This window comes from Netta rufina (genome assembly GCF_964035555.1).
Source record: "Netta rufina genome assembly, chromosome: 6".
NCBI classification, from domain to species: Eukaryota; Metazoa; Chordata; class Aves; order Anseriformes; family Anatidae; genus Netta; species Netta rufina.
The window spans coordinates 25,091,035-25,655,440 of record NC_140129.1 but is presented as its reverse complement, the minus strand read 5'-3'; the positions used below and the strand labels follow the sequence as shown (position 1 = coordinate 25,655,440).

General features: G+C 41.2%; 5 protein-coding genes across 13 annotated transcripts; 2 read left to right on the top strand and 3 right to left on the bottom strand.

Annotated features, from left to right (window-relative positions):
* Positions 1-25,611: 25,611 nt before the first annotated feature.
* On the top strand, positions 25,612-122,287 carry PDIA5 (protein disulfide isomerase family A member 5). Its single transcript, XM_084289610.1, has 17 exons — positions 25,612-25,746; positions 36,209-36,335; positions 39,489-39,576; positions 52,409-52,492; positions 53,263-53,308; positions 59,719-59,811; positions 61,084-61,144; positions 64,867-64,934; positions 69,117-69,208; positions 69,312-69,383; positions 74,069-74,205; positions 91,066-91,136; positions 92,161-92,324; positions 94,807-94,937; positions 111,045-111,115; positions 119,725-119,859; positions 122,024-122,287. Exons 1-17 carry the CDS (start codon positions 25,633-25,635, stop codon positions 122,102-122,104), a joined length of 1,635 nt encoding a protein of 544 aa, XP_084145736.1. The 5' UTR covers positions 25,612-25,632; the 3' UTR covers positions 122,105-122,287.
* Positions 122,288-135,799: 13,512 nt separating this feature from the next.
* On the top strand, positions 135,800-151,772 carry SEC22A (SEC22 homolog A, vesicle trafficking protein). Its single transcript, XM_084289035.1, has 9 exons — positions 135,800-135,908; positions 136,701-136,770; positions 138,025-138,253; positions 140,061-140,264; positions 142,286-142,449; positions 143,560-143,754; positions 146,464-146,582; positions 149,050-149,115; positions 150,710-151,772. The coding sequence occupies exons 4-9, from the start codon at positions 140,083-140,085 to the stop codon at positions 150,908-150,910; spliced, it is 927 nt and encodes a 308-aa protein (XP_084145161.1). The 5' UTR covers positions 135,800-135,908; positions 136,701-136,770; positions 138,025-138,253; positions 140,061-140,082; the 3' UTR covers positions 150,911-151,772.
* Positions 151,773-157,420: 5,648 nt separating this feature from the next.
* On the bottom strand, positions 157,421-369,300 carry ADCY5 (adenylate cyclase 5; the record flags this gene model as incomplete). 3 transcript variants are annotated; one of them, XM_084289672.1, is made up of 21 exons in its annotated part: positions 157,421-157,549; positions 159,434-159,558; positions 160,400-160,604; positions 160,920-161,183; positions 163,076-163,208; positions 163,995-164,021; positions 167,809-167,984; positions 169,951-170,115; positions 171,656-171,772; positions 177,890-177,977; positions 180,806-180,903; positions 182,584-182,728; positions 187,204-187,226; positions 200,481-200,621; positions 210,883-211,024; positions 212,057-212,215; positions 216,564-216,691; positions 216,903-217,014; positions 241,080-241,201; positions 246,368-246,517; positions 368,290-369,300. In XM_084289672.1, 21 exons carry the CDS (start codon positions 369,298-369,300, stop codon positions 157,421-157,423), a joined length of 3,660 nt encoding a protein of 1,219 aa, XP_084145798.1. The 3 variants fall into 3 exon arrangements, with proteins under 3 accessions (XP_084145798.1, XP_084145797.1, XP_084145799.1); XM_084289671.1 differs by lacking the exon at positions 163,995-164,021 and having other exon boundaries at positions 163,076-163,268; XM_084289673.1 differs by lacking the exon at positions 163,995-164,021.
* Positions 369,301-376,020: 6,720 nt separating this feature from the next.
* HACD2 (3-hydroxyacyl-CoA dehydratase 2) lies at positions 376,021-399,557 on the bottom strand. The gene is made up of 7 exons (XM_084288655.1): positions 399,391-399,557; positions 393,962-394,079; positions 393,587-393,605; positions 388,717-388,805; positions 382,630-382,751; positions 381,772-381,950; positions 376,021-379,557 (listed from the first exon to the last, which is right to left on the bottom strand). The coding sequence occupies exons 1-7, from the start codon at positions 399,525-399,527 to the stop codon at positions 379,475-379,477; spliced, it is 747 nt and encodes a 248-aa protein (XP_084144781.1). The 5' UTR covers positions 399,528-399,557; the 3' UTR covers positions 376,021-379,474.
* A 1,507-nt stretch (positions 399,558-401,064) lies between these two features.
* Positions 401,065-545,338, bottom strand: MYLK (myosin light chain kinase; the record flags this gene model as incomplete). Of its 7 annotated transcripts, none has more annotated exons than XM_084288745.1 (31): positions 401,065-404,197; positions 406,038-406,157; positions 407,101-407,230; positions 408,449-408,572; positions 409,650-409,802; positions 417,351-417,474; positions 422,702-422,919; positions 428,034-428,237; positions 429,096-429,189; positions 429,288-429,326; positions 432,971-433,273; positions 445,632-445,785; positions 449,184-449,311; positions 450,974-451,024; positions 462,782-462,871; positions 464,760-464,876; positions 475,224-476,128; positions 476,489-476,569; positions 484,542-484,788; positions 485,938-486,135; positions 487,204-487,341; positions 501,826-501,978; positions 507,393-507,527; positions 508,675-508,878; positions 509,840-510,414; positions 511,312-511,348; positions 513,338-513,503; positions 517,134-517,299; positions 519,009-519,057; positions 521,884-522,091; positions 545,189-545,338. In XM_084288745.1, the coding sequence occupies 31 exons, from the start codon at positions 545,336-545,338 to the stop codon at positions 403,938-403,940; spliced, it is 5,721 nt and encodes a 1,906-aa protein (XP_084144871.1). In that variant the 3' UTR covers positions 401,065-403,937. The 7 variants fall into 7 exon arrangements, with proteins under 7 accessions (XP_084144871.1, XP_084144876.1, XP_084144873.1 ...); XM_084288750.1 differs by having other exon boundaries at positions 462,785-462,871; XM_084288747.1 differs by having other exon boundaries at positions 429,288-429,323; positions 462,785-462,871.
* Positions 545,339-564,406: the final 19,068 nt, after the last annotated feature.

The following is a 564,406-nucleotide window of genomic DNA, read 5'->3' as shown; positions in this document are numbered from 1 at the left end:
TTTTTTTTGGGGGGGGGTCAAAGTTTGGGCTCCGGTCCCCCGTGCCTCTGGAGGCCGGGGGGCATTGCCGGCGGAGGGCCTCGGCTCTTTCTTTCGCTGCCGGAGCCTCCGACAGGGCGGCCTGCGCGATGGCGCTGCGTGGGGGTGCGTGCACAATGAGCCGGGGGTTATTTTATTTTATTTTATTTTATTTCATTTTACTTTTTTATTATTTTTTTTTTCTTCCCCACGCGGAGCCGGCCACTGATGCTCTGTAAAACCAGCGGCACCGTGCCGGGGGTCCGGCCAGGGTGGCAGGGGGCTCCCCCGGGTCAAAGTCACGGCACAGAGGCGCTCCTTACCCCAGACGTGATTATTTGCCCCGTCTTCATTTCTCCGTTCTGTAGTCGAGTAACTAGCACTGCTTCCCCTCGTGCTGGAGCACGTTTTTGGATACAGTTTGCCTGAAATGGACAATTCGTAATTTACGTTTTCCATCCGATTTCCACGTTAAAACACGCACCGCGAAGTTGAGGGCAGGGAGCGGGTGCAGGCTGAGCGCAGCGTGGCTCTGGGTCCTGCCCAGACCTCGGGTACAAGGATGTGCCTCGACTGGGGCAGAGCCTGAAGGGTGCTGAGCAAGCTGCCCCGGGCACGGCAGCATCTCCTCTGCCCTCTGTTTCCACCCCCATCTCTTCTAAAGTCCTACAGAAAAACCCGCACTGATTTGTTGGTACAGCATCTTCTTGGGGTATTCGTATTAATTTCGACGTGAATAGTAAATAACTGTTGAGCTCATCCGTTTCCCTAATAAGCAGGATGATATCTTTCAATTTAGTAAATTAAATAATGACGTACAGTGTTGGGAGCAGGATGCGGCGCGGGTTGGTACCGCTGTGGCAGGGCCGTGCTGGATTTTCCCGTTTCTTTTTTTTCCTCCCCAGTCCTGCTGCAGAGCGGGTGCTTTGCTCACCCAGGTCTCGGGGGCAGGACCCCAAAAAGACCCCCAAAGCTCTGCCTTTCTTCCTCCTGAGACCTGCAAATTAGGCACTGAGCAGCGAGCAGTGAGTAGCATGAAACGAGGTAAAGGAAGGGGGTGCCCCCCCTCTGTCAGAATTTAAAGATCTCTGGATGGCGCTTTCCTATTAAAGATTGTTTGCCCGAAAATCCCCCATCGTTTCCCTGCTCCTGTTTTGCTGTTTTGCCCTGCAGAGCTGGCAGTCCTGCTGGCCATGTGCATTGCTCAGAGACCCCCGAGTGAAGGTACCAGTAAAGTCCTGGGCTGTTTTTTGGCCTTTCAGTCTGGATGCTGTAATGGGGACACACGGCAGGACCCCTCCAAACCTCTGCCCCACCCGGGAAACCACTGACTCCTTTCGGTAGCAGCCATCCGATGCAAAATCGTACAATCCTGCTTCTTCAAAAAAAGACGTGCCAAGTTAAAATCGGGGCGCTGGGCGCCCAGTGAGCTGTCCCCACCAACTTTTCCCACCTCCAAACCCTAAAGCTGGGCAGGGCGGGCCGGGCCGGGCCGGCTCTCACCGCTAGGTGCTGCTGGTGCCTCCCGATGCGCCTGCAGCCGCGGCTGCCGGCCGGCCCGGAGCCCCCTGCCCAGGGCTAGGGGGGAAAAAAAGGGGGTCCCGGGGCAGTGGGGGGCACCTCGCTGCCTGCAGGGTGCTGGGAGGGCTGGGTGAAATGGGGCACAGCCCCCAGGCACAGCTGGGCGAGGGTATGGGGCTGTGGGGTGGGTAGCAGAAGCTCGCTGCTGAGCCCGGGTGTAAAATAGGGATCTGGGGGGGCTGAGGACAGCGGAGCTGGGCTTGTGGTGGGTCAGGTCACCCCAAGACAGCCCCCGAATTGCAGCCGGTGTTGCGTTTGCCTGCCGAAGCAGGGCAGGCTGCGTTGGTCTGCAGGAAATCAATCCGGTGTGGCTGGGCGGGCTGCACGGCGCTGGGTTTAGGGCAGATGGGGAGGAAAATCTCCAGTCTGCCCTCATCACCCGGAGGCTGGGCGGCAGCGCTTGCCCCCGCTTGATCCCTAGACCGCGACTCCGCAGCGGCAGTGGTGCTAGAAAAGCGATTTTGCTGTAGGTGGCCAGAGCATTTCACACGGCGTGAGGGAAGGGGAAGGGGTGCACATCAGTGACAAGACTTTAAAACGATGCTTAAATGTAGAGCACACGCATTCAGGTGGTCACTTCAGCACCTGCCTACGGGTTTTTACCTCCCTGGTGCACTGCAAGGGGGGAAGGAGGGCTGCCACGAAGGAAACACTCGCACCAGAAGCAGCGAAATGTTCTCTGCAACTTTGTGCTGATGCAGGCGGCTGCTCGGAGCTCCTAGACGGCGCGGTGTGTCCTCAAAAGGGAGAAAACGCCCTTCTAAGTACAATATCAGCAAATGCTCAAACGAAATGGCATGCAGCACTGGTGATAGTAAGCATTATCCTGAATATTTAGATCTAGATCTGAAGCCAAGTGGCCATTAGCCATTAAATATTTAGGTACAGGGCTTTTTTTTTTTCTTGAATTTAAAATAGGTTGCTAAATAGTCACAGTTGTGGTTTCCAGGCTCTGGCTGGTGGCGACAGTAACGTTTTAATTTATACTAAAGAAAAGGCAAAGTTAAATCCATGACACAAAGTGAGAGTCAGATGACCTGAAAGCAGGAGAATACAAATGAGCTCCCTGGAGAGAAAGGGCTGTGATGGAACAAATGGAATAATACAGAGGGATGACTTGACACTATCACCGCAGCGACTGTATTTCACTTCTTTGGAAAGAAATGAAATGAGCTTAAATTGGGACAACTGCTTTATTTCAGAGAACTCTATCTGAAGCCCCTGCTGCCTACAAATAAGTGATATACAATTGTTTTCCGCCCTGAAGACAGGTACTGTTAATTGCCAATTTTCATATGTCGCGTGACACGGCGAAGTCAGCAAATGTCCTGGCAGTCAGCAGAGGCAGGCCTGATAATTCCCACCGAGGCTCACAAGGGGAGAGAGGTCCCTGTTTGCAGAAAAAGGCTCATCAGATGTCCAGGCTGAGTTGACTACATGGTACAGCAGAAGGAGGGAATGTTACCCCGAGACACTTGTCACTGCCCGCTGAGCATCCACATGTGTACGGCGTCTAGCAGTCACCTATTTTTGGCAAGTAAAAGGAACAGTGAAAAATTAGTCTTGAACAACACCGTTAAGAGGTTTGATGCCACATCAGAAACTGCTTTTTTCCCTCCTCTAACTCAAGCTCTGAGGCCACAGGCTGTGTTTATTAGAAATTACTTCTGCCTTGAGACTGGAAGTTGGAAACCTACCACAGAAGACCCTATTGTGTTCTAAGATATTTATTACCTGAAGGACTGAAAACTTCCTCGGTAAACACATGCGGGATTATTTTTTCTCGGGGGACATCGGGACCTTTACAATTAGACTTAAACTTTAATTTAAAGAGATGTTTTCTGGCACATAAGACATCTCACTGAACACTCTGTACAAGGTCTGGATTTGAATAGAAAGTGAATTCAGGACCGTTCCCAGCTTATCCACTGCCTTCATACCCAACATCAGGTAATTCAGCTTAAACAGGAGCTCAACACTTGCAATTTGCCTTTACAGCCTTTGCAGTATCTTGCCCTATTCTGTTTTAAAGGTTTACAGGGTCTGCTTATACAACAAACTGCTGTACCCTACGTATGATGTGCTCTATTGACAAATCTGGATCTAAATATGAGCAGGTTTTGAAGGTATTAGCTTTCCTTCCTCTGCCTGTTTATGTGATGAGCAGTGTCTTGATAATGAAACTCTCGGTGTCGAGTTTGGAAAATGCAGTTCTCGGTGTGCTGGCAACGTGAGCGTACTGGAGAAACTGCATATCCATTCAGCAGATTTTAATTCCCCCGTAGTATTCTGAACTCCTGACCTAGAAAGCCACTCCGAGGACTTGAGAAGTTCAGAGCGCTCAGTTAATGCAGTGTCCTTCCATACCTGCATGCTTTAATGAACTTAACTAAAATCCATAGTGTACGTACGCCGTCTGTGATATTCAGTTGCTTGTAATCAAAACCAATTGACTTTCAAATCTCACCCACTTTGGCTGCAGGGCTGCTTAAACTGAAAGGTCAGGAGAAAAAAATCGTATTTTTTAAAAAATATGAAACATTTTTCTAGTCTTCTTATTCGGCGTATGAACTGTTTTTAAAAGTGTAATTTTATCTTTAGGCAGAGGCCAATTAGTTTAAAGTTCAAGCCTCCATTTCATAGCTTTTCAGACAGATATTTAAAATAAGGACCTAGAATAGAAACTGTATTCTATCTTCACCTATAATGGTTGTGACAAAGCCTTTCCTCTCTTAAGAAATAGGCCCAGTGGGACTGACACAGGCAGATACATAGGCTTTGGGAAAGCGTGGTTTCCAACTTCACAGCTTCAGACATTTCTCAACAAGAAATGTAACCCTAACCCAACAGATCTGCCTGCTGCTCTAGCAGAACAGTTCATCTCTGCACATTGTAGCCCTGGTCCCTCTTGAAGTGAGAGGCCTTTTCTGGCTTGTGACCCTTTCTGGCTTGGCAATGAAGGCCAGACAGTAGGGAAACGTCCTTGTGAAGTACAAAGGGACAGAGGTCTCCCCCAGAGAGCCCTCTCTGCCCACTTCATTGAAGCACAGTGGCCTCTTCTCTCCCACACAAGCAGCCAGGTGGTGGAAGCAGTCCTGTGGTGAATGGGAATCCTGGCCCTGCGCTAAGCTGTCCTAAGAGGAGCTAGGAGTGCGTGGCATATGCATATTCCCTGTTAGCTTGGCATTGGTAAACCTAAACACCAGGAAGAGGTTGGGTTGGGTGTCACTACTGTGTGCGGCTTGTTTCAGGTTTAACAAGTTGGAAGAGACAGCCACCTTTGTGCTGGCAGTACCTCAGCAGAGATTGCGGGATACCACAAGCGTCACATTACCAGAAAGCCACGAACGCCGTCGCATTAGACTGTGCACCGCGCTGCTTCCTAGCTGGGAGTGTCTGCTTCCCCTCACAGGCACAGCCAGGGATGTCAATAAAGAAAAATGATTGCAGCAGAGTGGGCTAGCGCGCAGAGAGAGAGGCTTTCTGCTTTGTGTTTTCAGCAATTAAAACCCCTACACCTTCTGCACAACATCACGTCCTTCCTTCAGCTCGGACATCGCAACGTGTAGCAGTGGCATCTCAAACAGAAGGCACGAGAGCAAAGCAAACAGGGCTGCAGAGTGGATCCTGCAGGCACGCAGCTGCAGCAGCGCAGACCAGGGTGGTTGGAGCGGGCAGGGTCAGGTATTGAGCTTTAGCAGCGTGCTGTTGTAATCCTTCTTCTCAGGTAACTCCAACCACTTTTCCCATATAGCTAATTATACATTACTGATTATCCATTTTATGTTTCTTTCCCATGCAAGGTCTTCCATCAGAAATGGCTTCACTAGATAAAAACTTATGTATAATCAAAATACAATGACTACATGTTTTTCCAATTAGCAGAACATGTACTGCAAAGTACACTGTATATTCAGCCTAGTCTGGTGGCCAGAAGTATTCCATGAATTCTTGTCAACAGCTATTAAGAACCCGACTCCTGCCAGATAAGCTGAACAATCTCTCTTGCTGACTAAGGCAATATGTTACCCTACCGCTGAGCCATATGGCCCGGGGTGCTGGGACACAGCGCGCCCTCCAGTGACACCTACGCCGGAGGAGCGGCTGCCACACTGGAGGGCAGGGTTTGCGTTCGGAAGGACCTCAACCAGCCAGAGGAATAGGTTAGATGGAACCATGTGAAGGTCAACAACAGCATATACAAAAGCTGAAGCACCCCAGGCTGTGAGCGACCCCAGCTGGAGCTCAGGGCCTGCAGAAACAGAGCTACTGACCGGCTGGAAAGACCCCAGAGAAGGTGGATACAGGACTGGAGCACCTGATGTACATGGAGAGGCTGGGCCACAGGGTTTGGTTAGCCTTGAGGAAAAAAGGCCAACAGGATATGTCATTGGTCTTCCACTACCATGATCCCATGGAGAAGACAGAGCCGGACTTTTCTCAGAGACGCACTGCAAAAGGACAAGAGGCAACAGCCACAGGCTGCAATGAGGGAAATGCTGTTTGGAAATACGGAAAAAAAAAATCATTGCAGCAGGACGGGTGCATCGCTGAAGCAGGGGTTTAAAGGGGCTGTTCAGTCTCCAGCCCCGATGGTTTTGAAAACTCGACAAGACTTTGAGCAGCCTGATCTGATTTTGAAACTTGCGCTGCTTTGAGCAGGAGTTTGGACTACAGCCCTCTAGATGTTCCTTCCAACTCATTTTTTTTTTCTGAGCCTACAGTGTAAGACCCAAACACCAAGCATCGCAACCTGTCTGACAGTCATACAGTTGCTTAAAGCTCTGTCAAGGGGCCAAAAGAATTCGCTCATTAGAACAGTGACCTACCTAAATCTCAGCTGTGCTTTCAGTTAGTAGGTAACTGGGTTAAGTGTGATCAATTATTTGATTGCCTATATCTCACACTCAGATTGTGACAACAGACTGGCATATGAGGTTTGATTCTCCTCTCCCTTTCCTCAAAAATACAAGATCCAACAGTGGTAGAGAAGGGGAAAAAAATGCAGAAAACCTGGTTTTCCAGGAACAATGAATGGAACTGCCACGTTTCATGTAAATAGTATCACTGACCTATGATACTATCATTTCTACAGTCAGCAGGCCAAATCTCACCAGTAATTCCTTCCTCGTCAAAACACATAGGGTTACTCATACAAGTAAGGGTTTGCAGGCATGCAAATTAGTTTGTAGTAAGGTGGTTAAAGTTCTAAATCATGTATTAAATTACTTTTATTGTACAAGGTTAACTTCATTTTCCAAGCTAGTCTCATGCAACAGAGCTGCAGTAATGTAGGTATTCCAACTGAAGGAGTGATTAGCTGCCGGTACCTTCTAAAATGAGATTTGTAAGCCAGATCATTGGAAAGATCAGCGGTTTGTGTCCTGGGTGTCATGAGAGCAGAGAGGTGGAATATTGGCAGAAGATTAGGTTTATTTTTGTATATGTGCTTGAAATATTTAGACAGACTAGGATAGAAATCAACTTGTAAGGTTATAAACCATGATCCAGCAAGGCAAAAAAGTCACAAGCGAGCCCATCTCAGGTGTTCAAGGAACATAAATATCAATTTATCATTGAACAGTGGCCCAAAGTCCCATTAAAGTTCAAGGGACAGCAATGATTTTCAAGCACTTGCTTAAAGTTAGGCATATGCTTAAATGCACTGATGACCAGGGGCATTTTTACATGAATATCCCCACACAATCAGTAGCATTATAAGTTATGACATTATACCCACCAAATTTGTTAATATTGCAGGCATTGCTGCATCTCCTTGTTTCTGTATAGGAGCATACTGCAGACAGGTTTGATTTTGCCACAGGAAAAAAAAAAAAAAAAAAAAAGGCAAAAAAAAAAGCATTCCAATATGAATCATCTGCCCGGGCCTGATTAAATAGAGAAGTTAGACACCAGTTTCTCTAGGGTCAGTTTGGGCTATAAACATTTATTCTCATGAAAAATGTATTTAGACCTTTAAAAGGCTTGGCCTGAAGTGTAACAACCCCTGAACAATCTGATTGAGACCAATATATAAGCAGCCAGACTAAGATCCGAGTGCCTTTCCCTCCCTCAGGAGCTTTATCCTTTACTGTTTGTGGGTTTACCTGTTAATGCTCATCATGGTTATAAGCTCTGACTCGAGAGCTCTCATTAATCACTGCCAAAAAACACTGCATCAGGTAAGCAAACATATCAGCTGCTGAGCTGAAGCAGCAGTACTCGCTTCAAACTGTCATTTGCTCCTGACATAACAAGGGAAAAAATTGTGCAACCTAAGTACCAATAATTTTTCACTGCATGATTCAAAACAAGCTTTGGAGATTGGTGCCACATTGCTACAAATGATGACACCGAGGGCTCGCGAAGTTACAGTGATCAGCACTGAAGCACACATCCTCTACCTGACTGCACGTCTTGTGTTATCCCCACTTAGAGTTACTCAGAGGTGTTCGGCTGATGAGCCTGGATAATGATGTTAGATTTGGACTCAGGCCTCAGTATTGGGGGAGAGCTTGAAAGCTAGGTCTGAATAATCACATCCTTTGTCAGAGCCAGCTGTGAAGTACACTAGAAGGTCATCCTTTTACAAAAAATTTGGGTTCACTTTAATCCAGATTTTCACCCATAATCTGGCCCTAATTCTTGCTCTGATTAGCAATAACCAGGCAAGACTTTGCATAGGCTTTCAGGCAATTAGCAGTGCAGTTCCCAGGCTGCCAATTTTGCTGACTCTGAGAACACAGCAGTTCTCAAACTATAATCTACCAAACCGCCGCTGTCATGGTGGTAACGCATCTGTCAGTCTCAGAGATGTGATGTCTTGCTGCAGTTTGGAGCTCGGGTCAAGATTCATTGAAGATTTCCAAGTGCTTTTTTTATTTTTTTTTTCCTTAACCAGCTAGACCCTGCAATAAAAGCATACTTCATCGATGTCTTTCTGTGTCAGGTATGTCTCTGCTGTAAATCCAGCTGGGAGCAAATTTGCAGCCAATGATCAAAACAAAAAGGCAACAGAAAAAATGGGAGGAGAGAACCAACATGCAGAGTGACCTAGAGAGAAAATTACGTGTCTGCGTGCAAGAGAAAAAGTGTGTGTAGTAACAAGTCTAAAATCGCAACATTCTGGTTAGAGAATGCTGAGTGATGGGCTGCCTCAAAGCAGATGAAGGAAGCTTGGTTTCCTGTTTGCTTCCTAGAGTCAGTCCTATTTTGCTCAACTATTTTTCTGGCAGCTGAAACGCATGTTGGAAAAACAGTGAGAAAAGAATTGGGACACTGCAAGGAAAAACAGAATATAGGAAAGATAAGAGGCACCAACTGTGTCAGGGCAATGCTTGAGAATCACTGAGTCCAGACACCACTGGTTGCACTTGCCATGTGGTTTCAGCCGGAGATAGTATTATTCACAAGCAATGCTCAGTCCATTCAATAGTGGATCTTGCAGCAGCTGCTACTTTGCAGCCCAGAAATGGCTGAAATTCAGTGGTAGGCAAACGGATGCCAATAGTTCCTAAGTGTTTAGGCAGTTCACTGGGTGGAAAGGAGTTACGAGTTTATAAAGAAACATGTTTATAACTTACTATCTTTTACACAGATGTGTGCTTTATGGGAAAAAGCATGACACAATTAATGCAACCTTCTCTTTAAGGCTCACACAGGAATTCCTTTAGATCACAAGTTGTAGTCTGAGTACTTTGGGGACCCACATTCTACTGTTTAAACCGGGAATGGCATGAGGCCAGCTGGTACAAATGGCAGCTCTCTTTCCATGTTCACATGCTGTAACACTTGCATGGATTTTGTCTAAACTCATACGTGAGTTGTCATGGGATTCCACTCCCTGCTTGTTTTTTGCTGTGCTGATACACCGACACTTCCAGAGGCAATTTTTCATATCATGTCCTAACAGTGGACTGGGTTCATAGGTACAAGCGACTACTTAAATGGTGGAGGATTCCTGTCTTCTATGTATGCAAGATTAAAAAGGGAAGGCATTGGAAAGAGAACAAAAGGCCATGCAAAGGCAAAAGAATGCGAAACCTTAATTAATTTGTGGAAGTAATAACATTTTCCTCGGTTACTCCTATTTTCTGAAGGATAGAACCTCACTGATTGAAAGATGCTCAGGTCAGCTATGCTCTCACTTGTCAGCAGCTAAGTTGCTGCAGCTCTTGTAAAATCTAAAATCTTGTGAGCTTCACACATTTGTTTTTCAAGGCTACTCTCACTCAGCCTACAGTATAGGAATTGTCATATGTTATAAAACTGGCAATCTATTCAGATCAGTATCCTCTCTAACGGTAGCTTAAGAGGGCAGTGCAATAATCTGATATGTATACTTGTTTAATCTACTTTAAATCTCAAATTATTCTCTCGAAAGACTCAATTCTTCCCTGGAGCATACACTTACAGAGTATCTGTGAAATCTGTTGTGAATTGTGCCAGCTGTGGACAGCCTGGCTATAGCATAACTGACCAAACCTTCTGGAGTCTCTTTAAGTTCTTGGCCTCAGTGGCTTCCTGTGACAATATGTTCCACAGCTGAAGCACACGCTCAGTAAAAATGCTTATTTTTATCAGACACTGCCTCTTTTGGAATGTCCTGATATTTCATTTCCTCTCTTTTCCAGTTACTGCAGGAGCACAGAGCCCACTGCCAGGGCTCTGAGTGCACTCATAAGCCTGAATGGCTCTGACCAGCCCTTGGGGCCACAACCCAGGACCCCAGTCCAGGACCCTGGGACCCTCAGTCCTTGCTGCAGCAGTGTTGGTCTCCAGCTGCCCACAGCATCACCCATGCGTCCCACCGAGCTGTGTCCCTGTCCCCAGGGTGCCAACCGCTGCCCAGGGCTGGGGTTTTCCCCGTGGGACGGCCATTTTCTGCTCCCTCAGGTAGCCCCTGGTCCCCAGAGAGCCACCAGCTCTTGTGGCATGCATTCCTTGTGAAACAACACCACACAGTTGGCTTTTTCTTCCCCAAATCTTCTTCTAAAATTGACACAGAAACCTCCTGCAAAGAATCTTCCCTCCCTCCCTCCTGCCAGCTGGGAGCCCCCTCAGCACTGATTGTGGCCCTCGGCTTGAGGTTTCTGGTTGCTGCTCTGACAAGCAGGGATGATCCCCTCAGGACCCCAGACTTCAGGGGCTGTGTTCAGCACTGTCCCCCACCCAGCAGCACCCCAACATCTTTCTGTCCCTTCATGACTGATGAAACCACCTCTGTGTCTGGTGAGGGGTGCCAGAGACCTATCACCTTCAGAGGGGACAGTCTCATGCTTTTTCCCTCAAACCCTGGAAACCCTTTAATGGGTGCACAAAATCAATTATACATTTAGATCTGGAGCTCCAAACACCTAAATCTCCCCATTGTCCCAAACATGACTGAAGCTGTTGGCTCCAGGCCTTACCTCCTCCTGGGTGACAGCCCCCGAAGAGCTCCTGAGGTGGCAGCAGGACACAGCTCCGCCAGCTTCACTGATGATCGCTCTCCCTTCTTCACCACCCAGCGCTGCCAAGGTGCCATGCCAAGTCCTGAGGGAAAAGGTATGCCTGGTAGGCCCAGGTCACAGTTTTTGGTGGAAAAGACAGTAACACCCAGCAGCCCAGCGGGCTGCATCTCTCCTCAGGGCAGACACCCGCACCGCCTCAGGGAGGCCGGGCAGCCCTGCCAACACCACCTCCTGTGGGCATCTGTAGCAAATGTTACTCATCCCATTATCAGTTGGCACAGACAACTGCATCACTACGTTCTTCCCTTCAAAATTTAGCCGTGTTTTGGCTAAAATGTCCAGAACCATCACCCAGGTAAAGGTGAGTGGGATTAGGTTCCCCATGGGTCATCATTCAGGCAGAAAAGGTGCGTCTTTTTCTCTCCAAGGCCTTGTTTTGGTCTTGAATGATGGCACAACGTGTCTTCCCCAAAGGTTATCACAATGCAAAAAGTTAAAAATAGATTTACTTTACTCATGGAACAGACCCAGAGAGATGAGATGATTTTCACAGTCGGTCTCTCCTCAGTTGTGCACTAAAACCGTAGCTACGAGCTCATCCTTTTTCTTTGGTGGCAGCTATCTAACTAAATGGGTTTTCTTCAGTCGAATCCAGTACATTGTGCTCTGTGTGGAGGTTGTCAGCTCACTGTAACTGCTCCAGAGTTGGGTTTTGTTCTGTTTTTAAATAACAGTGAAACAAATTCATTTTTGAGCTCTGGATTAATACCCAGCATGGTTTTGGGCCAATGTACTTGAATATATTAATGAAATTTTGCTTTATCCTTGGTGTCTTATCTTCAAGAATATTTTAAATTTACACTTCTTTCCTTTATCTTTGCAGTGTTTCCCTAGCTTGTAAATACACATAATACATCCTGGTTTTGTTTGCCTGTTGATTTTCTTTCTTAGGAAAATAGATACATAATTAATCGGTGAATAACAGAAAGACTGCTGTTGGAATTATGCCAGATCTAACCTTGAGCCTTCTCTATTTCTTCATAAAGTATAGGTAAAAGAAAAATGAAACATAGAAGTACAAACACATAAAACATGTAATAAATTCTTCCTCAGAGTGAAGAGCATTCAGGAAAACTCCTTCCTTTCCAAGAACATCTTTGGTCTGTCTGATATGGTATTGTTGTCAGGTACATTGGGGTCATTTTGAAAGGAGAATGTGACGAAACAATGTTGATTGTCTGATAATTAAATGTAGCTCTCTACAGCCGCCAGTCAGAATCAAGTCTGAAAATCTCATCAGCAGAAGCACAAAATTCCTGCCACCTAAACCGAAGGAGGAACTCCGTTACCTGGAAATGAGTAACAGGCTATTACAGTCTCTGCAGCCAGTCGTAAAAAGGAAACATTCAGTGCACTGCAATTATGCCATGCATCATAACCTCTCCGGTTATGTGCAGAGTAAATGTAGATTGATCATTATTAACATCAATTTTTTGGAAGAATCAGCCTAAGTACCTCACATAATAGAAAATAAACTCATTAGAAGACGATGACATGAAAACTGGAAGCCTAGGTTTCTTTTTCATTTTTAGCTAGGTCCTTCTGTTATTTCCTCTATTGTCTCATTGAGGATTCTTGCTTCGAGCTGCCTGGAAAATTGGCAGTTAAGGAGAGTTTCTTAGATAGAATATTCTGAAATGGCAGTGAAAAAGAAAAATGTTTTGATTCCTAAACATATCTGCGTTGCCTCCTGGGAACTGTAGTGCAGGTGTTGCAAGATAGTATTCTGCATGCTAGGTTGGGTTCCTTGTCATGAATAAGTAGATCAACATGCCCTTCTCTTTCATTTTATTTGTAAAAGGAATTGGTGCGTCACGGCAGTGACATGGCCACAATGCACACAGGGCAATAAGAAGGGTGTAAAACAATCATAGTATGTGTATCAAAGACTTTACTAATGTTACGAAATTGTAATAGCTGGTGTTATGATTAGTTTCAGCTGCAGTTTTCTGCAGAGAACAAGTACCATCACCCAGAAACATTTATAATTAAAATAGTTCTGTTAAAAGCTCAGTTCTCCATCAAAAAGAGGCTAGAACTGTACTTTTTCATCAGATTTGCTGCTGATAAATGGAGCAGGCACTGCTTCTGCCTGCTTCTTTCTCAGCTCCCTGTGGATCAGACTAAATGACAGGGGTTGCTCCCTCTAATTCTCATACATGAATTGCAGTGCTGAGATGCATTTATGATCATGACCATGCATTTTAGCAGAGATTGCTTCCCCAAAAGCTTAATGGAAAAGACCCTCTTAGAGAGAAAGGAAACAATTTTTCTCAGAAAAAGTCCGGAGGAGAAAACAATCTTCTCTAGATTCTGGAACAGTAGGTTAAGTATCATTTAGCAAGCACAGAGAAAAAGCCATGCCTGACTGCTCTCCTGACATACAAATCCATGCTTAAATGGGCCCTGTGAAGGGAGTGGGCTTTTGTGGGAGGCTGTTGCTTCTGGAGAATTCAGAGGAACTCAGTATATTGTGTTGGCATCCCAGGAAACTGGTATATTTCTGAAAATGAAGCAACAATGATGAATCAAATTTTCTGGAAACAGCAATACAATGGGAGAAAGAAAGGTAATCCAGTAATTAGTATGCTAGCCGATAGTTTTACAGACTTCAGTATCCTAATATACTGCAGCCTTCCTTCATCAGTCTCTTAAACCTAGATCCTCAGAGGGATCTAATCCTTATTGATGCTCATTTTAATAATACCAGAAATACTTTCAAATATCTCTGGGTCCAAAATTAGAATGCATCTTTTTATAATTTTAGACTAATATAATGCTTCTGGATTGTAAGCTCCCTGCACTCTTGTTGCATTAAATTTGATGGGATAGATGAATCAAAAGTGTGTTCGTGACCAGTACTGAAAGGCTAAATAGGGTTCAGGATTTTGAATGCTGGGATTTCAGTCTATCTAACATCATAGCAACAAGGTCTGTGATCTTGGCCGACTCAGCAAAACCCTTGCTAAAGAAAAGCTAAAATGAGGAAGATGGAATAGAAATAGATGGGAAAGAAAAAAAATCCAGAAGGAAGAGCCACAAGTGCTTGTTCATTTTTTTAGCCAAAACTGGCAAAAGTAATGAGTCAGCTAGGTCTTCCTCGCCAGCCTTTTTATTTAATGGCTCTTCTGAAGTGTCGAATAGCGGATCCCTCTATTATTTTAACAATAAACAGATGTGAGGTTAATCTAGCACATTCTTTTCTAGTCTTGTTTCCTTCTTTCATCACAAATGGTTTTAGTAGTACAATTAGGCTTTTTTGTTTGGATTAATCCAGGCCCTTTTGCTGCCTTTTATAAACAAATCATTGTTACCTTGGGCAATTTAGTGTATATGCCATAAGGAATAGCAACAATAATCTTTTTCATCTGTGTTTGTATAGCAGCTACCATAATAGAGCTATGCTCCATGATGATGTCTCTGCAGAGCTATCACAATGTAAATAATTAATAATAACAGTTGTTTAACACTTGAATGGGACTCTGTTGTTTGTAAACAAAGAACTTTTATTTCCTCTGCATTGCTTACTACACAAAACATAAAATGACTCCCAAGGAAGGAAGCTGTTTTCCTCACGCACTTGGAAAGGCACAGGAACTCAGCAACCCATCGAAAGTGAAAGGTCAAATGGATTTTCAAATTATCTCAATTTGAACGCATTGTGTTATTAGTAATAAGGGTGAAGAAATCTGATATTTATGTTAACAAATTCATCTGTCAAAATGCCGTTATAAACCAAATAGACAGTGTAGTAATATTGTCCAGTAAATCCATGTGTAGTTATTATGAGAAGAGAAAAATAATAGATTGAAAAATAAGAAAATTTTAAAGGACATTTTATTATAGTGTATAAATACAATTACAATAGCAAAACCATATCAGAAGTTACACAACTAAGAAACATTTGTGAACATTACAGAGAAATTGACTTATTTTGCTTGGTCTTACTATGCAGTCTTGCTTGCACTTAACCATGCATTGCAGTATTTAAGTATTAAAACAGCATATAACCAGAATATTTTGATTTTTTTTGTTTATTTTTTAGTTCCAGCAGATTTGAGTCACAGTTTTCCTTTACATAAGTCATACCATCCCTTTCGTGGTACAGATGGCTGAGTATTTTGATTTATGTAACCTGAATATATCCATCTTCCTTAGGAAGAAATTATGTTTATACATGTATACCAATAAGGAGAAAATCCGCACCCTAAAATTCTTACTTTAAATAGACGATATTAAAATAAATCCTTTCCCACTTAAAAGTTTGGCATTTATGAGTACACAACCAAACAGATATTAATGTCACAGGAAAAAGCACAAACCCAAGAGATTGTGGTAAGGAAGAATACCTAGGTCACACATAGTCGAACACCCCTGCTTCTGTCTTTTTTGACCATCTCAAGACTGAATCAAGAGGGAATGGAAAGTACGTATTACTGTCACGAAGCTGCAATACACTAGCAATAAATCAGATCAGAAAGCCTCTGTAATGAAGAGGGTTCCTCTTCCAAAGAAAGTGCAACAGAATACAAGACCTGATAGCTTAGAGCTCTCATCTTGGGAATTTTTTTAGGAGTTATTTAGTAGTTTTTCATTAGACAAATTAACTGAATTCAGGATTGCTCACGTTTCCCCCAGAGGAGGCTTTCAGTGCAAGCAATTCAAACAAATATCCGGGGCCCTCTGACTTCTGGGGGCCCTGCACACCTGGTCTATCAAATCCTCACCTACCCAGAGCAGCTACAACCCAACCATGCCCTGGTACATATGGCACGTACTAGGTATGTCGCCTTCTTCCTCAGAGTGGCAAGTAGCTCACATAAACTGTGTGCAAAGCGAGATAAAAGCTCACACATGGGAGATCTCGTGCCTGTGGGAGGCAGAGGCTTGTGGCTCCCTGGCCTGGTATGGGTTGTATTGACAGTGCTGGGATCCGTGTGCCTGGCTGACAACTTAGAGCAGGGTCTGAGAATTTGGCAAGAAGAGGTTAAAAATGGGGAATATGGTTACTTTTTGTCACTGCAGTGGTAAGACTCCATTTCTAAGTGATGTTTAGGACCTTGCATTTTTTGCCTGTCCATACCGACGTCTCGGACACGTGCCCTGTCATTGTTTCCCGTGCTAGCTGCCCAGATCTACTGCTTTCATAAACTCGGGGAGCTATGGCACACTTCAAATCTGCAGCATTTTTCACTGTCAGCCTGTATTTCTTGGGTCACATTCGCTGCATCGGCTTGCACTTTTACTGCTACCATTTGCTGCTTGTCATTGACAAGCGCCTTCAGCAGGTGCTCAGTTTTTCTGCTGTATAACTGACAGGAGGGGAGAAAAAAGTGGTCGTTCCGGCGATGTTCCTTCCACGGTGCATGCGGGGAAATGAGCTTGAGGTGACCCTGTCAGCCCCCACTAAACCTCATTCTATTGCTTTTTACTAGTTCAACTGGACAATGCCTTATTAGTGTCTCAGTGCTGTCCTCGTCTTATATTTCACAGACTGCAGTCTGCACAGATCTAGTTTTGGTTGCTGTTTTATTACCATGCTATCCTTCCTCTTATTTATATATATATATTGCTTTTTTCTGGGTTGCTGCCAAGAAGCAACTTGTTTAAAAAATAAACCAAATCCAGATCCTGGCTTATGTCACCCTAATAACCTCAAATCCGTAGTCTTGTCTCTAGGGTCTACAGCTCATGACACCAAGTTACTTCATAAAATGCAACTGGATTTGATGGCTCGTGGATTTTGCTCCAAAACCCCTGAAATTAACTAACTAGACTGCAGTTTCCTTCAGATCTATCCTTCGAGCTATCCTGGAGTCACTCTACGAGATCTTATAGCTCCTGTGAAAAGAATAATTCATTAAGTCTTGCAGCAGATTTCACCAGCAGTTCTCAAAGCACTTCACTAGCAAGGAAAAGTACCATTATCTCCATTTTATAGGTGCTTAACACATTTTTACACAATGTTTTTGAACACCTTCTTGTCTTGTCGCTGTTCATTTCGTCCAAGATTGTTTTCCTAGAAAAACAGGTATCCATTAATGTTTGAGCATATTTTTTTCTGCAGTCCCCTTCCTCCTTCGGTGCACAGAATAGATGATGCTCAGTCCGTGTGTAGCTCTTTGTATTTTGATCCATCCTCCATCTTGCATATAGCCTTGCCTCCTTACAGTCTGCTACCCAAACTTTGCCTTGATGGGAGTTACATTCATCACAGGGTCTTTTGCATGTCCCCTTTCATGAAACAGCCAGAGTGATTCATGCAGTTTGTTTTCCCAATTATAGTAGGTTAAAAGAGGATGCGCTTTTACTTGATAAATAGGGAACTGAAACAAGGGAATATAAGGTTGAGTTCCCTATATCTGAGCGTACTGTTTAACTACATAAGACATTATATTTCAGAACAGTCAGCTGTACAGTGTGTAAGTACTCACTGCACTGCTCCGACAGAACTCAGTTTCCCTTAGGAGTGCTCAGCATTTCTGCAGATCTGACCAGACACCAAGCTGGGTGCCAAGAAACAGAGATATCAACATTTAGGGGGGATGTGGAAAAAAAAAAATCATTTAAGCAGTTTGCCCAGTGCTGTAGAGATCTTGTTTTATTAACGATAGGTCTGCCTTTTTCCTTCCAGTTATCTCCAGCCTTTAATTACAAGTCCCCCAACAATTGCAACAAACAGGTTAGGGAGTCTGTGGAAATTAAAAAGGCATAATTGTGTAATTAAAAACTCCACCTCACAAACCATGTTCAAGAAAGCCAATGCAGTTTTTCAAACATCTTTAATCTAGCATTTCCCAACTTTTGAGTGAGCTCCTTTGTTCCTGATCCTGGGGGTATTTCTCAGCACCCCGTTTCCCCAGCGCAAGGGGCTGAGATTTCTGGCACAAGGTGGAGAAGAGGCTCAGCCGATGTGTGCAGCTGCAGGCTGGGCTGCTGGAGCTGTGGGAGATGGGGACCCGAGAATGCAGGCGCTTGCTGTTACACGTGTGCAAACGACAGCTTTGGTTTGCTTTTTTAATCTGAACTTAATTTGGGAAAATTGGGCAGTTCTTCACAGAGACTGCAAAGGGCATGACTCCGCCATGAAGGCCAGATGCCTGCTGCAAGGGAGGAGGGAATTAGAGGCTTTCAGGCTAAATAAAATTGGGCAGGAGTTTCTAAGGCACCTCATCCGCTAAGCCTAATGCTTAGAGATGGCTGAACAATTCTGGCAGAAGTTTCCCAAAGTAATTAAACTTGAAGCAGATGCCCCGAATAGAAAATTTCTGCTCAAACAGTTTAATTTAATGAAGAGAATCATACCTGAAATAACGAGGTTGTATCAGAAACCCTTCAGTACCTGGTGTGGTTTCTGGGTCCACTCACCACGAGATAACCCCGCCAGCTGCTAGAAAGCTCCCGGCTTCTAAAGCCACTTTTGTCTATTTTTATGTGTGTGTAGCCGATGAAGCCAGAATATACAGGAACCAAAAACTCGACCAATGAGAAAATCATTGCAGAAGGAACCGAGAATCGTTATTATTTATGATGTTTACTGTATGTGCCTAACGACTGACCTACTAAGTAGGCCCTTGAGGAAGAGAGCAAGAGACAGTCTCTGGCTCAAAGACTTTATGGTCTGAGTAGCACGAAAGACACGAGATGGAGCAGTGGATATAATGCGTAAGGATAGTGAACAAGGAGACGGCAGCAGAGGAACTTTTTTTTTTTTTATCTACATCTTTCTTTGGGGGGAAGAGGCGAATATCTTATGTAAGAGGTCAGCTAAGCGGAAAGAAATGTAATTGGGAAATGGATATTACAGGGAAAGACGGCCCAGGAGAGAAGAGAATAAGAGGATATCTGTGAGGCAGGAGTGGAAAAAAATGTGTAGGAGCAAGAGAGTTCGAGAAAGCCGCAGATGAAGACAGAGCCAAGACGCTGTAGTGCAAAATCCAGACCGTCACCTGCGTGTGCAGAGATCCTGGCTTTGGCTGTGTGCGGCTGGAGCCTTTGGCTGGCTCTCCTGCTCGGCTTTGTCCTGGGGGCACAGGGAGGCGAGGGGAGGAGAAGTCACCTGGAGACCCCCCTCCCTCTCCCGGGCCCCAGCAAACCTCATTGCCTGCCTGTCCTGGGGCCGTACCGCAAATCCAGAGTCTCCGGCTGAACCCCAGGAGGAGAAAATCGTTTTTCAGCTTCAGCAAACAGCCGTCTGATAAGGCTTTTTGAGAGAGCAGGCACGTGGATACCCATGATAATAAAGGTGTAGGAAGGAATTCGGTATTACGGTACCAAGAGCCACACAGAGGTTTTGCTAACTATCTTAGTAAAATAAATATATCCTGAAAGGAAGATCTGGGGGAACAGCCGAACCTTACTATGATCCTTTGCAGTAGGAACATCCATTTTCAACACAGACCCTACCAGAGGGTTTCACAGCGGCAACTGTCTGTAAATCTCACTGTTTCACAAACAGCAGCCCAGTAACCTCCTGTCACCAGGCTTATGAATATTTCAAGAGGAGAAAATGAGAAAAATAATACTTTATAGACTTATTAATGGTTGCCAGGGCCCCGGGACAGAACTCTGAAACAGAATTTAGGTCTTCTAACTCCTGTTCTTAGCCTGCAAGACAATCTTGTGGCTGTAAGACCCACCTTAAACCATCTTTTCATTGCTACGGTGGAGGCAAGAGACAAGACTGTATAGAAATGGCTAACACTGAATCCCTGGCAATGTTGAAGTCGTGCTACGTGGACAACCAGCTGAAAAAGCAGGAGCAAATCAGCTTCCTGAACAACCTGTTTCATGGGCTGTTTGCTGTTGTTTTTTTCTCACTCTTCTCTGTTGACATTTCAGTGATGTCCACTACTGCTCTCCTCTGCCTCACTTCCCTTAGCACTCTACCCTTTACTTTTTCTGATTCCTTCCTTTTTTGTTCAGCATTTTTTCTCTCTGCCTCCTTTGTTTCCTTGTTTCTCAACTGTTTTCCTCCTTCCCTTACTGACTTTTCTCTCTGACAGCTGGGGCTTGAGCCAAAGCCTGCTGAAGGCAATCCATTACCTTCAAAGAGTTTAGGATCAAGGCTTTATTCCCACTTGCTTCCCTGCTTTTTCTACAAGCTCTTTTCACATGCGGCATTCTCAGTGGTGTTTCCCTACTAAAAGGTGGGTTACCACAGTACGCAGGAAGGAAAGAGGTTTAGAGACAGAAAATCCTAAGGACCTAGTAAATGCCTTACTGAGTTGCTAAATTGCTACCCGGGCTGCACAACTGCAAAAAGCCAAAGGATTTGACGGAAAGTTGTTCTTTAATGCTAGCTTCATCACAACGCAGCTCTTTCCATATGACTGCGAGTGGTGGTCCTTGCAAAGACAAGGTCTGTCAGGAAGGAAATCCTTCTCATTAAAGTCTGCGTTATTGCACGTAGTAACTAGTGACTGCACAGTCGTACATTTAATTGCATCTGCTGATCTTGAGCTTTCCCAGGCAGTACTTTAATCATACAAACGAATACCAGGAAAGCTGAAAAATGGAGAAAAAAAAACAAAACAAAACAAAACAAAACATATTGACTGGATAATGACTATGATTATATGTAATGATATAAATTGCCACAAAACATGTGTTTAATATATGCCACGTATACGTGTGCACCTGTGTATATACACGTATAGAAAACGTAGATATAAAATTATCTACCCACATACAGAGAGGAAAAAGTACTGAATATGGATGTATTGCGTATATTGGCTATATTCTCATAGGACAGATGTATGAAAAACATTTTAGTGGAACATTGTTTGCAGCAAATATACAAGATCTGATGGTTGAATGCTAATACATTTTTTGTGTACAATATAAAGCCAGATGCTCAGCTACTGTGGAAGGATGCAGCTCCATCGAAGACTGAGGCCACTAGTGCAAACACTATTTTGGTCAACCAAACAATATTTCAGTCATATATTTATAATCCCACCTTTATATTTAGTCCTTTGTATGCATGAATATTTTGTGTACCCAGACCAGAGGCATAATAACTCCACTCACACAAGAAGCCCCATCTACTTCCCCATTGCCACCCCTTGGTGTGAGGCTACCCCTGAGCAGCATGGCAGAATCACTCTCGATATGTGGACTTACAGAGTGAAGACAAACATTTTGCCAGCAGAATTAAGACCTATATTTTCCAAAAATAACCATCTGGGCCCCTGTTACTGGGGTATGTAGGTGCCATCACAATCCAAGGGGTGTTAGCTAAGCTCCACTAATGTGCCTATTTCTGTTTTACAGGTGGAGACATCAGCCCCTGCTAGACCACATGAGATGTAAATCCTCATGCAGGAAAACTGTGGTTGTGCTATGGATTGAATTCAGATTCAGATCTCAGCTCTCTTCACAAGCTTATTGTTCGACCCTTTCCTGATGATGCATTCAAGGTAAAACAGCCTGCAAATATTTTATAAAGCTTCTGCAAATCACTAGAAAACCATCTCAACTGCAATACTTTGGAAACACTCAGTATTACTGTAGTTACTGCACAACAGCTAGACTCCAATGGTTGTTTTAATCTTGTTTAAGCTATTCTCTCAGCAGGTAACTGAGAGACATAAATTATCTACTACCTGCCAGCAAGGTGCCCATACTGTAGAAGGTTTTTTATGTTACTCAGGAACACATTATATCCAGTTTTGGAAATTCAGTGAAAGAAATGACAGTGTTCTTAACAGTAGGTCCACTTAAACCTAAAGGGGCATGCAGACCTCAGAGTTAAATAAAGCAATAAAAACTGTAATGGAAAAAATTCTAGGAAGAAAAGTTTGGAAAATATCTGTACTCAACTTTTAACTGACTCCTGCAGTACCTACTGCTCTTTTTCCTCTCCTGTATAAAGAGCATCTGTCTACCTGTGGTCCAAAAGTACTTTGATTCTAGACTGAAGGAAACAACAACAATAAAGTACCAAAGTAAAATTCCCATGAAAGCTCACAGCATGTGTGTATTTCTCCTTTGTGCTGTGCATGCTCTGTACAAAAAGTGCACAGTCCTTCAGGACCTCAGAAATGTAAAGGGGTATGATGCAGAAAATGGAAACACTGAGCGATATGCTTGCACAGGGCATCCTTGCAGAGCATTAAGGCTAAGAGCCTTCAAACTAAACTCCATCCTGATTTGCCTTCATGCCATCCCCATTCACTGCAGAGAGTGAATCAGGTGAAAATCACAGACGTGTTACAGCAAAGTAACAGACAGCAGTCTCTCAAGACTCATGAAGTATTTCCACCATTAACAAAATAGTGTTAAAAAGAGTTTATGCAGAAGTATGAAACTGGAATATTCAGCCTAAGACACAATCCTCTACATTACATCCGCACCTTTGTGTCCCTCATTTTGGCGTGCTAATGATCTTTTCTGTAACTTGTTAGCTGATGTGTATGGATACGCTGCATCTGCAGCCCTGCTCCAGGTGCTGAGGAGGCAGGAGTGGAAAGCTGCCTTCAGGCTCTCCCCTCTGACAGCCATCAGCTGGAGGAAAACGCTGTGCAGCTGTGCCTCTTCTCTGAGACCACTCCCATGCAAAGTCCTACAAGGGCTGGTCCTGTCTCTTTTCCTTTTCATCATGTGCAGAAGAGCTGTAGGAAAGGTCACGATGAGCCCAGGGCTTCAATACCATCAATCTGTTGATGGCAACCAGCTCATATGTCTCTTTTCAGCTGATGCAATCAGTGCCATGACACAGATGTCACAAAAATTATAGGAGATAAGACCATAGATTAAAAACAGTTGGCTGAAGCTGAACTAAAGGAAGAGATGGTGCTGGAAGGAAGGAGACCTTGATGCAGCTACGGCAAGGAGGGAATTGTCCTTTCATTTTGGGTGCTATGTGGTTTGGGGTCCCAGTGTGGAATACTGGATTGCCCCTGGATTCAGTTTGGCTTGCAAAGTGCTTGTGTCTTTTTCTGTCTGCTCTACTGTCATTTTTCTGTGTGGTAAAGGTGATTCATTTTACCTTTTGTGAGAAACTGCCAGAGACTTGCTCAGGTTAAAATGAGAACAAAGAATAAAGCTTGTCAAATAAAGCAGCAACATATAGGAAATACAGAAGGTGCAATTCCTTACAGACATACTTACTGTCAGTCCAGTTTTGTATTTTATTCTTGGTAAAATAGGCATTTGAATATAGACAGACAAGTAAGGATTAGCAGTCCCAACGCAGACTTTGGAAACGAACCTCATCTGAAACTGTCTGGTTTTATAGCCCTGGGCAAATCACATAATCTCTCTGCTACTGTTTTCTGATCTATAATCTAAGGGCAGTAATTCTTTCTTGCCTCTCAGTGGTGAATTAATGCGTGCTCTGACACCCATTTATTTGGGGTGCCCTATACCAATATTACAATTATGAAGAAGCAAGTGGCATGTTATGTTAATGCCAAATAGATACAGGGTAAAACTTGGATACTACTGTAATGAGTTCATTAGTAATGCACAACTGGATTGATTAAGTACTTGCCACTGGAAAGCTCAGTCCAGACCTGATACTTGATATATTATTTTGACCTGAGACAAATGCTCAATGATTTTGTCTTTTAAGTTCAGGCAATGCCTGTCACGTCAATACAAATTATTGAGCTGAACTGAAAGAAAGAAGCTGTAGTTGTCACAAGGATACCCTCTTTATTTTCTTCTGTATATAACAATTGTGGCTTTCCAAACTGGACTATTTTTTTTTTTGATTAATCTTTCAGAAAATCCACCACACTGAGGTTACTTTTGCATTGCCTGGTACTGGTAACTGTGATGCGAAGCGTCAGAAGATATAACAGTTTCCTACACAAAGGAGTCACAGGAGGATTCAAACGGTCTTTGAGGACCTGGATATCCAACTGAGATTAGAGGTCTGGATGAGTCAGGGTAGTTGTGTGCAGAAGCCTTTCAGCTCGGGGCTAGTGATCTGGAGGTGAGCTGCGTCTGGAAGAGGTGGCCTGTTCCTGGAGGGTTTGATCGCTTGTTTGAAATGGCTTCAACCGGGGATCCAACGCCTTTTGCTGGCAGGCTGATTATTTTATTGTTTTGGGTCCTTCCACTGTAGATGAAGAGATTCCTGCCTTTCGTTTCCTCCCCTAAGTCCCTCTCTGGCTGTGCGTCCTTCCTCATCCCAACCTCCTGTCGGTTCCTGCTCTGCTCTGCTTGGGCATTCGCTGGCATTTTAAGGTGAAGCTAAGAATTGCCAGCCCTATTTGGAGAATGGGAAGTGAGGTGTAGCACTGTGAAATGGTTTGCTAAAGGTTAGCCAGCTGTGACTGAGGAAGGCGCGCACTGTTCCCACCGCAAAAAGATGCCACAAAAGTGTAAATGCTCATAGTAATAACTTTCTCGATGTGTATTTCTGCTTTGCAAAATTACATCTCCACCAGGGGACTTGTTAATGTCAACGGTGTTCAGTTTTCATGATCATCGCTTGAAGTGATCAGTCAGCTGTATGGATCTACAAATTGCTCCCTTGAAGCCAGCCTCTTGGTGTAATGCTCAGGCGACAGCCAGCCGCAAGGATCAGACTCAAAGAGACGCCTTTGATTTCCCTTTGATGTTTCCGAGCCAAGCAACGATTTCACGCGGCCACTGGGCTGCAGGTGAGGATCCCGCCTGGTTGTGGGAAGCCAATTTTAACACCTCTGACCCACTTTGGTGCTCAGATTACTGGAGGACAGCCGGGATATTGTGGTGAGGCAGAGTGAGGACGCTGCATGTGCTGAACTGGGGCCATGGGTTGAGTTGCTGGCCTGGGTGCAGCCAGGCAGTGCTGTTATAGTGCAGGTCACACAGACTGAGCCAGGTCAGAGAGCTGTTTGTTACAGATCCAGCTCAGGCTCCCTGCATTTATTCCCCTGCAGTTCGGCACTGCTGGACCGCAGGGCTCTCGTTTAGGTTTTAAGGGGTGAGAGGACCGCAGGACTCTCCTTTAGGTTTTAAGACACGTGAGGACCGGAGGGCTCTCCTTTAGGATTTAAGGCATGCAAGGACCGCAAGGCTCTCCTCTAGGATTTAAGACATGTGAGGACTGCAGGGCTCTCCTCTAGGTTTTAAGGGGTGAGAGGACCACAGGACTCTCCTTTATGATTTAAGGTGTGAGACGAAGGCAGGACTCCTCCTTAGGATTTAAGACATGTGAGGACCACAGGGCTCTCCTTCAGGATTTAAGGCGTGAGAGGACCACAGGGCTCTCCTTCACGATTTAAGGCTTTTGAGGTCAACAGGGCTCTCTTTTAGGATTTAAGGTGTGAGAGGACCACAGGGCTGTCCTTCAGGATTTAAGACCTGTGAGTACCAGGCGGCTCTCCTCCTCAACCTGCCCCTTTCCCCCAGAGCAGGAGCCCCCTCAGCGCCCTGGGGGTGGCGCCGCGCCTACAACCCCCAGCATGCCCCGGGGCGGCGGGGCGGGGCCGGCCGGAGCGCGCGCGCGCGCCGCCAGACGTGGCAGGCAGGCAGCAGCCGCATCCCGCTCCGATCCCGATCCCGCAGCGGCGGGGGCTCGGCGATGGCTGCGGCGGGGCTGGGCGCGGGGGCTGCGCGCCGCGGGCGGCTCCCGGGGCCGGGACCGGGGCCGGGGTTGTTGCTGGGGCTGCTGCTGCTGCTGCTGCTGGGCATGGCGGTGAGTGACGGGACGGGACGGGACGGGACGCGGGGGTGTCCCCGTGCCCCGCGGCGGGAGGAGTTGGGCGAAGTTGGGAGCGGGATGGGGCTGGGTGCAGCGCCCCGCTGTGAGCATCGCCCCTTCCCTGCCCCTCCTCGCCTCCCTTCCCATCCCTGCCCTTCTTTCCCTTCCCCTCTCCCCGCTGTGGAGCGAGCGGGGCTGCCTCGCTGGCTCCGGGGCGTGAGCTCCTCCTGGTCCTGCAGCCTGGGCACACGGAGTTAATAATTAATGGGTAATTACCGCAATTCCCCCAGCACGCCAGGGCTGAAATGCGGGGCCTCGCAGCGCGCAGCTCGTGGGTGCAGCCCCGGCGTGGCACCGCCGCCTGCGCCCTGCTCGCTGCGGGACGGGGAGCCCCCTGTACCCTGCAGCTGGGGCGGTGCTGGGCTGCCTCCTCCCGACCCCCTCTAAATTATTTATCGAGTTCCAGTGAGACTGAGGCGAACTCTTCCTGAAATGCTGGAGAGGTCTCGGAGTGCCTTGTCCCACCCCGCCTGCCTGCGCCTCCTCTCCGATGCGCTCAGCGGTCCTGTTGGCAGCGTGCGCCCAGCGCTGGGCATGTGCTGTGCACCAACTGGACCCAATTTCCCTCCTTTTCGAGACATAAACGTGGGGAGTTAGCTGTAACATTGCCTTCCACGTCCGCTGAGACTGTAGACTTTCATTTACTGTAACATTCATTTTATGTTAATGCAAGTGTTTTGCTGTGAGTTCCCCTCGTAGGTGGAGAGATCTTCCAGGTGAAATAAGGCTTTCCTCCTGTGAATACATTGCTTCCAGCTATTCTAGTTACCCTTCTTTGGACCTTTTATATCGCGGACCTGTTGCCTTTGAGAGGAGCAGAGTAGGCTTGCCATTGTCAGTGAAATTATATGATGCCATTATAATTTATCCACATTATTCTCTCTTCCCCTTCTTAACTTGCCCGAGCATTTTATTTGCTCTGTGATGCTGCATGCTGAGCAGATGTCTTCATTGAGCTGTTGATTCAGCTAATTCTTTCCCCTTTGCTGTGTACAAGTAGTTTAAATTATTTCTTCCAATTTGCATTATCTTGCACTTGAAGGTGTGATTTTTCATCTTGAAATATGTAACTCGCTCTACGCCAGGATTAAAAAAAACAACAAAAAACTAGCCTACAGCTGTGACATTGCAAAACCTGCTTTTAATTTTTTCTTGAGTCAATGTTTGCAAAGGCAGTGAGGCTGCTTAAATCAGGATGTTCTCGGTGTGCAGAGTTAAAGTGCAGGTAATGCCGGCCGCTCGGTGGGACAGAGGTTAATGAGAACATTGTCTTTCTTTGTAGCCCTGCCTTTCTTGATGTTTACGGTTTAGGTTGACACAGCTAGTTCTTTATGTACACAAATGTGATTTATTTATTTATTTTTTTTCTTCTGGAAGTGCTGAGTGCCAGCAGTGCACCTGGGATAGCAGCTAGAGCTGTGCATGCTTGGTGCTCCTAAAATACAGGGGTCATTTTTTAAAACAGGACCCAAAATTTGAGGCAGCTTCCGAGAATTGAAGTCCTTATCTCTGCGGGACTTCCTGCGTTTGTCGAAGTAAAGCTGCAAAGCTGGATGAACAAAATGCTGCAAGGTTTTCCGAGGGAAGATGCTCGGTTATCTTCCGCATCGCTGCAAATCCGTGGCGCGCGCGGGGAAGGACTTGTGGCCGTCTCCGCCTGCCGTGGAGGTTTTATTCTTAAATGACTTGGAGAGTCATAGGGAAATTGTGGTTTCACTTCAGAGATACTTCCCTGTTTCGGAATGTCGAGTGGTTGACTAAATCCTGTGCTGGAGGGGCTGAACATGCCGGTGGAGGCGCTGGGAAGGAGTTTGCTTCAACGAGGGGGATTTGTATTCCTCCGAAGTGTCAGGTGCTGTGTCTTCTCTCTACCAGAGGCCAGCCGCTGCTTCCAGCAGGACTGCACATCTGGGATACGTTTGCTGTGCAAGCACCTCCTGAACGTTATCTCAGGCTGACGTGGCAGAGATCAGTTAGTGCTCGGCGTGCTGGTGTGGCAGCAGGGAAACTGAGTCAGGACAGCTTGGCCAACTTACAGCCTTCAGGAAGCACGAGGCTGCTCGCCCTGGTGCCATTCATGCGCGGTGCCTTCAAAGAAAGCTTTTAAGGCAACGTGTCAGGCTGCCTCAGCCTGAAATCTGAGCGGGTCCCAGGTAACGTCACTGGATGTGGCTTTTTGATGTCGTGGACCTTGGGCTCGAGTTGAGCAGCGCCTCTTTGCTCACTGTTCCTGTTTGTGCTGCAGGTGTTGCTTTGGGAAGTGCCTCGCTGCACTTGGAGCAATGGCACTGCAGAGAGTAAATCCCTCACTGACTGCCCTGCTTTGTCTTCTGCCTCTTTAAATATAGATTTTATAAAACTTGCGGCAAGGGCTGTGCTCCGTCTCCTTAGATGCCCTACCCAAATTAAACCTTGGCTTTCAGGGCTGGTTTTGTTACACAGCTCTGTACCTTATGTGGTGGCATTTTGAATCCATGGGCATCGGTGCCGAAACTCCCCTTCCCTTTAGAAGGACTGGGGCATTGCTGCAAGCACGGCGTGGTCACCAGAAGTGATGTTTCTGCCGAGAGCAGCGGGCACTTGGCCACGAGTGCCGTGTTTGTTCTGTTGTTGGCCATTTCTTTCGCTTTTCAGCGACGTGGTTCCTTGGGTTCCCCCATTTCAGTAAAATGGGGGTACTGAGACTAACCTTCCTTCAAAGCTGCTTTTGGAGGTGTGTGCATGGAGAAACTCAATGCAGCTTGGAACCAGCATCACAAACTTAACGTTGCCTTAAATTCCTTGATGCGGATGGGGTTGCTTTGGAAGGAAGGTAGGGTTTACCTTGATCCTGCCACCATTTTGAGCGTGTGAATCACAGGAAATGGTGGTCTCAAAGCAGGTATTAAATTTTGTCACTTTGCTAGCTGGGAGCAGCAGGTAGCGTTCATGGAGAGCACTGAGCCTTGTGTGCTTGCAGAACGAAAGTAAGAGGTAATCTTTTTTTTGGGTGTGCCGTGGGTCCTGCGTGCTTGGGTCCATAGTCCTGGAGCAGATTTGCTGAGTAGTTGCAGACAGCCTCCTTCTCTCCACCTCTCCAATTTTTTGGGAGATAGGACACCATGGGCATGTGGTTGTGCACAGCTCTAGGATCGCCGGCTCGCTCAGATGCTGCCTTTGTTTTGTCTCTCACAGATCTCTTTTTTTTTTTTGCTCCAGCTGTTTAAATTAAGCTTATTCGCCTCTCACCTGGCAGAAAAATGTGAGGATTAATTAGTTAATATTTGTGCAATGCTTTGAAGATAATGAATGCCGTTGAAGTGCTAAGGATTTTCAGGTGCTGTTTTTTGCCCTCTCTTCTTTAAGTCCCATAAATAGTGGCTTTGTCTTCCTTTTATAGCACCTTCTACCTGCCTCTTGTGCTAGGCGATAGTTCTTTAAACTTCTTCAAAATCCAATTTTTAGTGGGGGATTATGTTGCGTGTGCCTTCCTCGTGCCCTTAGTTTTTGAAGTTATCCAAATATGCTTGTTCAGAAGTGACACCTGAAATACTTTTTTATCACCAGCTTGTTTAATATATATTGCGGCACTGCCTGGCTTGAAGAGAGAGAGCGAGCTTCGCGTTCATAATAAGGAGAAAGTTCTTTGTCAGCATTAGTAATTGACCCTATTACAGTTGGTTGTTAATTAGCAAATAGTTGCACGGTTTTTCCTTCACTAAGCATTTGAAAACCAGAGATAAACCATACAATTAATTGGCTACGTGGAGCTTTGCACCAACCTTTAATACAGACTGTTATGCCTGTAGCTTATGTTTCTTAAAACCCAGTGTTTAAGAACAATATGAACAGTAGAGACTAGTCAAATCTTGACGTCGCCATGGTATTTTTGCTATCTTCTATATTTGGAAAGCGAACATAGCGAGCACCACGTTAAGTTGAATGTCTTATTTGTTGCATTCTTCAGTCTAAGTTTAAGGAATATGAGGACACCGTGTCAGGATTTTAATTTGCCTTCCTTTGTGAGCAGAAGAAGATAAGACACTTGTCTCTTTCAGACATGACCCACCGCAGTAAAATGTCAGCAGCTCTTGTTTTTTTTTTTTAATTTCTTGTATGGCTTGAGGTGAGCATTAACTGATCTGGATTATATACAGAATAAGAATGTGCCCTTCCGTGGAGCTCAAGGGGAAATGAACAGAGAAGGAACAGAAGTGTCCAGTGGGCCTGTCTGCAGAAGTGAATCCGTCGGGCAAGAACGTGGCTCCTGAGTGCTCTCGGTCACCTCAAGCAGAAGTCCTCGGTCTTCTGGCAGCTTGTGATAGCTGGAGCGCTCCTCAGAACCTGTGAGAGGCTTTTTGGACCCGTCGCAGGTGATGTCCTGTGGCCTCTGTGCTGGTGGCCATGAGCACGCCGCAGTATGGGAGCCCTGGTGGTTGTCCTTAGGAAAATGTGGTGGTGTGGTCCCAGTGGGACTGTAGGGGCTTCAGGTGTGATTGCTGAAATCGGAGAGCAAAGTGTGTCCCTTTCTCTTGCCCTTCCTTCAATTAATCAATTCTTAGCAGGCTTCCTGGAGGTACCTTTGGGTAAAAGAGAGAACCCCGTCTCCCCTCATCTGGTTTGATTAAAATGTTTTTACAGCTATTTTAGATATTAATCATGAATGAAATCAGGGGACTGTCCTGCTTATCACTATCCATCCTGGAAGACATTTGTTACAAATGGCTCAGTGATCACAGCAGCACAGCCCTGAATGTAAATAGCTGAGGAGGGAGGGCTTGAGTGAAAAGCAAGCAATTATTGCACAAGGTCAAGAGCGGTTTGTATGATGAAAAAGGAAGATAAAACATCTGCAGTCAAACGGTGATTCTTGTAAACATGAGAGCTTTGGATTTGAACATCGTGTATTTTAAGCTAGAACAAACTGGGGGGAAGGGAGCAACACATCTGTTCTTCTACAGCTCTCACCTGGAGATAACTCAGAGCTGGTATGCTCAGTACGAGCCCTCCACCTGCACCCTAGGACCTGTCCATGTCGTGGGCTTGTCTGGGGGTTTACAGAGCGGCACCACTGCAGGACAGGGATGTGCCCTCAAGTGAAGTGTGTGTCCTGCTGCAGGCTTTGTTCTGGGAACTGAGATGGGAAGGACAGGTGAGGTCTGGTCTTGTTCTTGGGGTTTCTTATCTTTTTTTTTTTCCCCCCACCACATTTGGATGTAGCAGGCAAGACATCTTTTTCGAGTGTGAAACGTTCTTCCCCCCTCCAAAGAAATGAACTATGAAATTAAATTTTGTGATCTCCGTTACTGCTTGGAATTCTGCGGCAGGTTTGGTTTTCAGCTAAATTCCCATAAAATGCCTTGTCAGACACAATCTGTTTCATATGCACAAGGTCACTCATTGACCATATTTATGGTGGGTTGAATGCTGTTGTCCCAAAATGAGAATGACATCAGTGGGTGACTAAGCTAGGGCAGAAATCAAAGTCAATATGTTGCTGGAAAATGGGCTTTTGAAATGGTGCTCAAGTGTAAGACTCTGCTCCTGCCAAGCAGCAGTTGCGCTGGAATCGGTGTTCGCGTCGGTCCTAGCTCTTCTTGATGAACAGTCTGCAAATTGTCTACCTAATTATACATGCAAGTGTTAGTGTGTGCATAAAAACTGAATGTTGACGTATGGATTCAGGCACTGAAGCACTGTTTCAGCCACGTATCTATTTGTAATTTTTATGCGTAATTTGTGTCCAGGGAAATACATATTTCATGCATTTCAGTTGGAAATAAGAGAATAGGAAATAGTTTTTCTGTCCAATGTACAATGCTACTCCTCTAATAGTTACTCTGTACTTAACTTTGATTTGTTTTTTTCTTGTTTTTAAAACTGCTTTCATTGCTGTTGATAAAAAAAACTTCTCCTCCAGGCATGCTCCTTGTCCTTAGCAAGAGACCGTGCCATTGTGAAGCTTTTGTGGGGAGCAAGTCATAAATTGAACTTGATTCTGTGGGAACAGCAGTTAAGCATTTATCCAATTTAATTTGAATAATAAATGTAAAATATGAAAATATTTTCTTACGGCTGCTTAAAAGATATTCCCATTTTCCGTTCTCAAATGAGATTCGGCGAAGAGTGAGGGCTTGAGAAATAAACCCGACTTTCTCAGATCCTTGGTGATTTTGAGAAAACATGGCCTGAGGGATGAGCACATTTTCCCATAGCGTCGGTCCTGGTAGTATAATTAGCAAATAGTTATTTGCCTGGAACTCGCTTTGCCTCCGGGTTTCTGAAGGCTCAGATGGGTCTCGGGTAGCGGCTCAGAGCGGGGCTGTGGAGCGCGGCGCTGCTCTTCGATGCTTGAGGATGCTCAGCAGATCTGCAAGGAGCTGCTGGAGAGTGGGCGAAGGGAAGGGAAATGACACCTCTGACTGCTCAGGCTTCTTCCACCTAGCTGGTAAGATTAAATATTTAAATACAGGCTTTGATTTGAGGAGCAGAGGTGGAGCTAGAGCATGTGTGGCTCTGTGCCTTGTATTCAAATAGCGATATCTCTCAGTGGTTTTGAACTGGCTGTCTCGAGGGGTTTGGTTCCCCTGTTTCTTACTGAGAATCCGCGATGCAGCTTGGATCAGGCACTGCGACCACGTGCATGCTGCATGACCTGTGCAGCACAAAAGTCTGAAAATGTATTCTGATTCAGATCTTGAGCTAGGGAAAATACGCAGACCAGAAGTGGTACCAGGTTTGGATTTTGCAGCCTGCCTCGTATATGCATTTTTCTGGAAGCCCCAGAAGAAATCTGCATTCAAGGATATCGGGCGACTGTTGCGCTGGGGACAGTGCTCAGAGCCGGCTGCAGATGAGGACCCGTTCTGCCAGGCAGTGTGTGAACACTATATGAAATAAAATAGACCTTCCCCCGTTTTTACTTCAATTTCTTCTCTGTGTAACCCTCCCCGGGGAGGGATGGTACAGATGCTGCACGCGTTGGTCCTAATATGTCTTCTGCTTTAATGGGGACTGGGGTAGGCAGCTTCTTGAGCAGGCTCTTAGTTGAAGCATTTAGAGCCTTCCTTAGCTTCTCAGTGGTGGTTGTGACTAGATTTTAAATCTTCAGGATGCTCAAGTGACAAGAGAGCTTCGCTGGCTTCTTATTTATAGAGTTCCATATGTGTGAGTGCAGCACTTCCTGCTGCATGCGAGAGGAGCCTTCCTGCCCAGGAGGGACCGTCACCTTTCTTGACCTCTCCTTTCTTTAGTAGGAGCTCGTTCCCCTTTTGTGCCCTGGATCGAAACAAAAAGCAGCGTGCTCGCTCTGGCTGGCTGGTGAGCTCTCCTGCAGTCTCCGGCAGAACGTCTGGAGTAAATCTACCTGAGTCATGCCTGACAATTACAGCCGTACGGCGCACAACATGCAAATCAGCCTCGTCCTCGCTGCCGCTTTGCCTGTGGGCTGTGCACAAGTGTGATGCTGCCTTTCGGCGAGGAGTGCAGAACTGCTCCCATGAGGTGGTTTCCCCACCCTCTTCATTTCAGGCTGCTGCAGCCCCGCTGAGGGTGTAGCTGCTGATACAGGCATCGCAGCCTTGGCTCCGTGGCAGGGCACATCAGCCCCATGGCTGGGACTGGCACCCGCTGAAAATGCCTGCTCGTCACTGTGAGCTGCCAGAAAAGGTTCTTTGGGAGGTTTGATGGGAAACTGGCCTCTTATTTATTCCTGGACAGGGCTTTTTTTTTTAATTTCAGCAGGAGAAAGCCGGAGAGCATAGAACGACTTAATTCTTATCAGTTTGCAAACACCGCGCGATGCAAATGCTTGTTGGAAGGCGGTGAACTTTTCAGCACAGCTGATAACCTCCCGTATTGCTGCCGCTGCCTTAGATGCGCAGTCAGGGCATTTCTGCCCAACTGGATGCCTTCAGCTCTGGTTTTTATACCCAGGAAAGGCTGCAACATTAATCTTAATTAAAAGGGAGATAATGGTTTATTCTGCAGGGCTGACGCACAGTGGGTTTTGCTCTAAACTAGAGCATCGGAGAAGGGTGCTGTAGTTAAACTGCAGCAAAATGAATAACGTGCATTGATACCTAGGGAGAGATTGGGCAAAGAAGCGGAGGAGATTTGCAATGCAATGTGCTTCTCCCTCGAAGTGCCTGCAGTTCCACCAGCGCAGCGAGTTCTCTCTTAGTGGCACCGCAGACAAAGCAGTAGTTAAAGCTGTCACCGTTTCCAGAATCCAATTTTTCAAAAGGTTTATAGCTCTGCCATTGTAACAAAAAAAAAAAAAACCTCTGAAATTGGCTAAACAGCCTTTCCATCTGGAAAAGACAGGAAATACGTGTGCTTCGAAGCTGTCGGTAAAGCTGTACGGATGCTTTACACGAAGTTCATAATACCATTCGGTGTCAGGTTGAAAGTGGCCTTTGTAGCTTTTTTGTACTCCAATTCTTTCTTCTCAGCAGTGAGCTCATAACTTCTTACCCTTATTTAGCTGTGATTTGCTAAACCGAGGGAGCTGCCTGTGGTTTCGCTCTTTCCATCTGGCTTCAACCTTGGTTTCAGTGAAGGTTGGGCTTAGCCTTCTGTAACTCAAGATAGAAATGAAACTTGAGGCTACTTGGAGAACTGCAAAAAGTTGGGGTGAAGAGAAAGTGTTTAAAAATATTTGGGATTAAAGAGATCTGCTCAGAAGTCCACGTTAGATTAATCCCTCCTGCAAAGCCCCTGACTGCAATCATTTTGAAGCGTGAGTGTGAACGGCTGCCTCACCTCGCTTGGCACAACTATATTTGTCTGCTTTGATTGACAGCGCCGTGCATTTATCTCACAAAATACACAAATGATTCACATTCATCAGCCTGAAGGAGGAAGGTTGAGCTCTGGACATCTGGAATTAGAAGAATGAGCAGCTGTCAGGTGAAATAAAGCATCAAGGACGTTTGCGCTGAAGGTAGCGGCATACCTGCAATTGGCTTTTTCCCTTCTCGCAGGGAGCCCGTCAGATCAACGGGACTCTTGCCGATGCAGTGGGGTGATTTGTTCACCCTAAGCCTATTTAGCCTCTCGTGCTTTTGTATTTTACATTGTAGTTTCATCTTCTGGTGCCTTCCAATCCCAAGCCTGGCCTGAGGGTGACAGCCCTCCTGGCTCGCCGCTCCCTTGCACCTCCTCGCCCTTTCCACGTGTGAAAAAAACTTCTGGCGCTTGCAAAACGTGGCTGATAGGTGCAGATTTTGTTTCTGGGCCTCAGTGACGTGGTGTTTGCAAATAACTGAATTTGTAATGAGATGTGAAGCCTGGTGCTGCGTCTTCTGGCTTGGGTTGGCTTAGTGCCTTGTTTTTGCAGGCGGCAGTCTGTAATGCCCGGGGTGCAAGGGGAACAGGCTCGCTCTTCTCCCCATCTACCCTGGACACAGATTTCACAGCCCAGTTGGAATGAGACGTGACCAAAATTAGTCCCGTAATTAAGGAAACGTTGAACCTCTTGTGTGTGTTAGGCAAATGAACTAAAGCTTTTAGCCAAGCAATTAAGTGTTAAGGTTTTACTGTAAGGTGAATGTAAACTAGATAATTTCTCCAGCTAAGCTTCCCATAATCATTCCATTAGTATGAATTCATTACTGTGCAGAAGGGAGGCAGCGTAGCCTGATGGATAAGATTATTATTATTATTGAAGATTATTGCAGTACAAACGAGCAGTGAGGCCCCAGCTGAGGTTATGGTTGTATTTTGCTAGTTTTACTTTATGGCAGGCTAAAAGACAAATTCTGCTCTGGAGCAGTCGCGATTTAAATAGACCAAAGGATGCAACAAAAGAAATGATTTCTTTGCATAGATGCAGATCTGAGACGAGAGAGGGTTTTTGGTGGTGGCTGTTAGCGCCGTGTGCGGACACAATTACTGACAAAGGAAACGAAAACAGAATTTGTCTGCTCTGTGTCAGCCTAGGTTCGTTATTTATCTTCGTGGCTCTCTCTGCCTTCTGTGGAGTATGAAAGTACTTGGCTGGGTTTTCAAAATATTCAGAGATCGAGGAACAAGAGGGCTTTCAAAGTGGTATTTCGCTGCTTCTCTCGTTACAGTATATTAAATTTACATAGGAATTTTCATTTGATTATCTGACTAAGGAACAGACTTGTAAAGGGGATGACTTCTTAACCGAAAACACATTTATTGACGTTGTGTTTACCTCATCTTTCCACATCGGAATGCTTGCCAGGGGTGGTGTTGGTCCAGTTTCAGTAAATCACGTGTATGGCTTTTTTTTGTTTGTTTAGTTGGTGAAATCAATATAACAGTTTATTTAAGGCAGCACATCTGCAGATTGTGATACAGGTCAAGGCAATTTCAAAAGCAGTCTTTGCTTTGTTTCTCAGTGTTGGAAGCTCTTACTGATGTTTCTCATGTTGTTTTTTTTCTGTAGGCATTCCTGCCACCCTTTGGGTATTCATTGAAGGTGTCTCCACTCATCGAAAAAATAAGTGACCACAAGGACTTTAAGAAGCTTCTCAGGACACGAAATAATGTACTAGCTCTGTATTCCAAATCTGGTGAGTTCTCCTGTTCTTCTGGACGTCACAGCTCTTTCAGCCCACCAAGTGTTTGCAAACATCTGTGTGCAGGTTAGGACCTGTGTCCTCTGCTCTAGTGCAGAAGCTCCTGATGTTTCAAGGTAGAAGAGGCTTCTTAACTTGGTCTGCTAATTGCCCTGTCATGTTGGCAGAAATGTACCTTCTGGCTTTGTCTCCAAAAATGGTGGCTTGTAAAAGCCATCAGTCAGAGCTTTCTGGTGTGTTTATCGCAGCAGTTTGCAAGCTTTGATTTCCTCGTGACACTGAAAGGCTTAATGATAGTTACAGTACTGAAATCAATCCGTCCTTGCTTTTGACAGCTTTGGATGTCCCACGGTTGTCTTTCAACTCTAATGAACAAAATATAAAAATAAAAAATGAGCTGCTTGTGTGAGAGGGAGAGAAATGGCTCATTTCACGTCATGCCACCTGTCCCCTTAAATTTCTTTGCTGCCTTCTCTCTCACTCAGGCTCTCATAGTTGTTCCCTCTTGCTTGTCTGTGTGTGTTTGCTCTTCCTCTTGCTGTGATCTGCTCCTTCTGTACCTTTTCTCATTTGTCACCTTGTTTGTTTTGGTGCTTTCTTTTTTTGTGGCACCACATAAAATGGAGAAGCAACCTTAAGCTCCATACGCAACTGCAGAATGCTGGTGTGGACGTGGAAATCATTGGCTGGCAGGGAAAAAAAAGGCATTACTAAATTCATTTTCTTTAATACTGTGCAGATGCAGTGTTATTTTGGTGTTGTTGCTTCCTTTACTTCCCTGCAGGCCAAGTGGTGCAAGATAATGTTTTGCTTGGTGGGTTGGGTACTCTCTGCCTTACCTGTTGCAGAGGTTTTATCTCAGAGGCAATGAGCTTAGGGGTATGTTTTAGTGGAGGACTGTTAGTGTTAGGTCAGAGGTTGGACTCGATGATCTTGAGGTCTCTTCCAACCTAGAAATTCTGTGATTCTGTGACATTGATAGAATTGCTCTGAATTTATCAAATCAGAGCAGTGTGGGGTAGACCCAAGCCTACCCCCCAATATCAGAGAGCTTCACAGACAAAAATGTGCAGAATTAGCTTTATTTTGTAAAGATGGGCTTATAATAAGATAGTTAAAATATCATATATGAAAATTTCTGTTACAAAAATATTTGTGTTTAGTTATAATGGGAAACTTTGAGTGCTTGAATGAGCAAATAGTTTTGCAGTGTCAGGTTCAAAGTGAATCAGAAAAGAGGTTCTAGTGCTTTTTGATTTTGAATGGAACACTTTAGATTAAAAAAAAAAAAAAGACATCTGTATTACTCAGCTTTTTAAAGGGAAACTTCTTCTTATGGTTAATACTTTAAGTAGTGGTTGCTTTCATTTTTAGTAGCACAACCAGAACACTTTGGCTCTGATACTCATCATATAAATGTTGTCCTTTGGGCATCGTTCTAAAAGTATGTTGTGGAGATTTTTTTTTTTCTGTTTTTATTATTTAATTGCTTGGTTTTAGCAATCTGAAGCACTGCCTGCAGAGCTGGCTGTGGGATTAATGTTTCTTCCTCACACAGCGATCCTTGCACAATTAGTAAGTTCTTGCATAACTGTCACCCAGTGAAGAAAAAAGGCAAGGGGAGGAAAAAAAAAAAGATGAGAATAGAGGTGCAATTCTAATCCCAGTTATACATCCCCTAGCTGTGATGAGAAATTAGCCAACAACCGATTATACTGCTGAAACAAAGGCTTTGCTTCTCAGCTGAGTGTAACTCAATGAGTATTCCTGTCCCATGCAGAAAATTCATGAAAATCAGAAAATTTCAGGAGAAGTACTTGTTTACAGGGGGCGTTCAGTTCAGCCTCCCAGCTGGATGTCCTGCCAGGGCTGCACAGCTAGTGAGCCTTGTGGGACAGGCCTGTTTAATTTGCAGTCTTTCTTTATTGGAGTTCTTCAATCTGTTCTGCTGTCAGTACACAGGAAGAATTGCCACGCGTGTCTACATCCCTGTGCTGCGGAGAGGTGGTGGTTGAACATTACCAGCACTGGGGGTAGGAGAGTTTCCTAAGAGCTAACGTGAGTGGGCTGAAGGCTCTGATGGCACCGGCCCAAGAAAAGACTGTTGAATACAAAAAAAGTCCTTTCTGGCTCAGGAGATTGTTGAGATAAAAATTGTGGAGGCTTAGGAATGATTTGAGGGGAACTATTACTACTTGCTGGCTCTCCTCATCTGCTCAAACCATGGGTCTTCATTTTCTCCGTTGCTGGAGACACGTTATTTTTCTACGTAGACATCTGATCTGCCCCAATATAGCCATTCCTAAATTCAATTAGGTGAACTGGTTGTGGAGCAGCAGCAGGTAACGTAGTTCCAGGAATTTTTTTTCTGTTTTATTGAGGCAGGAAACAGTCTCATATTAGACTTTTGGGGGAACTGATGCTTGTTTGAATCTGTATCTTTCTTTCCTGAGCTCTTGTCCCATTTTCCCTCTCTGTTTATTTTTAATGCCATTTATGGGAGTGTTTTGGAATGGAAGTGGTTTGCAAAATCATCACATGTCAGGACATTGTAAAAATCTCAGTTGACTGTTTATTATGCAGCCAGTTTTTGGAAGGGTCTTCTCTGGGTGCTTTCTGCTCTTAGTTTTGAGCTCCTCACGACTGTTGGTTTGGGTGTTTCCAAGGGTTATTGTGAGAATAGCAGCATGTTGTTGTGTGTGTGTTTCAGGGATGGAATTGAAGCAGGCAGACACACTGAATGACTTGCCCTTACAGCTGATGAAGGTCCTTAATGAGGTGCTCTAATTAGCAGACAGCGCTAGAAACCAGTTAATGCCCAGCCACAGGAAAATGACAGTGTGGGGATGGGAGCTGATTTGCAGGAGAGGACATGGTACAGCTCCTCAAATGTAGGTCAGGGAGTGTATGGAGGTCTGAGCTCCAGCGTGCTGTTTGAGGGGGGTTGTGGAGGGAAGGAGCCACCCAGGTCCAGCTGTAGCCAGCATTCCTTCTAGTTTACAGAAGGTTTTGCAGATCCCCTTCTTACTGGTTTCTTCAGATTGGAGATGATGTTATTCCAGTGCTTCAGAACAAAGGAATGCACCGCTGTGGTTTTCTGTGTGCAGTAATAATGCTGTTGGTGATTTATTTTTCTTTTTCCTCCAGCTGCTGCTGCGGAAAGCTCGCTCAGGTTACTGTCCAGCGTGGCCCAGGAGGTGAAAGGACGAGGTACTATAAGCTGGATTGACTGTGGGTATGTGACGTGCTGTTTTTCTTTCTTTTTCCCCTGCCCTCCCCTTCTGGCTTTTGTTGCTGACTTCACATTTTTGCCAGCTCTGAAGCTTTTTGCCTGTAACTGAACCCACACCGCTCTGTGCAGCTTGTTCATAACCGCAGGGAGCCCACATCTCACCGCCCTCTGCCTTCCTTCGGGCCGTCGGTGGGGGATCGGTTCTCCCCTATGGCTGTTGTCACTTCTCCTGTGACAGCGTGCTTTCAGCCTGAGGCTGGGGACCCCTTCTGCAGCAGCGCCTTTCATGGGGGGCCCGTGGCGTGGAAACTCTGACTGCTCCAGCGTTCCCACAAGCAGGGCGAGGAATAATCCCACGTCACGCCTCAGCTGGAGGGCAGCGCAGCTCTGCTCCGACAGCAAATGTTGCGTGTGCTGTAGGGCTGCTTGGTTTTGAAGTGTCCACCCATTTCTGTTTCTCACTGAAATGTGTTTTCTCTTAAAGGACTTCCTCTGCGCTTGTAGGGCCGTGACAGTGTTTGACGTGAAGGCAGGGAAACTTGTTTTTGTAAGTGGTTGCCTGCGTGGGGTGGAACGAAATGAATAGGTGTGTGCTTTCTGGGGTGCAGATCTGAAAGCCTTCCACGTGGTTCTGCCCCGTAACACGCTGCCTGTGGTTTTAGTTAAGTCTGTCTCAGTGCCTCTCTGCCTCTGCAGCTCGAGGGCTGTGCCTGCAGGTGGCAAATTCTCTTCCCTGCTCTGCAGAGGAGCAGGTTGCTGCCTACCTGTGCGTTTGGGTGGGTCTCTGTGGTACGAACAAATTGCACACTGTGCACAGATCTGTCATCTCTGAAAAACATGTTCTAGAAACTAACCTCTGTCCATCCAGTAGCGAACCAGGATAAATCATTGGTAAATCAGAGTGAATGCACTTTTGTGCTCCTGCCTTCTGTGCGTGTCCTGCCGGGCTGGTCCAAGCGCGCAGACTTTTGCAGCTCTGCCCAGCTGGCGGGGAGCGCTCCCAGTCATCAGCTGGCAGAAAGCAGGGCTTGGTGAAGCCTGTCCCAGTTCCCACCTGCTGAAGAGCCAGCAAATAAATTGTGTTGACCCTGAAGAGGGGAAAGTTGTGGGGGGATGTGGCATATCTCTGAAAGTCAGTCTCCTTTTCTAATGAAAGCGCTGATAAACAGCTTTTGGTTGTTAGCAATGAAGGCTAGTGAATAGAGTAATGGGCCAGATCTTGGCTTCAGTCTCTAATCAGCTCTATTTGTGACAGCAGAGTGGTTGCTTTACCTTTGTGTCCCTTATTTCCCTTTGTTTTAGACTGCCTCTGTGTTGTGGGACTTGCTGCTTGCTCTGTGTGTGTGCGTGCAAGTGGTGTGTGTGTGCAGCTCCTGGGACGAGGAGGCCCTTTGGCTCTTCAAGATGCTGCTGTAATGCAACTCAGCAATAGCCAATATCTTGCAATAAATCTCCAGGATTTATTTTAGTTCTGGGTTGGGAAAGGAAGGATTCAGTGTTTAGGATTTGCATTTGAAATCCATGCAGGTATTGGCACTTAATTCAGTGGTTCAGTCTCTGCTCCTGAACTTGTAAATGGTTTTGATGGGGAGGGAAGCGCGGTGTTTTCGCTGTAAAATAAAACTTGAGTTTTTTAAAAAGGAAAATTTTTAAAATAAAACTTGAGATTTCTCTTTAGCTTTTGGAGGCAGAGATAGTCCTGACAGTCCTTGAGCTCGTCCTGTGGAATAATGGCAGGTAGCAAAGGTGGTCTTTTTTTATACACACACGCCACAGAAAAAGCAACAAATGGCTTGAGCCTGAACCAAATTTTTTGGTTGATCTGCTTGTTAGACCTCTAGAGCATTCTGAAATCAGTCTCAGCTTTTTAGTGACTCTTAAACCTTTTTTTCTTGATTTTTTTTTTTTTTCCCTTTGATTACGGCTTCTTTTAATAGAGGTGGCTGCCTGCATCACCCCAACAATAACAAGAGAGAGGCTGCAGGAGTGCTGTCTGCCACTCGTCTCGGAGGAACTGGGAGCAGCTGAGTCCTGCCAGAGCTGCCCAAGCCGTTCGCCCAGCACAAGCATGCTGCGAGGCTTATTTGCAAGTCTTCGTGCCGAAGCAAACTGCACGCAGATGCCGGGATATTTACAGCCCAGGCTCAATTTGTTTTACAAATATTGACAAGGAATGGCTTGTTTGGCAGCGATATTTAGCAGGGAATTTTGGCTTTGCTCGTCACACCCCACTGTAGCGCACTTCTTTGCCTTCAGATCTAAGCGCTGGCGAGGTTGGCATCCATGCAGAGTTGTGGTTTGTGTCTCTGCTTCCCTGTGGTGGTGACAGCAGTCTTCTTCTTCTCTTTATTGGCTGTGGGTTTGGTGTTTTTTGTTTTATTTCTTGTAATTCCCCTTCCTCCCTTCATATTCGGGAGAAAGAAAACATATTGCTCTGCTGATGGAAATGGTTGTTCATTGCCACGTCCCAGCAGTGCGGAGAGGGGCGGGCAGGTCTGTGGCTGCCTGCCTGAGCTGCTGCTCGTGTGGGAACCACGCTCCCCGTCCTGGGCTTCGGTTGGGTCTGTGATCTGAGACAGAGTTTAGGCTCGAGCTTTTGGTTCCAGGTTGGGCGGTCTCAGGAGGCTGCCACTCGGTTTGTGGCTCTGCAGCAGGATTGCAGAGGTCCCTGGAGCATCAGGGCTTATGTGACAGAGGACCGGGGCATGCCAGGTACCCCTCTTCCAGCACAAGGAGGCTTACTTGGCTGAAGTGCCCTGCAGGAGCTGGGCTGTGGGGAGCACAGTGCACTGGGGACGCCTCTCTGTGTGGTTTTGCAGCTAAGGGCCTTGTGCATGGGCGCTTCGAATCGGTTCACACAGGCAGGTGGGGGCTGCTTGCAGCATTGGAGAGGTCACTTTTTGCTCCTGTGTGGCTCTGTACATAATTAAACATGAAGTTATTTCAATTATGAATAAAAGACCTACAGATGAAGTGACAAAAATGTGTTTTATTCTTGCTTTTCCATGCTTTAATTAGGAATTCCTTGCTGAGATGTTTGATGTTGAATGAAGGGAGGTGTGAGATGACAGAATAGTGAGTTGTTAATGTCTGCTAAGATACAGTCTCCTGCCTACTAGCTGTTTTTTTGTGGCTGTGGGTTTAAACAGAGCTCTCTGCTACCTTGCATTTGTTTATTTTTTCCTCTGTAATACCCGGTGCTTGCTCCCAAGCTGAGTTTGGGCTAACTGGTAGCATGGCTAGAGCAGTGGTGCATGTTGATAAATCTCATTCAGAGTGTCCCAGAGAAGATGGATCGGTCTTGTGAGCAAGTGCCTTGGGACTCATGCTCAGGGAGACACCCTCTTACAGGAGCTGAGAATCTCTCAGCTCCTGTTCCTGGCTCTACCATTGAGTCCTTGCTATTAATCTGTGCCGTTTAAAACAGAAAAAGGTGTATCTGTTTTCCAAGCAGTTGGATAAATATTGCCTGATTCATTAGTTAATATTTATAGAGTTTGGAGAACTTTGAAAGGAAAAATGCTACAGCAGCACAAATGGGCACTGCTCATTTAGCGCGTTCAGATGCTGTTGGGTGGGCGTGCAAGCAAGACGGGGACCGGGTTATTTATTGAATTCTGTTTAGTAGCAGGCTGATAGAAGTTCTGAAAATGGAAGGGATTCAGAAGGGAGCTGGAAGCTTAAGATACCTGCAAAGAGAAGCTGTGCTGTCCTGCTATGTGATCTCTGCATCCAGCTGCAATGAAATGTGAGTCAGGGTGCGATGGACCTGGTGTGGGCAGGCTGATCCCATACGTGTGATCCGGAGCCTCTGCATCCTGCAGAGTCCCTCCTGTCCCTGAACCCCATCTTCTGAACCATATGAGAAGGGGGTTGAGTGTAGACGTAATCAGGTAAAAGTTTTGTGTAAAAACAGAAACTTGCTAGCAAATCCTAATGGTGGTGAGTAAAAGGCACAAAGTGACGTGTGTGGGAGCACAGTGAGCTGAGCTTAATGCTTGAATGAAAGGCAATTTTTGTGCCTTTTGTGAAATTAGTGCTTTCTGTCCAGAGCATAATTGCTCTTACTGTAAAATCCTGTGGTAGGCAGAAGTGGGGAATGTGTGAGACTAGTGATGGGGTAGCCCTGAACCAGAGGGATGCTGGCATTTCCTCAAATAGAGGAGAGCCGTGTCTTGGACTCCTGGTTCTTCTAGCATGGTTGCTTACCAAAAATCAAATACCTGAGTAAAGTGTCTGGCTGCTGCCCTGTGGAACTGCAGACCAGGCACACCGTGCATACAGGTGGTGCTCCTTGTGTGCATGTTTGATTTTTAGCATAACTCCTACCCAGTTGTGTAGATGGGTATTTTGAAAAAAAGCACCCATTTTCTTTGGCTCTGGGTAAATATTCCCTGCTCAAGCTCGCATGGTTCCCTTTGCTGTAGGTCCCAAACATAAACAAAGCTGTGTGGTTCCCATCTGCTGTCATAGCGCATGTGCTTGGCTTTAGCACATCAGACTGCTAGGGAGAGGAAGAGCCATATGGCTAAAATGTCTGGCTAATTTTTGGTTGGTTTTAATCCTGCTTCTCCCGCTTCGGAGTCCTGTGTGCCATTCCCGTAGTCCCTTTCCCCAAAAGCTTTTTTTAAGTGTTGCAGCCCTGTGACACTTAGCATAGGGGTGAGGTGTTTCCCTCAGCATTCCACCCCAATCTGGCTGGTAAAGCGGCCCCTTGGAGGCTACGTATCTAAACACCTGCTGGCCCAGAAGAGAGCTAAACCTAGTCAGTAGTCTTCTTTTCTGGGATGCCCCCAGTTTCTGTGTTTGTATGCCTTTTAGATTAAATCTTTCTTCCCAAATTTTTGACTTCCTAATGCTTTGATATAGTAAGGCTTTACCCATACACAATCATAAATTAATTTATTTAATGCCTTGGAACAGGAGAGAGAAATTTCAGAAACAAGGCTGCTGGTACAGATGGCATTAAGTGTCTTTTTGCTCTTTAGTTTCTACCTTTGCTCCCCTAAAGCCGATCAGAAATAGGATTTATTTCAGAGTAAGTCTACTCATCTTCCTTCTTGCAGTTGAATTTTAAAGCTGATGAAAAGCTTTGAAATTGCAAATAAATTTGACCAGATCTAAAGGGGAGAGAAAAAGAAAGAAGAAAGGAGCATGCTTGCACTGATGTAGCCCCTTCCATCCAAGGGTGTTTGTAGTGTTGGGATTTCTGCCTTTTTCCTTCAGCTGCCCTGAAGGTGAAGGGTGGTGGTGTATGGTAAGTGATGCTTGGTGCCAGCAAAGAGGAGTCCATTCCCAGTCGGGTTGGGAAGAGTATACCAGGTATCTATAAGGAATGGCTTGCAAGCATAGTTGTACTGACAACACGATCTTTGTATGAATGTGGTTTATATGGGCAAACTGTGCATTTGCAGCACGGATTTCCAATGCCTTCCTCCTCCTGTCTCTTTCGTAACCTCTGTGCAGGTGATGTCAATTCACCTTAAAGCCATTTTACATCACAGTCAGAGTGGCCGTGCAGGAACTGCTGCTCCATCCTCAAAAACCTTCCCTTAGGTAAGCTCTTGGTTCCTAACATGATAAACCTGCTCAGTCTGGGGTGTTGCACTAACTCAGAAATAGGGAGCATTTAGCTGAAATCCGCTCTAGTGCCTGGCCATACAAGTCTGGGTTCCTATTGCAGTGTCAGCCTAACCGTGTGTGTGCCACGATTCGTGTTTTGCCTCGAGGCAGTGATTAACCTTCAACGTTGTAATTTTTCAGTCTTTAATGAAGAGCAAATGAGCTAAGAGTTGATGAGAAGTTACCTCGGTTTTCTTGCAGTTACTATTTTGTTTCAAAAATCCTGTGTGCTCTCCAGGCTCATCATGCAGCAAGAAGCCATAAAAGAGGTGGCAGAGGAACAGTACGATACGCTGCAGCTTCCTTGAGCCTGGAGGTGGGACATCCAGAACCTGCCTTCGTGTGGTTTTATTTAGGATGAATTCAAAGGTACAGTGTTAGTGCTCGTGTCCAGGTTAGGAGAGTGTCCCTCTGCGCCTAGGTGAGGAGGGTTAGAGATGGCTGGGACGTGTCTGAAGAGGAAGGCTTCGTCTTTATAAAGAGTTCAAGTGCTTTGCGTTTCTAGAAGTTCCTTTGGTAGCTCCTTTGCAGGTGTGCACCTTATTTCTGTGCAGGTACATGAGCTGCTGAGTGCCTCTTACTAATTTATATTTCCATGGAAAGTAACATTCATTATTACTGACTTTCTACAGGGCTGGAGCTTATGCTGTATAATTTTTTTCCTTAATTGGTTTTGTTTGATGATACCTGTCACCTTTTTGTCTTGGGGTTCTTTCTGTTCTTTAGCTCACTCTTGCTTTTAGTGAGAATTAATCTCATGGGTTTTAATTTTGGGAAAAGACTTCTTTTCGATCTCATTTCTATAGATTCTTGGTCTCTCTAATTGACTAATGGGCACAGTCATTTTTATTGGATGCCTGCTGGTGCTGGGTCTCCACAGCACAGGGATTTTTCTGTTTGCATTCCTGGCACGTTTCAGGGGGAACATTTGGAGCAGAAGGCTCTGAAGATTGCCCTGTGGGTCACAAAGGGGCTTTCTGCTGTGCTCTGGAGGGGAAAATCAAACCTTAAATTCAGAAGAGAGACTGCCCTGTCAGCCTGCTAATCCGAATCTTTAATTCTTTCCAGCAGCACACTTTCCCTTTCTGGTCTTCGCGTTCTCCATCCCTTTAAAGATTCAAGCTTTTCGTCTACCGCCTTGTTTGAGCTGCTCATTTGTTCTGTGCCATGGAAACCTGCTGCTCTTGTTACTTGTTTTGAAAGTTCATTTCCATAAGGAATCTAGAACAGTGACAGAGCGTTGCTTCCTCTTCAAAGACAAATCCAACGTTTTAAGCTTCCTGTTTTTATTTCTTCTGTGTCCATCCCTCTTGGGTCCTGTTCCTATTTTGTTTGTCTGCAGGTTCTTAAAGCCTCCTCCTGAGCGTAGTATCTAAGTGCCCGGCTGCACCAAGAGCTGTGTGCGTGTTTTCTGCTCAAGTAGATGTAAGCCATTACCGGCCACTGGCTGCTTAGCACAGCTCTTTGGAGAAGTGCTCTTGCAAGCCAGGCTGATGGTTTGAGAAGTGATTTTTTTTATTCTCTTATTTCAGGTCTGTCTCAGAGCGATACAGGAGGGTCTGGGATTGTCAGAGAACACGAGGAGCCTTACAAACGGGCCATGCAGTAAGCAGAGGTGGTAGCAGCTGCCACCCCAGACTAGGAGGGAGGATGACACAAAGGCGATGCCCCCAGGCTGAGAGGAGGGGGTTTGGGCATGTCGGTCTGTTGTCATTTGGTCAGCAGAGTATGCAAGCTGCTGCGATGTGAACGGCCTTGTTGGAGCTGAGGATTGATGATTGGAAGGACCGTAGTCAAAATGCCATATTGGCCAACGCACAATGGCTAATGAATCGTGTTTTTTGATTTCTGAACCCTGCAGGAGCAAATCCAACTACAACTGACTGTTAATGACTTCCTCTTTCAGATTAGGCTTGCAAGTACAAATGCAGTTTTTATTTTTAGGCGGCTTGTCGAAATTTCTGGCGTTGACACCCCCTTTCGCTGCCTTTTTGTTTTTGTTTTTTTGTTTTGGGTCACAAGCTCAATTAGTTGTTTGGCAGGCTCTCAACTCCCTGCTTTCTCAGGATGTTCATCAGCCTGTTGTCTGGAGAGGGTACTCTCTGGAAGATAGCCAGAGGGCACTGCAAAGGCTGTGCATTGGGCCGGGAAACCCTGTTTGATAATTCAGTTCCGAGGGGTAGTCTGAAACTGCACTTCCCTGAAATTATAGCTGGAGTTGTTCTCTGTATGCTGCTTTTCACCACGGTGTAAGGGAATGAAAGCAATTAAACAGCAGAGGCAACAGTGAGAGAGTGCACTGATAACCTGGTGACTGCCTTGATGGGTGCCTTCCAAAGCTTGTTCCAGCGTTGGACAGCTTGTTTTATGGGCAGCCCTGCTATGTGTCTGCCTGCTCCTCCTCCTGACCTGCTGTCTCATCTCTTCCAGCTGTTGGGACAGTGGCAGCATTTCTGTACAGCAGAGCCTCCATCCTGGTGGGGTCTACAGGTGCAACTGATGCAAGGGACTGCTGAAGGATCACTGAGACGCGTTGTTGAGCCTTGTTTCAGAGACAGATACCAGATTTTTATCTGCTCTCCAGACTGTGAGAGCTGTGGTTCGTGTGGTTATGTGATGTGCTGATTGGAGAGCAAGATAGTGTGGTTGCATGCACAGAAGCTGACCTTGTTACTTAAATCAGTGCTGCCGCAGTGTTTTTGTAAATCACCTCTCTGGTGTCTGGGAACGCTGTGGGTACAGGCGAGAAGGGAGGTTTGGGCCCGTCTGTGTTGCAGACGCCAGCACCGTCTGAGTGACGTGGCTGCACAGCACGTGCACACGGTGCTGGTACGTTGGCAACTTTCTGATGGCATTTTTGTCATCTGCTGAGTGAGGATCTGGCAGTCATTCCACACCCTTCCTCCCCAGAGGATGTGGTGGTGGTGGGGTTGTTTTCCCATCTTGCTGAGGAGCTGGAGGTCAGCAGGACGTGCTGAAGGCAATATTTAGGGAGCTGGAGAAGGTCTTGTTTGTGCTTGTGAGGAAGGCTGGTGCTGCAGATGTTTGGTCTTACCCTGCTGCCTTCATGACCTGCCAGGACAATATCTGAGTTTGCCCCAAGGTTGGTATCCTGTGCTGCTACCTCCAGGCACTGTCTCTTAGTCACGATCTATCCAGATTGGACTTGTTTTGTTTTCAGAAATCTGTGTGGACCTAGTGCAGCCAAACGAATTTTTGTATTCCTCCTGCCTAGCTGTGTTAGCTGCCCTGTTCTTCCCCTCTCTGAATTACCTTACCGGGCTGTTGCTAAAGCCTCTCTGGGTAGCTTGTGCCGCCAGGGACTGCCACCAGGTTTTCTCACCTCTTCTGCACCCTTCTGGCCACGAGCCAGCAGCTCCCCAGCCTGCGGCAGAGCATCCTGCACCGCTCCTGATGAGTGCCTGTGGGAATGTGTCCTGTTTGGATGTTGGCTTCGCCAGTTGTGATCCAAAGGATGTCAGATCTCCTTAGCAAGCCCCCATCCTCCTCCCGTCCTGGCAGCAGATGGCTGCCCCTGCAGAGTGATTATTCATGCCAGCTAGCACCGACAAGGGACTTGAGAGGTTTGCAGGGAGTGCTGCTGTTGGGGCTTTCTGCCAGCTTCACTCTAACCCCAAATGACAGAAAAGCCTACCAGGAGAGGAGATGTGCCTGGAGAGGATGCGGTGTTCCTACGATGCGTGCTGTCCTTGTTGTTTAGACTCCTTGCTTAATTCAACTCAGACCTTTTATGCAAGCTGCTGTGTGTCTCTGCTTCTCCAGGAGTGTTTTGCAGCTCCAGTTTGGTTTTGCAGGAGTGGGGAGTTGTGGGGAAGGTGCCTGTGGGAGAGGAGGGAAGCCATGCTGATGCCCCACTTACAGTTCGACCTTATTACCATGTAGCTGCTGGTTGGGTCCTTCGTGATACTGCAGATAAGGTGATGCTTTGGATGGTTTTCCAGAGAGATAAAGCTTTAGGAGTGCCCGCAGGCAAAGCAGGGCCCCTTTCAGCAGTAGCACAGCAGGGATCTGCGAAGTTTGAATTGCTCTGCACAGAAATGCCACGAGGCAGCTGAAGAAGGCTCCTGGGGACACGTTACTGAGCCAGCCTCAAGCCAACATCTGGAGCGCATTGGCCTGGGTGGCAGAGGGTTCATTTGGGGGGCATTTTGTTTGTTGTCCATCAGTGTCCCATCCCCCGGCATCAGTTGTTGTAACAAACTCTTATACTGCCTCTTCAAGTGGCATAATTAAATTGTAAGAACCGGAGTCCTAATTACCCTCTCCCTTGTGGGAGCTGAGAAGCTCGTCTTTGGAGAGAGGCTGCTGGCTGCGATCCAAAGGAGACGAATCTCAGAGCAGGCTGCATCTGTGTTGATATTTACTCATATTAAGGATAATGGTCATTACCAAGTGATATCAGAGCAGGGCTGCTCTTTGCAGGTTATTTTGATTTGGCTGGAAATGAAAGAAGAAGGAAAAGGAGAATGGGTCTGTCTCTGCTGTTTCTGCATGGCTTGTTTTCTGCCTTTTCCAGAGCAATTTCAGCATAGCATCCGAATCGGTGGGCCTGGCATGTGCAAAAATCTGCACTGATGCATGAAAAAAAATTACTGATACATATTTAGACATTTCCTATTCGGGGAATTTGCTCCTCTTCCATCCCTTGCATCAGTGCAGATAGATTGCATAAACAGAGTAAACTCCCAATGCACTGGTGCAGAGAATCAGCCCAGTAAATAGCAAGAGACGTACTGGAGCAAACTGCTGCTTGCTTTCCTGTGATAATGGATGTGCACTCAAGCAGCTACAGGGATCTCTAAAAATGGAGCAATCCTGAAAGCAGGGCAGGCTTAGTCTGTTCCTTCTAGTGAAACAGCTGTTCTTATCTTTCCTTTTTTAATAGAAGCTCATGCAAACGGGAAGGGAGTTGGTAGGCGTTGGAGTGGCAGGAGTTGCTAGTGCCTTGCTTAAGGGTACGTCACCGTGGTCATATTTGGTAGCCTTTCCAACTATAAACACTGCAGAACTTTTCTAGAGATCTAGACTGATAAGCGAGGAAAAATTCCCTATTATTCTCTGCGTTTTTTGAAGTTGCACTGAACTGATGGCAGAACTGGCAACAGAATTGACTTCGCACCCATTTTGCTCCTCTGCCCATGCCAGAACAATTGTCACCACATCTTGGGGTGTCTCAGCCCCTGTTGCTAGAGGCAGGTTTTCAGCATTGCAGTTGCTTACCTCCACCACCACCTAATGTTTGTCTTGACACGGCTGAGGTGACCGCAAATATCTGTATATCCTGGAAGCTTTTGGGAGTGTCTAGAAGGATATTTACAAGCGTTAACTGACCTTAACGTGGGCTGACCTTAGCCGACTGCCAAACATTTAACTCCAGCAGTGCCATAGGTCTATGCCCCTAGATCTGTGTCTGGGGCAAGATAAGAGGGGGGTCTGAAACTGGTGCCTCCTCCTGTGGTTCGTTGACCTGTGAGTCCTGTAGGTTTAGCGCACAGGACTGCAGGTAAGTGAAGACAGGGTGTTTCTGGCCCCAGGTTTGGTGGTTTTGCTGGCTTTCTCAGCAGAACTCCAAATCCAGGTTGTTTTGTAACCTGGTTTGGTTGCAAGGAGGGATGTTCATGTTATTCACTGAACAGATAACATGTTTTAGCTCCATCTTCCACTGGAGTCTGGGGAAAACAAAGATGCAGCAAACCATAGGAAGGTCACTGTCTTCTCAGGCTCAGAACTCCAGCCTCCAGGAGAAGAAAACAAAACGTTTAGGGGCTGCAGTGACTGACTTTGGCTATGATCTGAAAATGTAGGATAGACATGAATCAGTAACACTTAGGAGAAACGTGCTTCTCTAGAATTGGGGGGTTGCAAGTGCTCCTTACCGGGGAGGTGGTTACATGCTCTGCTGCTTCCTTAAAGTACTCCTTTCAGTTCCAGCCTAACGTTCTGATTCCCATGCACGTGTCTGTAGTATCCCCTTCCTTATTTCCAGCCAAAAATAATCGTTTGGGAAGTTTCCATGAAGGTGTGCTGTCATCTTCAGCACACTGCAGACGTACTGTTGGTTGTTCCTCCCGTTTGCAGGAAGGCAGCTGGGGAGCACTGGCAGAATTAGCGCCAGTGCTGGCAGCAGCGCTTCATTTGGTGGGACCCTTGCATCTCGATGCCTCTAATGTATCTCTAATTGGTTTAAACTTGATGGGTTTTCAGTGTTTTCATTTTCTAAAGTGATTTCTCTGTGCAAAAAGTACGAGTTGTCCTCTGCTGGGAACAAGTTTTCAAGCTTTTTTTAATCTTGCTGTTTGTCAATGCAAAGACTGGCTTCATCGGTGTGAATCATCCTCTTCTCTTTGTAGTCCCACTGTTTCACTCATCTCCCCAGGTCCATGTCTCACTTCACATTCACTCAGCTCGAAGCGGACTTAATCTGCATTTGTGTCGTTTAGGACAGTGTATTCCACAAAGACCCTTTACCTCCCACCTAACCAACACTGCAGTTTCTCCCGTGGCCCTTTTCTCCTCTGTAACTCAGCCTAATGTGGCTTGAGCTGAAAACAGTTCACTCTTCTTCAGTTTTTAGTTTGAAAACCACCTGCTTCCCTGGTACGGGCCCAGGCCACATCCCTCAGGCATATTGTGGATGGGGTTGCTGGGCTTGGGGCTCCAAAATCTGGACTGATTTTTATTTTCTGTGAGACCTTTTTAAGGCTGGCCACTTCCAATCTGGTCTTGGAGATGCCGTGGAGATGATTCATCTTTTTGAGTTAGCTTCTGGCAGATACGAAAGCTGACCTGCTTTTTCTCTTTGAATCTTTTCACAAACTGTGCTCTTTGGCTACCACCCTAACAGTAACAGTCTTGAAAGTTGATTTCCTGAATTTTATATTAATCCTGTGGACAGAAGGTCAGCTCAGAGGTGCTTGGACATGCTAGAATGGACTCCTTTTCCGATGGTCAGAGCCTGGCATTGTGGTTTTAACATAGTCCTTTGTGTCCTTACCAGGCAAACCAAAGAATTAAATTGGCTAATGCAGATTTCCACAATGCTTGTCACACAAACTTAGCTGAGCAGCTTCTAAATTAACCATTAGGTGCAACTAATTACTGAAAAGGAAGCAGTGCAATGAGTTTCCAGAACTGAATGCATTTGATTTCTTTTTCTTGTAACCATTTTTCTTCCAATATGTGTTTTTTGCAGTGACACTGAAAGCCGAAAATTATGCAAGAAGATGAAAGTAGATCCTAATTCAAAGGAGAAAGGAGTGGAATTGCTCCATTATAAGTGAGTGCTGGGCTGGGATTTGTAGTTCCTAATTGTTGATGCCCCTGTTAGGACTATTCTTTCTCCTTGCAGCTCTGTTCTGCTGCTGCATGAGGACTTCTTGTTTCTCCTGTGCCTCAACATAAAATTGCTCATGGTTTCGTTAGTTTGGAAGCATACGTTGTAACAGCAGTTAAGTTTACTCTGCTGTTAAATAGTACACATTGAAAATATGAGCTGGACTTGTGGGAGAGATGTCCAGTGAGCTGAAACTACCTGATGCACAGCGTTGGTGGCTGAGATTTGGATCTCTTGCTTTCTCTGTCACTTGCCTACTGGCATGTGCCTTGGGAAAGTGGCTTTACCTCTCTGTGCTTTCTTTTCTGACTTGGGGCAGTACTTTGTAATATGCCTGGGGAAAGGCAAGTGTAGTGAGAGTGCAAGATTTTTGTTTTCAGAAAATAATAAGAGTGGGAGTATTGTAAATGTAAGAGACACCAAGCAGCTGCATCTCCAAAGATCGTGTCTTAGTAAATTTTCTTGTTAAAGCATCAGAGAGGGATTATTTACTAGAGACCTGTTTGCATGACATTCTGTTTCTGCATCCTCCCTCTTTCCTTGCTCTTCCCTGCCCCTCCCCTCCCGAACTTGCTGTGGTGTCAATTCTGCTTAGTTCTGGGGCTTTGGCAGGATAATGTTATTCTAGTTAGTGAGAAGTGAGGGAGAGCAGCTGTATGATTTCCAGCAACGCTACTGTAAGTTAACACTATTCCCCACTCCTTGTTCAACAGGGACGGTGCATTTCATACTGAATATAACAGAGCTGTCACGTTGAAGGTAAACTTGATTATTATTCTTTTGCTAGGTATGGGGGAGACAATCGTGGATTAAAAACAGGTGTTGGTGGTACTTCATGCTAAAGGCATGAAAGGGATGGGGTTAATCTTCATAAACAGCTGTCAGAATGACCTAAGGGTTTTTGTGTGCACGCATCTGCCAAGCACAGATCCAGAAAAGCTGTGTATTATTAACAAGACTGAACCCATGTTAAACTGTCATGTGAGTTAATGTTCAAGCTGATAACAAATAGCAATCTTCTGGTTTTGATTACCAGATGCTATTGACGGCAGTATAACTAAAAGTATTAGTTGATACTGCATTTTGATAGGGAGTTCCCTGAGGTTTTTAGGTCTTGTGTTTATAAACAATTGAGTGGCCTTATCTTTGATTTGATCATGGAACTGCAGTCCCTATGGATGTGCCCACAGTGCAGCAGGGATGAAATGACCTTTGTTTTCTTGCAAATCTTGACACAAAACAACAGGAAGCAATGTTCTGTGAGCACAATGGAAGGAAAAAGACATGAAATTTGAAAAGAATACGTAGATCTCTGTGACAGGGGAAATGTACTATAAACATGCTGAAAGTGAGCAACCTTCCTCTGCAAAGCCCTGGTGAAGTGCTGGGAGTGCTCCATGACGGTTTGGATTCCAGAAACATCTTCTGTCCAGTTCTGATGCTAGTTTGAGTTTCACTTCCTCCTCTTTCTCCAGCAAATCTGGACTCTGCGCAGTCACTGGTCTTGTTGGAGGCTTCATGAAGTCAATTCAGGCTGCCAGGGTTACACTCACTTCCTTTTTCTCCTTCCTTCAAGGGTCTGGGCTGGGATGGAAGAAGCTGGTGTGAGGTGCTCTGTGAACCCAGTTCTGTCAGAGTGGCTACTCCTAAGCACGCCTGCTCTGTTACCTTCCATCCACAGCAGAGCTGCTGTGGGGTAGATGGTGGAGGGCTCTGTCTTGGTCAAGCTCTGTGGCTTGAATCATCTGTTTAGCTTGCTCTTGAGGTTGTCATGCTGGATTTACATGAAGTGGGGAGGGTAGGACTGTGCATCTTCCCATCTCCTGCAGCAGAAATGCTGCCTGGCACTGAGAAGGGCAATGTCAGGTACCTAGCCTAGTCAGCAGTGGCTGAGGCTGCTTCTCTACTTACTAAAGAAATGCGTGTTTTATTTCCCCTCTTGGTGGGTGGGGTGATGGAGACTTGCTAGCTGCCTAAATGTGGGTGGTTCGAACAGTGGTTGAGATATCTTTCCTGCTCTCCATAAAGTACTGCAGCTGGGAGTTAGTGCTGTGACTCAATTCCTTACAGATAGGATCAACTGGAAGGCACCTGCAGAGCCCCGAGGAGGGTTTCAGCTGAGACACAACTGTAGCAGAACAGGAACTATATGAATTATTCCTTTTGTTACAATTTTGTGGTGATTGTTTCCCCCTTCCCTAATGCCCACTGTTGTATTTGCCTCTAGCTGGTGAGAAGGAAGCAGCTCTGGGGTGACCCCATGTGCAGGGAAGTGTGAGCCCAATGTAGACAGAAGTAGGGTTTTGAAGCTCCCTTCCTCCAGGAGCTCTATTCTTTCTTAATTTAACTGCCCTTGTGAAACCAGCTGCTAATGATTTATGGGTTGGGCAGAGCATCAGAGCTGGGCAGTGGTCAAAACTCAGGTGACTGTTTCATACAGCTGCCAGCAGCAGAATGATTAATGTTGTCTGGATTTCTCCCTCCATGCCACTTCTCCCTGTTCTCTCGTGTTGAGGCAGTGACACTTCTTTCTCACCTTCAGCTGAGTTTGTGACAAGTTTTCCAGCACATTACAAACAGCAAGCAGCAGAGTGATACAGTTACATCAGGTATCATACCCATTTTATGGACAAATGGACAGCCTAAAGAACAGGGAGATTAAAGGATTTGTTTCACATCATTCAGCAGGCTTGTGGCAATAAAACTCGGATCTCCTTCCCAGGCATCCAGCAGGCATACAAATATTAATGTGATGTTTTGGAGAATAATGGACACAGCTCTGAAGAGGAAATGCTTTATCGCTGTAAAAGGATTCTTCTGAAATAATCGGCAATTTCATAGATATGGCTGATCCAGCTGATAGTGTACACAGAATCTTAAGAAAAGCTCTTCGTTTCTTGAAGTAACTAAACCCTTATGTAATTACCAGAGATGTCCTTGTGGGTTAACTCCTAGAAAAATGAGGAATAAATGGTAGTTCAGTGTTCACAGTGGGGGGACATTAGTGCTCAGAACCTCCTGCTGCTGAGACCTTTATTAGGGTCGGAGCTGTTCGTGAATCTTGTCAAGGGGGTGGATAGCAAGGTAGCAAAGTTTGGTGATGTAAAATGCTTAGAAATAGCTTTAAAATAAATAAATTAAAAGGGTTGGGAAGGCTCTTGCAATACCAAGTGACTTGTCAATATGAAAGGTAGAACTTGTGGGGTAATGAACATGTGAGGGAAGGAAGGGACACAGCTCCAAATATGCTGGAGTGATGGCAGGCTAGGTTCTGAATTACCAGCCAGGACAGCAGATGGCCTGAAAATATTGTCCCTGTGCTGAACAGTAGTTTTAAAAGTTTAGTGAAGGAGCAGAGAATGGAGGAGGAAACGTCACTCCACCATCCAAGTCCACTGGGTTCTTGCATCTATTACGTGTTTCTGTTTGCCCCACTGCGTGGAAGGTATGGAAGTACTGCAGAAGGGCAGTGAGGATGATCAGAACTACCAGTGGCTTGAATGTTTACATTGAGGGTTCTTGGGCTTGGAAAAAGGGCATTGGAAGGCGATTGTGACAGGTGTTTATATAACTGTGAGTATCTTGAAGAATGGAATGATTACCTGCTTCACCTCAAAACTTCAGTGCGAGCAGTGGCATTTTGAGGCAGCTGATTTGAAACAAGTCTGCTGTGTTTAAAAAAAAGTAGTTGTGGAACTCAAACCCATGTGTTCTGAAAGCTAAGAATTTGAAAGTCTTAGAAGCAGTATTAGATAGTCATAAAGTATAGATCCATTGGTAGCTAACAGAGGTACAAATACAATAGCTGGTGCAGAGTCCACAAACTTAATTACTTTTTGCCAGAAATTGAGAGCCCATACCATGCATGCTATGTAAGAAAGGTGCTAGTGTAGCTTTTCCCCCAGTTATTTATAGTGAGCTGCTGTTGGAGACCTGAGGTTAGATAGCTTTCTGATCTTAATTATTTGCTTTAGCCACGCGGTGTCCTAATCCACTGTAGTGCCATACAACCAGTATCCAGGCTGTGTCTATAATTTGCTGAAGCCTTTTCTGCAGGGCAAAGTACAAAGGAGTTTTACTCTTTTTCTAAAATGGAAAAAAATCTTTAAAGTATAAATCTGTTCAGTACTAGCAAAGGGAATAGACTAACCCAATAAATTAGACCTGCTGTAAACTCTGTATCCTTTTCAAGTTTGCTCCTGTAGGAGGGTGTTTGTGTATGAAATCATGGGAAGTTTTATAAGCATCTCTACTGCATTACTGAAAAGGAGGGGAATGTGCAGGGATGTTTCCATATTTATTTTTTTCAGGTTAAAATGTGAGTCCATAAATGATAGCCAGCTATTGTGCTATTAAAACTTGCAGTGTATGCTGGACAAAGACACATCCTGTGTTGTGCTGAATTGGTGTTTGAGGTTCAAAGCTGTTGCAGGGGTTCAGGCAGCAGGTTACAGCCCAGCATGGCTCTGTCGGGGCCGCAGTGTCAAAGCAGGTCCTGACCCCATCACGGCAGGGCAGGAACGTAGCTGGTCCTTCAGCATGGGGGCTGCTGTGCCGTGGCCTGGACTTTGCTCAGGTCTCTAACCCAGCAGCCTGGGGACCACTGCTCGTCTGTGATTAGACAGCACCGTGGTTTGTTTGTGGGGATTTTTCTTTCCCATTTAAAAGGGTGCAGGAAGTGCTCTTCACAGAGTGGAGTAATGAGTGCAAGGCACCGTACTGCCTGCTCCTGCCAGAAGACATTACACATCTAATTTTTTTCTTTCTTGGCTGAGAGGGAGAGGCTGCAAGAATTAAATCTCTTTAATCCCCCGTCCTCTAACCGCATCTGTTTCTACATCACTGAACTTGGCACGTAGGAATTCTTGAAACTAACGGAGTCAATCGGACTCATTAGCTGTTTAAAATGTTGACCCCTTTCTCCTCCCAGCCAGTATATATTTGAGGTCTGTGCAGACTGAGTGCAAGCAGAACTTGATGAGGTGTTCAGAAATGTGGAATATCTCCCTGGCTTTGTCCTTCTCTCCTTTATCCATATGTTACTGTCTTCTTACAGCATCATTTGGGATGCTAATGCCTTTAGTTTTCAATTTTTTTACAACTATAACTGCATTATAAATTACTTGAATTTCTTCTAGCTAGCTTCTTTCTCTGCTAATGCTGTATGAAAACAAATTTCTTCTACTCAAAGTGTTTGTGGTCCCAACACTACTACCTAACCCCTTAGGTCTTCTCACTGGGTACATTAAGTGCTTTGCTTGCTGTCTAGTGACTAATACATGCTGCCTCTTATGATCAGACAAATCTCTTCAATATTAGCTAAGCAAGTAGACAGAAACATTAATGCCATAAATGAATCGTGCTGTAAGCTCTGAATCCTCCCAAGCTCTGTAGTACCAGTTGCGATGCAGGAGAATGAGCTGAGCTGCGCTATCTGTTGATAAGCTGTTGGGGTATTGTACCAGAGCAGCCCTACCCAAGGCAGAGAGGTGGCAAAAATGTTTCTTGGGGCTGTTGCAGTGATAAGTGTCACCAAGTATGCTGCTAACGTGCTCTTGAGAAGGTGGCTTACAAAGCTGGGCTTCAAGATGGATGCTCTTGGTGTGTGTTAACACATACTCAGCTCTGGTCTTCTGTCAGGAACTGGTTTGGCAGAATATCCCATGGCTGATAAAGGCTTTAATGAATGCTCTCACATGACTTTCTTTGCTTGGACTGCAAGTAAAGTTTGCTTACTGCTGTAGTGTCATCATCCACTTAACTCTTACAATGAAGGGAAACATAAAATCGTGGAATATCCTGAGTTGGAAGGGGCCCACAAGGATCATCGAGTCTAGTTCCTGGCTCCATGCAGTACCGCCCTGGAATCAAAGCACATATAAGAGCATTGTCCAAATACTTCTTGACTCCAGCAGGCTTAGTGCTTGACCGCTTCCCTGAGGAGCCTGACCTCCCTCTTGGTGAAGAACCTCTTCAAGGTTCTTCTTGGTGAAGAACCATGCAGCCTAAACCTCTCCAGGTGCATCTCCATGCTGCTCCCTCAACTCCTATTGATCGGTCACCAGACAGAAGAGATTAGCACCTTCTGCTCAGACCTCACTATGTGGCTGGTGTGGCAGATTTCCTGTCAGGGACTGGATGAGTACCTACAAGCAGTGCCACAGAGAAAGAAAAAGCAGTCTGAATTGTGAAAAGCAATCTGAATTGTGAATGAGCATGGAAATGCAAGTATTGTATTTCCTAGAGCACAGACATCTGAGGATAAGTGATCCAGCTGACATCCCTACGTACGGCTGGAAATGGGGGGCAGTGCTGCTCTGCTGAATTCCATGGAGAATGTCTCTGACTTCAGAGGGCTGGAGTTTCCCTCAGGCTCACTGTGAAATCAGAATCAGTAGGAACTATTTCGTTGTGATAAAGAGGATATCTGTGATCTGCCAGCACAGGAATTGTTGGTTGTATGTCTGTCAGGTAGAACAGTTATAAAGCAAGCTTGAGCAAGTATTCTACTTGTCAAATATGGGAGCTGCAGAACCATAGGGTCTCATTTCCTGCTTCTCTTGTCATGTTTGCTTGCAACACTCCTACTTAAAAATCCAGTGACTGCGGTTTCTAGGTAAACGAGTCATAGGGGAAACTACTGGTGGATATTTTTCCTCTGACCAAATGAGCAATTTGATTTATAAGTTTGGAGTTCATTGCCTTTGCTCACAGTGTGCCCTCCAGCTGGTCCTATTGGATGCAAAAGTTACTCAGATGCAGTGAAGGGCATGGAAGCCTGACCTCTACATAAAGAGAAATCTTTTATACTAAGCCAGCGTGTAGCTGTGGAAGTATTACAGATCTAGTACCATTGAAAGAGTTCTCTGAAGGATCCTTGAAGCTTCTGTCTATAAGTTGGTCCACCTCCACGTGTTTTCCCCAGTTTTCTAGTGGAAGCAGGCACTGGTAAGCTGGCATGTCAGTTCTGAGGAAGGTACACAACAGTACATCACTTGGTTCTGCAATAGGAGATTGGTTTTCATCTCCACTATAACAGATGAGTGTAAAAACGGAAAAACAAAGGTCCTAATTGGATAGGGTTCACATGACAGCATGGATTTGAGATTGGAGTCTGATGGTTCTCATTCGTTTTGCTTTAAAAACTTTTTTTTTTCTGTTTATTACAGTCCATGGTGGCCTTTCTCAAGGATCCAGAAGGTGCGCCGCTGTGGGAGGAAGATCCTGAAGCCAAAGATATTGTGCATATCGACAGTGAAAAGGTACGTCAGCTGGAGAAATGTTCTGTATGTTTTATAAATATATGGAATGTGAGGAGTGTGCATGTTTGTTTAAACTCTCAGTGAAGCACCATTATATCTTTTGGAAGGGAAGATTAAAGCACCCAAACTGTGACGTGACAAAGCCTGTGTTTTGTAATAACCACAGAGCAACGTCTCCTGCTTCCCTCCTTCTTCTTCCCTGTGTGGTCATAATATTAGTCTGTCAGCCACACAGCAAGCATTAAAGCATCGTGGATGTTAGGGTGGAAGAGACCTGTTTGTCTCAGTAAGTGTAGCAGCTTCCAAGATGCAGTTGCTGCAGGAGGCAAGTAGGAGGTAAAATGCTATTCTTACAACTGCAGGTTGTCAAAGTTAAAGCTCTCATGTGCCTGAGGTCATCTCAGGAAGTCTCTGCAGCAGGCAGGAACAGGATCCAGATCTGGAGTGATTTAACCTTGTACAGTAATCATCTACCATGGCAAGTGGGAAAGCTGCAAATAAGATAAAAACAACCTTAAAAAGCCAGTGCCACCACAGAGCACCCCATGATTTTCTCTCTAATATAATCAGCTTGGTCTTTTGTATTAGTTTTCTAGCCTATTGATTTTTAAAACTTTAATTGATTGGACCCTCGCTGGTATTTCGTAAAGGGCCTTTTCAATTTTCTAGCTTTCATTTTTAATATTAGAAATAGTTATTTTGACATTAGGTTTTTGTAGGAAGATTAATTTTTAATGTTCACCTTCTGTACTCTATTATAAGTCTTCCAAGGGTTGTGTTCAATTTGAAAACTTCATCTCATTTCTCCACCATGCTGGTACTGAAAAATCTATTCTCATGGCCTCTCATAGCCCTGACCAGGTTTCATAGTGTGGAAACTGAACTTTAGTTTATTATTGAGTCTGACTTCTTGAGTTAGAATACGTTTTTTGGATGGATCAAGGAAGAAAATGTTTCCAGTCACAGGTTCTGAACTGAAAATTGATCAAGCGGTACAATTTCCACATCTTAACACCAAAGATACTAGTCTTCAATATTTAGTGGATATTTGTGTCTATGAGAAGTTTTGCCAGCTCCTTTCAAGTTACAGTTGAGCAAGCAGGAGAAACTCAAGTGTTGTCTGTTAGGAAGTATGACCCTTCTTTTCCTCCAGAGAAATGAGCCTGTGTTCTGTTAACATTTATATTGACTTTTAAAAGTTTTAACACAAGTCACAACAAGAGACGTCATTTTGTCTAAGTTTGTTTTTACTTTATTTGGTTCGTTCGCTAGGAATTGCGAAGGCTTCTGAAGAAGGAAGACAAACCCGTTCTGATGATGTTCTATGCCCCGTGTAAGTAATCCAGCATGTCCTTTCACTTCTTGTTCCCTTCTTCACTGAGAGATGTCCAAGGCTAACCTGGAAGCCCCACCTGTGCTTTGCTAACATCATCTTGTCCCATCTTTATCATTGAAATCCATGTGGTGGATTACCTTATGTAATTTCTTTACCTGTTGTTCTTTCTAGATTTGCACGATATGCTGAGCACATTAGTGTTAATGCAGTTTTCTGAGGGGGTGTAGTCCCTCAGTGCTTCTCGCTGGAAGTGCAAATGAGCATTGTACATGCTTTTTTCTTTCGTACTTTGGGCTATGGCGTAAGACAAGTGGTTACACACAAAAGATCTCTGGAGGAGACCATGCAGTTGAAAGCAGCTCTATTTGTTCTCGGTAACTGGGTGCAGAGGGAACTACAGTGCAGTGGTCAAGAGCAGGAATACTTTTCCTGCTCCATCCAGGAAGGCACCCTGGGTGTTTCTGCTGTCACTGGCAGGAGTATCCTGAATACAAACGGAGTTTAATTGGGAGGGTGGCAGGAAGGAAAGAGGAGAGCATGTTGGAGTCGCTGCATCTCTTTTGTGACCTTGACACTGCATTGCTCTGATCTTGTTATCATGTTGGCTGCTTCTTCCTTAATTTTACAAATTTGCAACTGCTTCTTCACATTTTGTGATGACAGGTATATGAGAGGCTTTCCAGTTCTTGAAAACAAAATATTGTTGTGCTGGAGTTGTTGCTCAGCTGGAAAGCAGAGCAGCCGTGAGAAAGGAATGAATGTGTGACCTAAGCTGGAAAAGCCTCCCGGCACTGTCCTGGTTGTGAAATTGATGCGAGGCACTGCTACCAATTTGCTGTTTGTTTCTCTTTTAAAATGAGCATCCCGTGGCAGGATTATCTCCTGTTTCAGTGTATTTTCTCTGGTAATTATTGCCTGAAACGCCATTCTACCTTTTTCAGTCTCATCTGTGTACAACCAAGACGGCCAGAATTGCTCAAGACTTAGCTTGCTGCATCACTCAGAGGATGTTTTTTTCCTTAATTAAATTAGCAGCAGCGCGGTGCCTTCACGCTCTGCAGCAGGCCGGGCCTGCGCGGCCTGGCCTGGCTTGTGGAGAGCGCCAGCGGCCATGGCCGCCGCGGTGTCGGCGGGGGGCGATCCGCCCGCTCTGCCTGCAAATCGCCCCCTCAGGGAGCGTCCCGCTGTGGAGAGCTGTCGCAGTTTACCTGTATCATGAATAATTGTTTTTCCGCAACTGAGTCTCTTCCTGAAATGTGCCTTATCTAGCCCTTCGTTCTCTTTGAACCGTTCCCCCAGAAGCCCTCCTCCTTCCAGTTTCTCTTCTTTTGAAGTGGCAAAACACCTGCTAGTCTTCAGTGCTATAATACTTTTTGCTGATTTCTAAACTGCTGTGAAGGAAGCCTACTTGTAAGGTGTTTTTTTTCCCCCCTCTGATTTCACGATTCTTAACTCCCTCATCTTTTATTTAACACACGAGACCTTCTGATTTGGTTCTTATCCAATTTTTCTTTTCTTACTCCTGCTCCACTTGAGACAGAATACGTCCAGCAGTTTTATTAAAATACAGACTTGGGGAAGCTGGAGTTGCAGGTTGCTGTCTTCTGACATGGGCGTTAATGTTCGTACCTGGGAGCAGCAAATTGAGGCTGGCTACTAAAGGGATTCATTTCCTTGCTTGTGAGGTGGAGGGTCTTTGGCAGGAGAGGTTGTTGGAGCCTTTGTCTAGGAAGGCATGGGGAAGACGGCTGCATTCTTTCTCAGCTTGGCTGGAAGCAGGGGGTTTAGATTCATTGTGGCAGATTCATAGGAAATGGGCTCTTTCATTACGTACTATTGCAGAGGGAGATGAAAGCGACTGCAAACTTAAATGTAGTTCCTTTAATATTTCAGGAATGCCTGGTCTGGGTGAAACGACTCAGAGTAAAAGCATGCCTTTTCCTTGGAAGATATTACCTGCCATTTGGAGACCATTCACTGTACTTTTGGACTTTATATTATAAGTCAGACAGCACTAAATATGAAAAATTAGGTATACTTACAGGCATTCAGATTTACTTATGGTTAACTCTGCCAAAGGAGACTCCTGCAGAAGATGGTCTGCATTTGGCAACAAAAAGGAGCTGTTTAAAATGTTATTGAAAACAGGGTTTTAAAAATGGAAGTGTTACCTAGTGGAAAAATTAGTACGTGTTTAATTAAAAATCCCACTTTTGAGTCACAATACAAGAAAAAGAGCAGAAGAAAAAGGAGTTTTTTTGCCTATCGTGTATGCCTACACGGGAACGTATGTGGCTTGACAGTCTTGAACGGTGTAGTGCAGAAGTTAATGGGTAGGAGAGGTCCCACTGCAGTGGGTTTGGGAGCAAGGAGTCCAAGGCAGTGGCAGGGCTGGGGTGGGAGTGGAAGGATGGTGGGGTGGTGGCTGTGGGAGGAGGCTGGTATGCCTCTGTATTCTAAGAGAAAGTCCAGGGAGCGGTAAGAGGTTCAGGAGGAAAAGTGGGGGAGATCACTAGTTTAGGGCCTGTTAAAGACAACAGAAGTTGAGGATCCAGCAGATGGTGTTAACAGCTCGTATCTTTTGATGCTGTTCCAGTGGTTTGGATGAAGTTGAGGGTTCAGTGGACCTCAGATGAATGGTCTGTGCCCACCAAGAAATCATCATTTGACACAGCACTAATTTAATGACCTCACTGGCAATTTGAGTGGAGAGATCAAAGGTGGAAAGACCACAGAAATGAGCTCTCTTTCCTCTGATTAAAGAATGTTCCTCTCAGGCACGCTGATGTGGTCCTAAACCAGTGGTTGCAAAATATATTTCTCCTTTATGGAAGATACTTCCAAAACCCTTCTCTCTTTACCAGAAGAAAAGTGTTGACTGCTGTCCCATGGTGGACCATGGGTTTCTGTACTAAGTGTCTGAAGTGCATGGCCACAGCTTCCTTTCATGCTGTCTGCAGTCCCTCTCTCTTCCCAGTGTGCGTGCACATATTTTACTTGGCAAGGGTGAAACCTGCTGCTTACAAGGTGATTTATTGCTAATCTGCTTAGCACTCGAGCGTCATCAAACAGCTCTTAGTGTGCTCCAGCTATGCATGTAGTCTTCCTCACTCACTATTTGTCTTTTCCTCAGCACATAAAGTTCTTGTATTTTACAAGGGTTGTTGCTTCTCCTGAGTTATCGTCTTCTCCATTAACAGAGCATGGCTTAACTTTTGATGTCTGCTTAATGTGTTTAGGAGATGTCTCAAATGAGTTTCAAAGACCTGTTAAACTGAGATGAATCTGAAGTACACCCCCATCGCCCACCTGATTAAAGACCATATTCTGACTTTCTTGGTCACTAGAGTGCCCGTTCGAAATACACAAAGCTTTTTGGTTTGGCTTGATGAGCATAACATCTTTCATCTTGCATTCCACTGTGAGCTCAGCCCAGAGCCTTAGGAACGTAAAATGGTGTTGCTCTTTCCAAAACTAGGAAAAGAAATGAATATGAAGCTGAGCAGCATGAAAAAATAGCAGAAATAGCTGCATATAATAAGATGTAGCATCCTTAGAAAATAATAATATAATGACTTAGTGGAATAAATAAGGAATTTCATTAAAAAATTATTGTATATAAAAACATGTATTGTGATATGCTTTGGAACACAGATCCTGTAGAAGAGTCTGAATGGAGTTGTTGGCATGTTACTGACACGATATCTTTTTTTTATCAGGGTGTGGTGTTTGTAAGAGAATGATGCCGTCTTATCAGCAGGCAGCCACAGAACTGAAGGGTAAATATGTAAGTGAGAAGATAAGATTTATATTTAAAAAATCTTTTTTTTTTTTTTTTAAAGAGAATATTTTTAACAATTTATTGAATATTTAAAAACACAAATATTTATTGAAGTGGGTAATTTTTAAACAAGTTGAAACAAAGCCAAAAATGAATGATGCTGTTCCACATTCGCTCAGGATTATCTCCTTTTTTTTGCTATTATTAAAACTTAGCATAATGAGGCATTTACTCACTTGCCTTTTATATCTAGTATGTAGTTTTTGTCAGGGAAAAGTGGGCTCTGACACTGCTATGTCTAGCTTCTATTTGGTGAATTTATGGTCGTCTTAAGCTTGTTTTTGTAAAGATAAAGAAATATTTGCCATTTTGGGTTTGATCAGCTTTTGGCTTGATGTTTCTTATTCAACTCAAGTATGGATGCCCTTAGAGTAATAATTAATCCACTTGCTCAGTGGAGAATCAGTGTCATGGGAGGGGGATTACTGTACGTTTTCTTGATCAATCTCCTAACAAGTAAGCATAAGTGTTACATGCATAAGCATTGCTATAGCTTTGTCAACAAAGTTAGCGTTTATACCAGGCTAAAATAAATGCGAGTGTTGATCCTAATAAAATCAATTTGCAGCAGCTGCAATAACTTGGTTCTCTGTTTGTACTAATAAGGCATATTGATCTCTCTAAGCAAGACGAAGACACTTTCCAAGTCATGTTTTTATAATACACTATGTATAATTTATGTAATACCAATAACACTTGAGTGACACAGAAATGGGATTGTTGTTCCATGGCTTTGGCTGGATTTGGTCTGATTCTACCTGTTGAATCACTTGGGTTATAAGTTTCCTCAAGAGAGGCAGCACATGGTAAGGAACAGATGAAGTACTGCAGTTCATCGCTGGGGCGGCTCTGGTCAGTGCATTTCATGAGCACTGAGAGCCCTCGGACTACCCCATGTTCTCTCAGCTAGTTGTTTTTCAAGGTGTTTTCTCTAAATTTTTCTTTAAATCCTTGTTTGCTTAGGGCTGAAAGCAGTGGGAGTTGTTCAGATTTCAAGGCTTTACGATGTCCTAAATAAGATATTTTCAGGAGTGCTTCCATACAGCCAGGCAGCATGCAAATTCCTCTCCCTTCTGTGGAGGGTGTGCTGTTTTCTGGGGGAAGGCACTCCTGTCTTACACAGCAGGTCTATCACAAGGCGTGGGGTGGACAGGAATTTGAAGCATAAAGAAACACCTACACACGTACTGCCAGAGAGAGGGCATGCTGCAAAACGCTATTTTCCTGCAATTATCCCTTGTCCACATGTAGTTCTGTTTTTATTAAATTCAAACCAAACCAAGTTGAATTTAAACTCCAGATCTGTTCTAGTTTGATAATTTCCAAGAAAGAAAGGAAAGAGTTTAGGTAGGCTTAGGCTAATCCTGCCCAGCTCAGGGGTCTGGCACTGGTCAGAGGTGCTTTTTTGCACTTGTAGTGTTTTTAGTGCAGGTTTATTTCAGAGGAAAGTCCACTTATGCCACTGTCACCAGTGTCTTTCACAAATATCAATCTGTTCATCTAAATCTGACCTAGTTAGCTTCCTGAGTGGGATGTGTACACGGTTTGCCATTTCTAAAATTAACTCTGCTGTACCCATCATAAATTATCCATGGGGTGCCTGAGAGCAATGTTGACCTCCAGATCAGGCACTGCTGGAAAGTTTATGATTGTTTTGGATGAGCTGAAGGTTTGGCATTTCAATCAGACCTGTTGTTAGCTGTCAGGATGTGCCAGGGTTAAAAGTGATTATGGCTACTATATAGCAGGAAAATGAAATATAGTATTGCCTATTTAGTAGGTCATAAAAATGAAAAGGTGAACTGTGTCTGTCGCTGGTTGCTATATTCTTTTGAGACTGGTCCCATCTTCCTGTAGGTGCTGAGAGGAAGACTGTATGGTTCAGTATTATGTAAAGTTTAGAGTTTTCTATTCCATTAACCCTAGCACGAAACAAAAAGAGTGGTTCCACACCAGAAGAGGATGGTTTATTTTATCCCTGGCACAAGAAATTCCCCTAGCTCTGCTCCATCAAGTAGCAGGATGGGAGAGTCACAGGAGAACAGAAGTCAGAAGCCTAGAAGATACGACCAGCTAGCAAAGGTTCAAAGTCGATTTAGATACAGGTAGCTTGGTGGGGAGCAGGTAAAGTGTTGCAGTATGTCAAATGTCACTGCAGAGGTGAAAGAAATTAACTGATCTTCGTGTTTGCTGTGGATACTTCAAGAGGTAGTGGACTTCAATTGAAGTCGGGGTTATTCAGTCATTTGCTAAAAGACAATTAGCTAAACATCTGGCAGAACAAGCTTAGGTATAGAGGGAGGATCCTGACTTTGGGTAGGAGGTATATTTTGATGGTCCCTGTTAGCCTTGATGATACATGATTGTGTGATTATAGGCCAGCTAAAGCAGTAACTTTTGTTTTTAAAAATGAAACTTATTGTAATAGACTTTTGGTCATTTATGCTTCATACAGTGTATGAACAGCAGAATGAATCCACATTCTTGACCCAAATCAATCACCGCAATCTGGCTAAAGGTATAGATGTGGCTGGAAATGCTAATGTAAAACCTAGGAAATCTTTTGAAAGTTCTTGGCAAATCTTAAATCTGGTAGGCTGGTGTAAAGCGGGGGATTAATGAAGCCAGTTCTCACTGTATAAAGCAACTGCTGCATCTTGATCCTATTTAATTTACCTATCCACAAGAGTTGACGTAAAGGATAAGGGAAGGGGAGAACTGGGCCTTAGTATCTCCTATGAATGAAGTCAATCTGGTTGTTAGAATTACAAGGAAAATTCAAAGCTTGAGATGTGACCAGCCAGTATAAATCTTATTTCTGTGCTCCTCTCCTCTGAGGTAGCTTTCCTTTATCCTTTCTCAGGATAGGTGAGAGAAAACAAAGCATCTTCTTGTGACTTTCCAGCACGCTATTAGAAAAGGTTGACCTTCAAACATGGATTTTGTGCTTTAAGATTTATTTCATGCTGGCTCCTAGCACATTTGGTTGGTCTATGCAGTTTGCTGCAGTCAGGAACCTGGTATTAAATTCTGATGTGATATTTCAGCTGGAAGGAGAAAATCCTGTTTTTGGAGGGGGAAGGAGGAGGTGTTAGGATTAAAACCCTGCTGCTAAAATGATTTAAGCTGTCAATGCCATTAAAACTAAGTTAATCTTGAAGTTGTATCTCAGCAACTGGCTGAAGGTTTGACTGCAGAACAACCTCAGTGTGAATCTCAAACCCACAGAACCTCAGAATTAGTCCTATCTTCAAATTTTCAGGTCAAAAGTCTTTTGAAATAAGTATTTGAAAGACAGTTGGAGAGGGCACAGGAGCCCTGAGCTTGAAGCTTGGGGTGGATTGCTGGTGTGGAGGGTGGGCTGGGACAGAGGTAAAGAAAGGGAAGGGAAGCTTTTTGTTTCACTTACCAGTCTGAAAAGTTGCTGTGCTCCCATGCCTATCTTTCAATATCTGTAAGAAAAGGCTGTTTCAACTGTTATTACACCCTGCCAATCAGGTAAGTTAACACATTTAAAGTATATAAATGCCATGTGGCATTTCCTGGGCTCATGGAGAATGTTTTACATCAAAGTAATGCTGATTTTTTTTCCCCCTTGCCATTCAGCACACTCTTGAACTGGAATAAAGTCAGTGTTTGGTCAGGCAGACTTTCTGGACATTAGCTGAGATTGTAAACCAAAAAACGTGGCTAGAACTCTTTGTGTCCTTGTAAACATTTGGATGTGAATTAAGCTATGTATGTGCACAAGAAGAAAGAATTCTAGTTGGACTTGTGCTCTCTTTGCAGATTTGTATTTTAAACTACTAGTGAGATTCAGAGAATGCCCTTTTGGTATTTCTTGTAGGGGATGAATAAAAGGAAATGGAGGTGCTCTGAGAGCGAGGAGTACATGACAGGCTGAATGGTTTGTGCTTTCTGTGGGCTAGGCTCAAATATTGCTCTGTTTTTCCTTGGTCAAAATCAGAAGCGCTTCATCATTGCCTTTTATGAAGTCACCCTTGCTTTACAGCAATATGAGTGAAATCAGAATCTGCACAGAGTTTAGCTGGCTTTACTGCTCTTTGGAAGTCATGTTGTTACTACTGTATTGTAAGAATCAATATAATTATGCTCTGTTTTTTTCAGGTTCTTGCGGGGATGAATGTTTACTCTGCTGAATTTGAAAGGATAAAGGAAGAATACAATGTCCGTGGATATCCTACAATCTGCTATTTTGAGTCAGTTATGTTTTGCTGCTATTTAAGAAATCATACACTTGACTATAATTGCATGTTCTTATCTTCAGGGCAAGCACTAAACCTTGTTTTGTTGCTTTAATAGGAAAGGAAAGTTCCTGTTCCACTTTGAGAACTATGGTGCTACTGCAGCAGATATAGCAGAGTGGCTGAAAAAGTAAGGCACTGAACTTCATACACTCCACCTTTTATGTACCTTTTATTATTTACAGAATGTAATGGTTTAGGATCAACCATCTCTCCCTCATTCCCTCTGCTCAAAAGAGCAAACAAAACTACCCCTCTGAGACTGGCTGAACTAGCACAGAGAGATTGCATGCTAAAAAAACAAACGTTAGGCATGCCTTGCGTTTTACAATTGCATTTCATATGTAATAGGGTACTGACTATGGACCAAAATTAATGCAGATGCACAGATCTTGGCATCGTTAAAAATGCCAACTTAAATTTCCAATGATCTTGGGTGCCTAAATTTAATACCTCACAAAAGGTGTGACTTTGGTTGTTTTATTTAAAATGTACGTGCCAAGTACACAGTTCTCATTAGTTCCTTAGCCTTCAGATGGAATATTTAGTGTTTTCTAGTGACACACAGTAGAAACTAGCACCCTGGATTGCTAGTCATTTTTACAAAGCTTGTTTCCCGTTATGACTTGAAGTGGTGTTGAAAGTGTCCCGTTCTACCTAAAGGCATCTGTTTACAGTTGTAAATCTTTAAATTATGTGAATTATGTAAAGAAGTAATCTTTAAATTATGTGAATATAAGTTGCAAACTATTGTGATGATATGGCTTAGCAAAATTGGAATAAAATAAATGTGTTTTACTGCACCAATGGGACTACGCTGGGGACACGGGAAGGGTTGCAGGTAGCCCAGGGGCTTCAGCAGTGGTAGGCTAGGTGGTTCAGGATGGGGACCTGCAAACGTAGTGCCAGCAGCGTTCCTGTTGGCTTCAGGAGGTACAAACAGTGAAAGCAAGCACTGCCCTGTGGATCAAAGAGAAGAGATTTAGGTGTAGTCTTTAAGCTTCATTTAGTCCATTCAGCCTTTCAGAAATTAATGATCAAGATGGCAACTCCAGCAATGTTGAGGAGATGATCAGCCTGCAGAGCAAGGCTGTGACTTCATCACCTGTACCGTATTATGCTTTTCAGTTCTGCAAGGATGTCGTTATCTCTTGGCTACCATGTGTGAAACATTAGATGTTTGGGGTGAGTTTTTTCCCCCGTCTGCCCACGTAATATCCAGATAATCCCTGTAATATGCAGTGCCTTTCTATCAGTGCTGTGACAGCAAGTGAACACAGCTACTGGAAGCAAAGCAGAACAGCTGCAAGCTCTTTCCAATGATAATCTCTGCTAACAAGCCACAGTGGGCTTTGGCTGATACTCCAGCAGTCCAGAGCTAAAGACAGCTGTTTGTCCTCACTTAGTGCTCAGTGCATGTTTATTAGCTTCCCAAAAGATGATCTGAGTAGTATCCTTCTTACTCCTGTTTTGTATAATAAATGCAACTTTAAGGAAGGCACGTCTGAGAAATTATGCGTACTTAAATTTTGCCAGTAATTGATGTCGTAATTAAAACTGTATACTGTAGATAGAGGGTAAATCTGCTACATGCATAATATTGCATTACTCTGAGGAGTGTAAGTAGTCAAATGGTATGGTGGGGGCTTTAGGAAAGCCAAAGATTGTAATTAGATAGCTGCAGGGTGTATACTCTATATTTCAAAACAGCATAATATTAAAGCTCTCACCAGATAACTCAAGCTAGAATTTAATATCATCACTGTTGTGATTTCCTGTGATATTGGTGTCTTGAGCAGTGTCCTCTCACCTCTGAGGAGGAATGATGCTAGCTCCCTTTTCTGAAAACACAACTACAGCAGAACAGGCATAGGCTATGAATTAGCTAGGCACCAAGACCACATCCTAAATCTAATGCTCAGTCTCTGAACTCCCTGAGTGTCAGGTGCAGTTCTGGGTTCCCCAGACTGTGTCGCTTTTAAGGAGAGGTGATTCTGAAGTGATGTTGGAGAGGGTGGAGGCTGCTGCCAAGACAAAGCTACGCATGTCAGGCAGGGAGTTGCTCAGATAGGAGATGCCAGTCAGCCGAGCAGGTGTGCTGAGCAGCAGGGGCATGGCACTGCCAGAGTGTCCGTGCCAAGGAGAACCAATGTGTGTTTATGCTGTGCGTGCACATGCTCTTGTCCGTATGTTCTTGAAAGAGAATCCAGGAGACACTGTGCCGTATGAAATGACCTGGTTTTTGTGGACACAAGTTAAATGCCACAGAAGGGCAGCTGTTTTCTCTTAGCTCCCTCTTGTTGTTTTGACCTCTAAATGTTCGTGGCTAAGTTCTGAAAGTGGTTGATCTGTGCTGATTTAGGGCAGGGGGTTGCAGAGTATAACAACAAAGGTTAGAATTACTTACACTGTGAAGAGGATGTTTTTCACATTCTTTTCCCTCAGAGCAAGAGCTACTAGTTTGGAGGGTTCCAACACCTTTTCATTTGTTAGTTTGTGAAGGCACTTCTTCCTTGTGTTGAAGTGTCCTAATGCATCTGCCTACAGGTACTTAACCCCTCTTATCTTCCTAATAGGCACTGGCTACTATCTCGTGGAGTTTCAGATGTTTTTATGGGGTGATAGAGAGAAACCATCACAGTCTTATTCCAACACACAGCATTATTAATACGGGAGATGCTATCTTGTACATACAATTCTTTTTTTATCCATCTTCTTACACAGCTGCATCGATCTGGATGGTAGGCAAGCCAGACAGCTCCTTGCTGCCTCCAATAGCTGCGTTGTTTGTCTCGCAGTTTTTGTGGACTTCTCTTGGGCCTTTCCTTAGCACCACCTAACTACTCAATTAAATCAAGAACTTGCTCTCTGTTCTTAATTCAATTAGCTCTTGATATCTCTTCCAGACTTCTGTCATCCTATTTTTGGTCTTCAGGCGTTGGATGTGCCTTCTCTCAGTTTTAAATGACATTTTAGATTTTGCTTGTTGTCTCCTCCAGGCTTTGAGGTACTTCTTACCAACTCCTGTGTAGGCTAATTAGCATGCACAGCATTTTAAAGTGGGCCATTTGAATAAACATCCTGTGCCCTGCTTTACTAATTCCTTGCTGAAATAGGTCATGCTGGGCTCTGCTGAACACAGCTTTCTTCTGGTGCTTTGTGGCCAGCATGTCCGTGTTCATCATGCTCAAACTACTCGAACCAGCTCCCCTACCAAATTGATTGTGTCGTGGTATTTTCTGGAAAGCCTTCATCTGCCAACATACCTGTGGATTATTGCTGTTTCGTACAGGCTTGGCAGCAAGCACAGTGATTCTCTGGGCAGCTTTGTGACACAGCCCCTGAATTGTCACAACTCCGCCTGTGCTGTGGGTCTCCTGGGCCATTTAGGTGGTAAACTCTCATGGATGGGGACTTGCCTCTTTTTCTCTTTAGGCTGCTTGGCTTCGTGCAGCTCCCACCTTTGTTTGTTTTTTGCTTTGTTTATCCTACGAGCAGCATCAGAGGTGTGCATCGCAGCTTTGCACACATTGCTTAATATTCTTGGATTGGACCCATTGCTTACATCAACAGAACTTGCTATCTGAATCTGTATATCTCTGCTGATTTCTTTTTATCAAACTAGGCTTTCAGCCTAGCAGTGAGCAAAGCAGAATAAATGAATTATCATCCGTTTGCCATTCCTTGTTCCAGGCAGCTAACACAATAATACATTTTAATCAAAAATAGTAAATCTGCTTTCACCAGGGATGGGGCCACATCCAGATTTGTGCTTTGCCAAAGAATTTGGGGAATTTGGGGGGATATTTGGAACTCATTACTACACCTGGCAAGGATAAAGTAGCTTCAAAGTCTGGCTCCAAATGTTCCTGTGTTTGGGTGTACTTTATGTGAGCAGTGCTTTAATAAATAAAATGTCAGTTAGCATAGTTTAGTTCACATCTGCCAAATTCTCTTATAAATGTACATTGATAAAAGGAAAGAGCACTTGTGTAGTGGAATGATGAGCAATTGAACTGGTCCAGAGCAACTGAGGTTCAATTTCCAGATTTTCCAACGTGTCTTTGAGCAGTCTCTCTGGCTCTGAGCCATCAAAGATGGTTAAGCTCATGTGCAATCACAGGGAATTCGGTGGAGCGCGTCACTTATCTTTTAGATTAAGCATGCAGTTTGAGTAGCTTTGCTGATTTAGGCCTGTGAGCCCACTGTCACGGGAGGACATAACGATGCTTCCCCAGGTCACAGGGTTGTTGAGGGTAAAGCCATGCTATGAATTCCCTGGTAAATGCCCTGGTGTGCACTGCACACAGCTCACTCATGGTCCCGACATTGCCACTCCTCCTTTCTGTCAGCCCTATAATCAATATTCTGTTGGTATTCAAGGTGACTGGTTAGATTGGCTGTTTCTACTCACTGCTTTTTTCTTTCATTTGCAATGACTCCTGTGAACTACTAAGTGTGAGTGCTGTAAGAAAGGAAGCATCCTGCTGAGGAGGCTAAAGAGTAATAGAAAAATACATCCGATTTTTATAATGTAATAACTAAGCAGTCTGGTTATCTCTTCACTCTGTCCTCTTCTATTTCTGATCTGTCCTTGTGAGCTCCTTGTGGGTTTTTTTCCTTTCTCTTCCAGTTCTGTCTGACTTTTGGCATTTATCACTTCTGAGTGGAAGAATTACTGAAGGTGTTCAGTAGGGTTAGTGTGTCAGACCCATGTGGACGTTTGCACGAAGGTGGTTCCTTGCAATCCAGCTTGCTAAAATTACTACTCAGCACCAACGAGCTGCTTTTCAGCTGTGTCTGTTTGTCTTGTAGCCCACAGGCACCTCAGCCACAGGCTCCGGAGACTCCCTGGGCAGATGAGGAAAATGTAGTTTATCACCTGACTGATGAAGACTTCGACAAGTTTATAAAAGATCATTCATCTGTGCTGGTGATGTTCCATGCACCATGTGAGTTTGCTTTTTCTATTCTGTACCCTGATCCACATGCTTGCAAACAAAACCAATGATAATTTGCTGCGTAGGTTTCGCAGAACCATAAAATCAAAGTCCAGGCTTCTCTTGTTTGCTGTGAATCTTAAACACACAGGGCATGAAATGTTTGTGAAGCTGCTGGTTTCAAATTTAGGATAGAGGTATGCTGCTGGAAGAGGTATTTTGTAGGCTGAGTCAAAGCATAACTAAAGAGCATAATAATGCTTAAATAGTCAGAGGAGTCGTCGTTTTACAAGATTACCGTCAGTGTTTGGTTAGTCTTCTGTGTTATTTGCTTTCAAGCCAGAGCTCTGGTTGTTTCAGCAACTCCATTTGAGATCTGTGAGGTCATGAGCCCTTGTTCACAGCTGCAAATGCACCAATTTTAATCGGGGGTGACTCACTTTCACTCCTCTGCCACAGTTCTCTGGCAATCTAAGCGGTGATGGTCATTCAGTGTTGTGCTGAAGCATGCCAAAACATTAAGTAAGTTCAGAAAGTCCCTGCGGCCTTTGATACGGAGCTGGTAGTGATACTACTTACAGCTTGGCTGAGAATGAATTGGGCTGATTTTTTTGATGATTTGAGACTTCAGCTGGAGCAGTAAAATGCAGTGGGTTGCCCTAAGGTATTTCCCTCTGCAAGCTCCTCCAGCTACATTGTCCTCCTGTATTTTGTACCCTTCAGATTAATACCTGCATCAACTAGTTTGCTTGCTAATGATGCAACATGTTACAGCTATGCAACAGGTTCTACCAATTCTTTGTATCTTCAGTTGGAGGTTCAGGCTCAGATCTGCTGTGTTGGATGATACACAGCTCGTCTCCTCTTGCTGCTGTGTTGCCAGTTGCACTTGGATGAGATGTTTGTTTTCATGGGCTTAGATTTGAAGGTTAGGGCTCTGGAGGCAGGGTACGTGCTCACAGCAGAAAAACTGAAGGTCTTGGCACAGAGGCTGCAATCCAGCTTCCCGTTAAACCAGCAGGAGTTAGCACCTAAATGCTTTATTTTAGGGTCTGCTCATAAGACTCACTTGGAAAACACTGTAATGAATTTCCTTTGCCTGATGAAACATCCAGCAATTTGATCCGCGGAAGCAGGTGACTGCTGTTTTGTCGTTGTGTTCACTGGATGATTTGTAGTAATGAAAGTGGGGCCGGAGATGAATGCCTGGTGTGAGAACTAAAACACAAGTAGCAGAACTGATGAAGCCTGGTTTGCTAAGGAGTTATCCTTCGTTACCCAAATCCTTCCTTCCCCCAGCTTTCCGTGCACTCCCACTGTGCAAGCGACAGCACAGGCGGCTGCTCATCTGGAGCTGCACGCTTGCTGGCTTGGCAGGACAACAGCTGCCAGTCAGGAAGGTAACTGCTGAATTTCCCTGCTTCACCTCTCTGCGTGCAAGGGCTTGGGATAAGCATTCTCCCCATATAGCCCCAGATTTCTTTAAACATACATTATTTTATTAGTATTTTAAAGCTTTGTTGGTTTTTGAGTTTCTAAATGGGCAAAGGAATTTGATAATCTATTTGGAAAGAGGCAGAGAGAAGAAACAAAAGTTTGTCCTGTAAACCACATTCCTGTAGGAAGTCAGGATAAAAATAGATGAATACGTGCAGCTACATTCAAATTTTGTAGGAAACTCAAGTTAGTTTTAAATCTGAACATGGCTCTGTTTAATTTTTGTTTTCTAATATCCTCAAAAAGCACAGGTAATATAAAACATAATTTAATTGTAGGTATGACGTGACCCATTTGGAGAGGAGGAGCCCTTGCAGCTGAGTGTGTTTTGTACGGAGGGGCGTTCTGTGCTAAGGTACAGCAGTACTTTGGCAAATGCTGTTATAAAAGTAAATCAGTTCCTGAACTGGGCTGTTGCATTCTCCTGATAACATGTTCCAGCTGCTCGGGATTGAAACAAAGAATGTTCCTTACCAAGAAACCTAATTTTAAATGTAAAGTGAATATTTAGGGCATAGATAACGTGTAATACATTTTATTTACATTCAAGTGGTAGTGGTCTGCCTACCTGCAGAATCCAGCTTTTAAATGTGTTAAAGATCTTTGTGGTTGTAAGAATCCTCCGTGGGCAACCTCAGCACAGAGTGCGAGGCTTGCAAACCAATTAATGACAGGCAGCTATCATAAACAGTTTTCTCTGTGATTAAAAGATCTTCTCACTACTTATTAATTTTATTAATGGAGACACCTTATGAATGTAAGGAGACAAATTACTCCAGTAAAAGAAGCAGTAAAAATGGAGGACATCATTTGAAAAAAAATCAACCCTTTGTGGCTTAGGATGTGACAGTTGCTTCTAAAAATTAATAACTAATTTTATTCTTTGAAACATGAACAAAATAGACCCAGAACTCAGGATATACTTCTTTGTAACTAAGAATAAACAAGAGGATTCAACGCTGGCCTGGAATTAGTAAGGACTTACAAAGCTATGTCCCTGTGCAGTGTACACGTGACTTGGAGTTTTTATAACAGGTTATAAATCTCGTGTTCATGCAAAGATCTTTTACTAGAGACAGAATTATTTCAGTGATGCTTTAATTACAATTCCGCAGTCAGATGGCCGATGTATTAATACACTGTAGTATTAAAAGATGTGTGGGAAGACGGAAGCTTTTTATTCCTCCCCCGCAAGTGCTGAAGAGGCAGTTGAACCAAACGCACTCATGGTAAATACCTGTGAACTGCAAAATTAGGCACTGTGATGAATGTGGCCAGTTGGATCTCCATGCCTGTGGCTACTAATGATCACCCGTGAGGCCCACTCTATAATTATTTACAATCAGTTGCTCTCAGTAGCCCAATTAGAAGTGTTGCAGCATTTTGTGTTAAGTGCAGCCTAGTATGTAACTAAGATCAACCAGAGCAGCTATGGGTGATTTAAACATATCAGGAGTGTTTGTAGCATGCAACTTGCACCTCTTGCTATCGGTGACCTTACACCTTTTCTGCAATAATTTAGTACAGCCACTAAATAGAAGATGTGTTGCTTTGAATTGCTACTGCTGGCCCTGAAACACGTGTGCGACTGTAGGTGGGATGAGTTCATCTTGCTGTTGTTTGGCAGGTCACTAGGGACACAAAGTAGGATTTTTAACCTTCTGAAACTTCTTTGTAGAGCCCTTAAGAGGATGTTCAGCAAATCTGAATGTTTAGCATAGGTAAACAGTGACCCAGCCAGCCGAGAGTCTGAGGGCACTCCTCCGCCTCAGCCAGTGCAGACAGACTCACAGCAAGCATTGTGTTCCTTCTTACCCAGACATTCTGCTGAAATTTTGTAAATGCTGGTGGTAAGCATATTGTTAGCCTGGATACATCCAACCATCCAGACTGTGCACTCAGCATTGCCGTTCATGTCACGTATAACGTGATGAAGGTGACTGGTCTTGCAGACATCTGAAGTGATTTTTCTGTGTTGCTTTTACACAGAAGAAAACTGGGCTATGAACTGGGATCTCTGACACACAGCACTATAAAAAAGGAGAGCAAACAAATGGTCTCTTCCCCTGAAGGTTTTGAAGTTGTTGCTTGGATTGGCCATGTTCCATAGCACGAGTCTCTGAGAGATGTGTCACACCAAGCAAAGGTGTAGCTATGTATGCCATCGCTAGACCAAACAAAGCTCAACCATAGCATAAATACAGGCATCTATGTAGTTTATCATAATGTTCTGTTAGCAGTGAAAATAAGGACTGCATGTCTGTTTGTGCCTCTTGCTCTCCGTGCTGATCAATTTATTTAGCTGCCCAAGATGACAGCTGGCTTCTGAGTGTCTCTAAATTTAAGCTCTACTGCCAGTCAAATGTTGCTAAATGCTTTAGTGACATAGTGGCTCACTGGGACTTAAAATGTTCCTGAACCACTTGAGTGCAAAAGAGCCCTTTTTTTGCACTTTGTTTGTGTTTTCATTTGTCCCCGTCAAACTGCTGAGTCAAATGCTATTTTTAGAAAAATGCTGTCCAAAATATTTGCCAAGCTAGTGCAGTTTGCAGTCTTTCAGACTGGGTTTTGTCGAAAGAATAAAAAAAACGATAATTTCTCATTCTACATTTTTCCCATCGTTTTGCTCCAAAGCACGATCTCAGAGTCTTGGACAAAATAACCCTAACCAAGTCACGGATAAGTCAATTCAAATGCTACTGAGGAGAGTTTAAAGTCTTGTATTGAAATTAAAGCAAATTCAGCAGTGGGTTCTAAAAGATGTCTGCTTTTCATGCACAAGAGCAACTTTTCATTATGTTTTGTTAACACGAAGGACACTAACACTTTAAGGGCATAGCTGTTCAGGAAGCCTCGTGTACAATAAAGTCCTGGTGCTACCACGAGCTGTAGCTTCCCTGGGTACATTCAGCAAGAGCAGATCTGAGTAGTCAGTTACTGTTGCTGGTGAGTGACGGTTGGTAACCTCCCATGGTTGCTTATTTTTCCCCCCTCCCTCTCAAACCCCATTGTCCTTAAAAAAAAAAAAAAAAAAAAAAAAAAAAAAAAAAGGTCTGTGGTGTGGTACTGATGCCAGGGGCAAAGGAGGAGAAGAGGTTGTTTGTCCCTACTATAACTATGAACATGCATTGGTGTTTTAAAGATTTGAAGTATTAATATATTTCTCCTGCACCATTTCTTCCTTGTATGTGAGCTTATGTTCATGTTTAAACTGTCTCCTACCCAGCCCTCTTCATAGGACTTCGTCATAGACATTATATAAGGTGTAGCTGCAGTGCATAAGGTTAGGGAAAATGTCAATATTCTTAGTGGGATGTTGGAGCCATCGCTGGTTTTCTTTCTTGATAAGAAAGGCAGGCAAGGAACACGCAGGTTTTTTTCCCCTGCGCCTTTAATTTGCTCATGGAAAGTGCTTTGGTGATGCAGCTATGACATTATCTCTTCTTGCTCCCTCTTAATAGAAGGGAGGGAGAAATAAATCTTGAGACGATAAAATTCAATACAGTTTTGGTGTGTTTTTGAAATGTCCGTGAAATTCCTTTCCTGTCCTCGGATATTTTCTCTCCCTTTGTAAACTAGCCTGATAAATTACACAGTTGGTGCTTTCCAAAGCCGGCTATTCATCTGTGCAAGTTTTTAATTGCACTGGGAGCTGTTTTATCAATTTAGCTTTGGAAAAACAACTTCTCCGCTTTCCTCCTCCTTCCCCGTGCATTAAAAAACAAGGTTTTAAGCCACTTTGTGGACTCATTACTAAGAATGCCAACCAATTAGCCCAATACAAGATGAAGGCCTCCAGCTTCAAACCGAAGAGTGGACTCTCCCCGATGGCACACCGCCACTGGTTTCAGTGAGTTTGGTTTTGTTTCTTCCTGCTGCATGTGGTGGGATTAGGGCATGGGAATCTATTGCTCATTTTATATTTAAAGCAAAACCAAAATGTGTGCAGAAAATCGAATCTTTTTTTTTTTTAGGCTGGGTTTTACAACTATAAATAAATAAGTCTCCCTTTCAGCCCCCCACTGGTTCCTTATGAAAGTTCGTCATGGAAGCCAGCCACCATTGCAGCTAGCGCTAATTGGTACTTCTCTTGGCAGCCTCAACAGAAAGGCCACGGGTTGAAAAGGCTGAGGAATTCATTTACTGCGTAGCCTTAGAATGAAAAATAAAAAATAGCCTTTCCAGCGCAGGTCAGCAGCAGTGTAATATTAGCAGCATGTAATAAAAAATAAGTAAATACAATCTTCTCAAGTTTTTCCATGCTAATTCATGATTCAAAGGCATGTGGGTTATCCAAATAACGACAGCGCTCAATGTGGAATAGATAGAAATATCCTTTAATTTTTATTTGACCCTGTCATATCTGACGTATTAGTGAATTTTAAAATAAAATGTTGGCAGTTTTCATTGGCTACATACAGAGCTTTTGGCATCTGCCTCCAGGCGTACAGCCTCTAGGATGAAGCAAAGCAGTAGGTAAACATCTTAATTTATTGGAAATATTCTAGTGGTATCTTTCCATAAGAAGTTTCAACCTGTCTCTGTTGATGGTAATCAGTCTAGTTCAGGTGGAAAATACTTGTTCACCACTGAAGGTTTGCCTTCTGACCTCAGCCTTGGCACCAGCTGAACTGGGTGTTTCAGAAAAAAAGACAAGTGTCTGGCTGGTGTCCTCAGGGAGGGGTGTCAGGTGGTTTCCCAGGAGCAGCAATAACAGGGCCCAGGTGCATAGTTTTGATCAATCCTTGGTCAAAGATAACAACGCGTGAGCTGGGCTTATTACTTGGCAAAAGTTGAGGGAAGAGCGGGCTTTGCAGAACATGGTGTAGCCCTACGAAATGGCAGGGGGCTGGAAGCCAGGAGCTTGCCAGGATGTAGGCTTCAGTCAGGAGTCTGCTTTAGTCTCCTGAAAGGTCTCTGTAAGCTTTGACAACCCAGCCTCGTGTAGGAACTCCGCTTTTTAAATTGGCCTTTCTGCACGGGCAGGGCTTTAAAAGTAATTGTGCCAGTTCTTCTGATTACAGCATTGCTGAATAAAATGAAGGCAGGCAGTTCAGTGCTATGTTAGCTGCAGGCTGAAATGATTGCTGGAACCCCGTAGTGTGTAAGGTAAGCCGTGTATTTGGAACTTCAACAGATGCCATACCCAACTGATACGGCTGCATTTACTCATCTGTGGGGTAACAATCTGTTGGCACAAGCCAACATGCATGTGTCAAGGTGTGTGCTGTGGGCTTGATCCTGCTCCTGCTGGAGCCAGTGCAAAATACTCTCCTAATTTTTTAGAGCAATTAAAAAAAAAGCTTTGAACAAGACACTTTCTGAACTGTCAGGTAGCTCATAGGCAGAGCCCAGCTGCGTTTGGCTTCTTGGTGAAGCAGCTGTCAGGATGGGAAGAAGTTGCAGTGCCCTAATCACCGAAAGGTTGAACTGTTGTTCAAGGGCGTGTGGGTGATGAATGTTGCAGTTTTAAGAGCCTGGATACCTAGGTGAAGAAAAGAGATGTGCTTAAGTTTCAGCGGAGCATTTCCTGACTCTTCCCATCCCTTAGGTGCCTACCTTTAATGTTGCTTTAATGCATTTTTAATGGCACGTATAATAAACTGTTTCCCTGGACAAGTGTAAATTGTGCCAACTTTCTGGTCGCTGAATGTATGCACTTCTTAGCTGTGTGCCTTGCTGGTAGGCTCCTGGAACAGATAAATTCTTTGAATAAAACAGGAAAATTCTTGGCTCCTGAATCCACTTCCAATGAAGTGAGTGAGTTTTGATTGTTGATTTTGGAGCATTAGGGACTGATATTCAGACCAGGGTCATCAATACTTAAGTGTGCAAGTCTACAACAGGACAGTGCTTGATACTGTGTAAATTTGGATATCACCAAAAGAAACCTTGGGATGTGTAAATAGTTCAGTCCAGTGGCCTCCCGGTGCCGTGACCTGCCTCGTTAAAGTAATTACAGCAGTGATTTTCAGTGGAGATTTTAGGCACACATTAAAACATGAGTTCTTGAAAATGCAGCAAACGAAGAAAATGAAGAACCTGACATGAATTTTTTTAATGACCATCCCACCTACGTTTCTTGAGGGATTAAAGATAAAAATCAATATGGGTTTTTAGAGGTACTTAATATAAATAGGAATATGGAAAGTATAAAAATCCTAATAACTAGGTTGTGCAGTAAAACTTGATAGGATACTTAATGAAAAGGGTGAGGACAGTAATGAGAGACTCCTTTGTCTCTTTTGTGTCAGGCTTTTGATAATGTGGCATGCAGTTCATATAAGAAAATCCTTTTTGAAGCAGTTTGTGCTCTTTGAGCAGGGTAAAGTCATAAAAAAGGATGATCCAGTGATAAAATTGATAGCCTTGGCCTGGAGATGTAAAAGTTTAGTTCTTTGACTTGCTTTGATTTGTACGATTCTGATGCATGTTGCTAAATACTGGTCCCTGTTTCCAATCTGTGAAGTGGGGATGACATTTCACCTGGCAGGGGAGTTCATGTAGCCAGCCACAGACAGACTGCGAGATGCTCCAGTACTGCAGCAGCCAAGGAATGGAAGGCAAGTTGTAACTGAGCATTGCGAAGGCTTGGGAAGCAGGGAAGAGGTAAGATAGTCTTCCACAATGCAACACCAGAAGCACAATCAGGCTTCTGGCCCCCAAGTTTAGGAAGCCTTGGCTGTGACTGGGAGAACACACGGCTGGGCCAGGATGATCACCTGTTCAGCCTGGTTAGCTCCTGGACTTGAAGGGAATAATAGAAATTTTCAGAATAGAAAGAGTAGCAAAACCAGACTTTTGGGGTGTTTGTGACTACTCTGCCTTTGGGCTGGGTCTTGACCTGCTCTGTGCCATGGTGCAAGGGGCAGAACAAGAGGACAGGGTGTGTAGCTCGAGGAGCTTATCTCCTAGCAGCTGTGAGTATTTTGAGGGTGCTGCGCAGGAGAGTAGTAGAGGTAAAAAGAAGGGAGCTGAACTGTAGACCCATGTTTTTTGTGAACTTCATGAGATTTGTTCAAAATGCATCTCTGTATGCTAGCCTCCAATATGGAGCAATTAGGTTCTCTATTAAGGAAGGCATTTACGAAGGCTATTCCAATCAGAAAAAAAATCTTCCCGTAAATGTGCGGCAGGTGGTGTGAAGGGAACATTAGTTTCTTTGGGGATTTGCTGCCTCATTTCTCCCATTACTGCTGTCTTCCCTCTCTCCTAAAAAGTCCTTACAGTCCTACTGAGGCAACTGCAAGGGAGTAGCTACAGCTGCTGGAGAGCCAAGGGGCAGCCCAAAGGACACTCACCCTGCTCTCCCCATCTCTGGGAGCCTTGGTAGGCTTAGTTATTCATCAGAGCAGTCTCTTACAAGACTTGGGTAGTTTTAGCTGGCCTTTTAGTCCAGTGAGAAGTCCACATTTGTGTGTGTGGCCGGGATGAGACTGTCCTGCAAACTTAACCCCCGTGTACTCATAAGCTGTTGATGCTTTTGTGGTGAGTTCTGATAGGAGCGAAGCGTAATTTATTTTTATAGGTTTACTTTGCTCGCCTCTAATGACCAGTTAACAGCAGGAATTAGTTTTAAGAATTAAGCAGTCAGGTTTATTTCTTCTGAAATAAATTAATTTCCTTGCCTGGATGAGCTTAATATATGGTGCAGGGTTCTCATTTGGAAAGAGCCTTACAATATCTCTGCTGCTTGAATCGTTACCAGCAGAGTTTTCATTATCAAGTTTATCTTTCTAAATACTTTATGGCTTCAATTTTTATTATCCTGTGAAAGGCAGAGTAGGGAACTTACTTTAAAGGGCAAATAATGAACAGAGAAACCTACAGTGGAAGATTGCTTGCCTGTCTGTCTGCTCCTTGTGCCCTTCCAGAGGGTGAGTTTGGCAAGTGGTGCCGTCTTTGAGTTACTAATAAATGAATCCAGTGCGTTGAGGTGTTATGCTGGTGGTGGAGGTGTCTTCTGGGGTCCTGCCTGCTCGTGGTTAGCAAGATTTGTAGCACATTTCTGCGAAGTAAGTGACTGCATCTCAGCTGGTAACTACTTTTGCTCTGATCTTGGCCAGGAAGTGTCCGTGATATCCCTTCCTGATGCTTGTAGGTGACTTCAGTAATAGCCAATGTGACCATATTTTTTTAACCCCCAACCCCTCAACCTTCAGTGCTCTGGGATATAATTACCTTTCCTAGGGAAATCTCAATTTTGCATCCAAGTGGAATAATTACGGTCTAATGGAGAAGGAATCCTTCTGGTGGCATTTTTCATAAACTCTTAACAGTTTCACCTTGAGGCAGCCATGCTGTTGTCTCCCTCTTTCATATTGCAATAGGGGAAGATTAATTTCCAACACCTACTCGGGGCAATGTTCCTCCAAGCTGATGTAGGAAGTGTAATTCACATCTCCCAGTGCCAGCTGATCCACCTTCCTTCACTTCTTTTCCCACCTAAGAGGGATGGGAGGAGGCACCACCGTCTCCCAACGCTGTTTGCTACCAGGTGCACCATGGTTTTGAGGAAGAGGCTCTATATGTGCAGCGTCATCTCCAATAGCTGGAAGCTGAAGCCAGATATGAGATGGAAATGAGGAACCGTGCAATTTTTGTTGTTGGGCTTTTTATGTTAAATAAAGACAGTGCTGAGCTTAGAGAGCTTTCCTGAGCCATGGAAGATGGGGGTATGTTTTTCAAAGGTTAGCTTCAGGAGCCCAGCTCAGCCAGGGCTCCCTGTAGTGCTGAGAGATGACTCTGGGAGCAAGATGGAGCAGAAATCTCCTCTCCACAAATCTTTGACATAAAGAGCATTCATGTCAAAAGGAGATGTGCTCTGATGTGCTCAGAACTGAGGGTAGAAGCATGTTTTATGCAGGAGGTCATAAGAATTGTCTTCCTCGAAGCCCCGTGGAGGCAGCCTGTGGGACCAGCGGTGTTTCAGCCTCCTCTGCTCTGAGTTCCCTCTGCCGAGGTCTGTTGCTGGCTGGAGGCAGCCCTTCTGCTGGACCTGGGAGAACAGCACCAATGCAGAAGGGATTCCTGGAGCTTGGTTAAATGCTTACCAGTTTGGTCTGGTTTATCTTAATGTAATGCAGTGAACTGATTGTCTTTTTGGAGGAAAAAACACAACAACTTGTTCTTTAACTGTCTAAAAAAATGCCATTATGAATATTCTGAGCAGTTTCGGCAATGCTGGGGGAAGTAATTATGTCAGCATGAAAAAGATGATCAAGAATTGGATTTCAAATGCTTTTACCTCTGCAACCAAGGCAATCAAATGCGGAGCTGAGGCTCAGCTCACTCCACGTGCATCCCTATGTACCAGGAAGGCGTCAGGTGGCTCACGTGGCTGATCAGGACTTTGCTGGTATCCACATGAATCTCCTGCTAGCACTCCAGGCTGAGCTTCTATGTTTTTTGAGTGCTGACAGCTCTGCACCGGGACATCCGTGCCTCCTGTGCGTGCTCTGCAGCACGTGCAGGAGGTGCTCCCCAGGGATGGGGTCGCTACCACCGCAGTCACGCGCTGACCGAGTTGTAGTCCCCTTGGGGCACAGCTGCGTGGGGCCAAAGAGCTGCTTCTAGGCCAGGATTTTCTTCTGTTTGTGCACAGTGGGATCAGGTTTGTGGTGGTGGCAGCGGTGGGGACAGATGCTGTGCTGCTCTCCTGTCACTGGGATGAACTGCGCAGCCCACACAGCCGAGGCGTTGGGCTGCAGCTGCAGAAATGGGGCATGACTGCACTAACCTAAACCAATGAAGTGTTTTCTTCTCATTCCATATTTCTAGTTCCTTAGAGTTTTTTCCAGGCTGACCTTTTACAGCCCTGTACAGCCAGGAAGCTTTTGCTTGTTATCGATCCCTAAGAAAAATTATGCTTGGTCAAATCAATCTACCTTTACAAGTACGGTAACAGGGTAAGGGCAGTCTGAATTTGTGTACGCATGCATACACAGCCAGCTGGTGAAAATTAGAACTCAATGCAGTGTTAAAGATGTTGAAGCTGCTCGTGCTCATCTGTTAAGAAAGCATCAAGTATTGAATCTCTTGTCTCAAAGCATTGGGAATCTTACCTGGGAGGGCAGCACTGCTGTTCGGAAGGAGATGGATGGTTTGGAGGTGTGAAAAAATTCTCAGAGCAAGTACTGGAGAGAAAACAGAATGCATAAAATTTCTCGAGCCCCTGGTCCTTCCTAAGATGAATTTCTTGTAATAAGCAGAAATCTGGAGCTCTGCTTATGGCCTGGGTCCGAGGCAATGAGGTTTTGCGGACTGTTAGGACCATTAAGTGAACATGGCACCAGCAGGGCTTGAGATGCATACCTGTGCTTGTGGGGAGAAAAGGCTGCTTTCATCTTGGTTTGCACCCTCCCTCCCTGATGAATTTGTGGATGATTTCCCATCAGATGTCTGCAATGCAGACGGCTAAATTATGCAAGGGAATCTGCAGCTGCTGTAGTTTATGCCCTCGTGCAGTGGTGAAAGAGCTGTAAGCTGCCTTGTGTCAGGCTGTAGAGTTACTCTTATATACTGTATAAGAAATCTTTGTGTAGTAAAAACTTATGGCAGTGGAGAATAGCCTGGTGTTCTCACACAAGTGATGAGAGGGCTGGGGCTTGCGTGTCCTTGCTCTGGCTCTGAGGATTAGCATCTTGCCACCACATTCTTGCTTTTGTATGTACGGGTGTTTGGGTTCTGAGTTAAAAAACAGGGTGCATGTAAGGGCTGGCTGCTCTGCTGTGTTGAGAGGTCACTGCTCCTCTGGGACTAGGAAAGGAGAAATCAAAGGGATTTCCTCTGGAGTTATTTATTTAGAGAGTGAAGGTGCATCTGAATTTTTTTTGGAGATAATTTTTCCTTGGAGGTGTCAGTAAGTCCTCCCTGAACGTAGCCTGAACTGCCGGTGGCCCACCTGCAGGACATGCGTTCTGCTTCAAATTTGTTTTCTCATCAGGCCAATGGAAATGTTTTTGGTATGCGGCTATAAATGTGCGTGGAGATGGCACGATACAATAAATAGCTGGTGCACGATAACAGTACCCAAGCAGGCTGTCGATAGCAGACATTTAATGATTCTTTGAAATCTTTATTTGCAATTTAATTTGTCTCTGGGGTTCTTCATGTCAGAAATTCCTTATCCACAGTTGCCGGGATGCTGGTATTTATCTCTTGCCTGTCACGTACATTTCAGATCGTCAGACAACGTTGTGTTAAAATGAGAGGACATGACCAAAAGCACAGTGTTTATTTGTATAGCTATAATAACCCGAAACGAGCAAGCAATACATGACAGAGGCAGAGTTTTATGTTTCGAGGACAGCACTAAGACAGCATTTGAAGGAGCTTAGCTGGGGGTGCTTGGCTGCTCCTCTGCAGGCAAAACTTGGTTTTAGCAGCGGAAGTGTTTGAGTTGATTCCCTTCTGAAAATGTCTGGAGCAGCTGCGCTCAGTCGCGAGTCTCTGCTGTGATGCCAAACGGGTTGCTACAAACAAACACGTGTGCTTAGGGGAAAAAAAGGTTGCTCAGTGCACTCAGTGGCCGTCCCTTTGTCGGTGTGCTGCTCACCCTTGCACATTAGCCTTGCTCTGTCCACGCTTGGCCTTTCCATCTGCGATGGACAAAGTGCTGGTGAGCGCTGTCCTCTGCCCTGCGGTGGCTTTCTGGAGGGAGCTGTGTGTGGAGACCCCAGCCCCCATCCTCCTGGGTGCAGCTGAGCTGTGGGATGGCAACTGCACTGAGGGAAGGAGCTATTTATCTGCCTGACTATGCAGTGCAAATGAGAAGATTGATTATAAATAAACTGGGAAAACAGAATTCTTGCTTCATTTAGGCAGCTCTTTTAACCAGCTAGCGAGAGCCTGGCTTGTACTGCAAGTCCTAGTGCCGATTTGTAGGCTTTGACTTGTTCGTCCTCTTGTATCCCTCTTCCTTTAGTCTTACTCTGTGTGGTCTTTCCTTTTTAAGCAGCTTGGACCCTGCAGCCTGGGTCTCCTGGGGTCTCCTGTTGTGCAGGTGGAGCCAGGCGAGGTGTTTAGGGGACAGGTGAGGTGTCCAGGACCTACAGGCACCCAGGGGTGGTGTCTGCTGCAGGACTGAGGGTAACTGATTTGTACTTTCCTGTCCTCTGACAGAGCAGAAGGAGGCTGTGGGGTCCTCTGTGCCTCCAGGTCCCTGCTGTCCCTTCAGCATTCCCACCAGCAGAGGTTCAGAAGAGGCTGCGGGGCATCCTTGTGTTGGCTCTGACTTTCCCCGTCTCACCTGGGACTGAATGAGTTCCTTCCCTCGCTTTGTCTCTCAGGTTTAATGTCAGTATACACTTGACACAACAGTGCATCTTTTAAGAGCACATCTGTCAAAGGTGCCCACTACAAAGCTGGGGCTTCCTTCCACAATCCCAGCTGACCTTATGCAGCACTTCGGAGCATCTGGGCTGAGGGCCCGTAGGGTTGTTATTTTCTCATTCGTTTTATGAACAGAGAATCTCTAAAACTAGGGAAGTTTAACGCAGAGGGATACAGCTGCTGCGGAACAACATAATGTGGCAATCAAAAGAGAGGCAGTGACCTTGGTATTCATTTAAATGACTTTTTCATTGGCCTTGAGAATTTAATGGCAATTCTCACAGGATTATTGAAAGGTAGGATAAATAATCATAGGAGAGATGAATTGATTTGCAGCGTGTAGATCTGACTTCTGACTCGTCTCTCCCCCTCTCTGCCATGGTAGGCAGAAGCAGGCTGTGGCACGCAATAGCACAATTCTCATAAAGATGGCCAGATAAACATCGTTTATCGTGGGAGAAGCTCTTGAGATTTGTTGTCCCTGTTTCAGATTCAGTTTAACGTGCTGGCTTTTTTTCCAGGCTGACGTATCATGCTGTCCTCTGCCAGGGGTAGAACAAGCATTGCATGATAAAGATTTGAGGACTTCACTTTGCATTTAAGTGCCTTTAAAGACCTGATCCTGCCTTCCCTTTATTTTAAGCATGAGTTAGCAAGCTTTATGGAAGTCTGTAGTGCTGTATCTGTGTGATGTTTGTGAAAGAACCCAGAACGCTGGCATTTCCTAGTCTGAATATCCTTCCCCAAAATTATACTTCCATGAATTTCAGATGCTTTAGATTTATTTTATTTCCTGAGCAAAGTATGCCTAGCTCATTTCTTCTTTTCTCTGCACAGGTATGTGGAGACTCAGGTTGTTTGATGCTTTTGGTTGATCAGATCTAATATTAATAACTGGGGAATATAGTGTAGATGGTGTGTAGATACAGTATCTCGCGCACAGTGTGAAGTTTGCTCAGGCTGGAGGACACGCAGTGTAAAGCCTGCCAAGGTGAACTTACCTCTGCAGAAAAGTCTTTTTTCGAACAAATTTGAGCTAGCTAATTCAGTGAAGCTCCCAGGTATCTGAGCTGTGATTCGAGATGCCCTTTACTTAGAAGTGAAGAAGAGCACAAAACGAATAAAGTTCCTGCTCCTAAAAGGAGAAATAAATCAATTCAGGCAGGTGTCAAAGGGAACTGTCAGCCCATTCCAGAAAGCCATATGCCTGCAAGTTTTCTGTGGGTGGCAAATAAATCATATTGCCAGCCTCTTTTGTGCCTTTAACCAAGGCGAGCAGTGCTGAGACAGTAACTCTTCCTCAGCCTTTTTCAGCTCCTTCCTGAGTTCACCTCTGAAGCTCTTGCCTCAGGTTCCCAGCTCGGTCACACGTGCTCTCGCTGAGAACCAAAAAAACAAAAAGCAAAACTTCATCCTGCAGCTGAGACCCCTTTTTGGCTGCTCCTACCACAATAAAACATTGGCTTTGCTCAGAGGAAGTATGCGAGGCTGTTAATGCAGCGATCGCTGTGCAGACAGGTAGGCAGCGGGGACTGGAGCCGGTGTTTGAGCTGGAGTTCACCGTGGGATCAGCAGTTCGGGTGTTTGCGTAATTCTCAGGTGGGATTTGGACACTCCTCAAATCTGTCTGCCCTGAGCTGCAGTCACAACCACGGCCCTGCTATAAGCATGCCCTGCAAGCGTTTCCTGGTGTGCTTGGAGCTCTGCAGAGGCCCCTGCTTGCTCGGGGAAGTCACCCTCTGATCTGATGCCCTGTCACTTCTCGGCTGTGAGCAGTCTTTGGCTGGTTGAGTTCAGGCTCAGGTTAGTGCCTGGTGGCTTTGTCAGTCGTCCTGTTAGTGGGGATCAGAGCGGTTCCGATTTTCATCCTTGCTTGATTTTCTGTTAGACAATGATGTAAAAATAGTCCCAGCCCCTTTGTCTGTATGCCTCAGGAACTGCTGTTGCTGAAGCTGTATTGAAACAGATTGCTCGCTGGATTTTCTGTTACAACTTTCAAAAGCTCAGCAAAGTCTGGGCTTTCAAGTACCCATTCCAGCGATAACAGCTGAAGAAAGAAAAGCAGGCTGCTGCTGCAACCAGGAGGAAAAAGCACGGTGAGGGCTTGCAGAGAAGGTTGGATTGTGGTGGGGCCAGAAAACTCAGAGCACCTGTTGGGCCACGCAGCGAGCCTGGTTCCAGCTCTGTGTGTTTGAAATCAACACACCAGGGCTGGGTGTTGATCCTGGCTGTTGATCCTTGGGCCAGGACTGTGGGGCAAGGAGGGGGCTGTCCCACAGCATCCCCCTGCATCACAGCAGGACCCTCACCTGGTCCCAAAAGCTCAGCTTGCCTGAAAGCAAATGGTGAAAGCATTTTCATTTGCACCCAAATAATTTATTTTAAATCTGTTTTTCTCGTGCGCTCATTTATTTTACTTTATTGTAATGTCAGCACTCGGCAGTGAAGTAATGGCAGATCTCTCAGGAGAACTTGCACGAGCGAGAAAGCACCATTATCTTGGTTTTACAGGCCCTGCTTATGTCGAGAACATATGTGGTGGTGTAATTATGCTGATGTGATTAAATCAGTGCAAATCCTTGCTGGAGGGACACGCCGCACCGCTGTAAAGCGTAGCTTATTATCAGCGCAGTTTAGTTCAAATTACACGACTCAATTAAGCTGTGCTCGTAGAAACCTCGGCTTAAAGTCAGGAAGTCACGTGAGGGTCTGTGTCGGATTTTTACTGCAGATAAAAATTTGGAAACAGAAATGGGTGAGGCATAGCGTCACCCAAGAGCATGCTAGAATCGATGGGCTTGACAACTACTGCCCGTAGTACTTTCTGAGAGGGAAGTGAGCTGGGTGAAGATTTCTTTCTTCAAAGTGTAGAGACCACTTTGGAAAATGTCCTAAATCATTGTAAGGCTTTGCAAATAAAGTAAGTAAAATGCATACTAAATTCTAGTAAATCTCTACCACATGGTTTTGGATTTTGGTAAGGCTGGATGGGTCAACGAATAACCATGGTGTGTACAAATTAACTGGATTTTTTTTTGGCAGGGTGTGGGCACTGTAAGAAAATGAAGCCAGAATATGAGAAGGCTGCAGAGTTTCTCCACGCAACCAGTGATGTAAGTTAATTTCCTTTATTATATCCTTCTAATAATCAGTAATAAATAACCGGAGTAATAAGTGACTTTTATCCCTACAACAAATTCAGCTGTTCTCATCCTCCCACAGGACCCTTCAAAATGTGCTTCCAAAGTACAGTCTCATCGCTAATGCATGAACCCTGCCAAAGTCTTAGAAAGAACATTCTGTCTTGAACGAAAACAAAATCGAAAAATGTTTATGTATTCTGCTGCAGGCCTTATACGTAATATGATCAAATCCAAAATGGATTTTTTTTTGCCTTATTTAAAGGCACTGAATGTGAAGAAACACAGACTTCTATTTATGAATTAGATTTGGGGAAAAAAAAAAAGGGGGTTGATCCCTCTTTCAAGCATCTTGCTTTTATGGTTGCATCATTCCATTAGCATCATCTTAAGTGCTCCATCAACATGGAGCTGGAGAGGAGAGACCTGATAATACAAGTATTAGTATTAGTGCTATTGATTCAGTCCTGCTCTCTGTACGCCATGCAAGAATAGAAGCGGGATTAATCTCCCCAAACTCTAGACATCTTCAGTAGAGACATTGAGTCCCTTTATAACTATAAAAGTGAAGGAGAGGGGGATGTGCAAAACAGGTGAATCACATCCTACAAGTGATGGTAAAAGTGGTCCATGTGTAGATGCCCGTGAGGTAGGGAAAGATGAATTTGCCTTAAAGTAAATTTGTCTTTAACAATGCCTATTTGCCTTGGGAGGAATGGACTTGTGGGAGGAAATGCCGTTTCTGGGAGCAGCTTTTAAGCATTACAAAGCATTGTCTACAGGGAATCTTCCTCAGAAAGGGGAGGAGAATGGGTAATATGCTGGTTACATTTAGTCCTTAAGATATCCTTTCCTGGTTTTGCATCGGGCCTACTGAGAACCTGAGAAAGCGAAGGCACCTAAGTCATGAGTAATTAATTTCCCCAAAGTCCACTACTTCTTGCCAAAGGTGTGGGTACGTGTTCTTATGATTTACAGTCAGTATTTTCTGTTTTAGAGTCCAGGTGTCCTTGCAGCAGTAGATGCTACCGTCAACAAGGCACTAGCAGAAAGATACCACATCTCAGGCTTTCCTACTCTGAAGTATTTTAAGGATGGAGAGGAGAAATACACCCTGCCACACCTCAGAACGAAAAAGAAGATCATCGATTGGCTCCAAAAGTAAGTTTTGAGGGTCTGAGATAGTATTCACATTCCTGGCTGCTGTTTCCTGAAGACTGCTTTGTGAGGAAGTAAATCCTAAAACCTAGCTTTATCAGCTGCCTAAATCCCTTGCTAACAAAAACAAATTGAATTCCAGTATTCAAAGCCATACAAACGTGTATGTTAATTATGGTCTCTAATACACCAAATCCTTTATTTGCTGCGGGGTTTTTCATAGTTGTCCTGGTAATTCTTTCCCAAAATAAATATTTTTCAAATGCATGCTAAGCCTCTCTCCGGAGAAGGAATAGCAATGGCTCTGAAAAATAAACAGAACATTTGTTGTTCCCTCTTCATACTAAGCAGCAGATTTCACTATAAATAACTAAATTTCTGTAGTTGTACTTTTCTCCTTCCAGCATTTCAGAGCCAATGCCTAGACTACCTGCTACATGGGGCTGAAAGAAAGGCACCCAGACCAACTGAAACAGCACCTTTGTCTGCACTTCCCTGCTTTCCTTGGGTGGCGCGCAAAAATATGCAGAATTTGATGTACAATGAAAATAATTTCATTTCAAAGAAGAAAATTGCTGGTACAACTCTCTAAATATTTAGGAGTAAAATATGTATTTCTTTTAAGTACTGTAAGCCAAATATAATTTCTGCACTATTCACTGGAAAAAAAAAGCAGTGTCTGTCTTTTGTGAGGTCATTTAATCATTAAGTGCAGATGACATGAGGAATGCAAGCTTAATTTTTCCAACTCCTGTTTGGTGGGGGGGGAAGGGGATTGTATCTGAGTGCTTCAAACCAAGTAATAAGTTTGGCCTGGCAGCATCTTTGTCACATGTTGGGAAGTTTTATCTGTATCCTACATTTACACACAGCTCTCCCTTGGCCTCCTTGCTTACTCAGCTCCAAGTTGCTGTGTCAGTAGTGGATGTTAAATCGCTGTCCTAGTTCCACCAGCTTGCTGGGGTATTTTGAAAACTGTGTCATTTTAATTGGGTTAAACACTCAGGTTGACACAGCCTATTCGTATTGGCAGTGGAATAAGCAGGGAGGAAGAGGTGGTTCATCCCTTCCAGATCCGCCTGTGCCTCTGTAAGATTTCTGCCTACTGCCTTTGGTAGCCAGTAACACAGGGGCACAGACTTCTTGTCCCCTGGCCTAACTGCTAGATGCTCTCCCAGCTTGAAGTGCAATGGTGTAAGATGCTTGTTTGCTGACTTGAGATAAAATAGCAACAGCTCCACTGAAGCTGATGGAAATAGGGATGTATGTAGGGTGCAGGCTGGAGATAAAATTTCAGCTTGTGAAAACCTATCCCAGTGAGTGGTCTAGTTGCAGCAGCACGAGTTGCAGCTCTGTTGCCTGGTTTGTTTGTGCTGTGCTGTGCTGTCTGTGCTGCCACACGATAGTGTTACCAGTATCTGGGTAGCTTATTCCAGGTCAGCACGAGGAGGTCTGTGTGAGATGAACTCGCACCTCTGGCTGTAACTGTAATCGATGATAGCTCACACTGACTGTGTGTGTGTGAAAATTCAGATCAGCTGCCCTAATTCTATCGCTAACAACTGGCAAATCAATATCGATGGAAATATGATGGATATCCACCAACTGACCTTGAGAAGAACTTTAAAAATTTAGATTTTCTTCACTTAGTTTTTATGTACCTGATACAACTTAAAATGTGTCATTCAAAGTGACAGGAAAGTCTGAAAAGCTAATTTATTACCAAGGCGACATATGAAGGTCTTTATACCATGGCTCCATTCTGATGATTTTATATAAGTAATCACTATTTAAGATACAGCAGGAATGAATTTAATGAGTCTGAGAGAAGTCTGTGAGCTGGTGAATAGCAGAAGTTTTGTTAGAGGTGCTCTGGATGTGCAGGATTGCTCTGATCTAGTCAGTATGTGCAGTCATAATTGAAACCTGACATTCTCTTTATCAAGGTAAAATATTCCAGTTCAGTCACCCCCAGTCTTCCAAGTGGAATGATGCTGATTATTGCATCCTGGCTTTAATATCTGAATTCAAGAGAAGGTCATGAAATTCTTTATAGAGGTTTGTGTGATGGCAATGAAGAGTACAAAAAGGATGTTTGAATGGAAGACGCTGTCCTATATCGGTTGCCTTTTGATTCCACCTGCTTGCTGTTCTCAATTCATGCCTACGGATGACACGGTGATATTAGAAGCAATGTTCTTTTTAGCCAGATGTTGGATGTAATGTAGGAGATCTTTGTTCTGCATTCCTATTCATATGCTTCAGTGAGATCGTTTAAATTATATTTTTACTGAGTTTTAGAAAGTAACGCACATTTTTGTTACCACCTGGTGTCGGAAATATTGAGCGTGTTTTCCTACTGCCCAGGCACCCTGATGGATTGCTCCTCCTTGGTTTCCTCAGAGTACTAAGCAGGATGTGATGGCCTTTTGCATATGCTTCCAGAAACATTCTCAGACTAATCTCATTCTATTCCTTTTTCTAGTCCTGAAGCACCACCTCCACCTGAGCCTGCATGGGAAGAAAAACAGACTAGTGTTATCCATCTTGCAGGAGAAGACTTCAGGGAGTCCTTGAAGAAGAAGAAGCACACTCTTGTCATGTTCTATGCGCCATGTGAGTAAACAACACTCCATGTGCTTGAGTTTTATAAACCCTACAGTTTATGAACTCCTAAATTAATTCCTTCACTGTCCTCAGGTTTTGTGAGGGTAAAGAACTGATTCCAAATGTAACTGCATGGGGCACTATTGTATGTGTCTCTGTAAACTGGAAACAAAACAGTATGCAGTGTTTATTTAAAGAGTTACTGTGTTAATGCAGACAAAGCAGGCAGGGGAACAAAAAGAAAACAGATTTATTTTTCCTCTGCTGTATTTTATGGTCCGCATAACAAAATGTGATCTGTTATAGCAGGACAATGAGCACAGAGAGCCTGGCCCATTATTGCAGCACTTCAGTAGTGAAATTGATATAGTGGTGTAGGAGGAATCACCCCCCAGAGGAAGAGAACAAATTTTGATGGAATAAATTTTGTCTATAATAAGTCTACATTTAAATTGCTACTTAGAATATGGACATTCACCCTTCCAGGTTGTTTTGCATGCATCACACGCATGCTTTCTTTCTGAAGCACCTAACAGTATTTCTAGCAAACTTTTGAATCAGGCCCTTTGGAAGTTAGGTGAATGAAAGAAAAATGCTACACATGTACTCCTCCCCATTCATATTAGACGGCTTCTGTAGGCACATGCCATTTCTAGACACCATTTGTCTTTAGATATGCCTGTGATTCTCATGGTATTGCTGCAGCTAGCAGACTCACCTCTCCCAGCTTCCTCTATTGTCCCAGAGGCAGGCAGAGTCGGTACAGGTGATGAACTTTTAAGGGTTTGCCAAAGAGAGAAGATAGTCCTGGCACTCGGTATCAGGTAGTATTAATTTGCTTTTATAGCACAGTGACTCAGCTCTGCAGTGTGCAAGAAAAATTCTTCCCCATCAGATGGCCAGCCCTGCAATTCACACGTAACCTTCAGATAAGCATTTACCAACTTGTTCCCACGGAACTGAAGGTATTTTCCAGAAAGGGAGAAAAAGCTCAGGTCCTTTATTTTGCTTTTTTTGTTAGAAAATTAGACAGGATGCTTTGGGGCTCTTGCAAAGCCCTGCTGGATGTGTGTGTGGAGAGAAGGGAGGGGTAGAATTCAGAAGGGAGATTTCTGGAAGATGGTAAAAGGAAAGGAAGAGGGACTTAATCCTCTCTCAACTCCAGTTCCTACCATCAATTGACTAGAACTTGCTTGTGTGCCGGGAATTTGTGATTCATGGATCTCAACTGGTTAAGAGTAAATTATAACTTTAAAATCAAATGATTGCATGTGAAATGGTGAGATTTAGGAGTTTGCCATCTTGGCTTTCTGTGGAAGAGAGAGCTCTTCTCTTTTATTTTTAAGTTGCTTTTCTTTAAGGCACTTAAGTTCTTAATCTTTTTTAAGTACATGTTTAGACCAAAGACAGTACGTGCAAAGAGTGCATAGCTCTCAGAGCTGAAAGGACAAGACAACTCGCCTGATGGGTGAATTATGACACTGCTGTTTGCAGGCTGTGGTGAGCAAAGGTCAGCCTGTCCATGCCTGCAGGAATGGGCTGTAAAAGCAAGGTCTGCATGATGCAAGACTGGTCCTTTGAGGCTGCCTTCACACACATTCTTCTTGCACTATTTTGGACATGGTGCTGAATAAGAGTACCTGTATACAAGATGGAGCAGAGTTAACTGAAGCCAATTCTAGACTTAGCGCAACCCTTAAGCCAGCATTGCTGTGGCGTTGTCAGTATGTGGGTCATGTGTAGCTTCTGATTTGGTGGACGTGTCCTCAGTAGACGTGGAAGCTGCCTGTGTGCAAAATAGAAAGCGCCCACACAAATGGAGTGCAACAAGCCTGCCCTTTGGTGGGTGCAGAGGGAAGTAACAGATGAGTATTTTAAATCCATTTTCTGTGAAATAATTATTAATGCAATAGAACAGTACAAATCATTCTATTTTTCTGATTTTCTACAGTGATAATGTGCTAAATTTGATAGATTAGGTTTTGTTTACCGTTTTCTCAATCTCAAGACCTCTTGGAGCTTACATTGCCAATTAGTCTTAACTTGCTTATTTTAGTGCAGAAGGAGCCCTGCTAAAATTGCCAGGCCACATTAAATCAAATAATTTTCTTTTTCTATTCAGATCCACATCTCGGGTCAGTGCCGACTCACAGTATGTTACTCCATTCACTTGTGACTCCGTGGCAGTATTTGTTACACTTACACATATGCTGGGATATTTTAAGGCTGGGGGTGTGTGTATACATGCATATATAAAGTATGTTTATATATAAATATTTATGCTAAGAAATGTATCTCTCATCTGTCATTAGAATTTAAAGCAGAAAGTTGAATATTCTAACCTTTGTAAAGCTTTCAGCTAGAGTGACAAACCTTTAGGCAAAGGCCACAGATATATATCTTACATGCAAATTAAAATGAGATCTGGCTTTTCTGTGGCAACTTCTTGTGCAAATTACTTAATATGTATAGGAGAGTCATCAATCTGCTGCTCTATAGATAACTCTGGACTGAGCTGAACGATGCTTTAATGGTGCTGAGCAGTGCTTCACAGTGATTTAGCTCTGGAAATGACGACTGCTACATCCACATGGAAAAGATGGGGAACTCGTCACCCATTTTCAGGGTGATGGAGTAAAGCATAAAGGTTATTCCTGGTGCCTGTGGAATATTTTAAGGACTGAGAATGTGAATCAAAACTCTTCAAAGTACTGGGGAAGAAAAATCTACTTCTGTGAACTTGATACTTGCAAAGAATGATGTCCGTGCTTTCACACTCCTATTCCTCCCCAGTGGTGTTCCTGCACACTGCAGAGACTCATTGGGGTGGGAGGCAGTTGTAAGGGCAGGTCTTCATCACTAACTGGGGACAGCAGTGCTGGAGAAAAGCTAATGCTGCTTGTAACTGTCTTGTGCCTGATCTTCATCCTGCTGTCCACTGGGTAGGTCTGTACCCTCCGTGGCCACCACACGACACAGCCTTGAGGGCTGGCACTTCGAGTGGGCTGCTGGCATCTGTGCTGCATAGCACCTGGCCCAGCTATTCTGTGGGCTCTCATGCAGGTCCTTGTGGACCTAAGATTTAATTGTCATTGCATCTCCCCTTATCGAGTTCAAAACCTCTGAAATAGGAGGAAGGCGATGACATAGCCTGCTGAAGTGAAGCGAGATGCAGTAGACATGCGTTATGTCCAGGAGGCTGGCATGAAGGGTTTGAGGAACATTTAAAAGCAGTAGGCTTGTTGCATGAGCATTGCAGAGATGTTTAGGGAGGCCTTATGGGATCTGTGTCTATTTTGTCTCTATAGACCATCCCTCAAGAGTACTGGGTACCACTGGCTAGTCCAGGTTTCCTTTTGTAACCGGTTAGCTTGGTTCAGAAATGAGGAGAGGAGACAACTAGTCTGAGTGTGGTTTGGTGTGCACACAGTATGTGGATGATCAGGATTTGGGGGGTATGGACCAAATCAGGATCCGAGCCAAACTGACAAGAGTAGATCCAGCCTAGCTCAGCAGACACCCAGAAGGACACTAGCTGTGCGTCTGTGCTCTGTGCCCAGAGCTGCTTTCAAGAGTTGCACTGATAATTGCCTAGCGTTTTAGACTGACCAGTTTGGATCAGTGTTGTTTCTGGGATTGCTTTTCATCGGGGACAGTTCATATGTCCTCATTTTTTGTTTGTATAGCTTATCAGAATGTGTTTTATCTGCATTTTTTACTTTTATGCGAGCTCTCTCTACTCTGTTACCCTGGATAATTGAGATTTGACTTTGCCAATGCATTAAATTTTAACCTCCTCCCACTATAGCACTGAAAACGGTGCAAAATAGAAGCAGTTGGTTGTTGATTAGTTGTTGGAGTCACAAAGGGCAATGAAGTTCCAGTAAATAAAGTGTCTTCTCAGTTGGAGATGTTTTTGCTGCATGACTCAAACTGAATTAGCAAAAAAAAATGTGACTGAATCTTGAAGATTGAGTGAAGCTAGGTGAGCATAGTGCAGTGAAACATAGTGCACACAGATTGTTCTTCGGGAAAGCACTGTGAATTTAACACAAACTTTTGTCTGGAAAAGCCTTTGCAGTCCTACATGAAATTTCTTGCCAAGCAGACCCATACCAAATTATTGAGCATCACGTTCTCTAAGCAAACCTTGCATGGTTCTCTCTTGCTCTTTGCTCACCTCATTTTTTTCAGGATTTAATGTGCCTCTCTGTTGCAATAATTTGGGGATGTGACCATCAAGCTGGTAGCTTTTCTTGAATGACGTTCCTTCAAACTTAGGTTAGGTCTTTACTTCCCATGTACTTCTAATTATCTCTGAACAGGCAAGGCTCATTACGCACACCTCCCACACCAATTCTCGCACAAAAGCAGTAGCTGTCCAGTGGTGGCTTTTAAGAATTAGAGACCAGCACATGCAAACATGCTCCTCTTGTTCAGTGCTTGAGATAGTTGCTTCCAAAAAGACTACAAATGAATCAACCGCCTCAGAAGCAGGAGCTGTATATAATAAAGCATCAATAACATCCAAATGATGGGGAAGACGGGGGGGGAGGGGAGGTTGTTTTTATTTATTTTTATTTTTTAAGATCATCCCTTTTTAAGGGGAAGTGCTTGGTGCTGAGCAGATTCATTCCATTCCTAATTTTTTAAAAGCCACAAGGTAAGTGTTCTTAAACAAAACAAAGAAGACTTTTGGCAGCAATGAGAAATAATAGGGGAAAAATGCTCCCTTTTAATGGCTTGTAAGGGCAGCAGTTGCCAATGTTATTAACTTGCCAAATGGCCTCAATTTGTGGGATTCAACAGGGTTCACAGAATGAATATTTTTAATAAATACTTCGCTGGGAGCTGGTTTCCGGTTTTGCTTCTTTGTTCAGTGGCAAAACTTTTCCTTCACTGGAAATTACTTTTGTCAGCGGGAAAAGGTTATTCTCTGGTGAAGCCTGACCCACAGGGGTTACGCAAAGAACACCTCCAAATAAACCTTGCCGAGGATGATTTTAATGAGGTATTTTCGTATTGTATTGAGTTAGCGGCTGTGCAGCGACAAATGGAGATGCAATTAAAACACATCAGCAGCCTCCCCGGCTCTTCACTTCTTTAAAAAGGCTTTTTCTTTTAGGACTGGAAGAAATGAATGAGGGTGCTTACTCTGTTTTGCACTTGATGAAATCATAGAAGAGTCCGTGGTGTTTATATGTGTTTTTTGCTGTTGTTTTTGTTAAAAGGTGGGCATTATTCTAAGTTGCTACTGGGAGATGGCACCGGGGTATTGTTCTGGCGTGCAACAGAAATGTCCTTTGGTTTCCAGCTGAAGCAGGAATCTGACAGGGAGGCATCATCGCTGTCTGATGGGCTGTCCCCTGGCCACCTCGCAGTAGGAAATTGGATAGGGAGCAAGGTTTTCGGTTCTGACTGTAAATCAGTCCTGCCTGTCCCTGTGCATCTCATCAGCAGTGCATAAAAAGCTGAAGGCTACAGCAAACTTGCATTAATTTTACCCGCAGGCTTTGTTCAAAATACTGATAATCCTGCTGCTCTGTTTCTGTATCCTGGTATGCTCCTCTGTCTCTCCACAAATAAACTTCCCGGTTTCTTCTGCCCAAGTTTTATGCTGAGGAATATGCATGGCAGGAAAGCCCTTAGCTGAGCCTCCTTGTCAGACTGGGTCGCACGGAGCGGGTTTTGGCCATTAATGCTAACAGCCAGCTCCTGTCTCCTTGCTCCTGTGGCTTGAGCTGCTTTCAAAAAGCTGTTCTTAAGAAAGCAGTACTGGTTCCTTTTCCTCTCTACTCTTTTTAGAAGTAAGCTGGGACAAAGCTGGCTGCTCCTTATCTCTGCCCTTGCACAAGAAGGTTTGGGTCTCAGCACCGGGCAGAGCCGGGTGATGTGGTTCTGTGTGAAGGGCACACGGGGGCCGAAATACTCAGCAGCAGGGTTAGCAAGGTCCAAAGGCACTGAGCAGAGCAGCACAGATGCGTTCAGTGCCCTGTGATAGCCTCTGCGTGGCTCTCACCAAGTGCCTTTCCCATCGTTTGCAAGCACATCTTGTTAAGTTTTCATTAGGAGGTCGTACCAGAGTCTGAACAAAATGTGCGTGTTTGTAAATGAAGCTTAAGCTATCAGAAATTATTAAAAACATGCTGAACAGAAAGAATCTGTTTCAAGGCAAAAAACCCTTGCAGGAAGGATTTTCTGGTTGTTGACTGAGGCAGGGAGCGAGGTCTGGGCCCTCTGATAATGAGGCTTCAAATCCTGCGTGGGCTGGCATTGCAGAATTTTGATGTGTTGGCTCTGCCAGGAACACTTTCCTCCTGCAGTAGTGGTGCTCCCACTACAGCCCCGTGTTAGCGAGGTGCATTCCTGGCAGTGGAAGTAGTGCTGATGCAACAGGGCCCATCAGCAGGCTGGTTTTGATAGAGGGTGAATTTATAGAGTGGTCTCTGCAATCAGGCTGTCAGAACTGCTCCCAGCCCCAGTGTTTGTGTCAAGGCTCTTAATTAGTGCGGAGAGAACACTTCAGTAGCTGCTCTTAAAACACGAGTTGGGGCACTTCACTGGGCTGCATGTAGCTGTGGCTGGTGTCTGGAGCAGGCTGGGGCCTGGGGCATTAATCCTTAATTTATCTGGGTGATCCAGGTCCCCTTGTTTTGTAAAACAGGATTCTTGTTCTAAATCTGCAACAATCCTACAATGTTACAGCTGCTTGAATTGGTGCGAAGAATATTACTGGTGCCTGAATGGTTCAGGGTGGTGAGAAAGGGAGGAGGATTTGGAGCACATCCCCTTGCCCTGTGAAGCTCTCCCGCAGGTGGGCACAGATGTGGTGCTGCAAGGCCACGTACAGCCTGCCTGTGGTGCACCAGGAGACATTCACCTCCAGCTGTGCCACCCACCCTGCTGCATTGTTGTCAAATGTGCTTCCAGTAAGGCAGATGCTTTTGCTGGTGATGCCAGGTGATCGCAAGGGGAGCTGGTTTTGAGCCTTGCTCAATGGAAGCATGATGGCGTGGTGTGAAGAAGCTCAGCCTCCCCTGCTGCCCTGCCAGACCACTGCCAGCTCAGAGCAGTTTGCTTTCGGATTACCAAGTGCGTTCACTGGCATGTTAGATGGCAGAATTATTTCATGTGCTTTTATACTTTAGTTGTATTTGTAATTAACCAAGGCTGCTGATGTTTGGTTCCAAAACTGCAGCCTTACCACCACTGTTGTCTGCTTGGTTGGTGCCACGTGGGGCGGTGACAGACCTTATCTAGAAACCCAGGTCTCCTGGAACTGACACCGTAGTTGTTCTGGATGTAGCTACTGATCTTCAGCCTTTTCTGTCTGGATGTGGCTCACTGTGCAGCTTTCCCTCTGAAGGGATTGTTTGGTGCTGTATGCTAATTGCTGTCATTATTAGTGATTCACCGCAGCCAGTCGTATCCTTGTCTTCTGCAGTGGGTAAAACAGTCCAAGGGTTTTGCACTGAGCCTCTCCCACTTCTTAACCTTTGCAGCTTGGCCTGTTCTGATGACCTTGCTGCCATTGCAGTTGTTCGTTTCTAAGGCTGTGGTTTCCAAAGGTTTGGTTTTGTGTGTCCCTGTTTTCTTCTGTATACCTCAGAGTGCTGCAGAGCAAAGAGAGCATAGTAAAGCTGGGTGCTAATGCAGTGCACGCCATATACAAACTGACTAAATATCCTTCAAGGGTAAATGCAGTTCAGCAAGCAGTAGGTGATTTCTCAGCCACTTTCACACCAGGTAGAAGTTTAACCACACAGGATTTTGGAAACCAGAAGGAGGAGTTTCTACTGTAAGCATGCAGTTGCCGAGCACTTAAGGGTGTATCGTTCCCGTGCCAAATGGCTGAGAGGCAGACAAGTGCAGTGCTGCTATGGAGAAGTGGTATTTTCGTCCAAGATGCTCAAAGGCACTGAAGTAAATTGGCCCTCTAGCTCCTGTAAGCTTTCAGTAATAAGCTGGATGCCTGTTGTCATCTGCAGGAGGGAACTGCATCTTTTGCACCAGGAGTAGGTACAACGATCTCTGTTTGGTGTTAGCACCGTGCTTCTTGACTTCATGGGGCTGTGCTAGCAGCTAGTGCATCTCTGCAGCAGCCGTGGGAGGTAGGTATAATTGTGCCAGACCCACCTTTCTGAAAATGAAGATACAGGAACTGAGACTTGTCTGAGAGCATTGTGGTGACAACAGAGCCAGGGATGCTACTCAAGAGTTCTCAACTTTCACCTCTGCGCGCATTTTCCCTTTCTTGTAAATCCCCTCTTCCTCTCAGAAAATCATGGGAAATTGGTTTGGAAATAATGTTTTAAGAGATCATATAAAAACAGTACCCTAAAGGAGAGTCGACTATATTTAAATCCTCTCAAAGCTTCCTTCAAAGCCCAGAGCAGAACAGAAAGTCCCTTTAAAGTTGACAAAGTAATTGTTCAAATAGGTTGGGAAAACAAACAGGCAAACAAAAACCCCACCAGTATGTTGTGAAATCAGTAGTCAGCTGCCTGCCATGGTTCGGAGTAGCGAGGCAAGCCCTGGTCGACCTGATGCTTAAATGAAAACCTCATGACCTTTTTCATATCAAAGGACAAATCCCTCTCAATTATTAATACCTTCTGTCTTGGAAATATGATTATGCTATGTGTCAGGTCATGTTGTAAAATGAGCTTTGGCTCCAGATATTCAATTAGAAGGCCCTCCACTTTTCTATTGGAGGAACAAAAGCAAATTAACCTTTCAGTAACATCTCCAAATGCCTTTCTCAAATCTGCCTGTGATTTCAATAACTTGTGTAGCTACACAAATTGTGTTAGTTTAAGCAGTATATCCATTTTCAGCTCTTATCTGTGCAATTACTGCCCATGGCTTGCCTTTCCTTGATTGACCAAGTAATATTCTTGTTTTAATTCTGGCTAATCACTCGGAACTCTTGAAGTGGAAACAGGCTTTGCTTTGCACTGCAATCTACAAGCTCCTGGGTTTCCTTTGATAGCTGTGCAATGTGCTGCTTTCTCTTGCTTAGAATAGCAGTCATTTGAAAACCAATAACGGAGGGCACTATCTCTCCCTGTTATTTTAGCCAGCAATAATTTCAAACAGAGACAGGGAACCAGAAAGTCATTCCACGCTCTGCACCTCGCACACTGAGGGTGCCATCCTGCCACATGCTGAGCCTACTGAGGCCCCGATGTTTTTGCAGGGGCATGAACAGAGTCAGCCCCTCGCAGCCCTGCTCCTGTCAGGCAGGATTGCAGACCCCGAGAGTCACTTAACCTCTTCCTGACTCCATTTAACCTTGGGTGTAATGAAGGAGGGGGATAATCGTGTCTTTTTCTCCTAGGGGCAATTTGAAGCGTAATTAATTGATGCGTTTGAGATCACCCATTGCGAGATGCCGAAGGGGGGAGAGGAGCCCTTCCTCTTGCTGAGGACAGAGCACAGACAGCACAAATGCCACGGTCTCTCACATGTCACTGGGCTTTCAGATCTCCTCTAAGGAGCCGGTCAGGACTCCGCTCTGAAAATACTGAGAGTTGAAGTCGCCACATTTAAAAAAAGGAAAGTCTGCAACATTAAAATGTAGGCATGTTTAAACTGTTTTTGAAGAGTCTCATTTAAAATATATGCACCTCGCTTGTGACTGTACTTGTCAGGTTTTATTATGTACAAGCTGCTAAAAGCATGCGCACGGACAACACTGGCAGCATTATACATCGTTACATATTAATGGTGGGCAAAAAGGACGGTATAGTCCTGTCTGAAGGCAAAGCACCTGTTATGTGCTGGTAGAGCCACTTTGGTTGGGATGCTGTGCTCAGGGTCAGCAGGGACCAACATCCTCAGCTGCCCTGTGTGGCCCTGCAGCTCCTGGACAACAGGAGACTTGTACCAGGACAGCAACACCATTCCGCCTTTGTAGCAGCTTCAGCTCAGCAGGGCGAGTCAAGGACAGGCTGTGGTCTGCTCAGGTAGAGAACCACCTCACAAAAACTACTCTTAGAAAATCATTCCCTTTCAAATGAAAAATCACCGGTGATGGGAAATGTTTCTCGTCTGAATTTGACCAGCTTCTGCTGCCAGCCAGCTCTGGAAGTTACTTAGCCTATGGCAACCAGCTTTTGAATAGCTTTTTAGAGTGAAAACTGGGCTGATTCATCTAGATTTCTGTCACTTCTTAATCTTTGGATTTCACCTATTGATTCACTTGAGTTTCTTGACTCCCTTTCCCATGAGATGTGCCTTCTTTGAACTCAGTTCTTGATTTGTGGAGCCAGAACTGCAGGCAGCAGTTAGGAGGTGCTAGGCACAGAGGCCCTCTCCACACCTACTTAATATTTTAATTTACACATTCAGTAAAGTTTCTTCTGACAACTCCATCATTTTCTTTCAAAGCTATTGCTAGAATTGTTTTGGATTCTTTTGCTTCTAATACATTTAAAGCCCCTTATATATTTAAAACATCATTATTACCTCTGCTGACTGTAGATACTGCTTTGATGTCCATTTGCTTCCTTTATCTGTTTTGTACAAATTGTTAGCTTTTGATTTGTATTCATTAAAAACAGCTTCACCTTTCTTCTGTGTGCTATGCTAATACGGCTTCCACTCTTCTAAGGAAACTGAATTAACCTTGTACTGCTCAGCTGTAGAGAGGTTATATTGTATTACCGCCCTTTGTAGTTTCAAATTAAACAAAGCATGAAGTAACTTAAAGGACCTTTTTCATACTTAAGCAAGTGGAAACCTGCATCTTATGGAAGCAGAACTTGCTTCCTTTAGGCAATTCTGAAAAATTCATATAGTTTTATTTTAAATTTAATAAGGTGACTATTGTCCAACAGGGTGAATCTGCTTCACGCACTAGTCAGGAGACATCTTTATAATTGTTATCTGGTCCTAATACTTTAATACATTGGAGCTTTAAGAATCTCTAATATTTTTTTTTACCTTGTCATCTCTAAACAATTCACTTGGTTAAAAAGAGAAACCCTGCCAATGAAAAATTCTCCATTTAAATCTAATAACGATATGTAGGTTATTCACTTGATTGTTTGATTGCTTTGGAAATCTGTTTGCCTTCCACCTGCATCCCATGGGACCCTGCAATTATGGGAAATGTTTACAGTTGTGCATACAGGATATTATTTCTGGGGTATTACCGAATTACTACAACATTTGCCTGATTACTCTTATATCTGGGGCAGTGTGCACTGTTTTTTAATATCAGTTTCATGTGTTTCTTACCTTAGCTGACAAATGATTTCATACTGTTTTTCCCCAGTCTGCTTTTTGTTTAAGAAAAAAAAAGTTTGCAAGGTGGCACGAGCACTTAGTACATTTTTCTGTTTCCTATGCAATGTCTTGGTTCTACATCGGTTGCCAACTTCTTGTGACATTGTGTTGGAAACAGCATCCAGCTCAACCCTGTGGTCCTTCACTTCTTCAGTCCTCTAGCTTGTGTTTCCACAAGGATTAATCCTGCTTGTGCTGGTTTCTCCAACGCCTTTGTGTCCACAAACCACATCCAGCTCGCTCATTCTTTCCTCAAATATACACAAACTACACTGTCCCATGTTCCTGCTATCAGCAAATTCAGCCGGCACAAAATAAGCTGGGTTGTATGTTTCCCCCTTCATCTCCCCAGCAAAGCACTAGCTTTCCTTTAAACGTCTCACTAATTAGAGATGTAATCTGGCTCCTGTGCCAGCCCCTCAGTGACCATGGGTCTGCATAAAAGCTGCTTGCCTGCTTGATTTCCCTCGTTTGCCACTCATCAGCCATTCCTCTTGAATTTTTACCTACAGAAGCCGTATTTTTCATGTACCAGATCTATCGAGAACTACTTGGTTTTTAAGGTCAGCGATGTGACTGCCCACGTGACTGTACTGCAGCATCTTCCCAGACCAACTTGACAGCATGAATACTTAAGAAAAAATAAACTGTGGAAAATACTGGGTTCATGTAAGATTTTAACCTGGTGGTGCAAAGGCAAGGAGAAGGGAGGAGTCCCTCTGTTGCATGTGTTCTCGCGTGGATCCATGGATGTGTGGTTTAACAGGCAGTCTCTTCTGGCAGGCTCCAGTGGTCAGGCAGAGCAGATAGCACTGTGGCTGTGTGGAAGGGCCTCTAGAGTGCAAGATTTTGAGCTCAGAGAGGTGAGAACAGCTGGACGGGGTTGTAATACGGTTGTGTCATTTACCGATCAGGAACAGAGAACAGCCTTAACGCATGCTACTGCATGTGCGTTAGGCTTGGAGCTTTCTTGCTTGCCTGCCAGGTGATGCAAGTGTGTTCCTGCATTAGGAAATGAAGTTAGCTCAGGGCTTTCAGAAACAGTTAAAAGTTTTAAGCACCAATGCTGGGATCCCATCAAAGGGGTGGATATTCCAGAAGCAGATTTCTTACAGATTTCTCAAGTCACACAGGAAATTACTGCTCAGTTTGTGTATGCTGTTAACCCCGTCGAGATCAGATTTGATAATGATGTAGAAACGAATACAGAAATGGGTAAAGCAAAGCCCTGCACCTATGTTAGAGGTCTCTGCTGCCAGATGTGCTATTTCCAATGCTGATCAATTGAAAATCCACCTCTCAGCCTTGTAGGAAGCCTGTGCTTCTACTGTAGCACCCAAATTAATCAAGTAAAATGTAATAAATCTTCCTATTTCTTTTGTCTGTAGTCCTATAAATACTACTAAGAAGGGAGTAGGACCTCTTGATTCTCAACACCTTACCCACACCTTCAGATGCCACCAGTTTAATCTCTTTCCGCTACAGTCCATCTGGAAAATCCTTTCTAAGGAGTCCACACGCTTTCCTATCCTCGTGTACAGCGCTCAGTACATTTCCTTTCTTTTCACTTTCAAATCTGGAAGATAGTGTTAACACTTAAAATAAATGTGTGATAGTGGGTGTGAAAAGGGAATGGGGAGAACAAGTTTTCCGTCTGTCAAAATGAAGACATCAACCTCTGCTTTTATTTTTTTTGGCATGTGTGCTTTAAATAGAATGACTGGGTTGGGTGACTTCCAAGTGTTTGCTACATTTGGCAATCCTTCTAAGTTGTAACAGATGAAGTTCTGCTGTTCCATATGATATGCTCCTTCCCCCTTTTTTTGGTGACTCCTTGAAGCTCCTTGGGAATTCAGCACAATATTCACATCTGTTCCATGGATGGATGTCCAAGGCTAACAAAATGCCTACTGGACTTGGAGTTAGCTCCGCCAAAAGCCATATGGTTGTGTTTTCGTTTTGCAAGCACAGTGCAGTAAAGAAAGCAGGTTGGGCCAAGAGAGAAGAGAAGGGAGTGGAGAAGAGGGATGGAGCTTCAGATCACTAAATGAAGTTTTTTTTTTTTCCTTTGGTATTAGAGTGGGAAGATGAGATGATTACAAAAAGAGGAAATGAAAACTGTAAGCATAGATATATTTTTTTTTTAATTACATGGCACTCATCTCCTTTGTATGATGCTGTTGACCATAACCTCAAGGCAGGTTTTGTTTTGCCTACCTTTTTCAAAAAATGTTACAGTCTGGATAATTGGATGCTCCCTTTTAGCCTTTAAAGTATGCATCTTTGCAGAGAACCATGCTCAGAGCCCTTCTTGGTGCCACCTATTGAACACCATGCAGTCACCAGCTAAACTCCCACACGGGCTGTTTTCTTACCAGCTGTATGTTGGCCCCTGTAAAAGGGCAGCTTTCATTTTCAATAGCCACTTTCTGTGTCTGAAAGACTATGCTTGGTATTTGTTGTTTCATGTTCTGATCTTCTTGAAGAGTGTGGCTCATGGAGAGCTCTTACTGCTGCAACTTTAGAGGGAGCTTAGAGTGAGTCCTTACCAAAAGCCCCATCCTCCACTTGTCCAGCACACACAAGGTGCGAACAATATCTACTGATGTATCACAATAAAAGAAATATCTTTTACTGAGGGTTTGAAAGTTGCTGTTTGGTGAAATTTAAATTCCAAGCTCAAGATGATGAGCAGAAAGGGGGACCCGAAAAGTTTTAAGTTCTTAGGAGTCTTTGTTATAGTGCAACAGTTGGGTACCTTGCTTTCCACTAAACTACAGCACATGAACGTGTAGATTGCAGCGAGTGTTCCTGTTCTAAGGCTGTCTGATTTTCATGGTTTTTTGGTCTCTGAAATTATTTTTAGATAGCGTCACCAGTTCTGATTTATTTCTGTACAGTAATGTTAACAGGCCAACCAAGGCTTTCACCCCACAGCACAGGACATTAGCCAAGATGCGTCAAGAGACAGGCTTGACCTGAAGGTTTGTCAGTCTCAGGCAGACAGGACAGGCAAATGGTGGGAGAGAAAATGGGTCACTGACGTGGGCTTCTGGACACGGGAGCAGTGCCTGGCAGCCTGGGGCACTAATATCCTCCTCTTCCTTTCCTTTTCTGACTGTTTTCTCCCTGACTAATGTCAAACTGCTCAATGAAGTTAATATTTGCAAGCTGTGGAGGATGTGCACTGTGTCCCTCTGAAACACAGCTGCCTTCAGGCAGATGCTATCATGCTGCATAGAGGGTTTGAGGCTGGTGAGGTGGATTTGAAGAAATGCCTCAGTTTCCCAGGAAATTTTCCTTTGACTTTTTGGTGCTGTTAGTTACTGCATAAACTCTCGGTGACGTTTATACACATCCCATTATGAAGAAGAAGAAAAATTAAAAGCAGTGCCTCTGAGGAATGAAATAGCCTTTTGGTCAAGATGAAAGGAGTGTGCAGCTTTTCCTTTGTGAGAAGGGATGCGCAGAGTTTATGCACGGGTGCTGTTTTTCTTGTCACCCAAGAGCGAGTGCAGTTTGAGACAGTGGCTTTGAGCCTCAGAGGGTGTTTGTTTAGCACTGACTAAAAAGCAGTGCAGCCACTTATTTACCAGTGTTTTACAGTGATGAACAACAGCACCGTAAGCTATAATTGAAGCTTGTGAGCAATTCATTGTGCTTCTGTTCTTATCCAGAAATAATACCACGATGAACTCTTGTGCTTTTTTAGTTATATGGGTTTGAGAGAAGTGCATCCATTACTTCTTTTTCTTGCATCTAAGCAGAAAAAGCGACCTGAATGTTTGCTTGGGAACAACTTCTTTATGCTACGCTTGAGAAAAATAAACTCACAGATGTGGGTACTTTTTTCAAAGCCATAGTATTGATATTTTGTGAGTAGCTTAGATTAATCAGACAATAAACATTGCTTCTGAATTAAGAGCACTCCAATCTGAATCTTGAATCAAGAAGGCAGTTCCTGTTCCTCTTGGTACGTGTTCTTTTGAAATGTTTGAGTATATTTAGTGTACGTGCAAGCAGGGGACGAAGTGGCCCTTTGTTCAACGTGGCTGTGGTACCACCAAGTGTCAGCCAGGCTCCCACACAACGGTTTGGGGCTCTTCCACACTGTCTAAAAGTCTTCTGGGGTTGTCTGTTTTGTGGTAGGGTGGAAGGAGAGTTGAGGATGGCCAGCAGCAGTCATCCTAAGCCAGGACTCTGCTCTCCATATGTGGCGTGTTGCCTGCTGGACTTGCTCTTCTTCCCCTCCCTCGTGATCCCAATGCCTTGGCTCTAACAACGGCAATTCCCAAACGTGTCTAAAGGCTCCTCCTGGTTTTTAATATAGAATTTTTATTCCAGCAACTTCCTTTCCAAATTCCAGGCTCCTCCTGTTCATCACTGCATTGTCTTTATTCCCATCTCCAAAAGTAGCTGCATCTGTGGCAACAGCAGTAACAGCCGATGTGATAATACCCGTGAGGAAGTACAACAGCGTGGAAATGGTTTGTTCGTTTGTGGTTAGTGATCTTTCAGTGCTCTGAAGTGACTGGTTGTAGGAACCAGCCCCTGGTCCCTATATGGGATGTCACTTAAATGTAAATATCTGCTTGTGTTGCTTGCAGTTGGAAGAATTTTAAATGCGTGCTTGAGTCTACGTGGCTGAGACACATGGTCTACAGATGCCTAGTCCTGCTCTGCTCATCCCACAACTGGAGAACTCCAGTCTAGAATTATTTTTAACAAAAACTTTCCCCTAGTTCACCTCTGTGTCTTGAGTTTGTCACAGTATCTTATTTACAACTAACATTTATGCTGTCTTTTTTTTCCTGTGTCAAACAGGGTGCCCACACTGTAAAAATGCCATTCCACATTTTACAACTGCTGCTGAAGTCTTTAAAGAAGATCGAAAGGTAACTTGCTGTTTATCATTTCTGAGATATTTAAGAACTTTCCCCACCATTTGTGCTTTGCAGGCTTTGCTTATTGATCAAGTGACAGGCTTGCAGATAAAATTGATGTTAAACTAATAGAAATGTCTCTGCATCTTATGGGTTATATCTTTCTGGTCAAACTGAGTTACACTTGTTCTCTGCGTTTATTTGTTGTCTTTTCTGATTAATTCTTTGTGCAAGAATTCTTGTGAAGCTGTGAAGCAAAGCATGTTATTTCTTAGTGAAAGATTAATAAAAGATAACTTATGACTTCTCCATTCCCCTTCGACTTTTGTCAGGCATAAACAGGGTGCATACAGAGAAACCATAAGTATTGTGACAGCCCTGAGAACCTCAATCATACTTATGCAAGCAAAGATCAGTAGTATATTGCTGTTGGTTGGCTGGCTCGAGCCCAGGATATTGTGCCCTTCTAGGACCCTCATGCTTCTGCCTTGAAAGTTCATCTGATGGTTGAAGCATGCCAGTAAATTTATGTGAATTTTAAAAAAAGCCATTTTAACTGAGTATATACGTGTCTGGGATTAAAAAAATGAAAAGCCACTGGACTTAACCAAGTAACTACTTTAAAACCTGCTTACACACTTAACTGTCTTTGACTAAACTGTGTTTCATTCTGATCTCAGTATTTGTTCTAACACCGTGATTGCTTTGTGTTTCACTGCGGCATGGAAAAGATTTCAATTTAATAGGGAAATGAAGAGGTAATTCTGAAACAGTTATACCCCTATTAATCTGCCTGCTACCATAAGGAAAGAATTTCTATGGTGTTTTTTTTTTCTTTTCCTCTTGTCTTTTCTGTAACTCACACAAGGGGCATCAGATTGTGGAGAAACAAATCATTCCTGCATCACTGAATGCATCCCATGAGAAGTCCCTCGCACCCTCAGGCACAGGTTGTACATGGAAGGTTTGAAAGTTGTTCAGCTTTCAGTCCTCTTACTGCTGTAGATTTGTGTATTCAGATGCCTTTTGCTTACCTGTTTGTTCCTGAGATCTCTGAGAACGTACCCTTGTTTTCCTACTTGGCAGTTCTAAATAAAACTGCTCTTTCCTAGATTCATTAAAATTTCAGTTGGAGGAGATGAAGCAGATGTGCCAAACAATGTGAAAGTTGCTTCTTAGAGCTGAAGGATGTATTGGCAACCGATCTGAACCATCGTGCAGTTTATTGGACATCACGATGGTGGTAAATGCAGGCTTGTGAAACTTTCAGCTCAGACCGCAGGTTAAGAAAGGACTCGGAGCAGAGCAGTGATTGACGGTTGCAGTTCTTGATTTCAGTTTAAGGCTGAAGTGGGGAAGTATAAAATGTAATGAGTTGGAACAGGAGAGCCAGCAGGGAATATTAAGGCTGGTACAGTTTCGGAGAGGTGTGTGCAGTTAGGGAAAACGATGTTATTCCACCCTAGTGACTTATGAAAGTGCCAGGGATTGATTATCTAGGGAACACTATTTAATTGCATACAGCCATAACCTGTCAAGGTGTTTCTTGCTGCCAGTTTTTGCCCTTGTGGAAAAGAAAATAAACCTGTTTAAAACTTCAGAAGGGCACATGCCTCTTCCCATAAGCAGCACGAGGCATATTCCCATATTTCAAACCAGTTGAGCTTTAGAATTTCTTTAATTTGTAGTTCCATAGGGCTTGAAACTTCTCTGAAATAAATGCTTAAAGAGGAGGGAAGAAGTGTTTTTTCTTTCATGGAAAGATTACTAAATTTCATTTTCAGTCTGTAATAGTGGCTTTTTTTTTCCCTTCCCCTGGAGAAAGATTTTTTTTTCTTACTTTAGCTGAGGATGGTAGCATTTAAACCCTATCTTCTTGTCAGTAGGGGTGGTCCTTTAATTAAACATTCAATTCCGCAGAAGCCAAAGAAAAATCAAAATCACTCCAGCTGTGAATGGTTATAAATGGTATCTTAACAGGTGTCCTTTGGGAAACTTTGAGTCTTTACATGGGAATTTTGAAGACGAGCAAAACTTGAAGCTGTTTAAAACGTGTCTCTGGCTCTCAATATTCACAGGAACAGGGTGATTTTGGTGCAGGATCCCCCCTGCAGGGATGCGTGCGATGCTCTGTACTTTTTTCATCATCTGCGCTGCTGGAGTCAGAGTTTAAAAACGCAGTGCTCAGAACATTGGCCCCAAATGTCAATTCTTGTTGGCCACATCACTGCTGGTGGTTTCAGCAGGAACATGGAGCCTGTGTGCTGGCCTGGGGCAGCTGTTGTGGCAGAACAGTTCTGGGTGTATCCAAGGAGGGCTCTGGCATCACTCAGTGTGCCTGCGTGGCTTTTTGTAACCGGGGGCACTCAGTGCCATGAGACCAGATGAGTGGAGAGGCTCGTCCAGTGAAGCAGTTAGCATATTGCTTTCAGCTATTTAAAAAGAAAGGAAGGAAAAAAAACAAAAACACCAGCCATCTGGAATGTTCTTGCCTTGGGGAGCTGTGGCCTTTGCATACAGCTGCTAGGGGAAAGCCTTTGGCCTGTGCTCCGCAGTCAGAGTTTTGGCAATGACCGTGTACATCAGAAGATGCAAATGTGAGTATTGTCACTTTGCTGAACAGACTGGAGAGCAGGAAGGCACGTGCACTAACTTCTCCGGAGACTCTTGAAAGGGCACCAGCTAAATCTTCAAAAAATCTGCATTCTGCCTTTTGGCTGATCCTAAAGTTCAGCTTGAAGGAATTGATTTGTGATGCTCCAGCTTGGATTAGCTGAAGGAAAGCTATTGACTCCTCAAACTCCCAGTAACAAATCTCTGGAACTCCCCCAGAGGGGCTGCAGTTTGACCAATCTTCTCCAGTTTCACAGAAAGCAGCTCATGTACAAATGCATTGACCTAGATCAAAGCACAGCAGCTGGAATATAGTGAGTTTGTATAGAAACAGCAGTAGCAGAGATTACTGGAAAGACTGCAGCTCCTGAGGTGAGTTGGTGTGCTTGCAGGGAGCTACAAGTTACAGGGAAACTGGTAAGTCCCCAGTATGTATCATGCATGGGCTTTGTTGCCATGTTTTTAGGTTTGAACCGTGGTTCAACATCATGATACCTACTAAATCAGTGTATAGAGTCATCCAAATGAGTTCATATTTGAGTTTAGCCAAGAATTTGATCTCTCTTTACTTAAAAAGGATGTGTTGAATTTCTTTTTAATTAGGCTCATTAAATATGGTGATGTTAGCATTGTACATCTTGGTGACTACTAATGGATCTTCCCTTTGCAAATAGGCCCGCTTTGAGAATAGCTGATGAATTGCAGCCATGGTAATGCTGCTGTGGTACATCAGGACCTCTAATAATGAATCATCCATTTGCAAGGCCATTTGCATTGAAAACAGCAGCTGAATCTCAACAAGCTTTAGCAGGCTAGTTCATAACTGCTGTTAGGATCCAGAACAGGTAATATAAATAGAATCCCACGGAGTAATCGTAGAGAAGAATGTGCATCTGTCTTACTCATAGGTGCTTTTAAGACATTTGGCAACAACAGACTTTTTTTCATAATCAGGTAAGTGTCATCTGGAATTGACTATACTTTAAAGCCATTGTTTAGTAGCGTTCTTTTCCATGCTGCAATTTTACATTTATTTTAATTTTTTTAAGCTTATCATATATCATTCCTTTCAATATAACTAACTGAATCAATATTCAGTTAGTTATTCACTTCCATTTTCATAACAAAAGTCAATATTAGCTCCAGCAGAGATTTATTTCATTGAATCAATAAAGCAGTGTATGGCAGTACATATTTTAACAGAAGAGAGACAGGGATTGCAGAAGATATTTTTACTATACCATTGTGTGATAGCTGGGAGACAAACTGTTTAAATGAAAGGGGTTTAAGAATAGAAAGGAGGAGTTACATGGGAGGTCAAGGGATCCCAGTTCCAATTTTCTACAAATCTGTTTGAACCACTGGATGTAATCTTGTTTGTTAGCTGCAAGATCCCTCTAGAACAAAAAGTTGCTTTCATAATTCTGTTGGAAGGCAACTCTGCTGGCTGTTGCCTGATGAGATGGTGCTGCAAATCCTTCTTTCTCTTCTGATACTTGCGTGGAGGGGGAAAAATAAGCATCACGCTTCTGTTACATTTGAAGCATGAAGAGATCAGTGGTCACACTTTCGGCATAACTCCTCTTCTACTTAAGCACCTAAATGAAAAGTTCTGATTTCTGCAACAGGTGAGCATTCCTGATCAGACCACTTCATCTGAATAGTAGGCCACGCTCATTTCCTTTTTTAAGAGCTCTTTAGAGCTAGTTGTACATTACTCACATTCAAATGCAGTGCAGAGTGCAGTTTGCAACTCTACAATTAAGCTTCCACTTCTTTGATAAAACCAAAAAACATTGCTGTGGGACTTTACTTTTAAGATAAAGGTATTTTCTAGTCCCAGATGTTGCTACAGTGCTAAACTATACTGACTCTGGAGTAAAGGACAAATGCAAACTAACCCGATGTTGTTACTGTTCTGCATACTAATCTGGTGGTATTAATTATTATAAGCTACATGCTAGCTGTGAGGAACTACCAACGACATCAAGAAAACTAGGTGTATTCCAGGGAATTTCCTCTGAGGTCTGCAGTCCTCTGATTGACTTCCTTTTCATTCAATAACTGTTTTGTTCCTGCTGCAGTTACTGAACAGGATGGTGATAAACCTGAACGGCATTGCCTCTGGAGAGATAACTTCTGTATAATGACGTGTTGTCGATATTTAAGGCAGTGCAGCTTTGGGTTATGGAGAATCCATAACCCTGTGGAGTTTTGTGCATGTTGCAGATAAAACAGCGGGCTTTTCTTCTATATTTCAAAACGGTTTTTAGTGAATTTCTCCCTCTGGCTGTAGGAAAGTTAGGAAAGCTCAAGAAATGAAATTTTAGCCCTAACAATCAAACCTCCATAAAATCAATCCTGTCTTCTGAAAGCTTTTATGCTGGACTTTTTTTCTTCCATGATGAACATATATATACCTAAGTCTTACACCAACTCTTCCTGGTGAGTTTCGAGCTCACAGATTTTTCACATTGTTTTTTTCCTCGTAATTCAAGAGAGATGATGCCAAGTGTCTTGGTTCCTGGGATACGTATCAGGGACGTCTTATGTTTAATCTGTCTGAAATTTCTGGTTAAATACAGTTGTTTTTACAAGGCAAAGCATATTGGGGTTTCTACCCTATGTTTTCCAGTGAACTGTAATGCAAGCACAGGCTGCTGGTAGTTGTATTTGAACATCGTTTCTGAGAATGGCATTGAAGTCTTGAACCAGTTTTTGGTAGAAGTTTTTAGGGTGGTTGTTTTACCCAACTCAGTTTCTTTTTTTAATGATACAGAAAAACTCATTGTTGATAAGATTGAGAAGAAAACATCCCCACAATGTATGACTGCTCGCTTAGGCCAGAACTCAAGCAAATACTTCCTTTTTGTGGGCTGCAAGGGGCGTCGGTTTTGTCTGCTGATGTTCTGGTATGTTGTGGAGTTCACTTGTCTGAAACTGATAGAATGGAGTTGGTCCTCAGTCCAGAAGTGTGGTTTGCTACAAGTGGTTTCCAGCATTACTTTTCTCTTTCTGCAGTGCACTATATTTGATCTTCCTCTGTGAGACAGGCAAGACAATTAGGAGTGTGATGCTATGGTAATGAGTGCATAGAGATGGTAGCAACCTCTATATTTAGGCTGCCTTAACATTTCCACTCTAAAGTAATCACTCAAGCTTTCCTAAGTACTCTTACTCAGCTTCTGTTGGCAGCAGGCATTTGAAATCCAGCCCCAGGATGCAGTCTTGGGAATTAGATGTGTCTCTATGAAATTTTGTGTGGGTCTGTATGAGTTACAAGTCTTCTGAAAATTTCCATTTCTCTTCTCTCACTGGCTGTAAAAATAACTGAACGGGAATGCGTGATCTGAAGAGTTGGGCTCAAAATGACGTTTGCAGGAGCAGCAGCAAGTCCACGGGGTTTTGTGGGAGCTTGCATCAGGAGTGCTCCAGAGAATGATGGACCACGGGCGTATTCTCCAAATGCTACTCCAGGTGTACACAGCCCTTGCTGTTAGACCTGTGGAGTTAAGGCATTGCATTAGGGTAACGTGACTGTTGCAGACAGACTTAGGCTGGGATCTTTGTGCCTTACATCAGTGTGTGACAAATGCATGCAGATGGAGCAGCTGAGATTTCCACGTGCTGTAGAAGAGAGCTGTATCTCAATCAGACTGCTAAGCATTTCTTTCAGAAGCCACCTCCTTGTAGCCCATCAGTCATCCAATTTAATGCAATAAATAAATGTGTGCTGAACAAGGTTAAAAGTGGGTTATAGGGCTGTATTCCTCCACCGTGCTGGCTCCTCACTGCAGGTTATTCTCACCAAAAGCCTTTTGTAAAGGAAGTTGGGCTCTTTCCTCCAACCAAAACAGTTCTAGATGATTCCAGAGAGGTACAGTATAACTTCCAGTCTACTAAAACCTAGCTTTCCTAATCTCCAAGGTTTTAACTAAGAACAGATGCATCATCAGTCGTTGACAGTTCTATGTCTCAGACTGACTACGAAGATCTGGATGAGTGCACATATACCTGCCACTTTTTCTGGCTCTAGTCTCTCCCTGTGTGATATTTAGAGCAGTTGGGAAAAAAAGTAGTTTTATTTATTCTTCCTGCTTTCAGTGAATCAAGACTTCTAGTATTTTTTGTAAATTAATTCTGTGACATCAAATAAATGTTTGTCTCCATTGTGAGTTTTCCTTTACACAGAAGTAGCCAACAGGCCTCTAAATTTTGGCTGACTGCTGAGGTCAGGAAGACATAAATACTTAGATGAAACTCCTTTGCAGTGCATTATTCCTGACCCTTTGTTTTAGCTGGCCCTGAATGAGTAGGAGTCTTTCTGTTTACAAGAAGAAGAGGGGAAAAAAAGGTGTGTTCATAGAAACTCTCAAGAGTCCTGCTTCTGTTAATAGCCTTATTCAAGTTTAAAAAGTGAAACAAATTATTTAGGAATATTGCACACTTTCTGTAGTGCCTCCCATCTGAAGATAGACCCAAGTGAGACCCTACTGAACGCTGTCTTACCAGGTTTTCAAAGCCAAAACAAAACAAGCAAACCACCCGAAGTTGGCTTTGCCAATCTCTTCAATAGCTATTAGGGTAATGAGATCGGGTCTTGACAGTGTCACCATGAAACTGGAGGGCATTAAGTGATCTTTTAATTGTGGAAGAACAGTTCAACTGCAACCCTAGAGTCATGCAAGCAAAAGGTATTTTGATCAGATGTTTGAAAGTGGCACGTGTAATGGAAATTTGAAGATGAGATGTGGCTGCTATGAAATTAGTACTTGATACATTGTAACCCATAGCTGCAAAAATTATTCTTCTAATTTTTTTTTTCATAGCTTGTACTTAAAACTGCTTGCTCTTCAGCAAAGCCCGTAACGGGGCTGTGAAGGCAAGCCTGCGTCGCAGCAGCGTGCGTTCGTTCGGAGCCAGAACTGCCACTCAGCGAACAGCCAGTGTGAAATCACAGCAGAGGGCTCTGCTGCTTGAAATAAAAGCCTGTGAATTGCATTTTGTTTTAACATCAAAAATGTTAAGTACAGCCCATTCTCAGCACTTCACAGGTTCGGGTTCCAAATGTCAAATGCTCTAAACTAGGGTTAGCCCGAGCTGACGCTCCGGGGCTGTGGGGTTGCGCTTCCCTGCGCTCTCCTGAGGCAGGCAGGGGAGGAGGGTGTTGCTCTGCTGCGAGCAGGCTGCTTCCTCCTGACGCTTGGTTTGTGTGACAGTAGCATCTAGAGGTTTCAAAAGGAATTAAAGCCCACTTTGCTAATGGCTGTGCGTAGCACACCATGCCCCTACATCAAAAGGGGGGCAAAAAAAGACAGGGAGGAGAACGGATGAAGCCAGGCAGGGATTGCAAAAGTAAGCAACCTACTTCTCTACTGGCACTGCTCAGTAGACAACGCTCTGGCCTCTCCCCCATCCCCATTGTCCTTGGAAGAACTGAACAGGGCTCCTGAAAGCTATTTGGGGTAAAAATCATGAATCTTAATAGCTTGTGAGAGTGAGCTTCCATGTTTGTCCATGAAGAGATGAGGCAGTGTTTCCAGGCACCGGTTGTGTCACAGGAAGGAGGTTGGGTTAGGTGGGTCCTTATGGTTATCAGTGTCACCCTGTCACTGTTCATCACCTAGCACTTAAAGTCCTGCAGTGTGACAGCACTGTGACCACCATGCTTGGACTTCATTTTGGTTTAACAAATGCACCCTCTGGATTTCCTGCTTGGAGTCTAGCGCAGAGCTTCGCGAGGAGGCCGGGAAGGCGATGCTGTGTGCTGGGAGCTGAACCCACCTCGCAGCTGTGTGGGCCAGAGGCTGTGCGGGCACTGCAGTGTTGTACTGGGAGGAAGCCACTTCTCTCTGATCTTCCTGCACAGCTGAGCCACCACAACAGCAGTTGCATTTTTGGCAGAAGACGTAGGTCTCTCCCAGCATTAGCTCTAAGCTGCAGCAGCACCGTGACTGTGGAGTCTTCCTTTGTCTTCTGCTGCCTCACGCTGATCTCTTGCATTTCAGATCGCCTACGCTGCAGTGGACTGTGCCAAAGAACAGAATCATGACCTGTGCAAGCAGGAGGGAGTTGATGGCTACCCCACCTTCAACTATTACAACTACGGGAAATTTGTGGAAAAATATACGGGAGAAAGAGGGGTGAGTAAAAGCAGGAGTCATCACCTGATAAAGGGAGGAAGGTCTCTGCCAGTACTGCCTCGCAAATGAGTACTGCAGGGCAAATTTTTATCTTACTGAAAGGATATTTAACTGTTTCTGTTACTAACTTACATGGATGAATCATTGCGTACCACGCCCCTGTACATCTCTGTATTACGAATGTACTTGGTCTATTTTAGGAATGTGAGAAGAGGAAAAAGGAGTAGATTTGGTAATGCTTTGTTACATATTTTATTCTTTAAGCTGAAGTCTGCAAGTGAATTTGGACTGAGTGAAAGCAAGGGATTTATTACATGGGCTGCAGCTAGGTGCTGAAATGCCAGAAAATACAGATTTTGCTCCTGTCAGTTCTGGATCTGGATCATGCATACACTGTAAACATACTTCAGTTCCACTAGGCAGCCAAACGGTGACAGACCATTCGTTTTTATAGCAGGGACAAAGCGGTCCTTTGGAGACCAAGGGAAGCTAAATGTCTCATTCTCACTGAATCAGATTAGCTCCTGGAACTCAGGATGGAAAGACCAATTGTGCCATCTAGCCCATGGGCTGAAGTTTCATTCTTTTGTCCTGCTGTGGCCGGCTAATTGTATGCTATGAGTGCAATGGGCAGAAATGGCATAATGCCTTCTGTGGTTGTAAAATGCCTCAAAATAAGGGAGCCATGTAATTATTTGCATGTCATCTTTGTCCTGAGCTTCTGGAGGGAGGTTACTGCTCAGCAGTGATTGATTGCTGAGAGAAGCTAGGGTCTACAAGAAAAAAAACTCAGGGTCTTCAAGCTATCCAGTGGTTTTGCTACAAGAGCCTGCATGAAAGTCATTGCTGCTGTTACAGCTCACCAAATTACAGAGAAGCATGAAGGGGAAAAAAGCCAAATTCTGAGGTTATTTGTCAGTCAGGATCTTAGGAAATTCTTCATGGAGCTTCACCTCCTTGTTTTTTCCAGCATTAGGACCACAGTAATGACCATTTTATGGAGCTGATCCAGGCGTTGTTATGGATACTGCGTTTAGTTCAGATTGTGGATCTTTTCTTAAAAGTAAAGATGGGTGCAGTAGCCAACAATTAAGTAAAATTTCAGCCACAATCTTCCTCGTGTTTCTTATCCACGTGTCTGGAAATGATATATGGAAGGAGGGATCTGTGGTGGCTAATAAAAAAAAGAATTTAGCAAGACAGGAGCGGTCTGAGGCCACAACAGTTGGGAGATGGTTATGCCCATGCTGGAAAGTGGACTGACTAATCTTTTTGCATGCAGCCAACCCTTTATTGGGTAAAATTAAATTACCCAACAAGAACATTGCAGTCTCTCTGGTGCTGACAGCTGTGTTCCCTTTCCACCTCTCCTCAGTCCCGTGGTCTTCTGCTTCTGCAGGAGCCGGTTAGGTTTAGTTATCTCCTGTGGTGATAACATTGGAGGCAGTGCTTTGCACAGTGCTTTGCGTGGAGTTTCCAGGTCTGTTCACACATCTGTTTCAGTTACAACACCTTTTGAACCACCTTTTACTTTGCAAAAGAAGGCATTCAACAGCTTCAGAAAATCAGAAGTTTTAAGTTGTTAAAATACAAAGGTCTAGGCATCCGGATTTCAGTGTTTGACCATAATTTTGATAGTAACTTGAAAATACATAATTCCCTTCATTTGGATGTATGGATCATTAGCAAAACTATTATGGGATGAGGAACAACAGCAAATGTGTATATGGCCAACAAACAATCCAATAACAGCTTTCAAAATGCCACACAAATGCGTGTGCATACAAATATTTGTAGTATACAGATAAAACGTGAGAGTGTCTGAGCATTTTCAATAAAAAGGCATAGGTGGCATTTCTGGGGACAGATTTTACCTTGTCATCTGAGTTTTAGGGCCTTGTACCCCCATTTCTTCACAGTTTCTCATGAAAAATGGTGGAATGTGGAATCTGTGTTGGTTACTTTTCCCCTCACGTTTCAGCAGAGCAGCACTGGAGCAGAGCACTGCGTGATGAGGCAGTGCAGCAGCAATAACTGGTCCTTTTCTGCCAATTTCCATGCATAAGCTAAAAGTGGTCTTGATGCATAGTTTTGATTGTGGATTTTTTTTAAAAAAGACCCATGTTTTTCTTTTTTTTTTTTTCTTTTTTTTTTCCAAAAACAGGAGTCTGGATTCACCACTTTCATGCGAACCCTTAGAGAAAGAGACCACGAGAGAGTAGGAAAGAAGAAGGATGAGTTGTAACGTCTGCCTCAAAAGAAGCTTTCCGCTGCACTGTGAATCGTTCCAGGTCTTTTGTTAATGCACCTGAGACTTCACATATTCTCAAGACAGAGACTTTTTTTATAAACAGCCATGGCCATTTTGTACAATTTTGAAATAAAGTGAAACTACAAGATTTTTAAAAGGAAAAAAAATTAGAACGTTGCCGTAATGTTTTAAAGAAAACTTAGCATTTTCTCTCATGTTGTGAGACTATGCCCACTGACACTCCTATGCAATATTTTTGTAGTCTGTAGTGTGTCTGTAGGTGTTGTTTGATAGGGTGATTTTTTTTTTAAAGGTATTGCAGTACATGTTAAAAAAAAAAAAAAAAGGGGGGGGGGGGGGAGGGGAGGTAGGGGAGAACACTTTTTTTTTTTTTTTTTTTAAACCAGCAAAGGATAGTGGGACTTGTAAGACACAGATTATCCAAATGCAGTTTTACATTCTTGTGAAATAGTTCCATGTTCTTCAGTGAGATTTGGGGAAACAATATTAAGCTGCTCAGGGATAAATAAGGTATTTGAATTAATGAAGACATTGGCATTGACCAGTCCAGATCTGTTGATTTCATTTAAATCTCGCTATCAGGACTCTTTACATAGCTTTGTAGAATGTATTGAGTTAATTAAGCCAAGTATCAAAAATCTACACAGCATGGGTAAAATTAAACTAAGCCTTCTCTTTCTGGCATCAATACTGCCAAATGCCTCTGTAAGGTAGGAGTGATTACCCTTCTAGGGTAGACAGTTACCCTTGTAGGGTATACAGCCTCCCTTAAAAATTATGATTGGGCCATATGAGATATTTGTTGGAAAGTGTTATGTTGAACTGCTTTGATAAATGCATAATACTTCTGATAATGCAGTAATTATGTACATTAATGTTTACATTCCACAAGTTTATCTGCTTTTGTATGTTGGAGATTTCCTTTTTGTTCGTTAAGGAGTTGCATAAACAATCTCTTAGCCAAAATCATCACTGTAAAAACTTTATTAGCAGCAGCAGCTGATGTGTTAGACTTGATGCTTTAAAAAAAAAGACATTGATCTGGAGGTACTTATGTCTTCACAGCAGGGAAGAAGGAGGGGCAGGAAGTTGTGATTCACTTTGAAGTAAAAATAAATTTTAAAAAAAGATAATTACTCTTATTGTTAATCAGCCTTGTTCAACTTCTCCTGCACTGGGTTATCCGAGTGAGTGCCTGCAGCTGATGGTAGTGGAGGAGGAGCCGCTGCACTGCAGGATGCCCACCTCACCACCTCATCTTGCTGCGGGCAGCCCAGTGCCCGGCCATGCCAGGTGGCACTGTGGGGTGTCCAGCTCTGCAGGGATCAGCATCCATCCACCTGGGCACACAGGACAGAAGAGCTTTTTGCAGTGAGGTACCAAGCATTGGCTCTGACATCTCCCTTTTGCTCCTCGAGCTGCCTGTCTCATTTCCTTTTGCTAGTTTGGAGGCTTGGTGAAGGCCATGTTAATGGAAAGCTCAGCGCTGCGCTGCTTAGGGGGTAGATGGCATCTCGCCTCCACTCCCCATACAGTCTCGTCCTTTCTCTTGCCCAGTTAATGGCATTGTATGTTTGGTGTTTAAGTTGCTGAAGCCATTAGTGAGTAATCTGGGATACCAGCAGCCTGATTGGCCTCGTATGGGAGCCAGCTTGTTAGCCATGATATAAATTTAAACACTGATGGAGCTGTGCCAAGTATGTTCTCTTATTAGGCACCTGATGAGTCTCTTTGCTCAAAAAAAAAAAATCAGCTGCCTGGTAGTACATAATATCCTAGTGCGAAAGTAGCTTAATTTATTAAGTCTCTGACTTTTTTTTCTTCTGTGTTAGCATAGTTGCTTTATGTTGTGTTCAGTGCTTTTGGGGAAGGTCATGATAGTTCTCTCTTTTGAGCTGTCCTCACATTTGGTAGCATGTGTTTTGCCCTCCGTTTAAGAGGTAATGTATATTGATGCCATTAGATTCAAAACAGGAATTCCTTTGCTTACTGGTAGACTATCAAGTATGATAGTTCAGAACTTACTGCAGTTTTTTTGATCTGAGTCAAAGCAGCTGGCACTAAGGAAGGCAAATAGCCTCGAGAAATGCTTGAGCTGTAGGCTGTTGCTATGTTTGTGCTAATTGCTGAGAAATTCAGACTTCTTTCAAAGACAAAAAATAAATCAATGAAATCATAGCTTGCCAATAGTGATATCACTTTCCAGGATCATTCTGAATTACAGGCTTTCGTAAACGTTTAGGATAGGACAATTGCACACTGTGCTTCAGACCAGTAATTCCTTACAGCTGGTTATACCATAATAACATTAAAATTAAGGATTTTTGTTTTTCCCTTCAATCTTTTTGTCAGTTACTTCTTGGACTAAAGCTTCTGTGTTTTTTTTTCTTGGCTAATCATGTATTAATGCACAGATATAAAGTATTTGAGAATACATTAACTTCTGTTACAGGGTCACAACTCATCTGGTTTATAGCCTGATTTTTTTTTTTTTTTTTTTTTTTTTTTGAAAAATCCAGTTCTGAATACCATAAACAATTACATCAGGTGGCTGACAGCAGTCTTAGTTACTGTAAACTAGGTTATGCCATGATCTAGGAGCTTTACTTCCAAGGCTGTTTAATTAGTAGGCCGGGTTTGAATCTCAGTTACTCTGTTGTAATTCTGTTGCCTCCAGGGAAGAAAATGTTCAGTGCTTGTATTGTGAAGTCAGCTTGTTTATATTTGTTTCGGTCAAATTAAGATGAAATTGATTTTTTTATTTTTTTTTTTTTTTCCTATGAGCTGTGAATAAGAAGTATCTTGTATGTAAGAGCTCTTATTTTGGGTAAAATGGCCAACTGTTCAAACAGACATTCAGGCTTTCCAGGCAGTCATGGTGGATGCATAGCTTAGCCATTCATAAGCACATGGGAATTTCTGCTGTGGTTAAAAATGAGGAATCTGATCTTTCAAATCATGAATCATTTATCAGCAAGAAGTTTAATTGCTGATAACAAATGGGTTGCAGTGAATCAGAGGTTCTGCTCTTGCAATTACGGGTTTGGCCTTTCGGCCTTTTAAGGGGTGTTTGATATCTGCTACATAGTTAACCCTAAACAGATTAAATCTTGTTGAGGAAGGGTAAAGCATGTACACCAGCAGAGAGGTTGAGCAAGCATTGTATGTTGTTTTGTTCCTCAGAGGTTTAAGCGAGATGTAAATTGGCCATTGGTTTGTACTTGACCTGTTTTGTAGTCAGACCAAGATACCAAGGGCAGAAAGACAAAATTTTTGTGCAGTAGGAGCTGCATAAGGAGGTGGTTCTTCTATCTACTGAAAGAGCCTGAGATGTTGGATTTGTCTAATCGAACACAGGAGGGGAAAGGGAACCCGGATAACATACCCAGTGTGTGAATGCACTGGGGTATGTGAGACCTGGGTTGGAGTCCCAAGTCTGAGCACAGGGTTGTATCCTAGCCCACTGCAGCCCAAGCAGATGCTTTGGTCTCTGCTGTTTTACAGGGTTATCCATCTGACCCTGACCCAATAAGCATGTCGTTTGCTGAAACTAGAGCAACTCCTACAGGAGAGAATAGAAGAGACTTGCTTTCTAATCTGAATCAAGAAAAAGCAATCTAGCAAATCTCTTTCCTCTTTCTTCCTCCTCTAAAATTGCATTCTGAATCCAATATCCCCGTTGCCTCCCCCCCCCCCCCAACTAGTTGCAGTTGCATTAAACAGCCTTGGGAATTTCTCTGAACTCCCACTCAGCCCAAATTAGCCAGTCAAATTTTGCTGACTTAAATTTCTCTCAATAGCCATCTACTAAGCTGGATTGATACCAATGGTCAAAGATTACAGGGGCAAGGTTTATGTTATTACAGCATTTAATTTGGAAGTAATAAGGGAGATGCAGCTCCTATTACAAGTAAGCTCTAAGAGAATGCTTCAGACAGTCTCCTTTCAGATGGAATTGCTTCATGGTTGGTTCTACTTTTGAAGATTTGCAGCTTCGCAAAAGAAAACTCAAGACCTGGTGACTCACTCTACAGGTGTTTTCATAGTCTATTTTAAAAAATAAAAAGCAAAATTGCTCTCCATATTCTTGGTAGTGTTATGTTAAGAGAAAAAAATGTTGCTTTTATGGATTTCCTAGAATAATACCAAACCCCTGCCAACTGCGTTTTACAAACTATGAAACAAGCCATTCAGTCAGAACGATGCTCAGTGGAGCAGGGACTGTTGTCCACGTGCACCTCATTTTAATTTAATAGGCTTACTTCAGTGTGATTGGGTCTGTAATGTTACACTGGGATTTGCAGGAGTAAATTCTGGAAACTGAGAGAAGGGAAAAATTAGCTTCTATCAGCAGGTGCTGAGCACTGGGGCCAAATGCTGGCATTTCCTTTGCCTTTGGCAGCCCAGCATCAGCGAGTGCTTCACGGCTCCGCTGGAACCGGGCAGAAGCAGCGCTGAGCCTCGGGTGCACGGCCCTCTGGCTAATCCAGTTGTGTACATAACTGATTGGAAACCCAAACGCCTCCTGTTATTTTCTTTGGCTTGTCATGAGGAGATGCTATGCTTTCGCTGTGCCTTCTGCTTTTATTTACTGATTGAGAAAGGAGGGTACCTGGGTGTTTCTACAAAGGAAATGACTCCAAATACCATTTTATCTGCTGGCAGGCACGATTCCTGGAACTCCTGCCCCAGTGCTGCTGGAATACTCCCTGCGAAGCAGCCCTGGCTGCCCTGGCTCTTGCCAAGGCTCTGGCAGGCACTGCGTGTGGATATGATGCAATGTTGCGAAAACCAAGGCAGTATCTAAAGCAGCGATTTCCAGGCTGTAGTTTCTGAGGAGTAAAGCTGAACTGTAAACCTTGTGCACTGGTCAGCCTGCTGTAGCTGTTTTCGAGGTCATTAGGTGGAAAAAAAAAAAAAAAAAAAAAAAAAGGTGTCAGCCTCAAATTTAAGCAATCATTGCTTCTGTGCCAGCTCATAATTAAAGGTAGGAGGATGTCCAGGTGTTACCACTCAGCTGCACGAATTGGTCCTTGGTTTGTAAGATTCCTGCCCTGGATCTCCTCTGTCCTTCTGCCCAGAGTACTTGCCTCTCTTGCAGGGGATGGTGCTCCTTAAGGAACAGTTTGCGCGTGCCTGCTTAGAAAGCATCACAGTGCTAATTATTCTCATTAGATTTTGGCCACTAATAATTTATCCTTCCTACTGCTCTTGAATCACTCAGTAATGAGTACCGGTTAGTCAGATGTTGCAGATACTGCTCCCTCCCTGTCTACAACACAATTCCCTCCAAGCATTCATCATAGGAAAAAGGCTTCTACGTGAACAAAATCTTTTCAAATTAGTCTCTGGTGCCCCAGTTAAGTGGGTGTCTACATCGCAGGCATGCAGAAGAGCCTTCTTCATTAATATGTGCAATTCTGCGTGAGCTGATTAGCTCTTGCAGCTCATTTGGTAGCAAATGTGTAAATCCGTCACACTCTAAATGCCAAATATGTGCACAGCTAAATGATGGAGAAGTATAAAACACGGCAGGAGTTGGAGACTTTACTTGTGAAAAGAGGGCCTTGTCGTGTGCGTTAAATTGGAGCTCTGGATCTATCTGGAGCATTTATCACTCCTCTGCTTTGTCACTTTTCTGCTTGCAAAATTAATAATTCTTCCCACTGTGTTGATGGTCCTTTAGTGTGTGTGGGTGTTTAATTTTGTGCCTAACATTTGTAACAGACATATGATATCTGGTCTCAGTTCCCATAAAACAATAGCCCGAACAGTGCAGTCTTCCTTGCACAGTACATGAAGCCGAATTAATCAGTTGCTAACTATGTATTATTAATAACCCAGTTGCCATCACTTTTCTTGTCCTTTTTTGTTTGTGACAAACTTGGGAAGAGAAAGAAGAGAAAAAACTGAAATGACTTTTCTTTTTTTAAAATGTATTTTCAGCCAGAGCAGCGTTACCCAATTAAATGCATGCAGCCGGGTGTCTGCCCACACACGGGCGGCACTAAAAATTGTCACCTGCACAGGGGGAGGCTGGATTACTGCTGCAGGCATTAAGTGCCCTCAGTCAGTTACATTGGGACAAAATGAGAAAATGGGCCTGAAGTGCTTCTAATTTATGCGTGTTTTTACTTCTTGTGGTGCCAAGTAGCTGCAGAGCCAGCCGGGCTTGTAGGCCCGGGCCTGCCAGCGCAGGGCAGCAAGGGCTCTCGGGGGGTCTCTGTTACCCTGGTGTGGGTCTCTTGATGGCTGGGAGGGCAAGGGGACACTAAGGGAAGAATGGGTCTGCTGAACAAGTAGGGGCTGAGGTGAAATATGGCAAAATCTCAGAACTTTTGCTGAGTAAAATATCCAGCGACTGGCTAGCAGTAGCGTTCCCTCACAGCTGTGTGAGGTTGAGTGCTTTTTCTCCTTGTGCCGTGTTTCTGTTGTGTCAGGAATCACAGTTGCAGCATTTTTCTCTTGTGTCTTTCCAACAACTCTGCTGTGGGAAGCCAACTTTCTCCAAGCTGAGCATAAACTGCTGAGTATGGGATAACACTTCCTAGGAGGATGTGCATCATAATAATAAACGATACCCTCCTATAGCATCCAGGTTGCTGGTAAGGGACACTTTACTCGCACCCCAGTCTGAGCATAGAACTGGACAATCTCGTCCAACATTTCCTGTTGCACTCCCAGAATTTGCCAAGACCTCTCTGCAGCCTGGGGGTTGCTTACAAGAGTGAGAGTAAGGGCAACTGTGCCTGGGCTGGCCTGCAGAGGGGATGTGGTCTTCCCCAGTGATGATGTGGAGAAGATAATTTGGGCTGAGGCCTTTTTTCCCTTTCCAGAGTGGAGCAAGTTGCCTTTGAGGTAGATTTTTCCTGATGGAGGGGACCATGGGAGAGCTGCTGCAGAAATACAGAGCCTCTGCACGATGCTGCTGAGCTCCCCACAGAGGTCCCTTAGGACTTACGGGTTCATCACCTCTGCAGGAGATAGTAATAGGGTAACTCCTTCTGTTCATAAAATCTACTTCTCTGCCTAAGTTTTCTTAGGTGCGAGAGCAGAACAAAAAGAGGGACTGTAGAAGTAGAGTTCACTATGTAATAGTTGTGTCTCTCCAGTGAGGTACTATAGTATTAAGTGCACTAGGTTTATTTTGGATAGCTATGTAATCTTAATTGTTGTGTATTGCTTGTATTGTAGTCCCAAGATCTAGGTCCTCATTATGCTAGATGCTGTACAAATATATAAGAGACTGTCATGCATGGAAAGGCTTTTATTATGTAAATAGTCAGGTTGGAAAAAAGAACTGGTGTTATCTCTGTTTTACAGATGAGGCAGTGAGAGAGGGGAAAAAAAAAAAGCATTTTGCCCAAGGACACACAGAGTCTGTGGGTCAGTGCTGGACTTGAAATTCAAGTCTCGATTTAGTTACTTACCAGCTCTTCTTTCAATTTGTGTACTGCACACGACATAATTAAAAATAAAAATGAAGCACAAAGACAACAATACCATGTGTAATTTATCTCTATCTGGAACAATCAGTCAGTACCTCTGGGCCAAATCCTCCTTCGCTCTTCTTTATTTCTCCAAAACTTGTATTTCTTTCATGCTCTACACCTGTCATCACCTTACAAGTCACGTTACTGCACGCTCTGATTTACTGCACTTCTCTGATTTTCTGTAACATGCATCATTTTTGAGTTGGACTACCAACCTGCTATGAAAAAGGCTCTATTTTATGAGAGGCCTAGTCCCACTGGAGCAGCCTGCTGAATTTATATTCTGATCCTTTTCAAAATTGTTACTAGCAATATAAAGAATAAAGTAAAAAGGATGCATATGCATTTCCGCCCGTGAATACAGCAAGGCGTCCAGTATGTTTACAATCACCGCTCAAGCATACGTGGTAGTCAAAAATACATATTGATGTAAATAAATAATCTATTCTGAAGACAAATAAAACATGAATTTCATTCAGAAAGCACAATGTATTTTGTTTTGTGTACGTCAGTGTTTTATGCCAGGCTTTAGGAAAGACTGTGGTAGGAGAGAAATGGTAGAAGTCATGTCGGTTAATGGAAAGATTAATAAAATGGAATGGGCATTTACTAAGGCTAGATAATACCAAACTAGCTCAATAGCTGTCTTTGGTACAGTAACTAATTAGCTAGGCAAAGAAGGAAAATCTGGGTGCCCAGACTTCAGTAAAGTTGCCGATTAGGAGCTGTGTGTAAAATTACATCCCCTACCTGGAAAAGTCTGAGATTTTTAGAGTACCCACAAGGCATGCAGGGTGCTAGAAAAAGAGAAGCTGAGCTGTGTTGAAAGGGAATTATCTGGAGTTCCTAGCACTCATAATTATTTAATATTTCCCTAGTGGCAATGTGGAAAACAGAGGTGTCTGATAATTAAAATTTATTGAAGTCATAAGTTAGGTTTCATCAGTGCAAGGAAGGTTCACAGCTCCATACAGTGAGAACCAAATGTCCCCATGAGTGAAGTGACACGAGAGGTCAGAGAGCTGACAGCAGAAAAACTCCTGCAGGAAACCAGCAACAACGCAGAAAGGTTTCTCTTTGCCCTAACATGGTGTGGGGATGGAAAAGGCAACTAAAATCCTAAAACGCAGTAGGAGAGACAACTTCAGCAGAGAAAGGGAAGTATGAATGCCCTTGTATAGGACCACAGAAAGATTTTACAATAATACACAACCATGATAGCTCACGCAACCATGATAGCTAAAAAAAGTTGGATTCTTACTGAACCTGGTACAGAAAAAAGCTGCTGAGCTGACAGGGAACTGGAGAACCTCTTAGGAAATGAAAGTCTGTGTACTATACTCGTTTAGCCTGGCAGCTGATGGTTGATATGAGTTTTGATTGCTCTTAAATACCTCTGGTAAGGAAAATACTAAAACTAGGGGGCAGCCGTGGTGTAAGAACAAGTGGATATCAATTACCACAAATAATTTGTGCTGTGAATTTGGTGTTGTTTATTCACTTGAGCAATGTAAAAATTTCTGGTGGTTTCACGCAGCTGAACTCCACCACAACCACTCTCTCACTCCCATATCTCAAAGGAAGAGGAGCAGAAAATATGATGGAAAGAGCTCAGGGGTTGAGATAAGGACAGGGAGATCATTCACCAATTACCATCATGGGCAAAACAGACTGAACATAGGGAGTTTAATACAATTTATTGCCTATTTCTAACAAACTAGAGCAGTGAGAAACTAAAAGCAAACTACAAACACCTTCCACCCATCCACCCTCTTCCACCTCCTCCCCCTGAGTGGTGCTGGCTCCTCTCCGTGGGCTGCAGGTCTCCTTCAGGCCACATCCACCTGTCCACCAGGGGCCTCTCCACAGGCTGCAGGGGAACTTCTGCTCAGGTGCCTGGAGCACCTCCTGCCCTCCTGCTGCGCTGACCTTGGGGCCTGCAGGGCTGCTTCTCTCACACTTCTCACTCCTCTCTCTCCCAGCTGCTGTTGCACAGCATTTTTTCCTCCCTTTCTTAAATCTGCTCTCCCAGAGGCCCAAGCAGCATCACTCGTAGCTCAGCTCTGGCCAGCAGCATGTCCATTTGGAGCAGCTGGAGCTGGCCCATACCTAACGTGGGGCAGCTGCTGGGCTCTGCTCACACAGGCCCTCCCTGTAGCCCCCCGCTACCAAACCCTTGCCATGTCAGCCCAATACCAAATCATCGCACAAAAACATACCTAGTTTTAGCATGAAGCTCACAAAATGTATGAAATGGATTATCTGATCCAGTTGCCTGTAGTAGCCGGGGACTGGATTCGATAACCCAGAAGGTCCTTGTGGGCCTGTGCCTTAGTATATTCCTGTGTCTTACTGAGTTTGTTACAGTGAGCTCTGTCTTATAATCGCATTAGATATTGCAGCCCCTAATAATCCTTTCAGTCCTAAGAAACCTTTATATCCTTCTGAATTAAATTTCAAATAGAACATCCTAACTGTGGATTACACAGCCATATGTGTTTATTTCCTACACGAGTAAGTTTGTTGTAGCTATTACCATAAAGACAAATTTCTTCAGGGACTGAGAGTTCCTTGAATATAAACAAGAGTGTTTATGGCACAATTTTACTAGCAAATAATAATATTCTTATTTATTATAATTGTTTAAATAGCTCCTAATGAAATATTTGGCCTCATTAAGTGATCAGCTTGGAAGGACTTTCCGTCATGTGAAAATATTTAAATACAAAAAAAAGTCTGGAACGTGTTCGGTTACAGTCATGTAGGGAACTAAAGGGATTATGTGTGCTAGGAGTATATTCATATGGCTTTCCAGATCAGCTTCTTCTACCAGACAGGGAATAAAGTAGAAAAGCCCCAAAGAGAGATCATTACTGTAGGAATGGCTTGGGATGTGATCATCAGAGAAGCTCAGTCGTGTTATTTCCATAAGCCCAAAATGCTGATGGCCTTGTAAATAAAAATGCATTAACAACATGCCGCTTTTCAAACTAATTGAGATGCAGCATGAAGATTACTTTTCAGAAATATGATGTTCTTTATGCAGGAGATCATGCTGGGGCCTACTGCAACAAGGGCCATTGGGATAACGCTATTTTGTTCTATCATCTGCATTTATTACCTTTGAGATACTTTATGTGACGTTACGAGGTGGCCTCAGACTTGTAAAGCCCTTGAGAATTAAACACTATCATTGCATGAAAGAAACTCTTGTGCCTAGTACAGGCCCTTAAGTCTGAATCAGTGGAGAAGCATTTAAAACAGAAGCAAGGAAATAAACTGGATATTCTGCTGATAGTTTTCATGACCTTGCTCGCACTTCTGTTAGCAAGAGAGGCTCATAAGCCTGGAAAGCAATGGCTTTGGTATTAATTTTTCTAATTTCTTATTAGTCATTTGAACTAATATAATCTTAGCTCATGTGATTAGCTTGTCTAAAACCTTTCAAATCAGATGCAGTTTTTTTAGAGTGCAGAGCTGTTAAAATATCACACGTTCTTAGCCCATGTCGTGATGTCAGGAGCTTGTTTCAGAGTTTTAAGCATTCGTGATGAAGTTGGGCTGCACTGAACATAAACTAATAGATACTGATTTGATATATCTGTGTTTTTATGAGAATCGGCATTTCTGTAGAAGGAACGGAAAGCACACTATTGCATTATTAGCATGGTTTCCAGCTAAATCCCCAGCACCAAGCACCAAACTTTAAGAAAGATATAGAAAAAGTTGGCAAGGTCCAGAGAAAGGAGCAACAGAATTATAAAGATGTTTGGTAAACATAAATTTTAGGAAAAGATGAAAGGCTTTGGGTTTGATTAGTGTAAATCAGGGAAGGCTAAGGAATATGGTAGCACTTTTCCCCATAAAAATGGGTTACAAAATGGATCAGAGATCTGGTATATTCCACACCCACTGGGTATTTAATAGTTTAATTTGCTACAAAGAAAGCTGAGGTAGAATTTTCTGAGTGACCTTTAAGGGTCCTTTGGCCTCTGTGCCTCTCCTGAGACTCCATCACTGGAGCACAACTATTGCCATCTCCTCAGGTTGGTTATTTTTCCTCTGGGAGACCTTTTTTAAAAACCATGCTTAAACACTGCATAGAGAGGCCACGAGTTTTTCCTCCCTACCTCTAGCCATCCAACACCTCAGCGTATAAATGAGGCTGCTCCTCTTGGCTCCCCCTGCAGTGACTGAGGGGCAAAAGCAACAGCTTCACAATGGGCAATTTTGGTGAGAAAAATCCCATCCTAACTTGTCTCAGCTGCTGTTTTTATCTCCAGCTGGCTGATGGCACATTAAGCAGCCACATGGCTTTGTTATTTTGCTGCACCCACAAAAGGCTCCTCACTGCCATTTCTGAGGGTTTTGACACCACAGGGACGTACCTGGCACCACTTCTCTTCAACCTCTGGTGCTGTCCATACCCACTTTTGTGCTCCTCTTAATCTCTTTCTCTCTCCTTCTTTCCGAATGCCTACATTCCTTCACTTGACTTGCCTTTGTACTGACTGGATTTACTTCTTACAAATCTTACTTTTATCTCTTGCTTCAGCTTTCCCTAATTTATTCCCTGTGTGGTACCCTCTAACAATGTTTTACTGTTTCATTGTCTTAGGGGAGCCAGTGGGACAAGGAAAAAAAAAAAAAGATATTTAAAATGTATCTGGCTTGTTAGCCATGCAAATTCTTAAATAACAGGTATGATTTAAGTTCACTGTGAGAACTGGAAGCACTTGAGCTGCAACTTCACTTCTGACTCTGCCATCGCCTCTCTCAGTGACCTTGTGCAATTTGTTGAACCTCCTGGGGCCAGGTTCAGCTGAAAATAAAGAACATTACCTTTTTCTTTTTTCCCTAGGAATGTGTAAGTATTAATTAATAGATGTGTATATAATTTTTCAAGTTCTTTTTGTATAAATGCAAAATGCTTGTCATTATGCCTTCAAAGCATTTACAAATGGTCAGGAGAATTTTAGGGTTGAAAGATAAACAGTTCACAAGAACTGGAAATATTAAAATGACACACGTATGCACTTATCACAGACCTTTAGGCAGCCTCTAATTAAGCAATCACTACTTCTCAGCATTTGGTAGATGCTATCGTACTTTGTTAAATTGTGTAGCAGCTTGTAATGCTCTGCACTCTGTTTGTACAGGATAAGGACTCTCTAGAAATTATTTAGATTAGTGTATTATCTTCCTAACATACACTGCAGTTGTGCCTCCTCATTCAGGATTGAGATGTTCCTGTGCTCAGCTCTACAAAAGCCTGGCATGGACACAGTTTCTTCCTGGCAGGCCAAGATACTAACTTCAAAAAAGCTGCAGCACAAGCAGCGTGCGGAAGGCTGCTCACGGAGCCATTTTACCACAGCACTGGGCACCGGGCTCACATCTCCTGCCTTGAGGCTGGGGTGAGAGATGGTTTTACCACAGCACTGGCGCCTGGGTGTCCACTGCGGGTGTCCACTCCCAAGTGATGCTGCCCAGAGAAGGCAGACTTGAATTTGGAGAGTTTGTGTTTTAGTGCTGCCCTGCTGGCCACCTTGCTCTGGAGTGAGGCTGAGCAGCACCAGAAGGCCCAGAGCATGAGGCTCGGTGCCTGTACCTGGCGCTATGCAGTGCTGCAGCCCCTCGTGCAGCTCAGCCAGCAGCGGACGGGGAAATTAAAGGGTGTTAGCAAGGAACAGGCTGCTTCCCCCGGAGAGCTGAGCTGGCAGACTGAAACTGCAGGGAAACAGTAATGATGACGAGTAATGGAGAAAAATGTTCTTGTGCTGGTGAGGAAAACTGTAAAATAGAGAGTCTCACTTTGGGCTTGGTAATGGGATTTTCCATGTTTGTATCGTCACTCAGTGTCATTTGACTGTTATATGACTGGGAATGAGCAAAAGTGACACACTTGTGTCACTTCTCCGTGACCCGCATGCACGCCAGCCACTCCGCTCACGAACCACAAGCAGTGCCACGTCCAAAAAGCCTTTATTAACCGGAGTGGAAACCAAGGATTTATCGCCCGGTGCCACCCGAGGAGCACAACCCAACCCCACACCGCCTCGGGCTGCACGGAACCGCCCTGCGCAGGGCCAGCCCCCGCCAGGCGGGGCCGCCCCATGCCCAGGCCCGGCCCCGGCGCGTCGCCATGGCAACGCCCCGAGCCGCGGCCGCGGCGCAATGGCGGGGCCGCGCGGGCGTCACGTGAGCGGCGCTCCCGCCGCCGCCGGCGGACGTGGCCGGTACCCAGCGTGCAGCGCGGCAGCGGCCGCCGCCACGGCGCTCCGGTGAGGCGGCCCGAGGGGCCTCCGCCGTTGCTAGGCAACGCGGCCTGCTCGGGGCCTAGCGCGGCCTGGCCGGGCCCGCTTTGGGTTTGGGTGGCGTGGGCCGGTCGCGGTGGGTGTCGTTAGGCGGGCTGGGTGCCGGGAGGGGGTGAGGGTTGCTGCCTGGGGATGCTGTGAGGGCCCGGAGGAACGCGGGGTTGTGTGGTGCGGGGGGTGCTGGCGGGAAGCGCCTCGGTTGTGGGGGTGCCGGGGGCTGTCAGGGCAGGAGGGGAGGCTTGCTGCGGCTCAGGGGCTGCCTGCGGTGTCTGGGGGTATCTGTGGAGCTGGGGTGGTTTTTAAAGCAAAGAGAGGTGATCGCCTGCGCCTAAGTAGTTATGATGAGATCTCAGATAACTGTAAGGTAATTATTATGAGATCACTAATCGGAAGATCAATTTATTAGCAGTACTGCTATATAAACCCTTCCTAAGGCCTTTACAGGTGCTGCCTCAGGACTAAGTGCCACCATGACACGTAAATAAACTAGATAATAATTGCATCTCTCTCTAAAAAAAAAAAGTCATGGTAAGACAGGCTCTGTTTTTCATCATCTGTCTCATGGGAAGGAATGAAGCTGTAGCCACACGTGGCAGCTCCTGTTTGTGAGCGCAGGAGAGGCTGATGTGTGGTATATTGGGTGGTTCTGGAGAGGGTGGAACAGCAGCAGGCAGGCCAGCCAGCTGCTCGCCTTCCTGCCTGCGGCCAGGTTCCTCTGTGGCTTTCTTTTTCCTGAGTTCTGCCAATTTCCATTTGCAGGAAGAGCCGCTAAGCATTTCTGTGCGGTGAAATCAGTAGACAGACCAGAAGCAGATGCACACGGGGAAAGGTGAGACCAGGATGAGCACTGAAAGATGCTTCTGTAGCAAACTCTCCTTGTCAGTCATTGTCAGTGGCTCAGAACCTACCCGTGTGAGGGGAAGTGTTCAAAGGATATAAGCTTTTTTTTGAGGAAAAGCTGTGGAATGTGTAATGTTAGGGTGAGTTAATATCTGCAGTTTTGAATAGATGATTAAAAAAATTAAATTTAGTTCTAAAACCAGTCCCATATCTTTAAAACTCTTTCTTCAAAATCATGTCAGTTTATCTCTTGATGCCTTGTGTGAAGTGCTGTTGTTTTGAGAATGAGTAAAGTAGCTTTTTGAAGATTTGGTAAGCTTTTCTTTTGTGTGAATGCATTTTCAAGCGAGGCTGAATGTTGTGTTATAGTGTATGTACTACACATACCTCTGTACGTACGTGTGATCTTGGAAACCGAAATAACACTTCTTTTATTAACTTCATTTCTTGGGTTCCTTTCTGATTCTGCTTTAAGGAGGCTGAGAAAGAAGTACATCTTTACACAGGGTGGGTTTTTTAAATGACAGTAACAGAAGCTGGTTATCTGCTGGTGTTAAGACAGACACAGTTTTTACCTTGTATGATTTCATAGTACATGAAGAGAACCAGTGGGTTTTAATGGTGGCCTGTCTTCTCTAAAAGAGTAATTTCTCTGAATGTGAGTTCTGAAGAAAGTAACTATTTTTGTTCTAGATTTATGCAAATATTTATGGGTAAGGGTCTGCAGCGGTCTTTATTGTTCGCGTTATTGCCCATGTGTACATCCTGTTGGTAGTGACACTTCCCTTGTCCCTAACTGTAAAACAACTGATGTTAGACTGAGCACTGAGAATCTGAATGCTGTGGAAATATGGGTATGATTGTGTGGTGTTACCTTTCTAAAGTGTTTGGGTTTCTAATTGGGGTGGATTATAAATTAATTAAACTTAGTGTATGAGGTGAATTCAGTCAAAAGGTTACATTATTTAAGTTAGTAATGTATTGTACACGTGGATACATGTTTGTTCCTAGTTTAAGTGGCTGAAGTAATTGCAGATTCCTCAGCTTCTTGTAAGGAATGTAAAAACACTAATATTACTCTAATAATATTTTTTTTTCCTTGCTTGACTACATCCGAATAATCTCTTTGGGGTGTATTCAGGCTTTTCCAATGTGACCTCACAAAAAGAGCTTAAGAATGTTGTTAGCCAGTAAATACATTCTTCTTTATTATTTTTTTTTCTGTTTGTTCTTATCTCATCAGATAACTCAACATGAACTATAATCAAGATCATTTAAGAAGTGACCAGAACAATCTTTTTCCTTCTGAGAGCTGGCAACAGGATTCTGAGATTCTTCTGCTGTGCTGTCATACTTGCTACCTGCTCCTGAAATAGGACATGGAGTTATGTTCCTTTCTTCACGTTAGGTGCTAATGAAGTTAGTTGCTTCATCAGAGGAAATGCAGATTCATGAAATTCCATTTTGTGCAAGTAAGTTAATGAGAGGAATTCTGAACTTTGCTGTCACGTTACTGTTCTTATGTTTAAATTGATGTAGCTCCCAGAATTCCCTCCCAGAATTGGGCCCCAAGTGGTAGAAATGGTTATTGTCTGAGAACCGCTGCTATGGAGAGCTCCTCTGCAATTTTGTCATGCTCTGGAGCTGCTGTCGTGGTTGTGTGGTTAGCAGTGTAATTAAGAAAATGTGTGCTCTGTGTATTCCACATGAATTGTCCTGCTGGAGGCGTGTGCATGAACTTAAACACAGATAGGTTAAAGTTTCTAGGACTGCAGGCTAAATTTCCAGAATGCTTACTTCTAGGAAGTCCTGAAGGTGTTGGGAATTCTGGGTGGCTGCTTTTTTGTTGGTTATGCTGCTGATCAAAGCATTTTGTACGACAGGGAGTTCTCTAGGGACACTGTGAAAAACAAGCATGCCTTATAAAAGCCCAAAGGTACTCAGGAGACTACAGGCAACAGTGACTTCTGCCGCCGTTAACGAATTTGGGGGAAGGCTGATATGCTGTGGAAGTAGAACTAGAACGATATTCGTTTGGAACTTACTCAGCAGACTTGCTGCATCTCAAAGCAGGTTGAAGTTTGCTGATGAAGCCAAGTTTCTCAAATCAGAAATCACAACGTGGAATTATACGTGTGTCTTTCTGAGCTGTAAATGTACTTGAAAAAAATCACCATCGACTATTATTTCATAAATATCTTTATGTATAACCTTTGGGGAGTAGGGAATTGGAAAGGGGAGAGCTCAAGGGGAAAACAGCGATTTCCTTTCTTTTATAAAGAGGCAGTGCTGTTTGGGGAAAAGTTGGATTCCTAAGTTTCAGAATACAGTCCTTGAATTGCTAGGACTTGTAAAGCGCCGTTAATGTCATGGTTTGAAAGGTGCTATAAACACGTCAATATTGTGCACTAAAGCATATTTCAGCTGTATTCATAAATCTGTTTTCTGTTTCATTTTATGACTATATGAAACTTCAGGAGCATCATCTGAGGGAGGCAAAAACTATTTTTTTCATAATTTCTGAAGCGATAGGTGTAGTAAGTGGTAGGAGTCAGCAGAGCAGTGTTAGAAGTTGTGTAAGGAAGTGTTTGCTTTTGGCTTCATATAGATTCTAGCAGTTCGCCCACTTGTCAGAGTAATCAGCCTCTTAAAATAATCTGCATAGAGCTTGTCTTACTAAACTTTTGGATGTTTTGTTTCAACATAAGATTTGAGAACTTGGAAGTTTTAAATGTGTCTTCTGTCTTGAAAGACTGTCTACAGGCTACGTGTTCATGCTGTTAAATGCTTCCTAGAATTTTTCACCTTTTGTGTGGGAAATGTTTAAATACACATTTATTTTTTTCTTTAGAAGGATAGATTTCACAAAGCTTTATTTGTTATGCTTAGAAAATGATGAATACTGGAAAAGCACATGGGCTTTGCGAGTGCCATTTCAACCTGCCCAGTACTCGAGTAATACTGATAGACCCATTTTGCAGATCTAAAGAGGGAGAATGTAAGTACAGTATCACCCAGGATTTATGGAATTCAGATTAGTGTCACATTTTCAAATATATATTTTTTAAATTTGCTGCTGCTTTGTGTTTCACATAGACTAATGGATCCTATGCTGTTAGGGTTTTAATCTGAGTTAGGTTTGAAAATTATCCATGTGTCCCATTTTAAGCTTCAGCCAGTGTACAGTTTGCACAGGTTGGTTAATCACAGTTGACTCCTTTTAGTTCTACCTTAATTCTGATTCATCTATATTTCTAAGTTTATTTTGTATTTTTTCAGGTTGTCATTAACGCTGTTGGCAATGTCTATGATTTTATCTGCCTCTGTGGTCCGTGTGAGGGATGGACTCCCACTGTCTGCATCTACTGATTACGATCAAAGCACAGGAGTGCAAGAATGTAGGAAGTATTTTAAAATGCTCTCAAAGAAACTTTCTCAGCTTCCTGACAGATGTACTTTGAAAACTGGGCACTATAATATAAAGTAAGACTTCTCTTTTATGTATTTGTAATATCCTTGTTTATATCTGTCTGTAATTTAAAGTTAACGTTTGTATGATAGAAGTGATTAATCAAAATGAGAGTAATTCTTGGCAGTAATTCTTGTGTAGAAGTTAAAAATGGAGAATTTGTAGAGAGTTTGAAGCCTAGCCCTACTTCAGTGAAAGTTCTAGCTTGAAATAGACAATATTTTTATTAATACTGAAGTTGTTGACATACTAGGAGCATTTTTATTAATTTTGAGTTTGTCTTTCACATGCAAATCGTCAGATATGTTCTTCGTCATGCTAGTTCAACTAGTATTTGTTTTCTCTTTTTAGTCTACACATATTTAAAAATTGCCCAAGTACATTTATAACCCAGTATTTTTGAAACCTCACGTGTATGTTGTTATGGAATTAGGCCCTGCAGTGCTTCTGTTGTAACTTCAGAATTTCTGTTGATTTCAGAGAAAACGTGGCCCAAAAAAGTAGCTTACCATGATAATTATTTCATACTGTGCTCTCAGTTGAGGCAACGAGTTGTGCTTCTTCATTTTTCTGTCTTCCTACCTTTTCATGCCTTGGTTGTGTCAACAGTTTTTTATCCCGACTGGCAGCGTGTGGAGTCTGAATCTAAATAAATACGTTGATGTGAGTTTGGTTAAAAACATGCCGTGATTTTCTGTTCTCAGACAAACTGTTCATCTTGTTCTCCCACGTCTCCCTGGTCCTAGGAGGTTTTCTCCTCAGCCTTCTCCATCTCCCACGTGAGATGCAAGTGTCTGTCACATCCCATATGTATGTGTGAGTGTCCTGCATTGCTCAGGATCAGGGCCAGCACGGACTAAATCTTGCCAGTCAATGTTTTTTTGATTCCTTGTGTCAGTGCAAGAGCATTCTTGGAAAAGCAGTATCAAAGTATGCTGATGGCTCAGTTGCAAGAAATTGTGCATCCCTTTGTTTTAGTAGACTTTTAAATTTGATTTTCATGCTTGAAATTAATGTTTTCTGTATTCTTGCCTGCTAGTCTTCCAGTGCTTGTTACAAAAAGACATGGTCAGTAGCTGTGTGTTTTACCTGGTTGTTGGATGGTAACTTACAGTTATTTCCATTTGTTATTTTGATGTTTTAAGATGAGTTGCGGTTTCCAAGACTGATCACTTGTTTGTTTTTTTGTTTTTTTTTAATAAGTTCCTAACTATCACCTGCATTTTCTTGTTTAAACATCATGTTATATGATCTTTCTGTAAGCAAGAGTAAAGACATTACAAAATGTGTATGTCGTATCCGTACTGCTCTGAATTTCTGTTATACTTCCACATTGCAGATACAAACACAGGGCAAATGTAGGTTCTCTTTGTATAAGTAAGGAACATGAAGTAAATATTTCCTGTAATAAGTTAATGTGTTGCATCATCTCTTTAATCATCTGTAAAATGCAGAACTGTTGTTGAAGAAAGTCAATAGTTAATCTTTTTAAACCTCACCTGTAGTCCGCTTGTAAACTGATTGGATTAAAAAAAAAAAAAGCTTTGGAGAATGAGAGATACAGCTTAATCAAGAGGTTTTTATGACTTACCTTTGAGTATTTTTAATAGTGTAGGTTTTATATGTCAAAATCTTGAAAAAATTTGAATATGTGTCATGAAAAAGTGAAGTCTAATGAACTGCCTAAACGCAATAGGGTTATGTGTATTAAATTTTGATTTTGTATTTGCCATCTCTGGCCATCTTTACTCTCTCTGGAGAATGAGGTGTTTGTTACTTTTTGGATCAGTTTTGTGTCCTCCTAATGTATTTTAACAAGAACCACCTGCCCTTCCCTGCTCTCTGAAGATAAGCTTTTGCTTTTTGACTAAAACTAAATTAATTTTCTACTAGAATACCATTTGACTTTTCAGTAAGTGTTAATTCCTTTGCTACCCCGCAACAGTTTTTTGCTTTTCTGATTACAGAATACGAGATCAGACTAGTGAAGCTATGTGTTACCCAGATTTAATTTTTTTTTTTTTCTCAATTACAGTTTTATCAGTTCTCTGGGAGTAAGTTACATGATGTTGTGCACTGAAAATTATCCCAGTGTCCTGGCTTTCTGCTTCCTGGATGAGCTTCAGAAAGAGTTCATCACTACCTACAACATGATGAAGACAAATACTGCTGTCAGACCGTACTGTTTTATAGAGTTTGGTAAAGATCTGATTTCTTGTTATGTCTGTTCTCATACTAAGATAAATTAATATTTAAATAAATGTGCAACTTAATGTACACAAAATAAAACTATACAAGGCAGTTTATTGCTGTACTTCAGGTGGATTTAGAATCTTAATTAACTCCCACTAGGGTCAATAAAAAAAAAAAAACAAAAAAAAACCAAACAAACAAAAACAAGAAACACAACCAAAAACTTCTTTGCACATTAGTCTACTAGACTGTAATTTCATGTTGGGTCTTAGGTGTTCAGCAGGTTTTGTTCAGTACATGAAAGGGAGAGATTTTTATTTGTCTTAGGATATACTGAGGCATTTAGTCCTCTGTTATGCAAGCTCCAAATACAGCTAATCTCATGTACACCAGATAACAGCTGTTATGGATTCTATTAATCTGTTGCTTTAATACTACACAGTTGTTTTAAGTATTCTTATAAAATGCATTAGAATAAAACAAACTGCAATTGTAGAGGAAATTATATATAAAACTAATATAAAAGAAATAACTGTTTGGTAGTTCCTGTAATCCAGTCAGTTCTTTATTAACAGTTTTTGTATGACATTGTCTTCCTTATAAATATGTCTTTGAACCCTTTTTTATGCCTTTGTTTTACCAGCTGTTAATATAGAGCAGAGTTCTACTGCAATCTTCACATTTGTATAATATACTATGTTTTCTCAGTCAGAATATTTTGCAGTCACATTTCATACCTACGTAAGTTTATACTTGAATGCAGTTGATTTTTTCATAAGGATATTTAATAACCTCTCAGCAAAGCCAAAATAAGTGCAGTAAATCCATTGTATTAGCAGTTCATTCAGTCTCATGCAGTGAAAAGTCATTAGTTTATTCACAGTTATTAAGTAATTAGCTTTCTAGAGCTTGATTTTTTTGACTGCAGAATAAAGTAGCACACGATATATTAGCCACAAAACAGAAATGGCATTAGAATGTTCCAAGATAAATGTAGTCATTTCAAACAGTGTATTTAAATTTGTGAAGTATGTAGTACATAAAGCTGCATGGTTTAAGATTACTTAATTAACCAAAGTCCATAGGGTTATAACTTTTCTTTTAAATTTTACACAGATAATTTCATTCAGAGGACCAAACAGAGATACAACAACACACGTTCTTTGTCAACAAAGATGAATCTTGCTGACATGCAGACGGAAATCAAACTGAGGCCACCTTATCAAATTTCCCTGTCAGAACTTGGCTCAGCTAATGGGTTTGCACATCTATCTGCAGCAGAGTATAAGGGGACTGGTAAGATATCTGCAGGTAAGTTTCAGACTTTCATATTTGTATCCTTAAATGTCACAGATGCAGAGTGGTAGAATTAATCTTTCTTTTGACATTATTTCTTTTAAAAAAAAAAAAAAAAAAAAAAAGTTTTTCACTGTGGTGTTCTTAAAGCATAAAATTGCCATGAGATAACGTCCTTTAGTTTAGATGTCGTGTTCTATGCTCTAAATGTTTCTCTTTGCAAGGCACTCAGAGAGAGAAAAAGGACTATTTAATGGACAGGCTCTTGAAGGGAAAACTGACCACATGAAAATAAGCAAAACAGGATGAGCACTTAACATAATCTTTTTTTTTTTTAACCTCTTAATATTTATCAAAATTTTGATTGTTTCTGCCCAGTGAGATCCAGTGACAAAAGCTAAAAGCAGTGCTATCAGTTAGAGCAGCTGGAGAGAGGGGCATTGCTTTAGGAAGCATCTGTGAAGGTGAAGTTCCAAAGAGCTGTGGTGTCTGAAAGAGCTATTCTCTAAAATAAGTGCTTTGTATATGAGGTCAGTGATAGCAATTTCATATAAACTTGTCACATTCATTCATTCATTCATTTAAGTGGTCTTGATTTTTTTTTTTTATTATTATTATTTTTAATCTTTAATTTACCGTGTGTAGGAGGTACATGTGGCATTGTGTGGTTTTTAACTGGGGTAAAACTTGAGCAGGGTTTAAGGTTTGTGGTATCAAGTGAATGCTCTGAATCGGTTTGAGGCCCACATTTAGATGTTTCCCAGTATGCCAGAAAACTTGAAACTTCCCAAATCCTTGCTTATCCTGGGCAGGCACATACCATTGCCATTCACTTTACAGTGTCAGGGTGGAAATTGCTATTTTAAGGCTAAACATTTGCTAAAGTCTTTCATATAAGAAATCAGCTTAATTTTGTGCTTTTATATATTTTTAATAGGATATCTTTACTGTGGTATCATCCTAATTACATTGCTTATTCCTAAGGATTCCTTTAGGAGGCTGAGAACTACTTTCTACTAAAAATGAGAAACAGAATTGCTAGGGTGCCCCATCTGTACTGCCAGGGCCTTGATCCTGAGAATTCTAAGCGCTATTGAACAGCGTAGAAATAACTTACAATTTCAGTATTTACTATTTAAGAGTACTGGAAATTCTGGGAAATTAGGAAAATAAGTGTGAAGATATTTAAATTGTTTATAGGAGTAGAATCTTTTAAGCAGTACTGTACGTATCTTTAATCATCTACTGCATGCTGTTTTGAAAGGTATGTTCCCTTCCACGCATCTCTCTGTTCAGTTATCCACTCCCTTCCTTGAATTGCTGTAGAAACTCACTATCCAAGGGCTGTGCATTATGAGAGGTTTGCACTTTCCTCCTTTTAGCTCTTCAAATTTTAGATGCTATTAAATAATAGTGTCGTGAATGTGACTGTCTTTTTAGCAAGTCTGCTAATACTTGCGTAATTCTTCGCTATCATTGCTTCTCTCCATCCTTGAAACGAACTCTCCCTGGATATTTACTACCTACTCTATTGGCCAGACTTGAAAGTTTCTCCTTTGCTGTATGGTATGCACATACCATATATAACCGTAACAGAGTGGTTGTTTCTAGTAGTATTGCCCTAAGTTCACTATTAAATATAGCACAAATGAGCTAACTGATCTCATTTTAAGTTACTGCACACCAGTAATCAGACAGCCCTGCCTGCTTATCAGTGTGAAATACCTTTTGTCTTTTTTTTTTGTTTGTTTAGTTTCTGTAACTTCATAAACTGGAAAGCCTTTTTCCTGGATCTGTTCAGTGCATACAACCAGGATTGACACTCCTCTCTCTATTAATGTTACGGTTCATTAACCTCATTGTTCACATCTTTACACTTCGTTGATTTGAACAGAGCGATTTAAGTATGGTTCAGTAGTCCTGTTGTTTTCTCAGTGTTGCTGAGACTGTTTAGAGTTTTGCATTGTTTTTTTCATATTTGTGCTCTCTTATTAATTATGGAAAGGGACAGTAATGAGCAACATAAGCAACTGTTATGTGCTTGTGACCCTAGATAAGCCTGAAGGAGTTGCTGTGCAAAGAAAATATGTTTTAATTTTAACATATTTTGTGAGAGACCTCTAAGCAGTAACTTCAAGGTCTATACAAGGATGTAAGATTGGTATTAGCTGTAGATTCAGAGCAGTCTTCCTTGGAGTAGTACTCATTGGCTGTATCTATTTTTTTTTAAGTTAGGGGAATGTAATAGGCTTTGCCTCATAGTGTTCCATTCAGCAAGCAAGCTAAATAAGTCTTGATAATTCTTCTAATGCATTAGTGTTAAAGAAAAATTGAGATTGTGAGGGGAGCTCTTAAGTATGTGACTTATTACCTGGCTACTAATTGTGGACAAATTTCAGCAGCAAGTGCATCATTTGCCATTGATTTCCTGGTGCGTTTAAGCGGCTTTCAGGACCCTACTGAATAAATTGGATATATTGAGTTAGATTAAATATAATAAGACAGTTATGCATTGAAGAAAAACATGCTTTAATTCCTTTCTAGACCTTGTGTTGATATATTTAAAGTGTTTTTTCTTTAAGAAGCGAAATTTTGTTTTGGGGTTTGCTTCAGTTACCTCTTGAAATAGAAGGCACTGGTAAAAATGAGATTTGATATTTTTCTGTATTTCTTAAAATACTGCTTTGACTTCTAATATCTTTATTTTGTTCTTTCGATTTGCAGCTCCTCATCAGCGTCTGGAACCTGTCACTCTGCCAGGGATCGTCTCGTTTGTACTTAGTCTGTTATGTGGGGCTTTGAATTTAATTCGTGGCTTTCATGCCATAGAAAGTCTCCTGCAGGTATTGTATCATGTTTGTGAATTTTGGAGTTCTGCATCATCGTAGTTACACTGTTATCTTAGAAGTGCTTGCTATATGAGCTGAGTCTTGCCAGTTTTATTTTCACAAATACGGTCTGTGAGGTCAGACCTTTATTAGTGAAACTTGCTGCGTATAATCTAAGTATCCTTCTTGAGAGTGATGGATCATTCGTTAAGGCTGTGAGTTGCAAAGGCCGCGGAAGGTGGGTGTCTGACTCCCTCCCTAGGTACTTGGCAGCAGTGATTATGTGAACATCTTGCTCTTTTCTCAAAATTTATGCCAGCATATGAAACAATTTGAATAGATACTGTTTTAAAACAGTTCTGAGAAATTATGGGAACTGTTGAGAATCTGGCCACATTTTTGTTTCTTATTTGTTCTTAATAAACCTTCTTAGACAGAGTGCTTATTTCACTCTGTTCTGAAAGGATCGACATGAGAGAAACTGTCGAGTGATTTCTTGTTTCCAAACACAACAAAACAAAAAAACAAAAGTAACCTTCAAGCATTTATTTGCTTATGTGAACTCTGCTCTTACCCTCCCAATGGACTTTCAGTTTCTTTCGATGCACACAGTCCTTGTGTATGTTACTGTGAAAAAGATTTACTAACATTAAACAGGTCTATAGGGTTGTGCTGATGGCTGTAGGAACTAAAAATTCCGTGGAGGTTTTCAGAACGAGAAGGGGAATCTTCCTCCTTGGCCAACAGCTTGTCTTTTTGCTAGAACAAACACGAGGACTGCAATGGTTTTGATAGCTAATGGACTTTGTATGGAAGAAGGGTAAAGAAGATGACCTTTATTCCCATAGTTTACATAGTTATTGAAATGTGTAAAGCTGTAATAAAAAGTATTCTTTGAGGTCTCAGCATCTCCTGAAGACTAATGAATAGTAGAGCATGGTTAATGAAAGCGTTCAATGTAGAGGCTTCTGTTTTTTCTAAAATAAAATAAATAGTGAGCATATCTTTACATTATTCCTAGTTACGATTTTCTATTGCGCACGTTTTTCTCAATTTTTAATTAGGATAGAATTTAAAGTACCCTCTTGTAGGAATAGTACTGAACAGAATTCTGCAACTTTCTTTAATGGTTCTATAACTTGTTTTTTGTTCTTGAAAAAAAAAACCACTCAGCTGCAGTAAGGTATGCAGGTGTTAGATTAATGTGTTTGACTGATGATAGGGCAGTCAACTCATTTTATGCTGTATGCTGTTGCATCTGGAGGTAATAGATGGCAGTACAGATGGAAGACTTTTTTTCTTCTTTCTGACAAATGATGCACACCAAAAATCCATAAAGCTTACTTTATATCTTATGGGTTTTTCTAAAATAGAAATAATCTGAAATATGATTAATTAAACTTCTTCTGAAAAGTCATTCAAAAACTTCTGTCCCAAATTACTGTTCCCTTTATAATCAGTATTTTACTTAGGTGTTAGAAAGACTCTGTTATGATTTGTAGCTGTACTGCAGCAAATACCTCTGCCTCACTGCCTCTGCACGTGTGCGTGGTTTAGGAAAGTACTGCATTGTGCTAGTAAGTTTTAGGTGCAGACGTACTGACTTTTCTCTAGTCAGCATTGTAAGTGGAAATGCTCCACACTGAACACACTGAGCAGAAACAAGTTGTAGCTCTGAATGGATTGCCTTCTTCCCAAAGTGAAATCTGCTGGCAAGGGGGAACATCGGCACACATACCCATTGTTAGCCTGGGAAAGTTTTTGATTGTTGCATGTGTTTGTTTGAAATGCAGTTAGACTATCATTGAGTATGTAGATTTATTCTGCTTAGCTATAAAGGAATTGAAAAGCAACCTGTTTGAGGAGGTTGGAAGTAATATGTAGTCGTTGTTCTGTTTTTTTTTTTCTAAACACAGAGTGGAAAGTTCTATCACTTCAAGTAACTTTTTCCTTATTTTCCTTCAAGAAAACTGGATTTTCTAATAATCTGATAAATTTATGTTTTGTTTGCTCTCATTTCCACTGAGGCAAAGGTGCCTGCATTATTTTCTGTGTAGAATTTTACCACACCCTAGTGGCCAGTTTGTGTGTTTCCCTTTTGCTTTGTTTCCATTTTGTGAAGCTGCAGGAAGGCACAGTTCTACAAAGTTGATATTAAAGGCAGTTAATTTTCAGAGGCATCTGCAGAAAGTAAGTCTCCAGCTGGGATTCCTCTGAGGCTTCTGAAAATCTTAGTGTTAGTTATCTGCTGTGAATAAACATTTTCATGATTTCAAATCAGGTTCCAGATCACAGTGGTTTATTAGAGATAAATAAGCAATGATGAGTGCTAATTTCTTTGGATTAGCCTATTATAGGGGTTCTTATAAATCTCTCTGTAAGACTATTTTAAAATGTAATAAGAATAACTTCGATGCTGTATGTGTTTGCTATATGTTCACTGAAACGTTGTAAGATCTGTGATGGCTTTTTATTTTCACAGACTGAAGGTGAAGATTTCAGCTACGTTATTGCATTTTTTCTTGGAACAGCGGCTTGTTTGTACCAGGTGCGTTCTTGTGCTTGCATAATTCACTCGTTTAGAAACATCACTCAGTCATGCATAAATGTCATCATGTTTTCCTAAATGTCACAGATACTTGAATAGAGTGATTATCAAAATAATTTCTGCTCCATTTTAATGTATTGATCATAAAATATCTTACAGTAGACTCATACGATACACTTTCTGTTGCTGACATTTTTTTTCAGTTAGTTGATTGAGTGATACAGTGTAGTTTGTCTGCAAAAGTCTCAAGCAATGGAGATTATATTGTTTCCTTTAAGTAATAGTTTCCCAGTTTAAGTGGATTTAACCATCTGACCAAATGCTTTACTGCTCCTTTTATTTGGAAGGGTTTGAAGTAAATACAGTAATACCTAGGCACTACAAACAGTAATTTTCTTCCACTTCATACATTATCGTGCATCTCTTTCATTTTCAAATCTTTCAGCCACTTTCCACTAACTCCTTCTCCTATCTGATATTTTGTGCTTACATTTCACATCTGCAGGTTTTCCATAAAGAGACAAACGATACAATTTATTGGGGTTACAAGTGTACAATGGCTTGGCATTTTTTGAGGAACATAAAATATTAAAATAAGTTAAGTAGAATTTCTCCAACACTAATAAAAGATAGCAAATGCTTAAGAAGAACACTTACATAGTCTGATGAAGAATGCTTTTAAAAATTTGTGTGAGAATAGCTATATACTCTCTGGGAGCAGATTTGGATTACAAAGTAAGCCCAAGTGATGTTATCTGCCTTGAAGCACAGTAAAAGCTTTCTTTGGCAGATGGAAATTGCTAGAATCCAGAGGGGGCAAACTTTTTTTTTGGTGGAGGTCAAAAGGAAGTGGTTTGAATAAGAGGAGAAGTAAAAGTAATATCCACAAGAAAGCACAGGACAGCTCTGTCCTTTTAGAGATGAAAAGAAAACTGAGCCAAGAGACTTGAGCAGATTTCCTCTTGCAGTAGTAGGAAGGTAAAGGGTAGGAAACTGGGGGCAGTCCAGATGTTCTGTATTACACCACATTGTGCAGAAACTGACGCTTTAAACACAGTAGAGTTAGGTAGAGTTGTGCATTTCTCTCAAAACGTGATCAGTGTTTTACCACCTGAGGAAGGGCAGTGGATCTGTGTGGACTTGTCTGCCTCCACCAGTTAATCCTCTGATGAACTCTGGCAGGATGCTGGGCTTGCAGCTGGGGGATTGCCTTGTGCTGAGTATTCCCCATTGCAGGGCCGTGCTGTTTTCCCTGTCCTCCCTGCTCCTCCATCTGAAGAGGATTTAACACTGGCTCTTGCTACTTCTGTGTTGCTCAGGTGGAACAAAGAGTGTGTTTTTGACCAGCGTTTGCCAGGAACATCCACTTCCCTTTATCATGGGCCACTTGTTATTGCAGTTTTTAATCAATTAGTATGAGAGAATTGTTGTTGATGTCAGGTACTTTCACCCTTCCATAACTGCTAAACTGACGTTGTTCTGACATGTTTAATTTAGGGTTTTGCTTTGGTTTTAATCCCTTAATGACCAGAGACATTTTGGTGGTGGAAGCTGTTTTCCATGCAATAATACGGTTTCTTCTTTTTCCTGACAGTGTTACCTGTTTGTATATTACACGGGCTGGAGGAATGCCAAGTCTTTCCTGACTTTTGGGCTAATTTGCCTGTGTAACATGTACCTGTACGAACTGCGCAACCTGTGGCAGCTCTTCTTTCATGTGACTGTGGGAGCATTTTCTACCTTACAAATTCGACTGCGACAACCACAGGGAAAGTCCCCTGATTACAATGTCTGACAAGTCCTGGAACACTTAGAGGCAGTCTTGTTCCAACAGATACTCTCAGGAATGTAAAGCTGTTCTCCAAAAGAAGAAGCTGTCTGGATGGCGCTTTTTGGTTTTGTTCCTTTTTCTTTTTTTTTTTTTTTTTTTTTTTTTTAATAAAGCAATGTAAGATGCCTGTGGACATTTTTCACTTGATGGTTGAACTTTTTTTTTTTTAAAGGAACAACCAAGGACACAAAAGAATACAGAACTGGAGGATAAAAAGGGTCATAGCATGCAGTGAAATGTATGTTGCAGAGAGACTGAGATCGGGAAATTTCACCGGTGGCACGAAAACGCTTCACTCAAAAGTATGTCAATGGAAGGAATGTACAGAGTATGTGTCCTGCATATCATGTAAGCTCTTCAGTTCCAAAATCAGTTTTGCCTTTGTGAGGCAGTAGAGAATAGGGTAAATTAACAATAAAAATGCTATTGCGTATTAGCAAATGAGATTTGGAATATGTAAGCTACAACGTTTGGGAATGTTTTGTTTCACATTGACATATGCATGAATGTTTTCTTAATTAAGACATTACCTGGAAACTCCCTGTTTCTGGGGATCAGCTTTTTGGCACCTGTGGCTCTCCATCTAGTGGCATAAATACTTGCACATTTTTTCACCATGATTTTCTATCAATTATCTTTTGAAAGTGATTTGTGTGGGCAGGGTTTCTTTTTAGTAATTGTCCAGAAAGTTCTGCCACTTAACCCAGGACTTTTGCACACTTCCTCTGTTTGAGCTGCGGAAAGGTTGAAAGGAAATGGACTGGTGAGTAAATTGGAGCAACTTGTACTTGTTGGACTATTGTTCTTTTTATATACTTTTAGAAATGGGTGAATGATTAGCTGAAACCTGAAATAAACAAGTGCTGACAGGAAAATAATAAATCAGTCTGATTAGCTTAAATGAAAAAAACTAATGGGAATATTGTTCTTTTTTTTCTGGCTTTAGGCTGTTTTGTGCTGGGATAGAACCTCACTGAGAGAGACTTGTGTTCAAAGGAACAGTCATACACTCCTAAAGTTTGTGAACAAACAGCAAACACCTAACATGTACAACACAGAATAGCAGCAATATACTACTGGCATCGGTTACATCGGCCTTATTTGTGGTAGTTAGATGATGGTTGGTTGTGATGCTCCATAATACATAAATAGATCGTTATAGGTGGGTTTGTGTGACCTGCAGTAATGTAAGGATTCACTGAAATCTTGAGAAAAAGAAGAAAAAAAAAAAAAGGCTTTAATATAGGGAGGTTGTCATGCTGCTTGTGGTGTCGGATTTGGGGACTGGCAGAGTTTTGCTGTGCTCTGAAGTGTTGCTCTAGACAAGTTTCCTGGGGTACCTTTTATCAAAACGTGGTGTGTGCTTCAGTAAGCTATTTAGTCAGACTGTGACCAAGAAGAAAGGAGTTAGAGTTTTTCAAAAGGTAGTTTTAGTCAAGAAAATAAAGTAAAACTAAGAAGAATTAGAGAATGAAATTGTAATCCAAAGTGAACAGAAGTTGTATTGCATTTTTCATAATGTCTTGTTTCTGAGACTGGTGTTTAAGAGCAAGACCATGAGGATAGCCCAGGTGTGCTGCCCCCACAGCTGGTGTTGCAGAAAACGTGCTTTGCAGCTAAGCCTCTTTCCTCCCACTTTGAGCCAGTGGAAAAAAATGTATTCGTGAATGTGGTCTGATTTTGTTTTGGGAACCAGGAAAGTGGGGAAGAGACATGGAGGAGGTATGGATGCAAGCATACACGTCTTAGGGATGTTTAAACACAAATACTTTAAAGATCCAAAAGAACAGAAATCAGCCTTTGCTTAGCACAGGGAGGTTTGCCTGCCTTCCCCTTTAATGCATCTCCATGAGTGCTGGTCACCAGAAAAGGTGAAAAGCAGTCCTTCACCACTTTAAGTCAATGGCTGAAAAGTATGAATATTCACTTTTAGGTATAAAACCAGATTTCATCTTGCTCAAAAAGTCTAGAACGAGCGTCCTGTCTGTCCTTTCACTTCGCCCCACTCAATAGGCAGGGAGGCTATTTTCTGAACCCCTGATGGACTGCTTCGCTTCTAACTCCTGCTGTTGTGCAGATGCAGACGTTTCCGTTGTCTCATTTCTCTGGTTTATGTGTCAGCAGATAACCTTGTTTGTATTCTGAGAGTCCTTCTCTTCCTCCTGCTTCTAAAGATGCCTTTTTGAGGACTGAAAGCTCTGCCGCAACGTGTGGAGGCACGCTCCCATTCTGGTTACGCTGGCATTAAGCTAACCGCTGACTAGCAGGTAAAATGAACAACTGCAGCTGTTGGTGCAACAGAGGACAGTTGTGTCTTTGTTTCTGTGCTTGTTTTTACGGCACTGATAAAAATCCCTCCTCACAATGACAGGTTCGTGTGTGCTTGGTAAATACGGCTGTTCTTCATCACTTGATATTGCTATGTGCTAAAAACAGGGCTTTAGCTTGACTGTGATATCAGGACTTGCTGACATTTTGCATAAGATGAGAAACAAGACGTGCCAGACCAGGTTAGAGGTGAAACTGAAAATTCCCAGGGTTTCCTGTTTGCTAGTAAAAATCCAGCATTCGGAGAACCTTCTAGTTCAGCTCTTCCCTGCTGGCATGACCAGATGCGAGAGTTAGACTTGTAGAGATGAATTTATGGGCGATGAATGCTGTCTTCTGCAACATGATTTTATTTTGAATCGCACAGGGCTGTTGGTAGTTGATTTTTCTGTGGAATTTAGTGGAAGCGGAGCCCCCTGCGTGCCACTGGATGCCCGGTTCCTGTTGTCCTCTCCTGTCCCTCAGGCACAGGCCCGTATTTCATTCCCAATCCAACAGCAGTGGGCCCTCCAAGGCGAGGCGAGGCACCAAGCGTGTGTGAGCAGTGGTTTCTGTGGGAGCTTGGGCTCCAGGGCTGTGCCATGCAGGGGGAAAGGAGTTTGTGGTTCGGTTGGGAGGCCTCCCGTGGGCCTTTCAAGGGAGCCCTCGGAGTGAGGAGCAGCCTAGGAGCTCCTGGCAGGGGCCTGCCTGCTGCCTGCTCTGCTGTGGGTGTGTGGCACTGCGCCACCTGGCCAAACCAGCGATTAATTGTGCTCATCTGTAAGCTGTGTCTGTGTTTATCTGCAAGCCGCCACCTGGCTGAGGCTGCACGGGTTTGCTACCAACAGATGGCAGTAGGTGTTCGTGTCTGGAAGTGCGTTTAAAGCAAGAGCTGGGGCCAGCTGCTGCCAGCCCTCCAGGCCTTCTGGCTCTTGGTGCTGCTCTGGCAGCTCTCAGCTGGGCCCAGCGGGTCTAGCAGGGCCTGGCCACCACGCTGAAAGCAGAGCTCTGGGGACAAGTGGGACGTTAGGGGATGGTGAAGTGCTCAGGGACGAGAAGAAAACCATGAATTTCTGAAAAAGTTGCAGAAAAAGTTGCTCTGCCTCCCCTGAGTAAGGTGCTGTGTCTCCTTCAGTTGAAAAATTCGTAACAGAAATGGTCAAGAGAATGGAAATTGGTTTGTTTTGTTTTGCTTTTAGCTAGTATCTGCAAAATTAGCCTTTTTCAGACTGCATCCTAAGCTAGCTCTCTGACATCTCCCCCACCCCAGTCCAAGCTTTTAGGTTTAGCTGGCAGACTTGGGGATTTTGTCCTAAGCCAATTTTGAATGCTCTTTTTAGCCCCCTCCACGTATGTTCAAACCAGAAATGCTGCTGTCCTCAGGAGCATGCAAAATTACTGTGTTGTTTTTTTTTTCCTCTCAGCTATCCCTAGTGCTAGCATGGATTTGTCAGCTGTCCTGAGGCCGATGTTTCAAAATAAGCAGGTACACAGCAGATGTGTGCGAGAGGGAAGCCGGGGGTGTTCACCGTGCAGGTGAGAGCTCGAGGAGCTGGGACTGGGCTCTGCGTAGGAGCGGTGTGGTCCCAGTGGGCATCCAGTGCTAGCCAAGAGCTGACTGTTTCTGTGTGGAAACCGGGTGTATTTACACAACGTCTGCTTATCTCCTCACTAGCCAGCTGCATCTAAAATAAGACAGAGACGCTTTACCAGTGAAACAGTGTTTAATATAGTTAAATTACTTAAATAGATTTCAATTTCCATGGGAAATCATAACTGTATCCATTTTTGCAAGATCCAGAGTAAAGAGTGTGTGAATACCCCTTGAAATGATCATGACACACTGTCAACAATCACAGCTAGAGATACCGGGGACTTGAAATTTCATTGACAACACAACTTCATAAGATGAATCAAAAGGTAAGAAGACCGCAGACTTTCATAAAGCAGAAAGCAAACCTAAAAATGAATTTGTGGCAGGGAGGGAATGGAACTCAGTGAGGGAATAAAAGGGGTGGAATGGGGAAGAAATGCGTAATGGCGTGATGCAACTTAAGTATTTTGCAAACCAGGAGGGATGTAAAGGAGCAAAAGTATAGTACAAGGGCAGACTTGGCAGTTTTACAGAAGTCAATATACTATACTTTTCAGAGATGTTTCCTAGTGGAAGGGGGAAGGCAAGGGGCGATGCCATTTAAGCTCGTGCTTAAATGGCTTAATGCTAGGGTTATGCTTAGCAATATGGCAAATTAATTAAGACAGGCCCATGGATTTTCACTTGTTCTTGTTGTCAAGTAGGAAAAAAAATAAATTACCACCACAGTGCAATCATTAAGCTGTTAGTACTACAATAATTCTGCCCTGAGAAGAGTGGAAAAGAACTTTATTAAACGTCAAAAGATTGGAGTCACTTTTAGTGCTAGCCAAATTCAATATCAAAACTCTCCCCTCATAGAATATAAAAAATATAGCTTTTAAATTCTTTTTTTTTTTAATAAAATATCAAGGGATTCTTCTTTAATAGCTAAAAAAGGTACATAAATGGTAACAGTGAACTATTCATAAACCCCCACTAGTGATAAAGATGTCCAACACGATATCAATGGCACTGTATTTTAAGGTCGCTCACCTCATACACATTTGCCATCAAAACCTCTTTTTGAAGATCGCCTAACTCCTCGGAACTGAAAATGTGTGACTCAGTTTAAGTAAGTGCTCTCTACAGGAAAGTCAACGTGATGCTGCAGTACATAGTTCTTTGTAATGTCAAATGGCAGTTACAATATCAGACAACTCTCATATCGTCAGGATTCTATTAATCCAGCTCTGAAAAATGCTTTCTTTTTTTTTTTTTTAAAGAAAAGTTCAAATAATCTTTTTTCTTATAAGAGTTCCTGTTACAGTTAATTAGAAGATTTGCTTAGAGCTTTTTAACTTGCTTGACAGATACTGTCTCATTAGCTAAAATTAATAGGTCCTGTTTCCATTTGTTAAGATGCCACCCTCTATATGAATGCTGCATTGAACAACTGTGTGACTACTCTCTTTTTTTTTTTTTTTTCCTCTTCTTTGGGGTTGTAGATTTTTCTGGATTTTCTTTTAAAATGCATCTGATCCAGCCTGGAAACTCACCTGTTGTTGTTCGATTGTATAGTGATAATCTGAAAACTGCCAAGTCTGTGTTCAGAGTATTATGCACAAAAAACTACACAAAAGTCTAACAGGTTATATACACCTCCCAACACACCTCGGTGTGGTGTGGACAGCCTGCCTTCTAATTTATATATAATTTACAAAATATAGAATTTGGTATTTCTGTTAGATCTCCATGTTTTCAATATTACAAAATAAAAAATACAAAAAAAAAAAAACAAAAAAAAAAAAACACAACAAATTTCAGGGGAGTTCCCTTCCCCCCCAACGTCTCTTGTTTACATCTAGTCTTTCCCATGTAAACTGATATATACCAAAGAAGAGCACAGAAGACTTTTTAATAAATATGTTTGTAGATCCATCTTTCTTTATCTTGATCTTCCCCTTCGCAAGATGTGCCAGCTCCACTCCGCAGAGCAGTCATTTAGCCATGTAAAAGAAGGGAAAAGAGAAGGCCAGAGCTAAACGTCTTTTCACACTAAAACATTAATGATGCCATTCTAAAAGGCCTTTTTGTGTGTTGCAATGGTGGGTATCAATTTTGAAAGCCCATTCAAAACAGCTAATAAAAGCACAGTGGTACACTTCAAATAGCTGGCAGTATGGGATGGAAACATTATGGCAGTGCAAATCCGTTCCAAAATAATGCTTTGTAGTGAATCATACATTCCTTCAACCAAGTAAATGTTGTGTTGCGTCAATAAATACTTAAATAGCTTCTTGTATCATCCTGTGGTAGCAGCCTCTTTTAAAGATTCCAAATTCTTATCTGTGAATGCCGTAGTACACATCTTTGGTTGATTTAGCACTCAGCCAGGAACAAATTGAAGATGGTTTCTGTTGATTGCATTTCATGATAGGTGGCCAAAGAGTTTGCTGATACCAGCTCTAGAGTCGCTGTGTGAAATTTCAACTGTGTTGCATTTGTAAGATTCACTGCCGAAAAGTGATTCTTCTCCGGTTCACAACCTTCTGTAATGCAAATTCCATCTCTGAGCGATGCTGCAGTTGGCGCTAACTGACCGGAGGCCCTTCATTTAGAAAGTAGGTGGTCATTTCTCCTTTGCCTTTGACCTTAATGACCCCTCGATATTCCAGCTGGTAGTTGTTGGCTGCTAGAACCTGGTACATGTCTGTGGTTACCTGCAAAATAAACAGGAATAAGTGTATGCTTGTCGTGCTTTTCATGCAATCTTTTCACTTGCTTCTGGAGTTGTCCTCAGGTAAAATTAAAGTAGGATCAATTGTTTTGTTTCTGAGTTGACTTTTTCATATCAATCACTGACTAAAGAATTGGCACAAGTTGCAAAACAAACTCAGACTTTTAAAGTCGAGAAACTACAGAAGCCGCACGGAGTACGGTATTTGAAGAGAACCATATTTTTCAAGGAGGTCACAGTATAAAAAGAAAGAAATAAGTCACATTTTTTAAGATGCACCTGGTAGTTCAGGATACTCAGCTGCACTCATTATGTCACCAAAGAGGTAGTAGGAAAATGGGTTAAAATACTTCAAAAGTCCTCAAAAATGGCTTTAAAAATTTACATAGTGGATATATAATTCAGGAGTCATTCAGGGGGCCGTTTTATGGAGGAGAAGGTAGTGGGCAATGAGAAAGAGACAACTAACGGAACCCTAGCCAGCATCCAGAGCCTCTGGGCAGATGCCATTCAAAAATAATTATGCTGCAGAATAACAGAATGTTAAAGGCCAGATTTCATGAGCTGTTCAGGGCCTAACGAGGCAGCAAGGTGTAGCATAGTGTTTTCTGAAGCCTAAGTAAACAAAACTGAACTTTTGGGTAAATCATTCCTCCCAGCTACCTAATTTGCAAAATCCTATCAAGCACCTTAACTAACCTCACCCCAAGCTTTTGAAATACAGCACTCAAAGTGCTTGAAGTTATTAGACCCACTGACAGCTCCATCACTTGTACTTTTCTCTCAGTTTCCCAGTACCTGGCTGTTACAGCAGATGCTATTCAAAAGCAAAACAGAACAAACAACGACAACAAACAAAAACAACAACAAAAAATCTTTGGGAAGTCCAATTCTGCCCTGTCTGAGTCACTCATAAACACAAACTCTAAGTACTTCACTAGCAAATGGGCAACGTAAAAACAGCAGCAAATTCTTGCTAAATCCTATCTCTTCTATGGTGAATCCTGTCTGACTTTGTAATTTCTCATCCTTTTTCAGGTGGTTTTAAATATTTCCAGTTCTGGCTTCTTACTGCTGGCATGTTGTTGCACTGATTTGCTTAACTCAAATGAAAGTTGTTCAGGGACTGTCTTGTGGGAAAGTTTAAAGGGCATTGGATAAATACTGATCAGTTAACTGACAGCTTACTTGGATGGAAATGGCATGGCTTCCCCTCTTGGATTTTACCTCAGTTACTCATTATTTTTACATCCCTTCAGTATTTTCCTAGGGAATGACAATCTGTAAGTGGGCATTGGCTCAGCAAGAGCAGGACAACAAAACCAAATCAATAGAAAGGTGACTGCTTGAACGCCAGGGAGATGTTTGATTACAAGACAGTTTCCATTAACCCAGTTAACCGTCCCCTCTCTCCAGTGTTATATTCTCATTCCACTGACGTCTAGCTCCTTGCTAGCCTCACAACACAGATGGCATTGTGAACAGAGACGTGACATACAGAAATACATTGACACGAGCCCTTGAAAAAGAAAACAACCCACACGTGCATGTAGCCTCACAGCAAAGCCACCAGCGTGAGTGGGTAAGCATCCCAGCAGGACGGTGTGCCCAGTGCCACTGAGGCGCTCAGGGAAGGAGCTCAGCTCAACACAGAACTAAACAGCAAGGTTTTGACCCAAGGTTGCTACATTGGTCAAAATTAAAAGGCACAGCTTGATGCTATTCCTAGCATTGCCCAGTTCCCTTTTCTTTCAGAGCTGTATAAATAAATATATGACCTCAAGGAATAAAATTCCAGTTCTAATTACATTCCAGAAGCCGTAAGCGATACAGGCAGTGTAAGTAAATTTTCCAGTGATTTCCTTACCTGAATCCTGTCAGGCACCCCTGTGCTGTCCATTCGGCTGGCTACATTCACCGTGTTTCCCCATATGTCGTACTGGGGCTTACGCGCTCCTATCACCCCAGCTACCACAGGACCAATATTGAGGCCTAGAAGGAGAGAAGAAATCCCACAATGCTCAGATCCAGCACAGGTGAACCACATGAAGCTTGAGGCAAGTTACTTTTCAGACAATAAAAAGTCCTGAGGTTCATCAGTTCTAGCTGTGCTTTACCCTGACACATGAATTTGTTGCCAACTGCGGGGAAAGAAGCTTTAAAGACTAGTTGGCTTCTTTGATCAGTTATGACTGTCTGACTGGCAGCACTTGCTGCAGCTGCTCAATCCGCAGCTATTTTCCAGTACCAGATAGCAGGATAGGTGTTATTTGCCGCCCTGTTGCCAAGCTAACTGCTCACTTGGATGTCAGCACAGGCTGTGATGCCAGGTAGATGCGAGACGGGCACTGCAGCATCCCGACAGCCTTCAAGTGCAAACCCCACACTCAACATCCTCACCTTTTCACCTCCTTCTACTTTCCCGTCTCTTTTTATTTCCTGATTTGACAGACAGCCTCATGCCCAACACCAGCTGTTGAACAGCAGGGCCTGGGACCATTGAGACTTTGGGCAGCGGAGCACGTCACAGGTGAAGCGGGCCCAAGCAGAACCACTGTGTGTGACCAGGCCATGATAAGAACTTCGCTGCACCAAAGCCCAACTGCTCCTGGTTCTCCAGGGAGCTTTGGTAATAACACTGCTGCCTTAACAGTGCTGCTCTGACATTTCACAGAGGCCCAAGCAGGCAGACCGTTATTTTTCTGTCACTGGGTACAGAACAATTAACATAATTACACAGCTAAGGTAACCTCTATGTTTTTCTCTCTCTGTGAGATCCCCAGCTCAGAATGACCGCTACTGGTATTCAATCCCGTGAACGCAGTGACATTACCTATTTTCATCTGGAAGTTGTTGAATGAATGTTCATTAATGTATTTCATTTGGTCCATTAACCTCATGGCAAAGTCAGCCAGAGCTTTGATATGTGTCTTCCCTTCCTTGTCGTAAGTGGAGTCATTGAGGCCTGATGCAGCCATGTATGTACTGCCAATGGTTTTGATCTTCTCCAGCTGCCGAAATTGGTCTTCACTTATGATCTGTTAAACATGAGAAGTGCAGAGAAACTGAATAGTCAGACAGATCCATGCTGTTAGTGTCCTTGCCAAGTGTCCTCCCTTGGTACAAGCACTACAAAACTCTAGACAGTCTCCATTACTCAAAGTACACAAGGAAAGGGGGCAGAGGAGGGAAAAGGGAGTGAAATAAAAAAATAAGACTTCTAGAATGGGGAGAAATGAAACATGGCACAAGGATTCAGTAAGCTACCTTCCTTCATAAGTTCAGCAAAACCCAAATAAACTCAAATAAACTCAATCTGTTTGCTCTATCCACACACATTTTCAGTGACTTACTTCATCAAAGTCGGCAATGATCTCGTTGAGCAGTCTCAGACACTCCACCCCCTCATTGTTGGCCTCCAGTTCCACATAAAACTCTGAGAAGTTGCTTATGGAGGCGAACATGACAGCCACACACTCGCAGGACTGGTAGTACAGTTCATCATTTCGCCGCTCCTGAGCTAGGAAATGGGCTGCCACGTCCTTTGGCAAAATGTTGTGGAGGAGACGTCTGTTATAGGCCTGCAGTTCCTCCATTTCTTCTTTCTCCTCAGTGGCCTAGTTTAGGAGGGAGAAAAAGACACACACATTCTTTCGGTAACTGCTCTAGAGGAAAAAAAAAAAAAGCTGAACGTGAACTCACAGGGAAAACAGAAATGGAGGGAAGTGGGGGAACAGCAAAGAAGGGCAGAGGCAGAGAGATGCAGGAACGAGGTTTGCAGTGGAAGACGTTTGTCTTTGTGTGCACATGTAGATAAAAGCCAAAGGGGCTCCCTACAGGCAGACACCAAAATCCATTTTTGCTACATTTCTAGGCACTGAATCAGGTAATAACTACCAGGTCTGTTCCTTCCAGGGAACTCTACTACAATCCTAGCACCCATGAACAGACATCGCTGGCTTTCCTAGACAAGCACATAGGGCTTCAGGAGGAGCATAGAGGTGTGTGTACTGATAACTTTTCTCTCCCCAGTTACCCGATGGTTGCAGTATTTTTCGCCTTGTTTACTTTTTGCCATTTTGAATATTTCTGAGCAAAGAGCAATGGGGTCAGGCAACAAACACGGGGTCAGGCAACAGCTGGAGACTGCACAACTGGTACAGAGGACACGTAGAGTGATTTGGGTAATGGGAGCCCTGGAGAGCACCCTGTGTACAGCATGATCACCTTCAGCAGAGGCAGCAATCAAAATTCCCCTAACAATGTATAACATTTTGAAATGGATTTTATTCAATTATTACTATTATTATTTTTCCGGTGCCTCTTGTCATTGCTGGAGAGCTGGAGTTAAAAAAAGGGCAGAATGTCCTCGCTCTTTTGGATGCTGGCGTGGACAAACACGGCTTAGCCATCTCAACAGCCACCACAGAAGGGATTACCTCCCCAACATCCCTTACCCACATGTTGGCAAAGAGACAAGCAATAGTTGCAAAGCACTTTATGACTTCTCTGGTTTCTAAAACAGGAAACTGGAGGTTAAGTGACAAAGCTGCTTTCAGAAGGTATGTCCAGCCAGAACAAGAAAAACTCCTGGCTCTGCCTGGGGAAGCAATATGCTTCGGCCAGCTTAGCACAGACCTGGAACAGGCAAGTGAGCTCATCTCCTCCATTGTTTTACCATTTATAAACGAGGATAACAATGTTTACGTGCTTCCCAAGGAGCTTTAATTAATTGGTTCTTCCTCAGTGCCTCTTACTCGAATCACTGAGACCTATTATTAGAAAGATGTCCTGCTGTCCAGAAGGTAAAAAAATCTATAGAAAGCCTGCAGTCCTGTGGTCTCCCAGCTATGAGTCATGGGCAGAGCTGAGCCCTGTCCTGCTTACCTGAGAATCACACAGGACACCCTGACATCATTCACGGGCACACGTAGTGAAAATATTAACACCGAACCCAGGGATGGAAGCAAAGAGAGGCATTGTCTGTATCATGCTGGTTACCCAATGCCGCTGCCCAGGGGCTTAATGAAGATCTCACGTGAAGCCAGTTCTTACTGCTTAACAAGGTGGTGAATGAAACTGCAACTGTGAATCCTTCATATCTCTGAACACAGCAAACTAAAGTTGGCTGAACTCTGGGAAGCAAATCAACCGCGAATGTGAGCTTCTTACATTTACAGATTGTGTGATACTGCAGGTTCCTGCAACAGTGACAGGCTCAGGTGCCTGAGTTCATTAACCAAGATCTTCAGATCTACGATCTTTTATTGCAGGGACCATCCTAAGTGCACTTACAGGGAAACAAAGGGTTAAATTAAACAACCAGGATGTGAGGCACTCAGAATGAGAAGTACAAAAGGAGAAAGGAACATTACTGGTACGCCCAGCTAGGTGCCAGGTTCAGATTAAATTCAAAGGCATTTTATAACACTGAAACTTGATAGTAAACAACTCAGTAGTTATGCTAACACCAAAGACTATTCCTCCAACACAGCAAACACCCACTAACCTGGAGTTTCCAGAGGAAATCAAGCCTTGCAGTGGATTCCACTTGCTGGGCATGCAAATACAGTGCCAGGACAAAGACTGTAATGATGACAGGGGTGACAATCTTCAGCGCAACTCGTGTCATCACTGGCGAGCTGCAGCCAACAAAAGAGCAGAATTTCCCAGTTATTCTTAGTGTGGAGGAACACAGCACACTCCCCCGTTCTCACCTCAAGGCTAACTAACCACTGAAGAAAAGGCTTTTCTCCTTCCCTCTGTAGCCCATGTTGGTAAAGGGAAAACGATACCTGAAATAAGCTCAGGACTTTGACTTACAGGTGCTGGTTTCTGAAGCAGGACTTCAAAATCAGAAATTGAATCCAACTTCTTAAAGTGGGTTAACATCAATGTAAAAGCCACTTTCAAGAGAATAGCCATATGTGCTATGCTTGGCAAAACTGAAATGCTGACAGTTCTTCAGATTGTATTTACCAGGTCTCTTGCCTTGCCTTCCCCAGCCTCCGAAGTCTGGAACTGTTCTACGCTTCACATTTCGCTAATTAGACAATTTTAATGACTTTTGTCTTATAAAAAATCTAAAAGCTGGAAGGAACATTAAGATACATTCCCAACCCTTGTGACAAGCAAGTAAACAAAAATTGTTTGAATTACAGTTACACAGCATGAAAATATCATTGTGATAAAATCTTTAATTTGTAACTACAAGATCTACGAGACGCTCTGCAAAGCAAGTTCCCACAGGAAAGAGGATGCTCTGAGAGGAGCTATTGAGACAAAAGGGCAATACTCAATCCACGTAGGGTATGTGTGCTGTATTGCACTGGATCACAGTGGTGCATACATGCTGATACTGCACCTTGTGAACAGAAAATGCCTTCTGACACAAACCCATAAAAATACATCATGCCAAAGTGACTCACCATGGTAACGTTGCATTTGCTGACACGCTGCAAAAAAGAAAAGAAAACAAAACACAAAAACACAGACAAGGTTAGTAGAGCGGTGTGCTTCCTCTAGCACTCGTCCTTCTGTACCTAACGCAAGAGTACCTCTGCAATGTGGCACCTCTAACGCTGTGCGGGGCTATAGCCCTTTTAAAACAGAAAAGAGCAAAAAGACTGGGGGAGAGAAAAGGTCGCTGTCTGAGCTATGCTCGAAGATCCAGAGTGATGGTGCAACATGGTTAATTTAGTTAAAACATCTAAGGAGCACTGAGAGTCAGAGAATCGTTTGGGATTTGAATGTCAGTGTGGGATATTTAGCAAATGCTTGTGCATCTGTCACTACTTCATTAGGTCAGGCAGAAAGCGATTGATCTGAAGAAGGAAGCTTTTGGTTAACATCTCGTGAGGGTTAGCTGCCTTCTTCCCCACACGTTGTAAGCCGGAGGCATGCCTAACTCCTTTACCTCTGGCACTATCCCCTTTTTCTGCCAGTTGCTCGTCTCCAGTGCTGCACCTCGCTATGGGTACTGCACGCGAGTGCACTAAGAAAACCCTTATGCAGGCTGCTGTTACTATTCTTTATGCTGCAAAGGGCTCCTACGAAGCAGAGCTGCTGAAGATGGAGGGTGTGCTTTTCTTACAATGGAAGGATGGAAAAGAGCTTTCTGGTAGGTAGTAGTTGGCTGAGTTCCCAACTGATTGATTGCTTAATGCTGCTGGTTTCTTCTCAAGAGTGGGCGGAGTATTAGGTGGCCAAGAACCTCGTATATGTATCTTTTAAAATACTGTTTAAATGGAAAGAAAGAAATCAGTGGTAAAATTACTGTATTGTCATTGACTTGTGGCTTTGCAGGCTACTGATGGATACATCTTTACCTTGGGAAACTCATGTTTGTCCGAAGAGCATCAGACCAGAGTTTGTTCTCACTACGGTGTCAGAGCTAGAAATGATCAAAACTGAAATAGCCGAGGGAGCCTTGCTGAGCATAAAACTAACAAATAAAGCCATGGTTGCTCTCTAACCTTGTTTGCTCCAAGACATTTTTTTCATCTCTGAGCATGGAATTTCTTCTGACACAGATTTTGCAACCCGTGTTGTCTTGCACATGATCTATTGCGAGGCCTCCCGGCGAGCTCCAGCACTGACCACGCAGCAAAGCCCAGGTTGTGTCTGGCTCTGGACCCAGGCTGAGAGCCCTGGGGCCAGCAACTCCCACGCTAAAGGATGGAGCTAGTTGGAGCTGGAGACACTCACTGCATGCAGCATGAGTCTCCTGCTCTCCTAAATCACTGCCTGGCTGAGGATGACTGACTGCCTCATTATCACTCAGTCTTATGACAAGATGGGGCAGATCTGACCTTTTTTGCTGGGCCTGCTGCTCAATGCGGGTGCTGTGCTTCCTCTAAAATCCTCAGCAGTAACACAGACTGTAAACCGCAGCAAATCCAGCATTTATACAAAACCTTTGGCTAACTGAAAATGCCCAATGCAAGCAATAATGGGAGTTGCACTGCTCCCCATGGGACAGACGTTTCCAGTAGGAGATAGCTCTTTAATTACTGGAAGATAAAATAGCAAGAAACTCACTAAATACATTCCTGTTCAAAGTTAGATGCACGTTTTTAGCAGGAAGAATGACTGATTTGGGGGACAGCTCCTATAGGACAGCAGCATCTCTGGGCTTGATGAACAAATTGCTGGGCAAAGCTTTTTAGGCTCCCCTAAGCTGAAACCTAACTGAGAAGCCCACATTGGTCCACCACATCTTTAAAACCAATGCATTTATCTCCTGCATGGGGAAAAGGTAAGACGGTAGAGCTCTGTGCATCCAGTTACATTTCATGTGTCACCGTGCTGGTGTGTCACTCCAACCAAGGCTACCCAGTCCCAACGTGTTACCGTCAGCCTTTCAGTTGCTTGCATGCTGTGTTGGTTTGTACACAGAAGTGTGAAGCGACATCTGCATCGCTTCTAATTAGTCAGAGCACCATAATGACTGCAGAGCAGACAGTAATTATGTCGCTACAACAGGCACCCAATTAAAGTAGTATGAGGTCATGCTTTTTTTTAATATCAGCTGGACAATAAGGTACATCTCTGAACTCCGTGTTACATGCTGAGCTCCCGTCTTGCACAACGCACAAATGGACTGCCAGACTTTGAGGCATTAAAAAGCGGTCCGTGGAGCTCTCAGGACAAAACAAATACCATTTAACGAGAGAGAATACAGCACCACAGAAAGTTATTTCTGGGAAAACCTGCTAACCTTCTCCACTCTATTACTGACATTTTGATTGTGGAGTGACGTAAATTATACTACTAAGTGCTGTAATTTCACTTAGTGCTTGACTTACAAGAATGAAATGATATTTGGGATATAAAATGCTTTTATTTCTCTAATTGTGTTAGAAAATGATAAATAGCTTCCACTGTTGGAATACACACCATCTGCAAAAAAAGGAAGGGAAACCTCATTCTCCCCGTACCCCTGCAGAAAGCTCCAATGGGTTTCCTACACAATTTAATTTGCGTGACTTAACAAAATAATTTAAGTGATTACTGCCAAAGGATATAAAAGCCATACATCCATTAATTATTAATGGCTGCCCAGGAATGTTAAAAATCATGGAACATTTATGTGAAGGACAGAAGTAACCAGGTGCATCCAGTCAGTAGAGTTTAATGACCCTCAGGAAATTTGAGCAATTGCATCAGCTACTTCATAACATACAAAACAGCACAGGGTCAGGGGCATATCCTCAGCCACCCTCCTGTCTCAAGACAGGAGCAACCATAGGTACAATCCTTACAGATGTTTCACCTAAATTGGCCTTTAAACCATCAGGATTGGACATATTACAATTGCCCTGCTGGGTTATCCCATTGCTTACCAAATCTTTACTATTAAAGAATTTCTCAGCGTCTGTGCAAATACTTTGGTATCATTCAAATTCACGTTCTACCCACACCTGAGCACAATTGTTGCCCAAGAGAGGAAATCAAAAAAAAAATTAACAATAATTAACATAACAATACAAACTCCCAGTGAGAAATGAAACCTGTGGCGGAGGGAGTGTTTATGAATGTGCCTAATTTAACCTCCCTGACATGACTTTCAGGAGAGGGGTACCCATGTCAGTGGATGGCGGTTGCAACCATGAGCAATATGACCTTTGCTTACAAACTACCTTTTGTAAGCAAAAAGGTAACTGGATACTCCCTCTTAGCCCAGGTCCCTCGGTGGGGAATTGTGCTGTGATGCCAGCTTTTCAAACGCAGACACATGCCCAACAGCAGCAAGGAGATCACTAGCCAAAAGTCAATTATATTTTTCGGGTGCACTACAACAGATGCACAAATATCTCAGTGGTTCATTACCACACCCCTGAGCCACCTCAAATTTGTAGGGGATTTTTTTCTTGAGAGAAAAACATTTCTATATTGAGAGTGTATTACCAGAAGAAGTGAGAATGACTAACTGCAGCTCCCCATTTCTGGAAGAAAAAAAAAACAACACAGATCCACTCTGATTGCAGTTATATTTTGTTATTAATAGAAGGTTCATTAGTCAAGTTCCAGAATAAAAAGGTCTTAAAGGGAACTGTGATCTCCTAATATTCAGAGGTGGAGAGCAGCATAGACAAACTTTAATTTACAGCCTGCCTGCCCTGGTACCATGCACTTCCCTTGCTTGCACCATAGCCTTGGCACACCCATCCACCTAATGTCTCACTGAAATCACTGGGTGAAAGAAATTAGGTGAAGATTTCAGAAGTGAAAGGCACTTACTAGGTGTTAGCTGTAACCAGGAGATCTGCATTGTCAAAAAGGTTCACCCCTGGCACTTCCACAATGAGAACATATATAAATTCAATGAATAACATAAGGATCAGTTTTCCAATACAGCTGATCTGAAGGAACACAGAGCAGGCCAGGAGACTCAATAAGACACTGTAGGTAAAGTACTGTATAAAGACAAAAAGGGGGAAAAAACAGAAGAGAGATGAATGTCAGCTGGATAAATCAAAACTGAAAACAAAGGAAACTAAACAGAGGGATAGAAAGGGATTGGGACTCATGTGGTTGGGCTGAATGAACATGTAGACTTGGTTCTGCTTGTGGGATCCTCCAACACTGCAGGAGATTTAAGTGTTAAATCTGAACTGATGGAGAGAACAAATCTAGCATTCCTTATCAGGCATTATTTGCTTTACACTCGGGAGGTGTAGGGCTCACACCTATAGACACAAGGTTGTGGTGTAGGCTCACCCTGGACGTGGCTGTTAAATTAGCAGAAAGCCCCATCCAGTTATTTTGGAATACTCCGTGTTTTGAAGTCAAATTTGGGTCCCAAATCTATGTACTGCACATTACACAGGACCAAGGGTATTATGAATTCCCCTGTCAGGACTTACAGGCAACCACTTGAGGCCAAATGGCAAGTATTGCCCCTGCTGATGTGACGCACTGAACCCATTGGCAAAATATGAGCTGGACGTGCTTCTACCAATGCCCAACACTGTGATCTTTTTTTTTTTTTTTTTTTTTTTCCTGCCAGCAGCTGCAAAACCAGCCCATGTATGTGTGGTAGCTCAGCCTGCTGCCACACCTTGCTTTAGCAGTCACCAGGGTACAAACTTCTGCCAATCTGATAGCTGAATGTTTACCATGCCAGTGCTTTCCAGTGTGATTGCAGGTTGTGAGTATCGCTCCTGGGAAAGCTGCTATAGGTGTAAAACCAAAGAGGTACGTTATCCAGCTCATCGCCTCCCAGCTATCAAACCCGTGAAGCTTTAAGTTTCCACTCTGTCCAGACAGGCCTATTTCTGGCCTAACAACTGTACCCATCTTTTCAGTTAAAAGCAAATCGTGGTTGAAGAATAAATATGCTCGTGTTCTGAGCTCATTTATTAATAGTTAATTGCTGATATATTCAATTTGAGAAAATCACTTGTACAGCTTGTTATTTGACTCTTCAATTTCTAGAAAATGTGTGGGTGTTCCTTGTGGCTGAGGTAGGATCCCCCCACCTCTGAAAGCACACTGGGAGCAAGAGGCACCTCCTGTACCAGCTCCAACATCTGCCCTGCAGAGCGCCGGGGAGGGACTCCTCCCTCCTTCGCCCATCGAACAGCAGGAGCTGCCTCGATGCTGTGTTAGCATTCCCTGCACGCGGAATGGCTGCTCCCCACTGATTATAACCCCTCTTGTCCTGAACCAGCACTCCTCACCACATTCTGATGAGTGCAGGCTATTTCCAGTTTTCCACTGTGCCAGATTTTGCTCCTGGGTCTGTCTGCAGACACACCAGGAGCCTGTGCGGGGTTGAAAGTCACACTAATGGTGGTCTCGAAAACCTCACTGAATCAGACTCTGGCAATATTCCCATCAGATAAAATTGAAACAAATTCAGTGGGATACCAGGGCTTTCAGTAGCACCCTGGACACCTGTATGGTTACAGATAGGCCATAAATCTGAAAAAATTATAGCATAAATCCAGATGGTTTTGCCATAAATTCTGCCTGCATGCTAGTGAGATTTTTCCCCTCACTTTTCCATTTGCAGCAGACAATACACATAGTGGCCGTGACACATAAACTCACAGAAAGGTCTTGAATAGCTATGCAAAAGGATGATTTTTTTGGCAAAGTATTCTACCACTGTGTAAAATGTATTTGCTTTTTGCCATTAAAAACAATTATAAAAGCCTACCGATTACTCAACCGTGAAGGAACTTAAATGTGGCTGTGGACTCCTGATAACAACTTCAGCCACTTAAGTTTGTGAGTAGTGGCCTGCGTCAGCCTTATAACATCAGTCAGTAGCAACCTCCTTTCCTCTGAACCACCACCATTTATTGCACAGTTTTATAGCCCCTTCTCAGGTGAAGCTCTGCAGCCCCCCCCTTTTTTTTTTTTCCCAAGCAATACCTCTGGAAAGTTGCAGTTAGGCAAAGGACTGTCACAGAATCCCTGCAACGTGCCCAGGCTGTAGTTGGAAGTCAGGTTGCTGATAAGGCATATATCCACCCGGTCAGGAGTGATGTTGTATTCTGCAGCCATGCAGCTGGCAAGATCCACAGTGCTGCACATGAACTGAAGAAAAAGATGGTATTAAAGGCACACACAAGGAGAATAAAATCAAATAGTTTCTAACAATTAAAAAGCGTCTTGAAAATGGCTGTAGCAGGGGAATAATCAACGTGCAAAATGAGATTACCAATCTATGTTTTATTGGATATGCAATGGCTGTGCTTTTCTCTCCCAAAATAATAGTTAATAAAACCCAGGTTGTGCACACTAGAAAGCTAGTTTGGTGTTCAACTTTTGTGAACAACTTTATGCCTAAAAGCTTACAGGCAGAGAGATTGTAGATACGTACAAACACATTCAATTTTCTGTGATAAGCTCCTGGTGTATTTCTACTGATAGGAATTTCTGAACTGGTAACTTTCATCTGCCATCTCGAAGTCCCTAACACTTCTGCTGTGGGTTGTTGTACAGGAAACACTTTACTGGCAAGGCTCAATCAACATTTTATGTTATATTGAGGAAGCAGTAGAGCCCCATTCTGATCTCCATGTGCTGTTCCATTTGTCAATTTTGGAAAATTTTACACCAAGCAAGTCCCAATTGCAAAGAATCAAACATTACACAGAAAAATAAGTTTCTTCTGTGTGGTGCTCAGCAACCCACACCAGCTCTTTGCAGGTGTGCTGTGGGCGAAGGCAGTGGGGTGCCAACGCCACTGAGCTGGCACCTCCTATACAAGCACCTCAACAGAGCACAAAACTGTTCCTAAATCTCCACAATGCAAGTAGGGAAGCTTAGGCAAGAGAAAATAGTGATCTGACTTCAGGTGTTAAACCTCTCCATTCCAGTGCAAGTCAGCATTGCCTCAGTTGAGGCTGTAACTGAAAGCAGAGTCATGAGAAATCTTTGTAGCTACCCCCAAGTCCCGGGACCATCTATCTCTCTCTCTCTTTCTCTTTTTTCTCCCTCTCTTAAAAATTGAAATAGATGTATTTTAAAGCAGTTTCTTTAAAATGCATTCAGCCTTGAAGCCATGTGTACAAGTGAGAAACCAGCAGCCACGGGGACCTAGAAAACAGCCAGTCTCCCTCTGAGCCTGAAATCAGCAGTGGCGTTTGAATGTGAAGCAAAACCACCCCAGTCCCAAAAGTGCAACTTAAAGCGAGGTCTTTACAGTCCCTGTTAAGTGATTACTACACTCGGAGCAAGACTCAGTGCTGTGCAGACGGCCAGCACAAAGCCCACACAACACTTAAGTCCCACTCAGTACAGTGGGAGTTAAATGACGCATAGGCCTCGTGCTGGCCCTGCATGCTGGGGTGCGTTTCAGGCATGGTTTATGTACTTGTAGCAGGAGCATTTAAAGAATCAGAAAAGAACACGGGCAGAAATGAATACCAGGCATAAAATAGGCTATAGGTATGCAGCTGCCTGGCTCCCATTTCCTTTCTGTGCCCAAAAAGCAAAAGGGGGCTGACCTCAGATGCTGTAAGCATTAGGCAGGATTACATTAAACCCAGTGGTTGCAAGGGTTATAATGCTGCAGAGCACTAATAAGAAAACTGTAAAGAACTGAGTGGGTCAAGGGAAATAATGCACATACCATGTTGACAAAGGCAGATAGAAAAACCAGGATAATGGCAAAGACTCCAACTAAGGTACTATTGGTCCTGGACTGTACAATCTTCCTAGAAAGAGTCTGGAGTGGAGCTGGGAAAAGCTGGGTGTGGAAGAAAAAAATAAATAAAATGATTATCTAAACATGTAAAATCATTGCTTATTTTACAGATTACAACTTGCATTTCAACTGCCCACATCCTCCAGTGCAGTGTCTGCGTGGATGCTGCACAGGGGTCAGACAATGGCTGTAGGGATGGCAGCTTTGGGACAAAGAGAAGCAGGAACGTGACAGCTTGGTGGCCAAATCTATTTATTCCTTCCTAGTGGAAAGACTTCTGCCTGATCTCAGTTTGTGAGCCAAGACAGCACTGTTCACAGGCCTGCACTCATCCTGCTGTGAGAAGCAAACCACAACCACCTGTAACTGAAATAACAAGGAGCTTGTAAATTACTGGATTAAAATTTTTAAAAAGCAGAAATGAAAAAAAAATGTGTTATATCCCTTTGATGAAGAAGCGATACCACAGCACTTTCCGGTGCCATTTCAGAAACACATTTAAAAAGTCTTGGCCAGCTTCGTGCTGTGTTACACCCTCACTGGAGAAACCAGCTGGCCTCGTCTCATCTGCAACACTCGGCACCACAGACACAGAGGGCTAAAAATAACCTCTGGTAGGGGCAATCACAGAGCTTCCCTAAATAGTCTGTTCCAGAGATTAGCTATTATCAAAGTTAGATTTCTTCTAATTGCCTTCTAACCATACTCCTGCAGCAGTCTTTGCTTTCAGGTGCTGCCCTGTACCCTAGGTAGAAACTATCTCTGCATTGAAACTAGACTAACCAGGCGTGCTCTGCAGCAAGGGTCACACCTCAGCATTGACGAGGCCTCCTTGCTCTGCATCAGTTACCAGAGAAGTCCAGAAGGCATTGAAACGAACTCCTCTCCATTCAGCACCACCAATCCAGCGCACAACTGAGGGCTGGAGCAGCGAGAGCTGGACACAGAACATCCTTGAGCACACCACCCTTTGACAGGAGAGCATCAGCCCTGCAGAGCCCTTCCCCTCTCTGCCTCTCTGGACAGGGGCTCTGCTGAGGACTGCCAAAGTTTTCCAGAATCCATCTCTCCTTCCTGTACCCGCAGACCGTGTGAATAACCAAGCCACTAGAGGGTATTTTTAGAGACACAAAGAAGCAAGCAGCACAGCGACACGGCACTGCAATTTAACGATGACTAATGTTTCTATTAAAAGTCCTGCTTTTCCCTTTTATCCTTCACTCTTACATCTTCAGAGATGCAACGTTTTGTCAATGCATAGCTTCCCACACAGCGACCCTACAACGTAATTACGAAGCGTTAGAGTGACTGAAGCACTGATTAGCTGCTGACTTTTACAGAGGGAAAGAGAGGCCGACATGGTGAGAGTCTAAGGAGCCAATTTCACCAGTGTGTGTGAACTTCAGGAGGGAGGAGAGGGCAAGTCTCTGTTTGGGGTAGCAGGGTGGAAAGGGGAAATTGGGGTCCTGACTTATTGGTTGAGAATTGATTGAAATTCACTGAAAATTTATACAATCCTTCAGGCTGAGGAAGCCTCCTTCTGTAATCTCTGGGAAATCAGGCACCTAAATAAAACTCAGGAGCACTTTGTTGTGGATCTTGGCTCAAGCCCCTGCTGTCAATGATCCCAAAAAAAAGCCTGACTTCGAACCAAGCCTGAGATATCAAGCAAAGCTATCAGTGGAAGACACTTAAAGTCTAATGAAAGCATGTTTTCTTTGTATTAATCTTGGTTCTCATTACCAAGATTAGGCAAAATAGGGAAAATCGTAGGTCAGTAAACAAGTGCAGATGGAAAAAGTCCTGAGGAGGTAACAAATGCCAGAAACCACAGGAGGTTAGGATTGCAATGGAGAGCACAGCAGCACAGCTGGGCCGCACATCTGAGCAGTCTCTGCCTTAGGAACAGCCTTCATGCAGGCTCTGTAACTCTGCAAACCTCTCCCCATGTTAGAGGCAGATCCAGCAACAGGAACACTTGCAGTCTGGAGAACCTCTGTGGTAGAAATGGAGAACCTGTCTCAGCTCTGACAGGTCAGCTCTGCTCTAGCAGCATTCCTTCCATAAAGCATCTACAAGTCAGGGGTATAACAGTCCCAAAAAAAGACAAAAAGAGAAAAACAAGAAAGAAAAGAAAAGTGGATGACTTTTTCTCCCATTCTCCACTGAAAAAAAGAATCCTGCTATCCTAGTAAAAGAAGGAGAAGAATCAGGATGTTACGGTACAGTGAAAATCTGTTCCCTGTTGCTGGTCAGCCCTCTGATTTTGCACTGCCCAGCATCATTTACTCCTGTTAATACAGCTCAAATCTTGCCTTAGTGAAGAATGATACAGAGAAGGAGGGTCTGATGAAATGGCACCTCTGAGCATGCACAGGCATCTCCTGGGAAATGGGATGGAAGGGAAGTGTGATTTTGGGGACTCTGTCATTTGGCTATCCAAGATTCATATTTGGGTTGCCACAGAAACTTGAGACCACTTGTTAGCCCTCTTAAAATCTCCATGCCAGGAAAAATAGCCACAGTGGGAAAGAGGAAACTGGGCTCTCTAGTCAATTCCAGTTCATTGTACACTGAAATGCATAAATGCTGCAGGATGACCTCAGTTCCCATAAGAGAGAGCATGCAAGTACACAGTGAATACAGAAGGGGAAATCAGGCACTGTTGTACAGGCGAAAATCCAAATTTAAAAAGCAACAAATACTAGTGCTACATTGAAAATGATACACATCATCCATTCATTTGCATGAAAAAAAATAAATAAAAACTGTACTTTGCAGTAACAGCTGATCACAGACAGAAGAGTAATATTTGTCCTTTTTATCTTCTTAAGATATATTGTGGACATGGAAAACTGCTTAGACAATTGCTGTTGTTCTGTGAGATGAAAAAAAATAGGAGGTCTTTAAGTTCTGATTTTTCAATTTGTAATAAAAGCCTTTGAGTCATTTCGAAGTACATTAAGATGCTTCTGGAGTAAAAGACAATATCTCCAGGCAACTTGATGTTGCAAGTCCATTTATGTAACTTATTTCACAGAGATTTATTAGTCTATAAAAAAGTACAGTTTTCAGAAGTATTTTTCCCTTGCCTGAGAAGAAAAAAAAAATAAAATAGGAGCTTCTAGTGCAGCCTTCGGAGACAGAGAAACAAGTAGGCAAACTGGCCCTATGCAAAACCACAGTCGCAAAATCCTATCTTAATCTCTGAAAGAGACTAAGGGATAACTTGAAATTTCTCTCACACATGCTTCCAGGAACATGCAAGAAGTTAAATTCCACACAGCAGTTTATATACCAGGAGTTAAGGATTTTAAGAAAGAATACAAACTTGATAAGTTAGCAGCAAAACAGATGTCTGACAGTGGAGTATTTGCAAAGGGACCCTGGTTCCCATGACCTTAGACTCTGTTGGGAAGGAAAACCATCTCACGGTGGCCAAGTCTTCATGGAGTATCAAAGTGAAGAACTGGAACTCTCTTGTTTATTACAGCTGAAGAAACTTGGAAAGCCAAGCTGGCTGCATTGGCAGGTCCAGGATCAACTTCTAGTCCGTGGAGAATTTTATAGTAGAAGATAATAATGACAGCAAAAGAAAATAAAACGTGATCAAGCTGTCCTGAAAGAGCCTGCTGGCCACTGTCAAAGCCTGAGTTGGAGAGGCCACAACAAGGAAGGAAGGAAAAAGAGTCACTTATCATATAACAACACAGCAAGCAGGCAAAAGTTATGCTTATACTGTTATCCTGAGGAGGACACCTGCTTTCTGACTTTGTATGGAAGAAACCACTGGTATGTAAAATACATGCTTTCCTATCCCACATCCGAGTGTGAAACAAAACAAATAAGGCTGACATCTCTGTGTCTTAAAATTTTATCTAAAGGTTCTGTAAAAGTACCTGCCTTCCTTGTGTGTATTTGTAAAAAGGCTTCCTGAAGCAATGTGCAGCACAGGAATAAAGTACTACCCCTTAACCAGGGGCTGGGTAAACATGCTGATTAAAAAACTCTGATGTGAAACAACAAAATCTTCAATGACAGAAGTAGGCTGCAACTGCTGGGAGCTGCTGCCAACATACAGGTAGCTGACAACGCAACCATACAGCAGAAGTACCTGTCCCCTAAAAAAGCCATCTCTTAATCAGATGTTGTCAGCCAAGGCTAATTTGGAGCACTAAAATGAGGTAATCAAAAAGGTACTGGAGCTAGAAAGCTCTCTGTTTTCAACATTTGCAATTTGTGCATATAAGGCACTGACCTCACTGTTATACAAGAGCACCTTGTGAGCCCATGACAGAATGCTGAAAGCTCGCTTTTCAGAACACTTCATAAAATCCTGTTAAATTCTGATATTAGTCTGAATCCATTCCGATGTCTTGTGTTTCCAAAGCCTGTCCACTGAGGCAAAAGCAGACTAAAACTGGTTGCAGGCACCAGTGAACAGACTTCTTCTACAGGAACTCGGAAGGTCAAGGCAAAGAAAGCAAGACTGAACATTCCCCACAGTCACGGACTGAGGAATGCTATGTGCCTTTTAAATTCATCATTAAGATAAGTAATAATATTAAAGAAACCAAAAAGCTCCAAAGCAAAATCAGACCTTTGAATTATGCCAGAAGTGAGTGCTGCTGTCAGTACATGGAGGCAGTCTAAGCTTGTAAAAGCCAGCGTGTGACAAACAACCGTGCACTTTGAAATCTGTCTCGTGGCAAATCCGCCACCTCGAATCCTTCAGGGGTCTGGGTCTGCTGCAGCTCTTGGCCCAGTAATTGCACAGCACCACAGGTGAGCTGGTGTGCTGGTCTGGCTCTGCCTGGCTGCCAGTGTGTTGGGATGGTTCTGCTGTGACACTGCAGTGTAAATAGGCTCCAGCACAGCTCTGCGCAGTTCATAAAGTAATGACACTCAACAGCACCTTCACATGTACTGGACACACAAAATATAACCAGGCATCAGTGGATACCATTTCTCAGCTCAAGGGACCCAAGCCTTTCTATTAGCACTGTTATCTCTGACTTGCAAGTCTCATTGATGGTAAACAAGCAGGACTCATGAGATGCTGCACTTGGCTCCCTTTAAAAATGTCATGAGCCCAAGGGAAGCCCCATAAGCTGTTAAGTTCAAATATAACCTGAAGCTTCTTTCACAGCTCTTATTAAATGAGAGGGCAAAGCTTAATTCTTCAAATCTAACTTTCAAAAATCAAAAAGATGTGAAAGGTGTAAGTCTGTCAAAAGCACCCACCTTCAACTATTAAAAATGGCACAGAGAAGATAACTAAAATGAGGCAAATCATCTGTCTGACATAATCTGTTACCTGACTATTTCTTCTGCAGAAAAATTAATGCTTCTGAGCTATTTTATTCCAAGCTCTGAGTAACAAAGGTGAGCTTGTGCTGAGGTGCCCGAATCTGTATGTTTTCCAGGTTCAGACACTGGAATGTATGGAATCTCCATGTGTGGAATGGAAGTAACCTCAAAACAGCAGATACAATCAACTAGCATGAGCATTTTAATACAAATACCTTTGTGTGAAAAAGATGAGTGTATCACCCTTTCCAAAGCACTGATGGCCATTTTGCCACAGAACGCCAACAATAATTAGCATGATTTCAGATTTCACACAATGTATTTCTCTGCTTACCAAAACCAGTTACAAGAAAGAGCTCACTAAATGCTGGAAGCTCTGTATAGTCATCTGAGAATGGCTGATAAAGTTATATATGTTTATGGCTTTTACTTCCCCTCAGGACATTTTTCCTTGATGATATTCTGCTTCTGATAATCTGCCTACCCAAACATGCATATGCAGCAGGGGACAGTACACAGGCTACGCCGCAGGAAGTTTACAGGGAGGAAACGAATGGTCAGTGTTTTGTTCCACATTGGGAAATGTGTTCTTATATCAATATGAGAGTGCCTGCAGGGGACTTAATAGACATGCAGATCCACAGAGTGATTACTGCTTGCTGAGCTAAAGACATGCCAACCCTAACATCTGTTTGCAGTTCGTTCTGTCTTATCAAAGGCTTTTTCTGTAACCCTTGTCACATAGTGTGGATAGGGTGGCTAACAAAACATGCTATGTTAGCTGAAGAAACAGATTACCGAACCACTTAGATTTGGCAAAGGACTTTACAAAGAAGCCACGTTACTCACCTTTACACAGGAGTAAATGACCGAAACAAACACCACTGTGGTCAGGATCAGGAAACAGGTCAGGTAAAAACCCAGCATAAACGTAGAGCTGAAAGCAAGGAGGTTTCTTTTTAATGCACATCATATAGAAGAGCTACAGCTCTGCTCTCAAGACTATGACATTTGTACAAGCTATGACACACTGCACAGGCTTTCCAATTAGGATAGCAGTAGGAGATACGAGGTGCCTTGAATACCAACAGATACTCTGCCCTATTTGAATTACTCACGCAGGCTGCAGAGCAGAGAATGCTGTATCTTTTACAGCAATCACCTTCCTGCCAGGGTGACAGCAGAGGGATTGAGAAATATCTCCCATGCTTGAGGAGATGATGGAACAATCTGTTATGATGGGTCAGCCCTGTCTGGCTGTGGGTAGGGGACCTCAGGAAGGAAAGTGTGCTGCGCACTGCAGTGAGGCTGAGCGCACGTGAAATCTGCAGGGGAGGCACGTTTCATGTTAAGCTGATGAAACCCTCTTATTTGTGCCCTTTATTTGTGCTTCAGGAATTGCTGGGATACCTGGTGCTTTTTATGAGGGAACACACAAGGGAAAAGCTTGGTGGGGATAGCTAACTATTTTTGCCATGTCTGCGCTCTGTCCTGTGTATGGGATGGAAGCAACCATGGCACGAGGACAGACAGGGAAAACAGCTTTAGCCTGGTCAGCTTGAGATGTTCTTCTGTTTTCTCTGTTCCTCTCAACTTTGAAGTACAAACAGGACCCCAGGGCCAACTTTGTACTATGCATTTTGATGTGTTTTGATCATGAAGATATTCAACAACAATTTCACAGTGATTGGTCTCAGTATGAAAGGACAGGCCCCCTCCCAGGAGTTTGCCTTGTTCATAATTTAAAGGAAGTATTCTTGCAACGTGACATTAAGGCTAACCACACCAAAGCCAGCTGGTCTCTGTGTTCTCTCATGACTACTAAGATAATTGTACTTGCTAATTCACTGTTTGAGCCTTTGTGAAATTCATTAAAGCTATTCCTCTTTATCATCATAAATTACCACTGCCATTTTGTCTCTAGTGTCAGATTCAAATTCCACATTGTGTCTTTGATGAAGCCCTGATGGTGACACATACACTCCTGTGGTTTCTGTTGCCGCTTATCTGTTACCTTCAACAGAAGACCAAAACTATGCAACTGAAATATCAAGAAAGACAAACCAAAAGTTGAGGGAAAGTATATCTGACCTGCAGTTAGAACACAAAATTTTATTTACTCTCTAACCCAATTATCTTTGGCCAAGCTACCTTACAATGCTAAAAAACTTACCAAAATAATTAAATAACCACCCCATTACAGGACACGAGGAAGGAGATGGAGCAGTGTGACATTTACACCACACTGCCATGAGGGATTGGCTCCTGCATAATACAAAAGAGTCAGCCATATGGTTGCTGCAGATCAGAAACTGTCAAGTTGTCATTTAAATGTTAAACTGGGTTTTATGGAGACAGTTTGGTGGCTGCTTAGGGAGTTTGATGAGTACAAGAAAGGCTGGTAGAGGGCCTCTGCATGTGTGAACTCCAGGCAGTAATATCCAGTCACCAGATCCAAAGTGTAAGCCTCATCACTAAAGAGGCCAAACTCTCAAAGAATAGTTTTGGCCATTAGCATTAATTGCTGGAATTTATCTGGTTTCAATGTTGAACCTCTAGATTCCCAAAGCGGAGCTGTCTGTTTACACAGTGCATTTGTACTGATGTTATTGCTGATCCGATACTTCTGTGAGCAGAAGTGAATGTCCTCTTGCCTGGGAGAGTGAATGACCTCAAACATCAGAACACGCACTATTTCTATGACCTTCTGAATATCTCATCTGAATGGTACTAACCAATCTCTACTCTGAAAAGAACTGCACTGTGAATAGAAGTAGAGAGCAGTTGTAATGACAGACAATAGTACTGGAACTCTCTTTAAAAAATTTTTGTCTTCTTGTAATGAAGATGAATTTGGAGCATTGTTAGAGCTTCTGAGATCTTGTCCTTCAGATTAAAAATGACTAACTCTGAATTTATTTCCAACACAGCAGTGCTCAGTGAATGATATATTATTGCTACTAGATGAGAGCACAGGAAATACCAACATGCTTTAATTTCAAGAGATTTTTTATGAGCTCTTTGAGAAGAAATACCATGGCTGCAGAGCTCACTTCTGGAAGAGATCCAGTGGATTACACTGTGCCTTTCAGATGCAGGAATACACTGCAGTGGTCCAAGAGCACTGTGCCCCACAGCCCCGAGGAGCTTATTCCACTCCAGTCCCTCTCTTGCCTGGGCAAAGAAATGACTGCATCCCTTAAATCCTGGGTGAGCTACCCAAAGCTTAGGCACATGTAGCCTTCTGTACCTTTCCTCTTGCATTGCTAGTCTGAGTCCAGAAGAATAAATACACAACAGGTTATACCTCACCTTTGAAGTAGACCCTGAGACCTCAGCACTCTGAGCAAGGAAGCTGTGATGGCCTTTTCACCTCTCTGTCCTACTGCATTTAGATAAGAGGACAGACTAGCTTCATGTTGTGAATGCATATTATGCCTTAGTAGGCAATCCTTCCAGCTTAGTGATATTTGTTTTCCACAGGCTTATAAATGTGCTGAAATGAATTTCCTAAGATGGAGGTAAATGGTAAGAGGAATCACATTAGCAAAACACAAATCCTCACGTGCCAGTGAGGAAGTTTAATATGTACTAGAAATGAGTGAAAACAATAAGCACCATGCATCACTTGAGCATGAATTATTTAAGCATTTTCCTTTCTCCTTGGTGCTCTGAGCTCTCAAGAAAAAAAAAAATCAACAAAGAAAAGTAGGCCAGAATACAGGAGGAGAGCAGATGGGAGCAAAGGGATGAAAAGATACTCACTGTGGCACGATTATGATTTGAACAAAGCAGATGAAGAGGAAGACTAGGGAGGCACAAGCCACGTAGGCTCCAAACCTGTCATCCACCTGCTTGGAGTACTGCAAAAAAGCAAGCAAAGTTATGTTAGTGGGAAATTTGGCTGACTGCCTTTTCCCAACAAAAACTTCGTTCTTGGCTTCCATTTAGGTCCTTGGAAAGCACTGTTGGTAGGAAAAGACCAACATTACAAATTCCCCTTCTCCCTGCACAAGCTGTGAGGGCTTGAACCCTTACAGAGCTCCAAGATGCCAGGGAACAAACCCACACAGCTGGATGGAGACAGGATTCACAACTTGGACACGAGGAACAGAAACAGATTAACTGGGACCAGGATACCAGGTGATCATAATCAGACATAAACTTCTTTCATGGGAAGTTTACAACAGGGATGAATGCTGCTAATGAGAAAACCTTTGTGTTTGTTTTTTATTCTTTCCTTTTTTTTTTTTTTTTTTTTTTTGTGTGTGTGTGTGTGTGTGTGTGTGCAGACAGCTTGGCTCATTCTAATGATAGTGCAAGGATGCTGTGGTTTTCACACAGTCACTCACTCCAACTACTTGTCATCATATCAGTCACATGGGAGCTGCATCCGATTCCCAAAGATCCTTTATTTAGCTTGAAGCATGGTTCTCAGTACAGACGGTCTCAAAGTTTGAACCAAGAAATAAAAGGTGCTCAGAACAGGTGAACCACTAATTTCCCTAGCAGTTTTCAACTATAAAATTGAAGAGAAAGAGTGGGGGTAAATTACATGCTTGTGCTTTTATTCAATCCCACGCAAATTCACTGAACAGCTATAAATCCTGAAAAAGTTTGCTTTTGTAGTAGGTTGCAATTCTTGTAATTGAAAGAGTATTTATAAATAAAATAATGAAATAATTAGTGCAAACTTAATTACTGAAGATTTATCCAATAAAATGGTGAGTTTAACCTGAATACCGCTCAAGTATCCCAAGAATTTGGATTAAAAAAAAAAAAAAAAAAAAAGGAAAAATAAAAATGTAAACTTCAGCTTTCTCTGGGCAATTAAAAAACAACAGTTCATATGGCAGCCTTAATAGTAGCAGCCAGGTGCCTCTGGAATTAACTGAATTTAACTTCACTGCCTACCAGAGCTGATGTTGTCTCTATTAGATAGATGCAGAAAGTAAAAAGACCTTTGCCTCACCACAACACAAAGATAACTGAAATGAAATCAGGAAGCAATCAGCTATTTAGGAGCCCCAGGTCTGCTCCTCTCCTCTTTCAAATCCGTATGACAGAGAGGAGTCTAATTATTGCTTAAAATTGGTTCCCAAAGAGAAAGAGAATATGGATTGCAACCCAGTGAACCTCAGTAGCAGCTGGGGCTCCCTGGGTGGCAGGGAAAAGTTCCTCCAGAGGTGAGTCAGATCTCAGGCAGGCTGAAGCAGGTTCCTCCAGTGACTTGAAGGAGATAAGGGGACAAGCTCAGTTTGGATGCCTCAAGATCAGAGGAACAAATCTGGTTTATTCTGTATTCCCTTTACAGCTCATCACTGCATAGTCATGTGTTTTCCTGCCCAGTGCTCCCTGCAGACTGTGGCTTTCTAGGGATGTGTATATTATGGCTTCCATGATGAAGCACAGTATTTTTAAGACCACGGTCCTATGTCCAACACCTAAAACCTTACTTAATCTATAGATATGAAATCTTGACCTTATGCAGGAAAATAAAACTCACAGCAAGCCTGACAAGTTGCAGTATTAGCTAGCATTACCTTTTTCTCCAGGTCAGGCTCCCTGAATGTTAAGAGGAACTTGCGGACGTGCTCAGAGCGTAACCGATCAATACTTCTGGCATCGATGGCCCGGCCCAGAAACTCATCCACTTCATCTTCTGGGTTCATGCTTTCCTGTGTATTCCTGAGGATGTGAAAAAAAGAGAAAAAGAACATAAGAGGACAAGATAATTGCCCCCTCTTCACCACATGTTATCATCTCACTGTATAACAAACTGTAGGTTAATGGCATTTTGCTTATGACAACTTTGAGCTTGAAAATGGATCATAAGCTGAGAGGAAAATTACACCAGCTGTAGAGCTCATTGCCAGTCCACCAGTGAAAGGATTTATTTGGCTTTGCTTTTTTTTTTTTTTCTTTTTCTTTTTTTTTCCCCTATACTACATCCATCAGGGAGCTGTTTTCTTGCTTTGAAGTCTCTTTACTGTCCTTCCTTCTCAAAATTAGGCAGTAGTTTCCCTCCTCTTGTTCTTGGACTTATTCTTTGCTGCATTTCCCTGCTGTCCTATCTGTTATTGCCTGAACTGGCAAAATAATCTATCTAACCAGTCACATTCACTGCTTCTCAATAATCATTTCTGTAAATATGTCTGTGAAAATTTCTGAACTTGAACAATTCTCCACTTTTGAGAAAAAAGTTGTTCATAGAACAAACATAGGGAAAAATGTGGCCTGACTACTCACTGCCTCCCTTTTATGCAGTTATATATGAGTAAGAGAAACATAAACCAGATAAAATTTCCCGTCTTTAAGATATTTACTTAATTCACTTGAGATAGGAAAAAGGTAGCAAAAGAAAATACAACATAAATTAGATTCTGCTTTCCAAATATGTGGAAGAAGATTTTTAAATTGCTTATAATCTTTAGCACCAGTTTATTTTCGATACAGCTTCAGAAAAATGAGGCTGATTTTCAAATACTGTTGAAAAAAATAACACCGAAAACTTAATTGCCCTGAGGCATTCCACGCTGAGTATCATGAAACCTGAAGCACTTCCCAAAAATCTCTAGTTCTTAAATCTAACAGGATTTTAATGACTTGATGCTGTCACTTTAATGGCCTGCCTTAAAACTAGCCACAGGCAGAAATTAAAAGCTGATCCTGAAGCGCTGTTTTTCTGCTCTGCTTACAGGATTGCCAAGGACACAGAAGTAGCGTGGGGGCATATTCCAATGAAGAACTATTTCTGTGTGCAAATCCCACGATGTGAATGCAGCTCCTAGCTCATGTTGTGTGACCTTCACCTTCGGCACTCTGGAGAAAAGTCCCGGGGTCTGACGAGCAAGATGGGAAGCTGCACTGCTTTGTTTTCTGGGGGTTTGTTTGCGCTGCAGGACAGGGCGCAATGCCCAAGGCTGTGCTGCAGTAGCCTGCAAACCAGGACGTGACTTTGTGCTCGGGGTTAAAGGCCCCTTTTCAGAGGAAAGGCTCTCCAAAAGCTTTTTATAGAATGTAGCCAGACTTGTGGAGTCACTCCGTGTCCCTACTCTGCCACATACTTCTCACCAAGGGAAAGGCAGACCGAGCCCATGGGCCTGTTGCCCTCCTGCTCCTGCCCAGCCTGCCATCTGAAGTGCCGACACCACAGCTAGGCCATACCAACACATCGGCGTCCCAGCAGTGGCCACACAACACCACCTTGTCCAGAGTTGTTTTTACTTTTGGACTCTAGAGTTATTTAATTCCTTGAAGGTCATATATTCTGCTTTGAAATGAAAACATAGTTTTGTCCCTAGAAGGACAGGAAATTCAATTTACTTCTAGATGCTTCCTCAGAGGAAGCACATCTGCTTAAGCACTCAAGAAGAGGCTGCTTATTTTCATTCAGTCCTCACAAGTCTGTCTTCTGGACTAATAAAAATGAGCAAGGAAATTATTAGGCTTTGTATTTACAGAATGTCTTCCAAGATCCTGCGAGTTATTTACACATGTGGGCCATTCACATTTAGTCTTTTCATACCACATGTGAGAGAGGCAATACATTTTCCCCCAGAAGTGGAACAAAAAAGTCAGCTCAGCATCTTGGTGAACCTCAGTCACATTTCGAGCTCCAGTTCAACAGCATCACTCAGGAAAACATGAAGAGGAGAAAAAAAATTGTCTGCTGGGGTTTTGGCTTTGGCTGTCTCCAGTTCTGTAACGTTCTTATGCTGCGGAAGGCATTTCTCATACTACAATGACTTCTGTGGTTGCAGCTTATATAGAAACATGCCTGCAGGTTTTAAGTGACCTTGCTGGGACACTCATCATGAGGCAGCCACACTCGCACAAACTGCAGGGAAGCCTGATAACCTACATATACCTAGCTTCTGGGATGGCTCTGCAGCCAAGCACCCCGCCTGTTGTACCCCAACTAATTGCTGTACAGAAAGTTTGGGTACGTCTTCATAATTGCATGTTTTAAATCAAAAGACATTTTTTTCCCATGCTAAGGAGAGCCCTGGAGGCAGTGCCTGTAAGTCAGAGCTGAGGTACTGCCATAGACAAATGAGATTTGTATGTTGAGATGCTTATTGATATATTGATAGCATGTGGGGGGAAAAACAGGGATTTCAGGCCCCTGTGAAACTTTCAGAAACACCTCTTAAAAGCACTGCTGAGATCTCTCTAAATGCAGCCAACAGAAAATGGTTGCAAGGGACAGGAACAGCATGAACAGAGCTCGGAGCAGCTTTTGCACTCTGCTTGCACATGTGAAAGCCAGCAATTAACCCAGAGATGCTGGCTTCAGAGTAATCCAAAAACATTCTGCTGATTCGGTTACTTTCTGCAAATGAAGAGTGCGACCAGTGCCAAAACTACATGTATGCCATAATTTTAAATGCTTCATGCCTAGATTCAATAACTAAATCTGCATTTAGGCATGTAAGTGTCAGGACCTGTTTTCAGAGATCTGTGGTGCCTCATCTTTGCTGTCAGAGAAGAGCTGTATTTCTGCATGTGAAAGCACTGGACTGAATGCTTGACATGGTTTAGCCATCTGATTTTAGACAGTGTCACCATGAACATTTCCTTCTACAGTTTTTTTTTTTTTTTTCCAAACCTTTGTCCCTGAATTAAACAGACTGCAGCATCAAGAGAATCTGAGGCAATTAGGAGCTTCTTTTGGTGCTGAGCAGAATGGCAAAAAGCCTTCAATCTGTACAAGACGGGGTCACACTGAATCAGCACTGGTAAATACAGAGCAATCCTTTCCAGTGCTTAGCTATTGGCGATAACAACTCAAGTAACCTTTGCAAACTGCAGGACGGAGGAGAGACATGATGGTCCTTGGAGCACCTGTGGAGGTGTTGTTCCTCACTCGCTGAGTGACTCATCTGTGGGCCAACACCAAGGCAGGTGAATTTATGATCTCTTGCACAAACTATAAGGATAGATCCTATTTCATGAGGAATACTTAAAATTTCTGTATTCCTAAGGATTATTTTTTTTTATAATCTGTTACATCTTTTCTCTCCAAAGTATACCTAATACCAACTGAGTTCACAGCAGATATGGATGTAAGACTCTCCCTAGGCACCTTGTACCACTGGCAAAACATCCCAGGGTGCACAGAGCTAAATGTTATTAAAATTGAGTTTGTATTGAAGGGCAAGGGAAGGAGAGAATGATTCCTAGTATTGCCATGTTCAATCTTATCACATCTCTTTCCTTTTAGGGAGTTGCTATCAGTGCTCTGCCATCATAATCTGAATTTTCCCAAAAGTAGATGACTTAGGGCCCACAGAGGCATTTAGCTGACCTAGAGCTGCTGAGTCCTGACTGGCAGCCTGAGAAACATGATAAGGAGCAAGAACAACATCTTTCAGACATCAGTCTCTTTTACTGTCACCTGTCTCACCCTGAGCAAACTTACATTAATGCCATTCAGTAGAAATAAATGTGAAATCATTACAGATATCTTCACTACAGAAAATCTTTTTGTTATGTCCAACTATGGAAGTTAGAAAGTGACCGCTTTTTTTTTTCTCCAAAAGTATTTTTTTTTTTTACAACAAAAACACCACTCCTATTAAATTATCTTTACCATTTTTTAAAGTCCTATATAAAAAAAATGAAAATGCTGCTTTTATGTGCTTGCATTTTAGAGCATGAAAGTGTGAATTTGCCCTTTAAAATAAGCTGTCATTTTTGACTTTATTTTTTATATATAGAAATAAGTAATATGTAATAATTAGACATATATATATGAAACAGGAACTATATATGCCATTTAATAGATAAATAATTTGTTTTGCTGGAGACATTCAGTATTTTTAGACATGCTGTACATGAAGACTTTGTTCTCGGGATATTGTCAAAACAGCAAATACTAAAGGATAGTGAGTGGTGGCAGGGCAAGAGCAGCAAAAGTGTTTCAATCACAAATGCCAGTTAGAACCACACAAATGAATAAATGTTATGAGGCAGTAGCAGCTCTGAATCCACAGTCAAACCCATGCCCTCAGACTGGCTGTCCCTCCAGGAGAAGCCACTGGGGAGCCCAGGCATTATTCTTGGCTGCTGGGCATTAATTTTTGTCCTTTTTAATATGAGGAAAAAAAATACACAATCTGCAAACATTAACAGAATATGACAGAAGTAAATTTGCTTACTTGTCCTTGGGGTCTTCAAAACCCTGAAAGAAAGGAAAAGGATACAATGGTTAGGAAACAGACTGACCTTGAGAACACAAAATATTCCCGAGATTGGCATTTTGGAGAGGAGTTTTCAGAGCGTTTACTTTTTAGCCATGGATGGAGAGCCTTACCAACCCATGGCAATGTTTTGTGCTGCCATGTCATCAGGCAGACAGAACAGTTTTAGAAAAAATGCATGGCTTCAGATATAAAATGATGGAAGTAAAGATAAGGGAAATGCTTCATCTGACTGCCGGCACACATGGTTTGAGAGACAAAACTCAGGCTTGATAACATGGGACAACTATTTCATTCAACAAAATTGCACCTTTTGATGTCAGGACTTGGCTAAGGGAGCTGGATGCATTTTGCTTTTCATTTCTTCAGTAGGAACCTTAAGGGGTCTCCTTCCATCTCCCCTCACTGCACGCACACAAGAAATATGTTTTCTTGAATAAGACTACAGGAATTATTTATAATTTTTGCAATAGCCCAAATATTCATAATTCCGTCAGGGCCACCTGAACTGAGCAAGTGTGTGTATTTAAAGGTCATCCACAGTTTAAGTGGCTGGAAGGACTCAGAGAAAAATACATATAGAGGCACAGTTTTACATGTTTAGCATTATCATACCTATCAGACCCAATGCCATGAAAATGGACATTTTGCATAGGCTGAGACAAAATCTGCCCTTTGATATCTTGCCTTAAATTTAAGTGAATTTAAGAAAAGTTGTATATTTAACACACAGGGTCAAATACACAGGCACGGGATTTGTACCTTGTGTTCCAAAACATAAAACAAATGTAGCTGGGAGATATGTAACATTCCTTTTGTTTTCCTCCCTGAGACCTCAGGCCCGAACCGCTTAGGGCATGTGAAGATGTTCCAGCTGCCGGACCTGCATCTCTCCCACGCTGGGGGGAGCAAACTGAGGTTTGTCCTGACGGTGCATAACTACAAGTCAAACCATTTGGGCAGAAGCTTTTGTGCAGCTGCCTTGTCTGACACTGTCAGAAACAAGAACATCGACCTCTCCGTAAAGAACAGATTTTGCTCTTGCAACGAGTTAGTGCTGTGGCATTATGGCGATGGGCAGAAATAAATCCGACAATGTCCCTGAATGACATCAGCTTGGCAAGGGGTAAAAAATGTCTCTGGTCCCTAAGGTCAACAAGCAGGACAGCGATTCACTGAGACCAATGCCCATTTTTACATCCTCAGTTTCAAATGAAAACCACATTTCAAAATAGAAACTGCAACTCCAACTTAACCCTTCTGATATTCAGCTGAAGGAAGTCTCTCAGTCCCGCGTACTAACCACCAGTGGATTAAAGTGCAGTGGGAAGAAGGAAACAGTAATGTTGATTCAACGTTAGCATGTGCACTTATCCAAGCCAAACAAAACATGTACTTTTGATTTCACATTAAACAGTGATGAAGGGATCATTCAACTTTTTGTCATGTGTCTTTTTTTTTTTCCTTAATCATTTTACAGTTGTCAGGAATATCTGATTTATTTATTTATTTATCCACTAAGCGATGCTGCAACACAGTGCCAAGAACAAAAGCTCACTGATTAATCATGGAGACGAAATGCTCAGTAATTTGTCCAGTGTCATAGCCAGTTAGGCTAAAAAAAATAAGAAAATCATCAGAAGATGGATAGCTACCAGCCAACAAACGAGGGGGAGAGAACTGATGTGAAAACAGACAGTACTTGCTTATTAGATAGCCATCAAGTTCACATTTTCTAGCTTATCCACATGGGAACTGGATGACTGATTGCAGTTGGAGCGTCCCCTAAAATGGTCTGATTTTCATGGACAGCTAAGAAACTGTTCATGAAGCTGTGAAACTAAGTACAGATATAAAAGTCCTGCCTTCTAGGTGCATATGTTTGAGGATACAGGCCAACAGGTCAATTTACAAAGAAACCTCAGCAAAGTTATTCTCAAAAAATGCCAATATTTCACAATATCTCAAGTATGAAAATACATGTAGGCTGTATGTTTAGCTGGTCATTTGTATGAGTGATCACTTAATCAACATTAATTTAATTCTCCCATGCTTCTCTCTGCCAGCAAAACTGTGGTAATGAAAGTTTCTAAAATAATACAGAATTAATTGATCTAGTTCTGCAAATTAAAATACTAATTTGTGCTTGAAAGTTGGAAGCTTGGAAGTTATTCAAGCTGGCAGCTCAAACAAAATTGGTGTTTCAAAACTAAAAACTCACAATAAGCATACTTCAGGTAAGGCAAAAGAGGAAAAGGGAAAGATTATTATATTTTATTTCCTGGATCTTCATCTAACAAGGCTAAATATTTAAGAGTGACTTGAACTTTAATTAGAGAGAATCAGCTTTAAATTAAATGTAATAGGAACCTCTTTAAGTTAAGCAAATTAAATGATTCACTTCAAATGTTCCCATTTCATGAGAAAGTCTCTTCAAGCAGAATTTCCAAAAATGGAATTGCTATGCAGAAAGGTCTGCAAGATTATTTTAGGAAGAAAAAAAAAAGCACAAAACAAAACCAAAAACCAAAAAACACATATGCAAAAAAACAAAACAAAACAAAAAAACAGCTTCTTAAAAACTGATATTTTATTACAGGAGATCTTTCTTATTTGCATTGGAATGCTTTGCTAGGATACAGCAAAAAATGTCTCAAGCATCTGGTTTTGACCAAGGATTTTTTTTTCCTGTCCACTGAAGCACCAGTCTCTCAACTGCATACTAAGAATCCTTTTAAGCAGAGGAGATATCACACACACAGTGTCATGCTGCTCGTGTGTTTCAGGCTGGAAAGGAAATTTCCCCTAGGCTCTGGTTAATGTGTTTGTACCTCCTCCTGCTTTGTGGGCATGCTTAGTCCATAAGAATCATTTGAAAATAGTCACTTAAATTATTTCCTTCCCCTTGCAAGAGACTCGGCCACTAATGGCACACTGGTCTTTTCTCTTTTCCACAGCTAGCAAACAGTTTTATTTCTTGATGTCTTGGATGCTTTGCTCCAATTTGCTCCCTTTAGCTTAGCATAGGGCTGCTTGCATGAATTGGAATGGTCTGTTATACCCAGGATTACCACTAAGCATGGTCAATCTTGCAATTGAAATCTTGCAATCTTGAAATATGGGCTACGTGGATTTGTCTCTGTTCCTAAGAATTAACACACTCATGGTATAGTAGAAAAATGACCACAAATCACAAGTTCCTCAAGACAGGCAAAACAGCACAGACACTAGGGACAGCTTTCCTCCCCTGCCCATCCTGCACAGCTGGCCATGTCCATACTGTTGGTTTGCCTCCACTGCTGGAATAATTCCCCCGACCTTGCTCACGTATCTCTGCATGGAGCTCCATCCCATGTGCAGAAACATCTCCAGGTGAAGGAGCTCAAGCAGGAAAGTAAAATAATGGGGGTTGCTGCTGCAAGCAGCCCTGGCCTCTTCTGTCCTTGCTCCTGCTGGAGTCTGGGCAGCTGTGCTGGGCAGTGCTGTACCCAGCCTGCGCGGGTATGGAAAGGGTTTGAGCTCACCAAGGCTATGCCAAGCCTGGCATTTCTGCACACACATATATGGAAACCTGAATGCCCAAATGCTATTGGAAAAATAGCCAATAAATATCAAGTGCCTACCATTTAGGAGAGAGGGAATAAGAGGGTAGGAAGAGAAGAAGCCAATTCCTGGAGTAAAGTATGTAAATCCCCTCTTGATTGCTCATGGACCTGTGCCCAGCAAGCTGAAGCAGTGCCGATGGCTTTCCAGGGTGCTATGAAGAAAAGGCTGGGAACTGTCAGCAGGAATGAAAATGGCAATAGTGGTGATGGCTTCAAGAATCAGACAGATGTGAGTTCACAGGAGTTCAGGAATAGCTCCACAACCATGGTGATGGAGTAGCTCTTGTTAAGGCCAGAATTCCTTTTCTCTAGAAGGAAACCTAAGGCATGAGATGGGTCTTATCACAGTGCCATGCTAATGGACTTCTGTATATAGGATCTCATGCAATTTTTATTCAATGACATTTTAAATATCCCTGATACCGGAATTTTCCCCCTTCCCCCAGGAGGCTGCATTATTCTGCCATTAGATTGCAAATGTAAAGGTAAAAGCATTTAATAAGTGCTCTGAGACTAAGACAGTTGTCTTGCTGAATTCAGGAATATTAACCCAACCTTAGCTGAATCAGCTCCCTCACAGGCAATAGTACCTACCAACGAACAGTCCTGCTCTTTCTTCTCTTCTACGTGGGATTCTTAAAAAACAAACATTTTATGGCAGGTCAGGTGGCTCTGAATTTACAAGCACTTACTTTTAATGACCATCCTTCAGTGGGAGTAGACGTGCAGAAGGAAAAAAAGAAGGAATGTTATATTACTACATCTGTCCCAAAGGTCTACAATTTTATGAGGGACATTTTATGAATATCTATTGCACTAAAAGCTCATATGACTTCTATCTCTCTGCTTGACTTCTAAATTAACTAAGCCCTTTTCTTTGAAGATTAATACAGATTCCTTAAATAGAATGATAAAGTGTTTGTCAAAACCATGACAAGCTGACTGCTATACCATAATGCTTCGAATCAAGAACCATTAGAAGTAATAAGTCTAACTTTGAGAACATTAGCTGTAATTATTAACATATTGTAAATATGCAAAGAGAAGTGGAATAGACTTTACATCCTTTTAACTTTTCAGTTAGCTCCAAAAATAAGATAGTGGAGGGGCTGATGAGCTCTATGACCTTCTTAATGGCAACGTGGTTGGATCGCATGGATTCCACCTTAAAAGCTTTGTTGGCAACTCCAGCAAAGATCGTAAGGGCAAAAATGTCAGAGAAACTAATTTTGCTTGCCCTTTGCTCATCTCTAGCACAAAGACCCAAATAAATGGGACTTACATGATTTTAAAGCAGAAATCAAAAGAACTTTAGACTTAGGGTCAAGAAGATTGGGGGCAAAATGAGGTTTGTAAGAGGTCAGGCCAATTTACAAAGCACAGGTGCTTTACAGTGACCATGGAAAACACAAAAGGAGACAGACAGGCACAGAGTGGACATAGTTAAAAACAAACCTGGCATGGCTCTGCTGCAAAACTAATTATTCACCTCTGTTTTCAGTACTGTTTTACATTCTACCTTCGTCCCTGTGGTCAACAAGGCAAGGCTAGGAAGACAGATGCTGTTAGGTGTAAGCGCAGAAACAAAACTGAAGGACTTTAAAGCACTCAAGCCAGAAATAATGCAATTTCTATACCAGAGTCCAGAAAGAACTGGCACATAAAATACACAGTCTGATGGGAAGGGTATTTAACAAGCATCTAAGTGCAGAACAACAAACTGGCACAAAACCAGTTTATGAAACAGATATAATGAGTGTGTCTGCTATAGCTGGAGCATAGACTAATGAGTACTGAAAAGGAAAGCTGAAGTGCTCCCTTTCTGCATCCCACCCCACTTGATAAATAGACTTTCATTCCTCTGCACTGCTCACAGATGGCGAAACACTTCACTTTGTTCTGCTGAAGATGATTTGGTACACAGCCCATGGCAGTTGGACTGGACCTGACCAACCACATGGATTTATTTGGCCCACCAGATTTATATTCTGTAGAACATAAATTGTTGCTTTGAAATAGGTTTTCCCACCTTAATTTTAATTAACTTCTGGCTCTGAGCTCACACCTTGGAGAAGTGCAGGTTGCTCACACTTTCCAGTTTTCTGTCTGAATCCAAATTTCTACAGGTCAAGGATACATTTTCAAGTGAAATGGTTCTGTGCCTCACTTGTGAGCAGTGACCATACCTTGCAAAACAGAAAAGATAAAAATAGGTAGTCGTAGGAATGCTCTGACTTAGTTCCTGGCTCCTTAATCTCTGTGCTTTCATCTCTACACTCCAAATGATGACAAACAGCACAATTCTACAGAAATTGCTGTCGAATAGCCTTCTAATCAGAACAGCACAGATGTAGTCAGACCACATCCAAACATAACCAGCCTTAACCAAAGTCACCCACTGGTGCTGACCACAGCTGCTCACCACCTCTGAACATCAGACCCAAAGCTGCTGACCTGCCACAACTTCATTTCCAATGTCCACCTGTGCTGAGCTGCCACTAACATCAGAGGAAGTGTTCCTTGCATAAGTAGAAATGAGTACCTTTCTTTCTGTAGGTTTAATTTAGCAGGACTAAAAGACTGGATGACTCTTTTCGGTAGTGTCTTGACCCAAGCTGCCTTTTCCTGTATGATTACAGTTTACTCTAGAAAGGGGTACACGATGGTGGGAAAATTATCAGTGCAAGACTTCCATGCAAATATTAAATTCTACCTAAATTTTACAAATGCAGCTGCAGATCAGCTGTTGCAGATTGCTGACTCTTACCCCTCTTAAAAAAAAAAAAAAAGAAAATCAGGGATGATTGCAAGCCCTGATCATCTGGAATAAAATGTAAGTTTGCAGACGAGGACACAAAACTGTACAAAGCCTCTGACAACTTGAGCAATGTACAATGCTTTATATGGCTCCCACTCATTTATGTGAGATCACACGGAACATTTGAATCAGACAAATCCTCTTTTCAGAAGTGCCAAAGCAATTATACGGCATAACTGTGGGATAGGATTCCTCCCCTTGCTGTTTGTCAGCTATCTAAACATATTGACTATAGAAAACCCAGACTAGATTAACAACTTCCTCCAGGTCTGTGGCAGTGGATGGGGATTACAGCAGAGTGGATCGCATGAGAGTTTGTCCCTGCTTGATTACAGGAGTTCGGGGGGTTCTGAATATTACAATAGCAGCAAAAAAATAGTGGGTCAAATTCTCCATTGGGTGCCCTCGTCCAACTCTGCTGACGTCAGTGTTGCTGTTACCAGATTTAGCAGATGATTGCTGGAAAAGAGGATAATAGTGACCCCGAGCTAAATGAAAACCTTTAGAAGGAGGGCAAGCCTTCTGTGCCTCATTCATGGAGTCAAATCCATTTCTCTTTGATGGGGCTGCACTGCTGACTGAGGAAAACTTGCCCCACTGACTTTTAGTTTACATTTTTGATCATTTCTGATGTTTAATCAGTATACTTGGCACAAAACCAGGTATAGTGCTTGTTCTTCTGATGCACCTGTTTCCCAATTTTCATTTCCAAGTAACAAGAAAACCTATTGTAAGGGCAACCTGGGGACAACAAAGGGTGGAAGTGAGCTGTATTTGTGACTCAACATGCAGAGAGCTGCCTGGCTTAAGACGGGGCGAATAGTACAAAAAATTATATTTTATGCTTGAATGACCAGGCTTGTAGACAAGGGATGTTTCATTAGAAAGTAAACGCCACACAAGCAGTCAAGTATTGTGCAGGAGACAGCACAGAGCTCTGCATGGTGCCACGAGGCATCAGGCTGTGCCCACCTGAAAGCAGAGCTTGTTCTTTACTGCTCCAGCCATTCCCAGGATGCAATTTTTAACCTCACCTCACATTTTTAACATCTGCATGCAGTCATATTTCCCATACATTGCATAAACTCTATTCAGTTTCATTTCTGTTTTACTTTGTAACTAGCACTGAGCTCATACACCATTTCATTGCAAATTAAATGCTTCATAAGTCTTACGCAGGCTCACAACAGAAACATGCTCAGACTGAAATCAGCATCGCTGATCTTCAGGGTTTCCTCTTTCTGTTCCTAAACTTCCTGATGTTAGACCTTTCCACCAGCTGAAAAAATAAAAGGAAATCTGCCAGGCACCTACGACCAGGCTCAGGAATCCCATTAGCGCTCTGCTCTTGTTGGATTACAAGGACTCAGAGGTACCTGTTTCTGAAGCAAACCTTCCCAATGGCATGTATTAGTGGAACAAGCTAAGCTGCTTGGCTGTGCTAGTCAGTGTAAAATAAATACAATGCTGTATGACAGAAACAATATCAGGGCTTTGCATGGCTGACCAGACCTCAAGGCACAACTCATGCTTCTGGTTTTGGGAAGCCAGACAGCATTTGGCTGTGGCAGTCTTAGCTGGCCAGCGTGCCACTGGTGTTGGGGGTGCTCCCTCAACTGGGAGGCTGAAGTGCTGATGTCTGCCGACTGGGACAGATGATCCGTACTGAAATGGATGCTTGCTAAAAGATGAGACAAATTTTGAGATAAGAATCACATGGCTAAAGTACCTGGGCAAATCCTACAGCTCTGGGTAACCCTAAGAAGATGACGCACTCAGTTTGCTAGGGTTTCTACTGGACTCTCCCGTGCTGTTGCAAAGGAGGCAGAACTCCTGCCAGGACATAAGAAGAGCAGCTTTGGCTGTAAGGCCTCTAAAATGACCGATGTCTTCTGGGCAGCATGAGTAAAACCTCAGTAGGAGTATGGGGCTCAGTGCAGGCACTGCCTGCTATCCATGAAATGGCAAGTGCTCAGAGAGGAACAAGAATACAGAAAAAGTAACTACAAAGAGGAAAAAATTAAACTCGTCTCTATCTGCCATGAATAGTCTATACAGCACCATGTTTTAAAACTAAAGAGAGGGAATTTGAAGTGAAAGATCGAGAAAAATAAACCGTCGACAAGGATGCTCAGCACAACTGTGGGATTTCCATCCTTTCAGGTTTTTAAACAAGGGCTGGGCAAATATTAGTCAGAAATGAGGGTATAGCTGGCTCCTGTCCAAAGACGGAGATAGATGCCTCAAAGGTTTGTGCAGCCTAGACCGGAAACTTCATAAAATATTTAAAGGTATCTTCTGTTCTTTATGCCCTATGAATTCTCATTCTTATTTCATATATCAATATTGATTTTTTCTTGTTGTCTTTGTATTTGTAAATTGTTTTATGACCCTCCAGACTGAAAAGCCCTGAAGGAAATAAAATGTTTTCAGCAAAACCAGGAGTTTCACAGGCTCCTTATGTAGCCTGTTCCTAGTATCTATGTTTTTCCTTAACTTAGATCTTCCTTGCAACCACTTAAGATGACTATTTTTCATCCTGTACTTTGCAGACACGGAGAATGTTTTATCGTTATATCCTGTCCTTACAAGCAAGCCTTCATGTATCTGAAGACTTTTGTTCCTCCTCAATGTTCTCCTTTCTAGACTAAACAAACCTCATGCTTCAGGCTTCAGCCCTTCCGCACAGGTCATGCTGCTGAAACTCTCCTCATTTGTAATTCTCTCCACTGGACTATCTCCAGTTCATCCACATTCTCCTACAGGATTGTAATCCCAAACGGCACATGGCTTTCCAGCTACAGCCTTACTAACGCTGAGTAGAATCATTTGTCATCTAGAACAGCCCTGTCATTTTGGAAGGTATCGATATTTGCCTTTTGATCATTGTTTACAACAAACCTCTTTCAATTTACAGTCAACTATAATCCCCAATTTTTTTCTTTTTTACATAGTTTCGTATTTCTGATGAAAACTAAGGCACAAGCATTATTTCCAGAAGTCTAAATTTCATCAGTATTTATAAAAGCAGTCTGAGATCTATACTGGGAAAAGCGAAGTATTTCTTAGTAACGTATAAATATTGTTATAGCTATAAATATACCTGTGCACTCAAATGCTTTGAAGTCAGTTTATTTCTGAACGTTTTGCAATTACAAACTGGGCCAGAGAAGCAGTGGGGAACACGAGGCTGGTGTAGGGAGATTTGTGGGAGCTCTGTTCCCCTGTGTACAACACGAACAGTGCAGAAGGAGCAACCCTGGTGCCTCCTGCATGCTGCCTCCCTGGAGGCTCAGCAGGGCAAGAAAGCCACTGCCCAGTGATGGAAGGGGAAAGAGGAGGTCTGAGAGCAAACCAGGGCATCGGGAGATGGAGAGGCTGCTGGCCAAGAGAGGATGAGCTCGCACTGCTGCGACCTCAGCTGACTCGGGCACCAGCTAGCTAGGGTAGGACTAGGGAAATAAGTCCAGTTTTCCAGAATGTTTTAGATTATTGCTGCGTGGACATGTGTTTGATATTTTCTGCTATTTATATGTGTGTGCGAGTGCCTGGATAAAGTCCTGTGTGCCCAGGGGAACAACTGAAGTCAGCCGGACCCAGCAGAGGTTAAGCTCCAAGCCACAACACGGAGAGAAGCAGGGGCTGATGGCAGGGTGCCCACCCCTGAACCCTGCCAGACCCCACCTCAGTGTGATGTCGTGCCCATGCCCACTCTCGGCAGAATGTCAAAATACCATGACAAAAGAGGAGGAAAAAAAGGAGCAGGCAGCTACCTTTGATGTGAATCTGTCTCCTCCCAAACTACTAATAAATCCTCAGAGTACCGAGAGCTACCAGAGTCAGTGTTCAAAGGAAAGAAAGAAAGACAAAATAACTCTGTTTTCTTTTAAATAAAACAGATCCCTCCCAAAAATGCTATTCAGGGAACTTTAATGTTCTCTTTTGGGGAATTCTAAGTAGTACCACAGAAAACTGCCTCTCTTTTTTTTTTCCTGGAAATATGGTTGCCTTCGTAATGCAACACGTTCTAAGTCTTGTGGCAAAAAATTATGTCCTTTGTAACCATCCATTTTATCCCCTATACACAAATTTATGTATATCACCGTATCAATATAACGTAACTGCACATCACAGCAACATCACCCTGCACCTGACAGTTCTAGCTCACGGCCACACTTACAAACACTTACTTTGATGTTACAGGGCTAAGGAGCTCCAGGTTTTAAAGAGGAAGGCAATGCTGCACTGCTTGCCTGTGGCTTACTGCTTTGACTAATCCAACCTTGCATGCCCATAGTTTTCGAGAGACAAGGCTACGTATAATGACATACAAGAGGGTTGGGGGGTAGGTGGGTGAAGTGGAACAACGAGAACATTTTCAGGAGCTTTGAAAGCTGGTGCGGCTTACTGAGATCAATGACATGTCATCCCAGAGGAGGGCTGAAAAAAGCCTTTGTAGTTCTGCTCCCCTTCTGTCTGTCTGTATTTTGCACTTCTAAGCAGGCAGCTTCCAGTGTGCATGTGCACGAAGACTGTGTGCACTGTGCATGCATTTAAGCACACACAGCATCCACATAAGGCAATGTTAGAGATGGTATACAAATAAAGTACTGTGCAAAGCTGGGTGGTGCAAGGAAATGCTTATTTAAATCAAAAGCTAACAGAGAGAGAGAAAGAGCTGAGAGAGGAGAAAAAAAATTGCTCCTCTGATATAATCAATAAGATGTCCATCTAGCAGATATTAAAATGGTCTCTAGTCCACAGAGAGCAGCATGTTTTTGTTTTGACTAAAGCAGCTCAGAGATACAGCAATGGGAAATACTGTAAATAATAGATTTAAAAAAATGTTCCGCAAGTACAACAGGAAGTTTAGCTGAAAATAAGTAATAATACATCTGAAACAGGTTTAAATTGGTTTTCAGAAAATAGCATGACACAAACAACACAGACAAAATCAGCCTCTCAAAAGAGAACTTGGTACAAGAGGCAGCACAGAAACAGATTGAGTGGAAAAGATTTTCTGAGCTGCTGAATTTATAAAAAGGTAAATACCATTACAAGAAATGTTCAAAATAAGAAGAAGAAGAAGAAAAAAAGTGAATCCTTTCCTCTTAAAAGTGAGGGGCAGTGAAGTTTTTAGGACTCGGCTTGGTATTTCAATAAATAATTATGTTTTTCCAACGGAACAACCAGCTAGACATGGCAAACTGTAATTAACACCAAGAAGCATAATACCATTTGGCATGCTTACACCTTGTTTCTGAACAGGAGGATGCAAGAACTCCTTAACAGCTATTCAAAGAAACTTATAATTATAATTATGTGCTAGTGTGATTAGGCTCTTCTAATAATGTCATGCCTATTGAGCGCAACCTATTGAAAAGCCCACATAAAAAATGCACAGTTCCACAGATCTGTACGCTTATGTCAGAAACCCTAATTTGAAGATCTGAGAAATGAAAGAAATATTACTATGGAGATTAAGAAATTCAGTTTAGCACTGTAAAATAATATTATGATTGAATAATATTAGCACCAACTATTAATAAATCTGCCAGCATTTCCCATTATAAGACACCATATGCAGTTGCCTTTAGCTATGCCAAGAAATTTAAGCTGTGGTTGTGAGCCTCATGTTAAAAAGTTCTGTAAGCCTTTGGTGACCTGTAGCAAAACTTTGACTTTGGGCAACAAATATACACTCTTGACTGTTTACAAAGGGCCAAAACAGCAGGATGAACTCTTTGCAGAAGGACTTTTAGTCATGCCCGTATGAACCACAGAGGGAACACAAAAAAATCCCCAATCTCTATTTCAAGAGCTGGATATGCAGCTGTATATCGTGTATACAGAATGACTAACAGAATGTGGTTTGCAGTCGTCAAACAGCTTTGTCATTACCAATCTGACAGACATGTTCATGTGTAAACAAGGTAAATATATTTTAATTTTGTCCTACGTTACCCTGACATATAGAATGTTAAAAGAAATTCATTTGTTTAAAACTTCATCTAAAGATTAGTAAGCTCATAGAACAATCCGCATACCCATGTAAATTATTACATAGGTGCTAAATGCTTTTATTATTATTAATAGCCTTCTTTATAATAGAAAGTCTCTTTTAATCATATTTATTGCAGACAACAAAGATATCATCTCTAACTTTATGTAAAATAAGCCACAAAAGTGCTCTCAGCCCAATTGTGTTGGTAACTGGCTATTGTTCATTTTAATTTAGAAGGAATTAAAGGTATAATTATGAAATGAAGATTCCTGATACCTTAGGCCAATTAATCCATGTACATTATAACATATTCTCGAGAGTTAAATGCAGTGGCATGATTCCTGGAGACTCACAAGTGTATGCTGGCACACAGCTTAGAGAAGGTGAACAGCATCTGCCTGTTATAATCAAAATAAGGAACCTTTGCAGGTGATGAAGTCTGTTATGAACTAATAGAAATGTATGTCATCTACCATTTGAATGCTTGGGTTACTGAGCAATTCCTGTAGCTAATCACATCTTCTCAAACAGCCTGGATGAGTTTTCAGAACGGGGGACAAGTCAGACAAAGGAGCCTTCTTTGTGCCATTCAGCCTCCCTTCCCCTTCCAAACAGCCCTGCACCTCATCTCACAATCACTCACCTCCAGATGTACCAATTATTATTACTTCTGTAGTCAAAAAAGAATTTACCTCCCCCATTTGGAAAATGCCCTGAGGGCTGCAAAAACCTTCAGACAAAGCAGGGAGGGTTATATAATGCTGTATCGAGAAGAAAAGACATTAATGTCCATAAAGCAAGGCATTACCATTCTCTTCATCTCCTTGGAGACCTGGTGAGCTCCGAGGTGGTTATAAAAGGGCCTGTCGACACCCCAGTGTGGCGGGTTATGGCTGATGGAGTTAGTGCGCTGGCGGTTCATCTTGGCTATTGTGGCTTTCTCGTCTTTCTGAAATACAAACGAGAGAGAAATGCAGAGGAAAATTTGAAATGTGTACAAGGCAGTCATCCTCCAAGTACCCCTCCCTTCTGACCTCGGTTTTGCACCTTGAACTCTGTGAAATGGCTTCTGATCATGAGCAGGCCCAGCTCAATATTTCTTTCTCCCCATGCACAACTATGTGGCGAAAATTTTTAGAATACTTACCTTAAATGGAGCTCGCTATTTTACTTAATTACTCATTTTCTTGTTTCTAATAGCCACCAGAACCTGTGCAGGCAGAGGGGGCATTCCAAAACAGAGGTATCTATTTTCTTTTTAATAAGCCAAATAATTTCAGATATGAAATTGCACTTTCAAGCTACAAAAAGGGTCCTCAAAAAAAAAAGAAAAAGAAAAAGAAAAAAGGTTGGTGTGTCTGCAAGAGAAATAACATGCAGAATGAGCTGGTGAAAGAACAGGAATGTTAAAGCTCTGGGAATAACAAACACCCATCTCAATAGGTGCAAGCAAGGCACTTTCCATACTTGCAGGATGAGAGCATCGTCCCAGAAATGCCAAGAAGAGCATGTAAATCTCGTAAACAACTTAACTGTGTAACTGCTAAGGGCAATAGTATTGCACAGTGTGACAAAACAGTCTCCTCTGCCCTGACAGTAGCTGCGAATTTTGTCATTGGCACAACTTTCCTAAAGTTTGGACAAGGTCTTTGGGTATGTTATTGGAGACGGTTTTGCATCTTGGTTGTATTTGGAGTTTACTGCAAAGCTTGTAGACTACCTGCCTGAAAGGTTTCATTCAAGTTCAATAACAATTGAAAGAGCACAGAAGTGCTGCAATTATCACGTCCTTACTTAAACAGAGATAAATTTTGTAGAGTTTGACAATTTGGGTAGCATGAATGGCTAAAACCTGTCTGCTTATTACTTGAGAGAGTGAGCCTATTTCAAGAGAATTACTGCTTCCATGTGATTGCCAAAAATTTATGTGAAATAGTTAATTTGGGGTTTCAGAAAGTGTTCAGACAACTGGATAATTTAACAAGAAAGAATCAGTTGTTTTAAACTTAGAATTTTCACTTAAGTCTTGCATGACAATACAGGTTGGTCTGAAGCTGTTTTTGCCCAGAATCTGCTTTCCCTATCTATTTATTTTGATACCTTGCTATTCACTGTAACTTGTACCTGTCAGGAGTTTGCAAAATACCTGGTGTTATTTCCATGGTAACCAGAGAGTTAAATGTCAAGTGTTATGCTGCCTTAAACTTATTTATTTTTTTAAAGAAAGGGGAAAAAAAACGCACTGTTTAAAGTCAGTGCTGGGGAAAGCTGCCTGATTGACAAGTATGGGAACTCATCATCTCTTTCTTGCAAAGAAGAGATAACTCTGATGACAACATTTCCCATGGGACTGCAAGCTCACCCAGCAGGCACCAAATATTCCTGGGGAGGTAGTCCTGCAGGCTTCATGGCCATTTGCTGGGGACACTTGTGACAGGAGCCCTGTGTAGGACACTTGTGATGGTGACAAGCAGTGGTCACTGCAGCCCTGTTCCCACCCAGGAAGAATGACTAACTTAGCATCTCATGGAAACTCAGTGCCCTGCTAGCAGCCACCTGAGTCACTAAAAAGGCACCAAGGAGTTGCTGTGGCACCGTGGGAGCAAACCCAAAGGAGATGCCAGCTCTGCTGGTGGGATGTTTGCTGGGGACAGCCCGACGTGATCCCACACTGCCTGTCCCCAGGGCTACAAGTGCCTCCCACGCTGCTTCCTCCCCACATCAAACCCACCACTGCCCCATCTGAGAGTGCTGAAAGCTCCATTGCTTGGCACCAGCCGAACTGCACATGAGCAATCATGACAGCGCCTCTGGATGACCTCCAGGAGAGCAGCGCTATAAATGTTTCTAAAAATACACAAGTGTGATGCAACACCGATGTCCGGATTTGATATGATTTGGTTTGGTTTGAGGTCTTGTTTTTTAAAAGTCATTACACTTTATAGTGTCTGCAATCATTTGCAGCACTTTTTTTTTTCCCCCAGTTATGGACTGTTTTTTCATAGTTATAATTCCTTTTTATGTGATATGATGCCAGAAAAGTGGTAGAAAATAGAGTTTCATTATCTATATGCAAATATACATTGTTTTCACTAATAGACGTGCCACTGCCAATCCATTCTATTACAAATTGGTGAAGGGTTTTCAACCAGAAGCAATCAAGAAGTGCAGCCACTAAAACTAGTCTGGGGACCTATAAAAACAAAGCCATTTAGTTATGTTACACATACCTTTACAGCAGCAGATGATAAAAGGTACATTCAGTAGATTTTTGCCCATGGCTTAGAAAATTTGCTTAGAATTTGAGCAAAGCCTTAAAGCCAAAAATTCAAGCAGATGTACTAAACCTTCTTGACCAGTGAGTGACCCAGCTACCTGCTTCTCATGTGGGTTAACTCTGAAACAGTACTTTCACTTCATGCCAATCACTTAATTTGAAGGGAATAAAAGACCTCATACATGGATATTGGCACGTCTGGGTTGAGGAAAGGTCGGAACAAATAGGTAAATACATACTTTTGAGATTGTTTCTAATCTTGAGGTCAGGCACCATAAATTATCCATGGCTACATGCACTCTCTCAGTATTTCCCCCACCCCCTTAAGAAGGTTTAATTCTTTACCTAAAAGATTGTGAACTGCATACCAGTAATATCTCCAATCAGATTAAAACACACATGTATACAGAAAGAGTGGATTTTTTGCTTTCTAACGTTACATGGTATGCTACTTCACTATCTTGAATGGTAGGACTTTGTCATTAACATCAATACTTATTCAAAAACATTTTTTTAAACCTGATATTTCTAAAAGTTGAGCTAATTTATTTTCTGGAAAATCACTTGTTCAATGGGTGATGATAATAACAAACTCTCAAAATGACGGATGAGAATAATCACAGCTCCTGTACGGAAATTTAAGAGGATCCCTACTCTGTTTCTTCCTGGCTAACTGGCAGCCTGAGGACAACTTGCACACACTGCTACCTAAAGCATAACAAAACAGGAAAGAAGAATAAAGAAAAGGCACAGACAATGCCTTCCAGTTCTTCTCACTATAGGTACTACCAACAACAGGAGCAGGTGCAAAAGTTTCTGACAGCAGCCTGTTTTTCAGATTCAGAGTGGCTATGCTCCAGAAGATGTTGTGGGAACTGTTCAAATCTGGACTCGCAAAGCGCCTGTAAATCTTATTCCCAGAGGTTTTATTGTGTTCCCACCACCAGTTCCCACACCCTGAGCTACAGTACTAGTGTAGCAGAAGTGCAGAAATAGCTGGGATTTTCATAAAATTGTCAGTTGCATAAAGCATGCCTGTTACTTCTCTAGTGTATGATTGGATTTTCCAGCATAGGCCATCACTACCAGCACAACAAAGTGGTGAAGCCCGAGCATGGATCAGACATTTCTCATTCAGCTACACAGTGTTCTTTCAATTGTCTTGAAGTTGCACTGACATGTGAATGGTATTTCTTGCAGTAACACACGGTCCAATCATTGTCTTCATAAATCTACATGAGTGGAACCCCGCTGAGTTGTGATTAAATTCGTTCAATTGAGGAATCATCACATTAGACTGATGATGTTTTAGTAAAGTCACATGCACAACATTTAAATGACCATTTTGTTTCTTCAGCTGGATGGAGTTCCAGGATGCTATTTAGAAAAGAATGAGAATTGTTTTTCTAGGAGTCACAGCCAAAGTTTTGTCGAGCTGTTTCAAGGCCACCATCAACAATGCTTTCTGAAACTGTTGTGTACCTGCTATTGTTTAAAGAAACACCCATATTTACTGCAACTGAAAGGCATTAGAAAAAAATAAACATTTTTTCAGTTTGCCGACTGCGTGCACTCAGTGCAGTGTTTAGTCAGCAGTATTGCTCATCAGTTGACAGTCATGTTTTGTTTCCACTTGTGTTCAAAGCAAAGTGTTTCTCCAGTCTTCTAACAATTTTGTGGACTATAAAATCTAACGTGTTGTTAAAATCCTATTCACCTTAAATGAAGACCACTTTCCCACTCCACCAAACACAGACTTCTGCACCCTTCAGAGAGCAAAGCTTCTATCAGTGGTTAGAACTGATGTTGTGCTGGTTCTGCAAATCAACTGGTGCAGCACCTGATCCCAAAGCAGAGCAGAAAGTTGTCCATAGCCACCAGATGACGTGCTCCTATACAAACTCCAGAAACTCAGGCAAAAGAAGAGCTTGCACTACTGGATACCACGATAATAATTAAACGGCATGCTGTAAGAACAGTGGAAATGTGATAGAACAGTTGTAATGACCAGGACAAAGGTTTTGAATAAAACACATTACTGCAGAAGGACAGATATAAAATGTGGAGAGGTGGGGTACAGAGCTGTGCATTAGGAATGCTATGGTCTGCAAGGTAAACTGAAAAGTATAACACAGATAAAACAAAACCACTTTGTAGCAGAATGAAATTGTACTGGGTAATGCTAGGTAGTTTGCTACAATGCCTTGGGGCTAAGTTTGGAAACCAGTGACAATCTGGGTAATAGACAGTAATTCTAGCTGGTAAGTCTCTGTTTATCTGGAAACACTGGCTTTCCAGATAAAGAATGAAGATGCAAAGCCAGTAATAGAGGAATGGCAAAGACCTCCTTAGAGAATTCCCATATTTATTTCATGCTAAGGTGCTAAGCTCAATAGAAACATATAGCCAAACAAATGAGCAATAAATAGTGAATAAGGGCAGAAGTCACCCCATATAAATCACCCTATATCACCCAAGGGTAACAGAGGTTCAAAAATCTACATTCCTCCAGAACTGAAGGAACAAAGTGTTTCTCTTTTCAGATAGTCACTACTGCCACAGTCGAGGCAAAAGCGAACAGGGATCATAAAAATAAAGTTATAAAGAGAAAATATGACATAAATTGGAAGCAAAACTTAAATGTAATGTACTGAAGGCAGAAGGACAACCTCCATCCCAGATTTCTGCAAAACTGCCAACTGCAATTCAGTTCTGGTTACAGATACTTTTAATAACTATTTAGTCAGGGATCATGACACTGAACTGTAGAGCAGCAAATGCTGGGCTTGAATTAACAGCCTTGAAAGCATCAAAGCTTTTCTAAACAGGAAAAGTACAGTAGCTCTCACTGGCCTTGTTTTTTCCATACAACATTGGTGAGAGTGCTGTGCTGGGGACTGGGGCTAAGACAGTTGGGGAACTAGAAACTGGGTGAAGAGCTGGTTTACAGTGAAAGGGCAAGAAATGGCTTTGAGTGAAGATATATTAGGCTGGAGGGAAGTTACTGGTAGAGTTTCTCAGTGATTAGTCTTGGGGCAGATTTTGTTATTAATTTTTTCTTTATCACATCTGGCACCAGTGCAGCAATGATGCACTTTGCTAACGAGAGGAGCACTGGCAGTATGTGACAGATAACAAAAAAGAAATATTAGATAGCACTGCCTCAAATAGCAATGAAGTAGATTTGATGGCCAAAGAGATTTTTTCCAGTTACATGTTCCTGTCTACATTGTAGTTTATGTATCTCTTTGCGTTTCTTACATGCTTTGAGAAACTTTGCTTTTCTTAATGTTTTAAGAAATTGGTCTCCATGTGGAGACCAGTGACGAGTGGTGCTCCTCAGGGGTCAGTACTGGCACTATGTAATGTCTTTGTCTGTAACATGGACAGTGGGATTGAGTGCACCCTCAGCAAGTTTGCCGATGACACCAAGCTGAGTGGGACAGTCGACATACTGGAGGGAAGGGATGCCATCCAGCGGGACCTGAACAGCCTTCAGGCCCTTGAGAGCTGGAGCACATCTCCTGCAAAGACAGGCTGAGGGAGCTGGGACTGTACAGTCCAGAGAAGAGAAAGCTCCGGGGAGAACTTACAGTGGCCTTCCAGTAAAGGGGGCCCACAAAAAAGCTGGGGAGGGACTCTCTGTCAGGGGGTGTAGTGATAGGATGCAGCATAGTGGCTTTAAATTAAAGAAGAGTAGATTTAAATTAGATATAAGGAAGAAAATTCTTTACTATGAGGGTGGTGAGGCACTGGAACAGGTTTCCCAGGGAAGCTGTGGATGCCCCATCCCTGGAAGTGCTCAAGGCCAGGTTGGATGGGGCTTCAAAATGCTAGTTTGAGAAATTGAAAATAATGAAATAAGTCACTCCTGCTCTGGGCTATCTGAGAAGCAGTTCTGTCACTGCCATTTTTACAGGGGAAGCGCTTACCCACAAGAGAATGAGCATCAGAAGAGAGTGCAAACAGAAAGGTGAAAACATCTGCAAACAGATGAGGAAAGAGAAACCTAAACTGACTGGATTTCAAAATTTTGCAGTTTGTTCTCTTTCAATAGAAAGCAACCCTTCTGTGTATCAGAAGGAAATCAAGGACTACATTTCCATCCCTAGGGATGTTATTTAAAGCTGAAGTGATCAAAATGTAGGCATTTTTTTTCCTAAAACTCAACTAAATATATTCTAGTTAACAGCATCCTTAAGAAGGAAAAAAGCTATTTTCAAAGAAGAAGTTAGTCTGAGTTCATGGAACCAAAATACTGGGTAAATGTTCCTCCCATTTACTCTGTGCCAAGGAAATGGCATTAACATGATGAATTCATTTCATGGCTGAAACAGTAAAACAAACAAAAAAATACAGGAAATTCAAAGTTATGACTCCCCTTGGCAACAGTAATCAGAAAGGGTATGACAATAAATGCTGTTACATTTTATGCATTCACTGGAACTCCCATGATTGTTGGGTTTGGACAACATTTGGGACTGATGGACCAGGTATTCAGATAACTCAAAACTGCCTGTGTGAACTGGGAAATAGCTCAGGCAGTAAATCAAGTCACCTGTGCATCTGCTCCTGGGATAATGTAAATCATCCTAACCATGAGTTAGATCCTCTAGCACATACCTTTAATTAAAGTGCATTTCTGCTCCCATTTTTTTTTTGTATTCTTTAATTAATTTCTTTACATATATATTTATAATCGTGTACATTCATTCAGCATTTCAACGTGATTTTCTCAGTACATATAAGAGAAAGAATTAGGAAAAAAGATCTGATGGCCCATATTATATTAAAAAAAAAACACAACACTGCCCTATTCACTGCTAACTTAAGGTATTAATATCTAACCAAGATCAATAACAGTATTTCCCCACTGACCAATCTTATTAGAACGTGCAGATGTGACAGCTGTTTAAAATTCATGCTCTACTAAATCCAGAGACCAAGCATGAGAAATATCAGCTTCAAAAGGTCGGTGTTTCAGAAAGTCACATCATTTAAGATGAAAGAACTATCTCAATGCCAATTGCAACTAAGCAGATTGTGCTTCTGAAAAGGCATCAGAATTGCAAAGCATGATGCAGATGTACCTGATCACACCGGAACTAACAGCAGGGTTTTCATCTAAGGCCCTCAAGCATGAGTTTGTACTGCTTGAACTGAAGAACGAATAATGTTGTTTTGAAGCTGGGAGCAGACTCATTTACTGGTCTACTACACATGGACAACCCCTTTCACTCTCTGCAAGAAGTATATAGTTAGTGCAGTTGTTAAATGAAGGCAGCTGGCAGCTTGATCAAAACAGATGTTAAAATATCTTAATCACCTTGCAGAAATCAGAATCCAAGGGACAATCTTCTACCAAAGCATCCATCAAAAACCATTCTCACTAGAACCTGATATAAGCTGCTATAGAACCTGATACAAGCTGCTACCTGGAAGGGCCAAGATTTTAAACAAATATCCTTCACCATCCAGTGGCATAAGGTGCAGGATAGATGAAAGCCATGTGAACAGAACAAGCACAGAGTATGGGAAATTTTTCCCTTGCCCTTGCCTGGGCTCAAGAGGGAGAAAATAAAGACAGACATGATTTATGTTTTCTCCAGCAGAAGAGATGCTGCTAGTTGGGATCGCAATGGCGTGCACAGTGAGAAAATCCTGTGGCTTATGTTCGAGGATCGCAGGAACCCAGAGACGACACACAGGAACCCACGACTAAGTTAGGTGAACACTCTATGGTCATCACTGCAACAGGCTCAAATGGAAACCTGGCTAAACACATTACAAGAAGTTATTAAAATGAAACAGAAATGGAAGGAAAAAGTGAAGTGCTAGAACTTTGTCTGGCATCCAGCAAAATATTCAAGGCAGACTGAGCTGGCTATGGGAGAAAGCTTTTCTTGCTTCTGATCTTCCTATTATGTGAAATGAGTTTTCATAGAGGGAGTGAACTTTAAACTACTCACAAAGGGATAGAAAATGGCTATGGGAGCAAGAAAGTTGCAGCAGTATGGGCAAACCAGGAGTCCCTCAAACTCTAAACATGAAGATCTATAACCTTGGGTATCAATTTCTTTACGTTTCAATTTAGCACAATAATTACGTAGGCCATGCGCATGTCCCAGTTCTTAACTACTCTGGGATGCAGCGTGTTACAGCAGCATTGTAGTAGTGCCTGGAGACTTCAGCTAAGGGCTACACTGCGTAACAGAGCTGCAATAAATACAGATAAAGTAGTGAAGGAATGCAGGAATGAGGAGGGGGGGGGGGAGAGGGAACGGTTTATTTTACACATGGAAAATCAAGGCACAAAGATGCGACTTCCCCAAAATCTAATTCTGGAGTGGAATCCACATATCTCTTGAGTCTCCGTCCAGTTTCCTAGTCACAAGACAGCCCTGTGTTCCAGAACTATGTCAAATCCCAAGTGCTTTGGTTCTCTGTTGAGTGTTTTGTCTACAATAGCAAGGAACAGAATCCTGATGTTTCCTTAAGTCTTCCTCTTCTCTCCAGAGAAACCTTAAGTTCTCCACAAGAACATGCAGACAAGTCAGTGACTACATGATTTAACAAGTCAATATAGCTTCTCCACCTCTTGAGATAGAGTCTGACCATAAAGGTATTTTGGTTTATGTTCTTAACTGTACCCAGCAATGAGGAAGTGGTTTAGGTATAAACATCAGCTGGTCCACTGACAGGCAGCGCTTCTCAGAAAACAATAAACTTGCACTGCAAGCTCTAATCCTCTTTTGAAGACTGACAATTTTTAATGAGATTTATTTTATGAGCAGATAGAAACCAAAACATCAGCTTCTCTCTTTACCAGATGATAAGGGTTTTTCTTGGAGATTTTTTACACAATATCCATTAAGGAGATTTGAGGCTTCTATTCTCTTAGGAAATGAGGCAATGGTAGCAAAGTAGTTCTGTATAGGTGTTACAGTTATTCATAGCAACCATGCTGTTGGAACATGTCACAAATACTCATTTAATCTCATGGTAGCCATATTTATGGCTGTGGGAAGCTTTAATTGGTCTTAGATGCAGAAACATTTTAAATGATTTTCAGTTTGGAGCAACCTTTATATGCTTGTCTGTAATGTGAATAGCAAAGCAGTGTCTATAGTGCAGAAATTACTTAGAGAAATATTATTGTGAAGGCTCAATTAGATGACCAAAAAGACTCTTTTCTAATATTAAAGTCTACCATTATTTAAAAGAATACAAACTAGTAATAACATCAACCTATTTTCTGTTATTGGTAGTGTTATAAAATGAAGATATATTGGCTGAAGTCCGCTTGAGTTTGACTTGATGCAAGTTCAAGTCAGTAGTGCCCTTATAGCCTTATTATGTGCAGGCTGACCTGTGTCATAGCAATGGGTATGATCTCATCCCATTGTCACAGTGGTCATCCATCACTACAGTGGGCCAGATTTTCCCATCTTCAGAAGCAAAGACTGAAAATCAATGATAAGAACTGCTCTAAATTTTATGTTTATGGCAATATAGTGAGCCAATGGACAAAATCACCTGTTTGTAATCTGATGGAGAAAATATCTCTGTGTTTTTAACTTGCACAAGTTTCAAAATTAATAGAAAAAATAAACCACCACACAAATCTACATTAAAAACATTGTTAAAAATGATTTTGAAAATTACTCAGGACGGATTTTTTGATAGAACTAAAAAGTACTTGGTACAGAAACTTTATACAGAAGGTGGCTACATTCCATTCTACATATGCAAAAGTTTAAGAAGAGTAGAGTGAAACTGGAGTTTTTGCCACTGAAGGGCAGATGGTCAATAGTTTTGCACACACAGAGTCCTCACTCATCTGAAAAAGCTGGTGTTCACTCTACTTTGATGTGTTGGAGACCATCTTATTATTCAAAGTAGCTAAAACCCGCATTAGTTTGTCTGATCTTACCCGCTTCTGGCTGCACCGTACAATCAAGAAGGTCTCGATACTGTGCTCCTTCAGATAAGCATTGCGTTCCCCTCCAAAGCCCAGCTCCACCTCGTAGTCTCCATTGAGATAGTTCAGGGTTGCTTTTGTTATGTGGATGCGCCTTAAAGGAGACAAAAGACAAGACAGTTTTGTAGGCTCTGAAAAGTTATCATGTATCTATGAGATCAGTTCTTGTCAGTGACAGGTTTCATGTCCTGGAACAAATGGGCAACAAAAAACTAGTTATTTAGCCATGCTATGGCACTTACATACTTGCTACAGGAGTTTCATCTATTTTAGAGGAAGCAGGACATCTTCTTAAAGAGAGAAGCATGTTACACATCTATTTATAAGCACCTCCTTAGAAACAAAGCACTCATTCTTCTATTCACTTCACCCTATCACATAGCAGATATGTATATATGTATTTTTGGCAAATACAGGCCCTTCACAAGAGCATGTCTATGCAGCAGACATATGTAATATATACTGGAGCATGTATGTTTTTCATTGCGTGGCATTAATTACTGTGGTACAAGAGTGCCTTGTAGAAGTATCCTGCCAAGTACCATAGTCTTGCACTTTCTTCCAGAACAGAGAAGACGCGAAAAGTTGTGTAGAGCAATTATCTCCCCGGGACAGCTTGGCAGCAAGTCAGACTTCAGCTGGTCCATGTAGTGGTGAAACAAGAACTGATTCTGCTCTCTGAAAGGAATCTTTCAAAACAAAAGGCTGGTCTGAAACAACACTTCTCACATTATCCAGCAGTAGCTGGGATGCTCTCCAGCAAGCACTGTTAACATACAGTCACATCTCTTTGTAACCATGACCAGCTCTGCTTGTGTTCACACACACCTGTTCCTTTCTGCTGCAGCTCTCAGCTTTGTTTCACAGAGAAGGAATTCATTTCTTACCACAGAAGAATATGCGAATTTTGGGATTTTGTAGTCTTTCTGTAACCAAAGACACGTAGACATGGAACTGAAAAACCTTGCTAACATCTGTATATGTTTAAAATACGACGTCCACAGCTCATTTTGCAGCAGGCACGGTCTGCCTGAACCTCTGCCTCTCATTTCCACACCTCACTGTGAAGTGTCAGGCACAAAACGACGCACGGATTAAACACAACAGCTTTGAAGAAGCAACTTACCCAGCCTTGCCCCCTGCTTCCATGTGGTTGGCTAACGTAACATCGTTTGACCACACATCGAACTGCCACTTCCTAAGGCCCAAGACCCCACAGTGAACTCTCCCACTGTGGATTCCAACCCTCATGTTGACGTTTACTCCTGTCACCTCCCGGACTAATCTGAAAAGAAATATGGGAAAAGGATAATGTTAAGAACTGCACGCTTGTAGTTGGTGACACAAACTTGCACCCGGAATACAGGAAGCCATAATGACCTATAAATTATTCATGTATATACACAGTGCTTCTCATCCACAGTAACAGGACAACAAAACAAAACCAGACTGCACTGTACTTGGATGGCCTGGCTGAGCAAGCAGAGTAGTAATTAGATTAGGGGACCCCTTGGAGTAAATGCATGTCCTCTGAACTCATGGCCAAGCTGAAAATTCCTAAAAAATTTTCTGTGGGGACAGTGAAAAGAGTAAAGCATTGGTCTTTGATTTCCATACCAAAGCTGGACATAACCTGCCAGCACTCAGCATCATTAAGAGTAATAGCATGTTTCAAAAAGTAAAAGGAAATGACTTCAGAGATCTCAATTTGTCTGTATGGCACCATGCATCAACTGTTCCACAGATGAAATATGATATTTGTGTGAAATACCCCACTGCCGTTGGAAAGCTTGAATGGGGTTTACAGCTGCATTCAGAGCAGCAAAACCAGAGAACCACATCTACTGCAGTCACTCCAAACAGGCAGCTACAAATACTCAAACTCTGATTTTAATGAGGTCTTGGATGCCCTGTTTACTCCCAAAATGACTGCTGGAATACTTTGTGGGTTTTGCCCTTTTAGGGCAAAAGTTAACTTCAAGAGTTGTTCACATGGAAAATACATTCAGGAATGTGGGTAGGGGAAAGTCTTGATGAAGACATCAGAACAACTCTGCTTCTCATTATTGCTGGTCACATAATTTCCAGAATGGTCATGTTCCATGGGGAAATTCACCTACATTATTACATAGGACAGTCCTTTCCTTTGTGTTGTTAGTACTTTGAAGCATGAAGTCATACTTTGTACCTACAAGATTTCAACCTTTTGGTCTTCAGGTTCATCTAGTCCTTTTTAAATTACATCCTCTGGACCCATAAGTAGTGTCAACTTCCTAACATCAACACAGATCTAATATTTATGCTTTAGCTATTGATGAAAATGAATGATTAAAGATAGACCAGTTCTGGATTCTAGTCACTCCCTGCAGTATAATATATCCCTTAAAGTTGTTCAAGACCACTTCTCTTTGAGACAGCAAGGAGCTATACTTTGAATTCCTTTGTCCTTACAATCCCTATCTTTTTATGGTTCATTATCTACCAGCTGAAGTGACATCCATTATATTTATTAACAAGCTGCAAAGCTTCTCTGGCAGAGAGAAGGGAAGCTCCATATGGGTAAGGCACCACAGGCTTCTGAACTGAAAGAGTTCTGACCACATCACTTTGGAAAGCAACAGGAACTGGAGTAATGAAAATGCAGCTGCAGCCATTAGCTTTGCAAGGACAACAGCAGCTGAAGCATGCATGCAGCACTGGGGAGGGAGGAGGAACACCCTGCACGACTGCTAAAAACCCCACTGCACCCCCTGCCATGCCACAAGACAAGGGTACTTCTCCCAGTATGGTCGTGGATGAGAAGGTGACTTTTGTCAGACTTGGCAGCAAATGAATGAGCTTGGTTACCCTTTATAGACAAAAGAAACAGTCTTTTAATGGTTTTTTGTTTGTTTGCTTTTTAAGTTGATTTATTCTGGCAGCACAATGAATATAATTCTATCCAGGTGCTGCACCTGGGTTGGGGCAATCCTGGACATGAGAACAGACTGGGAGAAGAACTCATTGAGAGCAGCCCTGCAGAGAAGGACTTGGGGGTTCAGGTGGACGAAAGGCTCGACATGAGCCAGCAGTGTGTGCTTGCAGCCCAAAAGCCCAACTGTGTCCTGGGCTGCATCACCAGAGGGATGGCCAGCAGGTGGAGGAAGGACATTGTCCCCCTCTGCTCTGCTCTCGTGAGGCCCCACCCAGAGTGCTGCATCCTGGTCTGGAGCCCCCAGCACAAGAAGGATGTGGGGCTGTTAGAGCGGGTCCAGAGGAGAGCCACCAAGATAATCAAACGGCTGGAGCAACTCTCTTATGTAGAAAGGATGAGAGATCTGGGGCTGTTCAGCCTGAAGAAGACAAGGCTCTGGGATGACCTCACTGCAGCTTTTCAGTACTTAAAAGGGGACTTATAAAAAAGATGGACAGTGACTCTTTGCTCAATCAGATAATGACAGGAAAAGGTAGAATGGCTTTAAACTAAAAGAGGGAAGATTTCAACTAGATGTTAGAAGGAAATTCTTCACTCAGAGGATGGTGAGGCACTGGAACAGGCTGTGGATGCCCAATTCCTGGAGGTGTTCAAGGCCAGGTTGGAGAAGTCCCTGAGCAACCTGGTCTGGTGAGTGGTATCCTTGCCCATGGCAGGGAGGTTGGAGCTAGATGGTCTTTAAGGTGCCTTCCAACCCAAGCCATTGTATGATTCTGTCTTTCTGATCTGGGGAAACATGCCCTGCAGCTGAGTACAGATGGAACAAGCCAACAAGCAGGGCACAGTGTTGGCAAAGCCTGCAGGTGAATGTTCAGTAGATATTCGTTACCTTAACTGTAAAACCTCCTGTCCTTAGGGGAGGAGGAGGAGGGGGACAGAGAGACAAGCAGAATGGTGTCACCTTCCAGGCTTAATAAGATAAAAGATTGTTAAATGCATTCATTATACATGAAGTGGGAAACCAGTTTTAAAGGCTGCTGAAGAGCTATTTGTAAACAAACACTGAGTGCACTTCAGCTCAGTTTATTTCAAGGTGAGGCGGGCTGCAGTTAATCAATGAAGTCTAGACATCTGAGGTGTTACTCAGCCTTGTGGGGGTTACAGAGCAACATGTCAAGGTCCATGGATTTCATCAAGCCAACTAGTGCAGAAGGTGAGGCACTTCTGGTTAATGTACGTAGCATTTTCTTTATAGAGCTGGTTTGATAAGAATCACTCCTTGTGTTTGACAAGACACTTTGTCACCTGCCACTTAAGTGTACTTCACATTGAAGAAATAGCATCCTTTCAAGGGCTACTGAAAACTAGTTACTTGCAATGGTTTTTATTTTGCATTTTACATTCAAAGCCCAGAAGGGGATTAATGAAAAGCAACAGTTTAGACCAGGAAAGAAGAGGTAGTAAGTCCTGACAGCATGCACTGTATACAAAGCAAGGGAATGCTGCTGCACGCTGCTTTTGGAATGGGGTCCCTTAGTTGAAAACGCTGCTCTTCAAACTATGTGTTCGTGTGGAGAAAATGGGGCTGAAAAGTGGGTGTCTATTTGTGTCCTTGCAGAAATCCAAATTACAAGAAAGTACCGTATCAAGCTCAGCAAATAGGTACCTCTAGTTTTTATCAAGATGAAGTGAAATCTCAATCAATTTACCAAACAGAATGAGAGGAGAACTGCATAGAGACCTCTCATGTTAGTACTGTGGGCACTTTAGAAGCTGTTTTCACAAAGAAAAAAAAATAGAAAGGAAAAAAAAGCAGAGTCTCTGCTCAGTAAGGATGGTGTAGATACAAAGGTCAGCTCAGTTACCATCCGAAGCTGACTCAGCTTTGTGCCTAAACTCACATTCACTCATGATGATGAAATAAATCTCCCTTCCCTGTGTTCCTAAAGAACTGGAATGTGAAAGCTTACATCCGATGCAAAGAATATTCAATATTGTGTGCCATCCTCCAAGTAATATTATTAGATACAGGTCTCATGCTTGTTACTCTCCAAAGAAAAAGATTGTCTGGACAAACACAGAACTGTTAGTTTGACCTTAGAGGTCAAATCTCTAGGCTAATCTCCATAATGCATTTTGAAAGAAAAATCCAAAGATGAGTAAATAAACAGAAATAAAGTAAAAAGAAGCATGGATCTGTCTCAGCTTGTGACAGACCAACCTTGTGGTTTTCCCCAATAATTAATCTGTCTAAATTCAGAAAGTGTTGAATCTAACCCATTTGGTATCAGAACACTTGGTGAAGGATTAGTTAAACTAGAGAAGACAGACCTCAGCAGAGGAATTATCAGGTGAGTAAAAAGCTGGTTTGAAGACAGATAAGTGCAGAGTGATTGAAATTTAATGAAGTTATTATTAATCCTCTGATTTCACATTTCTGTAATTCACTGGAATCCTCCTTTGGGAATGAGACTTCTACTAACTACAGTAACCTTTGCCTTTCTCATCAGGAGACTGAGCTCTGATCTCCATGTGGCTGTAATGGACTTAAGCATCTGTCTTTCTACTGTGAAACCTTTATTGCATTCTGTTTTCTCATTCCAGCTGTTCTCTCTCTCCGCTGGCATCAGTCCCCTGGCTTGGCTACCTTACTACTTAAGTACAGAAGATCCAACTTGCTATTCGTTCTGAAATTCTCCATGGGGAATTTGGTACTTACGAGATGGCCTCTATCATATCCATTCCCATTTCAACACAGCAGTGTGCATGGTCAGCTCTTGCTTCTGGCAACCCAGACACGCAGTAATAGCAATCACCCAGGATCTTGATACGTAAACAGTGGTTCTCCTTTAAAAAAAAAAAGAAAAAAAGAAAAAAAAAAAAAGAAAGAAAAAGAAAAAGTAATAATAAAGGAGAGAGAAATATTCAGCTTATATTCATGCTTGTAATAACTTGCCTTTTAGGGCAGTGAATATTTACAGAAATCCAGTGAACCAGCACAGTATGTCATTCTTGCAACAGGAAAAAAAATATATCAGAATTATAAAAGAAAACTTACAGCTGCTAGCTTATCAAATCTGGCAAAGAGCTCGTTCAGCGTCATGACCAGCTCCTGAGCAGTGCACTGGGAGGCCAGACTTGTGAAACCCTCTATGTCTGCAAAGAGGATGCTTGGGAAAAAAAGAGAAAAAAAAAATGAAAGTGTCATAAAATTTGTTGCTGATATTTGTGTAAGATCTGGGGTAGAAGTCCAGGGATGGGGAGACGTGTGAAATAGGGGTGTCCCAGTCCTACAGGAGCAAGGAGATGAGCACCCCCAATACCACCTATGTTACAGTCTCTATTGCACACAAAGCCCTGAGGGACATGACCTCTTCCCCTACACAGTTTAGAAAGGGCCAGAAAACCCCACAATCCTCTCTTCCCTCCAACCTTGTGCCCAGAAACTGCATAGTACGTTGGGAGCTGGTGGTGGTGTGATAATGCTACTGATCATCATTAACAACCAGGTCATTAACAAAATGACCGGGTCAGCCCGGCCAGAAAGCCAACACTTACCATTTTTTTTCCACATTCCTCAATCTCTCAGCTCAATAACATTGCTCTTTTCTCTGCTCTGCTGCATGAAAATCCCTCTGCCTGCTTCCTCCTCTGCCAAAGCTCAGCCAACAGATAAAAGTCTCTCTCCAGTGAATACACTTAGCCTGCTTCCCACATCTTTTGCTCCTGCTTCTGTGGCTGGCTTTCACACTCACACCTGAGCCCGGGGCTGGCAGCACCCTGCCCCATACCTTGTGTGGACACACACTCCTACAAAGTTCTCAGTGAGCAAAGCCAGGCATGACAGCACTGCGCGCTGTTGGGGCGAAGGTTTGGGCACGGCAGTGGCTGCCATGTCCTGCCACAATTCACCAACATCCATAGATGAGGACCAGTGAGTTTTTAATGCTCTTCATTCACTGGAGGAGGCAAACTGTGCTGATTTACTCTAATTTTAGTCCCTGAGATGCCTTACACAAACACACCCCTACAGGCTCAGGAGCTCCTCTCGGGTGGCTGCAGCCAGGCATCGCCCGGCTTTCTGCAGCCAACTGAGGAAACCTCTGCTACTGCAGGAGGGACACCGAATCGCCAGCATCAGCCCAGGAATGACCAGAAAAGCACTCTGAAAGCAGCATGGACTGATTTGAAAAATTATTTGTACTAGTAGTGATTCTTTGATTTCGATTAATCATTTTTTAACTGGAAAACAATTCTGTCTCAGGGATAATTACAACACTGGAAACACTGACTTGTAATCAAACATAGTTATATAGATACATTTGAAGCTGTTCAGTAAAATAAGCAGCAGATTATGTCTATGCAGATCTAAGATAAAATGTATATATGAACATGCATTAAAATAAATATAAAATTCGTAAGCTATATTTGTATATCTTTTTCTATTAGAACATTTTTCAAGTAGCTGATTTCTTCTTTGAAGTTGCATCAAGCTGCACTTGAATAGAAAAAGAAATAAAAGTGTAAATAACAAGCACTTTAAAATTGCCTCTTTGTAAAATAGAACTCTTAACATGTTCTAGGCAATTGCAGGGGCTATGTTTTCAGTGATAATTTCCTGCAACATCTTCAGACAAGAAGGAAAGACAACAAAAATATTTTCACAAGCATTTTTTGCAAAAATACTGAAACTCTTTTCAATTCTGGCATGCTTTTCATATTTTTCTACATTTCAACTCCAATAAATCATCAACCAAACATATTGCATTAAATATTTCTTTGCTAGCCAGACTGAAGAGAAAATGTACAAGAAAAACACAAAAGAGGAATGCAAGGATGTCTGAATCAAAATATACTTTGCCATTTTTAAAAACACTTGACAAAATGCACACAAAATAAATCACCATCTCACATATTTACAAACAGAAGTAAACCTCCTAAAGAAATACACTTGAAACCTACTGAAATCTTAGAGATGTCTGCATTGCTCACTAAGCAACTTAAGTATGTTTTCATATGAAATGTAGAAATAGGAGATTTCTCCAGCTCTTGTGGCAGTAACAAAATGCATCTTGCTGAGGCTCTACATAATGCTTCTTTAACACGACTGCTAACTTTCTAAGAGCGCATTATGTATCCGGCACAAAAGACACAACATACAAAATGCACAAAACCAATGCAAACTCATTTGTTCAGAGGGATGGGAGTTTGTTCCTGTTCCAGCTTGGGGCAAATTGCAAATTCCTCACTTGTGGAGGCACCGAGCTGCCTCCCCATGCCTGCATCAGAAAATTAGTGCCAGCTTAGTGTCCTAATAAACACGGATAAATGACCAAAGGTTGCCTCTCCTTTCACTGCTACTATTATGCCAGATAAACGGATGAGACATTCCTAGAAGTTAAATTGCGGCAATATTTTCACCTAGGCAAATGGAGTAATCAGCAGAGACCTATGGAGCCAACCTACGCACAGATTTATGCCTTTTTCAAATTAAAATTACTTGATTACAACACTTTCTCAGACTTGCAACCCTCTGCAGGTGATCAGCAAATTGCTCTTTGTTCAAATTCAGCAGCTATCTCCTTTGGCTTGATCCTCAGCTTGCTCTTCCAAGGACAGCACGGTTGCAGCTCCTCATGCAGTTCTCTGGCCAAGTTTTGGAAAACTACAATTATAAGCAACTACAGAAGGGTTTATTATGAGGATAAAACCTGGAAAGGTTGTGTGATGGGACACAGAAATGCAACCTGAACACGAGCTGGTAGCAATATCTGGAAGTTAACATTTTCTGATGTCTCCGTTAGAAAGCCAACGTACTGCATGAGATGCTTCTCTGGGTGGGTGTTTTGTTTGAGGAAAGAGGGGCATGTGAAATGATTTTAACAAAGCTAGTTTTATCATTTTGGAGAGGGAAGTCAAAAAAAAAGTTTGGCTTATCTAAAGTAAAGAAATGAACTGGAAATATGCTTCTAGTAAGCTTTAGATGCTTCTAGTCTCTTCACAGTCTTGAACATGGACATGATGCTTGGTAGTAAGGGGAAGAGCTTCATCTGCTACGTGCCTTTTGATGTTTATATGGAAACCTGCTTAGAATTGGTTGTGTGTTAAGTAAGCCCTTCACATGATTCAGTTTTTGTGCTCTGTTGTTAACAAGAAGCATCTACCTGCACCAAACACAGTCCATCCCCTTCTCCTCTTCCATGACAGCTGGCGTATGCACCTCTTGCAGCACCTGAACCTATTTTTTATGGGTTTGAGACAGACTTCAGACCTGCCCTGAAGCACATACTTAAGCCACCAAGCCATCAGAAGATGCTGCCTGGGCTCTCATTGTCCTTCTTCTGGCACACAGGTTGCAGGGGACAGAGAATCTCATCAAGGGACCAAAAGGGAACTGGGAATGGAAGACAGGGAGGAAAGAGACACATTTGTGGCAGCAGACTGGAGAAAGAGCAGCAAACAGCCAGCAGATAAAACAGCCTTTTCAAACAGGAACCCAACCTGAAGTCTCTCTGTCCTCTGCTGTCAACAAAGAGCTCTGAAAGCCACCAAATCGCATTTTATTCCTCCTGCCTCATCTGTTCCTTGAGCACTCTCCTGCTAGCACTGTTCCAGCAGCTCCAGCAGCAGAGACTACAACAGGGTTTCTTGCTCCCAACCCTGTTAACAGCCCAGAAGGGAGGAATGGGGATCAGAGGTGCCATGCTGTGCCACTTCTATTCCTTTTGTTATTAACCCTAGTGACCCTGGAATTCACCCTCCTCCTTGCAAAATACCCAACAGCCAAGCAAAAACTAGAAACAAAATATTTCTCTTAAAACAGCCATCAGAGAACAGCACGTGAACATCACCTTGTGTTTAGTAGGAGCTTTTCTTTAAAAAGCAGCCTACTAAATTTCCTTACACACTCAACGCGCAGTAAGGTTGCAGGAACATCTCCCAGTCTGACCAGTTTGTCTGGGAACCTTTCCCACACAGCTTCCCCCTACCCTCAGGTCCTTGCCCCCAGTTCACTTCAGCCTTTCAATTCAAGCTCCCCTTAGCAATGAGGAGATTTTATTAAAGGACACTGGTGATGGATGATTGTGCCAAAGTGCACAACTCAAGCCAACTATTTGTCAGTCTTCAGAGGGCAAGGCATTTCCTTGCTGGTGGGAGCGTAATGCCAGTAATCGGCCTTCCCCGTGCCAAAATTTGGGGTGAATGACAGTGGTCAACAAAAGGTCAAATGAAATGATTCTTACAGCTATAAAATATCATGAGATAAATGAGTGGTTTAGAAGGACTATTAAATGAAGCTGACTGGAAGGGACTGACCACACAATCTGCAGTTTGGGCTTCAGCAGCTATTATCAGCACAGAGTCCCGGTCCCTTCATCTGGAAGGCTATTGCTGTGTGGAAAAACCCATTTCGCAAGTAATTAAAATGTTGTAATGGCTTCAGAGCTCTTGATATATTTTCCACTTCATCGCTGACTTCAGAGTTACCATCTGATTTGGGTTTTGTCCAGCAGCAACCAGGGTATGACCTCAAAAAAGACCAAAAAATGACTTAGTTCTGGGAAGGCAGGACAAGAAAAGAGGAGTTAACATTCATTTTACAAGGTTTCTCAAAAATTATTTTTATTTAATTTAGGTCGAAAAGTACCACAAATTGTGTTATAGGGTAGAGGTGAATACTTTCCTAAGCTCCTATTTCAGCTCCTATTTCCATCAAGGACTGGCTCAAGACTTGATAGCTGTACAAGGCAAGCTGGGTTCTGTGCCTGTTGCCCTATATGGCTCCTGGCTGCTGGAGAGGGAAGATGAAAAGGAGCTCCAGCAGCTTCCAGATCCTGCCATCCTCCCCTCTGCACAGAGGCCAGCCTGCTGCCTGCCTGCCCTTGATGTCTGTGCCCGGTCCATCCCCCTGCCTCTTCTACCACTGTAGAGCATTTAAAACCGGCTCCTGTAACTCAGGTAATCCTTGCTGTGACTGCATTGCAAACAGACCCTGAGGCAGAAGCACTGCAGCATCTTACGGATGGCAAAGGAGAAGGTTCTTTGCAAGAGCACGGCAAGGGGACAGATCTTGCCACAAAGCAAAGAACCTAAGGAGTAGGAAGAGCTAGGCAAAAAGTGGGAAGCAGGAAACCCACGTGAAATTTTTGAAAATCACAAACACCTACAGAGAGTGATTTTGAAGTGCAGCCTTAGATATCTGAAGCTAGTAGAGTTATCAGAGGAGGGACACAATGCAACCAGGTTTCCCTGCAAAGGCAGGGTTGTTCAAAATGCTAAATTAAATCATCAGTGCTTTTAATGCAAAAACACAAAAAACAGTCGTGTTCTATTTCAAGACATGTGCGTGCCATGCACGCCAGCCACAACATAAATCAAGCAAGGCAAGAAACACAAACCCTATCACCATCACAACGGTAATGCCAGTCATGAATATAAACACCATGTGTTACTGGAAACTGTACACCACAGGCACTGCATGGGAAACAACAAAACCCCAGACTCGGTGAGCTTTAATGACACAAAAACAGCAAAGTGCATCCGACTGCATGTGAATCAAAGCCATGGTATTTTACTGCAATGAATGGTACCTAAAAAGAAAAGGAGAAGTTAATGTACCATAACAAAATAATCATCACTCACTAAGTAGAAGCTCGCTAATTTGCATTCATGTGCAAAGGTGTAACAAGAGAAAGTCATTTGCTGTACACCCAGCATGTCCACGTCTGTGAATTCACCAGGCTAACTGGTGAGGATGATGTCTCAAAAATGCTGCTGTTATTCTACACCACCACCCACTGCTATTGGTGTTGCATGTTATTAAGTGATACTACAAAGAAGGAAAAAGAGGGATGTATTGAGGTAAAGATGACAAAACTCTTTGCAGAATGCTGGGTAAGCTCCCTAATACCAAACTTTGCATTGATTCACAGAATTGCCAAGGTGGGAAGGGACCTCTGGGCATCATTTGGTCCCATCCTCTGCTCAGGCAAGGCCATCTACAGCCAGTTGCCTAGGACCACATGCAGACAGCTTTTGAGTATCTCTTGAGCAGTTTGCTAAATGAGTTTTTTTTGTACTTGGACATTTATTTAGACCAGCTCTTGGCCATCAGTGAAAGCCCAAAAGCTGTTCTGCATAGTAATAAATTCTTCTAGAAGTTCTCAGAGTAGACCTGGCAACATGATTCACCAAGTCTTCTCTTTCCTTGCTATAGCCCCATGGGGAAGGGATGACATGGAGGTGCTCTGTGTGCTCTTTTCAATGCACACATCCTATGCACACAAAGGATTTCACCTTCTGGAAAGTGAGAACATCTCATTACACTCTTTTCCTCAAGGATCTAACAGCAGCAACAACAAAAGGACAAACCAAACCAAACCGAACTCAGGATGAGCCTGCAGCATCAGATGCAGGACACAGTACAGAATGACCCCAGTTGGGCAGCATGTCTAGGTACAGCAACACAAGCCTCATTGAGGGCAGCACAGCCCACGTAAGGAGGGCGAAGTGGCCCACACAGATCGCTGTGATGATGAACAGCCCAGTGACTGGTCCAGCAAAGGCTGCTTGCTACCTCCAGATTTACTCATGTCTCAACAGCACGTCAGCCTTGCTCTCTGGGGATGTCTACGCGACAGGGTAAGGTCTTAGCCTCAGCAATACCAAAAACATTCTCCAGAACAGCAGGACATCAGACAGAACAGAAGTTAAAATATCCCCCTTTCTTACAGTCATGGAAAAAACAACAACAAAGAACCAACACAACAAGAGTAAAAGGATAAACTCTCTTTCCTAAACTTCTATGGTCATTTTGCAGAAGATCCATTTACTGTTGGGAATCACCTCTGGTAGCTGAGCTGTAGCACTTCTGTGACACATCAGCTGGCACGGCTCCCCCATGGGAAGCAGGACTCGGCCACGTACCATGACTGTGCTCTGTTTTGGGACCAGCCGTGCTGGCTCCCACTTGCTCAAGAGGGTGAGAAGGCACGTACATACACAAACGCTGTGATAAGCAAAGCAATGCTTGAGAGAAAGAGAGAATAAAGTAACCAGAAAGAAATGTACACAAAAACCCTACAAAAACAAGAGCCCAGAAAACTGTGGGCCTTTTTACCATTTTCTTAAGAGTCAAAGGCAGAAAGCCCCTGTCGCTCTTCCAAAGCAGCCACAAATGCAAACCAAAACCACATTTCATACTCAAGAAGTTCACTCTGCAAGGCCATACCGACTGAAGCTGGTGACACAAAGAACCAGCATAAAAGCAGGAGACCAGATGGCTCTGGAGACATCAGTGGTAATGTGCGGGCTGCCATCCGCAGAGCCACTGTGGATGATCAAGGCTCATTTGCAAAGATACCAACTCCAGAACCCTCCATTTACTTGATTTTCCAATGTTTGCTCTCAGATGAGTGTTACTGAGTGGAGGTTAGAGCTGCCTGGGGGACACAGATGGGAGATGGATACAACCGGCACAAACTCCCAGCATTTGTGGTTTTTGTGCTGTCTGCTTTAGCAGTGTGCTCCTGGGAACACCAGGCTGAGAGCGTCCAGCCCTCCTCATGCTCCCAAGAGCTGCTGAGAAAAACAGCACGGTATTTTGCACCATGGTCAGTGCTCCTCAGCTCGACACCTGTGGTCTGCCCTTCGCTGCCAGTGCAGGAAATAAGATTCTGAGATCACCGAGCAGAAGGGGAAGACTGCACCAGTCACACAGGAAAAAGTTTTTCCATGACCTTCATAGGTTTGCAGTTTACAAGCATGAGCAGCAACCCCAATTATAAGAAATTACTTATAGCTAAGCAGCTTCAGTACTCATTTTTAATTTTAAACATGAAAAACTTGCCATCCTCTCCCTCTAAACATCTTGAGTTAAAAGATTTTCCTATTTCAGCAGGCTATATTTAACCAGATTGATTCTTCACTGGGAACAGGAGCAATAAATAGCCTTTTGGGAAGAAAAGCTATTTGGGAAAGGCAAAACAAATAAAGATATGCAGTGGCTACCTGCCAAACTATAGGTGGAGCACATTATAGATATCTTTGAGATGAGTGGAAGTAATCTTATTACTCCATCATCACAAGCCAAATTACATGCTGCTGTCTGCTGAATAGAGAAAAGAAAATCCAAGCAGCCTAAATAAGATTTGGAGTTGTTAAAGAGGGACTTCAGCCCTTTTTCAAGTGTCTGAGAAAGGACCAATGGAAATGAGAAATGTATGTCCAATCACTGAGGTCAGGGAAATAAACACGAATGTGAGAAGGACGCCAAATCCATTCCATCTCTGAGGAAGCTTAGGAAGGGAAAGTCTAAGGACACACTTGGTGCAAAGGAGTCTTATCTACTGTAGAGCTGAATAAATAACCATGATGATAGCAGGGTATGCTAGAGCCAATTCAGACCTGGCTGACTCTGACCACACCTCTTTGGCTCAGAGTAAGCCCAGACTCACCCAGGCCTTCCTGACCAGTGTAAACCAGCCGGAAGGTCTGCCCAAACTGGAGCTGGATCCAACCCACACCAAAATAAATCTCAGATTCATTTGTCTCACAAGTCAGCCTGAAGTTCAGAACTGCATATAAAGCAAAAAGGAGAAGTCATGCTATTTTCTGTTTTTCAAACTCGAGGCATGCTTTGTGCTGTGAGCTTTTTCAGAATCTCTCTTCTGGCCTTAGAGCAATTCTTGATGTCAAAATCCTACCAAAAACCAACAAGAAGGAAGTCAGAACTAAGAGAGTACAGCAAGAAGGGACTATCCATTACCACCACATCTGTAGGAATCTGACGCTGTTCTTGCCTGCCCTCCTTCGAGAGGACTGCTTGCAAGAGTGACCAATGCTATAGAAGCACTGCAACAGGAAAAAGAAAAAACTCAGAACTTAAATATTAAATAAAGCACACTCTGTTGCATAGAGGCTGTGTGCCAGCAATCAGTGAGTCAGTTGTCAGAGAAGGCAACAGAGTATTAAGTTCTGGCATGGACAGCTAACAGTTTCACATGTGTATCATGAAATACTGGGTCAGGCATAAGAGACAGAGATGGAGTTAAGTTGTACTTCATCAAGTTTGGGGTGCTTTCTGTTATATATTACTTGGTTCTTTGTCTTTGCTTTTGAAAGAATGAGCTCTTCATACCTGGTCAGATTGCATTCTGTTTTTCCCTGTAATCATGGATACTGAAATAATGATACGTCTGCACTCCCTACCCAAAAAGCTGCAGGAATTCCGCATGCAGTGGTCATTTGAACACAACCTCACTTCTTCACTGCCTCCACTAACTTCCCCAGTGTCCTGTCCCTTGGTGATTTATTTATTCTGCCAGGTCTGTAAGTTGGGGTCTCTTCCACTTTTTCCTCTGAAAAGCGATGACATAATGAAAACACTGCACTAAAATACATGCCATAACTTACATCAACAAGGAGCAACTCTGCCTTTCCTACAGCAATCTGTTTTTTTTTTTTTTTTCCAAGGACACAGGCTAGGTACAAAAATACTCAGACTGTTTCACAGATAAGCTGAAAACAGACAAGCGATGCAATTTTCTGTACAGGCAATTACCATTCGTGTTTGGGAGCTTACCAGGTTGATAACACTGAAGTAGCCATTTGTTGGGAGAACTGATTGCTGGAGACAAGGAACATGAATCTTACCGCTTTTTTCTGGAACAGCCAACATGAGCTGACTTGCTGCCTCCTCATTTTTATATTTAAAAATGTAATCGAGTATTTGTGTTTTTTAAATGACATCAGTAAGGCTGTAAACAGAAACCCAAGTTATACAGAGAAACTTGACCATGAATGCTTCCTACTGGCCACTTTTCTAAGAAACAACAATGTGACATCAAAGGAGAAGAACTTTTAAATTAAGACTTAATTCTTTGTTAGGGGTTCTGAAAGGTAAAATGGCTGACCAAAGAAAATGGTTCAGCTCATTAATTGAGAGATCATCTAGTTCTTAATTAATAAACAAAACTGATAATAAATCTAATAATATAACACATGGTATGTTCAGTGAGAAGGGGGATTGGCTGTAATTTCAGAATTAAATGAAAAGGAAAAATCCCTGCAGGAAATTGAACCTGTTATCTGGTTATTGTGCACTATATTAATATTTCTTATCTGATAAGAACCAGTAATGAATAGATATGCTCAAGTCATGAGTAAACTTCTCCCAACTTTACGGGGGCTACAATCAAGGTGTTTTTTTCTTTTCTTTTCTTTTTCCTCTTCTTTTTAATAGTGTGATATTAGTCTACTATCACATCGCAACAGATCAATGACACTTGAGCAGACATATACCTGCATTTCCTTCTGGTGACACAGAAGACTCCAGCTGCCATGGAGAAGCAATGTAAATATAATGAAATTCTGTACAATCAATAAGAGCAGTAAAAAAACCTTCCTCTTCCGAGTCAGCATAGGTGAGCTCACTAAGTTGCATATTTCTATGCAAAGATCATCCTTGAACATGGAATATTAAACTTCATGCACCTCTTCATTCCCTAATCGACCTTGTATTCCAAATACTTCGCATATAGATGTTATTTTTTACCTATTAATTAGTCTTAAATCTACATTACGGCCTTTAGATTACATATGCAAAAAACAAACAAACAAACAAACAAAAAAAAACCACCACCATTTACAGCAGCTTTGTTTCTTTATGCTGGTCAAGATACAAGCTATCAAGACATCTTGAGTCTCATCTTTGACTGCCTGTCATTTGACTTTGTGGCCACGTATCTGCCGATTTCTTTCTCTATAAAATAAAATGGACCACTGTATTCTGGGCTTCATAAGCGTATGAAGTCTTCAAACAAACCAGCATTAGGTAATGGCTAAAATGAGGAAATAATGAAAAAAAATATTGCTTTTTACAAATATAAATGAGAAAATAGACAAAAGAGATTGACTCCCACTCCAGTTGGTGTAAAACCCAAATAAACAGACCACGTCTCACAAAATGTGACATATTACAGCCTGCAGCAATGTTGGCACTAAATGTGCATGTGTGTATCAAGCCTCAAAGGCACTTAGGAGGAAGAGTATGCAGACACAGAAAACAAATGTGGGTCCATAAGCACAGTGTGCAAGCACCCCACAAATCTTTCCACTCTGTTACCAGCACTACGAAAGCAACGCCACACAATTTCACCCAGACAGCAGCAGGGTATATAAAGAAGATGGATAAAGGGGGTCAGTCACATAGGAACTCTGTGGCAAAGCAGGAATGTGAATCCTGACCTCGTGAATCCCAAGAACTTCTGCACAAAGCCTTCCCCCTGAGATGCTGCAGCAGGCAGCACGGTGAGGCCGGGCTGCCCACTGCTTGTGGATGTCTTTTTAACTTTCAGCTGAATCTCCCTTGATTTTTGCAATCAGTGGTTTCTTCTCATAATGAAGCAGGCATGTAATTTTAACTTGATTTCAGAGAATTACTGTAATTGCCATCACTGGAATAATAGATCTGCATATAAAGAAATGGCTTTTCTCTTGCATTTTCCATTGGAAAATTTCATTTCTGTGTTAATGCATTAAGATATTTCACTAAGTCATTTGCTTCCTACTCTCGGTATTCACAAAATATCATCTTCAAATGAAGTTCCTGTAAACAGTTATTAGTTTACCACTGAACTAATACCAATAAAATCAATAGAGTCTGACCAGATCTTTTCCATAGCATAGGAAGTCACCCTGGGGACCACTTAAAAAATATTCATGGCAATGTATGTCAGACTGTAAAAATAAGAGCAAAGTCACTGGTCTGGTTCTTTCTACACCTATGTTAAACCAGTTTAGCTTATTTCTGCTTATTTTCTAAGCCTTTAGAGTAGGAACAATTTCGGCTGGAAGATTAAAGAACAAAAAATGAAATAAAGTGGCAGGCATTTGAAAGGATCTGTCCAGTTCACAACAGCAGCTCTCACAACCTCAAACTGCTTCTATATGTTAATCTGTTATATATACCATAAAACTAAACACCACTGCATGTTAGGAGTGAAACAGGAGACACAGCTTGCTGGTGGCTGATGCTAGGATGGCCGTTCTCCGTGCTGCAATGAATGGCACTTGGAGGACCTGTGCCTGTCTGCAAGCCAGCGCAGCTGGCACCAAAATTGTGGCTAACAAGGTGCAGGACAAGCAGGTTGGGGCTTCCTCTGCAGGGAATTTGGGGAAGCCAGAGCTAAATAGATGTGCAGAGCAGGAAGAAGTTTGAACAAGCTGCCTTATGCGGTGCGCTGAATGGTGCGTGCAGGTCTTCAGCCAGCGTGCCTTACCCATGCTTGCGATGTGCTGTGCAGTGTATCTGCTAGTCAGCAGGGCAACACTGCCGCTGTCACCAGCACAGATGCATTCAGGTTCCCAAACAGATGCCTCAGATTAGCATAATTTGCCCTTCCAGTTAGGAGTAGCCATGACAGTAGGGAAGTGTTTCTAAAACAACGCGACTGTGCCCTCCCACGGGGTCTGCGCCAGTGAGGGGGGCACGCGTCTCCAGCCTGAGCCGGAGCCACAGGAGGGGAGCAGAAGGAAACACAAACTGAAGATGTCTGAACACACTGGAATTTGCAAGATGCACACTAAGGCAAATAGCAGCTGTGGTATTTGATGTTTGTGTAGCTGTTTTTAATGCTCCTATAGTTCAGATATCAAGAGATGATTCTCTATTCTTAAGTACCAAGCCACTCTCCGGAAGCCTGAAAATGCTTAGCACAGCTCCTCTATTTCTTATATACCACAATAAACAAACTTGCAAAGGAGCTGGATTCTAAAAGCCAGTGCAAAGAAAGAAAGAAAGGCGAAGGAAAAAAAAAAAAAGCAACAGCCCACACAGCATCAAATGCTGGTAGGCTCAGTGCTAAACAGCAGATGATTCTTACTGAATAACTGCCCTAGATTTTGCAAACAATACAGGGGACAAAAATAGAAACCCATTTACATATTGCTGTTAATAACTTTATTTATAGTGTCATGGCTAGAGCACAATAACTGCAGCCATGGCTTAACTTGAAAGCCATTCACTGTGGCTGTCAGACAGAGACTGTTTCCCCAGTCCTTATGCAACTGAAAAAAAATCCTGCTGACAACAGCCGGTCAGCAGAGTCCTCACAAACAGAATGGACAAAAGTTAACAGTGGTCAAACGCAAAAGCAAATCATCCCCAGGATCACACTGGCCTCTGCCCCTCCTGCTTGCTTCGCACACTCTGTGGTTAATCAAGGACCAGGGAGGCTGCAAAACCCAGCGGATAAATTTTCACTTCAGTCTGAGCCTCATGCTAGCATTTTACAGGCATAGTTGACTGCTTTCTTTTTTCTTTTTTTTTTTTCCTTTTTTTTTTTTTTGACTGAGAAATACAGACAGGCTCAGGCTAACTCAGCAGCTACGGCAGAAAAGGATGTGTCCTGCATTTAGGAACATCCCTACCACATCCGCGCTGCCTGCTAGATGACTCTTGCCAAATCTTTGCTGGGAGCCCATCTTGCAGCCAGCTACAACTCCCCAGCACACCAGCACATCTTTAAGGAACAGGAGCACACACAGTGACTTGCAGCCTGTGTTCTTTAATATTCTGCAAAAGCCTGCTATATATAAATAAATGGAGAGAGAAGGCAAGCGAGGAACCTGTCTGTTAAGACCCCCCTGCTTGACAGGAGTGAGCAAATACAGGTCTGATTTTCTCTCTGCCTGAATCTAGCCTGAACTGGACAAGGGGCTATATTGGATAAGAAACAAGGTTGCCCTCAGGACCTTGTGTTGCAGCTGCTCATTATGTATAAAATACTTGGAATAATTAGAGGCAGAAGCAGGCAGCACCACGCTCTGCCCTGCTGATTACCGTGCTCCCTGTGACACGGGACAGTGGGATTCAAGACGCTGCTTCAGGGTTTCATTCTTTTGTATTAAAAAAAAGAGAATTCACAAAAGAAAATGAGGACTCCCCGTTTGGTTAGCACTTCTAGAAGATGTGGCCTCAGATGCCCTCTTGCACATGAGGACACGGAGCCTAGATACCAAGCACAGGCGTGTGGGTCGAGCCTCAGCGCTCCCAGATGAGGAGGGGATGCCTCATCCCTTGTGTCTCTTCAGGCTCTCACTACTTCGGCGTTTTACTTTCTGTCACCCTGAATATCAACTGAATTAATTAATTTCTCTGGGTTTCCACCTCGTGATTTAGCGCTGAGTCCCTCTGCAGCCACAGCATCGCGAGTGGCTCCCAGCACAGAGCGCGAGTGTTTGCACGTGCTCCCCGCTTGCAGCCTCTGCGCTGCCCCTCTGCAGCCTGGCCAGAGCAGAGCCCTCGTGGGCTGCTCATTAGGATGCTTCTGTAACAGGAGCCAGGAACGGCTGAGCTCTCATCAGCCTCTCCACCAAGTCAAATTAAACGAAGCAGCTGCCCGCAGCCTGCCCCATGGGGCTGAGTGGTAGCAGTGGACATTCACACAGGAGATTGTGTGTGGAAGGCCCTACAAAATGCAAGGAAGTGCTTCCCAGCAGCGCACGTTATCCAGTGAGATGGCTTACAATTTGTCCAGTTATTAGTAGTACAAGAAATTCTGGGTCTCATATTTATAATAGAAAAATAAAAAGCTGTGGGACAAGACAGATTGATAGAATACAGCTTTTACGATCTTCCACTAGAAATGATCCTTAAATCTGCACAGAAAATAACCTAAAAAGACATGAAAGAACGCATAAAAAATCATTTAAATAAACCAGGGAACGAATAGGTGTAAGTGAAGAACAGTGATCTAATAAATGCTAATGAAGTTGGTGTTATCTGGTGTTACTCTGTATTACAGAAGCGCAGCCCTGCATGATTCTCAGCAGAGATGACATTTCACAATGGGTGAGCAAATGCTGTCACCCTCCTGTGCTGTTCTCAGAATCCCAGGTCCCCCCAGAATCTCTCATTTCATCCTTAAACCCAACTTTGGTTTTGTACAGTTTGCCAACACTATTTTTCCTTTTATTTTATTTTTTTTTTCAGTTGTTTTTAAGCTTTGGGAGTATACACCATTTTCAGTTTATTCCTTCCATCATTACGCACTTCCAAGGAAAAGGAGCTCAGCAGGAAAGTCACAGCTGCAATTTCAGGCTTTGTGGGCTTTGCAAGAGATTTGTAATCGCTTCTGATTTCCGTAACAAAATTTTATTCAGTTTGCAGCTGTAAATGACAAAGAGCACTGGATCTTCAAAACAGATTTTCACTTACCGTTTATGTTTTATGATATAGCTTTGTCCTATATCAGACCTGTCATCCTATACTGAGACCTGCAGGCTGCTGCTCTGAAAAAGGCAAGACTCTAAAGAGAGAAAGGCACAGAAAATGTAGTTCCTTTCTCCTTTTTAATTAAAACAAAGTAGGACTATTAACTCCAAAGGCCTCTTTTTCTCTTTCCTGGAAAGAAAACAAATCTTACAAAGGAGCTTACAGTAGTTTTGAATATAATCCAGAACAAAAGGCTCCAAATGAAACAGAGTAATTATACTTTTATGGATCACCATTTGGCTCCTGTTGTGGCCTGATCTGTAACTTGAATTGCTCCAGTTCCCCTGAGCAGAAGCCAACATTTTGTTTGCTTTGTTCTACAAGTTGATTCTTATTAGCTCATTCTTTGCAAACAACCCCTGCAGAAAGCAGCAGCACATTGGTGTGCATGTTTGCAGGGCCGGAGGCTCTCCACCAGAACCACTATGGCACATAACCGTCCACTATCTAAAACAGTATGTGGCTTTTTTCCATTTTCTCATCACCTTTTCTCCAGCCATTGCTAACAATTGCTAAATTTGCTCCTTGCTTTCCAAGTTTTTTTGGTCTTTCCTGTCATTTTTGCCTACTACACAAATATCCCACAAGCTCCGTGACATATGTCTCTCAGCTCCTTCACATCCCAGAACGTCACAGTGCCTCTCTCCAGCTTGCTACTGCATTCAGCACAGATGTATGGGGCTGCCAGGCCTCGGAGATAACTGAAATTAAGTGCTTGTCAGAAGAACGAGGGTTGTCCTAGTAACGTCCTATTAGCAACACATTCCCCACAATGAGTGTGAAATAGTGCCGATGTGTTTATCAGACTCTGCAAAGAATTCTTGTTAAAGCTAAAAAAAAGCACCCAAAACAACAACCAAAAAAGAAAAAAAAAAACACACAACAACAAATAAACAAGTGAACTGTCTTCGTTGGTGGATCAACAAACTCTATCTCATTTCTAACAAAAAATCCCAGCTGCCTCACACATTCAGCCTTCCTCTTCATTTGGGAGGGCAAGTTGTGCTTTCAGCAGCTGAAGGGGACAAACAGGGATTTATGGATGAACTTACAGCCGAACAAATATGTGGTCATCCGGCCTTCTGCATCACCAGCCATCTACTGGGGTGGTTTCTGCCAGAGGAGGCTGGGAGAGAATATTTTGCTGATAGTCACACAGATTGAAGCAGAACAGGATGGAGCACCCAACGCAAGGAGTCGTTGTACCTTGTCTTGGGGGCCAGCTCTGTAGACCTGGAGTTGAGGGAGCTAATTTCAAACCCTGAGTATCCTCATATATATTTAAGGGATTCATTTAGGACTAGCAACATCCTTAGATTTTTTCAGTGCCTTTGAGAGACTCAGGCACATGCCAAATGTACAGCAACAGCAGACAAAAATTCCTGCTGGCTAAGTATTGGGGAAGAAAACACACACATTCCTGTACATGTATTTTGCTGACTTTAAAAAAAAAAAAAATCATCGATCAAGCAGAGCTAATACAGGCATTTCTTTGTGGTTTATGAAAATTATTTGCAAACTTTCAGTTCCTCACAACACACTTGCTCTTGCAAATCCTTCATTATCGTACCATTTAAAACTTTGTGCAGCTTTCAGTGTCTTTGTAACAGAAACACAAGTGGACACAGAAAAATCTTCAATTTCTAAAAAAAATCACCTCCATCATTCCACGAAGCCAATGCCCTGCCAGTAGTGTCCATGGTGTGAAATTCAAAAAAGACTCTGGTCTTTTTTCTCCTTTGCTGTTCTGTGCAGTCCTCAGGCTGCTTCTTTTTTCTGTTTAGCTATCTATGTGAAGTGACCTTCTCTTAGCCTGGTCTCTTATAGAAACACCATTTAAGGAATCATGCGGTCTACACAGTCAGTACCAGCCTGTTCCTTATTTTTTAACCCCTAAGTTTCAAGCAATAATAATAAAAAATAGAAAGTTTAAAAAATACACTCTGATTTTCAGTGAGTGGAGGACAGACTCAAGTTAGCAATGCGGTAACTTGAATCACAGGATACCAGACCTCTCAAGAGCTCTTCACCGCTAATTGGTTTCAGCTTTTGGCTCTTCATTATTTATCCAGTGTAAAAATGATGTATACACCAGTAAAAACAGATGCATGCATTAGCAACAATTGTTGAGGGGTATAAATATAGTAGCAGACAAGAGAAGTTAACCCATCCCCATCGAACACTGTGCTTCTCATTTTCAGCTTCTGTAAAAGGAGTGCTTCAAATAGTTTTGCAAAGTTCAGTGCATTACAGAATAAAGAAGTTTAACTGATTTTTGCTTTTCAATCATTATAGTTTAAGGAGGAAGCAAAAAGGTAGGATGATTTTTACAAGAACCTCTTCAAATGTTATATAAACTCAATGTTCTTAAAACCACTTTGCATGTTAACTACATGACAGAGTAGGTGATTAAGTAAAAGTTAACAAAGTCTTTATAACCAAGCCTCTATAAAAGCAAAGTTTTGGTCAGAGATGACTTATGTTTTTGTTGCCTTTTTTTTCCCCTCAAGGTTACTTCAGAACAGAGAAGAGTGGAGGTGGATTAGCTTAATAAACATATATATATATGTTTACTATACATTCAATGCATTTGTTTTTACTATCAGGGCAATCAGCAGTGAAACTTGCATTTAAAAAAAAAAAAGTAATTTGTTTCTAGTACTACTGAAGAAAAAAGAGAATTCAAATAACCTTGATGAGCTAAACTATTACTCTGTAAACTTCTGCAGGCACATTCATTATTCTCTCCAAATTACTATTCACAGTATTTCATCATTAAAACATCTAACACTCTTCAATCCATCACCCTGTGAACTTCACAGACCCTTGTGTACACTCAGAATAGCAGGGTGTGAATTATACATCACAGGCTCTTCCTAATTGCTGCTGGCTTGCTGGTGGCTGCAGATCTGCAGTCACCTGGCACGCTGCACTTTTGGGATGTTGTCTTTATTACAACACATGTGTTTAAGTAATGCATCCAGCAGGGTGCCCTGCAACCAGTTATTTATCTGTTTTGTTCTTTGGAGGGTACAAGACTCTCATGCCCCTCTAGGCACCAGGGGTTCCCAGCAGGGACCAAGATCACAGTGTATTCCCAGTTCAGAAAGACAGACCTGCAGACAGCCAGATGAATGCTTAAGCAAGTTGTCACGTATTTGTTCTTCTTAAAGGCTGCTGTGCACATACACAAAGAGGCAGATTCAATAAAATATATAAACCTGCGCTATTCTATAGCTGAGAAGTTTTCAGGAGTAAAACATCAACACACATATTGAAAAGAGGGAGTGATATTTGGATGAAATGCCTCCCTGAATATTAATGTCTAATATTAACATTTAGTGGTAAGTGCAAAGCAGTTCACCACCACCCATGGGTGAAAGGGACTTTGACATTTCCTAAAAACTAGTGCTATCTTATAAAAAAAAAAAATCATTAAACTTTCTGGAAAATTAAAAAGCTAAGATTCACACCAGGCAGACACAGGTGAAGTACCCAAGAGCTGGCTCTTGACAGAGAAACAGAAGAGTTCCTGAAAAAGTAAAACTCACTGCTGTCACTTGGGAAAAGGCGTGGGAAGGCTGATCACTTCCCTCCTACTCACTTTTCTCAGCCTACAGCCTGAACCAGAACTAATGGCAATTAAATGAGGAGGACACCTGAACCCACACAAAACCCACACAGTTTCCCCCCACCTACCTCCAAAAATAACTTGCTGCTACATGTGGGCATAGGCCTCAAACGAAGAAAAACAGCAAAAGTTCTTGCTAGGACTTGATGCTGGGAACCAACCAAGCAAGTAACCCGCAAAAGCATTTCATAAGGAAATGGAAGCTCAGTGACTGGCAGGGAGCGCATGGATGAAATCTGATTTTAGGCTTCTTCCCATTTAATGCTGATCTCCTCATCTCCAGACATAAACCATATATTTCATTCTCCCAATTGGGAGGAGAAGATGAGGAAGGAAATTAATTATATAGCAAATATATAAGAATTATTGGTGCTGTCCTTCCCTGGCAACAAGGCTTTGCATAGAAATTAAAGCTTTGGCTGAAGCAAGGCTATTTGGGGAATTTTTGAAAATATCCAGAGAAGAACTGTAACAAATTTATACACTCCATAATATAGTTGTATTTTTTAAAGATGGTAAAATGAAACTGCTTTTTGCTTAGCTTCAATAACATCTCATGAAAAAAAAAAGTATGAAAACAGAATCCAGATGAGCTCCTGACCAAAACCAATTGGCATAACTGCCCCCAAAGACAATCTGCTGGCTGACCTGGATTTGAGAGAATATGCCTCATTGTAAACCCATTTAGCATTTCAAAAAGCATGTTTCTTTTAGCAAGCTGGAAAAAAAAGTATCCTCATGCCTTTACTCACCAACCAGAATACACCATTAAGCAGCACACTGCTTTGGCACTGGTATGTCCCGTTACAGCTCTATTCTGGGAGCCCTCCTACTAGCTGCAGTCAGAGCCCAGCCTTATACTACTATTTATATTGAAAACTCCTTTAACCCCAAGAAACATTCATACTGGATGTCCTGCATTCAAGGACAGTGGCAGGAAGGAGAAGGTTGGTTGTTTAGTTGAAATTATTGCAAACCATAACATACATAGCATCTTGCAATCTAAGAATTTAATGCCCTTTATAACAAACTAATTAAGTGTCAAAACACCTGTAAGATGAAGAGGTTCAGCTGACATGGCCGACTGAATATCCTGACACTCAGCCAAAGTGCGACTGTTTGGTCATTTCTAAGGGGAGAATTTTTGGTGTTAGAATGTAATTTGATCAGAAGACTAATTAAAAATGAGTTTCATTTACAGAGCTGAAAGCACATGGACTGTTTTACTTCTGCAAAGAGTTTGGTTTGAGTTGTCAAGATGTTTAGAAACCTGTGAGATCAGGTTAATGTTGTTGAATATATGATTCATAAGAATTATGTGAAGGGTAGAAAAGAGGAAACTGTCACTTTCACCATGCTTGGATGCCAGCCCTAAAATAAGCTTCTTGAAACAGTTCATCAAAGGAATTTCAATGACAAAGCCAAGCTTGATCCCTTCACAGAGGACTTCAAACCTTCTTTTATAGAACAGAGATTACTATATTTGGCCAAACCTAGATAACATTAAAGCCACTATCACTGCAGCAAGACGCTATAAATAGCTATAGTAATGTAAAACATCTAAAATTCCGCCTAGGAAGCATTTCAGATAAACAGTATTATCTATGCGTATTTTAGGGTTTGTCTATCAGACATAATCTCATTCATGATAAAGTGAACTGCTTTACTTATATAACTCACCTTGTTGTTTACCCAAAATTACTCATATGGTCTTGGGAACTCCTTTCCTGATTGCATTTGACAATAGACTTTATATTTAACACACATACGTGGGAAAGGTCATGTCACGCTCTACGGTTCTCCATTTGTCAAAGTTAATTCTCATTCAATAAATCAGGATGGAAAATGGTTTCGTTCCCCATTCAAACGTTCTGTTCATTTGCATCTCAAAAGAGAATATTAACCCCAAACCTCTTCAACTTAGTTTCTTCATCACCCTAAATTCTTCAGAATGTAGTCTTGAAGCCAATTTTGTTGCCAAAAATGACAGGAAATTATATTTTCATTGTGGATAAATTAGTCTCTGAACTTTACTTTCCATAACAATAAGCAGGAGATTATGAACTCATTCACAGGAAGCCCTGATAAGGTTCTAAAAAGATTTGCTTGCATCCATTCAGGTCAGACAAGCCACTTTACTTCTGCATAAAAACATCACCTTTCCCCTGTAGAGATAACCTAACCCCTAAGATAAATGTAACATAGTAAGCAGTATCATGGCAGAACTGCCTTATGAAAGGATCACAGCTGTGTTTTACAGGCCTACTCTTGGCAGCTGGGAAAGATCTTTCTACATAGTTTGTATGTTAGTTAGTTTTGTTTTGTTTTAAGGAAAAAAAGTGTGTAATATAATGTCCAAAACCAAGCATATCACAGAAAAACTGGTCATTTCAAAACAGAAGGAAAAAAACACACAGCAACTTGACATAATTTTACCGTAATATTTTCTGCTGGTAGAGTAGTTTGAGTTTGTGTTTTAATTTCAATTAGAGGTGGTCCCAAAAGCCCGGGCCCAATCATCCCTGAAAATTAAAATATTTAATCTCGTCTGACACAAGATTTTGCAAACTTCTTCTCCCACACAGCATGTCAAGGCAGGCTAACAGAGCATGGCTGTGCCCCTGAGCCTCCTGAGCTCACAAGGTCAGAACAAAATTTGGCTGGATGGAAACCACCAGTGCCAGGCAGGCTTAGGGGCTCCACACAGACTGGGGAATCAGTGAGCACCCTGAACATCCAGAAAAATGGGAGCTCTTGAATTCGAGGTGCTATGAAAGAAAACTTAAAGGTTTAAATCAACGGTGAACAAAATTTCCCATCCGTCATACTTTCATTTACAATTTGCCTTTTTAACTAACCTGGGAGAGTGGGAAAAGAGAACCGTTTCATACGGCTGCTGGCGGAGGGAGACACGCACCTCTGCACACACACATGGACCTTTCCCACCTCTGAGAACTGAAAGGAAATGCTTCTGCTCATAAATCATTAGCAGGAAACCAGATTCAATGGCTGGGCACAGCACCCTTGCGTCGACTTCACTTGCTTCTCAATTGCCTTGACACAATAACCTTTAGCTCATAAAAACTCAGATCTTATGACATTTTTGAATACTGACAAAAACAAAACAAAATTGCTTGGAGTGTTCTAATCTCAAAAACCTCCTCTTGAGCATTTCCCCCTGAAAAGTAATGTGTGCACTTGCTTTTCTTCAGCCTATTCATTATTCCCCATCATGGAGGCATTACCCCCTGCCACCAGCGTGTTTCTGGGTGCATGTAAATGCTTCAAAACCATCCACGGTAAAATTCCCACCAGAGGTGGTTTCAGAGCACCCAGGCAAGAGCAAAGGCTCCATGCTGAACTCCTCGTGTGAAATGAGTCATTTGTTCCAAATCATGTTTCCTTTTTCAATATTCATACTTAGTTATTCATCTCCCTAAAGTATATGAAGATGAGATGTTCCTACGTTACCTTCTCTTTGCTTTCAGTACATATGGGTAAAGGCTACAAGAAGCCATTGTCTGGTAGGGTGAAGGAACTAAAGAAGAAAAATATATGCATATATTGAATACCATGCTTGTGCATTTGCTAATTTAGGGTATTACTTTTAATTAGTTTTTATTTATTTAGTGATATAGTTAAAACAAAATTTCAAAGCATCATCATCCTAAAGAGATAATCACTTTTACTAAGACTTGACTGTACAGAGTGACTTTTAGACCTGCAAATAATGATATATGGAAACTAATGTGGAAGAATATAATACCATACTGATTAATCTCATGTCATATCCAACAACTTGCATTCAATTTGAATGTCAAGCTGACCTTTGAGTACTGGAAAAAAGTAATTCCTCTATTAGGAAAACACACAAATGCCATCTATCATGAGAAATTTACAAACCTTCTTGAACAAGCTAAGTGCTATTAAGGAAAAATCGAATGCAAAGCCAAAAACCATCATCTACTGTAACACTTATGCTGTGGGCACTCTGGGAGGCCTCTTCCCCTCACCTTCATCACCATATGTATATTCTTTATTTTTCATTACAGAACCATTTAAGCATTTTACAGCTGATAATATTTTTGTCTTCAGTATTGCTAGGGGATCTTTAAAACTTTGCCCAGTCACAATTAAAACCTAACCTAAAGGTCCCTCTTCCCAGTTTTCTGCTTGTACATTACCTTTCTACTCCACTGCTAATACTAAGGAAACGTCAATTTGCTACAGTCTTCAAATGCTTCAGAATTTTAAGTGAATTTTACCACATCATCTACTGGAGATTACGCAGGTGCAGTATATTGGAGATGCAATAAATCCACTTTTATTTATTGAGCACTAAGTATCAGAATATATAATTCACCAACGTACTTAAATGTAAGAGAGAAGACTACACAAACAGTTTACAAGAAAACCTCTTATTTGAAGGGAAGAGAGAGGGAGGAATGAATGAGACTCTGTCCCCAGCCCTGTGTCTCAGTAGAAGTATTTACAGACTTACAGAGCTGTTACACAGCATCAGGCTTGGCAGAGACAGAAGTCATTCCCAAAGACGCCAGGTACAACAGCAGAATTAAAATATGTCAAGATTAAGTTAAACTACTTTTCATTGCAGCCCGTGAAGATCTCAAGCAACATCAACAGCAATATCAAGTATGAGTTCATTCCCTCTTCCCTGGGAAGTGGACACGGGGAAGCTGGTGATGTGCTGAATCTCATGGGGACAGACTGGCCCAGCAACACGGACTGGCTGTGATTCTGCACCACTTCCCAGACACCAGACATTCATTTCATCTGCTCATCCAGGCAGACCAAGGAGTGACACGGCCTTGGGTGACTGAGCAGGTGCCAGGGGCTGCTACTAATGGACCCCCTGCTTGTAATTACAGACTGGCAGGGACTACTCCAAGTGATTTTAACCTCAGCTGGTCTCTGTAACTCACCCCCTGGAAAGTGCTGTCAATCTTTGACTTGCATCCCTTCAATGCTTATCAGAAGGGTGCTTGTTACTGTCAAAAAAATATCCAAACTCAAACATTCCACCCGTTCAAAGCCACCGAGATGCAATCCAGGAAAAAGAGAAAAAATAAAGAAGCTAAGGAAAGAGATCAGTTAAAGCTGCTCATCAGACGAAGATGTTGCAGACATGTGGCAATCCTCCTCACGTCCTATAAACAAGCTTACAAAAGTCAACTGGTGGCACTTGAGAGCTTTTACACCTATTTTGAATTAAGTGCTGCTGTCATCTTCATTCCCAGGCCTTAAGTGCTAAGTACTGGGATGGTCCCTCCTCCCCTGGCAGCTGGGAGATAGGCTGCTCTTCTTACCTGACATTGTCATGCTTCTGGATGTAGATTTTATGAAACATCATATCTTCCTGTTTGGCATTAATGTCAGCTTTCATCTCCATGGCAACATGTCGAGGAAGTACAGAGAGCAGGAGCCGCTCCTGTGGAGTCAGACAGATGAAGCAATTAAAACACCTGCTGCCCAGTTAACAAACACACTTTGCTCCGCGCTGGGGAGAAATGAAGTCATCAATTTGGGGAGTGAAGAGTATGACCAAGTGAAACCACATCCATAAACCCAGCAGGTGACCCTCTGTCAAGGCATCTGCAATTCTGTCCTGACCCTGAAACAATAATTCAATGATTTTAGAGAAGAAAATATTATTTTTCATCCCAGCTGCACTGGGCCTGTGATTAATGCCAGTTCTTGCAAATGAAGGATCCATGCAACTCAGAAATTGCACATACACATTCCTGGAATGACTCTGCTAAATGATACCATCTGACCTTCCCCACAGCCTCTCCACACCACCACGAAGTCCTCTTTCACACAGCCCTACAGGACTGACACCCCAACACCCTTGGGCACCTTCTACAATTCCTTCCCTTCCTATCTAATCATCTAGGCACATTCCCCCAACAGGCACAAACCTGTTCTTGGCGGATAACAAGTCAACAGGAATGCCCCAATAAAATTAGCATGAGAAGTTAGCCCAACTATGCAACACGCTGTTATACTTCTACACCTAAAACCACTCCTAGTGCCCAATTGAATTAAGACCTGTGCACCCACCCACTCACCTCCAAAAGTATTTCCAATAACCACCTTCTGTCATCAGCGTTTCATCGCTCTTCACCCTCCCTTGAAACAACTAAATTGCACTTTTATTTACTGATAATAGCTTTAGGGTGACTTTCATAACACCATTTTGTAAGCCGTTCCATATATAGTTTTGTATGCTAGGCAAAAATTAGTTACATGACAAAATGATGACTTTCTGGTAATTTTCCTAAAAACTCACACAAAAGCCCGTGCTTGCTATTATTCTAAATTCGGTGGCAATTTCATGCAAAAGCTATAGAATTTAAACCTGCAGGTAATATGCACCCCAGGGACACATTTGTGTATTTCAGGTGTCTCACCTGATACATTCTGCCCAGACCGTGCAATCCCTTAATTTTATTCCCACTCACACCCTTTGCAATTCAGGGGAAGTTTTTGCTCTGGCTGGAGAAGGTGGAGAGCATCTCCTCAGGGCTCAGCTACAGCTCAACCTGCAAGCAGTGCTCTGGAATAGCTGAAGAATCCCAAAAGCTTGTGCCACTCTTGTTTTTATTATTTTTCTTCCCCTGCAGTGAGCAGAAGAAAAGGGCCTTCCTTCCTGACGACACAGACACAATGTAGAATAAACGAAGGTGCCTAACCTTATCTAACAGCTCATTAATTCTCAACAACACAGGGAGCAGTTGGGCTCAAGCTGCAGCCCTGACTCAGAGGGGTCAGCATTCCTGTATTAATTACTCACGTCACCAAACCTCTTGCCCACACTTCAGTTATAAACACATTCCTGGATTCTAATTTCTGGCTTTATCTGAAAGTTCCCCACTTATTTCTTCCTCTAAGGAGAGAGAGAAACGTTGGGAGAACCAGATGAAGATGGATTCACTGGATATGTGCTCAGGATGCACAGAGACATTTTATAGGCTGCAGCATTGCCCAGTATTTACTTTTTTTCCCCTCAACGTGTACCTTAAAGAGATTGATTCTTGCCTCCGGTCCCTGAGGAGGTAGTAATAACACAGGAAAAGATGTGTTGGAGGGATGTCTGTCTCCCCAGCTCCAAACTGCAGCAGTCCTGACAAGATACTTGTGTTTTAAAGCACTCTCACCTTCACTGGCATACTACATGTGCTAGCATTCACACTGCCAAATTTTATATATGTGTATATATATATATATATATATATATATATAAAGATTATGAATCATGCACGTGTCCTCAGGCTTCTGTCAGCTATTAGTGTACTCCTTGAGCGTAAAAGCGCAACACATTTTGTATGTTTACCAGGGTAACTGGTGTATACACTGCTGTCATTTGCATATTATAATAGGCATCCTCAAATGTGTGAAAGCTGCTATTCTACGTGTGATTTTACACATCCTTTAAATAACTCAGAGCTCAATGGGGAGCTCAGGGGCACCCGCAGGTTTGGAACATTCCCTGTGGGCGCACCAGAGTGAAGGATGATTTTTTTTTTTTTTTTAACTTGCTTGAAAAGCAGGGACATGTCTGAGGGAGTGAGTTTCTTCTACTAGTACTCCAAGGGATTTTCACATAGATTTCTGGATAACTTGTGCTTGAGAACCTTCACCCCTGCTATTCCTGACGCCACAGGCATTTGCCAGATTAAACCACCAATATTTTCAAGACAGTTGAGATCTTCATGAGACTAACACGACTCTGACCTACCACCGATTGAGAATAAGACTTAACAAGTGAAACGAATGCATGCAACAGGAACAATCCTTCATGCAACAACTAATTAGGAGGTTTAGCTGTGTTACGGAGCTGGACATTATATTCATCCTGTTTGCTGGGAGCATCACGATCGCTGAAAATAACCTCGGAAACTACCAGGAGGAGGCTGTAGCAAGTGCTTTAGTAAGGCACAAGCCACGTTAAAAGACCTTCAAAACAACAAAAAAATCCCTTTGTTTTATTTCAAATGGAGCACAGAAATTAAAGTCTCCACCAGAGTACAATTTTCATTTTGGTGTAATGACTAGAATGTACTGCAGCCCTCACTGTAAAATCACTTATGTACAAGTGAGGTGGCTGGGACTGCTGTTTTACAAGTCTAACAAGGCAGCAGTCTGACCTGATAAAAAAAGCAAAAGCAAATTCATATACAATTCTCACTTCAAAATACGATGCGAGTATAGTTCCACTGAATTATACATTAAACAAATGCATACCAAGAAGCACTAGTCTCTAGAATAGGCACAGATTAAAGAATAAAATACAGAATCTACTCTATTTACATACATCCACATGGATATATGTATACGTGGGTGGATATATAAAACACACACATCCGTACAATGCCTCTATACTACACAGGAATTTTAACTGTTTATGTTGCACTCTCCCAAGATGACCTCAAAGCATTAACCAATATTCAGTGTGCTACATCTGTCCATTTGTCCTCAGGTTTAATAACACTTTCTATTCATCACAAGTTAAGTGATGCAAAGATGTAAAGAAGAAGACAACTTCACAAACAGAAGACAAGCAATGCTAGAAGGAAAACTGCAGTCTCGACAACCAGCCTTTTACTCAAATCCTACGTATTTGCAGATTATTGAGAATAACTATTTTTTTTCATCCAATGTTATTTTATTCTGTGTAAGGAATGGTAATTCCTGTTATGATTCTGCCGTAGGTTATCTCAAGTAATAAAATCATTGAGGATTGTCTATTCTGGATTGGACACTCTGGATTTCTGTTTACTTTCTTTCTAATTTTGGATGCTAGTAGAAGCTTAATAAGGGAAAATATACACTCCTTTGCCGGAGATAATCTGCCTGCCTTTAATAGAGAACAGCACACAAGAGCATCGTCAGGTCTCCAGAAACAGGCAAATGATGATAAGAGCGCTGGGCTCTTTCCCTCCATACCTATTTGGAGACCAGCTCTCACAGACACAGGCTGAGCTGCCGGTATTTGCATCTGCTGTCACCTCTAGATTATCTCGATGCATTATGCACAGGGAGGCATCTGAACTGAACCTGGAAATCAATGTCGGCACAGGCTGTAGCAGCAAATAATCTTATTAGGAGTCCCCAGCTGCCAGGATCCACAGTTCCTGCTGGATGTACTGCAGGGCACATCTTAGTGACTGGCTTTGACCTGTGTTTTACTGATGTCCTAGCTTTCTCCTGCATGCTATGGTACCTTTGGGGAGGGGAAGAGGGACAGGTAAAAAGGCCTAAGACTATGGCACTTGTAAGGACATTTTTCATGTGGTGTTTCTGGCACAGAAGCTCCTAAATCCAGAACAGCACATTCATTTGAGACATGCAAAGGCAGCCTCTCAGCAGGGAGGACAGACCTGGAATCAATAAATAAAATAGGGTATTCTCTTGGCTCAGTTCTTTCCTTCATTTCAAGGTGCCAAAGGAGGACTGGCCACTTGTTTCATCTTTCTGAAACTACATTTGTGACAAAGGAAAAAGGAGCTGCGATTGTGAATTTGGTATTCATATATATATTGTCAAAACAACCGTAAGGGTTAAGCAGGAAGTATGTCAGCCATAAGAACCACATAAACGCTGCCAAAAGGCTGATCCATAGATGCAGATGGGCTGGGACATGAGGGAAAAGTAAGCTGTGTTGCCACAGAGATAAAAAGATGCTCCACTCGATTCATTCCCCTGACCTGTTCCCCAAGTTCACAGCCACAACCAAGCTACAGGATACCTCTCAAGGGAAGACTGGAAGCCCCATTTCATGATTCCCTTCAAATTGGACGGGAAAGACCACTACAAAACATGCTGCAGGTTAGAGATGTGTATTAGTAAAGAAATAGTCACACTGCCCAAATAGTCTTTCATATCTAATTCTGAGGAGACAAGAAGTTCATTGCCACAGAACCCACAACTGAATTAGGGGAGCCAATATGGTCGGTCCCCTTGAAAACTGGGCTGTTTATTGGCAGCCACAGGTCTTTTTATAGCACACAAACATTGGACATATTGATGAAACTTACTTTTCAACAAAATAGAATTGACTTGAGGCCTATACGGTGCACAAAGGTGTGCAAGCAGGCAGGGAACCTTGGACAAGGCAAGAAGAGGACTCTCTCTGGAAGCATCAAGGGACAGTATATTCTGTGGCCCAATTTTTATCTCTTTCACTTCAGAAACCTGCCTTATCTGTGGGTAGTGGCTTTGCTGACAAACATACCACATTTTTCCTCACAAACAGGGTCCACCTGAAGCCTGCGTGCTGCATCCGTGTTCAACACGCAGCTCCAATGTGTGCAAAAAAACAGTGCACACTCTCTGTGTACTATGTAATTTTCATCTGCAGAGCAGAGTCCACAGGATTTGTTGATGTCTGTGGACAAATCCATCAGTGCACTGGGGAGGAAATACTCCCTGAGTTCTCTTTTAAGCCTTTAAAAAGCCTGCTGTCTCCTATCGGCCTATTCTTGCCTGCATCAGTCATCAAGCAAGAGGCCTGCAATTCCAATCCTACAGGAACAATTTGCATGCTAATTCCATTTCAGCAATTTCATTTTTTATTTCCCACTGTTGCTCTTACCTGCTGCTGGTTTTCCCTTTGAGAATGCAGCCTGGCTTGTATGCATTCCCTCGTCTCCTGGAAAGCCTGTCTTTGGGACACCTCTGCTGGGTAGTGGGTACAGACGCCTACAATGTTTGTACAGGAGAAGATGAGAACATTGGAGACCAGCTGCAACAAAAGGAAAAAAAAAAAAAAGAGAAAGAAAAAAAGAAATACTTGATTACATTTTGGAAAACTGCCATCAGTAACAAAGCACAGCTAGAGCTCAGCCCATTCCATCACTCCCTGATCCAAGCCATGGTTAAACCTTAAGCTCTTAATTCCAGTGTAGTTCACTTCTCTAGTTTTTAAATACAAAACTTCCATATATGGCCTTAAATATATGTTCTTAACACTGTGTATCACTTCACTGTAAGAATACAACTCTACTAGCAATACTGTAATCTTGCTTCTGGTAATCCAGTACCTTGCAACTACTACAACAAAAATCCATCTAAAAATGCTACTACTGTGTCAGCTAAGGTGCAGCTAGGACTCCTGCAGACAGACCTAACAGAGAAACACAAATATTTCTGTGCTCATGTACCTACATATCTGGCTTGAAAACATACCAAAGATACATTAATCCGCTACTTTGAAATAGTGCTTAAATAATGAAGGGAAAATGCTGTTTGTTTTTGTTTTTTCTTCACAGGGTTTAAGAGCAATTGGAATATCTATTTCATCTAAAAAAAATTTGTTACAAAATTTTATGTTAAAAATACATTTTTAACATTTTTATGAACATGACTAAAAAAGAGTTATTAAGTCTGGTGTATATTTGGATTGGACAAGTACAAGGGAAAAGCTACGTCGCTCTTCTGCTTCCACATGGATTATGTTTTGTAACGAAGCAATCACATAACTTTTGCTGAAAACTAGTGTTGCAACTCTCTTATTTCCTAACCATTTTTTAATAAAAAGGAAAAAAGCATGCCCATTGCTAGCATTTGGTTCATGTATAATGTTCAAACTGCTTCTGACAGTATCATATAAACATTTCCCTTGACAGAGGTCAAAATACAACTTCTGGAGAGCTGCACAAGCTGTACTGTCTCTCCCTTTGAGGACAGACTTATTTGGAACACCTCTCATCTCTTCTAGGGGAAAAAAAGACGGTTAGAATTGCAAGATTCTTAAAAATAGGAATCTTTGGCCTATTCTCTAATGAGTTCAGACATACCCATTGCCTTTGTTACTAGTAATTTCCAGACCAACCCCTTCCCTGAAAAGGCAGGGCCAGGCTCTGAAGGCAGCACCCATGTGGCTGCCTCTCAAGCCCCAAGCTCACAGTGGATGCTCAGGACTCCCCAGACGAAGTTTAGTGCAGGAGAGAGGAGCTGTCCCCATGTCACACACCAACACCCCGAAGAGCAACAGTGTCTCAGAGAAAGCCCGCTGGGACTGACTACATCCATACACAGAAGACAGCAGAAATTGTTTTATTAACAACTCTGACCTGAAAGAGGATTTACACAGAAAAATCCCATCTTTCTGTTCAAAAGAAGCAATACGTTAAAGTACAGCCAGCTGAGGGACTTCTCCTCTCAGTGGATGGCTGCCAGTAGATGGCAACACCCAAAGCTCCCGCATCAAAGTGCCGCATGCGCCTGCACTGAGTTCCCTCACTTAGGTATGACAGTAAAACACAGTCACCCACAGGTTTTATCTACATATATTTATATACCCATAGGTGGTTACCATCAGTATCACTTACATGTATCTGCAGGTAACTGGTTTCCAAGGAGGAAACTACTTCTCATCCCTTGCAGATTGCTCCCTCCATCCAAAGAGTCCACACAAGGGACAGAGATAGGGCTACAGTGCAGGTCATACACACACATGCAATAAGCCCCAACCCAAAACTCACATATTCCCCTTACAATTAGCTTCTTACTCAGCTCTTTCTATGGCTGTCTGGATCTTCCCATGTCTGAGGTCCCATATTTCTTCCCCAAACTGATCAGACACCGGACAGCTGCCACCTACATCTTGCCCAGGCACCCTAACCCACTGCTGCGTTACATTTTATTGCTTATAATGAGCAAAAATGTGGGGTTTTAAGGATGAAAAATCCCTACAAAGTACAAAAAACACTAGTGCTCATTGTCTTGAAGAAACATCTTAAGAAAGGAGCAGAAGTAGGCTTTCCTGGGAGTTACTCTGATTCCTGCTCCACGGCTGCATTACTGGCAGCCTGGGAACAGCACTTGTCGAAGTTCAGGATGGTTGGTATGAGCTCGAATGGGTTAACGCTAAGTAGCATGTTTTGCATGGCTGGATTACAGCGAGACTCCCAAATCCTCTCTATTGGAACTATTTAATTTTACAGTAAATGGAAAATTTGTCAGTGCACATAAAACAGCACGCATCACATATTCAAAATGGAAAAAGATGAGAGCACAAATGACTTTCAGGAAATATTCCATTTTATTTTTTTAACCCCCAAAAGACGAGACTTGATTTCACTTAGAGTTAGTAGTGCAAACCCAAAGCAAACTCCCCAAAATACTGACTCAACTCTTGCACCCAGAACAGCAGACAATGGCTGGTTTAGATGCCAGGCAATGTCTCAGGAGTTAACTGAGCAGATAAAAGGAACAGTTCAGTCCTGAAGACAAGCTCTTCATGGGTACATCCTTCATGGGTGTATCCAAGGGACTTCACAGACTGATTTATAAGTCAGACACAGATGACCATGCTTTGTCTAGGGTGAATAAAAACTATATGGCAATGTAATTTTTAAGTAGAAAGACACCTGTAGCTATTCTGTTAAACAGAAGCTCATTTAATTCACAGTGTGGCATCTTTGAGGGATGCCATAGGGAGAGAAAGAGGGAAATCAATGTAATATTGAGAGTATCAAAGACCTGCAGAGATTTAAAACTGCAGCTCCTACTATTTGCAGCAACACTTGTTATGTAGGCAAGAGCATTTGTTCAATATGTGTTCTCAATAATTTTCTTCATGAGTATTTTAAACTATATTAAAGCAGAAAAAAAAAAAAAAAAAGAAAAGAATATCTAATCTCAATTTTTTCACAGTCCGCTGTCTTAATAAAATAAATTTGTACCCCGTTTGCCAAATGGTACTACAAGCTTATCAGCTTCCTTGCCATTTTGCTATGGTAACCAGCTTCAGTCCCAGGAGGAAAGAAATGATGTAGATATTAAAAAACTGATTCCCTAAGCTCCATAGCCTGAAAAGTAAAAACATATCATGGCAACTATTTCAGACAATCTGTGCTTGAAGAGCTGTTCAAGGCAGTGGGAAAATACAGTTGGCTATTTTGGAGCTGATTTCCTTCCCCTGCCTCGCTAGACATTTAAACTAGGAAGTTTCCTGCCCTTCTGATTTTAGAAAATAATAGTTTATAAAAGACCATTTCACTTACCTATAAATCCTAGATAAGCTATTAAGCTGGCCTACAGTATTGCCATATTTGAGTGTTTCATAAGCTAATATGTTTACTCTTAGAGCACCTGTGTGTGGCAGTGAAATGCTATTATCCTGATGTTACTGAGGCAGAGCTCTTTAAAAGCAATTCAGTATCTAATAAAAAGTACTTGGAGGGTTTCTCAAAAAATTAGCGTGACTTCTTCATTCCCCTGAAATAATAGATCTCTCAGTCGCATACAACAGAGCAGAGTGGCCAGTTTCCAGTCACTTTGATTTTAGCTCACAACCAGAGCAGTGTAAGGCTTCTGTTGAGTCCCTTGCAGGAAACTGTTTTCAATATTATTTTTTTTTGGTGATGGAAGGAAGAAAAAAAATAGAGAGAGGGAGATGGAAACAGTTTAGTTCCACGTGTTCGAGGAGTTATGAAAACCTGGTATTACAAAATCAAAATTGAGAGCTAAATCTGGTCTGCCTCTATTGTTACAAAATTGATGTTTTGGGCATTTCAGGCAAGACTGAGGAGGAACCCTGATGGTTCAGTGATCACCAAGTCTTCCAGACCATCACAAGCAGAAAGAAATATCAGCTTGAATCAATATTGCCCAGCTTCTCCTTACTAACTTTCTATTTGATTACTCTTCAAACACCAGCTGCTATTCAATATGTAATTAAGAGACAACAACATGCTTAAGAGGGGTAGCACCAAGATAAATTTTGTTAGTTCCTTACCTCTGCCAGAGAAAACAAAGATGGTTACTACCAGGAAAATATGGGCCATATTCCTCTGAATATCACAGCTCATTATTATAATCACAGCTTTTATTTTTTTATTTATTTTCCAAGTTACCCTCCTCTAGTCAACTTCTCTTGCAGAGGCTCAGGGTTATTTCTGTTCTGAGATCCCAGCATTGAGCTATTCTCTACTAGTTTCTAACACCACACAGCAATATTTTTTTTCTATTTATTTTTCATTTAAATCAGAATATTTTGCTATTTCATGAAGTCCCATTTTGCAGACACCCCCTTTTCAAGCTTTTACTGTGGGACAGTAAAAATGTCAAAAGGAGAAGGAAAGCACCTAGTGTTTAAGGCCAGGTTATATGGGGCTGTGAGCAACCTGCTCTAGTGGGTAGCATTGGGACTAGATGATCTTTATGGACCCTTCCAACCCAAACCCTTCTATGATTCTATGACACACAGAGACCAAAAAATCACAGAAAACTATCCAGAGGAAACAAACGATGTTTCCCATCTTTCTGGAGTTTTTCACTACTCTGCCTCTGCTTTTCAGTTCTCATAACTGTTATCCAGTAGGAAATCTTTTGTTAAATCAATTATTGGTAGAGCAGCTAGGTTAACAGCAGACAACAACTGAGTTTCTAGACTACCTTTTATAGTGGTTGTATAGCAAATTGACCAAGGGGACCAATTATTAATTACAGGGGAAAACACTGAAATTAGATTTACTTTTGGGAGTTTACTTTTGAGGAAAAATTGTTACAAAGTTTTAATACTTATCTGAAATAGAATATAAGACCAAAAATATGATGGTGTACAAAAGTGCTAACTGTATTTCTATAGCACCTATGTGTGTGATTCAGAATTGGACACATGGATACATTTTAAAGCTTCAAAAATAAGAAGTGCAAACATGAAAAAAAATTGTTAGGAGGTATAGCTGATGCTGTTTTTTAAACACTTTCCCTGAACAGCAATTAACACTGTATTGCCTTTTTATATATGAATATCTAGTAAAATAATAAAAATAAACTAAAAACAAACAAGAAAACTGAAGCAGCTACAGAGCCAAAGGCATAATGAAAATTAAGAAGAAAGACAACATCAGCTGGCAGCAAGATCAAATTACTGATGTATTTGTGCTGTATATACAACATCTCCCATTTCCCAAAGCTACAACTAACAGAGTACTAAGAAAGTGAAAACTTGTAGATTATGCTAAAAAGATAATTAAATCGAGTCATGTGGTCCTCTCCTCCTGCTTGGCCAGTAAAGAACAAGAAAAGTACTAGCGAAGAAATTAGGAAGAGGTTTTTTTATTATTACTATTTTAAATGTGACAAGTACTTCTACTGACTTCTTGAAATAACAGCAACAACAAAAGATTAAATCAATACACCAGTCTCAGAACACATTTTCTGAAGTTGCTAAATGGTGCCTTTCCTCTCTGTTCTGCTCCTTCTGTGCAGCTACCACTTATTTGGATCTCGAGCAGCACAGAATACTGATTATAGCCACTATCTTCCAAAGACTTCTCTAAGTGCACTTTATGTATGAGTAGTGATACTGAAGCCAGCTCTGAAAATTTAAATGCTTCCCTATGTCATGGCATAATTTAGCAATCCAAAATCTGCAGAATTTATTGAAGAGTAATGCTCTAGATAGGCAGTGTATCCATGCAGTTAATGTTGAGAACAAAAAAAATTCCTTGTAGAAATTCTTTTGACACTTTTTTTGCACATTCCTTCCATTTAGGAAGCCTACAAGGAGCACAAGCTGCCTACTTCAACCTTTCCACTAGATTCTACATTCAGCATGAAGTTACTTCTTGAGAGTGAAGCAGTGGTACCAGGGCTGAAAACACTGAAAGAACCCTCATGCTGCTTGTGAATATCTTTACTGAAGAATTCAAGCCAATAGAAGCACTACACTGAAGCTACTCATTCTGTATATTTCAGTGACCACCTCACCTTTCCACCCCAATACGTGATGCTCTTCTACTTCCAAGGGAAAGACAAACAATTATTTTGCCCCGCATAAGTTCAGTCTTCAGAATAAAAAAATAATATCTAAATCACCTTTAAAATACATACCTGCAGGTAAAGACATAATACACTGCATACCTCATCCAGAGGAAAAAAATAACATTCTGATATTTTTCAATTCTTCCAGTTGTTTCAGATGACAGCCAAATGTTTGCTGCTGCTTTCTTAATTTTAACCTCACACTCTGTTCTACAAGATTTTCATTCATTTACTGACTGCTGTAATAGCAAACCTTGCGTGCACTCCTTCCTGCTGATATCCTCATTGCCATACAGAATACAGAAACATAAAGGACAATATTTATGATTTGGGTTCGTAACTAAAACTTTTAATCACAATTTTATTAAAGAACAAAAATATTACAAACAGATGTATTTTTAGTAAGCTCAAGAGGAAACATTCCTACATCAAACTGATAAATGCTACTTCCTCATCAGTGGGTTTATTTTGTTTGTTTGTTTGTTTTTTGAATTAATTTTTCCACTGGGATTTCAGCAAGATCCTATTTTCTTCAGTTACTGAGTGATAAGGTGCAGAGGAGGAGAATACACTGTCCTGACCAAATCTTGGCATAACACCAACTAAAAGAAGTATTTCTGTGTCTAAATTTTCCTGGAACTCTATCATGATCCCAGCAAAGCATCCTCTGCGTGGTGGGGCACTGCCTGGTAGGGAGGAAGCTCTCTGCTAGGAACAAAATAGCAGGGAAGGAGATCCCAGGTCCTATCGTCCATCCTCACTGAATCCCCACAGCAACCAAGTTTCCATGCATCTTTACTCTTAACAAACTCAGCGAGCTACGAATAAGGGCCAGTTTTCACATGAGGAACATTGATGGAGAATGAAGCAAGCTGGCAGTCTGGGGCCAAGTGTGACAGACAGGGAACAGGGGCATTTCTCCCTTCCCTTGTCCTGTTAACAATTCACCCCTTACCTTATTATTTAAATTGCCACTTCTGCTAAGTTGTTGCACCCAGGCTGTCTCCTCCAGCTCCTTATCTGAGCATCCCACCAGCCAGATGCCTCTCCTCACCACGCGCGCACTGGCAGAAGAGCTGAGCACCAGCAGTGCCCTTGGCCACTTCCAATGCCAACCTCTCGCCAGGCGCTGTCACAGCCTCCACGAGGCAAAATGTGCTAGAAACGGAGCGGGGGACTCCTGCAGCTCTGGGCAGGTTTAACATGCCAGCCCACCTAACTTGAGCCTAGTGAAAACACATCTGTACTACACTGACAAAAGCATGACGCTCCATTTAATACACACTAACTGAGCAAGCAAATGTGTATTTTGATTTGGTCCATGATTGGAGCAGGCCTTTGCTTACTTTGCTTTTCTGCATTTTTTTTTGGGTTGGGATCAGGTTGTACACGGCAGCCAGTATTTTCCTACAACATCTCAGCCGAGGCGACCTCCACAGCCCATCCCAGATCTTCACGGTCACCTCCACAGCTGCCACCACCTGCTCTCTCCATCCTCCTGGCATGGGGTGCTCTGTCTTGCAATCACCCTGCTGCCAGCAAACGCAAACACACTTCACAGAGAAGCATGTTTCCCAAGACCTGTGCTGCTTCCAGTGGCTATGAGAAAAAATGCCCATACTAAATAAGCAAAATTACATCCCTCAACATCAACATCCCTCTGCCTCCCCACCACAGTGCACTCCAGTCCTTAGTGTTTTTGGGAATATCTCTGGGAGCCCTGTGCTCAGACACTGGCAGTGCATCGCCCCTTATCTTCCACTGTCATTTAAGCACAGGCGTCACCTCCAGGTCACTGGGAAAACAAAAATATTTATCTAGTTACATGAAAGTCTTATTTATCTGGGAAAAGAGAGCATTTGCCAATTGCTCAGCAGGCAGAAATGAGTGCCCTAAATACAGTCTGTAAAATATAAAAATCATTATTTCCCAGGCAGTTGAGTGTGTGTTTTTTGGGTGGTGGTGAGTTAGGTTGGTTTTGCTTGTTTGTGTGGGAAGAAATAGAAGATGAGAGAAAGAGTGGACTACAGATGGATTATTTTCTCTTGTTTTCATTTTAAGGACAACCCCCTTCCTTCTTCTGTTGCTTCAGGTTCCCACCAGCTAGGCTCCTTCCTCATAAACCAATATCACAACACACATTTTTAATATACAAAACTCCCCAAGAACCACTAAGTCTTTGCTCTCGAACTGAAGCAGTGACTTTTATCACACGCGGCACAGGAGCAGCACTCCTAACAGATAGCACAGAGCACGCACAGCCCCTGCTAACATGCAAGCTTACCTAGGAGGGATCTGAGAGGATCCCAACTGAACACCCTGCTTTAAAAGCCAACGTGCTGCTTTGCCAGCTGTTACACTAAGCTAAGCTTGTGTCTGCATGGGAGGGGTCGCATACAAGCTGAGACTCAGTGTTGTATCTTACAGAGATAAACTGGATGTTTAAATCAAACAGATTCAGTTTCAGCAATGCAAAACAAAACAAAACAAAACAAAATGCAAAATCTCAACCAAATTTTAATTGAGCACAATGGACAGCTTGAAGGCACATTCCTTGGCCTTCAACTTTGTCATGCTGAATTTCAAAGGTCTACAGAAAAACAATAGTGATTTTAGAGAGAAGCTCCAACAGACTCTTCAGAGCTGTTTATACAGACAAGTGTAAGACAACCTAACTCCTAACTGCAGTGTTTACAATCAGCTCTGTGTAATACAAATTACAGAACACAATTTAGCCTGCCTTTATTTCTCTATATTGAGCCCCTCTTTCCTCTGCTTTTTGACCTGCAATACTTCACTTGTACTGTAACTCTCATTGCTGTCCACCTTGGATTCTCTTCTCAGGTCCCCCATCCTGTCTTTCCTCCAGATATACACACAAACACACAGCCTCACAATTCCAGGATCAAACCAAACCAATATTTTAAAATAAGCCAAGATGAACCTAATTCTTTTCTTGGTTACTCAGCTACTAGATGTGCTTTTCGCAGTGCAGGGCACATTTTTAATTGCTTTGCAATATCTGAAGGAAAAAAAAATCAAGTTATATTTTCAAGGCATAAGTATTGAAAACATTCTCCAAGTCCCATACCACGAGACTGCATTGTTAATTTCTTTAAACATTCTGAAATGGCAAGAGGCTGGCTTCTTGAACTGAGATATGCTACAATTGATGGTTATTTTTGCTAGGGCCTTCTGCTCTCGCTGGCAAATGTATAAGATGAATATCCTGGAAATATTGGTATTACAATACTGTAAAAATTCAAATGCTTAACAGAAACAAACAAATCAACATAATTTTGCTCAAGATGCACAATTTGGAAGAGTCTTTGAATTCTGACATATGAAATAAGCTGGGTCTGCTGAGAATTGGGCAGGATATGAAGAAAAGAAATCCAAATTTCTTTAGCTAGTGGAAAATTTTGAGTCCGTAATTGAACATGTACTTTTACTCTCCCAAAGATCATTACCAGAGATTATGCAGCTGAATAGGTTTTCTGAGGTGAACTTAAAATAGACCTAATGTCATACTGACCTCCCCAAGAGGACAGTGTACACCATAGAAGTGGACTTTGAAAAAAAAAAAAAAAAAAAAAAAAAAAGGAAGACTTTTTTTTTCCAGAATTTTTTGTAACATAACAACAGAACAGTAGAACAGTAAGGAACTTAAGAAACCCCATGGACTATGTAGTTCTCTACTTGTCTCTTAAAAAGTATGGTATCCAAAAACTGATACAACAGTCCTGTTGAAGTTTAAATCGCATTGAATAGCCTTACTTGTTTGCTTTATATTATATACAGTACTTGTCTTTATACATCCCAAAGAAATACTTTCCCTGGAGTGGGTAATATTGATCATAAATAAATCAGTTTGCAGTTTACTTTCCCTGTGAACATCATCTGTTGCTTCACTGCTTAAACACTTAGTCATGATGTTGCAATAGATTTTTCATTTCCAAGAATACAGTACCTGTGCAGATAGTCTTGCCTAGTAAGCCTTTCACAACTCATCATTTTGTATTATTTTGAGCTTTATTAGTACACTTGAAAACAAAATGAGTTTATGAAAAATACTTCAAACATAACTGATAACTAGGAAGATAACTAGACAAGTAATTGCTTTAAGAGGAAAATACAGCTGAGAGAGGCTTTGCTATCTACTGAAAATGAGGTGCAGTTATGGCCTTTATGTCTGAGAACTGAGAGCCATGTGAAAACAAACAAACAAAAAAGAAATTATCAAGAGATAATGATAATTTTAAAAATGGCACAAAATGGTGAGAAATCTTTTAGCATGTGATCAGTTCCGTGCCCACTGTTTGAAATCATAAATTGGTTCTTTGGCATACCACTGTAATCTGATACCATTTGTTGATCTAAATACAATAGGGAGCTACCAAGTAGATTTTGATAAAAAAAAGCTTTTGATTGGATCCAGTTCTCTATTCTTATCAGTTTATCAACTTAAGACAGATAGAGCTAGAGAAAATGCTGAAATAATCTCCCCGATCTTAGCTCATCAAACACTTCTTAGTGCTTTATGATAATCAATAATGAGCAAACATGAGATACCCCTTCAAAGGCAAAGCAGGTGGTCCTTGACAGATCGCAATGATAATGAATACATCAGCTGGTATACAGAAGGCCCAAATGCTCTAACATGCATCCTGCTGCAGCGCTTGTAAAATCACAGTAAACAGAAGAAAGTCATAACTCCCGATAAGCAGTGCAAACCAAGGAGAAAACAGAAACAGAAGAGACATGTATAAGAGATTCAACTGGGTCTTCTCTACCTTTGACTTCTATCATCCTCTGCATCTCCAAGACAGTCTTTAAAATAAACCAACTATTCTTCTGAGAACTATAATGTCAAATATCTTTCCTAAACAGCAGAAAAGCTTCTCAAAATGCTTTCATCAGAAGTTACAGAAAATAGTATCGTGTAACTCTTAAAAAACAAGCAACAAAATCCACCATCTCAGATGTATCTTTTTTGCTTATGACTAAAAAAAAGAGAAGCACAAACATTTATACTTTTTCTCTGATGATTACACATTTTTCTTTTACAACTTGAATTCAGAACTCTATTTTTTTTCCATTGCTTTTTCCACCTGTAAAATAACTTCTGCTCGATAACAAACTAGGTTTACAACCTCTTCAAATGGCAGGTCTGCAGAGAACCAAATGGTCCTCTGTTGCAACACCTAGCTGGCACACAATATTAAACACTATTTTTGTCCTGGGACTGCCTTAATGAGGGAACAGAACTAAGGTTGCAGAGGCCACCTAAATACTGAATAACATTCATCACCTCACAGTCAAATTTTTATCAGTTTCAATCAAGGCTCAGTAGGCAATATGTCACATTGCCTAGCATGAAAGTCCAACTTCACAGCTTCAATTTGCCCTTAAAATACCATTTTTACAGTGTAATATCGGTATATCTGATTATCAGCACCAAGCAGATCTCTGCTATGAATGACTGTTTAATTAGTTCAGAACAAGCTGTGCTGCTTTCAAACAGAAACTAGTTGGAAAATCAGCACTGAATTTCATCAGACTGTCAATACCTATTTGATACAAGCAAATAACCTGAACTTGAACTCCAAGGAGGGTATTTACTTTCCCCACTGTTTTCTTCCACTGCATATGGGTCAGATGCTAGCATCTAATTATGATTTGACCCAACTATGCATACATCAGGTCTAAACAACAGGAAATGGAGTGCCAGAAGTTATCTATCCAAAGGAATTCAGGAAGGGAATTTGAGATTTAAAACAGCAGAAACAGGAATATACTGTTGGGTGACTTCCCATTCCTTTCTTTAACCCAATTATTGTAAGAAGGGTGATTTCTTCGAAGAGGGGAAGGGCAGAGAAAGAAAGACCTAAAAAGTGCATTGTCCTAAGTCCACCATTGAATGTAATATCTTAACAAAATCATTAAAAGCACAAGTTAATGTACCTGACACTGAATAGTGAAGAAACTTGGTTGACCATGAAGTGCTTTTTTGCAAGCATGCCTTCTCAGCTCTGCTCCTGCTTCTCAGTTTGTGTAACATCAGCTCCAGTATCAAAGGAACAAAAGATGCACCTGGCAGTAACAGCTTCCACTTTAAGGAGAAAAAGGTTGGTCCTCGGACTGAAAGCGGATGGAAAATGTGCTCAAGTATATCTATTTGTAAAGTGTCTGGAAGCAGTCAAAGATCCCCTACATAGAAAATCATCTTAATAACAGCAGGTGCAATTCCCTCAGGGGAGGTGAACAATCCTATGCCATGGCATCTCATTTTTTTTCCCCAGCTCTGCAGAATTCCTTCATTCTAACTACAGTTAAATTTTACCCAGAACATGTTCAATCAAGCCCCCTTTTAGCTACTCCATCTATAACAGTTGTATCAAACAGACAGCACACATTTCTTCAGGCTACCTCATGAATAAAAAGGCACGTAGCCTACACCTCTCCTGATCTAGGTATGTTAGGTTCCTATTTGAGTACTCCAGTGTTCCTTGACATAGCTCATACAATGATTCATCAACAGCAAGTACTAAGCAATTAAATAACTTTGGTCCCTATTTTGTTTCACCATGCCAAACTTCTTAATACTCAATAGAGAATGCAACAAAAAAAAAGCACAAGGCAATGCACAACATGGACATTTATCCTTTCATGAGAAAGGTTTTAGGCAAATGGACAACAGTGACAGGCTACTTATTACCTTTACCTCTGTTCTCAGTACGTACCAAGGGCATGTCCACAATATTTTTCAACACCCACACTTGGCACTTGCTCAACGGGTGGTAATCACCACTGATCAAGGAGCTAACACTGCTTCCACACTGTGCTGTGGCCTGAAGCCAGGCTGGACTGAGGGGATCCCAAGGGTACAAGACCCAACCAGATTTTCTCCATTACAATTTCTACTATGTCAGATCTTCTCAAAACAGAGCAAGAGAAGCTCTACCATTGAATAGCTTATAAGGAACAGATGTGTTGTTACCTGTATGTGCTATAATTCATCCCCACAGTATGATTGCTACATGAATCTTCAGAGAACCAACAAACATTTAATTAATCCTCTCTCCACCTTTCACCTCAAGTAGTCAAGCACTTTGTGGTAAGACTCATAAAATATTGGCACCATCACGAGTATTTTATTCACACAACAGAATTATTTAATCACTGAAGCTATCGTTGCTAATTTTTATAACTATCTTTTTTTTTCTTTAAATGATCATTTACCTCTGTCTGTGTAGTAAAGCTGACTGAATTGGAGGGTGGTTGTTTTTTGTTGTTTGTTTTTTTTTTTTAATAGCCAGTGAATTGAAGGGATATTACACATTTCCAAACCATGGAATGCTCTACAGAAACTCAGGCTAGTTATTTATTGGAATCAAGGGTCCTGAGATCTTCTTTCTATTTGGCAGGATCTGATAATAAGGGAAAAACAGTTGTGACAATTCCATGTACAGGTTTTATTTTATATTTTAAAGAAACCAGCATATTTCTGAAAATACCTTTTCTCATATACTTCCTCTTCCACCACAGTTTGCTCTTATCTGTAGGCTCCCAACTACATTGTTGTCTGCGTACCTGAGTATAATTCACAGAATATCCTGAGCTGGTAGGGACCCACAAGGATCATCGAGTCCAACTCCTGGCTCCATAGAAGACCACACAAAAATCCAAATTCAGGGAACCGCAGCACACCAGCAACACGCTGCTCCCCCTCGCACTGCAGCAGGAGGAGACAAAATGGCGGCCGTGGCTGGCCCGCCACCTGCCTGAGCATTCGAGTCCTTCTCGACTTGTCAAGGTGTGCAGAAAGTGGACTTCCAGTCCAGACCTTGAGGGTTAAGATTCAGCCACAATTTTAGCTCTTCTAGGAGACCCTCTCTATTCAACTAGATACTAGACGGGGTTCCTATCCAGTTTTATTTTGGTAAATTGACCTTTCCCTTCTGTCATTTGGCTATTACCGCCGTTCCTTGCTATGCATGTTACAGAACCCACTTCTAATTGCTCTGCAACAGGTAAATTAAAACCATTTTGTGTACTTTCAAAGTACGCTCATTGGAAATACTCTCCAGCTCCTGTGCTGCAAGACTCAATCACTAATCCATTTAAGCAGCACGAAGTGATAGGTAAGTCAAATGCAAATTTAACTAGGAGATGAAAAAAAATTCTTTTTTCTCCTGGCCCCAGAGGGAAATCAATTTTTGGCACCTGAGCCCACACACTCAAAGATTTTCAGATGTATAACTTGTACCAGTTCATTAAGATGCTTTGATGATGTGGTTTTAGGAGCTGAAACTATCTGTATAAAAAGTTTGATACTTAAAAGCTGTTTAAACAAATGAGCTGCTCCTGAAGTAAAGTGCAGTCTTTGGGCACCCAAAATCAAATCTAATTCATGTACTTTTTTGAACCTCAGAAATCTCAGTTCTTGTTCTCCTGCATGTTCTGGTCTAGCAATTATATCCCGAGTTTTGATGGAGACAAACACTGAGTGGTATTAGCAAATGCAGTGAGGGTCACTGTTCAGAAGCGGAGAGGCTGTTGATTTTATTTCCCACTGGAATCCACTGGGAATAAATGAACTACAGGAATCCAGAAGAACAGCTTGTTCTGGCTTTGCTCTGCTTGAGCAGGAAAAAAATGTTATTAAAATACATACCCATACGAGGACTGAAAACAGGCTGTGAGGTCTTTTGCTGTCAAAATGACAAGCACAAATCTAGACCAATGCTGGCCAAAGCAACTGCCTTTATTTTGATCGCTGCTTTATTGCTTTTTAGTATTATCATTATTATTAGCAATGGCATGTCAGTATTGCTGTCAATATCGCTTCCCTCATCATACTATCAGAGAATGCCCAAATCACAAATGTTTCCTTTCAAACCAATGCTTCATAGTGGTTCCAGCAAGGAAGCTAATGACTGAATAAATACAGGGTGGCAGTCCACTTCTAGCAGACTCAGTCTTTCAAACTAGTACACAAACTACCACATATCCCTCTATCTGATAGACGAGCAAACTCCAACCCTAATACTTCAAAGAAATCCTGCATTAGGCCAATCTATCACTAGAATAACCTACCTCCACACAACACCCCCCCCAAATCCCACTAGTTAGGTATTGACTTACAATCTTCTGTATGACGGTTTACATCTCTTTCACTATACTAAACACAACATTTAAGTAGGGAAGGTGTGAGTATTGATCTTAATGCAGTCTTCTTGGTACTTGTCTGCTACTATCTCTTCCCTACCTGCAAACTCTAGATTCAATTTCTGATTTTACCTGCATTTCTACATAGAATAGAAGAACATAGAACATAGATAGAGTTAATTTTGTATCATCAGAAACTGCTCTAACAAGTGTTATGTGATTTCCTACTTGATCATTAACCTGTCAAATTCAGCATAATAAACCCTTCACCAGTTTAAGGAAATACAAAAGACTTGTCACAGTGAGAATTTTAAGAACACGACAATCATGTATAAATTAAACAAAAGTACTGATGCTACTTTCCACAGCTGGATCTGCAAGAAATAACTTTCCACCTTCACACAGTAAAAGCAACTGTTTCTGAAAGAAGTTTGTGCTTTTTTTAAATTTATTAAAACTTTCTAAGCTTTCCGTGCAAAGGACTTGTCTGAATCACAGAGTCACTCAAAGTGACACTTGAATGCTTTTCAGGAACCAGGCAATGGTCTGGTATACATTAAGTTTATAATCTATATTTCCTTGTAGTCTATCACAACCTAATCAAACTATGTCAACAAGCGTTAAGAAGGGAGAACCAACACAGTAATTTTCCAGCCACGTTATGCCAGCTCACAAACGCCAAACTTTCCCTGCCAGTGTATCTGCAGAGCCTGACAAGTCAGTGCATTAAGTGTACTGCAATCTAAGCTGGAAGCAAGTTAACACTGGCTGATTTTCTAATACAGCGTTCAAATGCAAGAAATACTTCCAAAATCTGTACAAGCAGTATGAGGACAATATTCCAGATGCAACTTGCACTCCTGAGTTTGGAAACATCTGCACTAGTGGATAAAAAAGCCTTTTATAAGCAGTATCAAGTTAACGAACTTCCCCAAAGTGTAAAGAGAGCCATAAAACAGATATCCTTAAGTGGTAGGACACTGAAATAATGAGGGCAATAATTCTGTAGGAGGAAATTCAGCCTGTTTTTATCCCCTCTCAGTGATTTTTGCTAGCTAGCTCCACTAGCTACAGCTTTCCTAGAAAGAGGGTCTGGAGGCTGGACAGGGGTTTCGGGCTTCAGGGTGAAGCCTGTTCCCTGCCTGTTCAACATATTCTGCTTAGTCTTTAACCAGTGTCCCCTGCTGCCACAGGATTTAGCACACCAACCATGATAAACCACGATGTGTATCATCTCCCTCAAGAGATCATTCCTCACAAAAAGAGGTCAGTCCTCAGGACTTAAAAGAGAGGGTCTTCAAGGGTATCCCAGAGAGCTTCTTCCCCTCTTTCTGAGTAACTGGTAGATGGAGCTCTTTGGGTAGTCACACGAAGGAGGGCTTCTGGCTGGGACTGGCTGTCCCTGCTGAGCATATCTTTATATAGCCAACAATTTCTCTGGTGAAGTGAGCAGACAATACTCCTGGTGGCCTTGTCTGATAGCAGTGGACGAGACTGTCCTTTCTCATTTGCTCACTTCTTCACTTGTAGCCCTGCTTGATTTATTTGTAGCAGCAATACGTTAATGTTATCTGACAGCTACTATTAAAGTGTCACAAGCATGTGTATGCAATAACGCAGATGCTGCAGGGAATCCACTGCAGGCCACTGTCTTCCCAGGCACAGAAAGCAAGGGGAGGGAAGGGAAGTACCTTACAGAGCAGAAATGTTCCACTGTTTTCTACTGCTCTTATTTGGAGGGGGAATTGACAGATAGGGGCAAAGGTTAAAGAGTTAAAAGACATGCAGAAAGCATGGCAGTGCTCAGACATAATCAATGTTTCAAGCTTTGTCACCTGTGACCTGATATTTAAAAAAACACAGCAAAACCAAAAAACACCTGCACTTAGTACACAAAGTAGATGGGAGATATGGACTGTCAGAATTTTAGGAGATGTAAAAAAAAAATCATTTGTTTTTCAGCTTCCTTCTTCACAGCAGTATAGAAGTGTGGTGATAAAATGGCAGAAGTTTGGTCTGACGACATTTACAACCTCCACACCCCCTCAAGTACTTACAGATCTATCGTTTTAACGCCCTTGCAAATGAGAGAGATATTACCCTCATGTTTCATATATACAGAGGGAGCAAAGAATTTGTCCAAGGTCACAGAAGAAACCAAAAGCAAAGCCAGGATTTGCATACGGATTTCTCAAGAACCAAATTGCCCAATACTTTAACGAAAGCATTCACTAGTTCCTTCTCTGTCTCAGTGTCCGTGAGAACAGCAATGAAGGAAAAACCAAGCAAAATATTCCTGCTATGTCACTTGAAGTGAGAAATGCTGAAAAACAAAGAATTTGCCTTAACCATACACTCTTCCCTTTATGAACTCTGAGAGGAGAAAGTGGTTCCAGGTCCAAAACTCATGAAAGGCTGGAAACATTTGACAGCTGTAGAAATCTCAAATAAATAAGAAATAAATCCACTGTGAGCCAAAGAATGGTATCTTCATAAAAAGAATCAGAGAATTATTTATATTCTGCATGAAATAACTTTCCACCTGCAAGTGTGATGAGGACTTGTAGGAACCTCACTGGCCATTCTTTATAATCTCAGTGAAAATATGAAGCAGTTTGTACTCAGTATCTGAAGGATTATGGATCAGAATGATTGCTACTATATTCACAGAAATTCAGTGAACCAGGTAATAGTATAATTGCGTGATTTTTTCCAGGGACACTGAAAACATCATCCAGAAAGTTGGAGCTAGGATGTTTCTAATCCTATCTGGCAGACGAGCACAAGCCTCTGAATCCCAATTTTGGTAATAAATTTACATGCCCCCTTCCCCTGCTTTAAAAAGTTTTCATTATAGATACTTTTTAAACTGTTTTCAATTCACATAAACAAATAAATTAAATTTACCCTGTCTTCTTGCTTGCCGGAGTGAGCTGAGTCAGCCGAGTTGTCCTGCTGATCACACAAAGGTAGTAACCCTGGTGGTCAGGCAGGGAGTATGAAACAAGGACAAAACAAGGTGCTGCTCACACTTTCTTTGCGCCCATGCCACACGTCTGATGTGGTGTGCTAAAGGCAAGGTGCACCAAATGTAGGGCTGAGAAGATCGCTCCGTTTTCTCTGGTCAGAGGGCTCTCACACCCCTCCTCATGTGGCCTACGTGCAGTACAAGTTTTGCGCAACAGTTAGGATGAGCCTAAAGGTGGATTCAAAACATTTACTCAGGACACTAATACCTGTGTCTGCAGTGGTTTCTGTGGAAACAGCAGGGCAGGGAACTAAATCCTTCTGGAAAAACCTGCAGTGTAGAGCACTTTGCTTAGCCACTGCCATCGCTGTCCCAATACTTTTCTTGGTACTCAGCACAGTCAGCAACAAGTCTGATGATCCTAGGAACAACTAGGAATCAAGCTGTAACCTCTTAACTGCATCATCTACCTTCCCTCCTTCCAATGCCAATATGGTTAAAATACAGTACAGGTCAGATTTGCACAAGTATTTAGGCCAGATGTGCAGATAAGCAGCTAAACTATTTAGACATACATTAAATCACATTAAGTGCCTATCCGCGCCTTTTTAAACCGAGCTTCTTTCCCTTTATCAGATTCATAGTAATTTAATAGGAGCTGATTAGAAGCGAAGGTCTCCAGGGCCAATGCACAAAGTTTACTCCAGTTCACTCCAAGCCACAACCTCAGCCACAGGCTACTTGTTGCTGCGTGAGCTGAGGCACAGCACATGCAAAGAGGTGCCAGGCAAGTAAACCGGGGAGAGCAGGAGCACAAATCGTGAGCGCTGAGCTCCGCAGAACATCCAAAGACCACGCTGGCGATGTCTAAGTCGGTGCACTGCAGTCTGCTGTGTTTCAAGCTGTGCCTTGGTTTAGAGTCCCCCTAAGGGGAGAAAAATGCACTAAAATCAAAGGCCAAATAAAACATGCTTTAATTCTCAGCCATTAAAAACTCAGCTGCAAATATAACCGAAGCATGTTTCTTTTTAAAGAAACAACACAACACTTTCTCCCTCCAGCCCTGATGACTTCAAAGGCTTCAAAAGGAACTTGATGCCACGACCAGAGGCAAAGCTGCCTTTAAGTGCTGACTCCTGCAGTCCCGGAGATTTTGAGGTCCCAAATTCTGTTGTGATTCTTTACCCTCAGATGAATTATAACATTTAAAAGAAAGAATAATAATAAGATGGGATGCAGTTTCCAACATGGCTGTTTGAATGCCCACGTGTATGACAAGAGCTGTGGGCTGAGTAAATGAGTGCACAAAGCCCATGATTGCAAGACATGATCTTACAGGTACTACCAGTATACCCCAGTTTGAACCATCTCATCCCACCACTGCATGGCCAGCCACAAAGGGTGATTTCTTACATCCCTCTCCCCTCTTTCTTCATGGTTCATGCTACCAGTCTCAGCTCTTGATCAAGTTCAGCACTTGCAGAAAACATGTCTGAAAGCCCTTTCAAAGTGTCTTCCCCAATGTGCAATAGTCACAACCCACTAAGTCCGCAGAGCTTTAATCCATGGCCTGGCACACTGACTTCAAAAGACACCGAGCTTCAAAAGACACATCACACACACAGGCTCGGGGGCTCCAAGGCACAGGCTATGCCTTCTCCTTGAATTCAACACCAGACACCTGCTGGCTTTCCCTCATCCCTAATGTAGCCTCACAAAACCCATTCATGGCCCAAAGCCATAGACTAAGGTGCAGGCTGCCCCTCAAATACAGCAAACGAAGGGCTAGAGGGAACAGGAAAGGAAGTATAAAACATCACCAGAAAAGAGATTGAACCCCATGGCTACCGTGTACTTGGATGAAAGATTGATTCCTTGCTTTTGCTGATGATGTTGTGGTACAGGCTGCACACGAACAAGGCATTCCTGAACTTTTAATTTATTACATGTTCCCAGCAAGCACAAACATAAAAGCTACTTTTGGGGATTTCTTGTTCCTGCACACTTAAAAACAATGCAGCCATGCTGAACCTCCTCGGCCACTGCTGGTTCTTTGGAGAGATGGTACAGTACAGGCAAGAGCCCACTGTCCTTCCCAATTCTCTGTCAAAAAGATGGGAACACAGGGAGACGAAAGAAGCTGAGGAAAAAACTGGGTGAGCAGACCCATGCCTCCAAAGCAGCCCTATCTCTTCTTTAGGTTAAACTGGAATGAATGCAACCCTGGATTAGAAAGCATCTTGCATAAATGCAGATGCTATCCACAAAAGCTTAACTTCAAAAGAAACAGACTGAAGGATGCTTGCCATTCCTGCCAGTGCAATATCCAGCCACCTGCAGTCCTTTAGTTCTGTTACTGAGGATAGCAGTACCAAACGCCAGCTTAGTTCCTTCAGTGGGAGTTTAGTCAGATTAAACCCTGAATTTCTAAGAAGTGAAATCAGTGCACTTACTGCAGCATAAAGAATTGTTACTTCTCATCACCTGTCTCTAAGACTGAGAAGGTGTTGAATCCTCTCTATCCCACCAAGCCCCAACCAGCTCGCTGAGTCCCAGTCTGGCTGTGAAGGGCAACTTCCAACTTCAACCCAAAGCACTCTTTCCTCCTCCCATGCCAGCCTTGTCTTCCCCAGAGACGCATTTTCTTATGACAACGAATAAAACCTGTTTTGGTGTTTTTCTAAATTCAATTTCTTAAAAGAAACAGCAAAAAATAACAGACAAATTTTTCTTTACATTTTTCAACACAAAATAGTTAAGTGTGCCTAAGGGTTTCCAGGCCAGCAGAGTTTTCTTGTTTTATTTGTTTATTTTAACAGAAGTAATTTGGAAAGCATGAGAGCAGGACGTACTGGTACCAACTATGTTATCTCGGCACTGCTGCAATTTCCCATAGCCTACACTATCTGCAGGACCTCTGTTTCTTTCTGGTCATTAATTCAGAAACAGCGATAGAGCTGAATAAAATCATGCCCCACAATGAATAGAGGAGCACAGAAACCCTGTATTTGACTAGCACTTCCCAGCCGCTGCCTGTACAGAAAAAGCTTGGCATAGGCAATGCCTTAAAAACTCAAGCGCTGATGAAGCCTAGATTTTGTAGACAAGTTGCTTACTGTTCAGAGGTTACAGGAAACCTGTGCTGCCCTGTGCCCAACCCCTCTCAGCAGCCTGAAGCCCTCCTTGCTGCACTTCAGCTGCAAAGCAAGCAGCCGACTATGCTCAGGGCCGTGCTGCCACAAAGCACATGCTCCCTGTGCCGAGCACATCTGCAGGCTATTTGCAGGCAGAGCGAGCAAACGAGTGCTGTGGATGATGCAGACCATCGGGACGACACGTGGGTGCCCCAGAGATGGTTGTGAGCCCTCCTACACAGAGCTCCAAGCTCCAGTGATGCAGCCACGTGGCTGCTCGCTGGCTCGGAGGGGCTCACATCTGCCTGCAAAACATCTCGCAGATGTAGCTCAGTTCGCTCTGGAGCTCTTCCTCTACTGCCGGTGAGCAGCTGGCCCAGGGCAGGTCACCCTGAGTCACAGGGACAAGAAATGTCAGGGTCTGAACAGCTGAGCCTGCCCTTCTTTAAAGATCACAGCAACTCCACGCTAACTAGCAGCTCTGGGCTGTGAATGAGCGCCACACCTGAGAACCCTGGGTGGGAAAACAAACAAACAAACAGCAAACACACAAGAATTCACTTGAGTTTAAGTCGCAGTGGAGAAATCTGCATGCCCCCCAGATCAAGGAAGGGAAAACGTGCGGGGATGAACCCACCATGCCCTATCACTACCCAGGTCTACCAGATGCCAAGCTAGCAGCAGCAGAGCGCAGAGCTCACAGTGTAATTTCCCTCCAGACTACTCTAAACTTGGAATGTTTTTTTTTTTTTTTGTTTTTTTCTCTTTTTCCAAATTTATTGCTTCTCTGATTTCATAACAAATTAGCTCCATGTACCATTACAAGAATTGCTTTGCTGTCAGCCCTGCAGGCTTAATTTGGGGTCTGGGAAGCAGAGGGCTCTTCCCTTCTCACACGTTGTCAACAGCCATACAAGGTTTTAAACACTGAGTTCCACCCACGCCTGTCCTTGTACAACCCCAACGAAGCTTTACACAAGGTTGGACAGGTGTAAAATGACACAACGTGACCTAAAACAGTACTAAAAAGACAAATCTGGAGAGAAAAAAAAAGCTGCTGCTCTGACAGTACATATTATTAGACTTCAGTTGACTAAGGCTTTTCAGTTTTTGTGTTTTTTCTTTTTTTAAAGAACATCAACACAGCAAATCGGAGGGATGATAGCGCAAGGGGTAGGAGGAAAGAGATCTGCTGCCAACAGCACATGCTACATCGCTGTTTTCATGGAGCATGTGGTCCCCTTAAAAATGGTCCGATAAGCTGGTGTTACAGCCATCCTGCCACTCATGCCCGGAGAGAATATGAAATAGAAACCAGGACCACGGTGTCGCAGGCAATCTTTCACAGATTTATGTAGGCAACTCTTGAATCTAATTACCTTTTTTCATCTCTACTACGCAGATCTCTTACCGATCATAAATACTATCCATCAAACTAGCACAGGAGCGGATCCAGTTGGGTGCCTGTGCTAGCTGGGTCAACTCTTGTATTGACAGGCAAATGGAAGCAAAAGCCCTGTATTTAAACAATCCATGTTGGGCTTGGATTCAGTTGTGCACGTTAATTGGAAAGCTTGCTCCAAAGCTAGAGAAGTCCTAAATCTGCTGAGTAAGTGTGCAAGCGAGCATGCTGTCATGATGCTGACAGATGATGAATTTGTTTGTGTAGCGACTGCGCGCGAGTGAAGCAGCTTGAAACGCACCCGAGCGCGTGCTCTGCACAGCAGCGATCTCGGCTGCTATTCCTCTGCTTCCAGCTGCTGGCCAGCTGGGTGCCACGGAGCGACGACCCAGGTATACATTTCTGTTTGTAACTAAAGGACCAAGGAACTTTAGCTTAAGGGCACATATTTGAGAAAGGGCCAGCCCAAGGTATCCTAAATTAATGCTGTTTGAAGGAGCAGGAACATTACTCTCATCTTCACCTTGAGTTTGCGCATAGCCAGGGATCTGGGGCTTGAATGTTGTCCTGCTTAACTTGGTCTTCTCCCTTTTTCAGTTCGTCTATATATATGAAACAGGGTAAACTATTTAGGTAAATAGTTTATTTTACAGGGTAAAATATTTTAAAATATTCAGTGTTAGGTTTTTTGTAAGTAAGAAGAACCTACTTTTTTTTTTTTTTTTTTTTTTTAACATTCTCTACGTAAGACAGACCCTCCATTCCTTTGCTAAGAGGAAAGCCCTTCTTTTCACATGTTCAGTGTCAAGTAATTCATTCCCAAAGCTGGCTAAGCAGAACTGCATGCAGTACTTCCAGCACTGCAAGGTCTCACTCACTCATTGCATGGCAGAGCTCCTAATCCCTCTCCTACTGGGAGCACTTCACTGAATGCAGCCCAGGGTTGTGCTCGCCTTTCACAGCTCCATTGCTTCAGCAGCTTAGTCACCGTTGGACTGACTCATGCATCGCCATCATTCTCCTTCTCTGTCTTTTCCAACTGATGAAGGCTGAGCGTAGAGCTGAAATTAAATCTAGCATGACTTAAGAGCTGTCAAACTGGTAAGACCCTACCTCTAAGAAGAAAGAGTGCACAACTGCAAAACAAGATTTAAGCCCAAGGTTTCTATTTGTCAACTAAAATCACAGCTGAAATCAGTTGAGAGCACCCTGACAGTGCGCTGAGATGAATTTGCTTTCTCAGATATCCATCTGCATTTGCTGTTCTTCAGACCTATGGCATCCTGTCAATGTGATGCATCCATTAAAACTCCTTGCAACGTGATGTACATTGAATCCTATTTTAGGATTTCTTCACTCATTTCCAGCCCTTCCCTCCATTTAAGCATGCTAAAAACCTACAGCGTTGCTTACATTTAGATGTGGCAATTGCACCACCACATCTCCATATCTCTTTGCAGTGCTCCTTTCACCTTTTCTCCCCTTCTCTCTCTCCCCTGCTGCTCAAGTATTGTCCCGAGGCAAAACAGTTATTCACCTTTAATCCATTCCTAGGTGGTCTTAAACTTAAACCAGGCCTTGGCAGCTGCTATTCTTTCCTTACTCCATTTTTATCTATGTAAATGTTCTCAGGCAGGCAAAATAAGACGTGCTGCAGTTAGGTGGGTAGTCAAAGGACACCGTGCGATGGAGAAAGTTGGAGTTTGTAACACTTCAAAGCCCTACCTGCTGCAACCCAGCACAGAACAGAGCAGGGAAGCAGAACCACTGCTCCAGAGGCAGGTGAGTGGTTGCTCTCAGCCCTCGCAAGCCTGGTGCCCTTCCTAGGAAGTAGCAGGGTACCAACAGCCTGCCTGCACTGTGTGTCCGTAGAAATCTTTGGCCAGCAGCTCTCCTTGTGTTCTTGATTACAGCTCAGATCCAATTTTTTTTTTTTTTTTTTCCTCTGCAAAGTTAGTTCTAAGAAACAGTAAAAATTGATTCACACTAACGAACCTCGAAGCAATCACCGAGCATGGAATCTTTTGGCAGCATCCCTGGAATTAAATATTTACTGGACAATTTCTATTCTAGGGACTTAGCCAAAATGAGAGAGAAGGCATGCAAAGCCAACCTTTTCCAAAGCAAGCACAAAACCTCACACACATAAAGCCACACATCCCCTGCTGAGAGATCACAGAAACCTGGCTGCCTCAGAGATCATTCATCTGAAAGGAAAAACAAGAGTGGACTGGTAGGCTTGCAGGCACATCAGACACCATCTCGGCTGTGGTGTGCCAAGGAATAGCTGATCTGACCCTGCCCCTTATTCCCTTTTCTCTAGCAAACATTGCTTCTCGCACAGCCAAGGCAGAACTCCAGCAAATGTTTACATTATTGCACGATTAAGGTAAGGCTTAAAAATACCCCACCAAAGATTTTACTCTACATGTGATGAGAGCTTCTGATTGCCATCGTGCTTTGAAACAAGCTGCTTACTTTTGTTATCACCTTCCTTCTCCCGTGGCAACCCTTTCCAATCGAGTCACGTTAACTGATCTTGGAAATCAATCAAGCTCCTGTTCTGTTTACATACAATAGACCACCATGACTCACTTTCATTTACAGCCCTTGAGCTCTGAACACTGGTTTAGAACAGGCCAGAGATCATTACAGTCATGTTTACACACGGATCATAATATGCCAACCTGTCAAAATCTTGTCAACATTTAGTCCACATAAATCCAAAAACAGACGCGAAAACTTGATGAAACGTCAGAACCAAGGCAGGCTGGGGAAAGGGCAGAGGCAAATATTTGAATCAAACACAAAAAAAATCCATGGACAGAACCGGATGAAAAAAGCCAAGTATCAAAGAGAGAGAGAGTTGTCTCAAATCAGTTAAGCAGCTTCACAACGAGCAGTAAGGCACATGGGTTATGGAAAACTTTCATGGGTTATGGAAGACATCAAGACCAAGAAGAAAGGATGGCAGACAGCCCTTGGAGTCAGGAGAGAGAACTGCAGCCCAAACCACCCTCACATTGTGTAGCAGGAGAGGAAAAGGGCTACCTACGTAGAAAAGCAGCTGTAACAGCAAGCTAGGAACGTGCCTTGCTTTCTAAGGATAAAAAATTAAAACCAGGTGGTAAGGCATCACGGCAAGATGCACTACTTTTCTACAGAAGTGGAAACTGGACATGGCTTTTTAAGTACCGCTCCTCAAGGAAAAATGCACGTGCAAAGGGCTTACTTTCTGCCAAAGGGCAGGAAGCAACCATTACAAACAGCCAGTGTCATTAAGCTACACCACATTTCATCTCTCCTCGAGGAACGATTTTTTTTAATATAGTTTAGATTTTCACATCACTTACTAGCTTTTCTGAGCAATTCTGCTCTGCCTCATGCAATGCAAGCTTGGATGGATTTCAGTGGGAATTTGCATGAATAGTTAGTAAGCAAAGCTTGCAAACAAATCTCAGGAAGGAACTTCATGTTATTTTTACCTAATCTTATTTTTCCACGTTAAGTCATCTGGGTCAGTTTTGTTCCTGCTGGAACCCCACAGTCCATGGGAGTTTCAGGTAATCTGTAGCTCAAATTAAGCACCACACAAATAATGGACTAACACATTTGAGAATTAAAGTTCTTATCTCTCTGCCCAAGCTCCAATCTGTATAATGTGGGATGATACAAAAAGAGCCTGAAGGTTTCATGAGCCAGACCCTATTTCTATAGCTAACCTTTTAAGGAAATCAGCTGTATTCAGTTTTGAAGCACAATTTCTCTCAGTTCCACGAGTTCCCACTAAAATCCTTAAATCAGAAAAATCTGACACATTAATTCAGTGGCTCTCAAGGGCACGTTCAGAACATAAGAATAAATGCAGCACTAACACTACTTTGTACTCATCTCTTCTCTTCCGATGGGGTAGATAAGATCTTTTGTTAGGAGTTTGCACAGTGCTCACTACATTAAGGTCCTGGTCCCAGTGACACTTACAGTCTAATAGAAAAATAAGGCCTGTTTGGAGCCAGTCAGGAATTATCTCAGCCCCCACCCAACACAAACACAGAGTTTGTGAGGATAAGATTGTTTCACATCAGTTATTCTTATGCCCATTGTCTGCTGTTATCTTTTCAACTTGCCTACAAAAATCCTCTGAAAACCACTGGCTTGCCATTCCTAAGCTATCTTAATTGGCTTCTGGTCTTGTTGCCAGTTTCTCTCCCTAGAATTGTTATGGTCTTCAGTATTTGCACCAATGTGAACAGGCAGATAGGGTCCTGTTTTGATTTTCCTCATTTAGTTTGTTCCTTAAATTTTTTCCAGGATCCGTGATTGTTACTTAACTATTCTACATCACGCAGACCTCTGCCTTACCAGCTGCCTCTCTCTCTACCACCACTTTATTATGAGCTGAGGAAAGCTGGATGGAATTCTCTCCACTCTCCATCAATATATTCATCAAGCAGGTGTCTCCCTCAGCTCTGATTAGCCGTAGATGCAAGACTTAACATTCATCTGCTGAAGCTGGTGGGAATTTGCCTGTCATGTCAACAGGGTCAGAATTAAGTTAGAAATGTATTCATAGAAGTCACAGCTCTCGTAATGCAATGCAGAAATCAGCCCATAACACTGCTTGGTCAGATCCTCTCCTTTGTCAACAGAGCTTTATCAAAGCTGAGCTTGAGGTCCCAGAGGTCACTAACTCTGTCCTGCAATATCAGGTGTTGCACAGAGTGCCCAGGTCTTTGTTCTTTCTTCTCATATTGGGAGATGCAGCTGATGCAGCTGAACACCGGTGAAAGGCAGATTGATTTTGTCTTGCATCAGATATGAAAATACTTGTAATAGCAGCATCATAAAGCTGTGTTACTAGATAATCAATATAAAAATCAATACAAATCTGACCAACTATTGCTGCATTCGGTATCCTGTAATTGATAACGAATGGTAACAGATACAGCAGAAGCTGCAAGAAACTCTTCAGAACATAAATTAGGAGATAAACTGCATACAGAAAAAGGCTTTCTTCTAACCTCCACCACTCACCATAATTTATGGCCTGATGCATTTTTTTTTCTATATACATAAAGTAAAAAGGGGCAGCCTACCAGTGAATATATTCCAAACTTTGGGTCAACGTTATTTGTTCAGTCTCATCACTTATCTACATAGCGATGCAGCAGAAATAGGAGGGATGAGGGACAGAAAATGCCTGCTAACAATAATGGGAAGTGTTTGCTATACTCTTCCTTGCAGTCCTGGCATATGTTCTATTAGATCACCACTACACACTGAGCAGGCATGTTCATTCAGCTTCCCACAGTGGAAGCTGTGGGAATAAATATTTTTGTTCCCCAAAATATTTTTTCCACCCACAAATGATGGTTCTTAATTTAAAATCCTGTAACACACACAAATCAGTCTTGTTACTCTTTGTTCTGTGCCTAGCTTGTGACAAAATTCATTTCATGTGCCACCACGTCCATTTACCTCATTTTGCCCTAGCCTTCCTGAATCTTCATTAACCTCTACAATTCCCTATAATCTTCAACTTCTGCTATGTCTCCTTCACCCCATCATCCCAATTATGTGCATATCGTCCAAGGCTCATAACATGAAATATTGAAGTCCCGATTATTCACTTACTTTGCAAAATAAGTAAATATTCCTAAACATTTATTTCCTGTTTCTTGGCATTAATGTCCAAGTAATCTTACAATTAGGAACAGCAGAAATTTGGAGGCAGAGAAGAGGATTAATAATGACTGAGTAATTTTACAAACATCTTCAGAGAAATAGAGAACAATGATGCTTACAATCCAACATTTAAGTCACCCCTGTGCCCTCTGCTGTCAGGACCCTTTGAGTGCTGAAAACTTCACTCAACCTCCCAGTAGTTGGACAGACCAAAGGCATAAAGGTGTTCAACCACTTATTTTCCCCGACAAGCTTATCCTCTGGAAGCTGGTGATGAGTGGGGTCCTAGGATGGACACATATTTGGTGAGGGGTTAACCTTGGTTAGACCATATGTGAGTGGCTAAAATACACAGCATTTCCTTCATTGAACAATAAATTCTGCTGAACTTACTAACACAATTCTTTCAGATACTGACCTCAGGTGTTAAGCTGACCTGTGGACAAAAAAACTAGGACGGGATAAAGAGCAGTCAGTCCGCCCATTCTCTTTCCCAGCATTGAAGTCCCAATCATTCATTTAGTAAATAAAGTATTCCTAAAGGTTTGTTTCCTGTTTCTTGGCCTTATGGTTAAAGTAATCCTTCAGTTAGGGTTCCCACCCACACCCTCCGAGATGCTATTTCATGACAGGAGGAGAAGCTTGGATTACTCCTTTATCCTCTTCATGCCCAAGTGTTGGTTTTGGGTGTGCCAGCACCACGTGCGCCCAGCCACCGCCCAGTCAGTCCATCAGCATGTACCACTTCATTGAATGGCAGCAGGGACAAAAGTGAACGTATTCGTGAAATTTTCACCACAATACAAGTGACATCTGCTACCCCTCCTGTGGGCAAGACATTTTTTAAAGCCATGTTATTTCTCTCATCTCTTTCAAATTCATACATCAGTTGATTTTTTCCTCAGTAAATCTCCCTTTGTATTCCAAAGCTTTTCATTTCAGACGGGTTCAGCAATAAGGACTGCGAGTGCCTGTCTGCTTTTGCTTTGCTGCTTAAGTGGTAACATATTTCAAATTACATGGGATTGCCTGGTTCTAAAAGCCTTTTCCTTACAAAATGACAGTACGACACATTACTTCGGCTTCTGAGCCTGGTTTGTAACCACAGTGTGCTCTGCACACATCCCAGGGCTGTACATCTCCTAAGAAACCATGAAAGCCTCCAGTCCTGCAGCTGTTCATTGGGAAGCTGAGATCTTGATAAGTGTGTTTTGGTCTCAGATGAAAGATGATCTGAACTCCTTTTTCTTGGGCTGCTTTACCAGGACGCAGTATAGATTCTAATTTGTACACAGCTCTGAAACCAAGCAGTGCTACAAAGCTTGAACACGTGCCCAGCTCAGTTTCAAATTCTGCTCTTAATCTACAATATAATACGTCCTATTTCAGTACTTCCACACTGTCTCTATTCCGAGATGCACCCTGAAGGCAAGAAGGGAGAAAGCCTTTTTTGGTGGCTTTCGGCTTAGAATATGAGAGAGAACATGCTTATCAATATGAGCTTCAATTTGAAGAGCTGTTCATTAGGAAAATAATATTATATTAGATATGCCAAAATAGTTTTACACTGGGATTATTTATTTATTTATTTATTTATTTATTTTTTACAGAAAAATGAATTAATGAAATTCTAAAGGAATACCTTAATGGAAAGTTTGAAGTCTGCCTTATTTTTTAAAATTATCCATTTATAGTTTTGTTTTCTTTCTCTTGCATCTTTCAGACTTAATGAGGACATTTGCATTACGGTAAATTTTCTACAAGAGCTAATACAAAAGTGCTATTTGCAAATATTATTAAGATTACAAGCAAGAACTTTATTGGTCTGAATATCTTAATTTTTTTTTCTCTGTTTTATTGTTAATCTATTTTTCTATGCAATTTTCTACCTGAAACTGTAGTGTGGGTGTGACATGTTTCAGAGTGAATATGCTTAGGAAGTTGCAAAAGAAAATGATTAACCGAGTTATACACCACTATGAAAGATTTTTTTTTTTCCCCCACAGATATCAGGTAGTCATTTATCTCCTTTACACCTGCCACAAAATCAACATTTTTAGTTTTACTCTAGTAATGGCAGTGCACAGAAACCCTAAGTTGTTGATTCTCCTTTTAAGACATCTGTGAGGCACTGGACAAGTCCATGTACACAACACAATCCAGAAATATTGATGGCTCAAGACAATCTGCCTGCATTGAATAGTTCAAAGCCACCTTACTAAGTCTAGTTTAAGACGCAGTGAGTTTATTAGGTTGGACTCATGCTAATTTTGAGTCATTGACATTCAACCCGACTTCATCCAGTTAGCTCAAGTGGCTTTGTACTGAATTTGTTATAACGCTTAAGGTTGTAAGGTCAACAGAGACGGTGTATGCTTGGATGTGTTTGCCAACACCGCTGTTGAGAGATCCACCTATGTATCTAGGCCTCCTGCTGGGATCCTCAGCTTCTTCTCCATCTTAACAATTATAATTCTGCCTCTTTTATGGCCAAAGCACTACTGCAGATTGCCTGACAGCCCTTACTAGTAATAGAGCAAAATGCTTACACTCACCACACTGCACACAAAAAAAGCTCAGCTTCTCTTTCGTAGCTGACCTTTCCTGTCCTATCTGCTCAATCATGTCTTATTCACCTTCAGCCCATCCACTCCCTCACCTCATTATTTGTTATACTTTTCAAGCAGAAGTTTTTGTGCTCCCCCTTGTTCTGCTCCTTGCTGCCTCCCACACTTGGGCAGATGCTTCCCGGAATGAACTACAAAGTTATGTCACATCCCACAGCTGATGCCTCTGTGCCTTGGGTTTCAGCTAGAAAGTGTTTGTGGATGCAGTGCACCCTATCCTCTATGCACTTCTTCTTGGGAGCCATAATACCTTGTGGAATGAGGAAGCGAAGCTATCAGGGACTCTCCCTTCACCTTCCACAGCCAAGGACCCAAGAAAGAAGAAAACTATTGTTTCGCTTGAATTCCAGTCTTTACTGACTCCCTGACAGCTATCCTCACTGAAAACGTGAAGGTGCACACACATTTTACCAGGAAAATGTGCAACAGCTATTCACGATTTTTTTTTATATTTTTCAGATCCTTATGACCATAGCTCAGAATGCTTCTCTCTTTGTTGGCATTACACACACAAAAAGACCAGTTCTCATTCTGTTTTCTCTACAAATAGTCCCATTTTCTTCTGCATTACCTATAATTAACTAATCTTATGACAGAAATGGTGACACTCAGAGGCATCTTCAGCATCTTGAGTTATAAAACCATAAAAAGATTAGGACTGTAACTGACATTTGTATTTCTTAGGCATGTTATAAAAATAACTTACCTAAGCCATTTCAGTTACTCTGAACACGTGACTATTAACTATTATCTATTCCATTTTGACATTTGGATCCTACGAACATTAGCTGAACTCAATTACATTAGCTCCCAAGACAACTTAAAGAAATAATGCATTTGCCTACAGGACAATTTCACCAGCCAGCATTGTCCTGCTGTTCGACAGAAGCAAACTTCTGCAACAACCCCATCTCCTGCTTGGACAGTGTCATATGACAGAGCATCCAATGGTTTGCAGGTTTGTGTAAAATGACAGTGATTGCTTCAATAAAGCTGTGGATTGGAATATGCTAAATGTCAGAAGATGGCCACAAATGTAAAGATCCAATTTACCAGAAGGATGGAAATGGCCTTTCCTCATCTCTTCAATAGCAGCACTTACAGGCAGTTTTATAGTTGATCTCTCTTTGGATTAAAAAGTCTTAATCTTAAATTTCTATCATTCTCTCCGATTTAGTGAAGTCAATCAACTAGGGCCTAGGTACATTGTGGGTCTGTAAACTCCTGTTTAATATATCTCAAAAACATCATAAATACTGAGATACCACAAATGACATCACAAAAATCTTCTGATGCTCAACAAAATCAAGATCCAGATTTTTAGGCCAAGCGTTAAAATGTGCTGAACGCAACTCACAGATCACTGCTGAAAGCATTGCTTAACTCCACCCCACTAAGAGTAAACAAAACCACATTACTATGAGACCCTGTGAAACAGTCATTTATAATTATTATTAGTCAATTCAGAACTAATAAAACACAGCGCAAACAGTAAACAACATAGTTGCTACAATTTTTACTAGCTTTCCTCCCTACCAGCTCTTTATTCCTTCATTGTTCCCACTCTACTTGCAACCTCCTTTGCTTTTTCTTTGAATTTCCTTTGAAAGGGACTGGCTAAGCCTAGTATTCAGCTTTTCCCAGAAGGCAACAAGATAAATCAACCACTTGCAAAATTATGAGCAGTTTCTTTGATTTATCTCAGTGGCCACAGGCAACTATCACTTAAATAGGAGAAGGTCAGTCATTACTAGTGATCCCCATATGAACCACAGCAAAATTATAATGTTAGAAATAGTGTTTCAATTAGGAAAATATTTGTTCCCCATTTACACAACCAAGCCCGATATCTTTCCCCCTTTTAAGCATAACAGCATGAAACAGTTGACTCCTATTTAACACTTTCATCACATGAATGTGTTGAGATGAAGTGAGTGGAGATGAAGTTGGGGTGAGATGGAGCTCAAGTATTAAGAATACAACAGGAATTCTGGGACAGGTATTCAAGCAGGAATATGATCTGCATAACACAGAGCAATGCTGTTACTCTACCCAGCACTTGCCATCCACTGCTCCAAGAGGGCAACAACAAGGATGACTACAGGTAAGTACCTGCGTACTATGGTTGCTTGATTAAGAGAGGGGAAGCAAGAGGGACATGAAGGTTTACTGCAAAATTAGAAGGAAAATCATCTGTTCTTCATATCTGTGTTAGCCAAGACAAGAAGTTAATTGCAAACAATAAAACAGAAATTATCATATTTTTTTTCCCAAGTCCAAACACAACTTTTTAAAAGTGAAAATAATTAAGTACTGAAATAGATTGCCTAGGGAAACTGGGAAATCTCAAACTCCAGAGATGTTACATAATAATCTAGACAGGTCAAAAATGACACGAACAGATACTTAATCCCTCCAACTTGCTGTTTTAATTATTATCTTATAAGCATGACTTTTTAAATGGCACAGTTTCTTATAAACGTGATGCATCAATTAGCATGTCTGAGGATTATACATTTCAGTTGGCTTGTGCTAGAAGAACGAAACAGACTGAGTAAATTCTCAGATTATTTTATTTATTAGAAACACTTATTTCCTAATTAAGTGGAAAATGCACGCTTGCTTGTATAACTATGGAATTCAGCAGTGTTCTCAAAGAGGCCAAAACTCCCACCAATTTCAGTGAGATAGCTGTAATTTCAAACATCATCATTCATATGAAGCGTTTTAAAACAAAATCAAAAAACAAGTAGAACAATCAAATGCTTAAGAAGAGAAAGAGCACCCACGTGCTTTGCCAACAGAGGCTGGCATGGATGATGAGTTCCTGCTCTATGAGAGAGAGCAACGTACTAGCTCCTTCCTATGTTGTACTCATTTTTTTAATTACATTATTCAAAAGGAATTTCATCCCATCTGCTTTGTTGGTGACAATTTGCTTGTATTACAGAGTTACTACAAAAGTCAATTACACAAACATAACAGATGTGGAACAATAAGACACACATGGAAAATAAGAATGACTCTATCAGTTTAAATGTTCAGGCTGTTTTTCATGTGCCAATTTCATGTTACAGTGAAAAACACACTCATCTTCCTAACCACATCATTTATAACACTGGTTTTGTTCAGTGCTAAAATGCAATCTCTTCAGACACCTCAGCCTTCACAGGCCAAAGTCATTTATCTACTTAAAGCAATCTTCGTCCTGCAATTTGCATTCTGACAGGACTCTGCTTCACCGGGATCTTTGTATTTAATCACAGAGTATCTGAAATGGGAATTTTATAGCAAAGGTTCAAGGACAGAACTATGGATAAGGAAACCCATATGCCTTCTAACTGATAAGTGCTTCCTTTCCCTTTCCATACAGTTGTAGCAAAAGCTTCCACAAATCAGTGGCTCCCCTTCATCTAGAAGACTGCATCTCAAAGTACTCCCTCCACTATAAGATGCTAAGGAACTGGACATGATTCAGAAACAGGTGACAATGACAAAAAGCATGAGGGGAGAAGGGTTTCTCACAAAATGACGTTGAAAGACTGGACCTGCTTAACTTAAATAAAGAGGTGATTGACAGAAGTATGTACAATCACAAATAATCTGCAGAACATATATAAGAATCCTCATCCTGATTCTATCTTGCAATTCAAGCAAAGCAGGTTATTCAAAAGTTTACCAGATCCTCAGTAAGGTTTGCAAAATTGCAAAGTATTAATGACACTACTGAAGCCGAAGTCTGATCAGGGTTCGAGGGAAAACTGGACTGAGCTCAGAACGGTCAGATTGTCCAGAAACACCGTCCTGTAAGGACAGCAAGGGCAAGCAGTGGAGGTGTTACGTGTCTAACATTTCAGAGTTTATGTTAATCTCCGAGCTATTGGCTTTAAGAGGAGCAACTTCCTTGGGCAGATTAACTGCTTTCTTCTGGGTTCTGTAAATTGACCTCTGAAGTACCTGGGACTGGTTACTGTCAAACAGTCTGCAGATTTAATACCACATGCTGCCTCCTTTGCTTTGTTTCCAGAAACAGTGCTATGGAGATGCCCTGAAAATGCCCACTTACTTGCATTTTTCCTCAAAGAACAAGGTCTTTCTGCTAAGTCTCCTCAAAAGGAAAGCTGAATCATTACCGTTTAAGTAAACCTGTGGTTAAAAATCAATGCAATATTGCAATAACCAAAAGCCACTCTCATTACTTAACCATTAAACAGCAAGTTAGGAAGCTGAAGTTGTAATAACATCTCGATTATAAGCAGAGTTCACAAGTCAAATGCCTTTGCACACTTTACTTTGTGACTGCATACAATGGGTAACGTAACATGTTTGGCCACCAACCTCAAAATTATTAAATGCTCACCACTTATTTCAGTACGGGATACTTAGTCACATTCAAAACAGTTTCCATGAATGTAAAGTTATCTTGTGCTGTGTAATGCAAGTGAGCTACAGAAAGATTTGATGCATTCTACTAAGGACGAAAGTCTTTCCCTTTCCTGCTGTCATCTACCAGATTCCTACACTTCAGGATGGAAAGGTAAGTTTGCTGCCTCCACGTAACAAGCTCACTGGAATTACCAGCGAACCCTTGACACTTAAGGCTGTTTCTGGGTGAATATTATTGTAACTAATTCATTAATTTAAGTAGAGGCTTCCTGCCCTTTGGAATGAATAGATACATTGACAGATTGCCTTCTGGGTTGAATCCCTTACTGCTATAGCTTTTCTGATGATTCTGCAAAGGAAATTTTAATTTGTCCACAAATTCACGTTTACCAAAGAGTGATGCTACTTTTTTACTTTAAAGAGGAAGAGAAGACCAGTGTTAATTAGTAGTGCTCCTAAAGTGTGAACCCTTTGCCTCTTGGGTGCAATACTGCTACTGAAAAAGCAATGCAGGATGTTATCACTGCAGTAATAAAACAAGAAAACATTTCACAACAGCAGAATGCCATTATCCCAAAGGCTTTGCAGAGATATCAGTACAGGAATTGCTGCTCTCGGTACTGAAATGAAGTACACATACACTCAACCTGCTGCCATTAGACGAACACACTGGAAAAGGCTAGGACAGCTCAACTACATGGAGAACAGAGAGGAGGAAGTGAAGAGAATGATCTCCAAGCAAAATTCCAGTAGAAATTCAAGTAGACTGAAAGCAATAATCTAAGTCAGTACTTAACCAGGTCTAACATCTCCCATTATACAATTCTATGAATAAATCTACCTTCCTTTTCAACACATGCCAGAGCTACCATTTTCCAATCTGTTATGTATAAGACAATATAAGCATAAATATCTCAGAGGATATCAAACACATCTCTCCAAAGCCTTTGTGTATGAATCATGGCTTTTTTGTTTGCTTTACTTGTATTGTAATTATGAGCTCAAAGACAGAGGGAGGGGATAGGGAAGAACAATGGGCTCCTGTCTCACCAGCAGGCCCTTAGAAGATCTCTCAGTTTATTAGAAAAGCCCCAGAGAGTCCCCCTCCCTCAAGCTAAGCATTCTGGAGAACGTTTCTGTGCAGCCCAGCTGTCTGAGACCAACTGAATGGGTCTTACTTTGAGACCTTTTAATCTGTACAGCCTAAACTGAACCAACAGGGACTGGCTGAATCACGAAACTAATGAATCATTAAAGTTTGTGTTTTTTTTGTGACAACCAAATGTCTGCATAGAAAAATAGCAGTCAGAGAAGTAAGAACACTGAATTACAGCAGTCTCTTGCTGGCTTCACAATATCCATCATCACAAGACTTAGAAATCCAGTGCAGATCTCCATATAATATTTCATACCACTCTCAGTAAGGTCCTGGATAGGTCCCATTTCTCAAAGTCATGTAGGTCAAACTGTATTTATTACTAAATCAGGCAGAGCAGTGGAACAGTGTTAACTCCAGCATGAACCACAAGCAGCAGATGTCCAGCAACAACCATCTTCCTACAAATAAATAAACTGGTGTGTTGAATCTTGAGCACTATCTAAAGGACACCAAACTTCACCCAGAGATCCAGCAGAGAACTAAAACAAAGCAAAGCATACTGCTTTGAGATGCTGAACTTCCTTATAGGGGCAAAAAATGTCTAAGAAAGTCAAACAACATCAAGTTTATGTTCTAGAATGGAGGAGGAGGAGGAAAATATCAATAGATTGAAATTGCTTATTTTATTGAACTTTGTGTAAATACAGATAAGCTTACGTAAATGCATCTTTGTTCATAAAAAAGTTCTCAGTGTTAGTTCAGTAAAAGCACTTTCATTGTTGCTTTGAGTACATGATTTTTACATATACTTATTTCAACCACTACTCTCCAAAAACAGAGGTATGAGCGCTACAGAAAGTAAGGATTCAGAGACTGAAGAATCAAATTATTCCCTTTGTTTATACCAAAGTGTTAAAGACCCATTTTCCCCAGCTGCCATACATAGCTTTCCCATAAAAGGAAACCGCTTTGGCTAACTTCAGCTCAGAATTAAAAATAAAAAGTAAAAAAAATCTTTTTGACCCTGACCTGAGTAGCACCTGGAGCAAAACTCTGAAAGCGTGGAAGATACTATTCTGGGTGAGCCTTAACATTATGCAGGTGCCGGGATGTCAGCACGGCAGGCTGTGCTGCAAAGAAGAGGAGTTCTCAACCCAGAGCACTTGGGTAAAGCACCGCTCCTACAGAACTGCTCTGGGATTAAGCCGCCCACATGGAGCCTCAGTGCATCCAAGCGACTCCAACGCACATCGCGATGGAATTTGCTGCAGTTCAGCGCCCGAGTGAAGTCAGGGGCGATTAACCCTGCTGAAACGCTGTACCTGTGGGCCAGATGTGTCCAGGTTTCTGTCCTGTGCTCAGCTTAACCAGTTTGGAACAAAGCGAGGAGAAAGCCCTCTTGGTGCTGAGCTACCTGCTCACACATAAAGTTAGAAAAAGGTAAAAAAACATAAATTGTTTTACATTTGGAGGTGCAATGGACCAAGGACAAGGTTTCTTATTTTCTTCCCAGTTTTGCAATATGCTGGGCTCAGAGAGGTCTCTTCCCTGTGCCCAGGTTTATCGTTCTGCACAACAGAGTTTTAACTTCTGTTTAGAGCTCAGATGCAAAAGCAGCACGCTCTACGCCAGTGGTACCAACAACTCACATAACAAATTAGACTGCTGTTGGGTTAGACCTCCCTCAACAGCACTGATGACATCCCCTGGACTTCCTGAAGCTCCTCTCTTTGATGACTGTGCTAAAGGCAGACTAGTTTGGAACCAGCACTTGGAATATGGCCAGGAAAAGAAGGAAAGAGACCAAGGGAGATTATTCTCAAGCCAAATGCCAAAGAAAAAAATAATCCTTTGTTTTTTATTTATTTAAAAGAAAGCCACTCAATTCAGAACAGATAGATGTCACCCACATTTGCAGCCTTAAAACATATATAAATAAACAGTGCACCTGGCAGCTGAAGTTATTGATTTTCCAATTCCTGAGGGATAATAAATCTAAATAAATTGAATTAAGTACTTAAAAAATACAGACCATTTTGTTCCTTTAAAATCTGTGCAGGGGATAGAAATACGAGCTTCTGATTTCAATTTAATCCTGGTTCAAGTAGAAGGAGATTTTCTATCAAAAAATACAATATGAGATGTGAAAGCTTCCTGCTGGAAAGCACTGCTAAAGGAAGAGATAGATCCTCTTAATTAAGGTTGTCTTGTATTTGTCTCCCTAAAACAGACATGATCAATAGGCACAGAATGAAATTGATTGCTGCAGCTCATTTCATTAGGTGAAGCAAATGTCTCCATAGAGATTAAGCATGTCTTTAATATCTGAAGGTGGTAACATCTGTCTTGGTGAAACCGTGAGCTCTCTGAGGCAAGGTTTAGAGAAAAACCACAAAAAATCCCACCCCAACCAGATTAGTTGTGGCTGCATAATTCTTACAGCTCTCTCCCCAACTCCAAATCACCAAACCCCCTTATTACAGAAATTATCCTTCGGGCTCTTATCTAATTGACCCTCTGTACTAGCACTAAATGTCACATCCTTCCCTAGCAACAGCTGCTAGACCGAGCAAGGTCTCGTCTGTCATGCATATTTCTGCATAGCAGTCATCCGGGGGCTCCGCAAGGAAGCAGCTGGGAAGCCGGGGCCACGGTGCTCTTGTGCGGCCGGGGCAGGATGGCGAGCAGGGAAGCTGCAATCCGGAGCTGTGCTGCGAGGAGCCTCTGCAACCCAAAATTTGGCAGCCAAGGAACCCTGCCAGGGATAGACAAGCAGCTTGGAAGGCTATCCAACAAAAGCCTGAGCGCAGATGTACCACAATCACCACTAGAGGTGCGTGCCCTCTCTTCTTTTCCTCTTGCCCCAGCTGTTTTTTGTCCCCATTTTAACTGCAATGCTACAGAAAGGTAGGAAAATAGTGCAAGGGGATGAGGCAGGCAGTGATGGCGAGGACACAAGTCATCTCATGCTACGGGGGAGTCCGACTTGGCAAGCTTTGGTGTCAATTCCTGTTTCCAAAAGGGGTTCTTGGTGCTCACGTAGGCACGTAGAGGGCATAAAGCAGCATGCATCTGCAGTGCAGAAAGGGTTTTGTAGCACTGCAGGCAACTAACAGAGGATCTGAGGCCTGAGAAACAAATCCCACCATTGTTTCATGTTTTCATTTGGGAAAGGGTAAATAAAAATGCCTCTTGCCAGCCCAACAATAGGAAGGGATGTGGATGAAAAGCAGCCAAGACAGCACTACCTCTTCATCTTGCATCCTTGCCGAGGTGGGAAATAGTACAGAACGTGAGCTACCTGGAACTGCATAACGCAATTTTCTGCCAGCAATGCCCCGAGCTGAGGGATTACCGTGATCCCAGGCTCAGGTCTTGCTAGAGCTTCCACATAAGCAAAGAGACATGAAATGTTCCCCCACCCATGTTTAAGGAATTGTTTTCATTGTAACTACACTCGCACCATCTGTCTCAGTTGCCTAAACAGTACCATGTGTGCAGTTTGTGCTACCCTCTCTGTAAAGATATTTACATACTCTTGCACAATGCACTTGCTGAAAGATGGATAAAAAGAAGGCAAAATCCTGCTGAGGCAGCTGCAGGGAAAAAATTAGAGAGAGGCATTCAGATTTGGCATGACTTGGGATGTTCAGAAAATTATTTAAACATTCTCATCAGCATCTCACAAGCACATCCAAGTAAGCTAGGAAGGTAGAGGTCAGGGAAACATTTCCCCCACTCCTCCCAAAATTCATGTTTCTGTTGTTGTTAAGAAAAAGTTTAAATCCTGTGAGAGTTCACTATAAGGTGGTGAGCTCTTAACTACATGCAGACTTTGGCTTAGGAAAATTGCAGTCAACCCCCAATTTTGGCATCGAAAGACACATCACTGTAAATAACCAGTTTTGCACATAACACTTTTTCCCAAAGAAAGGCTTCTGAGCACTTCACTCTTTTCAGTTTCCCCTCTTGCCCCATTTTTGGAATGAAAGAAGAAATATGGGGAAGAAAGTTGCCTGTAGTGGTACAACAGCCCAAAAGCAACTGCAGAAACAAAACCCATGTAGTTGGCATCCCAAGCTGGTTCTCTGCTCATAGGACACAGTATAAGCAAGACTTCACAGTTTTAACAGAATTTCATTTTGGGCTTTCAATTTTACTTGAAATTGAGAATGCTGCAGGTAGGCATTCCCTATTGACCCAGCTCAGTCTAGCTGGTGACATACAACTCCACTTGATCCTTGATAAATGTTCAGTGAAAAGTGAAAAAAAGCAAAAGAAAAAGGGAAAGGAAGAAAGGAAGAAAGTTAGTTTAATGAAAGACATGACATAGAGGGGATATATATACTTTGAGGATGAAAGTTTCAAGTCAGTGCCGCGCTACTTATTTTTCAAAGGTAAATGAAAATGAAGAAATAATTGTTAGTCTAAAAATAATGTGTTTACCTTTGTGTGAAGCTGTGGAAAAGCAGGAAACTAGAGATTTAGGCTGGTGGCAAACCAGGTGTAGAATAATCCAAATCCTTGTGTAATGCTGTCAGCAGGCTATCACACATTTGGTAGAAACCTTATTATAATATTACAAAATCAGCACTCTTATAATGTACACTTGTTTTCAAGCCAGTTTCAGAAACTCTGCCCCTCTTGCTTTCAACCAATAAAAAAAAAAAATCCCATGAACAATTCTAAAAAATTCCAAACTTTTAGCTGAGTGTTTGAATGGGAAGTTCTTGGACAGGTCCCTCCCTGCGATCACATATGTTCAGCCATGGTCCCACATCGGTTTAGGGCCCCAGATTCCATTTTTCACGTGCTCTAGCCCATGCAGTAATATAAACTCAAGCAAAACAGGCACCAGCCTTCCAGGAAACAGCAATCTTTCTCTCTGTGAGGTATTTGGAAGGTGCTGAAGAAGCCAGCTGCCTGAAACTCTTCTGAGGCTGCCGTGAGATGTCTGAACTTTACAGTTCCCTCAGAAGTTCTCCCATACATCAGCTACACAGCAAAGGGCCCTGAAATAACATCAAGGTGTAATGAAAAAGCACAATTCCTACTGAAGCCAAACCCACAAAACTGACATGAAAAGATTAAAAGGGTAACTGTAAGCACCATCCACCTGTTCTGGACCAAGGTTTGAGGATCCACTCAGGGACCAAGAGGAGTTTATGAGAAACCGAGTTTATAAGTTTTTCTGAGTTGTGACTAATCATTTCCAATGAAAGGAGACATTGGCCAGTCTTGTCTAAACAAACCAGACCAGGCGTGCTTAGGGAAGGAATTAGCTCACATTTTAAACACCACTTAGCTCCTACTTTAGGTAAACGGTCAGCTAGAGCAGTTGGTAAACAATGGCTGCTCTCCTCGCCTGGACAACGGCAGAAGGTTTTGCCCAGGTTTTCAGTCCCCCAGTTTACACCAGCAGCTCCTTCGCTTTCAGCACTTCCTCTGCTGGACCAGGCTACCATGTGCACGGGGAATTTCTTGCAGGGGTGTCCAGCCAACAGCCTCCTGGAGGCAAGGGCAGAGGCTGAGGCTGCTGGAGGTGAGCTGAAGGAAAGCCTTCCTCAAAGGCAAGGCAAGGTTGGCCAACAGAGGGATCATGTCTAATTAGACTGACACAGGAGAAAACGAAGCTTTCAGCCACACAAATTCTTCTTCACTTCTGTCTCTGCCCTCAGACCTGCAAACCTCCAGCAAAATTTCTTCCTCCGAAGAGGAGATGCATTGCTGGTGCCTGTCTCTTACTGCTTGAAGCACAGGTCAAAACTGGGTATCCACCAATGTCAATATCTGCATTTAGGTAAAATGAATATTAACCTTTTGACGATTTATTCAAAGGAGAATTGCTTACAGTGGGACTTACTTTGGTTTCAAAACTGGAGAAAAAAATAGTGGGGACTATTTTAGGTAAAAAAATCTGAGTTACAGGGAAGAATCCTCCAAGAATTCAGAAAGGGCAGAAGACTGACATTAATGTTATCAGAAAACACTCAGAGAGTATGTGGTGGGAACAGTAAAAGCAACAGAATGAGAATGATGGACCTAAAGAGGGTTTAGCAAACTCCGGGAACCAGTTGGTTGGATTCCTGCAACAGAAACTCCAGTGGAATCACACTGAAAACTTGCAAGAGGCTGCCAACGGGGCAGTAGAGAAGACGGCTGTTGTATTAGCAGTTTAAAAATTAGAAGTTTAAAGTCTGACATAGAAACAATCTCTTATGGCTAAGAATAAATATAAAATAACAGCAAAGCTCTCCTGTGACAAAATTGGAACCTACATCACAAAAAGAGCATTACAAGTACCAGGGGACATGAAAGATGAAAAGAGAATATTCTTTTAATATATCAGAAGGAAAGTACAGCTCTGCTGCTTAATACAAGAGAAGAGAAAATAATTCATGACAGAGAGAGGCTGAAGTAATCTATGCTTTCAGGGCTCTAGGTCAAAAAAAGAAAAAGGGTTAGTTGTGACCAGAAACTTCACACCATTCTAAGAATGACTAGAATAAGGAAAGAAGCAGCTGAAAAATGTAAGGCAGGTTAAATGTAGTCAAGCTGGCATTTCTAATAAAATCCAATAATGAATTCAACCCCAAATCCCAAATCTTTGAATCACTGCCAAATGTCTTTGAGAATCTACAGTGAACATAAAAGACCCAGCTAAGAGGGAAGGTAAAGTGTTGCAATTCTCTCCAGAAAACAAAAATGCGGATTAACTACTGAAAGGAGAGGGTGAAAGATCCGCATTAGTTTAGGAAAAAAGGAAAGTGACTGAGGTGCAATGGCTTATCATAAACGATAGCAATATTTAAAGACAACAATTAGTTGTTCTCTACATTTAGAGAGCAGAAGACAAGCAGTTGGCTCCACTTGCAGAAAAGGAGGTTTGCTTGGGTCAGACACTAGGGATTTTTTCCCAAAGTAAGAATACTTCAGAATGGGAACATGTGCCAGGGATACCTGTGGAACCATCCCCACCAAAGATGCTCAAGAACAGGAAAACAGCTATCAGGATTGGCCTCAGGGTATTTAGTTCTGCCAGAGAAAAGGGGAAGGAAACATGAAAAATTAAGCTAGATAGTTTCCTGAAGTCCCTCTCAGGGCTACATTACATTTTTGTGATTCCATAGGGCCTCAAGAACAAAACTGAGATGATGTTGGGAAGGAAAAAAAAAAAAAAAAAAAAAGAACAAAGCAGCAAAAAGCAAAGCCCATATCCAGGTTGCTGTTGGTCTCTCGACGTCTGGTTCTCTTGAAAAAGCTAAAATAACACTGCAAGTGTATGTGGAAGAATATGTGTTTTTGGACAGTGATTCAAACTTGAAGCTTTGTTGTAGGTGCTCTGAATTCCCCCAGAAAAACCTACTTCTCTCCTTCCCTCTTGGCTCATTAGGCTGAGAAAACAGCCTTCAGAGCAACACCAACCTTCCTGAATACTAGTCTCAGCTCTCAAAATGGCACAGCTCAGAATGGTGTTAACTATTTCACTTGAAAAACAAAACCCTGCCCACGCTGCAGCTGGCAAACATGACCCATATTAGCCATGGGTTGCCTACATGAACCCAAAGTTCTCTTTCTAGGGGGAGCATTTCCAGACAGCACTTTATACAACCTTGCATTTAATCAACTTCTGCAGCTGGGGAAAGGTTTCATTTGCCTGAGCATCACTGAGGTAACACGCACCAGTGTGGAGAAGATGTACAATGATAGCTGGCGTCCACAATTGCCACCAGCAATTTCTGTGCCATAAAGGGGGTGGCCTTTAGAGCAACTGAACAGAAACTCACTTTGCCACTGAGAGGAATAACTTGCAAAATATGCTCAAAAAAAGCCTTTGTTCATTCGCTGTATGCCTTGTCTATAAAGGATTCTGATCCTCCATCCTCCATGTGCAGAGCAGCCCTTGTAAGCTAGCAGCCACAGAAGCAAGGACTGACTTGTAATACTCTCACACTAAGGGCAAAGACATGCAAAATTAACCATGCAGCTTGGAAGGGGCAATGCTAAAACATGGAGATTTACCACAGAGGAAATTGGTAGAAATTTTAAGAAGGAGGAGAGAGAAGCGTGAATGCTTTGTTTGGATATAACTAAGGACAAATAGGATAGAAATCAAGGCAAATGGCTACCAGAGCTAAATGCAGCAACTTAACCTGCAGGAATAAAGTACTGTATGCCAGATAACCCAGAGCTTGCCTGTCACATTATTTGGAGTTTCTACAGGCCTCTCAGTATGTCCTGGCCCTGAGGTAAACTTACATCCGCCTACAGAAATACAACTAGGAAATCAGGAAAATCTATACTTAAATTCAGCTCTTAAAATTTAGTAGGCATGTTGTTGAGAAGCTAATGTCCTTTTAGCATCTAACAGCATGACATTCCCAGAGGAGGCAGATGATGCAATGCAACAGGAAAGGCTATCTGAACAGAGATGTGCTGTTTATTATTATCAGCTGGACAACAAAATTTATTGATATACTCTTTGGTGGACAGGCTCTAAAGCAAACCTTTTCCTTTCTTGGCAAAGGAAGGATATCATCACAGTGAAGATAAATTTCTCCTTGTGTGAAATAAAATAATAATAATAATAAAGTGTTCTGGAATGGGCAGGATCCTGTAACAGGAGGAGGAAAATCTATGCTAGAAGTTGTATCTTTTACTATCATGGTAAAAGTACCTATAACAGGGAAGGCCGATTGTACCTGAGTAAAGAACAACGCTACTTATACTACCAGCTCCTGCCTGGACTACTTGCAGGAGTCAGAGAGCATCTTTGCTCTGCCCAGAGCTATTAAATATTTCTAATAATAGCTATAAAAAAAAAAAAAAGCTCTATGGTGAAGGGGAAAAATTCCTTGACTACTACAAGGTTTATACTAGTTACACACACACACACATATATATATCATAAAAAATCGGAGTAACATGATCTAGTGATATGGTGAAACTAGCTCAGCGACAACTGCTGCAAGATTGCAAGGCTGACGCAGAGGTATTTTTGAGTGAGCAATTGGAACCAGTCCTCCAATAGCTGGTTTGCTGCTCATAAAACTAATAGGGCATAGAAACAAAAATCTTATGGGAAATTTAACTTCAGGATTGCTAATGTGGAAAGAAGAACATATTCCAGATGACTGAGGCTTTGGTAAATTTAATGCTAACCATCTATTGTAAATACTCTTTTATGAAGCCATGCAGCTACAACATAGTGAATACACACTGTGTGCCAAGTTTAACATGTTTAGTTTGTATGCAGATAGAACATCAAGCTACAAGTAAATCTGTTTTGTGTTCCCTCTCTTCTGTCTATTCTTACTGTGAAATACAATGAACTGACAGAAAAATTGAATTATAGGCTGACTTGAGATCTGTATCTCATTTTGGATCACTCAAGCTGCGTCCCTGTTTTTTTTACTATGCTACTCTACAGTTATTCCAAATACAACAGATGCTCAGTGTACTCCCATTGCCATCAGCAGCTCTGTGTATTCCTATAGTTGTCCTGAAACACAAATGCTTAGAAAAGCTTCCTGAGGAAACTCTCCAGTACATGGTTTGGCTAAAGGGAACGAAGGGTATAAGTATATACATACCTTACAGAACAGTGTAACAGAAACCTTAAATTAATACAAACTGAATGCAAACTGAATACATCTGTCAAAGAACAGGACCAAAACCCAGCAAGGTGCCCAGTTCCTGCAACAGCCACTTACAGGGGCTCCTACCTACCTGTACTGTTGTTTGATCTGTGCTATTTTATTATTTTGAAGAAGCGCCTCTCAAGAGCTGAGTTCACACTATAATATCTTGAACTAGCAAATTTTCACAATCTGCACACAACGTACCAAAACCAACTGCAGTTATATTGGTGGGATCTTAGACATTAAGGAAAGAAGTCCTACTCATGACCTGCAGTTCAATTCACAGGAAGATGCCATACGTGTAGCACCTTCAGGCTGTTTCATATTCTAAAATTTGCATCAAAAATCTCTTCGGAGGAGTTTAGAAATGCTTTTGTACACCTTAAGCTGTAACCTCACAGATGCTGTGGAATCCATTCCATGAGGGAATCCATCTTGACTGCTGAAGGATGGACACAGCACAATCTAGAAAGTTTGCCAGTATGAAGCGAGTCTACATCACCTCTCCTTGCACAGGCAACATACAGTAGAGCTACGATATCAACACTGCCATGGGGGTTTTGATACTAGAGTATCAAAGTATGAGCTGATTTATAGCCAGATTTACTCTACTATCAATCACAATCTCTGAAAAAATGAATTTTTTACAAAACTTTTATCAATGCTTTTTATCATTAAACGATTTCCAAATGCTTTCCCCATGTCTAATCTCTGAAAAGTCCTAAAACACTTAGGTAAATATAATTCCTATTTTACAGCTGAATATAAAAAAGCATGCCCCGGAGAAGAATTCGTCATTGTTTCCCCATATCTATCAGCTTTGAGTGCCATAACTTAACCTTCAGGTTACGCCACTGGGAGATGCAGACACTCGCTAGTTGTAAAGATTCAGCAGTAACAGTTGTTTTACTTTGTACTTCCAAAATAAATGATTGTTTCTGGAAGCTTTCTGTGCATAAACCAAGATCAGGGAAAAAAATTGCAGTGATTCTACACCCCATGCTTCATCATAGATGAAGATATTTTCAGTTACTCACTTCACTTCCAAGACATATTGCTTATTTTTGCAGAAAAGCACTTAAACTGAAGAACAGACATTCCTCTCTGGCTAACAGTATATAGCAACGCATTAGCAAAATATTCTTTTCCCTGAAGTTTGAAAATGTTGATTCCACCAGCAGCACTGGCCACAGATGCCCTCCATCAGTTTGGTCACAAACAATTGCCAGGTCTTTGCAATTTGGAGAGAATTTGGTGGAAAGCAGTTGCTAAAAGTCACAGCTGTGGCCACTCAAAAAAAAACAAAAAATACTTCCTACAAACTTGCCTTCCTCCTACTGCACCCTCTCCTGGACACCTTGCCACTCCTGCTCAAGTGATTCCCTGTGGTGGTGCTTTGCTCTAAGTCCCATGTCCCCCACACAGAGCAAGGGAGCATTGCTTCTAGAGAACGAGACACACTGAAGTTGCTTTGCTAAGTTCAGAGCAAACTGCTGAGAGCCCTGGGACAAAACTGTGGTCCCATCTCACAGCCTTGTACTGCTTCTGCACCACCACATCCTTTTCGGGACACATCTGCCTTCCCCAAGAGGATGCAACTGCATGTAGCCTGCCAAAAACAAACTCTTCACACCACCAGGGGAGCCACAGGCAACAAATGCCAACGTCACGTTCAGCTTTTCAGGAACGCATGATGGAGATTTACGTGTGCTCTGCTGGTAGCTGCAATGCAAACAGGGCTTTCACGCGACTGTCTTGTGTCCTAGGGAATAATATTTTATCTTCTAGCAGATGTTACGGGAACAGATTAACAGCAAAGATACAACTGCATTCCACCAATGCTCAGCAGAAGTCAGAAGTAAAGAAGTCTTGTGTACCTAGGTTATTGTCATACACTTACCCTATGTCACTGGTAACTAGGTGACACAGGTACCTCACTGCACAAGCTAGGATTTTTATCTTGTGAACACAGGGGAATGATTAGAGCTTGGCTGGATTTGGGCACTTTCTACCACTCTAACACACTTCCTGCTTTGAAGGCTTGTTTTTGGTGATTTAAATTGTCATAGGAGGCAAGGAGCTGAAGTGGCTGAGCAGGACCCCAAACCTCACTTCTCCTCCATCTCCACGTCGCAAGGCCGCACCTCACATGAATTAAATGCCAAAGTCTGACTTTCAGTAAACTCAGCTTCTTAAAAGCTTTGTATAAAGCAAAGCATGTGTGAGCACAGGCACTTACCCACGTTTGTGAGGCAGGACGCTAGGCCAGGTCTCCAGGGCTGTTCTCTAGAGCACGGTGTGTCACAAAAGCCCTGTCCCCACTGGCACCGAGAGGTCATGGAGCAGCCTGACACCACAGGCATGGGAAATGCTGATAAGGAAGGCTGCAAATGCAACTGGGACATACTCCATGTAGGTCTCAGCCTGGCTGCTATCCCAAGTGAAACAGCCAGCTCTTGGCCTCACAGTCTCTGGCTGAAGGGTGAACTGAAATATCTTTGCCACGCAAGGAGGGATTTATGCACGGACATGTACCTCTCTCTTTCCTTCTCTTACTGTGATACTCCCAAACTTCCTTTCCTTCCCATACCTACTGGCTAGGAGAGACCTGCCAGGGCTAGCTCCCAGTGACGGCCGCCACTACCACCATGTTCAGGCTGGGCAGCAGCTGCTGCTTCTGGCCCTCATTTTCATCTACCTTCCCCTCAGTAGGGCATGAATTTGGGTTTCCTTCCTCTGACCAGACGCTCCTTTGTGCAACTTCTGGGAAGTCTGTAACCTTTGAGACCTCTTCTGCCCTGTCAAATTTGGTGGAAACCAGTGAGCCAGTTTAAATCTGTCCTGGTGAGGGAGTGAGGTGAATTCACAGACAGTGTGATCACGCAGCCTTGTTTCCTCAGAAAACCAGGCTGAAAAAGCCAAATATAAACAGAAAGCTTGTCAAAGCATTTCCTAGTTTCTAAGATCTACTTAAGAGAAAGAGTGCCAGGCAGGAGGAGGAGCACCAGGAGTTGGCCTGGTTACTCCCCATCCCATGTGCACTGCTGTGCTGAAGGTAAATGCATCTCCCACCTCTCAGAAATAGAGGTTGTGTCCCCCTCATCCTGGCCCAAAATAGATGGATCCATGTCCCTGAGGAGTGTCTGGGTATTACAGAGAAAACAAGCAGGCACAAGGAGGGAGTTCACCAGTTGCCCCCGAGGTATAAAAGCCACACAACTTCAGACCAAAAGGCAACCCCAAAAATATTTTCGACAAACAGGTTTCCCCTCGCTTCCATCCTCTCCCTCTTTTAAAGATGAAATTCAAACCACAACCCAGCAGTATCTCAAGATAAAGCAGGTGCAGGGGGACTTTCAAGTTTTGCTTTTGCCAGGTCTCTAGTTCCCTCTGTTCTGTTCCACTCCCAGAAGGGATCACATTCTCCTTGAGCGTATGCTCTCCTCAGAAAAAAAAAGCATAAAGAAACCCTGGGGCCTAGTTGAGTCCCAGCTACTAGTCCTGCTGCACACACGTTGCAGACGTGGTTATGTACAAAACACAGCACTGATTTGTTTCTAGTAATACACAAATGTACTGGAAAAATTCAAAAGTAATACAGTGTGAAGCTCTGGGGATTCACAAACTATTTACGGAAATACAGCAAAGCTACCAGAGCTTCATTTACTTTTAAACATATGCAATCTTGGATCCCCCAAAGTGCAAGCATTTTACTGGCATACAAATGACAAAACTGCTCAGCCTCTTTTGCAAAAATTTCCATTCCTCCCATGATGTTCCAATTAGGTCTGAACCTAATAATTGTCAACTTTGTGAATAATTTCACATAATTCACTTGGGCAGAAATATTCCCTACAAGTCTGTGGTTTGAACTGAAATAACCAACCATCACTCACTTTCAGACCGTAATGTAGTTGCAGCTCATCTCGTTAACTTTAACCTTCAGTGCCCAACAGTACTGCCCCGGTGACACTTTCCTCTGCACTGAATTACAATAATGCACAGAAATGTTTGCAATATGTGTATCAGGAGCAGCAGCTAATCATCCTTGGAGCCAAAGAAACTTCCTCTATAACTGAAGATTTTCTGAAGCCTCTCTTAAGGACGCTTTTTTTCCTTTCTCTCCCATACTGTGTTCATATCCACTTACTAACTTCAGTCTTTCTTCTTCCTAATATGAGGAAAATGATGAAGAGCTGTGAATCTAGTCTAGATAAGCTATTAAAGCATGTTTAGTATTTCCATGTGCATGACCAGGAGCACATAATCTTTTTTGCAACAGTAGTGTTTTTCTAAATTTTCTAATTTACTTTGACTCAGAGGAAATACATGATGGTCAGCACGACATGCAAAATTAGATATTGGCCGAGCAATCAGAGACAAAGCAGTCAACAAAAGATGAAGAATTTCTTTCATCTTTTAGTTTTTGTTTTAAGACATACATATCTACTCTGAGTTTCAGACTGGGAAGCTTTTGATCTTGCAGTGCAAAGGAAGGGAAACCTCTGTTTGAAGTTTGCAGCTAGTGCTCTGCTTGCAGGTGGCAAGCTTTCCCTGTGCACTCGCAGCAGAGCAGGCACAGGGCAGGAGGCTCAGGGTACTGGAAAACACCCATCTTTGATAGTGATTTATAGCTGTGCCCTGGAAAATTTGCAGGTGCTGACGATGGTAGAACAGAGCTCACCAGGAAGAATTGTCAGCCAAATGTCCAGCTGCACCATACCTGCAATGCAGCCCCATTTCAGCTGTCTGTCAAGCCCCTTGTTCCTTGCCCTGAGCTTCTGCACAGTGGTGCAACAGACTGCTAGCAAGTGGCCACATTCCTTTGCAGAGGTGGGTGAAATGATTCATTGTCTATATATAGATCTGTTCAAGTACAAAATGATGCTGATTTTTTTCTTTCAATTGTTCTCAATGTATGTTTTTCCATTTCACATTATTATGATATTCAAAGGATATGTTGAATACTCACTAGACCAAAATACAAACTAATTGTGCCATCCCTCATAGATGTAGACTTAAAAGTTTCTCAATTTTATTTAAAAAAATTTTGTGATTCAGAAATAACCTAAGAGAGCATTCCTTGACAAATAATTTCCTCTACCAGTTTATCAAATTCAGTTTAGCTATTCAAGGGTTACAGGATTAAAAAATATCCTTCTATGTTTATATATAATAATACATTAAAATATAATGGAATACAGTCAACAAGGAAGATCTCTTTTGAATATTTTCCCCTTGTATGTAAGCCATCTGCAGCTGGGAAATTTCATTGTTAGAGGTCCATTAATGAGATCAATACAAGTTATATCCACAAGGGATTAGCTGGCTAATATGCTATCAAAAGACTCTTGGATACAGCAAACTGTTTCTCTCATGCAGTCAGGCCTAAATGTGATCTTCTTTTCCTTCTTTCTCCATCCAGAAAGTGAAAATGAAAGCATTCCCATTTTCTACAACACCAACTTTCACACAAACACACACACAAGATCATACAATAAACAAAATCAGAGATTCTAAATTTATCTTCAGTGAATGCTCAGAAAATGACAAGAGGTAGGTAAAAGGGAAGGTTTTCCCTTATTTCCTTTTTTTTTTTTTATTTCTTCAGGTCAATATTTAACTGACTTTTTCCCTGATCTCTTTTGTGGCTGTTTCAGGTTCAGCTATGCATTCATCAGTTTTACTTCTGGTCTCCAAGCAAGCCCATCTACAGTCACCATCACCCTCTTATATCTTCTGCTCCTACCCAAGAAGTCTTAACTTTTATTTCTGGATAACAATGGAGATGGGGGAAGAAACAAATTAATAGATAGCAATAATAATTTTAAACCCTCTCTTCACTTCAGGCTCTGGTATACAGAAACAGAAGGACAATAAACACAGAGCTGCCGAGCACAAGAGTCTGCTTGTTTCTCTGGGGAAGAAAAACCATCAAAAACATGTGCATTCGCCATGGAAGAAAGACTGCCTTTCTGGTTGTGTGTGAACTCACATGACAGATACAAGTTGACATAACACTGCAGTTATTTATCATGCAGATGTTTAAAGATAACTCTTAATAAAAAATGATAATCACACACAGTGACACAAATCCACCAGACCATGAAAGCTAATATTTACTCAATACTAAATACCTAGCGGTCATGCAAGCCTCTAAGGAACCAAGTCTGGTTATTGCTTTACTACTAGGAAAGCCAGTGCTTCAGAGAAAATAGATTATTTGGTTTTTCTTTTAATGCATTTATTATTATTATTTTCACCAAAGCTATTCAGCCTTTATGTTTTCCATCACATAGTCACGGCACACAAGCTTTCCATTTTCAGAAATACTGCAATGTCAGCACTTCGTGTGCCAGTAAAATGGATTTTCACCTCTGTATTTAGTTTTGGTTGGTTTGTTTTAAAAGAAACTGGAAAGAGAAAATGACTGAAGAACAACGAAGACCTTGAGCCCAGTCCTGCAAGAGCACTGGGATGCAACACAGGCACTTGAGGAAAGAAAGGTCCCTCTCTGCACCTTTTGTCATGCTTACAGATCATTTTTCCTGCCCCTCTGGCATCTTCTGCCTCAGCTTTGTGAGAGATGGCATGAAGAGTCCTCCATCTACTTTTAATCTTTTTACTGAAGGAATGCATAATGCCATACCATGGCCCTACATATGCCACATAATCTTTAAAAAATGTTACCTATTGGTAATTGTGATCTTTACAACTGAGATAGGAAAACTGGCTCTGAGCAGTGCTTTTCTCTCTGGCCAGTTTCTGTATGGGCACAGACACATTTGGACTGTGCGGGGCTGCTTAAGAAGTCCCAGCATAGCTCAGGCACCTGGAAAAGTATAAACAGGTTCTTTGCTCAAGTTAATGTCTCCTTTCTTCCTTATCTCTCAGCCTTGGCACAATCTGAATTTGAAGCAATTGCAATTTACTTGATACTACAACATCCAAGGCAAAAATCCTTCAGACAGATGATTTGCTCAGTTCCACCCATTATGAAAGCATAAATACTATAAAAGCAGAAAGGAAGAAAGTTGCTTTGGGATGCTAGGAAATACAGTGTTAGTAAATGCAACGTGCTGTATGTGGATAAAACCCATTGAGTTTGTGAATACGGAGTTACCTACTATTACTCAGGAAAGAGATCTTGGAATCATAACACAGTTCTCTGAAAGCACCAGGCTGAATGCTCAGGGATGGTACAAGGGAAATACAGTGTCAAGGATGATTACAAAAGGAACAGCAAACACCGTCTCTCTCCGTATAAACTGAAGTTTTGCCCACATCTTCAGTTCTACGCACAGTTTTAAAACAGATTTGGAAGAATTAGGAAAAGACATGAAAAGGAAGATATAAATAACAGAGGTACAAAACAGCTTCTTTACAAGAAGAGATTATCCAAAGGATGACTTTTCAGCCTGCAAGAGATGATTGTGGAGAAGAACAGGATTATGGTCAAAAATCATGAACAGCATAGAGAGAGTGAATAGGAACAACTGTTCTCATGATGTAAGAAATAGGGGGCACAAAATGAAATGATCAAACAGCTAGTTTAAAACAAGAGAGGACAATTTTATTTTTTTATTTTTTTTATTATACACTACGTAATTAAGTTGTGGAACTCATTGCCACAGGATGTTTTGAAAGCCAAAAGCATAAATGGATTAAAAGAAAAGCTATTAGAAAAATTCATGGAAGAAAGGTCCATCAAGGGCTATTAAGACACAGATACAACCTCTGGCTCAAGAAGTACCCAAAGAGCCGACTACCAGAAGCTGAGAAGGGATGCTGCTCTGCGCTGACCGAGAGCAGATGCTTTGGGAAAAGAGAGTGAAGGACCAAGCTATGGTCAGAATCAGGATACTGGACTAGACAGATCTTTGCTCTGATTCAGTATAGCTGTTCTGATGCTCTTCTAAAATGAACTAATTTGTCTTTGAGAATCTGATGCTTATTAAAACCCAAATGTAATTCCTTCCTTATTGTGAGACAGAGTGACCAGAAATTACCAGAAGTAGTACAAACAGTGATTATTTAAAGTTACTAGCTGTACTTTTGGATTGTCTTTAATCTGAGAATTTCTATACGATTCAAAAGCCACTTGGGTAAATTTATTGCTGCTTGAAAGTTTCAGTCCGTGACAAAAGCTTTACAAGACACTGTAGTAATGCTTCTATGTTTAAATGTACAAGGAAAACATCTGGTTAAATGCACAAGAGCTATTGCTTGAGGGGGGGAATAAATGTATAAAAACAATGAAAGGCCTCAACTTCTTTCATAAATATCAGTATAAACTAAATCAACTGCACAGAATCCCTATAGATCAGCAGTGCTGTAGAAGGGCTGAATCACCTCATAAAAGCCAGTAAAGACATACTAGGTTCTTTCGAGGATACAAATTAATGTTTTCATTCTTGCAGGTTTCTCTAAGGGCAGTGTAAAGCAGAAAAATCAATTACTAAAATAATATCCAATCAATAATTCAAGGCTGTACAGAAATGCATGTGCACCAGGCTGCACAAATCACTGTCAACTTTTTGAGTTCTTTTTCTGTTTCTGCTTTAATATTTCCCTAGCATAGTTTTAGCATACAGAGTTACTCAGCTGGTTAAGGAACAAGATGAAGCAATTTCATCAAAGTGAGATTTGTTCCTCCTCTGCATTTTCAAAAAAACTGGAAAGATAAGATTCAGGTAGGTGGACAGATTTGAAATGAGAGCATTTTGCACTAAACCTTTTACAACTTTGTAAGAGTTTGCAGTTTTTCAAAAGTGTCCGCTCCACTTCTCCCAGTCACTCTTTCCAAGACAGGCTAGAGAGACAAACAGGCTAGTTTTGTGTAGGCTCCACAAAATGTTCGGGCAGGAAAAGTATATACAAAATAAGGCAAAATGTATCACCACTGTGAAAGCACAGATTTTATGTTCAGAGGATTCAAATTCAGAAGAACTAACATGCTTGATTTCTAGCACAAGTCCCTTCAATAAAATGTAATGCCCGAGAGATTAATTTAAAACCGATCTTGACCAATGTAACACTGGAAGTTGTCACGTTATAGATGTGGTCTCAGCAGTGATGGAGAGAGATGAAGGTAGAAGGAAAATGAAGGTAGAAGGAAAACAGATGCTAGAGTGAATGTATTCAGAAAGTAACATCTTCATTACCAAAGATGCCAGAGGAATCCTTGTAAAAAAATCATTCCTGACCGAGGTTGCATTTCAGGTATTTACTTCTGATTAATGTAAATCCCCCCCAGCTTTAGCAGGGGAGGGCATTCATCTTCACTGCACATTCTGAATTGCTTCAGAGCAACCTGCAGCTGAGCACTCTTAAATGACTCTCAGATCCCACCGTGCACAGCATAGTGCTTCGGTGGTGGGAAAGGAATGATTTTGGGGTGTGTAATCAGCATGTTGTCTCCCAGTGAGAGGCAATGACAAGCAAACAGTAGAAATGAACAACAATTTTAACTGAAAATAGGTAGTTCTGACAAAAGGGATGAAAACCCTATGTTTCCCTGGGCCAAGTGAGTCCCCTCAAACACTGTGCAACAGAACGATTCTCTGCTGTGAAGTGACACACTCCAGCAGAAATGAGGAAATATTTCCTAGCACCTTGTTGCCTGCTTAGAGACAAGTTTAACTCCACTGTAGCTGAGGTCAATTCATACACAAGTGCACCATTAGTAAATTCTTCATTAGTTCATTACTTCATTAGTAAAAGTGGCAGCTCCACTTTCTCTGGCTCTTCCACCTGCAGCTTAAGGTCTGTGAAGGGATGGTTGTCCTCCTTCAAGAGAGCGTCAAGCTGAAGGCCTTGTTTGCAAAGGGAAGCATGTGGGCAGCCAGTTCCTAGCTTCCAGAATAAGGATGCTACTGAGACACAACACTACCTGGAGTTTTCAGGTAGGAGGTAGCTATCTGACATGCAGCATGACAGCGGTATAGAGCTCATTCTCAGAGCTAATAGCTAAGTCTTTATTCCCCTGTGGCTGAGGTCCTGAAATATTAGGTGTATATACAGCAAAATATTACTTTACTCATGGAAATTTTGAAAACATAACACCAAAGCAGATAAAGGTGATGGTGCAAAGTTCCCAAGCTCAAACAAGACCCTGATTGAGTTGTTGCTTCATATTCTAAGCAAACAAACAGAATTTCATAAGCTGCACAGCCCACAACTGTACTGTAAATACGCTTCTATTGCTAAAAACCCCAATGCCCACAGAGAATCGTGTGGTTCCCAGCAGCAAGCATTGTCACAGCCAGCAGAGACCAGGTTACCCTTCCTCCTCTTGTTGAAAAATCCCTACACCCAGATCAATACAATTCAGATTTAATGAGCCCTTAATGTTGGGCACAGAAGTTGTAGTAAGGGCCCATAGGAAAGGCACAGCATCCTCTGGGTAAAACAGCTTTCGGTTGCCATGGGAACACATCTTCCTGCAGTTCTGTAATCTCCCATCCACCGTGATCAGTACGATCCTGAAACAATTCCTGCTTTGATCACTTCACCCTCCCCTCTTGCAAGTGCACACACACACAAGCGTGCACACACACACAGACCCACAGCCTGACTCCTCTGCTTTTCCAGCAGGCCAGATGTGTGCAAGACAGGCTGCCTTCTTTTACTTCAGCTCTCTCAGGCCTGTATTTTTTTCGGTCTTAGAAAAGATGAAGATAGATTAAGCAAATGGGATATTTTAGTAGGTATTTTAGTGGTTTGATTCCAATCCAGTCATTGGAGTAGCTGGGGATGACTCTGGGCTTTGCCTCCAGGTGAGTCATTTCAGCTTCTCTGTGCCTCAGCTGTGCCAAACACAAACCCAGGGCTTTTCCCTTCCAAAGGAGATGGAGGGAAGCGAGCTGATGCTTGTGATTCAGGTATTACAGTGATGGGAATGTGCAGCTACTGCAGCTATAGTTTAAATGGAAAAATTGGTTTATGGGAGTATTAGATTCCTCTGTGAAACTCCAAGGGAGGACAGCTATTATGGACTGGAGCAAGAATTATTTGGACTATTGCAAGCATGACCACCAAATCACTTTGTGAGCTGGAGAAGCTCTACGCAGTTTTGCCTTGCAGAGTTGTTGAGCACCAGCAGCTCCCATCAATGCTGGGTTAAATTTTAGATGCTTGGCACTGCTGGGACTAATTTTTTCCCTATTTGTACAGCGGGGTTCTTTTCCTCTGGCAGTTCATATCAGGGGCTAGGAGAATTAGTTCAGATCCCTTGAGGGTATCAGAAGTTTTACTGTTCTAAATGCTACAGTGCTGCCAGTTCTGCCTGCTAACAGACCGACACCAGCTCACCCTCACTCCTCTTCTCCTCTCACTCTGCCTCAACCTCTCTAAGCTTTTTCCTTCTGCTGCCTTTTGCCACTGCCTGCTGGGTTCTGCTGTGCATTTAACTGTAGCTTCTTTACCACTTGTCAGCAGAATTGGCTTGTCCAGAGTTAAAGGTTGTCTGCAGATCCCTTTCAATCTCCTGGCCACAGATGGGAGCGCTGCCAGAGCCCTTCATCCTATTACATGAATGACTGCAGCACTTGGGGTCTGTGGGTTTTGGGGGGTTGTTTGTTTGCTTGTTTTGGCACCACCGACATACATCTGCCTTCAGATTCCGAGCCCCTGGCCATCCCCCTGAAGCAGGATGGCCACAGAGCTGGGAGCAATGCAAGTAGAGACCTGACGGGGCCACCGAAGGGAGCCGTGGAAAACAGGCAGCACTTTGAACTACTGGATCCTGGCTGCTGCTGCCTGGAGGTGCAGAAATGTAATAGAGCAAGAGCTATGCAGAAAGTGAGGAAAAAGCACAGGGAAAACCGTTCTTATTTTAACCATCTAATTTGAGCTTAAACACCAACCACAGGTCCTCCAGAGGAAATCAAAGGGGTTAAGATGCTAGCTAAGGAAATGCCACTTGATAGGCCTTTTTACACATTCCCACATTGCTCTTTTGAAGGAGCCTGCAACCTTCCCATCTGACCATCATTGTAAGAAATGAATCATTTCTGAATCCCTAGACAACTAGGGCAAATTCATTGCATTGGAGAGTAGCACGTCTCCTCTGGCCATCAAGTCTTATAGCAAGAATCAACAAAGTATTTAAATCCACACAACCTTCTGCTTTAAACATGCATCAAATCGTATTTGGAAACAGGTAAGGCTCACCTGGAACCTTGGAAACCTCTTCCCCTCCCCAAGCACACATTATCTATGGCACAAGTGATCCCGTATATTTAGAATTTTATATCACACGTTTGACTAAGCCATTTGGTGAGGGAAGAAGAGATGGCCCGTCCTTCCAGTTGCTCATCACAATGAAAGCTTTTCATCGTGCCAGCCTGCAATTAAGCACATGGACAATTCAAACCTAAAAAGAAGCCGTTTCAGGGAACCCGTATAAACAATGATTATTCAGTATCACTAATTGTAGTGATTTATAGCAGACAAACTATCTGTCTCCAGACCTGCAAACGTGCAAATAATTAAGCAAGAAACAGTCTGCTCCTAGACAATAGGACAGGAGTGCAATAACTGAGGGAGATTACTTTATCAATAAACAGATGTCAGTATTCAGCACCACCAGTCTATGACCCCTTTTATCTCTGGGCCTCAGAGCACTTTACCAACATTAATTAGCCTTGTGAGATAGCTCCCATACCCATTTTATGGGCATAGAGCAATTATGCCTCCTTTATGGGCACACAGCAGTTAAAGGGCACTCGCAAGGTCAAAGAATACTTCCGGCACCCAGCCACCAAATCTGTGCAGTAACTCACTCCATTAGTAATGCTTTTAATCCTTATTTATTAGATAAGTTCCCGTGCTTGAGTGGCCCACATGATTGAAATTGGGATCCAGTATTTCCAACAAGTAGGCACCTAGGAACTGCAAAGCGTTCCCTTTAGAGTCAATCTATACCAATATCCACCTGAATAGCAGGGCTCAGAACTAGCATTTGAAACCTTAGAAATCTGATTTTCCCACAATTGCAGTCAATAGGTATCTACATTTAATGGAGAACACCTAATGAGTTACAGGTAACCACAGAGTGTTCATTCTTCTCCTAACCTGCAGTCACTAAATAGCACTAAGAGACTATAACCAGTCAACACCACTATGAAACTCAGTTTTGTACGAATCATTGCCACGGCTCTAGGGCTGCGAGGAGGTAGGAGAGTTACCATAGCATCAAATGAAGGAGAAAGAAGCCTTAATATGATCTTTCTAATAAGGTCTGGCATAGGCATTAAGGCAAGTTCTGCTCCATGTACCAGCCACAGGCAGGTGTTTCCCTATACCACAAAGGCAAGAGGGAGCAGTGACAAAGACACTCAAATGCGTGACATTTTCAGTTCTGTCACCGACCTGTGGTGTGACCTTACATATACCACTTTGCCCTTGTGTTTGTTTCTCCATTAATAAAAATGAAGGGAACAACTCTTTTCCGAGTCCATCCTCCTCTGCTTTTCAGTTTGGGAGGTAAGTTCCCTGGCCACTCAGTCAGTCCGGTATGGGCCTGCATGAAATAAAGACTTCTCTTTTTTGAAAGACCTGTAACCAAATAACCAAAATGAGAATGAGAATCCTACCCTAAGGTAGGATTTTGTCAACCTCAACAAAAGGAAAAAAAAAAAAAGTGATTGCTTTGTTATTGTTAGCTTCAGATATCCAGATCTTTTTTTAAGACTCAGGTCAATTTAGAGGTAAAGACATCACTTCAAAACAAAACAGAAAATGTAATTTACCGAGATCTCTCATGCTGTTTTTCTTCTTAGATAAAACTGAATAAATTTGGGGACCAGTCTAACAGCTCCACCTCACAAGCTGCGTTTTCATCATCCTTTTGTGCTTAAGATGTTCACTAACAGTTTCTGCTCAATTTTACCTTCCCACTTACACAGAAAACAAATCAGCATTTAATTAGGTGCATGTGACTAAGAGCTACTATGTAGTTGCACCATGTGGAGATTAAGAGTACCTTAATGCATCACAGCTTCCCAAAGCTTTCTCAGAAAACCTTAGATTAGTTACCTTTTACAGATGCAAATACACGACGTGCCACGAAACTTGTTCCCCAAACAGCCTGCAAGCACCAACTAAACAGTAGGATCTCAGGCACGTTTGAAGGTATGCAGAGTATAGAAAGTGCTCTTTAATTGACAAGTTGGAGAATTGGACTCTTATGAAAACAGAGCACCTTTTTTTCACCCTGCAATTGCATCCCAGCTTGCTTAAACCAATGGAGCTGATTTTCATACAGGAAGATGATCTGTTTATCTAACCTTATTGAATTCTGCAGGGAAGTATAATTTCTCATCTCCTCAGCAAATGGGCAAATCTATGGTCTCAATATGAACCAGTTTGTGCTAGAGAGGAAAGTTTCAGAAAGGGGTAAGAGTTGAGTACAACCCATACCCAAACACAGTGACAGCCACCCTTGGTGTTAGGAGCAAGCTGAGGAGCTCCTGAAGGCCATCGAGCTTACCAACACCTGTGGAAGAGCAGCTGTGAGACCAAAGAGTTGAGGGAAGAAAGATGAGAGGAAAATCCAGGGCAGTACACAATTCCCTGGGGACGTCCCTGCCCTTCCTCAATCTCTTTCCATCCTGTGACCACCAGTGACAGCTCAGCTCCCCTGGGCAGGACCTGGTGACACCACGCCACGGGGTGCCAGTGCCTCCCCTCTGCTCTCAACTGGCACACAATACCCAACTTGCACTGCCTTTACCACAAAATGGAGAAGGGAGGCAGAAGGATATACAGGGTGGTGGGCACTTCCAGGATCTTTCTGCAGCCTGGTTTGTGGCTGGATTTTAACAAATGAAAGCCATGCCCGGCTCTGCGATGTCATCTTCTACACAGATCATGCACAAACAAGGGAACAAAAGAGATGTGTTTGCTCCAGCTCCATTAGAAACACAAAGACATTGTTTTGGTGGATAATTTGTTTGCTCAGGGAAGCTCAGCTCAATTTCAGGAATAGCACTGCGTGGTCCTGCAACTAATTTAAACGGATAAAATAAAAGCCCCACGCTCAAAAGTATGGAGACAAAGACACAGAGCTCACAGTCCTTATATTTAACATCATAAGGAAGTGACCCTAATTTATCCACGTAACTACCTCACTTTTTCATGCAAGGTAATTTAAAGCAAAAGATGGGGTTTCCACTTAAATTCTGACATTCAGAAGCAGTTGCACTTACAACTCATACTCATCCTGCTTGGAAATGGGACTTGCACCAGTTCTCCCAAAGCTTTTTTCATGAATAAATAGTCAACGTTGGTTCTACTTTGCCTATCTTGTGGCTTAATCCTTAGGTGTCACGTTATGTATTCATGTCTCACATTGTTTATTTTTTTTTATATTTCCAGATAAAAGTGATACCCAGAAGAATGAGCACAAACAATTGTTTAAAGTTGATAGAGCTGAATTCATTTATGAGGAAAAAGCGGTCACATCTGTGCCACATAAGGATGTGTTGGGAGGCCAAGATACAATTATTGGTGATTTAAATATAGCTTTAGCCAGAGAGAGTTCATCTTCACCCATGCTGTAAATTGGGTTAATTTTTCAGCATGCCAAGTGGCAATTTGTTCTCATAATGTGAGTGGCTTTTGTAACATCAGCTGCAGCTTCACAATATTAACATCTACCCTTTAGAAGAACTCCAAAAAAAATGAATTATTCACCCTAACTTGAACAACCGCTTCATTCTCAAATCAAGCAAGTAACATTAACCCTAAATTATTCTGCATTAGAGTAAGTAGGAGCTGTCTGAAACAGGGATTAAGTTAGTATTTACTCCAATGAAAAATTAAACATCTGTTTAGGCGTACAATTCAGTGACAGGTGTTACCTCCACGAGTGAGAAGTGCTGAGCTGTGAACGCGTACAATTTTGCAAAGGGACTGCTCAGCTAAAAAAGCTTTGGCTCAGCCCACACAGGATACGGCACAGGAGTGTTTATTTAACAGAGCTGCAGACCTCGTGGTGGAGCAGTTGGCAGGTACTGCCACAGACACGGCAGAAAATGATGGTGAGTGTGGAAAGACTCCAGCCTGTATCATTCTTTGGGATAACAGCTACACCTGCCTAAGTGCAATCACCGGAAAAAAAAAGGTCTTTCACATCTACGAATTCCACTCACCATATCCATGCTGCTGGACACTGAACAATCACCAGACTGACCACAGGCAAAAACCTATACTCTCCCAGTTTTACATTTCTTTGTGGGAGAGATGAAGGAGGAAAGTGTCTGTGTGCTAGCTGCAGAAACGCTTGGCACATGTTGGCAAAGCCAGCTAGGCTGCATTTCTGACATGAGAACTTCAAAACAAACTTTTATTGCTTTCAGTGGAAGTTCCATGCTACAAAAAATCCCAGAAGCAGTTTCCAATCTCTGTGTTGTCTTGTGGCAACCCAGATCCTGAAACAATTTTCTAACAGAGAAAGATTTTCTTCATGTTTTTCTTGCAGTTGCCCTAATTGTTTCTTCCAGCCCTTTGTTTTTCTTGCTTTTTTAAAGCACATTTATATTTGAGGGCTAGGCTAGCATTGCTGTGTGATGACCTGAGATCACTTAGCTTTACACAAAACAGGGATTAATCCTACTTATATGTGATGTCTTAGAAACACATTTGGAAGTTACTCTTAAGACTTTTCCTCTTGAAAACTTCTGATGAAACTACAGCTTCTTCTGAAAGCATTTTTTAGCATCTAATGAGCCTGAGCAGTGTGAGGTCAGCTCCTCCACATTTACATTTCCAGACTTGCACACTTACTTGTGCACCCACAGAGGTCCGTACAAGCACAGAGAGGCAGGTCAGGTACGTCTGCTTCTCAGAAATTGATCTGAGTTGGGGATGGGAAATTGCACCAGAGCACAAAGGCTTTCCCTTCTTAATCCCACTTGATACTTTGCATATGCTATGATTTTAAAAGATTCCACAGCTCACAAATTCATACATTTCATCCCACCTACAGAACAGGGAGGAAATGAAAATCCTCTCCAAGGCATGCACTTAGACCTTTCCCGACTCAGCTACTTCCAAGAGAGGAAGAATCATCCTCAAGAGAAGACAGTAGAGGCGTTCCCAATATGAGATGGAGCCACCTGACTTCTTCAGTTTACTTCCATCTTCCCTATTTAGCTATCGAGCATTTCCCGTGTGAATTCTCGGGGGCACAGGTATTGCCAGCTCCCTGCTAGAAGGCTTGTTTGTTTACAAGCTCCCTCAGAGGCAGAAAAGCAAATGCAACCCTGCTGCCAACACACTGCAGCTGCCAGACATGGTCCAGCAGAATTAGCATTATCTGAGCTATTCTGTTTTTATAGCCACCTTCATTTGGGAAGGAGGGGAGTTAATTCTATCAGAATTTCACTGATAATGAGAGGTAAACACAATGCAAGCAGCAATACCAATAGCCTTTGAGGACTACTTTATCTTAGTGAAACTTCTCTATTTCACAACAATTCCCTATCAGTGCTGCCTCCTTTGACACATTGCTCTTGTTCTCTCCAGCCTGTCGTTCTCTGACTATAGCTTAGTGCATGTCTATACAAAGGCTAGCAATAATAGGCCCTCAATGTAATTTAATAAAAGAGAATTTATATTTGGAGCCTGGGTAATTGCCAGAAATAAAATCTGGTTTAAATATTATGTTTTATTTAACGTTTCCCTTATTCAAAATGCAGCGCTCTATTTACAAGCTAATTAGAAGGTTTTATAGTGTTTAAAGAAAATCTATTCACATTAGTAAACCATCAACACATCTTGTGCAGATTGCTATAAGCCATCCTACAGAAGTTGTCAGCATCAATCACTTGCCTTCATTGTCAGCATAGCTACTATGTTATTACTCTAGCACAGTACGCAAGCACAGAAGAACCAGATTTAACCTAGGAAAACTATGTTTTTCCTTAAGCTCTGGCTAATGACTGAAAGTAACATATTGAATCAGTGACAGTCTTCTCTAGACACCTGCATATGAGTATATTTGACAAAAATGTTGTACTTTTTATCTTTTGTTGGCATCAGTGTTTGATACAACAAAAAATAAGATTATTTTTTCTTACAATAATATAAACAATTTTTTATAATAATTAAAAAGACATAAAACCAAGAACAAATAAGATACTCACAGCTCTAAAAAATAAGCTCCCCTTATCTACAGGCAGTGGCAGTTTTAAAGTCTCCTCTAGGCTAGCTCGACCTTGCAACTGACAGTGATCACATGCAATTTAAAGATGCAATTCCTTCTAGGTCTTGAGAAAATGTGTGAAGTTAATCTATTGACCTTGGAAACCTGTCAGAAACCACAGAGCATCTGTAAGCGTGAGTTGTTAGCTCTGTCTCCGTTGTGGTCTTTAACCTCTCTGTAATGTGTCTTTGGGTTTGATCCTACTACCTGCAACCACCTGAGCACACCACCCAGAAAACAAAGTTATTTCTTAGAATCCCTGGCTCTTCCCTGGGGATCAGGAGGGATGTTGGCAGAGCCTGGCAATGGGTTTCTGGCTGTAAATGGCAAGTTAAACTGATGTGGACCCAGCTGCCTATAGACCATTCTGCCCTCACATGCTGGTCACAACACTACAAGGCCCTCGGACCAGGCAGCTGGCATAAGCAGGAGCTCAGCATGCACGCAGCTCCCTGTGACAGCACGAGCTGGGGAGCAGTTAGCACACACAAACCCCCTCCAGGAACACACACGTACAGTAACTCTAAATCACAGACCACTGCACCATAACTGCAAATCATCTGCGCCGTGCTGAACTGTAATTTTAGTGTGTCTGTTTGCAATGCAATCTGGGTCTGTTTAGCAGAACCATTTCGTATCTGTGATTGTGTGTGGGAGTAGGGGTGGGCGCACGGCTGACAGGTGCAGTAAAATAAAGCCACAAACTAAGCAGTGATGAGGCAGCCCAGCACTGAAAAAGGTCTTCAGGTAGCCGTATTTCTCAGGAGGCTGGAAGAGCAGCCGTAAGCATTCAGCAGCAAACAGATGACCTGAAAACATCCCTCAAGTCCCATTTTATATGCACTTCTCCCAATACTTCTCTTACTCCACATTCAGAGAAAAAAAAAAAAAAAGAAAGAAAAAAAAAAAAGAGCTTAAAGCCACTACTCCGAGAACATTGAGCTATCCAGTTAGCAAATGGTGCAAATTCAAGCCTCCAGCTAGTGGGATGTGAGCACACCTGCACACAGAGATGAAATTGCAGTTAAAGATGAGTTACCTATGGCAGGCTGAGACATAATTGTGTTATCGATTGTTATGGTTTTTTCTCATCATCGTATTACAGGATGCTTGAGAGACACTGTACAAACTAGCCTAAGCATCAGCGGTACAATATATGTTCCACTGAGCACTGGGTGTCTCGTGCTAGTGACTGCTGTCTCAGCTTGTTCCCTTTGCTTTTCCAGCTTTTCTGTGACCTTTTTGGTTATTCCAGTTTCGGTATTTCTATGGCTATTCTCCCTCAGAAGGTTTATGAAAGAACCTCCCGCTCCCCATGCGGGAACAGATGTCTTTAAATCCTCATTCAGATCCGAGTGACACGATGGCTATGGAGCGATGTCACCTCTTAGAGCCTGCTGTTGCAATGAGAAGTGCCACCTTCCATGGCCACTTGTCACCAGTCATACCTTGTCCCTGGGTATCTCAGGAGAAATGCCTGCATGAGTGAACATCTCCCCTCACAGAGGCAGGTGGAGCCTTCACAGATGCTCCCAAACCTGCAGATTTAGAGAGCCCCGGGCTTGCAGCTCTGCCTTTGCTGAGGAGGCAGGATCAGGCCCATGGGTAGCACAGAGCCAGCCCTGACCCCCAGCGCCTCCCACCCAAGGTGCTGGGCATCCACAGGGTGCCCACACGCATCCTGCCCTTCAGAGCAGCCTCAAAAGGCCTGCCCAGGAGATCAGGTCGGTCAATGGAAAACCAAAAATGACTCACAACAAACTACTCCTTCCCACAGGCCCATCCTGGTAGGTTAAATCATTCCGTCCACTTCAAAAATGGAAGGATTTAGCTTTCCTGACATAACACACTGCCTGCTTATCCCACCTGCATTATTCTGCCTTAAAGCAGAGCTAGTATTTTGTTTTTCTGGCTTCCCTCCAAACATTCACTGGAGCCTTCTGAAATCCCAGTGCCTCATCCCTTCCATCACATCCTCCCTCCTCAGTAGAGGCTGGAGCATCTCTCACGTTCGACCTTGCTCTGCTTCCCTTTTATGGTCTCCCTGCTGATGATGGTAATTTTAGTTTGTATCAAACCACAGCTAGATTGGTATCCTGTAATGTTTACAGCCTCCCGTATTGTATATTTTGGAAATGCTAATAAAAATAATTTTTGAAAGGGAGAAAGGAATTGCATTCAAATTGCTCACAGAGCATGAAGGAAAAATACCATCTTGTCAAGATTAGCTGTGGGTCTCTAACATTATCCCTTAATTATTATTGAACAGCTTTGTCACAGACTCTCACTGGGGAAAACCCTTCTGAGCCCTCTAAAATTCCCAAGCCACTGTTTAGATTACAAGTTTCACAGAGTGCAGGCTTTGAATCCGTCCCCAGTACCTGACATGATCACTGGCTGCACAAGAAAAGATTGTTTTCATTAAAAAAAATGAAATGGTCTTTTCGAGAAGCAACAAGCTGCACATTCAACACGTGTGATGAATGCAGCTGCTTTTCCAGGGACTGCAACTGCTACCTGTGGAAGGAAAAATACAGCTATGGACACACAATAGCTGGATCCTGCTTTCTTTCCAGCACCAACTGTATTCTGTGCGCTCTGCTGACTTTGAAAGGAATGCCCTGCACAAAGGCACAAGATTGATTTCATTGCTCTTCTCTGCACACAGCTCAGGAATAATTTTTCAGTCTAAATTAACAAATATCTACAGTATCGGTGCTCTTAAAGGAAAGTAATGAACTGTTCTATATTCATCTCCCTCATTACAGATTTGTTACAGCTTATCACATGAATAATATTCCAGCTCTTAAAAGAAAAAAGCCCTGTGTCAGAGAAAAAACACTTTGATTTCTCATATGCACTTAAACACCAAGTTAATTAAATAGTAAGAAGTCATACAAGCCATTTTAAATCTGCTAACACAAGATGAACTCCTACCTTTTCTGTGCACAGGATGAATTTTTTAAGTGATGTACTCTATCTGCTATCACAGATAAGGCTTTCGCAACCATTTTAGACAGAAATTGATGGCATTTTGCAGCATTATACTTAATTCTGGGAATGAAATAAGGGCAGGATTTCATTCCACACCCATAAAGAGGAGCAGCTCAGAAATCAGAGCGTGAGGACAGGGCAAACCAAAGAGACTTTGTGTCACCAGTTGACATTCTTGCTCACCCTCTCCTTTAGCTGCTTAGACCTTCAAGCCTTTCCAAATTATGGTAATCTTGCAAGGATGTCCCATGGGCTACACCAAAGTTCAGACCACATATTATGTTATGAATTATAGATGTCCCACAAAATCACTGCCCTCTGAAGGTTTTATGCTGGAGAGATCCTGCTGCAGTCACAAAAGGAATTAGGGCATTTACAGCTCTTTGTAGCACTTTGAGATTAGAGTAGTGTCAAAGGGCAAGGATTTAATCTGAAAGAGCCAACAAAATGGCATTTACAAACACAATGCTGAATGCTCAGACTCATTCAGTTCACTACTCAAAGGATAACATGAAGCTACAATTAAAAACTATTGCAACTCATGTGCATCAGGGAATGCAGTCACACCTGCCTGTGCAAATCTGACAAGATACCTGCAAACTTAATCTACTCAAACATAGCCTTTCTGGGCTATATACTTAACAAAATTCACTGTTAATGGGGTTAAAAATAAAACAGCAAGAACAGTCCCAGAAAACGTTGTGTGTCCTGAGGCAGGGAAATGTTCAATTCTCACTCTAATTCAATACAGAATTTGGACACCTTGAAATCAGGTTTCTAAGTCCACCAAGCCAAAACTAGTTGTTACCAGAACCTGGAAGTCACACTTGAATGTATTTTGCTGTCACTGAGTCTTTTTATGTGTGTGTGATAAGCCTGGCTGCCATCCATCCTTTGGAGAAAAGTACAAGCAAACCCCTCAAACAGCAGCCCTGCTCTCCCATGGCCATGAGAAGGTGTTCTGAGGAACAAGGAGCAGACTATAAGAATGAACTTACCTTCAGAAGTCTCCCAAAACTGAGGTGGCTCTGAACCTCACAAGCACCACTGGATTAGAAAGTCCTGCTACAATGAGGCACTGGACTGGGCACGGAACATACAGTCCTGAGTGTTAGCTCTGCTTGCTCATCCAGGCAAATCACTTCACTCTTTGCCTATCATACTCTCATTTATTTTAAGTGTAAATATGCCAAAACATATACAGCTTTTCTCTATGATATTGCTGACAGTGAAGATATAAAGCCCAGATTTCAGTATGGGTCCTGAGGCACTCAAGTGACACAATATGGTGTTTAGAAATCCCCCATTAAGCAGAACAGTGACAGCTTCGCCCCCAGTGAGCCTTTAACAAGGCTTCCTTCCATATGCTCAAGAAGTTTACCTGTCCAAAAGTGTTACCATCCCTGAATAATTTGAGATTCACACTGTTGCCTGTGAACCTTTGCTATCTCAACTAGCTGAAAGGCTTGAAAGAGGGATTTGTACTAAGGATTTAATTTGGATTAGAAATTGATCTCAATGAGTCTACTCCAAATATATTTCTTAAATGAAGCGAAGGATTTTTTTTAACATTAACATTTTTCTTGTCTGGAGGTCATCCAGACAGAAAATTCTGTAGCAAAGCTTAAAATACAAGTTTTCCCTGACTACCAAACTGAATATTAATTCATTTGCATGCAACATATAACTACAGTTGTTTGCCCACATAAATATGGTTAACCAGATTACTAGAGCAGAAACTCAATGAAAGTTAAACTGATTTGTCAAAGATATCAAACATCATTTTCTAAACAATAAAAAGAAAGAACTTTCATCTTTAAAAGTCACAAACATCACCAGAGAGAGAAATGGACACTTACGATGAGACAGATAAAGGGGTTGGTTCATGTTCAAAAGTTCTTTTGATATCAAAACTGATTGATGGTATTTGACCTTAGCAGTGTGGATCAATCAAAAAAATAAAAATAAAAATGAAAGCACTTTGAAGAATCCTTTTAAAACCACAGACCCACAAGAAACTGTAAGAGATTTCAGCTGTGGGACTTCTATTTGACCTCCAGAAGGTGGTAAGCTTGCATCCTCATTTGAACTGTCAAGCAGCTCAATATTTCTAATAATTGAATACGTGAGGTCAACTCACTTCAAGATATAAAACTGACCATGGTGCAAAAGGAGTGAGGAACTAATAAATTATTTCTGAACAACATTTATTTTTGAGAACTTCAAAGTTTTTAGATCTCGTGACTTCCAGGTTGTTTTGGTATCTAAAAAATTTATTCCCCCCAAACAACTGTATCTCTCTGTATATAAATGATGAAATTCAGTACAACAAGCAATGGATACCTAAAATATATTTATTCCTTAGAGGCCTCATTCATGCAGTTTAAGTTCCAGCCAAATATATAGGCCACCAAAACAGGCTTGGCATTGTCTTTGTAGGGGTGAAAAAATTGCTTCAAGGTATTAGAGATCTAAAAAGATTAATCTGTGCTGAAATAGGTGGTAGGCTTGTAATACCTGTGAAATCTGGACTGGTCTGTTTATTATCATGCAGGACAAATCTTTCAGTAAAAAGGGAACAGCAATGTTAAATTCCTGCTTGCTGGTTTGAGACTTTAAAAGGAGCTGTCAATTCTTCTTTTATTTATTTAAGAAATATCTCCCTGAATATACACAAAAAGAAGCTGAAAAAGTACTACTTCTCCATTTTATGAACTTGAATAAAGGACAGCACAATACAAGATTTATGCTAGTTAAAACCAGCAGTAAGATTCTACTCTTTATCAGGTTACTCTCCCCTCCTCATCATTTTCCTAGCTTCCCCATTTCTCTGTGCTAAGTTTAGCTTCTGCTTCCTCCATCTTCAAATGTCCTTTTTAAGCCACCTCCCTTTCTCCCATAATCTTATTTTCTTCCTTCTTCATCCTCCTGTGCCAGCTTCCTATACAAGACCTTTCCTTGGCTTTTGAAGCCCAGCTGCCTAACAAGCTGCTCAAAACCAAGAACCTCACAGGAGCTGAGAACCACTCCTATCAATACATTTCCTTCCCGATGATGTTTTAGACAGTGGGCTATACAAAACGCTTGGGGTAGATTCTAATCCAGTCTTTCATTTGTGGGAACTCAAACCCATCACTAGCCTTTGCCCTCTACTTTCATCCCTCTTTAAAAAGGCAAGAGTTACAGTTACCATTGAGCATCTCTTTCATGTCCCAGGGAACAGGACTGTTTTAAGCTAATATTCTTTGAGGCTAACCACTCTACTCTGGACTCCTTAAGTTTGACAAAGTTCATTTTTCCTAAGCATTTTCTGGAAATCTTCATAGGGTAAAAATAGTAAAGCATTACTCTGAGGAGCATTTTTTCCTGCCCATTAATGTATTTCCTTATGGCTCTGTCTTGTGAAGTTAACCATGCGCCCAGAAAGGAGTCTCTGCTGAGGAAGCTTCCAATAGCTCATCAGTTCAAAGCAGACCTGGTATTCATTTCTTTTGACAAAGCATCATCCCTGCTTTGAACAGGCAGGCAGTTTCTTTATCACATGGCAAATGAAACATCTGCACAGCAAGGCCAAACTGCTCCTGCTGGGTTCATTATTTTGATAGCTTTCCAAGCAAAGTTAACCAATTTGTCCCCACGTCCATCCCAACTGCCCCGCAGATTAAACCCAGCAATCATCACTACCCATCCCTCCAGCACTTTCCAGGGCAGCGGACTGTGTGTTCCCACACTTTATCATCACGAGGTGTTGTTGTGCCACTGCTGATGCAAACAGCTGGTCAGTTTTTACGATGGGCGTATTATCATCGGCTGTTCCTGCACGATGCGTAACGCATTTGATTGCCTTCTCCCCTGCCGTCAGCAGAGATCTACCCATCACACAGCCCACACAAACTTCCCATCAGAAACACTTCTGCACTAATCAGATGGAAAAGCATTATCTCAGAAGATAGACTAAGAGAGTGAGAGACGTGTCTTATGATATGTTAGACCATATCTGAATAATTCATTTAGCCAGATGTTTTACAGCCTAATTTTCAGAGATCCTTAATACTATCCACAAGTAAAATCCGAATCAGTGTTTTGCAGAGAAGCCATTAGCCAGGCCAGGATCTTACATTACGCTGCAGGATTATAAAATAACATCAGTGTCTCCTGCAGTAAGTTAGAGCTTAATATACATGGATATATGGCCAACAGAGGAGAGGAAAGTGGGCAACAGAGATCAAAGTAACAACAGGATGCTTCAGAACTTGCTAAAATTGAAGCTCGCTAAACTGAATTTAATTTCCAATGACTACGTTCTGTGAAAGTTTCTGTTGCAAAACACTTTGTTAACATACTCTTTGAAGGAAGTATCATCCCCATTCTACAAATAAGATCCTGAAAAGTTTAATTAAAACTGGTCACAAATTTGGAACTAACTCTACAGGAAATGGTCCATTCAAAACCAAACAACCCCCCCCCCCCAAAAAAAAAAAAAAGGTTGCCAGCATAATTTATGTTATGCAGATAGAAGACTACCAAAACTTTTTGCTACAGAAGAAGGCAAATTCTTAATAAGGAGTTGTTTGTTGCCTTTTTTTTTTTTTTTTTTTTTTTTTAACAACATTGTGTTTTTTAATATTCACAATTTACTCTCCTTCAAGAGTTTTCAGCAGACTAAATTTACTGGAAGCCACAGCTACCTAACTAGCTGGATATGTTTGGTGGCACAGCGAGGTTTGAATCAGCATTTCCGAGCCTGTCCTGGGACTTCCCATGTTCCTAGCACAGGGTGAGCGGTCCCTATTGTAAGAGCCGAGCGGAGGAGCTAAGGACAATTACATCACGAAACGCCAGCCTGTGGATCAATAACTCATTCAAGTGGTGGATGAAATAGCACAGCAGGACACTGGCTAACAGCCCCACTGCAGGCCACAGAAAAGGATGCTTTTAGTGCAGATTAACTAAAAACACACAAAGGATGAGTTTGGCTGAACTCCCCTGACATGAGCAGAGCTCTATTAAATGAGGCTCTGGTTGAATATAGCGGACAGTTATTCACAGCACACACTGTTGCAAATTAACAATCCAGAGAGCTACAGAAACTCCAATAATCCCAGATTTTAACTTTTTTCCTCGCCTGTTTTTCCAGTCTTGAAATATCACAGGTAGAGGTTATCAAGAAAACTTTTAAAAACTTTAAAAAGTAATATATGTCATTTGCATTATGAGATTTCCACCATTAATGGCTTGTGCAGCACAATCTGTTCTTTAAACTGGCTAAATCCATGAGAGACTGCACTTTGTCAAGAGAAATGGATATGCTTGTATTACTGCTGGCAACACCCCTAACACAAACAACGTCTTGCACTTTCCTTCAAGTGTGTTTATCTTACGTGTTCCTCTGAAAGAAAATGACTCCACAGCATGGAAAAAGGATATCAAATCCCAGCAAGTGAATTAGGGCCGGATTAGGCATCACAAAGTGCCCTGTGCAGAGGAGCTGCAGGATAATGCAGACAGCTGATCCCCAGCATCGCCCTGGTGGCCTGTCTGTCCCCCCAAAAAGTCTGGCAGTCTGGTTAGCAGCGCTGGCTGAGGACTGAGGGAGTCTGGAAATTGAAGTTTCAGGGCTTGTTGCTGCAGGTCAGTGTTAGCACACGCTGTGTCACAGACACCTGGAGACGGTCCCCTTGCCCCTCTGCGTGCCAGCCTTGCTGTATCGCCAGAGTTAACTCCAGCTGCCCGAGGGGACAGTCCAATACATGTCACAGGCATTAAGAAAAAGTCATTAATTACAATGAATTCCAGCTCCAGCTGCCAAATCCTGGGAGAAGCTTTGTGTAGCTGTAACAGCACTGCACAGTGCTGTAAAACTCTATCAGAAAATAGAATTATCACAGGTGATATTATGTGTATTATCACACATGTCCCCAAAAAGGATCCAGTTCCACCTCATTTTTGTTTCAAACAGTGTAAAGAAATTGCACTTTGTGAAGAAACAGGTACTTCTTCCAGATCACCTCTGCTATGTTAAACACACACATTGAGGAATCCCAAGGATTATCTGTTGGATCTCGTATCACACCCACCAGACAAGATCCATCCTGCGACATAATGCGCTTCTACTCTCACCAACTGTAAACAAGATAATGAGTTTGCAACATAAAAGATCAATAAAAGGTTATAACTAGATATTTCAACCAACTGAATAAATTTAAGTAGTCTGTTGGTTTTTTTTTTGCCACTAGGAGAAGAACACTGACAGGAGAGCTGGCTTTTACCTAAGTTGCACTCTTATTGCAACTACTGTTCGGGGAGGGGTGGAATTAGCATTGCCAAGTACTTCTTGTTTGCTTCTTTAAAGCCATGTTTTTAGCCACCTAGTGAATATTTCCCTGAATTCTAGTTAGAGAGAAAAAGATAAGGGAGGCAAAAAAGGATGCCATCACATCAATAGATCACCACAGAGCTGTCTTCTAGACACACCAGGACTCTTTCTGCCTTGCAAAAAAAACACAAACATTTCCAAATTCACTCCGCAATGGCCTAATTCTTCTCCTATTTAGGTCAAAGGCAAATCTTTCATTGCCTTCAAGTGGGAGTAGAGCAGGGTCAAAAATGAGTGTTTCTGAAAAACACTTCCAAAGACACAAATGCTGCCTCTCTGATGTTGCTCTCTTGTAGTCACCTTTGGATCCTAACTGCATATCAATACTATGTTCACACCAAGGGACTGAACCAACATCAGGAACTTTTCCTAGCTCATATATCACCACAATGAGATCATTTAAGGCCTGAGGAACTCACTGTCTAAATAAGCAAAACAAAAGGTAAAGATTTTCAAGTAACTTTTCCAAAATGACAGAGGGGGGAAATGGAAGATCTACCACCAGAGATCCCTCCAGTCCTGGAGAACCACGCTCAGTCCTTGTCTGCTCCACCTCCATCAGCATCTTCATGCTCTTTTCATTGATAAAAATATTAACAACAACTTCACACTTTCTTCTGGTGAAAACCAGGAAAGCTCCTTTCAGAAAGGAATTTTGGCACCAAGGCAGAAAAATGATTTTATAAAAGCTTGGGGAACATGCTCTTCTCTCCACAGACACACCCCTTCAGCTGTAAAGACTTCAAGCTGCGGCACAGTCAGGACTATTTAAACAAATGACAGCTCTGTATCAGATTCTTCGATGCTCCGTCTCACCCACGCAGCCTCAGTTAGCTCAGCTACACTCCCAAAACTACAGGCGGAGATAATACCACACAAGGAAGTAAACAAGAAAAAACCCACTTTGCTTCTTTGGTAGTAAAAACAAGAGAGAATCCTGATGAAAAAAAAAATGGAAGCAAGAAAGGAAACTTGTAGGGACAGAAGTGTGTTGTTTGTTTGTTTGTTTGTTTTTTATCCAGAGTTTCAAACGATAGCATTTCAGAAGAGGACAGAGTTTAATCATCAAGTCCAGTACTGCAGTTGAAAAAATTAATCTACTGAATTTATACCACAAGACTTCGCACATTCCCTGGCAGTAACGTGCCAGTCCATTCCTTGGATGCTTGTTCCTGTTCCTATTCAGGATTCTCCTTTCTTAAGCAATAAATCCAGCAGGTTTGTGCACTGGCAGGATCTCAGGTTTGGCGTGTTTCTAGATACAGCCATGTTTCGGGCTTGTTTTCCTGCTGCCAACATCCCCGTGCCTCCAAGGGAGCCTTTGTAAACATGATGTTAGAAATGGCTTTTGAGACAGTTTCCCCAGGTAAGAAGTGGCAGATATAAACCTAGTGAGACACCAGCAGAAAAAAAAAAAAAAAAAAAGAAGAAAAAAAAAAGGCAAAGTAGGGGCTAAAAAAACCTTGCTGCAGTAATTAAATTGTCGAGCAAGACAGAGGAGTCCGTTATAAGATTTTCTCTGTATCAGTACATTATTCAGAAATTTCTCTAGGTTGGGTGAATTTTACAATGAAAGAAACACCAGCAGAAAGAGCTGAGTAATTTGTCTTGATCCTCTGAATCTCACATCTTATGCATTTAAATGGAAAAAGGCGTGTGCATTTATTCCTCGTAATCTCTATCGTGGCAACATTGAGGCCATTAAGTGCAAACAATTTGTCTTGTGGAATAGGGTATTCTTGTGCATTTTTCCCTACCAAAGTTTAATTGCTGCATGTTCTGATCTCTCTGATAACCGCTGGTATCTCCCTGTATTATTTTGATAAAAATAGCCCCATACAACTCCACCCGCTGGCATGTGCTTACCCACACTAAGGAGGCTCCCAGGAACTACTCAGTCCTTTTAGGTTCCCGATCAGCACTTGGGGGACACGTGCTCAGTTTACAGCTGTACATATGAGATACTAATAGGAAACCTCAAGCTTCATTTGAAGGGCAGTCACAGGAATCAATTACCTCCTTTTCCAGGTAAAGGGCCGCCCTCCAGCAGCTTCAGTGAAAATGACTCCCCTCTATCCTTCATCACTTCAGTCCATTTCATTGCTACCAGCTGGTTTTGCTCCTACAAGAAGTTAAGACTGACCATACATGAAAGACGGTGCATTTGCTGAAACAAAGATGGCAAAGAATGTGAATTTTGCCTTATTCCTCTAGAAACAGCCTTCAACAACCAAACCTGCTGGAGATGGGAAAATGAAAGGAGCAAAAGCATGTAAACCATGCAGCAGAATGAAAGGAAAATCTCTGCAGATCTATTTGACTGTTTTCTGTGTCACGTATTTCAGCTGTATCACTGCAGTACTGCATGCGCACATCTACAGCATTGGCTCAGAGACCAGAATTGTTGGCATTTGGAGGGTGTTGATGGTCGGTTTGATAGTAACTGAATGTTAAGTCACTTCCAAGTAAATCCCCTAGACTTCATGACTTCAGCATCACTGGCAAGAGAAGCACTTGGACATCCACTCTGGAACAGTAGTTAAAGGTTTGTTGTTGTAAAACCTCTTTTGTCAGAAGTACAACCTCCAGCAGAACATGCTACTCATCAGCACAGGGGAGCCCGCAGTGCTTCTCCACTCAACTGAGACTCGTCCTGTGGAAATAATTCCTCTACATAAGCCAGAAATCACATTTCACAGCCTTCAATTTCAAGTCTAGGCTTTCTTGAGAAAACAGTTTTGTAAGCTTTGGAGGAGAAACAATAGGAGCTAACTGCATGCTAACAAATTAATTCTTTAAAAGCTACTCCACTTAGGAGCACACTGACGAAAATTCAGAACAGAGCAGCACATGAAAGGACAACACAGATCTTAACCAAGATACACATGTTGTGGTAGCACATATAGAAGCCAACATGTAATTCCATATTCATTGATAACAGAGGGTACTTTTCTTCCTACACATCCTCTCCCATTTCTATATTCAGAATTGAAGTGAAGCATATGTTCCCAGTGCCATAACCACCGCTGGATATGTTTAAAGTTTTACCATATAAAAATTCAGAGATACAGCAGCTACTCTCAAAATGACTACAGTGAATTATTCCCAAACAGAACCAGTTTTGTTTTATGGCTTATAAGCAAATACCACAATGACACGTTCACCAAAGCACATGAAACCTACTAAAATATGTTCATAGCTTTTCATACCATAATTTTGACCTTTTCATTTTCCAATTATTTCTCTCAGCAACCGAAGAGATTTGTTTTACAACACTCATAATTTCGGGGACCTTGGCAAGTGTGTACAGTACCTTTCAACATTGCTGCCAAACAACTTGAGTTAAACTAATAAATCAAGTTATAACTGTCCTCTGCTGATAAGCAAAATTACCAACAACACATGCTTTATAGCTTAAGGACACTACTTATTTGTATAATTCAAGTCCTACTGTCACCTGAAAGAAACGCATACAAAAATATAATCACAAAGCAGCAGTGACATGTTGCACAAACACTGCTAATAACTTTAGCACCGTCCTTCCCATTGTAATCTGGAAGAACTTTGCTGGTTAGCAATTGCAAGCAATGGTATACTTCACTCAAAGAAAAACAAGTAGAACAGTTCCATTATTCACCCAGACACAGCCTAATCCTTTCCTACAATTTGTTTTTGTTTTAGCTGCCTGAACTTTGGAAAAGCAAATACTTTAATAAATTGACACTGGGGTGTTGCAGTGTCCTTGACATCTCCGTAGGCCTGATGTCAAGGTCCAGTCCTGCAGATGTTCTCTCCAACAGGCAATTTGAGCAAGGGAAACACCTCAACATGCTGCTGTAGGTACTTCAAGTCACTTCAAGGGGAGAAACACACCAGCGTACATCTACACAGGGCCACGACTGGATGTATTTTGGAGTCAGGATGCAGTCAGGATGCAGGGACTGAGCATGATTTGTGCTGTATCATAAAATACCAAGGCGTGAAACAATGTGCAGCATGCATGTCCTTCACCCTGTCCTGAGGCAAGCCCAGCCAACACCAATCTGGAAGGAAGTGCTTTAAAAAAGCTTTGCAAAAGGAAATGTTTGACTTGTTTTCAACACCTCACAAGCCTGACTGGCTGCTTTGTGACTTCTGCTGCCCAGAAGACTCACCTCACGCATTGCACTGGGAGCAGATGCGCGGTGGAGTGCAGGGACAAGGCAGCCACCTGCCAGGGAGGGCCATCAGCTCTGCCCCAGGAGGTATTTTAGTTGAATTCTCCATCCTACCAGCTGATGGCAGGTGCTGCCTGCCCTCCTCACGTACCCATGTGTCAACAGTGGCTTCAAGAGCAGTGTCGAGCTGGGAACTTGATGGTCAGAACTGACGAGCCCTCTGGTCAGGGCTGAGAGGGCTGCAAGTTCACCACTGAGAAGGTTTCCAGGTTTCCTTAGAAGATGAATACAAGCACGACCATACAAGGAGTACTTTTACATCTAAAGATGTTGCAAGAAAGGGTTCATGTTTTTATTTGCCAATTATGAAGACATTAATTTCAGTCTCTAAATCCAGAGCGGAGAGATTTTGCAGCAAAAGGCATGCTATGTCAGTGCCAGAAAGTTCATTTTTCTTCCTCCCAGAGGAACACATTTTTCATCCTGATGTCTTCTCCATACAGAAATGTGCAATAGAGAGATCCTGGAGACGTAGCAAAATTCCATAAGACTGAAAGAGCCACATCCTCTGCCTGCTGTGCAGCTCTGGGTGCAATGAAGCTATCCCTGAATCTGCCCAGGAGCTTTCCCTAGCGTTTTGACACGACAGAAAACCAAGAAGCACTGCAATGAAGGCATTTCTAAGCAACTATTTTGACTGGAGAGCGAGTAAAACCACTATGGACGTAAGGGAGAAAGATTAACCTATTCATAGAAAACCATGATTTCTGAACAAACAAAGCTGTCAAGAATCCGTGAAGTTTTTTAGGCAAATAAAACCTGGGAAAATCAAGTGTTGACACAGTGGAAGCCACACATTTTTGAGAGCACAAGACAAATCTGGCATCTCAAACATTAGCTTCATTTGCTGCAGGGCTTCAATTGTCCATGCCTGTGTCTCTCCTCACCCATAAAACCAGGCTTTAATCTTCCTTTGCAGAACTGTTAAAAAGGCATTGCCACTTACCATCTGCTCAACATCCTCCTTACCCTGTCTTTACATGAAACACCTTCCTCCCAGTTCTCAGAATAAGCAGCAGACCTGCAGGATCCTGCCTCCCCTGAACAACACCATCTTTAAAATTTATATTCACATTTTAGGAAATTAATTCCAATTAGCTGGCCTGGAAGCTTGCTCGGAATTAAATTCAAATTTCTTGTAAGAGAAATATTGGCATTGGGGAAGGAGGTGGTCCTTTGCTTTTAAAAATGCATCTCCAATGGAAGCAGGGCAACCAAGCGGGAAGGCAGTACATTTGTCTGGCACTTTTTGTTGACTCGGTGACAATTTCGTTGACTCAGAACTCTGAATTCTGACATCACCTTGTTACAAAAGAAGCATTTTCAGCCACATGTTATTTTTCTACAGGGATTTGACTCATTCTTCCAAACTTTAATTTAGAATCAATTGTTTGCTGTGTTATTTTCACACATAAAAGGCAGCGCTGGCTCTTATTACCCCACAGAGATCTTTAAAAGCCTGGAATATACTTGTGGGATAAGTTCCTTTATTTAGGGAGAGAACAGGGAGGGGAAGGAGAAGCACAAAAACACCTTCAATTGCTCAAATCACTTAGTTAGGCAAACATCCTAATGCCTTTCTTTTTGTTTCAAAGAGCAAATCTGGAAACCACTAGGGGCTGCAGGTTCAGGCAACTCAAAGGCCAATACAAGTACTTGACTGTCACTTCTGAGTAGGTGGAAGCTCTCTTCTGAATCCATTTGGAAAGGAAATCACCCACACATTTCCATGGTTGATTAAGATCACGGCTCAAATGACCACCTGCCAGCAGCCAGCCAACAGAGGAAAGGGGAGAAGTAGAACAACAACAACAAAAAAATCTAACACAGATTTTCCAAGCGGTGTAATTGTGACACTATGTTAGAAACCTAAATTAAACTGCTTTTTATTGCTCTGTACTCTAAGGCTGGGGTATGCACAGGTAAGTTTTTTGTAAGGATTTTTTTCCACCTCTCCAATAGGACTCATAACTCCACACAGACTTACTATTAAACAGTTCCACGAACTCACCAAGATAAATATTGTGACTCATTAGGGCTGTCCCAACCACCTGTGAATCAAAACCTCGCAAGAAAAGGACCTGCAGATAATGCTGTTTAGCAAATCAAGGATCTTCTCCAAGTTGTAAGAGCTCCCATTGAACAACAACTTATCATGATGAGAAAGAAATACTGTCTAGAAACCTGCAGTCAGCTGAAACAACATTACTCCCATTTGTATGCTGAATTGATAATGCAGGTGACATCTTCCCCAAGTGGGGTGAAGATAGAATGAAATTTATTAAAATAATAATAACGATAATAATAAAATCACATGGACTTTCCTGGAAATGTAGTATTCCGCTCTCTACTATGAGGATCTCAACCCTGACAAGTGTCTTATATGCTTCAATGTGGTGAAAAAAGACTGGAATGGCTTCAGGAATAATTTATCAGAATGATCTGGTCTTGAGAACAGATCATGAGGAGCTCATTTATGCAGCTTAACAAAAGCAAGATGGGGAGGCAATTGTTCATGCACAAAAAAGAGAGCTGATGCCACAACACTCTTAGTCATGCAGATAAAGGCAAAACAAGCTCCAGTGATCAGAATTTGAGGAACATGATATTCAAGCTGGAAACAAAAGGCACCTTTTATCGTAAAGGTAATTCCGTATTGTAATGGTTTACTGAGTACAACGATAATTAGCTATCACCTAGGGCCCACTTTAATTAAAACTGAATATTTTTCACGAGTATCCTGTAATTCATCGGTACACATCCCAGTTTATACAAGAATCGGTGGAGCCACACAATGTGCCACATACCAGGTAAAACTCTAAGCCTGAAGATAGCCATGACAAACTGTGACTTAATCTTTGCAGGGCTTTCCCACCTGCTCCCAATCAATACAAGCAGCTTTCCCTGGATATGCAAACAAGCTGTTATCATCCTCAGGCACACTCCCTTCACTGTGCAGAGATAGCTGCTGCTGAACAGGGCTGGATGCTGGCACAAGCACGGAAACCTGCCCACACTGCCTCAAGACGAGGTGAGGTGCTGGAGCTGGATGCGGGGCTCCCCTTGCACAGAGCGCTCCTGCTCCTCCGCCGCCATCCCCAGGGCAAAGCACAGTGCTCATTCCCAGCAGCAGTACTGATAAATGCTTGATTTATCTCCAAAAAGTGAGGTGGGCTCCTACACATTTCTCATTTTCTTTTCCATAATTACTCGCTAAGCATGGCCTGCAGCACCTTGTGGAAGCCGAGATGGAGAAGCCTCACATTTTCGAACGTGAAGACTGTGGCTTCAACAACACATGAGAGTTTTATATAAACCAGGTTTACATGAACATTTTTGAAGTCTGCAGGCTCTAGAAAAATGTTGTATTTTTGCTCTTTTCTTATGGTGGTAGGATATAACAGAACTAGGAAAAACCAGCTTCCTCAAGAAGTGATGACAAAAATGTAGCGTTACTTAAAGGTGCTCCTTTCTAAGTACTGGATAAATCACACACGTCCATCCTATAAGCTACACATGCAGCAGTGGGGTTCATGTTCCTTTTATTAGAGATCATTCGGAGTAAGCCGCAATGCACTGACTTTGCTGCTGGTGAATAATACACTACTTTAAGACCTTACGCAATAAAAACTACTTACCACATTGCTATTAATTTATCTCAATTTTTATTATCTTTAGGATGCTCGTCTTAATGACTCCTTTGAAATTGCCAAAGCTGGCTGAGAGCCAGCCACAGTGACACTCAAATTAAAAGAAAAGATCCCCGAAAGCTGAAACACAAAGCGATACTCATCAAAAACTAAAGCAAAATGTCAGTGTGTTTTAGATGTTGACATTTTAAGTAAACCATGACCTTCTCCCTCCAAAAACTTCAATCTAATTGTTATATAGAACAGGTTCCCCATTAAAACTTCAAAAGATAGAGTCATTAAAAACTCTAGAGAAAAATACCCAGCTCATCCAGCATAAGAACATCGCATTTAAAAACTTTCCATGCTTAAATAATATGATTTGGTGGGTCCTCCCACTACACTAGACTACGTACTGTTTTCTGAGGCCGTGCTTGCAGCAGCTGAATAATGATGCAGAGCCACAGAGAAAATAAACGCCTGCATGTGCACCAGGAGAGGACAATAGTTATGAAGAAGTGGGTAGGCAGTCGGCAAGGTGTCACGAAGGGTGTCACGAAGGCTGCAATCGCACAGAGGTCCCAATGTAAGGCTGTTCACCAGGCATCAGCAAGATGAAATTTCAAGTGAGGGCATGCAACCTGACAACAAGCAGCAGAGCTCACCACTAAACAAATGAGTGGAGAGAAACTACGAGGTAAGACACCTGGCCTTTCTTTCTCCCGATGCTGTTGCGTCACAAAACCAGCACCAAAGTCTCAAGACCTCTCTGAGCTCCAGATTCCCCACTAGGAGGTTCTCAAAAGCTTCTCAAGAATGCTTTTTTTTTTCTTTTGTAGGACAGAAATAGAAACACCACCTGCTTGTACCAGTGATGCAAGGATGACCAGCTTACCCCGCTGAGCATGTGCAAGCACGTGTACATACATGCAGTGCAGAAACACGAGTTCTTTCGCTCTCATTTCAGGACATCTCTGCTGAGTCATGGTGAAACACGCAGAGATTTTAACTGGGGGGCAGCAAGAAAATGAGACCGAGCTTTGCTAGGGAGCTCACCAGGAGGGCAGAAGGGAAAAATCCATCTGTCCTACTCTTAGGACTAAGAGGAGAGCATCACCCCATGACTCATCCTAAAGCTCTATCAACAGAGATCGGCATGATCCTACAAAAAAGGGATGTGATTGACTCAGCTGCGGTCAGCAGTGTCCAGGCAGACAAAAGCTGGAAGGCAGAATCTGGTCCCCCACTCTGTTCACCTTGGGGGGTTCTGACTTCTTAAATATCCACTCTTATTAGGAGCTCCATAACAGGATGATGCCACGATTGAAGTATCACGGGACTGAGAAAGTTTGGTTGTCTTTGATATGGTTACCAACTAGAGAAGAAAGATCACCTGAAACAAAGCATTTAAACAACTGTCATGACTATTCTGTGTGCTTTCCTTCACCTTCCTTGCATCACTGGGAAAGAAAAAAAATTTGTGTTTTGGAAACAGTGCAATAGGCTACAAGGAGCCTCCCCCCTGCGCAACTCCAATATGTCCCAGACTCTTGCTAGCCTCACATGTAAGACACTTTTGACATTCTAGTCTTCTCTTTCAAAATTCATGTTCCTGTGTCACCCAGGCTTATGCTCCTACAGAGGCTGTTTAATCCCATTACAGCCAGAACATCCTGAGCCAGCTGTGCAGCTCACGTAACTGGCACGTAAGGAAACTGTGGCCAGGATGGAGAAACAGCTGAAAATGGATTGATCAATGTGGAATGGACGTGAGGATGAAGCAACTGTAGGCAGAGATCAAAACTAGGCAAAGAGGAGAAGTGGGAAATGCAAGGAAGGAGGTCTAAAGAAATGAAGTTGGATCATACTAAGTTTGATCAGAACCTTGAGCTAAAGCCCCAGGTACACTGCATTTGGTAAACACTAATCACTGGCTTACAGATCTGCTCTTACTCCAGCACCCCAGTGAGCTAGCGACGCTGATCGAACAATAACCCTACTAGACCATGCCACCAACATCAGCTTTTTTGCTCATCAAGTCTTACATTTACACAGCATTTTAGGCCCGAAGCACAGTACAATGAAAACATCTCTCCAACTACTTATAATTCAGTAGATACAGACTATTCAGAGGAAAAAGCTGGAGAAAATATCCCACAGCCTTTTTCTACTTTAACTGCAAGATTTGCTTTTTCAGTGAAATACCTCACACTTGAAGGCAGTGTGGCTTGGTGAAAACTTCACTATCACAGGAATTATTCAAAATATCAAAGGAGGGGTGGCAGAAAAACAGACCAAAAGACATCACTTGGAGGCTATGCATCATGGAAATGAGGCTGTAAAGCCCAGGAGTCTAACTAGGATTGCTTGTGCTTTGAAAAACTGTTCGGCTGTATTTCTTGTTTCCAGAGGATAAAAATGTCATAACAAGAATTAGAGACTGTCAACAGCAAGAACAGATAAAGGGAGATTTATTTATTTGTTTGAACAAGACAGAGACAGCACAAACAGACTTGTGAGGCCATCCTGAGACCCCAGCCTCGGAGGCAACAGGGGCTTTCAGTCTAGTCTCTGGCAGGGGATGCTCACCCCACGGAGTGCTGCACAGAAATGCCACCCCAACGTAAGGCTCAGCCATGACCAGTGATGTGCTGCCTGTGGATACAAAATGTGTCATTCCCTGGAATTAAGGAAGTTTAGTTTTCTGCAAATCTGCATCTTGGGCTCTGTAATGACTCATAGTGTAAGAGATATTTCCCACAGCTGGAACCACGTCTCAGGGGTCTGCCTTTGGATATATTCTCTGGTGTCTAGAGGAAAAAGCTCATCTGCAGTAATGCAGTTACTCTAGAGACCTCTACCAGTCTGTAAAATTTGGCTGCTACTGGACAACAGGTTAAAAAAGAGAGGAGAAAAGAACAGGTAAGGAAAAAAAACCATGCAGAAACAGCTTCATCATATATGCTTGTTTCCTATGGAAACAAGGCTAAAACCTAACACGCTACAAAATGAACATTCAGTTTAGTGCCAGCATAGAAGAGAACCCATTCAAGGTTCTGTTTCAGAGCATAAGATAACAGAGAAACTCAAGCAGCAGAAAGTATTTGTCCTTCACAAGCAGAAGTCTCTAATAATTGCACACATCCCTTTTTCATGTTGTATTGTACTATGGGAGCACAACAGGGAGGGAAGAAAGAAGAGAGCAGATGTCACTGGATTTTGAACACACTGTTAGCACAGAGATAGCCCCAACACTGAAATGCTGCTAAAGAGCCAGACAAATTAATGACTTGTATTGGACTGATCTAGCTGGATGGTCTAAGACTTTTTTTTTTTTTTTTAATATCTTTCCTGTAAACAAGTCACACAGCGTGCTCCTCACTGATCTGGTTGCCATATATGAACAATCCACAGAACACAAAAGAAGAGGGTAAAAATAAAATATACGGAGATATGTATAGCCAAGCTTGCCAAGTGTTGTCGTTTGCCTGCACATACAGTTCTTGGAGCTAGGAAGGAACAGGAAAAGATCAAAATGTCTTTGCATTGCCAAGCATCCACTCTCTCCTCTGCAGAGTGACTCCTCCTTTGATGTCAAGATGAACCAGCATCATTTAAAGTCAACCAGACACATCCCAACCCAGAAGAAAGGAATTACTTCCCAAGCTCCTCCTATGTCACTTGCTCTTAGTATCATGTAAAGCTCTGAATCATCCAACGCATGTAACTTACTTTTATGGAGACAGCTTTGCAGAATAATTTATGTTCTTCAGCAACCACAACAAGCCATCTAAATTACCAGCAGGCAGTGAGATAATAACTTTACCAGGCAGATAATGAAGCTAAACACCAAAGTCTCAAGCATCTTTTATGTGAGCTATAAGAAAAGTTTGCTACGCGAAACCAATGGCAGAATATAAAGTATTAAAAGATTCTGGGTCTAATGCTCAGGACAGAGACCACTATCTACTGCCCATTGCCTTGGGGCCCAACACAAAGCAGCTTTGCTTGTGGCTTCTTTACTCTGCCAGAGAACAAACTCTGGATCTGCCACTAGACAGACAGGAATACCTTCAGTGTCGAATTGCTTTGCTGCAAGGGAAAGCTTGTCCAAGAACAGCAGCCCTTCTGTGCTCTGCCTGGGTTGCAGAATCCTCTGAAAGAAGTTATGGCCCTGAACAGTTTCCAACAAACCAGAAGAAAGGCTGATCTTCGCTACACTTAGCAGGGCAATCATGACTTCCATTTTGCTTGTGACTAGACAATGCCACATCATCCTATTTTCCAAGCTTCACCAAACACCACTGAGTTGCAAGAGTAACATTTTCCACTGTAAAATGTTGTGATGCTTCACTACAGTCAGCTTGCCATCACAAATACTCCTACTTCTTTATTAAAGACTCCCATAGGCAGGAGAGGAACAATCCTCCACTTGTTGGTCAAAACAACACAGCTTTCTTGTTCCTTTTTGTAATTTCAGATTCCTTCTTATTCAGGACTATGCTATCCTCCAGAAAGAGTTGAATTCCACCTATCTAACAAGCAGGAGTTATCCGAGTTATTGTCTGAATACCCCATTTGATGACATTTCCTTGGGAAGTTAAAGGACACCATTCTGACACACAAATGCTGCCTACTGATTATGCAGGATTTTATTTTTGAATAGAAATAGTAATTCACATATGTGCCCAACTGTCCCTGAAGATTAAACTTTTCCTCAGCCAACCAAATTGTCAAAAGACACAGACTTCAGCTATTCTTAATCTATTCCTTAATTTTACCAAAGGACTGTGCAGCTTTAACAGCTCAAGTTTTCACCTACTCATAAGATCAAGGATCTGCACAAACCTCATTTCTTCACCCAGCAAAAGACAGGTTTTAAGAACAGTCCACCAACTCACCTGGTAACAGAGAAGTCATCCATAAGCCAACAATCTTTCCATTGCAGCCACTGAGAGCTGATAACTCAGAGCATGGATAGATAGCCTGGGAGAGGGTTGTCCACTTAAACATCCGGGTGTAGGAGAAAAGCAAGTGCTGCTTCGTAAGCGCATTTATCATAACAAAAAACAATCTCCTTTTCCACAAGGTGGCTTTGAGACAAGTGACAGGTCCCTAGCCAGAGCCTGTTCTGAAACCCAAAGCCTGAGTTTCCATGTCATTGCCCAGGAGGGTGTCTTCCTATAGCAACTCTTCCTCACCAGCTCACGCTGCCCACGCACCGACGAAGCAGGTTTACCCCAAGCACAGCTGAAACAAAGCAAGGTGCTAAGGCATTCAGTGGGAGAGAACCGACAAAGCCTCCATTCAGACCACGTGCTTCCCGTCCTCTTTGAAGTGCTGGGAGCCCACCTGCTCTCACTTGTGTGCAAACTCACACCTAAAGCCCAAACTGCAACGTCCCATCTGCCATTCCTGACCTTCCCCACCTAATGTTAAGCATGAGATTATTTCCAAGCACTTCTCATTCCCTCAGGAGGTCTGTGACATCACGAGGCAGTGAAGTCAAGTAAGTAATCACCAGCTGGGACTTCCTCTGTCCTCTGTGACATTAAGAGAGACCAGCGTGTTTGATTAGCACTTAGCCTCGGCTCAGGCAATTCAGAGAGCAGAATCAGATGTTCAGGCTCCTGGTGCAGTCACTGAAGGGAACTGGGTATCTCAGAAAGACGGCACTCTGGGCTCTCACGCCATAACAGGGATTCACCTACGCCCCACTAATAGGAGGTGTTTGGCATACAAAAATGCTGTCCCTCATCACCTTTAATTAACAATTTAGAGTATTCAGCCAGGAAAATATAATATGTCCTGCTCAGTTAAAGAACACTGTAGTTTGCTGTACCCACCTCCCATGCTAGTACACTGCACTGCCAGGCTGGGCTGCGCAGAGTCTGCCACTCCCTCGGTGCAGTCCAACATCATGGGAGAAAAAAGCAGAATATGACTCCAGAGTCCCGTGGTTAAGACGCTGTCCTGGAAGTGGGATATCTAGATGCAAGGTCTCATTCCTAAGAACAACACATCTGAATAGTCTGGAGCTCAGTCTAGGTTCACCCAGCTCTCCTCTCTAGGGATGTGGTTATTGCAATAGCACAGACTATTGAAAAATCAGGACTGAAGCACACAGTTCTGGTGAATGACGGTAATAAACTAGCATGTGATGAGTCGTCTTCATTTTCTACAGGCAGCTCTCTCTCCACTCTTCTGTATTGCTATGGATATTTACATTACTTAATGAGATGCCAAGATAAAACCACTGAAAAGCATTACTGAATACTATTTTCTCTTCTCTGCCCTGCTTCAATTTATATTTGTCTCATCATTTTGCCAGTACAAATCTTCTTATTTGATCATCTCTTTAAAACCTTCTGAAACAATTTTAGAAGCCTGACTCAACTGGATGTTGAATTTTGACAAGCTTTTGAGAGAAAGATTTATGCTTAACAAGTGATCCAAAATGGTTGTCTCAAATACACTGATTTTGAAAAGAATTGGTCTGTAAAAATCAACCTAGATTTTCTTTAGACTTTTTAGTGTCTGTCCTATATCAGAGATGGTTTCTCCCTTGTTAGTAGTAGCAGAAGCAAAGGGACAAATAGGGCTTGGTGTAAGCGCTGACGATTTGCACCACATCTTGACACAGCTGCCAAACAAAATCAATCTCAAAGAACAAGTGTGTCATTAAAAGCAGCTCATAGCTCAGAGATTAGCAACTGTATGTAAGGAGGCAGCATGGCTGAGCAACCACAAGAGCATAACATCACCTAGAGCATCTGGTAGTGCACCAGTAGCGCTGTGTGGCTGCGTAGGATGGAAGCAACATCTCCCTGTGCTGTCCTGATTGAGATACATAAGGAAGCTTTTGAAATACCATTTTTACAGAGCTTTAAGATACCAATAGCCAAACAGACAAATCCAGGAATCCATAAATAAGTAAAATGGGTATATTTTACTATTGTACATGCAAGGAGGAGGAAAACTGGAAAGGATATGACTTCAGCGAACGATAATCTGCACACACACAGCATGCATTTCGATGGACTGCTGGGAGTCGTCAGGGCATAGGAACTGCATGCAGACTGATAAGAGCATCAAAGGAGGCTCTTACCATTAGCATTAAAGTAATTGGCTGTAGCACAGGGACGTGAACAGAAGATAATGATGGCAGTAGTTTGTTATATTCACTCATTGTTCTTCCTTCTCCTCCTGCAATTAGAGTGACTGCACACATAATGCAATGCAAAACTGTATTGACTGAATTTAGTCTACTAGCCTCAGCAGACAGTTTCTGTTTAGTATGTTGTCTTTCAACATGCAGCACAATGCAATATCAGAAGCTTAAGACAGATAAACAGCATGAGCTCATTACAAAGATTCATGACTGATTATGCCATCAGCATCGAGCTCTGGTTTCACCAAAATAAAACATTTGTTTTCTAGCAAGAGAAGTGTAGCTATTTCTGTAGCAGAGTCCTGTTGAAGTACCCTGCTTATAAACATGGCCAGAAAATGTCAGGCCTGCTTAAATCCTGGATTGGATCAAATCACTCAGGTTTAGCTGGAAGGACATATTCCTGTTATCTGGGACAGCTCCTGGGTTCTGTCAAGATGCAGAGGTGATGACAAAGTGGCTTGGCAACCATCTTGTCGGAGGCAACAACAACAGCGACAGAAGAGCACAGCTTAGGAACAAGAGAACAAACACACACCATTTCCACCATTGTGACCTTTTCCTCCCAAAGGGAGAGAAAGTGCTGTTATCAGGAAGATATTAGTAGGGACCTTGGAAAAAGAGCATTGCTTGGCTGGCTCGTGGAGATTGTCCTGTCCTCAGCTGAAGCGTACAGCGAGGAATTCCTTTAAAACAGCCTAAGAGCTGAACACCCAGAAAAAAGAGTGAAGAAGGGTCTTCAGTTGAAGTCTTGCATTACAAAATAATTCTACAATTCCAAACAAAGCAAATGCAAAATGCATCGACTTTGATCTGCAACCAAACAAAGCATCAAAACCTATAAATAGTGCGTGGTTTATAACTGTAGGACTGTCACCAATTCTCTGTGTGAGTGACAGACATGCCCTTCATCTGCTTTTACAGCAAAGAATTGTTATATAGGCAGTTTGCTGAAGCTACCATCAAAGTTAAAAACAAATGGAAGCGCTGGGAACACTTAAGGATAACAACATTCGTCAGTTAGGCTTTCATTGACCTTGCAGCAAGGACTAGAGCTGGTGCTTTTTCTGGATTTCAAAGGAAAGTGTAAGTACCCTTATATGTAAGAGCCACCTCACTGCACTACTGCATGTTTTCCATGCTGGCAGCTCCAAGGTCCCATTTACCACATTCCTCACCCTTACAAAATGACAGATTATTAGGAAATAAAATCCAGTCATACACTGAAATTAAGAAAGCCAAAGGAATGACCTGCCCTAATTAGATCGTATGATCAGATCTATTTCAAAAGTGAAGGCTTTTTTTTTTTTTCTTCCAGCTTGCCTGACTCACACATTCTTCAGCAGCCTCTGTTTTGCAAGTCAAAACGCTGTGGGTAAGATTTAGCCAGAATCAGTAATATTTAGCAAGGTGCTGTTTACTAGTTGTTCTCACCACTAACACAAATAAGGGGAGCTACTGGCCACTAACAGCTGCAACACACAACTGAGGCCAGAGATAACTGAAGCCAGAGCACTCTCTTTCCAGATCCACTACTGACTGGAAGCATGAAAAAGTCCAAGTGCCAAGGCAGCATCATTAAGACAGCATCACTATGAGCTACCCAGTTTTGCTGCTTTAATACATTTCCACGTAGATTGACAGGGATAATGCTAGCTTGTCTTCCTGCTTGTCCCCCAAAAGTGGCATCTGCTTTTCCTTACTTTGTAAACAGAGGTTAAATTTTGCAACATGCACCCTCTCAGTTTACATATTACCCAGCAAGTACATAAATACACCCCACCCAGGCTTAAAAGAAAGAAACATATTCCAAGCTTTAAAAACAGCTGGTTTTGTTGTAGTGAAAGATACTCCAAATGCCTAATTTAAATAGCTAGGGGAGCAACATAGTCAAATCTGGAGAAATGGGGACAACCTCTCTCTTCTCCTCTATCACACTCAGTCATCATCTTCATACATAAATACAGGTTTGCTTTGAACTCATCTCTGGTTCAGTCGCCAGTCTATTACCCACACTTCATGAACGCTCTGCTTTCTCCCTCTATCAATAAAGTCAAGGGCCAAGCTTTTAGGACCTCAGTATGAACAATTTACTTTCATTATTGCCATCAGTCTTCTGTGTGTTATCTGCTAAAATGTTGCCTATACCCACAAGCAGCCATCATAGGAGAAAAGAAACTTTCAGCAGCAACTAATCTAGGCTGAATAACTACAGGTGGCAAAGTTGAAAGCTTATTGCTCTCTAGGTAATTGCATCACATTCAACCACGCAAAATTGCATATAGTAAAGAAAGGCAAGGCCTAGGAAACATTCTAATGCTGTTTCCTTCTCTCCTTTGTAGTTCCCTCCACCCTTTCTCTGGGAGAAAGGAAGACATGTTATGATTACAGTGCACAACCAGAGTAAGTGGTGAGAGTTCCTTGGGTTGGCCAAGGGAAAAGAGAAAGGGAAATCACACACCCACTGTGGCCTTCTGCCCCCATCTAGTGGTGCCTGCTCCAGAGGTAAAACCCATCAAACCAAATCTTTTGACTCATGCAGGAATGCTTCACAGGTCTGGGGACAGAGGCCCTCAGGATGGCACACCTAGCAGACTTGTGCTCAGAGATGCACCAGAGTCGGAGCTGGGTGGACGTGGAGCCCTTGTCCATCCACCCGATGTTCTCAGCTTGGGTGGTGACTGCTGGATGTTCCTCAGCTGGACAGAGCACCACGTTAACCTCAGTGACAATCACCTCTGGGCCTAACAGAAGCAGCAAAGGTACATAATTTCAGGTGTAAATGCTATCACCTGTAGGCTTCTCTGCTAAGCTGAAACAGTTTATGCTCAGTACTGATTAAATATGTCAATTTTTATTACAGATGTTTCCAATATACCTCATTCCTGAGGTGCACAAAGAGCTATAAGACAAAAGGAGTACCACTTTCAACTTTGGCACAAAGAAAAAAAATGGGAACAATTTTAACACAGTAGCGTGGCATTATACATTAAGGGTTCAGAGAAATACCTCTACATCACCTACAGTAACTTCTCCTCGAATTCTTATAGACTGAACAAAAAATAAACAGATATAAGCATTGAGGGGAACAAGTGATCCACACAGAAATCCCTCTGAAATCTTCACAGCAGCTTCTTCAGAAGTTATTTGATCACTAAAACAGACACATTAACAGCAGTGTCTCTAGGGACACCACTCTGAGCTAACAGCACGACTGGGAGCCCCGTCACAGTTCATGGAGTTGCTCTATGAGACACAAAGAAACCAGCCTACAAATAATTTCTGGATTTCAAAGGAAGTCCAGGTCTGCAAGCATGGAAAGGGGACTCTGCAGTACAGCCAGCTGTCTGTAGACATTAACCAGCAATTCCACGAGCAGAGGAAATAAACACGGCTTCCTATAGATTTACGATTTGGTTCTCTGAAGCTTAATGAGGTTGGTAAGTCAAGATTTTTCTGCAGTTCGGATATATCCTCTTCTCTGAGGGTTCTCCAGAAATGACAGAGGTCAATCTTGCAGTGTTGTCATCTATCTCAACGGGCACTAATACTTGGCATGTCCTGTCCCTCACCTGCCTAAGTTCATGAAACTTCAACTGAAATTGCTGCTGCATTTCTGTCACGATTGGTTGAAACTGACTGGCAGGTTTGAAAAGTATAGCAAGGAAGGAGGGAAGAGAGAAAGACTGTTTAAGCCTCATTTCCATTACAAGCCAGGCCAAAAATAGCACAAAATTAATCATATTAACATTATATACTTTAGATCACCTGCAGCTTTGTAAGCTGGGCCTGTGAATCCCAAGAGCATCCCTTAAGAATGCCCTAGAAATCTGTTGTGTTGCATTGCTTTCAATATCTTGTTTCATATATGCTAATTAGAATGGAGGCAATTAGAGCAAAATTAATTTACCCATCTGTATTTGTTGTTCGTGCTTCCCCCAAATGCTGAAGAAAATTGACAAATATTAAGTCAGCATGTCAAAGAGCTATTTCTAGCTTGTCATAAAAGGTGTGAAGAAATATATGGCATTTGACTGGTTTCTTCTGTACCCATTGAAGTTATGGCTTTAAGGATCAAGCTGTCAGAAAGGGTGACTGTCAGTGACCAGAAATGATAATTGTTTCAGGCAGTCCATGCCATGATGCTTAGATCGGTTTAATTAAGGCATATTGCCCAGACCAGCTGTAGATTAAAAAAAAAAAAAAAAAAAAAAAAAAAAAAAAAAAAAAAAAACACCTCCAACTGTTTAATAAAACCAAACAACTTGGAACTTCAAAAAAATTAAAAGTTAAGAACCAGATGTGTGAAGTGTTTACTGCAATTGTATTTCTGTGCCTGTAGGGATAGCCTGCTTGATGTGCCCTCTCTCACGAGATGGGAAGTCGGATGGATCAGCCACACGCTGCTCTGGAGAGGTGAAGAGGGGAAGGAGCAGGGTGAATGAGGAGCTTGGGAACCTCCAGGTCACCTCTCTCTTCCTGACAGAAAGCAGGCCTGCCTAACCTCTGCTCCAAATCTCTACTTCTTTCCTGGGACAAAATCAACAGAGATTCGTCAGTGACTGCAACCGGTTGCAGTGACTGCAGCCTAGCCCTCCAGATAAAAGCCAGAGGAAATGCTCGTTCCTGGGACAGCTCAGGTTCTAGGAGAGGCTTGCTGTATCATCACCACCAGTACTGATACACTTCCAGTTTTTCCTGGGGTTTTGTTGTCTACCTATTTAATAAGCATATCTCCTCTGCTAGACATTGAGTAGAAGCAGACCCAGGAAAAAACACACCTACAAAACCTCACAAAATGCATCTTTTCATTTGCCAGCAAATCCTTTATAGCTGCACTAGGATATACAGTCACTTTTCTCTCTTGTGCCTGACCCCATATTAGGGAAACACAGTCTCGATGCAGTTTGCTTCTGAGATTGTCATATGAGACAGTGTCAAAAGCCAAACTGCAAGATGCGGGGAGTTATTATTATTATCACTGTTATTATCATTTCTCTTACTGCTGTAGCTGAAGAGAAGTGTGCCTGGTTAGCTGCCATTTGTTCTCTGCAGAGCCACTCTGGCTGTTGTTCATCTCCCCGTCATGTTCCAGCTGCTTGCACACTGTGCTATTAATTCTAGCAGATTTTTCCAGGAAGCAAGGTGAAGCTTGATGGATCTACAATTCCCCCACACTTCTCCCTGCCTCCAGCCAACACCCCCCCCCTTTTTTATTTATTTTATTATTTTGGAAAGACAGCATTAGTTCTGATACTTTCCGTTCTTCTAGTACCTCAGTGACCTCGCAAATAGAACCAGCAGTTAGGAGAGGGTTTCAGCTAGCACTCTAAGCACCCGAGCAGCCTTCTCCTGATAGCAAATGGGTCTCTTAAGAAAATGGCTCCTATCAACACTGAGATGTGCAGTGCCTGCTGCACCGGTTCTCAACCCGAGGACACGACAAATAGTTTTCTGGCAGTTTCATTGATCTCTTCTCTCATCACATGAGAGGGTCACCAAAGGTTTGAATGTAACACAGGGTCACGCAGTTGCTCCTGAAACAAAAACAACTCAAAAGTCAATAGCTTGGAATAAAAGCTTTGTTAACATCCCAATGGTGTGTACCTAGCTCTACCACTCTCACGAAAAGCACTGCAAATTCCCTAGCATGGATGAAACTACATCACTATGAGTACATTTAAAACATTTTATTTCTGTGCAGAAAACACAAGCCTCTCTGTAAAAGGCACCGCATGCTGTTACACAAGTGAGCACAAGCTAAGAGCCATGTTGATACAAATCATCATCATACTTCAAAATAAATATTTAACTGCTAGAAATCCCAGGTAAAAGCCAAGCCTAACAAGTCTCAAAGCCAAACATATTTAATTTATTTATTTAGGTGGAATGCTTTTTCTTTTTACCATGAGCAGAGACTCCCACAATTTCCTTAATGCTTCCATTTAAAATGGATATTTATGCACTGAGACTAATTTCAAGTATTTAAAAGAACAAAATACAATTTCTCAAACTGATTGCAAGGAGGTATTTGCAGAAAATTCACACCAAATCCTGCTGTCACAAGGACAGCAATTTGCCAACTGTGATATTTAGGAGCTGCTCCTCCTCCAGCAGAGGAAGTTTAAAAATATTTATCTCAAAAAGTTCATGAAGTTCAGTTCAGCTCATCCATTCTAGAGTTTGTCCTAAGTAGTAGGAATTAGGAAAAGATGCAAATACAAATCTGTTTTTTGAAGAGTTATTCTGGGTTCACCTCTAACAACTTGGGCTGGCAGCAACCTAGCTAGTTTCCCTGGTAACCAGAGATACCTAAAAAACAACCTGAGCATGAGGAAAAGTGCCTGGTGTAAGGTATTTGCACAAACAAGAAGCTGTTTTGAAAGACTTGTAAAAAGTGATTGAAGAGGAGATTTGGGAATTTTACGAGATCTGATGTTGCTCTGGCTCTTAGGCACTACTGCACTGATGAGCTATGGAAAGACATAGAGAAAGCCCAAGCCTGCAGTCAGCAGGTTTAAACTCCTTCCACAGTTCCCTTGGAAGCAGGGGATTTTCTCAAGTTCACAGGCTGAAAAAAAGATGGGAGGCCACTGCCCCGAGCCAGTGCACTGTGCTGTTATTGCCTTCTCCCTGACTGTGTTTTAGAGTACTTATTGGTGCCTGGTTCAGGACGGATGCTGTGCTCTGGTGTGAGTGCCTAAATGTGCCTCTTCATTAGGTATTTAAATAGAGAAAGCTCTGTAAGCATCTTCACAGCATGCAATTACTTGTCTGCATCAACCTGCAGCTTTCTGGGTACAAGGAGCCCAAGATGCCTAAATTCCACTCCGGGGAGCAAACAAATACTTAAGGACCCAAGCCTTTCATAAGATTTCAAGGACCTTTCCATCATACTTTTTTCCACCAGTATTTGGTGCCTAAAAATGCAACTGCACTAAAAATCTTCATTACAGGACAGATTCAGATATTTAATAGAGAGATTTCCATTAAGAATAGCTCTGTTATTCCAATATTTCCTTACTTATTTTACATATTTGGGGATTAAAATATTCCTATCCATCGTCCTAAGAATCTTAGTAATTAAAATACCACAATCCACAACAAATACATTTGCCAGTTGCATCAGAAAGTCAACAAAGTAAACTAGATACCATCCAAAGCCTGTAAGTTTTGTTGTGTAGACAGTACTTTGCTTCTGATTGAAATTGCTCCATTCATCTGAAAAAGGCCTTCTTAAGTAGGTAGTTTTAGGTGAAGGTCCCAAAGGTCAACCTACTTGGGCAGAGATTATTATAGAAAGGACAATTAAGGTATACTTACATCCATGTGCAACCATTAACAGACAGAGCCAAAAACAGGAGCTCTAAATTGGGAAATGGCACCTACGGCATTCAGCCGAGTTCCAAATTTCCATCTCCACTGCAGCGTATCACTCCTTCGGGAAAACTAATGAACCACAGAAATAGTAAAGGGTGGGAAATTTCAACAGGAAACATTCGGCTCTGTGGGGTAGCCCCATTTCCTACAAAGGCAATGGAAAGATTCCTAATGACTTCAGAAGAGGGCTAGATGACATTTGCATAACCCATCAGTGTAAATCTGAAGGAACTCTTCTGCCGTTTACTTCTTAAGCCCATGCAAGATGCATACTGGCTTTAGAGGGAAATCTATTGCACAGCATCTGCAATAAGTACTCTAACATCTGCCTGTATCCTATACATAAACATTCAGACCAGACCTGACACACATAAAAAATCTGGTGTCTGACCCTTTTGATCTACATACCAGAAACTCCTGACACCACAGACTTCCACCAGTTTTAAGACCGATCTAGCTTAGTCTCTATTTATTTCCTCATGCATCTTTCTTTCCCTCTAATAAAGGTAACAAAGGTCACTAAGACATACAACGCTGATAAGTATCATTCAGAATTTCATTTTTGACACAGGAGATAGGAAGAAAAGAAATAACAGGCTCTTAATAATGCAGTTTCTACTAATTAGCTTGTTATCAACTTCTCATACAAGCTCGATAATGGACAAGCCATCCTACAAACCTGGGGGAATTACAGACACTTCCCTATCCCTCCACAGCCAGCGGGGAGGTGCTGCCAGGTGAAATTTAGCTCTCGATTTTGCCTTTGCAGTACTGTTGCCTTCTGACTGAGAGGCAGCTGTGTGGTGGTGGCGATACACAAATACTGGAGGGTGGAATGGCAAAGGGCAAAATTGCCAAAAAAAAAGGCAAAATTGCCAGCAATGAAGAAAATAATTTCAAGTGATGTTCAGAAATTCTAGAGAAAGCTGCCACCTCACCTCTTACCAGTCCACAGTGCTCCCGGATAACAAACATGGAAAATAAGTTTGGAAAACAAAATGCAAACATGGAAAATAAAGTGAAATGAGGACAAGGAACTCGGTCAGTGTCATGGCCACAGCCAGAAGCGCCTCATACAATTTCCCTCCTTGTTCTCTGCAAAGCAAATCTAATGAGAGGAGGGTACACGGACTTCATGCAACGCTGATGGCGTTTATCAAAACATCCTCTAGGAACTTCCAGGCAGCAAAAGGTGGGTTACTAAAATTTGTCTAATTTCTCTGGAAAAAGTTACCACTACCTCAAGTATTAAATGAAGAGCACTGATAGGAGATGGAAGTATTGCACAGCATGCTCAGAATGAGTGTAGGCTTTGCAACTTCTTTCACAATGTGAAGATTAATTGAAGAAGGAAATATTTAGCAGAGCCAAAACACACAAAAAAAATGTGGAGTAGAAACAGCCAAGTCAAATGCAAAACAAAAGCAAACTTGACACACAGAGAAAGAAGCAACAGATTTACAAGAATATTTTTTTGTTTACCTCGACATAAATAGTTTTAAAAGCTACTTTAATTTCTAAACACTCAAACATTATTTCATATCTAAAAGGATTGCTCTTTAGACACACACTTTCATGTTTCACGTGATTTGTAAAAGCTAAACAAGTTAATGAAAGGTAAACAGTTTTACTTGCAGCTTTCAAGCACATGTTTAGAGGCTCTCATTGAGCCTCTGGTATTATTTCATTAGTACAACGTAGCTGACTAAAAAATAGGTGTTTGATGCTGCAGCACTCTGACTGCCTTTTGCAAGCTGCCAACGTTTTAGATCCTTTAAAATTCATGCTTTACTAAGCTAAACAGGACCGCTCCCACCACTGCTAAAGCATCATAAGATAAAATGGACTCTTTTCCTAAGCACAGCAGAACTTGATATTTTCACTAGTAGAAAAGAAGTTTTACAGGTTCCCTCATCTTGCAGATAGGGATGCCTGAGGAATGCTGCACTGAATGTAAGACAGACAGCAAAAGAGCCAGTGTCTCCCATGTCCCCATCCACTGTAAGCCACAGTTCCTCTTTCCAGGCATTAAACCACGAGCATTTAAATAAAACCTTTGGTGTCATCCCTATTCCAATGGACTCTACCCACCATCTAATGGGCAAGAGAAACAAATCCAACAATGCAAAATTGGGGTGGCTGGAGGTATCAGGAAGATACACTGGGGTGAGAAGGACAACCAGAAAAAATTGTCACTGCAAGTAGATAAGGGGATGTCTCAACCAAAAATATCTGGTTACAGGGAAGGAGCCAGAGCTACAGGAAGCAACAACAACAACAAAAAAAATAGCGATGGGCCTCAGCAAAGGCACTCCCTTCTCCATGTATGCAGCAATACCTTGGCAAAGAGACAAGCTGGAAGAACCGACCATGCTCTTGGAGGGAGGGATGGTAAAAACAGCTCAGAAATAAGGCAAAAAGTTAACTGAATCAAGAGCGCGAGTGGCGGCAACTCCGTCAAGAAAACAACATGGGATCTGTCAGTGGAAAGACAGGCAGTGGTCATCAGTCACAGCTGAAAAGCTTTTGCCAGTCTGTGAAGCTCACTTCACAGCAGCGGTGACCTGGCTCGCTGAAGGAGGCAGCTTGAGCAGCCGATCACCACAGTGCTGTAAAGAGCAAGACACCCAGAGTGGCACAGGTTTTGCTGGGGTTATCTCAGGGACTAGCCAGCCCTTCGCCACCTCTGGGAGCTGCACCTTCACCAGGCATGGGGAGCTGAAGTCGGAACCAACTGTTTGCTTTAGGCCACTTCCAAGCGTCTCCTGCCGAAGAGAGAACTCACGTGTGGGCTGCTGTGATGCTCAGACAGACCCCAACCACAGCGGGAATATCCAGGGAGCACCACATGAGAGGGCTGTGATACACGGCAGGGGCACAGGCACTCAGCCACCCAAGCAATGGCCTTTCTTTCCTAATTACACTTTTTTGCCAAGATGTAATTACTTTGCCTGCTTTGTCTTGTGCTCGACAGACTGCTGATCTCCCCGTTACCGCCCTGTGTGCTGACCTGGCAGGGACCAGCCCTTCCTGGCTTGTAGGTATATATGGGTATTTTTATTCAAGGCTCTAATAGACTAGATAGGCTTCACTGAATCAGCAAAACTACTCATGTGATTTCCTACTTCTATAACTACTTTATATCTGGGTATAAAAATCCATATAGCCCTTCCTCCCACACCTACACAAAGGATTTCAGTTCAGCTCTGCGGGGAATAGAGACTCTAAGTGCATGCTATGAGCGTTATCCAAAACCCTCTGAAGTCAGTGAACTATTAAGCGAAGCAGTCACTGCTACAGGACCTGAGTACTTACCTATTAACTACCTGAAATGAACCAAGTGCCTGAATGCAGGGTTGCTCTATGCCCAGATTAATACCAGAATGAGCTGCTGCAACACATACAGTAAGAGCCAGCCAGAAAAAGTAATTTAGTCTGTTGAGAATTTGTATTTAAGCATTTCCTCTAGGACAGCCCCTGAACCAAAGGAACTCCATCACCCTCTGCACTGTCTGCAGTCATGGGTCATGACCAGAGTTATAGAACTTCATATACTTCCATGACAAATTGATCCAATAATGCTACAGGGCAAGAAGGGATTTCTACTGTGGACAAAGTCTCTCTGAGATGAGACATACTTGGAGCTCTCAGCTGCATGGACTTGCTCCAGCTAGAAAGCAGCTCTATCAACACTGCACTGTCCCAAAGGAGGGCTTACTTTTGCACTTATGCAGAAGGTGCATTTGGTGCCAGAGAAAGAAAAAAAGGAAAAAAAAATGCAGATATTTGAGCTTTAGAACAAAAATGAAGGGTTCTCCCTTTAGAAAAGCACTTACAAAAAGCTCAAAATTAACACTTGCTTTTTGTCACCCTGCAAGGGGATATGGAGTTCAAATGTATTGAAGTTCCAGGGAAGTATCTAAAGCATTGATTTTTTTTCTGCATCTGCATTTTGCATGAGTGGTGCTGGTTTGCTGCAACTGCTAGGAAATTCCCTCTCTAAATTTGGTAGCTGACAGTATAAGCATCCCAGAGGCCCTTTGCTTACTGGCCTCTCCCCACACATCTTAGGTTGCTGACTCTTCAGGGCTGCTCTAGTTTGACTCATTTGCCTCACAAAGACCAAGCAGTGAAGTCTTACTCAGAGTTCACTTTAACCTCTGCCACGGACCAGCAGGCTTCTATAAAAAAATAAGTGGGCAGATCAATAAAAGCAGGCACAATGGAGGATTAGGGAAAAGTGTAGAATTAGGGGAAAAATAACTGCAAATAAAGGAGAACCATAATTGTAGCCTGTACAGAATCACAGATCTTCCTTGGTGGTGTCCCTCTAGAGGTTCTTCAGCACATGATAGCAGAGAAAGCCTGAATCCTGCACTCCAAAGCCCTGGACAAGAGAATTGGTGTGCGATAGCTTCCCAGTTCCTGAAATAGAGCAGATGTCTTGGATTTTCAAGGGGATTTCCTCTCACTATTTATCCTGTGCCACTGGAGACTGTCCCTGGGGTCGGGGCCAGAGGTATTTCAGGTATTCCCTCTCCATTACCTGCTGCCCACTCCCCCCAGCTGTGAACAGCTATTTTATGCTCCCAGCTCCAGGTAAGACCACCGGCAGGCACATCCACAGGGACTGGTTTGCACAGTACCAAATCTGAAAAGCACATTTATCTTTGCTACCTTGCCAGTTCTCGAGGTCACACTTTATTAATACAGATGATAAAGCCAGGAACAAAATAGACACCGTGCCCAACCTTGCCTGCAAAACAAAAGCACTATGCCCCAAACCAGCCTTTGCTGGAATTTCCACTGCAGGTGTGTGGCAATCTGGGGATGTTTGATTATCCCACACTTAGGGGTTTTAAAGCATGTGGGAGCCAGCATTGAACCCGGATGGTACCAGTTCCTCCTGCAATCGCTCTGTTAGCGACATGCCTACAGAAAAGCAAGCCTGAACCTCCTGGACAGTTTAAAACATTTATCAAGCAGCTTGAGTGAAGCAGGGCTGGTGCAGGGAGTGTTCCCAGCAGAGCAGGGTGAGGAGGCACAGGTCTGGGGCTGTACTTTCGACTTCTCCGTGCTGGGCGCGATTGCAGGAGCTGTGCCGATGGCTGCGCGCAGATAAGTTCGGAAAGCTTCGCTCTTCTGGGCCCCTCGCCTCTCCTTAAAGGGGAATCCCAGCTCTTTTGCTCTAAACCTTCCCACCTGCTGGCAGGCTGCTCCTCACCAGAGGGCACACATTTCCTAGGATACATAATTTCCCAGATATTCTTGATAGTGGTAACTGCCTGTCTAGGATGCGGGTAGATCACTCTCAGATCCCGGAGCTATACGCAGCAGATATATAGCATGATAGGAAACGGGAGTACAAACACGCACAGTGTGACAGCTCCTATCCTGAGATGTAATGGGGTGGGACATAATCTGAGCAGGCTTTAGGGTCAGCCCCATGAACGGCAGACCTCTCTGTGCTGGCGTCTGGCGACCGACCTGCTCCCCTGAGCTGAGGCCTGGAGGCCTTGCCCCTGCTGCTGCTGCTCCACCCCTCACCATGGCAGCATGGCCACCACAGCCTTTGCCCCATGTTCACGTTTGCACCGAAACCCTGAAGCCCACCCTGCTGGGTACCGCTCGAGGTGGGGAAGGGAGAGGGACTTTTCCCCAAAAATTCATTTGAGCAGAGCGATGCAGGCCCATAGTCTGAGTTAACTTTAGACTTCCAGTGGAAGAGCTGCTGGCAGCATGCCCAGATTCCTTGGCCTGCTGCCTGCTGAGTCCTCAGAGACTATTTTTATCATTATTTATTTATTACATTTAACTATCTTGGGGCTGGACCGCAGACAGGCGGAATCTAAAAATGCAGACGCTCAACGGAAAGCTAGCTGGGAGGTAGGGGGGAGGTTAATTATAATATCTGGTCCTGTCCCACTGAGGAGCAAAAAAAAAAAAAAAAAAAAAAAAAAAAAAAAGCAACAACTTCTAAGAGAGTTTGTGGCTTAACAGGCTTAAATTCTTGCAATTCTTTTAGGCACCACATTGCCTAGAAAGAAAAGGTGCTGGCTCACCTGGCAGGTACACGTGCCATTCCCATACAGTCTGGCAGACTGGGCAACAGCTTGTGAATTCAGAGAAAGGTCACGGACTAGCAGGAGCAAGAAAACGATGCCATGGAAGCTGACAACCCATCACAGCAATACGGAATAGGAGGCCACTTGTGAAGAGTGACTTGAAGCAGTAACTAGTGCTCCAGTGCCGACCAGTTCTACCTGCTGGGACCCTCCCCAAGAAAGGCACTCTGCAGCTTCTTTGGCTGCCTGAGAAACACCAAACCGTCCCACACATGCTGCTTGTCTGGCTTATGCTGCTAGATACCTAGTGTTTTGCTACTGCCTTAGAGGTCTGCCTTACAGACCCAAGGGTAATTCCTCTCAGTCCTTCCCAGCCTGAGCTGGAACCAAGCCAGAGAGACCATATATCCCATTATAAAGCCCAAACCACACTCTGCTATTCAGAGAATGCAAAGCCAGCCAAAGCCACAAACAAAACGGATTGTTCCAAAATGCATTTCCAGATGGATCGCGATGAATGAAACTCAGAACACCTACAAAGAGATTTCCATCTTCAAAAGGAATTTGTGATCTCCCTGAATACCAGGCCTGGGAACAGGAAACTAAGGCAAATGAGACTAATTCTTTCTACAACAGAAATACTTCACACTCAAACGAATGCTTTCCACCCACAGACCATAAAGCCTTTTTTTTTTTTTTTTTTTTTATAAAAGCAAGCACTACTCTGGTTTCACATAGAATAGCAGAAGCAAGGCTTGTAAACCACTTGTCCAGGGTCAGGCAATACAATATGGTATTGTCAGCATTTTGACCTTGCTTTTCTAGTGCTTACCTTGCCCTATTGTGCTGTCTGGACAATGTGTTGGTAGACAACAGGCTTTCTATTCCAGCAGAGCCCTGTAAATCACAACCACCAATCTGCCCGCATCATGCCTGGGTTTAACTGAATCAGGAGCTGGTGGCTGTTGCCAGCACAACACTGATGCAGGAAACCTCATCCTATTTGCACAGTACCAGCAGGAGCCTTGCAAGCATGACACAGCATACTGCCATGCAGAAAGCAGAGCTTCACTGCTGCTGCAGGGGACAGCGTGGGTCACAGCAGCCCACGTAGCTCACAGGACCAGCACACCCCCTTCGTTTCAGTGGGATACCCCCTTGGTGGGATGTTTCCCTTGGTTTCAGTGGGATTTCTGGATGCAGGAGGACTCACAGGTATTATGATGTCTCAACACGCTCTGAAAAAGTTGGGCTGTGTGTGGAATCTGACAAATTCGAGGTCTCCCCCTTTTGCGCACCTAAGACATCTATCCAGGCCTGGAATTTCGGGGTCTCCTTAGGCAGGTCTAAATCACAGCCCAAAACACAATGATGCTATCAGCGTAAGACGTTAGCAGTACCTTACAGACTATATACATGAATCCTGCTAAATACAGCTTTTGTTCGTAGTCCAAGCCTCAGAGCCAATCAAACATTAAATACAAAATCTTCCTTTCTCCCATTTAGAAGAATACTTTAGCTAGCAAGGCCATTTCAGTGAGATGTGCACACATTTCAAAATGTAAACATAGCAGGGCAGGAAAACAAAAAGGAGTGTTTGACTGCTAATGAATCACCCTCACTGAAAGTTTCCTTTGGGGCATGCTGCCATCTGAGTCACTTAGCTTAGCATGCTTTTTAGGTAGGCTTTTCTCCTGGCTTCATTCACCTGACTTACATCTCTCCAGCTTATAGGGATATACATCTCTACCCGACATGCTCTTGTAATGCTATATATAGTCAGCCGGGCAATGGATGAATGTTCAGCTATATTTTAGGCCTGCTGCAATCACAGTGACAAAAGCTTCCTCTAAAACAGCATTTTTCTTTCATGAGTAACCTTGAGACAGTCAGAACGGGGCTTGTATACCACTCCTCATCTTCAGAAGAATTTTCCTAAACATTAACTAGTTGCTCCTCATATCACTTGTGGTGTGGTCTCTATAAACATGCATTAATTTCCTCATCGGTTTAACAAAGATGATATTGATAAATTGCGTTGCTAGAGATGAGAGATTAAAAACGTCTCCCAAGCATGACTTGGGCCCCACAGGCTGTCAGCCCTGAGATGTGGACAGTCGGTTAACAGCAGATGTGCTGACTGCTTTCTCCTCTTTTACTCCAATGAGGTCCAGCTCAGGGCACATTTATTGGATGCATTAAACCAGAAATAAGCCCTTCAAGAGCTGTGCTCTGGCCTGTTTCACCCATACTGAACTCACACACAATTTCACCCCACAAGCACTCATCAGCTTGCTACATGCCCTGCCTTCGCCTGCACTGTTTACAAGTGTCCTCTTCCCTTCCCCTTACCCAGGTAATTTCAAATCCTGTCAGTTCCCAGCTTTGGGCATCCATGTGCCACAAAAATAACTCTGTTGCCACAACAAATGCTTCTTTCAGTAGCTGTGCCTGGCTATAAAGGATCATACCATGCATTAAACCAAGCCAGTAGATTTCTCTTCTGCTAAGGAGCAATTGCATCTGGTACAGCATGCCCACATTCAGCACTTCCCAGCAACCCCGCTCAGTGTTCCCTGCAGTAATGAACAAAGTTTTTACTCCTTCAGTCCTCAGCATCTCTCCTTCTCTCCATCTAGCCTTGTCAGCCTACACATTTCCCTTGTGGAAGAAGCTCTGAAAAGTAAAACATTCCTTCAATAAAAGCATAACCATATGCAACATCAAAAGACGTCCAACATTAGGATATGCTTATAACATAAAACCCCATCCCCTAGGAAAACCACTTCACTTAACTGATGAGCTGTGCCACTGCAAAGGCACACAGAGACAAGTAGGATTGTGCACCGTGCTCTGCTTTGCCTGATGAAGATAAGATCGCCTGATGAGCAGACCCTGTAAAACATCCTGCAAAGGGAAACTGAAATGCACCCACTCAGCTGCTGAGCCTGCTTCAACGTCAGAGCCACACTAACATCCCGCGGGATGGTGGGACACACCAGCTTCTTCCATCCTTCCATTCCTCACAGCTGTCTGCTTCCAGCCATTCTGCGTGGGCACCACACCATCGCCACGTGGTGGGAAGCTGTGACCTACAGACTTAGTTGAGCCTGGAAGGAGTGGTGGTGGTGGCAACGTGGAGACAGGACAAAGGAGCCTGGCAGCAGTTTGCATTGGATTGATGCGGACCCTCCAAAGATAAAACTTGCTAGCAAAGTCTGCTATGTTTACAGCTACACAGCAGCTGGCTCCTTTAAAACAGAAAAGCTCAGGAACAAAACAGGAGGCAGACCTACCAGTGAGTTGTTTGGTGAAAGTTTCCTACAATTTTTCTATTGTCAGTCCCAGCTGAAAACTGTTTGTTATGGACAAGCTGCACGTGAAAGAGGGGACCAACATGTACACACCAAAAAACTTAAGTAAAGCGTTATCCCCTGTGTAAGATACATGGCAAGATATTCTGGGTCTCACCTTCAGAGTCTGTCTTTACTTCTTTCAACCCCTTGTTCTCTCCTCCCCCTCTTCTTTGTAGTCCCCTTCAGCCACTTTTAAGCAACCATTACCTACCAACCTGTTGCCATATATCCACTTCCAAGGCAGCAGCAAAGCCTGGGCGAACTTGGAGCATTTGATGCCCCATCTCTTTGCTACAGCCGAGGCTCTGTGCTTCACTGCATCCTACACAGCACACTCCCAGACTGCTAATTCAGCTAGCTCATGATATTTTGCTCAGCAGGCACCAAATAACACTTCACAATTCATTTTAATTGCAAGTTCTTTGTAATGTTTTCTTTGTTCAAGAGAGAGGAGAAAATTTAAGAAGTGGTTGGTCTGGCCTCTGTAACAATACTGGTACAGATCTAAAGCTTTCAAAATAACAACAAATTTACACCAAAAAATAACAACCGCAAGTGATGTCTCACAGCTGCCTCTCCTCATCTCCAGGCCCCATCCCACTGATCTTCCTGGTTTTATTTCCAGCCTTCTGTCCCCACCACCTCCCTAGGGGCCCACAAGACACCTCTGTCACCTTGCCTGCTCTCTCCTCACACACAGGCTCTCCTTCACAGTCCATTTTTAGTCCAACCCTCCCCAAGGTCCTGCAGACTAACTCCCCAGATCCCACAGAACAGCCCACCTTCTCTCAACACCACACTGCCAACACCATTCTCTTGCTGTGGCTGGTGCAAAAGGCATGTGGAGAAGCAAAGAAAACAGGCAGGCAGGACTGCGAGCACAGAATTCAATAAAGAAGCTGTAACCTGTTCAACAAAGAAGCTGGAACCCAACCGTTAGCATCCCTCGGTGCTTGCCTTTCATCTGCACAACACAGACCATGCCCTTCCTCTTCAGGCCAACACACAAAGCATTTTTACAAGGAGCTTGTTCACTTTTGCTCTCTGAGCATTCAAATTCAAAGCTGTATTCCCATTTGGAATATTTATGTGTTTTAACAAAACCTGACAGACACCTAGCCTCTGAATATACTCTATCTTTCCTTCCCAGCACAAGTGTGCTGTTCAGAGTCTAGCCAAAGGCTCTGTGAGGATCCTTTCTGCATTACCACACCTGTTTGCACTGCTGATCACATAAGTAATCGGCCTGCTGGGGTACGTGAGATTGGTCAGGCAGCTTATGCCTATTCAAGAGCAGCTACCTCTGAAAGCTTGACCAAATAAAGAAATCCACAAGACTGTTATTTATTCTGTAGAAGTGACTTGAGGCACGAGGAAGCTCTCACACTGCTTGGTCAATGAAAAACGTGGTTTAGGGTGATTTTAGAAAGCTAATCACACAAGACCCACTTAGGAGCCTGTACCTAACTCAGCTTCCAGATGCCTGAGGCATCCCATGTTGAGTGCCTAGGCACTACATTAAAGAGCAGTCAGGGACACTGGCAGGTTAACCAATTCAAGACGATCACTTCTTCAGACCGTATCCTCCTCCCCAGATATTGAGACTGGAAAGGACCCCAGGAAACCATAAGCATTTCTTTTGTGCTGTAAAACTATCTGGGTCAAGCCTGCTATCCCATGGGTTCACCATGACAAGTATCAGACACTCCACATGTACTAAAACCCACTCTGACATGGTACAATGTCCCCACTATGATTGAGACAGATGCCCATCCAGGAGGATCAGATCACTATTCTTGCCATGCTCCTTGAGCACCCCAGCTTTGAGGGGGTTCTGCCTGCTCAAGGGGCTGGTCAAACCTTGATCAAACCTGAACACAAACCTTAGATCAGGCCCGAAGTCATGAACATACAGCTGTGCATGCAACAGCTCCAGAAACACTGTGAACAAGAACCAGTTTAGGGCACAGTTACGGAAAGAGGTGCCAGCCCAGCATCCTCAGCCACTGCTGACAATGCGTTATTGTTCCCCTATAATGCAGTTTTGTTTAGGGCCCTCTTTGGAAATTCCATGACAACATGCATGCAAAGTGCCAGGGTGGATGCATGTGCTCCTCTGGTATTGTTTTCACCGTGGTTAATATTCCACCCACCAAGACCTCCCAAACAACTGTCTGCTCCATATGTTCATGACTTCATAGAGCAGGGATATACAGTCCTGTCTATACACAGTTTCTGTCTGCCTGTCCCCATTGCTCCCAAAAGTCACCGGGTGCCTCTGGCAGCTGCTTTTCAGGAGTTTTGGAGGGCAGCCACAGTGATGGGGCCTGCACACCCTTGTGAGCTCCCCGCCTTTAATCACCTGAGCCACTGGTCCTGAGGACATAAAATCATGGCTTGATTCACACTTCTGTTAAAGAAACAACAGAAAAAACAGTGCAAGTTCTCAGCACAAGAGGGTTAGGAAATAACTTGTGTATTACCACTAGCTAAATAAAATCCCCCCCATCTCCTCAGCAGAGCAGCACTTGACCCTCATTATCTAGAAAGCACCAGCTTGCCTGTTGTCCTGTGCAGGCAAGTTCTACTTAGAAAGAAACACTGGCCCACACTTGAGCTGTCTCCATGATCTGTGGAGCAGAAGAAAAAGGCTCCCAAGGCAGCACCATTAGCCCAGTGTGCCATCCTCAGTGGAGGGGTCCTCTGAGGTAATTTTTCTTTTGGAGGGACTAACGCCGACCTTTTCCTTCTTGCCCACAGCACTCACTCAAGAGTAAAGCTGATTATTCCATACTCCTACCAAAGAGCAATCCTGCCCTGTGAAAAAACTGCTTCCACCTAAAAAATGTTTCATAAACTACCAGCTCCCTGTTAAGAGACATGTTAGGAGTCACTGTGCAGATATTGCTTGTAAGGCATTCAGAAAACAAACCTGCATGTGTGGTCCATGTTGCAAGGTGCTCTGCTGCAATAAGGAAAGCCATACAAGGAGGCCTACACCAAAACACCCTGATTAAATTAATGTGCTCCACCTGTGCTCCCGTACCCTCCTCCCACTGTCAGCAGCTGGAGAGGTCTCTTCTAGTATTTTAACCCTCAGTTTTTCCTATAGTTGGTGAGTACCCATCCACATGTTTATTTGCCAGACCTTTTCCCATCCAGCTTCTTGTTTTAGAACTTTTTTGGAGCACTTAATATTCCAGTTAAGACACAGATGGATATACAGATAGAGTTTGTACATGATCCAGCTATACTGTAGGATACGTACACTTCAGTCAGTAACATGTTGTCACGAATGAACACTGCATGCCACGTGTAATTTAAGGTCCTCCTCACCATGATACCTAGAAGAAAAAGAGGCAGATTGCTCTGCAACTTCCCACCTGCATGTTTGTCTGCTCAGTGATGCCACTTCCAGTGGAGCTCATCAGAAACCACCCCAGCGTTGTGCTGAGAACAGGCCAGAAATGGGGAATGACAAAGCACGCCAGGGAGAGACAGGGCTGGAGGACTGCAGCATGGTGTGCAAGTCACAGCCTGATTTTCCAGAAACGTGTAGTGCTTCTCTCCAGCTCTGATAGCAGGAACAGGCAGGTGGGCTAGGCTGGGCAGCAGAAGAAAGAGACAGATGCCAAGGTAAGCCTGAAGCAAATTAAATATCAGAAGGCAGCAGGTTCCTTTGAGACTGCCTGGTTGCTCTTTTGGCAGAGGAGGAAAGCAAGCCATTAAAGAGGCAGAATACAGCAGTGTCGACTTCATTTGCAGCACTAATTGCCATGCACGTGCACTAATTGCCCTCACATGAAATGCAAGGGAGCAGGCACTACTCTAATCCCATGCTGGAGGTGAGGCTTCCAAAACAGTGCTTGTTGGGTCATGCTCTCAACCACACACTCGATTCCTACCAAAGCAAAATGGAGGGAATTGGAGCAGAGTCTTTTTTTTTTTTTTTTTTCCATAAAATTATCCACTGAAATTTATTAGAGACTGAAGAGGAAGCTTTCAACCAGTTGTTCTCAGCCTCCTTCAGCTGCATCTTTGTCTGCTCCTGGCTCCTTGACATCACTTTCTCACTACATGATGCCCAGCTGCCATTCCGCCAGCTCAGGTGCATATGTGCACCTCCCAGACTATTTTAGTGGAGGTAGTGGACTAAATTAAGTAAACAATGGACTAAACAAAGTTCAGCTGAGTTGGGCTGAAACTAGGATGGGGGCAAAAATGTCTCAGTTATTGAGTTTGACAGTCTTTTTGTCAAGCACTGCTGCTACAGGACATGCAACCAAAACTCTGCAAGACCCAAATCTCAGTAATCCTTTACCACGTGGGTGAAGAAGAGGAAAACGCACCTCTCACCACTAAGTTTTTACAGTGTTTCTTCTTTCCTTTTTATTTTTTTATTATTGTTTTTCCCTGGGACCTAAAAGGAGTCAGGCCAGGGAGAGACTGGAGACACTGCAGACATCTCCCACCAGCACCCCTCTGAAAGGTGTGCACGGCAGGGTGGCTGGTGTAAGGCAGATGCCTTTCAGAAAGGTGAAGACTGATCAGTGTAAATCAGTCACTATTGTTCTACGCCAGCTGTCCCTTCATACAGAAAAGCCCTGAGGGGAGTTTAAGGCAATTCCCAAGCAGCCAGAGGGAAAAAGGTATTTCTGGTGGCTGGCAGAACACATTTAGATTCTCATTCATTTCTTCTGGTGCTAAATACAAACTAGACAAGGCAATAAGGATTTAGGGTATGGTTAGAACAGAGGTAAGATTCCTATTAGATCTGGCAGCGACAGGCAGTAACAGAGGGAGGGAGGAGGTAGCCTGGCCATTAAGCTTCAAAAGCTCTTTAACTCAGCCCAGGAAACTGCAGCTCCACCTAAGATCCCTGCTCGTGCAGAAGGCACCTTTCAGGCTTTTTCCTCTCCACTGAAAGGACAATGTCAAATTTTTTTCCAATTTTTTTTTTTTTACTTCCTCCCACTCCGTCCTGACCCACTGGCCACCAAGCCAAAGTTACCATGCTACCCACCTGAATGGAGTACGACACTTCTCCACCCATCCCCAGGTTTGGCGGGGGGGCTGTCAGCCCCTGAGGTTTTACACGTAGCAGATACACAGCAAGGCACTGGGTGAACAGTGCATGCAGGGCTGTAAGTCGCTTAAACAGAGGAAGAGCTCATGGAAACCAGGGGAGCTTCTCCAAAGTGGGACCCAGAACAGCATCACCGGCTGCCACTTCATGGTTTAGCAACCTGGAATCGCACACCAAGGGGCAAGCAGAGAGGGCGACACTCTTCTAACCACTCATATATTCCCTTTTCTAAGCCAATACTATTAAGCACTCCTGTCTTATACAAGCTCCGGTCTTACCCTGGAGAAATTATGGTAAAGATTTGTCTGCTCAGAAAAGTTCATCAAAATAAATTGAAGAAGATTATTTAAACCTGTGTGAACACTCCTCTTAATGAGCGTGACTTTATTTAGTTTGCATTCCCTCTGGAAGTGAATTAAATTAACTGGGTCCATTTGCATCTACAGTAGTTGAATAAGGTGATTTCAGCAGTGGACAACAGTTTCTATGTAGTATTTTTTTTGTGGCTTAACTAATCCACCTACGGCTACTTTTCCAGGGCATCACTACTTGGACAAACCTTCAGTGTCATGACTACAGCCAGATAATCATTATCTACATTAGTTTAGAAGGGAAAATTGCAGTCTCCAAACCTTAACCAATGAGAGATGAAAACATTTTCAGGAAATACTTCCTCAAGTATGTGTTCACAGCCATTTCGACTGTGGCTGCAAAAGGCACACACTCCTAAGAGCCCCTGAAGCAGCCCTGAAGTGCTAACAGGTCAGGAACGTAGTTAACTAAGGATGCCTGCTCCACCAGCTGAGGAGGACTACAGGATGAAAGGGAAGCCACCTGTGAGAGGAGCTGAGCATCAAGCTTTTTGCTGGCACTGCAGCACTTTCAGGACCACCACATTTATGTGCCAGATGTCATAAACATGTACCATTTGTGACAAAGAGAGAGAGCAGCAGGCTTGGGGTGGGGTGGGAACTAAAGAAAGTGAAACAAGGAATATAAGAGCCAGTTTCAGCTAAGAGCAGCCACAGAGTTACGGTCATGGGCATCTCTACAACCTGCTCATCAAATCCTACGCAGGGCTGTGCATGCTTGTTTGCTTAAAACAGGCACAAAAACAAAAAAGCATATCGGCACCTTCGTGACTCCAAGAAGCATGGATAAAAAGGATGGGTGGTTTTTGGATGAATATATGATTAGTACCTGTCACAAGCAGTTTAGGCTGACTTAGTCTTGTCTTGGTGGATTGGGATGGTGTAGCTGACCTCCAGAGGCATCCTTCAACCATATCATCTCCAGTTCTGCAGCTTTCAAAAACTGTCAGTGCATCTGTCATAGCAGTGGGATGGCACTTGCTCCAGCACACTAACATGACTAAGAAGACACAAGCCTGAGCTCTAGTCCCTCATTTTATTCTGGCTTTTCAACAACCCTGCAAATTTCTCAGATACAGTAGTAAACCCCACATATGAGCAGTAGCTACGTGACGGTGCTTTCATGTACTGTTAAAGAGTCAAGAACAGAAATGGAGCAAAGAAAAATGCCATATTCAACAACGGTTACAAAGGCAAGAATGTAATTACCCAGTATGAAATCTGGGCATGATGTCAGAGCCCTTTCACAAACTAACACGACCATCTGTGTTATGTTTCAGGCAGGCGATGCCACCTAAAGCAGGAAAATCCCCCCAGTATGTTCCACCACAGGGCGTTATAAACCTGTCCTACTAAGGTGGGGGAAGCAGAGGTTCGGTTCACCTTCAGTTCAGAGACTTGCTGATTCCTTTTTCAGCTGGCAAATACTGTGCGTTCTACATTAAAACGATTTTCCATGCCATCTGAACAAAGTCAGTAAGCGTAAGAGAAGAATCAGTCACCGAGCTGCACTAAGAGCCATCAGTAGTCCTTCCTGGCCTCGCCATCAGCGAGCTCACTGCAGAAAAGCCATTCCCACACTAGTAACCTCCCTCCTGCTTAACGGTTTTAAATACTGCAGTTAGCTTTTAAAGAGCTAGAATGACATTTTAATTACACAGTCTCCCACCGCACTGCATAGCATCTTCCTTTGCAGGCACCACACAGCATCGCTTCCTTTCCTCTGTGAGATTACTAGTAACCACCTGCCTGAAAAAAAAAAAAGCAATCCCATTCAGTTGGAAACATCTTCATTAATAATGTATTCCTTGGTCCACCCATTTGTGTAATTCTGTGCATAAATCCCCATACATTAAGCAAGAACACAGACAAAGCTGCTGTCGGGTACCTCCCAGCAAATGGAAAGAATTCATCACTCAGCAAGCATGTCTGAGCAGCTCTGTCATCTGTGGGCTGACTGGCAAACTACTGTTTTTAGAAATACTGATTTGAGTAGTCCCTTACCACAGTGCTAGCTCTAAGAATTCAGTTTCCAGTGTCTGAGGTACACAGAAATCAGTGCTAGTAACATTTAGTCTAGAGAAGGGAATAAAGGGAAGGAGCCACGGCTTTTTCTGAAGGGGAGAATGCAGCCAGGGAACTGTCTGTATTAGAGATGTTTTATGACAGATTCTTGCAAGCAATGTCATAGCCTTTTCTTTTGACTATGAAGTGAGACAGAATGTCTTATACAAGCTGCAAACGCGTTTAAGGAATAAACAGTTTGCATAATTTGCTGCTTTAAGAGATCAATTTCTAATGTCTGGGGGGGGGGGGGGGAAAGAGCAACTTTCTGCATTTATATTCCTCCTCTGTTGCATCAGCACAGTCCTTTGTTTACTGTCTACAAAGATGCACTCTGATACTAGTGGAATGTGTATGCTAAATCAGTAATGCAGCTTTAATCCTCAACTCAACTCCCCAGAAGTAAAGTTTCCCAGGAGGAGGGAGCATGGCAGCTAAGCACTGCAGTGCCATAAAAGCCCAATTCGCAGTAAAAACTTTTATAGGCGTTGCATGGATGCGTAAAACTTTTCATGAAGAGATGCGAAAGTTCAGCATTTCGCCTGAAAAGCCATCAAACTGCAGAAGAATCAGTCTGGCTAAAGGCGACAGGGAGGAAAACCAGGGCAGGACTGAGGATGCTTTGAAACACACTTCTCTTCTGGCTTCTCCTGCTGCATAAAACTTTGACCATACAGTGCACACTGGATTTGCCTGATGCTATTTACTACAGACAGTCCAGATAACATCTTAAACACACAAACGTGATTTCTGTTCTTGATGTCTAGGGAAGAGAGCAAAAGATGCATCGCAATTGCATTAATCACTTACGATGGATATGAAGAGAAGCACACACAAACATTTTATTTGCAGAACGAAGCATGATGATACAACAAAGCATTCTACAGCTAACATTGAAAGGAAAATCCTACTCTTAATCAGAAGTCAAGCCTGGCACTAGGAGTGATACTGTCGGTGATGCCAAAGCTGCCCATGACTTCTTCTAAATTCACTTGTAAATGCATCACCTTTGCAGTGCAAAACTAAATGCGTCTGGCTGAAACAGTTCTCAAACTTGTCTAACCACCAGGCTTTTGAAGAAAGAAGGGCTTCCCACATCATCAAACGCAAGCTGGAAACCAGAAGCTAAAGGCAGAGCTTTAAATTGTGCTCAGTCCACTGCTCCCAGTATCAGAGCAAGACCAACCCATGCTAGGTTCTGCTGCAGATCTGATCAGCAATGCCATTCCTCTACCTGCCAGCAGTGAGGCTGGCAGCTTGTCAACATCATAAAACATCAAGTACAGATTTTCTTGGGAGTGGTCCAGTCGCAGGTGCTAAAAAGCATTTTGCCTCTTGTCTTGGCCTGACAGCCATTTTTTGTGTGATCTCGTTAAGTACTCGAAACCTCAAGCTTTTCTACGATAAGGTGAGAACATCTTGGAGGTCAGGAGACAAATATTAAAATTCTTGTCTCTTTCTCACACCCCCTCATAACTAGATTATCCTTTTTAATATCTTTGGGGTTGTGTTTTTTCATTCACATGAGATTTCCCCTTGGGTTTTTACCTAGCCTAAGGACTCCATAATAATGAATCAATTTAAACTCCTGGCAGGAGGAGGATACATCTCGGGTAAAGACAAAAAAGGTTTTTCTTAAAGTATCATCAATTTAAAAACAAAAAGAAGAAAGAGCATCCCCTGGATGCAAGATATCACAAGCTAGGATCGCTAGGCTAGACTTCAGAAGGAGTAAAGGAGCTAACACTGAGTGCATCCCACATCAAAACCCAGGACTCACAGGAGATGAAAAAAAGTCACTCAGCAGCTACACAGGAACCCCACCCACTTCCCAGAAGCTGTGAATTTTTGCATTCCTCACAAACACACACATTGTCACTATCCTACCACTGCAGGCCATGAAAAAAAGCCATATAACACATCCTGAAATCTCAGAGCAGCTATAAGGCTGGGGGGAGACTGCTGCGCTCTAGCTCCGTCTGCACTGCGTTTTCTGGGTACATATTATCCTTGCAAGGTGCCATGTAAATCCTACAGTATAAAGCAGACGGCAAGATAAACCTTGCCCAAGGGTAACAAAACTTGGAGCCCTGTCTTCCACCTCCCCAAACAAAAGCGGGTATTTTCTCTGAACCGCACCCACCTGCACAGTGAACAAAAAAAAAAAAAAAGAAAGAAAGAAAGAAAAAAAATGAAAAAAAAAAAAAAAGAGGACAGGCACATTTCAAAGCACAGGTTCTCACTCAGAAGCAACCAACTTCTATAGGGTAGACCACTTTACCACACACATGGAAGCTGCTGTCAAAATAATTTTGATTTTTTTCCTCTCAATGTTTCAGCTGCTGCTGAAGATTTTTTTCATTGTATCTTGTGCCAGGACAGAAGGAAAGGTCTTTTGGTTTGATGAGAGGATGAGAGTAATACCCACTACCAAAATGCAAAAACAAACCCAGCTATTCCCAAAAGACCGTAACTGTTCCCACTACTGAAACGGCCAAAAAAGTTAGCAAATGTTTCAGTTTTCCTAAAAGATTCCAAGGGAGCTGTGGTGCATGACTGAAAGATTAGCTAATCAAACCCAAACTGAGAGAGAGAGCGCATTTGGAGAGCTGTCTGGTGCCCAAAGTTCACATTGCAGCTGGGCAGAGTCCCAGACCTCTTCCAGCCCAGAGCTCAGCAGCACCGTAAGGATGTTTAGAAATCACCTGAATGCAGTTAGTAACAAAAGACCACATCAGTAAAAGGTCCTGACTCCAACAGGTCTGTGACAGAGGACAGGGTCACGCGTGGCTCAAACCAAAGCCCCCAGCCCAGGATGCGTGAGGTCAAGTCAACAGCTACGCTGTGGGGTTACAGCACCCAAAGCCGTCCTTCTGCCTCCTGCACCTCGATGAAACCTGTTGACATTTTGCTGAAACATCTTTGCCTCTCCAGAAGGAAACAGAATTAGCACACCCTGCCTTTTCCAGCCCATCAGATGCTCAGCAGGACAAGCCTTTTGCCAGCATTAGCGCACCTGGCACAGCAAGGCACCCAAATCCTCCCCCACTGAGTTTCGTATTCAACTCGCAAGTTCCAGGCCAGCCATGGGACTGCAACTGCTACCACAGGGCCAAGAAAAACGAGTTGAATGGGTCAGTTTACTGAGACAACGAACCTACCAGGAACGCAGAAAAATTAGACACTTGGCCCTCAGTAAACACTGTTATGTGAGCAGTTATGGGTGTCAGGGAACGATACAGTGAAACGAAAAAACAATTCAGGGTGGTGGGAAGGCGGGGAATGAAGCCCAGGAAGAAGATTAGGAGGTGGCAGGACCACAGGGTAATTTAGAAGATAAGACAAGCAGACATGCCTCTATAAACCTCAAGCAACACAGTCATTCCCCAGAGATACCAACAATATTCCTAATAAAGACTAATTGATATACAATACCTCAGGGATTAAATTAATTACCTCTGTTAGCAAATTACACTAGGGAAGGCAATTATCAATGCAACAGCTACTGAATGTTTCAGGTTGTCATTTTTTTCCTGACCTAAAGGCCTCATATGGTCAATTTTTACTGAGTTCAGTCCAAGCGTGCTCTGTCAGCCTTCAGCTGTGAGGGCTGCCGGAGCACATCTCCCCGCACGAGCAGCTCTGCTGTGTTTACGCAGAACAGGACATTAAGTGCTGCGAGGCACACGGTAAGATCACATCCTAAATAAGCGTTACTCAAATTTATTTTCCAGGCAAACAAAAGTAAAAGAGCAGTATGAAACTGTTAAAAAAAAGTGACAAACAGATCTACCTGCATTTCAGGTAGCACATTTCTCCTCCTTTGTGAATAAATGCCACTAGAAGACAATGAAAATGCAATACAGTGACTTGGTAACACTTCTGAGAATCTGTTAGTCTCAAAATCAGTCATTATCTACATATCTCACGCATGCTGCAGCTCAGTTGGAACACGCAGTACTACTTCTCCTGCTATGTGACTAGCTTCTCATCGAATGCCATTTGAATTGCATCTAAAAAGCATCTTTACGAGATGCTAGAAGATATCCAGAAGTCAATACCCTATTACAGTAAGATGTTTTTAGCTCTGCTGAAGTGACAGTTTATCTAGGGAAAGGAAAAAGACGCATTTTCATACCATCTTCCTAGAAATGGTTAAACTGAAACACCACACTTTCGAGAGCCACTGTGCAGCTGTGGATCAATCATGTATCATTAACATGGACTGCCATGGAGGAAGGCCAACACATACACAGTTCTCAGAAGTGAAGGATGAGGAGTACTCATGTAATGTTGTTATGATGGAGGCGTATGGAAAGGGACCGAGCAACAAGGAGCTCAACATCAGGAGCCTTGAATTGGAGTGCCAAAAACAAGAGCCGTGTACTGGGGCAGCTGCAGACAACTGTGCTATTAGAAAGCCTTTGCAGAAGGTTTGCAGTAGTATTTGGAGAGGAAAGAGAACTGAGGTTTTCAGTTTCTCTTTCAGTGAGGTTACAGACACAAGACAAAAAAAAAAAAAAAAAAAAAAAAACACCCAAAAAACACACACCCAAAAAAATCTTCTATACATCTTTCCCAGTCTTCTGTTTTTGTGGTACCTTAACAGTCACCCACTCACACTGAGTTAATAAACTACAAAGCCTTAACTGTATCCTTGAACAAGGAACCTCAAAAAGTTACAATAGAACAGGTTTGGATGGGAAAACAGGAATAAATCTAACCTCAGTCCACAGGTTTGTTTGATGTTTGTATATTGCATTCTTATCCTTCACTCCTGGTCCCCCATCCCTCCCACACACCATCCCCATCCCTTTTCAACTCTGATTCAGAGCCCAACCAACTCCATTGTGAAACTCCCTGTCCCTTCGCCCCTAGCCTGACAGAAATGCCAGGGCTTTCTCAAGACCTGCTGTGCTGAGGGCAACTGGTCCACTCACATGACCGCAGTGAAGCATCTGTGCTCACCCATACACTGCTAGTTCCCCGTGCGTCCATGCAGATTTTGTGGGTTAGTTAGGTGGTCTGTTTCTTCTGGAAGACGGAACAAATCTCATTATCAGCTTTGTTGTGAATACAAGACAATTTATTGACAAATAGTGTGTTTCCTTCTCAGGTAAGTATTTGACAGTTTTATTGGCGTTTACTTCTCACATGAATCTTGGAGTTGACTACTTCCAGAGCCCAGAAACGTATCACAACCACCAAATGGAAAAGTCTAAAAAGATACAGTGTGAATACAGAGGGGAAGACAGACCAGTGTGCACTGAAACACATTTGTAACCCCCATCCTTCCCAAAATAATGCAAGGACACAAAGCTGAAGACAAATGCAGTCATCCCCTCCCCAGTGAATCCAAACCCAGTCCTTCTGGAATTAATTGATCCCAGGTACACAAAAACCTTTAAGTGATCAAGATTTGTCGTTGCAGGAGTGTCAGACATTCAGTATTCTCTGCTACCAGCAGCAGTCTGTGGAGGTAAGTTCTCAAACAATTTCTTCTTATCCCCTCACTCAGCAGGGGATAGCTTTTGAAAGTAATGCAATAATTCACACTAATCGTTGTGTTTTGTTCCAGTTTAACATTAGTTCAAGAAGTTGGGATCATCGCCTGTACCCAGTCAGACTCACGGAAGGACCACGTACACCCGCTGCTTTCACCAGGGGTACTCAGGCTGCTCGTTTGAAAGGCAGACCCCAGACTCCTCCAGTCAGCAGGCAGAAGCCAGAGCTGCCTTTCAAAGTCCATTGACCCCAGAATTGTTGAAAAGCAGCTCAGCTGAGAGGGAACAATCACAGCTACCTTTATTCCTGCCACTTTACCAATTCAGAAACAGTGGTGTGCCTTAATCCTTTCCTGAAGCAACGGATGAGGAGGGCTCTCTGCCTTTAAAGACACCAGCCTGACTAGCATCACCGCAGACCACAACGTCTGGTGACAGAGAAGTCCAGGAGTGCTAGGAGCAAGGCTATTCAGACAAATAAAATCGTGCATCCTCAGAGAGGGAATCCAACAAGTTGCCTTTCTCCCAAAAGGGACTGACAACTGAGAATTTCACCGTCTTTCTCAAGAGAAGCAGCGAGGCTTTTAACGGGCTCCCCGAGCCTCGTAAAAGCTGGCAGAAGTCTATGCAAGAGTCACCCAGCTTGAGATTTGAATTATAAAATGTCTGATTTTTCCTTGCTTGGAAGCAACTGGGAGAAGATTAAAAGAAAACAAGCCCTCACAAAGAATAACTTGCTGAAGTACTATGGTTAAAAATGCCATGACAAGAAGAGGCTGGGGGACGCACATCCCAAACAGCCTTTCTCCTGCGAATGCTATGGATAAAGAACCATCTGGTCACGCAGTCACAGATGCATTCGTATCCACTTCTGCTCCACAAAACCCGGGCTGATGTGACTGTCAGAGTGCAGCCACTGAAAACAACTTAACCCTCTCCTCTCAATTTTATCCGGCCTTCATCCACCTTCACCCACATGAGTCTGAAGGGAAAAATAGGGCTTACGTGCTTCAGTGGGGCAGAGCTGAACGCGCCACATTTCCATGGCAACAAAGGCAGCCCCAGTGAGAAAGGCCTGCTCGTAGCTGTGAGGCAATGTGCTCTGTAGGAACAGATTTTTCTATCAGCCAGAGATAGCAGCTCACGTTCATACGCAAATGTGCAAGGAATCTTGATTCTTGGCCTTGTGCAGCCCCGCTGGATTCAGCAGAGCTGTGCCAGTGGAGACCGCAGTGAGATAGAGACTGGCACTTGGGGTAAGTAGAAAGAAGTACAACGTGGAGAGAGACGTCATCTTTGAAAACAAAGTGAGAGGACTCCTAAGATATTCTTCACCAACTAAACGCTTTTCTGAAGCTGCAGTAAAGCCCAGTTTTGGCATGAAAGGGAACACAACTGTGGCACACAGATTTATGAACACTTCACCATCCCCTCCTGCCCGTGCTTTTACCTTCAACAAGTTCACATTTATTCACGTGCTCAGCCTCTTACAAATAAACCTGCTGTGCTGGGAGGAGGGAGCCAGTCTAGCGATCCTGAGCTGTAATCATCCCAAATTCTCCACCGAGGGAGTCGATCATTTAGGCTGCGTCCCGTTAAGATACAGTTACCGATACTTTCCACTGTGACAATACCTTATATGCTCATCACTACCGTCAAAAATCAACTTGTAACAGATTAAGTCTTTTTGCCTTCATCATGATTTTGCCTTCCTATGTAAGAACACAGTCTCTGAATATATCGAACTGAAGAGGACAAGTCTCAGTGTATGCAGGGAAGAGCATGCACAAGGCTCTGTGGGAACCAGAGCGGCGGTGAGCAACTTCTGGCATTAGCAAACTTTTCCAAGTCAAGCAGAAAAACAGTAACAGTCCCATTTACAGCGTATGCTCTGCTGGAAATGCACAAAAAGCCATTTATATCAAGCATAAGAAAAATATGCCATGTGCAGTTTATAAAAATATCTGTAACAAGCTAAGAACAAAGCCAGAAACTGTCCGAGCAGGCTTAACTGGGCAGGGACAGGGGGAGAAGAGAATAGGGAGCAAGCAGGGGGGAATGCAATAATGATTTCAAGGGATATTTTGTACAGGGAAGTAGTGACAGCCTGAGCATACTGGAGTTTTATTGATATGGAGGAAAAAGCCCTAGAACTTTTCCTGACACTGCAATCGGTGAAACTCAAAGCAACTTCACAGCCAGGCTCGAGGCAGGTGTTGCAAGCACAAGGCTGAATTTTGTGTGATGTGACAGGTCGGTAGGCTACCGAACTCCTGGTGCTAACAAACACACAAGCATCCAGGCTGGCTGTGACAGGTTCCTGCTTGCTCAGACCCCTGCTCCTTAGATGGCTGGTGATTATCACATTGCCATGTTTTCAGTCGCTGGTTCTGGGATCACCACGGTGCCTACTGAGCTGGTAGTGTATGACCTGCATGGCCACTTGCTTTGCTTTGTAAAGAAGAGCGGCACCTTGTATTGCTGTTGTTTATACAGATATGGTAATTAAAAATTGCACCGTAATGTGTTCAGCAGTAGTCTTATTGTCCCTGTGAACTGAGCTGCTCCAGTTAAATATGATATCACTACTAATCACCTGCTTTTATACATCTTTATTTTTTTCTAGCTGCACATGAACTCTGGGCTTCCTCACCGTCGACATTTCCAGTACATCTCAGAGCAAACACCTTCCTGGTAAACCAAAAGCTTATTCAACGTTTCCTTGGAGCACGCTCCCCGACGCCTCAGCCAGCCCTGCGCCGATGTGAATTTAGCCCCTGGAGTTACACACGAGGATAGCCTCTACCTGACAGAAATCACGAGACTTTCCACATGTTTGTTTCCTGGTGACCCGGCAGCCTGCGGGACACCGTGCCACAGGTGCATGTGGTGTGGAGCTGTTGACACTAAACACAGCTGAAGGGCACTGGGGGCTGGCCGGCCGTGTGCCGCTACAGTGGGTGTTGGAAACCCCTTCGACAGGTTTCCTAAACGTTCAGAGCCTTAGAGACACCAGCACCGAAGAAACACAGCTATAAAAAAAAAAAAAGGGTAGAGGGTACCGCCGGACAGCACAACATCCCACCGAGCGGCAGGTTGCTCGGGGCTGGGGACAGGCAGCCAAACCCACCGTCCTCGCTCTTCCAGGGCAGGTCGGGGCTGCTGAGCGCACAAACGAACAAACAGGCTGGGGGGTCGCCTACCTGCTTTAGGAGGAACTTATCCTCCGCGTTGATCTTGAGGGAGACGGCCAGGTGGATGGCGGAGAGCACCACCCCGCTGATGACCGCGGCCCTCATCCGCACGGGCAGTAGCGTGTAGATGCTGTAGATGAAGAAGACGGTCCACCAGATGCCCTCTGAGGCGCTCCTGGGCCACACCAGCAGAACCCCTACCACTTGCACAGCCAGGATGACCAGGATGACGGAGTAGCACGCCAACCACATGTGGTCCTGGTGGAAGTCGTTGCGGTTGCACACCATGCACAGCACCACCATCAGCAGGATGGCCAGAGAGAGCACCACGACGTAGGATACCTCATAGCGGCCGTGCACAGCATGGAAGATCAGCATGACCACGCAGACCAGCACCAGCACGGCCATGAGCATGGTGAGGCTGCTCTGGTTGAGTCGGAAGAAGTAGCGCTGATAGAGGCGCTCCAGTTTCTCCGACTGGAACTTCTTGGACCTGAAGATCTGCAGCAGGCTGCTGCAACAGCTGCCCATGGAGAAGGCCGCCTCGGAGCCCCCCTCGTCCCCGTCGTCCTCCTCGAGCTCCTCGATCTTGGCCTTGATGCGTCTCTCCTCCAGCCCCAGCTCCACGGACCGGGGCCGTACCTCCCCCTGCTCCCCCAGCTGCCGGGGGCTGGCATTGTTGGGGGCAGCGGGGGAATCACCACCAGGCGGGTGGCGGGACCGGTGACGTCGGCTTTCGTCACCGTGCTCCTGCCAGGCGGATTTGGACCTAAAGCTCATCATCCTGCAGCCACTCTCCCCGCGGCTCCGGCTCGCCTGGGGCTCGTAGTCTTCCTCGCTCCGCCACCTGCTTGCCATGCGGGAGGCCTTCTTGCCCGAGGACCGGTTCGGGGGTGGCGGGTAGGAGTAGCCATTGGCCCTGGCCTCCGCTTCGCCCCAGGCTGAGCGATGCTGCTCAGTGCCCGCCCAGGGCGCGGGGCCACCGAAGCCCGGGGGGCTGACGCTGTTGGACCGGGACATGCCCTGCGAGAAGGGGCAGCGGGCAGGGGGCTCCCCCACACCGAAAGGGACGACCAGAGGGGGACAAAACCCCAAAACACAACAAGGGAAAGAAAAAGATGGGGGAGGTCGATGTGAAAAGAGGGGGGGCCAAAAAAAAAAAAAAAAAAAAAAGCCAAAAACCCCAAAGTCTCCGCAGCGTCCCCTAGAGCCGGGGCATCCCGGGGGGGGGGGGACCTCAGGGCAGCGCTGGCTCCATCGGCGGCCCCGCTGCTTCCACACCCGGGGGGCGGCGGAGGGGACCGGGGGGGAGACGGAGGGGACCCGGGGACCCCCTGCTCAGGGCAGGGCGGCCTCAGCCGCTGCGGGGCGGCCGCGGGGGGCTCGGTGCTCGGCGGGGGAGCCGCATGGCAGCTCGCCGCGCCGCGCCGGCCCCGGGCACCCGCCGCCGGGGGCCGGGCACGGGGCGGGCGGGCGGGCGGCGGCCGCCCCGCGGGGAAGGCGGCGAGGCTCAGGCTCAGGCTCGGGCTGCCGGGGCCGCGGCGGGCGGCGGGAGCATCCCCTGCCCCTGCCCGGGGGGAGCCTGCCCGAGGCGGCTGCTGCTGCTGCTCCTGCTGGTGGTGGTGGTGGTGGTGCTGCTGCTGCTGCTGCTGGCGGCGCTGCTCCGCCGCTGGGAGGCGAGGCGAGGCCGGAGCAGCCCCGGCGGCACGGCAGGGCGGGCGGCAGCCGCAGTGCTCATGCACATACAGCAGGCAGAGCTGGGGAGAAAAAATAAAAAAAATAAAAAATAAAAAAAATAAAATTAAAAAAAAAAAAAGAGGAAAATGGGAAAAATAATAATAAAAAAAAAATCAGGGAGGGGAGGGCTCGGCACGCTCGCCCGCCCGCAGCGGCACGGCCGGGACCGCGATGGGGACGGGGAGCGGGACGGGGAGCGGGCTGGGGACGGGCACGGCACAGCCCGGCCCGCCCGCCCCGCGCCCCTTTGTACTCCCCATTCAACCGGGCGCCGGCCGCGCCGGCCCCCGCCCCGCCCCCCGCCGGCCCCCATTGGCGCGCCCCCCACCGCCGCCGCCTCCCATTGGGCGCCGCCGCCGGCCGGCCCGCCAATGAACGCGGGAGAAGGGAGGGGGGGGGAAAGGGAGGCGGTTTAACCCTTTGGGTGCCGCGGGAGGGCGAGGCGCTGCCTGAGCTCCCCCCCCCCGCCCCTCAACTTCCTGACGGGGCGCTGCCTCTCGGCCTCTTCCCCCCGTCACAAACACGCGGATAAAAGGGGTTTCACCCCCAAAAAGTTGCACGCAGTTATCACGGCGATGATCACTGATGTGGCGTGGGCCTGCCAGGTGCTGTGCCACAGGTTGCCCTCACGCCTCCTTCCCCAACAGGAGGTGTTTGTGTCAGTAACACCTTTGGGGTGCCATGTTGGGGTGTCCCCCAACACTCCAGATAACGGGACAGACAGCACTGAGGTTCCCTCATCTCACCCCTGGGACCCAGTCAGGACCCTATTCAGCTTTTACACCACAACAGCCTCTAGAAGCCTCAGTCCCCGTCAGAATTTCACTGCACCCCGAGCTACAGCCCCTCCTCCAGCAAGTTTACTGCCACAGGTAAGAGAACCTGATCATTTCAGTTCTAATGCATCACTCGTTTTTCTGTATTACATCATTTTATTTGACCTAGTGACTGTTTTGCTTATTTATGTTACAATAATCGACGTTAAAGCTGAATACATCAAAGATGTATTTTTAAAAAATTCCTTAGCTTTCAACCTTCATCCTTGCCAGAGGGGAGAAAAGTCTTCAGACTAAAGGTTGTCACTTTAAAAACAGGTAGGTAGATCTGAAGTGGTGGGTTAAAAGAAAGGTAAAGGAGCAGTCGGAGGAGAGTTTTCAAGGAACCTGTAGACTTGAGACAACAATGAGGATTCTGTATTAGAAGCAAAGAGAAGAGTTAATCGGGCACTAATGAGGACACACGTGCTGTGACACAAAAAATGCAAGAGATTCTACACATACATTAACATGAACACCTAGAAGTAGGTATTTAAGATTTTCAGTATCTCATATATTGGAAATGCAGTATAAGAAAGCTAACTAGTACGATATTGTAATATTAAGGTACAAATTATAATAAGAGAGCTCACCTATAGCTTTTCACCCCGTTGAAAGAGATTAACAAGCACAAATATCATTACTGTGTAATGTTGAAGCAGAGAAACTTATCTAGAAAAGCTAATGTTTCACTTTGCAGCCCAGCCTTCCCAAGTTCTATTCATCCAATCATAAAAGCGGGTTCTTCAACACACACAGAGTTCACACATATTCTGATTTCAGATGTAGCCTCATAGATCAGTATACAAACATATTTTACTTTGTTATTATTACAACAGGTGCAGTAGACAAACATTGGCATTCTTCTTTTGCATTATTTACTTAGAAGGGTGAATAACATCTAACTACTGGCCTCAGACCACACATCGCACATTTCACTTTCTGAGGCCTTCGTCACTCATGCAAGTGTTAAATCCAGAACTCTAAATTATCTATGCTCCCTAGATTAGGGAAGCCATTATAAAACATGATCTTGGTCCTTCCACTGACTATGTCGGCATAGTCCAAAATAGTCCTCTGAAACCCAGAGCTAATAAGAGAATCCAATACAGAGACATGAAATTGAACTGAAATTGAACAAGTTGTCATTTATATATAAAAGGGTGGAAAATGAGACCATGTATGGAAAAGAAGTGTTCTCTGTACAAGATGACTAATGAAACTTAGTTTCAAATGTTTTTATCTTAACTGTGTACGCCCCCCTCCTCATTTATTTGGGCAAGAAATTACAGCAGATTGTGGGTGGTCTGAAGATAAGCACAGACTCAAGCTGTAGGAATTTCTGAGACCTCTACCCTTCTTCCTAATGTGGCTGGTACTGCTCGTTGACTGTACTTTGTCAGGAATAGGTAAATGGGCTGGAAAAACGAATGTTTACCTAGCCTGTTTTCATCATGAAGCACAGTTTTGAATAATAATATACATACGCTATTCTGTTCAGAAATTTTTCCAAATTATACAACTGCAATGGGCAGGTGTCAGTATATTGTACAGTACTTTTATTCTTCAGAATTCATGTAATAGGACTCCACTGACAGTTCAATATGCAAACAAGGATCAGTTTTAAACTTAGAACTGAGGAAAAAGTGAATCTCATAATTTTTAACATCAATGAGACATATATATATATATATATATATATATATATATACACATACATCTTTCTGTCAGGGATTTATTTCTTCAAAATCTGGCAAGCTATGGCGTGATCTGCAGTCATGTGTCACCAGGAAACTGGAACACACTGACCCTTGAATGTTTATGTCTGCCCCACATTTGTACGCACCTATGTTTCTAGAGCAGATTTCCATATATCCTTTGATATGATAGTGCTTTTGAAAAACAAAGCAATTATCTTCGGATTGCAGAGATTACTTGTGGTACAGCTTTGCCAGTATCGTTAATTTTTAATCCTTGCTAAGTAAACTAACCCCTGATGCCTTACTTTCAATAGCCATTTTCATGCAGATGCAAAAAAGGCTTTTTCTGCTGGTTTACTTTTCTAACTTCAGAACAGTTAGAGCAACTACTCTTGCTGTCTGGTAAGGCAATCCCAGTAAGCACATATAGTAAAATAGTGGCACACTGTAACTAACATCATTATGTCAGCATGAGGATTTAAGAATGCTACCTTCTCAAGTGAACTTGATCCTTACTATATGCTTTGATAGTATTCAGTCCTGTATACTGTATTCTGCAGTCTTTGTCCTACTGATACAACTTTCCCATGCTATGAAGAGCAATGTAAATAGCTTTTACAAATGCATCTGTAAATATTCGTTCCAACTACTTTTATTCAGCTAAATATGAGCATTTCTCCAATTCAGCTCTGTTGCTATAGAAAGGCAATATTCTAATCAGAGGAAAAAACCTTCTAGAACAGTTTAAATTGCACAGAAAAGCTGAATAAGGAAACATTTAATAGCCAGTCTAGTAGTTTTCCTGAAAGTACTGAAAGTACAGGAACAGAGGACTAAAACAGCACCCAAACCATGCGCACTATTCCCCACAATCACAAACATGCAATAAATGCTTATTGCAGAATGAAAAGGACTCCAGTCATCAGCACACCACCAGAGAAGCATCTCAGCACTTTCATTTAATACTACTCCCCCCCCCCCCCCCCGAGTTTGTTTTATTAAACAAACAAACAAACAAACAAAAAAACCTACAGGACACCAAAGGAAAAAAAGGAGGACACGGTTGAAGTTTTCCCAGCAATGGTTTTTGGAAACTCAACAGTAGCTCTGTATCCAGTACCTCTCCTCTTCTTCCATCTCGTACTTGTATCAAGAATGCCATCTAGCAGAGAAGCTCAGCACTCAGTATCTTTTGTTTTTATCCAGCGAGAGAGGCCGTTGTACTTTACCTGAAGAGACCTTTAACTCGAAAGCAAACTGATTTCTTACAAACTGATTTCTTAAAAGTGACCTTGTATTCAGCTGACTAGATGGCCCTCCACTTTCTGCATCATCCCCCAATGGCATGTTTTATTTATTTTTTTTGTTAGGCATACATTTGGGAGTACACAGCAGCTATGAATCTCTACTTGGAGCACCTGAACTTGCAAAGTGTGTTTTTACCATAGGCTTGCTGTAAGTGATATTTATATATTTTAACAGCGCCTAAATAACAGCTACAGATGGTTTGCAGAAGTCTGTGCAGACTGTCTGAAGCAGTGAGTCAAGAGACAGGAGAAAATGCAACTCAGTGTTCACATTTCAGCAACATAAGCCTCTGCAGACTTCCAATAATGAATTTCCCAGTACAAACATCTCTAAGTCATATTAGGTATGACATCAAATTTCTTTGTACAAACTAGGCTGAATTAATTTCATCTAAAGAGCAGGAGTTTGTCATGAGACCTTAGGGTCTGTGCTTTGGCAAGTATAACTAGACACGCAAGTATTTAACCATTGTGAATTTTGTTTTTATAGGGCAGGATTGAGATAACATGCATCTACTTTAGACTAGAGAAATTAAATATGTTAACAAAAGATGTTATTGTCAACATCGGTAACGCCCACACATCAAAGAGAAGAACATACCTCTGAAAATACTAATCCCAACTTTATTTGTGAAAACATAAATAAAAATAAATCCCTTTTTATTTTTTAATCAGTAAAGTACTGTTTTAGAAATCAGTGACCAAGCTTAGAAGCATTTTAAATTTTGTCTGAATTTTTAATTTCAACTGCTTCAGGATAGCCTTCAAAAACCACCACAGAAACTTTTAACCCTTTCTCTTACACCACAATACCAGAATTCTGACAAGTGTGGAAGAGCATTCATTTAGGAGACAGGAAGCAGAATTTAAAAGCCACTGGATATTGAATGTCCAGGCAGTCAGGTGGCTTGAATCAATCAGTCACTCCCAACTCTAGATGTGTTCAGTCCATTCCAAATAAAACTGAATCACACAAATTCACACCTCTGTATTTCATACCGAACACACCAGCAGAGCTCATCCCTCAGGTCTTGTTTGGAACTGCCAGTGCTCTAGGATGAGCCTTAAATGCTATTGGAAAGGTAATTTACTTAGGAACACAGAATTCTTATCCTTTTCAGACTTTTTAATGCTACCCTCAGCAACAAAAATTGTTTCCTCACGTACTGTTTTCAAAATGCAAAGAGGAAACACAACTAGTAAAAGTTATTTGAAGACACAAATGGAGCTCAGCACCACCCTTCACAGCATTACATTCCAAAGAAATTTTTAATTACACAGTAGCACCAAGTCACAGCTATCATGTGTAAAATGTGCTGATGCTGGTTATGACAACATTATTTCATCCCTTCTGCAGTAAAACAAAAAAATCATTGTAGTTGTGTAATCTTATGACAAGCATATGCCTAGAATAATAGCAGGCACTCTGCAACTGCTACTCAGTTCCTGTTAGAGGATTATAACTTGTTATTTATGAGCATTAATGGAATCTCGACACAGTATGTAAATCTCTCTCTCAGGAAGTGTTAAAAATGCTAAGAACGTTGCTGTGGTAGCAGACATACTATATTTAGTAAATCAACTCTGAAATATTCTGTTGCGTTAGTTAAGCATTCCATTATATTTAGAATACTCCAAAGAGTTTGTTTCTGTAGAAAACCATCACCACCTAGAGTACAGATAACACCAGCAGAACAAAGAGCTGGCACTTGATTGAGGATCCTTCAGGAAGTTGCAAATTTGAATGTTAACAGAGTCAGTTAACATGTTATGATCTTTCAAAAGAAAAAAGCAGAGCACTTGTAACAGTATTAATTGACGAAGGTGTCTTTTGTTTGTGCTTGAAAAGTCATGCATGCCCCCGAAAACATTGAAATTGCAAAGTACAGCTTATGTCAGATGAATAAAAACACAGCCCTAATCCACATTTGCCAAGCATCTGCTTTTGTTCCCTAAACAGTGACAATACAGCAGATTTTGTTTGGAATTATTTTATTTGGATTATAGCAATTAGTATCACTGGTCAGTAGACCAAATCCAGGCAGAGAACACAGAATCAATTTCACAAGGCAACAAACACAGACTAGTATGTTCGCATACAAACCATTTCACCGCATTGTCAAGTAGAAATATCTTTCAAACATGCATAAAAAGTCTTTGCTTAACCTTTCAGAGCTCCAGGTAATACCAGATTCCTAAATATACAAAAAATACATTTAACTTATAATAATCTTAGTGAATCAGACTTATAAAATTACAATTTTATTCTTCACAACATAGAAAAAAATACAAAAATGACTGTATATAGTTTTCACCCAAATTTCACCAACAAATATACATCAAAGCACACGATTTGATGTATACTCATGAAAATTTTAAGATGAAAAACAGGTTTTAAAATGACACCGCAGATTGGTCCACACAAACGCCAACCTTTCTAGTGATAAATAAAAAAACTTGGATAGAAACATCACATTGTGAAAAATTACAATTTACCGTAGTCTGCATCTTACTGTAATTTACAATATGAACATTTCTACAATTCCAGTTGTAAACTATACACTGGTTAAGAACCTTGGTCTGTAAGAAGGTAATGACTAACATGGTCAAAGCTGGCATGGTAGAACAAAAGTAGTGTTGCCTAAACTAGTGCACGCAACCCAAAGACTACCTGCTGCAGCAGTTTGGTTATGCTCACAGAAAACATGCAAGCCAAGTAAATAGTTTGTGGGGAAAAAAAACTTCTCGATCTGTGAAAGAGAGTACTAATCAATGCTTTTATTATAAAGTTCACATACCACATTACAATTTCAGTGACAGAAAAAGGGAAATTTGTTCTTATTTTATGAGAAGAAAAAACCCCACATTTGATCAAAGTCGGCATTAGGAAAAACCCCAGCAATATTAGGGAATTGCACTTACTCAGGATCACCTTCCAGTGATTTCCATGGAAACTTAACTTGAAAAAGCACTGTAAACTGAAGTGCTAGAATTCTTGAATATACTAAACATTTCATACTTCAGAAGATAGGGCTTCCTTAAGTACTTTTTGGTCAAGATTTCCAATTATCAAAGTAACTTCCTTTAATTTTTCTTTTAGAAGGAAAAGGAACTCCTTTTTCTTTGAAAAGCTAAAGGCCATTTAATATTTTCAATTAACTATTTCGTAATAAGGCTTACTCAGTAAAGAGGCTGGTTGTACAAACGTTCATCCCTATTGGCAGCTCTCCCTGCTTCTCTGTAGTGCCCATGCTACCTCCTACAGATCTGTACACCATTCCCATCAACAGTTTGTTTCATGCAGGATTATTACACTTTACTTCTTCTGCAAAGTGGAACTACAGACTTGAATCCACGTCTTGTATGTAGGCACAGAATCAAACAAAACCAAACTTTAGGAGCTAAGCATCCACAGCATCCAGTAACCTGAGTACCTCATGAAATCGGATCTTTTAGATGACATTCTTCAGAAATGCTGCCACTAACCTCTCCGACAGCACGTACAAGCAAAAGATGTTGTGTTCAGAGGTGGAAGTTTACGCTTCTGAGCAATGCGTTATGTATAATGCAACATTTCTCACAGATAGCCAGAACAAAGAAATACATAGCCTAACAGAAATGAATTTGAATTGTTGCATCTTTGAAGGCAGAAACCACTCTGAGGTTGCATGTTGCTACAGTATTCTTGATTACTGTCAACAACTGTCTGCAAAAAGTTTAACATAGAAGCAAAGATCGTTATTGTCTCTTACGCTCTCCCTACCTACACCAGACCCACTTGTGTTGAACACCCGAGGTGTTACACATTACTGAGTGCTAGGGATATTCAGTCAGACTTTTTGACGGAGCCAAAAGGAGTTACTGAAAAATACAGTTTGTTTTTTTAAATATAGCTCTGACAAATATAAAAAGAAGATTATAGTAAATGCAGCTTTCCCCCAGTACTCGAACAGAGAGGCAGTGCGCTTAGTACTTACTACCCTATGTTTAGGGAGAACTGGGAGCACAAATAATTGGGACACAGATATGGATCGTGTCCAGGGGGAGGTAGGTGCTGGCAGGCATAACACAAAACTAGCATCGTAGGTATCCTGGTCACACCCGATTTATGCACTAAATCACGATGTTACAAGAGGAAAGTCAGAGAAGCCCTTGTCTTGCTGTCTAGTGGCTCTAGTGGGGTAAGGTCAGTACTATTTCGTTTTCAGTACATGACAGAGCAAAGACCATTATCTACGTTTCCTTTTGCCTTTGCTTGGCTGTCCATTCATCTCCCTGATCCCTTCGTCCCTTCCATTTCTCACCTCCTCCCAGTACAGTCTGTTCGTAATTGGGCCACTGTTCACACAGCATTAGTGGATTCTGCTGCACCACGTGGCTTTCTCACTCCTTTCATTTTCTGCTTTACCTTCCCAAGGTTTAGCCTGAGAACCCAAAGCAAAGACCTTGGAAAATCTACCTTTCTAAGCTCTTCTGCTCTTTCAGAAGAGCGGATGAGGAAAAACTCGTCCAATCTGCAAAAGCAGAATGTAACACATGAGATAATATGCTTTCAAAAAAAAAAAAAAAGAACTTATTATTTAGGGTTTTTGCAATATTTCAGAAGCCGAGTGCCTGGAAGCACCTGTTTGGATGTGCCAAAGCAATACACATTAGTCACTTAAGAAAAGTCATGTTGAGGAACAAAGCCCTCAAATGATTCCACAGTAGACCAAATAGTTCTTAGCACTGAAAGATGAGTACCACTGAAATAGTGGACAATGATTAGAGATGATAATTTAAAGTCAAAAAGGGAGAACTGCACCTCTTTCTGGGTGACCTGCCTCCTTATATTGTTTAATTACTGATATCACTAGAAATATTACAGTTAGTATTTTTTATGTTTTTAGTATTTAATAAGGTATCCAGGGCTGCAGTATTCAGAGTTTTAATGTTTCAAATAAGCATTATAGCCTCTGAATTAACATTAGCATTTGAGTAATCAGCTTAAACAAGATCTTCAAAGAACACACTCCGGTCAGACACCCTACTGTTTAAATTCCTAACGAACCACATTCCCCTCATTTCCCGTAATTGCTTTCCTGTTCTTGTTCTCATCACCTTCTAAATACATAACCTACCTTTCTAAATTCAAACACTGCCCGGATTACATTCTCCACTGGAGTCTCTGACAAAATCCTAAAGCATTCCAGAGCATATTGTTTGCTTCCACAGCAATACATACAGTTTCTGGCATGCAGTCAAACACTTCAAAAAAAAAAAAAAAAAAAAGAGGAGGTATCAGTGATATAATCCCAATTCAAGCATTTAGTGGGTACAATTTCATCACTCATACTGTAACCTTCAGGCATTTAGTTGTAAATTAAAACCATTTTAGCACATCACTTAAGGAAAAGTAAAAGGATACCTGCCAAGCCATATAAAGTTTAGAAGTTTTCTGAAGCACTGCAAGCTGAAAATTATTTGCATGTTTTACATCGTAGAATTTCAGTGAAATCGGATTTATTGGTTATTCTTGCTAAATTATTGGTCTTTTACCTCTGACTTAGTTTATCTTGTTATATTTGTTATAAATAAGCTTGGTATTGAAAATCTGCAGCATTTTGATGGTTGAAAAGTTCTCAAAGAGCTGGAATTACTCCGACTTCTTGTGTTCTTCAGTGTGGGAAAGCACCTTTCGCCTCTGATGTAGCATATGAAAATAGAGCTGGGGAAAGACTGAAGAGAAAACACAAAGTAGTAAGTCAGGCTTCTGTGTCAGTGTAATACACACAGTCACACACAAGGTCACCAATTCTGTTAAAAGGGAATGTGCCTATTCACTTTCTGCTCTAATCATCTTCTGCCTTAAGAATAAGCAATATTGCCTTTCAGGTACTATTTAATTTTTGCTAGAGCAATAACATTTTCAGGCAAAGATGGCAAAAAGCCTTCTTACACTTCCGCAGGTATACGTGGGATGACAAAGTTTCCTGAATTGTACACACAGAATAAAAAAAACATTGCAGGGAGGAAAAAGAGCACCATGAGGAATGAAAGTCCTTCCAGAAGAATGACTTTTCCAGATTTCAGTTCTTATAATTCTAGTGTCCCTTTCACAGAATCTAAGAAACTTTATGCAAACTGGTGCCTCTTTCATTTCTCTCTATCCTCTATGTAAAGCTTTTTTCCTTTTAAGACTACATTACACAGTGTGTTTGCAGAAGAATAAAGGAGGGAATGGAAAACAAACAGCAAAAGCTAAATTTCCCATGAGAGACTAAACTTCCATCGTTGTGAATCTGCTGGAAATTAAACAAGCATCAGCCTAGATGACATCAGTTACAATAGTGTTTGTAGTAGATGTTGGCCAACCAAAAACTATTTAATTAAATTTTAGGTTACTGTTTTCTCTTTTGGCTTTCTTTACCCAGTATTTCATCTCCTGATTGTTTCCCCCAAGCCTGCATTTCATTTGATTTCACTCCACCAGTGCTAAGTAGTTAATATAGCTGTCCAGGACCATAACAGAATACAAAGCCAAAAGATCTCTGTTAGAAGTCTAAATAGTTGGAATCTATATGCAAAGAACTGAATGACATCCTTTCCGGCAAGATGTCGATTTTGACAGATAGGTACTAAATTAAATATTTAAAGTCAGATAAATGGTAAGATGCAGCTATCAAGAATGTTAATCTCAAGTTCTAGCAACAGTTTTTAAATCTTGCTTTCTTTATGATGTTAAATTTTCCAAAATTTGCAATATCTTTTGTGGGTTAAGAATCCCCCCCCCCCCACAGGTTTTTATGAATGACTAACTGACCTATGGTATAACCAATGAATGTAACGATCGATCATTGCTTTTCTTGTATCTGTGGAACAACACAGAATACCTTCCTGTGAAAAGGTACCTAAGACCAACTGAGTCTAAACAGTTAGTACATGGAGTTAAGATACCAATTCACAAGAATGATTTCAAAATTAAAAAAAGACTGCACCGAAATTACACATCGCACAAATGATAATGAATCACAAAATATTTCAATTGAGAGACTGCAATTTTAAAGGAGAAACAGGGCTAAAATTATCTAGGTTCTATCTGCTTCCCTTCTGTGTGGCCTGTCAGCTGTGATCTAGCCACCCCACAAGAGGTAATTAATACTCGTGTTTATTTTCACTGGAACAAAAGATATTATTCTGGCTCCTCAGAGTTAGTAATATCAATGTTTTTGGAAGAAGGAGACGAGAAGATATTAAAAACCCTTTTCATGCATTTTTAACAGCTGGAAGAACTTATGAATCTCGATGTCAGAATTACAAGATGGTTCACTGGAAGAGTAAGCACTTATTACAGACAGCCACACTGCTGAAATTTAAATCTTAGAATGATTTTTTCATTCTATACAAACAAGGTTCATATAAAGACAGCTACAGAGACAGCTAACAGCAGCAACATTGTCACTACATCATTTTGCATGTTAGACGTCTATTTGCACATCTAAATTGTTTGAAGGCCGATGTGTTCCTAATCCCTGTTTCTAAGCAGCAAAGCCAAATCTTCATAGCATGTAAAGAAATACCAACCAAAGATAACAACAATTCAATTTAATTCAACAGAAATGCCTTGCTAGCCATTACTGCAAAAGTTCTTACGCCTGATAATGAACCAAATTTTAAGAAGCTGTTTTAGCCCTGTTCTCACAGAAGTCCATAATTCGGTAAAAAGTCAACATTTGCCAAATACTACATTTATTTTTATATTCCAAGTATATGAGGGGAAAATATTACTATATTACAAGTGTTTGTAGAAAGCAACTCCTGCCGTTTTGACTTCTTTAAATACCTTTCAAAATTAATTCTGCAACATTAGTTGTATATATGCAACCCCCCCGCAATTCTTAGCTTTTCCTGATACCATTTTTTATGTTTAAAAGAGATCAAACTTGTACTTACTCGGAATGTATGAGATCATAACCAGGATCAGGAATGTATAGTAGTCAAAAGAAAAATTGTACTTGTTTGGTAAACTAATGGAATACAAGCCAGACTGCCTGACGAAGGGTAATGCAGCATATATTGTGAGTAATTCGCCAGAGACTCCCATTGGATACAACACTATAAACAACGTGTACCTAGAACAGGACAGTTAAGGAAAAGATTAAATGCTCTGACAAACTGACAAAGTATTTGTTAAGCTATAGATATTCAAATCTTAAATTCTTAGCTTTTATTTGATTAGAGCATACAAACATTAGGTGTGAACATTACTGCAAGACAAGAATATTGAAGTCAGAAACAAGTTTGAATTATTTAAAGGTTATCTTTGAGAATCTGAAAGCTATTTTTACAACTATTTCCTCTGTCTCCTCTCCCCTATGCTTGTTACTTTGGCTTCTGAACTCTTTGGCAGAGGTCATATTATCAAAATAGGGCCAAACACAGTCAGTATTAATCAACGTGTTCACCAACTTTTCACCAACCTAACGTACTACCCTTACACTGAAGAGTTATTGTTAAGTATCAGTTTATGTACTGCCGTCCCTTACTGTTAATTGGCAGTGTCTGACAAACAACAATCACTTTGCTAGAACTCAGTACCATTTAGCAAAGTACTTTCACCTTACATTTAATAGATTTGCAACACAGAAATCTGCTGGAAAGAAGCCGGGAAGTTGCATTTATAAATGGGGCAATTACCCCATGACAGAATTTGAAACAATTTTAAATAGTTCTTTTACAAAATTTTTTACAAGGTAGATATCTCTGTTAAAACAGTGCTTTGAAGGCTATGATTTCTCTTGTGCCACCTACCTGGCCCATTTTATGAGGTAAGGAAGATGGTTTAACAAGCTAAAGGTATAAAAAGAGTAACGGATTATCTCAGTGATTGTCCAGGCCACTACAAATAACAGGACACAATCTTCCGTTTGTACCTACAAGAGAGAAGCAAAAGGTTCAATATGAATTCAAGTGTTCCTAGTTACTCACCAGATCTAAACACCCCAAAGAAATTAATTCCCAGGGGCTGCTTTACTGCATCATTTTAGATAACAGACTCCAAGAAAAAGCATAAAAGCAACATTAGTAACAACGGCAAAAAACCCTTCTCATCATGCTCTGTATTTTCCTAGTTGGCTTAAGAATAGCTCTGATGATCGGAAAACTTAAGATCTCTCATTCTGTGCAATGCAAATTAGTGCAAGAAATCCCTGAAACACCAAGAACAACCCAAAACACTGCCGACTCCTATACAGTACCAGGTTGTACTTAAGTCCTGTGGTTGTTTTCTGGTGCAGGAAGGAAAGAGGATGCTAACACTCCAGATCTGGTTTAGACTTTACACTCTACTCCTAGTCAGTGCTATTTCTGAGTATGAGAAGAACTGCTTCCCTCTCTCTCTTCACATGAGAAACTGGGTCTTAATTCTGAGCAGCAGCAAGACAGCTAACAGCAGGATACAGGCTCAGAGGAGAGAAGAACCAGAAGCTCAGGTTGTGGCACCTCAGGCAAGCTTCACAACTAACTACCTGCTTCGCTGTTCCCTGCTCCTCTTTCTGCTTACTGCACGCAGCATTGTTTTTCTGATGTTGGTTATATTCAAGGCATCATTTTGGTTCACTGCTTTACACCTCTTAATTCCAGAAGCACATGACTGAAACAGCTTTTACTCCCTTCGTATTTTGAAGATGAACCTTCAAAGGCATGAAGTTAAAAATGAACTGTTACATTTGGGAGTGTAATTATGAGGTTTAAGTTTCAGATGGAACAGCAGTTATGAAGAAGCATATGGGGTCACATACCTGCATGACAAACTTGAGTGAACACGATTTTTAACGCAGCCCCCCCACCACCCAACAGAAGCATGTTGTGAATTCTCAGCTGTGTGAATACCTTGAGCCCAAATTCAGTAGACCGTGGGAACAAAAAGAGCTCAACCACAAGGGGCTGCATTTTCTTTTTTGCCTCCTACTCTTGAAAAAAGGGAAAAGGAAGTCGGTAGGTGTGGGTGGTACACCCTATTCATCTTGGGCAAAGTACATGTACAAACAAAGGAACAAGAAATTATAGGGGCAAGCAGAAACCTTTTCAGAGGAGGGGACTGGTCATACATTTGTGTGTAAAAAGCTCAATGATTACCCATTAAAAAAAAACAAAACAAAAACTTTGTTACAGACTACTAAACCCAGAAAGAACTGTACAAAACTCTTGGGAATCCTGTAATGTAGAGTTACTGTTACTCCATTTTCTGCTGTGTATAGCAGTTCAAGTCATTTTCATCTCTTTTTGTGACAAACATGCCTTGTTCTTTTTCACTTGAAACTCTGTGAAACTATGTAATTTCCATATATATATTAATCTCCCTTATATCACCATAAAAGAACATCATCCAAGATTTATTTCAAGACTTCCTGAGTAGAGACCAAAGCTATTTTTACATTGATACAGTTTCTGGAAAAAGATCCTAACCCTGCTTTACAAACAAGACCTACTTCTCAGCCTGGCAGCATCACTTCACAGATGCCGCTGTTCCCAAGGAGCAACATGCTTCACAAGCACTCCAGAGCTGCATCTTCTGGTCAAATCAGGAGTAGCAGCTTCTGAGTTCATCTAAGCTTATGCATCGCAGACTTTGATCCGTATGTTGAAACCCCACTTCTTTCCCTAACTGTGGAAGTCAGTAGAACCAACAAACAAAATGTGTAGTTTGAAGTAGCACCCAAGGACATGACCAAGGACAAAAAAATGGGATGCTAACAGTGAATGACGCACATAGAAGAAGAAAACCTGGCAGTTACAATCCAGTCCTATCACAGGACTTGTAACACTGCTTTCTCAATTCTAGTTTTTTTCTATTTATGTTAATACTAGAACTGTATTTGGAAACTACTAAAACAGTTCACACCATTTAAAAAGCAAAACAACAAAGCCAACCCCTATTAAGGTCACTTGACTAGGAATCACGGACTGTGACTTTACAGCTCATGACCCTGCTTAATGAAAAAATTACAAAAACAAACACCAGTTCCCAGTATAAGAGTGACCTATACATTTTTCAAAACACTCCAAATCTGTGCAGTGAGGAGCAGGAGACCGCTATGGACTTTATCATCATATTTTATCTACATTCCAAAGTTCATCATTAAAGAGCATGTTTCTTATATATTAGCAGATCTGTCAGAAGACTGTCACCATTAGAGCTTCTCTTTGAGGACTGAATTTCTCAATACTTCAAATAATCTCTGAGACGCACGTTATCAACCCCTCAGGAACTGATTTACAAAGCAGTCTCTCAAGAGCTTTACTCATTTAGGCCCTGCTAATGCTGCATTTGTAACATCACTGTACAGTACAGCCAACAAGCAGCAGACTCTTTTCAAACCACAAATCCCAGTATTGCCCTCAGAATTCAATCTCTCTTCCTCCACCTTTTCATCCCGGTCTTTGAAAGTGGTGTTAGACAAAGTCAAAGCACATTTTACACTCCACATACAACTTATTGTCCAACTGCCTTAATTAGGGTGAATCATACCATGGGCATAGTTTTTTAGCATGTGTTTCAAACCAATGTATCAAGGAGAGTCTTGAATGTATCTTGTCTCATGACTATGAATACAAGATAATCTGTGTTAAAATATAAGGGATTAATAGCCTTTTATGATACAAAGATGAGATTCAGAGTTAGGAAATGTCAAAATAAAGCCTGAGAAGCTTTTACTGTTCTCCTGGTGCATTAAAAGTTATCTTAAAGTTGAGCAAGGTTTGAAAGGTTGAAGATACCATAAACCCAGAAATTCTATAGATTTCTCCATATTAAGAGTAACAGTGAGAAGTTACAGAGAATTTCAGCTAAACACATCACGAAGCAATCCAGTGCAGAAGAGTACAAACAGCAGCAGTATGCAACAATGATAAAACAGCACATCTCCCTCCAAAGCTTGGGTTCTGTGCGCACATCAATTTAAAAAAAAAAAAAAAAAAAAAAAAGGAAGCTTCACAGTAGGTATAAAGAGCCTGACAAACATTTGTGTTGTACAGAATTACTCAAATTTTGCATAGATGTAAAGCAGTGATGGTTTAGGCCTGTCAACAACACTCACCCATTCAGAGTTCTGAACCTTCCAGTGGGACTTCTCTTACTACAACTCAATCTTAAATAATAAAAATTACTGCTCTCTTATATTTTTAATTTAAGTATGTTTACAACTGTCAAATTCACCGCTGCAGATGCTGGAGTCTTAATGATCTGCCCAGTAAGCTGTATGTCTTTACACCGTGACTTTAGATTGTGTTCTAGATTGTGTTCCTCTAAATACATATGCTACTTATCATTGTACCTGCACCCAACTTGATAAACATTAAACCACTGCTGGTACCTTTTTTAATTATCTACAAGAACTGGGTGTCACACTGAACTCCACAAAGGCCCGCTACGATGTCACCAGGTGATCTTACTGTTCACATAAATTCAAAGAGAGAATTTTGATCTGAAGGGCACCTTCTGTTCTCTTACGCCTACTTTCTTCTAGCCCTTCACTCCTCATTCTCTTCCCTCCTTTGTAGAAGTAGCAGCAAAATTCACCAAACCAATTGCTTTCCAATACAACGACAAAATGGTATTTTCTGGACTACAAGTACTGTATTACATGCCAGACCCTTCTCCAGTAAGCCAACAGCTACTTATATTGTGGAGGCAAGAGAAAATCTCATTGCAACTCCGAGAATTGTGCAGTGCTTTAACATTTGCCATGCTTTAACATTTATGATAGATACTTTCATGTTGAATTTAACAACACATCAGCACTAAAGTAAACAAAAAGCACAAACATGTTAGTGGCAAGAAGCATGCTTCAAATCACATCACGTATCCAGAAGTGTATTCTGACAGAAAGGAGGGATGCAATACAGATTTTTCTTCTTTTAACCACATTATATATGAAAGCAGTCTGGAAAAGCAATATATTGAACAACTCTCACTCAAAAAGTTAAAGAGGAAAATTGAGTTTTATTTTACAAGAACCTCATCATGCAACTGCATAGCTTACAAGTTCCATAAAGCTGTGTGAGAATTTTATCCTGGACTTCAGCATGGAGCTCACTTGTGCAGACAGCCCTTTAGAAAAAGTAGAACACTTGTGACACTTTAAATACATCTCCTCAGGTGAGACTGCATGCTCTCTGCTTGGGGTGAAGGCGGGGCGAGATTTATTAACCAGTAAGTCAGAGGTGAAAAACTCATCACAGGATTCCTCATCATTCTTATGCCCACTTTGAGACATTAAAAAAGTTTAACACATAAGACAGTCTCTTCTCAAGATGTTAACCAAAAGACCACAAGTGTGAGAGGAAAAAAAAAAAAGCAATAATGTTGGAATAATCCTTATTAAAAACTGAATTAGTTAGGCTAAACTTCCTTGTGTATTCTCCCATTTTGGTGTTCTTTTTCTGGTGAGAATGTGGGCACCTAACCCACAATCATTTTACAGACTTCCCTTTGATGTCTTGCAGATAACACATGGAACTGTTTTAATCTAGGTCATTTGGTCATTAACATTTTGGATTACTTCAGGCCAGGAGGCAATTCATAAAAATAGATTACTGCTGTTTTTGAAGCACCAGGTACTCCAACATTATACAAGCAACAAGCAAAATTACAGACATACTTCTTTAAAATATTTTACATACGTATTTAATATCCAGTGTCTTGGCATTATACCCTTTTTGTTTAGAACCTAGCATTTATCCCCACTGAACTGACAGGGCCTAGAGTTCTTTTATTTGCGCCAAAAGAAAAATCTGTCAGAAGATAAATATTTACAAGATTTTAAGTTTGCTGAGAAAACTAACATTCATACTTGAGGAACAGCATGGAACTACGGCTCCACATGAGCAGGCATTATAATATTATAGAGGGCAGTTAACTATTAGGAACTACAGTGACTTGTATTACTCCACCTATGGATGACGTTCTGGTAACAGGTTTCGGAGTAATGAAGACACAGCATCTTCCTTGAAGACTTGGCAACGACACAAGCTCTTTAAGACATTCTCCATGTCAAGTCAAAACATATCTTTTATATGTAGAAGACTATCACTTATTTCAGCCAGCCACGCTGACATCAGGAGTAATTTCCTTCCTTAATGAGACAGAGATCAACTGGCTAAAGTAACAGCAGAGATGCAGCATCTGTGAGCTACTGCAAGGTGTTCAGATGATGTGAAGTCAGTCAGCATTATCTGTTTCAATTAAGGCACATTCAGATATTAAAATAGCTGTCAGTCGGGAATAATTTTCAAATAAGATCGCTTCCAGAAGATTCTGCAGACATTTGGTAAAGTACAGCAATATTTGTTATGGCATACAATAACCAAGAACCCCAAACCCACTTAGGCTTGAATGCAAGAAAGATTAACGAAGGACAGAGGGAAGATTATCCTGGAAAAGTGATGAGGGAAAACATCCAGCTGGGGATTGCTGTGGACAATGATTTAAGGGGGAGCTTCCACATGCTGTGGTATAGAAAGCAAATTGTGTATGACTGACAGGGACAGCAAGGAGATCCTGCTATTGAATATGGCACTAGCAAGATCAACACAAGAATTCTTTCCCAAATCCTGGGTCCAGATTACGTACTGGGGACCTCCTGCTCAGCTTTCAGTACAGACTACAAAGGCTATTCAGGAGCTATTTGTCTTACAGCAAGAAACTCATAACTCAATCTATCTGATTATCGAGATGACATCAGGTTTATTTTTATTTCCTTTGATCCACACAGACACAAAATTTCACATGTTGCGATACAACAGAAGACATTTTGAGGAAAATGAAATAGTAACCATCAATTGCTTTTCAGCATGGGTCATTATTTTTTTTCCAATCTGTTTTGTAGCTTAACTTACCTCTTTTACACTATGTGTTACTGCCCAGGTCAGGAAAACCCTTGACATCACTTGGAAAGCAGTCAGAACAACAGAAGAGGGAACAATGCCTGGAAGATATTTTGGAATTAGTAAAGATCCCTGACCATTGGGATGGGGATGGTGAAATAAAATACAGCTAAGCCAAAGTCCAGTTACTTGAAGTTTTTGGAAGGAGAGAAATTTTTTATTTTGAGTGTATGAAGTGTGCGTTTACAAGGCCTGAGACAATGCAATCCCCTGACTGGGACTTTGTATATCAAAACATAAATAATGTATATCAAAATGCAAATAAAAGTAATCGGCCTTGCTGAAATCACATCACGAATATATAAAACAACAGAATGTATCCCAAAAGCTATTTGATTGAAGCTAACTCAGTGTCTCAAATAAAACCTGTTTAATTAAAATATTCAAGATTCTCTTAATTATCATGATTTAAAAGGTAAAAACAATTGAGATGTTTTGCACTGTGTTTCCCTCAAAACAGCAAACAAAAAAATACAACTGCTTTGAAGAAACAAAGTCCTAGCCCTTATTCGGCTAGGTACAGTTACAATTCCTTCCTGGGAACAAAACTTTTAAAAATAAAACAAAAACAAGGAATAGTTCATGCATTGATAGGTACAGAAACAATTATTTTTCTAAAAGAAGCAGATTTAACTGGCTCTTCTGAGCACGTTTGGAGGTGCTGATTAAACTGACCTTTACTCTACAGCACAAAGTTTTGTTTTCTTCCAACAGCACGATGAAGACAAATGCAAGAGCAGTTGTAACTGCTAAAATACTGTAACAAGTGCGTGCTAAAACCAATGCAAACCACAGCAAGCAGCACAACAGTCTCAGAAACAAGAAAAAGTTAGACAGTGGAAGAAAAATGAAGAATAAGAGAAGTTAAAAGCAAGTTTCATTAAAATTAATTTCAGTCCCTATGTTTAATCATTTTTTTTCAGAGAAAAATAGAAAAATCTGTACAGTTTTTTTGATTTTATAATGCATTGTTCATAACCTGATTTCTGATTATAAAACATCACGGCAGAATTTGTGTTACTGAGATAACACAAAAGGGGGCGCTATAAAATCCCACGATCTGTGATCATTAGAGGCTCACACCTACAATACCTTTTCTTTTAAATGGTTTGTATCATCCCTTCCTAAACAAAATAACCTGATGCTCTTGAAAATTGATCTCCAAACAAGCCAACAAGATTCTGTAGGAACCATACAAGATTATGACACAGTACGACAAGACTTTTTGTTATGGCCAAGACAACGCCAGCCTAAGCCAAAAACACGAGATCGAATTCAGTGATTCGCGAATTCACTGGCTGTGATTTATGTAACCTCTACTTGCCTCTAATTATTTACTAATTGCACTAAAAACATATCCAACAGACAGTTTTAAACTCCGCAACTTTAAAAACATGTTACCAGTTAGTTAACACTGCACATGCTAGAGCAGGTCTTGGCAGACACAGGGCTCTCTGGTCCAGAAGCAAGCACCAAGCAAGCTTTGCCCACACCTCTCCCAGGTCCTGGACTAAGCCTCCAACCTCCAGCAGAAAATCCTCCAAGCCTGACAAGTTGTCTCCCAGGGAGGTCCCAGCTGAGACCAGGCGGTATGCATAACCTGAAGGTGGAGCTCTTCTGTCCCTCCTAACTAGGCAGCATAATGCAAAATCGATCAGCGTCAACACCAACTTCCCAAAGGGCTACCAGTAAGCACCACTGTGGTGTGAGGGCTGGTACCACAGTGATTCTGTAGGTTGGGCTTATACTTCCCAAAGCTTTCTTGCTTTTCTCCATTCCCTTCTCAACCACTCCCACCACAGCTTCTTCGTTTTGGGGACTCCTATCACCTCTTTCCTTACCAAGTTCCTCCAGACAGAAGCTCTCCTGTGCTATCAGTGCTATTCACGCACTTGGGTTCTGTCTGCTACACAAGTCAAGGAATTGAATGTTCCCCTTCCATTTACTTGACCTTCCATCTGTCCTCTTGGTGTCTGTACTACACATCACAGCCTCCACTTTTTAAATCTTTGCCACATGCCAAAGTTACGTTCTCAACCGTGCTTGTTAGAAACATTCCCCTATCAATTTTCATGTTTTGAAGAATGTATCTCACAGATGCTAACGTTTCAGATTCTACTGAAAAGACGTGGAGGGAAAAGTTATGCTGGTATGCACAACCATCTGTCATCGCTCCGTTTTTCTATTGAAAAAGAATAACAGCTCCAGGGGCAAAGCCTATCTGCAAGTTTCCTGCTTCTCCCTGTATGGAAACTTTTAACAGAATCAGGACAAGTCTTCCTCCCCTCCATAATACCCAGAACATTCCTCCAAAGCCTGGAACCAGTCATCATAGCATCCAGAAACAGCATCACAGCAGACAAGCAGCATTGTATCCAGCTGTGTAAGAGCACCTCATTTCATTTGGCTGACAAATACTTCCACTGACAGCAAAAAACCTCCGTGGGCAGTTTAGTATTTTTTTTGTTAAAAAAAAAAAAAAAAGTTAGGGAAAGCAAAAGGATAGAGTTATAATGGCATAAAAATGTTACAACATTCCATTAATAGCTCTCGTTACTAATATTAACTTGTGTGACTGAGGATAACATGGGCTAAATGGATCCACACCTCATTTCAACTCAGCCAGGATTAACATTGCACACAGACAAGCTGGTACAGAAAACTTGTTCCCTGCTCTGCAGCAGCCTGGAAGGCAGCAACACAGAACTACTTCTACTGTTCAACTGCATGGACGTATATTCTAGAGAGTACGGAAAAGATAATCCAAGAGAATTCTTACACAGCAGATGTTAACTTCTTAGAGTTAACATCTGCACACAAGTTTAGCCTAAGGAAACAGCAAGGCATGAGAGCTTTTGTGCTTCTGCATTAGCTTTAGCATGGTAAAAGAACATTTTATTTGGAATTTTTTTGGCCCAGGAGTCTGAGATTTAACTTCTTGATAGTTGTTAAGTAGGACTTCAAAATCTGTCAAAAAGATTTTTTGTTTTGTTTTGTTTTTTAAGCTAAGTATAGATTATTCAGGTAAAAAACAGTAACTGAGATTTAGTAAAATAAAATGGGATCAAAAGGACCAAATCGGCAGCACAGGCAACTATATGATAAATTCCTATTCACGACAGTCCTTTTTGTTGTAATAGCCAATGCCTCTGCTTTTCTGGTGATAGCACTGGCTGTAGATTTAGATGCTTAATGTCAAGTTCTGTGTTAGAACATCCACTGAAGACCGATGCACACAGCTATTTTCTGCTTAGTTAAACTAACAGGAATGCTCACAAAATCTTGTATACTAATTACAATTAATTGAAACAAACTGAGTAGAAGACATCATTTGAAAATAATTTATTTACAGTGGAAGCATCACTTCCAAGATGGAAGAGGTGAAGTGAAGCTCTGGAGAGGATCAGACATTTACTGGGCAGACCAATATTTTATTTTATTTTTAAGAATGTTCAGAAAACTCAAGTTGCTTGCAAGTCAGTAGTAGCACATGCTTTTCCTTCACCTAAGCAGTAGGTATCTCTGTACACCAGCAGGGTTACATTAAGCAGGCTTTACATTAATTTGAAGAGCATCTGATCCCTCATTTCTTGGTATGACCTGTGCACAGTCTACAAACTGCCCTGTGTAAGGTAACGTTTTCACAGTAACCTAATTATGGAAGAACTACTGCATCAAATATAGAATTACACTGCCCTCTGCTGACAAATGTGTGAAAACGTTTTAAGTTTCCCAACTATTGCACATAATTATTCAGTAAAATCTTTTAAACAGAAAATCAGTATGAGCTTACTGGTAACACTGTGATACACCTTCTAGTATTTAGATGGATCACATTATACATGAAAAATAACAGGTTTGTCACTGTGGCTTTAGGAACCTTAGTGCTATCTTATTCTTCAAATAGTAGCTAGTAAACGTTCAGAAAGGAGCTCAGACACTTATATGTAAAACCACAAGACCAACCACTAGACCATAAAACTGTCTCTTTGTGAAGGCTGGGTTCAGAAAAATTCAGAGCTAAGCCAAGGCACAGCCAGGCAGCGCTCCCTTTTAAAGCACACTGGCTTTGATCTTGCAGAGACTTCTACATCACCTGTTCCGCAAACAAACAATCCAGATGCTGAGGCCAAAACATTTGCTACTTGTAACGACTAACAAACCAGATAAAATGCAACTCTGTCACTGAAACATGAGACGCTTCAGGTTAACTGATTCATGACACTGCTACACTGCTACTGACACACAACTGGGGGCCTGCCACCAACCTACCAGGCCTTGCTAATGAGAATTGTCAACTCAAGTCTTCAGTAATCCTTGTTCTCACAAACAGTTCCATTAACGCACAGTCAAATCTGGGATAAAGAGTGACTTCCTGCTTCCCAATTTCATAGCACATGCCTATGAGCTATGGACACAGGCAAAGTTTGCGTGAACTGTCATTTTCATTAGAATTTAAATTACTTGCAGCTACAAGTAGGATTTGAGGAAAGACAGCTTGGTACAGAAGATTATAGGATGTAGAGAATAGAGAGTCATGATCTACTAGAAAACATTTATAAACTGCTCTAATTTGTGACATTGGAAGGATCTAGATAAAAAAATGAATGTTAAGTGATTAAAAGCTGTTATATTTTCCTTCTTGTGACTTGTCAAATCATTTAGTAAAAAAAAAAAAAAAAATGGAATGTGCTTCAAGCAAAAATTAGGGGATTATGCAAGAATTAAACCTGAAAATTCACAGACCATAACATTTTTTAGTGCTGATATGCCACTAAAAGTGCAGTTTTCTATGAATAAAACTGAAAGTTTGCAGGCTTACCAAATGCACAGTGCAGAATCTAGAACAAAAAGAAAAAATCAAATTACTAACATGTCAAATGAAGCAATTCAGAAATACATTTAGTTCTATCTCAAGAGCTTACGATTCAATATTTATATCTCAAAGATTAAGCTTACTATTTAGCTCTGCTGCCCAAGGTGAATAGCAGAGAGTAAGCTCCTTCACTGCTTGGTAGAAGGAAATATGTCACACAAGTGCTGAATTTATTTCATGAGTTATATTTACCTTCAATTACCCTATAAATGCTAATGAAGAACATGGTACCTAGAAAGTACTGTTCAAAGGCTGCCTGATTTCTGCTAAAGAAAACACTCACAAAAATCTAAGTACCTCTGGGAGGACAACTCCACCTACCTCAAGCAAAGCTCCAGTTTGGAAGAATTTCAGGGGCTTTTCTATTGAGTAGTAAAGGCTGTGGTAGCTACCTTTAGCCAGGTATGCTCGAACTAGACCAACTGCAATAACAAGCCATCTGAAAGAGAGGAAACAAGTCTGAGATAAGGAGACATTAAGTAGAGTATAAATACAAAGAAAACCATCACGTCTCTTTCAATATGTGAGAAGGCAGCAGATACGTAACTGTTTCACTGAATACGTAACTTCTTCACTGAAAGGGTTGTGAGGCACTGGAACAGGCTGCCCAGGGAAGTGGTGGAGTCACCATCCCTGGAAGTCTTCAAAAGACGTTTAGATGTAGAGCTTAGGGAAATGGTTTAGTGGGGACTGCTAGCGTTAGGTTGGAGGTTGGACTCGATGATCTTGAGGTCTCTTCCAACCTAGAAAATTCTGTGATTCTGTGATTCTGTTTTGAAAGCCAAGAACTTTTTGCCTACTCTCTGTAACACTGAAAACATTCAATATTTGGATTCTCTGCAAGTTTACTGAAGTTAAGTATTATGCATTTTTAAACATCTTACAGCACCGGCATGATACCAATACCTTTAATACCTGGATTTATTTTTCAGCAAGCTGTATTTAAATTATGAAAGGTACTCATGTCATTTTAAACAAGATTTGGCATCACACATTGTTTATTCTGAACACAAACCCATTTACGGCTAGGATCTCCTGCCACACTGTAACTTCAAGAACTGTGACATAAGCAAACAAGACTCAGAAAGCAACTGTTTTAATGCTTCAATTCAAAGTAAAACCTCAGGCTTCATGGCAGACCATCCAGCTTAACTTCTACAATGTATCTTATGAGGAAGTTATGGATAAGTAACTGCAAGAAAACAGCCTGCAAAAGCCTTGCAATTGACCGTGTCCACTCCTGTCCCAGCCTTCCTTTGTAAGTGACACATATGCAGGGCCTACAGAAATAATAACGCCTACATAACTTCAGCTATGCTATGACGAATGTAACCTGTTAACGCTGCTGATCTTCCCCTCAGGTGATCTAGGGAGCAAACCTGAAAATTCCTCCTCCAGTCCTGGGAGGTGCAGTGACATCTTCCACTACCGCAGCTGCCTGGAGCGGGTGTCTGCCCACAGCCTTGGAAATTCCTCCCACGTCCAGGACAAGCCACAGAGTTAGGGTGGCTACGCTCTGCTCAAATACCCTTCTGCCTGAAATTAGCATCTCCTGTTAATGTCAGTTTCCAATTGCTTGTGGCAAATACGGGCAGAAGAGCTTGATGAAAAGAAATCCCTGCCAGCAGCTCCCCAAATTCTCACGGACTCTGCCGTCCCCAGGCTGACCTCACCTACTCCGAATGCTGCCCCACCTCACCTCCACCTCCTGCCAAACCCAGAAGTGTTGACATAAAGCTCCTGCTAGCAGTCACCAAGTGCCTCTGCTAACAGCCAGGCACCTCACTGGAGGTATCTGCAGGCACACAGAGAGGCTCCTAAGTACACAACAGCTTTTCTCCCTTTAAAAAACATCTACATCTGTGGTTTTCCAAAGGAATTTCTTCACGTTCCCTGGTAATTTACAGCATGTTAGATGCTTACAAGTGCCCCGCTACTTTAGGTATTATGATGTGTTTACAAATATTGTCCCAAATGCAATACTTTGTTGTTTGAAATATACTTTAAAGTGCAGATTTTTCAATAACAAGCAACTCTGGCATCCCAGTTTGTGCTTATAACAATGCTTGTTAGTAGGACTGGAATAAAGCTATTTCACTTCTGCCTGGACTTCTGAGAAGATGCGCGCGAAAGACAAGCAGCAGGAGTGGGGAAGAGAGATGGGGACCAAGGAACAAGCTCCCCTTTTCTCAGTAGTAAAAAGCTGTTTCTGTTAAAACTGTTCAGTGAAACCAGAAGACAGACACTTGCCAGGTAACTCCTGTTTATAAAGAATCGGATGAATTTCTAATTTGGACCTCAGTGCAGCATAAGGCAGGAAGCACTGCAGGATCAACCACTGTCCCTTGCAACACTGAATGTTTCTCTTTTGGAATAAGAGCTCACAGCACGTTGTCACTGTCCTGTTCATATCTCTCAGTTTCTCTACTTTTCCTAATCCTCCCTGTTTGTTGAGAAACTTCATGAAATTGAGCAACTTCTCAGGTTGCACCAGATAGCAGTGCTTGTTGGCACCTGCAGCCAACTGTTCTCACCTGTTCCCAAGCAAGGGCTTCAGCCCCTTGCTTGTCTTCTCCACCCTCCCCAATAAATTACTGTCCTTTAAAGAGCATTTAACACACATCAAAGCATGAATCTGCACAAAGTTACAGGATGTGCCTACTTGGTGTCAAAGCTTTCAGTACCTCTGTCCTGCTTCTGCATTTCTTAGACAGTTCTCCTCCCCCTATGACTATGGAAAAGGAAATAGAAGTAGGTGAGTGCAGCAAGATCAAATGAAATAGAAACCTGGTGAGCAGTTTAAAAGGGCAGGAAAAGGCACCACTGTCACATGCAGGCTAAACAAGAAGTTAATTCTTGCAGCTTCTGTGACCTACACACTAAATTCTACCTGATACACCAACTGTAGTTGATGTATCATTAAATAAAAACTGCCATGGATGTAGACTTTAAGCTAGACTTTTATACTCTTTGATTAATCCCAATTATGGAGAATGAATATGGAATACACACTTTTTTAAAAAATTACTTTCAGCTGCTCAGACTTGATAAGCAAACTCCATGCTCAGGACACTAGTTTAGTGCCTTAGTTTAATTAAAAAATGTGCAAAGTTCACTTAAGTACTGCTTTGTTTATGCAAACAGAGACTATGGGAAATCTACAGAGAAAATGAACCTGAAATAGGGAGAAGTGTACTTTGACTCTCAGCAAGCACTCACTGAAGACGTGGACAACGAAACCCGTAACTCAGAGCACTCTTTGCTCAGCATGGTAACACAAACTCTTACAAACTCAAAAGTTATTACGTTAAGATCTATCTTGCTGAGTGAAATCCCTTCAAAATTCATTGTATGTACCACCATCAGCTACTTCTACTGGAAGTCCTAGTCAGTTATCACACTTGGCTGAAAGTAAGAGACAAGATCACACGTTCAAGCAGCTTACCAAACATTCACACACTAACAGCAAGGCCCCATCCTTATCATCCACAGCCAACCACGCTTTTTAAGAAATAATTTCTCCGTCTATGTCTCTAGAATGAACTGCCTCTGCCAGGTCAAGCATGACTGCACTGCCATGCTGTGACAGGAGAATAACAAACTGACTAAGTGTAAGAGAGGAAAGACAGATCCCTTTCTTCAGCTCAACATACTGAACTGTGGTCGGCAAACCCAGCAAGCACAGCAGAGAACCACTGCAGCACCAGCTATTCCCTGCTGTGAGGCACCAGGGTCCATTTTCTGAAAGAAAACACTCACCCACACACCCACATGTGAACTAAAAGGTAAGAAAAGGTAAGTGTGTGCGGCTTCATTTAGAGATCCATGGGTATATATACTTTCTGTATGGTTTTGCTCTTGCAAAAGCCATCGTATTACCAAGAATCCATATACTATGTGCTCTACAGTATAAAATCAGAAATAAGATCAATTATTTTTAGAGTCAATACATTCACTTCAGCTAAGTCAAGATAAAGGCAAAGTAAATATAATTGCACTGAGATTTGTGATTGTCACTTCATCCATTTTAAAGCTAACAACTAAGATTTTAAAACATATGTTTTATTGCATACCATTGCATGACAAAGCTGCTGTGTGCTTTTGCAGCATCACTTTTATCATCTGGGCAGAATTTTTTGTGCTTTCATTTCACTGCTCTCTTTCCAAGGCAGTGCTGTCTGGGGAACTGAGCCTGAGCACTCTGACTGACATGGGGACAGTAACTCATTACTGCCATCACCTGTGTGTCAATCTTACATGAAGAACTGAGCTTCTGTCAAACAACTCCTGAAAAACTACCTTATTATGAAGCCTTTAGAAGAAAATGCGTATTTTTTTTTCTGTGGTTGATGTTGTATATTGCCAAATTTCAGCAGTAGCTAGGGTAGCACAAAAATCTTTCTTTATTTGAAACCAAGTTATCAGTCAGAGCCCTCAGTGACCTGCCCCAAAAGAAGGGCAGTGAGTGACAATGCAGAGACGTGAACACTCATCACAGGAATTCTCTGGTAGCTCCCGAGATTGCAGATATCATCTAACCATACATATTCCCAGAAGCAGCAGCTCACATTGAAGTGTCACATCTCACCAGACTGGACTATTCTAAGAAGCTTGGTATAAATCAGGAAAACAGGTAACATCACGACCATTTACGTGGCAACAGGAACTGAAGTATAGATTTATGTTATGTGATTCTAGTTTCCAACACCTGGATTTTATGTTTTCTCTTGAAGAAGTTTCATACAATTAGGAGCTTGTGTGCCATGATAAAAAGTTCATGATGTTTAAGAAAACCTTTCTATTTCTAATGCAATTTCTGTCTTGGGTTTTTGGAGATCTTTTATAAAGATAAGTGAATTAAGTATCAGTACGCCAACAGGCAGGTGTTTCTAGTTCTAAGAAGTACTCAGAGAGGTTAACTTGTCCGCACTGTGCAGGGATGTCACGAAAACCGAAAAGAGGAGAGCTCCTGACTGCCAGTATTGTGTTTCACTGTTCGGGTAATTAAGTATTTCTGCTTGAGAGAAAAAATAAAATGATTAAATCATATCACACTGGTGGGTAACGACTATCCCCCCTCTAGGCAAAGCACTCTGCAAATACCATACGGGGCCATGGGTTTTCCCAGCAGCTGCACCTCGCAGCGAGGCACCTACCGGGCGATGTGTGCCAAGCACCTAGCGAGAGCCGAGCTCTCCCGGTGGGTTACCTTTGCTCCTCACAAGGACTTTGCAGCTGAAGTGGCACCAACCGCCAGCAGCTACGATGAGTGTCGCCGAGCCCAGCCACCAGCCTCATCTGCACCAATTCTGCCCCAGCCTTACCCCACAGACAGGAGCCCGGTCCTGCCTCACCCACCGGGCCTCACCAGCGGAGCGCTCCCCCAGGACCCCCTCCAAGGCTCCCTGCTCCTCCTACCACCCAAACACCCCCAGCCTTATTTCCACCCAGGCCCCAATAACACTCCTAAACAATAATAACGACGATAACGAAAGTCTCCTTCAGCCCACCGCCAGCACGCTGCGGCTGCTGCCGCCGTGCCCAGGGGCGCACCCACCGCCACCGCCGCCCCCGTCCCCGTCCCCCCGCTCCCCATGCGGAGCCCGCCGGGCCTGCACCTGAGGGGGGCGAGGGGCGGCCGGGGGGGACCGCGAGCCGCGGCCGGCCCCGGGGAAGCTCCGCCGGGGCTGCGGGCGGGCACCGAGGGGAGCCCGGCCCCGGCGAGCCCCCGCTCCCCGCCCGGCTCTTACCCGGCCGTCATCACCACGTTGTATATAACGAGGTAAGCCGTGGCCAGCGCGCCCGGGCCCTTCCTCCGCCGCGGCTGCTGCTGCTGCTGCTGGCTGCCGTAGCCGTTATCCGCCCGGCTGCCGCCAGCCGCCGCCATGTTGCGGCGCTCCCGCGGCCTCCGCCCGCTCTCAGCGCACGCCGAGGCGGGGCCGGCGCGGCGCCGCCGCCGCCATCTTAGAGGAGGGCAGGGAGGGCAGCACCGCCCCGACACCGCCCCCGGCCCTGAGGGGAAGGAGCCGCCCCGCGGCCCCCCGGCGTGTTTCCGAGCCCCCCTTGGGTGTCCCCACAGCCCCTCTTCGCCCTGGGGTGGGAGTGAGGTGTCCCCGCAGCCCCCTTTTCCCTTTTCAATCGCATCTTCAAAGGTTAAAAATACTCCCCCCCACCCCCCCATGCTCTCACTCCAGAAGGGTGAAATAGGTCTATAATTCCCTCAGAGAAATTAATAGTTCTCGAATCGAGGTCGTCTTTGGGGTGTTTAGTGGGTTTTCAGCGCTTTTATAGGTCAGCAAGCTGCCGAAGCGGAGCGCAGCCAAGGTTCTAGCTCATTTTCTGATGAAGTTCGGTGCAACAGCAGAAACCCAGATAATTTGCTTTCATAGCAGCACAAATTCAGGCGTCGTTTTTAGGGCAGCTGTAACTAGAACCGTGTTTTCCATAGAGTTAAAACGAAAAGATGAAAATAAATATTTTTTTCCTTTTCTACAGAAAGTGTAAATACTTTGTGGAGTTCTCTCTCAACTTCCAGGAACAATTCCCAGTTTATTTTTCCTTTTGGTCACTGTGTAGTTTCTTTATGTCCAGTTCAAAGTAACAACATAAGCACCCTTCCCTCTCCTAGAAAATTCTGTTTTCACATAAGTATTTCTTGTAATAAATCTGTGTTGTTACGTGCACATCTCTTCCAGTCAGTGTGGCTTAATAATTCAAAGATGATTCATGAGAATTTCATTTTCAGACAGTATTTTTTTAGTGCAGTACTCTGAACCTTCCTAATAAACATTCCAAGAAATTTTAAGAGAAGCAAGTCATTCATTATTCATATATGCAACTAAAAATAAATAAATTGTTTTCAAAGCCTGATACTTACTTCAGACGAGAGAGCTGTGTAGTCCTGTTCTGTCTTCCTTGTGAGCAAAGAGAAGGCAACACAGAAATCTTTGCATACCTTGCATACAATTTGCAAATGTCTCTTTATTGACCAGAAATATGCTCTGGATGCTTAGATGGTTGGACAGGCCTGTAGTTAACTCAATTAGGTTTCTGTAAATCCAGAAGCGCAACTAGTGATGGCCAGTCCCAAATTTTCAATGCCTCTTAAGAAGACTGAATTTTGAACAACAGAAATACAAAAAGAATGAAGTGGTCTGTCTAACGTGTGCAGTGTCTTGCCTAACCTCTCCTGTTGGGGATTGCTTCAACCCCACCACACCCCAAGTGTGGCTCTCTGCGAACATTATACAAACAAGACGAGGTTTGGAGGAAGAGGTAATACCCTTTATTAGACCAATCAGGATGGCTGGCAAAATTAGACACAGTTTCAAGTACATAAAATATCCTTCTTCAGTTAAAATAGAATAGTCTTTCTCCTATTCTTCAAACAGAAAACAAAAATCAAGATTAAATACAAGTTGGAATCAATTGCTCAAAGTTGAATTAGGTACGTATCACACCATTTTTGCAGTTCATTTTTTCCTGCAGTCTAGAAGGGATGTTAACAGGCAGCAACAGAAGGATGGCAAGCGCATTATGTCCTTGGGGAAAAAGAGGCAGTTTATAGCCTGTAGGCTGCTGAAGGACTATTAAATGAGGAGAGCGAAGGGAAAAATCTGTGCAGTATCACCAATATTGTTTGTGGATTTTGATACCCAGTACATGATCCTACAGACCTTGCCATGCCCAGGTCTCAGGCTATCAAACCTGTGTCTTTTACTGCTTTATAAACGCGACTATCTGAATGGAAACCAGCAGCCAGTGAATAAAGTTAAGTACATTCCACTACATTCACAAGATGGTAGAGTCCATCTTGCAAAGACGACTGTTTCAAGGGCTGAAGGTTTGCTCAAGAAACGTGTTGCTACAAGCAGATGTTTCACAACCTTTGCTTTAGGGACTTTCTGCATCATCCTGCATGGCCCATGCTGCTTCAGTCTGTGTGTTGAATGGTCTGCGTAAAGGCAGTGTAAGCAAAGGTGTTAAACACCTTCATCTTTATAGTACCTAGGAACACTGGTGTAAGTATGCACTTTTCCTATTTTTTCCCCTCTTGCTCCTGCAGTCTTTCTGGACTGTATATTTCCCTGTCATCAGGAATTCTCAAATGTAAGAGAAAACCAGAGCTGCCATGGTGTCCCATCCACGTTTACGCTTGTGATCAAGCGATGAGGCTGGAGATGCATGGCAGAGCACGCAGCTGTAAGTCGTGCCAGCCCCACGCTGCACCTGATGGCACTGGGACAGAGCAGCCTCCCTGCAGCGCTCGCCTGTGCTGAGGGGACAGGAGAAGCGCAGCAGCACCGCAAAGACCAAGCAAGTTTCACTGTTGCCACCTCACCCGTTTTTGTGCCAGGCAGGTCTCAAGACAGAATAGGAAAAGACCGCAGCTGTTGGTTTGCTTAGCCAATGTGACCGCAGTGACGCCTGCAATAGAGTATACAAGTAGCATGCTTTGTGGTATTATTTATTTAGGAACTGTGAGTAACTACAGCCGTAGCGTTCTCATCTTTGCAATTCTGATGGTTTAACAAACAGGGAAAACATTAGCATATTTTTATTAAGGTACAAAATACACCCCATTGTTGCCTAAAACATTTAAAAACGTGAGAAAAGCTCTGTATGCTCTAAATCAGATTAAAACCTTTCTGTATAAGGAATTGTGGCAATACTGTGTTTAGTATAACAAGAGTTCTTTATCAATTGAAAAGGAAAAGACATGCTGGCAATCTGAACTTAGCAACAAAGAGTAAAGCAGTTAAAAACCATTGTGTCATCCACATTAGTTGAGCTTTGAATGTTGAAGAGCAAATCATATGAAACACATACACAACTAGGTAATATCAAACAACCTAAGGTTGATATTGTACACATCTGTAATAAAGTATACTGACTACTTAATTGTGAGGATTTAAGGTATTTTTTTTTAAAGAGGTAACCTTGAAATGCAAATGGTTGCACTTTACACACAAAGTGGAAAAGAAAAAGATTCACTTTTGGAATGATACATAGATATAAGACACTTTCTGGATTATGCATATCACCTTTCAGCCGCTGATATTACCTCTGAGCAACAGCAACAACAAAAAAAAAAATTAAAAAGTGCCAATACTGTGAAAGGAAAGCAAAGTTATTAAGTCTTGAGTGCATTAACAATTTCTGAGAAAAAAAAAAAAAAAAACAAACGCAGGGTTTTGGATTTTTTTGTTTCATTTTTTTTTCTGCATTTTAAAAAAAGGCAACAGCCTTACTGGTGCAGGTTCAAGACGAAAACACGACAGTCAAGCTCATAAGGTACAAATAAGGTCCTATATAGGTTAAGATTCTTTGGAAACTGCTAAGTATAAAGGAGTTTTTAATCCAGACTACTGTCTTTTTTTGACTACTCCAAAAATCTATGGGAGTTTCCAGCTTACCATCAGTTGAAATCTGTTTTGCAATTGCCAAACAAATGCAAGTGAATTTTTAACTAACCTGTGATTCCATTCACTCACATGCACATCGAAGCCACTGATTGTGCAATAACATCCTTCTCACAGCAGCATATATATGAATCATAAATCAATATTAAACTGACCAGAACAACAGAAAATATCCTGTCTTTGCAGTCTTTCGGTCTGTTTCTTAAGTCGGCAGCTGTAACTGCGCTGAGGTGACAGGTTCTATAAGGGAAAGTTGATAAGATTAGAACTGCACCAACAGCATGCTGAGAAAGGGCCGTAGATGTGTCTGAAGTTAGGACAATGAAATCACATTTAAAACAAATGCAGAAGGAATCATGCCAACATAGAAATTGCAATGCTGGCTGTATCAGACCTTCCCTTATAGAAGCTCCTGCTCTGGGAGCAGCATGTTTCTTTGGACTGGAGAGATTCACTGCACGTCTGGCAAATGATTCCTTGTAAAGTAAACCTTAGGGAGCCAACTTAGCTGCAGTTTTGGCTGAGGAAAGTGATGTTGTAGAGCTATGAGCTCAGTTACCATACTGCTTTGCTTTAAGAAGCTCAGAATATAATTGTAACTTGTTTTCCATACATTCTGATTTTAAAATAGACTGGGCAACTTACTTGATGACTTGCTTAAAGTAAATCCAATCATGCTAGCAACTTAGATTGCCTGCTGATTTCAATTAATGCCCATACATGAAGCAAACAGGTATCAACTGATCATGCTGAAAAAACAACCCCCCAAAGACCTATGTATCACACAAGGTGCTTTTGATAACTTGGTTTTCTGAGCCTTATAAGGAGAGTCTTTAAATATATTTTTATCAATTTTTTTTTCTTTGAGCCTTGTTTCATTCTTCCTCCTCCTCTTCATCTTCTTCTCCTTCTCCTTCGCCTTCTTTTCCCATTGTTTCCACAAGGAGTTCTGCGGTGCATGTTGCTTCCCCAAGGCTGTTAACAGCTTTGCAGGTGTATTTGGCATCATCGTCCCCACATACTTCAGAAATAGTCAAAGAACAGTTCCCCTCCTCATCATAATCTATCTGAAAGTGACGGGACTCCTTGACAGGCTGATCATCTTTGAACCACATTACCTCAGGGTCAGGATAGCCTGCAATAGTGGAGAGAGACCAGCAATTGCAGTAAACGAGTATTAACTCATCTGTAATTACTTTAAACTCCAATTTCACATCTGTGTATGGATATGGCAATATGCTGATACACAGATATTTCAATGAATTCAGTGTAAAATAAATGCAAATGATCTGAGTTTTTTTTTTCTTTTCTTTTTTTTTGAAAGTTAGCTCTGAGATACTGTCTAGATACCACTTTCCATCACTTTTTCAATGTCTCCAGACAGCTTTTTGTACGTCTTGATCATCAGCCAGAAAGGGACTCTTAATAGTTTGTGTGAGGCTTACCTTATGGTGCAGCTTTTGTGGGACCTGCAGTTCCCACCACTGAGATTTAGGGTGTAAAGAGGATGGTATTTAGGGCTACAACTACAATTCAGAATCCTTCTCAGGTTGCTTTGTTGCAGCTGTTCTGAATTTTCCTCCTCTTATTGTGTTCCTGACAAACCAGCCTGTCCTGTGAGGTGACCATGGAACTCGTTTCCCATTTGTCTTTGTTAGGATAAACAAGGGAGTCTAAGAAAAGCATTTTAATTATGCAGCTCGGAGGGAGTTTCCAAGCCTTTTGTGAAACAAATGGCTCTGCTGTACTCGAAGCACCCGGAGCAGGGCTGTACAGTACATGCTGAAGAACAATCCCTTATACAGTACTCTTGGCTGGTGTAGCAAACCGAAGGCTTGTCTCAGCCAAGTCCTGGACTGTGACGAGAGGGTGACTTCCCGCTGAACAGAAATAAAGTGCAGGAATCCCTAGTGCACAACGAACATTACAGAGATGCACTGGAAAGTCTAGAACATCAGCGGTTCCAAACATCCACCCGTTTTATTCCATGCAGTACTTAGGCACATACCCCTCACGCTGAGCATCCATCAGCACCAATAATCCATCCTCACATCTCCGCTGTGAGGTAGGAAACACAGGCAGTGAAAGAGATTAGGAGCACAGAAACAAGCAGAAGGTCAGTGAAGCCGGTTCTGAAACTCATTTTAAAATTAGAAATTGTCTAATTTTTAACGCATGCACTATGGTACCCACTCTATCCATTTTGTTTTAACGGCTCTTTTCTTCCTAATCTTCAGTTTTTGTCAACAGCTGTAACATAGGAGCTTCAGTCTCATTGCAATAGAAATGCAAGCAGTCAGCTGTCAGGGTATTAGGCTGACCAAGCAAAGCTCCTTAGGAGTCCCCTCATAAACTTGTTCTATCTGCATATTCCAGTCTGAATTTTCTTCCTTGAGTTTGCAAGTTAAAACAACAACAACAAGCACATGCTGTTTACTAGCTGTGACTTTGGTAATGAGCACAATTATATTATTATTTCTTCTGCAAATACAGTTAGGGACTTCTTTGCCTTTAACACAATGCATGCATAGTCATCTTAATGTCACCTGAAACTTTCATTTCAGACAATGACTCCCTACTTGTTCTTAGTTTCTGCTTATCAATCTCTAAGAGTAATTCTTGCAACTTACGGCACTACATTGCATCTTTTTTTTTTTTTTTTTTTTTTTTTTTTCCATTTTAATTGTTTTGACCCTCAAAAATCATCCTACTGCTCCCACTTGGTATTGTAAATTAGTGACTCACACGTTGACTCTTGGAGGCTCCTGCTTTATGGCAAGCACAGAACAAGCCCATGCTGCTCCCAGTAAATTCTGTTACTACAACACATCCATGCTGTGACATGCAGATATTGGTAAACCAAAATGACACCAAAACAACAGTAACACAGGGAAAAAAGAGCTAAACTACAGCACACTGCAGAAAGCTGGCAGGGAAAAAAGAAAGAAAGAAAGAAATATGCTAATTGAATGTACCTTCAATTTTGCAGTCAAATCTAGCAGCACTTCCTTCCACAACCTCTATGTCGAGGATGGTTTTAGTAAAATATGGCTTTACATGGGGCTTTTCCTCAGCCACTTCTTCAAGGAAAGCATCTGGAGGAGAGTGAAAAGGTAGTTAGTTATTTTACAGGGGATGTTCTCAAAAGATGCATTGCATTTTTTATGGTAATGAAAGCATCTTTCATTTAATTCACTTAATTCTTCAAGGCTGATGGGACAGTCAGGACGTTAACTGCTTAGTTCTGTGCCAGTCTTTCACAACTGAACAACTATTCAGACCATAAATAGAAAGAAATCAACATGCAGGCCAACCATGCTATGAATAATATTTGTTATTTTTTCCCCCCTTGAATTTGCTTGTATGCAAATCCAGACTTCTGCTCGTCAGAGGGGTAAAGCACTTCAACTTGGATCAGGCCCCCCGCAGTCTGTGTGAGTGGCAGGATGACTGGCTTCATTTCCAGAAGTGTCAAGCATCTGCACCTCTGATCGATATACACCACAAATCCACATTTCAACTGGGGACTTCGGGGAATAATGTAGGCACGTTATTTTTTTTTATTGTTATTTTTTTTTTTTACTTGTATTTTTTTTTTGGAAATGCTCCTGTCTGAGAGGCATGGTTAAGCCCCAGTACAGCTCTTGGTTACAGCAAGCGTTAATACTTTACTGCTTGCTCGCTTGCATGAGAAGCTAATACATCACTGCAATCTTTGTATAAACACACATTCCCAAACTGATACAAAGTGCAGCTGACAAATCTGCCTTAATTCCTTGCCTTTAAAAAGAGAACAATTTACTGCCAGTACTTGCACTGGGGCATTCTGAATAGCAGAATACAAGAACAATGACTTTTTGATATATATATATATATTTATATTTATATATAAAAAAAAAAAAGAAAAGAAAAAGAAAAAGGTAACAACAAAAGAGAGAGAGCAGAAATAACCTGCTTAACAATTGGTCTCTAACATTTTGCCGAAAGTTTTAGTATGATTGCTGGAGAGGTAAAAAGGTGGTACAGCAAGGTTCTTACCTTCATTCTCTAGTTTGTCTGCATTTATCGGGCTGGTGGGCGAACTCCCAGAGGCCTTCCTCCCACTCATACCAGAAATCATTGCCATGGATGACAGTCTTCCTATTGCTCGGACAGCATGGCCTGTTTTCTAAGACATAACACAAAAGGCTTCTGATCAATCCAATCCAAAAAGCATGTGATTTTCTGTAACAATGGTGCTTCGGACAAATTAGCTGGGATCTCTGCAAACCGCACTGGAATTGTTGGACAAACTGCTTATATATAGCTCTGATGTTTTAGGAGAGACAGAGCAGGCTGGTCTGAATTACCAAATTTAGTTGCAGATATAAACTTCCCCTGATGAACTCATACCTAAATGAATGTCTCTGTTAGCTGAGGATAAGAAGCACTGTGCGAGAGGACAGCCAGCAAAAAAGCTATGTACTGTTTAACTGGAACTTAGTTCTGGAGGAGGACGGGTTTCTCGATAGCCTTATGGGCTGGACTGAGTTTCATCAAGAATGAACAAGCAGCTAATACGAAACGGATGAGAAAGTACCATCTGCATGATGGAAGCAGACCTCTGACAGGCTCGAGAATCAACCACCAGGACACTAAAATACACTCAAACTACATTGCCCTAGTACGGGCGTGTGTATTTTTGTACAGCTTGCATGAGCTCCTAAGAAACACGTAAAATAGAATGTAAGAGGAAATATAATTAGATTTACATAAATTAGTATTTTGTAGGGTAATTAAAAAGCTGGATCCAGCATTTTATGTATCAACTACCCTAGCTATCAGAACGGCACAGATGGACCTGCTACAACAGTTCCAGCGTTAAGAAAAAAGAAGACATGGACACCAGATAGGTCAAATAAAATTGTTAAACCAGTCTGACTGAATCCTGAGCTTGGTGCCTCAACAGGACAGGGACTACAGGTTTAGGAGAATGAAGCTACCTCAAAATGAGGGTATTTTTAGACAGGCCAGGTGGATAAGCTTTTTTTTTAAGTTCAGATTTCTTAAGGGTAGCATAAACCCCTGGCCCTCAGCAGCACAGAGCGGGCAGGGAGGGAAGGCACTCAGACCCTCAGAAGCACAGGCAAATCTACGCTTGGGCTCATGACCCCTGTGCCTTCCAGTAGCCTGACTCGGATTCACGTGTTACATATGTGCAGCCGTGCACCTTCCTCCTGCTTGCCTGTAGGCACCAAACCTGCTCACTGCATTTACACGCTGCCCACACCGGAGTTTTCCCTTGCAGCAGAAGCTGCCTGGCACGACGTGTTTCTTGGAATCACACACATTAGAAATACAGAGACTTATTAGGATAACAAGCCCACTTGTATATCCTCTTTGTTACCTGCCATTTTCTTCTGGCCATATATTTCTTCATCCTATCTTTGGAAAGTTTTTTGGCTTCCATGTTTTTGGTGTCTTTTTGCAGCCATGGATGCTGAAGACATTGAGTACAATTTAAGCGACTCCTGTTTTTACATAAAAAGACTAGTCAGTGTTGCCATTAACGGTAGCTGCTTTAACATTATTTCTCTCTCTCTCTTTTCTCAGAGCTGATTTTTCTGTTTCCTAAATTTAGTATCATAGATCACATGGCACTGCTTTCCCAGCCGTGCTCTCTTCCCAAACTCACTTTCTCAATTCTTAGCCTTTTTTTTTTTTTTTTTTTTTTTTTTTTTAGAGAGAGAGAGAGAGAAAGCTGTGCATTTTCATGTGTGAATAAAACGTTACAAAACAAAGCATGAAAAGCCTTATGTTTTAGGCATGGAACATATACAACAGAGCCTCGATGGCAATGATCCAGTTACCTTATGCCTGCCCTGTCCCAGATCTCCTTTTCTTCAATTATGGAAACTTCCCCTTTCCCACCACTTAATACCCTCCTTCTCTGCAGCACTAAACATAAAAAAAAAATAAAAAAAGAAATGTCCAATTCTCTGACCAAGCCACACCCATTCTCCATTTTGTTTGTGATGCACACACAAGTAACCCTCTGTTCTCTACCATCCGATTGCAAACTCATTGGAAGAAGAATGTTTCCTCTCCTTGGTTTGTCCCTTTTTTTTGGTCTGCTGTACACAGGGTTTCCAACTCTGAATTTTTTTTTCTTTCTTGCCCAATTCCTAGATTTGTAGGAAAACTGTGGTACTCAGAGGCACCGCATTCAAAAAGCAACACGCGAGCTAAACCTTGCGAAACTGCAGCTCATTCAGATCAAGACAGAGCATTTCATGCAGAAGCTGCAGTTCTTACACAGTGGTCACGCTACAGTAAAGGACAAGGGGGCACACAAAGCCTCAGGCTGCATCTTGCCTGGAGGAAAGCAAAAGCAGAACGTGCAGAGGATTAAAAGTAAGCCCTCCATTGAGCCTCCGCACTGTAAACTAAACGGGAGCTGCACACACAGACAGGCGGGCACGCGGAGCTCCTTATAAAGTATTGCCAGAGGTGCCTGCAGCGATGTGGAGGTTCACAGTGGGGGAAACAAGAATGGCAAGTTCAGCTAAATGCAAACAGAGAGAGTGTATCAAGTCCAATGGCTTTACTTCATATCTTTCTTCAGTAGATTGCTGATAAAGTCCTTGGCATCGTCAGAGATTTCATCAAAAGCCTCATCATCGAAGTCCCACGTTGCTGAGGTCACGTTGGCCAGGGTTTCGTTGTCGTTGTCTCCCATGAAAGGAGAAAGTCCACTGACCCTGGGGGCAGAACAGACAGACGGACACAGAACAAACAGTGACATTTTGCAAATGGAGGAAATTAAAATCCTGCGTGACAGCTCCGATGTCCTGCAGAGCTCTGTCAGTAAAAGCTCCCTTCTCCCTCCCCCTTCTTTTTAATAAAAAAGACACAAAGGTCACTATGGATAGCCATGTGGGGAGGAAACTAGAATTTTGACTGCAAAACTGAAAGGAAAATGTTTCTGCTTCTTTCTCTCTTCCCAAGATTTTTGAGGAGTGAAGTGGAACTAGGTGAAAGTGGAGCATACCAGCTTTCCAAGTGACTTGTGTAGTTCTGCATAAATAATACTGCAAATTTCACACCAAACTCAGTTGAATATATTTTTTTGTGTGTGTGTGTATGTATGTTTTCAGAGTGACCTTACTACCCTTACCATCAAATCCAGGTTTCTGTACATTTTATTCCATTTATTTATGCAGAGAGAGGCCAGGAAGAAAAATGCTGCATGAAATCAGGACATTCAAGGGGCTGTTTTGTAAACAAAACCACACTCAGCCCTCTCCCCGCCGCAAATTATATTGCCAGATAAAAGAGTCCCACATCACTGCAGGCTCTAGAGCTATGCAGATGCACCCAGAAGTATTTTGGTCTTTATGTTCTCAGTCAGTCATCATGATGCGTGAAATGGAAATAATACTCTTTTATAATATAAGTTGAGCTTCCAAGGCTTTTAACTCAATGTAACTGATAAATTGCAAGTGAAAGGCAATTACAGAACATCACGGTGTCATTTTTGCAGAGTATCTTTCCCTCGTTGAGCTTTGTTGTTTATTATACTGTATCGTTGTGCATCCAGATACTTCTGGTATCTGTATATTTCACCCTTTCAGTAAAAAATTTCAGGCAAAAGGTTGCTTTGTTCCTTGGAACCGCAAGCTATACAGTTTTCCAGGTCTTCTCCCTGGCATGCAGTTTACATAATAACCTATTCTTCATGAAATTTTACAGCCTTTATTTCCTTTCTCTGTACAATCATTGTACAATCAGTGTAAACTACTCTCTTAAACAACCAGTTACATTTCAACAGTAGTGTTGTGTTGTTTTTGTTTTTTGTTTTTTGTTTTTTGTTTTTTTTTTTTTCCTTTGGAAAAATAAATGGAATTTATTAGTGTTCTGAAAATATTATATGGAAAAATATTGCAAAGCCACTGAATATCCCAGAACAGATTGGTAAAAAAAAAAAAGAGTAGGGATTTAATAAAGTGAGCTATTAGATTAATAGTATTAGTATAAATCTCCAGTGAAATTATTTTGCTATGTTTTGTTACTAGTTACATTCAAAATCTCATTCAGAATTTGTTCTTATGGATTATACTTCTATAGGCAAAGCAGGAAGACACTCTTTGAAGTCTCAGGCGAAGCAGACACAAAATCTTTTACCATTTCTGGAAGCTGTGTGCAGTACTGTGGAGTGCAGAGTCGTACACGTATACTTCAGAAATTTGCTAGTAATAATACATGAGATGAAGATAAAAGGTTGTTCTTTTTTTTTTCCTCAGGCAGAAGAAGGTAAATCAAAATAGAAGGAATCTGCTGTCTTGTTTTCCATTATATGGGGTGCATTCAAACAGAAATGTGAAGCCTGCCTTAATAAATGTAGAAGGTGGCACAACCCATTTATGAATGTATTGCAGGCACAAGTTACAGAAAGCTGAAGGATTAACACACACACACAAAAAATGCTCACAAAACCAACCTACTTTCCCGTAACTGTTCTCTGTCTTTGACACTTACAGTTTGCCAGGAGAGGTTTTATGCCTGACAGCACTGGCGAGCTGGTGTAGCCACCGCAGAATGAGAAGGACTCTGTTTTGCCCTCACGCACATCAGCAGTCCTGGCAGGTCAGATGCTGATGCAAAAGCTCTGTCCTGGAATCTGCAAAGCACTCCTGCAAAGCCTTAAATCTCTCCCCATTCAAACATTTAAGCCTTTTCCTGTTTGTAGTAATAAACCATCATTCTCCATAATGTGTTAGGAGGTAAAAAGATCTCATCCATATCACAAGTCTAGATATTGGCTTCCAGATTTTTTGTCTCTTTTTTTTGACTATGTAGTAAGCACAATAATCTTTCAAGCAATTCAGTGGCTTACAAAAGAGCTCACAATTTATACAAATGACAGGTTTGTGAGGTATTTCTTTAATTCATTATCAATTTAGGGGATGCACGTCTTCTTCCTTCATGCTGTTAGACTTCCAGAGGAAACACTTGGGTAGGCAGAGCAAGAACAATCCCATTTCCCTTCAACACTTTGTCGAAGGATGGCAAATGTGACCTTTGCATAGTATTACCACAAATAGTATTATGCAGCTCTTGTGCTATAATAGCTTGGCCTATTTCCAGAGATTAAAGCTGCTGTATTGAGAAATCACTTTCGTGCTAAAGAGGCTGCTGCAGATATTGCCCATTGCTCCACGCTGATATTGCAGATGCAGGGTTTATAGAGACATCTCAGAGACAGCTAGCTTTCAGGGCAAAGGGAATGCGTGTCACACACATCTTCTGAGAGATGAGGATAAACAGAAAATTAAAGAGGTTAAAAAGAGGTTGTTTGGCTTTATTTTTATTTTATTTTATTTTATTTTTTTAAGTATTGCGTGACAGGATTATCTGCTAAAATCATAATTGCTTTTGTAGGATTGACCCATTCCATGCATTTTGTAAATTGCCAGGTTGGTTCCCATTAAGCTGCCATTCGCTTTGCCATTCCAAACCCCAGTGTAACAGTACCCATTCCAAGCTTTCAATGAAAGTATTTTTGTATTTCTGTATGTGCTGTGCCAAATTTATAAGGTGAAAATAATCTCTCTCTGCCACAGTTTTACACCATGAATCAGGTTCTTTGTCATGAAAAAACTTGTAAGGAGAACTAGATCCCTGTGTACAGAAAGTAAAAAACAAACCAAAACCAAAACCAAAAAAAAAAAAAAAAAAAAAGCTACTAACGTAGGTTATACCCAGAAATTCTTATCTTTATCACAGATCTCACTGACCTAAGTCTTGGTTGTTCGTTTCTTAATGGCCATTTAAAGTAATAATAGCCCAGCAACTCTTTTGACAGATTATGGAAACAATTTCTTTTTGGAATGCTGCAGCTAAGTGATAAAGATGAGCTACCTCTCCAGAAAATTAATACTGAGCTTACACTGTGAAGTTACTATTAGACAAGAAGCAAGTTGTTTACTGAAAACATTTTTCCAGCTACTTAACCAGGCATCTTCCTGGCGTGGTAAGAACCATTTGTTTAAAAAGTCTTTCACGGTTTCCACTTCTAAATAAAGGAGAAAGATATTTTATCCTCTAGATGATCCTTAACATTTATTGGTCTGTTCTAATGAAGCTCTCAGGGCAGGTTTAGAAATCTTAAGATCAAAAGGACCAGTCTTACTGCCTGTGTAACGAACACCACAGCATTTCACTTGGAAATCTGTGCATTAAGACTGTCACTAATCCAGGAAAGATGAGCTTGCTGCATGTCCCAAAAAGTCAGACTCTGAGCGTTCCTCTGCAAGCAGTGTCTACAGCAGCAGCTGCTGACACTGAGCTCCTCCTTACTGTTTTTGCATGGCATTAATGGTGAAAAAAGCAACAAATTTCAGTATGAAGAGAACTTTATCTCAATCTGATTAAAACTGTGCAGGTCATGCTAAATAAGCCCATTTAGGCAGAGATGATAATAACTTCACCCTGGAGAACATGTAGTAATTTAATTCTTTTACAAGTGAAATAAAACAAATAATTACACTCACTCTACTTTGTTGAAGACTTTCATCCACTGTACAAAACAATCTTTTCCTTATCTGAGGGCTGACTCACACCTGCACCAGTCATCAAAGGGAAGAAATGGACCAGTGAGACCCATGTAAACGAACGCAGCTCATTGCTGAAGCCGGACGAGTACCCTGCTCTCATCCTTCTTTTACGTGCCTGGTGGATTAATGTGGAATCACACCTTGCCAGTGCCACTGACCAAATTATTCATTGCCTTTTGAGCAGTAGAATTGTGACATCAAAGGCCTCTTAATTTGCTTTATTGAAAGAACAAGGCATGCTCTCTCATCTTTACATTTACAAGGCTTAAAATTTTAATATAACATAGAGCCGGATGCAAGTCAGCAGAGACTGCTGTGCCTTGTCAAAGTCCCAAAATAAAATAGAATTTAGAAGTTGCTTCAGATTACTAAATATTGGAACTACTGGCTATCCAAATGTATCACTGGAAAAAAAACTAGAAATAGAAAAAAAAAAAAAACACACACACAACCCAAAAAAACAAATTTAGTAAAATAAATTGGACAGAAAGAGCTGGAAAGAATTCAGGAGGTTTTAACCTTCACTAGATAAAGGTTACTGCAAATGCAAAAAGAAACACTGAAATAGACATAAACGGAGATGATATACACAAGCTATAATATTTGTGGCCTGTTACTTCAAAGGCAATATATCAACTTAAATATCTGGGACAGTACTGTGATGCAGAACAGGACAGAGAGCAAGATAAAAGTGGAAGATAAAAAGCATGAGGTGGAGAATACAAATAGGGAAATTTAAGGAAGAACAGAGAGTGATGAAGAGACACAACTAAATGAGTTATCCAGAAAGATTAAGAGGCTTTAATATATAGCTTAGAAATGTGGAAAGGGTACACTACTAGTTGTAGGATTAAGTGACTCATGCTGTAAGGAAGACATGCAGCAACCCAGCAGAGTGCAATATCTGTATTTATGCCTGCATGGCAGAAGGAGAGAGGTTTTCCTGAAGGGTTTTGAAGGAGTGATTTCACTCTGTTTCTTACTTGAGGATACATCCCACCCATTAGTTCTTCTGCAGGGAAGACCCTTCACCCACAAAGATCTCTTCGATAGCTCTCTGTGGAGCCTGGGTTTTATTTCTGTTGTGCAGGACATACCAGGAACACGTTTCTCTCTAGGCTGCTCTCAACTCTCCTGAATCCTACCAGAAAAGAGGTTTGTCAAGTCATGCAATGCTTTCTGCAGCTTCCCTTAAGGCGTATGATGGACACAGCAGCAGCTTTGGGCCATCAGCTACCTGTAGCAGACCTGTCCTTAGGTCCAGTGCCGCAGCAGTGGTCACCTCTTCCTTCATGACCCCACTCACCACATCAGAGAGAGGGAGGATGTAAATGCTAAGTTACAAACCAGCGATGGTATGAGAGGCAGACACCAAGGGAGTGAGTCTCACACTTTGTGAATGAGATTTGGCAGTTCTGAGCTCACAATCAAAACAGGAAAGCAGAGTTACAACTAATGAGAGATCCAATTCTCAGTGACTTTTATTTGCATTCTGTAATGGTGATGTGATGGTCCCTTTTGGATCGTAGCTCACAGTTATAAGTTTGCAAAAATAGCTGGACTTTAAGGAAGTGAAGACAGATTTGGAGCCTGTCACTCTGGGGTGGGAAGGGAAAGTCCAAGCGATGACTCACACCTCTCCCCTCACTTCTGTTACTTTATTCTGATGGCAAGAAACAAATGCTGATTACTACTGCTGATTGTTATTGTGGGGATAGTTAGGCATCGAAAATGAGATGATTTTCATTGCATTTGGGTAATGTTACTTTCCCCTCATGAGGATTTATACAAGCTTAGACACGTTAGCAAACAAATTATTTCACAATATATTTCACAAGGCACATCGGATCAGGAGTAACCACCCCAGTCCCATCATTACATTACATTACAGCATCCAGGTATCTTCTGGTGGCACAGAAGAACCGGGAAGTTGCAGTCCTGCCACTGCCAGCGGACTGACTTTTGGTGAGACATTTCACCTTTTTTATCTCTGTTTCACCTGCTCCATTTGCCTTGCCTACTTAGATGATGATGGTGTGACCCACCGGTAACATACATGAGCAGCAGCCCTGGCTACATGACATGGGAAGACACACAGCTGCTGCCACTGACTTCTTCTGGGCTTGTCTGGCGCTTCACATGATAGGTTACCTGCTTATACTGCAAGTACACAAAACCTCATCATATACTTTGGTAACAGACGAAGGTAAAAGATGTTAAAAACCTCCAACGTGTGTGTCTCCTGTGAATGCTTTGCTCCTTAACGTGTAAAAGGCCTCTAGAGGGCAATGCAGCATTGATTTCACTGGTGATTTTTCCGTAGCCATGCAGGCAGTCTGGGATCTCTGCACCACTTTTCCAGTGCTTTGTAACTCAGGAGGCCTCAGAAACTAGAGAAATAAATGGATTTGTCTTCTGAGTACAGCTTGTGTGGTCTAAATTATTTGAACTACAGAATGATCCAAATGAGCTTTCAAGGTCCAGAAAAAAAAAAAATGCTGAAAGTGAATGGAAAATAAAGGCCCTGTAAATAAACTGGCAGAGCAAAGTGACCTTGAAAAGTGTAGCACGCTTCCCATATGAATTAAATAACAGAAACATTCTAAGTCTTTGCTGGGAGTAAGAAAGTTGATGCAGTAGCTTTTGCACAGGACTAGAGAGAAAATGATTTTGCTTAGTTTGGAAATGAGAAGGATATGAGAACAAAAATAGGCTGATAAGGCAAGCAGAATCACTGACAGACTGAGTAAAGGCGAGGCAAACACCTCCGCATTGCCAGCTGCCAGGGACGAGGCCGGCCAGGGAGGGGGGGTTCTTTTACAGAACAAAGTAAAGCATCAACAGAAGCCTTTTAAAAGAACAAGTGAAAAGTACATCTCCCTTTTCCTGAATATTGAAACTAGAGTGAGGGAAAAAGAACCGTGCTCCAAATTGACTTTCCCATTTCATTTGTATTTGTATTTGTATTTGTATCATTTTGGTATGATGTTTTTTATGTCACAGTTGGAGGAAGATCAACTGATGTACCAGGCATGAGACCTGGGAGATGCTATTTCCATATAAATTTCTCTAAGCCCTCTGAAGTTCATAGTCACATGTTATCAAATCACATATAAAGATCACACCAAATACACACCAACCTTCCAAAGTATTTCCATGAGGTTTATCCATGCTAGTTAAAAAAATATTTATCTAATACTTTGCATTTAATAATAAATGAAAATGCACCGTGAACAGATAAAGTAATGCTGGAGTATTTTAGTCTGTCCTGTGGAAGATGTACCCTGAATAAAAAGACCCCCAAATTTCACAAAAATCATCTCTCTTGAGAATAAAAGAATAGGAAGATACTTAGCACATGACCAAATATTTTTCTTAAACAGCTTGAAGGAATAATAGTTTGAAGTTAATAATAAAATACTGACATGTTGTCCTTTAAATGAGATGAAGTGTTGCTGGTTTATGATGTAGGATGTATAACACTAAACGGCTAAATTTCCAGAACTTCTAATTCTGCAGTTCACCAGTTACACCCTTTAGACAACAGAGAATTTTTATTAATCATGTTGGAGGTTGTAGTAGAATAAAATAATAAATAAATAAATAAAAATTTGAAGAACACCGAGGAGTTGATGGAAATTTCATGTGTTCATAAACTGTAAGGATTTGGGTCACAAATAGCAAAGTACTCACAAGATGTAGCAGATAACTCCTATACTCCACATATCTGTTTCATATCCAATAGGTTCATAGTTTATAACTTCTGGAGCCACAAATTCAGGTGTCCCAAATAGAACTTTCAGAGAACCTGCACTTTCTGTGAGGAATGAAAAAGAAAACTGTTAACTGCTGCATGCAGGATTTAAGAATTCTCCAGTTATTCTCCAACAACAGAAAAACCACTTTTGCTCTCATATTTGTGGTTTTGTTAAAGATTCTTACCTGAAAAACATAAATCATGCCTGAACTGCTATTCTCTCAGCTGACACGTGAATAGTAAAAAAGAACAACATGTTAAGCATCCTTTACCACACAGTACAAGGCACATTCTAAGAAGGTTGCTATTGCAAGGAGTTTGCACAACACAAGGACTAAGAAAGGAGAGAACTTTTAGTGTTTGATTAGGTTTGCATGTTCTGAAGTACACGAGTGTTTGAGACTTCATTGCTATAAGCAGCTTCACAAGAGGATTTCAGGATTCCAGGGTTAAAGATGAGTTTTCACAAATTATCCAAGATTTAATAAAGCTCAGGGATCTGTATTTTATGGTAGAGATAGAGTAATGATAAAGTTATAATAACAAGAAATATTTATTTTAATCTAACACATTTTTTATAGATTAAACAGGAAAGAGAATCAATACCGGGTCACATGTCTCTTAACTGAAGTGTCACAGGTAGGAGGTGAAACAAGAAAACAAGATGACACACACCTAATGGATCACTACCTTATCAATAAAAGTGGGTTTGAGCCTGCTCTTGAAACCAGACGTGACTACAAGCATACCTCTGGAGCCCCAAAGTGGTGAAAAAAGGGGAGATATCTTACATTTGGCTCTGCTTGTGGATGCTTCTGAAATGATCCACAACCAAGCTACTGCTAGCAATATGAACTCTAAGAATCATGTCATAGGACATAGGAACTTTGTCTTCATCTTTCTTGTGCTGACCCACTGGTATTATTCTACTGGAAAATGCAGTGATGAAGGTAGAATAAGGACCAATACAGAATCTAACATTACCAGTTTATGCTACCAGTATGCAACTAGGAGTGATACGTCTAACTTTTACTGATAGCGTGAAACACAATGTAATTCAATAAGAAGGTACTAGGTAAATCTCAATAGGCTCAATTTCTTTGATGGCTATTCTAAATAGGATGGGAAGAAGAGGAAAAGAATAAGCAAGGGCAGGCAGGAAGGAAACTATAAGGAATAAATTAGTGATGGGAAAAAAAAACAGTCCCAATTAAAAAAAAAAAAAAGGATTATAAAAGTAGAAAAATGTCAGGAGATAAGTTGTTTCTGACTTCAAACAGGCATGGATTTAGGTTGAGATACTCGTGTCCAGTCTGCACATGTGCCTGAATAATCAGTATTTGCCTTAAGTGAGACACATTGCACTGTGCTTATCTTTTGTGCAAGAGTAGCGTCCAGATAAAGCACAGTACAATGACAGAGAGAGGAACCATCTCTCTCCCAAAGAGATTACCATCTAAACAAAGCAGATATGAATGGGAAGAAAAACAGATGTAACAGATTCCAATCCTGCTTCTGCTAAGGTAACCACATGCAGAGATTTGCAGCTCTGTAATCAAGAGAAAAGCTTGAGAAAAACAAAACAAAATAGCAGGTCAAAGTTTTGAGAAGACTACAGTAAAAGCTGCTTGTCCACAACACTGAATCAGTACAGAGCATTTTTATGCGCTCAAACTTCCATTACCATACTTTGCAACATAAATGCTGATCCAAATTCTGATGATGCATTTACAGTTACCTCTACTTAAAACTGTTTAGTCATTTCAGAAAATGTAATCATGCATCTATGCTGGTACTCTTATGATTTATGTAAATCCCCACTTTACAACATGAAAATTGAAGGATATATGGGGTAAAGAACTTCCTTCAGGATTGAATGGTATGCTTGCAGGTAATTTAGGCACTACCATAGTGAATTCACTCACAGTTGTGCCAGTTTCTCATTTTGAATGTTGTGAAACACTTTTTGCACTGCTCAGATGTGTTGATAATAAATTAATTGTGGAAACCTCATTTTCACGTGTAATCTCTGCTTTTAGAGACCTCTCTATGCAGAGGGAACTCTATTCTCCCCATGCAGGTTCACCAACATCAAGATCCTTCCTGCCTGATTAGCCTTTAAAAAGCACATGCAAAAAATATCCCACAGCATCCCTATACTAACGAAACCAGAGCCTTCCTACAACAAAAAGACCCTTTTCCTAATATCCAACCTAAATTGATTTAGCTAAAATGAGGACGTCTTCTCCATAGAGGTAATGAGAGATCCCCCATTCTTTCCAAAAACAAACAGGAAGCCTAAGATACCATTTTCCCCATTTTTTTCCCACCTGTCCTTATGAAAAATTACCAAAATTTGTCACAAAGAGCCTATTTTCTAAAAGCTTCATTGTGATCTTCTAAATCTGAGGCTGGGATTTTCACATCCAAGTTTGGAAGCTTTTCTGTGCACTGTGTAAACTACCATGAGCCACTGTGTATGCAAAAGGCTGGTGTATGAAATGTGCTGCCCATAGGTCAGAGGAACATTTTTTGAAAACACGGCATTTGAGTGCAAGCATACAAAGTGAAAGAACTGATACAGCATTTTCTGTGTATAAAAGAAAAAAGAGAATAAGACCTTTTCTGTGCAGTAATATGTCAACTCTTTACCCAGATGTTTACAAGCTTGGTACACAGTAGGATCTGTGTTTGGATATCACTTAGTTCAGACAGAAAGCTGACAAGCTAGCTGCAAACTGTTGCCGGCACTGTGTATAGTCAACTGATTAATAAAAAAATATCTTTACAGTACTCAAAACCCGTTCTCTTCTGCTCAAGAAGTTTATCTTAAACAATTTTCTACATGTGTTCCTCAGCACACCAAAAAAGGTCAGGAAAATATCCCACTGCGGCTTTGGTATTTCCTGACAGTATAAGAAAACTAATTAGCTGCAGCAAATGACGGCAGAAGGAGATGATCCTATTTTCTCTAAAACTGATTGAAACAATGAATATTTAGAACCATCAGTTTGCGTTAGTTACAAAAAAAAATTAGAAATAAATCTCAGAAGCTGAAATGCAAAATCAGTCACTGTTCCCTCTGGCAGTCCCTTGGTTGAGAGGTATCTGCTGCACTGGGGTCATGGACACAGCACGAGGGCTCCTAATCCCACATCTATCTCATCAAAGTGATTTTGACAGTCAATTTCAAAATCACAAGGCTTGAAGGAACACAAATGGAGGAATGTGCTGTCAGTTCTCCATGTAAGACAATTAGCAAAAAGAGGTCACGTAGTAAAAATTGTTTTAGCAAATGGAACATCAGGGGCATGGAACGGGAGGGCACTTTCTCTTGCTATGGAAATGCCACACACCCCGTGTTGTCCAGAACAGCAGGCTGGTGAAAGAAAGAGCAAGTACCTACAATGTAACTTTGCAAGAATTAGCAATGCATTAAGCCAAATGAATGTACAGCATCGTAAAACCAAAATCAGGTTCAGTGCCCATAGCTCTCATATTTTGACATAAAAAAAAAAAGAAAAAAAAAAAGTTATATACAGGTTAGAGATTTGCCACATATAACATGACTGTAGCAGCTCACAAACTAGTATCAGCCATGCAATATACAGTGATGCCTCTACATTAACAGAAAAATAGAAAACCTAATGGGTATGAACGGGACACTGAAAACAGGATCTTCCTTTTGCTGAATGTGGCTTTAACTGGGGTGTCAAATTACAAATGTAGCTGAAGAAACTTCTATAAAAAGGTGTTTTGTTGTTACGTGCCTATCTGTTGCTGTTGAAAACCACTCACTTCAGCAGTAGAAGTATAGTTTCCCAGGTTGACAGCTGGAACATCCGGAGATGAAGTCTTTCACACAGCTGGTAACAAAAATCTCACCACTGGTGAAGGAACATAAATGGTGCCACGCGTTTTTTAATGAATGAAATAAACGCTTAGGTCTCTGAGTTCCAAGACTCATATAATGTTGTGCCCAAGATTCATGCAATGCGCTTTTGGAGTTGAATATCTGAAATCTGAAAAGCGGATTTGTTTTTCCCTATTTTTTCAACATACCATTTTTGGTTTGTTTTAGTAAAATCATATTCTTGGGTATGTTATAGTCTGTTACTTAAGTATCAAAAGAAGTAGGATGAGCAGAATATAGCAGGTAATATAAAACAGGTTTCAATTTCAAAATTTACTCTCATTAAAATGTTTTTTTTTTTTTTAATAAATATTAATTATAATTTTCTTTAAAGAGTGAAGGGGAAAGATTATAACTAAGAATGTAGCTGTAGGCAACTTTATGCAGAGTTGTGCTAATCAATTTAATGGCAAAAGTGACAAATCTCAGCTCAGCCAGCATAACATCTTCATAAAGTGTTTTAGCTCATTTTAATTCTTGGAATTATTATTATTTTCCCTCTTGTGAAAGTGCAGGATTAAAAAAAGATGAGTGTGTGATTTTGGCATTAACACTGAACAAACACAACTGGAGGGCTGCCTTCTAAAGCTGAGTTGACAATGAACAATATGAAGAGAAGAATCCTCCATGGTCTTTGGCTTTCAGATTGCAAGACTGCAGATCATGCTGGAAAACTTAGTCCAGAATGAATGAAAAGAAACAACTAAAAACACCAGAGGAAGAGGAGGAGCTTGTCAAATGGAACTTTCCCCTCCTCCCCCCCCCCATTATATTATTTTAAGTAGTATTATTTCATTAGTCATTTTGAGCATGACTATGAGCATGTGAGCAAAACACACCCTTTTATAGAATTCCTCCTATATTTTACATATATAACAATATATTGCTAGTTAAGATGGAAAATGAGAACACTAATGGGTGGGTATAAATTCCATGTAACTATCCATACTTGAAAGTTTTCAGGAGCATCACCTTAAATCCTGCTGTTAAAAAGTTTCAAATATTTGTAATACTACTCATGCAGATTGATGTTTTGTTCCATTTCTTAGAGTTAGAAAGTTAGTGTTTTGCGATTTCTCATAGTAAAGGTAATATTTGTTAATATTAGTACTTTTGTATATTTTACATTGCAATCTACAGGTATACCATGGTCACAGAAAAAAATAGCTACTTTCTGCAGACTTTCAAAGATAAGGTGGCCTCCTCTCTCTCTGGAATGTGTTATTTTCCACTTTTTATTTTTTACTAATTTCATACTTATTTGTATAAAACATGTCTATTTACTCATTTAAATGGAAGAATGTAGTGGTAAGAATGATTTAATGCTTGTCCTGTCCTTTTCCCCATATCATACTGAAAAAGAAAAGTCATTACCTAATCTTCTTGCAAGTCCAAAGTCAATGAGTTTGATACTTGTACCAGTCTTGTTGACACACATAATATTTTCTGGCTTCAAATCCAAGTGCACAATACCCTGCTTATGGATGTACTGAACTCCTTCTGAAATCTGTCTCATATATTTAATGCATTCTCTCTCTGTCAGTTCAAAGTCTTCATCAATAATTCGTTCAAAGAGTTCTCCTCCAGAAACCCTAGGAAAGATAGAAAAAAAGAGAGCTTCTGTACCATTTTCATTTTGAGAGTAATCAAACTACTTCCTTTACACAAATCCAAATATTTCAAGCTTGCAGTAGTCACTCCAGGATACAATCTACATTTCTTAATGGCATTATCCTTTATCGTTCAACCACCTGCACCTGGCTGCCAATTGCGTACAATATGGTTGTCAGACCTCTGACGTGTCCATGCCACCACTCCAGATTCCAAACTGATGTTTCTCACTGCTTTCTTCCCTTCTATGCTCCATTACTGCACAAGTGCAGGTAACATAATTTAGAAATTAAGAAAACTACAACACAGGATAGGAGGGGAAAAAAGTATGGATCAAGGGTATGATCCCAAAGTATGGGATGGGTCATAGAAAAGGACAAAATTTACAGTAGATTAGCAAAAAGGCATTTGGGAAGAAGGGAGGCTGAGGGTGACAAAGAATGTCTGCAGAAGGAAGAATTTGAATGATATGCTTAATTGGAATGTAAAGCTCAAAGGATAAATTTCTGATCCAAGTGAGCTCAGCGGGAATTTCCCCCTTAGCTATGGCAGGACAATATAATCCACAACTCTTTCAGTGCTGGTATTTTTAGATCAACCATCACCACACTCTTTGTAGGTCAATTCCATTTTTATGCTCATTTAAGATATTAAATAAGTGGTCTTTCAAGGGTAGAATCTCCTGGACTCTTCGTGGAACTAAAATGGGACAGTTCACATAGATTTAATAAAACAAAATGCATTTTTTTCTTTGTTGCTGTATTTTATTTTATTTATTTATTTATTTTAATTCTGAGTAATCACCAACTGTTTCATCTGTTCATGTCCAAAGATGGGAACTATGTTTTTGCATGCAGCAGATGAATGACCGATACAGAAGGGAGCAAGGGGTGTGCAGAGCAGATCTGCTATTAGAAATCTGCTCTAATTGAAACGTTTCATGGTCTTTATATGGCTTAACATTTTGCAGCATTCATGCTTATTGCCAAATATAATTTTAGTTACAGTAAGAAAACACGCAAGTAAAAAACGGCCTTGCAATGTTTGCAAGTTGTCAGATACATGATTATACCCCTCATATCCTATACTGAAATTGAAACATCTGGAGTTCTGGACACATCTGTTGCTTTAGCATTATATATTTTCAGAAAATATATAATCACAGATGCTACTGCAGTTTCCTGTTAACACAGAAATAGAACAGCACACACTTGACACATTCAGAAGTTGCATTGGATTAGAGCACATTTGTAACATAACGCCAATAATATGGGGATAGATATTGAAAAAACAGCTCTGATGAGTCTGGGATCAAGTATTTTGTTACTGCAGTAAGACATTAACTTGTATGGATGCGTTTAAGAAAACATCTATATGAAAAATATTTATAACCAGAGCACTCTGCAATTCCAAATGATAATCATCCTGATACTAAAAAGTATGGATTCCTTTTTGATTGTTAACATGGATGTATTTTAAACAGAAAACTGATATATTTTTTAGATCCTTAAAGAGAAAGTTTTCCAGAAATTGTACGATTGCCCCAAGCACCACTTTTTAGCATACAATTTTGAAATGATTTACTGTTAATGCATCTGCATGCTGTTTTTACCTTAGGACCACCAGACACTCTGGAAACATCATTAAACAGCAATTGCATTTATAGAATGCAATTTTTTCCATTTATATCCTGAGTGAAATCCAGGTTAATTTTTCACAGGCTAGAAAGCTGAACTGAACCAATGCAGATTTGGTCCTGCATACACACAGGAAGACCTGCTTCTGCAGGCTTTCCTCACACAGTCACAGCTGTCTCAGAATCTAACGTCTAATCAGGTTAATGTGAGGGAAATATTCTTCTCTATAGAGTCAGAGAATACACACTTAAGGTATTTGATTTTAATATTTTGGTCATGGAAGAACAGTGAGAAAATGCTACCTTGGGGATGCCCAAGCAAATACTCCCTGCATTTTGATAAATCTTCCTTTGAAACAAAACCAAGACCTTAGAGACTTGTGTCAACTTAAATCATACCAAATAAATGGAGACATGCAGAGTTGACTGCTGCAATTTTGCTTTAATAATCTTAATTTTCAACACAATAATTTTCTTATCTGTGTCAAAATAAACTGACTATGAAACTGACTTTATCTGAAATATGTAAAAATGTACTTTAAAGCACTTAGCTGCCAATGCTGAATACTGTTCACAATGTGCTACTGTTTTTTAAGCTCCTTTTCCACTGAGATACTTATTTTGGAACAGATCCTGTATTATATCTGCAAAGGAAATGCCTGAGATTTGCCCCGACTTCTAACAAATGGTAGTAGATAAGAAGGTTTTTAGGGAAGAGCACATCAAATGATTGAATCACTATTGCATTTAATTTAAAATGAATGACCAGAAAAAAACAAAAAAACAAAACAACAACAACAACAAAAAACAACAATTAAATTTATTACATATAAAATCAAACAATGCAAAATAGTGGCATGACAAATTGTAAAACGAGAGAGGAATTGCTGGGCAAAGTTTAAAAGCTTGTAAGAAAGACATAGAAATAAAATTAAAATGAAAAATTCAGGATTAATATCAGGAAGAAAAATCCAAAGGTGCTCGTTGTCAAAAGCTCCACTCTGAATAGCTGCTAAATTCCAGTCATTGCTAACATCTAGTTTAGCAGAGGACTAATGGCAGATGAGCTTGATTTATTTGAAATCTGCTTATTTATAGACTCTGGTAGGAATAAAAAGAATAGCTTCGATACGAAGAATTTTTGAAAGTACTTGCCACAACTTCCCTGACATGCAAAGAAATATTAGCTTAATAGTTAAAACAGAAATGATCCATTGGAGCCTTTCTAAACAATACTGGTGCAGTTGCCATGCTGTGACTGTCACCTGGGGACAGTGACAGCGCAGAGGCCACCAAACCATCTGACATGAAGGTGTCACAGAAGCATCTCACTGCCCAGACCTGCTCCAGAGCAGGGACTGATAGCTATTGCCTGCCTGCTCCTCCTCCTATGGCTCTTAAAGCTATGGAAATTTCCATGTGGGGTTTCAAAACCCAGTGTAGCCACCAAAATCACATCCTAATTAGACTGGTTAACAAAACTACTTTAAGTTTGTTTGTATTTTTGTGTATATATATTTTTAATAAACACCCTTTGTTTGCAGAGGGGAACTAATGGAGTGTAAAGCCCTATGATATTCAAAACTCTTTATACATTTCCTTGTTTTCCATTAGGTCTGCCAGCTTTCAATTCCAAGCTAAGTAGGGCTCCCTTCCCTTACCATCATCAGCTCGTTCAACTTCTGAATCTAAAAATAAAAGCACCGTCTTGCATGTAAGTACCAAGGTTGTATAACGGCATTTCAGTCTCTGAAATATGCCAGTGCAATAGCAGCTTTCACATAATCTAGGCAAATGCCAAGAAAGCAAGATAATAGATAAAGTCTCTTTGGCTCTTAACAACCTATTTCTCGCTCAGCAGTTCCAGCCAGAAAAAAACAGCTTCTCCTTGTAGCAGACAGTGCATGAAAGTGCAGCTGTCTAGATGTGGCAGCAGCACAGTGGCTGATGTAACTTTTTGGGAAACCACATCAGCACAGATCAGGATTTCCTTTTCTTTCCAGCTGCTACTGCCACAAGTATGGGATTCACACTAAGCAGGTGCATTATGCATGATGCAAACATCACGTTGGTCATGCACGCTCATTCTTAGTGTTTCTGAAGTCTGACCACTACTTTCCACTCCTCAATGTGCAGATACTTTTCTTATAATGAATTTTAGTGTATGAACATACTCTCAACTTTCTCTTTTTCTGGAAAAAAATAATAATCTATCTTCAATGCCTAAGTTCCAGCCCCGTGAGATGCTTTATAGCACTGCTTAAGGCAATTTTCTTCTCCTTCTCACAGTGGTGTGGAGTTAATAGCCCAAAGCAGTTTTTGTGAGGTGAAGATAGGTATTGCTATCTTACTCAGCAAGTACATGAAAGCAACCTAGGCTGTCTTCAAATCCAGCTTTACTCAATTGTAAATCTTGTGATAAAGAGTGTAATGACTTTTAGGGAGATGAGAAATCCCCTTCTACAACTGCGACACCTGGACCTTGACACAGAATCTGGCTTGATATTAAGGGCAGATCAAGTCATGTTTAACTAGATTATTTAAAAACAAAACAAAACAAAACAAACAAAAAAAAAAACGAATATGGAAAAAAAAATTACAATTTTGAAATACAAATTTGGAAAACAAAAATACAAATGTAAATTACAATGTAAACCATCTTTCTGCATCTCCTGGTCTAGATCTGGAGCATTCACTGTGCTGACCTGTGAATATTTCTTAGATGGATTTCCATTGCTAAAAATAAGTGTTTTACAATCAGAGTGTTTATGTTGTTGCAGGAAAAACTCATCAGACTAATCCCTTTTTAAGGACTCTTAAAAATATAAAAACTGGATATTGCCCTTGATGTGAACAAAGTGTTCCCAATACCTCTTGGATACTATAAATTTTCCTGGGTGCTTTTTTCATAGAAATTCAACTATTTTGTTGTAATATAGCTTTAAGGTTTGCATTTGCAAGTATATCTTTCTTCTCTACAGTCTGTTCTTCATCCATACTCAGTTCTTTGCAGGAGATAACTGGTTAGTGTTTAGGTGAAATTTGACACAAGCTTATTCAATATCTGTTTAGAACTTCTTAAAGAAAAATGCTTTTTGTCCTCCTTAAGCACATTTTTGGTTCTAAAACCAAGCCAAATTACAACAAACTTTTTTTCTCCCCTCTCAAGTTGGCAATAGAAGAGTAAGCTGCAGAAAAGCACCACACTTACTAGATTAAAAACCAAATGAAATAATGAAGTCTGCAACACATTGACACTGATTTTAAAGAAAGACATCACAGATTTACTTGCACAGTTTAAACAGCTTGGATGAATGACTGGAAAAACTTACAAGGTGTGAAACCCTACAGACTCTGAAGCGTCTGTCAGTCACCCATATCTAGGTAAATTGCTACTTTTGTATGCACAATTATTTCCAACTTTATTAGGTTTGTTAGCGTGATTTGTTTTATACTTACATTTCCAAGACCATAACGATGTTGGCTTTTTCTTCAAAGGCATCTACACATTGGACGAGTTTTGGATGATGTAGACAGTTCATGATGCTGATTTCATCCCTTATGTTTTCTTTTTCCTTTGCAGAATATGCTTTGAAAAATTTTCCTGCCCACACTTTTCCATTCTTCTTTTCAACAAGCCTAAAGACTTGTCCAAATTTGCCCCTGAAAACATACATCTATTTCCATAAAATGTTTTTACAATGCATGGTCCACAAAGACTAGCAAAATTTTACTAAATATGCCAGTGCAACCACACCTATCTGAAATTAAAAAATCATCATATCGAGTACTCTTCTGCACCGATTTTGTGAAGAGTAATCTGCAAGCAATTTTGATGACTACCATATTTATTATTGATGACCCCAATTTTACAATTAACATCTTTTATACAAGAGGGTTCAAAAAAAGAACACCTAGCAGTCTTTAATTCATACGACTCAAGTTTGACTGCATACAGTTTTCCATAGGCCATACACCTATGCAGAAGCAGAAGGTAGGAAACATCTCTCAAGTTTGAGGTGAAATGTCAGATTTAGATGTAGATGAAATTAGAACCTGAATGATAGTCTTCAATACTTTCAATTCACTTCACTGTATATGTACAATTGCACCTCTATGACACACTTATCCAGCAGAAGGATAAATGCCAGCTCTGTTAAGAGAATGGTACATGATCCTCTGCCCTTCAGCACCACCAGCAGCACAAATTGCTCAAAGATTATCATGGCATGCAATTCACACAACCACGAGTTTGAGCAGTGAGAAACAGCCAGGCTAATCGCTGACCTTCTCTGAGCAATACTATTAATGCTCTTGGGATTATAACCACTGTCAACAGAGATTTTAGCCTGTGGGCAGGATAATCTTGTAACCACTAATGGATTTAATGGAAATGCAAGTGCGCAGTGTGTTCCTCTTTTTTTTTTTTTTTTTCTTTCTTTATTATTTTTTTTTCTAGTCTTGTAATTTCCTAGTAGCTTGGAAAGCAACGTGTCTTTAAAAGCACAATATAGTACTTACGATCCCAGTCTTTCTTCAATATTATAGACATCTGAAACTTTTTGTTCAGTGTTGATAGTAACTGTCCGATATTCAATCTCTGTTTCTTTCCCTTCTACAAATAAGGAGCGAGGAGCGTGATTAAAACCTCCATAGAACATGAAATAAAAACACAGCTTTTAGTTTTTCCTGATTAAAATATGAAATTCTTACCATCATCAGATAGCTCCGCTTCCTCCTCTTTAAGTTCTTCTGTAAAGAAAATAAAGACATGAATAATGCATTAAATAGGATATTGAACTCCCATAAAGCAGTCAAATTATTCACAGTAACATGGGTAACTGGTAGACCCTTATGGCTAAGCAGCAAAACCAGTCAGGGATTTTGTGTATTAACTCCACAATTAAAATCTCTTCACCACTTTTTCATGTCTAATAACTACATAGTCAAACTCCAGTCACCATTTCTTGATAAATCTAGTTCATATGTTTTGCAGTGCTTGTCTATTTTACCTCCCTAATAGAAACATGAACATACTGAATCAATTCAAAATCATCTAATAAATTGTTTTAGGAATACCTTAATGGAATAGAAAATAAATTAAAAATATTAAAATCAATAGCTTCACTTCTGGTTCAATGACAAATCCTTTTCTGACTTTTTGATGCATTCTTGCTATTGCAAACCTAAAAGTAAATCATGCTTAGAGATGAAAAGATTTCCTGCAAAACACAGAGACACATTTTTCAGAGTCAAGATGACTAGAAAATTTGGAGAGTGTACACCTTTCTGAGCATGGCTGAACTTTGAAAGCAAGGATGTCCAAACGGAGACTCAGTTCTGCAGGAATATTCAAAGGCATGCAGAGGTGTAAGCAAGCCCCATGACACAAGACAGAGTGGAAGCTGGCCTGAGTGTTCTGATTTTAATTTTTTATTCTCACGTGAATGAACTGTTTGTAGCACCAGTTTGTGTGTTATTCCCTACGTTGCCTGCAGGTATGAGGCAAAGGGGTGGTAGCTGGAATGTCACTATATATTACTTACACTGTTTGGACTTGCTCCTAAGACCTCTGGCTATGACCAGTAATTTGAGCAACTGCAAAGGCAGTTTCACGGGGACCTGTACAATTTTCCCTGTAGCTGCCAAAGCTGTACTTTGTCATCATGGAGTGCAAGCCTAATTGAATGATTTATCCCCACTGTGTCAACCAATTCATGTTATCAAACATTGACACATTACTCTGGACACCATTATTTGCCTTAGAGTATAGAGTTAAGTGCAGTAGTGGACGATAAAACAATAGAAAGAAGAGTGAAGGGAGCGCAGAGAACTGATCTGATGCAGGCATCACCTTTTCATATTCAAGACATAACCCTGCATATGCATTCTGGTAGCAAAGCCAATCAAGTAAATATAATCTGTTACTAAAGTCCTCCTCTCTTTCTGCAGGATTTGCAACCCTTGTATGTCCCAGAACAGACTCGCTGGTTTGCTGTCATTTACCAGAAGAGCAGGGAGGGAAGCGAGCCCTCCCCATGCAGGCGTAGCTGTCCTCAGATCTTCCTCAGCTAGAAACCACACTTGCAGGGAGCACATCACATTTTCCTCCCCTTTTAAGGGCTGCCTAAGGGAGCTGATCCCAGCTACGCTGCCAGTGGTTAAGGTCTGCCAAACGGCGATTAGACAGACAAAGAAGTCAGTTCCCTGTTCTGCAGCGACACTATACTGAAGACATGAACTCGAAACATTTTGATTCATAACTGGACACCTTAAATTAAATTAAATTAAATAAATAGAATATATCTCAGCCCTGTAAGCTCTGCATAGCTGTGCTAAAACCTTTCTCAGAAGTGCATTAATGGTAAAAAGATTTCCTCAAACATGGCAGTCTTCTTTAATCTGTTGTGATTTACTACCTTGTTTTAGTAGCTGTTTTCTTGAAATTCACATTGAAAAGTTACCCTTGCCTTTCTCTGCTAGAATTTTATTGAGATTGAGATTGCTGATATGTAACGGCCACCTCAGTATGAAAATCAGTAATCACTCTTCCTGGCAGTAATGGAAAATCCCCCGCTACTCAGCTAAGTGTTTACATAGATGACAGTTTAATGTCCTGACTTTCAGAAGTGCTGAACACATGCATTTTCCACTGTCTTCAATTAAGGCACCAGCTACACTCACACACTTGAAAAATCACACTTTATATGACTTGCCCTTTCTTCACGCTAGCTGCAGTATTAAGAACAGAAAGCTAGAAGTCCTGGAACTTAGAACACAAAGACAACCCACTCTCCTGCACACAAAATGCATTTTCTTTTCACCCAAAGAAACTTTTTGATTGTCAAAATGTGTATCACAATGATTGATTTGTTCTATAGACTCTTTGTGTTAAATCTATGTAAGAAAACTGCCAGACTTAAAAAGAAAAATAGCTTGTTTGCTTTAGTCCAGTACAAGTAGCGCTTGCCCTAGGACAAGCAAGTCTAGGAACAGGTCAGGTCCTCAGCTCTAGAAGGTGTTTATCCTGCAACTAAAGAAAGAGGGCATTCAAACACAGGGAATTCTATTACGAAAAGCCAATACCGTCTAGCTTTCTTTAAATTTTATTGCTACTCTTAACGTTATTTTTCCCCCTTTGAAGACAAGTTGCATTTTGATTTACAGTTTCTAAATATTTAAAACACTTGGAGTATGATTCCCTTTTGCTGGGAAATGACTGTTGAGAAGCTTACACAGCTTTGTGATGCTGCGCCACTTTGCTAGCATTTTGTCTTGCTATGGCAATGAAAGATAACATCACAAGGATTATGTGAAACATTTAAAACTCTAAAGCTTTGCATATAAAGATAAGGAGGGAGAGACACAACACACAGTCCACTCTCCAAAGACAGGAAACATAGCAAAATACATAATTTTGGTGCTGAAAATTTGGTTCTGGGATTTTCAGTGTGGTAGGAATATCAAAGTGATCCTTGCACAGTAGGTAGATGTGGATGTGCACAAAAATCTGCATTCAAAATACATTAAAAAAAAATAATGCTGATTTTGTGTGTGTGTGTTTAAAACATTTGTAACAATTTACAATAATTTCTAAAATGTTCCAACTCTCCCCATTAGCCTATTTGAGAAGATGTTAAGTAGACAACAGGAGGAAAAACATACTGAGAAGTATTTTACGTGCATTGCAACTGGAATCAAAAACTCTAAAAAAATATTTCTAGCATCCATACAATGCTGCAAACCCAACATGCTAAGCAGGATACAAGTCACAAATTCATAAGATCAAGTGTATTAGGGGCAACAGGACTGAGGTGGTTTACCGTGCTGGGATTTGAAGCACAGAAATCATATCTAGGTCTGAGAGGCTAATTAAGTTTCTGCTGTGTATTCAGTGCTTGGCTGGCAGCAAGCTTGTTTGCTTTTTCCAAAAGCAAATTTGGGATAGTGTTTTTTGGCTTGTTTTTCCATAGTGTGTACAGCATAAACTGTAATGAATTCCCCAGTATGTTTCAGGTAAGCCACCAAACATAATTTCCCAGTTGGGCAAGGTCTGAATGGGTAACTTATGTGTTAAATGTTTTATCTCCCTTTACCTATGTGCTGAATGACAGCCAGTCAGCATGCACAGAGCAAGCCAGAAGTCAAGTTACAGGTTGCTTTCACAAGGTGGGTTTTAGGGATTCCTGAAGCCATGTTTCCACAACTGATGCATGCAAAACATAAGCACAGACACCCACATGAAGCTACAAAGGGACTTAAGTGTGCTTACAGCCAGCTTAAGCATTCATTGCACAGAAGCACATGCGAAGGAGTGTGGTAAAGCTGCCTGACCCTACTGGGAAACTGTTACGATATGATTTAATTAAACCTTGACGTTTCTCTTAAAAACTAACCTTCTTGTTTCTCTCCAACTTTGACCAGCTCGGACTCTTGACTGGGCTCGCTGATGCCATACACATTAGCAGCTCGCACGCGGAATTTGTACTCCCGGTCAGCCTGCAGGTCCTGCACGTTGAACGACGTGCTGCGGCAGGTAGTGAGGTCTGTCCATTTGTTATCCACTGAGTTCCAGATCTCCACGGTGTAGGACTGCACTGCACTTCCACCATCATAAGAGGAGCCATACCATGAAAGAGTGAGGGAGGAACTCCGGATGTCTGATGCACAAGGTGTTCCAGCAGGTGGGTCTGGTTTATCTGCAAAAAACAGATGCAAAGCACACTAGATGAAATTGGGAGCGTAAGAGGTAGGACTTCTGTTAAGGTATTACTGGCCTTAGCTAACAACCATTTTCCTTCCATGCTATTGCTCTGCTTCACAGGTTTGTAGTGGAGTAAGAAAACAGCTGCAGACATACCTGAATTAGCAAACACAGATGCCAATCCCACATGGGCCTCAGCACGGGCTGTTCAGTCTTTGGGCATCCTGCTAAGCTGTTCTGAAGCCTAATGCCCTTCACAGCTATTGTTACAGAAACCACTGAGACTAAAACCAGTCACAACTATGCTGGCAAGTACTGAAATCAAATCTCCCACAGTAGTGCAAACATCTCCTTGATGAACTTCCTTGGAGGGTTAACCTCTAACAGTCACCATAGCTGTGATACTATTCCCCCAGCTCCCTTCATCTGCTTCCATAATTCAAGGCCCCTGTTAACTTTTCATAGCCTCTATGCACCACTTATCCAACTATACCTGGGTATCACAGCCATCCTAACCAGTTTGTTGACATAGAAACACAGATCTTGAGTTTTATGTGAACAGATTTTGGAAGCCTGGTGCACTTTTTGGTTAAAAAATAAATAAATAAGTAAAAATGAGCCAGTATCATCAGAACCTGGTGTGTAGATGAGCAACCAACTATACAAATGTCTTACACAATACAGAAGCATTGAAGTTATATCACTTTTTCAAAATTAAGTTTAATCATTGACTAGTTACTGAAATGAATGTTCTTCTAAGACAGAAGAATGCTGGCCTCTAAAAAAATAACTGATTAAAAAAAGAATTATGAAGTTAAGCGCTTTTAAAGACTTTAAAGTGAACTAAATGTCTTCCCTGGGAATAATCCCCTCAGAATTAATCTAGAAAAACCTACAAAATAATGATGATGTTGATCTGGGTGAACTAGTGGTCAAAGGCTGAATGAGAAAGCACAGGATGGAATAAAATAAGAGAAGATGAAAATAAAGGGATAGCAAGTGTGAGATACTACAGCAGTTGCAATAGACGCTGACTGATAAAATTTTGTTCCCTTTTGCTGGTTAAAACTGATAACGGATGTTATCACTTTTTCCTTAAGAGAGGCAGAATGGCTTTAGTTTTGGCTGGTTTGGCAACTTTCTGAGCAATAAAAACATCTAAAAATTGGTGAAAACTGCTATGGACTTCGATCAAAGCCTTACTGTGGTAGACTATATGAGTTGTCTCTCCAGAATGAAATTATCATCCCTTGGAAAACTACTTAGCAGACAGAAGTGGCCACAGTTTGCCAGAAGCCCAACTTTAGTTCTTGGACAGAGAGACCTCTTCTTCTGACTGCCGTGGTTTTACTCATAAAGGGGGAAAGTGGGGTAGGATCAAGACAGCTCACCATCTGGAACTGTGCCATCTCTTTCTACAGAAAATGACCAATGATTTCTCTGAGAAAACTCATTTGCACTTGTCATTGAATATCCACCTCCTCACCAACTTAAACATATTAGGAGTTATATGAATAGAAGTTTTAAGTATGAGGGAAAAGACTGGGAGAGAGGAAGAGAGATGAGCACCAAGGGTTTGTTGCTGCCTTCAATGTGAGAATGCCCAGGCAGAAGAGAGATAGGCTGCCAGAGCGTGGGTTTATCTGCATTCAATTTGGCAACACTTAAAACTCCATTCCACTAGGAGTCATCATTATACTGTACATCTTTTGTTAAAAAAATAGGTGTCCTTAACCTCTGAAATGGCTTACTGCTCTTCCTAGTTGTCACTTTTTACCGGTCTCATTCTCTGGCAAAATAAAAGGGACTTCTAACAAGCATAAATTTGTAGTTTAGGTATCACGGACTGAATAACAGATAAATTAAATGATTAAAGAGAGGTCTAAGAAGAAAAAGAAAGATTATAGCAAAGATAAGAATATAATCTCAGGCTCCTGGTGCCTGAAGAGCAGTAGTCCTGCCCCAGACTCCTTGGGGTGGCAAGAAGTGAGAGGTCAGTGCTCACATCACTCACAATTTCACCACCCTTGTGCAATACTGCACCAGGCTCCGGGGAACCATTTACATGGCACACGTGCGTTATATGTTTTCAGTCAAGTAGCAATGACAGCCAACTTCTTTTCACTACAAATTATTATGCATTGAGGCCTCAGGGGAATGATATTGCCTCTGTCCTCTTCAAAATCTGTTCAGAAGAATATTTAACTGTGTGTCATACTTTCCTCCTATATAATCATCACTGCATCATCTCAGGATGCACATATAAGCACTTGGACAAGTAACAGCTGACTTATCTTATATCCAAACAGAAAAGAGCAGTTGCTGATAGCAAGGGGAAAATACTTTGAAGAAAAAGCTAAGCCAGTAGTCTATCACACTCCAGAGGCATCTGTTCAGATTTGCCAAACTAGTCCAGATTCTCTGACATCTGCCATGCACACAGCTAAATGTGGGCACTATGGGTTTATTTTAAAAAAAGAAAAAGTAGCTTGCTCTAATACTAAAACCCTAATTTCAGAGGGAAGGCGAGGTTATAGAAATCCATACATCTGACAGCTTCTGACTAGAGCTATACACTGAATTTTAATGTGAAGGAGAAAAGAACTCGTGCTTCAGTCTTTTCAGAGCACAGCGGGACATGAGAATACAGTGACTTCTTCACTGACTTTTAGCACTCTGCTGCTTCCAAATGAAACTCTGGGCATGCTTTAACAGTTGCCTAAACTTTCCGTGACTCACCTGGATAATGGCAACCCTTTAGACCAGCATAGCTTGCATAAAGCAAGGCTTTTAAGGTATGTGCTCACTAGAGAGAAAACATTCACAGCCAATGGTACATTAGCTGATTAGCTGTCAAGAAAATGCTACATGACTTTAGTCTAATATCTGCAAGTCTTGGGAATATATATATATATATATATATATATATATTTTTTTTTTTTTCAGTAGAAAATAAGTGGATCTGCAACCCTGGCTGGACTTGCTCAAGCCAGAAATATGAAATATGCACATTTTTGTTTGAAGCCTACCAAGTGCTGCTGCTTACAGATCTGCTCAATGTATAAATACTGGGGTAGTAGCTGCTATGGAAGATCATAAACAAGAAAGAAAGCTTAATCTTTGCTCTTTCTTAATATGACATATGTGTATATAGCATTTTACCACGCTTAGAAATTATTTGATATCAGACTGGATGGTATTTTACAGCTCTGCACATTCAGAGAATTTACAGATGGTCTCTCCATGTGTCTGTTTTGTTTCTCAATAGTTTATTCCATGGGGATTTTAAAGGTTACCCTTTATTCATCTGTCTGTATTGAAAGCTAGGACATTTTGCCAAACTACATTCCCTTCTGGAATATGAAATCTCTATCAGCACAATTAACTGCTTCCAATAAAAATATCCAGTGGGTTGAGGAGGGGTGCGGAAGTTACAGCACAGTTCTCTATTTTGTCCTTCTGTTTTAGTGTTTAGCATATCATTCACGTCCTTGAGCTGCCCATCTTCAATGTTTCAGTTGTATATCATATGCAGTCTTTTACAATCATGTACTTCACACTTAGGCATATATTGCAAGGATTTTACATAGGTTCACTGGACCACAATTTTGTTCTTGCTGTCCCATACCAAACCATAGCCACAAGCCAAAATATGATCTACAAGGAAGTGAGTGCATTCCAAGATACACTGCTCCTGGTGAACATTTCCATAGGACTATAATGGTAGGGGGAACAATTCATTTTAAATGTCAGTCTCTAACTTCAGCTTCGCTACTGGATGCAGCAAAAGAAAACGTGTGTTCTCTACCATAAGATATCTTATCTATACAAAACCAGGGTATTTCAGTCTTGACTAATTTACAGAATGACTATAACACCAAAATAAATATTTAGCTATGCTTTATGATATTCTAGATTGTCCTGGTTAAATTGTCTGTGTCCATATAGTCCTACTGAATTTGCCCAGAATCCTACAAGCTCCACCCCCTTTGGTAGCAGGCAGTACTTATACCTCTTTTACTAGGATGCATGATCACCTTATTTGCCTAATAGTATAACTGCAAAGTCTAAAAACATAGTTGCAGGTTGGACAGCTAAATGCTAAGGGGGACTCGAGCACAAGGCTCCATAGGTAATCTCTTTAGGAATGAGGTGGCTCACAAAGCCCAGCTGCAGGCAAAGGAGACGGGCAATCAGCTAACTTGGCCTCCAGCCTGCCCTATGGACTATTCTGCACAGCAGCATAGAGACTGTGTAAAGCCACTGACACTAATTGCACAGGGAAAGGAGCAGCAGCTGCTCCATGTACTGCTATTCACCAAGCACAGGGGAGTAAGAGGAGAGGAGGTGATGTGAAAGAGGACTCGACTGCTTTTCTCCCTTTGTGCTCCAGCAAACTTGGCACAGATTAGGAAGGAAGGTACTTCCCAACAAATGGAGACATAAATTACTGCTACCCCAGACCAGGGAGGTCAGGTTCCAGTTTATTCTTTGTGACATACTTTCATTAGGGCAGATGGTAAAGTCATGAGCTGGACTCGCATGAAATGTATAAGCCACATTTAAGGCCATACCAGGATTGAAACATGCACTTCTTGTTTACTCAAATTGAATTCAGCTGCACTCCCTCCTCAGACAAATTCTCAGAGATATTTTGGTAAACAGTTTTTGATATACACCCTGGAGTAACCTTTAATTAATTTTTATTTGTACACTCTGAGAAGCGTAAAGCATAAGCAAGCACGATATTTAATCAATGTTATTTATGAAACAGATTTGTCTTGAGGTCCTTGCCCTTTTCAGTGGTCTGTAACCCCAAATTCCTCTTGATAAGGGACTTTCTCTCCTTCTGTGTAGGTAGCAAACCCCAATGCATGCAGGACTCCCACAAAATCTGAAACCGTGCTATGCAGACCTTATTGGCCTCTCAGCACTGCTCAGTTTACAGAGTCTGCAGAACACAAGCACCATTCCAGGAGACCAAAAAAGGCAGCATTCTCCTTATCTAACTCAGAGCACAGGGAAACAGCAATCCTTCTGCTACTTGATGGGACGGTCAGCCTGAGCCAAAGCAAGGCTCCAAGGCTTTGCTGCACATTCAGAGCTTGCAAGGCTCTGGCAGTGCTTTAAGCAGCAATGCTGTTTCAGTAGAGAGCCTCTGAAAACAGAACTATATAACCATCACCCCTGAAAAATAAAAAGTTATTTTAGCAAGAGAGACAGCACTGAAGCAACGTCTCTGAAATAGTTGTCTTTATCTGTTCTCAAAATTGGTTTGATTTCTTTCTAAATCCAGTTATCGTATTACTGTTTAACACTATTATTAGCTATTGTGATATTTGTCTGCCAGATAAAGAACAGACAGAAAGAAACAATTTAATTCCATCCCACGGGCTGTTTAGCCAGAGAAGGTATTTAATATGCTGCAAAAGCCAGTTGAACACTGTCCATGCCGACAGCACTGGCAAAGCCTTCATTTGAAATTCATCAGCAGGAGAGAAGCGAAACCATAAAAGGCCATAACTGAACCCTGCATTATTGCTGACAGGGCTTAGGGTCATGGCAGACCTCTCCGCTGTGTTCGGAAAACTATGCCCTGCAGCTTTTTTTTTTTTTTTCTTTTTTCTTTTTTTCTCTCTCTCTCTTTTATTTTTATTTTATTTTATTTTTTTATTTTTATTTTTATTTTTTTTCCAAGGGACAGGAGTGCTGTAAGTAGATTATTACCCCTTTGCACCCCTTTACACCCACTAACGCCCTTCTGGGTGTTACTGCACCATAGGTTTAGCATAAAATTAAAGTAGAAAATAATGCATGCACTCTCCCTCAAAACAACACAAGTGAAGATGAAATGAACAGAATTTTTCTGCTAATGAAGCAGCCTCCCCAGCGGGAGCCAAGGACAACATGGCCAAGGTTAGCCAGCTCAGGGGACTTCCACACCTGCAGCTCTGGCAGAGTTTGAAATCCACCCGTCCCTTTTAATACACACAGCAGACTCATGCTAGCCTCCTCAAAGTATGATCCCTCCCCACGATGCTGACATAAAACTGTTGTTTAAGATCTGCATTTTTGAGACCTGCGGGTAAAATAGCTCATGAACATCGAAGGCCCACAGCACCACTTTGTGCTCTTTTTCCCCCTTTGCCAGTGGGGTAACTGAGGCATAAAAGAATAAAGTGACCTTGCCCAAGGACACACAGGAGAATGGAACTGGGAATGAAACCAGATCTCACCACTCCTACGCATATGCCCTCAGCACAAGAACATCTCCTTCTGCCACAGGCCTAATGGAACAAACAAATATATAATGCATTCTCAGGAGCCCTTTTCCTAAACCATCTGTTCCTGTGCCTGAATCAACAAGCTATTCGGATTACTCATGTGCTACATGTTAGGCAACTGGTTTGATAACTAGTTGAATTAGATCTCTGATACCTGTCCCCTGAAAGGCAGAGTAAGTTTTAGGACTTGTCCTGGTGAGACTGTAAGCTGATTCCAAGTCCCTGATGGTGTCAGTTTAGGTCCTAGGAACACTGTGTTCATGCGCAGAACTGGAGTCACAATGAATTATTCCTCTAGAAAGTAAGACATTCCTGGCATTTAACAACAGGAAAAATACAGGAAGTTAGTTGTAAGAAATACTGCCATGATATTTCCTTTTCTTCACCAGAAGAAAGGTGAAGGCAACTATGAGGAAAAATATCTAGGCAGAGAATTCTACTGTAATTTCTCTTAGCTGAAATGACATTGAAACTAGATGGCCCTTCAAGGAATAAAGCTGCATCAGTGTGCCAGCACTGATGGATAAGGCAATGTAAGCTGTTTTTCCTCTATACATTGTTATCTTGCTGTGATAAGTTAGTTTTGATGTGGCTGCAGAGTTTGGCCACCAAACATTGGAGGGGAGACTGACAGTGCGGGTCACAGCACTCTTGAACTGCAACAACAGAAACAAAAACAGTAAGATAAGACATCTCTTCCTTAACTGTCAGTCTAGTTGCCCTTTAACCAGAAAACTGGTAACAAAAGTCCTTCAGCAATCCAAAGGAATTTAAAAGGCTAAAGGTTAGAGGCCAAGTCCACCCACATATTCTTAGGAAATTCACTGCATTCTCAGACCCTAGATGTAAACAGGGAATCACATGGCTACTGCAAGATATAATCTGGTGCTCCTCAATAAGTTTCAGAAGCAGTCATGTTAGCACTTCTGAGCTGCAGTGTTGTCCGTAGAAGTGTTCTCTTCTTTTTCAGATGGATAACACAGTTTCTAATCACCGCTGGATCCACTCAGTCTAAGCAGCTAGCACCGAGCCAGACATCTCAGGCACTCACAAAAATGCAATGCCACTGTTAACTTTTGATTACGCTACTACATTTCCTTATAATATAAAATAAGGGCAAAGAAGTAATGCTAATGTAGCATGCATCTGTGTCACTTGCTGAACCAGGACCGAGTCCTTTATATAAACAATCAGCAATCCTACCTTGGATTCAATGACTACTGGAGTTAGTGTTGATCTTATTCTCCAGCTAATTCTCAAATTTCTAATTTTTGCTTGGAAAGACTCTGCTCATAGAGGTTCTGCTAAAGGCATGATAAAGTCACTTGTCCCAGAATGCGACCTCTCCATCACAAACCAAGTACAGAATTTTAACATCATGCAGAGGAGTGGGTATTACTTAATGAATTCATATTATACTACATGCCTGCATGCAACGTGCTTAAATATAGTTAAATATTTGTATTATCACTGTTCAACAGTACATGAGGACACAAAGCAGACGTTATGTGCACAACTGCTTAGCATAATAAATATACAATAACAATCTTTGAGCTTCTCAGGGTATGATAATATTGCTCCTATTCTTCTGCATATATATCTGTCTTATAGGTCACTGACCATCATCTTTTTTTTTTTATTATTTATTATTATTATTTTTTATGCAATACTACAACTACACCAGAAACAACACAAATTTAAAGGATTTATAAAGTTAATCAAACTGCCACAGGTAGGCAGTACATGTGTTTTTAATTCTGTATTTAAAAAAAAAAAATTTGCTGATATCAAAAAGTATTCACCAAACCCTGGTGAACATCAGAGTACCCCTGTATTATAGGCATGGAAACATGAACAATTTGCCCAAAATCATGAAAGAAGCTTGCAGCACAGCTGCAGGATAGACCACTTCTTTAATGCCACATTCTCCTTGTTGAATACTCTGTTATTCTTTTGACTCTTTGTCATAGTACCCAGCCATAGCCAGTATGAAGACCAAATTCCTTTTTCAAAAGTGATTGCAGATGGGGGTATTCCTGTCACAGATCTAAAATGTTCAGAAACAGCAATTTGATATATTTGCATATATACAGCCAGGAAATGGCGTGGAAGGAATGAATATTCCTTGCTATCACTGTAGAGCGAGGGATGTACCTTTCCTAAATCAGTCCTATTTCACACTCAGCTCACTACTAGTTCATTTAATATAGCTTTGGCAACAAAAGTCCACTTTAATCTGACACAGCATCTGCCATAAATCATTAGCTCAGTCCCACATCAGGCTGATTTGGATTTGGAGCAGAAACATGTTGCAAAAAATCTCCCTAGAGAGATCATACGGCTAATGAAATTGCTTATTTGAGAGAGCCAATCTTAACAATAGAGAACTCAACATGGGTATTTTGGAAACTGTCTATCCTTTAAGAGAAGAGATTGCTTAACTTGGATGTCTTCTTCTACTGCAGGTCTCCCAGCATTATTAATGCTTATACAGGCACAAAGCTACACAATAAAGCAGTGTTAAACTCAAGACTCCATCCTGGTGGCTCAGTTCTATGTATTCATCATCACACCACCCTGCCAATAAATTAACAAGGGTCTTTGCTAACTTGACTAGATATCTCTGCATCTGGTGTGTGGACTGCAAACAGATTACACTGGAGCCTGAGTTTAGTGGACATTTTGCTCATAGATATTCATTAAAATTATAAAGGAAAAAATCCTTAGAATACAGTTGGAATTCTTTCAAGTGCTTCTGTTCCCGCTTTTACTTTCCTAACTGAAAAGGAAGATCCAGGATGGTCTTAAATATCCTCAGGAAGGTTCTCCTCAGAGCAGTGTCAGTTATAAGGCCAGGCCAGGTTGTTCAGATGTTTATCCAGTCTGAACATGAATGCCTCTAAGAATGGAGACTGCACAACTTTTCTGGGCAACCTGCTCCCTATCATGTGTTACAGTCCAAATTTAATTTGGGAAAAGTGTATTGGAGTCTTTCACGTGGTAAACTTGCACATCACCATGAAGATTTTGCAACCCACATGGTTGTAAAGTAATAATAAAATAAATACTTCTTTATTTTCCTATTTATTTAATTTTATATTTTAACAAATGCATTTGATTTCCTGAAACTCAGAACAGAAAAACCTGTTACTTAGACCTTTGAAACACCTCTAGGTCAGCTCAGACACACTACTCCAGGGAGCAGATGTTCTGTATTTGTAGTTTCCCTCAGTACATTCAAGACTAATTGTGGACTGTGGTCAGTCAGCAATGTTTTGCACACACAGCATACAAACAGATGTGCCTTTCATTGGTGAACTGATAGGTAGGCAGCTCTCTCAGAGTTATAGCCTTTTTATAAATAGCTGACTCAATTCTAGCACCAGGGCTTTCTCCACAAACCCTTGTTATGAATGGGGGATCAGGGCAGGGAGAGCAAGTTTCTTCCCCGTACTTTGGACAGAGCAGAGAGAACGGATAGGTGAGAATTTAGGACTAAGGGTGAGCTTTTGTAGACTGAATTATCATGTTTTGCATATTTAGAGAAGTACATTTTCCCTATGCTGACTAGAGTAGGCTTTGGAGAAAAGACAGCATCTTCCAACCTCTTAAGGTGCAGATGGGGTGAGGGATTCTATCTCAGTAGTGAAATTTAAACCTACTTCCTAGAAGGAAGACATTTTTTTTTGCCCCCTTTTCCCACATTTTTGAGGACCCACAAAGAAGAATCTATAGTTAAAATGCACATGGAGCAAACTAGAAATCTGGAGGCTTTGTAATGCCTTTGGCAGTGCTGACATCAGCGAGATGTTTCACTGAAGAGCTTGGCAATTTTACAAGAGGGAATTTATTCTTTTCAGTTGGAAACAGATAGCTTGTCATCAGCCAAAATGCATGGCAAACTCCAGCACATTGTAAGGATTCTTCACCCAACTCTCCCGAAAGCATCTCTGGGAATCCCACTGTTCTCTGGCACATTTCTCACTTATGGAAAAGCAAAGCAGGAGGCTGAGATGTAGCTTTATAAGGTTATAGAATTCAAAGACTTTCAAGCCAATTAACTCCAATAGACATGAAACAGTGACATATAATAATGAGGCAAGGATCACATAATGACAAGATCATAGGAACTGTTGGCCTGGTTCAGCTAGAAAAAAAATCCATCTCGCTGAATAACCTGTTACAGTTAACAGACTGCAGCAGTGGCCTAGGAAGGAGTGATAAAAGGGGAAATGTAAAGAGCAGATTGTCTCCTGCCTTACCTCTAGCTGCTAGACAGCTGTGTTGGCACTTTGGACACAAAAGCAGTAGTTAGAACAATATAGAGAATAGTTATTTGAGGATCAATTTTTCAAGGTTTTCATTTTTAACCTAGCTACACTTCTGATTTGTACAACCTACCGTTGGAAGGAATAATATGATTTATCTATGATCTTCTATTCTTGCATTCTATGGCATATTGTTGGCATCTGCTTGATTTTTATATTCATTCACTGTTATCTTTAACTGCAACCAGTGCCACAGATTAGACAAAAAAAGAATTTAAATAATAAGGAGACTTGTATTGATGATACACACAACAGTATGCAACTGACGACATTCACTCTTTTGTAGTGGTCATTGTAGTTGAAAGTGTGGTTCTAGTCAATAAACATTGCATGTTATTCATTGGATCACTGAAATGGATTTCCAGTCCAACTTGTGCTACTGGTGTTTTGCCATGGATTTCATCAAAGTCCAATTTTTGCCTTTGGCATTGTACACACTTGCTTTACTTACTCACTAGCCCACATACATGTATCTGTAAGGGCAGCAGAGCCAATGCAGTTATGATTGCATCACTACAATGAAGCTTTGCTTTTTTGAACTAGACTTTGTCCAAGTGTCTGGGCAAGCTCTGCACTCCTGCAGTAGAGGGGTTCTTCATGTCAAGACCCCTCCACAAGCCATAGAGAAGAGAGCCTAGGAACAGAAGGATGCAGACTAATGTTTTAAACAGATCTCCCTCTTTGCCTATAGGCATTTCTTAGATTTCCCTGGAAACCATTTGCAGTACATCCATACCAAGGTGAGTTCACTGGCCTTTTCAAAGCTGGATGTCACAGCTATAGGTTTTCTCTAATACTCAAGCAGTTATATATGCAAAGATACTGAAACTGTCTAACAGTCTAAAACTATCTGTAGATATCCACAGCCTGCTGCAACAAACCTGGTGCTCTGAAGTTGTCATCTGACAAGGCTTTTTGAAACTTTATTATGCTTTAAGTGATTCTTCCATAGTTTAGATGTGTATTTAAAATATATGTGTCTAATCCCTGGAAGTCTTCAAAAGACGTTTAGATGTAGAGCTTAGGGATATGGTTTAGTGGAGGGCTGTTAGCGTTAGGTTGGAGGTTGGACTCGATGACCTTGAGGTCTCTTCCAACCTAGAAATTCTGTGATTCTGTAAAGTTCCAGATGTAAAGAGGTCCATATTCATAACGGACTGCCTCTATCCAATGCTTTCTGTCACTATAAAACAAGTAGACAACGGTAGGAATTTCAGTTAGAAGGATAAAACCTCCCTCCCCCAAGCAACAGGATGTTTTCAAATTTACAGTCTAAGAGGAGTCATCTCAGGCCTTCCTGAACTAGCAGTTTTAAAATTTGCAGTCTAGCAAACATCTCGATGCTACAAATGTTAAATGTGAAGAGATGGACTATAGTGGTATCTAATCAAAAATGGAGACATGATCTTTTTTTTTTTCTTGTGTTTTTATAAAGTCTGGGCTATTTTACACCTCTATCTATAGTCAGTAATTTTGGAAAATATAACATATTATAACCCTACTGAAGTTGCTTGCAGTGGTTATTACAACGCCGCTATACAGTCCAGATAATTTTTAAAGAATTCTTGTTGTTGTTGTTTGTTTTTTCTTTTTTTTCTCTCTCTTTTTTTTTTTTTTTTCCCAGTCTTCTTAACTTACATGATAATTTCATTTAATTTTGCTTATTGTCATATATATTATGAAGTGAATGTAAATTATTGTCTCTCATAAGTATATATCTAAATTATTATTATGGACTCACCAACAACTGTAAGGTTGACTTGTGCTTGTCTGCTGCCAAGTTTGTTCTCTACAACTAGTGTGTAACATCCACAGTGTTCCTGCTTCGTTGATGATATTGTTAGCTTGCTGCTGTTTTCAGCATTCTCAATTTTGATATATTCATTTTCTTGAATCTGTCAAGATGAACAGAAAAAAAAAGATCTTACTGGAGAAATTTCTTTACCTCTATACATGAAAGTGCTTAAATTACAACACAAGGTTAGCATAATGATAGTCATCTGCAGATAACTATCATGACAGTGAATTATGTGCAGTTGGTAAAGAGTGTAATCGATATGAGACACCTAGAAACGCAGTGGAACATTACAATTGCTCCAGTCCTGCACCAGAAACAAGGATCCTTGTTTCTGGTGGGACTCCACTATGGAACAGGATCTTCACTTTCTGTGACCCCTTTGACAGGCTTAAAGTGTACACTGTCTAGTTGGCAAAAGAACAAAATTTGGTCTCATATAAGTAACGCACAGTGACCACAGTGTCACAAGGGTTTAGTTCTAAATACCCTAATTCATTTGCCATTCCTTTCAGAATCTGAATGTGCAAGTCATCCATAGCTATGACTTTTACCCTCATCTCAACCAGCCTTATTCTGTACTTCCATATAAATCAGGGTAACAGTTTCATTGTTTTGAGCAATTGAAGATGTTGTTGCCTGAAATGGAGATGTAATGGTACAGCGGTGCAGAGACAAGTACAAACAGCAGATTTAGCCTTCCTACGGCGTTTTTATTTTCTGGAGAGCCCAAACTTAAAATCTCAGCTGAATACCATAGGCATATTATGAACTAGCTTTTAATTGAAACTAAGCTATCATAGCATAAATGGCCAAGGAGACTTAGATTTTAATCAGTATTAACTCGAGACACGAAAGATTACTTTAAAACCTCATAATGCTACATTGCAATTATAGAAGTTGTACACTGTGTTCTTATGAAACAGACAACAATGTCAATGCCCTTGTTCCTCCCACCACTTCCTTTTTAGATAAGTGACTCTTCCAACTCATTCTCAGAATTTCATTAAAAATGAAGGCTATTTAGTTTGGCTTATCTTGTCACATAAATTCAGAGAATAAGGAATTACAAGGCTAAGATCAGGACCTGCCCTGCTTTCTCCTCAGCTGAGATGGAACATGCACACTGCTATATGCCCAAAAGTAACCTGAGAAAGTGGCTCCTACAGTAATTGCTAGAGAAAGTTAGTAAATGGGATTATATAGGATTACAGTTTAAATTTTTCTGAAAGTTTTCTTCCCCACGTACTTTGTTCTGTGATTCTACACTGGTTTACATGCTTTGCTTCATTAGAACTAGTCAAAGGATAATAGTAATAAAAAAGCAGTCTAGTAGAACTGGATATGCATTATATACCCATTGCAATGGGTGTAGACAACAGGAAGGTAGATTCCCATGTTCCCAAAAGAGAATCACTGGTTATAGTTAAGAATCTACAACAATTGGAAAGGTTAAACAACAGATTTTGTTACTCAGCTAACGATAGAAGCTTTCAAAATCTTTCTCGGTGTTCTAGCTAAGCATGGCTCCAGCATCACTCCACTAGATTGCAATCATGTACAACTGTATGGCTCATAACTTGGTGACATTCCCTTTCTTCCAGCAAAAGACAGTTGTCCAGAATGTACCTGGGGGAGGCTACTGTGGCTCTCTTGAACCTGAGGAAATGTGAGGAAGGACATAGAGAGAATGAATCCCTCCTGCTCACAGCTGTATACAGTGGAAGGGATGAAATCAGAATTCAACACTCACTGGCTTTGCTCAGATAACTACAACTAGTCCCCAGGAAAGTTATAAGAATACTTGGGTGATTTTCACCGTTACGACTGAGAATGGAACAGGGTTGAAATCAACCACATGTGTAGAGGAGGAAGAAATCCAGGATAAAAATGAGGAGTGATGATAAGTGAAAAAGAAAGCAAAATAATTGTGCAGCACAGTAATAATAATTGGCTATTACTATTGGCTATTATAATGCAGCACATAGTCATTGGCTTCCCAATTAATTCAATGAGTGAAAGACTGCTACCCTCACTTATCCTCCCACAATGTTTATTAACCTTCCTGAGGCTTCATCTTTTCTATACCATTCACCTGCCATCCTGACCCATCTAAAAAAATTATTACCCATCTGAATTTACAAGTTTGCAAGCCTTTAGATTGTCTCACAGCAAATAATTAAAAAAAGAATTGTAAAGACGGTTACTTTTACCATCCTTTTACAAATGAAAAAAAATGTTAAACCAGAGATCTGATATGGGTAGTATTAGGTGCTGGTCTCAGTTTATACTTTCATTTTGTATATAAAAAACTTGAAATTTACACAAATAGGACTGTTGTATTCATTGGTGAACTCAGAAACCTGCACATACCAGCAGCTCACTTTTGAGGGGTACATTTACCCATGTGTCAAGACAGATCTCAGCCAAATGGGGAACTCAGTGTCACTTCTGAGGCCTGTATTTGTGGAAATGAGTAGACTGCTGTTTAATTCCAATCTTGAAATTAAAGTATTTTAAGGAAGTTTGAGAGTTCAGGGAAATGAAAACAAAAACACTCTTTCCCCTAAAACAGGTTATTTAGGCTTAGCAAAGAAGGAAGCTGGAATACCCTTTGGTCTGGCAAACTGTTTAGAACTTTTTAAATTAAATGATGACCCATCTGGATTTAGAATATAAACTTCCTTGTAGAAGGAGCTGTTTTTATTTATGTTCTATAGAGTGCATAACAAATTCAGAACGAAATAAACACAATAGCAGCTACAGTACATATTTACATTTGCTCTGTCTTAACATGGCACTTCATCTTCCAACTTGTACTTGCATATTGGATTGTTTGGTTTAAAGTGTTTTAATTACTCATTAAAGAAACTCTTTTTATAAGCTGCCTTTATGGACATATGCAATACAATACAAGGAAAGTAATTCAAGTAGAAAGAACTTTAAATCCAGGGGATGAGGGCAGCACTGTTGCTGATAAGCCTTGCAGTGTGACCTTTGTGTTTTAAGATATTTCATTCAAGTTTTCTGCATGGCACGTTGCCCCTCTGACATAGCTTTAGAACTAGCATAAATGAAGAAAAAAATGTTTCTAAAGGACAGAAACATTTCCTGTGAAATATGTCTTTGAGATACTACATCCTTTGCATCAACTATATTTTAATTACACGGTCTAAGGCTTTTCTCAAAGGAACAGCCATTACTTTTAGGAGAGAGAACACACAGCAATGGGTTTAAACTGTAGCAAGAAAGATTTAGGTTTGGCATTAGGAAAAGAATTTCTAACGTTATGGATATTTAGGTGCTGCAATAGGTTGCCAATGGAGGCTGTGAAATCTCCATCATTGTAATGTTTTCAGCAGAGGTGAGGAAAACATGACAGGAATGACATGGATACTGCCAGTCCCTGGAGAAAGGAGGTTTATAAGATGGGTTTTTGGAATTCTTGTCCAGCTATATTTTTTTATGATTGTTAAAACAGAACAGAAAACAATTTACCTGCTTACGGAACTTCATCCAGGTGCAAGTTATGGGTGCTGTTCCTACCACCTTGGCAAACAATTCCACTGATTCACCAGCACGGACTTTTCTGTCTTCTGGGAACTGAGTAATCTGAGGAGGAGTAGCTGACCAAAATAAATAAATAAATAAATAAAAATCATTTATATAACTATGCTTTCTATTTTTCTTAAAATTCAAAACACATATTTATTTTGGTTCAACAGTTTCAGAGCACCATTTGAAATACAGACTGGCACTTATCTGTTGCTTGCAATAGAACAACACTGTGGACATTTTTAATTCTACTGTAGTGAAGCAGTAACAATCTACACATCTGAAACTGCTCATACAAGACCAAGGCACAGAAATCTGAATGTGGAAATTGTCAAAACCTACCACCAACTCCAAACAGTTTACAAAATGCTTTGCTGTAAGATTCTTCTTCACTTTGTATTTTTGAAGGGCCCCAGCTAACTTCATCTCAGTTTGCACATGATGAGAGGGTCTGCGAACCTGCTCCCTAATGTCACTGGCATTCATAAAATCTAAAATTTAACAGCTGCCTTTGAATATTCTTTCTAGAGCGCCCAGGTGAGCATCATGTGGGATATCTATTATAGCGGTAAGGAAGAAAATCAACATTTTCTTCATCATATACAATTCTCCTATGAGCAATGACACATCCTTCTGTTTGTGTATTACAGTCTTTTCAGTCTTCCAGTCTCATTCTTATTCCTCCATGTTGGAAACAGTTATTTGTCCTCCTCTTCCTTCTCATCATCTGGGTATCGTTAGATGGCAGAACCTCTTTTTCAATTAGTGCCATTTCCTGCCTCTCAGCTGTGATGCTGAGTGTGACAGACCCCTGGCAACTGCTAGGGACAGATGCCAGAAATACCACATTCTTGACAACTCCAGGGTTAAACCTTTTCAGTTGCTTTACAGGAGCAGCATGATAAAAAAATATTTTTGGGTGAGGGACAGCAGATATAAAGATATTTTGACAGAAGTATTAAAAGGGACTCCCTAACACTAGAATGACTTCACTGCCAAAAGTAACATTCCCATCCAAAGCATAGGGCTACTGGGCATGAAAACAGTGCTTTTATATCCTTTTCAGTGTCAGTAAAACAAAGTGGTTTGTTTTCCTTAGCAAAGCTTTGTTGTTGTTGTTGCTGCTTTGTTTTGTTTTGAAAGTGTCTGAAAGAAATTAGGCTGAGGCACACATCTGCCAGAGAAAACAGCTTGAATAGTCAAAAAGCCTGACAAAGTTTTAGGACACTGAAAGCAGTTTCTTACAAAGGAACTTTCTAGGTAGCTTTAAATATAGTTTTTCCTAGGAGAATGCTAACAGACAAACAAGTTACCATAATGCCAGTTAAGAGGACATGTATGTATCAACTTCTCTGTGGTACCTACTCATGCAGATGTGGCATTCTGTGATACATATTAAAACCTTTTTCACTGAAAGCTAAGCTGTGTTGAGGATAGAAAAATGGGCAAGAGTTACAGTGCTGACATGCTATAGGATCTTGCTATAATTTATTTGATAATTACTTTTTTGCATGCTCATAATTTAAGTTTTAACCATGTGTAACCTTATGAACAAGTTTGAAAACTGGATTCAGCTTTCCATTTTTGTCCTCACAGAACTTCATGCCCACTATTTAGTAACACATGCATGATAAATTCAGTAGGTAAATGGCTGTACTTAGAAATGCATTGTCTGTATAAAACAGTATTGGTTTATTATTTATTTTAACTAGGTGATACATGAAAATGATTACCTGCTTTTGGAGGAGTCTTTGGAGCTGGTTTCTTCTTCACTGTTGCTTCACCTAATAAAAAAAAAAAAAAAAAAGAAAAGAAAGTTAAGTCAAAGGTGAATTTTGGAAGGTAGCAAATAAGCTGCTTACATTCATAGTGATTCTTTGTTGGCACTTGGAAATCTACAATGTTCTTGCAGCATATAAAACTCAAGAATTAAAAACACTTTCAAAAAACACTTCTGATATGCTGAATGAGTCTCAGAATTTTCACTGTTGAAATGGGAACTTTTAAAAGAGTCAAACAAATCTGCTGCACATATCCCATAGTCTGTCATACTCCATTCCTCATAGCAGTTTAACGAGGTGAAAACACAAGGCCAAGATCCATCTCATATTGACTATCTGCCCAAACTTCAAGCATAATCAATGCTGAATGAGCTCATTTAAAACTAAAGCAGTGAACACCATATACTAATCATGTCATTTATGAGATAGTAAAGAAACAGACATATACAGGCAGTAAATACTTGTATCACTTCTCTGCTACATCTTCTTCCCTAGGCAACTTTTTCAAGTATTCACAAAAGAAAGGGTCATGGCACCCAAAAATATGGCCTAGTATTTGACACCTGGGCACCTACATATCAGGAAGACAATGTTCTACAAAATTGTGAATGGTAAATAGAAAATGATTGAGAAGACAGGTATGTAGAAAATGACTGTTCATTATTTCTCAGAAAAAAAGACCTAGGGGCTATCCAATTAAATCACCAAGGAACAGTTCTAAAAGAAACAAAAGAAGTGTTTTTAAATGTAGCACGCATAAGTTAGGTTCACAGACAAACAATGTTTTGCAGGTCAGAAACATAGAAAGGTTCAAAAGGACAGCTTCATAGGAGTTATGTCTAGTGGTGGCCATTAAATATAACAGTCTGGATGCTTTCAAACCACTGAATTCCAGAAGTGGAAGAAATCATTCCCTTTAAAGCACTCTTTTTATCTGCTATCCTAAGCATCCTTGTCAGAGGATGGCCTCTGCTCTGAAAGGACATTTCTTCTTTTCTTGTGCTCAACTAGTCAGCTTGATTGAGCAGCCTGGCTATTGAGATATTGTTGCCTGCAATGGAGGTAATATATGCTAAGTGTTTTTGAATATCTGGCAGCATCTACATAGGTGCCTAGCGGTAGCCATTACAGTGTCAAAAGGTTTGAATTATTTGGATCATTGTTTAAAATACCTCAAAGTCAGAAGACATTGAGGAACTAAAACCAAAACAAAAGGGGAATACCAAACCCCCCACCAAAGCAATAAAGACATATTTTTATTTTAACTTCCTTTGCTACTTGCAAACTACAAGCTGTGCATGATACCCAGGCAACATATCATCTGATGCCCTGTGAATAAGGAGTCATGAGAAAAGAACTCATCATGGGGCTCTAATATCATAGACAGTTGTGAAGACTTGGATTTTAGTTTTAGAGCTGCTCAAAATAACAACTAATGTGCTATAGGTTGTTAAAAGACCAAATGCTTTAATAAGTAATGGTTTAGCTGTCAACACCAGTGTCTATCCAGTACATTCTGGGGAATATTTCACTATGCTCTGAATATAGAAGTTGTTGTCACCTTCTTATATAATATTGCATTTCATAGTGATTTTCTTTCAAGGTATGCTTAGCTTTCATATGCTCTGTCTTTATTGATTTTGTTGGAACCAGAAATACTAAAATGGAGAGGTAGGATATTCTTGCAGTACTTATGGCTGAGTCAAAAAAGAAGACTTAGCTATCTCCCAAGGAAGCCTTTCTTCAGTGACTGTCAACTCAACAGAACAGTTAAAAGTTTAGATGAGTACTTCTGCGGACTTTATCCCAGTATAAGTGGACCATATCTTCCTTGTGGATTTAACTTTTTAAATAGAGGCCTTCAAAGAGCACTATTGCTCATTGAAGGGACCCATTACTTTTGGTCCATTAACCGGCTGACAAGTCCCCTGGCTGCTATAGTAAGTGACAGCATATATATTTCCAGCTCCTCTTTCCTGCCCAAGCTGTACGAGCAAAAGTGATAAGTGGTATTTTCAAAGCAGTTCTCCTCTTTAACATTACATGGTCACACTTACTCCAAGCTCATTTATTTCAGGCTGTAGTTACAGTTACGTGGTTGAAACTGAATACTTATATATCAGGTGCCACTTGGAAGGGCTGGAGAATCAAGCCCATCATCAACTGTTAAACATCCCCATTAATGAAAGTATTCCATTAGCTATGCATTAGATGCATAATCCCATGAAAACTCAGTTATATGATTTAATAACATGCGAATATTTTTTTGTGTGCTGCATTTGACTTCAGATTCTCTTCTCTAAACTGAGGATGGAATAGTTGCTTGATATATCCTCAGAGTTATAATGGCTATTAATACTGGTTAAAGCAACGTCATGAATTCAGTTACTTTCATCCTCCATTAAGCTTGATATGAACAAAGAACACCAATGATGAATAAAAAGTACCATTTGTCAAATGACATCTTGGGTTGCAGGCACTATTTTTATTTTTCAGAACTGTCAGTGGCTACAAATAAGAGGAAAACCAAATTCCTTAATCCCACATAATTTTCACTCAGCTTTTACCTCTTGGCATTTGTAGTATATTTGGTGCAGTATCTTAGCTAACAGACAAGGTTCTGGTGGAGTTGTCTCATTCTATGAATGTTCATATTTCACTCTGACTCTTAATACATGTATCTCAAGATTTTTCTTTCACCTGGCTGACAATGTCACTCTCTGCCTTTGCACAACACATACATAGCACAGATGTCTATATACTCAGATGTCTCTCTCACTTTTCCCTGCTTACTATCTACTATCCAGTTCATCACAGAAGGGACCTCAATAAAATAATTCGTTCATTCACAATCAGTAACATTAGATTTATCGCTGTTAAAGAACGATGCTTCTGTATATTCAAGGATGTACAGTGAACCACTGGGTATTACTTTACCCTATAAATGGAATAAATGCATTTTCCAGGACTACCTCTTAGACCTGGAAGAAATAAGGCTATGTTTAAGATGGCTTAAAAGGTTTTCACCTCAATGTGGATTTTTATAGCAGCAAAGCAAATAACACAACCCCTTCACCTTATTTAGCTAGAACAATGCTTTTTATGTGTAAATAAAACATTTTTGTTTAATTTTTCGTTTTTACCCATCAGGACATTACATTAACTTAACTGAGGATATGCAGACTGTCACTGGACTTCATCAAACCATGGAGACTGCAAAGGGTTGTTGGAAGGTCTGGCTGAATATCCTGTTTTGCAGACACAAATAGCCCTGAGCAGAAATGAAAGGCAGGGGCAGTGTGGAAGGGAATGAGTAGGATACATTGCTACATCCCTGAAGCTGACTTTTTTGGCTGCTTGTGTACACTCTACTGTTCTTAGACGTTCCTTAAGAATCCCAGCTCACCTCATGCATCTTTTGAAAAGCAGCTTTTGTTTCAAAAGCTGCTGGAGACATTGAAAAAATCTAATAAGATTAATCAGAGTTGACAAGGTCAAATGATTGTTTTCATTAAAATATTTAAGCCTCTTGGAAATGTTAATGCAAGTCTGCTTTTTTTTTTTTTTTTTTTTTAAAAAAAAAAAAAAGAGTCTCTCTTTTGATATTTACATTGAAATAGGCCGAAGCTGAAAACCAGTCTGGAAGAAAAAGGACATAATATTGCCTCCTTAAATGAATCTGCCTGCTAGAAATGATTTAATGTAAACATCACAAGGCTGGTATTTACATAACTTTATAGGCAGGTTTGCCTCTTAGACAGTTTGTGTCTGGGGGGACATACACTAAAAAAGGGAAAGATTCCATACAGTCTGATAGCTGTGGGACATTTGGTTGTGAAGTTCTTTGCCCTGATGTTGAATTCGTGAGAGCAGATATGTTCAGAAGCCTGTCTTTCTTTTTTGTTTCCCTTTTTTGGAATTTTACTAAAAATAGTCATAGCCCTCCCCTGAAATGGCTCTCTGCACAACTTGCTGTCATAAAGCATGAAGTAAAAGTCTGTAACAGTCTGAAAAAACACATCAGTTCTCAAAACAGCATTTCTAACCAGTTCATAATTCCTACTATCTTTCTTTAGGGATATGTCTAAAGTTATGTGCATATCTTGTATAGGGATGGATTTCAGCAGCTGTGAAACAAGCATAGTAAATATCTAACTGTTAAACATAAGGAGCAAGACATTTCTCTAGTTCTGCCTTCTTGTGTAAGTCTCATTTAAGATTTAAGTTCAAGGTAGAAGAAGGGCCAATGTCATACTCTAATATTATAGTCCCATAGGAAACCATTTTCCAATCACGCGAAACTTTTCAAGATTTTGCCTTCTGAGAGTTGTTTTTTTTTTTTTTTTTTTTTTTTTTTTTTTTTGTGAGAGTGTTTCCTTAAGGAGACACTGGAAAAAAGTCATGTCTATAATGTGTTAGACATCACAGAAATGAGAACATATGTACAGGATGTACAGGAGACAGAAAACACAGATTCAAGTCTCTGCTCTGTCTTCTCCATCTCACATCAATGTATGTGGGATGTGACTTGATGAGGTCTCTGTCTCCCACATGTAAATGAATCATGATGTAATCTCATTCTGACCCTAGGGACAGACATCAGGGTCTGATACCAAAGGTGACAGTTTTCTGTATCTTCACTACCCACTTCTGATGCTAGAAAGCATAGTATGACTGAGACCTAAAAGTACAGAATAATAAAAAGCTTGGCCTCATGGTTAAGGCAATAACTTACTCAGTTCTAACTTTGCTTCCATCACAGGCTTCCTTGCTGGTGCAAAAACTTGTTACAAGTATTACTTAACACAGACAAGCTTAGATAAGAGGAATATGATGACTAAAATTGTACTAAAAGACAACACATCATTACTTACCAACTTATTCATAAGCTCATGAACCTATGCTAATTGCTACAGAGGAAACCAACAGTGACAATATACCAGAACCAGTAGCCTGAACACTGTCTAGGTTTGAAAGTTAAACAGTTCCACTCAATTGCTTCTCAAGAAGTAAATTCCTCATTCTGTTTCCAAATAGCTATTTATTATCTAAATACAATAAAATAGAGAACAACTCTGATTAAATTTGATGACATGAGGAAATTAGAAAACTAAGAGCCGTACAAGACAGTCATTTCAGTTTGCGTGTTTCAGTGAGGATTTTAGTGCCTTTTATTTTCCTCATTAAAAACAACTGACATTTTGTTGCAACATCCCATATTTAGCTTCTAAATCATGCAGAGATTGTCCTCTAATTGAAAAAAATCCAGCCTCCTCTTCCATCAGGGAAAAAAGTTCCAGGAAATATTCACTACTGCATTCCAGTCAAGAAAGAGCTTGCATATACTAGCACACTCAGAGCTTCAGCAATGCAGAATAGCACACTGAAAGTAATTTAGTATTTTAAAACAGCTCAGCTGGAGGAAAAAACAATTTTTTAGCTGTTTGTCAGCACTGTCCTTGAACAATTTCTGCAGTTAAAACAAATCTGAGTAACACAGAAGAGATCCAGTATCAAATGGAGCTTACAAACAACCAAGTCTTGTGAATTCCACAAAAATTTTGATAGGAGCAAGATAACTACATTCATTTCTTAAATATAGGTTCCATCTTTGCATTTCTCATGTCCTGCAAGAACATCTAGAATTAACTGCTAAAATGCTGTGCTTAACTGTGTATGAACAGCAGTCACTAGCCTGCTACCCAGTCTGTTAGAAAGGAAAAAGACTGTCATGCCCTTTAGATGTTTGGGATCTCCAAATGATTTCAGTGGGAAAAACTAAGTATTCTGTGCTTTTGCACATTTATTTAGGCAATGGATTTAGGTCTCTTTTTGAGAAAAGAAACTTTAGTCAATGTTTCTATTACCTGCCAAAGATCTGCAATTTCTAGTCAATGACTTAACTGGGAAGTAACGGTGTATGGCATCTCTTCAGTTCAAGGCCATGTTGCAAAAGCCGCACTCATTTTTCTCTGCATGAGACAGTCAATAAACATTTCTGTCTTCTTCTGTCAACATACAGCTATGTAGGGTGGACTGTATGAAAAACACATGGAAAATATTGTCCCGTGCCAATATTTAACTCAGAAAATGTCAGCATGGTGTGAGCTGTAAAGTAACCTGGAAGAGATTCAAAATGCATACCTGACATTATCTAACAGTGCTGGACTGGGCATCATGGAAAAGTGATTTACAAAATACATTAGTATTTCTCCATGGCTCCTCTACAGGTACTGTAACTGAATTTTCTTTTCATCAAGGGAAGCAACCAGCCTTCATGGTTACCTAAGTTAATTCTTACATTGCCTTGCTATTTCAGCCAGTTTGGTTGGAAGGAATTGTGCCACAGTTATTCAGCCTTGGACCCTAATTCTGAAGAATGCATTCAGCACTTCTCGTTATTTAGAATTTGAAAAAAAAATTAAAAAGTATCTACATCTTAATAACAGTTCATGGCAATTTTATTTACATATACTTATTGACATATTGATTTTTTTCCTTGAAAAATTTTGGTAAGAGACTTCTCAGGCACTGAAACTCATATTGTTCCAACACACTAAGTAGAGATCTAGGTACTTCACATGCACTGGGCAGAAAACATCTTGGTTCTTCTTGAAACAGTCAGAACTTGAGCAGCACGAACCTTCTGGGAAATGAATGGGACTGAGAGAACTGGTTTAAAGAGCTTCAGTGAGCCGTAAAAAGTATCTCAGACTATGCTAGAGACCAAAGAAGACAGCAGCAGCAGCACAGTTGCCAGACTACAGTTGCTACATAGTACTGTCTTATTTGTACAATTAAGAGAACAACTCTGACCTGATTAGTTACTTCCTTAGCAACTCAGTTCTTCCCCTAGAAAGAGGCAAGTTTTATACTGAAAACAATCTCACATGACAGTAAAATTTAGAAACATTTTATGTTCATCCATGCCATGTTTCACATTATATTGATGGAATATAATCAACCAAAAACTCATCAAACTTAAATTTTAAATGTAACATTTTCTTAAAATGGTGTTTGCAGATTTGAATTCTCTGACAAGATTGTTTATTGAAGAGCAGATAACAGGACTGCGTGCTAATCATTTGGCCACTGACTCATAATTTCTTCATGGTAATTAAAATGCTTAAAATCCCCCCTCCACCCCCAAGCACACACACACTATGGCAATGAATACATAATATGCTAAGAAGTCCTCTTTGACATATTTATACTTATAACCCTGTTCCAGGGATGCCACTGTTCAGCCTGAATTCAAGTACCAACACTGTTGAGAAATCAGACTTGGTAAGATAAAAGCGCAGCCTTCTAGAGGATTAAATCTGGAAAGTGTCAGTGGAGACATTTTATTAACAACTGTCAGCAAAAGAATGCATCATTACTTAACTAAAATGTATTTGACATGAAATCAAAAAGATTTATATAGTAGCTGATATAAAAGATTTATATCAGCAAGATGCCAAATAATGTTAAATAATGTATCTTGGACCCCTTTACTTGGAGGTGTGTGGAAGAAGTTCCTTCCTTTGATGTAATTTTATTTTTCAGAGAAAAGCAGAAGAACTTATGCTTGTGCCATCAAAGCATGTGCTGGAGCATTCCTTCAATGTATGAGGTTTGGGTATTGAGAACAGTGGGTTTAACAACTGCATTACTCAGATGTGGGAATCCAGGATATCCTGTTAGATTTTCATACGAGTGATTTTGACAGGTGATAGTTGTCATCTCTTAATATCTACTGGAAGTAGTGCTGTGAATTAGCTCTCAAAAACAGTAGGCATTTCTCTCTAAACACTTTGATGTGATGCTTAGATTTAGGAGGGTTATTTTCTAAAGCATGAAAGCCAACTCTTTTCTCACTAGCAATGAATGGGATACAGTTTCTTTCTACTATATTAAAGTTACATTGCAAAGCTGAGCCCTGGTGAAGTTTAAGAAATAGCCTCTAACTGTTGTAATATACCTTTTCACAAAACCAAACCAAAACAAAAAACAACCAAACAAAAAACCCCAACCACCAAAGAAAAAATAAAAAAAAAAATCTTAAAAAAAATCTAACTTTTAAAAAACTCATGACTTATGTAAATGTTGGGGATGTTGGTTTAAAAAAAAAGTACATTCTGTGTATGGTGTGCAAACTAATCACAAGACCAAGCACCAAGAAAGCTGGGTTCCAGACCTGCAAGTGAATGCCCCTGCACTTGGGCTAGTTGCTCAAGCTGTGTTTTGCTGTTGTTTCAGTTCTTCAGTTTAAGAAACATAAAACAGCACAAAATTTTAGGAGGTATAGAGTAGTAAAAGTTTGGTTTTTCCTTTTTTTTTTTTTTTCTTTAAAGATAATTATTTATTTATAAACTATCAATTCATTATTTACTCTTAAAAATCTCAAGCGGCACTTCTATTTTTCCAGTCTTTTGGGACAAAAACATTTATTTAATGACCACTGAAAATTTTACAAAGTGGTCTTGGTAATTTAAATGAGTAATTCCCTTTAAATATCCTTTGAACTAACTTCTAATTTCAATGGGAAATTTGTTCCCAAATCACTTTACATCACATGATTTTGAAGCTCCCTAGAGAAATATTCAAGTGGTGAGGATTTTATCTTAGCACTTCTGCTGCGGGGTTATGTCAAGCTAGAAGACTCTTAACACTATCCACTTATTATACTGGCGTTACATGTAGTATGAAGTATGATAAATAATAATATGTTCCAATTTTCCACTGTCTCTTCTAGTCCGTGTAGAGGAAACACAACACTTATTATTCTCAGTAGCATTTCACATTCACCTAGCTTTTCACATTAGCATTTTCAGCACATTTCTCAGGAGCATTTCACATTCATACAAGTGACAAAGCCTGAGTCAGTGAAGTCAGTGTGGAATGAACTGGTTCTGACATGAGAAAAAGAAGACATCCTTCTTTCTCAGGATTGATATTGATTTCATTCAGATTCAAACCTGAATCTGTTTGTTTTTCTCAAAAACATTATTATTTATTCTATTTAGCATTTCAGAGTTGCTAAATGCAACAGACTCATAATCATTACTAAATTCTGGTGATAGAATACGAATTTTGAACAAAAAAATGCATTCAAATTTTGCTGAGTTGCTAACATAAGAACAATCTTTCTGCATGTAAACACTGCAAGGATCCATTCAGAGATCTTTTAAAATATTGAACGCTACAAAGCTGTCTTAGATGCTTTTCTGAGAGTAACTGCTTATTCTAAATGACAGTCTAGTATGCATAGCATTTCAAAAGAGTTAATACCCCAAATTAGATTTACTACTGGATTTCTGTATCTTAGAGAACCCAAAATTCCAATAATAAAATAACATTGTCAGAAGGAGTCAATGGGACAGCAATTATTCTCACAGTGAGAAATTTTCTACAGATTAGAATCTACAGCTACAGATTAAACCTACAGATCAGCATCTACAAATACCAGAAGCATTCATTCACTTTCAGAAAAAGAAATGTACTGATCTTTGCTTTCAGGAACAAAATATGAAGTCTACTGGATCAGTTTTGTATATTTTGCCAATGACAAATGTAATGCTCATTTCAGACAGACAAATACCCACAGTCCTTCAGAGTCTCAGACCAAGATGTTAAAAGACACCTGTGGAATCTCTGCAGCCAAATCCTTTTAAAATTAAATATGCATTTTTCCAAAGTTTTCTAAAAGCTCTTCTGAAGCCCAACATTCTGTCTGGTTATCTTGATGCTTTCAGTACAACATAAAACATGTATTACAGACATTTTGAAAATAAAACTTATCAGAAGTTCAAGAACTTTAGACACTGATATAACATGCCATAGAGCATTCTGAAGAAAATAAATCACCATTATTTCAATGTTTGTTTCCCAGTTATTACTGAGTACAGAATTATGAGCTTCCATTTTACTTCCTATATCCAATGTCCACTAAAATCAACAACAAGACAAGCAATGATTCCAGCAGGATGTGGATCAGGTCATACATGAATGTATTTAGATTTAATTCCCACTCTCACTTTCTCCTGGGGAAGCTGCAATTGATAACAGCGCTGGGAAGATGAGAGGAAGCTAGGGAGAGTGGCTGACTCACCAGAGTGCCATGCTGCCATCCAGAGGGAGCTGGATGGGCTGGAGAGGTGGGGTGACAAGAATCTAATAAAGTTCAAATGAGGAGAAGTGCAAAGTCCTACACCTGGGGAGGGACCAAGCACCAGTTCATGGTGGGGGCCAGCCTGCTGGAAAGCAACTTTACAGAAGAAGACCTAGGAGTCCTGGTGGACACCAAGCTGAATATGAGTCAGCAACATGCCCTTCCTGCTAAGAAGACTAATGGTATTCTTGGCTGCAATAGTTAAAATACCATCAGCAGATCAAAAGAAGTGATCCTTCTGCTATACCTGGTGTTGGTGAATATTGTGTCCAGTTCTGGCCCCCCAGTACAAGAGAGACATGGACATACTGGAGAGAGTCCAATGTAGGGCCACCAAAATGATTAAGGGACTGAAGAACCTCTCCTATAAGGAGAGGCTGAGGGAGTTGGGACTGTTCAGCCTGGAGAAGAGGAAGCTCATGTGGGATCTTATCAATGTGTATAACCTTAATTCAGCCTGAAGGGAGGATGCAAAGAACATGCAGCCAGGCTCTTTTCAGTAGTGCCCAGGGACAGAAAAAAAAAAAAGTTTTTTTTTGTTAATTTCTGCAATTTACAGTGTTTCAAGATGAGGTACAGAAGTGGAGTATGTTGGTGTGACCCTTCCCACACTCTTAAGTGATTGCTGGAAGGGAAAAGTAATGCACAGCCAGAAATTAAGAAACAGAAACAGCTGTAGCCCAAGGCACAGGTCTACACAAGACATCAATTCCAGAAGCACAGTTATAACCTGTGATCATCAGTCAGTACAGAATCACACTGAATCCTGCTGAAAGCAGCTGAAAATGTTCCATGTTAGAAAATCAGATTTTATATATATATACATATATATATATTTATTTTGAGACAGCTGGATTAAATATTTCAAAATTTCCATTAAAACTCTGTCTTTACATCTTTTTTAGTAACTCACATGGTGGACATCTAAGATACAGAATTTTCAAAGTCCAGTTTCTGATTTAAATAGATATTTGTATCCTAAGAACACTTCATTTCAAAAATAGTAGTGGTTTTAGGAATTTCTAAACAGAGACATTATCATGCTTTCTTTATCATTTAAAGTTTCCTCTTAATCAAACGCATGTTTGAAACAAAACAAACGCATGTATGCAGAGTAGCAAACATGGGAATTTGTGGCTGATTTGTTATTTCAAGACATATTAAAAACAAGTAAAGCATTTAATCTTGAAAAAAAGAATGTAAAATTCAACAAACCACTCCTCACACTCATCGAAAAAAATCACTTAAAAAGATGTTTCAGTAAGGATACCTTACTATCAATGGTAAGACAGTATATTGTCTACACAGGACACAACACTACTTGAGAATTTATGCCCTCTTTGGGAAGCAGTGAGAAATAAATTTGTGTTCATTGCATCATTACAGAAAACTGAGAACTGAGTGGGCTAGGTCTGAATTCACAGTTTCAGTTCTTACTTCTAACCCCTACAAGGCAAAAATGCATTTCACATGCCTTATGTTCAAGGGTTAAAGAAGCAGCACAAGTTTCTGAGACTATGCCTCGAAACAGAAGGGAATAACCACAGAACCCAAAGTTGTCTTTTGTTTCCAGTGAAAAGGAAGTAATTAAAATCACTGTCACTTACTACTCTCTGTTGACAGCACAGGGGGAAGTGTGGTCTTAGGCTTCTTGGTTTTCTTCTCAGTAGGCTTTGGGGTCTTTGTGGCTGAACTATCTGCAATCAAAACAAATAAAATATAAATTCTGTTTAAAAAACAATAACGAAAGAGCTGTCTGTTAACATTGCTTTGTTTTGTATCTTTCTGCAAGGTTAGAGGAAAATGCTGGCTTTTATTTTTTTAAGCAACATTTTCTGCACAGACCTGCTGGAGAGCATTGCATTCCAAAAGGAAAAGAGAGCAGGAAGAAGAATCCTTCCATGGAAGCAGCTGCACTGAGAACCTGAGAAAGCAACTAGGAAAGACATGCCATCAAAGCTGATGGGTCTACTTTGATTAAATAAAGTACAATTTGCATAAAGCTGCTTTTGACATGGCAGGGAGAGTGAAGTAAAGGCATCTTTGAAGCATTATTTCATCCAAAATAATCTCTTTCATGTGTTTCTTCTATTCTTTTGTCTATGTGACATACATAGAGACGAACACAGATTGAAAAGTAGCATTTCTTCTGTATGTTTAAGTATTTCCAAGAAAATACCACACATTAATTCATTTCCTAAAGAGGATGGTAGAAGGGACACCATAGGACTAAAGTTTGATATAAATATTGTATTATTCTCAAGATTGCACAGCCCAAATCCAGCAACAACTCAGCACTGTGGACTCCACCAGCATCTGATAGTCAATATGTGCTCTCCTTCAATGTGTATCCCATAGAATACAGACAATAACTAGGAGATGTTATTATTTATTTATTTATTTATTTATTTTTCCAGCAAGGTTATCACAGAGAATTTCATTTAACACAAATTCTAATTAGTATTATCTTTTAGATTGCTTGATTCCAACATTTCTCTTTGGAAAAAGAGATTCCAGTTCTGGATTACGATCACAGCACTACCTGTATCAAATTAGATCTTTCTACTATTCAGCTTTCAGATTACTTTATGCAACAGATAACTGTTTAAAAATTAGTTACTGGAAAAAAGATAGAATAAACATTATGGAACCACCCATTTCAGTCACTTATCTCCAGGTACCAGAGCATGAAACTTAGTTTCTCTAACAAATTAATGGTGAAAGACAGAACCATGTAGCAAACAATTAAGGGCAGAAGGCTGTGTTAGGTCTGAGCTCAGACACTTAAGATTCTATATATTTGTCCGTGATCTACTTTGACAACTGAAGTTAAATATTTCTCACAGTTGGTTAGAGTTCATAGGGACAAAAGGAATAAAATGAAATTTAAGATTACTTCTTGAGTCTAAAAATCATCATGTGAGATTCTGACAGCAGACTGAGCCGTAGGAAAGCAATTTGAGTTGTTGTTTTAGATCACAATTCTAATTTAAAAATATCAGCTATCCCCTCTGCCAGTTATGGATATGGGATATACAACAGCATCCCTCAGCTAGTAAATTATTCATTTTCTAAGACTATGGCATACAAGGGCAGTTGAGCTACTAATTTGTTTGTATCACCTCCCCTTCACTAGAAAAAAAATAAACAAAGGACCAGATGTCATTGAATACAAAGAATTAAGAAGTTCTAGACAGAGAAACATGCCATACATAGCAGACCTGAGACAGACTGGTAGCCAGCCTCCCACATGGAATTCTTACACACTTTTAAAGAATGTATATAGCTCAGAAGCAAATCCTCATGGATTCAATTTACTGCTCTAAAATCCTTTAGAAAAGTAGAAGGCAGCAGGAGCATGTAGATTATTCTACAAAGCAGTGAGAGTCCTTGGCTCTGTACTGTCTCTCTGCTCATGCTCCTTTATGGTACTCACTGAATTATTGTATCGACCAAAAAGTGCAGTAAGGAAGTGGGCAAAGGTACTTTTTGTGTACGTGGTTCATAAAGGCTGGCATTGGGAAAGAAAAGGAGGGAAGGAGGAAGATCTAAGGATGATTTTCCTGTATTCAGGAAAGTACTTACCTTCCACTAGCACTTTGCAAGCACATTCAGCTTTTCCTGCTGCGTTCTCTGCTATGCATTTGTATTCGCCTCCATCTTCAGGCATGACCTTCTCAATGGTAAGTGAACACAGCGTCCCTAATGCAAAGGAGAGACCAAATGAACATCATGTTGCAGTTCACTAAAAGCTCAGTGCTACTAAGAAACAGAATGCATGAAATAATCCAATCCACAGTTGATCTTCGCTGCCAGAAAAAAAGGATGTTTTGACCTTAAAAATTCAGCAGCGGAATTGGAACTTTATTAATGCTGAAATAAAATAAAAACAAATGGAGAATAGATATGCTGAATCATATCACTGTTCCCCATGATTCTCAAAGCTGTCCCTGCAGTGCTCAAGTGGTTAATGGATAGGGACAGAGAAAATGAAAAGCAGAGTCTCTGCTACTGTTCTTTGTCTTATAGCAGGGAAAAGAAGTCCTCACTTCAATGTTTTTTTCTCAAAAGCACTAGTAATTCAGGACTGTAATAAACTGATGATCTATAACATTTGATTCAGCCTTATCTCTGGCTCTCCCATGGGCATCTATGAAAGTAAAACTTCAGGTTACTGCCCAAGTTTAAAAATGGCACTGAGAGCCATTTTCTTTCTGCTTGAATTTCTCAAAGAATGAGTGACTAATATTATAATGTTAAAAAGTCCAACATATAATTGACAATCAAATCTGTCACTGCAACAAATTCCCCATTCCATTTCAAACAACAAAAAAAGCCAAATCTGACTATTGGGTTTGCAGAAACAGGATGCGACATAAGTTCTGTAGTTACCAAGGGAAGCTTGGTATGACCCAAGGGAAATACATTTCCTCTTAAAAAATAAAACTCTGTGAACCAAAACAGAAGTTGTTCCCACTAGTTGGGGGAAAAGGAAGGAGAACTGTGCTTCACCTAATTCCTTACATTCACTTGCATTGCTTGGAACAAAGCACTTTGCTTCTCAGGGTAAACCCCACTTAAAGCACTCCAGAATTTTCCCTTCCAAATATCCTTCATTAAGAGAGGGTAAAATGTGGTCTTTCTTTCTTCCTCACTGGAAAGCCTGGCCTGTACTCTAAACACAGCCTGAGACATGGTGCTCTACCAGCCATTGTTGTTATCTTGCCCAGAATGCCTCGACCCTCCAGTTATTTCAGCCATAGAAATACCTTCCCTTCCCTTCTTCCTCCATTTACCTTTCTCAATCTCTCCTAATTAACAGCAAGAACAGGCAGATGATCTTTCTTAAATCTTTTCCCTGTGTCTTGAGACACAAGGAAATTCTCTTGCCATTTTTCATCTTTCTTTCTACGTTACCCGGGAGCTGCCTTCTACATTCCAAAGTGCCTGATCCCAGGCTCGCCATCAAATATATCACTTGTGATGTGGGAGATGGCATGGTCACACATGACACTAATCCTTGGAAAGGAGCTGATTCACTTTGCTGTTAGAAAAACTTTGGAAGTTTAATGGCTCCTCTTGGAGACTAGATCTCAGTTCTGATATGGTAACTATACTTTTGGCATTCAGATTTTCTCTCATTGTAAAATTAGTTGTTATAGTTCAAGGCAAATCTTTTTTTTCTTTCTTTCTTTATGAAAAAACATATTATAAAACAACATTCAGACAGTTCTCAACAAATTTGCTTTGCCAGACACACATGGGTTAGAAAGAATTGAATGTTTCTGTCGTCCTCATTCTCCACAAAATCAAGAAGCTCTAAATAGTGCTGATTTTCCCTTGAGGAATGACATAAAAGCTCTCTCAGAAGAGGAGTACTGACCCCTCACTCAGATGGGCTATGCTCAGCCAACCACAGGGTGAAGAGAAAAGCCATGTGCCTTCCCTGAGTCAACTCATCTTCATGAGTCAGGCTGAGCCAAAAATGTCACGAGCTGCAGCCCTGTTCCAAATGGAGGAGGGACATTAGCAAAGTATTCTTGCAGGCATCCAGCAAATATAAATTCAGGTGTCTCTGCTGTTTAGAGAAAATTGGAGGGTAAACAGAAAGATAACTTACAGTCTGAGAATTTGTGTAAATCTATACAATGTGCTTAGAAAAGATCACACATTAGAACCTAAAAATGCTGTTGCCAAAGAACATGGACTATGGAACAATGACACATAACTATGAGGAAGATTTCTGGCCATCTTACTGCAGGGAAGGAGCCTGGCTCCTTCATACACATAACTTCGTACACATAACTGAATCTTTAAGGGACTAGAATAAAGCAGCATGTACTTTAGTTTCTGCTGGAGGTTTCTGTCTGCTCAAAAGCCCTTCCTTGCCTTAATCAGCTCACTGAAGACTCGTGTGACATAGGACCATGCCTCACCATTCACGCTGTTGCATTTCTGTCCATACAGCATCCTGTGGCAACATAACGCCTTATGAGACACACTTCCTTATGCAGCACACACACAGAACCATCCCACATCAACAAGACCTTCCCCAAAGTTAGACTAAAATCGAGAAGCTAATCCTAGCAAATCTCATGATGATCCTCTACTTGCCACATGCATTAAATGTTCTGTTAGCTGTGATTTTATAATCCAGCATTGGCCAAGCCACGTTGCAGGGTCTGACTGAAGCTGCATTTGGCTTATTCCACTGGAAACAGAGTCCTCATGAGTGGAGAATGAAGGAAACATGATTATTCAAGGTTAAATCTTTATCTCCTGACTTCAAGCACCCTGCAGAAATAATCTGTATCTTATTTCCCTTCACTCCTTCATAATCCCCAGCAGCTAAACCGGGACAACACATACAAAGGACATGGACATGGCATTTGCCGGGCTTGTTGCTACCACCAGATGTGATGGATGTGATGGTATTCTGCCCTCCTCAGTGGAGGAGTGAAGGGGAAATGAGATAATTTGAGTCATTCTCCTTTATTTAGCCACTACTATTTATGAAACCATGGACTACTGTAATTTGGTGTGAAATTGACCTGTGGTTCACAAAAGCATTTGCTGTGCTGGGTCAGGGGGACAAGGGGAGACTGAGAGCATGGTTGTAGAAACCTCTTTTCTTGGAAAACCAGGATAAAAAGACAGCAACAAGAAAACAAACAAACAAACAAAAATAACAAAAAGCACAAAACCCAAAACCAGGCAAAACTTGACAAGATTTAATAAGGGCAAGAAAGTCCCCTATGTCTATGTTCTGTGACCTAGAGCTCCAGCTGATTCCTGGGGCTGGAGGGCCAAATGTCTTTCAACAAAGTCTTTGGTATTTCCTCTGCATAAACGCTTTGTGACCTGAAATGAGCTTATTTTTCTCATAAATGTAAGAAAACTCAGACTGGTTACTCCAGATGGAAATCTGAATCCTGGCACTTCGCAAATCCCAGTCAACTAAAAGAATTTGCAATTAATTTCCTCCTTTTCCCCTCTTTTTCTTTTAGGAACCAGCCCATCAGCAATCTTTAAAACATTGCCATGAAGTGCAGGAATAGAGTAAACATTAATACTTGGATCTTCCAGTTAGCAGAACTTGTGCAGCTCTAGAAAAGACCTTAACAGCCACAGAAGCTGACAGTTTACTGGGGGCTCTGGTTTAGATACATAAAGCCTTTCCCTTGCATTTTGAGCTATTAAGGGATTTTCTGACTTACTCAGAAATAGTACAAACCAGTTTAAAATATCTCTAAGCTTCTGCATTCTTTCCATGACACTCTGCAGAAAGTGAACTTCAGATATAAAACAAATACACAAACCAACAAAAAACAGCTCCTGCATCTTATTCCCTGCTCTGGCATCTAGCTGGATTAACTCCTGACTCCTGTCTCTGGTGCAGACTGAAGCTACTATGTCTTTCTCATTTATATCCCATGGGACAAAGAGGTAATATGGAGTATTTAGCAGTATTAACAAATACTAGGTCATGAGAACTTCTGCCTAGGAGTCATAATGAATTTGTTGAAGAACTCTTTGGCCCACTGGTGTTACTTTTCTAATGAATCTCAAATTGTGCGGGAAAGTGTAAATATGTGCTAATGTCCCAGTCATGTTTTAAAATGCCAAGTGGCTTGACCTGGAGACTACTGATTACAGTTAGGATGACAACAGCCAAAGTACTGAAAAACTCACAGGAGTTTCAGAGAAGAAAAAGAGTCAAATTTAATTATTGCTAATTGATAGAGTTGTAAGGAAAACAACATGAGAAACCTATTTTTATCCATTATGAGATTACACATTTAACTGTGAAATGTACCTGTACATAGGTAATTTGTCTTTGCTGAAATATTTATATTATCTCCCATTTCTGCTTGTAATGAACGCCATATTAATGACGTTCACAGTAGGCAGAGTTAGAGTTGCCAAAATAAGGATCTCAGGAAGCAGCTGACAATAGAAAGTTGTCACTTGATATGTTTCTGGTGGACTTCCTCTGTGATCAGACAAGGACAACAGCTGTTCAATATTTTAATCTGTGATAGAAGTATTCACAAATTAAATGTTGATAAGCATACAGATGATCAAAAAACTATTAGAAAGGGAAAAGAGGAGAAAGAGATAGAACACAAGGCAGTTCACATAAACAGTCTCATTTACTTTTTTATCTGAGTCCTATTCACTCAAAGAAAACGGGGTTTATTGGAATGACAAATAACATAGCTATGGATGGGAAGATTTAAAGGTTTAACACAGAAGTAACAAACGTGAGCTCCACTGTTATGAGGTGGAAAGAGAACCAATGATCTCCAGCAAGCACAGCAATAGGATCTCCATCTCACTGGTACTGATGCTGAAATACAGTTCTGCTGGCTGTTTTCTAAACCAGATAACAAATCAACAAGCAGCAACTGAAGAGGAATATTAAAAGGACACAGAAAAACCCACCCCAAAACAAAAACAAAAACAAACAACAAAACCAAACCTCTAAGGCCTAGATAAAGTGCATTATAGAGAGAAAGTTGTAAGAGTTTGACTTGTCAAGTCTTAAAAATAAGAAAATTAGGAATGCTGTCTTGATTACAGAATGAAAGCCATTATATCAAGTACAAACAGGCTCTTCAGCTTAGCAAAGAAAAGAAACTAATATATAGAAGCAGAAATCAGATACAGTCAATAAGAAATGTGGTATTTCCTTGTTTCTTGATTTAAAAGCAAAGCAGCAATATGAATAATTAGTCAGTGCAATAAATTAACAGAGATGACATCAAATTAATCTCTTTTGTTGTATTTAAATATAAACTACATACCTAGACTACAGGAAACATCAGACAAAAATGACAGTACAGTGGGAAATTTTGTGGCAAGTGACAAACATGGAGTTGTATCAGAACCGATGCTCAGACGATTGCCCTAGACTTAAACTTTATGAAAAAACTTTTAAAGCTTCAGGTTCCAGCTACTTTCATTAGTACACAGAACTGTGTTAATTGCACACAAAACTCTTGCTAAAAGTTAATTAAAAAAAATAAATCAAAAAAGTCATGGCAGATCCTAGTTAGAATGACGTAAACATGAACAACTGATAGGAAGACAGGAGTTATAGTAAGTCACAAGAAAGTTGTTAAGGCATTACTGCTAACAGGATTACCAACTCTTCAGACTGCCAAGACACAGAAAAAAATGTGTTTTACACAAAGCAATACAAACTGGGCATTTTCTAACCTACATTGTTGCTGCCATTGAAGGCTGTATTAAGTAGTTCCTCCTCAATCTACATAGTCACGCAGTACTAAATCTAGCCCAAAAAAGCATAACAAGGTGGCTTAACAAAATGGCAAATTTGCCAATTTGTACTTATATTCATTATTCATCTCAGTTCTCCAGTCTAGCATGAATGCCAGCTTCCAAATACCTTTCACGGGTGTCTTCTAGAATAGTTTTTGTAACCATGCAAAAATTTTCTATCTGTTTTTTCTATCCAAGAGTGTGTTACATTAGGACACTAGCACAGGCCAGTACTCTGCCAAGTACTATACAAATCTAAAACAAAATGGTTCCTGCTCTGCAGAGTTCACCGTGTGAGGAAGTTTGTTCTACTCAATCCTTATATGTCTAACTCCACTGTAATGTCTGCTACAGCCTTCTTAAACTTTTTTCTTTTCAAACAAAAAGCCCCCCACAACTTCAAACAAAAGAGCATTCTCTCATATTGAAAACAATTGCCTCTTAACCACACACCATCTAACCTGCCCATATATACGCATGAAGCTTTAAGTTATGAGTATGCTCCTTTGTGTTTGTCTCTCTTCCATTTTATTTTGAGATTTCACAGGAAAAAAAAAAAAAAAAAAAATCACCCCAAAACACATTAGTGCCTTCCCTCACGAACAGGATAAACAACTCTGACAAGTGTTTAAAAGAAGAAAAATAAAATCAAACCCTTACTAAAATCCTACCAGTTGTAAAAGAAAAATGGTGTAAGAGCTCACTTTGTCATAAAAATGATACTCTAAGCAACAAATCACATATACCAATCAACCTACAGAATACGATGTGGGGAATTATTAAAAGAAATGGGGAAACAAGTACCAATGTTCATGATTTGGAAGGGAAATAAATCAGTATTAATAAATGGAATGGAAAATGTAAGAAATTAGATTATTCTTAGACATGTTGTGAATGTAACATTCAGTATAACGCTGCTAGATTCTGACTTCTAATTGTTAATTTAAGTTTTATCCAAGAATATTGAGTACATTGCAAACCCTAGATTAAGTACTACAAAAATATGACATAGCGTGCCTGAATATGAAAGTCTTTTTTGGAGCGGGATGTATTTTTTCATTCCCTGAAGACCTTAAAAGTCAATGATTATTCCAACTGGTGTTTTAATTTGAGCTTCTGATGGCAAAGATCTGTGGCTAACATCCCCCTTCTCTTGCCCTATAATGGCTAACCTGCTTTGGACAATCAATGCAGTGTCAGCCTTTTCAAACACAGAGGACATGAATAGAAGATGTTTTTAACAGGTAAAGGGCCTTAGGATCAGCTAGGAAAAATATGCTAGGGAAAGTTGCTTTCTGTGAGTTAGTACGTAAAAGGAGAAGTTAGCTCTCCTATCCAGTGAACTTGTTACGCACAAGTATAATTTGAAGTGGACAAATATGCTACTTGTTTTATCAAGTGGATGTGCTTCTGAAACAAGATCTCATGCTTTTATATACACGACATATTTGACACCAACAGATCTCTAAAACGCTTCTTCTTCTGGCTTTCTGGCGATGATCGAGAGGGTTAATTTCATTTCCAAAACACAAATACATGGCATTCTGCCAAGGTTCATGTGTTACTTACATTGAACAGTTTGTGGGCCACTGGCCCACACCAAGATGGGCTTGTACTATAATAAGGAAATAGAGATCTCTTGCTCTAGATTTTCCAGTATCCAGCTGACTAAGCATAAGTAAGCCATTCTTTATCCATGAGATAACACTGGAAAATGTACATATAGCTTTTTCAATATATGAGCCAGTAGTCACCATGAAACTTCATGGCAGCACAGAACCAGATGAAATAGCTAGCAACACACACAGTGCCATTTTCAGCATGGATTGTGGTGTTGAACACAAGAGGAGTAAGATCATACTGAATAAATAAAAAATGACTGCACGGTCTAAGCCCATTAATGTGAGCTAGGTCCATTTGCTCTGAACTTCTCTCCTTCCCCCAGACTCAGCCTTCTTTCAGCTGAGATGACTGTAGGGGATTATCTGCAGAGCCCATTAAATGCTGCTCCAAGGTTGGCCAAAGGCACTTTTGCTGAAGGGTATGATGCCTGTGGGCCTGACCAAGCTGCCTTTGCAGTGTTCCGGGCAAAATACAGAATGTGGGATTTTGGCACTGGGCTACTGAGCACTGCATCCAGTTATATAGTTGCTGTCTATGTTCAGAGCTGCTCCAAACACTTTATGTGAGACTAACCCATATGAAGAGTTTCTCTATCAAGAAATATTTATTGATACTCATCATGAACTTGTTATTTCTCTGTTCTAGTCTATAGCTCTAATTATTCCTTCTTCTCTCTTGGTTACTTCAACTAGTTACATGCTCCTAATTAGGGGAAAACAGAAAATCAACTTCTGAGAAAAATGGAAATTACTTTAAGAATCATGCATATGCAGTTAACTTCTTAACAGCTGTCATGAAAGCATCTCACAGCAGAAGAGCAGCAATGTGTCCTTCTCCAAATGTCAAAGCTAGCAGGTACTGGCTGAAAAAAACCTAAACTGACCATCGTGCAATGCATCCCTTCAGTGTACCAGAAGGTATGTAATAAGGTTAATAAAAAATACTTGTAACCTTCTTTCTGTTTCTTTCCATTAAAGGAGAAAACCATAGCATTTACTTCCCTGTGTAGTATTTCTTTTTAGAGACTCTGCAAATAGGTGCAAAAGACAGCATAACTTCTAAGTACAGGCAATAACAATTACCTAAGCAAGATAATAGTGCAATAATGCAGGTAAAACTCAAACATAAAGACAGTTACTTCACTCCCTGAAAAAACAACAACATCCTGAAACAATGGATTCCTCATCCAGTGGTGACCTTCATTCTTTACCTCAATGGAAAGCACTGCTGCAGTGGGACATCCTGACAAAATGCCAGCTCTGTGCCATGATCCAGGAGTGTCACCCAGTCCAGGCAACCTGGGTGGGACATGTCACATAACCCTGCTCAGGCAGGTGGCAGATCATGTATGTGCATCAGTATCACGTCACTGTACTCCAGTACAACAAACACAACTCTACTGGACTTTAACAGAAAGGTAGAGGTTGGGAGGGACCTCTGGATGTCTTCTGGTCCAACCCCCTACTCAAGCAGAGCAACCTAGAACAGGTTGCTCAGCACCGTGTACAGGCAGCTTTTGAATACCTCCAAGGAGGGAAATTCTACAGCCTCTTTGAGCAGTCACAGTACCATTTTATAAAGCAAATATGAGTTCAGGTATTGTTAACAGTCAATTACTCAGCTTCTTTTAGTCCAGAAAAGAGCTTTCTGCAGCACCATATCACTGAAGCTTTGGCACTCTAGGAGGCTCCCCCACAACTCAGAACTGGATTATTTCTGTCAAATAGAGATGCTTTCTATCTAGCATACTTTGAGAGGGCAAGCAAAACTTTGAGGTGCATAATTTCTTTTTACTCTGTGCAACTCCAAGAAAACTCATGAAACCTTGCTACATGGGCTTCGTCTACTGTAATGTTTATTAAACTGTAGTTTCCTACCTTCTGATCCCATCAGTCCTTTTCACAAGGATGGCATTTCCTCCTCTCAACTTTTTCTCTTGTAAATGACAGTTATCCAGACAGAGTGCACCTGCTATCATTTCCCTCTCCCCATCTGCTTACATTGTTATCCCCTTCATACAGTACCCAGGTAATTTTCTTTTCCTGTCTGAAGAAAGCGATGTTTTTGACTGCATCTACTTTAAAGAATCCTCATGTTTCAGTGCTTGGATCACTGTTTAAGAATTCACCGGTTGTGGTCAACCATCATGTGTGTTCATTTGATTTTCGTATAATAACACTGAAAATGCTCTAGATTAAATGAAGCATGATTCACAGTTAAGAATGTGGAGCTCTGTGTATTTAAAAAAAAAGTTCACATGCAGAGTAAGAATCGTACCTTGACAATCTGTAGGACAATGTAATTCTCCCTATAATTCCTTCAGTGTTTTATGAAATGAAGTATGGAAGACTTCTGTATTATCCTTCCTATTTTTTTTTGCCCAAGGCAAATATACGTTAAATACAATACTAATATTATTTCATACAAAACTAATATAGTGGATTTTGATTACTCAGAATATGGAATATAAAGAAAAAACACTCAATTTGACAACAGTAAATGCTCTTTCTGAGGACTTTTACCAAACTCTATGCTGTTTTGAAATTAGGTAAAAGTCATCATGCCATTGGTGGACAAGTACTTCAGTGTCTGTAAGGACAACAAAAACATCTGTGGGAGGACACTAAATAGACTATAAATCAATTCTGAACTCTGATATTAAACACGTAATTTAAACTTATAATAATTTCCTTCTGTAACACTACCCCTCTTTGCTTCTGTGTTTCTTAATGCAATAAAAAACCTGAAATACTAAACATACAGAAGAATTAAATCAGAATTTGTAAACCAGCAATAATATTATTCTGTTTTCCATGTTCTAAATCCTTAAAGTTCAGCTTAAATAAACGTCATGTACCAGCTCCTTAAACAGCATCAGCAATGTAAACAGCATTTAAAAACGCAAGAAGTTCAACTTTATGAAAATTACATCTGCAGGCTGTTAAAGGAGAATCTGCAAGAAATGTCAAACATACTGTTCCTTGTGTACTCCACTGAAATAACAAGAAAGTTGCATCTGGAAACAGTTACTGGCACAGGACTTAAATAAAGTATTGCATTACCTTTAACAAACTTAATATTATTAATCAAGAGTCAGATATAACAGTGTCACACAGCTGGCTTGTAATTCAATTGATTTACCTTCTTGGGAGATGACAATGGACTTTGATGATTTGATGGCTTTGCTGTCCAGAGTCCAGGTGACAGCTGCAGGGGGATCTGAGGAAATCCGACATTGTAAGACCAATTTTTCACCATCTACTACTTTAGCATCCTGAAGCTTCTCTGTAAAAGAGGGTGCTGTTCCTTTGCTTGGTGTTGGCTTGCTTGGTGGTGGTTTGCTTGCTGCTGGTTTGTTTTCAGGTTTTTTCCCAATTATTCCGCCATCCACCACGGCACACCCGTGTTCACAGTTCCTGTCATTCTTTTCTTCTTTTTTCACTGCTGGTTTGGCAACAGGGGCTTCAGAATTGGGGGTGGCATTCTGGGCTTCAGAATTGGTGCGGGCATTTGGTGCTGGAGTGCCAGCATTGCCATTCTCTGCAGGTGGCTTTTTCTTTGCGCCCAACACAGATCTGAAATCTGTGACAGCTGGTTTAGGAGGTGGCACCTTCTCTGGCAATGGGGTTTTTGGGGTGCCCTTCTTGGCCAGCACAGAGCGGAAGTCCACCTGTTGAGGAGCATGAACTTTCCTTTCCTCTTCTGACAAGGTCTTGGGCTTGACCTGCCGCTGCAGGTTTGCTCGGAAGTCCATTTGCTCGGCTGGGATTTCTTTCAGTTCCTCCTCAGAAAAACTTTTGGTGCTGACTTTCTTGCCTAAAATGTCACGGAAATCAAGCTGCTCAGCTTCCTGCTGCCTCAGGCTCTCCTCTGTGTGTTCCCGAGTTTCCACTCGCCTCTTCAGCACACCCCGGACGTCTTCCTGCTCTTCCTCAGCTGCTCTGTTTTCACTGCTGCTCTTTCTGAAGCCACTTGTTCTACCAAATGTTAGTGTACCATGATCTCCACCATCTCTTCGCTCTCCAGAGCTGGCTGATTCCCTCCCACTATGATCCGAAAAAGAAAAGAAAGAGACAGCCAGGAAAGGGGCTGGTTTAAAAATGTCAGGGAACAATCTCAGAGCAGGAACAAAATGTGTTTATAGAAGGGGAGGTTGATTAGAGGAGCACACTCCATTAGTTTATTGCATCAATGATGACTTCAGGATCCATATAAGGGCACAAACAAAAAAAGATCTTCTCTACTCTGGCTTGGTACAATGTGCTTAGCCTGTATGATGAAAACAATTTGTTGGGTCACATTTGGGGATTAGATTGAACAGCAGCCAGCCTGGGTCTGTAAGGGCAGGGAATTAACGGAGCAAAAAATAGAACCCACCCATGCAAGTCCCTGGGAAAAATACTCACTCTCTGAGCATTTCTGCTCTGGAAGCTGAACTCTCTCGCAGCATCAGAGACACCTGGCAGCTGCATTCTCCAACTTGGTTCCTGAAATGTTTAAGTGAAATCAGAAAAGCAGAGGTTGCTCCCTCCAAGATTGTAACTTACCTGAGCTAAGTGACTGGGTAGTGCAATAAAACAGCTCAAAAACAGGGCGGCATTGTGGTGGTTGACTGAGTGGAGCTGGTCCCCTTATACATGGAGCCAAGCTATCTCAAATAGCTTTTCCTGATTTGTGACTGTCTACACTGGGAACAACACACTCTATGAACAAAAATCAAAGCAATTTACAGAATGAAACAGCTGCAAACAAACAAGCTAAAGGAAAACAAATACAAAAGCTGGAAAATCGAGGCAGAGGAAGGGGCTATTTTGCAAAGTTGAAAATCTTTCCAACTCTGCCTACTGTTTATTTATTCAAGCCCAAGCTCTTAAGTTTCCTAATGTTAAGATATTAAAAGCAGGGTCTCATTTCCTTCCCTCCCCCACAGCCCAACCAATCAGCAAATCCCATCTACATGGATTGCTCCAGCCTGTGCATGTTTATATTAAAAAACATAAAAGTGTCACCATATATGGTGCTGAGTACTTATTCTTCCTTTTGCAGAGGAATACCATGGATGCCTTCTGAAAAGGGCTCCCATTAAAGAATTCATCAAAGCGCTCCCCCCACCCCCACCGCACACTCCCTCCCACAGATATATATCATCCTTCTAGCCCCAAACAGCTCTTCTCCACTTAACACAGAAGATGCCAAAACCAAAATTTAACTCCCCAAGGCAGCAGCTCTGTAATTGTTGCCACTGTTTCTCTGAAATACTATTAAAAACACACAGACCTACTCCTTTAAATTGATTAAGGACTGGAGATATTTTTCAATAATGAGAACACTTTTGTTCTTCCCAATATAAACTAACAAATGGACTGCAAACTCCCAAATGATTTTTCTTATTAACAAAAATATTTTTTGTTACTGAAAACATGTCTTGAACATAGCAAAGGACTTGTGATCTTGGGGGAGGAAGGAAAGAGATGCAGTTTTTCCCAACTCTGATCACCTTTCAAAAGACTCTTGTTAAATAAGAGCACCTTTAAGCCTATTTTGCTCTGAATTTTAAAACATGGACTTGGGAGTGCCTTTCTGTTAATTTACCATACATATATTGATTGGCTTGTTTTTAAATAGCCCAGAGAAATGGATTCCTAGGTATTGTTCTGTTTGGGTGACTAAGCTATAATTTGACTCATTTGCAACTTGCAATGGAGTCACACAGTATGCAAGGGTATTAACACAAATGCAGCAAAAGATTATACTTTTATACTAGCAGTTAGTGCCATCACCTTTTCAGATGGATTTCCCTTGTTTTCTGTTGCTTTAGATAATTAAACAATGGGTCAGCACAGTGTGAAATCAAGCCTTTAAAACCAAGAAGAAACCGCGGAGGCTGACCAAAGTTACTGGACTGAAAAGTTAAGGACTTGCTGGTAGGAATACACCTTATTTGACCTTAAGACCTTAACAACAAGAAGTCATAGAAATACTTTCAACATTTCGTACCCCCAGAAATGCAGACTATGTACACTAGAAACTGCTATTGATGCCAATCCATTTGAACAGCCCTCAAAGACATAACCCTAATTTCCTTCAATACAAAAGGCTAGAGAACATCCAAGTACCAAACAGAAACTGTCCAAATGGCAAGACAGGAGCCAAGTCAGTGCAGGGAGCATTTAAGTCAGTTCTATGCTGGAGATCTGCCATTCTTACGTCCTCTTATATTTGACCTCCATTTGGAGGCAAGATAAATAGAAAGAAGTGCATGTGTCACTTCCTCCCAACATACTGATTGACACTGAATAATGGCAAGATACCAGTGTTGTCTTCAAACAATGTCCAGATTCATTTCAAAATGCTGCCTTTTGCAAATATTGAAACTCAAGATTTATTTTTTTCCTTTACCCTTATTCTCAGAAGCTTTTAAGATGAGTGGAAGCACTCTGAAACTGCTTAAGTAATGCTGGGCTATTAACAGGATGCTCATTTACTCTAAGATACCTCCAATAAGTCTCCTAGAGCCCAACTACTCTCTCTTAAGGACTTAAAACAATCCAAAGCTGTCAAAGGAGAAGAGACCATGCAAGCTGAAGTACAGACATTTCATAGCATTCATCAGATAGGGAGGCACCACTGCTCAGCTTCTGTCATGACTGTATGGCAAAAATATTTGCCCACAAGAATTATGTCACCAGTGGGAGAGGTTAAAGTAACAGAGACAGCACTCTCCCAGGAGATGAATCTAGGGGTACTGAAGTGACCCTGACAACTGTGAAGAATAATGGCATTTCTGCAGGACCCACTTCTGCAGTGCACCTTTCCCTCTGCAAAGTCTTCACATGTACAAAGAAACAAATAAGGAAGGCAAGGGAGACCTTTTTAAACTAAGTTATTTTTTTCACAGGGTTTGGAAAATAAAGGAGGGAGCAAGAAAGCAGGAGAGCATTTTGTTCTCTCTATTTTTAAAACCTTGGGAAACACATACGAATTATGGCAACAGTAGAAGTACCTAGATAGACAAATGATTCAAAAGGTAGTTTTTTGATCTTAGTTAAGGTTTCTGATTCAAGTGAATGGCTGAAAACTAGACCACTGGATATAAACCTTGAGTATGCCTCTTATTCATCATGTCCCTGTTCAAAAACATAACTTTCTCAGGTCAAATCCTGCTTTTGATTGAAATCAGAGGGAGTTTAGTTACTGGTATTAGGAGAAGGGACAACATAATTTTGTCTTCTGAATTCAGTTGCAGAGTCTAAAAAAGTGAAGTTACTAGCACTGACCCACCTTCATAAGATGGAAAAAGTGAACCAAGCCAAGAAAAATTAAGAGGGATTGGATGATTTAGATGCTAAATTCAATCAAGAATAATTCTGGAAACTTTGTAAATATTTATGCAATTTCAGAATTTAGGCAAGGCAAGATAAATAGGGACAGTTAGAAAAAAAAATAGAGCTTTGTGGTATACATGCACTACTGCAAGTATTTCGGGTCTCTGCTGTTTTGAGTCTTGGCAATAACAATATTCTGTATCATGAGGTTCTCTGTGTTAGGATTTTATCAACAACCCCCTGGTCAAAGACAAATCTCAGTGGCTCTGTTACTGTGGAATAAAATATAAGACATAAATAAAAGTTATGCTTAGTAGTTACAAAGATGTGTCTGAAAGTGTTGAATTTTGCAGGATTGTTCTGTATAATGCCCATGCACAGGATTTAACTTTAAAATGTCAAGGAATAAAAAAAAAAACAAACAAAAGCAAAGCAAAACAAGCAAACAAACAAACAATAACAATGACAAAAACACACAAATAAAGCCTCAGCTGGAAGGCCTGAAGCAATCTTAAAAATAGCTCCATCTCCTATTGTGGGATCAGTTTTCCTGGAACGGCTTTTATGTTCAAAGTATCTTGAAATACTAGTTTCTTGGCAGAATCTACTCAAATACTTCCACTGAACCTTAGATGAGACTTACTGTCTGTGTGTCCCTAGGAGTCACTCTCCAGAGGAAGAGGAAAAAAAGGTATGCACTGTTAACTACAACGTGAGGACACACTGAAAATTCCTACTAACCTATGAAGTGTGAAACAAGTATTGCAAAGTAAATTATATTTTTTGAGAACAAACAGAGAATAGTAAATTATTTGGTCCCTAGCTATAGCTGGTATTTTCAGGTAACTGTAAAGCCTCTGAATGAGATTTTGCAATACAAAGGTATTGCAAAATCTCATTGTATTGTAGTTAAAGAGGTAGAAAGCCCCAAAAGAAACAAACACACAAGTTCCAGGAAGCTTTCACCCCAAAGAACACAACTAATCTACTGGCTCACCAATTTAGCTGACAGAACACAGACCAGATCTATTGACTTCAAAGAGGATCCACTGACTTGCCTCACTTTAGGGCTTGGAAAAAATTACTCATTTTATTTGCATTTTAGGGTATTGAGAAGGAGAATAGAATGGGAATAGGTCATGGTTTCTTTTTCTAAAAATAGACAATGTATTGATAACAAGGTTTGTAAACAGTATTTTACACAAAGACAGAGCCATATTTACTGTGGCGTAATGGAATGTAATCTGACAACTACATTTTATATAACTTGAAATGCAGAGTATTTGAGGCACCAGTGATTTATAGGATGAATGTTTACCTCTGATTTTATTCACATTATCAAAATCTCTAAATAAGGTTAATCAACATTAACCAAGCTTTTATGGAAAGTGATAGATGAGGAGAAGAGAAATACTCAGCTTCAGAGAAGACAAAGGTTAACAAGGCAGATGATTTATTTAAGGAACTGCAGGGGGATTTCTGAAATCTCTAGTGTTGCCTGTGCCATTATGAAGATGAAGGTTTTGTTCAACAACCTCAGTCTCAGTCCAGTACTCCATTTTCTTTGCTTATCTTTGTACTTACAACGTACACACTGACTGAAAGAACATGGGAAAAACACACCGGGACAAAAGGATACCGATGCTAGCATCATTAGAAGGATGCAGTGGACAGGAAGAGAAAAAGATTTCAGTGGTTTTCTGCATAAAAACAGGTTGCTATTTCCCATTTCAATTGTGATGGTTTCATGGAGACTCTGACCAATTTCTTGTCCTTCAACTGTATGACAGGCATTTGGCAGGCATGAAACTTTTTTTTTTTTTAAATGCAACACCATTTCTGGAGGTCTGAGCAATAACAGGCTCAATGAAACATTATTAAAAGAGTTGAAATGAAAAATTGAAATGTATAGGAATAAGAGGTATGTGTAGGTTTAAAACAAGGACCAGGAGCAGCTAAAATGACAGCCCTCTTGGAAGTCAGACTTAGCAGTTTGCTATACAGCAAAAGACAAAGCAAGAACATATCCTAAATGATGCTGAGGGAGGGAAAGAGAGAAAGCCAACCAGCAGTCACTGATGGATCACACTGGGATAATGCTGGGCCACACACCCTTGTCAGTTCACTCTGATGAAAAAAGAACTAACTAGGAAAATCCTTTATCACACCCAACTTGTAGAAACCAGAGTTTTAGTTTGTGAGAAGCCAACACAAAAGATGTGGAGACACTAGGACAGAATTTAGGACTTAAGAATAATGGAGAAAACAAATTGGAAAACAATTAACACTGGTATGAAACTATGCCCAGACTAAGTAAGGGAGTTGAAGAAGGAATGACTCCCTGAAAGCAGCTATGCAACATACTTCTAAAATTAATACATGAAAGGAGCTGCACATTTCATCTGAAGAGAAAATGATTATGTTTAAAAATATCCCACTGTGTATTGTTAACTTCTGTATAAATTCTTCTCTGAATTGACTTGTGGTTTCTTGGTTATTCCATATTTTTAATGGACTTTGTAGGAGTTTTTGAGAGAAAGACACTAAACGCAGCTCTCCTACTCTCAGGTACTGTTAAGACTGCTCCTGAATATATAAACTATTCTCAATCAAGTATTCAAGACAAATGCAAGCAGTTCAACAGCTATTTAGACAAGATTATGTGCTGCTGAAAATTATTTTAGCTCTGCTGCAAACATGAAATTATACAGCTGACATTTGGCTCCTGGAATATTCCTGAGGCAGTTACTTCTCTGTTATTCATAAGCAATAAGCAATTGCCTAAAAACACATGGCTTTCTGTTCCCTGAACTGTAGCAGAATTTTTACAAATGAGAGCAGGGTAAAAAGAGGTATCAGCATTCTCCTGGCTCTAATTCCAACACAGCTTTGGTCATTATGGATTAGAAAAAGACAGCATGAATGCACAGATCTTTGTGGGATCCCCTGCTATCTATCTCATAAAGGGCTTAGGGAATAACTGAAACTAGCATGTAATCAGCTGTGTTTTCTTCTAGCTACTGCTTTACTTCTTCCCACCCCCAAAAAATTCTCCTCCAATAATTTTATGGAATAATTTCTTATCTAAGCATACTGCCTGTTCTATTGTACAGTCATAACATTCTCTCCACTTTGACAAGTGTCTTCATTGATGAATTTGGCCAGGGTAATCATCAGCTACACTGAATCATTGTCAACCTTGTTCAAGACAGCCACATCAAAGTCCTACACAAAGCTTTCTTGGCACTTCTTTGTTCATCTCTTTCTTTTTCCTCCTTCATCTATGAAGTTTTGATGAAATACCTCATCCTCTTTCAGTTCAAGTGAAACCACCAACATACATACAAGTAGAAGGTAGTGACACTCACAGTTTGGCTTGCCCTGTCCTGTTAGCAAGGTTAGAAACCTTAATGCAATTGAACCATCTTTTCTAGTCCCGCCAGTGCTAATCCCATACTGAGTATTAGAAACACTACTGATCTCCAAAGAGACTTTTCTTAGATGCAAGGATGTATGTAGACATAACCTTCACAAATCAGTATTATACATGCCCTTGACCACCTTAGCTTATCGTGAACAAGCCACTTCTTCTGTAACGAGTCTGTTCACAAGTTATTACAAATAGTAGAAAGGGTCTAAATCTACTAAAGAGATTATTTGCAAAAAGGTCATGTTGCATATCGCTTTACCTACATAAGAGTTAGTAATAAGACTTGAAATTAAAACAGCTATACTTTTCTAAAACTCCCTGTTCTGGTGAAAAGTGATTATCTTGTCCAACTAACAATACCAAAATATACAGAGGCTACTTTGTGGCTGCCTGTAGTAGCCTATGGAAGCATACTTTAGGACTAGATATGTATGCAGTAACATGTCCATCATTTTGACAATAATTTTATTCCGTTTCTGACACTAGTTGGAAAATAAACAATAATTATACAAAATCAAACTCAATGTTTAGGGGCTAAATGGTTTAAATACATTACCCCTCCCTTAGGTTAGGAAGATGAGATTAATTTATTTACAAGAAAATAAAATACAACTCAGTTTTCAAATTTTATACTAATCTGAAGGATATGAAGCAAAGATAACTTTTTAATTGCTAAAAAAAAAAAAAAAAAAAAGACAAACCAGAATAAAACAGGGCAAGTGCAAGTGATGAGGAACTGCAACAGTAATGTTTTGTGATATTGGGTGGTATCTGGATAAACTGTCTACTGGACAATCCAGCAAGGCCTAAAAAAGTAACATGTGGAGCAGAGCAGATAATTTTCTTCCAGGGTAATAGATTCAATTGTCCATGATGGTCAGATAAATTTTAATATAAAAGGTTATGAATATTAGTCAAGTAAGGCGATATATCTATGCACAAGAAATAGCAGAGAATGATAACATCAGTTTAAAGTTGTACATTTGGTTTTCTAAGGCCTCACAGGAATTACATTGTTAAGTCCAACCTTCACCATTAGAAATAGAAAAACATGACAGCACCTTCTAGAAAGAAAGCAGTAGCAAATCCGATGTTTGATTTAAAGGACTACTATTTTACCAGAAAATAAATAAATAAAATAAATTTTAAAACAACTCTTCCAAACTTTCTAGGATGGCAAGATGCTCAAAGCATGAAGGTGCCTCATTTCAAAGATATGACAGAAAAAGGAGACTCCAGTTTCTGTATAAAATTCAAACATTTCCAAAATGGCAGAGGAGTACTCTCTCCTCTTAAATTATAAACCATATGATCTTGTGGAATGGCCCTTCCTGCTCAGGCTGTTTCATGGAAAGCAGACATCCTTACAAATATTCAGAGAAATGCTAAAAATGATAAACAAGAACTGTAAAATCAAGATGTTGTTTGTGTTTTCCCTTGCTAGAAACTCAAATCACTTCCCATAGTGATACTACAGAGCTTTGTTTTTCAAGATCCCCAGAGAAACTGTATACTGTTTTGTCCTCTCTTGTGTTTCCTCTTGTAGTTTGATTACATCTTATCATCCCTCCAAAATATTTAGTTCCTCTAGTACTCTACTGTTTTGTGCAGATAGAAGTGAATACTCTTGTTCAGGTGGGAACTTCAGCTTGAGGGTAAATATAACTAATTGCTCCAATGGAATAAACTTCACAGCAAACATACCTGAGCTGAATTTCATATTGCCCTGCATGTCGAGACTGCACATTCCTCAAAATCAGTGTGAAGATATCTTCATTTTGCAGGATTTCACTCCCTTTTCCTGGCAATATTTCTTGCCCATCTTTAAACCAGTGAACGGTGGGGAAAGGATCTCCAGCAATGGCACAGGATATAAGGACATTTTGCCCAGGAGCTGCCGTCACTGATCTTGGTTTGCTAATGAACCAGGGCTGAATACCATCCTGAGGTTCTGTAGTTTACAAACAGAATTTACAATCAGGAGAAAATGCCAAGCTTGAAATTAATTTCAGGTGAAGCAAAAAAAGAAAAACAAAGTTGTTTTGAACATACAGGGTGTAAGTTTTTAACCTGAAAATAAACCAGGCTTTAATTTTGGAAGTCACTTGTGTTAGTACTAAAATTAATCATTTACTTGGCACTTTACTGGCTCAATCCAAACTTGTATTAAGGGCAAAACAAAGGGACTTTAAAGTTGCCCTAAAAGGAATCTTGAACATTTGTCCATAGAGAATACGGGTACGAATAGCTTTAAGGGCAACTAACATTACTTTGACTGCTGTTTAGTTCAGAGATCATGTAATAAATCATTAGGAATTACATAAAATTGCATTTAAGATATAACACTGACTCTAAGGCTAGACCTCAGGACAGGTCTGAATTCAGAGCAGACAATGACAACAGACTACAGACCCTCCCCTCAAGGCACAGCTTGCTGAAATCCTGGGGTTAAGATCCTTGATGCTAAAAATAATGAGAGCTTCCTATCAATCTCCAATTATTTGTAGTAATGGCTATGGGAAAATAGTTGGCTTACAGCAAGATTAGACAAAGTCTAGTGTCATGAAGGTAGTGAATACACAAGTCAAGGTAAGTTTGGAGGTGCTTCAGTGTTTACTGTGGGATTTACATCATACATGGAGATTCAAAGCCAAATTTTCTGCATGCAGTTCTCAAATTGCAGAAATCATGTGTTCCTCGCTCGCTAATGTTAAAATACCTGGCTCCTAGACAGCTTTTCCAAATAGTCAGTGCTTTAATTAGAAAGAAAAACATCATTAAATGGTTTACATTAATTCCATAGCTAAGTAAGCCTCATAATTATAATCTGAAGCTGCATTTAGCAGAAGTTTTGCACTGTCCCTAGGAATAGGACTCAGGAATGCATTTTTGAAATAGTAACATAATGTTCCAGAGTGAAATCATTTTTTTAAAGTTGCTTCTGCTCAATATCCTTTTTAATTCAGATGTGGAGACTGAAAACTCCTAGTATCCTTCACAACAGACCTTATAAACACTCATCTACTTTAAATAGACACTCCTCCAGCACATTAGAATTATTTCCTTTTTGCATTTCCTAAGGTGGAGAAGAACATTATACCTTGTACTGTCAATGTAGCCTGCGTTTGAGTTTCTCCTAATTCATTCCAGGCTTCACAGGTATATTTGCCTGTGTCTTCAGGAAATACTTCCTGGATGTACAGACTGTACTCATTGCCTTTCTTCTCAAAATGGAAATCTTCTGTCTCCTGGATTTCTTTCCCATTGTGCAGCCAGATAATTTCAGGAGGTGGGTTAGCTGAGAAATAGCAAAGAACGAAAATTAGGGACATACACACACAAAAAACAACAACAAAACACAACCAACCAAACAAAAAAAATAAATAAGATGACCAAGTTTGGCTGTTGTCTGCCACCTGTCTGCAATGGCATCTTCAAAACTTTCGGGAATTTCACTAACTCTGCTGATGCTGTGCAATGTAGAACAGTTCTGTCTTATTAGAGTTAAAATGCAAATGAATAACGGAAGCATGTATACAATAGGGAGGGGAAATGATTTCTAGTTACCACTAAGGTAGCTGACAAGGGTTTCTATTATCAAAGTTCATACCAGGACTGCTCTCTCCTGCAGTGCTAATCCTACCTCAGCTGACAGGAATTCGGTCTTGCCCTGTTCAAAACAAAGGCTATTACAAGTCCTCTGAGATTTAGTTTTAGTTCATCAGGACTTGATAACGACCTGATGATTATTCCAGTAAAGAAACACTTGTACAGGTCTGAACATATTACAGAATCACAGAATCACAGAATCACAGAATTTCTAGGTTGGAAGAGACCTCAAGATCATCGAGTCCAACCTCTGACCTAACTCTAACAGTCCCCATTAAACCATATCCCTAAGCTCCACATCTAAATGTCTTTTGAAGACTTCCAGGGATGGTGACTCCACCACTTCCCTGGGCAGCCTGTTCCAATGCCTAACAACCCTTTCAGTAAAGAAGTTCTTCCTAACATCTAACCTAAAACTCCCCTGGCTCAACTTAAGCCCACTCCCCCTCATCCTGTCACCAGGCACGTGGGAGAACAGACCAACCCCCACCTCGCTACAGCCTCCCTTGAGGTACCTGTAGAGAGCGATAAGGTCACCCCTGAGCCTCCTCTTCTCCAGGCTGAACAAGCCCAGCTCCCTCAGCCAAACACCAAACAATGTTCATGCACCCTGAAGAACAATCCTAGTTTTCACTTTTTAAAAACTAGTTCCTTGAAATATTATTTCAAATACAAAGGCACCTGCTAGAAGAGGAGAATGTCAAAAAGTGCAGCAGGACTGAAGGTATTTATATAATCCTGTTCTATGTCTACGTACCTGATACCTCCACAGTCATTATCACTTGACTTCCATCCATTACCTTGAGGTCAGTCAGGCCTTTAAGGAAGATGGGTGCAAAAGTCTTGTTTAACTTGACAGCCTGTGCACTTTCTGCCTTTTTGCTGCTCTTCTTTTCTGTGAAGTCAAGAAGAGAAAAAAAGTGATCTCTTACTGGAATTTTCATTACAAGCTTTGATGTTAGGTTCAAACTGGTTTGAACTGAGTGGTCTTGTTTCAGTTCTCACAAGGCAACGTCACTGAAGCCACTCCAATACAGCTGTTTTCTCTGCCAATGCTCCAAGCAGGAAGAGAGGAAATCAGAATAGAACTGTCTTTCCTGCAGAGACCTTCCTAAGTCATTATTAACACATATGATTGAATATCACAAAGAAGTTTGCAGTCATTTCCCAGAAGTACACATGCCCAGGTACAAAAAGAAAAAAAAACAAAGAACAATAACTTGTAAACAACAAATCAATACCTTTAACCAGTGCTAGCTTCACATAAAAATCTTAAAATAAGTAACAAGCTGCTACTCTCATTGAGTAGTTAAAAATTTAAACTCACACAAATATAGGATTTGCCACTGTATGAAACTAGAAACCAGTTAGTCTGTTAGATGGTCAATGTCAAATGGATCTGAGAATAGCTGAAAAGTTTAGCATACTCCTCTTGTGCGTTACACTTAGCCAACTGATTGATGATGGGAAAGTCTGAAATCTGAAGTTATAAACACACAGCATGAAACAAATTGTTGGATTGGGGCTTTTTTTTCTTTTTCTTGAGGCTATATAATCAAGTGACTAGTGCTGGAGTTAACTAGTGACCCTTAAAAATAAAATCTAGCTGTGATACATTTCCAGTACCTGCAATGTTTTTCTCCACCTTGTATTAAGAGACAGTGATGCGAGGTCACTTAACTGTGTCCTATATGGTCCACTAGACCAGGAAAGATACTTCTGCTCTAAAAACCTGAGCTAAGACACTTCTGGAGACGAAGTAGTGATCATGACCAAATGTAGGAAGTCATAAATATTTATCGGTCACTTGGATACACTTTTTGTTTTGTTTAGCTTGAGTTCAGACTTCTTACGTCTTACCTCTAAAATGCCAACCCGAGTTTCTGTCCATACATGAAAATAACTTCATTTTGCTTATTTCTACCCTCAACATTTTCAAAGGTATATCGAGATCATCCTAAACAGTATTACAGTAACACAAAGTGCCAGACTGGAAAAAAACAGATATTCCTACAATAAGAAGCTGAAAGCACCTAACTGAACAAGTCCACTGAACTTCCTGGAGGCCAAAAGTTAAGCTTCTCCCAGGGCTATTTGAGCTCTATGTAAATTTGGAAGCTGCCTGGAGAGGAAGTTTTTCCTCCTCTCTAGCAAAGGTTTTTCTAGCCAAAATCTTGTCCTTCTGGCTTACGTTGATCTTTTCCTGGCACTGAGCAGCAAGACATTGATGCATGTGAGAATGGAAATATGGGACCTGACTGAGACTCACTCAGAGCTTGGTGTTATGGACTTTGTAGTCTGAAAAGCTTGATTTTAAACCATGTTCATCAGTCTCAGTGCATTCTATAGTACCTGCTTGTGGATACTGATACTGTACAGAAAACACGTGTGAAGTTGGGTCAAACCCATCTGCACTAATAAACCATCGTGGTTCATCATATTCCTAAGTTTCGTACTGTTTACTCAGGGAAACTGCTACTTACAACTACTGGACTAAGCAATATTAGCACATATTCCTTCACTACTTCAATGCATTGCAGAAAATTGCTTTGTACCTTAAACAGAAACAGACCTGTCAGGGGAAGCAGAAATCCATATAAGGTGAAAAAGAGATGACAGTCTTATTTCATTATAAGTTTCAGGGGAAACTGAATATAATTACACAGAGGAACATTAAGATTGATTATTAAGTCTGAAATATTGAAAACCTGTGGATCACCTCAGGGACGGAAACAAAAGCAACTTTATTGTATCATAACCTTTCTGAAGACATTCCTACCTTTGCAAACTTGTACACTGTTAGATTTAGTCCAGTCCTTTAAGTACTACATGATTTCTCAATACCTGTTACAGAGCAGGAATAAAAATAGTTCCCTTTCTATTGCTGATATTCTTTGGAGCATTGGAACAGTGAAGGCATTTCTTCAGCAACAGATATGTAATCTTCTGCATCTAAAAGCTCAAAAATATCTAAGAAGTTATAAATTACACCCAAGTCAGCATCATATGGGAAATTAGATGCTTGGTCATGGCTAAGGCAACCTGTATTCCTTTTCAAATGTGTGGCATTCAGGACAGAATAAATACATGACTAAAAGGACTGACTCCATGGCAACTTGAACAGACTTTCTTCAGAAGCATTCTACCCCTACATGTTTTTTTTGTTTGTTTGTTTGTTTGTTTTTTTAATATATATATGTTATTTTTTAATTATTTTTTATTTAATAGGATATCTGATTTTATGCTACTGTTGTTCAATAGTACATGTTGGTCAGTAGCCTATGTTTATTCTAACAAATCATTTAGGCAGAATATCACCAAAATTGTCTACTATTTTTTCACCTGGTAGCAACAATTAAAAATATTTAAATTCTAGTCCCTAAACACTATTTGTTCATTAAGAAAGCACAGGGGCTCATTTCATGTAACAATTCTTCCTTAAGATCTGATATTGTAAACTTCTAGATTTAGGAAAAACAATAACAACAACAACAAAACAAACAAACAATATAAACCAACTGATTTACTGACAACTTGAGTTTCTAGCAGATGTTTTACACAAAACACCAGAGTTAGTTTTAGATAAGTTATTTAGTTTTGTTTAGTCTTAGTCTAAAATCACTGCATTTTCTCAGATGTAATCACGCAAAGGGCAAATTACAAGGTCTGAATCTTAACTATCTTCAAATTCTGAGGCTTGTAAATACTTTTAGTTGATAATTTATTACATAGCAGCATGCAGTGACTCAGTTCTCCTCTGACAATGGCTTTAACATTTCACAGTTTTACCATGAGGTAGCACTGGTGTACATTTTCATAGTTTTTTCAATGTATGTAAGCTTTTCTTAAATTTTACAGATCATTTGGAAAAATAGAAATCAAATTGATTTTGGAGGGTACTTGGGAAAAGAGAGACACTACTCATTCACTGAGCTGCAGACAATGTTCATCTGGCTGCAGATCCCAGACAAGGAGGAAAAGAAAGAAGAAAGCACCATTACTACTCCAAACTCAGGTACTGCTAGCCACTATGTTTCTGACTGAAACAAACAAACAAAAAAACAAAACAACAACAAACCAAAGAAGAGCACATCCTCTTTTACAATACTGTGGGCATATTTTTGCAGCCAAAACTGCAGACATGTGACGCATGGCACCAGAAAGAAAATCCAGAACCTAAAGAAAATTGTCTGACATTGACATTGAGAGCATGACTTTGCTATATGCCTGCCCACCCTCAAGCTTAATTAACTGGATGTGAAATAGAGGAGATCCGATCTCTTCCTATTATGCTAATGCACTCTAAGCACCTACAGCCATTTAGCATCTCCCCCACCACTCTTACTTCTTATTGCTTCTAATTAGGAGTAGGTTTACCTCTAAGAATGAAAACAAGGAATATAAGAGTTAACACATAGCAATACCATCATAGTGACCACAAAAATTTCTACCCTGAGTAGTTAATTGTCTTTTTCCTCTTCCTTTCCCCAGTCAGCTTCTGCTGCTGCAGGGAGTTCACCCTATGCGGATCACGCCAAAGCAATTTGTGAGAAACACCAGAAAGCACTAGATAGCATGGGCTTGATAAATAACAGATACATCTCAATACCTTGTTTTCAGATTGCGACTAGTTTATTTTGCAGTAGCTTATAAAAAGTCACAATTTTTAAGCACAACTATTGGTTTCACGCAGGTCAAATCAGGCAAGATAATACAAAAAATACTGTGATTTTCTCAAAGCCTGATTATAGAGCATTGAATTCTCAAAGGCTCCACTAAAATTACGAGCTCAAGAAGTCTAACAGCTCTTTGCACAGAGCTGTGGTCTGGCATAATGCATAAGCCCAGCTGGGGCAGTCTCTGAAGAGCTGCAGTGTCTTGTCATTTCAACAGGCATTTGATAAGGCATTACAGAAGATGATAGATTTAAAAGGCCACCACAATGATCCTACTTATATGTTTCCTATGTTTTTTTTGCCTTTCCTTGGTTTTTAATATGCATGAATGTTGGAAAATGTCAAGTAATAAGATGCACAGCTCAGTGGGAAACAAACAAGACACTCCACATCTGCCACTCAAAAGAGCTTGGTTCTTAGCATGGAAGACCAGAAATAGTTAGCAAGGCATTTAAAGACTACCTTATATACCCACATATGTTTTCCTACAAAGCAAGTGTAATATAGGCTTTTCCTATAGTATTGCCTTACCCCTAAGGGTTCATTTTTTATTAGAAAGACACTCTAATAAGCATTTGAATCTGTGTTTAGAGAAAAAAGAAAAAATGCTTAGTGCATTAAATCCACAGAGATTAAGGAGAATTCAGACCCTTCCAGTTATTTTCTTTCCTTTTTTTTTTTTTTAAAAAAAAAAAAAAAAAAGACAGATTCTCAGCATATTTGGAAGGCAATGGTAAAGAGATACATTGCCTCACATGCAAAACTTTCCATTCATTTCTTATACTGCTCTCCTGTGTTTGTGCAATCAATAGTAAATTAATCCCTCTACAGATACAATATCAGATATTTATTTATAACTTTATTAATAGAACTTTAAGGTGAAAAATATGCTTTTCTATTCTTTGTCTTTTCTTAAACCACAATTTCAAAAATACTTTGCATCAATTTAACCTCCACATATCTGCAGACAGGAAATTACTGCAAGACTAATATTAATGTTAGCCATGGGCCTGAGCCAAAATACACTTGAATTTTTAAAAACCTAGACCTAGTGAATCAGAACTTGGTGCTTGAACAGAACTTTAAACATTTGTACTGTAGAATGATAAGCAGAGGTGGGTTATTGTGTTGAAGGTGTATACATAAAAGAAAAAGTCAGTGGAATATTCATGCTGCTCTGAAGTTAGTTCGCTACGAATCAGTTGTACCATACACATATACCTGCAAGTAACAACCAACTATTTACTTACTAAGGTAAAAGATAAATTTATACACACAGAAGGAAAAAAATGAGTCAGTAGCCTCACTATGGCGCTTTAATTCCTGGATTTGCTATTGAAGCTAGAGTGAAGCAGAAAGTCCAGATAAGGACACAAACTTCAAGATTTCCAAAGACTGAATTTGGGTTCTCCATGGCCTCTAGCTAAAACAGTTAACAATTTATGAACATTGTCTATCCTAAGAAATTTTGTTGCTTGTTTGCCTGTCCAGAGGTACTGAAGACTTATTAATATGAGCTGCAGAATGCTGACATCTCCTGTTGAAATATCAGGACTTCAGCATGCTTTACACTGCACAGAATAACAGAAAAGTAGAGGACGGAAGGGATCTCTGGAGACTGTCTAGCCCAACCCCCTGCTCGAGCAGGGTCAGCTACAGCCCTGAACATATACACCATCAATGCAATAACTCAGCTGCAGAGGATCAGGGTTACAACTGGTTACAGGTCAGGGACACGCAAAGAATAGAAAGTTTGCTGCATTATGTTCAGAACACTGCAAACACGCTGTTTAGTCTTATGAGAGATTTAATTATACTCAAGGAATCTGTTTGCCAGAATCACATGGTTAACTGCCAAATAATGCCTAGCGTGAGCCGTGCAAAAGGACTGCCTCAGCAACATTTACCATTTATGGTGTTTAAATATCATTTTGGCTCAGAGGCTAATATGTCAACTGAGCTGAGGGGAATGCTTAACTCAAAGAGCTCTCCATGTGAGTGAGCTCAGAGAGAGAAGCAGCAGATTTCACTAAAATCTTTCAAAGAAAAACTCAGATTCATGCATATTCATACAGACAGAGCTGTAAAGCAGCCTGGCCAGATGAATTAGTCATTTTGAAAAGAGTTTCACCTCTCCAAACCTCCAAATATTCTCAGTGTAAATAAATCCAGCTGTTACCAGATCTCACGTTAACAATGCTAACATCTCCAAAAAATACTTTTTTTTTTTTTTTTTTTTTTTTTTAAACAAGGCAGAAAATGGATATTAGGACACTCATCTCATTTGTCTCAGCCTTGAAGTGATAGGGTAAAAATATGCTCTGCAAGATTTCCAAGAATCGCAAACTTGGCTTATACTGGCATAAAAAAAAATAAAAATGAGACCTCTATACACTTGAGACATGCAGGGACATTTCTCCTTTATTAAAGATCACAGGTTGGTATGCCATTTTGCAGACTTTGGTCATGAGAACTAGACGTTTAATGACCTAGCAGTGTTTTTCACATATCTAAGTCCCAACATCTATTTCTGCAGTTATAAATGGGCTTTGTACATGGAAGGTTTAAATATCCTTGGGGGATGCTTTGTAGTTACAGACTGGGTGCTATGCACTGCACGCATTGCACAGAAATATTATTAACCCCAGACTAACAATGCCCTAAGCCTATATTAGCCAGGGTGGTTAGGGATATATAAAGGAAGCTGAGTTCCACTTTATCCAGCCTGGCAATCTATTTATTTTACTGCAGCACTGCAGGATAGTCATCCAGCCTCTCCTGCAGCTCTGTGTACATTCTTTCTTCTTTGAGTCTTTCTCTCTGTATGGGATGTCAGCAGGTCTTCAGCATTTTAACCTCTGCTTTGTCTATTCAGTTTCTTCTGCAGCCCACAGCATTTGAAAGAGACGTCACCCTAGAAATTCTACTATCAAAAGGCTGACAATACCAGTAAGACCCATTATTTGTGAGAAACGTGGTCAAAAATCTCCATTTATTCTGCTGAGGACTACAAAGTAGCCAGCTGGGTTCACTGCAGAGCACTTCAAAGTCAGCAGACCAAATCTGCAGTGACAGTCTCACTGGAAGTTTTTGCAGTCAAAGAGCTGTTTGCTTTTGCCTTCAGAACCATCTGCCTTAGTAATGACTAATGTTTGTGAGTTATTTACGTCAAGTGATTGCTGCTCTTTTGTCACTGCCACAGACAGCAACTCCATGGAAGGCCTGAGAGTGTGTGCATCTACCAAATGCATTTATACAGCAGCTCAGCTGGCCTTCTGCTAATAAATTCCCCAACATTAGCTAGTCCACTAGAAATTCACTCCAATATCTGCACTAATACAGCATTGCTGCAAACGTAATTATACCAGTCTGACAAGGAGAACTGCAGAAAAGGTGATTTGTATACGCGTGATCAACCCAGGTTAGCCCTGTAGTGAAAACATGCATCCAGCTAGGCAGAATTTCACCTTTGCATGTCCAGTGTCAATTTCTCTTTGGCCACACAGGTAGAATTTAACTTAACTGCAATGCATATTGAAGTGCTGAGATACCACTTTGATCATTAGAAAAAGCACAGGCTCTGTGTGAGCAGAAATGGAATGGAAGCACAACAGGAACAAGTCACATAAAGTGCAAGTGTCCCTGAGGATGGCACTAACAAAGAGTTAAAGCCCCATTAGCCCTTCCCTCCCCATGTCAATTCACTCTAGCAACAGAGCTGTTGTAGCATGGCTTTGTTTGTGGTCAGTTGTCTCTTCTTGATGAATTCATATTGGAAAACTAAACAAAACAGAAGACTAAGACATTATCCTGAAAAAAAGGCAAAGTGTGTCCGTGGAATTGTAGTTGAGGCAAGGTCCAACTAAAAAGAAGCTCCGTTCCTTTCCTCTACTTCAAAGGAATGACTTGCTCATTAGGACTTACACAGTAACCTGTGTTAAAGTGCTTTAACTTCTCTGTACCAAACATTTTTCCAATTTCTAAAATCAAAACCTTATACCTCTAAAAGTATCATTATTTGACAAAATTACATTTTACAAAGAAGTGTGAAAACAGGTGTTAGAGTGGTATATATGCCTAGATAGGTACGTTTTGCAACCCAAATGTTCATACTACAAACCCTGTTATGCTGCTTCTGTTATGTGGACAATTCTGCCTTTTCAGACAAGAGAACTGCATAGACTTGCAAAATTATTGAAGACAAGGCAGGACCTGCTAATATTCAGCATGGGGACCTGTATTTGTAGGGAGAGGCTTTCTGCTAATTCTTCTTGACTCAGTAAGAAATGACATTTTTGTAGTAGGACAAGGATGGGATACTTCTCACTACTATCTGTCCACAACAGTGTAGTTTCATGACATCTGCTCTCCAGGGTCAGTACTTGTCTTTGGCTGAGACAGGGCAGAAGGTAAGATGGGTCTAAGCAGCATACAAGCATTTATGCCTAGTGGAAGTGCCCTGCCAACAGCTAGGTTGGACTTGGCACATAGGAAAGAAACCTTACCCTCTTCATGTTTTCATCTGGGAGAAAAGGCTAAGGACAAATAATATTATTATTTGTTTGTTGTTCTGTTTAGTTTTCCTTCAGAAAATTAGTAGCACTATGAAAGAAATGCAAATGAAAATGTAATTCATGAGATTCTTGTTTGGTCAGTTCACTCAGAGGAGTTTTGTTTTCAGTTTTGGTGTCCATAATAACCTAGAATAATAATACTAGAATCTATACTGTAACCCAGTAAGATGCTTAAAGAACACATTGATGAGTTTTTAAGACTAAACTGAAGAAACGCAACAATGATTTCTGTAAGGTTTTGCAGTCAGCCTAATTCAATAAGATAATTTGATGCCTGACTGAATTCCCACTAACTAATCCATATCAGCTGCTTTTGGAAACATTCTCTGGGGTAAGATCATATCCATGCTTTCAAAGTTACTCAGGTGTATATTCAGTTAACAGGATTTATATGTTTTTTGACGACTTCCACTCTTCAGTTAAAGCTGGAACATCATAGAATTTGGCAATCCAAATTGGGAGTTTACCCCTGGACCAACATAGGGCCATTCCTAAGACTGTTAACAAAACCGTCTTTTTTCTGTCATTCTGGCATACAATACTTAAATGTTCACAATTGAGAACACCATCAGATGTAGGGGGCTTTCTTCTTGTTGTTTTTCTTTTGAAATTATTATTGTTTTTTTTTTTTTTTTTTTTTTTTTTTCTGTCAGCTTTGTTCTTTGTTTATAAAAAAAAATTATTACAATTCCTGCCATTTAACTTTTGCTCATTCTGCAATCACTCATCCCTCATTTGCATCCAAATTTGGTTCCGCTTTTTCTGGAAATGGTTTATGTCAAGAAGCTGTCTTTAGAGATCTTTGTTTATATTGATGGCACAAATCCTATATCATTAAAAACTTCCACACATGTTTTGCTTTTGTCCCTCATTTTTGGTCTCTAGCCAGCATTGTGCTTCATGTTTGGTCTTGAGGTGTTGAAAGAAGGCAATTTATTAAAAAAAAAAGCATCTCAGTCTTACAAGGACTACAGCTGTTACTGACCCACGTAGAGTACTGTACCAAGAACTTTAGGACACTCTTGAAAGTACTGGAACAGTTTCTTTGATAGCTAATATTAACTCTGCTTACAACAGCTTACCTCTGACTTTTCAATGTAGTAACAAAAAAATCTTGCTTTCACTTAGTGCTCTAAACCAGTTCTTCCATAGCCAAGTAATTCCACCAGGCTACTGGTCTGGAATACCTTCTGGACATTTAACAAGACTAGACTCTTGAATTTTGGAAAGTCTTCTATAGTTCTTTATATTTATGTTACACTTCAAATACAGCAAATTATTTTCAAATAAATATTGGCTTTGAAAAACTGTCACAATTATTTCATCACTCTCAGCAAGTAAGACAACACACTTCACTTAATTTAGGCAGAAATATTTGAGAAAGAAAGCTGTATCCTCTCAATTAAGGATTCAAAGAGAGGTTGCTTATTGCAGTGATTACCTTCTTTAGAAGATAACTATCTGTGAGAGGTCATTCTGAGATAGAAAGGAAAATAACCCATGACCTAAAGACAATGTCTCTAATGAGTGGAAGAAAAGACTCCTACCTGAAAGCCTTTCTTCAACCTGCTTATATTTTACAGTCCCACTCACACCAGACAGAAAAGTGACAGGAACAAAATAAAGCGGTTTTCCAGATAACATCTCCCTTCAGTGCTCAGATAAACTGGTTACTAGAGCAGGGACTCTGACAGGCTTTCAGGTGACTCTAATCTGCTTGTCCAATGATCAATGAATGACTACAGTAATCGGATTACAAGGGCTACTAGCTTCCCTACATAGATATTTATGCTGGGGAGGCTGCACTAAAAAAAATAACAAAAAAACCCTGTGAACTGAAAGTGGCTGGGGAGAAAGAGGAACAGGTGTGAAACCTGGAAAGTGCAGTGCTGGCAGAGAAGAAGAAATGAGGTCAAGAGCCAATGAGCAGGAGCAGCAGCATTTGCTGAGTAGTGTTTGCTCACTGAGGGAGGCAGCATTAGGCCTCTGTTGAAGAAAGCAATATACAAAAGAGCAGCATCAGCAAAACAGTTCTGGGAGGCTGCAGAGCAACAGAGCCCAGCAGACTATCCTAGCTCTAAGCATGTGCTACTGCTATCGCTAGCCAGGCTTTGCACACTCCTTCTTAAAATCAATGCTGTTTCTGCCTGGCATGAGGAGGCTCAAGAAGTCCACATGATGAAAGAAGAGCTGCAGTAGGTCAGATGTTTTGTTTGTCATCTACAGCTGGGCAGAACTGTAAGATAGAAGGACATTCTCCTGGTAGTCAGCCCTCATGTAACAAGCACTCCAGCTTGATACACTGGAAAAATTAAATAACTGCCTCTCTTACATGCACACTCTGTTTGCAAAGGAAAAAAAGCTTCCTACACACAGTATTAATTTTGTACAGCGCAATTATAGATTGATCCCATCATTTGTCCCATCCCTCTTCCTGCTCTCCCTCACCTTTGTAATCTTGTGTAGCACACCCAGGAATTGGTGTGGATGTCAGGTGGTTAAATATCCTTTTGACACATCTTTGCTACAGGTAGGTCTTACTTATGGTTCCTTGTCAGTGAATAGTTAACTGACAGAGACAATTACATATCAGAAGGCTTATCTGAGGTATGAGACAGACCTGAAGAACGGTTGCTGTGCCTCGGAGTTGGCCTTAATTCCAACTATACCAGTTATTACCACTTGTCATCTTGTCCATATACTTCAACTGCCACAGCTACAGCAAAGCACTCTAACCGACTCATTATATGTACAGACAAGTCAATTAACCTCTCCTTGGCACATTTTTCTATTAATTAAAAAAATAGTTTAAAAGGTCAAAGACTTTGACAAAAAGCTGAATAATAATAATATTCAACCTCAGTGTCTACGATAACCATCAGTATATAATCACTGAAAATACATTTCAGGTAACCTGAACATTTAAAATTTACAACAACAGCAAGAACTCAGTCACTCATACAGCAGTTAAAAGCTTACAGAAAAACTTGCACATCAGCCCCAAAGCTTCTCAAACTTTGATTTTGCTGTGAATGGAAAATGATGTATAAGTCTGAGTGAAGAAAAAAATCTAATATTTTCAGAGTGACAAATGATACTCTTGTGGGAACAGGGATGTCTGTCACAATGTTTGAGTAATCTGGACTGTTTCTCACCTTTCAGGATTTCTTGCATTAGACTAATTAATCTAGCATTTCATCCAGTGCACGCTTCTCACTGGAGAATTCAGTTAGAAAACGTTCTGATGGTGAAGATATTTTCTAGGCTGCTTTTTCAAAAAAAAAGTGCTGCTCATTCTCTGGAGCTCATCTCTGTCCTGCATTTCAGCTTTAAGAAACCACCATCACAGAGAAGACAACTGTCAGGATTCAATTTAGTCTACTTAGCCTTTCACAAGACCAGAATTAGCTTCACCTTGATTAACTTACTTTCTTCAGAGACTACCTAGTGTCCCTTTAGTCAGCCTGCCTTTGTTTAAGTGATCTTCACAAGAATGATTAGTTTGAATTTGTTTAATTTTTAAGACCAATACATTTCTTAATGCACCATCCATAAGAAGTGTGGGATTTTTCCAACAAGATGCCAAAGCCTCCTACAAATGGCTAAATGTCTTCAGCTTTTTTCATACAAAACCAAGGAAGGACTGAGGTTGCTGGCCACAAGGCAGAATTTATCCTGCTTAGTAATAAGGAAGGAAAAGACAATTATAAATAACAATAAAGACAAGAGTGATGATTTGGAAAGAAGCTGATTTCTGACATTGGTCTGATATTGATAATATGTCAAGAAGATTAATTCTGTCTTGGATTAAATACAAATTACATTTCAGGTACAAAAGGAAAATATTGCTCTAGCTATGAATGAACAAACTGAACACTTCATAAAACCTGAAAACCTTAAATCATCTGGGAGACAAAAGAGAAGAGGTGAGTTACAATTCAGAAACAACTTGTACAGACTTTTTCCCACTAATCAGTGTGTGGTCAGGAGAGGATTTATGAAGTTTTCTCTCTTCCTCCATGTACACGGATTTCCTGCTGTAATCTGCCTGCAAAAGCCAGGCGTTTAGAGAAGCCTTAGCTGCAGCATTCAGGGTCTCAAAGAAGCCTAAAACCAGTAAGTGTTTGCTAGAGGATCTGATGGAAATATATGAACAGATAAGAGATTTGGAAATCACGATTTTAAATTTGGTACTATTTCTGTCAGGGAAATCCACATTGATCTGAGTGTTAGGGAAAGTTACTCTAATCCTCACGGCAATAAGGACATAATGACTTTTAGGGAGGAAGTGGAGAGCACAGCTAAGGCTGTAAAAGCTTTAAACACATGCCTGTCACGCATGTTCTTAATTCTGCTCCTCTTTGTCCCTCCACACTCCATGACTCACAGAAAACAGAACAGGATGCAGAACAGAGGAACTAACTCCCCATAGTAGAGTCACTGTAGCATTACAGCTTTTGAGCCCCAGACTAGCCAAAGTATAAGAGGAATCCAAATCAGTGCAACAGAGCCTAAATGGCCTGAAATAGCTCAGAAGAGTACAGAAACCTAGGGAAAGGCTAGGTCACTAAGTGCTCCAACAATAGCATTGTATGCCAACCCTAAAATAACTCACAAATTATTAGTGAGAAAGGGGTTGTCTTTTTTGATTCTGTGTCCCAGTGAAGAATCAGCAGGTCCCATGTCAAAGACTGCTCCCTTGAGGTGCAGTTCTCTCAGTTGCCCCTTAGCTAATGCAGACGAAATGCATCAAAGAAATTATAAATGATGGTTTTGAGAATGTATTTGAGAACATAGTTTCAGGCTTATTTGAAGTCGATGTTTTCTTACTTCATGCCTTTTTTGAGGAGGTGGGGTAGGTACTGCATTTCCAATTCTGTAATCAAGAAATTAAGTTGTAGATTTACCACAATTACTCTGTTTTCATTTTTCAGCTTGCCTAGAGTTTTAAGTGGATTCACATAGACTGAATAGTTGCAGGCATATCACTGAAGTGCTGAAGACAAACACCACAGAACAATGGCAAACCAAGACAAATCCAGGGATCCCAGGCATCATGATACATTTCCCACTAAGATACATGCACTAATTTGCTGCAGGCATTATTTGGTCCTAGACAAATGGAATACTTCCCTTGGCAGCTGTCACTCATTTGTCTGTTGGACAGGCAGTGGCAAACTATTATAACTTTGGGGAAAAAATAATATGCAGATGACAAATACTAAATACAGTCTTGAGTATAGAGGGAGATGGAATCTGATCATCTGCTGCCATAAAACAATACAACTGCATAACCTGATACCATGTGAGATTATAAGAATAATAAAAATAGTGCTGATTGATACTACCTCTCACTGTTCAATTTATCCATGGGATTCTGACAAGATGAGATCTCTGTTGTTTTAGATTGGGTTTGTCCAGATCATAGTGCAGAATTAGGTCATTCATAGACAAATGAAACATGTCAAATCAACACTGAGGGTATTGAAATATAGATATTTGCAAAGAAGATGCTCCTAGATTTCAGGGATGACAGATCATCTCAACTGCTCACAACGTCCTTCTTCTGGTACTTACACTACCAAAATTCTGCTCATTTGGAGATATGCTTCCTCCAATTAGCTAACACACACCTCCTCAGAGTTATCTTTCTCTCTCATAACTCCTGGTAGCTGAACAGTGACATTTGCTGCCATAATTGAAGTCCCTGGCCCTGTTCTCTGAGACAACTCCGTTCAAGCAAAAGTGGTGCCAGCACTTTCTTCCTGATGGGTGATACTGCTAATACTGCACTCTTTTCTTTCAGCAGAGACAGTGCTTTCCTACACTGACATACTTCTTTCAGACCTTAGCTTCACTGCTCTCTACCACATTAAGCTGCTCTTGGTAATATCAGAACATGAATACCTTTTCCTGCAACATACATATAACTTTATTTTTCACAGTCCCTAAACATTTAAGTTTTACACATCTCCGAAGAAGAGAAAACCAACCCTGCAGAGAAGAGCTAAGAAAAACATGGAATATATTTACAACCACCTTCATTAATGATCTAATACTCTTTGTTTGTTTGTTTTAAATGATTGTGGCAGATATCATCGCTATAATTACATGAAGCTGAGTATTCACCTTTAACAGTGACCTGAGCACTGCATGATGCCCGTCCTGTGTTGTTTTCAGCCAGACAGGTGTAAATGCCATCATCTTCTGGTAAGGCATCTTGGACAGTCAGTTTTGCAACTCCATCTTCAAAAGTGGAATGGGCATACTGAATTGGCTGTTCTGCAGACAGAAAGGGAGACAATTGTCTTAATACATCCACCATATGTTTCAAAAACACTTCTTGCTTTCAGTGAAATTTGGATGTCTAACAGTGGTCAGTATATTAGAATGCACAGCCACTGCTCTCTAGTGACTACAAACAGAAGCATCCCAAGCACAAAGCAGAATATGGTCTTCAGACAAATCTCACCATTCATTAGGTTTATTGGATGCCACCTTTAGTAGCAACAAGAGGAAGAAGGTTTATCTTGTTTTATCTGTGTTTTGAAGAGATTCTCTTTCAGATAGATAAGAGAATATATGTCTTGTGTGTTTACTTAGGCATTGCCTCCATCTAGTAGTACTTTGCCTGAAAAAAAGATACTGGTATTACTGTCCGGATGTACAAAAGGGCATGACGAAGAACTTGAAGCCCCTTAAATTAAGTACTTTGCAGTGGAAGACATTCCAAGAGAGGCAGCAAAATCTAGGATGGAGCCAAGAGGCTGATTTACCAGGCACTCAATCTACACTAAAGTATGTATAGTCTGTTAGCAGACAGGTACAGTCTGGTCTGTAGTGACACGACTGTTAAAGAAGTTCATTTTAAGAAACTGGTTCCTTGAATTGGTATGGAACATGCTAAAATGTTGGTGTAGACTGGTTTAAGTTGCCTTGCTATTGTTTCGGGAACTATCATCAATCTCAGCCTTACTTTCTCAAATGCTTCTGCAATCTGTTTTCCCCATATTAAATATTTTCCACTACTGACTCATCATTGGTTGCTTTCCCAGTGTATGCAATGCTTAAGAGGGCCTGATATCTGCATAAACACCATGCTGGAAGAGAAACTAGGGTCATCTGAGAGAAGGGTGAAACTGCAGAGAAATTGTGCAGGACTTTATCAAGGACATCTGTCACTTCGGAGATCACGGTCAAAAGGAATGATCAAAATTGATTTAATTGACAAAGTCATTTAAAAACATTTGGGAAAAAAACTCTGGGGATTCTAAAAAAACATCTCCACACTATCAGCAGGATAAGTTAAATGATGATACAGATTTTTCTCTCATCTCTGATTTCCAACGTTAACAGGAGACAGTTATTATCTATGCACTATTTATCTGCATATGAAGTTCAATTTGGAAATGCATAGATGCATCCAAATCAACATGATCTAATATTTGAAAAAATACTGTATAATGTCTGGGTAGATGATCTCATTCACTTATTTCTCTTTAAAGTTATCTGTTTGTTAAATTAGCAGGTTTTCTACAGCATGAAAAACTGGGGCAAACATTTAATCAACTGCCCAGAAGACCCTGATTTCAGAATAAACTCACTTCACCTTCTTTGCAGATCACAGATCACATATTCTTAATGCTAGTTCCTTTGAGATCCCTTTCACTCAGTTACACAGGCTGTTGTAACTGTTAATTCCAATGACGTATTTTTGCATGGACTTTTTTTTTTTTTTTTTGGTGTGTGTGTCATAAATAAACAAACGAATATGATAAATGTTCTATGTAGAAAAAGAAAATGTGGTCTCCTTTACCATGTCCTCAAATTGCAAATTGTCAGGGCATCCCATTTCTCACTCCCACTCAATGAAACCAATATTATATATATTTTTTAGTGTTATTCATTATTCTGCCTTTTCATTAGACCCCAGCAAAAAAATGAAAATATTTCTGCTCTGAGGAATAACCTACAGCAAGATTCTAAGTTATATCCATTGTTCTAATATTTTGATCTAATAAAAACAACTCTCCCAGTAGTGAAATGTTGCCTTCTCTAGAGGCAGAACAGTCAAATCTTCACGACAGCTTGGCAGTAGAAACAATAACAAAAAATACCTTACTGCTGGCATGTTATGCCAGAAGAAAGGAAATTTTCCCCTGGCCCATTTATTAAAAGCTTTCTGGACAGATCATAAAGCTATCCTAAAAAAAACACTACTCAGAGAATTGTTCTGCTTAAAGTTGTGATCATATTGTTTTTAAATTCATCAGAAAGATGTTCAATTTAACTTTGGAAAAAAAATAAGAAAAAAGATATATTTGAAATAAAGTGAAATGGGCCTTATCCTTACAAATTAAAGAGAAGTTAGCAATAAAGCATTTAAAGAAGCTAAAATAAATTGAAATTGAAATTTTGGTGAGGCCAGAACAAAACCAAAAAAGGTTTACTTTCAGGGAATTAAAAAAAAAAATAATTGGTGAAGTAAATTGGTGAAGATTCAGGGGGAAATTTAATTTAATATGCAGAATTAGAGCATCAGGACAAAAGAACTCTCTTTAAAAAGTTGGAAAAAAATATTTAAATCATTATAACAGACCTGGAAAAGTATAAAAAATAAATTGAGGATAGTAAAGCTGCAGAGAAGAGTAGGAGCTAGAAAATAATCCACAGTCCAATCAAGTGGCTCTTATACGTGTAACTTGGATGAATGTGGAAGAAACTCCTTGCCCTTACAGATTCTAAGAAGTAATTACTGACAATGCACCACTTACATCATCTATTTTTTGGCTTGGTTGCCCTAAAAAGAGAGGTCAATCTATGTATGGCTTGGAAAATATTTTAAATTTGCATGCAGTCACAACTGGTAAAAATAGTCAGTATATAAAGTAGTACTTGCATGTAACGAGCTGTTGTAAATCTTTTAGTTCTCAAGTACTGTTGATACCTCAGAGGCAAACTGGGCAGCATACATGCAGCCATGCAGCTTGGTATCAAGCGCTTGCCAGCCTAGGCTCTTTTTTTTTTTTTTTTTTCCCTTCCTGTTTTCTTATGATTTGCTAAACTTAGACTTTACACTCATTATTTCATTTAGCTATGCATATTTTTCTCACTAGTCCTTTCAAAAAACAAATCCATTATTGCTGTCACACTTGGAAGACAATTTGCATTTGATATTTTCTTGTGATCTCTACACATCCTGTCCCATATAAAAAGTGTTATATTTCAAACAGTTGTTCAGTTGCTCTGGGCAGACTACATTTTTCTCTTCAGCTGTCTATCACTTATGAACCAAAGAGGCTTTATATTCCAAGCATGAACAGCAGATTCTAACATTTTATTTTTTATTCTTTTAAAACCACACCTTTCTCCTTTATTTGGTTATGGATATAAAGATGAGTGGTTAGTAGTATCAAGCTATCTTGTAGACAGGAAGAAAAAGTTTGCATTCAAATTGAGATTGCTATATCCAATTTGATCGTTAGGTAGAATACCGGCCCTAGGAGCATATATGGAATTAGCAGCATTAAGCTACCATTTATAATCCATTCAAGTTTGTATCAAAATGGTATACAAACTGTTATGTATCACAATCAGATGCAAGACAGGAAAACATTAAAATACAATGGTATAATATAGGAGTCTTTAATAAAAGAAGTGTATTTATATCTTTAAAATAATGATGTCCCTAATTTTTATTATTGTGATATTATTGTGATAGTTTGTTGTGCTACTGTTACTCAGAATCATCACTGCCTTTTATTTAAGAGCAGAGCTAGCTTTCACCTACAGAACCATAAATGGTTTAAATTCCAACTATTTGAAAAAAAAATAGTTGGAGTTTGGAAGTTGGAAAAAACAAAACAAAAACCCCACCATGCTTATGCCTCCTTCTGATACTAATACAATTGCAGTTAGAAGCTTGGATGCAATAAAAACATGGTTGTGCCTGAATAGGGACAGACTCAGCTGAGTTCAAAGGAGGAAGGTCAAAGTAGAACAAACATACTGAAAAATGGCAGGCGAGCACACTGCATACTGGAGGCCTACAGAAACTTGTGGTTTATTGACCTCTAGGGTACATTTTTTCAGGAGACAATGTCTTTCTGGATAGCATGATTACATCAATGGAGACGTTATCTCTGTTCCTGATAAAGTGTAACACAGACTTTGAAGTCATTTGAGACAGGAAGATGCTCTGAGTGATGTGGATGACAGCTAGGTGTAACTACATCATTCAGCAACTAAGGGAACTGCGTAGGGCATGGAATACCCTTGGAACATGAAGCTGAAAAGGTTGACCTCATGGGTAGGAGTTGTCCCCTCTGTGCTTCAAGACACAATTATTTAGTTGCAACAGTGATTCTACCCCAGTCTGCAAAGCAGAAACTGCAAAGTAGTCTTCAGAGAAACAAATGCTTTCCAATGGGAGTATGTCTGAGCTTTCATTCACATGTTTTGTGCTGTAAATAAAGCAGTGGCCTTTCTATTCTAGACATGGAGCTATTGGGAAGAACAGGCCAGGCTGTGGGAACATACCGATCTCAAGGTCATGGTTCATTTGCCCTGCCACCTTTTTGAGTTATCCCATTTACTCTGAACAACTTAAGAAAACCAGAGATCGTGTACAAATAATTCATTTTAAAACAATCCTAGAGGAAACAGCTTTATGGCAAAGCATGCTACTCTTTGTCCTTAAATCACACACACACAAAGATAGATAGTCTGGGGGAGTCTGCAAAAAATCCATTGCCCTTCAGGAATAACAAAGGTGCTTGAGGGTTAAGCTGAATAAATCTGTCTGGTGTTTAATAGATGTGACTCAAAACTGAAAGAGACCTTAGTCAAAGCATGTGGTCTCTTGGATTTCTGAAATCATTTGAAATCTAAGCAAAATACTGAAGTTTGGGTCAACTCAAATCAAGAAGGGACTGTTAAGGAAGCTTCCATGTTCAATTGTTTAATTAGAACATGGGAGGAGCTTATAGACCCTGATAAAATAAAATAAAAAATTATGTATAATTTTTTTAATCAACTTTTTACAGGCATTTCTGTGCAGCACTGGATCTCAAGGAACATCTTCCTAGTAGACAAACAATGAGAAAAACTGTGATTTTGTTATCTTAGGCATATGGATGCTAAAAACATTTATGACCTGCCCAGCTGAATGATGAGTGGAATCTGGCATAGATTTCCTTCCAACCCTAGAAGGTGATAAGGTACATATTTTGCTTAGGACTTATTTCTCCTGTGGGATCATGGTGCCAACCTGCTACTCTCTAAGCAGAGGCTCATACCAAAGGAGTGGGGGTAGCATAGGATTCAGCATACAGTAGCAACACAGATTTTGTTGCAGCATGGTGAAAACATTTAATGAAACCCAGGAAAACCATCTGCATACAATGTTGTCACTAGAGTCCCCTCCTGGACATAATGGAAAACTGCAGTAAGGCAGAAAAACAAAACAAAACAAACAAACAAAAAAAAAAAGCACACACACACACACACAAAATCCCACTATCCTTCTTGCACACTACCTGAATATAAACTGATTTTCTTCAAAGGTTCTAGTGTATTATATTATGGTGAGTTAGAGCGCAGTATTCACAGCCATGCTATGTACTGATCAGAGTGGCATTTGAGACTGTGAATGTAAGTGGGTGCATGCACGTATTGCAGACCAGGGTGTTCCTTACCATTGAGAAGCCATGTGATCTGAGGCACAGGTATGCCTCCTACACAGCACTGCAGCACAAAGTCTTGCCCTTCACTCACAGTGCATCCTTTCAAGACACTGGAAAAGCATGGAGCAACCTCTTCAACTTTAGGCCCTTAAAACCAAAATGAAAATAGTTCCTTTAGCCCAAATTGACAAAATGACCTTTACCACTTAGTGACTTTTCTAGGTATGGTTAGGTGGCATGGCTGGGCTAATAGGTTCATCCTGTGACAACCAGAAAAAAAAAAAAAATCAAAACCACAGTGATACGTTTTATTGGGAAATACAAATCATTTTGAGTATGAACTGGTAGAAATAAGGGGTTCTTTCATAATCTACAAAGCAGGCATTGCCAGCCTTCAAGCTGTTTCTTAGGTGGCGGTTTTCTGCTCCAAATTTCACCAGTTGCAGCCAATCACTAGAAGGGTATGCAACATATTGCCAGAGACCTCAGTGCAAAGAAGGAAAATTCTTCTCTCTGCTTGTCTGTGTTCTCCCAGTCCCTCTCCCAAGTTTCCCCTGGTTGGCAGTGAAACAGGGTGAAATAAGGATGCAGTTTACAGATGTCTCATGAGATGGAACGTGAGAGTATCTTGGGTATCCTTCTTTAACTTCAGGCACAGAAAATAGAGAAATGTTGCATAAACATGATCATATCTCCAAGAGAAACCTAAAACCAGGTGAAAAGCTTAGAACTGAGGACAGGATTTACTAAAAAGCAAAAAAAAAATCTTTCAGTAAGACCAGTAAGACAGTGCCTTCAAACTCAAAATAATTTGTTACTAGAAGCTATACTTGAATTTGGCAGCATGCAATTCTCATTCCTTCACTTTTCTTACTTGCTCTACTGCACAGGATCAGTTTGTCCTCACAAAACATTTCAGATATGCAGTGTCCTGCAGAAATGCTAAGCAACTCCAAGAGAACTACATGCAGAACAACAACAAAATCTTTGGCAAACTGTATCAAATACAAACATTAATAGAAAACTCCAATGGGGAACAGACCTCCCTGGGTACGAAGCATGTGATGCGAGGGTTTTAGTTATACAAACAACAAAAGCAAAAGGTCAGAGTGGAAACTGATGTAGAAAGTGGCTTGTCAGCTATCCCGCACCACATTAGTGTCAGAACTAGGAATCAGAATTAAACTTTACTGAGAAATTCCAACAGGAATTTTTTAGTCACCACCCTTCGGCAACACAGTAAAGACCAGCCACAGTTTTCAAAGTGCAGATGGGCTCACACTAGCTTACTTACTTTTGACAGTTAACAACCAGCTGGTGGAAGTCTGGCCTTTGGGGTTGAAAGCTGCACAGCTGTAAGATCCACTGTCTCCCAAGCAGGCTTTCTTTAACCGTAGGCAATGAACTCCATCTTCTTCATATATTTGGATATTTTCTCCAGTTTTAATAGGTGCACCCTCTTTGAACCACTCCACATTTGGTTTTGGTTTCCCTGAAACTAAACCATCAGGTCTTTGAATTTTTATGGACAGGTATTAGTGTAATTCCATTATTTGCTTTAGTATAAATTAGGTATAATTTACACATACATGATTATATAAACCTTAATGAGTCAGTAATACACTGCCTTCAAAAGACACTTTGATATTTCTGATCCTCCAAAACCTTTCAGCCAGTCCAGCTTTAAAATAACAAATGCTTGGTAACCTGAAAAACCACAGCACCTCTATCTGAAAATTCTTCCTCTAACAAATCACACACAAAAAAAATGCATGTGATATTAGAGAAGAAAAAGATATTTCTGCCATTCCTTCCTATCCTACTCATTTGGTTTCTCTGAGTACTTATCAGTACTTCGCAATCCACGGTTCCTACCACTGAAACAATTACTGTGGTTGTTCATTCTGGGACTGCACAACCTAGAGAAGAGAAAGCTGGAGACATATAAAGTAATTTCTCTCTCACTTGTAGGAGCATTTTAGAGTGCAATTTTAAGAAAAAAAAAAAGTTATAAATAATCTTCTACTAAAATTGTAATTAAAAGAAAAAAAAAAAAAGAAGTGTTCTAAATATACTTCCTGGATTCATCAAGATGCAGCCTTCATTACTCTTTCAAGAGTTTGAAGCCTGGCCAAACTGTGGAGAAAACTCTTAAACACCATTTTAATTCTGACTTTTTCATTTCAGCTGTTAGGAAGCACTCAGATCATCACTGGACCAACCAAATATGAAGGGCAATAGTAGAATCCCAAATGGAAATATATAGAGACTGATTGCAGTTCTTCACCTGACCTTTTCCACAGCAGATTACTGTGGAAACAACATAAAATTCACCATCTATTTCTGAAATGCTTTATGAGCAGGGCAACTTGCAGTGAAGGAGGAAGAACTTCCCTACTTCTGCACACAGAAGGGTAACCTGACTAACCCCAGGGCTCTGATACCTTTCATCCCTTTACCTTTGCTCTTGAATTTAATCTCCTGTCCTTCTGATGCTTCCAGGCTCTCTGGGCAGCTCTCAAATTGAGGAGGAATTCCCAAAGGGTCCCTCTTCTCCTCCATTACAGCCTTCCGGGCTCCAGCTCTATTTTCTGCTTCTCTACTCCTTGGACCTACTTGTGCTGTCAGAGATGGGGTTTGCTGAGTTGTCGTCATGGGCTGCACAGTCCTTTTCCTGTCTTCACCCTGCCTGATGAAAGTGGTCTGGGATTCTGTCTTTGGTTCTGGTTGCACTTTGACAGGCTGTAGTGTGATGGTGCTTGAAGTTTTCTGCAAGACCTGAGATCCCTTTGTTCCTCCTTTAGGTTCTTGAAGAGATACTGCATTGACTTCTTGGTTCTGTACTTGCTTACTCTCTTTGGCTTCTCTGGAGATGTAAAAGGCCTCTTTCTTTGCTGACACCCTGTCTTTGGTTTCAATCATGAGTTCAGTGCTGCTGGATTTGAGCTCTTTGGCAATCCCATTGCTAGTTGCCTGTTTGAAATCTGAATTTTCAGCAGATTTAGTAGCAAATGTTGTTGGTTTTGATGGCGTGCTAAAGGAAGATAAGTTTACAGATATACGACTCTGTATAAAGTCTAATTATTATTATCAGCAATGATATAAATGTCCAAGCCCTTAGGAGGAAGATCAATTTGCCTTTAGTTATGTGAGTGACAAGAGCAATTCTCTTTCCCTCAGATTAAAAACAGGGATGAAAGAGGTAAAGTGAAATTACTCATTAAATGTGATCAGTGCTCAAACAATGTCTCAACTGAGGAGTTTCTGGGTACAAATCCTCTGCTCAGGTTGTAACACGTGTTTTGTGAATCAGACACTAGCCTTGAATATGCTGCTAGAGAGTAATTACATGAGTCCCTGGAATATCCATAGTGTAGCACTATGGCATGCTTTAATAAATTGAGGCTACATGTAATTACAGTTCAAAATACCACATAAAATAGCTTCTTAGGGTGAAATTAAAATGTAAATTATGCAGTGAATTTACTATTTCTAATTATGGTGCCTTGGCAGAATAATAGAGGAGGGAGAAGTAGTGGAGTAAAAAAAATCAGTTGAATGGATGTAAAAACATAATCTGTGGTATTATTAGGAGGAGTTTCTCAGAACTATGATGGATCTGTTGGTCAGAACTACTATTTGCAAACAATATCAAATACCATGGCCATAGTGTATTTTGCTTTTGACAGCAAAGAACAACCTGCTCATTACTTACTTGATACTTAGGGTTTGGATGAAAAAAAAAAATAAAAACATTGACCAATTGGTACTGACAGTATGTACTATTTATATGAGAGTATATGTGAGTGTCCTCACATAGCTTTTGTTCAGATTATACAACTTGTTGTTGCATGAAGGCTCGTGCTCTAAATGTCAAAATTAGTGCTGAGAAGGAACCATGGTATGACAAAGAAGTCTAGTAAAAACGTACCATAGTGGCTGAGTGTATGTGTCAGTCTTGTCTGGACCTGAAATAATAATAATAATAATAAAAGAACAGGTAACTTATACATACAATACCACGCACACTCCCATAAATTTCAAAGATTATAAGTGAAGAACACACTTAAGATCCTTCACTCTTCATATCTTCAGTCCTTTGAAGTCAAGATTGACTACCACCATGTCTAGAATTTATATAGAATACACCAAATGGCTCAGCTGAAACAGAAGTCTTGGTCCACTTTGAGATATTTCTAGGTCAAGTAAGCTCTCAAGACCTTTGAGAACTATGAGTCTCAAATATTCTCTGTTGGAGGACAGAAGTAAAGAAGAGGTTCCACCTGAGAACCAGCTCATCAAGTCCTATGGGAACTCCAAAGAGCACGCAGAAGTGGGAGAAAGACAAACCATCAGTACTACAAACCATCAGTACTACAACTGAGCATGCCAACAATGAAACTGCAGTGGTACCCTGTTTAAATCAGTGTTTCTTCACTTTGAAACATCACCAGGAAATCTGGGCTAAGCTACATTGGCGTAGCTACATAAGCTACATAAGCTACCTGGAGAAAAAAATGAAGCTCTTGGAGCAAGATTGTAGAAATAAGTGACTGCGTGGCTATAAAAGAAAATTCAGTAATTCTGAACCACTTGATTTTCTGCTAGCATTTTACAGCAATTTCTACTCCCTAATTTAATTGATAATGAAAGACTTCGGTATTATATTATTGTGGTTAGGTAAGTGGAATCATCCAGTTAGTCGAGTACGTTGTAAGAGAGTGCCCTTTTTACTGACCTGTGCTAATCCAAGAAAGAATGCGTGCATTATTCGGAGATGTGGTCAGCATCTGAAGCAAACATATACCACAACTGACCTTGTGACCCCAGTTCTGAATCATCTCTCAGGGCAGATGTACCCATTACATAACAGAAAGATCACAAGTTCAGGGAGAGCAAGTAACTATCAAGTTTCACATTAAAAAAAAAGTGCTTAGTGAACTTTATGGCCTTTTCTATGAAACATTAGTTGAACAGGCAATACATAGAAACTTTCTACAATGGCCTCATCAGATTGGAACTTACAGATAAAAAAAAACACACACAGCTTTAGGTGGTAAAGGCTAGTTGTGGTTCTGAGGATCCCAAATACAAATCCTTGTGTTATTTATGTTCTTGGTATCTTACAGAATGATAACACTCACCAAAAATTTCTCTGCTGGGGGCATATGTAACCTATTGATCTTGTGACTGCAGGTAAAAACAGCAGTTGTTGATTTAATTATTTCATTGGGTTCAACAACTGTTAAGCCAGCTGTTTGTCCACTGACTGATGAAATTCCTCTTTTGTGCAGTTGCTGAAGGCTTTATGATTTTGAGGCTAATGTAAAGGGTACCATAAGAATCATCAAACTGCAAGTTGAACTGTTATATGGTAAAGCATATGTGGAATAGAACATCCTGAAGTATTTATATAAATAGATTATTTTCTTTAACTGTAGGGAAATAAGAGCGAGGGGATTTGGGAGTTGAGAATTTTAATCTCATTAAACTTCTTTTTATCTCTTAAAGTTTTAAGTTATGCTCCTGTCCTTTACTTTCCTAGTTCTACAAATACAGATACAATTTTGTTTTCCAAAAAGTAGTTGGTATAAACATGCACCCAGTGCTGTTATTCAATAAATACAAAATTAATTACTGTTTAGAATTACAACTGCAAAGTTTCTAGCCGAAGTTAAATTCTACGTTCAAAACATATGAAGATCAAAACCACAGTAAAAATGGAAAGCTGATTTTATAGAAAGTTATTACAAAGAAGCAATTAGACTGTTCATTGCCATTAAACCAACACAATGTTTTCAGCTGTAGCATGCTCCAAGCTATCACAGTACCATCTAATGAAGAGAGAGTAAGATGAAAAAAAAAGTAAATATTTATATTGAAAACACAACCAAAGATTTTTCAAAGCAATGACAGTGGTTCATTTGTGCTCTCCTGTGGATCTGTCTTTACTGTACCTTGGACAGTGAGCTCTGCAGACACAGAAGCCTTCCCAGCACTGTTTGCCACTGTGCATGTGTAAATTCCTGCATCAGCAAGCCGAGCATTTTGGATTTCCAAGAACTGGATGCCAGTTTTCTCAAACATGTTGAAACGCTCACTTTGCTGCAACTGAATATCACCCTGCAAATATCACAAGACACCATGAGACAGAGAGCTGTTTGTAGGAGACGGGGAGAAAACAGGTTTGTTTGTTTGTTTTTTGGTAAAACATCAGGCAAAAATGTCTTTCTCCTATCTTTCAGCCCAATACCTTCAGTGAAAAATATCTACATGATAAAAAAAAAAAAAAAAAAAAGAAAAAAAAAGTGCCCAGAAGTTCTTTAATTCATAACTGCAAGAGGCTGTTTCTCCTTGCATTTTGCCATCCATACATTTTGGTTTGTTTTTGACTTTTCATTATTTACCATATTCACATCCTTACAAACATTTTCTTTTGTTGTATGTTGGCTCAAACCACTGTTCCATTCATGTTCACTCCAGGGAAGTCAAACATCACATTAAGTAACAACTTCCAGCCTGAGGAGCATTTCTCCATTCTTCAATAGCTGTATCTCTTCATCAATATGCTGTATCTCTTCAGGAACTGGAAAAAATTCTACATGAGAGGACCTCATCAAGGGCCAGGTGAGGAAGGTAGCAGAAGGCACTAACTGTGCCTTAAGGAGGTATTGCTGCAATACAAATCCCTTGTGGAGACCAGCTGAAGGTGGGTCTGGATTTAAGCATTCTCTAACAGAACCCTCATGACCAAGACAAGCCACTAGCAAAGAATATATAGATGGGAGAAAGCCAGCTTTGACTCTGTTACTTCTGTCACAAAAGAACTAAACTTCATGAAGCTTTAAACTTATCTAAAAAAGATGTTTAATGTTAGAGTGCTCCTTCGTCTAACACATCGGGATATTATGCAATGCAATAATTAAAAAATATGGAGCCAGGAATAGTGAGAAGTATAGAAGATCGATACAATTTACTTGCAAATTTGATGCATTCTCCTACAACTCCAAGATTTAAAATAAAGTGGAGTTTCTTTCAAAGGGCTACACTGGAGGTGAATCAAAACACAAGACTTTACGGCAGGAAAACGTATATAGTTCTGTGCTTTTACATAGATCAGACAATCAGAACAATTGTTTCTTTGCTTTTAAATTCTATTCTATTTTAAAATTGACCAACTCATTCTGTGAGTAAATTTGCCTCTGCTTTAACATCAGCCATTATAGAGGATTTCCTTGCTATCAGGCACTACAACTTTTCCTATCCCAAGTTTAGGAAGGGAAAGATATGTTTCCTCCAGGATTTGTAAGGTACTGGTCAGTAAAAGTTCTGGGAAAAAGTGTCTATGAACTTGCTGCTCTCTGGGTGCTGTAAATCCTGTAAATCCAAAAAGCTGATTCACAGCAGGGGTTTGGTAATTGTATAAGCTTCTGTTCTTTACAACTTAAGTAAGAAAAGGCAGAAGAAAAAAAATAAGCAGAGTAAGAGATTTACACAAGAACTTACTCATTAGTTCTGAAATGTGCAGTTTTAATTTGTCCATGTGTTGGCTCTGCGCTAGCCAGATGTGGTCCACTTGTCACATAAGCTCATTTTCATGGTGCTGAGGCAGGGCTGATACACCTGCCACTCAGCAGAACTCTGCAGTACCTTTCTGATGTGACCTGAAGTATCATGGGCTCGAGCTTGTTTTCAGTTAGCCAAAGCACACACAATTACCTTTTGAGTCATGCCTTATGAATAAAGGTATAAAAACATGCTTCACAACAACCTGCCAATAAAACTCTGATACAGAGCAACAACACATTTTTACTTTACAGAGCAAATGAATTATTGAAAGAAAGCTTTACAGTGCTCAAAAATAGGTGCTGAATTAATATTATGAAGGCCTAGAGAAACCCAACTCAACCAAAACATTGTAGCGATGAACTGAGGATAAGTTCAAGAGTGACAGGGTGTCTGCAGGCCAGCAATGGTGTGACTAGTGAACCTCTGAACAACACACCTATGGTATTTTACTGAGTAATATATGCAGACCTATGAGCATCAAAATATGTTTTTTTTTAAAGACAGAGACACGAACGGGACTCAAAGAGCTGCTAGTAACAAAAATGTCATGCACTTAGTTCTTTTGATTAGAGGAGGAATGTCAGATTATGGAATCATAGGGTAAAGAAGCTAACAGTGAATGGCAAAATATGTCAGGTAACCTCTACCAAACCTCAAAACAGTGTGTGAAGTACCAAAGTGTTTATTCAAGCTGCTGTTTACTATGTAGTCCCGAACAAAGAGAACCGAATGACAAATCTTATTTTGTACTGAGCTGCATGGCTGGAAAGCCTAAGTGAGTCTGGTGGGACGGAAAGCAGACTGTTGCAGCTGTGTAGCAGCTGCAGAGGGGAAAGCTGATTCTAGGCAGAGCTGCCAACTGAAGGAGATGTTCTTAGTGAGTGCTTCCACAGAACAAGGTTGCTTGTTTTCTGAGATGTAACAGCATTCTTGTATAACAGAGAACAAGAATAAGTCTGGAGTGAAACAGGCCATGAGTAGGAAGCATGTCCCTGCCCTACAAGCAGTTTTCTGCCTTTTTTTTTTTTTTTTTTTTTCCAGAAAACCTGCAGACACTAGAAAAAGTTAAAAGCTCTGGGAAAAGCTGCCACAACATTTCCACATGTCTTGACACCAATGCATAAGGCAACTGGTTCTTGAAGGCTGAAGGAGAGCAGGATGCCAACAGAGCAATCACAATATTTGTTCTTCCAAATTAAAGAAAGTAATTGTAATTCTCTAAAATTATAATAGTTCCAGAAAATAAAAGGTGTAATCAGTGAAATATTTAATTATCATCTGAGCACTCTCTCACTACTACCAAGAAAGTGTTTGGAGATCTTGCATATGCATATGCATATCTTTTGCATATGCCCAAAGGGGGCAGTAGGACTTAAGTCATGTTTTTTTAATAGTCTAATGAATTTTAAATGTTGCTTATTTCTATATAAATATGCGTATTTTTGTAAATGCTCACAATTCCCCATTTTATTGAAGATCTGAAGTTGATAGCTCAGGTCTCCTTTATATTCTATGTCAGACTCTTTTCAGCTACCAGTGTTTTAGCAGAGATCATACTGAATCAGTTGAACTGTTGTTTATCTTAGACTTTTTTTTTTTTAATTTGCAAAAAACAATTGTGCATGCCAAAAAACAATCATGTCTGACAGTTCCTAAGCTGTTAGTTTTCTTTCCAATTCAATTTCATTTCTTTGAAGGTATCTTCTTAATTCTAATGTACAGGTGGAACCTAGTATAAATGAAACAGAAAAGGCTGCGACTGAGGCGCTGACATAGAACTTGGGAAATTTTCAAAGCTGTAAGAGACTCCTCTGTAACCTCAGCCAAAGCATTAAATCCCTGCAGAGGGATAAAACAGAGATTGTGATAATCTTATTTCCCATCCCTTCTCTATTTCTCTTATCTACCTAGCAAGGTCTTTGAGCAAGTATTTCTCATACTTGCTATTTTTATGATAGAACTTTATACTCAGAAGAAAACTAGCATCTTTTTTGGATTTATTCCACATGAAAATTAGGAAGAATATGGCCCTCCTTGTACATAAATTCTTGCCATGATCATTTGCCATAATGCAGTATCAAATGCATTTCATTCTTTCAAGTAAAACAAAACAAAACAAAACAAACAAACAAAAAAAAACACTTCAGAACAGAAGGAGGACATTAATAAATTGGGAATTCATACCTTATACCAAGTCACTTGAGGCTGAGGTCGTCCTGTTATTTTACACGAGAATTTGCCTGTTTGGCCTTCACGCACAACAACTCTATTGGGTTTTGTAGCAAACTTGGGTGGACTCTCTCCCCAGATGCTTGGCCTATGCTCCACAGGAGGAACAGTAAGTCTTCCCCTAAAAAGGGAATCAAAATTCTGGTGTTACAGAAGAACTTCTAGAAGTTGTCCTGGATAAAGTAAAATTCAGGAAGCATTTTAAACAGGTTTTCTGCCAACAAGGATATATAATAAGCAGTAACCAACATTGCAGTTATCAGACTTTCAGCCATACACTAATTATTTTTTGGCCAATGGAAGAAATGCAAATGCTTGTGATGGCTGCTCTTGATTCCTCATGCAGTGAATGAGGATAGCATTAATGCTATGTACCCTCATCCAGTATACAAGGATGTCCACATGAGTTGCCTATAATCCGAGCTGGACAAACTAAATGACAGGAAACACTGCATACATTTAGTTTTCACTCTTTTCTTTCTTTTTTTTTTTTTTTTTCTTTTTCTTTTTTCTTTTTCTTTTTCTTTTCTTTTTTTTTTTTTTTACCTTTTATTTCAAGCAAACTCAATCACTTGCAAGTCCTTTTCCAGATGGCTATTTACCCCATTCAAGAGAGATGTGTCAGTACCTCACCATTTCTACGTGTCAGATACTAACAGATACTATATTCCCTTAATCCAAGGTGCTGCCAAGACATGATGACTGCCATGTAGGCAAATTGAGCTTTCTAAGAAAGAGATGAGACTGTGATGAAAAAATATACACAGAGAAGAGGATCAGTAAAAATGCTTGAGAGAGAAGAGTGACCATAATAAGCTGCAATGGAAAATACTTCATTGTAGAATTAAATAACTGATAGCATGAGGAAGGCAACATTAAAAGCTACGTGTAAAGAACAGCAAGAAGGCTCATTGTGCCAGGTCAGGTCAGAGTAGATCACCCAATCAACCAGTTCTTCATAACAGTTACACCAAAACAGAACAAGTCTTTCCTCTAGCCTACAGTATGCCTACTGTGTTACTTGGAAATATTTAAATTATACTTGAATTATTATTTCAGTTGATTTTATTTCTTACTAAACAGTCTAGAAGTAGTAGTTGTTCTAGCTTTAAAAGATGCTTGACCTGTCATGGAAGATGCAGGGAAGGATTTCTGAATTTCAGAGAACAGAGACAGAAGGGTGCAAAACTGCAGCACAGATACAAACAGAAAGTTCTCTTTTCAGCCATCTGAATTCCTGTTATGAAGGAGCAGTAGCTGTATCAAGCCACTTCCTGACAGCCTTGAACATTTTACTGACAGAGCAGTTCTCATGGTATCTATTCCACTTGGGAAAAATGGAGATTTGGACTTAACACACTTGACTTCAGAAATGTTTGTTTGTTTCCAGATGTTGTAGCTGGCATTCAGCTCTGCAGGAGCTAAGGACTTTGAATCGATGAAGTTAGGCTTGCCCTGCCTCTGTGAGCCCAGCCATTCTTGCTATTCCCATTTCACAAGTGTGAGCGATCATGCCAACCAGTTATTTTATTCCAATGTCATGCTGTGCAGAACTGAGTCATTAACTACCAGGCTTTTCTTTCCTCCATTTCCCTCATTCTTGCACAGGCAAGGAGCCTTGGGGACACATTTCCAGCAAGGAATTACTGAGAACTGGACAAGAATCCAACACTTTTAATCTGGCCCTCAGAGTGAATCAGAGCTAAAGAAAAGATGCAATAGGCAGATGAAAAGAGAAGTGCATATACTTTAGAAAGAGTCATTTTACTTGTTCCCCACCAAAACATATTTGTGTCTGTTAAACAATATCAAAGCCACTGGACTTCTTACCCAGGGGTTTTAGCACTGGATGGCAGGCTGTATTTCTTCAAGGAGTTTCCTGTGAGCACAAGACAGAAAAATAGGAAGTAAGAATTGTTGTCAATAACATTAGGAACTATAGATACTAAAGGCTATGTAAAACATTCATTTCTTCAGGTTTCAAAAGTAAAGAAGGAATGCAACACCTGCAGCATGAGGTTATGTCACCTGTAGTCCAAAGTTAGGCTCTCCAATTTCAAAACCAGATTTCAGCAGAGTTAGCATCTAGCCCTTGGCCTCAGTAGTAACAACACCGCAGACTGTTCATGAAAAAAGTGTATAAAAAAATATGACAATGCCTAATTTCTACAGTGCAGCACTAACTCAATTTAGATAGCATAAAAACTCTGAAAGAGTTGTTTTTTTTTGTTTGTTTGTTTGTTTTTTTTTTTTTTTTTTTTTTCCTTCTTTCTTTCCTTCCTTTTTTCCTTCTTTCTTTCTTTTAATTATTAGTCCTGTACTAGCCCAGGAATACCTTTTCTTAAAAAAAATCATTCTCTTTTAAGCTCTAAAGTTCCTCTTGCTTACTGGTGTTGTGAGCAATAGACATATGTGTATGAAGTCATGTAAGCTCAGCGCCATCTACTGCACACAGCATTCCTGGTAGCTTCGGGTCAGAAAAAAATGGCTAGTGGCCTGGGATAGATTCAGAGTAGTAGCACTGATGAACAACTCTGATGGCCTTGAAAAAACACATTGTTCTAGCACTTCATAAGAATTTACATTAACTCTCAGATAGGACAGTCATGCAAGATGGAAAGACTAGACTGTGTTTCAGTCCATCATTTTTTCAGGTAGCAGTCAGCCCTGTTTAGGTCTTTGCTGAAAAACAAAATACCTGTGCTTTGCTGTCTTGATGCATATATATTAGAATAAAGACCACTGTAATTAAACTCCGGGAAATTCAGTCATTAGGAAATACCACGGCATTGTTTTTAAACTGTAGCAAAGCCTAGGTCAGAAGAACTGATATAAAAACACTTTTAAAAAACTCCACCTCCACACAAGTTGTTTCTCAGACAGTTTTAAACTAGGGAAAAAAAAATATTTTGCATAATTTTTAAAACAGAAGGCAATAACTATCCTTCCAGACACATGCATATTTCAGTATGTACTCTGAGGATGTGTGTAAGAGATTTTGACTCAGAATATATCCAAATGCTGATTGCTTCAGGCCTGCTGTCAATTTTTGCTGTGCTTCAGGAATTCAATGCAAAGTTATGATCTGAAACACTCTGATATTCAGCAGATCTCCGACATAGCCAAATAGCTAAGAGAGAAGCAATACATTTGATTTCCATAATTCACTGCATCTCTGTCACTCTTTACATTAAAAATTTGGAATTTGCAACAATCTAATATGCATATTTTCTCTTAAAAATTTCTGGGTTTGATCTTAGCTGTTTCCACACTACAATAAGCACACAATTACAACCAGGTGTGCAACTTAGCAAATGGAAGGGTACAGACAGAATTCCAGACACATATTGCCCCAGTGCGCCTGCCTGATACACTGTGAAACATCCAAGATTGCCATAATTTTTACTGTCTGAGAGGAAACGTTAACTTTCCAGGCTTTTATTTTTGTTCTAAGTGGAGGCTTCCATCAAAATTGCAAAGCTTATAGCAATGTCTTTAAGATGTGGTCTTTTGTTACCAATGCCATACAGATCTGAAGGTTAACACCTACTTTATATAGCTATAGAATAGGAGTTCCGTGCATATCATCTTAAACTGTTAGATTTATCTGGGAAAGGCAGGGCAACAATACATAGAGGTCTGATGAGACGTGTTGCATGTGGTCTAAGCTAACAAGTACAGACAAATGGCAGCTCTACCTGGTTTTATTTGCACTAGCTCCATCCTAGAAGCCTGACAACTGTCAGCCAATATCTGGTCCCACATTTCAGGAGTGAACAGAACAGGCTTATGCCTTTATGCCCCTGCTGGGGTTCTATCTCTATTGGAGAAGTGCACATCAGCCCTCTCTGCTTGCTCCCTCTTGCTTATACTGCATGTTCCCTAAGGAACATGACAGTGCAGTACTGGTGGGGCAGGTCCTCTTGTTAGAGCTTAACACAAAGGGAGGTCAGAAACAGCTCTAGTAACACAATGAATACCTCTGAAAGAGCAAGTCTAACTAAAGCTAACCAATTGTTTTACAAGCTGAAATTTAGCTGTCATACGTGCCTTCAACAGAAACAACTTCATTAGTTTCATTTGGGAGTCACACATTGTTCTATCTGTTGCAAAACTGAAGCTTGATCTTAATATGGATGGCTCCCATTTTAAATATATTTATTTAGTGATAAAACAAAACTGTATTAGCCCACTGAGCCTCAGACTGGATATACTGGTAAGTGAAAATGTATAGCCATAGAGCAGATCAGAAAAAAAGCAGCAAGGATGACCCCTCATGTTAACATGAGCATTCAGCTAACAGCATGGGCAACTTTCAAAAGGGATCCAAAACAGTATCAGTTCCTCTTAAAGCCCCAAGAAGAACTGTCCATAAATAAAGCCAGGAAGGGAACAGTACCAAAAAGTTAAGAAAATAAGTAGTTTATATGTGAAAATGGGAAGGCTGTTGATACCACCACAGCACTTGGACTAGGACCTGCACCCATGTTAGAGTTGTGGCTATGAGAAAGGGATTTCTGTCTTCCAGACGTGTCACATTACTCTTCCAGTGACAGCAGCAATACAAGTAATGAATATTACTCTTGCGCCAATAAGAAAGCATGTATGTACTATTGTGATCTTAACCAGACAGGCAGTTTAGCAAACCTTGTTCATTTAATTAAACTTTATAATCATTGCAATAGCAGTATAAGTATCCTCTTACCTTCCACTGTCAGTTCCACAGTCACTTGACGAACCCCACCATCATTTGCAGCCTCACAGGTGTATTTACCACCATCGCTTTCCTGCACGCCTTTGATTACCAAGCTGAATATCCCCCGAATGCTGTGGTCTATGACATAATGGTCTCCTTCTGGGACAGGATGCCCATTTCTGTACCATGTGATGTGAGGTTCGGGGTAGCCTCTGACCTGGAAAGACGTGAGAGAGATCAGAGAAGAAGACAAACATAACAGATGATGGTATTAGGAAGAAATGTTGGACATTTAGCAATGCAGTGGAAAGTTCTTGACACAGGAGCTATTAAACACATACTCTTTGCAAGCCAAATGGCAGAACATAATGAAATGAAGAAACTCTTGCATAAGTCAGACTGTTAAAATCATAAAAGTAGTGAGGCAGATAGATACTTGTGTAAAAGTTTCCCACTAGAATACTTTGTCTCCAGAATCATGGTGAGGTACTAACAAAGAATCCTCACACTTAGGTTCTCATTGCTCAGAGACTCAAGGGCAGAAGTGCTGTTATAGCTCTAACTATGCAGGACTGCAATGTATCTAGACCAAACGTTTCTAATATGGTTGCCAAGACTTAAGCTTGTTTTGTAAATCTGCATGTGCTGAGATGTAGTGGTTCCAGCCTACATGTATAAACAGGCAGGCAATTGCCACCTTTTGTCTTGATCCTTAAAAGCAGGAGATAAAGCATTTGAGAAAGAATCATTAGGGGCTGTTCTCATGTTATGGTGGCAGGTGGACAATAATGATATAGCTATATTCACACAAACACACTGCTACATTTAAGGAGCTTTGTGGTCTATTAGTCACCCAAAGAAGAGAATTCAACAAAACAAGGCAATCCTATGCTCGTTAAACAGCAACCACGTTAATATATCCTTGCCTGCTACGGCATTAATGATACCCTCAGATCTGCAGACAGATTCTCAGTTGGCATAACCAAGAACAGCTATTGATCTCAATTAAGCTGTTGAAACCTGCTGAGGATCCATGTCTTCCTTTCATAAAAAGATGGGAAAAAACAGACATACACTTTTCCACTAACGAATTAACTCCTCAGGCAAAGGTTTTTCCTCTGCTTTATGAGAGATGCCATCAACTTTGATGGTTGGTTTAGTATGTGTTAACTGTTAGAACACTTTTCCTGTTGTCATAACAACCTCTGATTACATTTTCCCCCCTTTTTTTTTTTCCTATTCCCCCCACTCCGATATGTTAGCTCTCCATCGTCCAACTCTTTGATCCTTTGCCTAAATGTCATGAAGCAACTGAGTGGATCAAGATGAACTGGGATGAGTAATTGCTGCGGCTGTGTTTGCTCACTTGGAAAGTAGCAATGCTACATATTGAACTATGTTATCAAATCTTGGCAACTGAACAGGAAGTCCCTTCAACCTCCAGGTGGGCAAAATATTGATGACCTGTCTTGATTTGAAGAAGGCTGGGTTGTGGCTTGTCCAAATTCCTCCCAGCAGTCTCCTCTCAGCTTCAAATCAGCATTTCAGTTCTGCTTTCTTCTGCCTGCACAGCATTTACTTTCCAAATTACAGTCCTTAGCCAATCAGCCTTACCCACTCTTTATGTTCTCTTCTTTCAAAACCTTTCATTTTTAATCCAGCCCCACCTCACTCCAGCTGGGCTTCTCATCTGCCTGAGCTTAAGCTACAGCTGTCAGAAATTTTTCTCTTACCTTTAATTCCTTCGGTATCAGTTCAGAAAAATTTTGCCAGTGATGTGGCTACCCCTTCTTCCTGGCATTACTTAATATACATAGAGAGAGGACAGTAATGCTTGCCAAGAGCATGAATATGCTGAGTAAGCTGAATAAACTTTCCACTTCTGGTACAAACTTCTCAGGTTCTTTCTGAGTCTATCTTTATCTCAGCAAGAGCCATGTTCTAGGACGAACGCATTGTGGATCCCTGCACAACGGGGGGTCAATTACTGTTTAAAACTACCACAGCATCTTTTAAAGCATTTTGTGGCCATGCTTTTTCTTTCCTGTGCTTTCTGAAAAACATCAGCTCCTATTAGATCTTACCCTCTAACATTACTGTAGCACATTGTTTTAGTGCTTAATCAGAGGTCAAGCTCCCAGGAAGGGTATCTTCCTCAGCACATCTAATTTTCATGAAAAGAAATTTGTGAAACATCAATATGATTTATTTTATTTTATTTTTTCAGTAGCGTAGCTCTTGTGAGTTGATAATCTGTTCATTGGTAGAGAATGTGACTTGTACCAGAAAACTGTTTCTAAGCATTACCTTGTCAACGCCCTCTTGCCTATCTTCTAATTTTAGATTGAGCTACCCAAAGCCAGAAAATAGATTAGAATTGAGTTTCTACCTCTCATTTCCGTTTTCTTTTATATTAAGTTAAGCTTTCTTTGAATTTGAAATATTTGAGGCAAAATTTCTTTGAAATTCCTATTTTAAGGATAGAGTAAAATAAGAGTAGCCCTTGTATTGGTGTGAGGAGAAAAACACCTTTTCAGTGCATTATATCGCATCAGCTTAACTAGTGGCAGTCTAACCACTGGTTACAGCTGCTGAGATTCTGCCCTGTGAATACAAGTCATCATTTGTACATTACTTAATCTATTTACTACTTTTTTTGAGTTTGCAATCATTCCTTCTGATGTTTTTGATGATGTACTGTTTCATTGAACTTCAAAGGACCGAAGCACAAACCTTCCATCCCTTATGCCAGGGAAATATTGGGGTTGAAACAACGGGAAGCATCTTACTTCCATTTTCCTTACTGTTTTATCATATTCTTAAGTCCCTCTTGGACCACACAAGGCCATTTTTACCGGACTCTTCAAATTCAGGTAGACAACTATACATGCCCTTCCAGTATCAGATAGCTAAGCCTACATAAAGTATTTTTCCAATTCTTCCATGTATGTTTATTTCATTCTTGTTATGTCTGTACTATGTTGTTTATCCACACCTCTACACTGAGGAAATGCCACCCAGAAAATTACAAACCCAGATCAGCATGCCATTTCTTTTCAAAAGGTTGAATCATTCTATTCCCAAAATCTGATTTTATTTTTCTTTCATTTATTGTCAAAAATGAAATAAGGGGAAAGCAGAAGTTTACTGAATTGCTCTGTTGCAAGAATTTATTTCAGGTTTGGGTTTGGAATGTGTTTCAAACTGAGCCAGCCTGCTCTGAAATACATAGTCTTGCCATAAAAGTGTCAGGGACCTTTAAATGTATCACTCGTTACTAGGTTTTGATCCTAATGGATCAATTCCAGAACTGCAGCAGGTTTTATATTCCTTCCCAACCTTTCCAGAGCTCACTAAAAACATCTGCCTTGAATAAATCCACAGCAAAGAGAAATTTATCTGCTTATTTAATGCCCAGCAGCAGAAGGCTATAACGTTTATTTACAGCTTGGTCTGTGTGAGCATTGCCAGTCCCAGTGAGGCTACAGTTTTTCTTTACCTTCAGAACAACACTAACAAGTGGAAAATTGACAGTGAGCAGCAAATATCTGCTGTGAGCTTTGAGTTCTTTTCTGGACCCTTCAACCACTTAGAGTCTTGTAAAAGACGATTGGAAAAGTCCGGTAAGGTACAACAGGTCTCCTGCTTCATGCATCAACACAGCAAGTGGAAAAAGCTGAGAGAACCTGTTGCCTTGTGAAACTTCCTAAGTGTGAAACTAAGATTCAGTCTGCACCCAGGTCTGGGGGAATGTCATTGAAAAGGGATGGCACCAGGTTCCCAAAGGAAAGAAATGAGAAGAAAAAAATACAACAAATGCATTGAAGTTATCCACTACAGGACAGTATTATTCAAAAATGTTCTACTACAAACTAGACTCTGTTGTCGCAAACCTAAAGGCATTCAGTGACAGCCAAGGCCAAATACATTCAGTAACCTTTTTCCCTGCCTGTTCTAAAGTGCAGGAAAGTTTTTCTAAAACTTGGCCTGTATCTATGCTCCATAAAACAGCTGCTTATATATCAATTCCAAAAACCCATAAATTTGCCTACTTTAATGTGTCACAGTTGCAGTAGCAGATTTGGGTGATCTGATGCACTCTTTTGGCTCATGCTTTTAACTTCCAAGTCAGATCCTACTTTGTAATAGCTGTCACTGCCTCCAGCAAGGTGAACAATGAATGCAAATGCAGAGCACTCAAAAACAGTCAGCCAGAAAAAGCAAAAACCTGAAGTGTAAGCAACTGTGAAACCTTGATGGGGTGTGTGTTATTGCTGAGTTACTCTTTGTGACTATAGCACTGTAAGGCTGTTGGAAAGGCTAGTGAATATTGCCTGACATATTCAAGTGTTACATTCATCATACTGGCTGAGATGTTCAGTTCTTGATGTTAAGGTCTAGATAAATGTTACTTTTTGCTGCTAAAGATTACAACAAGACACAGGCAGTGAGAGCAGGAAGAAAACATCTACCAAAAGACTGTCTTGGATGGCAAAATCCCCCCAAAATACATCATATGTATTACACCAGATTCTGTCAGCACAGTGCTCACTTGCGCCACTACCTCTGTAGACTGCTTTTGCCTTCATTTCTACAAAATCCAGAGTTAAGACTACTGTAAGTAAACAGTTCAATCATTGAATAAAAGAATCACTTTTATTAAGATGGTTCAATCCACCTGAAGAACAATTAATTTCAAATTTATCTTTGAAAGACAAATATTTTCTATTCAATTTTTCATACCTGCATGCTATTTAAAGTGTAACTTTCTACCCAATTTGCATGCCTACCTGCCTTTTGAGGCATGTCCCCTCTGTAGGCTGTTAAAGAATGACAGCGTATGGTAGGTGGTATTTAATATCTTACAATCTGCACGTTTGATGCTTCTGCACCTAAGTGACACTGCTTTTAACACCTCATTCTTGTTGAGAAGAACTCTTTACCATAACTACCCACTTATAATTCAAAGAGAAAAATACAGAATATACTTCTAAGAGAAAAGATATTGATTTTTTTTGTTGTTTAAATTAAAATGTTCAATGGTAACAAACTATGTAAAAATAGACTTTTCCACATGCCTTGAAACTTTTAGGAATATGCAGTCCTTGAGGCTACCAAAACTGATGCACAGAGCCTACACTTCATTCATTGCTACACAGAGAAAGAATTTGTTAAAAACACTGATGGTTAGTTGTGCAGCTAATCTATTCGCAGTTAGACAAAAAATGTTTGGAGCATCATAACATGAAAACACAGTTTGCATTGAACCAGGTAACAAGGATACCTTGTATAATGAGAATGACGGTAATGAAAAATGTTTCCTAATGAAAAAGGTCCCCACAAAGCACATGAGAATAAACTGTTTTCACAAACACAGTGGAGAGGGCAAGCAATAGATTTTATCACCGGAAGGTTGCCATCAGTGTGGGCCTGTAAATACAGTTTGACAAACACCTATCAGGAATGAGACTATGAAGTTAACTCTGCCTTAAGAAGAAATGGATTAATTGAAGAATAATGGGAAACAGGGTTGGAAGAGACCATGACTACAAGATCATGTGCACAAAATTACAAAAAGCCACTACAAATGGTTGAAATGTAATCATTGGTTTGTAATCACTGGTTTTCTTCCTGCCATGTTTGACGTTAGTATCACTTTGAACATTCATATCATTCATAAACATATTTACCATGTATTATTTTATTTTTGGTCTTTCTAGTGATCTAGTCATTCCTTCTGCAGGAAAAAAAAAAAAAAAAGTGGGGGGAGAGGGGGAGCACAAACAAATCTGCTCAGAGAATGCTGCAAGAGAAACTGGCCAGTGGGTTGGTAGATGATGTCTGACAGCAATTAACTCCTTTAGAAGAACAGTTTGTTTGTTTATTTGTTTTTGCTTATTTGTCTGGTTTCCTATCTTAACATTAAAGAATGCCACAGAACGAGGTAACTTTTTGAGAAGGGCTTGCAGTCTATCCTCTGTCCCATGCCTTCAACCAGAAATCGGTCATTTCTGGGAATGACAACTCAAGAAAAGACTTGTAGAGATCAGAAGTTATAAAGGGATAGAAACAAGATAGCCTCACTTATACGTGGCTGCTGGGCTGCTGTTACCACTGAGCTTCTCCAAAAAGTGTGCTTTGGACATATCATTAGATGTCTCACCAGGAGGAGATTCAAGGGAGGTGCAGAAAACCTTTCAGAGCATCTGAAAAACTTTGATCTTTGTTCTGCAGCCTGCAGACAAAAGTCTAAAACAGAAAAGAGGGGACTTGGCTTACCAAACAGTCATTATGAGCGGGACATACACTGTCCCTTTTGCAAAACTTGAATCCATCAGATTGTATCAAGAAAGCATCAGAAGGAATGTGATTGAGCAGATGACAAATTCTGTAATTGTAATTCTATTCAAAAAAGTGTAGATAAAGGAATAAACAATGTATAACACTGACACTTGAAATATGTCAGAGAAAGTATAGCATACCTCTTCTTCCAATGTTTAGATATCACCAAAATGGAAAATTATTCACTTTATTGCAAGTTATGTATTAGATGTGCTCATCTGAAATTCATATATCTAAAGACAATCCAGGGCCCTCCTGTAGCCCCAAGAGATTCAATCTAGACAGTAATAGCTGTTCTGTGGATGTGGCTCATCCCACAAAAGGCTCATCCTAAGGCTTACAAAAAAATATTTCCCATAGTCATTAGACTCTAGCCAGTGTCCTTTGTCTGCCTTCAATCAAGAGCCAAGATTTTTTGCGTCTGGATCTTGACTTAAAGATTTATGAAGGGAATCAAGTACTTGAGAGTGGGCTTAGCAGAGGATGCTAAGAACTGGACACACCACAGTATGTTCTCTGTCCAGCTTGTTCTGTAACAAGAAAAAAAAACAACACTACTTCTTGTTTTATTAGTTTACACTTGTGTGAACTCTTAACGTCAATCTTAGGAGAAAAATAGTACAAACCTGTGGAGATTGCTATATAAACACCATGAACATGACCTCATCTAAGAGGTGATATATTTTTATGTAATTTTGGGGGGTTAGTGCAGATGGGAAATATGGTTCTGGCCAGTGCAGCTTTTTTTGCAAGACTTGTAACAGTGTTTTTGTCAGGTTCTAACTGCAGTTTGCCATAACAAATGAACAGCATATGTTCTTGATAAAGGAGAGTGGACATGATACATTATTAAGCTCCTTCTGAGATTTTAAATACACACAAACCACATATCAAGAATAGTTTATCCATTTTAAAAACTTACTTCTAGAACTGAGAACCTGCCTGTCAAAGTTAAACATGAAAATGTTAAATATTTGGGGACCTAGCTACGACCTTGCAAACAAAGCAAATAACTTTGCGTCTCTTACTTCTTCAAATGAGCAGGCTAGAATTACAATTACAAATTACAAAACCAAAACTGGAATATGTTACTAGGACTGAACATAGCTCACCTCAAAGCATTACCTGTAGTACCTACAAGAAACAATAATGGTCTTTCTGTAAAGTTTGGGTATATATATACACGTATATATTATTATTATTATTATTATTATTATTATTATTATTATTATTAGAGCTGAACACTTACATTACATCTGGTGTTTAGTGTTCTTGTTCTATATCCATACAGACTTCATAAATTAGTTCTTCATCCATAACCTTTACTGGAATGCTAGTCTGAAGACATCAGTCTTTACAACTGGTGTGTGCAGTTTTCTGGTTCTCCTCCAAAATGGTACAGAGAAGGGACAGAATCATGACAACACAAGAATTCAGACTACTGTCTTGAAGAGAGAGAGAGAGAGGAGGAAAAAAGGCTGCAAAACCAATAAAGAATCAAAAGTAGAAAGATTAAAACTATATTAAATTCCTTCTCAAGGTTTCACCTTTAGAAGTTTCAAACCATACATATTTTACTTTATTCCCATTTAGGGCAATGAAAAGAAACATTTTGCCTAGTTGGACTCCTTGATATTCCTAGTGTTAATATTGGGAGTGGAGGAAAACTCGTAGTCTTTTAGTCTCGAGCAGAAATTTAATATGATACGGCAATAACATGAAAGAGTCTTCAAACTTTGTCATTGTACCCTTTGCCCTGATGAGAGGTGAGGAGGAATCACCTGAAGATGCAATTCATAATATTCAAAGGAGACCCAGGATGTAAAAAGAGACTTAGGACTCTCTTCCTATTTATTAAAAGCTTTTCCTTTAAAATCATTGTTTCAATGCACTTGTTAGTGTATCGTATGATCTTTACCTCTTCCAAATATCATAGAAAAACCTATGACCCAATTTCATAAGATGCTGAGTAAACTGTAGTTTTCATTGACTTAAAACACTATAGTGAATGCTGAGTGTTCCTGGCTCATTTTGACTGTTGTACCAACTTTTATAAATCCACTAAAAACGTTATAACATCGTAAACCGATATGTAGAGAGCTCAGATTATGGACCCTGGGTCTAATCTCTAGATCATAGAATGCAATTACAGAATTCAGGAAAGACAGAGGATAGGGGAAAGTAAAAATTCAAGGAGTTTAAATTTTCATGTGAGAGATCTTTCCTTAGAGTTTCGTTTGGCTGCCTGGCAAACTCCAAGGGTTTGTCCAGCACCTTGGCAAAAAGTCCCTCCATCCTAGAAAGCATAGAATGATATGATCGCATGGAAGAATAACTTTCTGACATGCTTCTCTGCTTCTTCCATCCCTGACACCGTGAAATACTTCTGATAATCTTTGTCAAATTTTCTCTTTTCTCGACTGAGATAGGGAAAGATCAGAACTACAAAACAAACCACATTCTATTTGTTATTTTTACCACCTTGAGCTGATTAATCAGAGAGCTGTTCAGAGTGAGATCTCTGTTTTCAGTGGTAGTAGCTAATAAAAATTGAACTATGTATGTATTATTTTTTTTGCTTTGTACTTATCAACACCAAGTGGCATTTGCTGTTTTATAGTCCATGCACTAAACAGAATGAAATCCTTTTGCAGATGGTTCCCCACCAGTTTTCCCTTTGACTGTCTTTAGCAGTTCTGCATTACCTACACGTTTTATCATCTTACTATTCAACTCCTTTTTACAGATTACAAAGGAGCTGAACACTACGCACACCAGCACAGTTCTTTGCGAGAATCAGCATTTGTAGCTCTCCAAGCAGGGAAAAGTTTATTACTTATCCATAGAAGACATGGTCTGCTAACTGAAAAGCAGACAGCAGCTGCAGACAATTTCTTCTTCTGTCTTATATGCTTATTTATTTTTGATTATTATTATTTTTGTAAAATTCAGCATGGAGGGTTCCCAGAGGTGCATGGAGTATTGCTTTTGTGCTCAGTCACCGTATATAGCTGTTTGAATGAGGCAATGCTTTCCCAGGTACCATAACATCTACAAGTTCATCTGTCCTGAATTATTTCTGAAGGACTCAAGCAGAATTTCAGAGCTTACTGGGTGTTCGAGCTGCTTTTGGTTTATTTAATTTCTAAGTTCAGACACTAGCCCCACCTAATGCAGTTCTTAAGAATATGCTTAAGCCTTACTTAAATCTTTTGGTGTTAATCATATGCTTAGATGCTTTTCCTAAATTAAGTTTTATTTCATTTCAAGAATTAATTTAATCTTAATGCCTTTAAAATAACAGTGTTATTGGATGCGTTTTGCAGTCCCCAAATAACCTGAAACATCATTCAGATGAAATAGGGAACACTATTAAGTTGGCCTCTGCCCTTTCCAATAAGCAGACACGAGGGGAACACATTCTGTACAGGAGATAAAGTTTCTATATAACTGTAACGTCAGTCAATGGATCTGAGGTTGTAAACCTCTATTACACTAACGGAGATATTTTCACACAGGTGTTGCAATCCCAGAGTGGCGATGCTTTTCTGATGAAGCTTTAATAAATCATTCTACCATAAGCAACATATGTCTTTCTACTTCCCCCCTACTGCATTGTAGCCAGCTGACCTGTAGCTATTAAGAACATGAGGAGAGCTTTATACAAACCACCCATGTAGCTCACCTGGAACTTTTTGTCTCTAAAAACAAGTTTTCTGAACTTAAAATGGGATTTCAAGCAGACTGGATCTCTGTATCTTTTAGATCTATCTTTAGTCTCCAAAATTTCCCCTTAAAAAGAAAACATCAGTTTGACAATTAAAATGCAGTCAGATGTCACAAACCTCTGAAAAAGGCTAGGAGAAAGTTTAGGCTATTTTCCCCATCACCACTCATATGTTGTCCTGGCTCCCTCCTACTTTTCTGTAGTTGCACATTTTTATACAGGTGACAAGGTCTCTACGAAGTGGTGAAATTCTGGTACTTCATCACAAGGAAACTGAAGAGTGTGCAGGATACTGAGTTATGTGCAAGCTGAAGACAAACTCAGTTCCAAAATACACAGCTGTTGTGTGGGAAAGTGTCACTCTAACTTCATAGCTGAGCATCTGAGACACAGAGACACTCAGAGACTTCACCAAATTCACATTATAAAGGAATTAGCTTTCTACATTTAATAACATTAGATCAAATCATCTGACCATATTTTCTCCTTGCCAACAAGCTCGCTATTGCAGAGATCAATAGCAGGACTCAGCTGAAGTTGTAGCACAGGAGAACAGCTGCTCTTCTGATGATGAGAGAAACCCATCAACCTCACATTAATGTGGTTGTTTAAAGGTATCAAAGTGCACAGTATTGAGTAAAGATGGCCCAGACAGAATAGGTACAGTCTTTGCAGCAAAATGAGAAGCATGTAAAGTAGTGTTACAAATGACAGAAAATTAACTCACCACCACAAGAGAATATGAGCAACATAGTCAGACAGGACTCAGTCAGCTCTCTGTAACTCCAACACTGCCATACAGCTCTGAAGAATAGAATAGTCCGCAGAATGGGCCAAAAAAATTTCAAAGCACAAGAGCTCTAGGCAAAACAGGAAGGATGAACTTTGCAGCCTTCTTTGGGTGAAAATCTCATCAATTTTAATGAGAATTTTCTCTGCTTCTGAGTCTCTCCTTAGAAGAAAAGAAATAACTGCAAAGAGGAAACTTTCTTCCCATGGACCAACTGGTGTCAAGGCCTTTTAATATATGTTATATGTTATGAGGTGCTGAATAGTTTGAATAATTTAAAATGCCCCAAATGCAAAGAAATATCAGATCTGTGTGTGTGGTTATGGGTCATTTAGGATTATGCAGTAAGAACGTAAATGAGTTCAAAGGGAAACTATCACTGCTGCTGAACGGAAATAGCTTGTGCTAATTGCTCCACATACCCCAGTAAGCTCCTAAAATGTGCCCTCATTCCCTATCCTTCCTTTCTCTCCATTTTTGGTGATTCTGAATCAAGATATCTATCAGGTATTACTAAATGAAGGAGCTGCTTTAAGTCTGTGTGAATGGGTTTAGAAGCATGCCAGGAGTCCTGACAGGACTGGTGTTCATTTCAGAGCAGCAGCAATGTCTGCCACAGGAAACAAGGTTTTAAAAAAACAGCCCCGAGTTTTGTTGTGATGTGAGAGCTGTCAGAACAGGAGCAGTTCATTCATTTCCACTTCAACGGGACAGCCTGATTTACTGTGTTTGCTGCTACTTTTTTCCATAAATTTCATTTGGCAGCACTAGAAGAAAGGCTCAAACAATGCAGCTTAACACAAGAAAAACAAAATGTTGGGAAACTGTCTCCTCTCTTCACATCAAAATAAGTCAGCTTTTAACGCCTGACAAATATCTTTACTTTCAGTTGTGAATCCCCCATGCAGTCACCACTCAGAAAGGTGGAAAAGATTGCTTTGACCAAGTGCAAGTATGAAGAAGCCCCCTGACATGTACAGGGTGAAATTTCACTCTACCATAAGCAAAATGTTTATGTCCCCACTTTGGAGGAAAACTATAAATATTTAGCTCTTTTATCTGACAGAACTGATCACAGAATCCAAATACTGAGCCACAGCTTGCCTGCAACATCAGCAGGTCAAAAATCTCTGCTAATACAAAATAAAAACAAGCAAAAAGCCCACAAACCCACAAAACAAATAAAAAAACTAAACTGCATCAGTAATTTGCAGAGAGCAATGATCCCTTCATAACAATAATATTTGGTTTTTGAGTTGGCAGTCACTTTTTAAAGACAACAACGTACTCTGCTTCTTGCCTTTCTCAAGGCAATCATCATCATTCACTGCAATAACACACACACACAAAAACTATTTTTCCATTGCATATTATTTCTGGAAGACTGGAAGATTATTATTTTTTCTTACCAACTTTTCTATCTTAATATGATGTGAATTGATTTTACATGCCACCAAATACAGGTGGCCCAACCTTCTCACAGGAGCTAAGCCACTGACCAAGACAGTTTGAATGTTCATACCTTCGTCGCTTGGAGACACTATTCCCCAATGTGCAACATCAATACATGTTCTCTGTGAATGATCTACTGTTGAAAATTAATAAAAAGAATAAGTGCTCACTGTTCTCAAAACACACAGAATATGCTTGGAGCTCTGAAGTTTGTAACTAAGGTAAGTAATCCTCATCTGTAGTCTGAGATGGTAGCGAGAAGTCTTTGCTTTGAATGAATATGCCCCTGCTTTATCAATTTCCAGCCACACAAGATTAATTTCCTGCAATTTAGCAGTCTGTCAGTGGCCACAGAAAATGTTAAAACTGGGTTTTGTTGCTGAATTAACTGCACAGTTGTATGTTCATATACAGTCTGTCTGCTGATAGTGACGAATGCTGCTGGCAAAGGCAATGGTCTGGAGAGGTTATAAAAAGTTCTCCTCAGTTGTATGTACTGCTTCATAGTTAATGCTGCTTTGCAGAGCTGGCAACCAGAATGGGCATGAAATGTCATTTGTTTTAAATTTAATTAAAAAGTAGGATTGATGTGATGACAAATTGGTAATAAAATGCAATGTTGGATTGTTAAGATATGAATACTTTGGATAGCCTAAACATCTAGCATTTCTCCTTGCACTGTTTATTCTGTAACATGTAACTTACTGCTAGGCATTAAATAATTAAGACATCCATGCAGAAGCCCATTACAAATTGCTCCTCAGCAACTTTTGGTGATGTTTTTATCTTATAACTGTCTGCAAAAAATAAACTTCCCAAGCATAACATATGTACTTTTTAATAACAGCTTAGCAGAGATAACTCATACAGTACAAACTTTATGAGTTTAAACTCTATGAGCATATAAACTGCTGTATTTAAAATAAAAATAAATATCAAGTGCTGAGCAACAACCATTTAAGAGAGAAAACCCTCAAAGTACAAACTGAAATACTAAATAAATTGATGTGGCTATGAATTTCTAGTTCAACAGTTCAGAATAAATATTTACAGACCTGCTGAGTTCAAGAGAAATTTTGTGGGCTTGCCTCTTCTTTTTAATGCTTTCTCTCAAAACTAAAAGTGCTGTGATCTTGGTAAGAACAACACACACGTGCACTCAAAAAATAGCTATATTTGTTTAGATTGTGAAAAAAGTGCTTACTCTGCATATGCTTTCAATCGAGCTCCACTTAACTGCAGTTGCTGGCATTCCTGTTGAGATTTGAACAAATCCGACATAATGCTTTCCATTAAACCTGTGGGTAAAAGTCTCCTGAGCAGACAAATCTTTGTCTACAGTTCTCTCCATTAGCGTATCCCAACATGAATACAGACTAGTTTTTGTGTCAGGGCACTGAGAATCTACTTCTGCTATTCTGTTTTGATTGAGTGATGCTCTAAATCCAACAGCAGTCACCTAGATATTGGTAACATTTTTATTTATTGGAAATCTTAACTTTCTTTTCCAAAATCAAAAAATACTTATCTCCAAGAAGGATAGGGTCACATCTAAGGTAGTGGATGGGAACTGAACTTCTGGAATGTATGGTTCAATGCTGAATCCAGGCATGTATTTCTGTACGATCTTGTACAAACCAATAGATCTCACCATGCTTCAGTACTCCACACAAATGTCACAGAGGATAACAATAACTATTTTCTCTGCTGTTTTAGCTAAAAAGGTCATCAGAGAAAGGTCCAACTCTAGACTGGCCTATGTACATGTTAAACACTATCTGCAAACATACAGTAAGATTCCCATTCATTTAGGCTATTTCAGTGGTACCATGAAATAAGCAAAAATCAATTCCATTTACCGTAGTTCTTTCATTTGTATTTCCAAGATTTTATCACAGTTTTTCTTCCAGTGCCCTGGCTTTTATCATCACTTTGTTATGAAATATTTATATCTACCATCCTGCAGAGACAAACTGATGAGTTATTCTTTTATAAAGCAACACTAGAATTTACATAAGCTGAAGAATCAAGCTTAAGTATATTTAACTGTTGTTCCAGGGTGCTTCCAGAACAAAACATTCTTAATTCATTGTTTGTCTGATGAGTATGGGAATGTGATATAAATGATACAAGATGCCAGATACTACTAAAAGTTATGAACTTTTAGTATGCATCACACTAATATTCTAAAGTTTTGTAAAACCAAGGCTTGCTTGTGTATTATGGATCACTTAGAAAGAACAGCAGCCTCTCAGGCCATACAGTTACAATTTGAGACTCTACTGTACAGCTAAAAGAAAATTACCATTCTAATTGATTCAACATGAGTCAGGAAAGCACAGAAATGGATGAAATAAGCTCAATTATTCTGTCACCAACAGCAGAGTGACCATAAGCAGAATTATTTAATTTGTTATTCTTTGAGTCCCCATTTTCTTTGGACCACATATGAGGATTGTTGTCATCTTTAAATAAAAAGTTCTTGTATATGCTACACATTAGCCTAGTATTTCACTAAGCTCAACTATTATACTTGTAATGAGCAATATATTCCATAGAGTAACATTCACTGAAGTACTGTGAAAAGGTGCAGAAAAGCAAGGGAAATTCAGAAATACTGATAAAAAAGTTATTTCCCCATTTCACCTCATTCTACACATGAATTACAAAACTCTCTATAAGGCAACGATGACATGCAAAGCTGGCTTGGAATTTGCACCAGCTTTAGGCAAAGCCTTTTTGAAGACAAGGATTGCTTTGTTTTGTCTGGCTGCAGGTTTACAGCAATGCATTGATTTACAGAGAATAAGACTATCTTCATCACCAGAAAGTCTAGAAAAAGATATATATTTTTTTAAATGTAAGAGTTCTGGGTGTTCACTCTCATGTGTAGTCATGCATAGTCCTTACAAACCCTTTGAAGAAGAGAGGTGAAAGAGCCTAGATCTCAGTACAGCGCATCCTTAATGTGGGAAGGGTAGCCCAGATGTCAGAGTAATAACTTTTGAGTCAAGAAGAATGATTGAATTCCCTGCTCTTCCTCTGACTTGTAGCAAGCCTTGGAGAAGTCACTGGGAGTTAAATACACAGGAATTTGAAGGCCCTGATTCCAGGAACATCTCTAATTTCCTATTCAGTAACTAAATGCAGAAACTTGGAAATGAGGTCCTTGGGAAATTGGTCACTGAAGAAGCTGGCCATATTCCATCCTGTGTCATAAAGAATTAGAGAAACTTCACTCAACACAAACAAAAATAAAAATAAAAATTGGCGGTACTGACAGACAATAACCTGTCTGTCAGGTTTCCTAGAATAAATTCAATATATTTGGACCTTGATTAAACAATTCAAACCCTTATACTAAACTGGTCATCTCAGGGATGACAAGTCAGTGGAATACCTTGATTTTCCAGCTCCTACTAGTACAGAGAGCTTTCACATATAACCTCTGACAGAAATAACAGTGGCAGCATCTCCTCCTCACCAAACACTATCCCAACATGTCAACATCTCTCCTTTTCCAGAGGTTATTTCCTCCACATGAAGGAAGTACATACAGAATACAGTATATTCACATGTGATACTGAACTATGAACTGGGATTGTCTGAGCATTTCACTGAGACTGAAGTCTCAGAAGAAGAAGTCTCAGTCTACAGGCTGCTTTACAGTTGATTATCCTTTTATATTAATATAATTTACCTGATTCCTTCATACTCTAGGTCATACCAGTTTACCTTAAAGATTTTCTCCTACCTGCCCCAACTTGTGCTCTCAGAGCCTGCTTGTCACACCAAGCAGCTTTCTCCAGCAGTGAGACCGAAACATTTATTTAAATAAGGAAGCACAATGCTTCATGATGAGTTTTATTGCCAGTGGAGTTGACCACAACAAAGACTTATGCACTAGTTCAGAAGACGGAAGGAGACTAGCCTGGAAAAGATGATGCTATTTTTCAAATTAAAAACAGAATTGAGAGATCTAATTAGACTTAACTGAAATTTGAGAGATTCACAATTAACCATCATGGGACAAGAAAAATAAGAGTTATACTGACTGCTTCTACCCTGATTTACACAGGCACAGTCTCCAAACTTATCTTTGTTCAGCTATATAGGATATTCTGACTAGCTCTCTTTCTCTTGAGAAACAGCTGGATATTATTCTATTCATTTTTCAGACATTTTTATCCTATCTTCCTTAAATGATGAACTTTATGATTATTCTTGGTAATTGTTCCATCATTACTTCTGTAAAAGAGTGAACCTCCTTTATAGCACAATATTAATGTTTTATATTTAATTCTCCTCTGCAAATATGTCACTACATAGTTTCAGAAATTTCTCTCTGATTTCTGTTTAAGGACTATAGAAAAATAGCAAGATCAGAAGTCCCTACTAAAGAACTCTTATTGTCTTCAAGATCAACCCTAAGCATATTATTATGGGTAAATCCTTAAATAACCACATTTGCCTTTCTTAGCTGATCCAAAGCATTCCATTAATACATCACAGTAGTGGGTGATCCCAAAACAGATATCTACAATAAACTTCGCAGAATCAAAAGTTTGTTGTTCTCCCTTCCCCCATCTCAAACAGTGAGCAGGTATATTAAATTAAATGACATGATTTTTATTGTCTTGTTCCTCATGTGATTTTAATTGCATCCATCTAAAAATCCAAAACAATTGGAAACATGTTAAAGTAAAGACAGAAAGAAAAGTTATTGGCCAAGAGCAGCACAAATGCATGCTCTGGCTTCAGTTAAAACAATGCTTGTTTGTGTAGATACAAGACAAAATTAGATTCTCTCTAGCTTAAATGTAAATTAGTTGAAGGGCTCTAAAATCATCCTTACTAGATTCATTATTATTAAAACAAAACAAAAACAACAAAAAACAACTGCTTTTTACATTCCTTTAATTCCAGTAATTCCCACCAAATCAACCAAGAATGGGAGCTAGTCCTCCTGCCATTGCACAGAGTAGCTCCTGTTCACAAATTATTCTAGATAAACAATTAAGGTGGGCAAGGAGGTAGAAAGCAAACAGAGCAATATGTATGATAGTAGCAAATAGCAAATTTCTTCCATAATTTGGGGGGTGGGTGGGTTACTGAAGGCAGTCTCAATTACACACACACACAGAATCAACATTGTGCTGAGAAACGGCAATTGAGAGTAGGGATACTGTATATCCAGTCTTCCCCCATCATGGCCTCTTTCCTGCTTAGAAATTTTGTCTGGGTGGAATTTCAGAATATTTAACATTGTCTAGGATTTCTGAATGTCTGGCAGCTTGGAACAACTCTGCAAAAGGTCTGACCAAACTGAGCTGCCAAATTTCCAGAAGTCTTGGCTGTTGCTTCAGCACGTGCACAGATCAATTGCAAGGGACAGTGGACTACGTCCAGTACTTTGGGAGTTGTTGGACACACTGCACATATACTAAACAGACAGTTCTTATGTACCAATATCTGGAAATTCCTGAATATAAACATGATGGCCATATGTGACAGGAAGACAGGTAAGGAATGAATTTCTGAGTTAAAGAGATTGAGAGACAGAATTGGAGCTAAGAGCACCACAACTGTCCAAAATCAAGACATTTCTTGAACAGTAACTCCTACCTCTGCAGGTTTTCCTGAAGGAAATATAAGCAGGGGAGCAAAAATAGGTGTTCCACACATGAGTGCTTGTGTCATTTGATGAAGTGCCTTTGAATAATTCTGTATACAGATAACTCTATATGGGAAAACAATTGTGACTGAATCCCACTTTAACCACTTCCCAGCAGGGCAGCCGTCTCCCATAAAAGCATGGATCTTTCCTGAGTTTCTTCCTCATAGAGCTTAGAACAATCACCCCTCCAGGACATACAGATCCAAAACCACTGGCAGCTTCATGCAATTAGCTGCCTGGTATGTTTTGTAACAGAGAAGATCTCATGCCAACAACAAAGGATTTTATGCCATGTCATCATCTTCTGTCATCATGTGGGCTTCTCTCATTTCAGATTCTGCCATCTCAAATCCAGACATACAATGTAATTAAGGTATACTTCTGGACTGTCTGCTGACTGAAACTTGGAAACGGAGCATGCATTTGCAGCTTAAGTCCAAAGCAAAGGGCAAATGACAAAGGTTTTGCCATGAAAAGCTGGTACAGCAGCCAGAACAAAACAGGTTGGTTATATCTCAGTTTTTCCCTTAGCAGGTAGTCATTTTCTCCGTTGTCTCTTGTTTCTCACTGTCTGATCTCAGACAATTTCCTCAGGCAACATGTTTCAAAGAGTACCTGTGCAGCCAGCAGCAGCAAAAGCAGCTCAGACATTGGCAAATTCACACGTATAATTGGCCTTAAGTATGATTCAAACAAACAGACACAGGTTGGGTGTTGCAAAAGAAGAATGACAGAAGGAAAACAGGAAAGAACATTAACCACGGGCAGGATTTGACATTAACCTGGCTAGTCTTAATATTTACCATTCAGCTCCCTTATTTGAGGGTGGATGGAATGGGAACAGCAGGACAGTAACTACTCAGTGAGCATCAAGCTATGAACTACATACATATCCCAACATCTGCACGAACTCTGAAGTACATCTGTCAATACATGACTTCTAGCTCCACCAGATTAGAATACCAGACTAGATTTAGTACTTTGATAACTTGGTTCTGGCAATGGACCATATATGATGGTTCACATGAAGCAGAAAAACAACCCACACTGCACTGTTGCCAATTGTGCAATGCTTTATCCAAGGAGAAAAATTCTTTCCTGACCCCTAGGCAATCAGTCTGTGGTCCGTAGCATGACATTTGGCTGTTCCTTTCAGGCAGAGCTGTAGCACAAGTATTCTTTAGGCTCGTAAAATTAATGACCATCAATATTACCCTTGAAAATTATACACATATGCAGCCAAAGCAGGTTGAATTAACTGCTAGCAGCAAGCAAATGCAGAGGTTAATATCACTCTGGACAGGGAAAGGTTTCTTGGAAACTGACGGCTGACTTGTCAAATTTTATTGCTTGACACTCAGTGACATCAGTGTAAAGAACAAAAACTGTTCATGCTATATTTTTAATGTATTCAGTCTATTGCTATTTAAGTTCAGCAAAATTATGTATGGGCAGCTAGTCACATAGTTACCCTGCTTCCACCTACACCATAAACAGAAGTAGACTTATGGCAGCATTCAAATAACTGCTAAGTTCTACAGTTCATCCAGTGATGTGCAGCTGCATTAGAGAGATACACAAAAATTATTCAATATTGCAAAGCATTGATAAATATTCCAGTGATTCCAGTTTCTCCATCAGAGAAACAAACAGCTTAAAACAGAGCCTGGTAACATTCTGGCATGCTCTTCTTTTCCAAAAGTATCTTAAAAAGTACTGACAGACAAGGTAGAATGCCTTAGCACAAGGCAGGGGTTACTTCCTGGAGCTGTTCACCTCACATAAGACATGCAATGGAGATCTGCCCATCAATCAGTTTCTAACAAATTGCAATCCCACAACACAATTTCAAAATAATATGGGAAGATTTCCCCACCAAACACCTCAGCAACTGACTGATGAACAACTTCGGTGTCCATGCTGCAGAGGTTAGAGATGTGCCTGGGGAAGATAACCTTGTTTTAGCCTAAGCGGTTCCACCCCTCAGTCAGATTTCCAGGCCAACATCATCTTCATGCACTTACAAGATGATAAGCTAACATTTTACCCTGAGATCACATTGGGAGACTGAGATATGCAGTCAGACATAGATAAACTAGCTGAGATTTTAGCAAGAAAACCAGGGTGGTAGTAGGAGGAACAGAAAAAATATATTAATGTTAATGGCAACTCCAATTCCTTTCCACTTCCTGTTTCCTACATTTATGGGCTATTTTTCAATTTTCACTCTCTCCTTGATCTTCAGTTGCCATTTCACACAATTTGTCTTACATGCTGTTGGAAAGAAAAGCAAAAAGTTTGACTCCAGTGCTCCCTCTTCCTTGTTCACTTAGTGAGAGTACAGGATCATCACAATATCAGATTTATATCCTGTCTTGGATCCTCAAAATGTTTGTTTTTTCTGATAAGACAGATTCCACTGCAGAGGAACTCTTTGAAGAAAATCTCCTGTCTAGCCATTTTTAAAACTTTTTATTTTTCTTTAGCCTAAGTCTAGTTTAATATTTATACTATGTGATGAAGCAGAGTATCAGCAACAGACCCTCATAACATCTGTAGCTTATTTTCCAGGATAGAAAAAACTAAGTATGTTCAGTAGCTACCTCTATTACTAAATCATATTAACTTCTGTCCTTCTGAACCCCTGGAACATTGAAAGTAATGGAAGAAACTACATTCTACAAAGTAGCTAAAGATGGTCCCATATGATACGAACTCTGAGGCTGCAATCTAGAAGGACTGCAGCTATTAAATGACAATGTCCTTCCAAACTGTGGCATTGTGTCCCCCATCCCCCTGTACATGTTACTAGACCAGGAGCACAGCAAGACATTCATTTGGACCCAGCAGTTAAAAACAACAGAACCAAACACAAGCGCCCCAAGCACATTACATTATAAACAACGGATCACACAAATTCAATTTTTATAGGCAGTGTAATCATTATAAAACTTGTTTTTCTTGCACAAGGTAATAAGGGGAACATGCTGTGCTTGTATTACTCTGTATTTCCAACTATTATAATGTAGGTTGTTCTCCCTCCTCCAGATTTGCAAGCTTGTATCTCAGCCTCCAACTAGAGTTGAGTCCAGGGAATTTGGAACTAATGCACAATGATAAAGATTGGCTGTTTTATGTCTACAGCTGTGTTGCATGCTTCTCAGCTGCATTAGCTGAGAGAGGCAAAACAAAGCTACCCTAAGCAAATACCAGACAATACTCTGTGCACAGCAAGAGGCTGAAGTGCCAAAGACAGTGGCTGTAATTACGTACCTTGGCTTGCCGAGCCATAGAATACAACATAAGGCAGTCTATTTGCACAAAGTAATTGCACGTCTCACATGTATTTCAACAAAGCTGTGGTCTGGATGCTTAGCACTTAATAAAGCACTTCAAGCAATACAGGTTTACTTCATCTATTTGACATGCATTCAGTCAGTATATTATCATCTGCATTTTAAGGACAGAAAATTAAAAGATTCAGCCATTCTCATATAGTAAAAAGGCAGAAATGGGATTTAAATTTTCATCAAGAGGTTCAGTCCAGAACTTCCACCAAACCTTCATTCCTTCAAGGAACTTAAGTCTTTAAGTTTAATTAGTATTGAATTTGTGTATTTTATCCAAGCTACTAAAAACCCTGCATAGTTTACCCTTTCCATGTTCAAAGCAACCCTAAAAAGGGGATGGATATTCTTGAAGAATTAATATTTTAAAGATAGGTCTGAAAAAATATTCAAAACAGTGATGGCACTCTAACTTGTAAGACAGTCAATTTTACCACTGCTTTCTTTTAACAAATAATAAAAAGTCTGCAGAGCAAATGAAAAATTGGAAATAACCTACTTGAGTCTTTAATTAGGAAACATAAGAAATGTAAAACTAAAACTTAGCAACTTCACACAATTCAACTTTCATTTCACTTGCTAGTTGCAGTGCTGTCTGGAAGAACCAGCCACAGTTAGAATAGTATTGTACACAGGTGTCACATAAATAAAGTAGCAACATGCCATCTTTTCATTGTGGTTGCAACCTATCAAGGTGAAATAATGGAAAAAAAAAAAAAAACAGTAAGAAAGGGAATGTTCATTGTTCATTGCCAATGTTGGACACACAGAGAGGATTTCTAATTGGTATCTCAACATTTCAAGAAGAAGTAGGCTATTTTTGGAAAAAAAAATAAATAAAATCTAATCTAAATGTTTGATAAAAAAATCTGCTCTCTGTCTCAAACGTTTACATCAAAATTTGTTGTTTATTTATTTATTTTTTTTAAGAATGCCAACTTTTCTTCAAAAAGTCAAATCCAAGAACTACTACCAAGTTTTAGTTTTGCACTTAAAAACTGACATATTCCAGCAGTTTTCTGCTCTGTTCCTGATGGGAAAAAAAAAAAATAAATCCTAGCCTGCTTTTGCATAAATAAATAAGATATATATCAGATGCCCTCTACTGGCCCTCTGTTTAAGTTAGTTTCAGAAGTTATAAATTTCCCAAATTCCTTTTAGCTTTTCTTTTGTTATCATAAAGTTGCAGTTTCCTGCCTCTGTCAGGGAAATCCCACCACTTCAAAGATTAGAACTGCATTCAGTTTGATGATATAGCTGTCAGCACACAATCAGAGCATGACATGGACAGGAGGAAGCTGAAAGGGCTAAGAGGGAAAACTGACAGCCCCAGAAGAAAGATTTGGCTTAAGGGAGAAGAAAGGAACATGAGACCATACCAGGGTTGAAGCACAAAATGAATATGGATGCTGGTAAGGACAATTGAGTGCCTCAGTTGTGAGGCGAAGGAGAGAACATGGGATCCACGTATGCCCACATTCTGCCAGTATGTCCTCTGAAAATGCTTTATGCTTTCAGATTATGGCAGCTGGTGCAGATACAAAAAAGTCACAACTCTCTTTTACAGATTCCTAGCTTAACTACCAAGAAGCACAGGTAACGCAGTTAGCTTCGTGTTACACATGAAGCAGACAAGTTCAGAAACAGGCAACTTTGGGAGTCATGGAGATCGATATGCAGTAGGAGAACATATGCTCTCTGATTAGAGACAGATCCTGAGGCAGTTTTCCACTGATACTTAGCTCAGTGCCTGGCATGCTCATCTAGGTTAACTCAGCACACAGTCAGGTTTTGCAACACTCTACTCAGAAACAGACCTGTCACACTCCTGCCCCCTCAGGAATGGAAACACCAGTGTATTCTTCTTAAGTAAAGGTCCCATATTGAAGAGGCAATTTCACTGGCTTTGCAGACTGCGAGGTAGCCTCAGGAAAAGGTGAAACCAAACAAAGAAGCGCTCCATCATCTCCATTTCTTACCTTTCCCTCAAATCTTGCAATGGCTCCCAGCTGCACCCGGATATTCCGAGGAGGAAGAGTAAATGCTGGTGCTTCAGCAGGAACTGAGGGGCTGAGTGTCAGGGAAGTTTTGGATACTCGAGTAGTTGTCACCAGTTTCACATCCCCCATGATGTGAACTGTAAAAGAGAAACACAAAGGGTAGCATAGAATTTACAACCATTAATTACTTACAGTTGCAGCTAAGAACCAGATCAGAAGCAGATTGTTCTGTATGTATGCTATATGCATATACATAGTCAGAGTCTTCAGCCTGAAGAAACAAGTGCTATTTTTTGGGTGGGGAGCTGAGACCAAGGAAGATTTCCTGGTGTGCCTACAGTTGTTACAGGGTCACAGCCTTGAACTGAACTCAGTTTGAACTCTCAAGTCTCAGGCCAGCTCCTTAACCAAGAAGTCATCCTTTACAACTGCATTAAATTGTAATAACTTACTTCAGGAGGATATTTTTGCAATATGACTTTGATTTTCCTGGCCTGGAATACACCAAAATCAATAAGTCTCAAAAGCAGAGCCAGTGTTAAATAAGTCTTATGAAATAAAGAGACCAAGAGACCTCTGTTTGCACTGGAGTTAACTTGTGAGTGGGAATGTGGAAAATCTGATTTTTCATATCGTGCTTTCAAGATCTTAAGAAATATCTGGATAGCTCCCTCCAAAGTACTGCTAGTACATAACAGATACTTAAGCTGAAATTCCAAGTCTCTGCTTTGCTGCAAATCCTTCTGCAGCACATATACTAGTAAAATAGCGTCAAATTTCTTGCTACAAAACTGGCACTTAAGAAATCTCATTATAGATATCTGCTTCAGAAGTGACTCTTCTGCTACCCACCTCCTACTTCCCTAAAGAAAGCAAAAAAGAAAAAAAAAAAGGAGAAAAAAAAAAAGAAAAAAGCACTATTATATTTGTTAAAATGTAAAAGCTCGGGTTTTCCAGAAAAAAGTAGCCGCTCGACAAGTTTAACAAAGAATAAAACCAAGAAATGGCTTGGTTAGCCAACAGATCATTGTTGAACCAATGAAGAACACTGGTCTTGCAACAGTCTTCTATCTCAAGACCACTGCATATTTGCAGCTTCTGCAACCAACAATAGAACCTATTCCATGAGTTTCCCTTGCAACTCTTTCGGAAAATCTCCAGTTTTTCTCTGAGTACAGAGGCTGAGAAGTGCATTTTTTGAAACTGACTAGACAACTTAGGAACACAAACATCATTCATTTCTATTACGACTTATACTCCACTGTCATGTGTACTTCTGAAAGCCAGTCTGAGAACACAGTACTTCCATACAGCACACCTGACATGTTCAATAAACATACAGCATGCCAATCTCAAGAAACACCTCTTCATTGTTAAAAAACAGTTTGAGGGGAAGTTATTAGTCTGGAAGTCAGATGGCTAATCTAAACTACAAGTTTTGGCTCCTTCACAGTCAACAGAGATAAAGAGGCACCTCCAGAGGTTGTTATGTTCTAAGGTGAAGAAGCCACAGAGCTTTCTTGTTCACATGACGCGTCTGTTAGAAACCCTGGTTTAGAGGGCAACTATTTCCAAGATATCAGTTAAATTATGTTTGTACACAGATTTTCTAAAAATACTTTAAAACTCCTTCCTTGGTCTTTCTAAAAATCTAGGTGAAAAGGGTTTTGGATTTCTTCTAGAATGGCATTAAGGCAACATTTCTGTATACCAACATGTGAAAGAAACAAGAAAACCCTCTAGCATTTTTAACGATTGGAATGCTTAGACCAACAAGTAAATGGAAAAAAAAAAAAAAAAAAAGATGGTTCTCTAACAAAGTTTTAACCTGTAAGAAATTACACAAGAGCTAATCTTGCAGAGAATCTGTGTACCTGCAGCCAGTCACTTGAGAGCTCAACTTAAGTCTCCCTTTCCAGTGTAAATAACTCTTCAAAACATAAAAAGAAAGAAAAAAAAAGCTATCATTTTGTCCTAATTTATCACAGAAACCATAAGAAATCATAACATAGCTTTAATTGGTAAAAAAACTGCTTGTATTCCACAGACTGCAGAGATGAAATCGTAGACTTCCTTCTTTTCTAACAAGTCCTTGTAGCACCCTAAGAGACAGAGAATGACTGTCTCTCCCAGCTGTAGTTACTCCAACGAACAACCAAAAGCTTGAGAAAAGTATTAATTCAATTAACTGTTCTTTCATTAGGGACAATGCTCCAAACTCAGTTCTCAGATAAAACTATAATTTATCCCAGCAGACTTTCCATCATTTTCACAGCTGTAAACTGATGCCTACCAAGCTAGTATCTGTCAGCACTTTTTTTTTTTTTTTTTTTTTAAGATTGATTTTTCTTTGCAGATAAAGAACACACATTTTTCAAATTACTAATTACTATAAATATCATCTGATCTTTTATCACTTTTGCTATTTGACACTGATAATTTTGTATCTGCCTACTTTTTCTGAGTTGGCTTTCATCCTAAATTGTATTTCTCATTCTCTTTTCTTCTGTTCTCCTTCAAAAAGTGCTTTCTTTAATTTTTCTTTTCACAAATAATCTTGACTTTTCAACATGCTCAGCTAACTACTCAGTCTTCAGATTTTCTTCCCACATGTTCTCCTCTGTTAAGCTACCAATTTCCTTATCATATCAATGCCGAAATCTGCATTGTCCCTCTAGCTGTGAAATCAGTGATGTCTCTCTAGCTCTTAACCAGCAAATCAGTCTGCCAACACAAACCTGCAATTAAAATTTTCTGACCATTTGCGATAGTAATGATGTTCCAGGTATAATGCAGATATGATGAAAATCTTCTCCAATCTGAAGATGCTAGTATGTTTGATTTCATAAGAAACCAGTAATAAAACTTATTGTTCCACACACAACTTTGCAGAGAATTTGAAAAACAAACAAACAAACAAAAACACCAACAAGCAACACAACATGAAACAGAAAAAAAAAAAAAAAAAAAAAAAGGGTATACTCCCTAAACCGTGTTAAAAAATAAAAACTGCAACAGCAGTTGCAAAAATTAAATCACCTAGGATCCAATTTCAAGCCTGATATTCGCCTATGTAAATGGAACTACATTTTGGCAAATGCCATTAAAATGGATAAAACAACTAAGAAAGAAGGCCACATGCACTGCAAATGTTCACAGGACAATTCTCTGGGGTTCAAAATGTTCAAGAAGTATCTGCCCCTAGGTACAGTGCACTGCTTATGCAGGGCAACTTTAAGGAACCTTGTTAGGCAGGACACCTGCTCACACACAGAAACCTCCCCATGGGGTTATGCTGTGAGACCAGGTTCACCAGGGACATGAAGGAAAGCCACTAGCACATGCTTGGAAAACATGCTTCATCCAACATATGCTCATCTTTCAAGCACCAGCTTGCTCAGGTATGTATGGACTGCATTGGACAAGAAGTCCTCTGGCTGGAAAGATCATCTAAAGAAAAGACTGAACTAAACTCCAACAACTATTTTTCTACTGATTTGTCTGGTTATTCAATTAAGCTCTACAATATGTGGAAATTAAAATAAAATAAAATAAAATTAAATTAAAAAAAAAAAAGAAAAAAGAAGCAGTTAGGATAAAGAAGCAGAGTATGGCAACTAATATGGGCATTCGTACTGGTCAGATTACATTTCTTTTGCATGTTGGTAACATGCCAGAAATCAACAACAAATTGATGCTTAACATTATAGTGAGACTGTAATGTATAAAATAAAGTAATAGCTAGTCTTCTGCATAAGGACATCTTGTGTGGATTTATGCTTTTATAAATAAAATGTCTAAAAGGGATTGAATTTACCGATGAATATTATCTCAAGTCAGCACAAGCAGTTTTCTAGCAGCATAAGCCTGTAATCATCCACATTTAGCAGTCTGACTTTAATTAGCTGTGTATGCTGAAGATGTTTCTAGCAAATAATTAGGAAGTATTTTTTCAGCTTAGAGGATGTTTAACAATTATGTTCCCAAACAAATAAATAAATCCATGTTTTGCGGTCTGGTGTTAATATGGAACTGCTATGTCCAAATATTTCAAGGAAATAGTGTTCCAAAAAACAAATCTTATTCAAGCTTAAAATTTGATAGGCAGAAAAAATGCAGGCACTTAAAAACTATGGAACACATCTAACTGGTCTTCTTTTATGTAAGGAACTTTCTAGAATGAGCCTCTCCTCCCTAAGATCTTTTTCTTAGCAAGCTTGCTGCTGAATAAGATTTCAAAGATGCTGCGTGAACTCATAACGTTTCATTTCACATACTGTGCACACCTAAACTATGGTCTTTAAACAAAACCAACTGTAACTGAAGTTGCAATACAAACATTGTGGTATTAAACATAAAAGAAAACCACCATGCAAATGTTGGCTTGTAGGCTAGTGATGTGGTTAGACAGCATTTCTAATCTGGATTTTTTTTATTCTTAATCCTTTCTAAAAAGCACATAAATCCTTACAAATTCTCACAGTGTGCCCTCTAATCTTTCTAATACCAAAGCAGACTAATGTGTTTCAAGCATTTTCTTCTGGGAACAAATCTCTGTCACTCAATACTCTGCTCACAAAAATAAACCCAAAAAAGCAAACACTGAGAAATCCATCTCATAGTTTTTCTCATCCAGTTAGTTTATATATGTAAATACTTACCACCAGCTTCCTACATAACCATTTAATTATACTAATTTCCTTTTACCAAGTCCTTCCTCCAAGGCAGAAGAAAAATGAGTTGCAGAGAGGGTGTGTGCGTATGAGAACGCAAGTGTGTGCAAATGCAAGGAAACCAGAGCTGCCAGTTGAAAAGCCTTTATTGGACTCACTGATATTGCAACTCTGCTTAGTGCAACGTAAGCAGCACATTTTGGCTTGGTCCAACTTTTCTGTTATTTTAGCCAGACCGCCCTCAATAACCTCTGAACCATCTCTGAAATCTGGACACAATCTTTTGAGCTCTTTAAAAATAGGAGCAAAAGGCCAGTCCAGGGGTTGGAGCATTTGTCTGCTATTTGGGAGTCCTGGTTGAATTCCCTGCTCCATATTGGGGCTGCCTGCATGACCTCAGGCGAGTCACTAAGCCTCTCTTTTGCCATGGCTCCCCATTTGTGAAATGGGGATTATTAGTTCCTTGCTGCAAATAAGTGCTGTGAGGATAACTATATTAGAGGGTGGGAGTCAGGCTACAGTAACAGGACTATAGAAATAGCATAGAAAAAAAAAAAAAAAAAAAAAAGCAAAAATTACCATAATTACAGGAAGCTGGATCTCATTATAGACTTTTTTTTTTTTTTTTTTTTTTTTTTTTTTAATTAACCAATGGGGTGGTGTTTTCAAAAAGCATGCATTTTAAAACACTAGGTAAAATTTATTCCCTTACACAGATCACTGAATTCAACAGTTATGCTAGGAACTAAATGTCATCCCTTATGCCTTAAAACCTTCAGTATTTCACAACCTACTTGACAGTTTCCTCTGTTCACACACCTTATTTCCTCTCTCACAGATCCTTTCTTTACCACAAGGACTAACATGTGGTTACCATACACCTATACAAATCTGAACACACTCTCCCCAGAACTACAGAAATGATTTTTTGCAGCCATGTGACTTGTGTCTATCTTTTCAGTCTTACCTTACAAGACCACATAAGGAAGTATCCTGTCTCCTCTCAGCTACTGGTACCCAAGAAATGGCATGCAGGGAGAATGATAAACCACAGAGGATCAGCAAAGAAATTCAGGTGATAAAGTCACATGTGGATTTAACAGGCAAGACGAGGCAGAACTGGAACAGAAAGCAAGGAATTTGTAACCCCACCAATCACAGCTATGCTCTAGGCAGCCCTTCCTTGTATCAGTTCTGTCTCAACTCGACTGGAGTTTTTTCTTCCATTGCCTCATACATAAATGACCATCTTATTCTCACTGGTTTCCTGCCTACCTAACCTCTAGAAAAGCCTTTTCGTCATAAAGATATTCAGGGCGTTTTCAACCAGACCCCAGAATATCCAATCATTTTCCTAGTAAAATGCAATAGCAACTATTAGCCATGCCAGTAGGAACAGGATCAGATGCCAAACCTTCACACACAACTCCATGATCAAAAATTTTGCAAGCTTAAGTTTTGGCAACACCATGCATGTAAAATCCCTGAGTATGTTCCCACAAAGTGCGTTTGCATAACTGTCCTACACAAATGGGAATTACAGGCCAATTTGTGATTTGTGCAAAAACTTTGCTGTCACTTTATTGAGCCTAAAATAATCCAAGTTAAGTTACAGTTTCATGTGGGACCATTATGTCAAAGACTTTCCCAGAAGTAAGCAAGGTCTTCAAATCCTATCATTTCAGTGCCTTGGATTTCACACTCAGAAAGTCAGCTGTGAGGCTTTACATCAGCAAGAATCTTAGTGGTACATCAGATAAAGGACAGAACAGGTTCAAACTCTTCCAGGTGCTCATTTTAACAAAATACTATTGCAGCCAGTATATGGTATTTCAGACACAATAATGTTCTCCAGGCTGCTTTAAAGACTGAAATATTGTCAGCTGTAAAGAAGATGTATGTATGTGAGACTGTGGTGGAGAGCTTGAACTATAGTTGAGCTGTAGTTCCTACTACAGTAGGAACTTTCTGAAATGAAGCTAGGTCGTTTTCTTTCTTCCTTCTCCCAGATCTTCTCTTTACCTACTTGCTTTCATGACTAAGATGAAATAAAACCAACAGTGGTGTTTTGTGGAAGATTTCCTTTATTTTACTGTGTCTTGGGTATCCCTGTAAGAACAATGACAACTCCTACCTATTTTTTTCAGGGCTTCTTCAAGGCTTAGGTCATAAGCTTTTATGGAATATGTGAATCACAACTACCGTAGAAGTGTCCACAAGTAAAAGTGGCTAACCCCATGTGACTTATTATTTAATAGTCAACCTAAAAGTAGCCCTCTTTTTTGGAAAGTGCCTAAAAGAGACAAAAAGATACTGTTCTATGGTTTGCATGACACAGAGAACTGAACCACTTTTACTAGATCAGGCTTAAGAGAATCTATCTAATCAATAAATTTTTCAGATTTGCATATCTGTTGCAGCATAGGCTTTACCCTGCAATCATTTCCATGATAAAATCACACAGTTGTGCGAGGAATTTCATCTTGATCTTGTGAAAGAATAATTCAAATGATGCTAATTGACATTTACTTATATATAGGTTTATTAGAACACTAAGAACACTAGAAGGCTGGTAGTCAAACATCTTTAATTACTTATATAAACCATAAAAGGAAAACAACAACAACAACAAAAACAACAGCAAAAACAACACCCACATGTTTTTTTTCCAAACAAAAAGAAAACCACAACCTCCTTATCCATCAATTTGTGCTGCTTAGCCAGAAAATCACTTACAAGGATGCATGTTTCTTGCAGATGCTGCCAGTTGTAACCATGCTCTAATTTTCCTCAATTTAACAGTTCTGTTTAGGGTACTTGACCATCCCAGGCCCACTGAGATGTGGATACTTGACTTGTACAGACATCTAACTTCACTTACTGTCAGAAGTCATGTCGCTGAAACAAACCACATCTAACAAAAGCCATGATATCTGCTTTTGCACAATCACACCGTAATGGTTTCTTGCTATATTAAAGTAGCTGTAGAGGGTATTTCAGGTATAAGGAATGATATGGAAAACCATATGAAGAGAGAAAAGGATATATACCTTTGATAACATACATTTATCTTGATTATAAACAGACAGGCTACATAATCCAATTATTCCATAGCCACTGAACATTAAAATTTCAGAAAAGAAGAAGAAAAAAAAAAAGATACCCATTACAAGCAGCTGGACATGAAACTTTAAAGAATGCAATGGCATTTTAAGACTCAAAAATGTTTAATTTGAAACATCAGATTAAGGAGCAGTAAATCAAGAGAGACCATAAGAAATACAACTTCTTTGCAGCTGTTATCTTAGAAGAAATATGAGCAATGAAATATGACATGTATTGGGCAGGTTCAGTAAAGCACCTATACCTATGAATTATTTTATAGCAGCAAATTGAAGCCAGAGGGAAACACAGATGGCAAATGGGATGCAAGCTGGGCTTGTTCTTGCTGATTCCAAAGTGGCTTCCTATAGAAGCACACTGGGGAGAGTAATTCAATCTGACTTCAAAACCTGCTACAGTTCTAGTTTACAAGCAGCATAAAAAGAAAAGAAAAATAATAATAATAATAATAAAAAAAAAGGTAAGACCTATAGAAAGGTTTTCAGTGTACTAAGCAGCAGATCACTGTCAATAAAGTTCTACTATTCAAAATCTCCTTTCACTGTTCAAACAGTACAGAGCTTGTGACACCTTTAAGGAGAGCAGTATTTAACCTCCCAGTCTGTTTAGGAACACATTGCCTTCAGTCTTCAGGCTGTACTTATATCCAACTCCCACTCCACAATCACTGGCCAAACGCATGAGGAGGGCTTGTGGGGAAGGTTAATTCATTCCCATGTTCACGATACACACCTGCAAAATGCCATCACTTTCTAAAAATTCAAAACAACTGTAGCAGTTCTAGAGTTGGGACAAAAGCCAGCTTGCCACATGGAGAGGTAACTCCTTCTTGTCCATCTACCCACAAAGACAAACCCGATGGGATACCCTGGCAAATGAAGAGCGATCTGGTTTGAAAGTGGAGCAGGCAGTGAAGCCACAGACTTATGGGTTCAAACCAAAAGAGAAACACACCAGGACAAGCACTGGCACTACAGCTCCTGGGATGGAAGGGGAACCACAGCAAAGACTGAAGTTTGCTGGAGATGGTTTTAAGCAGCTGGTTTGAGAGCCTGCTGTATGTTTCAAAAAATCTCTATCCCAAATTAGAGCAAAACCTCTCTCCACCGCAAGACTAAACCAACCATTTTCCAAGCTAAAAGCACAACTTATGTTTGTAAAGGTACCTACAAAGAAATTAAAAAAAATAAAGTCAAGATGTCAAAACTCCAAGGACTGAATACAAAAATAAATCTTTTATTAAGAAAGATAAAATCTATTTATTTTGTAGTTCCCATTTTCTAAGTGCATGGTTCAGAAAGGCTTCTAGCGAAACTAACAAGTTTAATTTTATATGAAGCTAGCATTGGACAAGTTTTATGAGGTTTAAATAATAAGCTAGCTTGGAAAAAAAAAAAGACAATAACAAGAGCTTATTGACTTGCTTAGTACTATACAGCAACAGGGGGCAGAACTTGGGAAGTGAACATTTTGTTTGAGATACTTCATGAAACATGTCAAGACAGGCAACCTAAAAGAAGCTAAGATTATTTTCTTGTGATTATTCTTGCTTTACCATTTGATTTAAATAAAAGTAGATTCACAGTAAAAGTCATGTATTTGCAATGGCTTAGTGGTGGTAGAACAGTATTCTAAACCAGTAGTTTACAGCAAAGTTGTCTTCTCTTTTTTTTTTTTTTTTTTTTTTTTTCTTTTTAAAAATTATTTTTCTTTCAGGTTCCATGTTTCAAAGAATAACCACAAGATTAACTTTCCTTGATGGTGGTGTTGCAGGTGGCCAATTGCTGTTGCACATTTCCAAGCCAGTAGGGCCATAAAGTTGCATGAAAGGTGAGTCATGGAAGATTTGTGGTTCATAAAGCACAGAATATTTAGCCTCCACATTTTGCTTTGTGATTTAGTTTCAAATACAGCCAGAACTCAAAAATGAAAAAGAGACCCAAGTCTGCCAAGTTCTATGCCATTTGGGAAAATGAACACATGCACTATACTGACTGAGGTGTGCGAACCCCAGGGTAGCATTGGAAAGAAACCTGTTCACTTCAGCCAAACATAGACTGGGCCATGAATAAACACCACTAAGTTTCAAATTATGCTGCAAATACTTAATACTAAAGGAATTAGGTTCTTCATTTGAAAAAGCCACTGGTTCTTCATGCTGAGATACTTTGTACAAGGCCAGATTCTGTGCTGCCTTCCATTCTATGAAGTCCCATTAACTGTCAGCATAAAGCCTGGCCCATAAGCTCTCCCACAAGTTTATTTTTTCTGGAAACTGCAGTTTTGTTCATGTATGCAAGCCAGCATTCTCCAACAATCATCTGTTACATGTCAATATTTCACAACATATTTGGCACCGTAAAGCAAATAAAAACACTACCTTAGTGAAAAAGTTATAGCCTAGATGTGAGATGGGCTATACAATGACAATTTATTATTATTTTTTTTAATTTTAATTACCAAAGAGGCAGTTGGTTTTATTTCATAAAAGCACCTAAATTACATGCAGAACTTACTGCTGCAAGATGCTCCAGAAAGCCAATTACAGGCTTGACAAGAACATCTCTTAAATTGCAGAAGAAATCTTTCTACAGGGATGATAGCCCTCACAACTTCAGGATAAAGCAATGTGTACCAGAGAGAACAAACTCCTGGTTGGTCCACAATGTTCTTTCACCCACATTACTTATCAGGCACAGGAGAGCTTCCTATAGCCTTTTTCTTGTCTCTTTTCATAGAAAGAAAAGAAGTAAAAGCTTCAAGAGCACCATCTCAAAGAGAGCTATACCAGAGATTATGAAAAAATTAAAGCAGTCCTTATATGATGAAATGTGAGCTCCTATATGCATCATTTGAGTTGGAGACTTCTTTTCTACTTTACCTCTACTGTACAGGTTTTAGCAATGATGTAACCAAACAAGAGCAGCTTCTAACACTGAAGCCACCCACCTGTTCTTCTTGGAGCTTGTTAGGTTCCACATCCACATGCTGCACTCAAAGCTTGAACCAGCTAGAGAGTTTTAAAACTAGCAAATAAAAATCGTCATGTGTTTTTATAAATTCTTGTGTGGAGAAATTCCCCAATTGGGCCCCACTAAGTGCAGAAGTTAAGGTGGTAATTATATTGAAACACTTAACAGCTTGCTGCAAAGAAAATGAAGAAAAATTAATTCTCAATGGGAAATGGGAAATAAGATCAGAAGTCATAAGCTTTTAATTGTACCAGGGAAGAATCAATTTAGACATTAAGGAAAAAGTTTAAGAATTGAAGCAGACCTGGAAGAGATTGCTTAAGGAGTCTGTTGAGTTTTCAGTGCTGGAAGCCATACAAATGTCTGTCAGGAATGACATGTACAATTGATTTAGCCTTGGACATGGGAAAGACTGAATGGCCTTCTGAAGTCCCTTCCAATCCCATGACTATGAGTCAGCTGACAACTGATGTTAAATTTGGAATATAATATAGGACTTTTACATGCTGGATATGGGCCAGCAAGACAACTATTATTCTGTAGAGAACACTATAAATCTGAAAAGAAACAACTGTTACAAGGTGGAAAAAAAAAAAAATCAGCCTATGAAAACCACAACAATATCAATATATAAATCATTAACATTGAAGGGCTTACAAGAAGGAGGGAGACAGAAGGAATTTGGATTAATCTTACTTAAGCGCCAAATCTCAGCCAAAAGTCCGTTTCTGATAATAAGCAAATACAACTTTCATTTAAGACATGTAGACATGAAGGCAAAGAAATTCGTGCCTTTAAAAACATTTCCCATTTCAAACATAAAGAAGCTGCCCTGTTACATTCAAACACCTTATTGTATAAAAAAAGCTCTTTTACATACTTCTAACTGTGCTTGCAAATCAGACAGTTGCAGTACATAATACAGATTACAACAGAATTATTCAGCTGTGTTCCACAAAAGCACACATTGCATGCTCTTGAAGCTATCATCTTAAAAGTGTACGTAAAAGAAGATTCATATGTGAAACAATGGTTTGGAGCCCCTTCACATCTCAGTGGGGCTGGTATGAGCAGAAGATTGGTTGGATTCACTCTGAGATCCAAGTCTGTCCTGACTGCTCTGCTTCCTGCTGGGAGACAAGCCCAAGAAGGGCCAGTTTTCCTTCTTCTGCAATGGAATTTCATTAGGATGGTTCTTGTCAGAAGATCTGGGCCACATCCAGAACTTAACCCCTCCTTACGCAGTATATCTGCTCAATGAACATATCAACTTTTATTCTATAAGCACAGAAAAAAAGTGGTATAAATAATAAAATCAAAATCTTTCCATCATGATCACAAAGCACAAACTTTCCCACTTGCCTTTAAAAGGCCCAGGTGGAACAAGGTTTATCACTGCAATGACCTGATGAAGATGTTCAGCAGATGCTTGATCCTGTTTGTTACCTTAATTTATCTATCACATTGAGAGTAACGGGCATAAGCTCTCCTCACTGGCAGCAAATGATAGGAGGTAGATACCTCTGTGCCACTTCCAGGCAGAAAGGATATGCGGCAAGGAGAAAACAGAGAAGAAAAGGAAGGACTGAGATTTTTTAAAAAATAAATCAGGAATAAGAAGGAAATTGACAGGAGATTAAACAGACAATTCCGAGGATGCAGAAATCATCGAGGTGGGAAGAGTTCGGTCACACAGGGAGAAAGAAAGAAGAACATGGGATGAAGACTTTCAAAGTCTGATTAATTTTCAGCTGAACTGGCAGTATGGCTGAGAGTCATGATGGCTCCATTGCTGAATTTTATCTTTAATTGAACTAATTTCAGGATACTTCCTTTGATTCCTCTTCTTTCTCCTCATAAGAGATGACAAATAGTCCAAGAACGACTGAGGTTCATACAAGCCTCTTTTGATAGACTTTCACCCACGAAGGTAGGTTGTGGAAGAATCATTCTTCCCTCATCCCCTTCCTTTTTTTTAAAATAACTTTGTTGTTTGCACATTTATTTATTTATTTATTAAATATTCCCTGCTCTTCCCCTTCCCACTCCCCTGAAGTTTCTCACTTAATTTGTCTAATTGCCAGTCTAGGGCAATTCTCCTTTTATAACATCCACCAAACTGCTCTGAATGCCAATACTGAAAACGAGCAGGTCAGACAGGCACCAATTATCCAAGTGGTTATACAGATGTGAATAAAAATGTGAAACATTTATATTAGGAACAGATAAATGTATTATTCACTTTTATAAGATAAAGCATTTAAGGACATTTTTCAAAAATGGAAAAAATAAAGCTAGTTCTTCAAAAGCAACTGGGACTTCACATTGCATTACCTTTTTTGTATCTCTCTTCTGTACATAAAAATTGTCCATGTTTTCTCTATTCTCTCTTCATTTCCTTTTTCCTTCAGGGATTTCTTCTTTAATGATAAAGATAAGCATCCCTCACTTCTCTTTGAATTACCCCTCCCCACCATCACATTGAGATACTTACACTTAGCAGACTAACCTATTGAAGTCTGAAGATTAAAATTCAATCTCTCTCCATCGAATCTATTCTCACAATCTATTTCTGCCAAGGAGGACAGAAAGTAGAATCCAACCAGTCTTTTTTTTTTTTTTTTTTTCCTCTCCTCTCTCCGTGGTTTTTTGTTTTGTTTTGTTTCCTTTCTGAGCACATATTTTATTTCAGAAGCAATGTATCTGAGGTAAACACTAGACAAAATAACATTGACTCACTTCAGTTTCACCAAAGGCAGTAAAGAGACTGCCAGTGCCCTTAGCAGCACCTGAAGAGGGAAGGAGGCTAAATGCTCTTCATTTAAGAGCACCAGCCAGGAGACTTGTGCTCATTAAAGAGCTCTGCAGTCTCTGAAAGACAGTTCAGAACTGGGCACACTTCTAAAGCCTGCACAGAAGCTCTAAACCAGATGGGACTCAGAGGACCATTTCCCAATATAAAAATTGACCAAGTTTACAAAATAAGAACACATTAAAAGTAAACCTCAGTTCTAGGTGTCTGTGAAAGAAAGGTTCTTAATTAACCTGGAAATAACAAAAGAATTGCGAAACCTGAACTTTGTTTACTACTAATGGGATTATAGAAGTTCAAGGAATTTTGTAAAATTTGTGGAGAAGGTTTGAGAAAACATCAGTAAAATCCACACCATTTTCTCCCATATGCAGAGTCTGTTTTCCTGTGTCAGGAAAACCCAGAAAGTCATCCTAAGAAACTATCACACACAGCATCAAACTGGAATCAGAGTTCTGCAAACCACAAAAATCCCCTTTCAGATAAAAATCCCCTAGTCTAGAAACCAGCACTAGTAGGGTAAGGGAGAAGGACAGAAAACTGCCTTTCCCAGTGGACCTCTAGATGCAGCACAGACACAATTCTAGGAAAGGGCGTTTTGATCAGTCGCACAAGACAACTTATTTTCTTGTGTAGGCTTTTAAAAGAGAGATGGTCATTTCCAATAAAAGACAGTTGAAAGGATAATCCACATCCAGAACCGGTAAATAGGGAGCAGAAATCACAGCATTGAAAACTGGAAAGGTACACAAACAGAAAGTTCACTGGTCTTGCTGAGGAAATTCCTGGAATATTTGCACCTCATGTGATACATATCCAAGTCTGCTGATCTTGGAATGCTTGGGCTTGAGTTTTAAAAGATGTCCTCAAAATCACATGTGAAATAATTGATCGCTGAAAGAACTTTGTGAGAACAAACACTTATGAAGAGAAACCAAGCACTTAAATATGCACTTTTTTCCTAGGGATAAAAAAAATAAATAAAGAAAACTGAGTTGTACCTAAGGGAGTCAGAATGAGAATTTTTTTATGATGATGATGATGACTAATATTATTATTATTTAAGCATCCAGAATAGTTTCTGGGAAGTCAAGTTGTGAAGGAGAGAGAGAGAGAAGTTAATTAAGAAAAATAAGCCCATATGAATATACAGACTAGATGTGTGTACCACAACTCCAAATCAATATGACAATATTCTGACAAGTATCAGCATATCCGAATCTCTCACCGACTATCTTTGGGGTCCACAAAATAGGAAGCTAAGACGGCAGTGAAGGTGCAAAGACCTTTTTGCTCAGCACATCGTAGGCTGGCAGTGGAGTTCCTGGCTCGCCACAGTATCAGAGCTTGTATTGCCCAGCATCCAGTGCTCAGGAGAATTTTACATGCTACAGCACAGGAAAAGTTCTCTGATGCCTCAAATACTTTTCCCACAAATCCAATGCCTTTGCCACTGTTCCCAACGGCCAAGGACCTCTTCCCTGTCAATATATCTCCACCTTCCTCTCCAGTGTTGCAAAATATTCAGTTAATTATTAAGTGATCTATTCACCTGTGCTTCTGCTTAGGCGATTTTTCACAGTATCTCACCTCGGGCTACTCCAATGAAGCCACAGCTGCGTTAGGTTTTTACATGTCCCCATACCACATCAGCTACATCTCTCCAATGCACCTTTTAGCTTCATATCTGAACTCTCAATGATTTTAGTGAAGACATACAGAAAGTCCATAGAAGAAGCAGAACCCAGTTCTGTTACTGGCCTTGGGCTCTGTGAACTAGTGTTTTCTTCAGTTCTTAAACAGCTGAACAAGAACTGATCTGAGAAGTTCTGCTTTTCCCATGTTTACCATCTGCTTCTTCCCCTGCATTTCCTCATGGCGGTATTCAATCTGTTGAACTCTGTTGAAAAACTCATCTGTTTTCTGAAGGATTATTTTTTTCCCCTCCACAGTGTGCATGATTCAGCTTGAAGGTTATTTTCCTTCATACCTTCTTGATACCTTGCATCACTGTGAGATCATCTACTGACTCTTCCTGTCTTTTCCATCTTTCCACAGCAGTGATGCAATGTTCCAGTGACATCACTGTTGGATGCATATTCTACAGACACTGCTACTTATTTCTGAAACAACACATACCTTACAGTGCACCAGATTATTTAAAATTAAAGGTAAAGTACAGAAGCCAGACAAGCACAGGTAAATAGAACTTTTTTTTTTTTTTTTTTTTTTTTTATTGTGATTATTATGTTTTCATAAGGGACAGGAATCTCTAAGGGTAGGAAGCTAAGTTTGCAGCTGGTGCAAATCAGTTTATTTTCATAGGGTCACAAAAGTGAACCAGTGTACACTGGCTGGGGATCTGGTAGCACATCCTTCTGTAAAAGTTTTGGCAGCTCAGTGTAAACCCATTAATCATGAACTACAGTACTATAGTTCTGTGAGATCTGCAATCACAATGACCTGGTATTATTTATTCTATTTCTTATCTGACAGGAAAAAACAGCCTCTAGGAATCTGCCTGGTGAGGTACAGGACAAAGGATGATTTCTGCCTCTGAGGCAACAGCCTCATAGTCAGAATGACTAAGTTATCTGAAACCAGAGATAGAGTAGCTAGCAAGATTTTTCTTCTTTAGATTAAATAGCACAGTCCTGTTTTCACATAGTAGAGACATTTCAAAGCATCCTTTTCATTGCTTTAATAGATAACCCCTAAACAGAGTAATCTAGGCAAATTCCACAGAAGATCTAGTAATTTGAATAGTGGACAGGGAGTCCAAGCTTCCAAATTCTGCTTCTGATCTTGATTCCCTCTCAGTTTGTGATCTTTTCCTGTCCCCATTCTCCTAATGCACCTCCTGGTTAATAAAAGAATGCTATTCATCTTCGAGATGGCTATGAGAGTTGTGTTTTTTTAAAGTACGTTTGACAACTTGATATCAAAACCCTGCTGCAAGAAAACAGTAGAGCCTGAGTCTTCAGTTTCTAATCATCTTTATTATTTGCACTGTAAGTGCCATTCATGCCAGCTTTGTATGACTAGGAATGACAGCCAAAGAATTTATACTTAAACTCTTAGCAAGCAGATATTCAGAAATGTAGGATGGCCATAAAAGAGATTATAGAAATTATGCAAGTTGTTATGAGGTACCTGTTGCGGCTTTATGCTTTGTCGTTAAAGTGCAGAACACAACCAAGTCTGGTGCTTTAAAGCGTGTGGCCATATGCAGTTTTGTTTAGAGGATGTTGCAACCCAAGTGATCAGAGCCAGCAATTTTATTTGGTTGGTTCTACAGGATACATCAGAATGATTCACCCAATAAATGACAATGAAATAAGCTTTTCTAGGATCCTAGAAGATGGTATTATACTGCATGTTCAACAAAGCATTGGTACATGTATTTCTAATGCACACAGAGTCACGAACACAAAGCCAAAACTGATTCCCTTCTTGAGGAATGAGGGGGGGGGGGGGGGGGAAGTCAAGACATTTTAAAAAGACTCAGAACTGCCCAATTTTCTATTTTAAAGTTTTGGATATGAAATTACAGCAAGAACAAATACCAGCAGGCAGCAGAACTCCAAATAAGAATTGATTTGTTAGCAAAACAAGCAAGAACAGCTTTTCCCAGCACTATTATCTAAGCCCATGAGATATCTGAAACAATTATTAACTGCTTACTACAAAGAGGTGGCTGCTCCTGTGCTGGAAAAACAGACACTGTTCTGGGTTTATTGGTGCTATGCATGAAAAGAGATCTGGGAGAAAACCTTAAGGAATACAATTTCTACGGGTTTCTGATATCATGATTAGATATCCTTATAACAAAACTTCAACTAAATAAAATTACCCAACTTGAAAGAGTTTCTTGTAAGTCTAAAACTTATTCCAATTTCCTGAGGTTGGCAAACATTTCAGTTACCATTGCCATCCCTAATCACAGCAAGTTTTTCTTTCCACAGTATTGGCTTTTGTCTGCATTTGAAACCCAAGCTTACTGCAAACCCACATCAAGCAGAAACAGGATAAAACAGATCCATACTGAGCCTGCATGCATGAAGCTGCGGAGATTCTTGCTGCTGTAGTCACAATAATTGTTTTTCAGCTGAGAATCTACTGGTCCAGTTCAGCAAGTGACTGCTTTGCTCCTGTGCCACACAAAGCCACAGAAGAATGAATCTAACCTTCCGTTATTATTATTTTTTTTAAACATATGTTAGCTGGGGAACAGCAGCACAGAGTCTTCGAAGCTTGTAAAATGAATTAAGCAGACAAATGCACTGTGTTTGTTTTCAGTTCAACAGGAGGCTCTTATATTGAATGCATATGAAGGAAGAGACATGCTAAATTGAATGAGCCTGGAGGCTTAAAGTGATATTAATTCCACTTGCATTCAGCCATGTGGATCCAATGATCAAAGGGATTTAGAAGCAAGAAGGGAATAATGGAAATATCAACACTCAGCAATTCCCCACTGCCTCAGGGCAGCCCAGGAAAGTAACAGATGTCAGGGAGCAGCAGGGCTATCTCTTCATACATCGAACAGAGACAGGAACTACAGTCACACTGGATTTCCAGGCACCAACCTCAAATCTTCAAGGGCTTATTATGAAAAAGGGCCAATTGTGCTTCTCCTACCTGTCTCTTTTATAAGCTTAAAAACTTTTTATATAGAGTACCACTAGTGATGGCTGACAGATTTCCTCCTAGGATGATTTTGAAGAGATAAGAGCACCAAAAGACTTTTCTAGTGGGTGAAAATTAGCAGATAAGACTTTGAAGAGGCCAGAGGCAGACCTGTTGAGTAGGCAGGTGTTTAAGGTATTAATTTACCATCATAATAAGTGGTTTAACTGTCGTTTTCAACCCAACTTTCTGTGCTGGATCGATTCTACTAGACACCCTAGTTGTCTAGGGTGATTGATTCTCCTAGACACCCATTCCCATATCACAAGAAGAAAAATAAAATAAAATAAAATAAAATAAAATAAAATAAAATAAAATAAAATAAAATAAAATAAAATAAAATAAAATAAAATAAAATAAAATAAAATAAAATAAAATAAAATAAAGCTACCATTGACAGCTCTGCACCAATACATCTCCTACCTTAATGGCATTATAAAATATTGACTAAGCTAAAGAACAGTTCTTGGTACATTATAGATTTATAATCTGCAGAGACAGAAAAGAAAATATATAACATTGATCTATGGAATTTCTTCTGAATACCAATATGAGCCATCTTCACCTGCGCTCACTCACTATAACTGCTACATTGCTTCATGCTGAAAAAGCAGACTTGTCACTGTAACACAAACTGGCTTTATTAAACCACAAAGAAATCAAGATTTTCCAGCTCATGAAGGATCAAAATCTCTGCTTTTGATTCTGTGGGGGATACTCAAAAGATTGGCTCTGTAGTGGAAGTACTGCAGCACCAACAAGCAGGGAAAATAGATTAAGCAATACCTGCTTATGACCAGTTCTTTTCAGCTCCCAGCTTCTCACTAGCTGTTAAGTATTGGAAAAATATACTTCTCTGGAATGAGCTTTTAATGAAAAACAAAAAAATTAACATCTTCTGCTCTTGTGAATTTTGGCTGCTCCAGCT

What these genes read in the sequence shown, in the direction of transcription:
- HACD2 (XM_084288655.1), bottom strand. Translation starts at nt 399,527, where the DNA reads ATGGCGGCGGCTGGCGGCAGCCGGGCGGATAACGGCTACGGCAGCCAG. An exon ending in TAACACATAGTGTAAAAGAG is followed by an intron (nt 382,752 to 388,716) that starts GTAAGTTAAGCT and finishes TCTCTCTTGTAG; the next exon opens with GTACAAACGGAAGATTGTGT. An exon ending in TATGATCTCATACATTCCGA is followed by an intron (nt 379,558 to 381,771) that starts GTAAGTACAAGT and finishes TTTTCTCTTCAG; the next exon opens with TCTTTCCCCAGCTCTATTTT.
- PDIA5 (XM_084289610.1), top strand. Translation starts at nt 25,633, where the DNA reads ATGGCTGCGGCGGGGCTGGGCGCGGGGGCTGCGCGCCGCGGGCGGCTC. An exon ending in ATAGCAGAGTGGCTGAAAAA is followed by an intron (nt 69,384 to 74,068) that starts GTAAGGCACTGA and finishes TTTGTCTTGTAG; the next exon opens with CCCACAGGCACCTCAGCCAC. An exon ending in GGTGATGTTCCATGCACCAT is followed by an intron (nt 74,206 to 91,065) that starts GTGAGTTTGCTT and finishes TTTTTTTGGCAG; the next exon opens with GGTGTGGGCACTGTAAGAAA.
- SEC22A (XM_084289035.1), top strand. Translation starts at nt 140,083, where the DNA reads ATGTCTATGATTTTATCTGCCTCTGTGGTCCGTGTGAGGGATGGACTC. An exon ending in ACTGGGCACTATAATATAAA is followed by an intron (nt 140,265 to 142,285) that starts GTAAGACTTCTC and finishes TCTCAATTACAG; the next exon opens with TTTTATCAGTTCTCTGGGAG. An exon ending in CCATAGAAAGTCTCCTGCAG is followed by an intron (nt 146,583 to 149,049) that starts GTATTGTATCAT and finishes TTATTTTCACAG; the next exon opens with ACTGAAGGTGAAGATTTCAG.